This window comes from Mesoplodon bidens (assembly GCF_964165515.1).
Source record: "Mesoplodon bidens genome assembly, chromosome: 10".
NCBI lineage: Eukaryota > Metazoa > Chordata > Mammalia > Artiodactyla > Ziphiidae > Mesoplodon > Mesoplodon bidens.
This window is the reverse complement of record NC_138172.1, coordinates 71,207,416-71,718,317: the sequence shown is the minus strand read 5'-3', so window position 1 is coordinate 71,718,317 and position 510,902 is coordinate 71,207,416. Positions and strand designations below refer to the sequence as shown.

Here is a 510,902-nt window from a genome sequence, read left to right as displayed (position 1 = left end):
CTGAGCCTGCGCGTCCGGAGCCTATGCTCCGCAATGGGAGAGGCCACAACAGTGAGAGGCCCACGTACCTCAAAAAAAAAAAAAAGAAAGAAAGAAAGAAAGAAAAAGTCAGATTCAGATAGCATGCCCCTTTGAGCCTTTGACGCTAGCTATTCCTCCTTCCTCCATTTCTTCTCTCTTAGGACATAGATATGATGCCTGGAGGTATAGCAGCCATCTTGCAACCTCGAAAACAAAAGCCACTCACTTCAGGATGGTGGAGCAGGAAAGTAAAAGGAGCTGAGGCCCTAGATGACATCCATAAGTGGCTGAACTTTCCTCTGACTTCTTGTCAGGTGAGAAAAACTCCTGTGTTCAAGTTATAATAGTTGAGTCTTCTGTTTTTTACAGCCAAGTATAATCTTACCTGATACACTCCCATCTATTCACCAAAATATAATATTGTGACAATTCCTGAGCATTAGCTCATAAGCACAACAGTTCTTTTTAACCTTATGCTGACATCATTCTTTATAGTTTTCAAAGCCTATTCACATATATCTCCTGTGAACCTCACAATCTGGAGAAGAATCACTATAACCTCCATTTTTTAAATAAGAAAAGAAGCCAGATTTGATAAATATCCTGCCCAAGGTCACACAGTCAACAAAATCAGGGACCCTTGGATCCTAACCTAGTTCTTCTGACTCCAATTCTGTGTATTTTCTGCAACAACGTCAATAACACAACAACAAAGTCCAATAAAGAATCCTTATTACTGCTAAGTTGGCATGAATTCTATTTAATTCAACCAAGATGAAAGAGATTGAAAGTAAATTCTGGAACTAGAAAGTGTCACAGTCCACCTGGGGAATTAAGTCCAGTCCATCGTCACCCTGAATCCCTCTCACCTTCCAGCTATACTCTGACATCCTGCCCTGAATCCCTTAGAAAGTTGCTCTTTCTAAGGTCACATGGCCTTTTAGTTGAATCCGGTCTTGTCACTCTTCATGGTCACATCCTTTGAGATGTTTACACCACCCCTTTCTTGAAGCACTCCCCTCTCTCAGGGACATCTTCCCAGCATGACAACTTCCCTTGTGCAGTTTCTCTCCCTGGTCCTTCTTCCACCTGGATGTGGATGTTCCCCAGGGATCTCTCAGCCACCATCCTTCTCTTGCCCATCACCAACTCTCCTCTTGTGATTTTCTTTCTTTGGAGTCCCACCACAGGCTCCACAACTGTCTGGGAAGGTCAACCATTGTCTCTACACCCAAATCTACATTCCAACCACCATTTTCCTCTCAACTTTAATCCTGCTTTCCAACTATTTTTGTCTATATTGCCCAGCATATGGCAAGTAGTAGATAAATGGTATCTATTTTTAATGATTAGTGTAAAAAAGATGCAGGAAAGTGACTAAGGCATAAGAGGTCTTTGTGACTGACTCATTTCTAGTATCAGGAGCTGTGGTGTGATCATTCTCCCTCGGAGATCACCCCACAGACCAATCTACTTGTCCACAGTCAGAAGGAAATGTAGCAGAATTAATGGAAGTTAGCAGGAGCAGACACAAGAGAAATGAAGAGGCACACCTAATGAGAAATAGAATAGCCTCATTAACTCCTTTTAGAATTAACTCCTTTTAGAATATCCTCGTTAACTCATTCCGGGCAAAGTGAGAGAAAGAAAGGTATTAAAGATGAGGCCAGAGAGGGCCAGAGACTTAGAGGTGGTGGGCGATGATGGGAACAGGGGAAGAATATTCCAGGTCTGGGGGAGGGGGCATGCCTCCATCCCTCCCCAGGTGAGCTTACTTGGGTTTGGTTGGGAAGAGGATCAGGTGAAGCTTATAAAATATGTGGCTCTCAATGCTAAGAGGCTGTTTTTGAGGTTGGTGAGCCCTGAAGAATCTGTAAAGTGGGAGGGCCCCTTCCAAGATCATCTGGTTCAGGTGAAGAAAGATGGAGCCCCTACCCCCAACACTATCACACACAGAACCCTAATGTAGGGGGTGGTAATCTCCTATTCTCAAGACTGCCCCAGGGGTTGAGGGTGGCTCCATCTTTCTTCATGTCAGTCACCTGCATATCCCGGGAATGTTCCCTGAACACACAGTGAGGCTCTGTGCAGCACACTGCTCATCTGGAAAATTCCAGCTGCTCCCAGAGGGATCCTCAAATAGTTCAGCAAGCTTGTCCCTGCTTCCAAAGCTAACCATGTAGTTCCAAGGCCCAGCTGACTCTTGGGAGAAGTAGACTTTACAAAGGTCCCTCCTTGCCCACTTCCCAGGGCCAGAGCTCCTAGTCTATACCACACAGATCCCAGGAGCACTCAGCAAAAACCTTGTGAAGGTATGATGATTAACAGATGCTCTTCCCCAATTTACTGACAGGGGCTAAAGAAGATGGTGAAAGAACTCAGATGTTAGAATCAGAGACGCTGGTTCAATCCCCAGCCTTGTCTCTCACTGCTATGTGAGCTCAGCATAGCAGGTAACTTTCTGAAGCTTAGTGTTTGTGATGGTTAATTTTATGTGTCAACTTGGCTGGGCCACAGTGCCCAAATATTTGGTCAAACATCGTTCTGGATATTTCCATGAGGGTGTTTTTTGTTGGATGAGATAAACATTTAAATTGGGGAACCTCTATAATGTGGGTGGGCCTCATTCAATCAGTTGAAGGCCATAATAGAACAAAGGCTGACCTCCAGGATTCTGCCAGCAGACAACCTTCAGATTTGAACTTCAACTCTTCTCTGGATCTCCAGCCTCCCAGCCTACCACATCAGATTTGGAGCTCATCAAGCCTCCACAATTACATGAGCCAATTCCTTAAAATCTATCTGTCTGTCTATTTATACACACACACACACACACACACATCCTGTTGGTTCTATTTATCTGGAGAACCTTAATACAGTTTCTCAGCAATAACATGGGATGAAGAACATTCCATCCCAAAGGATTGTTGACAAGGTTAAATGAGGCAAATGGATTGAAAGTCCCTACTTCAACGAGTTCTTCTGAGACTGGAGAGGAAGAGGAACACTCAGAATTGTGAGGTCTCTCTCATTCCACCACTGAGGCTGTCGGAATCCACCTGCTGACCCCAGGCTCTGATCAGGGAAGTGCCAGACTTTGTAGCAAGGGTGCTGGTAATGCCTAGAGGGCAGAAGAAGCTTGTTGTAAACTGGGCCCAGTTCAGCACAGACACATCACACATCAGGTGTTTTGATCATGGGCCCATCCTGCTTTTTTCACCTATATTGAGGGATATAATCTCCATTGATTAGAACAGGCCTCCTGGACTTCCATTAACCAACAGTAACTTCTAAAGCTACAACTAAAGAAAGAAGGTCAGAGGTATCACTGTTTCTTCCTGGAAAGGACCTGCCAATAGGACATGAACTGTTTGAAGATGTTTTAGGTTCTCATCATGGTGGGAGGTTTGTAGAAAGGCATTAGAATATGGCATCAGAAAAGCCTGGTTTCTAATCCCAGCTGTAGCTCTTACAGCTAGTAAGAGCATCATTTAGCTTCTCTGAAAAAATATGGAATAATAGGAGGATCAACCCCATGGTGGCAGAGTGAGGATTGAATTATAGAATGTTTGTAATTACAAATGGCCATTATTCTTACATGCCTCTTCCTCTCTTTGCCTTTTCCCATCTCCCCCCCAACCCCACACACACAGCTCTTCTGTTAGTTAATACCAAGAATGCACTTAACATTAATGTACAATTCACTAGGTTCCTGACATCCAGCTCTCTGCAAACATCTTTGCCTGGAGTTTGCCAGGAAACCTCCCCTGGCTCAGACATGACCACACCAAATAGGCAGCGATTGGAAAATTGCCCCCATAAAGGCTGTCTCCTTCTGAGGTGCAGGCCTGCATTTCTGAGAAGCCTTCTCAGGTTGTTTGCAGCGGCTTTGAGGGTCAGCTCTGCTGCCTTGCCTACGTCAAAATCCTAAGTGTTTAACCACAAGACACACAATCCTGGGACATCGTGGCGGCAGCCCTTCACCCCCACGGCAAGGCAGGCTGTGCGTGTGTCTAATCCGGTATGTGGCCCCCCTGTCAGAGGCCAGTAAGGCACCACACCTGGCCAGATGTGGGATGGGCTATGGTACACAGTGTGCAGAGTGCTTGAGTGGGTGAGAAAGGGGATGGAATTCCTTCCTGACCCCCATAGACAATGTGTGATCAGAGCCCAGGGTCCCCAAGGCCATGCCCACGAGTAGCCACAGCTGCTTATGTTATTTCTGGAGCCAGAGTCCTTGCAGTCAGGGCTGCATACAAACTCCCATGACAGTCCCATTTTCAGTAGCTCAAAACCCTTTGAAAAATAATGCTCAGAGCTAAATGCTCCAGTCAGCTTCAAGGTGACATTGTATTTTGAAATGTTTGGGAGAAAGAAATCTTCCCAACTGACCTATACTGGGAATGAAAATGGGTAACACACACACACACACACACACACACACGCTCATTTTTCTCCATTGAAAAATAATTTGAGACTGCTTACAATCTTCGGGTCTGTGTGACTTTGGGCTGGCGTATAGGTGTGTATGCAACTGAGCAGGGATTTTTGGAAGACTAAGGGACATCAGGAGAAGCATGACACATTTCATCATTCGGTGGTTTTGTCTTTTAAAGGAAAATATCTTAAAAATGGTAGAGTGATGATGTTAGGAATCTGTTCTTAATTACCACTCAGTAACTTGGCAATCTGTTTTATCCCATTCATTTCTTTTGGAAAGTTCTCAGCAACTCATCTCTTCAGCTGTGTGTGTATACAATCACACACACAGAAATAAAGAAAGAGAAAACCCACCCTGGTTGCCCTTGGAGAAAGCAAGGACATTTGTGCATCTACTGAATCCTCCTGCAAATATTCATAAGCACAGATTTACAGACACTGGGGAGTTTCAAAAACACCCAATAGGCTTGTTTGATTGGTGCATATATGTGGTTTGGGACTCTAGTATAGGGACTTTTTCTTACTTTCTTTAAAAGAAAGAAACAGTAGCAGAAGCAGCAGCAAAGAAATCCTTCTCAAATGCTATTTATTCACTCATCCTGCTAATAAGTCTGAGGCACTGTGGTAAGCCCTGGTGATGCAAAGTTGCATTAAATGGGATTTCCATCAATAAGAAATTCAATCTAGTGGAGGGAAAGAAAGCTCAGCTACATGCAGGTTAAAAAAAAAAAAAAGTAAAACCACATGAAACTTTCAGAATCACTGTGGTTAGGATGAGGTGAAGGTCAATAGTACACTGCCTGTCTTTGGATGAATAAGAAAATACCTTCCCTTTCCACTGGTACCTTCCAGGCCAGTTGCAATTCCAGGCCAAAATGCAATTTCCAAAATACATTCTATAGAATGCTAAGCCCTTTAAATGGCTTGCCAAAAAAGGCAGAGGGAGTGTTCCTCATGATCAAATAAGTTTGATGAAAACTATATATTCTACCCCCATCCTTGGAACTGCACAGTGCCTATTAGCATATGGAAGGTTCTGAGAAGGCCCACAGCAAAAGAGATCTGCTGAACTTAGCTCAGTACAGTATTCCCCAAAGTTATTTCCTCACAGGACCCATTTCTCACATAACATCTATGAACATCCCATGACTTTCAGAAACATTGTTTAGTCTGAAGGGGACCAGAAGTCTCTAAAAATAAACACAATTGTAATGGGATGCTGAATTGGAATTTTTAATGAGGCAGCAAGATGCAATAGATAAGAAATTATAAAATAATGTTTCAGAGTGAGAAGCAGATTTTCAAAAGGAAGTATCTAGGAACTGGTTTCATGTCTCCAAAAACTCCTTCCTATAAGAAGAACTGGAAGCATGGAAATTGAGAAAGAATGTGATGAGGAAGATTTCCCTGAGATGCCTGCACCAGGATTCCTTCTCTTCACCCCCACAGTGAGAACAGCTTGAGGGGAGTGACTCAAGGACCTAAGTGCTTCCTGAAGTTGGGAATTGTGGACAGTGTCAGACTCCAGCCTGGAAACCTAGAAGGCAAGAGACAGATGGTAAATTGATTTGGTGGTGGATCAAAGGAGAGTAGTTACTTTATTGGGAAGGCTGGCACTCCCAAGGCTTGCTAGGACAAGGATTTATCCATGTGTCCTGACAACCATATGTGGGCCACATGGGTGAGAAAGTGAGCCAGGAGACCTATTTAGATCTTATCAAAGAGGACTACCTGGAAGAATTATGGGACCACAATATCAAGAGCTGGTACAGAGTGGGCCACTGGCAAACCAACTAAATGGGAGAAAATCCGCTGAAGGAAGAGAATGCACAAGCCCGTATTATAGGATGTGCAGTTGAAGGGACCCAATTAAATAGTCTCTGAAGAACCCACCGAAAGCTCATAGGGAAAAAAGCCTGATATATTCAAACCATTTTACAACCATACCAGTCGAGTAAAAACTTCTTTGTGGAAGGGGAGACTTCTAACTATGGCTGAGTAAGGAGATAAGCAAACAGTCTCCCCAAAGCAACTATAAATCAGGATTAAATTAACAAAAACAACCATTTTGGCACTATGGAAATCAACCAAAGGCATATGACAATCTGAGAAGTGTTTATACTTTACAAACTGATGAACTTTGGGTAAGAATACTGGGAATCTCTGGTATTCGGACTTGAGGCTGTGTGAAATCATTGACCACTGCACTAGGAAGATACAAGGATGATCTGTAGGAAGCCAAGCTTATAAATGAAAGTAAGGATATCAAAACACAACTGAACTGAACTGAGACATCACTATCCATATACTGCAGGTTTCACAGATTTAGCCAAGGCAAGTGATAGCAACAACAACCTTCATGATCCAAAGTTGCTACAAAAAAATTAATCTAAAATGTCCAGTTTTCAACAAAAAAATTTATGAGACACACAGAGAAACAGTAAAGTGTTACCCATATGCAAGAAAAAAAAACAGGCGATAGAAACTTTATGAGTATCCTCAAATGCTGGGTTTAGCAAAGACTTAAGAGCACCTACTATAAATATGTTTTAAGAACTGAGGAAAGCAATGTTTAAAGAATTAAAGGAAGAGTGACAACAAGGACTAAACAAATAGAGATTCTCAATTGGGACACAGATATTATATTTTTAAAAACAACCAAATGAAAATTCTGGAATTGAAAACACACCTAAAGTAAAAAATTCACTCTAGGGCTCAAAAACAGATTCAAGATGGCAGAAGAAAGAATCAATGAACTAGAGGATAGATCAACAGGAAATATCAATCTGAATAACAGAGAGAAAAAAAAATGAAGAAAAAGTGAATGGAGCCTTAGAGACCTCTGGAACAACATCAGGATATAATGGGAGTTGCAGGAGAGAAGAGAGAGAAATGGACAGAAAAAAAAATTTTTTTGAAGATATAGTGGCATAAAATTTCCAAAATATGATGAAAATCTATTGATCTACTTAATATACTGATCCAAGAACCTCAAAAATCTAAGTGGAATAAACACAAAGAAATTCACACCTTGACATATCATAGCTAAACTCTTAAAAGCCAAGACAAAGAGAAAAATCTTGAAAGAGAAAAAAAACTCTTTACATACAGGGAGCATCAATATGTTAATAGCTGACTTCTCATCTGAAAGATTGGAATGACATATTCAAAGTGCTGAAGAAAAATATTGCTAACCAATAAATTCTAAATCCAGCAAAACTATTCTTAAAAATTTAGGCAAAATTACCCACAAAGCATAGTTAAAATAAACAGATATTAAAGTGACACTTCTTAAAAATTTATTTAACATGCAAAAAAGCAGTCAAGGAGGAACAGAAAATATACAGAAAAAATACCAAAATGGTAAATATAAATCCAACCATAAAAATAAGCACATTAAATGTGAATGAACATATAGAATCAACTACATGCTGTCTGAAAGAAAAACACCTTAGATTCGAAGATGCAAACATGTTGAAAGCAAAAGGTTGGAAAAACAATATACAGTGCAAACAGCATCTGCAAAAAATCTAGAGTGGCTATTAATATCAGACAACATAGACTTCAAAACCAGAAATAGTATTAGAGGCAAAGAAGGATATTTCATAATTATTAAATGGTCAAATCATCAGGAAGATATAATAAATAACAGAACCTCAAAATTCATAAAATAAGAAGTGACAGAATAGAAAGGGGAAACAGAAAATTTAATAATAATAGTTGGAGACTTCAATATTCTGCTCTCAAGAATTGATCAAATTATTAGACAGTAAATCAGCAAGGATATAGAAGACTTGAACAACTCTATCAACCAACCTGATATAACATTTTGTGTACATGTGTATGTGTATCTTAAACTCTATTTTGTCTGATACTACAATTTAATTTCCTTGTGGTCAAACACCATACTTTGTATGACTTCAATCTTTTTAAAATTTGTGAGACTTGTTTTACGGCCTAGTATATGGTCTTTGCTGGACAATGTCTCAAGTGTGCTTGATAATCTGCAGCTATTGGTGACCATTTTATCATTAGGAAATACCTTCCTTGTCTAAAACTCCATTTCTAGTATAGCACACCTGGTACCTTCTCTAGGAAAGACCATATGCTGGGCCATAAAACAAGTTTTAATAAATATTAAAGGATTGAAAGCATACAAAATATGGCATCTGATCACAGATTACTGAAGTAAATTATTAAAAAACAACAAAAAGAAATCTGGGAAATCCCTAAATATTTGGAAATTAAACAACATACTTTTAAGTATTCTAGATTGGAAGACTCAGTATTGTTAAGATGGCATTTCTCTCCAAATTGATGTATAGACTCAATGCACTCCTATCAAAATCTCAGCAGGGTTTGCTTGTTTGACTTTGGCAAAAAATTAAATTGGCAAGCTTATTTTAACATTTATATAGAAATGCAAAGGAACTAGAAGAACCAAAACAAATTTGAAAATGAAGAACAAATTTGGAGGATTTATATTACCCAATTTCAAAACTTACTATAAATCTACAATAATCAAGACAGTGTGGTGTTGACATAGAGTGGGCATACAGAATCTACATATCATGTATATTATAGATCAATGGGACAAAATTAAAAGTCCAGAAATAAAACTTACATTTCTGTACAAGTGATTTTCAACAATTCAGTGGGGAGAGGATAATTTTTTCAACAAATAGTGCTGAGCAACTGGAGATCCACATAAAAAAAAATTTAACTTGAATCATAAATAGACTTAAATATAAGAACTAAGACTACAAAACTTCTGAGAATAAAAAGAGGAGAAAATGTTTGTGACCTTGGGTTTAGCAAAGAGACTTTAAATAGGACACTAAAAGCATAATCTATAACAGAAAAACATGATAAACTGGACCTCATCAAATTTTTAAAGTTTTGCCTTTCAAAAGACACTGTGGAAATGAAAAGACAAGGAAAAGACAAGCCATATATGGAGAAAATATATGCAAATCATATATCTGATAAACGTCTTATATCCAAAAATACAAAGAACTCTTACAACTCAATAAGTAGAACAAAAAACCCAATTTTTAAATGGGCAAAATATTTGAACATTTTATAAGAGGAGATACACAGATGGCTAATAAGTACATGAAGAGATACTCAACATCATTGGTCATTAGGGAAATGAGAATTAAAATCACAATGAGATACCTCTATACATCTACTAGAGTGGCTACAATCAATAAGACAGACAACAGTAAGTGTTGGTCAGGATGTGGAAAAACTGAAATTTTCATACCTTGCTAATGGGAATGTAAAATTGTACAGCCCCTTTAGAAAAAGGTCTGGATGTTTCTTAAAAACTTAAATATAACACAGGCTAAAGGAACTTCTCTAGGCAGGAAACACAAGAGAAGGAAAAGACCTACAAAAACAAACCCTGAACAATTAAGAAAATGGTAATAGGAACATACATATACATAATTACCTTAAATGTAAATGGATTACATGCTCCAACCAAAAGACATAGACTGGCTGAATGGATACAAAAACAACACCCACATATATGCTGTCTAAAAGAGACCCACTTCAGACCTAGGGACACATACAGACTAAAAGTCACGGGATGGAAAAAGATATTCCATGCAAGTGGAAATCAAGAGAAAGCTGGAGTAGCAATTCTCATATCAGACAAAACAGACTTTAAAATAAAGACTATTACAAGAGACAAAGAAGGACACTACATAATGATGAAAGGATCAATCCAAGAAGATAAAACAATTGTAAATAGTTATGCACCCAACAGAGGAACACCTCAATACATAAAGAAAATGCTAACAGCCATGACAGGGGAAATCGACAGTAACATAATAGTAGGGGACTTTCACCACTTTCACCACTTTCACCAGTGGACAGATCATCCAAAATGAAAATAAATAAGGAAACACAAGCTTTAAATAACATATTAGACAAGATGGACTTAATTGACATATATAGGACATTCCATCCAAAAAGAACAGAATACACTTTCTTCTCAAGTGCTCATGGAACATTCTCCAGGATAGATCATGTCTTGGGTCACAAATCAAGCCTCGGTAAATGTAAGAAAATTGAAATTGTGTCAAGTATCCTTTCTGACCACAATGCTATGAGACTAGATATCAATTACAGTAAAAAAAAACTGTAAAAACTACAAACACAAGGAGGTTAAACAATATGCTACTAAACAACCAAGAGAACACTGAAGAAATCAAACAGGAAATCAAAAAATACCTAGAGGCAAATGACAATGAAAACACGATGAACCAAAACCTATGGGAAGCAGCAAAAGCAGTTCTAAGAGGGAAGTTTATAGCAATATAATCCTACCTCAAGAAACAAGAAAAATCTCAAATAAATAACCTAACCTTACACTTAAAACAATTAGAAAAAGAAGAACAAAAAACCCCAAACTTAGCAGAAGGAAAGAAATCATAAAGATCAAATCAGAAATAAATGAAAAAGAAATGATGGAAACAATAGCAAAGATCAATAAAACTAAAACCTGGTTCTTTGAGAAGATAAACAAAATTGATAAACCATTAGCCAGACTCATCAAGAAAAAAAGGGAGAAGACAGAATTAGAAATGAAAAAGGAGAAGTAACAACTGACACTGCAGAAATACAAAGGATTGTGAGAGATTACTACAAGCAATTTTATGCCAATAAAATGGACAACCTGGAAGAAATGGACAAATTTTTACAAAGCACAACCTTTCAAGACTGAACCTGGAAGAAATAGAAAATATGAACAGACCAATTAAAAGCAATGAAATTGAGGCTGTGATTAAAAATCTTCCAACAAACAGAAGCCCAGGACCAGATGATTTCACAGGCGAATTCTATCAAACATTTAAAGAAGAGCTAACACATATTCTTCTCAAACTCTTCCAAAATATAGCAGAGGGAGGAACACTTCCAAACTCATTCTATGAGGCCACAATCACCCTGATACCAAAACCAGAAAAAGATGTCACAAAAAAAGAAAACTACATGCCAGTTATCACTGATGAATATAGATGCAAAAATCCTCAACAAAATACAAGCAAACAGGATCCAACAGCACATTAAAAGGATCATACACCATGAGCAACTGGGGTTTACCCCAGGAATGCAAGGATTCTTCAATATACGCAAATCAATCAATGTGATACACCATATTAACAACTTGAAGGAGAAAAACCATGTGATTATCTCAATAGATGCAGAAAAAGCTTTTGACAAAACTCAGCACCCATTTATGATAAAAACTCTCCAGAAAGTAGGCATAGAGGGAACCTAACTCAACATAATAAAGGCCACATATGACAAGTCCACAGCCAACATCGTGCTCAATGGTGAAAAACTGAAACCATTTCCTCTAAGATCAGGAACAAGATAAGGTTGCCCACTCTCACCACTATTATTCAACACAGTTTTGGAAGTTTTAGCCACAGCAATCAGAGAAGAAAAAGAAATAAAAGGAATACAAATTGGAAAAGAAGAAGTAAAACTGTCACTGTTTGCAGATGACATGATACTATATGTAGAGAGTGCTAAAGATGCTACCAGAAAACTACTAGAGCTAATCAATGAATTTGGTAAAGTGGCAGGATACAAAATTAATGCACAGATATCTCTTGCATTCCTATGCACTAATGACGAAAAATCTGAAAGTGAAATTAAGAAAACACTCCCATTTACCACTGCAACAAAAAGAATGAAATACCTAGGAATAAACCTACCTAAGGAGACAAAAGACCTGTATGCAGAAAACTATAAGACACTGATGAAAGAAATTAAAGATGATACAAACAGATGGAGAGATATACCATGTTCTTGGATTGGAAGAATCAACATTGTGAAAATGACTCTACTACCCAAAGCAATCTACAGGTTCAGTGCAGTCCCTATCAAACTACCAATGGCATTTTTCACAGAACTAGAACAAAACATTTCACAATTTATATGGAAACACAAAAGAGCCCGAATAGCCAAAGCAATCCTGAGAAAGAAGAATGGAGCTGGAGGAATCAGGCTCCTGGACTTCAGACTATACTACAAAGCTACAGTAATCAAGACAGTAGGGTACTGGCACAAAAACAGAAATACAGATCAATGGAACAGGAGAGAAAGCCCAGAAATAAACCCATGCACATATGGTCACCTTATCTTTGATAAAGAAGGCAAGAATATACAGTGAAGAAAAGACAGCCTGTTCAATAAGTGATGCTGGGAAAACTGGATAGTTACATGTAAAAGACTGACATTAGAACACTTCCTAACACCATACACAAAAATAAACTCAAAATGGATTAAAGACCTAAGTGTAAGGCCAGACACCATCAAACTCTTAGAGGAAACCATAGGCAGAACACTCTGTGACATAAATCACAGCAAGATCCTTTTTGACCCACCTCCTAGAGAAATGGAAATAAAAACAAAAATAAACAAATGGGACCTAATGAAATTAAAAGCTTTTGCACATCAAAGGAAATCATCGAAAAGACAAACCTCAGAATGGGAGAAAACACTTGCAGATGAAGCAACTGACAAAGGATTAATCTCCAAAACATACAAGCAGCTCATGCAGCTCAATATCAAAAAAAACAAACAACCCAATCCAAAAATGGGCAGAAGACCCTGATAGACATTTTTCCAAAGAAGATTATACACATTGCCAACAAACACATGAACAGATCCTCAACATCACTAATCATTATAGAAATGCAAATCAAAACCACAATGAGGTATCACCTCACACTGGTCAGAATGGCCACCATCAAAAAATCTACAAACAATAAATGCTGGAGAGGGTGTGGAGAAAAGGGAACACTCTTGCACTGTTGGTGGGAATATAAATTGATACAGTCACTATGGAGAACAGTATGGAGGTTCCTTAAAAAACTAAAAATAGAACTACCATATGACTCAGCCATCCCACCACTGGGCATATACCCTGGGAAAACCATAATTCAAAAAGAGACATGTACCAGAATGTTCATTGCAGCACTATTTAGAATAGCCAGGACATGAAAGCAACCTAAGTGTCCATTGACAGGTGAATGGATAAAGAAGATGGGGCACAAATATACAATGGAATATTACTCAGCCATAAAAAGAAATGAAATTGAGTTATTTGTAGTGAGGTGGATGGACCTAGAGTCTGTCATACAGAGTGAAGTAAGTCAGAAAGAGAAAAACAAATACCGTATGCTAACACATATATATGGAATCTAAAAATAATGGTTCTGATGGACCTAGGGGCAGGGCAGAAATAAAGACACAGACATAGAGAATGGACTTGAGGCCAAGGGGAGGGGTAAGTGTAAGCTGGGATGAAGTGAGAGAGTGGCATGGACATATACACACTGCCAAATGTAAAATAGATAGCTAGTGGGAAGCAGCTGCATAGCACAGGGAGATCAGCTTGGTGCTTTGTGACCACCTAGAGGGGTGGGATAGGGAGGATGGGAAGGAGGCACAAGAGGGAGGAGATAAGGGGATATACGTATACATATAGCTGATTCACTTTGTTGTACAGCAGAAACTAACACACCATTGTAAAGCAATTATACTCCAATAAAGATGTTAAAATAATTAATTAATTAATTGTAAAAACCTTAAATATAAAGTTACCATTAGACTCAGAAATTCCTTTTCTAGGAAAAACCCAAGAGAAATAAAAAGATATATCTACACAAAAACATGTATGTGAATGTTCATAACAACATTGTTTATATCTCCAAACTGGAAGTAATCCAAATTATTCAGCTGGTGAATGGATAAATAAAACATGATACCTCCATACAGTAGAATACTATTCAACAGTGAAAAGAAACAGATTTTTGATTCGTGCCACAATATGGATGACCATCAAAACTTCATACTGGTGAAAGAATCAAGACATAATATAGTACATAGTGTATGATTCCATTTATAGGAAATATCCAGAAAAGGCAAGTTATTTATAAAAACAAAAATCAGATCAGTGGTTGCCTTGGTCTGTGGGAAGGAATGGGGGTTGACTGCAAAAGGGCTTGAGAGAATTCTTTGGGGTAATGGAAATGTTCTGACAGAGTTAAAATTATGATGGTTGCACAACTCTATAAATCTACTAAAAATCACTGAATTATATACTTACACTGAGTGAATTTTATGGTATATTTATATACCATAAAATATGATATGCAAAACTCTTTTTAAAAAAAAGTCACTTTCCTGCCTCTCCTCCTTCCTCCCAACTCCAATCCTGAGGGAGGAGGTGGGGCGAGAATCAGGCCAGAAAGAGAAGAGAATGCTAACCACATCCTTTCCCCAAAGGTAGGCAGTTAGACTGCAGCCAATTTTAGCTGGGGAAGAGGTGGGTGCAGGGGGTTCAGAAAAGAAAGGAGTCTTACTCTAAACAAATTGAAGTGCTAATTACCCTCTAACATATTTGTAGAACTTTCTATTGCCTACTAATGAACTGAAAAGTCACTTGGCCTGAGATTTTACCTAGTAGCAGGGAAAAGACACCCACTACATTGAAGGAGTGAAAGGTCAGCGGGAGGCAAAAGTACAGTTGATTTTATAATCACCCCCTGTGAAAACTAACTTTTTAGCCTCTGGTGACACAAGGATCAGAAACAGCAACAAGGACACAGATTCAGCAATATAACAAAGTGTAGATTCAAAGTTGTTTGGGGAACAGAAGAATTTTGAACTCAGAATCTGTTAGACCTGGCTTTGAGTCCTGGCTTGGCTATTAAATAGCTGTGTGATTTGGGGAATGTCACTTAACCTCTCTGATTTCAAATTACTTATCTCCAAATTGATGATAGTAATATCTACCTCAAGGGGTTATTATAAGGATTAAATGGTATGATGAATATGAAAGGATTTTGAGAGAGGACTTATCAGTCTAGGTATATCAGTCAGGGTTCTCTCAGGGAAGATGAACCACTATGAATTATATAGAATAAGGGATTTATTATAGGAATGAGACCTAGCATGGGGGTGTTAATGCAGTCTATTTAAGGCTATCAATTCTGCATCTCACGTTGGGCCCAAAGTCAACAGAGCTGGGCAGTTATGAAGGGAAGGTGCATATGAAGTGGGGAGACTAAGGTTTAGCTAGAACCTGGAAGGACAGACTGGAACTATGTCTGTGTCTCGCCACCTCTACCCTAGATGACCCAAGTGGCCTGCAGGATAAGCTTCACATGGACCTGGTCCAGGATTCAGAGATGGAAGGAGGATATCAGATGGGAGCTGGTAGAGCTGTGTGCCCAGCCTCTACCCCTCACCCACAAGGTGAGTCAGCAGATCAATCACAAGATGCATGAGTTACAATAGTGACTGCCCTACAGCAACCTTCGGAGCATAATAAAAGGACCACAGGGCTTCCCCGGTGGCGCAGTGGTTGAGAGTCCGCCTGCCGATGCAGGGGACACGGGTTCGTGCCCCGGTCCGGGAAGATCCCACATGCCGCGGAGCGGCTGGGCCCGTGAGCCATGGCCGCTGGGCCTGCGTGTCCGGAGCCTGTGCTCCGCAGCGGGAGAGGCCACAACAGTGAGAGGCCCGCGTACCGCAAAAAAAAAAAAAGGACCACAGCTTCTCGTCTGCCTTTCAAATCTTATGCAAATTTCTCTTGTGGCCAGGCTTAAGCTGGAACCATGCAGAGAAGAGAATTCTGCAAAACACAGTTTCAGCTTAGCTAAATTGACATAATACAATGCACCACACTATACCCCATGACAGCTTGGTATCCATACATATTTATTTTCATCATCATATTTAACGTCCAAATAAGACAATAACAAGATCATGCTTTGCCTTACATGATGCAACTATCTGTAAAAGAGGATACAAAGTTCTTTTATCCATCTTTGCCAGATGTTCATTCCTCTTCCAGCTGAGTCATGCTCATCTAGAGATATTTGGTAACTTAGATACTAAGGCATAAAGTTAACTACTGTTAACACATCTTATGTTAGAGGGTAAAGAAATGGGAGAGGTAAAGAAAAATAGGTTAATATATTCATAGTAAAATAAGGAAGAAATACTCATAACCATAACTATGCAAGCAGGAGTTGAGAATTTATACAAGCTCTATCCATTAAACATGGGCCACAAGCATGGCCACAAAGCACAGCAGACCAGAAACTATGAACAGATCTATGTGACTCCATCATCACCAAAGAAAAATCACTCTGGGGATGTGGTCTGTTGATGTTTGGTGAGTAGTACTAGATTCCTTGAACAGAAAAGTTAAAACCTTTTAAGTCTGGAAAGCCGTATGGTACAGTGGTTAAGGCTGGGGACTCTGGGGTCAGACTGTAAGAATCCCTGAGCCCAAATCTAAGCCCCATCACATTCAAGTCGTGTGAGTTTGGGCAAGTCATTGATAACTTCTCTGAGCCTCAGAGGGGATAATAATAGTTATCGATTATTTGCAACTATTATGAGTTATGATAGTTACCTAATAGTTATAACAACCTTGGAAGGTTGTTATAAGGATCCAATGAGCGATGTGTGAAGTACAGGGCTGAGGCACAGAGTGAGGGCTCAATGAATGATTAGCTTTTCTTAGAGATGAACAGAATATAGAAGTCACTGGATTTGGGTAGGAAGAAATCACAGGTGTGGCTCATGGGAGGACTGCCCCTTAAATATGGAAGTTGGACTCTCTATGCCTCTGACTTGAGGAGTCAAAGGAGGGGAACCAAGAATGTGTTCAGGTCACCGTTCTGCTTTCCAAACTGTGAGACCGTGGCAATTCCTCCCCCATCTCTGCATCTCAGGTTATCTCAGGTGTAAAACCATAGGGCTGATCTTTACGATTCCCTGGTCTCTCTCATCTCTGACAGTCTACGACTATGATGACTCCTGCCTTCCGTGAGATGTGGGATCTTCCCCACCCACCCCCTCCCCCCACAGCCATGAGGTCCCACCCACGATCTCAGCAGAGAGTGCTTCGGACAGGTCCCTGCAGCTTTTTGCCCTAAAAGCAGGTCTGGCAAAGACCAATAAGAGGTGTTCGGTATTTATTAAACCTCTGGCAATATCTCCCACATATACAACTGAACTATTTTCAGCCCCAGCTATTTTCTTTTCCTTTTGAAGAGTGGGTGGATTTTAAGAAAAACAGACTAATTGGGTATATGTTAGCATTGCCACAAAAGCAAAACAGTCAGATTTCCCAATACAACACCAAGTCAGGGCTTGGGATTTGGAGGATTAGAAGGGAAGCCTGGTGGTCTTTCGATTTCTCACACCCAGGGGTCTTGTCTTTCTGACCAACTGGCCTCTCACTGGGCCGAGTAAGGGGAGCTTCTGTGAGGGTCTCCACCCTGGGGGTAGAGGGTCAGGGACAGCACGATTCCCTCCTTCCACTCTCTAGGCCCCCAAGTTAAGAGCAAAGACACCACAAACACTTAAGCAATTAGAGAATAATTTAAAACAAATGTGCACTGGAGTCCACACAGAGCAAAGTAGGCTCAGCTTAATGTGCAATGTGGAAGAGTCTTCCTAGAGCTTTATCTTTCACTGGGGAAAAGAGGTTCCTTCCTGCACCAAACACACCCAGGATTCCAGTGAAACGCCCACCCCCGCTGCCCCCAATGCCTCCCCACACTCAAACACACACAGGGCCTTCATTACTTTGCTGTTCCAAAGCAGCCTCTAGCCCAGTGGAGCTGCCCTTGAACATAAATTTCCTGGCATATAAACCAAATAAGTCTTGGCCACATATGGCAGAAAATCCAAAATAACAGTAGCGTAAATGAAATAGAAGGTTATTTCTTGTTCATGGAAAAGAAGCCCAGAGGTAGAGAGTCCAAGGCTGTGTGTGGTATGGGGGATGGGAGGAGGTAATCAGGGGTAATCAGGAATGAGGCTGCCCTGTCAGACCTTCCAAGGACATGATTCTGACCTTGAGATTGTATCAGGCCAGCAAGGAGGAGGGCATCGGCCCCAACCTGCCTATTGGGCATGCATGTATTATTTTTCATTCATTCATCCCACAGTGTATTTACTGAGTAGTCACTATGTGCCAGGTACTATGTTAGGTGCCAGGTCCTAATGTGACTAAGGCAACTATGTCCATGCTGTTGTGAAGGTCACAGTCAAGTGGGGAAGACAGATAAGAAGATGTAAACAACAACAAAAAAATGAAATCTCTGGCTAAGTGGTACGTAGGAAACAGCCAGGATACTGTCACAGAGAATAGCAAGGGAGACTGACTTAATACAGGGTAGTACAGGGCTAGAATGCTGCAGAAGTGGCGGCGGAGGGACATCCATGGAGAAGGTCGTCAGGGCAGCCAGGGTTCTCAAGAAGCAGATAGAAACGATGGCAGATCTTCTGAATATGGCTGCTGCCAATCAAGTAGTCACCAGCCACACTGCAAAGGGACCCAGATAGACCTAGGAGAACACACAGTACACTCTAACCACATGCCAGGCCCAGCCAGCCCTGCACAGTTCGGTTCAACCTATGTGGTAGAGGTGATGAGGCCTATTTAATGCAACCGAGATGCACTCAGGGCAGCTGCAGTGACCGGCCCGACTTCATTAAACAGCAAGAAAGAAACAAAGCTGCAGTTTGAACTCAGGTCCTCGGGATCCAGGCCCTTTGTACACACAGCTACTCAACTCTTCAGAGGAAACTGATGTATTTCAGCTCATGCATTTGGGTTAGGGAGAGCAGGATACTGGCCCGAAAAGCCTGGTGCTGGTGCCCATGGAGAACTAACAGACCAGACCCACAAGGGCACAGAGGCCAGCCAGCCTACAGCATCACGTTACACTCCCCAGACCTAATTGCTTTACAGACTAAACAGCACAATTTACAGTCAGCTCTGGGATAATGACGTCTCCCCGTCCACTTCTGCTCCCTTCCGGGGGATTCCAGCATTTTCCTCAGAGACATTAGACAGAGGCCCACAAGACTGAGGCTCTCCGGACTCAAAGGCAACCATTGTGAGAGAGGCGGAGGAGGGGCCCGTGGGAGGTAGAGGGACTAAGTGCTATCGCAGGCCCAAGTGCGGCGGAGGGGCCACCCCAGATAAATCTCACCCGCGCTCATCTGGAGAGGACACGGTGACACCGAGGTCGACCAGAAAGCCAGCAAATTAACTGCCTCATGTTCATTCAAGTTTTTAAGTAATCAAATAACTCAAACCCAGGTAGACAGTCTTAATCCCCAGAAATAGCTTGCTTTATAAATCACCCACAGAAAACTGTTTCTCCTTATTCCTCCCAAGTCTCCCTTTTTAGTAGAAAGTCGTTATTTTTAGATAAAAAATAAGCCTTTCGAACAAGTCAGATTATCTTTCCGCGTCATTGCTTTAAAATATAAAGCCTGAACTTCAAAAAGGGCTCTGCCCTTTTTCCAGAGTGTCATCTTCATCCGTTTCTAGGCCATGCCTTTTACTTATAACCAGAAGGCCAAATTTGATGAACGCTGCGACCTTATGTACAGAGATGGCAGTGTGAGAATTCTTACCATTCTTACGTAAGTGTGCACTCAGAGTGTGCTTGTGAGTGCAGAGCCACGGTCAGCAGGCTTCCCTGTTCTCTTTATTCTTCTCATTTGTTTTTCAAGTTCCCTTTGAAGCTAAGAAAAAAATGCTTACATATTGGACAAAATTAGGGGAGAGTAAATGAGAATAGGGGTCGAAGCTAAGCTAGTACCATATTTATCTGCTCACGGCGTTTCATCAGTTGTTCAGCAGTCTATGCTTCTGGGAAGACTGTGCATATGCAACCATCATCAGCCTTATGATAAGGCCAGATCAGAGTCACTCAGGGGGCCAAGGCTCTGTTCACTTTACTCTTATTAAGTGTCCCTTGGGCGCCTTCTCACTTTCTTCCTGAACTAACAAGTCCAGAATTCTGCTGGTTTTGTTTTATCGAACTTCTCAGCATTTCTATGTCTGCAACAGCAGAGCTGTGTGGTTATGATCAAGCTACCTAATCTCTCCATGTTTTGATTGTCTCTTCTGCAAAAGGGGAGTGACAGGAATAATGCCAACATAATGTATGTGAGGCACAGTGCAGGGCACACAAAACACTAGCTACTGTTGCCACAGTATTAATAATTATGATCATTATTATCATCCACATGATCAGCCCTAGAATGGATAGTATTGATGTACGTTCTTTAAACAAAATGGATTTCTTCTCTCGACAAAATCACACGCATGTAAATCACTGATATATTATTTTCTACCTTTTCTCCTGATACATCTCAACAATAAATAAATCCATGAACATAGATGAAAAACCCTTTAAACAGGATACTGGAAAGGAGCAGTGGTGTGGGCAATCCTAACTGCCAGCTAATCTGTACATGCAAGACCTGTGGTGTAGACGGACTCAGGGCATTCCTTGCTGGTCCCTACTATAGGGTGTGGATCCAAACAGCAGGGCAATCATGAATACGGGCTGCCTTCTGCCTTGGCGAGAGGGCTCCAGCTAGGGCAGGCCATCAGCACCCGGGCCCCCGACTGAAGAACAGGATCTTCAGGATCTTCAGCCTTTGACCAAAGGCTGAATGGCTGGTTCCAAACCAGAGACAGGGTCTGACCAGGCCAGAGAAGCCAGGACAGAGAGAAGAATCCATGCAGGGTGAGACAGTGGTTACCAACCTCACCAACAAGTCCCCCCCTTTCAGCACTCTTTCTGTGATGGGTAGTTCAACCTTGGCCGTCATTCTGCATCTATTTGTAGCCTGATCTAATAATGAGTGAGATGATAAATGAGATTCCTTTGGCACTGGGGTTCCTGATCGGCCCCACAACTGGGCTTCTTACTCGGAACTCCTCCCAAGGAGGCTTGGCCCATATCCAGGGCCCACACCAAAGCTCCTGGAAGACAAAGTCCTACTGAGTTCCTACCACCCCCCTTGCTGATGAGGTGTTTAGAGAAGACAAGTGAGGACACCAGGAAAGTTCTTATCCTGTGCTCTCTCTATTCTTCACTCATGTGAAGACTTTCCTAGCTTGGGAAAGAACAGAATTCAGGAGCTCCGAATTCAGCAGTGAAGCACGTGCTGTACATCTCAGAAACCTAAGCAAAAAGTGATGACTTGGGTAGGATGCACGTCGGGAGAGAAGGGGAAAATAGCCTGTGGCTCTAACAACCAGATCTGACGCCCTAAAAAAGTCCCAGTGAGTCCTAAGGTGCCATCAAGAGCCAGTCAACACTCATGAGCAGGATGTAATAGCATCATATGACATTCTGAGTTAACGTAAGGCTAGCAGTAAGTGAAAAACCTACTCTTTAACCAAGACATGCAGTGCTATTGCCAAAGAGGTAAACTTTTTAAAAAGCTTCTTGAAATACTGAAAACAGTTCTAGGTATTTTCACCATAAGCTTCTTTACTGTAAACATTTTGCTGCATTTTTTGCCAGAAACATTTTTGCCACGTAACTAATTGGCCATAAGGCAATTTTACCATGAAAAATAAAAGAGGAACATTAGAAAGGGCACAATGGAACATGAGAAATAAATTTAAAAAATTAAGACTTTATTGTGAAATACAAGATATTTGAATACATTTCAAATGGGTGTAGATTCATACCAGTCTGTGCAAAGAACTGATTTTATTTTTATTTTGTGGGTTGTACCTAAGCTCTTGTCTTCCAAGTCTTTCATAGTATCTTCACTTTTATTTTTTTGCTTGTTTTGTCTCCTCATTTGGCATCACACTATTTCATGTTTTGCTAACATTTCTTCCTTCATTAAGAGAGGTATCAGCTTCCCAACACTAGGATGCATGTTTGCAACTGAGTTTTACTGGACTGTGAAAGCTTTACACTGCTGTGTATTCTTGGCATATTGTCACATGTCCATGGATAGACGTTCCAAAGTTCTATGGGAAATGCGGGTTCAACTCTGTGCCCTCGAGGCCTCTTTCTCCTCCAATGTAGTGTGTTTCAAAATTAAGAAATCAACTCTTGGGCTACAGTGAGGGTGATGGGAATGCCTACAGGTAGTCTTTGGGGATCAGGGCCAGACAACCTGATTGAGGTGGCTAAAACCTCTCATGGTTTCCAGTGGCTCAGAGGGGTGGAAGGGGTGGACTGCACCAGAATCCAAAATAACTCAGTCTTCCCTGTGACTCTGGCCTCACCCAGTGGGACCAAGCCATTCCCCCACTGGCCAACTGCATGTCCGCATTGGCGTTTTTCTCTGCAAAAAAAGGAGACAGATAAACATGGGCAAACCTACCTTGTGGGCAGGTTAAGGAGCACACTCCAAAAAAAAAAAAAAAAAAAAATCACAGGGAAGCAACAGGTAGGGGTCTTTTCCTGGTGTGTTCTAGCATCCATCAATGGCACTTCCATGGACATCAAATTTGCTGCACTCAGGCATCTGGAATCCCCAGAGAGCAGACTCCGGCTGGGTAATTTGGGTCAGGGATATTCTGCTGCATTGCAAATGGCTTCACTCCATTGTGCTCTACTTGTTTCTTTTTATCCTGCCCCTTTTTATGGGATCCTGCATGTAAGGCCAAAGTTACAGTGCCAGCAAGCACACAATGTATCCATGGGGAAATCATTATTCTTGTGTGTTTGAAGCGCTTGTTTGAACTGTCTTTAAATTATTTCTCTGGAAATCGGTCTGGCTTAAATGTGTTTATCCCTCTGCCTTTGTTAGTCCTTGTTTGCCTTCGCCGGGCATTGGTAACAGATGAGCAGAGTCATCGTAAGGTATTTAGCCCTTTGAGGCACTGTAGTTGCTTCCACATTTCTAGCCTAGATAAAATCAACAAGAACTGGGAAAGGATGAGATGGCTAGATGCCCAGGGAGGGGGAAAGGAGAGTTTGGGGATCAAGAACGCACTACGGAGAAGCTAGAAGAGAGATCTTCAGCTATAGAATTGAGTGTGTGTGTGTGTGTGTGTGTGTCTGTGGGTGTGGGGGTGTGTGCATACACATACACACATTTCCCCCCCTTTCTTTCTGAAATGCAGTAGATATTGCAGGAATCCCAAATCAGAAGCGAGATAACCAGGAGCTAATGAGCGATAAATTAAGTCCAGAGACATAACACAAAAGCAGCGTGGAAGTTCTGTGTTGGGCCTTGCCCTTCTCTTATGTGATTCTGAATAAGTCACTATCCCTCCCCGAACAGTGGAAAACCTGGACCAGAGCCGAGAGGCCTCCCAATTTTGATTTTCCATGGTTCTAAAATACAAGGGAATTAATGGAGAAAAAGATCCCTGGGGTGCCCAGGCAGGGGGACTCTCCCTAACTCAGAAGGTGTATTGCGAGGGGGTAATGCAGCACAGGAGGTATGGCATCGTAATTAATAGTGTGGGTTCTGGAGTCCCACGGCAGAGGTTCAAGTCTAGGCTTTGCTACTTCCTACCTATGCAACGTTGAGCCGGTTCTTAACTTCTCTGTGCCTTTATCTCCTCATCTATAAATTGGGGCTAATAATAATGGCTACCTTAGAGGGCTTGAGGGAGGAATAAATAATGCATATAAGGTATTTAGAACTGTGCCTACCCACCTAGAGAGTGCTCAGTGGGTACTTTTTAATATAAGTATATATTTATATATGCACTGATGTGTGGATGTATACATCTATATATGTATCACTCCAGTGGGGTTGGAAGGTCTATCAGTGAGTGTGGCAGAGACTGCCAGATGCCTCCCAATAGCTTTTCACCCTTAGGAAAAAATAAAAACAAAATAAAACCCTTGTCTAAGATGCCAGGATTCAAATCCCAGCAAGCTGGTTCCAGAGCCTTGAGGCTCTACAGGGTGCAGGGTGTGAGGAGGGTTGATAGACTATGAGGTCAGGAAGTTTACTTGCAGGTCAAAGTGTGAGAGACCAGTGAGCCTTGTCTGTGTCCTGCAGACAGCATGGAAGCAACTAGAGCTACAGAGCAGGGGAGTGGCTAGATCTGGAGGGTTTAGGACAGGGTGGAAGGTGGAGTCAATGATGGGCAAAGGCTGTGGTGGGGAAGCCAGTGGCAGGTTGTTACAGTCCTCCATTGAGATGGGGGAGACCTGAACTAAGACAGTGGCTGAGGGTGGGGTCTGGGCATCAGAGGGCTCAGAGGATTTGGAATTCTCCCACCTGGGAGAATCAGTATGAGTCACGCCAATAACCAATGCGGGGAACAAAGGAGAAGAATTTTTGAAGAGAAGAAAATGGTCCCCTCGGTTTGGGACATTAAACTTGAGGAGCCTGTGGGGTCTCTGGGGAGATATGTTCAGGGGTTGTCAAAATAGAAGTGTGTTTCTTGGGAGAGTAGTCCAAGCTGTGCATGGAAATTCGGACGGAGGGAGGGCAGTCTTGATCCAGGTGAAGACTGAAGCCCTGGGAAGGGATGTAAGAGCTCAGGGACATCTCACGGAGCAGGAGAAGACAGCATGGCACAAACCCAACTTGCATGGGTCTGCTCTTCCCCCAGCACACCCAGGGTGTCAGATGCCAACAGTGGGAAGCCAACCAGCTCCCAGGTCTTCACAGCATCCTGGTACCCACTGTGGCTTCCTCTGAACCAACCCCAGGGCCTGCCATCTAATGCCTTGGCTCCCTTTCAAAGCCTTGTGAGTCATGGACTGGAATTCTGTTACCAACCACTGACCAGGCCACCCAGCCCTCCCTCTGATCTCTCTGGCCATGGGAGGCAGCCTCCCTCTTCTGGGTGTCCATTCCCAGATGAGCCTGCGGCTCCTTCAGAAGAGACCAGACATGGGGGAGACTCTGCTTTGATCTTCGAACCACATGAGAGGCTCCATCAAGTTGCTCACCTACTCAGCCAGGTGTGTCTAATGGCCTCGGAAGTGCTGGGCAGGAGAGGTGGCCTCCCTACCTCTCCTGGCCTTTTGTGCTTCTATCAGCTTGATCTCCATGAGGGCACATTTCAGCAAAGTTTAATACAGCAATTGATGTTTATATCCAACTCAATTCAGCCTGATGTCCAGTTTCTCTTTCCCTATATTTTAACTCAAGGATGGTGGGGAATAAGCTGAGTGTGGGAGCCACAGGGTCAGGGGGAGAGCATAGGTGTGAAAAAGATCATTAAGAGTACTGAAGGTATATTCCAAGTTGGACTTTTAGTTGGGAGAGGCCAGGAAAGGTTAAAACCTATGCTGGTAGAGGGAACTTCCCTCAACATAATAAAGGCCATATATGACAAACCCACAGTCAACATCGTCCTCAATGGTGAAAAACTGAAACCATTTCCACTAAGATCATGAACAAGACAAGGTTGCCCACTCTCACCACTATTATTCAACACAGTTTTGGAAGTTTTAGCCACAGCAATCAGAGAAGAAAAAGAAATAAAAGGAATACAAATTGGAAAAGAAGAAGTAAAGCTGTCACTGTTTGCAGATGACATGATACTATACATAGAGAATCCTAAAGATGCTACCAGAAAACTACTAGAGCTAATCAATGAATTTGGTAAAGTAGCAGGATACAAAATTAATGCACAGAAATCTCTTGCATTCCTATACACTAATGATGAAAAATCTGAAAGTGAAATTAAGAAAACACTCCCATTTACCATTACAACAAAAAGAATAAAATACCTAGGAATAAACCTACCTAAGGAGACAAAAGACCTGTATGCAGAAAATTATAAGACACTGATGAAAGAAATTAAAGATGATACAAATAGATGGAGAGATATACCACGTTCTTGGATTGGAAGAATCAACATTGTGAAAATGACTCTGTTACCCAAAGCAATCTACAGATTCAATGCAATCCCTATCAAACTACCAATGGCATTTTTCACAGAACTAGAACAAAACATTTCACAATTTGTTTGGAAACACAAAAGACCCCGAATAGCCAAAGCAATCTTGAGAAAGAAGAACAGAGCTGGAGGAATCAGGCTCCTGGACTTCAGACTATACTACAAAGCTACAGTAATCAAGACAGTAGGGTACTGGCACAAAAATAGAAATACAGATCAAGGGAACAGGATAGAAATCCCAGAGATAAACCCACGCACATATGGTCACCTTATCTTTGATAAAGGAGGCAAGAGTACACAGTGGAGAAAAGACAGCCTCTTCAATAAGTGGTGCTGGAAAAACTGGACAGGTACATGTAAAAGTATGAAATTAGAACACTCCCTCACACCATTTGCTCTTCTTGCAGAGCACAGGCTCTAGGCATGCAAGCTTCAGTAGTTGTGGCACATGGGCTCAGTAGTTGTGGCTCACGGGCCCTAGAGCACAGGCTCAGTAGTTGTGGCGCACGGGCTTAGTTGCTCCACAGCATGTGTGATCTTCCCGGACCAGGGCTCGAACCCGTGTACCCTGAACTGGCAGGTGGATTCTTAACCACTGCGCCACCAGGGAAGCCCTGGATGTAGTTTTATTGGAAGGCAAAAGAGTGGATAAGGCAAGAGTTTCCTTCCAGCCCCAGTAATGCATCCCCAAGAAGAAGGTTAAATATCCCTAAATTCCTTGGGAAAATTAGTTGGTGTGGAAGTGTGATGAAATGGCTGATGCCTAGGGTTTGGAGCCAGATGGACATAATGTTTTATTCCAACTTCAACACTTGTTAACGGGGTGGCCCTGCCCAAGTGAAAATAACCACACCAAGCCTTGGTTTTCTCATCTATAAACTATGGCTAGCAGGGATCATAAAAAACATGGAGGATTATTTTTACCTGTTAGAGAAAAATATATGTAAAGCAGTCCACACATAGTGGGGCTCAATTTTTAAAAACTTGGATTGAGTTTTTCACTTACTCCTGTTTTTCTGTGCACATAATAAAGCCTCAAAGCACTTAGCTCTGGTTTCTATTACACTTGAAAATGCATTCAGATCTGACTGGGAGAGAGAGCAGATTTTCAGGGCAAAAAACAAACTCCATTGTCTGCTTGTTTATAATTAGTGACATATTTCCCATTACGTCTAGGAATGGCTGTGACTGGTGAGAGAAACAAGGCCCTGTGAAGTGTCTCGTTTGTGCTCTGCTTTAAGCTGCAGAGTTGTTATGACACCAACATCCATGACTTATTGTCATGGAAGCATGATCCATGTCCCTGTGAAAACACCCAACACCCAAACGACCTTTGGGGAATGTAAATCAGGGGAGATATCACTTCAAAGTAACGTGAAAGCCAATCCTTTGTCTTTTCATCATGACTCCAGTGTTTACCATATTGCTTCTCTAAAGCACAGCCTCAATTCCCTCTCTTGGACCAGAAGCTGAGTTTTAAAAGTCTCTATATTGGGAGCCTCTCAAAAGCCAAGGCAATGATGCTGCGTTGTATTTGTGAACTCAGGGGAGCAAGGACAGCAGGACAGCATCTCGTGATGAAGTGTATTTGGCAAATGAAAAATACCCACCATCTGCAAGCCTCTCACTGGCAGTGTGGATCCACTTACACCATCTCATCTGGACCATGGGGGGAACTCTACGTGTGAGACGGCTGGCAGGACTGGGTATCCTTCATGCTCTTGAGAGATGGGAATGAGCTGTCTACACTGGGATCAGATCCTTCAGTCTTACACTCCGTGCAGTGACCTGCCCAGCCAACCTTGGTACATAGGTCTCCGAGTAGCTGAGCTCTTGAGAACGTTTTGAGGCACCAAATGTCATGTCTTTCTGGTTTTTGTTCTCATCCTATTCCAGAAGGACCTCAGAAATTCCAGGGATAAGAGCAGCGAAATTCTCTTAGATCACTGACACCACACATAAAATCTCCATTTGGTGTTAAAATCCCCGCTATCAGTTAATAGGTGCTGGGCCATGTGAGACACATGGCTTATATACACGGATGAAACCTATTACGCTTTGTATTTCAAGAGCCTGTCATGACCAGGGTTAATATCCAAAATATATAAACAGCTCATACAACTCAATATCAAAAAAACAAACAACTTGATTAAAAATGGGCAGAAGACCTGAATAGATGTTTTTCCAAAGACATGCAGATGGCCAACAGGCACATGAAAAGATGCTCAACATCGTTAACCAGAAATGCAAATTAAAGCCACAATGAGATATCACCTCACACCTGTCAGAATGGCTATCATCAAAAAGACCACAAATGTTGGCGAGGATTTGGAGAAAACAGAAAACTTGTATACTGCTGGTGGGAATGTAAATTGGTGCAGCCACTGTGGAAAACAGTATGGAGGTTTCTCAAAAACCTAAAAACAGAACTACCATATGACCCGGCAGTTCCACTCCTGGGTATGTATCCTAAAATAATGAAAACACTAATTCAAAAAGATACATGCGCCCCAATGTTCATAGCAGCATTATTTACGAGAGCCAAGATATGGAAGCGACCTAAGTGTTCATTAACAGATGAATGGACAAAGAAGATGTGGTACATATATACACAATGGAATACTACTCAGTCATTCAAAATGAATGAAATTTTGCCATTTGTAACAACACAGATGGACTTGGAGGGTCTTATGTTAAGTGAAATAAATCAGGCAGAGAAAGACAAAATACTGTATGATATCACTTATATGGGGATCTAAAAAATAAAACAAACTAGTTAATATAACAAAAAAGAAACACTCACAGATATAGAGAACAAACTAGTGGTTACCAGCAGGGAGAAGGAAGGGAGGAGGGGCAAGAGAGGAGAGGGGATTAAGAGGTACAAACTACTATGTATAAAATAAATAAGCTACAAGGATATATTGTACAACCCAGGGAATATAGCCAATATTTTATAATAACTATAAATGGAATATAACCTTTAAAAATTCTGAATCACTACGTTGTACACCTGAAACTTATATGATATTGTACATCAACTATATACCTAAATTAAAAAGGCAAACATCATATAAAAGGAAAAAAAAAAGAACATGTTATGACCACTTGGCAAATATGTAGATGAGTATCTTTAGGGCTTTTAAATAGAGCCCGGCATGTGAGTCAGGGTCTGGGCAGGAAAGAGGCAGCCATTCAAAGGCACAACTGAAAAGAGCCTTTGACATGGTGTGGGCAGAGTTAAGGGGGCAAGAGGGGACCGTGCAGCACCCAAAGACTAGCAACAATGGAAAGCCGTCATCACCGGTATTCATTTTCTGCTGCTGCCATAGATTACTGAAAATTTAGTGGCCTAAAATGATACCTGTTTATTATCTCACAGTTATATAGCTCAGAAGTCTGGTTACAGTGTTACTCAGCTGGGCCCTCTCCTTGGCCTCACAAGGCTGGAGACAAGGTGTCCGCAGGCCCATGTTCCTTTCTGGCAGCTCTGGGAATGAGCCTGCTTCCAAGCTCATGCAGGTTGTTGGCAGAGTCCAGTTTCTTGCAGGTGTAGGATTGAGAGCTGTTTCCTTACTGACTGACAGCTGGGGGTAGAGCCTCCTCCCTGGCCCCTCCAACTCAGAACCAACATTGAATCCTTCTCACACTTCAGTGTCTCTGGTTTATTCTACTGGGGCATCTATCCTATTCCAGCTGGAGAAAATTCTGTTTTTCAGGGCTCGTGTGATTAGATTGGGCCCATCTGGATAATCCAGGCTACTCTCCCTATTTTAAAAGGGCCATTACCTTAACCACACCTGCAAAATCCCCTTTGCCATGTAATGTAACGTGTTCACAGGCTCCAGGGATTAGGCTGTGGTCATCTTTGGGGGCAGCTATGCCCACCACACATCCCTAGGACTAAGGAGTGGGGGCACTCTTGCCAGAATGCAGCAAAAGCTGTGGCCCTGGTGAGGGCGACCTGGTAGGTACTGTAACTATATGTAAACAACTACTACCAAACTGCACCCCAGCTGGGTGGGGAGGAAAGTAAACACTCTGAGATCTCTCTCTGCTCACCCTCCGATTTCCTGCCACTGCCTTCCATTGCCTGAGCCCAAATAGCACTTAGAGGGCAAGGGAGCCTGGGTGATGGAATCCATAGACTTTAGCCTTCCGGAGCACAGATTGATGCAGATAAGGGTAGAGGGTGGGTTTCTGGGGCAAAAGTAGAATAGCCAGCAGATGAAGGTATCGAGTGAATCTAAGCTGAATTCCCCTTAGGATCCAGACATTTCTAGGCAGGTCTGGAAGAATAAATAACAGGGCAGCCCAACAGGGCACTGTTTACATGAGAAACTTGACTCCTGAGAGAGAACACTTCCCAAGGGAAGGATAAATGGAGTTGGGGAAGTTGGTTTAAGGACAAGAGGCTAGTAAACCAAAGGGATGCCTGATTCTAAGATCAGTGCATTATCTCTCACGTACACTAAACTCTGACCCATTCCACTGGGCTTATGACCAAGTCTCTGGCCAAGGGAGTTCTGATAAAAAGCAAGCAAAGATAAAGAGTATCATTTCCATGGGACACTGAGAGTGGAGGAGAAGAGCGTAGCAGTGGCAGCCAGGATGGGTGACGGCAGCTGCAGTTTGAAAGCCACAGTGTCAACTTTAGAGTCCACACCAGGGACCTTGGTCCAGACACTCTGCAGCAGCTGACTTAGGAGAGCCATCAGGGCAAAGCTGGCACTGCTGCCTTTTCAGATGGCTAGAGTTGTCAGCATACTGAGCTGGGGCAGGAAGGGAGGAAGGCTGTGTATCCAAAGGGTCAAATCAAGGGGACTTCTTGTTAGGGCACCAAGGAATTGGAATTTCTGCAGGGAGCATGGGGGCAGGGGAACTAGAGAAATACTCTTTTGTGTCTGTTATTATTATCATCCCATTCCTACCTGCAGCCTGGGACACATGGAGTTACATACAAAGAAGAGTGGGCTAAGTCTGTGTGTTCATCAGGGTTCCAGCGGGAGACAGGCCATTGTACTCACTGGGTTACTTAAGGCCAGCTTAACGGAGGGGCTACTTCCAAAGGTCTGGGTGGGAAAGAGAATCCACAAAAGGTATTACAGCAACCTGGGGCTAGCCAGAGCAGGAGTTATTACAATTCCTAAACCTGAAGGGAGAGAGTGGTTACCAGAACACAGAGGCAGAGTGGGCTGACCCAAAGAAGCCACTGACTTCAGAAGAAGGAAGTAGCTACCAGCTAGGTTAGGAACCAGAAGTGGAAGGGGTAAATCTCCTGATCTCCCTTTCTTTGAGTCTCCCAATGCTGTGTCTCCCCTCTCTATTGGGCAAATCCAAGGTCAGCCTCCCTGGACACAGAGAAGGATGGAAGCGGGTAGGGAATGGATCTGGAGGGGCAAGTCAAAGACATCCAGAGCTGTCACTGGAGAGAAACACATGCTACCACCAGCTACCTGGCACTGTGTAGCCTGTCTACTTAATGCATTAAACTCAGTAGGGTTTAGTCTGTTACACAGCTCACTTCACTGGTCTTGGGAAATGGTCAGAAAGAACGCCATCCACTGTGATATAATGAACATTACCACGATGGAGTTTTCTTAGGTTTTGGTGAACTTCTTAGCAAGACCCAATTTATGTATCTGGTTACCAGAGTCTAAGGCAAGTGATGGTATTAAAAGGCAGTGTCAGGTTTATGCATTCAGTGTAAAGGGTCACGGTAGCTCCTGAACTGTATTTGAATTTGCCACAGAAAGATCAGGTCTGATGTTCCATGTGTAGTAGGAGGTCCACAGGGTCAGAATCAGTGCAATGAAGTAAAAAGCCACTAAACAGTTCCCTAGTGACTGGAGTTAATCAGATTTCACCAAATGCTTAACCACATTGTGGAAAAGAGTTTACATATGGGAGACACTGCCTGTTGCATCTACATTTAATCTCTTTCTCCTTTGAAGCAATGTGTTTCCCACAGGGTAAGTTTCTAAAACTCGAACCATTTAATTTGGGGGAAGAATTTTTTTTATAAAGGATAAACTTAACTTTGTGTGTTTTCCTCCAGATCTCCTGACTTTCTGAGATTATGTATTTTGCTGTTGGGGAGCTTTTTCCTCCTTAGTTATACAATAAACTCTTTGTTGTTTAACATTCTATTAACCACAACCCTCTAGTAACCAGTACATCTGTAAATCTCCAGTACAATAATTGTTGTTCATAACCATGACCCTGAGGCTCTGCGTGGTCTCAAATGCCTTCCAAGTCATCAAAGAGAATGCACTAAAATGATTTTGCATTCCCAGAGCACACATCAACCAACCACAGAGGGAAGGAGTCCAGATAAGTGCTAGGTAGAAGAAGAAATAAAGTGGGGATTTCAAATTTGCCACAGGTAATTCACTGTATGGATAATAAAAATCTATACTACATGTGTTAGAGCTTGCCACTCTCAATGACTTTCTTCCTGGTCATCGTGAACTCAATCAACATATTTGTGCACAATTTTCAAAAGTACACGGCTGTAAAAGCAGATGTCAGTGTACCCAGTTAAATCACTGCTGTTTGTGCCTAGTTTGTATTATCCACTGACAGATTAGAGGTCTTTAAAAAGCTTTTAAAATTTGAAACTTAGGAGTGGGTGAGACATATCCATCTGCTGACCACACAGCAGCAAACACCTAGGTCATTTCCAGACCTTGGGATGGACAATACCAAGCTTCACATGGAACGCTTTCCTCCCTCTGAGAAAAATCTCTGTATTAGTCACAGCTACACAAAAGAGTAAAAGCATAAAAAGAAACAAAGAAGGAGGAATAGAAGAAAAAGATTGAGGTTGGGAGGGACAATTTTATGATCAGACTGATCAGGACTCCCAAATTCAAGCTCACTTCTTAAATGTATCACTGCAAGAGAAAGGCTGCAGAGTATGTTTCTGCAACACGATGTGAATTTCACTCTGGAGGAAAAGCAACGTATTAGACCCTATGTAAGGTTCTACATAAGTCAGGTTCCACTGCCATCAAAGACCGGATTTGACAGACAATGTAAAACTGGTTGGCAGGTGGGGGAAAATCAGTTGGATTAGGGAAGAATAAAATAGGATCCTACATGTTAACAAAAACATCTCTTCACAGCAAAACTGAACATATTTGATTCTGAACAAGAACAACAAAAACAAGATGCCATAATTTCCACAGATAGAGATGAGCCAATCCCTAAAAAGAAGTTTTCACAAGGTTATGGTACAGTCTTATTTCTATAAAAAACAATCATAACCTTTCTTGATTCTCCATCTAACATTTCAGAATGGTTGAGATAAGTGAGGAAATGCATGTTTCCAAAGGTGGCCGTTTTTGGGTACGTGATCTAAAGAGTGTATTTTCTATAGGCACCATACTTCCTACAGTTTAGTATCACTTCTGACTCTGGTCTTACCATAAGACTACAGCCTATTGTGGGATCTTACAGTCCTTGCATCTTCCAAGTTCAATATTTTCCACCCAAATACTCTATATCACCCCAATTATCTACTTTGTATTTCTCAACTAGGGTGCTGCTGGCATTTGGGCTGGAACAATTCTCCTCAAGTGTGTGGGGTGTTTGGACGTTTAGCATCCCTGGTCCCTATCCACTAAACGCCAGGAGCACTCTCATCAGCAAAGGTCTTTAGGATGACCACATCTATAAGCATTCCCTAGGAGAGCCCTTCCTCTCCTCAATGAGAATGCTGGCTACTTCATGTCAAGGCTCCAAAGCAGTGATGGGGAAGCCAACTGCAACCAGGACAAGGTCAGGCAATTGATTGTGCTTTTCTGGCCCCATCTTTTCTGAGCCATTTATCTCCCTGCTCTTCACCGAAAGTCATAAGCTTAGAGTCATCAGTGATACAAAGAGGATGCAAAAAGATCTTGTTTTTGTATAGATAGTTAACTTTTAAAAATCCATGGTATCACGGAAGGCCTGATTTGTATTGGTATAATTTTCCCAGATTCCTTTTCTCCTTTCCCCTATGATCCCTTAGGATCAACTTCCCATTGCACTATTTCTGAACTTCTACCCGCAGTTTGGTGCCCAACTGCCTAAGCTTTAATAAGCTTCACACACCAGCTATGCTTCCAGATATGGCTGTCCCCTGCTTAGCCTGATTTCATGCTCTTCTCCAAAGCCATCAACCGCCAGCCCCAAATGCCCCACTTTTTCAGACTATGCTAGAGACTCCCCAAAGAGGGCTGACATCAGTTCTTTTCCTCCTTGTACGTGCATGCTACTCCATCAGGATGAGGGATACATGTCTCTTCCCTTTCAATCTGTACTGGCCTTATGTCTTGCTTTGATCAACAGAATGTGACAAAAGCCCTGAGTGGTAACTTCCAAGACCTGGCAAAACCAGCTGCCATGTAGGCAGCCAGACTACCCTGAGAACGCCATGCTGTAAGGAAGCCCACGCTAACCACATGGAGAGGCAACATGATGGAGCACCAAGTAGATAGACCTGTGAGCATGCCTTCCTGGACCTGCCAGCCCAGCTACCAGCTGAGTGCTTCCAAGTTCTCCAGCTGACACCTCTTGGAGAAGAAAACTGCTCAAATGTGTGCAGAATTATGAAAAATAATAAATTGTTGTTTCAAGCCACAGTTTTGAGATCATTTGTTATGCAGGAATAAGTGACTAAAACGCATGCCAAGGACTAAGGTTAAAAAATATCCCTCTGGGGGGCTGCTGCTGCTGCTGCCGCCAAGAAGCCTGTGTGCGAGCGCAGGTCACTGTCCACACCGCCCTTCCGGGAGCCTGTGCAGCCCGCCACTGCCGGGGTCCCGGGATCCAGGGGCGGCTTCCCTGGGAGAACGCACGGCGCGCCTCGGGCTGGTGCAACGTCACGCCGACCTCTGCCGCTGCAGGCTCGCCCCGCACTCCGTGCCCCTCCCTCCCGCCCGGCCAGAGTGAGCCAGAGTCCCCGAAGAGGCTGCTCCTTTAACCCTGTCCTGTCTGAGTGAAGAACAGACGCCCTCCGGCGACCTACACGCAGAGGCGGGGCCAAATCCAAAGCTGAGACCCAGGAGCTGTGAGAACAAAGAAGAGAAAGGGAAATCTCTCCCAGCAGCCTCAGAAGCAGCGGATTAAAGCTCCACAATCAACTTGATGTACCCTGCATCTGTGGAATACATGAATGGACAACAAATCATCCCAAATTGAGGAGCCAGGAGTCAGTGCTGTGCCTCTGAGGTGGGAGAGCCAACTTCAGGACACTGGTCCACAAGAGACCTCCCAGCTCCACATAATATCAAACGGTGAAAATCTTCCAGAGATCTCCATCTCAACACCAGCACCCAGCTTCACTCAACGACCAGCAAGCTACAGTGCTGGACACCCTATGCCAAACAACTAGCAAGACAGGAACACAACGCCACCCATTAGCAGAGAGGTGGCCTAAAATCATAAAAAGTCCACAGACACCCCAAAACACACCACCAGACGTGGACCTGCCCACCAGAAAGACAAGATCCAGCCTCACCCACCAGAACACAGGCACTAGTCCCCTCCACCAGGAAGCCTACACAACCCACTAAACCAACCTTAGCCACTGGGGACAGACACCAAAAACAACGGGAACTACGAACCTGCAGCCGGCAAAAAGGAGACCCCAAACACAGTAACATAAGGAAAATGAGAAGACAGAAAAACACACAGCAGGAGAAGGAGCAAGATAAAAACCCACCAGACCTAACAAATGAAGAGGTAATAGGCAGTCTACCTGAAAAAGAATTCAGAATAATGATGGTAAAGATGATCCAAGATTCTATTTCCCAGATCCAAAATCTTGGAAATAGAATAGACAAAATGCAAGAAACAGTTAACAAGGACCTAGAAGAACTAAAGATGAATCAAGCATCGATTAAAAACACAATAAATGAAATAAAAAATACTCTAGATGGGATCAATAGCAGAATAACTGAGGCAGAAGAACGGATAAGTGAGGTGGAAGATAAAATAGTGGAAATAACTGCTGCAGAGCAAAATAAAGAAAAAAGAATGAAAAGAACAGAGGACAGTCTCAGAGACCTCTGGGACAACATTAAATGCACCAACATTCGAATTATAGGGGTTCCAGAAGAAGAAGAGAAAAAGAAAGGGACTGAGAAAATATTTGAAGAGATTATAGTTGAAAACTTCCCTAATATGGGAAAGGAAATAGTTAATCAAGTCCAGGAGGCACAGAGAGTCCCATACAGAATAAATCCAAGGAGAAATACGCCAAGACACATATTAATCAAACTGTCAAAAATTAAACACAAAGAAATCATATTAAAAGCAGCAAGGCAAAAACAACAAATAACACACAAGGGAATCCCCATCAGGATAACAGCTGATCGCTCAGCAGAAACTCTACAAGCCAGAAGGGAGTGGCAGGACATAATTAAAGTGATGAAGGAGAAAAACCTGCAACCAAGATTACTCTACCCAGCAAGGATCTCATTCAGATTTGATGAAGAAATTAAAACGTTTACAGACAAGCAAAAGCTGAGAGAGTTCAGCACCACCAAACTAGCTTGACAACAAATGCTAAAGGAACTTCTCTAGGCAAGAAACACAGCAGAAGGAAAAGACCTACAATAACGAACCCAAAACAATTAAGAAAATGGGAATAGGAACATACATATCGATAATTACCTTAAATGTAAATGGACTAAATGCTCCCACCAAAAGACACAGATTGGCTGAATGGATACAAAAACAAGACCCATATATATGCTGTCTACAAGAGACCCACTTCAGACCTAGAGACACATACAGACTGAAAGTAAGGGGATGGAAAAAGATATTCCATGCAAATGGAAACCAAAAGAAAGCTGGAGTAGCCATTCTCATATCAGACAAAATAGACTTTAAAATAAAGACTACTAGAAGAGACAAAGAAGGACACTACATAATGATCAAGGGATCGATCCAAGAAGAAGATATAACAATTGTAAATATTTATGCACCAAACATAGGAGCACCTCAATACATAAGGCAAATACTAACAGCCATAAAAGGAGAAATCGACAGTAACACAATCATAGTAGGGGACTTTAACACCCCACTTTCACCAATGGACAGATCTTCCAAAATGAAAATAAATAAGGAAACACAAGCTTTAAATGATACATTAAACAAGATGGATTAATTTATATTTATAGGACATTCCATCCAAAAACAATACACATTTTTCTCAAGTGCTCATGGAACATTCTCCAGGATAGATCATATCTTGGGTCACAAATCAAGCCTTGGTAAATTTAAGAAAATTGAAATTGTATCAAGTATCTTTTCTGACCACAATGCTATGAGACTAGATATCAATTACAGGAAAAGAGCTGTAAAAAATACAAACACATGGAGGCTAAACAATACACTACTTAATAACAAAGTGATCACTGAAGAAATCAAAGGGGAAATTAAAAAATACCTAGAAACAAATGACAATGGAGACACGACGACCCAAAACCTATGGGATGCAGCAAAAGCAGTTCTAAGAGGGAAGTTTATAGCAATACAATCCCACCTTAAGAAACAGGAAACATCTCGAATAAACAACCTAACCTTGCACCTAAAGCAATTAGAGAAAGAAGAACAAAAACATCCCAAAGTTAGCAGAAGGAAAGAAATCATAAAAATCAGATCAGAAATAAATGAAAAAGAAATGAAGGAAACGATAGCAAAGATCAATAAAACTAAAAGCTGGTTCTTTGAGAAGATAAACAAAATTGATAAACCATTAGCCAGACTCATCAAGAAAAAAAGGGAGAAGACTCAAATCAATAGAATTAGAAATGAAAAAGGAGAAGTAACAACTGACACTGCAGAAATACAAAAGATCATGAGAGATTACTACAAGCAACTCTATGTCAATAAAATGGACAACCTGGAAGAAATGGACAAATTCTTAGAAATGCACAACCTGCCAAGACTGAATCAGGAAGAAATAGAAAATATGAACAGACCAATCACAAGCACTGAAATTGAAACTGTGATAAAAAATCTTCCAACAAACAAAAGCCCAGGACCAGATGGCTTCACAGGTGAATTCTATCAAGCATTTAGAGAAGAGCTAACACCTATCCTTCTGAAACTCTTCCAAAATATAGCAGAGGGAGGAACACTCCCAAACTCATTCTACGAGGCCACCATCACCTTGATACCAAAACCAGACAAGGATGTCACAAAGAAAGAAAACTACAGGCCAATATCACTGATGAACATAGATGCAAAAATCCTCAACAAAATACTAGCAAACAGAATCCAACAGCACATTAAAAGGATCATACACCATGATCAAGTGGGGTTTATTCCAGGAATGCAAGGCTTCTTCAATATACGCAAATCAATCAACGTGATACACCATATTAACAAATTGAAGGAGAAAAACCATATGATCATCTCAATAGATGCAGAGAAAGCTTTCGACAAAATTCAATACCCATTTATGATAAAAACCCTGCAGAAAGTAGGCATAGAGGGAACTTTCCTCAACATAATAAAGGCCATATATGACAAACCCACAGCCAGCATCGTCCTCAATGGTGAAAAACTGAAACCATTTCCACTAAGATCAGGAACAAGACAAGGTTGCCCACTCTCACCACTCTTATTCAACCTAGTTTTGGAAGTTTTAGCCACAGCAATCAGAGAAGAAAAGGAAATCAAAGGAATCCAAATTGGAAAAGAAGAAGTAAAGCTGTCACTGTTTGCAGATGACATGATACTATACATAGAGAATCCTAAAGATGCTACCAGAAAACTACTAGAGCTAATCAATGAATTTGGTAAAGTAGCAGGATACAAAATTAATGCACAGAAATCTCTTGCATTCCTATACACTAATGATGAAAAATCTGAAAGTGAAATCAAGGAAACACTCCCATTTACCATTGCAACAAAAAGAATAAAATACCTAGGAATAAACCTACCTAAGGAGACAAAAGACCTGTATGCAGAAAATTATAAGACACTGATGAAAGAAATTAAAGATGATACAAATAGATGGAGAGATGTACCATGTTCTTGGATTGGAAGAATCAACATTGTGAAAATGACTCTACTACCCAAAGCAATCTACAGATTCAATGCAATCCCTATCAAACTACCACTGGCATTTTTCACAGAACTAGAGCAAAAAATTTCACAATTTGTATGGAAACACAAAAGACCCCGAACAGCCAAAGCAATCTTGAGAACGAAAAATGGAGCTGGAGGAATCAGGTTCCCTGACTTCAGACTATACTACAAAGCTACAGTAATCAAGACAGTATGGTACTGGCACAAAAACAGAAAGATAGATCAATGGAACAGGATAGAAAGCCCAGAGATAAACGCACGGACATATGGTCACCTTATCTTTGATAAAGGAGGCAGGAATGTACAGTGGAGAAAGGACAGTCTCTTCAATAAGTGGTGCTGGGAAAACTGGATAGGGACATGTAAAAGTATGAGATTAGATCACTCCCTAACACCATACACAAAAATAAGCTCAAAATGGATTAAAGACCTAAATGTAAGGCCAGACACTATCAAACTCTTAGAGGAAAACATAGGCAGAACACTCTATGACATAAATCACAGCAAGATCCTTTTTGACCCACCTCCTAGAGAAATGGAAATAAAGACAAAAATAAACACATGGGACCTAGTGAAACTTCAAAGCTTTTGCACAGCAAAGGAAACCATAAACAAGACCAAAAGACAACCCTCAGAATGGGAGAGAATATTTGCAAATGAAGCAACTGACAAAGGATTAATCTCCAAAATTTATAAGCAGCTCATGCAGCTCAATAACAAAAAAACAAACAACCCAATCCAAAAATGGGCAGAAGACCTAAATAGACATTTCTCCACAGAAGATATACAGACTGCCAACAAACACATGAAAGGATGCTCAACATCTTTCCTCATTCGAGAAATGCAAATCAAAACTACAATGAGATATTATCTCACACCAGTCAGAATGGCCATCATCAAAAAATCTAGAAACAATAAATGCTGGAGAGGGTGTGGAAAAAAAGGAACACTCTTGCACTGCTGGTGGGAATGTGAATTGGTACAGCCACTATGGAGAACGGTATGGAGGTTCCTTAAAAAACTACAAATAGAGCTACCATATGACCCAGCAATCCCACTACTGGGCATATACCCTGAGAAAACCATAATTCAAAAAGAGACATGTACCAAAATGTTCATAGCAGCCCTATTTACAATAGCCCAGAGATGGAAACAACCTAAGTGTCCATCATCGGATGAATGGGTAAAGAAGATGTGGCACATATATAGAATGGAATATTACTCAGCCATAAAAAGAAATGAAATTGAGCTATTTGTAATGAGGTGGATGGACCTAGAGTCTGTCATACAGAGTGAAGTAAGTCAGAAAGCGAAAGACAAATACTGTATGCTGACACATATATATGGAATTTAAGAAAAAAAAATGTCATGAAGAACATAGGGGTAAGACAGGAATAAAGACACAGACCTACTAGAGAATGGACTTGAGGATATGGGGAGGGGGAAGGGTAAGCTGTGACAAAGTGAAAGAGCGGCATGGACATATATACACTACCAAACGTAAGGTAGATAGCTAGTGGGAAGCAGCCGCATAGCACAGGGAGATCAGCTCGGTGCTTTGGGACCGCCTGGAGGGGTGGGATAGGGAGGGTGGGAGGGAGACGCAAAAGGGAGGGGATATGGGAACATATGTATATGTATAAGTGATTAAATTTGTTATTAAAAAAAAATATCCCTCTGGGGCTTCCCTGGTGGCGCAATGGTTGAGAGTCCGCCTGCAGATGCAGGGGACACGGGTTCGTGACCCGGTCCGGGAAGATCCCACATGCCGCGGAGAGGCTGGTCCCGTGAGCCATGGCCGCTGAGCCTGCACTTCCGGAGCCTGTGCTCCACAACGGGAGAGGCCCACATACCGCAAAAAAAAAAAAAAAAAAAAAAAAAAAAAAATCCCTCTGCCAGGTTGCATTGGGACGTGCTTTAAATCTCTTAATTTGGGCAGGACTCTCTTAAACATCTTAAACAGTCTCTCAGCTCACAACAGGAAAGGAGGCGAGAACTCGCCTGCTGCCACTCCAGCTGTGGCACTAGCCCTCACCTAGTGGCATTTCTAAAACTCTTCTGGTAGGATTCCACTTACTTTCTGCACTTTGTCAAAAAAAGGAGATTCTTCCTGTCACCCCAGGGATAACCTCTCCTTTTCATACAAGGTTACATAAGGATCCGCTGTGGCTCAGCTTCCTAAGATTTGGCGTTCCACCTCATGTGACTCCATCCCAGTTTTATCTAAGTAGGTGCCATTATTCATCAAGGGATGTCCAGAATTTCATTCTGTTCCTCAGAAATCATTTTTCCCTAAGTATAGACTCATGTTTGAATAAATCAATCATATAATTTGTATGATTTATTTCACTTTGAACACGAATTGCTTATCTAGCAAATTTTTAGAATATCCCAGCGTTTTCATTCTCAGGGCCAAAACGTTTTTGTTACGTCTCTATTTCTGTTTTACTAACTTGCAGGAGTTCACCATCACACTTGAAACATAGCAAAAACATTATGAACTGCCCATTACTATCTTTGTGTAATCCTACCCATCACTTCAGAAAGCTTTCAAGTACTTTCTAACCCATTTTTGGGGACTCACTTTCGCTTTAAGCTTGGAAATCTGTAAGAAGCAAATTTTGATTTGCAATCTCCGTTATGTAACCTTACCCCATAGCAAAGCCCTTGCAAACCAGGGTGGAAAGAACAATTCTAAATTAGGCAACATTTTGGCAACTACTTCAGGAAATGTCCTCATTTTTTTAAAAAATAAAATTTATACCAACACATTTATACATTCCTCTGAAATTTGGACACATCAAAGTCCAAAGCATATTAGCCTGTTGAAAAAGATTATTTTCCCAATGACTGCTGCTTTGGTGATATTACTGTCCTGTTCCAAAGTTCCCTTTGGAAACTTTGAAAACATTTTGAAGACATGTTTACAGAGGCCATATGTGCTCAGCATTGAGGCAGAGAGCAAGAATTCGAAATCACGTTGATGAAACCAAAGTCAAAGTTTGGGGAAAGAATTGGGTTTTTTGAGCTGACACGTATTTCTATCAATATTTTTAAATGACCCTGGAACTGCCACTCCTGAACTATAGGGGTAAAGGACAAGATAATACATGTGCAAGGAGTGACAATTCTCAGGCACCACAGAGGCATCCACAGTGAAAATGGATTATCTGAGTTATAAGTCTGGCAGTCTGGGGAGCCTTTAGGGCCTTGAAACTCTCCTCTCACAGGGATACAGCTGGGCTCATCCAGGCTCTCTGGGTAGGTTACTCAGTGAACTAAAAACTAAAATCTATCTCAGTGAACAAAAACAGTCCTAATGAAACAAGGTGGGACGTCCATTTCTTCAGGCCCCAGCATGTGCCAGGGAGTTTACATACATCATCTCAGTTAAGCCTCACAATAGCCCAGAGAGGTAGAGAACATTCGGAAATTAAGGAAACAAAAGCTCAGAGAGCTTAAGTAATTTGTTCAAGGTCATTCACTACTCTAATGAGATACCCTGGGATTTGAACTCTGAACTGATGACTCAGAGACTCTTTACTGTACATCTCAGAGCCTCACTGAAGCCCAGATCAAAGACTGTTCAGCTTGTCTCTGCACCAACAACAGAGCCCACTCCTAATCCCGGCAGATAGCTACCTAATGAATGCCCTGGGTGATGGAGATTGGACGGGAGAGCATGGATGGTTAAAGGAAAAACTCACCTAGCTCTGAGCAGATGGTATGTCGTGCTCACTTCTATATCTTAATCTTACCCCTCAAAAACACACTCTCTCCATACTAGACCCTAGCACAATACCTGGCAAGTGCTCATAATTTTGTTGCATTTGATCTGTCACTAATGAGACTTATAATGGTGGTGATAATAACAATACCAACAACAGTACAAAGAGTTCAGATTTCATGAGCAATTTACTACATCACAGACACTGTCCTACACATACTATAACCATTAGCTCTTTGGGTGCTCACAGCAACCTATGTGGGAAGTGCTATTCATTATCGCATTTCACAGATGAGAAAATGAAGGAACTTGTCCAAGATTACACAGCTAGCAAAGGTCAGAATTTAGAATTAAACTAAATCAGGCTGGCTTTAGTACTTGTATTCTTAACCACTCTACCAGTATTTCTCAAACATTCTGAGAATTACTTGGGGCACTTGTCCAAAATAATCTTCCCAATGCCTTTCTCTGGAAAGTCTAGTCTAGGAGGTTTGGGTTGGGACTCAGAGCCCTGCAACTTTTTAAGAGCCCCATGAGATTCCTATGATGATAAACACTGCACATCCCCTTGCTGACCCTGCACATTTGAGCAGGATCAGGAGCATCATTTTTTGCAAGAAAGAGTGAATTTATTTATGGGTACAAGGAGAATAACTCCCCATGGAAAAAGGGTTTTTTTTTTTTCTTTCTTCCTCTAACACATACCTCAAAAGAAGGTGTTGGGGGTACATATTCTTTGGAAGGGCTGAATTTTCTTTGGAGTCCCTGCTCTTCTTATAAGGCTTCTTCATATAAGGCTTCCTCAGCACATTATCATAGCATTTCTAGTATTGCAGATGGATTTTTCTTCTGCTGCCTCAGAAGTTTGAACAAAAGAGAGGAAGCTGGGATATGGCAGAAGAAGCCCTGGTTCCCTCCATAGTCATGATATTGAAAGGAGAAGGCACAAGCTCACTGATGACTGAGGAGTCAGTTGGGGGCTGGATCAAGAATGGCCTTGCCTGTTGTGTCAGATGGGTCCTCTGAGAAACAAATGCCTAGATAGGACTAGACAGACAAGAGATTTATTGGGAAAAACACCTGTAAGGATAAAGGGAGAGGAAATAGGAGAAGACTAGGAGAGCCTTCAGATTGTGATGTAGGTTTGACACCTGTGAAAGAGGAAAGGCAGGATTGGGTCTGAAAAGCTTCAGACTGCAGCAAAATCCTGAGAAAGCCTTGGCGAGGCTGATTAGGAGCTCCCAAGCAAGGGTCGCCTGTTAGGAGAGTCTTTCATGGTGCTCAGTCACTGGCTTGGTGCAGTTTGGAGCAAGAGCGGCCTTGGAGTGAGTGTTGTGGCAGATCCACAGCTGTGGTGGCTGGAGGCTGTCAGTCACTATGCTCTCTGCAGCAGGTTCTTCAGGGAGAGATGTGAGAGGCATCCCTCCATAGTTGTCCCATATGTGTGGCTACAAAATTTATGTTTAGTTCTGAAAGCAAAAGACATTTTAGAAAAATGCAATGGGGAGATAAAGAGACTAGTTATTAGGCTACTATAAAAATTCAGCCAAGAATGGGAAAGAGCTGAACTCAAGGAAGTGGCTGTGGGAAGAGAGGCATGAGCCAGATTCAAAAGAGCGAAGAAGTTAAATGTTGGCTCTTCAAAAGACACCACAAAGAAAATGAAAAGGCAAGTCACAGACTCTGTGAAAATATTGGCGAAACATATACCCGGTAAAGGATTTGTATCCAGAAAATATAAAGAACTTTTACAACTCCATAATAAGAGACAAACAACTCAATAAAAAAGAGCAGAAAATATTAACACCAAAGAAGATAAACTGATGCAATTTTATGAAAAGATGCTCAATATCATTAGCCCACAGGGAAATACAAAATAAATGGTAATGAAATGCCCTGCTACTCCTATTAGAGTGGTTACTATTAAAAGATAGACAATTCTAAGTGTTGATGAGGATGTGGGAAAATGAGGATCTGGAACCTAAATACACTGATGGTGGGAATGTAAAATAGAGCTCCAGTTTGTAAAACTATGGCAGTTTCTTAAAAAAAGTTAAACATACACTCACCGTATAAACTAGCAAGTCCAGTTGTGGTTATCTATGAAAGAGAAACAAAAACATATATCCACACTAAGACTTGTATGAGAATGTTCTTAGCAATATTAGGCACAATAGCCAAAAACTGGAAAAGCAATCAAATGTCCATAAATAAGCAAAATGTGGTATACTCATACAAGGGAATACTATCAACTATAAAAAGGAGCAAACTATTGGTACATGCAACAACATGGATGAATCTCAAAAGCATCATGGAAAGTGAAAGAAGCCAGATACAAAAGCTGTCATATTATGTGATTCCATTTATACAAAATTTCTAGAAAAGGCAAAACTGTAGAAACAGATAGGTGGTTGTTTGAGGCCAGGGTGGGTATGCAAAGAGGCATAGGGAACTTTTCGGTATAACGGGAGTGTTTTAAAACTGGATTGTGGTGATGGTTGCACAACTATATACATTTATTGAGACACACTGAAGAACCTATTTAAAGTGAGTGAATTTTATGAAATGTAATTTCATAAAATTTCAATTTCATGAAATGTAAATTAAAACTCAATAAACTGTTAAAATAAAAAGAGCTAAGAAGGCACACAAGAAGAGATATGGTAACTGATTGTATCTTCAGAGAGTGAGGTTGAAGAAAAGGTCAAGGATGATGCCCGGGTTTCTAGCTAGGGTCCAGTAGGGAGGATAATGTTATAAAATAATATTTGGAATAGGAGGAAGAGCAGATTTAGAGTTTAGCTTTGCACATATTAATTTTGAGCTGACTGTTGAACACTCAAGTGAAGATTTCCAATAAAGAGTTGGAATGAGTGGTCTAGAGATCACGAAAGGGATAGGAGTTGGAAAGCATTTTGAGAATCATCCACTTTTAGGAGGTAGCTGAAGCCGTAAAAGTGGCTGAAATCCTCCAAGGATAATGTACAAGTGAGGGATCCTAGTTCAGCTGAAAAACATTTTCAACTAATTATGAACAACCTCTCAGCTTCCCTAGAGTATTTCATTATTTGTGTGATGATAGGAGGGAATTTCTCTATGTTTCTTATATTTTTTTGGTAGCTTGAGATCTTAGAAATTCTTCTTCTAAAGGTCAGACCTATTATATAGAGGTAATTTAATCCAGCCTGTATTATCAAATATTTATCTTATGTCATATAATTGGAAGCTGAACTATGGCTAAATTAACAGTATCTGAGGACCCTACCCTACGCATGATGATGTGGTTTAAGTCTCAGAAGCTGATTTCTAGACGTTTACAATCTGGTCCCGTAGATTCTGTACCTCTCAGCAGTATGGATTCTGGAGTGGGCAGAGAATGGTGGAAAAAGACTAGAGAATCCATTGCCCTACTAGGAAAAGTCCACAAGTACTATAATAAGAAAGAACAAATCCGACTACATATCAGCTCTGCTTCTTTTACTTTAAACTTTGTATTCCATTGCTTTTGCTTCAAGTGAAGAATGTTGCCTATGGCCTGAAATACACAGGATAGACCATTCTCAAGGCTCTGACCTTTAAGGGTGTAACACTTTTCTATTCATATAGAGATAAAAAGTTGCAGGGCAGAGAATAACATTTGTCTCCTTGGAGGTTTACAGGAACATGGTGACCTGACCCATGGGGACAGCTGCAAGAACAAAAGATTCCAACACCAAGAAGTTTGCAGCAACCACCCATGCTCTTCCCTCACCTTGCCTGTAAAAATGCTTGCTGAAACCCTTCAGGGAGTTATGGGGGTTTGGGGTACAAGCCACCTGTTCTCCTTGCATGCCCTACAATAAACCTTTCTCTGATCCAAAATTCGACCTTTCAGTTTGTTTGGTTTCACTCCTCATTGGGCACACAAACTTGCGTTCAGTAACAGTATCTGTTGGGTTATTTGTCTCTATGATAATCCTTGACTGGAAATAAATTTGAGGACATTGCTCAGGCCAAAAGGGCTTCTGCTTTGTTTCAGAAAGTGAGTTCTTGTGGGTTTCTTTTTTAAGCTCACCTTGGTCATTTTATTCGAAGTGAATTTTATCCTGATTTTCCAAGAGACACGGTAAGCATTATTTTCAGAAGCCATTAATATGTTGTATAATTCCGTGCAATGATGGGTATGTTCCAGACAATGGAGAAATGAAGCAAGCCCCTTGGCCTTTTATAAACAACCTCCCTATGTGGAAATACAGATGCAGGAACTTGATCTGGGTCTGACAAGTGATTTGAGAGAGAAGGGCAGCTCTATAAAGTCTGTGGCCAGAAGGAAGGCGCTTATTGGCTGAGATTGACAAATGGATAATGAGGCCTTTGAAAGCCATTGAGGAGGGGGAAAAGCAGCAGCCATTAAGAAGTGGGAACACAGAGAGACAACATATTCTGATGATATTAAGCAGTGGGTGGCGTCCCCCTGCAGTGTGGTAAGGAGACTGCTGTGTGGACAACTATGACCCAATATGGCTAAGTGAGAGCAGACCAGAGCGGGCCATTGGTTCCACTGTCAGACAAGGGAAGGAACTCACATAATGTGTTAGGTCCATGTTGACTATGAGTGAGATTGAAATAAAATGTCATTTTTCAAGTTTGCTCCCCAAAGAATGGCAAGCATCTTCTGTCCTCCAGTAGAGGGTCAGCCAAGAGCTCCAGGATGACCCAGAGGAAGGAGGATGCACTGATCAGCATCTGCATCTTGCACTGCAGCAGAATCCAGACTCCGTGCCCGCTAAGCTGGATATGTCTCCAAAGACACACTTTCAGAACTGTCTGGCAATTGAATACCACTGCAAAGCAGCAAAATGCATAAGCAGCCTTTGGAAATTTCTTTTTCCTTTTGCAGGGAAAATGAGTTTTCCCAACAACTGAGTTTTTTAGCTCAAGAGTATATTCTTAAATTATTTAAAAATCACTTAGTTCAACAGGAAGAATTTTATATAGTCATCCTCTAGGTTTTTTTTTAACCCACGTGTAAATTTGGATTTACTTCCGATTTACACAAGCTCTATTAAATTATATTCACGGTATTCCTTTACTGCTTAACAATCTTAAACAGACTCCTGCCACCATAAAAGAAAACCTTCATGACTTAAAAAAACAGGCAGGTGATCTCTGCATAAACTTGCCAATTGCCAGTGGTCAGGATAAATAATAGGCACACAAAGAGATTCTTAAGTAGTTATTCTAATCATCACATCTTGCCTCAGAATTGTCTTTGTTGTTGTTCTTAAAGGTATTGCTACTAGGATGCCAGGGACCAAACAACCTGGCATGAGGTGAAGGAGCTCACACATTCCAGAGGGCTTGGGCAGTCATGAGGAGTGGTCCAGCAGAGGTTCCAGTTCTTCCTGGTGCTCCCTGCCACCATCTTAGCTGCACATCTACTGAGGTTCCCATAAAGCGTTTGGTCCAACCCACATATCCATCTGCCCTGGATAGGATTGTGCATTCTTGTGCCTGTGTCTGGCTTTGATGCCTCTGAATTTTATAATTATGATCATTTTCTTTAAGAAATATCTTGCTAATAACTCACAGCTGTTTTTGCACAGGTTGAGAATTTGGACTTTATTTTGATACATATTGATTTGTTCCTGAATAGGATTTTATTGAGCCTGTTTGGTTTGAAATTTGCCCCACCTCATCTGATGCATAGCATACTGGGGTAGAGATGATCTAGAAGTGGACTTCTGCGATATAGTGGAGATTCACAGCCAGCTTCTTCTAACCATTCCGGCTTTGCCTTTGACCTTAAAATCAGAGTCTTAGGTAAAACCAGTGAATGCAGAACAGTCTTTGATATTTCAGGCTTTCTGATATTCAAGAAGGCACAGTATGTCATAATCTGTTGGTTTGTTATTGGCGTCAGTTTCATTTCATAAATGGAACATCCAATCTGGTCTCATTGACCATGTTTGTTGAAAGATCATATTTGCTTTTCTTAAAATGAATCTTTTGTTGTCATTGTTGTTCGGTGACAATAAAGACACATTTTCTGTTCTATGAAGTGCCTGTTCGTGTCATAATTTACACTTAAGAAGGAAATTGCCACCCCATATAAGCCCTTGTTATCAAAGAGTCTGTCTGCTTTATAGGAAGTGTTGTCCCACAGCTGTACTCTAAGTCTGGTCCTTGGATATAAAGATCAGCCATTATATGTGAAATCAGACTTTTTTTCCTTCAAAATGTGTCCTACTGTAAAATACTGGAGGCAGTTTATAAATCATTCAGGGAAGATTTATAAAGATCGTTGGTTTTAAATGCATTTGCATTTATGTAAATTAATATATCTGTTTATTCACCATTACTCTGGGTGAAGATGCATATTTTTCTGTTAGCTATATTTTTACCTAAAAAATACTGCCTAAATCACCACTCTTCTTTCTGTTTCCTTCGGTGCAACACAGAAATGAACTTTTGTATATTCCTTTTCAGGCATATTATATTTGCCAATATATATCCCATCTCATATGGTTTTCTTACATGTGACTGTCCCTCTTTTGAGCCTGGCTGGGGTTCGTGACTACGTCAACAAACAGAGTATGGCAGAAAAGATGCTGGGTAATTTCCTAGCTAAGTCATAAAAGCTTCAGCCTTATCCTCACTCTCCCTCCCTCTCCCTCTCTCCGTCTCCATCTCTATCTCTACTTCTTTTTCTCTTTCTCTGAAAGTGTTAACTCTGGATGATGCCAACCCTGAGCTATGAGGAAGCTCAAGCTAGTCTCTGAGGAAAGTCCCCCTGGAGAGTCGCTGAGACTCACAGCTAATGGTTATCATCAATAGCCAGACATGTGAGTGAAGGAGCCTTCAGATGATTGCATGATTCTATCCCCAGCTTCAAGTCTTCCATCTGAGGCTCCAGACATTGTGAAGCAGAGACAAGTCTTGCTCCCTTTACCCTTTCTGAATTCCTGACCCATGGAATCCATGGGCAAAACAAATGGTTGTTTTATGCCACTAAGTCTTAGGGTGACTTGTTATACACCCATAGTACCTAGAACACTTTCTTTTTTTCTCTTCACATCTTTTCGTAATCCTCTAAGGTTAGTACAGAATGGAGCTGGGCATGTCAAAGAAGATGTGGTAACAAGAGGTATACTGGTGTAGGTATACTTCTTGATACTCTTTTTTCTTTCCTGTTTCCTCTTCTTTTTTCATAAAGCTATAATTAAGAAAGTGATTTCTGGAGCCAAACTGCTTGTGTTAGAATCCTGGCCATGCCCCTTACTAATTGTGTGACCATGGACAGTTATTTAGCCCCTTTGTACCTCAACTTTCTCATCTGTAAAATAGGAATAATAATCATACCTCTCAAAGAGGGTTGCTGGGAGATGATTAAATCAACTAATACATGTGAAGAGCTTAGAATAGGGCCTGATACATAGTAAGTGCTCATTAAAATATAAAATATTACCATTTTAGCTTTAAGAAACTTCATTTTACTTTTTATGATTTATGTTTACTGCGCAAGTGTATTTCAATATAAATAATGGAAAATTTAAACACATGCAATTCAAATACCCTATCAACTTATTTCAATTTTTCATGTTTTCTTCAAGACTCCATCTACTCATAAACATTATTTTTAAAGTCATAATCATTGCAAAGATACATAGGGGCAGAAATAATTACTTAGGGTCTACTCTCTGAGATAAATTATTGTGAGTCAGGCAGTTACCCCAAGAGGTGAGACTATCCTCATTTTATAGATGAGGAAACTATCATTCCTTTAATCAACATAATATTATTCAGATATCAAAATTATAAGAAAGGAGACCAATAACATTATGTGAACAATATAATATGAAGTGAAAAGAGTAGGCTATAGGACTGTAGATTTTAAAATTACTAGAGACAGGCTACAAAAAAAACCCCTATGTTTAGTATATTCAATGAGCTAAAGAGACATGCTGAAAACTACAGCATGGAACTGGAAACCATAAAAAGTGGCATGGCTTTTTTGAAAAGAAACTGAATAAAAAGTTGTAGAATTGAAAAATATAGTAACCAAAATAAGATCTCAATGGAGAGGTTTAATAGCACCTACAGAGAGACTTAGAGAATTAGAAAATGGATCAAAAATGTTACAAATGAAGAATGGAGAAACAAACAAAATCCCTAGAAAATGCAGAGGTGAAGATAAGGGGCATAGAGTATATAACAAGGAATTTTAAGATGTTTAATTGGATTCAAGAAGAAAAAGCAAAAGATAAAGGATAAGAAGCAATATTTGAAGAATGATGGGTGAGAATTTTCCAGAACTGATGAAAAACACCAATTCACGGTGCATAATGAATCAAAAGCAAGATAAATAAAGGAAATTCACACCTGGGTGCAGTAGATGACACCTGCAGGAAACCAAAGACAAAAAGAAAATCGTAAAAGCAGCCAGAGAGAAAAGAGAACGCCTTCAAAAAGAGCTGCAGTTAGACTGACAACTGACTTCTCAACAACATAGATAGAGGCCAGAATCCAGGCTTTGGTGTGCTGAAAAAAAGTAAATAAATAATGACTGCGAACCTAGAATTTTGCACCAGGAAAAAGATGCTTCAGGAATGACATTTTCTTTCAAACACTTACTTTGTCACTAATCAATCACAGTGAAGGACTTTCTAAAGGTTATATGTAGGTAGAAGAAAATAATCCCAATCTCAAACTAAAGCATCTGGATGGTCAAGTTAAGTCTTAAATATAGCTTTTTTAAATCTGACCTTTGGTTTTTTAAAGAAGGGAGAAGGAAGAATTTTTCACTATATATCATTTTTGTTCCTTTTGAATTGTATTCCTGATTTATTAAGTCTGCATAGAAAGTGTTTCTCTTGGTACACTCTGCATGTTAATATAACTAGATTAAAAGAAACGTAACCCCGAAGTTGTTGTGGTCAGAAAATAGAAAATGGAGTAACAAGCTTCTTTCAGGACTACCATGGGAGGTAATAAATTAACATGATCTCAGCCATAGAGATATACACATATTTATGTTTCTAGACAGTGGAGATCAGGCTGTGGGTATAATAGAAAACTAACCAGCAGACATAGAATGCTTTCTATCTTACTATGTAAGATATTTTAATTTGGACTCCACAGAAGCCAGGACTATTCAAAAGGACATACTAGATTCAAGACTACAAATTCTGCTTGGCTTTTCCATTTAATCTCAGAATCATGAAAATGTTATGGCCCATGTTATCCTGCACTGCACAAACACTCATATTGATACACTATAGAGAAGTAAATAGATCAGATCATAATATTTCAGAGCTGGAAGGTACTCAGAGACGTAGGAATTAAGTATCTATTATTCCTGAGAAGCTTGAACACATTCACTGACGAGGGCTCACTGCTTTTTATTCTGTAACTGGACATCACCAATTGTTTGAAAGATTTTTCTGAGCCCGATTTCTTTTCTATGACTTGTTCTTACTGGTTAGTCTAGCTCTGTTCTTTCCATGGCAACACAGGACAAGCCTACTCCTTCTTTCTTTTCTTTTCTTTTTTTTTTCGTGTCTAACATATTGCCTTTTTTACAGGACACACCATCAAATGTTAAAAGGTGACTATAATGTCGCCCCTTAATGTTTGCTCTTGTAGGCTAAAGATCTCTCATACGGTTAAGCCTTGCTCAATCTGCCTGTGTTTGGCTAGTCAGAAGAGAAGCAATCTGAGTCAAGGAAGAAAGGAATGGACGGATGAGAAGTAGACAAAGTCAAGGCAGAGAAGGGGAGGTGAGCTTTGAGAAAATGAACTAAGCCAACACATGTTTTATAAGGTTAAGTATGACTTTTATGGGCTTGGTGATTATTTTTAAATATTCAGGGCATTAAAACTAGGAAGACTCTTTGATCATGCTGTAAAGATACAAATCTGAGGCTCAAGGTGGCCTAGGAACTTTCTGCTGGTATGATGATGGCATCTTATTCTGAGATATGCTTGGTAAAGGAAATTTCCAGCTATGTCCTTAGATTTTGAAACAGTACACTGTAATGAAAGATTCCAATTAAAATTATCTAGCTAAAAATCTAAGTGTAAGGAAATATACTCATGAGGTCTGGCCAACCCCAGTAATGTAACTGCAAAATGCACATATATTCATGGAGCTAGGAATGTAAGAAATTGTGTTCATTTGGCGATATTGGGAAGACAAAGGACAGCCTGTCATTTCCTGCTGATACACACTGAGCATTGCAGTGGACATTAACTGCTAATGATCAGAGTTTGTTAATATTCTTGGGTAAAGGCTGAATTTTAATGGTTCTTTCTATTGCCAAGAAATCTGGCTCCTGCAGCTTGGAAGCTGTACCATTGCTTATGTATGAACCGTAACATAACAACTTGATAGAGGCTTCAGTTGTGGGGATCCAGCACTTATGAGGACAACTAGGAAATAACAGTCTTCGCATTCTGTAATTCTACACAGACTGATCTGACTAAAAGGATGCTCAGAAAATCTCCTTAGAGCAGATTCTTGAAGAATGGGCTATGCTGGAGAAAAATCCATGAGAAGATGGTAACCTATCTGATTCATGGCTACAATATTCACTTGTTTGTTTCTCCTAGCAAGTAACAATTTCTGCTGGGTTTCATATGGACTTGACTGTCTATGGAAAACATGACTGAGAGATAGGTAAGTGTATTAGTCATCTATTGCTGGAATAATGCTAAGTAACAAAACTCAGTGTCTTATAAACAGCAAGCATTTTACTTTTCATACTCACTGGTCTGTGCCAGGGCAGCTCTGCTTCAGGCTGCAGTTGGCTAGTTTAGGTCCAGGTTGCAGATCAGGTTTGGGTCAGCTTTTTGAGTTTCATTCTGGGCCCAAACTGAAGGGATAGAAGCCAGCAGGGCCATGTTCTTCTTATGGGAATTACAGGGGTGCAAGAAGGCAAGCCAAACCATGTAAGCATACACAAAGCTTCTGTTCATGCCATTTCTACAACATTCCATTGGCCAAACCAAGTGCCAACAAAGTGGAGTTTGGGGGGGAGTAAACTCCTCCCACTGTCCCATTGTCCTGTGGTGGTACAGTGCCAAGCTGCAAGGGGAAGGATGTAGATGTACAATCCTACTGCAGGGGAGTGAAGAGTTGAAACAATCCAATCTTTTACAATAAGTATTCTGTGTTTCTTGGTAAAGGCTGGCCTAGAAAACTGCTTTTTTTTTTTTTGATTCAAAGATAATATTTTAGGCTAAAGCCTGACAGAGATATATTAAGTGAACCCATAAACACTGAAGAATTAATAACAGAGAAAGTCATTAATCCTCAATTCAAGAAATTTAAAAGGCTCCCAGCTCTGTGTGAAGGCCTCAGGGTGTAAAGTGGTGATGGGGTTGCCTCAGGCCTCAAGCTCAGTGGGCTTGGCAAAGAAGACACTGTGCCATCCTGGCTGATTCAGGGCAAGGCAAATGCACTCAAACTTCTTGACGTTGCCAATGGTGCCCAAAGGGATGTGCTGGTTGCCAGCAAAAGTACCATTAAAACATGAAAATGAAATAGAAAAAAAGTAAAAGTTGGGATAAATTGTCTAAGTGTGTTTATGGAAAGGCCTATCCGTTTCTAAGTGATGTAATGGAAAATCCATCTTTGGTCTACCCAAGTCAAGGCCATTTTATAAACTGAAGAATGTGACAGTTTGTGACAAACTCTAAAGCCATTAACCAAAATCTCCTGCCTCTGGGAAAAGGGTAGCTGGAATTTCTGAACAAGTAAAATTATGGTTTAAAGCTCTAAGGAGAGGGAATAACTCAGAAATATTTAAGAGTCTATAGATGTGTCTGTGTGTGCGTGTGTGAGAGAGTGTATAAATGAACAGATGTATACATACAGATAAACGCACACATACTGTATGTTGATTTTGCCAACCAATACTTGTCAAAGCAAGGACTAGATATTTTAGTACCTGCACTATTTCTTCTTTATTAATATTCATTTCTGTCAGCTTGTCTGATTAAAATTAAGCCTTTCTTCAGTTCAAATTTGCCCAGCCTCAAAGATTCTCACTAGAGTTACAACCATGACATAAGAAAATGGGGCATCTTAAGTCCTGCAGTGGTTGAATTGGAAGCAGGGTGTTCTAAGGTAAAGGTAAGATGTCTCCAAAGACATTCAGTTCAATTCCATGTACCTCACACCTTATAAAAAATTAATTTAAAATGTATCAGAATGCATAATAAGCCTAAATGTAAGACTATTGATGTCAAGCTATAAAACTTTTAGAAAAAAAATAGGAGGAAAATCTTTATGACCATGAATTAGACAAAGAGTTCTTAGATCTAACACCAAAAAGCATGAGCCATAAAAAAAGATAAATTAGACTTCATTAACATTTTAAAAACTTTTGCTCTGTGAAAGACACTGTTCGGAGAATGAGGAGATAAACTACAGACTTGGAGGAAATATTCATAAATCGTATATAATATATGTATATATGTACAGACTCAACAAAAAGCAAATAACTCAATTAAAAAGTGGCCAAGGGCTTCCCTGGTGGCGCAGTGGTTGAGAGTCCGCCTGCCGATGCAGGGGACACGGGTTTGTGCCCCGGTCCGTGAAGGTCCCACATGCTGCGGAGCGGCTGGGCCCGTGAGCCATGGCCGCTGAGCCTGCACGTCTGGAGCCTGTGCTCCGCAACGGGAGAGGCCACAACAAGTGAGAGGCCCGCGTACCGCAAAAAAAAAAAAAAAAAAGATATATACATGCCAAATAAGCCCATAAAGAGAGGCTCACCATCATTTGTCACTAGGAGAATGAAAATTATAACCATGTGAGATACCAGTACTTATCAAATGTCTAGAAAGTGTTTTAAGAGTGTCCATACCAAGTGCTGATGAGTCTAGAAAGAAGTTAAAATTCTCAAATATTGCTGTTTAGAGGGCATAATGGTACAGTCACTTTGGAAAACAATTTTTAGGAGTTATTACAAATTTAATCATACACTAACCCCATGACCCAACAATGCTACTACTAAGCATTAACCCTTGAGAAATGAAGACTTACCCTGGATGAGTGAATAAACAAACCGCGGCACATCTAACCCATGGACTACTAGCAGCGAATCAAAAGAACAGACTATTTATGCACACAACAAAATGGCTGAATCTCAACCATGGTGAGTACGCAGTGTCTGTTATAAGTAATAATGATAGCGTGGTGTAAGGATACAGGATGCTACGGGAACCTGGAGCCAGAGCGCTGTATGGAGTTTGAGAGGATCAGGAGAGGTTTCTCAGAGGAAGTGATGTTTCACCTGGCCCTGAACACTTGGCTGGGAAAAGAGGAGGGAGAAAAGGGCAAGAGGCTGTGTATTTTAGGAAACATTCCTCTAGTGTTTGGGGGAGTAAAACTCATGGGAGAGAAGGAAGAGCAGTTTACTGAAGTGCCAGCGACTGCCTACAGCAAACTTTCAAACAAACCCTTTTTAACGTGAAAAAAAAGAAGGTGAATAAACATTTAATTAGTCGTTCGTAAACAGTGCATTCTTTTTAAAATTAAAAACAAGTTTATTCCGAGATTCATTAAGTGCTTCCCAGACACCCTGGGTGAAACTCACTGACTTAACAATGGGACTACTTTGCTTTTATACTTATCACCCTGTTTCTGTTCTCGTCCACTGACACAAATGTTAATGTGTTCTCTTTTATCACCCTGGGAAATTGGTAACCATCTTTTTGTGCCTGAAGAAAGAGGGTTCAGAAGTGGAAATGGTGATGCTGTGTTTGCTTCTAACTCTTTCTACTGTTCAGTGTCTACTCAGTCTGCAGGTTACCTTTGTTCTCTGGGGTGAGAGAGGAGGAGGAGGATTTTCACCATGGAAATATGAGCCTCAGATAAAAATTTTAAATTGGAGGGGTTTTATTTTATTGATTCCTTGCAACGGGTTATGCATGCACTCATTCATTCATGAGGCATGTAGAAATCTCTGGTATGTGCGTAAAGCCTTATTAGTCACTGGGAATACAGAGGCAGAAACAGGAAACAGTTGAAGTTTCAAATAATCCCTGGCACGAAGGGGGGACAGATACATACAGGCAACGTTGATAGAACAGTAAGTGCTATTACAAAGGGACGCATAAGATGTAGCTGCACAGAAAAGGGTCACTAACTTTGCCAAGGGGAGATGGGGGCGATGGTCTTTACAGAGCAGGTGGCATTTGAGCTGGGTCTTGAGAGGTGAGTTGAGTATTCCTAATGAACAAGGTGGAAAGGGCACTGGAAACAGTAGGAAAAGCACAGACAAAGGCACAGAGACATGCAAAAGCATGGTAAGTTTGGGAACTGAGGGAAATCAGTGGCTGGAATCGAGGGGCAGGGAAGTAGGGGTGGAGGACATGATAAGGGCTGTGAAGTTGATGTAAAGACAGTTTGGGACCAGGTTATGAAGGCTCTTTCGACTCGATTCTATTTGTAACAGGGAAGGATTGGTGGTTTTCAAACAAGGAGTGATGTGGACTTATTTGCATTGCATAACGCTAATCCTGTAGCAGGTGTCAATGATGAAATAAAGGGGGAACGAGATTAGAGGCAAGAAAAGCAGTTGGGAGATCTTTGCTAATACTGGCAGAGGACGAAGAGCCACACAAAGAGCCACATTAAGGCAATAAGTAGCAAGCATGGAGTTGACTGGAAAGAGACAAAAGTTATTGATATTTAGGAGGTAGGATCACCAGGACTTGGAAACTGTCTGGATATAGCTATCTCAGAGGGAGGAAGCAGCGAGGAGCAACTCTGAGGTCAAGCCTGGGCAACTGGGTCTATCATGATGTTATTCCAGGATGTATACGCAAAAAGGTATCACTCTGGAGGTGCAAAGTTTAAACAGGTTCTGTTTAAACAGGTTCTGTGCAAAGTTTAAACAGGGAGATGGAAGTCAGACTGCAGGGATTGAGAAGCGAATAGGAGAGAAGGAGGTGGAGATGTAGGCAGATGAGATTGCTAAAGAGCTACTTCCAGGATGGGTAAGGTGTTGTTAGACTTTGTGGCAATAATAATGCATTTGATAAAGGAACTCTGCTATGTGAGCCATTTTCTTTTATGTCTTAAGTTATGCTATTTGTCGGTAAGCATTTCTTAAGTTCTGAAATAGGCAGGGAAACATGTTAAAGTAAACAACCGGAGGAGATAGGACAGGGTGGGTAATTTACTTAGAAGAGAGGCGTTCTGGATCTATTTTAACTCGGCCCATCCCTGGCTTCATGGGAATGTTGGTGAAACATTCAGGTTGTTTATGAGGAGCCTGTGCATAAATACACAGTCATATTTTCCATTCAAAACTGGAGGCTTTACCAGCCTTTCCTCTGTGCCATGGCACTGTCATTTGGTTCACATGCTACACTCTGTAATCCGGCGAGAGCCTGGGCTGTAATTCCGTATGGCTGGCCACCAGCTTCCAGCCATAAATGACTTTGATGTCGCTGTTCAGTGAGAGCCACAGGAGAGCTGCAGGAAGAGGATAAGACAAAGCAGGAGGAAAGGAGCCTCTGCCTCTCAGCCAGAGAGAGGTGAACCCGAGAGGTCCCAGTATAATGTCAAAACTCTGCATCCACCATCTGATAGGGAAAGGGAGGTGGTGCCAGTTTACCAAACCCAGTGATTCCCACTGGGATCCTATAAACCCAAGTGCTGGTAAAGTTTTATGAATTCCACTCTGCTCTGTGTGTGAAGATGGTTATGGTAATGAAATTATGCTTTAAATTAGCTGAACATACTCTCAAAAGAGAATTCTTTGCTGACGTTATATATTACAGATTTTGTGGTACCCTTGCTCTGCAATTTAACAGCATGTTGTTATTATTCTGCATTTAATGAGTCCCAGAAAATGCTCTATGTATTCTCCACTTGATTCAGAAACAATGGAATAAGTGGCTTTTTTATTCTGCCAGGTATGAGGGGATCCCTCTGATACTGACCATTCATATGACTGATGAGCTGGAGCTCGGCTGACAAGGGGATTTGCAAGGAAAGCATCCACCACAGAAAATATGCTTTCTTCCTCAGCTTTCAACTCCTTTGCATGGGATCCTCAGTCAGGGACCCTCAGCAAGCATGAAGGAATCATGCCTGACGTCCTATCCATCATCTCCAAACATATTCTTGAGTTCTTATTATGGATAAGCTTTCAAGACAGTAGAGGGACAGTTTACAGTGGTTGACTTTTATTCTATTAATAATGCTATTTACTAATAAACAGCAAAATTCTGGTTCCTTGTCTTGCCCCTTGGAGTAAAGTAATAGGAGAAGACCCCAATCAAATGTCTTCTGTCCTGTTCATGGAGGCCCTACCACTCCTGTCTGAGCATGCTTGCTCATCTGATAATAAAGGGGGATTCTATGGCAGTGAAAATAAATCCCCCAAAGCCATGAAATAAAATAGAGGAAGGAGAAGTTTACTGCAATTAGGTAATTTTAGGTACATATTCTATAATATCAAAATTACCAGCCCATAAAATTTTAACTAGTCCCTCTTCAGGCCTACAAAGAAGATTAACACATTTTATAGTTGTAGTATCAACAGCTAAAGAGCTAGTTGAAAACTAGTACTGGATCACAGTTTCAATTTTTCTTAAAAAACATACAATCAAACACACAAAACCCAACTAACTTGCTTATAGACTAATTCATTTCAGGCACAGCTTGATTTCTTTCAGATTTGAGGCTTATAAACCCTGGCTATTTTTCCTGGTGCAGTTATATGTTATTTTGGCAACTGCAGAGCTCAAGAATCTTTTAAACAATTGGAAGTCATCTTAATTCCCATATTTAAGCAAGTGCATAAGGTGCAAATAATAATAGTGAATGTCAGCCTATTAAGAGTTGTGGGAAAGACACTGTAACTTGGAGATTTAATCTCAAAACTTATTTAATACCCATTAGAGCCATCTGTTTGAGATTTTGGTAAACCTGTCAGAGGCACTGGGCCTGGGAGTTACTGAAGTCGGCTATACCAGCAACAGGAACAGAGGTTGTAAGCTGGGGGCTCACAGTTGTGCTTTATTTAGGAAGCCTTGTACTTTAGCTATTTTGAATGTGAATATTTTTAGTTGGGGACACAGAGTCTCCAGTTGACAGGACCACCGCCTATTGTCATATACCTGTCTGCTTGACATGCTTACTCCATTGGTCTGGACCCAGGAGATGTGAGTTTGTAATCCCTGGTATGTCTCCTATCCATATATATGTTGCAGTTTCCACCCCTTAGGAGACGTTTACAATCAAAGGAATCCAGTCCAGAGGTCAGAACCCTTTGGGTACTGAGCATTCTCTATTCACCTGACAGTCATCGTTTTATATGCGTATCCACACGTATTCTTCCCAACTAAGCGACATAGCTGTTGTTATTATCCATCCCCATTTATTGGATGAGACAACTGAGACTTAAAAACATAAATAATTTGCCCAATGTCACACCCTTAGGTATGACAGAAGCGGGATTTGAACCCACACTTCCTCCCCATCAATGCATTTGGTCATGTGGCCTGGCGCTCAGACAAGTGTAAATTTCCCATATGCTGGACCCATCATTGTCCCTCCCAACCTCATAACACTCCTCCATGTCAAATGTCACTAGCAGCTCTAAGCAACCTAGACTCCATGATTCAACACTTAAAATGATCTTTTATGAATACCCTTGGCTCCCTTGCCTCTTCCATTGCACCATCTTGGTATAATGCCAATTATTCACATTATCTTCTCTCTTCCTGTACCTTCAACCTCCCCTTCCTTATTGTTTTTACCCCCTTAGATACGAACAAAAGACCCTTCCTTACCCTGGGTTCCTCGAGCTTTCACCCTGTGTTTTACTTCTTCACAACCCTTCAGCAGCAAGCTTCTGGAACGGTAGCCTCTCCTTTACTCCTGGGCCTCCTGTAATCTTGACTTCCGTCCCCATCGCTCCACTGAAGCCGCTGTCTAGGTTACCAATGACCTCCTAGTTGCTAAGTTGCATGGACATTTTTCAGTGCATCCTTTTTAGTATCCAACACTGTTGGACACTTTCTTTTTCTTAAGCGTCCTCTCCCCTTGGCTTTCATGCTACAATGTTCCCCTTTCTGCCTCAGACCATCACTCCAGCTGCTCCTCCAGCCTCCTTTGTAGCCCTGCTTACACCTCCAACTGTCAGTGTTAGTATTGCAGCATCCCTTCTTGTAAATGACTTGATCACCTTCTGGAAAAAAAACCCTGTGATGACTCCCCATTCCGTATTTTCAGCCATAGCTTTCTCCTAAACTTTATCCAACTATGGATTGAAATCCCACAGGCGCTTGAAATTGAGCACGTCCCCAACTCCTCATGCTCCTCTTTCCCGCTCTGATCTATTTTACGTGTCCATGTGAGTACCTGCACCACACACCCAACTGCCCAGTCTTTTCCCTCCAGCTTTACTGAGGTATCATTGAAAAATAAAATTGTATATATTTAAAGTGTACAGTGGGATGATTTAATATAGGTATACATTGTGGAATATTTACCACAATCAAGTTAATTAACACATCCATCACCTCACATAGTTACTTAAAAATTTTTTTTGGTGGTGAGATCAGTTAAGATCTATTCTCTTAGCAAATTCCAAGTATGCAATACAGTATTATTAACTATAGTCACCATGCTATACATTAGGTCCTCAGAACTTACAGCTGAAACTTTCACCAGCATCTCTCCATTTCCCCCACCTTCCAATCCCCTGGTAACAACCATTCTACTCCATGTTTCTATAATTTTGACTTTAAAAAAAAATTCCACTCATAAGTGATACTATACAGTGTTTGTCCTTTTCTGTCTGACTTATTTCACTTACCTTCATCTATGTTATTGCAAATTGCAATTTCCTTCTTTTTATGGCTGAATAATACTCCGTTGTATATGTAAATACTACACATCTTCTTTATCCATTCGTTCGTAGATGGACACAGGTTGTCGTACTTCTGGGAATATATCTGAAGGAAATGAGACCAGCATCTTGAAGAGATACGTGCATTCAAATGTTCCCTGCAGCATGATTCACAAAAGCCAATGTATGAAAACAACCCAATTGCCCAATCTTGAGTCATTTCTTCCTTTCCACACAGCACCAGGTGAAAAAGTCCTTAAAATCTATTTCATAAATACCTGGTTCTCTCCTCTTCTCCATCCCCACTACTGCCACACCTGTTCATTCCCCATCCTCTGTTTTTTTTTTTTTTTTGCTTTTCTTATAATAGTGCACTTTATATACAGTATAATTTACCCCTTTAAGTGTATAGATAATTCTATGACTTTTGACAAATGTACGTAGTCATGTAACCACAACTAAAATCAAGATATGAAACAATTCCATCACCCCCCAAAAAACTCTCCCATGCTCATTTGTAATCAACCTCTTTCCCTAGCCCCAGCCCTTGGCAACAACTGATCTGGTCAGTGGTTCTCTCCCTATAGTTTTGCTTTTTCAGAGTGTCATAAAAGTGGAATTTTAAAGTGTGTAACTTTGCATCTGGCATCTTTCACTCAACATAATAAATCTGAAATTCACCTATGCTGTTACAGGCATCAGCAGTCCATTTCTTTTTATTGTGTGGACATACCAGTTTGTTTATCCATTCAGCAGTTGAAGAACATTTGCTTTGTTTCAGCTTTTGGCAGTTGTGAACAAAACCACAATAATCATTCCTGTTTGCCTTTCTGTGTGAACATCAGTTTTCAATTCACTTAGGTAAACACCTAGAAGTAGGATTGCTGGGTCACATGATAAGTATATATACAATTTTATATATAAGAAAGTAGAAAACTGTTTTGCAAAGTGGCTGGTCCATCTTGCATTCTCTCCTGTCACGTTTGAGAGTTCCGATACTCTGCATCCATGCCAGCTCTTGCTAATGCCAGCTTATCTTCTTCTTTTTAGCTATTCTAAAAAGTGTGTAATAGTATCTGATTGTGCTTTTAATTTTTCATTTCATTAATTATTAATTATGTTGAACATCTTTCATGTACTCGCCATCCTTATAGTGGAAAATGTCTGTTTAATGCTTTGACACCCTTCTTAAAAAAACAAATCAGGTAGTTTGTTTTCCTATTTATTATTAAGTTTTAAGAGTTTTTAAGTATTCCAGATGCCAGTCCTTTATCAGGTATGTGTTTTGCAGCAATGTTCTCCTAGTTTGCGGTTTGTTTTTTCATTCTCTAAGTGTTTCTTCTTCTTCTTCTTTTTTTTTCCTAAGCGTTTCTTCTTAAAAACTTTTTATTTTGAGATAATTGTAGATTCACGTGCAATTGTAAGAAATTACGCAGAGAGATCTTGCATCCTCTTCCCCCAGTTTCTCCCACTGGTAACATCTTTCATAACTATAGTGCAATATCACAACCAAGGAATGAACGTTGATACAATCCGTCCATCTTATTCAATCTTACTAACCTTTCAGCAATTTTATATGCACGTGTGTGTGTGTGTGCGGTTCTATCACATATGTAGATTTCTGTGCCCACCACCATAGTCAAGATACAGAGCAGTGAATCACAAAGATCCTTTTAGAGCCATAGCACCTCACCCGACCCCCCCCCCACCTCCCTAATCCCTGGCAACCACTAATCTGCTCTCCATCTCTATAATTTTGTCATTTCAAGAATGTTATATAAATGGAATCATACAGTATTTAACTTATGAGTCTGTTTTCTTTTATTCAGCATAATTCCCTGGAAATTCATCCAGGTTGTTATATGTATCAGTAGTTTCTTCATTTTAATTGCCGAATAGTATTCCACAGTTTGTTAGACCATTCAGTGGTTGAAGGACATCTGAGTTGTTTCCAGTTTGGAGCTATTATGAATAAAGCTGCCATGAACACTCATGTATAGATTTTTGTGTGAACACAAGTTTGCATTTCTCTGAAATAAATACCCATGAGCATAATTGCTGGATCTTATAGTAGCTGCATCTCTAGTTTTGTAAAAAACTACCCAACTGTTTTCTAGAGTAGCTGTAAAATTATCTATGATATATTTCACATTATATATTCCCACCAGTAATGTATGAGTGATTCAGTTTCTCTGTATCTTTGTCAGCATCTGGTTTTGCGGCTATTTTTAATTTTAGCCATTCTGATAGGTGTGTAGTGATATCTCATTGTGGTTTTTAACGTGTATTGCCCTCGTGGATAATGATGTGGAACAACTTTCCATGTGTTAACAGTGTCTTTTGAGGAGCCCCTCTTTTCTTTTTGTTATTTACTTATTTACTTACTTATTTTCCAGCTTTACTGAGATATAATTGACATATAAGTTTAAGGTATACAATGTGATAATTTGATGCATGCATATATCATGAAATGATTATCACAATGAGGCTAGTTAACAACTCTATCACCTCATTATTAATTTTTTTCCTGAAAAGAACATTTAAGATTTACTCTCTTAGCAAATATATAACATGATATTGTTAACTATAGTTACCATGCTGTATGTTAAGTCCCTTGAACTTATAACTGGAAGTTCCTACCCTTTGCCCAATATCTCTCCATTTCCTCCACCCCCCAGCCCCTGGAAACTACCATTCTACTCTCTGTTTCTCTGAGTTCAACTTTTTTTTTTTTTTTTTTTTGCGGTACGCGGGCCTCTCACTGTTGCGGCCTCTCCCGTTGCGGAGCACAGGCTCCGGACGTGCAGGCTCAGCGGCCATGGCTCATGGGCCCAGCCGCTCCACGGCATGTGGGATCTTCCCGGACCGGGGCACGAACCCGTGTCCCCTGCATCGGCAGGCAGACTCTCAACCACTGCGCCACCAGGGAAGCCCTCAACTTTTTTTGATTCCACATATAAGTGAGAGCATACAGTATTTGTCTTCTCCAACATATTTCACTAAGCATAATGCCCATCCACGTTGCTGCAAATGGTAGGATTTCCTTCTTTTTTGGCAGAATAATCTTCATATATATCCCCATTATAAACATAAAACATAATATATATATATAATAATAACCCATTATATATATCACATTTTCTTTATCCATTCATCCATTAGTGGGCAATTAGGTTGGTTCCATATCTTGGCTAATATTGCTGTGTACATGGGAGTGCAAATATCCCTCTGATTTCAATTCTTTTGGATATATACCCAGGAGTGGAATTGCTGGATCACATGGCAGTTCTATTTTGAATTTTTTAAGGAACGTGCACACTGTTTTCCTTAGTGACTGTAACGACTCACATTCCCACCAACAGTGCACACCAGAGCCCATCCTTTCATGCCAGGACCACTGAATGGGAAACAGTCCCCCTTCCTCCAACTTTGGCCTCTTCCAAAACAGAACTAGATGAGGTGCCCTTCCACAGAACCCCGCGCTAACCCCAACATAACTTGTAATTTCCTATTAAAACTCTGTCTCCTTCATCAGACCCTAATCTCCAAGTGGGCACAGGAAGTTTTGCTCAGCTCAGGATCCAGGGCCAGTATATATTGCTGTCACAGATCAAGTGCCATTTCTTCAATGAATGAATAATAAAAAGTGCTAAAAAGAGGTGCTGGCAGAGAGAAAGAATGGATTGAAGAACTAGCAAGGCACGACGGTTATCACCCCATTAACCACTCTCCAGGCCAGCTCTGGCGTTAAGCCAGATGCCAGACCTGACCATGCGCATGCGCAGCTCTCCCCGCTCGGCTCTGCCCCGCCCCACCCTCAATCCTTCCCTTCGGGCCTCCCCAACCCGTCAGCAACCAATTAGGGAGAGGAGGCGGTCCTGGTTGGCGCGGGGCTCCTTGGGTAGTGTCCCTAGTTACTGTTGCCAAGGCTTCGTCTCGCCTGAGGTGGCGGGAGTCAGAAGTTTTGGGAGCCACGGCCTGAGAGAGAGGTCAAGGGTCAGTGCAAGAACCGGGGAGGAGATGGTGAAGCAGACTATCCAAATTTTCGCCAGGGTGAAGCCCACTGTTCGGAAGCAGCAACAAGGGGTACGGGTCAGAGCAGCACGGGCGCCGGCGCGGCGGGGCCTCCCAGACCGGGGGAGGGGCGGCACGCGAGGGCCCTGGGCGGGGTGAGTGGTTCGGCGCCAGGCGCTGGCTGCGGCCCGGAGTTCAGCACACTTGGACCCGGAGCCTGGGCAGCCTCGCAGACTCCCGCGCATTTCTGTCAGGGGCGCGGACAGACAGACACCCAGTACACTCCCACCCAACCCAGCCCTGCGGGTCCAGACTAACCTTCACAGAGCCACATGCGTACCCCCGGACACACATGTTCACGCAGCGGCAGACACGTGCACGTGCAGGTACGTCTGCGTGTACGCTCACATAGACTGCGCCTCAGCTGTCCATCGTTATTGCACCTTTCTGGAAGACAGTCACGCAGCTCTGTCCACCCAGGTACACTCAAGCTTCTCTTTCGTCCTCAGGCAAAACGTGCAAGCAAGAGAAACGTGGCTATCCACGTCTGAGATGATAGGATAATAGTTACAGATAAAGATACACAAAGCATACACCGTGCTCTGCACGCAATGGGCCCTTAGAATTCGTTGACTAACTATATTGTTATCAGGAACAGAAGCATGAACGTTGACATACACTCATTGCAGATATGGATAGATATTTATGCATCCTGACACAGAGAATACACATACACTTTTTATTCAGAAAACATTAACTGAGCATTACTAGGTGTTTCCTCTAGGGTGCTAAACTCGAAAGGGTACAAAGAAGGTTATAAGACATGACCCTTACTCTGAGCAGAGATATTGTACTTTGAATGCTTCTCAAACGTTGTTTTCTTTCCCTGGGAAGGACCATACTCATTCTTACCACTTAGATGCTTTGTCTGCATTATCCCTGAGTCTCAAGAGAACTCCGCAAGATTGATGTCATTTTCTTCATTTTATAGATGAGGAAGCTGAGCCTCAGACAGGTTAAATAATTTGGCCAAGCCACCCACCTACTGAGTGGCAGAACCCTGATTTTAATTAAAGATTTTTTTTTCCCAAAGCTCTTGGCTCTTGGGACAAAACCTTTTTGCCTCACAAAATAAGGATATAGGCAAGGGCAATCGGAGTCCTGTTCACGAGTCTCTGGAATGGGCATATTATTAATAATATTTTATCTCTACCCCATATCTACACAGTGTGTATGTATATATGTAACATCATAGCAGCTCATAATTTAGCATTTGCCTCATGTAATTTATGTATTTAAGACAAGGAGAATATAGTGTCTTGTCATCGTCGTCATCTTCAGTCTTTTCATTCCGTGGAATACATTTAGGAAAAGATGCATGAAAAGACTCCAAAGAAAATATTGCCTTTTTTTTTTTTATTTTAAGGAATAAAGAGTATAGAAAGGAGCCATGGGTATCATCCCATTTTCTCTCCTCCTACATTCATTTTCAAGAAGGGTTGTAAAAGTGCATCACTTATAAAAATTATATGTAACATTTCCCTGCCCCCCCCAGCCCTCCTCAGATTCTTAGCTAAAAATATTGAACTTGTCTGCATTGACTCAGCAGTCAGAAACAGGTGCTTGGATATAGTAACATGAGAAGATGGATAGAAGTGGGACTGGGGGTGGTGGTGGGTTGATGGAGAACGCTGGATTTTATTTGAACTTCCTCTTTCCTTAAAATGCAATGTTTGAATATTTCAGTGTGCCTCCTTTTGCATTTCTTTGGTGAGATTCTGTGGAGTGGCTTGTTTGCTACTCCAGGAAATATTTTTAGGTATCATAGTGTATTTTAATAATGTCAGATTCTTACCGAGATGCAACATTATGCCGCATAGCACAAACATAAGAGAACACAGATGAACGAATTTTGAGTTCATCTGTGCCCGGAGCAGAGAGTATCCCTGCTCCTCCTTAGAAATCCTACTTTTAGCACCCTATCCTTTTGGCCCCCAAAGATTGTGTGGTTGTTTCTCTGACTAGAAATGCCCTTGTAACATTAAACCAAGAGTGATTCAAAGGTTTTTTTTTTTTCTCTTCATTTTGTGGCTCCATTACTTCATTAATCGTATTCCCTAAGGCACTATATATTAAATTATGATAATTTATAGATTAATACATTAAAAGGTACATAAGATGCTCTGTGATCATTTTAACAATGGCAATGCTTTTCATTTGTATAGTGCTTTGTATATTTTGAAATATTTTCGTATTCATCCTGCATTTGATCTAACTGTCTCCTATTAAAAACAATCTCACATATTTTTATGACTAACGGTAGAAAGCCAATCTATTAGAGTAAACAAGTTTTTTCGTTAGGGACTTTTCTTAATGCCTCAAAGAATGACTTAATGAGAGGAGTTGAGGGTCACAGTACCTACTCTAATTATTGGTCCTTTTTCTCTTCTGAGTACTGAGTGTTACAGATTTTAAAAATGTATGGCACCCCTCACTCCTTCATGTTTTATGTCTTACATACTCCTTTAACTCACCTGTCTAGCCATTAACCTTAAAAAAAAATAATGTAGTGCCCTGTAGTATATAATTTTTAAATGTCTCTTGAGAAAACCTAGCCAGAAAGCCTTGGACCTGATGCCATTACTTTCTACAAATAATTTTATTTTACAGCATGACTTTTCTTACATGAGCTCCTCACATTTTAAATGAGAGGGCTCAATAAAAATCTGCTTAGGAAAATTATTCAGACTTTCTGGAGATTTAGATAGGCTTTTACTTATTTAAAAATATGACTTTTCCCCCATAATCAAGCATCTAAATGGGTCTTAAACAGGAAGTATTGCCTGTTAGAAGGAATTTTATTTCTTGATGAAAGACAAGAAGTCTTTTTTAAAAACCTCTAAATCTAATGACTAACATTTTTTATGGTGCATTACAAAATGCTTCCATTTCCATGACATCCTTTGATCCCCACAGCAATCTTGTAATGGAGGCAATTCTGTTTTCTTCATTTTATGTATAAGGTACCGAGATTCTGAAAGCTGTGGCTGGTCACACAGCTGGTAAATTGAGATCAGTGTTAGACCCAGGTCTTTGGACATTGAATCGTAGACTTTTCTTTATTCCCCATGATCTCTTTATAGGCTTGACTCTTGCTTTTCCTGGCCAATAAATAAAGGAGTAGGTAACCAAGAAAATAATCAGGGAATATTACAATTGTAAAGGCGGTTGGTTAAGACCCTTCATTTCCATATCAGCTTAAGGAGGTTAAGTGATTTCTCCCAGGTCATTTTCTAATTAGTGGCTGAGCTGGGAGGAGAATCTTGAAAATGACATCAAAGACATGAATCACATGTCTCCTTTGAAACCACATGTCTTTTATCAGATGCTTGAATATGTCTCGTGGAAACATTTACTTCTTTGAACATAACTTGAATTAGGGCATTCTTGTGAGCTCTCTGAGAAGGCTCAGACCCAGTCCTTTCATCTCTGTGTCTAGCATTTTGGAAATGCTCAGAAATGCTTATTGGTTGTAGTAAAATGTTAATTTCTGGTATGTAATTCCAAAGCAATACTTAGATAGTATGTTGTTGTCAGGGCTATTAGCTTCTCAACAATGGAGACAGACACTTAAATAACTCAAATTTGAATATTACATCATTCAAAGAGGATTTGAGCTTTGATCGGGCATTGATTTAGGTTTTACCTCTTGTTCAGTTCCATATATTTATTTGAGTGTGCACAGAGTTTAAAGAGGAAAATTATCCAAATTGTGCTATGTTATGACTTTTTATCTGAAAAGTGCAATTTTTTAAACACCATTACAATGCATATCATAATAACATGGTCATTGTTCAAGCCATAATTTTACCATTTTATATTCACTTGTCTTCACATTTTCAGATTTATTCCATAGATGAAGATGAAAAATTAACACCTAGCTTGGAGATCATCTTACCTCGTGATTTGGCAGATGGATTTGTGAATAATAAGCGAGAAAGCTACAGATTCAAGTAAGCCTTTCTTTTTTCATCTTCATTTCTGTTTTACTATTGAACTAATTCTTGTACTGCATTAATAGCCACTGTGAAATCATTGGCACCATTTCTTGGGGAGACTGTAGTACAGTTCTCTATTTTTTAAAAAATTTATTTAATTTATTTTATTTTTGGCTGCGTTGGGTCTTTGTTGCTGTATGTGGGCTTTTCTCTGGTTGCAGTGAGCTGGGGCTACTCTTCCTTGTGGTGCGCGGGCCTCTCATCGTAGTGGCATCTCTTGTTGTGGAGCACGGGCTCCAGGCACGCGGGCTTCAGTAGTTGTGACACGCGGGCTCAGTAGTTGTGGCTCGCGGACTCTAGAGTGCAGACTCAGTAGTTGTGGTGTGCAGGCTTAGTTGCTCCACAGCATGTGGGATCTTCCTGGACCAGGGCCCGAACCTGTGTCCCCTGCGTTGGCAGGCAGATTCTTAAACACTGTGCCACCAGGGAAGCCTGCAGTTCTCTATTTTATCTAGTAGATAGAATTCAAGTTGTCTTTCATTGCTGTGCCCAAAGTTAAAAAGGGGGTATATTTCTGTATCCAACAGGATAGCCCAAGATCTCAGCCTTTCTTTACTATATCTGTTTATCAAGTGTTATCTTTTTCCTTTTTGGCCCACTATAGTTCAGCTCTTATAAGAAGTTCAGTGCATGAGTAAACTTTATTAAAGATGTGTGCTGTATAGGTGAGCCTTCTTAACATAAATGGTATACTGACCTCATGTGTACATACGTACGCTCTGTATCTGTACTGTCCATTGTACCAGCCACTAGCCACATGTAGCTCTTAAGCACTTGAAATGTAGCTGGTCTGAATTGAGATGCACTGTAAGTATGAGATATATTGAGGGTTTTTGAAGGCTTAGTATGAAATAAAAAGAATATAAAATAGCTCAAGATTTTTTTCATATTGATTACATGTTAAAATGATAAAATGTTGGATATATTGTGTTAAAATATATTATTAAAATTAATTTTACCTGTTTCATTTCTCTTAAGAAATGTGGCTACTAGAAAATTTTAAATTATACATATACTCATATTTATGTGTTATGTTTTATTTCTCTAGCACAGTTCAGAGCTGTATGGTTCAGGTGGAAAGTAGCAAATAGCTACCCCTGGATTGTTGTCAGTGCCCTTGGTCTGAATACTATTCTAGGAGCCAGGCCTTAAATTTGGGGATTATGGCTGTTTCATACTGCCTTTATTCTCCAGTTTCAGATGACATCATTTCCTTTAATCCCCACTTTTGATTTCTGGAGAAGTTTGAGCCCAAGTTAAACCCATATTTAGTCTCTGGCCTAAATTTAGGTAGGAGATTCCTGGGTCCTGCTGAAGGAATCCTAATTGCTCTCTTGCATTCCTCTCTATGCTGTTTTTCATAGGCCTTATTTTGAGACCATTCCTGCCCTTGCCCTTTGGATAAAACCATCTCAGATATTTTTGTGTGTTTCTCTCTCTCTTTCTCTCTTTCTCTACTTCTTATTTCTCCTCCCCTCTCATTATTATTGTAATTATTATTATTATTACTTTGTCTTATAAAGATTCTCTTTGGTCTTCACAACTCCCCCTTTGTCTATCGTGTATATATCTCTCCCAGCACCCCCACCCCTTCTTCTTCTTGTGTCTCCTTTTACAGTAAGTACAAGCAGGATGGCTAGCACAAGGTTGCATAGTGAGATGGTCCCAACCTTGTCTTTTTGGCTCCTCTTTGCCTTTCATTCTATCCTTTAAGGAGTAGCCTTCTAATATATGACTTACTTTTCTGAAGGGGCATTCTCCCTCTGGTGTAAGCATGCTACATACCTTAGTAGCTATGGCTTAATGACAGATACCCTAGGCCTGTCTCCACAAAGCCACAGTTTGCTAAAACATTTTATTCAGCATGATTCTGTTTGAATGCTAAGAAACAATTGGCCATGTTTCTATCCATCGGCCCTGTCCAAAGTACTCTGTATGTTATGTAGATACAAACAGAGTGCAATTTAAACACATGCTTATTGAAAAAGTGCTATCTGCTTATTTTTAAATCTCTTAATCATTCTTTCTAAATCTCTGAATTAAAAACATTGGTTTTAGTATTTTAAATAAAGAAATTAGTAAAATACATATGTTCAGAGATAAATATTTAAGCATTTTAAAGGCTGTTTTCTCCCAAGAAAATTCATGCAATCAGTAAATCTTTATTAACCATCCACTGCGTGCTGTTTTAATGGCTAGGAATACAACAGGGAATGCCACCAAGCTTCTGCTCTTAGGTGCTTACATTTTAGTGGGAGGAGGTGGACGGGCAAGGTGTATATATCAGAAAGTGTTGAGTGCTGTGGAGAAAAAGAAGGCAAGGAAAGGGAACAAGGAGCGCTGGGATGAGGGACAGCAAAGTGGAGGGGTGGCTGTAATATTTCACAGGGTCTTCAGGAAGGTGTACATTTTAACACAAACTTGAAGGTGGTAAGGAAACGAGACATTCAGATACCTGGGGGATGGGAATTCCAGGCTGAAGATATAGCAAGAGCGAAGTTCCTGGGATGGGAGAGTGCCTGGCATGTTTGAGGAAGAGTGAGGGATCTGTGTGGCTGGAGGAGAGTAAGCAAGGGGGCTGGAGGGGAAGAAGAAGGTTAAAGGGCAGCAGAGTGGACACATCATATGGAACTTTTCCCAAAGTGCTGAGAGAAGGTAATGGAGGGTTGTGAGCAGAAGAAGGGAATAATCTCACTTATGTTTGAGCAGGATCATTCTTGCTAGCATGTGGAAATAGACTGTGAGGGAGCCAGGGAGACAGGCAAGAAATTGTGGCAGCTTGGGCCAGAGTAGTAGCAAGTGGAAATGTTGAGAAATAGTTGGGTTCTGGATGTATTTTGAAGGTCAGAGCCGACAGAGTTTGCTGATAGGTCATATATAGAGTGTAATGGAAAGAGAGGAGTCAAGGATATACTCTAAGGGTTTTGGACTGAACTTTTAAAAGGGTGGAGGTGTCATTTACCAGGATGAGGAAGATGGGGAGGAACAGGTTTGGGGTGAGAAGAGATGAGCAATTACCACATTTGAAATGGTTTTTAGAAAAAGCCTACACAACCTCCTAATAAATGAAAGGACCTGCTAGGAATCAGGAAACCTACATTATGTCTCAAGGCACATTATAGATTAGCTCCACTGCTGTGAGTAAGTTGCTTTATCTCTCTGGGCCTCAATTTCTTCCTCTGTAAAGGATTAGATTGAACTTATTAAACTCTTTGATTCTATTCTGCTCTTCAGTGGTTTTCAGAAGATAGCTGATCATAATGACTTTCTAGATTACTATACAACTGCGTTATATAAAGTAAAATGTTTGGGGGTGATGATATTTTATGTTTAATGCACAACGTGTGATCTATTGAAACTCCTGCCATCTCTTTGGTTTACATGGTGGTAGATGTCATTCCTTTTAAGGAAGTGGAGTTGGGAATGGCTAATTCATTTGCTCAGTCATCACCAACCTGGTAAAAGAAGCAAAACAGCCTTAGCATCATCACCTAAAAGCACCGCTGTGTCTGTGCTCAGACATCACAGTGGGTAGTGCTCTGAAGAGCACTTGAGCAGCCGTGTTATCTCAACATTCCTATCTGAAGCCCTCATACACCTATAGGGTCTTGAGGAGTGTTCTGGGCACACTCAGTAAATATTGCTGAAATATAATCTGGCCTGCTAAATGAGTACCCAGAGTGCCTTACAATCTCTCTTTGTATATAGTTTCATTATTTGCTTCTTCAAAAGGGTGGTTGATATGCTATAGGAATCTTTTGAAATTAATGTTGATTAAAGACAATGAATTTCATTCCATTTTATATCCAACCCAGCTCCAGACATCCTTCTGAACTCCTGAGTAGTGAAAACAAACCTACATTTCATGTAGTCTCTACTTCACTTGAACATGTGCCCAACTCACTTGTGTGGGCAGACATACACACCAAAGGCTCCTAAGCACTTTGAAAGCTGCTTAGGATTTGGGTGTTTCAAAGGTTTTGCCTTAATGTACCCCCTCTCCCAATTTTTATTCTGAAAACTTTTAAATATACAGAAGAGGTGGAGGAATGATGCAGTCAAATCTCCTTTACCCTTTGTGGGAAATTCATCAATTGTTAACGTTTTGCCCTCTGTGCTTATGCATGCACTCTCTCTCTCTCTCTCTCTCTCTCTCTCTTTCTCCCCACTTCTCCTTGCCCTCTCTCCCTTTTTTCCTTTCCTTCCTGTTTGTATTGCTCCCTGTCTGTTTCTTCATGATATTTGAATGGGGGCTATATTTGCTGGTTGTGAGTTAACATACTGTATAAGGATAGGTTGTGAGTCTCCCCCCAGGTTTTCAGCTGTGCTTGTGATCCTGTACTAAGCTAAGTCAGGGTGCTATTGCAAGAAGGGTGCAATGGACACCATCCCCCCTCCCCATGGCTCGAGCCTTGCCAGTCAGATCAAGATTTCCTTTATAGGACAGGTCTATCTTAATTTACTGTTTGACTTTTGACTCATGATCAACAAAATGAAACAAACTGTCCTAAGAATTAAGTAGCTGATACTAGGGTGCAGTACCTAATTAATGGAAAATAAACTTCAGTTTAAAACTTTAAAACTAAGTTCAAAAATCATACATTTCACAGCTGCATTCTTTTCTTACAGGTCAGACATCAGAAGTTCTTTGGCTGTTTACATTCTGTTCTTGGGTTTCCATTTCATGCACTTATCTAGATTTGAATTTGATGCCAATTGCAGACACTGTCCCTCTTGAGAGCTAAAAAACACACAGTTTATTATTTGGTTCAAAGCTGCTGCAGTTTTTCAGAGGGATTTATTGTGCAGATCTTGTCAAAGCAATACTGTTTACCCACCATTTGTATACAGGGGTACAAGAGTACAGTGTGTTTGGGGCTACAGGGCAAACATTGTGTTAGGTTAGGTAAGCCCAGTGATGTAAATATGAGGTAATTTACAAAGCTTTCAGGAGGAAAAAAAATGTATTAATCCAATAGTGTTTGAAGGCTCAAGCTTTTAAATAATTACTGTTTTCACATTTGCAGATTTCAAAGGATTTTTGATCAAGATGCAAAGCAAGAGACCATTTTTGAAAACATTGCCAAACCAGTTGCTGAGAGGTAGGATTTCCTATATTTTGTTCAGTGGGTTAGTGGTTTTTCATCTTGCCTTCAATTCTCAGATAACTGTGGTAATGTGCTTCAGTATATCAATTATGTACTCAGGCTGTAGGGCATGTGATGATGGCAGTACTAATACCTTCTATTGTTACACCTTGTTTGTTTTAGATTTAGATTCTGAGCCTCAAAACAAACCAGTGAGATAGACAGAATAGCTATTATTACTCCCATTTTGAAAGATATGTAAATCTCTGAGGATTAGAGAGATTAAGTAGCACTGATCAGGGTTAGTGGCTAGTGGTAGCAGAGTCCTAGATGGTTGTCTAACTGTTAAGTCCAGTGCTGTTTTCTGAGAACAATGTTTCAAACATATGGTTAGACAGATGCAGGACTGTGACACCTGGGAGGCCTAATTCTGGTTGACCCAACTCTACCTCTGTGTAATAACTCTATTTCAAAGCTTGACTCTTAGCTTAGGTCCCTTTTGTTTCTGTATACCCAGGTAGTGCCAGGCTGCTGACTACTGGAACCAAACTCACATGAGAATAAATGATTCCGAATAAACTGGAGTGCCATTTTATTAATATATGTTGGCAAAGTCTCCTTGGAACTAGACTCTCAAGCCCTTAGATAAGCACACTCTCTTTCTGTAGGGAGTCTATATGGGAAACTACTAGTAATAAGGTTGCTTTCTGATCCTGAAATCATTTGGGTGATTTTATGACCTAATTGACCCCAGATATATCTATCTTTACTATTCAAATGAAAAATATGTCTGCTAAGTAAACCCATTTTTCAAGTCCACTGATCAGTACACCCTCAACCACGACATTGCTGAAAATATATCGACACACATTGTCTCCCAGACTCCTATCTCATGAATCCTACTCAAAGCATGCCCTTCTCTCTTTTTTCCCAGCTTTATTGAGATATAATTGACACATGACATTGTGTAAGTTTAAGGTATATGTGTTGATTTGACACATTTATAATTTGCAAAATGATTCTCACCATAGTATTAGCTACCACCTCCATCTTGTCACGTAGTTCCCATTTCTTTTTTTGTGGTGAGAACATTTAAGATTTGCTCTCTTAGCAGCTTTTTAACATTTATAAATACTATTAGCTACAGTCACCATGCTGTCCATCAGATCCCTCAACTTGTTAAGCCCTTCTCTTTTTATACTGTCTTCCATCACAGTGGGTAGAATATAATTGAGTAGGCTTAAGCTATTTTAGTTGTAGTCACAATCCAACAGCATCTCTTTAGACTAAATTCAGGTCTCCTTGACTGGATGTCACACATTTCTAAAATTCTCTTCTTTTTAGTAATGTTTCGGGTTATGTCATTTTTCAGGTAGCCCATCCCATGTGTTTTATCTTGAGCCTTTCTAAAATCATTCGGGGAGGGGACCTTAGTTTGTGTTTCATGGATGTCTGTTTTTTCCCCCCATTACTGACTGCCTCTCCCATCTTGAGCCCACTTCACCCTTGAGCCCTTGCTGTGCCCTCTGCCAGGAATTCTCTTCCTTCAGAAATCTGCTTAGTTGCTTCCTCAGCTCTTTTGAAGTCTTTGTTCATGTATCCCCTTCTCAGGAAGGCCTTCCTTTATTAGTACCCGATTGAAACTGCATTCCCTGTCACGCTTCCCTATTTTATTTTATTTGTTTTAGCACTTATCACCATCTGATGTACTATATAGTTTACTTACTAGTTGCTTTGTTTGTCTGTCTGCTACTAGAACAAAAGCTCCATTGAAGGCTGGAGATTTATTTGTTTTGTTCACTGACTTGACAAAGATGCCCAGCCCAATGATGATAGGATTTCAAAAATGACAGGCAAGAGCATTTTTATCCAGGCTGCTCAAGTTGGTCCTAGTGAATCATATCTTTCATCAGTAGGAAGCATTCCTCACTGTCCTTTTTAATACTTTTATTCTTGTATCCCATTTTTCCTGAAACTATTTTTGTTAGCCTTTATCTGCTTTATCTTTCTCGATCTCTTAACTCAACTGCCCTGTGTCATTTTGTCTTTAAATATAGGTCTGGTAAATAAAATATATTTGGCTTTTGCCTTTGTAGCTAAACTCAGAGTCCCTTGTATTTAATTGGTAACTTTAACCTGTTAATATTTATTATGATTACTGTAATAGTGTTTGGAGCTATCCTCTCAGGTTTTTTTTTTTTCTATTTATCATACTCTCTATTTTTTTTCCTTTCATGCTGTTTGTTGGTTTGACTGTGCTCTTTGTTGTTTTTGCCACTTTCCATTTTCTCTCTCAAGGTGTACACACCTCTGTGTGGTTTAAATTTAGATATTAAAACTTATTTGTATTTTTTCTCAACATCTGAACTTCCTCCATCTGCCTGCCTGTCTGTCTCTCTTCTCCCCAGGCAGGGACCTTAGCACACTTTTACTTTGCCTTTCCTACTTTCCCAGCACGTTAGGTATTGAGATCTACTGATAATTTTATTCAGGATTGTCAAAAATCATTTTCATTATCAGCATTTGCTTAAACTTATCTCTAAGTTATGTTTCTGTGCTTATCACTGTTTCTTATACTTATGTCTATTCCTTGGATTCCCTTGTAGTTTTGCTGATAATCATCTTCTAATAAGTTTTTAGAGAGAGTTCAAGACTGGGGAGCTTTCTGAAGCTTTTCATTCCCCTTCACAGTTAAATGACAGTTTGACTGGCTATAGAATTCTAGGTTAAAAATTCCTTTCTCTCATAGCTATGAGGATATTGCTTCATTGTCTCTTTGTATGCAGTGTTGCTGAGTAGATGTCAGTGTCAATCTGGCTCTTATTTCTTCTTAGGAAATACCCTTTTTTCCTGGATGTTTTTAGGATTTTTTTCTTTTTATGAAATTTTATATCAGTGAGTCTACTGATTGTCTAGGTATGGCTATTTTTACATATATTCATGTATTCTTGTCTCTCATTCAGCCACTTCAATCTGAAAACCCTTATATTCAAGCTCAGGGGTCATCACATTGGTAATTTCTTTGATGATTCAAAAATTAATTTTCTTCCCTCCAACTTATTTATTCTGTCTTTCTGGAACTTCTGGAACTACCAGAACTACCAGTTCTATCCTTCAAATATTACAACTGTCCATTCATAGTTCCCACCTCTTTGTCTTTTGGTTCCGAGTTCTGAAAGAAACTGTTACTCAGTCTTCCAGGATGGTGGTTTGCTTTTCAGCCATGTGTATTCTCTATCACCTACCTCTTAAATTTTTAGTTTTTACAATTTTATTTTTCATTTGTAGGAAATGAAAAAAGTCTATTCTTGTTTATTCATATGATCTGCTCCCTTTTCCTTCTGAAGAAAATTATCTTTCTTGGAAACACTGGCTTTTCTTTCTATGTACTTCCTCTTTATGTGAATGTTCTTCTATTGTTGAGGTTGGTGCGTTGCTTTCCCGGTACAGACTTTCCTCAGATGTTTGGTGATTCTCAGTGGTGGGCTCACCTCTGTCATTTGAGAGTGCTGTTGTCTGTTTGGGAATGCTGTTTCTGTTCACTGTAGTTCCCCTAGTGTCTGTGGTGAAGGAATGGTGTGCCCTGAGCTTGTCTGCTGGGTGTGAGAACACTCTTTCCTCCTGGGTGTTGCTCACCACCAAGGGCTCTGGTCAGCGTCACTAATCCAGGCTCCTACTCTGCAGGAAAGTGTTCTTCAATAGTGGATGGATAGATGGAGGCAGACTCATGTCTCTCTCTGATTCATCTGCAGAGGAGAGGGTTATCAAGGAAATTAACACTAAACTAAGAGCCTGGGGGAATCTCTGTTTTCATTGCCTTTATATATGTCATATATAGTATGTTCACACTTCAGGAAAACTTGAATTGTGGGACTTTGGTAAAATACAAGGTATCAATAAAGTCTCATTTATACACAATATTTGAAGTCACATTTATCCCGTAAATTGAAAAATATTTTTTTAAGGATTATATAATTTGGCAGGCCTGGTGAATGGAAGCTGTGCCACTTTCGATGTTAAACGGAAGTGCCTGCTGTTCTGGTGAAGATTAGTCTCCAGGAACACATGCTCAGTGTAAATCCAGTTCATCTTACACTGTCCCTTTAAGGCTGCTCTACTGGGTTAACCTACTGTAGCTTAATTCTGGTTACTGTGTACAATTAAAGCTAAATAAAATTAATCACATTTCTTTCCAAAATTCTGTAGTTCAGGAATCTTACTAATCTAGACGCATCTTTTCCTACTTAACTCAGATCAGTGATATGACTCCATGACTGCAGAATAGCAGGACTGGTGGTGAGAATTTATAAAGCTCTAAATTTGTATCATGGGAAATTAAGTAAAAGAATCTTTGTGGTTATTTGTTATTTAGCACATCTCCACTAGGAAGTACATTCCGCCTCTTCTGAACTTTGATTTTTCTGAAATATATCTGATGTTGTTTAGTAACAGGTAAAAACTGCCTTCTAGCATATTAATTTTGCTCACCGGTTTTGGAATAATTTTTTGGAAAGATAAAATTTAGTAGGTCCACAGATGTGTTTAGTGTATGGTACTGCACCATATAAAAGAGGTTGTAGCTTTACTTGATATTTTACCTGGTGTTATGCTTTTCAAGCTGGAGTGCATTGATCTTGGGAGTATGTGGTGCTCTATCAGGGGATACCTGAAGCCACAAGCTGAATGCAGCACATCATTCTGGAGTATGAATTTTACTTAAAGATTTAGGCAGAAAACTTTGAAATCTAGACTTTTCGGGGGTTTTATCACATGCACTTGTAAATCTGCAGAACCCCAGTTTTCCAGCCAATCTTATGCTTTACCTAAAAGCTTGGGGTGTAGGAAATTCATTTTAGGTACAGTGAGTGCTTTTGGAAAAGTTTGGAAATTTGGTGTTAGAGAAGAACATGGTTTGACCAAAATGAATAGGGCGCACACTGCCAGGAGGACTGGTTGCACCCAAGATACAGGTCCCCATAGCTGGCGCCACTGGGCAGCTAAAGCCTCTGCACTGCAACAAGGCCAGCCAGGATGGTTTCTGAAAACCTATTGTGAACCATTGCTTTTTAACATTTGATTTCACAAATGATGAACAATATCAAGGGCAGCCTTTCAATTTATGAGAAGAAGAGGGTGAAGGGGAAAAGAAAGCTCCCAGGGCTACCACCTCAGACTTGGAGAAGAATGTTGGAGAATACCTGTCCACCTGTGCTCTGGCTGGGTGGGAGGCCAGGGCTTGGTAGAGGGATTGCCTCATGGGAGGGGCAGTCCCACACTCCAGTGGGGCCAGGGCTAAGCCCAGCAGGGCTCTCACCTGTGCCCTGGGAAACAGACTTTGCTGATGATGCTGTGGGTCACGTAGCTTGCCCAGTCCTGCTGCACAGGCAGAGAATAGATCCTGCACCTTCAAGACAAGAGGACCAGACAGGGAGAGAAGGAGGGCCACAGAAGAGTGTTTAAAATAAATCTTATTAGCCAGTTATTCAGCTCTGTGTACTCATGCTTCTACCTCATCTGGCTCAAAAAATTTGGCAACAAGTAGAATAATCTAATTCTGGCCTCAGCCCTGTGACTAACTCACTATGTGACTCTGGGTCAGGCCTCTCACTTCGGAACCAGTTCCACCATCTGAGAAAGGTTGATGCTAATAATATTACATTTTCCAGGTTGTTTTGAGGATGAAAAGAAGCAATGAATATGAATGTACTTTGTGAACGTCAATGCCCTATTCAGTCTAAGGGTTGAAAAGTTAGAAATCTTTATTCTTTTTGCCACTTTAAAACTATGGCCAGTCACTTCTGTCTCCAGGCAAAGATGAAGTCAACATACTTCTCTCTAATCCTCTCACTAAGTACAGCTAAAAGCTCTGGGTGTTATATATAAAAGAATATAAGAAGACCCTGAAAGGTGGAGATAAGAAGGTAGACTGGCCAGGGGACTTCAGGACCTAAAGGAATGACACAGCCGTGAGTTCCCTGTGTCTTTTTGTTTTGTTTTGTTTTGTTGCTTCATGTATCCCAGACTGGATGCTGGAGAAACTGGCAACCCAGAAACACCAGTAGACTTAGACAAAAGTGCCAAAAAAATTCTGCTCTCTATAGCCAAGGCACCAGGAAAGGGGGAAACCCAGTGAGACAGAAACTTTTAGATACTGGTTGCCCTGCTCCATCCAAATACCATGGAAAAACTCATGACCCCACCCTCACCCAGACAGCAAAGGCTGGGCTGTAACAAGGCACCCCATTCTGCTGCTGCCAGGGTGGTATCTGAGGAGTGGGAGGACTTTCTTCCCCACTTGGAGGTAACAGCTTCCCTTCTCCCCTCCCTCAGGTTGTCAGTGGAAGTCTCTTAGGGATCCTGGAGTTCACCACCATCCAGCAGTATCAAGGCCTCCCCACCCTGCTGTGAGGTCACTGAGCATCACAAGGTGCCCCTCCCTTTCTTGTCCAGGGAGGTGTCGGTTGAGGTCTAGAAGGGAGCCTGAAATCTCACCTCTGTCCACAGGAATGAGGCCCCTCCACAGGTGTCAAGAGAGGCAGAGTGGTGAACCGGGACCCTTACCCCCACCTGGCAGTAGCATGATGTCAGAAGAGACCTGCTAAAATAGAAGTTTTAAGTATGACCTAGAATCTCAGTAACTAATGCCTAAACTCTCCAGGATACAATGAAAAATTATGCATTAAATAAGAAATATTGAGAACTAGGAAAATACCAACTTCCATAAGGAGAAACCATCAACAGATGCTAAAACATAGATAACACAGATCTTAGAATGATCTGACAAGGATTTTAAAGCAACCATCCCAAAAATACTTCAGTGCACAATCATGAACATGTTTGAAACAAATGAAAAGATATAAAATCTTGGCCAAAAAAATAGAAGATATAAAGAAGAATGAAATTGGAATTTCAGACTGAAAGTACAATAACTGAAATTAAAAACTGCAGAATGGAGAGGTCAGATGAAAGAATTAATAAATTTTAAAATATAACAATAGAAATTACCAAGTATGGATAACAGAAAGAAAATAGACTGAAAAAAAGAAAACAATGAACAGACCCTCAGGGACCTGTGAGAACTACAGCAAAAGATCTAACATTCATGTTGTCAAAGTCCCAAAAGACAGGAGAAAAAGAGTATAGTTGAAAAATATTTGAGGAAATAAGACTGAAAATTCCCCAAATTTGGCAAAAGGCATGAACCTAGAACTTTATGAAGCTGAGAAAGTTCCAAACAGGATAAACTCAAAGAAATCCACTTTAAAACAAATATTAGTTAAACTTCAGAAAACTAAAGACAAAGAAAAAAAATCTGAAAACAATGAGAAAGAAATGATACCTACAGGGAAAAAATAATTTGAATTATAGTGTATTTTTCATCAGAAAGTGTGGAGTCTAGCAGGAAGTAGCAGAATATTCTCAAGTGCTGACGGAAAAGAACTGTCAGCCCAGAATCCTGTCCCCAGTGTAATTATCCTTCAGGAATAAAGGGGAAATAAAGACATTTTCAGACAAAGGAAAACTAAGAGAATTAGTTGCCAGCATATCTATCCTAAAAGGAGGGATAAAAGAAGTTCTTAAAAAGAAGGAAAATGAAAAAAGAATGAATCTTGGAACATGAGAACAAAAGAAGGAATGAGAGAGAGAACAAAAATATACACTAATAAAATAAACTTTTCTTCTCTTGAGTTTGAAAAATCGTGTTTGATGAAGCAAAAAACAAAGCATTGTCTGATGACAGTTACAAATGGGGAGGGTAAAGGGATTTAAAGGGAAGTAAGGTTTCTATACTTCATTCAAACTGGTACAGTGTCAACATCAGTAGATCTCTGTGGTGATGGAATAGTTCTGTATCTTGACTGCAGTGATGGTTGCTTGAATCTACACATGTGATAAAATGGCATAGAACTCTACACATGTATTGTACCAATGTCAGTTTCTTGGTCTTGATAATATATTATAGCTATGCAAGATATAACCATTGGGGGAAACTGGGTGAAGGTACACCGAACCACACTGTAATCTTTTTGCAAATCCCTGTAAATTTATAATTATTTCAAAATAAAACATTAATATTCCCAGGTATGAAAATTTTAGTGTCGTTTGTTTTATGATGTCCTTCTATTCAGTAAATTCAGTAATCTGAATGATTAGACTAGAACTTCTCCCCCATGGGTCTCAATAAAGCTAATTTCATTAGACATTCACCCAAACATGGCTGCCAGTAAATATTTTATTTTTCTCAAAGTTGGCTTTCAAGCAGAAAACACTGGTCAACCACAAAATTGTACAAAAACCCCTTGGCTCCCACAGATCTGTTCAACTTCAGGCCACAATTTCACTTACCAGATGTGTTGTTTATAAACATGTACCTGTACTTGGCTCCACTTCCTGTTACACTGAATTTCCTTATAAATCACATTTATGGCTTTTGTGATTTTACTAATATTCTTAATGTTTTAACACTTTTTAAATCATACTTTCAACTGAAAACATGGCTTTGTGTTTAAAAACAGGAACACATATCAGCTTAAAACCCTGGAATTATGTAAGAGCATGACCTTGAGGTACTCCAAGATCTTAATGAGGAAGGGGATAATACTGCCACTCCACCCACAGCTAATGAACTTGGAGAGAGCAGCAGCAGTCCATCAAACAAGCAGAGATTGTACTAAGGATGCACTTTTTTTTTTTTTTTTTTTGCGGTACGCGGGCCTCTCACTGTTGTGGCCTCTCCCGTTGCGGGGCACAGGCTCCGGACGCACAGGCTCAGCAACCATGGCTCACGGGCCCAGCCGCTCTGCGGCATGTGGGATCTTCCCGGACCGGGGCACGAACCCATGTCCCCTGCATCGGCAGGCGGACTCTCAACCACTGCGCCACCAGGGAAGCCCTAAGGATGCACTTTTAAAATATGGATTTTATTATTGTACATAAACAAATGAGTCTCAATCTGGATGGCTCTTAAGAATGACCAATCAAGAAATTGCATGATACCATCATTTTTGCAATGATAACTACATGTTAAAGCTATTTGTAATTCATTTGATCAAATACCTCTGAAAAAATGGCCTGAGAGTTTTATGAAGCCATTTGATTGTGGGGACTATGAGTTCTGTGACAGAGCATATACATGTGATGAAAATTGCTGGGCCAGTGGTAAAATAAAAGGCATTGCTTGAATTAAAGGCAGTAAAAAAAAAGACTGACAAGTGGATCAGAGATGCCCTCACACAGCGATGTGACTCCTTAGCTGGAAGGTACTTGTCTTAGGCTGCCAACCTACTCCTTCAAGCAGATCCTGAGGCCAGTATTTGAGTGGAAGTAGTTTACTTGCAAGGTGAGCCCAGGAAGCACCAGTCAGGTCGTGGGGAAGTGAGGTGGGGAAGGAAAGGAAGCCACGGCAGGTACATTAAAGAGCAGGTTACCACTGTAGGCAACTGGGACTCAATCCCACTGGTGTTCCCTGGGGGACTGCGAGGAACAGGCCTCCGCATTGTCCCACCCGAGGGGTGAGGAAGCACATTTGTATTTAACCTCTACATTATGTGAAAGTGTGTTCTTAAAACATTGTGATACCAGAATGGAGAAGTTATCTGCATATTGAGTGTGGCGAGACCTCTCCTTGTTTCTTCCCAATTTTCTGACATTCATACACTCAGTATCATTTTTCCCATTAATCCTTGAGGACAGTAGAAAATTTCCCTCATTCATAATAATTTAAAACATTATATTGCTATTCATCAAACACATGAAGTGTGTTCCCAGCTCAAGACCTTTGCACTTGCTATTTTCCCCTCTGCTTAGACCCCTCTTCTCCCAGGTTTGCTCCTGGCTTGTCCCTTCCTGTCCTCCAGGTGTCTGCTCAGATGTCTTCTCTGTGAGACCTTCCCTGACCACTCGACGTGAAAGAATAGCTCTCACCCCACACTCGCTCCTTAAATGTGCTCTATTTTTCTTTATAGCATGTAACACCAACTAACATACTATACGCCGTATTTACTTGTTAAATTTGTTTATTGCCTGTCTCCGCCCACTCAAGTATAAACTTCCTGAAGGCACGGGGTCTATCTTTGTTCACTGTTGTATACCCCACTCCTAAAACAGTGTCAAATACATACTGCCTACTCTATGAATATTTGTTGAGTGATAGAACTAGCACATAGAGGGTTATCTATTGGGAGCTGTAGCCTTCCCTTTCTTGGTGAATGCATAGTGATGGACTTTATTTCTTGTAAAAGGAGTTTTACTTCTGGTTCCTTCCTGAGATATTATTTGGACAGAGGCCTTTTCAGTGAATTGAAAATGAAACTACAGATAGCTGCCTTTTTGTCTGGTCTGATGGTTCTCAAAGTGTGATCCCTGGACCAACAGCATCAGTGTCACCTAGGAACTTATTAGAAATGCAAATTCTTGGGCCTCACCCAGACCTGCTAAATCAGAGCAATCTGTGTTTTAACAACAGATTGTTAAATCACCCTCTAAGTGATTCTGATGCACTAAACTAGAACTAAAGTTTGGGATTCTCTGATCTTGGTACAAAGCTTAATACAGGTTGAGAGGGGTTGGGGGATAGGAACAGAGGGGGTACTCGTGGTATTTGTCTTTAATGATATCTTTCCCAGAGATCTGAGGTGTACTCTACACAACTTTCCAATTCCAAAATTGGTCTTTGTTTATAATTTACATCCCGCTTATTTATAAAATAAATCAAAGCACTTTATGCTAATGCTAGGGCAGGCTTCATGGGTGTAGTATGTAGTAACACAGGGCCCCATGTTAAAAAGGGGACCCATCTTGGTTTAATACTCTGTTGTTAACATTTTTAGGAAGATTAGAAAGTAGCAGAGACATCAGAAATGATTTAGACTGTTATGTAATTAAGTAATTTTAGGAACTTTATAATTCTCTCTGAAGAAGTAATTGTGGGAGACTGTATAACACATTGATTAAGACTGTGGGCTTTTGGAGCCATACAAGCTTGGTTCAGCTCCCAATTTTAATACTTAATAGCTGTGTGGCTTGGGCAAGTTACTTAATCTCTCTGTGTCTCAGTTTTTAATCTGTAAATGGGGAAAGTGATACCGTAATAGCTACTTCATTTGCCATGATCAAATGGACTATACATGAAAAACATATGCCTCAGTACACAGTATGTGCTCAATAACTATTAGCTATCATCCATTTTTGGCTCCTCACCAACATTTCCACAGACAAAGATTTTTCATTCCAATTCAGGATTTTACTGAGTTATGAATGTTTTTCTTTATGGATTTTTTCCCCTTGACTGTCTTTAGCTTTGGTTTCTCCCGAGGCACAAGTTTGCAGTTTTACCATAGATCTTTATTTCAGGATTTGAGGATACATTTACAGATGATCCAAAGATACTTCTAGTTATTACTGTTCACCTTCATATCCTCCCAAAGAACGATATGCAAAGAAAGCAAACAGAATGCAAAGCCGTCTGGGAAATCCTTCCTACACGAATGCGTAGTGATTGATTACAACTGGCAGGATTTTTACTCTAGTTATTTGCATTTATAATCGACTGTGGCAAAAAGCACAACCATAGTTAAAACATGTTGTTTAAATTGTTGGAGAAACTATAGCAGTAAATTTAGCTAGTGCTTTATCACTTGCAGATCTAAATATCTTCCTCATTTGAAAGCTGCTTTCCTTGGAGCAGAGCTCTTTTAGCAGAATTTCCATCATTCTCAGTGAATTTGGCCTTTCCTATTCTGGGCCATGTGGTTTTGGTCAGATTTTTAGTGTACTTCTTGCTAAATAACATGAACAAATTTACTTATTGTTATTTGATAACAGTGAATACATTTCATTTTATATAGAGCTTTGCCAATCTTATAGCACTTTCACATGTATTATCTCACTTAATTTTTACCATAACCCTATGGGTGGCTAGGTATTATTCCCATTTTAGATGAGAAAACCAGGGCTCTGAACATTTAATTGACTTCTGCAGGGTCACACAGTAATTAGTCTGTGGAGCTGAGACTGGAATAGATCTTCCTTTCATAGTCCTTTGATCCTGAAATTGCTGTATCCCACAGTTGCGTTTATGTATTTCCTTTCATTTCACAAAAGTTGCCCTGACTAAATTCACCAGTGATGTTCCTGTTGCTGAATCAGTGGACATCTTTCAGTCTCCATCCTGTTTGACCTTTCAGCTCGGGCACAGCAGGCAGCACCCACCCAGTAGCGTTTGGCCAGCTGCACACCTGGGAACAGTCCAGGGCACCGCAGGACCCTGAGGGGGCAGGCATGCTGGAGCTTGGACCTAGATAAATGAGAGTGACCACCATAGCATCAGCAGAGGTGACCACTCAAGATGGTAGGGGCTTCCCAAGGGAGCAGCACCAGGACAGGCATGCAAGGCTGGCTGTCCCTTGTGTACCCAGAGCTGGTCCTAGCAGCATCTGATATTTAAGTCTCCAGCCTTAGCACTGGGACAGGAACTGCTGGTGCTCAGGCTGCAAACTTTATCAGTAAGTTATTACAAAATAAAAGCGGTTATATGGACATGGCAATAAAGCATATCAGAGAGTTGACAGAATTCTTCAGAGAGGTTAGAATTTTCAGTTTTGAAAACTGCTGCAACATTGTAAAGAAAATATCTGCAGGCTTAGAAATTAAATTTAAAGATCATCACATTCAACAGAAAAGGACAATATTTTCATATGAAGCTTGAGATGAACCAATTAATGAAGAAGACAATTTTTAAATTAAAGTTTTCCTTGTAATCATAAAGATATGGTGATAGAATGTATAAACATGTGTTTTGAATTATGTACAAATTATAAAGCCACTCGGTTTCTTGTTCAACTTCCACAAGTTACAGGAGATGTCAGAGGAAACATTAAAATGCATTGTATGTATTTGCATTTAAAATTAAATTCAGGGCTTCCCTGGTGGTGCAGTGGTTAAGAATCTGCCTGCCAATGCATGGCATATGGGTTCGAGCGCTGGTCCGGGAAGATCCCACATGCCACGGAGCAACTAAGCCCGTGCACCACAACTACTGAGCCTGCACTCCAGAGCCCGCGAGCCACAACTACTGAGCCCGTGTGCCACAACTACTGAAGCCCGCACACCCGCAGCCCCATGCTCTACAACAAGAGAAGCCACCGCAATGAGAAGCCCGCGCAACACAACAAAGAGTAGCCCCCACTCGCCGCAACTAGAGAAAGTCTGAGCACAGCAATGAAGACCCAACGCAGCCAAAAACAAACAAACAAATAAATAAATAAAATAAATCTATAAAAAAATTAAGTTCAAACTAACATGAAACTGATTTGTATGAAGAGTTAAATCTTTTTAGAGAAATTGTTTTATAAGATTCATCAGCTTAGATATACTAAATTTTATATTTTGAAATAATTTATAGGAAATTTATCTCAGTGTTGTCACAGCTTGTGAAATACTCTTAACAACTCCAGTAACAGTTACGTCTGCAGAAAGATCTTTCTCAAAATTAAAAATTATTTGTAGGGGCTTCCCTGGTGGCGCAGTGGTTGCGAGTCCGCCTGCCGATGCAGGGGACGCGGGTTCGTGCCCCAGTCTGGGAAGATCCCACATGCCGCGGAGCGGCTGGGCTCGTGAGCCATGGCCACTGAGCCTGCGCGTCTGGAGCCTGTGCTCCGCAACGGGAGAGGCCACAGCAGTGAGAAGCCCGCGTACCGAAAAAAAAAAAAAAAAAAAAAAAAAATTATTTGTACATAATGGTCTGTATGGGAAAAGAATCTAAAAAGGAGTAGATATATGTATATGTATAACTGATTCACTTTGCTGTACACCTGAAACTAACACAACATTGTAAATCAACTATACTCCAATAAAATTTTTTTAAAAAATTATTTGTATATTACCTCCCCATGACTTACTTATTTTATAACTGGAAGTTTGTACCTTTTGACCACCTCCGCCTACCATGGTGACTATAGTTAATAATACTGTATTGTATATTTCCAAGTTGCTTAGAGAGTACATCCTAAAACTTATCATCACAAGAAGGAAAACTTTTGAAAGAAAAATTATTTGTGATCTTGCATTTGCTAAGAGCTTTCAGTTATATCAACTGAAAATGAAATTGCTCAAAATACAAATTTTGGTGACCTAGTAAATGCATACATAGAAAAACAAGTCAGGAAAATTGTATGATCAATCAAGATATATTAATAAAGTATTATTATTTTTGTGTTATATAAAATTATAACACCAACATATTATTTTTTTACAATTTGGAAGTTTATCAGTACTCATGTAATACTATTATTCATCTAATTATAAGTAATCGCTGTAATTACTAAAATATTTTTAAGGGAGAAGGCTTATCTTTTAATATCTTTGACAGCACTTTTTCCTTTTTGAACAAGGGGCCCTGCATTTTCATTATGTCTTTGGCCTCACAAATATTGTAACTAGCCCTACCAGAAAGGCTCTCCTGCTTCCCCCTTGTAAACAAAGGGGCCCTTACCTTATAGCTTTTTATTTTCTTCTCACATTCTCCCCTTTGCTCTCTAGGCTTCAGGTTTCAACAGTCCACAGATCTTCAGCCCTAGGGCATTTGCCCTGGCTGTTTTCTCTGCCTCGAATGCTCTTCCCTCAGATACCCACATAGCTCACACTGTCACCTCTTTGAAGTCTTTGCTCAAATGTCACTTTCTTAATGAGGCATGCCCTGACCACCCTAGCTAGTGAAAACTGCAGCCCACCCGTCTCCCCGGCTACCGCTGACCACCTTACATTAATCTACATTTTCCTTTTTTTTTCCCATAGCACTTATCACCATTTGACATGTATAGTTTACCTATGTACTGTGTCTGTTGTACATTATCTGTCTCCTCTGCTAGAATGTCAACTTCATAAGGACAGGAATCTTTTTCTGTTCTATTCACTAATGATTCCCAAGACCTATAACAATGTTGATGTATAGTAGATACCCAGTGAATATTTCTAAAATGAATGAAGTCTGAAATTATTAGATAAACATGCAGTTCGGGGCTTCCCTGGTGGCGCAGTGGTTGGGAATCTGCCTGCTAATGCAGGGGACACGGGTTCGAGCCCTGGTCTGGGAGGATCCCACATGCCGCGGAGCAACTGGGCCCGTGAGCCACGACTACTGAGCCTGCGCGTCTGGAGCCTGTGCTCCGCAACAAGAGGCCGCGATAGTGAGAGGCCCGCGCACCGCGATGAAGAGTGGCCCCCGCTTGCCACAACTAGAGAAAGCCCTCACACAGAAATGAAGACGCAACACAGCAAAAATAAATTAATTAATTAATAAAAACTCCTACCCCCAACATCTTCTTTAAAAAAAAAAAAAAAAAACATGCAGTTGCTGTGCAAGCCAAATTTATTCACATAACTGCAATGTGTTTTTCTTTGTTGTGCAACAGACAAATTAGATTCTTGCTTACTCAAATTGTTTACAGCTAATGCTTTTGTATTTCCATCTATTTTAATTAATGAAAATTCCTATTATAGAGCTGTACACTGAATGCATGCTAATTAAATTGTGTTGTTCATATAATTATAGCTGTAAAAGGCTTTCAGAACACTAGAAACTTTGTTATAAAAGCTTAAACAATTGAAATAAAAATAAAACCCCAGTGGCTGAGTTCTTTATTTGCTTGTTAAGAATATTTATCTCTTATGAGACCCTGTTTTGCCTCAATCTAAATGATAAAAGAAGTATAGTACGTTTTCACTTAGGAGTGTCTGTATTTTCACTCTTAATTTAGGTGCATAGCCAAGGGTGTTAGGAATTAGGAACTATTCTTATTCATATATAAAATATTCTTCATCCATAGGTCTGTAGAAATTTAAATGTATCTTTAACTTGTGTAAATGTGTATTTACTAACTTCACTCTCAAGCACTAGGATCTTTGAAAATCAATATTTCTTTTATTTGTGATTAAATTTTGGTTAGTTTATCATGAGAACACCAACACTTCTCACTGAGACAAAATCAGGATTATTGTTACAAGTAGGAAGTATCCATTTTTTAAATAACAAACTTGTGTTGCCTGCTACTTTTAAAAAATGGAATTGCTTCTTTAATGGGAGAAATTATTACTGAAAGTTGCTGTGCTATCTGTATGTTTCTGGTAGAGGGAGTTTTTATATCAGGACAATAAAATTTAGATTTCCAAGGAAGCCACCAAAATAATGAAACACTTAAGTAGCACACCAGAACTATTTTCTAAATGTTGATATGATGTAAAAGCATGATTAGCATCTTTAAATATAATTAGAAGGATGAAAATCACGGCAATAGTTTCATATCTATATTAGATGAAGACATAGCTCCAAACATTTCCCAGTTTCCATGTGATATTAGTAATATTATATAACTACTATTATATGAGTAATATGAATCAGAATTTTGCAGTACTAAGAAGATACCAATGCAGATACTAAAAAGTTGTGGATTCTATAGTTTCCCTATCTATTTTACTCTTTTTTTTTTTTTTTTTTTTTTTGCGGTACGCGGGCCTCTCACTGTTGTGGCCTCTCCCGCTGCGGAGCACAGGCTCCGGATGCGCAGGCCCAGTGGCCATGGCTCACGGGCCCAGCCGCTCTGCGGCATGTGGGATCTTCCCGGACCGGGGCACGAACCCGTGTCCCCTGCATCGGCAGGCGGACTCTCAACCACTGCGCCACCAGGGAAGCCCTATTTTATTCTTAATATGTCATTGAAACCTGGAAAAATGACCTGTCTAATGTTAGTCTACTGAACTGTCTCAGTGACAAGAAATAAAAACCTACCTCAAATCAGAGAAAAAGAAATTTATTGTCTTACATTACTAGGAAGTCTAGAATTTTTTTTAAAAATAAATTTATTTATTTAATTTATTTATTTTGGGCTGCTTTGGGTCTTCATTGCTGCACGCGGGCTTTCTCTAGTTGTGGTGAGCGGGGTGCTACTCTTCGTTGTGGTGCGCGGGTTTCTCATTGCAGTGGCTTTTCTTGTTGCAGAGCATGGGCTCTAGGCACGCGGGCTTCAGTAGTTGTGACACGTGGGCTATAGAGCTCAGGCTCAGTGGTTGTGGTGCACGGGCTTAGTTTCTCCACGACATGTGGGATCTTCCCAGACCAGGGCTCGAACCCGTGTCCCCTGCATTGGCTGGCGGATTCTTAACCACTGTGCCACCAGGGAAGCCCCTAGAAATGTTTTGACTTCAGTCTCAGTATCCTCCTTGCGGCTGGCAGCTCCAAGTTTACAGGTTTGCAGAACCACGACCTTCAAAAAGGACATTTATCTTTCCTACTAACGTTAATAGAATGTCCGTGTGAGGATTCTGGCATCATGCCCATGCCCAAATGAATCACTATCACTAGAGGATGGGGTACCCTCTTTACCTAGGTTCCCCTAGGCTCACTGTTGGCCCTACCTGTATCACTTGGAGATGGGGAGAAGTTCTGCTTAAGGACAGGATGTTGGTGTTCCCAAGGACGTGAGATAAGAAAAGAAGCTGGACAGATAAACTTCTGCCTTGAATAAGTAGGCAACTTAAAGAAAGCCAAAGCAAGTTGAAGATACCTATGAAATACTGAAGGCCTGAGGACTTTCAAGGATGACTATAGAAAATGAGGAGCGAGAACAGAGCTTGTTTGTATTTTGGCTGTGTCCTTCTATGGTATCTAACAGCTCAGTCTACCTGGTTAATGGGATGTTGACATGTGTCTGTAGATTTTGGCTTGACTGATGATGCCATACTAGATAAAGGGGAACTAACATGTGTTAGGTTTCTACCATGTGTTAGGCTGTAAACACTTCGGGATATTTTACATACATATATATACTCTCGAGTTGAATCCATGAGGTCTTGATGCATCTGTGAGTGACAGAAAAACTTAATAGGTCTTAAAGATATGAGCATTTATTATCTCACTTAAAAGAATCCTGGAGGTAGGCAGTCCAAGACTGCATGGGCAGGTCTGTGACCACCTTCCTTATCACATCACCTTGTGGCACAAGATGGCTTCTTGAACTCCAGCCCAGAGATGCACCTTGTAGGAAGGAGGAAGGCATGAGTAGTAGGAGGAGATTGCAGCTGCTTCTTCTTAAAGAGAACTGTTGGCATTTCCACACGACATTTCCACTTAGATTTCATTAGTCTTAACTTAGTCACATGGCCACACCAAGCAGTAAGTGAGGCAGAGAAATGTAAATCTTGGGAGGCCACGTGCCCAGCTATAATCTGGGGTTTGGTTACTAAGGAAGAAGGGGAGAATGACTACTGGGAGGCAACAAGGAGTCTATGCCTCGTACTTCATCTCCATTGCACAAGCATTGGTCAGGAGCTGGAAGACCATGTGAACATTTGACCATGTGACCATTTCCAAGTTAGGAAAGTCTTAAAAATCTCTGACTGTGCTAATTTGGTGCCCTTAAGAGCTCCTTTCCTTCTCTTGTCTAAGGCCTCAGATGTGCTTTAAAGAGGTTCCTGGTGAATCTTCTCAGAGTTCTGCCACATATGTGCTATACGTACTGACTTTCCCCAGGCATATGTGTATGTTGATCTGGGCATTGCTGCTCTACGCTTACATCATATGTGACCACTGCTTTCTCACATGTCACGCCGTTACCACTGCATTCTTCCTCAAGTGAATTTATATGTGAGGTTTATGATAGTTATCCTTTCGATGCTGAGAAGCTACTTCATTTCTTATCTAACTAGCTGGTGCACTGTTGTGTCACTTTTAAAAGTAGGGCTTATGTATATTTTAAGTATAGCACACTCTTCTGTCATGAAAAAAAAATAGTATAACTCTTCTGTTTCACCTCACACATTGTATCTCCTTTAAGGAATAGTAAGAGTACAATAGGCTTGTATATTAAGTAGTCTCCAGTAAATGTATTAAAGTATAGGTATGGTAGAAATATTTCCCCTTAGAGATTACTTGACAAAATAAGTAATGAATAGAGGTTCAGATATATCTCAGTGATAAAACCATCATTCTTCTTTGTTAGGCACATAACATATTTTATCTGAACTGTAAACATGCTCAAATGTGTTTAAGAACTCACTGTGAAGAGTCATATATCACAACTTCAGTATATTGAAAAGCTGTTTGCTATTTACCTGATGTTTTCAACCTCTCTAAGATTGGAAGTACGGATGAAAAAGCAAGTGTGAAACTTCCTCAATAAAATTCTTTTTGAGCATGATTCTAAATGATCTATTACAGTGACCTTAAACTAAACCAAAGTTCATCATATCTCCATGTGGCCATCATGTTATGAAAAGAATGGCAATGGTTACTTTGGGGAAATTAGGTGGTTTTAAAAAATTTGAACATAGAAAGACTTGTTTTCTTTAGTTTTAAGTTTGGGTTTCTTTTTACTAAATTTACCACCTAGGCCTTTATCTCCAGTTCAGTCTGCCTCTTTCAGAAGTTCATTTGCTACTTCACTTCCTAAGCTAGGGTTGCCAGATTTAGCAAATGAAAATGCAGGACACCCAGTTAACTTTAAATTTCAGATAAACTATGAATAAACTTGAAGTATAAATGTGTCTTAAATGTTGCATGGGCCATACTTATACTAAAAACTTATTTGTTGTTTATCTGAAATTCAAATTTAACTGGGCATCCTGTATTTTATCTGGCAACCCTACTTCCAGCCCTTGTTGCTGTGATATTGTCTGCATATTTTCTTCGTTGAAGTTCACATCTCCATCAGTGGATTTCTCCTGTCCCTGCATTTTCCCCTGCCTTTGGCCATTCCATCTGGATGGTGTTGTCTTCTCCCTTTGTTGTTTTATCAGCTTAATGCAGTCACCCATCTGCCCCTCCTCCTGATCTCTCTCCTATTAATGACACGTGGCAATGTTTATTCTTGAAACTGTGAGGTTATTTTGAGTCCTCCTTTACCCTTGTCCTCTGCATTTGTCAGTAACAAGTCCTGTCCATTCTTCTTCACTGTCCATTTCTCCCCCCCTCCCCTCCTCCTCCATTTTCCCTCCCCTCACTGTCTCTCTCTTTCTTGTCTGCACCTGTCTGTCCATTCCCCACAGTACCCTCAATTCAGGCCCCTGCTCACAAGTGACCCCTGCCCATCTGCTTTTCCAGCTGGCCTCCTGTTCGAGGCTCTCGCTACCCAGGCCATTTTGCATACCTGGTTCATCATTCTAAACTATTGCACCAATCTTATTCCTTCCCAGCTGAAAACCTTCAGGGACTTACTGTTGTCTACAAAATGAAGTTTAAGCCCCTTATTTGAGGCCTTTCATGCAAGACTTAACAAGAATTGGCCTCTGCCTTTTTATCTGATTACATCATTACCTTATACTAGTGTTATCGAGTCTGAGCTCGTACCGATTGCTGCACAACAGGCCAATAATCGAGAGACAAGTTGCTGGGGCAAGGAATAACAACTTTATTCGGAAAGCCAGCAGACTGGGAAGATGGTGGGCTCGTGCCCCAAAGAACCATCTTGCCTGAGTTTGAATTCAGACTCTTTTTATACTAAAAGAAGGAGTAAAGTCAAACACTTCCTGGTTCCCATCAGCTTTCAGAGGGAATGTGTTAATTTCTTCCTCCCTGCAGTCATTCACAGGTGGGCCTGGTCAGGATGTTTTAGCATAATGCTCATTACCTGGGAAGCAGGGTTCCCAGACATGGGCCATTATGTATAATCTAAGCTTATAGACAACATCCCTTTAGTTATTAACTTGTAATATTATATCAATAGAATACAAAAGGTTCTTCCCTATTACACTCGTGTTTATCACCCTTTTAGATTCACTTGCTCTTTCATTGTAATATAACACTGAAAATCCCTTCAGGGATGTTTTAAATTATGTAATCATTTGGCATATAGATTAAAAGGAAGAATTATCCTAGCTTATGTCACTATATTAGTAAATGTTACATTATAAAGTTTATTTCTAATAAAAATTTAATCATATTCTAATTACATAAATACAAAGAAATGTTTTTACTTTTCCCCACTTACCAGATGATGCACAGTTTCTTATACTTTGAATTAGTTAGATAATAAAAATGTGATTATTAACAAAAGTAAAAATGACACCTTGTGTTATATTTGGCTTTGTGACCAAATATATATGGACATGTGCATTATTATTAAGCATTTCATAACCTGATGTTTAATTCTTACATTTTGCATTTAAAAAATTAACCTTTTCATAATATCAAAATATTCATACCTTTTTTTTTTTTTTTTTTTTTTTGTGGTGCGCGGGCCTCTCACTATTGTGGCCTCTCCCGTTGCGGAGCACAGGCTCCGGACACGCAGGCTCAGCAGCCATGGCTCACGGGCCCAGCTGCTCCGCGGCATGTGGGATCTTCCCGGACCAGGGCACGAACCCGTGTCCTCTGCATCGGCAGGTGGACTCCCAACCACTGCGCCACCAGGGAAGCCCCGAAATATTCATACCTTTTACAGTACATTTCTAAGTGATGAGATAAGAAAGCAGGTTTCAGGTTGCTATTTCCAAGCATTTCTACAATGAGTATATCTCATAATTAGATAGCCTTTATTCACAATAAATAAAAATCCAGATTGTAAACAGTCCTCCTCCTCCCCCTCATGACTCTCCGTTTGTTCTGTTGTAGAAGCCCAAGGCTCAGGAGAATACATCCCAGGCTGCCCCTTACCATGCTTCTCATTATGGGTTTGGCTTGGTTGCCAAATACTGTGGCAGCATCTTGCTGGGCAATCTGAGAAAGGCTACAGCTAGTTCCTGGGATACTTGTTTTCTCCTGGATCATAATAAGTTGAATAAATAAGGAGTTCCTGATCCCTGGTCTATATCAATCAAAGTGAAAATATAGGTATATTAATCTTGAACTGTAGCCTAGCTGAGCTAATCTTCACAGTTGGTCCTGACTGGTATGATGTAATTAATTGCAGTTAATGTATATTTGTGGAAGCTAAGATGCTTATAATCACTGGATGGTTTCGGTACCTGGAAGTGCTTGAGCTGGATCTCTTCGTTTGCCCCTCCAGGCCTCCCATCTTCCCTTTTCCACCTGGTCTCTGTTCTCGTTGTTGGGCCTGGTGGGTTCATCAATCTGCTTCCTGCCCCCCCCCGCCCCTGGCTGCTGGGTGGTTTCGGCCAATGGAAAGCCCCAGTGGGAGAGCATAGGGGGAGGGACAATGAGGTCACTTTCCCCCAAGGTTTCTGCCTGTAAGGTCACCTTGGATTGGCTGTTTTCTTCAGACTGAAGATCACTTACTTCTCAAGGCAGCCTGCTGTCTATAATTCTCTCTCCTCTGGATTCGTTACCCTTCTTTCCCCTTGTACTCTTTAGCCCTAGGGGTGATATCAAATCCACTACTACTTGCACCGGGTCTCAGCGCTGTTCCTTATGGCCCCCTGGAATGTCCCACATCTTTGTAAAAAGGCTCTCAATGAATAGAGTATGCCATCGATTTCCTGTTGGGATCCTCACTGATATAATGCTTTATATGGAGTAACTAATTTAATCCCTTCAACTATACTATGAAGTAAGTATAAATAGTATCCTTGTTCTAGGGGAAAGTGAAGCACATGTCGATGACAGATAAGGTTGATCAACCAAATTATCACCAGTGCTCTCTCCTCACCTAGCCCTTTCATCTGAATACTTCAAAAGAGAGTGGCTTTTTTTTTCTGTTACCCAGGAAAGATTGAAAGAATGATATTCTTTGATGATAAGGAGTAAGAAGTTCAAATTTTACTTATTATCCTCAACACTGCCTGAAAAAAATTCTTTGCCAACCACTAAGTACTCTCTTTAAAATGTGAACTCATCAAAGGTTCAAACTTAGCTTGTTTCTTTTCGTAAGAGCCTGACATTAGAAGTTAGTATTCATTTCTCACAGTGACCTCGTTTTTACATAATTTCAGTCCTGTCAGTTCGTTCCCAGTTTGTTGTCCTCTTTGTGTTAGGGGATGTGTCTTCTTCTGCCCTGCCCCCCACATTCGCCACTCATTCTTCATTGTTCATTGTCCTCGGTATCCTTCTGTGGTATAACCTGTCACATTTTCCGTCCTCTTGGCCTTGTGCTATGGTGCTGCTATTGACTGCAGCTGCAGTGTGTTGATTCTGGACTCTAGGTACCCCTGGTTGCTACAGTATGCTGCTTCTGGATGAATTATTTGGCAGTTAAAATTTTTTCCAACACAGCAGTTTCCTAAAGTGTAGCTTCATTTCTTCATGCTAAAATGCTGAAAATAAAGAAACAGCCCTATAACAGTCCCTTAGGGATCCTTGGATCATTAAAACTTCATAGAATGATAGCCTATAATTTTTTTCTTTTTTTTTGGTCTCAGGTATACACAAACTTTAAAAATGCAGTTGATTTTTAGTAGCTCAAAGAAGAAAAACATACATTTATGATTCAGGTGTTCTTGTTGTTAAAAATAGTACATTTGAATGAGCAGCTGTTTATAGTTTGGGTTTTAGGTGGTTGTTCTGTAGGGAGGGTTCTGTTCTTGACAAATGTGCTTCCCAGTCATTTTTCCTAACGTGGGCGGTTGGATCATGGGAGAAGGCCAGAGTTTCTTGGCAGTTTTCTCTTCTTGTTGCCTGGAACCCCATACGATACTACTCTGGGCTTAAACTGCCAAACTTGGGAATTTGACCAGAAATTCGAATCTGTGAGCACAAGTAATCATTTATATTTTCTCAGACTACTTACCTTGGTGTTGTATTTATTAAGAATTATTCTGCAATAAACTGTAGCTTTAAGACTATAATAGAAAGCTGCTGATTAAAAGGTTTCAGTTTTACCACACGATTGGTGTAAATACTAGCATCTTTTTGGTCAAATGTTTTTGCATGAAGAGAGTATGTAAGTGTAAAGATTTGCTCTAATAAATGGGGAGTTTCTAGTTGCACCTACCTTTGGCAAATGCCAAAAAAGATCAATGTGGTGGTATCTTTTCTTTAAAAAAATTCCCATTTTATGTGCATTTGAGATCTAGACAGAACTATTACTCTAAACACCTTACCAAATATGACTTACTGTATTGTCCTGGCAAAGACTTTAGAAGATGTCATGTTGAGCTATTTTGTTTATTTTCATCAAAAGCCCCTTTCATCTGCCATCCAAATAAGGGATATTTAAATTCAGTGATGTTTTAAAATCCAATCCTCATTATAAAAGAACAAAAATTTTTTTAAATAGTCATTAAATTCAGTTAAAACAAAAATAAACCTATGCAGCAGATTTTTGCATTATATTCATTATAAGCTTTGATATCTGTGAGTTTCAGTAGCAACAAAGGAAGGGTAAGTACAGAGGTTGCCCAAACAGAGGAGAAGAGTAGAAGTTTTTCTAGGAGTTTAGAAAGTTGAAGGAGCCATAGCCCTTCAACCACTGTAACTACCATCATGTGGGGTTGGATCCGTGGCCAAGAAACACCATAAATTATTCTACCTCTTTCCCTGGCACATACTCAGCAAAACCCCTTCTCTTGTTAAACCTCATCAGCTGCCTACTCCGCGCCTATGCTTAGGCCACTGAATATTGCTACAGAAAAGCATTAATTAAGATAAATCCCCCCAAACTTTTAATAAGCGAATTTGAGGAAATTGGTTAATTTAGATTTAACATGTAATACACTACTAATTGCAATAAAATTAAATTGTAATTTCAGTAGCATATTACTTTGCTTACATAAAGAACTTAAAATAATTTAAAGATTGAAGGAAAAAACACAGAATGCCAAGATTGCTATTTAAAATTATATGTTCTTTGTTGTTAACAAATCTTTAAATTCCTCATTTTGAACACTTAAAGTCATTTTATGATTACTTTGATAAAACAGCCCTCTATATTAAAGATAAACTATTAAAAAAAAGAAAAGCATTAATTGTTTTGATGGGCCTTACTCTAAACTCATGTCCACATGCTTCAAAGAGAGACACAGGATAGCCTTACAGACCTAATACACTTTCCTGGTAGGTTTGCTTTCTCACTCTCAGAGATGACGATTTCCCAGTTTAATTCTTCTCAAACTTCCCATATTCCTTTCCAACCATCTTCCTCTCAGTTGCTTTGTACTTCACTGACTTAAATAGACCCCGTCAGACTACCTCATTCTCCCATCACTGAATCTTCCAGCCTGCATTGGTACCTAACTCACCTTATTATCCCACCACCGAATCTGCCAGCCTGCATTGGTACCTAACTCTCTGGCTTCCTTCCTCTTTCAGTAGTTAGAGTCCCCCTGTCCCCGCCAAAGGCCAGCTCTCCGTTTGTTTCCTGAGGCCTTCTCTTGTGTCAAGTATATTGCACTTGCAATTTTCTTCTTTCTACAACCTCACTGATTTTTCAAATCTAAGGGAGTAGTCTCATCAGTACTTTCTAGTATCTCCTATCTGAAAATGAAACAATGCACTTCATTTGACCATATCCCTTTCAGCTATTTCCCATTTCTCTACTCCCTTTTCCCAGCAAAACTATCTGAAAAGAGTTGTCTGTCTCCTTGTCTACACTTCTTCACTTTCTCTTCATTCCTTGACCCTCTCCAGCTGGACTTCTGTCTTCTCTGCCCTCCTGACACTGCTCTTGTTGAGGTCGTTAGTGAACTCCACGATGTCAAAAACAACGGCCATATGCCTGTTCTTGTGTTACTTGACCTTTAAGCAGCATTTGACAAGGCTAACTTCTTCTTCCTCTTTGAAACACTCTTTTACTGTAGGTTTTCATAACATCACACTGTGGTGGCTATGGAGGTGTCCCGCTCAGGTCTTCCTTCATGAGAATATGCTGCAGGGTGACAACCTCCAGGTCTCATACTCTTAGATCTAAGACAGTGGAAACAGAGCCCAGGCTTCCTTGGAGTGCTCCCAGCAAATAACTAAGCATGAAGGGGGTACTAGAACTGGGACAGTCTCACCACATGAGCGTCCTCTAATAATTACCTTGGATCAGGAAGTCCCCATTGGCCAGACCAGGTCTTTCTTAAAACTGAACTGTGGTCTGAAGCTCTTCCCATTCAATCCTTCCATCCTCCTCCCCGTTCATAGGTGTCAGACCCACAAAAGGTCTGAAACCCTCTTCATCTGCTTCTGATCCCTCCTCCTTTATATCTGTTTCCTATGTCTAATCCCATCTTGGTGTCACCTTCTTGGAGGGTCCAGATGGACTCGCACACTGTCCTGTTCCCTTACCCACCTGGCAGTTCCTTATCTTTTTGCCTCCTCTTCTCCAGGAGCCCTTAACACTGGTGGCTTCATCCTTGGATGAATTCTTCTCTTCTTGGTGTCTTTATGATCTCATTCATTCCCATGGCTTTAAATATAATCTTTTGTCATTGACTATCAAATCTTTATCTCTAGCTCTGATCTCTCCCAGAACTCCAGACTTCTATATCTAATCATATTCTTGACATTTCCACTTGGTTATTTAATGGTCATCTAAAAGGTAATATATTTTAAGGAACTCTTAATCCTCGTCCATAACTGCCCTTCTTCAGTTGCCCTCATCTCCATAAATGACTCCAGTCATTCTTGATCGCTCTTTTTTTTCATCCCCCATCAGCAAGTCCTATGGACTGAACTCTAAAGCGTCTCCCAAATTGATCCATTTTTCTCCAGCTTGGCTATGGCCACCCCAATCAGTGTTGCAGCAACTCTCTGCTTCTTGCCCTCTCATAGTCCATTTACCACTCAGTAGCCAAAATGAGCCTTTAAAAGTGTACATCAGATCTAATCACACCCCCCTGGCTACAGTACTACAAAGGCTCTTCGTTGAACTTTGACTAAAGCCCGGATTCCCTTATACTGTTTACAAAATCCTACACAATTGGCCTCTCCTGGCCCCTCAGACTTAACCTCTTCCTTCCTCTTGCCGCAGTCACAGTGGCCTTCTTTCTGTTCCTAGAATAAGGAGAGGTAATTCCTGCCTTTGGGGCTATTATCTCATCCCTAGGTGTTCTTCCTTCTTGTCACTCAGATCTCAGCTTAAATGTTACCTCCTCACAGAAGTCTTCTCTGACCTACCAGTCTGAAGTAATGTATCTCATTACTTTCTAACACACATCACCCTGTTTTCATTCTCTTCATAGCATTGACATTTTCTTATCTTTTTCTTTTTTATTAATTGTCTGTCTCCCCTCAACTAGAATGTAAGCTCCATGAGAACAGGGTCCTTTTCTGTCTCGTTCATTGCTGCATTCCCAGCACCTCCATGTGCACCTGGTATGTAGTAAGAGTCCCTATACACCTGTGGAACAAGTGAAGTGATAGAACTGCATTATTGCCCTTCCATGAGCATATTTTCTTTCCTCAGAAAGAAAAAAGCAGTGAATTTCCCTAACTCTACACTTGTGAACTTGTAGCTCTTATTATGTTCACCATTGCCTAGGATGTACTTTTCCTTGAATTTATACGTAATGCCAGTAGAGTTAAAAATCCCATTATAGTGAATCCATGGGGCATGCTGTTGGCTTTGTTCCAGTGGACTTTGTCACAAAGCCAGAAATTGCATTTCCAGTCTACGGAAACTGGGGGTGAAATAGCTGATTCTCCATTTCTCTCCAGGACTGGGAAGGGAAAACTCCGACTCCGAGATGGGAAGTGAGTGAGGTCTAGCGAATCTCCTGCCTCTCTCCTCCAGACTCCCTGATGTTCTTCGTGGATGTTGGCTTTGGGCTTTTTGTTTGCTTGTGTTTTGCTGAATGATATGAGTATTGGAAGAAGAAGGGGTAGCTGAGGAAGAGAGAAAAATGAAAAGGCAATTACTATTTGGTGACTAGAAAAGATTCTAGAGTTAAATCTTTTAAAAAGTTGGGAGTTGTTTTCTCCTACTTTTTGTAGCATGAAAAGGTACATCATCAGGTGCTGTTTTTACACATGAAAATATACATGAACAAGGGTCAGAAAATGAAACAAGACGAAACAGAACACAGTTCCTATTATCAAGTATTTGGTACTGACAGTTTGTTGTAAATAGAGCAATGAAGGGTTCTGTTTTTGTTTTTTTTGTTTTTGTTTTTTTGGTTTTTTTTGCGGTACGTGGACCTCTCACTGCTGTGGCCTCTCCCGCCGCGGAGCACAGGCTCCGGACGCGCAGGCCCAGCGGCCATGGCTCACGGGCCCAGCCGCTCCGCGGCATGCGGGATCCTCCCGGACCGGGGCACGAACCCGTGTCCCGTGCACCAGCAGGCGGACTCTCAACCACCGCGCCACCAGGGAAGCCCCTGTTTTTGTTTTTAATTGTATATTATTCTGAAATGTAGAAGCAGCTTTGATATGGAGATCTCTCTTTCATTTACCATTTCATTTACCATCTCGCTTTCAATTACCATTAGGTAACTGTGTTCAAATCAGATTGTCAAATTTTTATTTTAATGGCTCAAATGTTATGAGCCATATAAATGTTATATTATATTAAAATGTCCTGAGTTACTTTAAAGTCATTTATTAAGAACTTTTCTGGTTCTCTCAGATAGAAGTATTTATACCCTCCGTCCTTTTACCCATGATACTTGATATGGCCCTTATCATGCTGTCCTACCTGTCTGTATCCCATACAGTGAACATACTAAGGACAAGGGCTGTGTTTTATTTATCTTTGCATTCCCCACCTGTACTGCCCCTTGCACTCCCCATCTTTCCTGATAAAATGGTGCCTGGGGAAAATGGGTTTTAAATGCATGTTTATCAAATGTCTATTTCTATAGTTACCTGAACCTATTACTTGAACCCCCTACATCTTATCCTGCCCTTGTTAACAAAGCTGCTTGCTTAATGGCCAGTTATTTCTAGTCTTGGTCAAGCTGTCAAAGTAGGGTGGGGGATTTTAGCTCATCCCCAGTCTGTTATATTGCATTCTCCTGTTTCTAGTTCTTAGATTAAAATCTTATCTTCATTGATAAGCCCATCTTGTCTTCCTCTACCAATAAGCACAATCTTTCCACTAAAAAACACCTGACTCATTTCCTTTCTACAGTTTTATATATGCTTCAGTGGATTTTGTGTTGATGTTGTCTTATTTATCTTTTTTCCCCTGTTATTTATCTTATTAGGCTCTAAGTTGTTTGAAGGCCAATCTAAGCCAGTCAGTGCATACTCACCCAAAGTGCTAGGATAGGTGCAGTGGTACCTGGTACAGACAAATACTGAGGTGCCATGCCTGCTCTCAAAGAACTGATAGTTTGCTTGGGAAGTTAAAACTAACTGTATTTGCTTTATTTGAAATGCCTGACCTGTATAGTATACCGTTGTTATTAATAGCTTTCATGTAAGGAAAGAAACCTTGCCATGTGATATCTATGCACTGATGCTGACTGATCTCAAATTCTGGATGGCGCTCCAGGGAGATGGAATGTCATGTACAAAAGTCGAAAGGAATTTAAGAAAAAGCCAAAGGGACTAGAAACTCAGAGGACAGATGATTCTTCTGTTAATTTTTCTTCCATCCTTCTTGCCCTGTTCCCATGGTTGCCCTTCCCAGGCCCCCCACCCCCGGGTAAGGTAAGCATCAGTGCAGATAATACCTTCCTAATTCTTCCCTTAAAAATGATATAAGGTAAACAGATTAATTGGACTCTCTAAAAAGGGACACTCAGATATCATACATTTGTAAATGTAAATTCATATGTCAGTACACACAGCACTGTTTTCCACACAAGTAGTTACTCTATGGACCAATTAAATGATGGCTCCCTTTTGTCCTTATCTGTTTTTATAACAGTAGAAATGTAATTGTATATACAGACTGATGTTTGGACCCAAGTTTGTCTATTATTATGTTAGTTATAAATTTAACCCATTATATTATTTCAACATGTGCTTTGTTATTTAGTTTTTCCTTCTAGAATTCTGCTGTCATTTGTTTGTTGAACATCAGTACACAAATTCTTTTTCTTTTCCCCATGGTGAATGTCTGGGAAGAAATATTGCTGCCTGGCAGAGGGTACCGGGGCCTTGTATGATTTATTCTAATTTTATTCCATTGTAAAGACTCCAGAATGTTATAGAAACTTGAATAGTTTTAAGTTAATTCTTTTGAAATCTAGGCTTTTGCTCATCTTTCAAACTGAACAGTGCCCTGACATATCTGAGGTTTAGGAAACTTTGGCTCAAGTTGATGAGGGGCGTCTAACCTAGATCTTTGTTGCTGAGTGAAATTCAGTGGTTTTGGCTCATGGGAATTTGTGCAAAATTGGTGGTTCGTTTGATTTGGTTCCCTTTAGACTACACCCATGAAGTTTTCTTTGGGTTTAGCTTGGTGATCCCCACCCCACCCCAAACTCAAAGTGGAACACTGTGGGAATGTTGAGGTTTATACCTCAAGCTATAACTCATCCTAGAGCTTTACCCAGTTTTGAAAAAAAAAGAAAAAAAGAAGAAGAAAAAAGCCTGGATTTTAAACCTTTGAGCAAAATATTTATTGAAACTAGACTAAACAACCCCATAGTTAGTTAGGATCCTAGAGGTCATTTGACCAGACTCTCCACCTGATGCATGATTCCAAGGAACAATTTCAGATTGTTTAAAGTCTTATAATAACTAATTCTATGCAGGATTCCTTATTTGCCCTTTGGTTCAAGCTTGTTGCCTTTGTGGTCGAAGTTTGCTATACCTGTAGAATTTTTTTTCTTTTCAATCTATCAAGAACCAACGAAGATGTGTAAGGACTTCCATATATATGTATCTACTTGTAATTCTGTCAATTTATTTCTTGTATACTTGGAAGTTACATAATTCATTTAGAATTGCTTCATCTTCCTGAGAATCTTTCCTTTAATCCTATGCAGTGACTGATTTTATGTCTAACAATTCTTTATATCTTAAAGTTCTTTTTAAAAAAAACTTATGTAGGCCCATAACCAAAGCCCACAGTACATGTACAGAATATTACATAGTAGCACCAAAGGTTCTGAGCCAGCATGCAGTAATCAAATACATTGATATACTCACAATAAATGTGTGAATATCCACACTAAGTAGGATATATAAAAATGTAATTTCCATCTTTTAATTTTTATTTTTTTATTGAAATATAGTTGATTATTATCAAAATTTCCATCTTTTTACATTTCAAATTTTTCATGTTCTTGCATCTTAGTTTGTGTCTCTTTATAAATGATGTATGGATGACTTTTACTTTTTTATCCAAGTTTTAGTCAGTTTAGTGATTACTAATATTTGTAGTTGCTTCTATCATATTTACATTCTATTTATCCTTTTTCTATGCCTTTTTTGTTTTCCTCCTCTTTTCCTACCTTCTGTTTTGCTGACCAACTTTGTCTTATTTATTTTCTTCTAATATTTCTAATATTAGAAGAAGTATTTCTAATATTTCTAATCTGATCTATACGATTAACTTTGGTCATATCTCCTATTTTATCTTATTTGTTAAATATTTTAATTTCATCTTGTTTTAATAAGACTCAAATCAATCATCATTATTGTTTTTTTTTAATTTAATTTTATTTATTTATTTTTTAAATACAGCAGGTTTTTATTAGTTATCCATTTTATACATATTAGTGTATATATGTCAATCCCAATCTCCCAATTCATCCCACCACCACCACCCCCCCGGCTTTCCCTGCTTTGTGTCTATACGTTTGTTCTCTACATCTGTGTCTCTGTTTCTGCCTTGTAAACTGATTCATCTGTACCATTTTTCTAGATTCCACATATATGCGTTAATATACGATATTTATTTTTCTCTTTCTGACTTACTTCACTCTGTATGACAGTCTCTAGGTTCATCCACGTCTCTACAAATGACCCAATTTCCTTCCTTTTTATGGCTGAGAAACTAGTGAATGTTAAGATTTTAACAGTTGAATTCTCAACTATTCTTTCTTTGAATACTTTCTATTCTTTAATAGTTGAATTCTCAACTATTCTTTCTTTGAATACTTTCTATTCTTTAATAGTTGAATTCTCAACTATTCTTTCTTTGAATACTTTCTATTCTTTAATAGTTGAATTCTCAACTATTCTTTCTTTGAATACTTTCTCTCTATTCTTTAATAGTTGAATTCTCAACTATTCTTTCTTTGAATACTTTCTCTCTTCTATTCTCTTTAGTGTCTACTTCTGCAACTCATATTCATTTTCCTTTGCATTCACTGCTGTTTCTTAGATTTAAAAAAAAAATATGTATTGTCTATCTTTGTATTGCTCTTTGTTTCATTTTGGGTAATTTCCTCAGATAATCTCTCCTAGTTCACCAAGTCTTTCCTCACCTATGTCTAATTGGTTTAACCCTTACATTGAATTTTTAGAATTTCAATAATCATAGTCTCATTTTTAGAAGTTCTGTCTGGTCATTTTTCTTCTGTCTGTCCTGCTTTTCATAGTATCTTGCTATTTTATTCCTTTTTATTACTTATTTTAAGTATTTTAACACATTGCATAGTCTTTGTATTTTAAAACATTTAATTTTAATTTAATTTTAAACACATTTATTGCATAGTCTTTATATCTAAAGCTGTAGATCTGAACCTGCTGTTTGTTACACCTACTGACTGTTTTCTGTAGGTTGTGTCCTTGTGGGTTTCATTATTTTGGATTGTGAGCTCATCTTCAGTGGAGTTTGGTCAGTTGGAATCCTATTCTATAACATTAAGGGCAAGTCACTATGACTACATTTATTTTTGCTGCTTCCTGCTGCCCCAGGGCTGTCATCAGCTTGAAACCACTTTTTACATTAATTTCAGTGATTGGGATTTGCAGACCAGCTGGGTAGTGTAAATTTATACCTCGGTTATGCACATGAGTAAGTCAGTGGTTATGAAGGCTGAAAGAAGACTTTTTCTTTTCCTACCCATAGTTCAGGCAGAGACAGACAAGGTTCCTTGCCATTTCCTATGCTGATAGGTGGGTATGCATTTTGTTGTTGTTGTTTATTACTTTAGTAGGCTATTACTTATAGGCCCCAGCTTATAAGGAATCTTGTTTCTAAATACCCAGTTCATATTGGGCTAAATCCTGGTTACTGATATCAGCATTCTTTTCCTACCTCCATAATCCTAGGGTTGTCCTAGCATTAGCACATACATTTTTACTTTTTCATTTACTTCTTTGTTTTTGGTCCTTAGACATTTTCCTTACATTTCTGGGGCAAATTCAGCTATGCACTTAAAATTGTATACATTAGGGCTTCCCTGGTGGCACAGTGGTTGAGAGTCCACCTGCCGATGCAGGGGACACGGGTTTGTGCCCTGGTCCGGGAAGATCCCACATGTGCGGAGCGGCTGGGCCTGTGAGCCATGGCCGCTGGGCCTGCGTGTCTGGAGCCTGTGCTCCGCAACGGGAGAGGCCACAGCAGTGAGAGGCCCGCGTACCGCAAAAAAAAAAAAAAAAAAAAAATGTGTATACATTATATTTTATCCAGAATTTCTAAGTAGATTTTAGAAGGAGTGATTTCAAGCCTTCTGGTCAGCCATAGGGGGAGAATTGGACGTCTTAGTCATTTTACATTTCCTGGTCCTGTACTAATGCAGTTTGTTTGTTGTTATTATTGAGCTGCAGGACTTTCTATTGATCTCTGTTACATTTTTATTGTTGTTGTCATTAAATTTGGTCCCTCATTCTGGCTTTTTAAAAAAAGAATCATGGCTCAGTCACCTAGTACGTTAGTTTTACCTCCCAGACCTGAATCATCTGTATATTTGATGTACAAACCAGCTTGGTTTTCCATAGCGTTTGGTAAAAGTTTTAAACCAGAGCAGTTCATGTACACAGCCCAGAGGTATGCCACCAAAGATATCTCTGTCAGTGGACATTGATCAGAACTCTTTTTTTTTTTTTTTTTTGCGGTACACAGGCCTCTCACTGTTGTGGCCTCTCCCGTTGTGGAGCACAGGCTCCGGATGCGCAGGCCCAGCGGCCATGGCTCACGGGCCCAGCCGCTCCACGGCGTGTGGGATCTTCCCGGACCGGGGCACGAACCTGTGTCCTCTGCATTGGCAGGCGGACTCTCAACCCCTGCACCACCAGGGAAACCCGATCAGAACTCTTTGAAATTACTTACAAATGTGTCCAACTCTGTTATTCATTTCAGTTTACATTTCAATATTTGGCTTGCAAGGCTTATTCTTAATGAACTTGCTTGGCTCGGTCCAATTCATTTCTGCCAATATTTCTAAGTACATACCATGTACCATTTTGTGTACTGTGTGTACCAGAGATATAAAGAAGAATAAGCCATAGCTCCTTCCTTCATGACACTCAGGCTGGTAGAAGAGACACTTAGGAAGGCACACAGGCTAGCCATGTGATAATCTCTTCCTGTATTTTGCTCAGAATCAACTTCTATCTGACTGATCTATAGTTTATGGCATCCACCCCCTTTCCTTTTTTTGTCACGTCTCAGACATATCAGTTGAGTTTACACAATTGATTTGTGGGAAAATTTTCACACAGCTAACTTCTGTGTCTCTTCTCTCTATAATCTTTTGTGAATAAATTCATTTTGGTATTTTATACTCCTATATTTTAGAGTATTTTTACAACAATAAAGAATACTAAAAATATTGGACATGTGTTAAGCTACTTTAAGATTATTTTTCCTTTTTATTCCTATTCTAATTATTTTCCCCTTGGTTAAAAATGTTCTCAAAATTCTCCCTTCTCCAAACTTCCTCTTTCCCAGAAAGGCAGTGCAATATAAATGTCTAGCAATTTGATCTTTTTTGGTCTGACCCCTTGTGCTGACTTTTTCACACAGGGTTTCCTACTTGGTCCAAGACTCCAGCCCATTTTTTGTTGTTGGTATTTGAAAATTTGTTAGGCAAACTAATGATGTAACCACATTCTCAGTGAAAGAAGTTAATTTATTTAAGAAAAAAGTTCTTATCTGGACTAGAAATTGTGAATTTCGTCTTTAGCCTTTTCTCTCTGTAACCCCAACCAACATTCATTAATCAAGAAGTCCTGTCAATATTTCCCCTTCGAAGCATTTCATATCTGCTCCCAGTATTTTGTTCCCACATTTAGTGCCCTAGCCCACACCCTAATCCTTTCCTGCCTGATAAATATTTTTCATATCTTCTGACTTTAATCTTAGTCCTGTGTTTTTCATATTGCAATTCAGGATCTAGTAGGTTATAAAATCAATTGTTTGTGATCAGAAGTTTTTAATGACATAAAATAGAAGAGATAGACAATATTAGAGTCCATGGCTATGATAAGGGTGTTTTTTCATGAAACTTTTGTTTTAGTTATGTATATATGCCACCTGTTAACTTACCATTTGTAATAGAAGATGATAATTGTATAGGTATTTGTCATTTGGAGGAGTGTCTACCTAGCATTTGAACCTTGTTCCTGTGTTTAGAGAACTATGTAGGATATGAGTCTTGGTGGGAGGTAGGGCCTGCCTTGCATTATAGAACTTTAAAAAAGCCCCAGTCTTGCTTTTCCAGCATCCCTTGCAGCTAGGGTGCTGCCTTTTGACCTAGACTTCTTAATCAGATGTCTGGAATGTTGAGTTAGGACTGACAGAAGCAGGGGAAGTGAGTACCTAGGCTGATGGTGGTGGCAGTGGCCATGACACTGGCATTTGGCTTTCTAAGCAGCAGGGGCTGATAGTCTCAGCTGTGTCATCCAATGGTGCCAATGGTGTCCTCATCAGAATGGTTATGGGCATAGTTTGGGAATGTTTTTGGCTGTCTAGCCTCCTTTTGCTCCTGCCTATTTTCTGAGTCTGGTACTCTAAATTTCCTGGAGATTTTATGGGCTACTCCATTTCCATTCTAACAATTTCTTTTCTACTTGCTATGGATTGAATTGTGCCCCTGCGCCTTGCCCCCAATTCATATGTTGAAGCTCTAAACTCCAATGTGACTGTGTCTGGAGATGGGGTCTTTAGGAGGTAATTAAGGTTAAACAAGGTCATAAAAGTGAGACCCTACTCGAATAGGACTATGGCTATATAAGAAGAAGAGGGGGATATCTTTTTCTCTCAGCCACGTGAGGACGCAGGGGAAGGCAGAGAGACCTGCAAGCCAGGAAGAGAGCTCTTACCTGAAACCAAACCCTACTGGACCTGGATCTTGGACTATCCAGCCTCCAGAACTGTGAGAAATTAATTTTTGTTGTTTAAGCCACCCAGTCTGTGGTATTTTGTTATGGCAGCTGAGCTGGTAAATACAGATTGTGGTACAGAGAAGCGGGCAGTAGCAGCACACCTTCACGGAAGGAGGGAGGCAGAGTCCCATGGATTTCTCAGAGCGTCACAGTGCAGTGCTGACTTTCTCACCTATCTGAGCAGAGGCCTGGGGTAGCTTTTCCATTAATGGACCCTTTCTCAGTGATTTCTAGGAGAGTGGGCTTTTCACTCGATCCTCCTGTCTGGGCTACTCAGAAAGTCAGTTTTAAAAGAAGAGAAGCAAACAGCATGTAGGTTGCCATCACGGGCAGTGCTTCCACAAGTCTAAGTGTGCTGGAGTCCAGGCCAGGATACCCAGGAGCCTCCCCTGCAGCACCTGCCACCTCTGTCCTAGCTGCCGGCTGTGATTGCAGGCTCCATGCCGCATCACCAAAGGGGCCAGCACACCTCTAAACATGGCTCCTCTAGTCCTGGGGACTGTACCTCTTAGCCTCTTGTTTGAGGTACAAAGCCTAAGTACCTCACATGACAAGGATCAGTCAAGATACAGAAAAAATCCGAGAGTTTATTATTACAATTAAAGTTTTGAAAGTAGCTGGCTATGAATGAACAGTAACATTTTCAAAAGAAAATAAACTGAGAATAGACCTGTGTGAGATGTGGAAAATACTTTAAAGCAAAGGAAATGATTCATCACCTCAAAGACATGGCACTTAGATGAATTACTCAGGTCAGTTTTTCACTTCTGTGGAGAGCCTCTATGTCTTGGATAAACTCATATGTGTGTGCTTTGCATAATGCTCATGGAAGATTATTTAATATTAGTATTCTGAAACAAGGACCCCCTTTGAATGATTCTAGCCATTTCCTCTACAAGTCAGAGTGGTGGTAGGGGGATAGTACGCCTTGTGGAGTATAGCTTTGTTTACATAATGGATGCTTTGTCAAGTAATTAAAAAGTGGCCTTTGAAACATTTAGCTTGGTTTGTTTTGTTAGATTTCCTCATTTATTTTTTTTCCCTCGGGTACGTTTTTGCAACTTCTCATAACATCTAGGTGAATGCTTTAAGAGAATATATTTTATCCTTTATTTCATGAATCAAATGTACAGGTATGAAGTAAAAATAAATAAATAAGTTTGAATAGTAAATATTCAAGCTACATTCTAGCCATTACCTGAAATAAGAATTTTATAGTATAGTCAAAGTGCTCAATATTTAATCTCAGGAATAAATGTTTCAATGGTTTTTATAATTTTAGGTAATTTTCCAGATAAATTGCATTCGTAGTAGATGCCACTTGTCGTTACTGAAAAGAGGCCAAAATAATATGTTTTCACGGAATTGTTTTACGACATTGAAGTTAACATTAAATATTACTTAAAATTATAATGGAGGCGGGTTTGAATTACATTTGTGTTTCTCATTTGAGAGATTTAAAGAATAATGAATTTAACTTGGAGGACCTGATGAGCAGAACAGAAACAATCAGGGAAAGTTACCATCATGAGGTGCTCTGGATACAGAAGGCCTGAGCAACAATTAAACTTGACCAAAAGTAAAATGGCTGCTCTGTGAGATAATGAGTTTCTCATCATAGGAAGTATTCAAGCAAAGGCTGAATGACCTTAACAGGGATACTTGCATGTACTGTGTCTCTGCATCTCATGGGGAGGTGTTCAGCAGGGAGAGACTTCTCAGGTCCCTTTGGATTCTAGGACAAAAGTTCTTAAGCAACTTTTAGTTTGTCGTAATTGTGTACTTTGTGTTGGATGAGTCAATGTTTGAACTTGTCCTATGATCACTCTTCTTTTGCAGAGAGAACCAGTAAAAGAAATCGCTCTTAGTTACTTAATATGCAGTCGAATACTTAGCTTTTCTAATTTTCTAAGCCTAAAATAAATCACACAGAGGACAAAGGATTTATCCAAGTTTTGAAAGGTATGCGAAAAGGTCTGTCTAACTTGTTACGCTCTCAACTCTAACTCAGGCTAGAGAAGAGAAAAATAAACATGTTTTAGCTGTTTTTTTTCCTCTAGATCTCCTGTGCTGGTAACTGGATGTTGCTCATGGCCAGCGCATGTTCCGTCTTTCCGTACCTAATTCCATGTTTCACATACTTTTATGTAAAGTCCACTGTCATGAAAAACACAGTGTATTTTGGGGCCAGAGCACCCTGATTTATTTAGAAATACCACGAGAGGACCTGTAATGACAGCTCCTTCCCCATGCTACCATCTGTCAGTGAGATGTTAAGGGGTTAAAAAGCTTAATAGTTTTCAGTCTCAGAATCAAGGCTGCCATCATGTGGGGAAATTAGAGGTAATTGTCATGCCGTTGTCTCAGGCCAGCGATATACTTCAGGAGATGGAGATTCTCAGGATACCCAAATTTCTCTCTCTCATTTCTCAGTTTTCTATCTTCCACCCTCAAAATGCCAAGCTTGAACTCTCTTATCTGCTTCTCCTTGGCCCAAGAATCCTATAAAATCCTTTCATTCTCCGTCTCCTTCCCCTGCTTTATTATTTTTCTTCATGGCAGTTATCACCACATGAATTTATACTATATATAGCATTTATTTTACTTTTTAAATTGGTGTGAGTTGTGATCCTCATCATTTCACCTCAAGTGTAAGTCCCATGTGGACAGGGAACCTGTATGTCTTGGTCACCGCTGTATCCCCAGCTCGTAGAGTAGTCCCTCCCTAGCACACATTAGGTACTAGGAACAAGTCTTTCAAGATTTTTATTGGCTTATTTGTCTGCTTGGGTGACTAGTAGTGTTCATTGAATTGATTTAGATTTCTCCCTTAAAACTATACTTTCTCACCTGATGTGATTTCTTGCCTCCCCCTCATCCTCTCTTTTGCTGTCATTATAAGATGTTCTCCTCAGTCTATACCTTTAAGAGAAGCTTAAAAAATAAATGAATAAAAGGCGATTGCTTCCTCAGACTTGGCTCTATCTTTTTACGTACTACTCCTTGTAATCACTTCCCTTCCCAGCTCAGGTCTTGGAAGTGACCATCTGCTCTGGCTGCCTTGGCCTCATTCCCTCCAAAATCCTCTGCAACTTGATTTGTGCGCTATTCATATTTCGTAAGCTCCTCTCTTCAACATACGTTTTTCCTGAAGTTTCTCATTGTCAAATCTAAAAGTGCCCACACTGTGCTCATTCTGACCTCTTCCACATGTCCAGCACTGCGCAGCCGGCCACACTTCTGCTGTGGTTTCAGTAGCACATGGAACATCTTGCAGAGGGACCCCTGAGTCTGGTTAGGTTTTTTTTTTTTTTTTTTTTTTTGCGGTATGTGGGCCTCTCACTGTTGTGGCCTCTCCCATGGCGGAGCACAGGCTCCGGACACGCAGGCTCAACGGCCATGGCTCACGGGCCCAGCCACTCCGCGGCATGTGGGATCCTCCCGGACCAGGGCACGAACCCGTGTCTCCTACATCGGCAGGCGGACTCTCAACCACTGCGCCACCAGGGAAGCCTGAGTCTGGTTAGTTTTATTTCTGACTCTGCAATGTACCACCAACTCCCTACTTCTTTCTTCCTGTAATCTATCTACAATCACCAGCCAAGAAATAAATCCTTATACCCCCATACTTACAGTTCTTGTTATCTGCAGTGTCCCCTGGCGATCTTTTTCCAAAATTTGAATTTCCTTAAATCTACAAATATTCTAGAACACAGGTTTTTCCATTAGTGTTAGTGTGACTGGTCACACGAATTAGATCTTCAGAATGATATGAAGTTGAAGCTGAAGAAACTGCTCCAAATGGATTCCCAGCTCAAAGTCCTTCTGCATGTATTCATTTGACAAGTATTTTCGATTGTCTGCTATGTACAGATATTGTTTTAGGCTCTGGGGACACCGGGGTAAACATGGCAGAGAAAGTTCCTGCTTTCTTGGAGCTTACTTTCAGTTTATTTTATTGTCCAAGGGGAATTTTTAAAAGGACTTCTTACATTTAATTGGGTTTTAAATTAATATTTAACCTATTGGACCTATGCATTCAGAAACGTACTTCAACCTACAAATCTTATGATTCTATTTTTAAATCTAGTAATTTTAATATAAAAATAAGAACAGTGTCATTTATTATTTCATTAACATCTAGTTTATTCAAGTTTAATAGTTGAAAGTTCTCTATACAGTTAGTTTTGATTTCAATTTAGGTAATTCAATTCCCTTAAACATCTTAAACTTCATGTGCTCATTTAATATATTTGATTTCTCAAGTACCTAAACTGCCTGGTAAGGCAGACTTACAAACCTAACAAGCAAATCATTCTAAGAACATAAGCAACTTAAAAGATAACAATAATCAAACATATATATGTAGTAAGTCAACCTTTCTTAAACATTTCCACAATACTTCCAAAATTAAATAAAATGTTCTTACACTTTCTGATTTAATATCACAAGTCTGAAATCAATTACATATTTCAAATTGAAATCATAATCTCTTTAAGTATTTCAAACTCTTTAAATAAACATACCTAGAATAGCCCAGTGATATGAAAATTACTCTTAAACATATTCCATAAAAGTATTAAGAGTTGGGTTTGATTTACTTTGTTATCTCTATTCTTATTTATTTAAACTTCCCTAGGGTGGCAAAGTCACCAGCACGATTAAGGTAAGTAGTTGTACCATCTTTGGTTGGCTGAGGTTACTGGGTTGAAAATCAAAATATCTGTATGCTGAATTATTGCTCAGAGATTGGCCCGATTTGTGTTTTTCAAAGACGTCTCCTGGTTGCTGGGTGGTAAAGGATTGAGGGATGTTGGAAGATATCAATCTGGTAGTGACTCCTTGGTCTTTTTTTAACTCTTCATCAACTTCTTCATGGGAAGGGACTTTATTTTGTTCTCTCAGGTTACTCTTTATTAGCTCCAAGACTCTGTTGTCTCTTGCACCATTCTCTTCTATTTTTGCCTGTACCATATGACTTTCAAACTCCTTTTCTGGTCCTTGATTTTCATTTCCTCCCAGTTCTACTACTAGTGGTAGGGTGGGATGCTTCAGATTCTAAGAGTGGAAGAAAACCGGACCCCAGGAAGAAAATGGGATAGGGGTTGGACTTAGCAGAGAAAAAAGGAAAAGAAAGAAAGATGTTCTTGACATGTAGGCAATTGACAAAAATCTAGAGGTATAATAGCATATGTTAATGTGGGTTATTTTTGTGGGACAAGGTTATGGAGGACTTTGACTTTCTACTCTAATCTACACTGTGTTTTTGATAAGAAGCATATACTATTTCTATAATCAGAGAAATTTTAAAAAGAAATAAAAAGAAATGCAAATCAAGGGGATTAGTGTGGTAGCAGAATCAAAAAGGCTTTATGAAGATGGTAGAAATGAATCTTGATAAAGAATTGAGGCTACCCATTTTAAAAAGATATTATTAAATTTCTATCAGTACATAACTGTAGAGTAAGAATAGCTTTTGAAGTAGCAGACTTTGATGTGTCTTTTTTCAGACTGTGAATGATAGTCGCTGTGTGCCTGTTCCTACATATATCAGCCTTTTGGGGGTGATTGATTTCATAGAGCAATAGTTGCAGTGAAAGTAAGATCAATTTGGATTTTGCAGCTCTCACTGAGAGCAGCAGTACAGTAAACAAATATGTAGGCACGAGCTTTTTGTGTGAAGCACTACAAGGTGCTCTCATGGGATTTACAGGGAGTGAAAAGGAAGCTATCACTTGCCTTAAAAAACTTGATGTAATTATGGAATCATTCATAATGGCTTTGTTGACCAGAATAATTATATTTTAACTTTCTACTTATTTGGAAAGAAAATGGAAGCTTCTGGATCATATTATTCTACTTAGACAATGTTATTATCTCATGCTAACAGTTATTATTTTGAAGTTGCTGTAAAGTTCTTTTACAAGGGTCCCAGTGCTGAGCATGTTTAGACTGATGACACTCATATCACTGAATAGAATAAAGAGAGTATTGGGGCTCCTCGGTTCAACAAAACTTGGCTCTTTAAAGTACATTTTAAATGGCCTAGAAAAAAAAGTGCAAGATTTCGGCTGTTGAAGCAAAGCTTCATTGACAAAATCGTGTGAGCATTTTATATATCTGGTCTTAGCAACCTGCACCTCAGAGCCTCCAAAGAGATATTGGCAACACAACTAGGCCTCTTACACACTCACAGGTGGCTACTCACACAATATCCTGATCCAATTTCATGATAGCCCCCAAGTGACTGAGCAAGACCCTGTGCTTAAAACTTCCCCTCTAGGTGTAGACTAGGTTGTCCCTCTGTATGTGCTGCTACAGCACATGGATTTTCCTGATTTGTATTATATTGTACCTAGAATAGTGCTGTGGAAGAAGGGGAATCATAACCATTTGTTGGAATGAATGCATGAAGAAATGGATTAAATAATAGGCCTTCAACAAATTTTTTGCTTGGCAATTTTGATGAAACATTTATTCTACGTATATGAATCTGTGGGTAAATATGATATGGCTAGGTTGGCCAGTTTTCAGCATGGTCAAATTGAAGCCATTTCTTTGAGGCTAAGTAAATCATACCAAATACAACTTTACTGACTCATATCACTGCATAATTGAGCTAATTAACCATGACATGATCAACTATGAATATGGTGAAAAAGCCAGTTTGACTGCTGACTGACTAGGGCAGCGGTTATATATAGAAATGGTCTTTTCCTGTAATCTGCTGCTTTGCCGGCCTTAGATTTGTGACCACATTTAAGGAAAGAAACCCAGATTAATGAGATGCTATTCCAAATACTGAAACAAAATAGGACATATATTTTCTGTATATAACACTTTCTTGGCCCAGATATTCTTAAGTAACTGTTAGGAAGTTGCTATAAAATACATGGAGAATCAGTCCTATTGTATGAGCCTTAATGGTACAGTATAACCTCCACGTTAGGGGGCCACATGTCAGGGTCTCATTGGGGCCAGTTTTCCGGTTTAAATTTCAACACAAAGGATTTACTGGAGGTATTCAGAAGATTTCATGGCAGAGCTATTTAATATTAGAATGAGTTATTGGGAGCAATTGTGGCAGGCTCTAAATATAGTTCAGTTTCTCCTCTGTCTAGGATAGTTTGGGTGGCCCTACCTGAGAGCAGAAGGACAAACCAGACTGGTCCTTCTAACCCAAAGTTTTTGCGATTCATTCTAACCCAAAAGGAAGCCCTGGTACCTAAATGACTCAGTAGTTCTTTTTTGTATATTCAAATAAGAGACACACACCATGTTGGACTTTTATGCTCTAGCTTGGCTGACCGCCCCCTGTGTGAAGACCTTCATTACTGAGTTTTGTTTTCATTCACTCTAAACTTTTGCCCTTGGTTGGAAATATGTGTGCTTAGCCTCAGCTCACAGGGAAGTCATTTAATGTATAACTCCAAACTTAATATGCTGAGTTAAGTAGTAGAACAAAATAAGCTTTTTTTTTCTCATTTGTGAAACAAATTATGCACTTCAAGAGAGGTGGGTGCTTATTTCCAAGCTGACAGAATTCTTTCTAAAATTTCTGCACCAAAGGAGTTTAGGGAGAAAATAAAATAGAGAATAGAACTGAAAGACGTTGTAAAATGGTTAGGTATAATTATTTTGTTGTTTTAACCATTACAAAATTTTCAAGATACCTAATAAGACTGTGTACTTCTCTTATTTTGGAAATAGATGCTTTCTATATTTTTGTTTTAATTTTTTGAACTAAGAATATATTGAAAATGCATAGCAATTTTTAATGCAATATAGATGTTTTTAATGCAGTGTGAATATTCAACTTTAAACCACCTGATTATTTAAATGAAATAGGGTCTGTTCCAATTTCCCTCTGTGTGTATCCATTATGTATATGGAAAATAGATCATATTATTCAGTAGTTCTTTGAAAATAAAAATAGACATGCTAACCAGGATGAGCATTTGGACTCTTTATGTATGTGTTCTTTTTGTGTTCCAGCTCAACTTAACCTTTCGGTATCTAAACTTAGTACATATATAGAATATGCAAAGGGGGTTAGCTAAAGTTGTTATGAGAGCCATAACTTCTCAGTTTCCTCTGTGTTTAAACTTGAAACCTTAATATCGTATTAATGGAATTTTGTGTTTTATGTATACATGCACAAGTCTGCTAGACAGATGCTAAAAAAATGCCAAAATGGGACTAATACAACTAAGAATACAACTAAAAACGTTCTATAAATGTGATTATGGCGCTTAGGCATTTTATGGAGGTTGCTTTTTTGGTTTTTTACAAAGCTGGAATACCTGATTGGTCTTTAATATGTGAGAAGAATGTTCAAAAGAGTATCCTTCAGTCTTATTTGAGTACAGGTTGCCTTAACTTTACAGACTGCTAAGTACCAGTGTGGAAAGCAAGTATTTGTATACTTAATCACTTATTACCATCAAATTTCTTTATTATTTGAAATGTTTAAAATGTATTGGTTTTAAGACAAAATAGGCTTAAAAACTTTGAGAGAATTTATTTGTGGTATTGCACAACTCTTATAAGTTTGTCAGAGAAATAATTATGAATTGTGTCCACTTTACTTGTTAAAATACAGGACAAAGTTAATGCCACTCTTTCCTTGGAGACTTAGTTGTTTGGTCATGCTGACTATGCTACTATTTTAAATAATGAACAGAATTCTACAGGGCTCTAAGCTCCCCAAGAATAGAGGGAATGATTGAGTTATCAAACCCTCCTCCCTTCCTTCCTTCCTCTCTCCAAACTTCAAATAGACAAGAAACTCAGTCACTTATTGATTTGGTGGAAGTGTAATGAGTGGAAGAGGGACACTGAAGAAGAGCCTCAGTCCTTCCTTGCGATGGTGGGAAGGTGAGGGTGACAGTGGAGAAGGGGTCAGAAAGATAGTGAAAAGTGGAGAGTAGTGGAATTGAATCTGAGACCTGGAGACATAGGTGTCATACAGGCAAATACATGTGAGGAAAGAAGAAATTTGAATGGGGCAGAGGGTCGGAGGGTGAGGTTTATGGGTGGTGGGGTGACTTGGCTTTCCACACAATCAACTTAAATTCTTGTATGGATGGATACATGGGAAACCTATGGGGAACTGTAGACAGGTCAAATGGCTAGAGAAGGGATAATGTGGAGGTAATGGGAAATGACACATGAAAAATATTCCAGGTTAAGAAAAGCCTCATATGGCCTACGGAGAAAACCAGACCTTATCCTAGAAGCAATCAGAAGTTGCCAAATACTTTAAATTAGAGTGGTGGATCAGTTATAGATGTTATAGCAAAATCATTCTGGTGGCAGTGTACAGAGAAGATGATTTGAAGACTAGTTAGGATGGTATTACTATAATGCAGGTTTTCAGAGGCGAAGGCAGTCTAGGGTCCAGGCAAACAGCACAAATAAGTGAAATGGGCCAAGTTCAGAAACTGGAAAACTTGGACTTAGTGACTAAGTAAATACAAGGAGCAGTCACCACTCAGCTCCAGCCAGTTGTTGCCCTTTGGGAAAACAAAGACACCCCACCACACACATACACACACCCTGTTGCACATTCATTATTTGCTTTTGGCTCTCAGATGGGTGTCAAACGTTTTTAAAAACATGAACAGGTCAACACTCTACTGACCAAACAAAATAAATCTTTGGGCCAGATAAAATCTAAGCCAGTATATCACTGAAGTATGTTCTTTTGAACAATGATCTTTGAAAAATGAGTTCTGTGGTCAAATAAATTAGAAGCAATTGGAACTTGACAAAACTGATTTTAAAATTCACAAGGAAAAGAAAATCTGCAAGAATTAGCCAAGATACTTTTGTAGAAGAACAAAGATGAGGAAACTTGCCCTACTAGATATCAAACCGTATTATAAATCTATGGTAGTTAAAATAGTGTGGTGCTGGCACAGGAATGAACAAATAAATTCATAGCATAGAATGGATATTTCAGAAACAGTATCATGTATAAATGAAAATGTATGATAAAGGTAGCATTTTAAATGAGTTGAGGAATGATGGATCATTTAATAAATGGTGCTGGGGGAATTAGCTATCAACTGAGCAAAAACAATATTAGATTCTAACTCATGCCATTAGCAAAAAAAAAAAAAAAGATGGATTAAATAATTGTAAGAAATAAAGTGATAAATAGAAGGAAATGGAGAAAACATGTTTATGATGTTGGAGAACAGAAGGCCCTCTTAATGACACAAAATGCAAGAAACAAATTTCACTTGATCAAAATTTTTTAAAAATTTGGACAGCAAAAGCCATCGTAAACAGTATTAAAAGATAAGCTACTACCTAGGAGAAAACATGCAACGTACAACAGGACAAATATCTATAACATGGAAATAACTCCTCCCAATGAATGAGAAAGAGGCAAACATCCATCATAAATTAGTCAAAAGATATGAATAGGCAGTCCCCTGAAGAGGAATTATAATTAGTCAATAAACATATGAAAGTATGCTTAATATGAATATGAAATATGGAAATGAAAATATGCTTAATCACATTACAATCAGATAAATGAAAGTTAGAAATATGAGAGAGTTCTTCCCCTCACTAAATTGGCAAAATTACGATTTGGTAATGTAAGAATAAGTGACAGAATGAGCAAACAGTAACTCTTCAATTACAGATGTGAACATACATTGCTATGGCTGCTTTCGAGGACATCACTGTCAGTATCTACCAAAACTGAGAGTATACCCGCTCCAAGTTCCAGAAATTTCACTTCAGAGCGTCCACTTATAGAGAAATAGTAAAGGCTGTTGTCCCTTCTAGCATTATTTGCAATGGCAAGAAACCAGAAAGAATGCAACTGTTCATCAGAAGAGGACTGGTTAAATAAGGTGTACATTTCTACTGTGAAATGCTATACAGACTGAGAGTATAAAAGGATGTGATGGCTGCCGGGCGTGGGGTGGATGGATGGTGGGGGGTGGCCGCCTGGCGCGGGGGGATCGGCTCGGTGCTTTGTGGCCGCCTGGAGGGGTGGGATGGGGAGGGTGGGAGGGAGGGAGACGCAGGAGGGAGGGGATGTGGGAACAGATGTATATGGGTGACTGATTCACTTTGTTGTAAAGCAGAGACTAAAAAAAAAAAAAAAAGGGATGTGATGGGTCTACTGATGTGATAAGACAAGTTACTGAGTAAACAGAATAGGTCCTCCAACGATACAGAGAGTATTAAACCAGTTATTTAAAAAGGGAAAAGGACATAAAACAGTCTATATGTAATAAAGCCTGGAAGTTCTGCAAAAGGAATAACGGGGATTCACTCTGGTGAAAGTTTGAGGTTGGTCGAGGGCAATTATGTCCAAGGGAGACTTAATTTTATATGTAATTGAAATTTTTAATAAGCTTGTATTCATGCATTTATGAATTACTTGTATAACCAAAAATAAATAAAATATTCTTAATGATGGGAGAAACTTGAGCTTCTTATTTTTTTCTCAGAAGGAAGCAATCAGTAGAAAGGAAGGAGTCAAAAATACGGGAGAGGAGTTATTTGATGGAGAGAGGTCCCCAGGGAGGTAGGAGAGAATACAGTCAAGAATTTAGCTGGAAGCGATTAGCTTTGGATGGGAGGAGGAGGAACACGACTAATAGAGATAAATTTATATATGTTGGGGTGGAGATTGGGAGGGGAGAGAGGAGCTGAAAATTTTCCTGTATGACGACCTCTATGTTCATTCCTAAGTAGCAGGATGTCCCCCACTACCCTCGGGTCCTGTCGTCCTCACTGTGGATATCAGTGAATTCCTCCACCTGTTCACCTGAAGCACATTTAATGTTATTAATATCTCATTACTATTAGGCTCTTTCCTCTCGTCACCTTTGTAAAGAATAGCTTGTTACAGCCATTGCCTACGCTCCCACAAGTCCTGCAATCCTACGCTGAGAGCAACAGGGTCATAATAATGGGCCACATCAACGAACCAATTCCTCTTGTTTGAAAGAACCTGGAGAATTGCTTTCAAATGGCTTGTTTAATTCTAGTGTATCCCATTTCGTACTCAAGAGTACTTCAGTATTTCTTTTTCCGGTGCATCTAGAGGTCCCCGTACCAGCTTTCTCCCTGGGGAGGTCTATAAAACCAACCCCCTCCCCCCAGCATTCTCTGGAATTTCTTCTTTTGCAGTCTCACAAAGCCCTCTGTTGTTCCTCTTTAACAGTCAGCTAACTGTGAAGTCGGGGAGAAGTGGTTCTGCCCTTCTCTCTCCTTTAGATTTTAAGAGCCTTCTAGCCACCCGGGCTTACCTTTTATGTAAAATATATTTAGCACCTCATTACAAGTTACAATCCCTTTGTGATCCTTGGGTTCCAGATAGGGAATTGAAAAAAGTTTTTAGATATCAGGCATCAAAGGAAATTGAGGAAAACATCTGAGTCCTTTCTTCTTCTGCTCTTAAACTTCTGCCTTTCCTAGAGGCTGTCCCCGAAGTCACTGGTACTTTCTCCCTTTGATAGCTGCCCTCAGGAGGAAAACCCTAAAAAGATTAGACATTCTTTTCTATTTCCTATGCTATTAATGCCATTACTAACATGCTGATGTTAAAGGTACATCTTTTGCTTCTCTCTCAATGGGTGACACAGATATTAATGTTGTTATTATTTTTCTGTCCTAACTTTAGCCATCCTAGTTAGTGGTAAGTGTTCTAAAACAGTGCTTTTCAGGATTTTACTATATAATTAATGAAAATCAAGGTACTCAAGATGAAAAGATTATAGATCTGCACTACATTCATACCTATAAGATGCTTACTACATGTGGTGTGAGCCACGAAGGTGTGGTTTTAAGATGAGCAATGAAAATGAAAAGTATTAGAATATACTATTATAATACTATAATTTTTATACTATTACCTATTAGAATAGGTAGTTTAATTGTATACAACTTAATCTGTCACCTTAATCTTCATCTTTTTGTTATGATTAGCCCTCACTTTAAAAAAAATGAAGCCAGTAAACATAATCTCTAAGACTTTTATGTTATTTTTTTCCTATGAACTTCTGAGTGAAGCAACTTTGAGATGAATGTTTAACTGGATAAGATTCTACTGAACACACTGGATCATTAAGTTTTTCAAAAAGATGGTCAGATTCATTTTATAACTTAATTAGATAGTAGAAAGAATATTATATTTGGAATCAGGTAGACCTTAATTTTGGTCTTATCACTTACTAAGTGTGACCTTGATCTAGTTAACTTCTTAAAGCTCAGTTTTTTTCATCTTAAAGTGGGGATAATAGAGAAGTCTCAGGAGAAGTTCTGTAGAGAATGAAAGAGGAGAAATATGTTTGAGAGGAAAAATAATGAGTTACGTTTTTATCAAGCTAAATTTGAAGTGCTGCAGAAAAATTGAGATATGTAAATTTTTATCGATTGCTTTAAGACTAGAGATTTTTTAGTTTATTAAGACCGTGTTGTTAATAGCACTTGGTAAGATAGTATCTCAACTATAACTATCCATAAACTAATAGCAGGATATATTTCTCACAAAATGCTGTGAACACTGTTTCCTCCTTTTCTCTTCATGTCTCTTCCCACAGTGGCTCCTAAAAGGCCCCTCGTAGGATGACCTCTCAGCCAACAGTGGCCTGCCCACCTCTGCTCTCACGCCCCTCTAGTGACCACTACTCACCCGTTGGCCACCACCCACCTGTATCAACCCTTCAGTGACTCTCCATGGCCTGCAGGACGAGCTTGACATTACTCAGCTGAACTCTCAGCTCAGTACTGGTCTGGCCCACACCTTCTGCCTTGTTTTCTGTTCCTTTCCCCACATTCCTTTCTGAGTGATCCCAAGCAGTTCATATCGTTCTGCTTCAGACTCTCAGCTCGTCTCTCCCACTAGATTTTTTTTTTTTTTTTTTTTTTTTTTTTGCGGTATGTGGGTCTCTCATTGTTGTGGCCTCTCCCGTTGCGAAGCACAGGCTCCGGACGCACAGGCTCAGCAGCCATGGCTCACGGGCCCAGCCGCTCCGCGGCATGTGGGATCCTCCCAGACCGGGGCACGAACCCGTGTCCCCTGCATCGGCAGGCGGACTCTCAACCACTGCGCCACCAGGGAAGCCCCCACTAGATTTTTGTATATGCATGATATAACCAAAACTATGGTGAAGAGCAATTAGCAACTTCATGAGACACATTTTTATTTATCTTTCTGTTCCCAAGGGCAAATTACCCCCCTTGATTATTATTTTTTTCCTACAATTTGTGTATCCTTTCTCCAATTTTTGGTATTTATTTATTTTTATTTTTAACATCCTTTTTTTTAAACAGCTTTATTGGTGTATAATTGCTTTATAATGGTGTGTTATTTTCTGCTGTATAACAAAGTGAGTCAGCTATACATATACATATATCCCCGTATCTCCTCCCTCTTGCGTCTCCCTCCCATCCTCCCTAGCCCACACCTCTAGGTGGTCACAAAGCACCAAGCTGATCTCCCTGTGCTATGCGCCTGCTTCCCACTAGCTACCTATTTTACGTTTGGTAGTGTGTATAAGTCCATGCCACTCTCTCACTTCATCCCAGCTTACCCTTCCCCCTCCCCATTGCCTCAAGTCCATTCTCTACATCTGCATCTTTATTCCTGTCCTGCCCCTAGGTTCATCATAAACTTTTTTTTAAATTCCATATATATGTGTTAGCATACGGTATTTGTGTTTCTCTTTCTGACTTACTTCACTCTGTATAACAGACTCTAGGTCCATCCACCTCATTACAAATAACTCAATTTCATTTCTTTTTATGGCTGAGTAATATTCCATTGTATATTTGTGCCCCATCTTCTTTATCCATTCAGCTGTTGATGGACACTTAAGTTGCTTCCATGTCCTGGCTATTGTAAATAGAGCTGCAATGAACATTGTGGTACATGACTCTTTTTGAATTATGGTTTTCTCAGGGTATATGCCCAGTAGTGGGATTGCTGGGTCATATGGTACTCCAGTTTTTAGTTTTTTAAGGAACTTCCATACTGTTCTCCATAGTGGCTGTATCAATTTACATTCCCATCAACAGTGTAAGAGGGTTCCCTTTTCTCCATACCCTCTCCAGCATTTATTGTTTGTAGATTTTTTGATGATGGCCACTATGACCAATGTGAGGTGATGCCTCATTGTAGTTTTGATTTGCATTTCTCTAATGATTAGTGATGTTGAGCATCCTTTCGTGGGTTTGTTGGCAATCTCTGTATATCTTCTTTGGAGAAATGTCTATTTAGGCCTTCTGCCCATTTTTGGATTGGGTTGTTTGTTTTTTTCATATTGAGCTGCATGAGCTGCTTGTATATTTTGGAGGTTAATCCTTTGTCAGTTGCTATGTTTGCAAGTATTTTCTCCCATTCTGAGGGTTGTCTTTTCATCTTGTTTATGTTTTCCTTTGCTGTGCAAAAGCTTTTAAATTTCATTAGGTCCCATTTGTTTATTTTCGTTTTTATTTCCATTTCTCTACGAGGTGGGTCAAAAAGGATCTTGCTGTGATTTATGTCATAGAGTGTTCTGCCTATGTTTTCCTCTAAGAGTTTAATAGTGTCTGGCCTTGCATTTAGGCCTTTAATCCATTTTAACTTTATTTTTGTGTATGGTGTTAGGGAGTGTTCTAATGTCATTCTTCTACATGTAGCTGTCCAGTTTTCCCAGCACCACTTCTTGAAGAGGCTGTCTTTTCTCCATTATATATTCTTGCCTCCTTTATCAAAGATAAGGTGACCATATGTGCATGGGTTTATCTCTGGGCTTTCTGTCCTGTTCCCTTGATCTGTATTTCTGTTTTTGTGCCAATACCCTACTGTCTTGATTACTGTAGCTTTGTAGTATAGCCTGAAATCAGGGAGCCGGATTCCTCCAGCTCTGTTTTTCTTTCTCAAGATTGCTTTGGCTATTGGGGGTCTTTTGTGTTTCCATACAAATTGTGAAATGTTTTGTTCTAGTTCTGTGAAAAATGCCATTGGTAGTTTGATAGGGATTGCATTGGATCTGTAGATTGCTTTGGGTAGTATAGTCATTTTCACAATGTTGATTCTTATAATCCAAGGACATGTTCTAGCTCTCCATCTGTTGGTATCATCTTTAATTTCTTTCATCAGTGTCTTATAGTTTTCTGCATACAGGTCTTTTGTCTCCTTAGGTAGGTTTATTCCTCGGTATTTTATTCTTTTTGTTGCAGTGGTAAATGGGGGTGTTTCCTTAATTTCTCTTTCAGATTTTTCATCATTAGTGTATAGGAATGCAAGAGATTACTGTGAATTAATTTTGTATCCCATAACTTTACCAGATTCATTGATTAGCTCTAGTAGTTTTCTGGTAGCATCTTTAGGATTCTCTATGTATAGTATCATGTCATCTGCAAACAGTGACAGTTTTACTTCTTTTCTGATTTGGATTCCTTTTACTTCTTTTTCTTCTCTGATTGCTGTGGCTAAAACTTCCAAAACTATGTTGAATAATAGTGGTGATTGTGGGCACCCCTGTCTTGTTCCTGATCTTAGTGGAAATGCTTTCAGTTTTTCACCATTGAGAACGATGTTGGCTGTGGGTTTGTCATATATGGCCTTTATTGTGTTGAGGTAAGTTCTGTCTACGCCTACTTTCTGGAGAGTTTTTGTCATAAATGGGTGTTGTATTTTGTTGAAAGCTTTTTCTACATCTATTGAGATTATCATATTGTTTTTATTCTTCAATTTGATAATGTGGTGTATCACACTGACTGATTTGCGTAATTGAAGAATTCTTGCATTTCTTGGGTATACCCCACTTGATCATGGTGTATGATCCGTTTAATGTGTTGTTGGATTCTGTTTGCTAGTATTTTGTTGAGGATTTTTGTATCTATGTTCATCAGTGATATTGGCCTTTAGTTTTCTTTTTTTGTGACATCTTTGTCTGGTTTTGGTATCAAGATGATGGTGGCTTCATAGAATGAGTTTGGGAGTGTCCCTCCCTCTGCTATGTTTTGGAAGACTTAGAGAAGTGTTGGTCTTAGCACTTCTCTAAATGTTTGATAGAATTCGCCTGTGAAGCCATCTGGTCCTGGACTTTTGTTTGTTGGAAGATTTTTAATCACAGTCTCAATTTCAGTGCTTTTGATTGGTCTGTTTATATTTTCTATTTCTTCCTGGTTCAGACTCAGAAGGTTGTACTTTTCTAAGAATTTGTCCATTTCTTCCAGGTTGTCCATTTTATTGGCATAGAGTTACTTGTAGTAATCTCTCATGATCCTTTGTATTTCTGCAGTGTGAGTTTTTACTTCTCCTTTTTCATTTCTAATTCTGTTGATTTGAGTCTTCTCCCTTTTTTTCTTGATGAGTCTGGCAAATGGTTTATCAATTTTTTTTTTTTATCTTCTCAATGAACCAGGTTTTTGTTTTGTTGATCTTTGCTATTGTTTCCTTCATTTCTTTTTCATTTATTTCTTACCTGGTCTTTGTCATTTCTTTTCTTTTGCTAACTTGGGTTTTTGTTGTTGTTGTTGTTGTTTTTCTTTCTCTAATTGCTTTAGGTGTAAAGTTAGGTTGTTTATTTGCCATGTTTCTTGTTTCTTGAGGATGGATTGTATTGCTATAAACTTCCCTCTTAGAACTGCTTTTGCTGCATCCCATACGTTTTGGGCCGTCATGTTTTTCATTGTCATTTGTTTCTAGGTATTTTTTAAATTTCCTCTTTGACTTCTTTAGTGATCTCTTGGTTATTTAGTAACATATTATTTAGCCTCCTTGGGTTTGTATTTTTTATAGTTTTTTCCCTGTAATTGATATCAAGTCTCATAGCATTGTGGTTGGAAAAGATACTTGATACAATTTCAGTTTTCTTAAATTTACCAGTGCTTTATATGTGACCCAAATTATGATCTATCCTGGAGAATGTTGCATGAGCACTTGAGAAGAAAGTGTATTCTGTTGTTTTTGGATGGAATGTCCTATAAATATCAATTAAGTCCATCTTGTTTACTGTGTCATTTAAAGCTTGTGTTTCCTTATTTATTTTCATTTTGGTTGATCTGTCCATTGGTGAAAGTGGGGTGTTAAAGTCCCCTAGTGTTATCGTGTTACTGTTGATGTCCCCTTTTATGGCTCTTAGCATTACGTTTTGATAATTTGATTAATATGTGTCTTGGCATGTTTCTCCTTGGATTTATCCTGTCTGGGACTCTCTGTGCTTCTTGGACTTGATTGACAATTTCCTTTCCCATATTAGGGAAGTTTTCAACTATAATCTCTTCAAATATTTTCTCGGTCCCTTTCCTTTTCTCTTCTTCTGGGACCCCTATAATTCGAATGTTGCTGCGTTTAATGTTGTCCCAGAGGTCTCTGATACTGTCCTCAATTCCTTTGATTCTTTTTTCTTTATTCTGCTCTGCAGTAGTTATTTCCACTATTTTATCTTCAAGGTCATTCATCCGTTCTTCTGCCTCAGTTATTCTGCTGTTGATTCCTTCTAGGGAATTTTAAATTTCATTTATTGTGTTGTTCATCATTGTTTGTTTGCTCTTTAGTTCTTCTAGGTCCTTGTTAAACATTTCTTGTATTTTCTGCATTCTATTTCCCGGATTTTGGATCATCTTTACTATCATTACTCTGAATTCTTTTTCAGGTAGACTGCCTATTTCCTCTTCATTTGTTTGGTCTGGTGGGTTTTTACTTTGCTCCTGCATCTGCTGTGTGTTTCTCTGTCTTCTCATTTTGCTTAACTTACTGTGTTTGGGGTCTCCTTTTCACAGGCTGCAGGTCTGCAATTCCCGTTGTTTTTGGTGTCTGCCCCCAGTGGGTAAGGTTGGTTCAGTGGCTTGTGAAGGCTTCCTGGTGGAGGGGACTAGTGCCTGTGTTCTGGTGGATGAGGCTGGATCTTGTCTTTCTGGTGGGCAGAACTGCGTCTGGTGGTGTGTTTTGGGGTGTCTGTGAACTTATTATGAATTTAGGCAGTCTCTCTGCTAATGGGTGGGGTTGTGTTCCTGTCTTGCTAGTTGTTTGCCATGGGGTGTCCAGCACTAGAGCTTGCTGGTTGTTCAGTGGAGGTGGGTCTTAGCGTTGAGACAAAGACCTCTGGGAGAGCTCTTGCCAATTGATATTACATGGGGCTGGGAGATCTCTGGTTGTCCAATGTCCTGAACTTGGCTCTCCCACCTCATAGGCTCAGACCTGACACCTGACCAGAGCACCAAGACCCTGTCAGCCCCACGGCCAGGTACATGGGGAGTTTCTTGCCTTTTGGGTAGCCTGAGGTCTTCTGCCAGCATTCAGTAGGTGTTCTGTAGGAGTTGTTCCGCATGTAGATGTATTTTTGATGTATTTGTTGGGAGGAAGGTGATATCCACGTCTTACTCCTCCGCCATCTTGAAGGTTCTCCCCCCCTTGATTACTGTCCATCGAAATCAAAGTGTGTTTAAATTTTCCCAAGAATGTGAAAAATGTCTTCCATTTCACACAAAATTGACATCAAGTTAGAAGATCTTATTTAGTTCTTATTTAATCTTGAGATTGAAAGTTTAGAGAAGAAGGCTTGTAACTCAAATATAAACTAGAGCTCCATGTGGTCCAGTCTGTGTAGCGTGTCATTTTGAAGATACACAAAAGTCAGGTTGTTTTCAGGCTCTCAAGCAAATGCAAAGGGTAGGAGAGTGTGTACTTAATGTGCTGTAAACATCTCTCACACCCTTTCTCCATTGCTGCTTCTCTCAGCATCCTCCACACTGACAGCAACCACCTGCTGTCTTCTGCTGCCACCCTCGGTGCTCACTTTCCCACTCTCCACTCTCTTGCAGAACTCTTCAGATAACTCATCCCCACAATGTGGGCCCCCTTTTCCCTTCTTTTCTGTGCCTATATTCCCCACCTCTTAATCTACATTCATGGATTTCTGTTTGTACCTACTCAGACGGCTGGAGAGCCCAGATGCTTCATTCAGTCTTGAGAGGAAAAGAATGGAGTCTCCAGGAAAATACAGTTTTCTTCCTTTGCCTTTCTAATGACACATCCTTAAAAAGGACTTTTTATAAATCCTTCATCTCTCTACAAACATATTTATAAATAAGTCACTTGGGGTTTTTAAAATTATAGATTAATGTGTAAATTAGAAGATTATGTAGGCATAATATATGCACATCCTCATATATTTAAAGATACTTATCTTGCTAATTATTTTGCACCATAAGGTTTTTCTTTCCCCTATAAATTCACATAGCACATAATGTCAGGCTTTAATATAATATAATGGGTGCTTCAAAAATGTGGTTGATCAATTTACTGACAGAAAATTCAGTGTTACAATTTTAAGGAAAATTGTTTTCTATTCTCTTTTGTATCCCTTCAAAATATACACAGAGAAACGAATTCAGACTTTATGCAAGATTCTGCTCCAATAAATTTCTGTAGACAATGGATTTTTCCACATTACTGTATAAAACTTTTGTTTCATTTTAGTTGCCTCTTTAGATGGTCATTTGAAAATGATTATGCATTTAATGAATCTAAGTGTTTATTCTCAAGGGTCACAGAAAAAATATCTGTCAGAAATGCTACAGTAAATGCATTTTTCATAATGTAAGTAAGATAAAAATTCAGCCTTCACTTTTTAATACAGTATACTGGACTTGAAACTAAAACATAGTTCAGAACTGGATTGTGTTCAGAAGGGGTCATTTTCTTCTATTGAAGTTTCATGCATTTCTGTTATGTTTCCAGATTTAAGCTGCTTATTATTAATACTGAGACAAAATGGTTTCTTCAGAAACTTGGGAAATAATAAACAACCTCAATTAGAGAGCACTTTGGCCTGGATTTGGTCCATGAACTTATGGACATGAAGCCGTTTAGTGTGCTTAGATCTCGAGAATCCTTTCAAGGGAGTCTGTTTGGATTATGTTCCCTGTGATGTGTTTGCCTCTTGCAAAGTTTGGTTTGAAGTAGTTGGGACAAGACTGTGAACAAATCCCTGAGAATCATAGAGCTGGAAAGAACCTAAAAAGGTCCTTTTTCTTAGCCCCTGTATCCAAGGAGAAGAATTTGCAAATCATTCAAGACAGACGGTTGCTGATCCTGCTTTTGTGACACATCCAAGAGTGGGAGTTCTGATTGTGCCAAAGGGACTGTTTGAGAAGAAAGCACCCAACATCCCTGTTTTCCCATCTAATTTAAAACTTATTCAATGTGAGCAATGATGGGAGAGATATCCAGTCTGTTTCTTGGGTGGTTGATGGTGTGAGGGGGTTTACCTATGACGTTTCAAAATCTGGAAGATTTGTTCATGCTCATACCATTCTTATATTTAGTTCAATTTAGTTTACTTAAAAAAAGTCATAGTGTTAATCTCTTAACATTTATCTGAGTTACTTTATACCAGGGGTTGCAAAACTCAAAATTCCACAGAGGGAAGGCAGCTAATCTGAAATAAGCCAGTGAGGGGAATAGGGAGTGGTACTATCTGTGCCAGTCGGGGAGCACCGGTCCTGTGGCATAAGAGCATTCAGATTAAATTTTGTTAAAAAAAGATAGTGCTGGACAAACAAAATGCTCTTTTGACTGAATCGGCCTATGAGTTTCTTCTTTGTGACCCTAGTCCAATAACCAGTGTGCCCATAGACACTTACAAAAAGCTTTAAATAATGATCCCAAGTGTATCAATTACCACTTAATCTACATCTGCAGTTTTATTTTTCTGACAAAAACACATTTTGGGTGTGTAGGTTGTTTTTAATCTAGATATCCTTGCCTTGGATATTCCTTTCCGAAAAATAACTAGTGGTTGATTTAGGTCAACTAAGGTTAGCCATGTTACCCACTTTATTTTTCTTACTAGGATTTACAGCTAGATCAATACATCATAAAAGTGGATCTCTCAAGACCTTAGAATGATCTTGCCAGAGCGTGCTTTTAGAAGGACGATGTCTAAACCAAGGGAAACTAAACTTATATGCCTTTTAGCAGTACTTGCATGTTACATATCTCAAGGGGGCATGATTCACTGTAGTCTTCATGAATGACAGCACTGTGCCCCTCTGGGGGAGTGACGGCATTCACGGGGACCACACTGTGGCTGGCACTCCATTATTGTACAGAGATGCAGCCCTGCCTTCAGGTCTAGGCTGGTATCATACATTTGGGAAACAATTGAGTCTAAGACAACAGGGAGTTTAGGGGACTGTGGCAAACTGGAGAACGCATGTCCCACATAAGCATTCTTGTAGGCAAGATTCGTTGCCAGCTTGAGATCTCTGGTGTAAACCAAGGTACAAAAGATGTTTTGCACATCGCTCCAGAAACTTTGTATTAGTTAGGACTCTTTTGTTTACATAAAATAGAATCCCATCTCAAAGAAAAGAGAGGATTTCTTGGCTCACATAACTGGATTAGCTCAGAGAATTGAAGGGGTCATTGCTACTTGAACTAGGTACTTGACAAGGCTAAGATTCCTTCCCCATCCATCTGACCCATGCTTGGTTCTGCTTCTTCCCTGTGCAGAAAGACAGGAGAGATGGCCCCTGGCAGCCATGGTTCAAGGACCCCAGCAAAAAGGAAGCTTTTTTCCTCTCAAAATTCATATGGGAGGGACTCTTATTTGTTCTGCTTGAGGCATGTCATCAGCCTCTTAGAAGAGTAACTGTTACAGACAGGGCAGGAGTTGGGGGGACCATGGTGGAATGAGGGGTGTGATTGGCCAGGCCTGAGTTATAAGCCCTGCACACTTGCCTGTTCCTCATGAGCTTGAAGAATGGAATGGAGCGGGTGAAGCGTTTATTACCAGAAGAAGAGGGACTAAGAAAGCTTGCTGGGCAGAACAATTTAGCTCTCCAGTCTACTGCCTTCTCAAGTTTCCCCGAAGCGTAGGTTGCCCTCACTATTTTTTTCTACCTCCTTCCCCTTTATAGCAAAGGGAATGCCCCATGACCAAAATTTGCTGGAAATTTTACAAATTACCGGTTCGTTTGGCTTAGCAGATGGGAAGATTATTTTTATTTATGGCAAAATTGAGTCATGTTAATTGTGTTAATTATGAGTTGCTACTGTTTTGGGTTCAAATTCCTCTTAAAAATTCAAGCTGCTGAATTATGCACTCAGAAATATTCTGAAAGTGAAACAAGAGTCACTTATCATATTCTCTGTAAAAGACAATTGGCTGCACCAAAGAGCTGCTTGAGGCTACTTCTGAGGGACGTTATTCTAGAAGAAGGGCTGCAGTGGACAGAAATGAACTGTTCTGAAAATTAAAACCAAATAAAAATTAGTGAGTTTCAGCTACTCGGGCTCTTAGAACTGGGTGAAAGGCAAGATGAAGTAATAAGGTAGCTATGTATTTACAATAGGGAACTTAATTTTGATAATTCTGGTCCAGATTAGTCTTATTGATGTAAAGATTTTTAGTCAAATTAAACATACTGTATAGTATAATATCTATTCACTTAAAAATTCTGCTCTTAGTACTAACTAGTTTATTTGTGTTTTCTGGTGAACTAGTTTGATTCGTTCTGATAAAAAGTTTTTAAAATTATAAATAATGTATTTCTCTGTATTTTATTAATTTTTCTAAGTCTCAACTGCATGATCTTTTAAGGTACTACCTCACTTGCCTCTCTCCCCTCAAAAATAAAGGCAGCCCCACCCAGATATGATTCCATCCTGCTCCTGAATCAAACAGCTGTTTAAGTATAGTTCAGATATCTGTTTTCCAGAAATACCTTAGAAGGGATTCTTCTATTGAACAAAAAGTAGTTAGAAAACTGCTAATGACACCAATTATAAAATCTGTGATCCTATTACTTTCTTGTTGTTTTCAACTCTGCTTAGCTCTTCAAATTTGAGGGACTATAATATCATTTGTTTGGTTCAGTGAACTGAATTATCATCACAGTAATAATTTGTTTTTGATTGCTTTGATTTAGATGTTGTATAAGGAGCTTTCTAAAGCCTTCTCATCTAGTTAAACAAAATAAAGTCTCACTTTATGCAGATACTTCTAGAAGGTTTCTTCTACTTGCGGTTAAACAAATAAAGAGTAATAAAAGTGAAAAACTAAAATGGTTTGTATTTTTTCTAGTATGTAAATGTGATGTGTGTGGAATAATACTCTAGTTTATAATCTGCAAGAGGGCTGAAGCTTTATTTTTGTTTTATTCATGCAAATACTGAAAGATAAGAAATGACAAAATATCTTAGCTTTGTAATTTAAATTTCTAGGGAAAAATGCGTTTTTCAAAAGGAAAAAGAGGGTTTCTACAATGGAGCTTTCATCTGATATCAAACTTTGTTTTATAAAGCATTGATTTATTTACATAAATCAGAACTGTCTCTAGCTAGGATGATTTAGGCAGTAACCCGCATTGTTGGTTTTAGGAAGTTCTGAAATATTTCTTAACAAAAATGTGTATCCTATTGTTCATTGCTGAAATTCATCATTTGCTTTTCATTACTTTTATTAGTTACTGTTTTCTCTTTCTGTCTTTTAAAAATACTACTACTGGTAGGAATGTAAATTGGTGCTGTCACTGTGGAAAACAGGGAGGTTCCTTAAAAAATTAAAAATAGAGTTTCCATATGATCCAGCAGTCCCACACCTGGGCATATATCTGGAGAAAACTCTAATTTGAAAAAATACATGCACCCCAGTGTTCATTGAAGCACTATTTACAATAGCCTAGACGTGGAAGCAACCTAAATGTCCTTCGACAGATGAATGAATAAAGAAGATGTGGTATATATATATACGATGGAATACTACTCAGCCATAAAAAAGAATGAAATAATGCTATTTGCAGCAACCTGAATGGACCTGTGGATTATCATACTAACTGAAATAAGTCAGACAGAGAAAGACAAATATCATATGATATCACTTATTTGTGGAATCTAAAATAGAACAGTAATGGACTTATTTACAAAACAGAAACAAACTGACAGACATAGAAAACAGACTTATGGTAATCAAAGGTGAAAGCGGGTGAAGAATAAATTAGGAGTTTAGGGTTAGCAGATACAAACTACTACATATAAGACAGATAAACAACAAGGTCCTACTGTATAGCACAGGGAACTATATTCACAATCTTGTAATAACCTATAATGGAAAAGAATAACTGAATCACTTTGCTGTACACCTGAAACTAACATGGCATTGGAAATTAACTATACTTCAATTAAAAAAGAAGAGTAAGAGATACCAAGAAAAATAAAATAAAATAAGACAAAAAATCACATATGCAAATAGAGAATTCTATAGCTTCAAACTCATTCTTCAAAAATTAAGAAGAAATTAAGGCATTCCCAGGTAAACATAAACGAAGAGAATTTGTCACTTGCAAACTAGCCAGTGCATTTAAGCAAGAAATGAAATAAAAGATATCTAGATTGGAAATGAAGAAATAAAAGTATCTCTATTTGCAGATGACATAATTGTGTATGTAGAAAATCTTGAGGAATCCACTATAAAATGATTATAAGTAATAAACAGATTCAGCAAGTTTGCAGGATATAATATCTGTGTACAAAAATCACTTGTATTTCTACACAGTAGCAATGACCAATCTGAAAACAAAATTAAAATATAAATATTAGGAGAAGCTTGTTAATTTCTGCAAAGAAAGATGTCCAAACTAGTTTTTTGGCATTTTGAATATGTTGTTCCATTGCCTTCTGGCCTCCATCATTCCTGTTGAAAAATCCATTGTTAATCTTACTGAAGATTCCTTGTAGGTAATCAGTCACTTCTCTTTTGCTACTTTTAAGGTTTGCTTTGTGTTTAGACAGTTTGATTTTGACATGTCTGGATTTGGATAACTTTGAGTTTGTCCTACTTGGAGTATACTGAGATTCTTTGAAATATATTATAGATTAATGTTTCCCATCAAATTTGGGAAGTTTAGAGCCATTATTTCTTTAAATATTTCTCCCCTCTCCATCTGGGACTCCCATTATGTGTATGTTGATCTCTTAAGTTTCTATTTATTTTTCTTCATTCTTATTCATTTCTTTTCCTCAGACTGGATAATCTCAATTGACCTACCCTGAAGTTTACTGACTCTTTCTTGTATTAAGTCAAATGTGCTGTTCTAGTGAATTTAAAAAAAAAAATTTAGTTATCTTAATTTTCAACTCCAGAATTTCTACTGGTTCTTTTTTAAAAATGTATTTTTATTAATATTCTTTTTTATGTGAGATCTTATTCTCATACTTTCTTTAATTCTCTAAACATGCTTTACTTTTATTCTCTGAACATATTTGTAAGAAATAAATTATTTAACTAGATAGTGAGCCATAGTCTGGGCTTCCTCCAGGACTGTTTCTATTAAACATTTTATTTCTAGTGTATGGGAAATACTTTCCTATTTCTTTTTGTGTCTCAAAACTTTCTGTTGGAAAACTGGGCATTTTAAGTAATATAATATGTCAGTTCTGAAAATCACATGCCTACCCTCCCCAGGGTTTGTTATTGTTGTTTGTTATTGTTGTTGCTGCTGCTGGTTTGTTTGTTTAGTGAATTTTCTAGACTAATTCTGTAAAGTCTGTATTCTTTGTTGTATGCAGCCTCTGAAATCCCTGCTCAGTTGCTTAGTCATCAGCTAATGATTGGACAGAGATTTCCATAAATGCCTTGAACCAGTCAGTCTCCAAGCTTTTGATGAAGGACTCTGTGTATGTGTTGGGGCACCCCTTCAATGCTCTAGAAATTTATAACTCTGCCTTAGCCTTCACTTTATGCTTGTGCAGAGCCTCAAAGTCAGCCAGAAGTGAGATATAATGACCTTCTCAGGTCTTCCCTGGGCCTGCACATAGCCCTGCATGTGTATGTATCCCTCTAGAGCCCCAGGAATATATCATAACTTTTCAAACCCCCTTATAGACATATCATTCCACAGATGTTTATTATAAGCTTTTGTTCACCCTCTTGTTTGCCTCCTAGCATTGCAGGTTAGGGCAACTGTAATATTAGACACTTAACACTGATTTTTTTTTTTCAATAAACACCATGCGGAGAGGGCTCTTTGCACTGAGTAAACTCTGAGTCAGGTCAGACAGTGACAAGTGCTGAGAGTGGGGCTTTTCCAGGGAGCTTCCAGACAGATCAGAGAAGTACATTTCTTTGGGCTTTTTGGGGAGCTCCAAACCTGTACTGCCCCCCAATTGTTGCTAGTCTCCTGGTTGCTAGTTTGCACAGTCACACTTACTGTGGTTGCAAGGCTATTGTCTTTCAAGGCTACCATGGAGTTGGGAATGATTAGGTTAAAACACCATAAAGCTCACTGTTTTTACTGATACTCAGCCATTTTTCTTGAGTAAGCACTCCTTGGACTGTTGTGAGCCTTTGGATAACTTCTAGGGTTTTAAAAAAATTGATTTTTACTATATTTGCCACTGTTCCCATTGTTCTTGTGGAGAAGTAAATTTTAAAGGTCCTTATCCCACCATCTTTATTTTTAATTAGTATTTTCCCTTAAGACAGTTGAGACTGGAAGCATATGAAATTTCCCAGTGCCCAATGGAGAGGGGGCAGATTGAGTTTGGATGAGGAGGCTGTACAGAAAGGAAGTGGAGACAAATTTTGCCCATTTACGTTTCTTTGTTTAGTTTTTTATTGTAGCAATGTAATACAGAAATAGCCATAGAGTATATATAGGTGGAAATTACATTTAAAAACTCTTTATATAGGGCTTCCCTGGTGGCGCAGTGGTTGAGAGTCTGCCTCCTGATGCAGGGGACACGGGTTTGTGCCCTGGTCCGGGAAGAACCCACGTGCCGCTGAGCGGTTGGGCCTGTGAGCCATGGCCAGTGAGCCTGCGCGTCTGGAGCCTGTGCTCCACAATGGGAGGGACCACAACAGTGAGAGGCCCGCGCACCGCAAAAAAATAAATAAATACAATAAAATAAATAAAAAATAAAAACTCTTTATATAGCTTTCTATGAAGCTTTACCATTTGGTTTTCTGTTCCACTGAAGATGGGGAGAGAGTGAGCACATATTAGAGGATAATATATTAAGACAACTGATAGAAAGAGAGAATATTTAAGTTTAAAAAGTAGATATAACAATCATCAGGTGCCAGTGTAGCACACTACAGTACTTACTTTTCATAGGCTGTAGCTAAATCAAAATGAAAATGCTAATTTGTTCTCTGTATTCTTTGCTTTTCAAGACAGGAATGCCTAATATATTTTAGAAGGTTTTCTATCAAAAAACAATAAAATGTTTAATGTTTGATACTTAAAGTCATAGACTTCATTTACCTAGAGCATTTATGGCTAAGAAATATATATTCAAATGACATTGCTAATGGGATAGTGCTATATAACTGGTGACAAATTCTGTTGAGCAGAAATATTCTATAATAATCCAGCTCCCATAGCCCAAGGCTCCAGACTGGCCATAGAACCAGGCTGGCTCCTGTGAACCAGCCTCCAAGCCAGCTCCTGTGAACTCAGGCTCCCAATCTACCCCTGCTCTTGACTGGACCCAGATGCCAGACCAACCCCAGTGATTCCCAGTGCCTGGTCAGCCCCTGTGGACACAGGATCCAAGTTCACCCATGCAGGCATGACATCACCAAAGGAAATTAATAAAGCTCCAATGACCAGCCCTAAAGAAATAGAGATCTATGTACTTTCTGACAAAGTATTCAGAATAATCCACTTAAAGAAATTTGGTGAACTACAAGAAAACAAAGATAGACAACTAAATGAAATTAGGAAAACAATGCGTGAACAAAATAAGAAGTTCAACAAAGAAATAGAAACCATTAAAAAAACAAACAAACAAAAATCCTAGGGTCAATGAGTACAATAACTGAATTGAAGGTTCATTAGAAAGCTTCCATAGCAGACTCAACCGAGCAGAAGCAAGAATTGATTAACTAGAAAAAAAGTCATTTGAAATCATCCAGTTAGAGGAACAAAAAGAAAAAAGAGTGAAAAAGAGTGAAGAAAACCTACATGAAGTATGGGATACCATTAAAAGAATCTATTCATTATTAAAGTTCCAGAAGGAGAAGAGAGGGATAAAAAAAAAAGGTGCAGAAAGCTTATTTAAAGAAATAATGGCTAAGAATTCTCAAATCTGGGGAAAGATTTGGACATCCATACTCCTGGAGCTAATAGGTCGCCCCAAAATTTCAGACCAAACTGGTCTTATCCAAGACACATTAAAATAAAACTGTCTAAAATCAAAGACAAAGAGAAAAATTTAAAAACACCAAGAAAAAAAAAAAATCCTCACAATAAGGGAAACCCCATAAGGCTATCAGCAGATTTCTCAGCATAAACTTTGCAGCCCAGGAGAGAGTGGAATGATATATAAAAGTGCTGAAAGAAGAAAAACAAAACCAGCCAACCAAGAATACTTCACTGGCAAAGTTGTCTTTCAGAAATGAGGGAGAGATGCTTTCCCAAACAAACAAAAGCTGATGGAGTTTATCACCACTAGACCTGCTTTACAAGAAACGCTGAAAGGAGTTCTTCAAGCTGAAATGAAAAGACACTAATTAGCAACATGAAAACATATGAAAAAATAAAACGTACTGGTAAAGGTAAGTATATAGTCAAATTCAGAACACTTTAATACTGTAATATGGTGATGTGTTCATTGTTTAACTCTAGTATAGAGTTTAAAATACAAAAGTACTAAAAATAACTATAGCTACAATATTTTGTTAATGAATACACAATATAAAAAGAGGTATTGTGATATCAAAAACATACAATATGGGGCAAGGAGTAAATGGGTAGAATTTTCGGTATGTGATCAGATGGGTATGTGATCAAAGTTAAGTTGCTATCAACTTAAACTGTTATATCGTTAAGATATTTTATGTAAGCCTCATAGTAACCACAAAGCAAAAACTTACAGGATATACACAAAAGATAGAAAGGAGGGAATCAGAGCATACCACATGGAAAATCATCAATTCACAAGGAAAGACAGGAAAAGAGGAAGAAAGGGACAAAGGAACTACAAATCAGCCAGAAAACAATGAATAAGATGACATTATTAATCCTTACCTATCAATAATTACTTTAAATGTTAGTGGATTAAATTCTCCAGTCAAAAGTCACAGAGTAGTTGAATGGATTAAAAAACAAGACCCGGGCTTCCCTGGTGGCGCAGTGGTTGAGAGTCCGCCTGCTGCTGCAGGGGCCACGGGTTCGTGCCCCGGTCCGGGAAGATCCCACATGCCGTGGAGTGGCTGGGCCTGTGAGCCATGGCCGCTGAGCCTGCGCGTCCGGAGCCTGTGCTCCGCAACGGGAGAGGCCACAACAGGGAGAGGCCTGCGTACCGCAAAAAAAAAAAAAAAAAAAAAAAAAAAGACCCAACTATATACTGCTGATAAGCGACTCAGTTCAGTTTTAAGGACACATGTAGACCTCAAGTGAAGGGATGGAAAAATATATTTCACACACATGGAAACCAAAAGAAAGCAAGAGTGTTCTTATATCAGACAAAGTAGACTTTAAACCAATAAATGTAACAAGAAACAAAGTTAATCATAATGATAAAAGAGTCAATTCATCATGAAGATATAATAATTGTAAATATATATGCATCCAACATCAGAGCACCTAAGCAAATGCTAACAGATCTGAAGGTGTAAGTAGACAATACAATAATAGTAGTGGAATTCAGTACCTCTCTCTCAACAATGGATAGATAATCCAGATGGAAGATCAATAAGAAAACATTGGATGTGAACTATACATTAGACCAAATGGACTTACCAGACCTATACAGAACATTCCTACCAACAGCAGCAGAATTCATTCTTCTCAAGCACACATGGAACAGTCTCCATGTGTGATCGATCATATATTAGGTCACCACAAAACCTTAGAATATCTAAGAACATTAATTATACCAAATATCTTTTCCAACCAAAATGGTATGAAACTAGAAATCGATAACAGGAGGAAAACTGGAAAATTCCTAAATGTGTGGAAATTAAACAACACACTCCTGAATAAACAAAGGGTCAAAGATGAAATCAAAAGAGGAATCTAAAAATAGCTTGAAAGAAACACAAATGGAAACACAACACACTAAAACTTATGTGATGCAACAAAAACAGTTCTAAGAGGGAAGTTTATAATTATAAATGCTTACATTAAGAAAAAGAAAGATTACAAATAACCTAACTTTAAAACTCAAGGAACTAGAAGAAGAACAAACTAAGCCCAAAGTTAGAAGATGGAAGGAAATAGAGATCAGAGCAGAAATGAGCAAAATAGAAACCAGAAAGACAATAGAAAAAAATCAATGAAATGAAAAGCTGTTTTTTTAAAAAAAGATAAACAAAATTGACAAACCTTTAGCTAGCCTAAGAGTAAAAGGTAGAATTCTCAAACAAAGTCAGAGATGAAAACAGAGACATAACAGCTGACATCACAGAAATACAAAGAATCATAAGAGACTACTGTGAACCTTAACATGCCAACAAATTGAATAACCTAGAAAAACATTTTTAGAAATATGCAGTGTAGCAAGACAGAATCATGAAGAAATAGAAACTTTGAACAGACCAATAACAGTAAAGAAATTGAATCAATAATCAGAAACCTTTCAACAAAGAAAATCCTGGGACCAGACGGTTTCACTAGTGAATTCTACCAGATATTTAAAAATTAACACCAATCCTTTTCAAACTCTTCTAAAAAAATTAGAGAGGAGGGAACATTCCCAAATTCATCTTACAAGGCCAGCATTACACTGATAACAAGCCAGACTAAGGATACCACAAAACTATAGACTAATATCCCTGTTGAATATAGATGCAAAACTTCTCAACAGAATACTAGCAAACTAAATTCAACAGCATATTAAAAGGATCATACACGATGTTCAAATAGGATTATCCCTGGAATGCAAGGATGATTTAACATATGCAAATCAATAAATGTGATACACCACAGTAATGGAATAGAAGATAAAAATCATTTGATCATCTCAATAGGTGCAGAAAAAGCATTTGACAGAATTCAACATTCTTTCATGATAAAAACTCTCAACTGAATTGAGTATAAAAAGAATGTACCTCAACATAATAAATGCCATATATAATAAAACCACAGCTAACATCATACTCAATGGTGAAAGCTTTAAAGCTTTCCCGCTAAAATCAGGAATAAGACAAGAGTGCCCACTTTTACCACTTCCATTCAACATAATACTGGAAGTCCAAGCCAGAGCAATTAGGCAAGGAAAAGAAATAAAAGCCATCCAAATTTGAGAGGGAGAAGTAAAATTGTCTCTGTTTGTAGATGATATGATCTTACATATAGAAAATCCTAAAGAATCCACCAAAAAACTGTTGGAACTAATCAACAAATTCCCTAAAGTTGCAGGATACAAAATGAAAATACAGAGATCAGTTGTGTTTCTATACACTAGCAACAAAATATCTGAAAAAGAAATAAAAAATACAATTTAATTTACAATAATGTCGAAACCAATAAAATAGTTAGAAATAAATTTAACCAAGGAGGTGAAAGATCTGTACACTGGAAATTACAAGACATTGAAGAGGAAATTGAAGAAGACACAAGTAAGTGGAAAGATATACCATGTTCATGGATCAGAAGAATTAATATTGTTAAAATGAACATACTACCTAGAGCCATCTATAGATCCAATGCAATCCCTATTAAAATTTCAATGGCATTTTTCACAAAAATAGAAAAAAAATCCTAAAATTTGTAAGGAACTACAAAAGAACTTGAGCAGCTGAAGCAATCCTGAGAAAGAACAAAGCTGGAGGCATCATGCCACCTGATTTCAAGAGAAGAAAAGGGAACCCTTGTACACTGTCAGTGGAAATGTAAGTTGGTGCAGCCACCATGGAAAACAGTATAAAGTTTCCTTAAAAAATTAAGAACAGAACTACCATATGATTTGGCAGTCCCACTTCTGGGTATACCTTCAGTATCTGTGGGGGATTGATTCCAGGACCCCTTGCATTTACCAAAATCCATGAATACTCAAGTCCCATATTTGGTTCTCTGTATCCTATGGGTTTCAAATCTGTGGATTCAACTAACCCTGGATGGAAATTTCAGTACATAGTTGGTTGAATTTGCAGGTGTGAAACTCTTGAATACAGAGGGCTGGTTGTATTTATTGAAAAAGAAAATCTATGTCAAAGTGGATCCACACAGTTCTAACCCAAGTTGTTCAAAGCTCAACTATATATCCAAAGGAAATGCAATCACTATCTCAAAGAGATATCTGCACTTCCAAGGCAATTGCCAAGGCATGGAAAAACTTGTGTCCATCTATGGATGAATGGATAAAGATGTGGTATATTTTCACAATGGAATATTATTCAGCTTTAAAAAAGAAGGAAATCCTGCCTTTTGTGACAACATAGATAGACCTTGAGAGCACTGTGCTAAGTGAAATAAGTCAGAGAAAGACAAATACTGTATGTTCTCACTTGTATATGGAATCTATAAAAACAAGCTCATAGAAATAGAGAGTACATGGGACTTCCCTGGTGGCGCAGTGGTTAAGAATCTGCCTGCCAATGCAGGGGACACGGGTTCAATCCTTGGTCTGGGAAGACCCCACATGCCGCAGAGCAACTAAGCCCATGTGCCACAACTACTGAGCCCATGCGCCACAACTACTGAAGCCCACGCACCGCAACTACGGAACCCACGCACTGCAGCTACTGAAACCCGCACGCTCTAGGGCCCATGTGCTGCAACTACTGAGCCCGCATGCTGCAACTACTGAAGCCTGTGCATCTAGAGCCCATGCTCTGCAACAAGAGACGCCACTGCAATGGGAAGCCTGTGCACTGCAACGAAGAGTAACCCCTGCTTACCACAACTAGAGAAAGCCTGCTCACAGCAACGAAGACCTAATGCAGCCAAAAATAAATGAAAAATAAATAAATAAAATTTTAAAAAAGAGAAAAAAGTAGAGAGCAGAATGGTGATTACCTGGGACTGTGAGGTAGAGGAAATGGGGGGATGTTGGCCAAAGGGTATAAACTTCCAGTTATAAGATGGGTAAGTTCTGGGCATCTAATATACAGCACAGTGACTATAGGTAACGGTACTGTATTATGTATTTACAAGTTGTTAAGAGAGTAAATCTTAAATGTTATCACCACAAAAAAGATAATTATCTGAGGTGATGGATATGTTGATGGATGTGTTAACTAAACTTATTGTGGTAATCATTTCACAATATATACATGTGTCAAATCATCACATTGCACACCTTAATCTTATATATGTTATATGTCAATTATATCTCAGTAAAGCTGGGAAAAAAGAGACATTAGATTAAAAAGTAAGGAGATTTTTATAGAGTTTGTAATAATATTTCAATTGGTTCATTAATTGTGACAAACGTACAATACTAGTGTAAGATATTAACAGTAGAGGAAACTAGTTGTGGGATATATGTGAACTCCCTGTACTATCTTTGCAACTTTTTTGTAAATATAAAAGAGTAGACTACATTTGACCCTTGAACAATGCAGGGGTTGGGGCACCAACCCTCCCCGCAGTTGAAAATCCAAGTATAGCTTTACAGCCATCCCCCTGTATCCATGGTTTTGCATCCGGGGATTCAACCAACTGAGGATCGTGTAGTACTGTATTATGTATTTAGTGAAGAAAATCTGCTTATGAGTGGACCCACACAGTTCAAACCCCGGTTGTTCAAGGGTCAATTGTATTCTAAAATAAAAATTTTATTGAAATAAAGAAAATATTTAAGATGACTGTATCCCATTTGAGTTACAGGTCCTCTCTCAGAAAAAAGGATTGATGTGCTGAGACTCCTAGATAAAAAATAATTTCTAGCTAGATAGTCACATACATAAATATTTCTATAGATATTTCTATAAATGTCTTTTCAGTAGTGTTGAATCAAGTTGCTCTTAGAATACTAGCCATTTAATACAAATGCAATTAGCCATTTTGATATTAAAAGTTTGCTATTTCTTTATGTAGTGTACTGGCAGGTTACAATGGTACCATCTTTGCATATGGACAAACAGGCAGCGGTAAGACATTCACCATCACAGGTGGGGCAGAGCGCTACAGTGACAGAGGCATTATCCCAAGGACACTGTCATACACTTTTGAGCAATTACAAAAGGTATGAAGCTTTAAGTTCATTTTATATTTGATATATTCAGCAGAAATTTATTGTGGGTGGAAAACTTATCATGACAGTTTTTTATATTATACCTAAATGAGAAAATATTATGTAGTAACTCTGGCGTTTACATTTGAGGAAAGTTTGGGATTTTGCTGAAGAGGTGAAAATCCAGAAGGTGCTTCTCATTAAAGGGGATGCTGCTTCAGCAAAGGCTCAAAGGGTGTTTGTTCTGATACACCCATGGAGGTTAAAACACATTTTACCAACTTTTATATTTGTCATTAAGAAATTGAAGAATATCCTTTTGCCAAAATGGACCTTTGTTTTAGCTACTAAAGCACTGAATAGGATAATGTGGTTGTACTTTTTCACACTTTTAATGGAAGCCCAGAGGAATTTACCACAGTAAAAATCCTATTGCAATTAATATTATTATAAAGAGGAGTTTCCTATCTATATTATATGCATCATTTATTGTGTGGTTCCAACTGCCTGTTGCTTTATCAGGATTTAATAGAACTAACAATGTAGGTATCTCTATCCCCATTTTATAGTTGGGAAGACTGAGTCTTGGGTTATATTTATTTTTCTCTGCATCCTCATAAGTAGCTGATCTGGAGCTTCCATCCCAGGTCTGTGTGATGCCAAACTCTGTGCTTTTTAACCACTACGTACCCTGCCTCTGGGTATCAGACTGGCTTTATTTTAATGGTTGTATTTAAACAAATTCTACATAATGAGTCACTTAACTTCTCTGGGTTTCAGTTCTGCCCTCTGTGAAAGTAGGGACTAAATTGTACTAGAGGATCTCCAGCGTCCCTACTAGTTCCAACAATTCTTTGGTTGTAGCAATTCTGTATAACAAATGTCCTAACTAGGTCAGTGTAACAGTCTTTCCAAAATATCTCAACTGTATGCTACTTGCATTCTGAGTTGCAAAGATGAGAAGTTGCTGATATCTGCATAATTCTAATTTCCACCCATAAAGTAGCAATTACCCATTAGTTCAGCTCATCACTCACTAGTTCAAACATGCCAGCTTTGCATGCCAGAAAATTTGGAAAAGCAAGGATAGCGTATAGTGTATATGTTGGATCCAAATCCTTTCTTTTCACTTACTCATTTATTTCTGACATTAGCTGTTCTGTTTTGTTCCCAGATTTCGGCAACTGGGAGTATAATTTCTAATAGTTTTTGTTGCTGTGGCCTAATGTGGGAGCGTGCTGTCTTGGGAAAATCATTGAAGTTGGTGCAGGCCAACCTGGTTCTAAGTGCACTACTTACAGGATGTGGCCTTGGGCAGTTCCTTAATGTCTCAGGCTTGTGGAGTAGCTGTGAGAGTTGAATATACTGTATTTAAAGATATTGTCCAGTTCCTGGCACATAGGAGATGCTCAAAAAGTGATAGTTATTACTATAGCCATTAATACCCATATATATATGCGTGTGGCCAAATGATTGCTGAACAATTTCAAAGAACCCTTTGAAACTCAGAACAAATGAAGCTAATCCCCCTGATTAAGTTAAACAGAATAAACAAATTATTTCCTAATAGAAAATCTATTTGTCTCTTTTTAAATTTTGTCTATGGTTACCAAAATACAGTTTTAAAGGTCTAAATATCTCCCAAGTACCTACCATCTGTTGGGTTCATTATTTTATATCTGTTTGTCATTGACATTACTCTAAACCCCATTTCATTCTGAATGATTCTAAATAACTTCTTGGTTTGGAGAGAGCCCATCAGATCAGCTTATAGCCAGGACAACTCCTTGTAGACGAACAGATTAACACAATGGGGCACAACACATTAGTTATAACCCTACTGAGCTATGGCGAAACAAGTCAGAGGCAACTTTGAAGTTCTTCATAAAGTGTGTCCTCATTGTTTAGCTGAAAAATGCTGACAGGTACTCAGATGCCCCCAGTTGATCGCTTTAGAGGACACATGGTGCCCTCCAGAATCCTTAAAGGAAACATTTGACTTATGCAACGTATTTATTTCAAGATAAACTAAGAACTAGTGCATACTGGGTCCTAAAATGCCCGTGAGTTTGATAGGAGCACATTTGCAAAGATTTTAAAAGAAGAAAATTGATTCCATTTATTTTAGAAATCACTGCTCATTATTTTTGAGTATTGTGAGGTTCATACTTGTTTGGGGGCAAGAGAAAAGGCTGTCTGCAGCAAACATGTGTGTTACATTACCGTCTGGCAGTCCTAAAGAGTAAAAAAGGAGTAATAAGGAAAGGTAGCTGCCACATAGCTCAGTGAATTTTAAGTGTGTATTCCAATAAAAGCCCAGAAAATGCAGAAGCCAGAGGAGCCAAAGGCATTATCCCTATCATCTCTGGGCAATGGACTTGCCATTTTCCTGACGTTTTATTATTTCTTCTAGTTTCTGAAAGAAGAGAGTTTCTCCACTGCTGATGAACGTAGAAGTTGGCTGTTCTTTTTGCCTTTCTCTTCCTTTCCTTTTGTATTCACATACTGAATTCTCTATTTGGAGGCTTTCAGAAATAATAATAAAAATAATAGTAACAGCAATAATAATAACATCAGCAACAGCAATGATTTATTGGTGCCTATTAGCAGGCCACACATTTTTGGTAGGATTTAAAATACAGAACCTTATTCCTCTGTCACAACAGTTCTGCCATATTCTAAAGGTTATTATCCCCAGTTTCATGATTAAACAACTGAGGTTAAGGGTGCAGGATCACTCAGTTATAAAGGCAGATCCAGTGTTCTAACCCAGTTTTGTCTGATGCTAAGATGAACTCATAAACGTATGCTAAAATCTCAAACCATAATCTGTGGAATATTTCACATATGTTCAGATAAGTTTTAGAAATACATTGTTTTAAACAGGATCTCAGGATGTTGCTGAGTGATTCCCCATGGGCTTTAATTTGCTCCGAGAATCTTTCAGAGATGAACAGTATGCATGCTGATCATGGAACACTTTTTTCCACAAGTATTTTAAGTAATATTTTAGGAAACACTGGATTAGACTAAAGGCCACTCAGAGTCTGTCTAGTATTTGTGGTCTCTGATTCCTGCACTAATTCAAGCTATAATCCCCCAAATTATGCTGATATGATGCCATTACTAAATGAGGATACTTTAGTAATGATAGACTGTTGATAGGTCTATCAATGTAATTGATAGACCGTTTGTCAGCATAAGCATCCAGAGTCACCCACATCAACAGGCTTTCTGGCATTTGGTTGGGAAAAACTTGATTAGTAAAGACTCAGTCCATGCCCTCACCTTCACAGAACACCAAACATGGAATTTCAGCTGTAGCTTGAGTGTTTTACTACAGTCATGTGCTGGCTGAGAGCTGCCTTAGTTTTTCATGTATTATTTCATTTTTATGAAATGGTAGTATCTTTATTTGGATAGTTTGAGACATTTTAGGACCAGAGAATCATATTCGTTTTAATCTGAAGAATGCCGAGGGAGTCGTTATCTAGTTTCTTCACCTTAATGAGTGTGGAAACAGAGGCCTGACTTGGTAGGGGCTCAGAGCTAGTATGACTAGCATTCCAGCTTTGGATTTGCAGGCCACTGTTCTCTCCTCCATCTCTGTGACTTGGTCTTCTCCTTCTTTGAATAACACCTGTCAAATGGATTGTCTTGGATATAGATGAGAATCCTTTCTGTGAATATCCACTCTGACAATCTGCCGACCTTCTTGCCCGAAGACACAAATATATTCTCCTCTTATCAGTAGCAAGACTCTAATATTTGCAGAAATGGAAGCATTTGTGTTTTGGGGGAAACAAGAAGCGCTATTATTGATATTTGGTATTGAAAAAGTGAGCTTGGAATTTTCTCGAGACCTGAAAAAATTCCCTGTTTTATTCCATCTCAGAGGGAGTGGGTCCTTTTTGTCTGTTGGCAGAACTGAGAGTAGGACCAGTCACCTTGACTTTTATCCTAATTACATTGATGCCTATATTATTGCATTTCAACAATGACCCACAGAAAATACCTCTCCCTAACCAACAGTTGGATATCCCTAATTTGCCACTTGGGCAAGGAAAATTAACCCAACAGGTAAGGTATAGGTAGTGAGCTGTTAATGTCCACTCTTACTGTTACCTGATTGATCTAAACTATTTATGTTCCCTGGAATTCACTTTCCATATCTATTTATTGTCTGTTATCTATTTGTCATTGGAAATTTGAATATTAGAAAAGTTAAAAAGGAATTATGATTGAAGATGGTAACTCTTTGGCTACTGAAATTTTTAAACTGAAGTAACAATTCTGTGTTCTGTTCTTTTTTCTGTCTGGAAAGTAAAAAATGGTGTGTTACACAGTTCTGCAACCAAGTTGGCTCATTTTAAGTGTATATTGACTTTTTATGTATAATGTGGAACTAATAAAAAATAACAGACTGAAGTTGCTTGTAATCATGGGTGTTGGCCATTGGGGGAAGAAAAAAAGCCTCATGCATATGGTAACTGGCAACTTGAAAGTGTCACGAACTGCAAATGTAAACCATACAAAGTGAGAGAGTGAAGGAGGGAAACTGTGAGGAAACTAGTGATAAATGTGTTCATCTTTCTCTAAGCCGAATCGTGATTTATAGCCATTTAATAATGTCTTTCTCTTTCCCAATCAGGACAGCAGCAAAATATATACAACGCACATTTCCTATTTGGAAATCTACAATGAATGTGGTTACGATCTATTGGATCCAAGACATGAAGCCTCCAGTTTGGAAGATTTGCCGTGAGTAGCAGAACAACAAAGAATGGGGGAAAATTACTTTCAGATGTTCCCTTCATTTGTTTTCTTTGAAACTTTGTAGGTTTCTGGTCTCAATCATAATTAACAAATACTGGATAACAGAATCGTTTTGCAATATAGTGGATATCTTTTTCAGTCACAACAAATAGACAGTAGTGATGGGACCCAAAACTGCTTGAAATCCATTTCTTGAGACAATCTTTTTTGGAGTCGGCACGAACAAATGCAGTGAATGATGTCGGAGAGCGGGCGCTGAGAGGACTGATGGGATTGTGACAGAACTACCTGGCTCTTGCCACGTGCACCCCTTTTACTCCTCTAGTGGTGGCCTTTCTCTGAAGAAGGTACTCAAATTAGCAGTAAAAGAATCTGAAAGAGAGAAAATAAAACGCTAAGTGTTCCCCAAACGCTTCTCTGCTGTTATTGACTAATGTTGACACGCATTTGCTCAGATTGCCACTGACGGTTTCATAACTGAAATGTAAATAGAGTCTTCAGAGCTTATCTCTTAATGGAATAGGTTACTCTGCAAGCATGTGTATAACATTAGTCGCTGCTTGTTTGAATATTTGCCTAAATTATACATATATTCATTAGTAACAACTCATATACTTTTGTCCAGACATCTTCAGAATGCTGGTAGAGCCAAGAAAATGCATTGTAATAGTTTTCTTAGTAAATATTCTAAAGCAGTTTCAAGTATAGATGAATCCTCTACCAAAACGGTCAACAACCATTTGCTTAGTTTAATTTGCAAAGGAAACAAGAAGAGAGAATAAAGAAAATAGGTTATATAACCTTTATATACATTCTTCTGTTAATGTTAAGAGTTTTTACATCTCATCTTTTTTATGCTAACAGTATTTACTAGAGGGAGTTAGAAAAGGGGATTATTGTTGGCACTCTTAATATGTGTATAAAAGTTAAGAGAAAGGAAAGATTACTGACTCCATGGAAGAAACTGATTTTAAAGAAGCTATTGGAAATAACTTTATGAAAAGGAAGCACTTTCCTCATAGGAAGGATAGAAACAGCAGCATTAAATACATAAAGGCCATGTGTTGAGGAGTCATGTGAAGTAAAAGCAGAAAGGCCAACTGAAGCCAGCTTTTTTAAAAAAAATTAGTTAATTAATTAATTTATTTTTGGCTGTGTTGGGTCTTCGTTTCTGTGCGAGGGCTTTCTCTAGCTGTGGCGAGCGGGGGCCGCTCTTCATCACGGTGCGCGGGCCTCTCACTGTCGCGGCCTCTCTTGTGGAGCACAGGCTCCAGACGCTCAGGATCAGTAGTTGTGGCTCATGGGCCTAGTTGTTCTGCAGCATGTGGGATCTTCCCAGACCAGGGCTCGAACCCGTGTCCCCTGCATTGGCAGGCAGATCCTCAACCACTGCGCCACCAGGGAAGCCCCTGAAGCCAGCTTTTGAGGGATTTGAATGACAGGCTTTTGGTGTGAGATTGGTCTTCATTCTAATAGGCTTCTTATTTAGTTTTCTAGCCTCCAGTCTAACCTGTATACCTCTAGGCTAACCTTTGTTTAAAATCATTTTTAACAAGTTATATCTACACGGAAGAGCTTGATAGCTTGTTTAGTAATAATCCAGAAATGAAGAGCTTGGCTATGATGAACATGGAGGAGAGAGATATCTGAGGGATATGCAATAAATAAATAGAAAGAAGGGAAGGAAGGAAGGAAGAGAGAGAGGGAGAAAGATAGGAAAGGAAAAAAAGAAAGACTGAAAGAAAGATTATGCCTAGCACCTTGGACTTGATTGGTTTTGCAAAGAAGGTGAATCACAGCAAGTTGCTGCTCTAGTCGTTTTACTGACTGAGGAGACGAAGCTCAGAGAGGTAGGACTTGCCCAGGGTTTCAAAACTAATTGGTTAATGGTAGAACAAGGATTAAAACCAGATACTCGGGCTTCCCTGGTGGCGCAGTGGTTGAGAGTCCGCCTGCCGATGCAGGGGACATGGGTTCGTGCCCCGGTCCGGGAGGATCCCACATGCCGCGGAGCGGCTGGGCCCGTGAGCCATGGCCGCTGAGCCTGCACGTCCGGAGCCTGTGCTCCTCAACGGGAGAGGCCACAACAGTGAGAGGCCCGCATAGCGCAAAAAAAAAAAAAAAAAAAAAAAAAAAAACCAGATACTCTCACTCTCATGCCAGAATAGCAAAAATAGCTTCAAGGTTTTACCACGGGGACCTAGAGAATTAAGGAGTCATTGACCTAAAAGGGAGATTTCCATTAGAAAACTTGAGTGGGTGGTGGTGATGCATTTCACATATATAATTGGGTGTCTGAGAATACTGCACCAGATGTTTACATTTACATACATTGCTCAGAGGAAAGAAGTATGCCTTAATTGCATTGGTAATCTCTCTTCCACCTATGCCAAAGTAAGTCCTTAATATTTTTAGAAAATATCTGTTCAATTGAAACTGTGACGGAGACTTTCTGAAGATGAGAGTGTAAAGGGAGAGCAACATGAGCCCTGTGAGCCTGAGTCTAATTGATATAATTAGGTGCAGCCTAACTATGGGAAGAGAAAAGTCCTTTGACCTCTAAGAGAGGTAGTGTGATATAGAGAAAAGAGCACTTGATTAGAAGTCAGGAAATTTGGGTTCTAGCCCCAAACCTGCAATCTTAGATAATTTTTTTTCACTTTTCTGGGTTTCTTTTTGTGTGTAAAATGTGGACATTGAATTATATAATATTTAACAACCATCCAACCTCCAATGTCTAGAGTTCAAAGATTAGGATAGGATTTATTTGGTGGCTCTTCTCCCCTTCACAAAAGAATAAGAAGTGATCTAGATATTTTCTATTGTCCTGCTAGAAATAGCCTTAAGCCACTTTTTTTTTTTAACATCTTTATTGGAGTGTAATTGCTTTACAATTGTGTGTTAGTTTCGGCTGTATAACAAAGTGAATCAGCTATACATATATCCCCATATCTCTTCCCTCTTGTGTCTCCCGCCCTCCCACCCCCCCCATCCCACCCCACTAGCTGATCACAAAGCACCAAGCTGATCTCCCTGTGCTATTCGGCTGCTTCCCACTAGCTATCTATTTTACGTTTGGTAGTGTGTATAAGTCCATGCCACTCTCTCACTTCATCACAGCTTACTCTTCCCCCTCCCCATTTCCTCAAGTTCATTCTCTACATCTGCATCTTTATTCCTGTCCTGCCCCTACGTTCATCATAACCTTTTTTTTTAAATTCCATATATATGTGTTAGCATATGGTATTTGTTTTTCTCTTTCTGACTTACTTCACTCTGTATGACAGACTCTGGGTGCATCCTCCTCACTACAAATAATTCAATTTTGTTTCTTTTTATGGCTGAGTAATATTCCATTGTATATATGTGCCACATCTTCTTTATCCATTCATCTGTCGATGGACACTTAGGTTGCTTCCATGTCCTGGCCACTGTAAATAGAGCTGCAATGAACATTGTGGAACATGACTCTTTTTGAATTATGGTTTTCTCAGGGTATATGCCTAGTAATGGGATTGCTGGGTCATATGGTAGTTCTATTTTTAGTTTTTTAAGGAAATTCCATACTGCTCTCCATAGTGGCTGTATCAATTTACATTCTCACCAACAGTGCAAGAGGTTTCCCTTTTCTCCACACCCTCTCCAGCATTTATTGTTTGTAGATTTTTCATGATGGCCATTCTGACTGGTGTGAGGTGATACCTCATTGTAGTTTTGATTTGCATTACTCTAATGATTAGTGATGTTGAACATCCTTTCATGGGTTTGTTGGCAATCTCTGTATATCTTCTTTGGAGAAATGTCTATTTAGGTCTTCTGCCCATTTTTGGGTTGGGTTGTTTGTTTTTTTGATATTGAACTGCATGAGCTGCTTGTAAATTTTGGAAATTAATCTGTTGTCAGTGGCTTCATTTGCAAATATTTTCTCCCATTCTGAGAGCTGTCTTTTCATCTGGTTTATGGTCCCATTTGTTTATTTTTGTTTTTATTTCCATTTCTCTAGGAGGTGGGTCAGAAAGGATCTTGTGATTTATATCATAGAGTGTTCTGCCTATGTTTTCCTCTAAGGGTTTTATAGTGTCTGCCCTTACATTTAGGTCTTTAATTCATTTTGAGTTTATTTTTGTGTATGGTGTTAGGAGGTGTTCTAATTTCATTCTTTTACATGTAGCTGTCCAGTTTTCCCAACACTACTTATTAAAGAGGCTGTCTTTTCTCCATTGTATATTCTTGCCTCCTTTATCAAAAATAAGGTGATCATATGTGCGTGGGTTTATCTCTGGGCTTTCTATCCTGTTCCATTGATCTATATTTCTGTTTTTGTGCCAGTACCCTACTGTCTTGATTACTGTAGCTTTGTAGTATTGTCTGAGGTCTGGGAGCCAGATTCCTCCAGCTCTGTTTTTCTTTCTCAAGATTGCTTTGGGTATTCAGTGTCTTTTGTGTTTCCATACAAATTGTGAAATTTTTTGTTCTAGTTCTGTGAAAAATGCCATTGGTAGTTTGATAGGGACTGCACTGAATCTGTAGATTGCTTTGGGTAGTATAGTCATTTTCACAATGTTGATTCTTCCAATCCAAGAGTATGGTATATCTCCCCATCTGTTTGGATCATCTTTAATTTCTCTCATCAGTGTCTTATAGTTTTCTGCATACAAGTCTTTTGTCTCCTAGGTAGGTTTTTTCCTAGGTATTTTATTCTTTTTATTGCAATGGTAAATGGGAGTGTTTCTTTAATTTCTCTTTCAGATTTTTCATCATTAATGTATAGGAATGCAAGAGATTTCTGTGCATTAATTTTGTATCCTGCTACTTTACCAGATTCATTGATTAGCTCTAGTAGTTTTCTGGTAGCATCTTTAGGATTCTCTATGTATAGTATCATGTCATCTGCAGACAGTGACAGCTTTACTTCTTCTTTTCTGATTTGGATTCCTTTTATTTCTTTTTCTTCTCTGATTGCTGTGGCTAAAACTTCCAAAACTATGTTGAATAATAGTGGTGAGAGTGGGCACCCTTGTCCTGTTCCTGATCTTAGTGGAAATGGTTTCCCTTTTCACCATTGAGAAAAATGTTGACTGTGGGTTTGTCATATATGGCGTTTATTATGTTGAGGTAAATTCCCTCTGTGCCTACTTTCTGGAGGGTTTTTATCATAAATGGGTGTTGAATCTTGTCAAAAGCTTTTTCTTCATCTATTGAGATGATCATATGGTTTTTTCCTTCAATTTGTTAATTTGGTGTATCACATTGATTTGTGTATATTGAAGAATCCTTACATTCCTGAGATAAACCCCACTTGATCATGGTGTGTGATTCTTTTAATGTGCTGTTGGATTCTCTTTGCTAGTAATTTGTTGAGGATTTTTGCATCTATATCCATCAGTGATATTGGCTTGTAGTCTTTGTGACATCTTTGTCTGGTTTTGGTATCAGGGTGACGGTGGCCTCGTAGAATGAGTTTGGGAGTGTTCCTCCCTCTGCTCTATTTTGGAAGAGTTTGAGAAGGATAGGTGTTAGCTCTTCTTTAAATGTTTGATAGAAACCACCTGTGAAGCCATCTGGTCCTGGGCATTTGTTTGTTGGAAAATTTTTAATCACAGTTTCAATTTCAGTGCTTGTGATTGGTCTGTTTATATTTTCTATTTCTTCCTGGTTCAGGCTCAAAAGGTTGTACTTTTCTAAGAGTTTTTCCGTTTCTTCCAGGTTGTCCATTTTATTGGCATAGAGTTGCTTGTAGTAATCTCTCACGATCCTTTGTATTTCTTTTTTTTTTTTTAAATTTCAAACTTATTTATTTATTTTTTTAGTTTCTGCCTTATAACAAAGTGAATCAGTCATACATATACATCTGTTCCCACATCCCTTCCCTCTTGCGTCTCCCTCCCTCCCACCCTCCCTATCCCACCCCTCCAGGTGGTCACAAAGCACCGAGCTGATCTCCCTGTGCTATGCGGCTGCATAGATCCTTTGTATTTCTGCAGTGTCAGTTGTTACTTCTCCTTTTTCATTTTTAATTCTATTGATTTGAGTCTTCTCCCTTTTTTACTTGATGAGTCTGGTGAACGGTTTATCAATTTTGTTTATCTTCTCAAAGAACCATCTTTTACTTTTATTGATCTTTGCTGTTGTTCCCTTCATTTCTTTTTCATTTATTTCTGATCTGATCTTTATGATTTCTTTCCTTCTGCTAACTTTGGGTTCTTATTGTTCTTCTTTATCTAATTGCTTTAGGTGTAAGGTTAGGTTGTTTATTTGAGATGTTTCTTGTTTCTTGAGGTAGGATTGTATTGCTATAAACTTCCCTCTTAGAACTGCTTTTGCTGCATCCCATAGGTTTTGGGTCGTCGTGTTTTCATTGTCGTTTGTTTCTAGGTATTTTTTTATTTCCTTTTTGATCTCTTCAGTGATCTCTTGGTTATTAAGTAGTGTATCATTTAGCCTCCCTGTGTTTGTATTTTTTACAGATTTTTTTTCTGTAACTGATATCTACTCTCATAGCATTGTGGTTAGAAAAGATTCTTTATACGATTTCAATTTTCTTAAATTTACCAAGGCTTGATTTGTGACCCAAGACATGATCTATCCTGGAGAATGTTCCATGAGCACTTGAGAAGCAAGTGTATTCTGTTGTTTTTGGATGTAATGTCCTATAAATATCAATTAAGTCCATCTTGTTTAATGTATCATTTAAAGCTTGTGTTTCCTTATTTATTTTCTGTTTGGATGATCTGTCCACTGGTGAAATTAGGGTATTAAAGTCCCCTACTATGATTGTGTTACTGTAGATTTCTCCTTTTATGACTGCTAGCATATATTGAGGTGCTGTTTGCCTTATGTATTGAGGTGCTCCTATGTTGGGTGCATAAATATTTACAATTGTTATATCTTCTTCTTGGATTGATCCTTTGATCATTATGTAGTGTCCTTCTTTGTCTCTTGTAATGGTCTTTATTTTAAAATCTATTTTGTCTGATATGAGAATTGCTACTCCAGCTTTCTTTTGATTTCCATTTGCATGGAATATCTTTTTCCATCCCCTCACTTTCAGTCTGTATCACGGGACCCTGGCAGTGGCGGGCTGCACAGGCTCCCAGGAGGGGTGGTGTGGATAGTGATCTGTCCTTGCACACAGGCTTTTTGGTGGCTGCAGCAGCAGCCTTAGCATTTCATGCCTGTCTCTGGGGTCCGCACTGATAGCCGTGGCTCGCGCCTGTCTCTGGAGCTTGTTTAGGCAGTGCTCTTAATCCCCTCTCCTCGCTCATCCTGGAACAATGGTCTCTTCCCTCTTATGCAGTTCCAGACTTTTTCCCAGACTCCCTCCCGGCTAGCTGTGATGCACTAGCCCCCTTCAGGCTGTGTTCATACAGCCAACCACAGTCCTGTCCCTGGGGTCTGAGCTCTGGAGCCGGAACCTCAGCTCCCAGCCCCCACCAGCCCTGGTGGGTGAGCAGAGAAGCCTCTCGGCTGGTGAGCGCTGGTTGGCACCGATCCTCTGTGCGGGCATCTCTCCGCTGTGCCCTCTGCACCCCTGTTGCTGCGCTCTCCTCTGTGGCTCAGAAGCTTCCCTCCCCACCCACCCCTGTCTCTGCCAGTGAAGGGGCTTCTAGCGTGTGGAAACCTTTCCTCCTTCACAGCTCCCTCCCAGAGGTGCAGGTCCCATCCCTATTCTTTTGTCTCTGTTTTTTCTTTTTTCTTTTGCCCTACTCAGGTACGTGGGGAGTTTCTTGCCTTTTTGTAAGTCTGAGGTCTTCTGCCAGCATTCAGTAGGTGTTCTGTAGGCGTTGTTCCACATGTAGATGTATTTCTGATGTATTTGTGGGGAAGAAGGTGATCTCCACGTCTCACTCCTCCACCATCTTGAATCGGGCACCTTAAGCCTCTTGAGAGCAAGGACAAAGCCTTAATTCACTGTGTGTCTCTGCATTTTCCAGTGTGCCTGGCATTTAGTAGTGGTTCTCAATGTTGGTCAGATTGTCTCTAGAGCTGGTGCCAGCTTTCTGTCTTAAACTACTCCTCCTTCTTTAGTAGCTTTGTCCTCTTGTTGGAGAATGAGTTCACTGACTCAAGTCAGAAGTGCCCTCAGTTACAAAACAGATGTTTTCAATGAACTACCACACACACACACACACACACACACACACACACACACACATACAAAAGCGGTTTGAAAGATTTCTTAGCTTACATTTCAGACTATAATTACATGACAACAAATCTCATTAAAAATAAAAATGAGAAGATTCTCATTAAGAAAAAAGATTCCCATATGTCAGGACTATGGCCTGTTTACTTTATATATATTCAATAGCTTAAAATTCCAAAACAACTCAAGAGCTGCATAGTCTTTTGGTATGGGGATAATGGGATTTGACTGGTATTGAGTCTGCTAGTTTTCTGGGATTTTAGAGGATTTGCCTTTCATTAAGGTATAAAGCAATTCTTTATAATGGGGTGCAACTTTTGCTATACCTGGATTGGATTAAGAGTATGCACTGTTAATCTGGTTTCACACACTTTTGAACTGGGACAAGCTCTCACTCTGAAATCCTATCAGTTAGGTTGACTGGCTTTATTTGTTGTGAGCTGGAAAGTCCTAAGCACTCTGAATACCATCCAAAAGCAGTAGGCAAAATGTCTGTTGACCTTGGTTCTCTCCTGCAGTCATCGATTTGAGGGACAATGACAATATACACATTTGATTCCTTCCACATTCTTAAACTTGGCTTAACCATGTAAAATGGAATTCAAGGTCATTTTGATATTGTACAATAATAGCCTCGGTAACAGGTTCCTTACCACTGAGCAACACAGCTTCCCCCAAATCACATGATGGATGCTCTTGTTTTTCCCACATGTACTCTGCCTTTTCTGTTTCTTCTTCTCTTATATTCTAATGAGTTCTACCTCTCTGCCCTTGCAGAAGTGTATGCCTATTGACTACCTGTAGACTTTGTATACATGCTGTCAGGGCACCAAGCTAAAGTCAGTCACTTTTTGCAACTATTGCTCTAGTCATTTGGCAATAAGTTTTTAGATACAAGACCAAAGCATGATCTGTGAAAGAAAAAATACATAAGTTGAATTCATTAAAATTCAAAACATCTGCTCTCTGAAAGACACTGTCAATAGAATAAAAAGACAAACCAGAGACTTAGGGAAAATATTTCCAAACACATATCTGATAAAGGACTTGTATCCAACACATTCAAAGAACTCTTAAAACTCAACAAGAAAACAACTCAATTAAGAAATGAGAAAAAGATCTGAAGAGACACCTCACTGAAGAAGATATGTAGATGGTAAATAATTATATGAAAAGATGCTCAACATCTTCTGTCATTAAAGAATTGTAGTTAAAACAGAAGATACCACTACACACCTTTTAAAATTTTTAAACTGGCAATACCAAATGCTAACAAGAATGCAGAACAACTGGAACTCTCATTCATTGCTGGTGGGAATGCAAAATGGTACAGCCACTTTGGAAGACAGTTTCCAATTTCTTACAAAACTAAGTATAGTCTTACCATATGATCTAGCAGTCATACTCCTAGGTATTTAACTGAGCTGAAAATTTTAACAGCACAAAAACCTACCCACAAATGGTTATACCAGCCTTATTCATAATTGCCAAAAAACCAAAAGCAACCAATATATCCCTCAATAGGCAAATAGAAAACAAACCATGGTATATCCATGCAGTGGAATATTATTTGGCAATAAAAAGAAATGAGCTACTAAACCACAGAAAGACATGGAGGAACCTTAAATGCATATTGCTAAGTGCAAAAGCCAGTATGAAAAATCTATACACTATACGATTCCAACTGTATGACATTCTGGAAAAGGCAGAATTATTGATACAGTAAAAGATCAGTGGTCGCCAGTGGTTGAAGAGGGTTGCCAGGAATAGAGGGATGAATAGGTGAAGCACAGAGGATTTGGGGGCAGTGAAACTATTATATATGATACTGTAATGGTGGGTTCATAACTTCATGCATTTGTCAAAACCCATAGAATTTACAACACAGAGTGAACCCCGATGTAAACTATGGATGTTTAAGTTTAATAAAACAGCAATTACAAAAAGGAATGAACTATTGATACACTTAACAACTTGGATGAATCTCCAGGGAACTATGCTGAGTGAAAAAAGCCAATCCCAAAAGGTAATATGCTTTGTGATTTCAATTTTGTAATATTCATTAAATGGCAGAATTAGAGAAGTAGATAACAGATTAGTGGTTGACAGGAGTTAGGGAGGGAAGTAGGAATGGTTATATGAGTCCAGTGATGGATCCTTGTAGTGAAGGAGTCTTCTGTATCTCAACTGTGGCTGCAGATACACACAACTATCAAAATGCATAGAACTAAAGCACATACACACACGTGAGCATAAGCAAAACTGGGACATCTGAACTAAATCAGTGGATTGCATCAATGCCAATGTCCTTGCTGTGATATTTTAATATCATTTTACAAGATGTTACCATTGGGAAAAACCGGGTAATGGGTACATGGGATCTCTCTGCATTATTTCTTACAGCTGCATGTAAATATACAATTATCACAAAAAATAATTTTAATTTAAAACAGTAAGTGGCTATATTTTTATCTATAGACATATATATGCATATACACACGTGTGTGTTAAAGCTATTCTGCATTTAGTAATTTAAATGAAAATAGAACTTCTACTTTTGAAAGCTCATTATGTCATATGCTATAAAGGGAATATAGTTAGAATCTAAGTATGTCTCATGAAGTAAAACAGTATAACTACTGGTCTTAACCATAGGGAAAATAGTCACCTTACTTTAGTATAATTTTAGTATTCCTAAATAGGGATGCATATTCCATTTAAGGTTCCAAAGACAGTCATGGTTATTACTGTTTTAAAAAAAAGTCAGTAAAATCTAGTGTTCAGTATTGAAATCTTGTCTGTGTTGTGATTTTTAAATAATTTGTCATCAAAGGAGAAAAAGTTGACAGATGTTAAATTTAATTCACCATATTTCTAAGACCTACTGGATATAAAACACTGCTAAGTGACATAGGAGTTACAGAAGTGTCTGCATTCCTGGCTTATAGCCTAGTCATGTGGAATCACTCATGTATTTAGCAAACATTTATTGAGGTCCAACTTGGTTCCACACACTATGCTAGGCACTGAGCTTACTAACATAGTCTTTGCCTTCCTGGAACTCATAGCACAGTGGATAAAAATAGTACAAAATAGCATAAAGTAGAATATGAAAATCATAAGAGAGGTGCAAAGAATGACAAGGGCTTAAAGGAGAAAGAAATCACATCAGGTCAAGCAAACAGGAAAGGACTCATAGAGAAGATGGCGTGTGAAATAGCCCTTGAGGGAAGGGCTAGGACTTGGAGCAGTGAAGTGTGGCATTCACGTGGAAACAAAGGTAGGGAAGTTGCAAAGCGTAGAGCTTGTTCTGTGACAGTTAATAAATCTGTTCAGCAGGCACCCAGTAAGGGAGTAGGTGAGAACATTAAGATTGGAAAGGTATGAAAGCAAGGATTTGGCAGACAAGATCTAGCCCTTGGAGATTTTTATTCCAGGGCACAGCATGACTGGAACTACCTTTCAGGAAGAAAAATCAGTCAGTAGTGTACAGGACAGGAATGAGATGGATGGAGGTCAGAGTGAGCCCAGAGCATTGTGGGAAGTTATTAGGACCATTCAGGTGGCAGTGGGAGAAAGGAGGGGCAAAATTGGAAGATGTTATAATCCGGTGGCTCTAAATTTAACTATGTGTAAGAAGCACCTGGAATGACTGTTAAAAATGCAGATTCCTGGCCTCCACCTCCAGAAGATTCAATTATGTTTGAATAAGCATCCCAGGTGCTTCTAACGCAGGTGGTCTGCCTTAATCCCTTCACTCATCCACCTGGGGAAAGTTTTTTTTAGAGGTACCAGGGAAAACCTCTCATTTAAGGAAGTGAGTATCATTGTTACAGAGTCTAAGCTCGTACTGCTCGCCAATAATTGCGAGACGAGTTATCGGGGCAAGGAATAATGACTTTATTCGGAAAGCCGGCAAACCGAGAAGATAGTGGGCTCATGCCCCAAAGAACCGTCCTGCCTGAGTTAGAGTTCAGGCTCCTTTTATACTAAAAGGGGAGGGAGTAAAGTCTAACACTTCCTGATTCCCATCAGCCTCCGGAGGAGATGTGTTAATTTCTTCCTCCCTGCAGTCATTCATGGGTGGGTCTGGTCAGGATGTTTCCTGTGAGCTAAACAAAGGTATTTTAGCGTAATGCTCATTACCTGGGAAGCAGGGTTCCCGGAGATGGGCCATTATGTATACTTTAAGCTTATAGGCAACATCCCTTTAGTGATTAACTTGTAGTAGAATACAAAAGCTTCTTCCCTGTTACTTCATAATACATGATTTATGGGTGACCAAACTAAGGGTCACATAGATTGTGTGATATTTCCCCAAAATTCCGTGTCTGCCAAGAGACAGGATATCAACCTCGGTCAGTCAAACATTAGAGCTGGAGGTGATGGTGCTCTTGCCTGGAAGATCCGTTTTTATCCTGGTTTTCCATCTGAGCTCTGAGCCGACTGTGGTTTCTGGGCTTCTTCAGGCCCTGGGAGCCTCTTGTGTGAACCAAAGCTTTGAGTCCAGTGCAGCTCTGTCTGTTGTGTGTCAGACACTCTGCAAGGCTGAGAGTATCTGTTCCTGACCTCAAAGGTCTCTCATCTAGTAGAACAGACTCATAAACTGATCATTTTCATCTTACATAGTAAGTGGCAAGATGCCTTGGGTTCTCTGAGGACACTGATTTGAACCTGGGGTTCGGAGAAGACTAGAGGAAAACTCTGCCACATTACAGTCTCCAACCTCACGTGCGCCCTCAGCCTGCTAAGCAATATCTTCATGTTCCCAGAACTTTTTCTCTCACGCCTCACAATAATTATGTCAAACGTATGTCTCCATAGTCGAGAACTACCTGTCCCAGTTCTCTCCGATGCCAATTGTATCCTTACCTCAGAGAATATGGAAGTTGTCAGACATGAATTCCCTCAACTTCCTGCCTTTTTCCCTATCACCTGTGTTCCTCTCATCTCAGGAAACTCTGTCCTTTTGAAAGCCAGTCCTTCCACTTATGCTCTGGACACTCCTTGCATCAGTACCAAATATGTTTTGTTTGGTCTACACATTTTATGTTTAAAAATTTTGAAGTTACTGCCTTTAGATGAAACATGAATCCTTCAATTCTTATACCTACCTACTGCATTACACTTTTCATTTGTGTCATTTTTCTGGCCCCAGTTAGCATTTGAGATTTCTGGGCCTGTAAGCACAGATCTCAAAGTTAAAACTAACTCCAGCCTTTTCTTCAACTGAGTCAATTACTGACACAGCTGGGAGGCAACCTCTCGAGAAGCTGGGGGTGCTGTCCTGAAGGATTATCTGAACAAGTGACCAGTAACCAGTGATGGTCAGTCATACCCTGTGTGACGAATTGGCCAGGGACTATGTTCCTGGAAAAAATGGAACATTGCAAATGACCATGGTAGAGGAAAAGAGAACTTTTCCAGCCTGAAAGTGACACACTTCTACCCAAAGCCTGTCCCACTAGAGTAATAACAAGGGGAAAGCTGTTTCCTCTACTCTGAATCGCCAATTGAAAAGAGATCATTCTCAATATCAGAAATTACTTAGATAGAAGGCTGTCTTAGTCAGTGTGGCTACCATAACAAAATACCATAGCCTGGGTGGCTTAAACAGCAGATGCTTATTTACCACAGTTTTGGAGTCTGGGAAGCCCAAGATTAAGGTGCTGGCAGATTTGATTCCTGATGAAAGCTTTCTTCCTAGCTTGCAGGATGTCTGTCTTCTCTCTGTGTTCTCTCATGGTAGAAAGAGAGAGAGAGAGAGAGAGAACCTTTGCTTCTCAAAGATTCATCCCCGAATACCATCACATTGGGGATTAGGCTTCGACATATGAATTTTCTGTGGGGCGGGTGGTGGTGTAGGGGGCACAAACATTCAGTTCATACAGAGGTGTTAGCTTTCACCACCCGTTGCCTAATATGTGATGAGTAAAAGGATGGGAGAAACAGCTGCAGTATTTTCCTTCATATATCTGGAATGTAAAAATATATCTGTGATTTCAGGGGTTTTAGTCACATGAGATTAATTAATGACATGAAAAACATTGTCACCTCAGTCTATTCCATTTTCCTCGTGCTTTGTATATAAACAACTGCATACAATTTCTTTTCCTGAGATTAAGAGGCAAAATGCACTTTTAAAATTATGTATTGATATGGATTTGGGGATGTTTTTTAACATATTGTCCAGTCCTTGTAATTGCTGTATGAACTGTTTGATTTATGCTGATACTCCACCATATTTTCTTGAAATCTATTCCGAATTTTGAGCATCTAAAGTAAAACCATAGGATTACCTAAAAGAGTTTTGTATAACTTAGGTTTGCCAGGTCACTTTATTCTGTCCTAAGAAGAATACTCAGGGTTTGGAAACACCTGTAACACTTACAGCTCAAGTAACAGAGAAAAAAAGCATTACAACCTTATGAGAGTGTCAACATCATATGTATGAAGTATTCACTATGCTGCAAGAATTTCGTTGAGCTCTTTTGGGGCATTATAAAGAATTTAAACTGTATTCTTCATTTTACTAACCATTTAGTTGGAAAATGTAACACGCATGTGAAACACCTCCCGAGACTTCCATAAAACACAACTTCTAAAATATCCAGCTAGTAATGTCTGAAAATGCAAAAAAGGCAGGCAAATCATTTAGAGCTGCAGTAGTCTCATGAATGGAGCCCATATCAGCCAATAATTTTCTGTCACAGCTCACTTCAGTCCCTTCACACCAGTGTCTTTGCTCCCATGACCCTCAGTGATTTCCTGATTTTACTGGCATATGCCAAGACCAGAGTTCTGACTGAGCCACAAGCTGGCAGTGCTGCCAAGGCAGGAGGAGTGCTGAGTCATGGTAGAGAGGGTGTATGTGGGGAAGAGCCTTGAGAATGAAATCTCAGTGAGTGAGGGGAAGAGGTTCCGTCAGGTGGCTAGAGTGATCATCTGGACTGGGTGATAAGGGTCACAGGTAGCATATTAATCTCCCTGCTCTGAAACTTCCATAGCAGTTAGCCCATGTATCCGTAGCAGTTTAGCCAATTACACTGGACCTTGTGCTTTCAGACTGAGTTCTAGGATAGTTGGAGACATTTTACAAAATGAAAGCTAGTGATTATGAACCAGAGGTCAGACAGATGTTCTTCAGGCTGGCTGACCACCTATTATCTTCCAGTACATATCTAACTCAATTGAAGAAGCAAGCCCTAGGAATAACCCAGGTGGAAGAAATAATGGCAAAATAGATCTCTTTTTTGATAGTGAAAAAAGGTGAAGTACTCAGGAAATGTTCAGAGACTTTGTGAAGACAACAGTACAGTTTGGGGTGACAAATAAAAGACAGCTTGAAGGTAAATGGAGAGCTATTATGAATGAGAAATGTGAACACTTTAAAGAGGTCAGTTCTTCCCATATTGATGTAGAAGTTCAATGAAATTCCAAGCAAAACCTGAAAGACTTTAGAAAATAGATAGAATTCTAGAGTTTATCTGAAAGGATAAACAACCAAGAAGAGCAAAGAAGTGTTTGAAAAATAGAGAAATGAAGGAGTACTGGTGACACCATATACTGAAATTAGGTAAAAACTCTAATAATGAAATCACGTTATACTGCTTCAAAATTAAACAGATGAAGAACAGATAAACCAGAATCAGATCCTATAAACATGTTATTATTTAATGTAGATAGAGGGAAGGGTTATTCAGTCAATGATATTGAACATTTTTGTTAGTGAATTAACTGCCAACTGCGGGTAACAGCAGTTCAGTTTACAGTGGCTTAATCAAATAGTTCGTTCCTTCCCCCCCCAACCACTAGACATGGTAAGAATTCTGGAGATTGCAGCCAGGGCTGCTATGGTAGTTCCGGGAGGCCATCCGGACTTCCTTTTGTCATTCTACTGAGCCATTCTCAGCATGTGGCTTCAGTCCTCTGCAAAATGCCTGCATTACGTTCCACATCACATCCACATTCCTGGAAGCACAAAAGTCATGTGCTGCCTGAGGCTGCCCCTTTAACAGTCTTCCCTGAAGCTCTACCCACTGATTTTCACTAACTTATGACTGATCAGAATTATGTCACATGGCCAGTGTAGTTGCAAGGGAGTTAGGGAAATTCTAGTATTTTAAAATAACTCCCTGAACAAAATCAGAGCCTAATAGGGAGAAAGGGACATAAGATCCCATATAGGCAACCTGCACTGTGAGCCACAATTAGTTATTTGGGGGAAAAATCCATGTATATCCCTCATTTCCTTCCCTGCACCTGTATCCGAAAATAGTAAAAGGAAGATAGTGTCATTAATATTAAAGGATATAATAACATGTATACATTTATAATTCTACCACAAATCTACAAAATATACATAAGAAAATTAAGGAATTATATCATTATCATTGTCTTTGTGATGGGACTCTGTTTTTAAAATTTTTTTACTTTAAAAATTTTTGAACTTTGTCACAAGAAGATGTATTACATTTATACTTGGAAAAATAATAAAATTTATGTTAAAATGAAAATAAACCAAAGTAAATAAACTTGTAAAATGCAATAGTGGAAACTTAGAGGTGTATAAAGCTATTTACTTGGCAGAGGAAATGCTGTATCTTTCCAAAATTACAAATCCATTGCCTCGAGATCTATTTATTCCTATAATTTCCCCAAATGTGGAAAACTTGAGCACATAATGTGTCATACTGAAACTATAAAATCTGAACTGAAAGCAAGTATTAGTGAAAATGGGAGGAAAATGATTTTCTTTGAAAAAAAAAGTTGGTAGCACTGAAGAAGATAAATTTTAGTGTATGGGCTCTGTAATTCCATATGAAATTAAGCCAAACAAGACATGTCATTAAACGATGCATTATTTATGAACCTGGAGCACCAAAAGGAATGTGATGGCTGAGGCAAAGGGTATTAGTGTTAGAGGGAGGATAACAAGCATAGTTTTTTATGTTAAATGTTTACATCTGGAAAATCATGCTAATGGTGGTTGCTTGTAGGCAATAGATAAATCTATGATAAGCCATGGTTACATACATTAGATTTGGAAGCCATTTGTCTGTTGGCGGTTGCAAAGTGATATTGATTTGGGGTGGGAGAAGTTTGGTTAATTTACTATAATACAGAAAGATGATCCTATCAATTTATTAGCAAACTAAAGTTCTATCATATATGGAAATAATTCTGAGAAAAAAGAAGATATAAATGAAAGTATGTTTCATATAGATGCTAAATCTTAGTGAAATAATTAAATGACAATAACCAATAAATTAATAAATATAACCACCTGTGAGAAAAGTGTTGGTTCTCCTACACATTAATTGTGCCTAGTCTGGTTCTGTCTTTACCTGTCATGGATAATTCTCATTTTGGTTTTGCATTTCTGTAGCAGCTTCCAGTTCTCTTTCTTGAGTTCTTTTGGTGATACCTGTTTTCATAGCATATGAAAGCCTAAGCACAGTAAGAAGCAGAAACCTCTTGAAAGTGTGAAGATGTTGCCACAGTGACATCGGGCATCCTTGAATCATGTAGGATATATTACATTAAATGACTCATTTCAATTTTGCTCCTTTTCAGACAGGCAATAAATCATATACAGGTTGCCAGCACCTCTGAAATGGCAGACTTGTGGTGGTACAATTACCTTAGGGTGTTGATTAAGTTCTTTGGGAAATCAAAAGACCAGAGTTCAAGTCTAATAATATTATTACTAGAAATAATAATGGGGAGATTGGTTCAAGATGGTGGAGTAGAAGGACATGCTTTCACTCCCTCTTTCGAGAACACTGGAATCACAACTAACTGCTGAACAATCATCAACAGGAAGACACTGGAACTCACCAAAAAAGATACCCCACATCCAAAGACAAAGGAGAAGCCAAAATGAGACGGTACGAGGGGCGCTATCACTATAAAATCAAATCCCATAACTGCTGGGTGGGTGATTCACAAAAAGGAGAACACTTATACCACAGAAGTCCACCCACTGGAGTGAAGGTTCTGAGCCACACGTCAGTCTTCCCAACCTGGGGTCTGGCAACGGGAGGAGGAATTCCTAGAGAATCAGACTTTGAAGGCTTGTGGGATTTGATTGCAGGACTTCAACAGGACTGGTGGAAACAGAGACTCCATTCTTAAAGGGCACACACAAAGTAGTGTGCACATTGGGACCCAAGGGAAGGAGCAGTGAGCCCACAGGAGACTGAACCAGACCTACCTGTTAGTGTTGGAGGGTCTCCTGCAGAGGCAGGGGCAGCTGTGTCTCACCAAGGGACAAGGACACTGGCAGAAGAAGTTCTGGGAAGTACTCCTTGGCGTGAGCCCTCCCAGAGTCTGCCGTTAGCCCCACCAAAGAGCCTGGGTAGCCTCCAGTGTTGGGTTTCTTCAGTCCAAACACCCAACAGGGAGGGAACCCAGCCCCACCCATCAGCAGACAAGCAGATGAAACTTTTACTGAGCTCTGCCCACCAGAGCAACAGCCAGCTCTACCCACCACCAGTCCCTGCCATCAGGAAACCTGCACAAGCCTCTTAGATAGACTCATCCACCACAGAGCAGACAGCAGAAGCAAGAAGAACTACAATCCTGCAGCCTGTGGAACAAAAAACACATTCACAGAAAGATAGACAAGATGAAAGAGCAGAGAGCTATGTACCAGATGAAGGAACAAGATAAAACCCCAGAAAAACAACTAAATGAAATGGAGATAGGCAATCTTCCAGAAAAACAATTCACAATACTGATAGTGAAGATGATCCAGGACCTTGGAAAAAGAATGGAGGCAAAGATCGAGAAGATGCAAGAAATGTTTAACAAAGACTTAGAAGAATTAAAGAACAAACAAACAGAGATGAACTTATACAATAACTGAAATGAAAACTACACTAGAAGGAATCATTAGCAGAATAACTGAGGCAGAAGAACAGATAGTGACCTGGAAGACAGAATGGTGGAATTCACTGGTGAGGAACAAAATAGAGAAAAAAGAATGAAAAGAAATGAAGACAGCCTAAGAGACCTCTGGGACAACACTAAACCCAACAACATTCGCATTATAGGGGTCCCAGAAGGAGAAGAGAGAGAGAAAGGACCAGAGAAAATATTTGAAGAGATTATAGTCAAAAACTTCCTTAACATGGGAAAGGAAATAGCCACCCAAGTCCAAGAAGTGCAGACAGTCCCATACAGGTTAAACTCAAGGAGAAACACGCTGAGGCATATAGTAATCAAGTTGGAAAAAATTGAAGACAAAGAAAAATTATTGAAAGGAGCAAGGGAAAAATGACAAATAACATACAAGGGAACTCCCATAAGGTTAACAGCTGATTTCTCAGCAGAAACTCTACAAGCCAGAAGGGAATGGCATGACATACTTAAAGTGATGAAAGGGAAGAACCTATAACCAAGATTACTCTACCCAGCAAGGATCTCATTCAGATTCGAAGGAGAAATTAAAAGCTTTACAGACAAGCAAAAGCTAAGAGAATTCAGCACCACCAAACCAGCTGTACAAAAAATGCTAAAGGAACTTCTCTAAGTGGGAAACACAAGAGAAGAAAAGGACCTACAAAGACAAACCCAAAACAATTAAGAAAATGGTAACAGGAACATACATATCAATAATTACCTTAAATGTGAATGGATTAAATGCTCCAACCAAAAGACACAGGCTTACTGAATGGATACAAAAACAAGACCCACATATATGCTGTCTACAAGAGACCCACTTCAGACCTAGGGACATACACAGGCTGAAAGTGAGGGATGGAAAAGGATATTCCATGCCAATGGAAATCAAAAGAAAGCTGGAGTAGCAATACTCATATCAGATAAAATAGGCTTTAAAATAAAGAATGTTACAAGAGACAAGGAAGGACACTATGTAATGATCAAGGGATCAATCCAAGAAGAAGATATAACAATTATAAATATGTATGCACCCAACATAGGAACACCTCAATACTTAAGGCAACTGCTAACAGCTATAAAAGAGGAAATCGACAGTAACACAATAATAGTGGTGGGCTTGAACACTTCACTTACACCAATGGACAGATCATCCAGACACAAAATTAATAAGGAAACACAAGTTTTAAATGACACAATAGACCAGCTAGATTTAATTGATATTTATAGGACATTCCATCCAAAAACAGCAGATTACACTTTCTTCTCAAGTGCGCATGGAACATTCTCCAGGATAGATCACATCTTGGGTCACAAATCAAGCCTCAGTAAGTTTAAGAAAATTGAAATCATATCAAGTATCTTTTCCAACCACAACGCTATGAGATTAGAATTCAATTACAGGAAAAAAACGTAAAAAACACAAACACATGGAGGCTAAACAATACGTTACTAAATAACCAAGGGATCACTGAAGAAATCAAAGAGGAAATAAAAAACTACCTAGAGACAAATGGCAATGAAAACACGACGATCCAAAACCTATGGGATGCAGCAAAAGCAGTTTTAAGAGGGAAGTTTATAGCTATACAAGCCTACCTCAAGAAACAAGAAAAATCTCAAATAAACAATCTAACCTTACACCTAAAGGAACTAGAGAAAGAAGAACAAACAAAACCCAAAGTTAGCAGAAGGAAAGAAATCATAAAGATCAGAGCAGAAATAAATGAAATGGAAACAAAACAACAGCAAAGATCAATAAAACTAAAAGCTGGTTTCTTGAGAAGATAAACAAAATTGATAAACCATTAGCCAGACTCAATAAGAAAAAGAGGGAGAGGACTCAAATCAATAAAATTAGAAATGAAAAAGGAGAACTTACAACAGACATAGCAGAAATACAAAGCATCCTAAGAGACTACTACAAGCAACTCTATGCCAATAAAATGGACAACCTGGAAGAAATGGACTAATTCGTAGAAAAGTATACCCTTCCAAGACTGAATCAGGAAGAAATAGAAAATATGAACAGACCAGTCACAAGCACTGAAATTGAAACTGTGATTAAAAATCCTCCAACAAACAAAAGTCCAGGACCAGATGCCTTCACAGGTGAATTCTCTCAAACATTTACAGAAGAGCTAACACTCATCCTTCTCAAACTCTTCCAAAAAATTGTGGGGAAGGAGCATTCCCAAACTCATTCGATGAGGCCACCATCACCCTGATACCAAAACCAGACAAAGATACTACAAAAAAAAAATTACAGACCAATATCACTGATAAATATAGAGGCAAAAATCCTCAACAAAATACTAGCAAACAGAATCCAACAACACATTAAAAGGACCATACACCATGATCAAGTGGGATTTATCCCAGGGATGCAAGGATTCTTCAATATACACAAATCAATCAATGTGATACACTATATTAACAAATAGAAGAATAAGAACCATGTGATCATCTCAATAGATGCAGAAAAAGCTTTTGACAAAATTCAACACCCATTTATGATAAAAACTCTCCAGAAAGTGGGCATAGAGGGAAATTACTTCAACATAATAAAGGCCATATATGAGAAACCCACAACAAACATCATTCTCAATGGTGAAAAACTGAAAGCATTTCCTCTAAGATCAGGTACAAGACAAGGATGTCCACTCTCACCACTATTATTCAACACAGTTTTGGAAGTCCTAGCCACAGCAATCAGAGAAGAAAAAGAAATAAAAGGAACACAAATTGGAAAAGAAGAAGTAAAATTGTCACTGTTTGCAGATGACACGATACTACACATAGAGAATCCTAAAGATGCTACCAGAAAACTACTAGAGCTAATCAATGAATCTGGTAAAGTGGCAGGATACAAAATTAATGTACAGAAACCTCTTGTAGTCCTATACACTAATGATGAAAAATCTGAAAGAGAAATTAAGGAAACACTCCCATTTACCATTGCAACAAAAAAATAAAATACCTAGGAATAAACCTACCTAAGGAGATGAAAGACCTGTATGCAGAAAAGTATAAGACACTGATGAATGAAATTAAAGATGATCCAAACAGATAGAGAGATATACCATGTTCTTGGATTGGAAGAATCAATATTGTGAAAAGGAGTATAGTACCCAAAGCAATCTACAGATTCAATGCAATCCCTATTAAACTACCAATGTCATTGTTTACAGAACTAGAACAAAAAATCTTAAAATTTGTATGGAGACACAGAAGAACCCAAATAGCCAAAGCAGTGTTGACTGAAAAAAACGGAGCAGGAAGAATCAGGCTCCCATACTTCAGAGTATACTACAAAGCTACAGTAATCAAGACAATATGGTACTGGCACAAATACAGAAATATAGATCAATGGAACAGGAGAGAAAGCCCAGAAATAAACCCGGGCACCCATGGTCAACTAATCTATGACAAAGGAGGCAGTGGTGTACAATGGAGAAAAGACAGTCTCTTCAATAAGTGGTGCTGGGAAAACTGGACAGCTACGTGTAAAAGAATGAAATTAGAACACTCCCTAACACCATACACAAAAATAAACTCAAAATGGATTAGAGACCTAAATGTAAGACCAGACAGTGTAAAACTCTTAGAGGAAAACATAGGAAGAACACTTTTTGACATAAATCACAGAAAGATATTTTTTGATCCACCTCCTAGAATAATGGAAATAAAAACAAAAGTAAACAAATGGGACCTAATGAAACTTAAAAGCTTTTGCACAACAAAGGAATCCATAAACAAGACGAAAAGAGAACCCTCAGAATGGGAGAAAATATTTGCTAATGAATCATCAGACAAAGCATTAATCTCCAAAATGTACAAGCAGCTCATGCAGCTCAATATGAAAAAAACAAACAACTCAGTCTAAACATGGGCAGAAGACCTAAATAGACATTTCCCCAAAGAAGACATACAGATTGCCAACAAACACATGAAAGGATACTCAACATCACTGATCATTACAGAAATGCAAATCAAAACTACAGTGAAGTATCACCTCACACCAGTCAGAATGGCCATCATCAGAAAATCTACAAACAATAAATGCTGGAGGAGGTGTGGAGAAAAGGGAACCCTCATACACTGTTGGTGGGAATGTAAATTGATACAGCCACTATGGAGAACAGTATGGAGGTTCCTTAAAGAACTAAAAATAGAATTACCATATGACCCAGCAATCCCACTACTGGGCATATACCCACAGAAAACCATAATTCAAAAAGACACATGCACCCCAATGTTCATTGCAGCACTATTTACAATAGCCAGGTCATGGAAGCAACCTAAATGCCCATCGACAGATGAATGGATAAAGAAGATGTGGTACATATATACAATGGAATATTACTCAGCCATAAAAAGGAATGAAATTGGGTCATTTGTAGAGATGTGGATGCATCTAGAGACTGTCATACAGAGTGAAGTAAGTGAGAAAGAAAGAAATATCATATATTAACACATATATGTGGATCCTAGAAAATGGTACAGATGAACCGGTTTGCACAGCAGAAATTGAGACAGAGATGTAGAGAACAAACGTGTGGACACCAAGGGGGGAAAGCGGTGGGAGGTGCGGGTTGTGGTGTGATGAATTCGGAGACTGGGATTGACATGTATAGTCTGATGTGTATAAAATGGATGAGTAAGAAGAAAAAATAAATAAAAAATAAACATAAAAAAGAAATAATAATGATAATATTTAGTAGAAGATATTTACCAATTGAAATGAAAGAAGTTAATGTGGAAAACAAGACAAGAATTCATAACAACAAGCGCCCAGTATATTTTGCACCTTTGAAGATTAAGAGGTACAAACTACTACATACAAAATAAATAAGCTACAAGGATATATTGTACAGCACAGGGAATATAGCCAATATTTTATAACAACTTTAAATGGAGTATAAAGATAATGAATCACAATTTTGTACACCTGAAACTAATATACTCTTGTAAATCAACTATACTTCAATTTTAAAAAAAGAATATTTTACAGCTTTCAGTTTGGACCTGTTTTTCTTTTTTTTTTCATGATGAAGTATTTAGTTTTAGGTTCACAACAAAATTGAGAGGAAGGTACAGAGATTTCCCATATACTCCCTACCCCCACACATGCATAACCTTTCCCATTATCAACATCACTCACCAAAATGACACGTTTGTTACAAAGAATGAATGTACATTGACACATCAAAATCACCCAAAGTCCATAGTTTACCATAGGTTTCACTCTTGGTGTGGACAAATGTCCACATAGGTTTGGACAAATGTATAATGACTTACATTCATCATGATAGTATACAGAGTATTTTCACTGACTTAAAAATCCTCTGTATTCTGCCTGGTCATCACTACCGCTACCTCCACCTTTGGTGACCACTGATCTTTTTATTATCTCCATAGTTTTGCCTTTTCCAGAATGTCATACAGTTGGAATCATACAGTATGTAGCTCTTTCAGACTGGCTTCTTTCACTTAGTAATATGCAGTTAAACCTCCTTCATGTTTTTTCATGGCTTGATAGTTTATCTCTTTTTAGCAGTGAATAATATTCCACTGTCTGTATGTACCAAAGTTTATCTATCCATTCACGTACTGAAGGGCATCTTGGTTGCTTCCAAGTTTTTGGCAGTTATGAATAAAGCCTCTATAAATATCTGTGTGTAGGTTTTTGTGTGAACATAAGTTTTCAGCCTCTTTGGGTAAATACCAAGGACCATGAATGCTAGATGATATGGGAGGAATATATTTAGTTTTGTGAGAAACTACCAAACTGTAGTGACTGTACCATTTTTGCATTCCCACCAGCAATGAATGACAGTTCTTGTTGCTCCACATCCCAGCATTTGATGTTGTCAATGTTCCAGATTTTGGCCATTCTAATAAGTGTGTAGGGGTATCTCATTATTGTTTTAATTTCCATTTTCCTGATGACATATGACATGGATCATCTTTTCGTATGCTTATTTACCATCTGTATATCTTCTTTGAGATCCTTTTAAGGTTTTTGGCCCAGTTTTTAATTGGGTTGTTTGTTTTCTTATTGTTGAGGTTTAAGAGTTCTTTGTATATTTTGGGTAACAGTCCTTTGCCAGATGTGTCTTTTGCAAATGTTTTCTCCCAGTCTGTGGCTTATCTTCTAATTCTTTAGACATTGTCTATTAATTTTAATGAAGTCCAGCTTATCAATTATTTCCTTCATGGATCATGTCTTTGATGTCATATCCCAGAAGGCATCACCACACCCAGGGCCATCTAGGTTTTCTCCTATGTTATCTTCTAGGAGTTTTAGTTTTGCATTTTACATTTAGGTCTGTGACCCATTTTGAGTTAATTTTTATGAGTGGTGCAAAGTCTGTGTCTAGATTCATTTTTTTTTTTTTTTTTTTTGCATGTGGATGTCCAGTTGTTCTAGAACCATTTGTTGAAGAGGCTGTCTTTGCTCCATTGTATTGCTTTGGTTTCTTTGTGAAAGATCTGCTGACTATAGTTATGTGAGTCTATTTCTGGACTCTCTCTTCCATTCCACTGATCAATTTATCTATGCTTTCATCAATACCACACTGTCTTGATTGCTGTGGCTTTATAGTAAGTCTTGAAGTTGGGTAGTGTTGGTCCTCCTACTTTGTTCTTCTCCTTCAATTTTGTTTTTGCTCTTCTGAGTCTTTTGCCTCTCCATATAAACATTAGAATTATTTTTTCAATATCCACAAAATAGTGTGCTGGGATTTTGATTGGGATTGTGTTGTATTTATAGATCAAGTTGGGAAGAACTGACATCTGGACAATATTGAGTCTCCTTCTCCGTGAACATGGAATATCTCACCATTTATTTAGTTCTTTGATTTTTTTCGTCAGAGTTTTGTAGTTTTCTCATATAGATATTGTGCATATTTTGTTAGACTTATATCTAAATATTTCATTTTTAGGTGCTAAGGTAAATGGTTTTGTGTTTTTAATTTCAAATTCCACTTGTTCATTGCTAGTATACAAAAAAGCAATTGACTTCTGTATATTAACTTGGTATCCTGCAGTGTTACTCTAATTACTATTAGTTCCAGGAGTTTTTTGTCAGTTCTTTCAGGTTTTCTGCATAGATCATCATGTCATCTGTGAACAAAGACATCTTTATGTCTTTTTTCCCAATCTGTATACCTTTTATTTCTTTTCTTGCATTACTGCATTAACAAGGACTTCTAGTATAATGTTGAAAAGGAGCGGTGAGAGGGGATATCTTTACCGTATCTGATCTTACTAAGAAAACTTTGTTTTCTTGTTATCATGTTAGCTGTAGGTCTTTTTGTAGATAGTCTTTATCAAGTTGAGAAAGATCCCCTCTATTCCTAGTTTACTGAGAGTTTTTATCATGAATTGGTATTGGTTTTTGTCAAATACTTGTTCAGCATCTATTAATATGATCATGTGATTTTTCTTTTTCAGTCTGTTGATGTGATGGATTATATTGACTGATGTTTGAATGTTGAACCAGCCTTGTATGCCTGAGATAATCCCACTTGGTCATGGTATATAATTCTTTTTCTACATTGTTGGATTCGATCTGCTAATACTTTACTGAGGATTTTTGCATCTGTATTCATGAGAGATATAGTCTAGAGTTTTCTTTTCTCGTTATGTCTTTGGTTTTGGTATAAAGGTAATGCTGACCTCATGGAATGAGTTAGGAAGTATTTCCTCTGCTTCTCTCTCCTGAATGAGATTGTAGATAAGTGGTATAATCTCTTCTTTAAATATTTAGTAGAGAACCTGGTGTTTTTCATAGGTTAAATGAAATAACTCAATCTAAAGTGTCATGTGATTGGCTATATTTTTCATTATCAGTAAGAAAATATAATATTAGGTAAAACAAGAAAGAAAAGATATCTTTTTCAAGTTACTAGAAAGAGTTTTCAAAATATCTCAATAGTGATCTTGAGAAAAAGTATCCATTACTTTTAGCCCATTCTGTCTAGGTTAAGACCAACACAAAAATTTATTGCAGGTTCATAAAACTTTCTTAAGTGATATGTTTCAACTATTTATATTTTATAACAGAAGAAATCTTTTAGATTTTTAATCAATCTAAAGAAGGAGGGCTCCCCTTACATACTTCTAAAAATTTACATCTTCCCTCAAATCTTCCCCGTAGAGAGTTTCTGAAAATGTGTTGGGGTAGGGGGAAAAAGGAAGTTGGAAAATGATGAACTAGGTAATATTCTCTTTATTGAAATGAATGGTGTAGCTTTGTTTACAATATGTGAGATTATTCAGTTCTTTAGAAGAGCCTGATGGACACCCTTCCATTTTCGTGAGGGCTGCCTGCTACTGATATTGTTCTAAGTCAAGGTAACTAGACTGAGCTACCTCTCATCTGTATGGTACCTTCATGTGATTATTAAAAGGCAACCCTGCCACCTGTTGAAAAATTGTTATAATATGCTGGTTTTGTTGGAAGACACTTTACTGCTCCTGACAGACATAAGTCATAATAAATCTACAGACTCATGTGAATTGCACCATCTTGAACATGGTGCCGTTGTTTAGTGCCTGGCCTGCACCATCACATGGGGCACTTGCAAGTAGAAAAAAATAATAGAAATCACCATAGCAATATTTGTCTATAACATGAAAATGAGAAACCAGATTCACTGTAGTAACTCCTGGAAAGTCCCTGTTCAGCAAGTTGGTGGTATTGGAATGTTATGGAGATGGGATGTAGGGTGGGGAGGGTTCTTTCATTGATGGCTTCCATTATTGGGAACAAGAGCTTGGCCATTGCTCTTTATATGTCTTCCAGTCAGTTAGAAAGCCTAAAAATTCCAACTACTTAGCCAAATGGAAAAGAGTCTCTGTTTACAGAGAAAACACAAAGCTTGCTTCTTCTCCATCACTGAGCAGGCTGAGTATACTTAGCAGAACTTTTCCACTTAGGGGTCCAAGTTAAGGCTATCAGTGGCTTTTTGCTTGAAATCTAAACATTTTAGAAACATTTTGTAGAGAAAACTATTCACAGGCCCTTTCAAAAAGGAATCAAATAAATAGTTTGGGGGGTTTCCATCTTGGAATTAAGATGTTTATTTAAGAAACTCCAATAAAGCCCTCTTTCAAGCTATGAAAATTATAGTCAGAATCGAGTGGTGGACTGAGGATTCAGGAAATAGCTATTGATTTGTTAGAGAGCTGAGGGCGTGGGGAGTGGCAGGGGTGGGGAAGGGCCAGGAAAGGAAGCAACTCGAAGAGAAACTTTTGCTAATGATTCTCATTTCCTCCAACTTTGAAAAGCTTTCCACCAACAGCAGTGTTTAAAGCATTCTCACTCCTAGATTAGTCGACCTAGTCAAGAGGTAGTACCCAGCTCAGGCTGTACTTTTCTGAGTAAAGGCATGAGAGTGGGTGGGAGTGACAAATTGGGTGGGAGGCTTAAGTGCAAAAGGGATTTTCAATGAGGGCAGGCAGGGCAATAAGGGAAGGTCCAAACCCTCATGCCCAAGGGATTGGGCAGAAACCAGGAAAGAATCTGAGGAGAAGAACTGGCAAGAGAGACCCTGATTGGAGACAGTTGCACTGAAGAAGATTCCAGAAAGATGCCAGAGGTGGAGTCTTTTTATTAAAGCGTGCCCAACAGATGAGCCCAAAGCAGGGAGAGAACCATGAAAGAAGCCAAACTAAACTGGACACCAACCTGTCTTTTTATTTACTTTTCAAAACCTCCACGGGCAAGAAATCAGAAAATAGTGAGGAAAACAGTATCAGAAAAGTGCCAGAGAAATGCCTGGTGATGAGTTACAGGGTTACAAAAGACGGCTGAGAGTTCTATACAGAAAAACTGGAAGCATGTGCAAATTGTATTGTGATCAAAGTGACAAAGCTGCACGAGCACCCGGAAGTAAATATAGGAGTGTAATAGTTTTGAGGTAGGTTCATTGCAAATCAAAGGCTCTGAATAATTTAGAAGGAAAAACGTAGCTTAGCCAAATGCTGCTGATGACATTTCATACTTTCTACCTTATGCTTCTAACTATTCTTTGTAAATATAATCCTAAATCAGTGACCCATTTAGGTTGTCTAATAAATGAACACTTTTAGAGTTCCATACTTGCTTGTTTTCTGCATTCATTTCAGTGAAGTAATGGTGAGGAGGTTATGTATGATATATCATTTAGATTTTGTTTTGATTTAGCAATGATGTAAATCCTATGGATGTTTAGGAATATCCATAATCCCCAGTTGAGCTTTAGTTATTGTTGTGGTTAATGGGTGGCTTAGTTTACCCATCAGCTGCATGGTCAGGGAAGTAGAAAAGAAACTTCCCATGGAAGGACAAGCTTTTTAAAATTCACAGTGACCTTGCCTATTAGTAGATATGGCCCAACGTGACTTCAGCTCCAACCAGTAAAATGAGTAACTCTCCCCTTTGGGCTTGGGGTGGAGCTGGGTGGAGAGTAAAGATAAAGAAACCAGAAACCTCCTCCCCCTATGTCCACCTTGTGTGGTCGTTAAAGATGAAGTCAATGGCTCTCAACCTTGGCTGCACACTAGAATCACCTGGAGCCTTTACAGATTCTGATACCCAGTCCACGCCCCAGAACAGTCAAATCCGAACCTCTTAGGAGGACATCTGGTACCGGTGTGTTGTTTTAAGTTCTGCAGGCTATTCCTGTGTGCAGCCAGGATTACAACTGGATTACAGAAGACAGTGCAGGTCCCTGGCATACTTTTGGTGCCCAGTGAGTGTGAGCATCCCCGTCTTTGAATTGTTTCCTGCTGCCCCACCTTTCCCTTTTCTGAACTTGCACAGGTGGGTTTTGTATCAGACTTGGTCTTACAACATGTACCACAGGTGACTTTGCCTCAGAGTTGGAGAATTTGTTTTCTTCCTCCTGTTGAAAAAGACAGAACTCTCTTCTTTTCTCACTTCTAATATACTGTCTCATCACTTATTTCGTGCTTTCATCTTCCTTCCAATATTACTTAACTCCTTTTTACCTTTAAGACCTAGAATCTGTGGATTTAGGAAGAATTCTAACTTCTGTCCCTAGGGATTGAATTTAGGCAAACCTTCTCGAGCATATCAGAAGGATCAGGGTGGAAGCAAAGCTTAAGGAATAAAGGGGGTTCCTAAAAATAGAGCACAATTCATCTATTTCAGTTAAAAATGCCTTAATGTTTTCTAAGCATTTTTTAACTCAAGCATTTTTAATAAGCTCACTTATGAGTCTTGTTGAAAAATAAATAAAATATACTTGTTTTCATTAAGGGAAGAGATCTTTTTCCATCTTAGGTGGTATTGTTGAAGGAGACAAGGAGTCCAAAACTTGGCAACAGGCTAGATTATTAGTGACGTATTGGTCACAGAGGTGCTGGTAGAGCTACATTTTCTTCCTGCAGTTAGTATTTTAAGTGCCCACAAATTACATATGAAAGTCCAGGTAACCTCCTTACAAAATGGAAGACTGAAAAATTATGGTCTTTGCAAAATCTTCATTTTTAAGGTTTTATAAATGTGTTTTTGTCGATAGGCAAGTGACACATGTCCACTTGCTAGTTGTACTTTGAAGGGAGAAATAGTGCTAAACGATGCCAACCTTTATCTATTATCATCAGTTCCAAATGCTGTAAGCAAGTGCAGATATCTGGAGATACACTTGCAACACTTGTGAATTACAGATTTCCTTTCTTCAACAATTTTTAAGAAAATCAAGAAGGCAAAACTCAAGAGGCACAAGGGAACTCTTTTTAGTAACTTTATTGCTTGAGTCTGTAGGCATTTGAAGCAAGACTGTGAGGAGTTTAGCCAAATTGTGTTCATTTGCAGAAAATCCTAAGAGGACTCTAAGGAGAGTACTGACAAGCCAACTCTCGAAACAGGGTTAGAATTCACCTGGGAGGAAGTGGTGTTGGCACCAGGATGCCCACTGAGGCACTTGTAATAGATGAATGTAATTCCAGACCTAAAGCTCTTACTGTAAGGATTCAGTGGAAGGAAAAATGATGTTGTAAGTGAAAAAAAGTCAAGAAACACATCTGATGGACATAAAAATAATAATTACAAACTAAAATTTTATTACAAGACTTCTTGAGAATTTTTAACTCACGTTGATAAGAAAACTAAACAAGGGAACAACTCCTAGAGGGATAACAGATGCCTCAATTTTCATCACGTTTAAATTGATGAGCTAACCAGTTTGAAATGTCATGTAAATTGAAAATGATATGAAATTGAACAAAAGGGAAAAATTAGAAGGAGAAAAATTTGTGCATTACCTATGTAAGAAACTGAATTATGACAGAGAAAAATACTGTATAGCCAAGTTTCCTGATATAGGTAGAAGGTTAACTATTTGCATTTTTAATTCAATAAGAATACGTATTTTAAGATGCTTTGGGGTTCTGATGATTACCAAGACAGATGGCTTTAACTCAGGAGCTTGTAATATACTTTTCAGCCCCGAAGCTATTTGGTAGTACTGTCAAGGGAATGTCAGTGTTTGATGCTAATCCAGTACTGTCTGGTGTCTTGTGTACTATTGGATTTTATAAATTCAAGACATCGTACATACAGCTTTTAAAAAAGAAACCTGTAAGAAAGACTTGAAGTTCTTTTCATTCTCAAAGTGCCTTGTGTTGTTGCTTCCCATTTCCCTAGGAAAGTGACAGTATTGGAGGACCCTGATCAGAATATCCACCTGAAAAACTTGTCTCTTCATCAGGCAACCACAGAGGAAGAAGCTCTGAATCTGCTTTTCTTAGGAGACACCAACAGAATGATTGCAGAGGTAATAAGCATTTCTCTGCAAGCTGTTTTTTGCACATTATAAGATATAATAGAATTTTAGGGGCAGCAATGACTTTAAAAATAATCTCATCCCTATTTCATATTAGGAGAAGGAAACCTAGATCCAGAGAATTGAGGAGATTTTCCCAAGGTCTTCCAGCTAGTTAATGACCAGGGACAAAAATCTAGTCTTTTTTAGTTTTATATTTTTAAATTTTCTACAAATTGATTTGCAGCTAGTCAGTGACAACTCATCAAAAGTCTTAATTATAGGAATTTTTGCATAATTTTTGAAACTTAAAATACATAGTTCATTCTTCCTAACCTCCAGTCATCCATGTATTGGCATATGTTTACCTATCCATGTATTTTCATGTATTTAGTGAATTAATATTTGTAAAGAATTTAGAATAATGCATGGAACATAGAAAGTGCTCTATGCATTGGCAGCTATTGTTGGCAGATCCAGGAACACCGCCATGGTATGTAGTATAAGTATGTCTCAGTGTGATATTGGGGATATACTTATACTAAGAACTATTTGTTGTTAATCTGACATTCAAACCTAACTGAGCACCTACATTTTACCTGGGAACCATATTCTGGAGCCAGGATTGACCCAACTCAGTCTTAGGCCCTAACCTCAACAAGGTACTGATTGGAGATGGAGGGTCACAAAGGTCTCATCCAACGACACTGCAGTGAAAGGAATTAAGTGGTCACGGTAGTGGTGGTGGTGATGTGGGAACAGTTCCCCAAGTGAACAGCTTACTGTGATCACGGGCACCTTCTTTTTTAAACCACACTCCCCGGGTTCTGTGTTCTATCTTGTCTCTGATGACAAACAATAGGTGAGGACAGTAAGCTGGGAGGAGAAGTAGTCTGAGAAAGTCTCCCTCAAGTGACTTCTTTTCTGCCCCATTTTCATCCTCTGGAATGCACCACCTTAAATACAAGATAGATAAATGGAAAGAAAAGTCAGGTAGTGAAAGCGTGGTGTTGACATCTGTTATTGTGTTGGGACCTTAGTTTTGTTGTTGTTTGTTTTACTAGTTCTGCATCAGTACTTTTCAATAGACTAACTTAAATAAGATGAGCTTAGGTGCCACATATAATATGGATTTGAGGACCCTTAAATTATTATTTTTATTTAAAGAGAGCGGTACATAGTTTTTAATTTCAGAATATCTTCTTTTGTTTACAATGTTTTGCATTTGTGTACTGCTTCAACATTTTGCCCATGCGATCATCCATGATGCTCTTCTCACAATAATTGAAGAGAAAGGAATAAAGGCAGATTAAGAATTAGGGAGTGTAATAATGAAAGATTTAACATGCCCCACTAAAAATCCTCCTCCTCCATACACAGTTTAATAAACAGCAAACGGAGCGGGACAGACTAGAGGTGGGTCCTGCCCACCAATGGAATAGGAAAAAGGAAAAAGGTGGATCCATAAATGCTGTTGGAAAACACGGGGAAACTTGTCCCTGCCTCACTGCTGACCTTCTCCCTGAGGTGACGCATCCCTAGAGGACTCCAGGCCTCATCCTCACAATTACGTCCCCTCATCTTTAATGGGTCAGGGAGGGCTCCTGGCCCTGGTTCACTATGACCTCTATTAGCTAAAAACCTTGGCCGTTTGCTATTTTAAAGTTATGCCTTAACTTTAGCCAACTGCATCTTTTCAGACTATTGTAAAGTCTTGAGGACCTTAAGCTTCCTTTGTACAAGCTTACCTGTCATGTCCTATCACCTTACAAAGTTCCAAAAGTCTTTTCCTATTATTTACTGTTGAGTGTTTAACAATAGTATAACTAGCTGAAACATGAAGAAGTCCAATTCTAACAATGTTGGTTATGCATTACTTTAAAAATTTATTCACTTTTTTCCTGTGTGAAGCCTGATTTCTTTTAAACCAAATCTAATAGGTTTTGGATGTTTCTGTGCTTGGCTTTTATTTTTTTCTTTGGTAATAGCTACCATGTTATATTAAGAACCTGCTCAGTAGAGTTGACATTGTTGTAGATGCTTTATATATGTATATATTATTTCTGATTCTTATTTTATAGATGGAAACTGAGGCTCAAAGAGTTAGACTACTTGCCCAAGGTCACACAACTAGTAGCTGGCAGAGCCAGGGTTCAGTTCCAAGTCTGACCGTTTCAGAAGCTTATGTTCTTTCCTTACACCACAGTTCACAAGTTCAATAATCAAATTGACATGTCAGATTTTTCAAGTGAGGATACATTTCTGAATTACTTAAAAAATATAGCAAGTATGTAGCACTTCAGTTTATCTCTTGAATTCATTGAAAGCAAATACGTAAAAATATAAATGAAGAGTAACTGTCAATCCCTGGAAATACTTTATTATTCGGTCTCCAGAGAGGCATGTTTTATATTACAACCGAGCTGTCAGAATGTAATTTGTCAGCACAGAACGAGCTTACCAGGATAAAAAGAACACACTAATCATTTTTTTTAAAAGGCGAGGTTCCCAATTTCCCATTTACATAAAGAAATCCAGAAATTGCCATGGTAACCAGAAAACATTTGCAAAACAAAGTCTAAATATGGGGACCTAAAGTGGAGAGCTCTTCCCTTTTAAGTTCTCTACTTATAGCCAGCATTTTAAGGAAAAGTTATTAAAAGTAGCTTTATCCTCTTCTTATTTTTAGAACTCACTCTTAAATAATTTCTGTAATCCTACCAATGTTTTGAATAAAACGTGATTATGTCCTTAGGGTAAATTTTTTCAAAAGTTGATTTGCTGTACCAAAGAGAATAAATATTGTGAAAGCTGAACTGTGTGTGACCCAGTGTCAAAGCCCACCAGTAGCAAGTATAACTTGGTACCTCTTTGTCTTATCATTGAAATGTTGCTCTCAATTAGTCACATCTAATGGAACAAGACATTCTGCATTTGATTGTTAGGCCCTGCACAGTCCCATTGCTGGAACTGTTTGTTCAGCCCTGCCCACGGTCTAGAGCACTCTGTCCCCAGGTATGGCCCAAGGATAACTTGTGTTAGGATACCCCATGGTAGTCAAAAGACACAGTTTCCTGGATCCCATATCTGATGGATAGATTCAGAATCTGCAGTGGAGCCCAGGAATCTGCATTTTAGCATTTTAAATGTGCTCAGTCTAAATTTGGGGGCAGTTTGGGTTTTACCATTAAGAAGCTGGTTGAAACACACTCCCAGAGAAGTATGTGATCAGGTCCACATTCTGTACCCTCACCAACATCACAGGATTTGAAAGTTCTGCCAATTTTGTAGGCAAAAAAAGATTTGTTTTAACTTGCATTTTTGATTACCAAATTATTTTATATCTTTATTTTCCATTTGCATTTCCGTTTTTGTTTATATGCTCTACTTTTTCTCTTTTGGAGTGTCAGGGTAGGTCTGGTTGATTTGTTGACTCCATGAGGGCTGGCACTTGGTCTTGTTCACACCTGCCGCACCTAGAAACAAAGCCTGATATATAGTAGGAGCTCAGTAAATAATTGTTGAGTGAATGAACGTTAAAGATAACTTTTGCCTTTGTCATATATTTAGCAAACATTTTCCACCATTTTATACATTTTCTTTTAGTTTTCATTTCTTTTTTTTTTAACATAGTCAATCTTTTTATTTTATGGTTTCTCCTTTGGATGCCATGCTTAGAAATGCAATAGCTCACCGATGAATAATTCTACTTATTAGAAAGTGTTTTGTTTTGAATTGAAATCAGATGCCCAGTTGCATCTACCCCGTTGTTCCCATTTTGGCCTGGGACGTGGAAGGGGATGGTCATCATCAGGTTGGAGTGGATTTTATCGGAGGTTTCTGGAGCATGGAGATTTCACCTGGATCTTGACAGAAGCTGTACTGAATTAACAAAATCAGATGCTCCCTCTAGGAGCAATCTCCACTGATAAAAGTGCCATTTAACTCTTCATTTTAGGGAGTCATAATGTTGCTCAAAGTGAATAATTAGACTAATATGGCCTTCTTTTACAAACCAATTTGGAGAAGAGAATAGTGTTCAGGGTCCTTTCTACCAAAACTTCACAGTAGTGTCTGTTGTAGGCTAAATTGTCTCACCCTGTCAAATTCCTGTGTTGAAGCCCTAACCTCTAGTACCTCAGAGTGATCTTATTGAGAGATGGGGTCTTTACAGAGGTGATCAAGTTAAAATGTGGTCATTAGGTTTGGCCCTAATCCAATATGACTGGTAACCTTATAAAACGGGAAAATTTGGAGACAGACTCATATAGAGAGAGTGTTCCATGTGAACATGAAAACAGTCATCTACAAGCCAAAGAGAGAGGCCTGGAACAGATCCTTCCCTTATAACCCTCAGAAGGAATAACCAACCCTGCCAACACCTCCATGTGAGACTTCTAGCCTTCAGATAATACATTTCTATTGTTTAAGCCACCTAGTTTGTTGTACTAGAAAACTAATACAGTGTCCAAATAACCTTGGATGTAATTTCTTATATGATTGGTATCTGGTGCTGCTCTTGACCTTGATGAATTCAGGAGTGATAATATGCTATATATAGTATAACATCTGGAAAAACCCTACAATTCTCAGCTAGCAACTATTGAAAGACAAGACTGTAGTCCTGTTCAACTCTATTCTCTCAGCATCTGGCAACTACATAGTTGGTCAGTCATTAATTTAAAAAAAAAATTTGTTGAATTAATGTGGAGCAGAAGACCTGGTGATTTCAGGAGAAAAGACCTGCAATCTCAAACCCAGAATCGGGGGTGATTTTATGGTACACTGTGCCTCTTGGTGAGTACAGAGTACATCACAGATGACTTTGACATTTTAAAATTTAATTTGTGGTGCTTCAGACCTTTTGAAAGACATTACTTTCTAAATAACCAGCCTGCCAACAACATTTACAGGATTTGTAAATTATTTTCCCAGGAGCTATTAGAGGTCTTTCTGCCTAATTCTTTGCTTGAAATAAAAAGCATACTAAATGTATCTGAGTTGTGCTGACGCGTTTTGTAAGCTCTCAGACTTTGCACTCTGTCAAGCTTTTGGAGTGAGTTGTGTGACCTTGTAGAAGTGCAAAGACAATTGGGAGACAGGCTGTGAGTGGAGTGAGTAGGTTTGTACAGTTACTGAAACAGCTGTCTCTGGACACGTTGTCTAATAACACGAGGACAGCACGGGAAGGAAAGAGCAGCTTTACTGTGTGATTGTGTTTGTTAACAGCTCTCTAAGCCTCGATCTCCTTGTGTAGTGTGTGTGGGAAACAAGAGGATTTGGGTTGCAATTAGTGTTCCAGAATCATATTCCGCAGACCATTAGAGAGACACTAAATAACACATCCTCACAGATTTTCGTTGGAAAGATATATTAGTTGTATATGATTAGCAAGTATACACCAAGATTTGTGAGCCTGAGAAGAGCAAAATAGTTAACAGGGAAAATCCATTTCACACTGCTCTTATTATAATGAGAATAACATCTTTTATCATTAGGTCCCAATAGGCAGCTAGAAGCCTTAGCAAAAGATGTGTTGACAATTCTAACTTTTCTTATCTACTGTATATATGTTAATAGGTATAGAAAGAAGGGAACTTAAATTTTGAGCACTTAATATATCCCAAGCATTTTTCTCCCTCTTTTTAATATTTTATATATGAGAAATACACAGTCTTTCTTAACTAGTGATTCTGTCTTATAACATAGTTTGCATTCTGCTCTCATCTAACCTGATTAGTGGTATTGCATGAACCATAAGTTTCAAGTCTAAAATGTTTATTAAAATAAATGGAATGGTATGGTGCAGCCATTAATAGAATATTAAAATGTACTCACTCCATATACATAATTAGAGAAACACAATCTTCTTGGCTGTAAAAATTTAGCTCCTGAGTTTCTTCTGATCTTTAAAATTCTGATTTCTGATTAAATAGCAGAAGAAAGTAATTTTTACTCTATTCCCTGTTACTGAAATTCACCAACAACAGCAACAAAAAATGAAAAATAGAAGGGGAAAAGCCATCTTCAGTGAAATAAGGAAATAGCCATAACCTCAAACTGTGAGGAAATCTGCCAAATACTATGAAATTTGAATTACGGTGAGGGAGGTTGCTGAGAGTCAACACATATATCCTCCAACCTCAGGCAGGATACGGTTTCTCCTTAAAGAAAGTGCCACAATTCTTAAATGCAAATCCAATGATCTTCTGGTTAGGGTGGTGAGATCTAAGAACATAGACAAGTATGATAGAGCAATATTATTTAGATATTCATTCCACACTATAGAAGGTGAGTCCAAAGAAGAAACCTTAAAGACAGGCCATTTTTATGGTCAGTGGTCTAGGCTTATGGCCAAGAAAGATGGCCTCTGGTGAGTGGGATTCAGGGAGTTTGTGACTTAAGGGGTTTTGCCATCCCAGACCTTTTAGTGCAAAAATTTGAGGAAAGTATGTGCTCTTAAGGCTAAGAATGAAATATGTGCAGAGTAAAGGTACTCAGGACACAAACTGAATTTGAATCTTCCCTTACCCATCTCCCAGACTACTCTCTAGGAAAAAGATGCACATGCTCAAAGATAAAATTATCAAAAGGAAAATAGCTAAAGATCTTTCCATGTATATGGAGTGTGGAGGGAAAAGCAACATACATTTGAAGACTCCTTACATTAGGAAGCAAGGCAGTATACTTCATAATCTTAAATATGTTACCTAAAAGCAATCTTTGTTTTTAAAAATAGCTAAAAAATATAGAAAGTTTCAAAGAAAAGATTACAAGACAAGAAAATAAAAGCAAGCTTGAAGAACTCAGAAATGAAAGAGAAGAAGAAAGCCATTATAGTGATGAAAGTGCCATCAAGAAACAAAAGAGAAGGAAGGAGAAAAGGAGGAGGAGAAGGAAGACAAGGAAGAAGAAGAGGAGGAAATGTGGCTGAAAATAACTAAGGATATTTAAAATAATGAGAGAAAATGATACCTAGAAAGAGAGCCAAAGGAGAAACCAATTTTGAATAATTAGAAATCCTGAAGAAGAGTGAGCAACAGAAAAAACATGGATAGAGAGTGAGAGAGAGACAAAAAGAAGTTTCCTGAAATCTGGCATTACTTGAATCTGCAGATGAAAAGGCCATGCTGTGTCTAAGAAAAAATTGAAAAAGCTCAACTCCAAGATAAAATCTATTGAAGTTACTAATTTCCAAAGCTAAATAAAGAAGCTTATGGACATCCAGTCTGAAAAATGCAAGCCAACTCTTAGTGAAGATTAAAAAAAGTTTGCTCTTGGGGCTTCCCTGGTGGCGCAGTGGTTGAGAGTCCGCCTGCCGATGCAGGGGACGCGGGCTCTTGCCCTGGTCTGGGAAGATCCCACGTGCCATGGAGCGGCTGGGCCCGTGAGCCATGGCTGCTGGGCCTGTACATCCGGAGCCTGTGCTCCGCAGCGGAAGAGGCCACAACGGTGAGAGGCCCGCGTACCGCAAAAAAAAAAAAGTTCGCTCTTGGACTTTTCCTTAGTAATATTCAGTGCCAGAAGACAGTGGAACAAGTTCTGAAGCAAGGATATTGTGTCCCAATAATTTTATACCCAGCCAAATTTTCAAGTTTTCCTTTAAAAACAAAAACATCAGACAAGTATTTTTAAGCATGTGTGAATCCTGGAAGAAAATGAACCGAGGCATGGTTTTAAAAAATTGCTTGACAATCAAGTCTAACCAACTAAGAGATAGATCAGATTAACGAATGTGAGAACCCAGAAGCATTACAAAAGGACTGGTGAGAAACATTGAATTTATTTAAATGTAGACATAAAACCAAACAACTGTGTAAAGTAAATATTATAAACCTTGAAAATATAAATAATAATAGATATAACACAAATTTGGAGTTAGAAAGTAGAGGAGGGGTGGTGTTATAAGTGAGCTAATTTCCTTATATTTCAAAGCAAGAAAGGAGTAGATACTGTCTAAATGTCAACCATGTAGTTAAAATCATGATGACCCAAGTCCTTTAATTCCATGAGTTTTCCTTAATTCTAAAGAGATACTTTTAGGGAAAAGATATACATCTCTTACCATGAAAAAACATTTATCTGAAGCTCACCAATCCCTTCAGTTTTATTTATTTTTCTATTAAATTCAAATAAAATTTAATTTAGTGATTTTCAATTAAGAATAGTATGTGTAGTATGCTTTTGTCTTGGTAAAGTACTTCTATATGTTCTTCTATATTAAAAATATCTAAATACAATTTTTATCAAACATTAACATTGTCATTTTGGGGAGATTTTCACTTTCATCTTTGCTCCTTTTTGTGTTGTTTGGATTTTTAAAATAATGAGTGTGGTAGGGATTACCAGCACTTACCAAAACTTCTGTTTATTTCTTCTGGCACATGCTTCCTTGAAGTTAAGAGAGTTCACTTGCTGTAGCCAGTGCAATCTGAGTGAAAGTAGCATGTTACTTTTGTTCTGAAGCCTTTGAGAACTAGTATAAAGTTCTCCTTAATCTCCTTCCGTTTTGTGGCAAACCCTGAAGCTTTATGTTGCGGAGGTGGTCTTAGAAGATGGCAGCACCCCCGTCAGCTTTGCTGGTGTCAAGTATGTGGAGCAGAGCCACCATTTAACAACACTGGAGAAATAATGTGAGCAAGGAAGAAACCTTTGTGATTTTTAAGCCTCTGAGATTATGGTGCTATTTGTTCACTTGCTACCATAATATAACTTGATCTATCTTGATAAATGTGCCTCATTTTTACAAAATACTAACTCATTATTCTTCATAAAATTCAAATATAGCATGGCCTTTTTAGTAAGAAAACAATGTTTATGTTAGTACTATATATATCATCTATTTTGCAAATGGGTTTGCAGCAACTTACGATATTAAAACACATATAAACCTGGACCAAAAAAATGTCAAAGAGGAAAAAAAAATTTTGAAGGTAAACTTGATTTAAAAGAAGATAGATGGATATGATAGACAACTGGAATGAGTTAATTATTGCCATTAAGGACAAATTTTAGCTATGATTCTTCAGGCAGACAAGTAAAAACACGGGCATCGTTTTGACATTTTTGGTTATATAGTTTTCATTGTTCAGAGAGCAAATTTACAGGTATTGAATTGCAGGCAGATTGTATCCATACTTGTTTAAAGGGTCTTGTGTGGCAAAATGGGCAGTGTCTTGCCTGTAACTTTGAAAGAAATACAAAGACTTTATACTTCTGTCAGTCTTGTATAACATCTGAGAGCTTTATGTTAAATTGCTGAGTATTTAATTGAGTGTATCAGTCAGGATCTAACAAGGAAAACAAACTACTGTATATTTAAAACAGGAGAAATCAATGCAGATAGTTTTGTTTCATGGATGATGGAAGAATCTGAGAATCCAAACAGGGGATGGTGATACAGCTCGTAGAGATGACCAACAACAGGAAGCTATGACAATCTATAGGCAGGTCTCAGCTGGTAGGAGGCATTGGCAGGAGAGTGGAAGGCATGAGGAAGGGAAAAGCCAGAGTATCTCTCCCCTTCCCTGTCTTTCCAGCTGGATGCCAGCTAAAAGGTGTCTTGGGGAAATGCTGCCTTTAGGACTCTGCATCTCTGTGATGTAGAGCAAAGTAGAGGAAAGGGAAGGAATTGATCAGAGGGCAAAGAGGCATAGATTAGCCCCTGAGTAAAACCATTTCTATAAGAAATAGGGATAATAATTCAGATAGATTGCTTTTGGCTTATCTTCAATCAGGAATACACATGACGGAAATGGCAGGAAGTCATTTTGGGCTATAAGAAGTCAATGTTAAGAAGAAGCTATTCTTCTAGCATTTCTTGTTGATAGATACTTTCATTTTTTTGGCAGGCTGACTTTTGCATTAGTCCTTGTATTGGTTTCAAACTAGGAGGGAGGAGACGGGTCTTATCAGCTGCCCAAAACCTTCAACAAGTAGTTTGATCATGTTTTGGGCTTGCCATTTGGAGTCTTGCCAATTCTAACAGCAAGAGATCTTCATAGCCATAGAGAGAACTGTGGAATCTTCAAAATGTGGAGAAAATGTCATTGGACTATAAAATGGAGTGAAATAATGTATGTAATCACCATACATCTATGCTTCTAGACTTCTTCCTTCAGCATCTGTGAGTGACATTGTCCTCAAATCTGTGTCCGATACAGATCTCGATGTCTGAACTCGAACATTGCATTGAGAGCTACCACAATCAATTTGACAGGATAAACTTCTTTCATAAGAATAAAATTACTCAAATGTATATCTGAGTTCTGCTTGGTGTGTTATCACTACCTGTTTCTAGTTGTCTATACACAGGATAGTAACAGGTATTTTCAGTTTACTTATAATCTCGAGGTATACAGTATGTATAGAAAAAGGTTTTCCCTAAAGACAGTTTAAATGAACTGCTATAAATTCTTGAGAAGATCATTAGACTTTTTAGCCCCATAATATCATTTTTTCCAATTATGTGTATGGTCAGACTTGGAAATTGTTAAGCCCGACTGAATTTTAAGAGGAAGAGAAGAGAGGAAAACCGTTAACCTTAATTTAAAAGATGAAAAATGTATATGCTAGACAACAAGGATGCCATTGAGGACCAAATTTAGCTATGATTCCTCTTGCAGTCAAGTAAATAAAAGGTGGGGGAGCATTTGGGATGATATATTTTCCATTGTTCAGAGAACAAACCTTTGTCCTGGTGTTGATATGATGATACCCAGTTCAAGGATATTAAACCAGTATGATAATTGAACATAGCTCTAATTAAACATGTAGGTAAAATTCTTCCTCAATTTGCCATGTGCGCTGGCTTTAGCATACTTATATTTTTATATAAATGTATTTGATTTGTCAAATTTTGGAGAAATGACCCATAGGGAAGCAATCTTCTAAATACTGGCATCCAACAGAAGAAGAGCCATCACTAATTCTGACATTCAATTTTCCTAAAATTTTGAAGTCAGCTTATAGATCTTTGAAGACATCAAAATCAAAAATCCATCAAATTGATTCCAGACTTGTTAGAAGGGATATATAATAAAACAAAATAGTCTATTCTTATCAGAAAGGTGAATCACAATTGCTAAAACAGTCTTATCATATGTTTCAGATTGCTCCAAAGCTTACTTTTAAATTAAAAAAAAAAATTGTGTGCCTGGTCTGTTTTTCTCTTTTACACAGCTGCTTTGATAATAAGCTGAACCTAGAAATCTTGCAACTAGTGAAAATGAGTTTGATTACTTTTCTAAAAGCCAGGTATCTTATAAAAAGAAAAATCAGAAAGGAAAATGAGCAGTTTAGGGTCATTAATTCCAATAGAGGGCTATCAAATTGGGGATATTTTGCTGCTAAGCAGTATGTTCTGAAACAACTTCAGAAAAGATCAAGACAGGTGTTTATAGGGTCACATGCGAAACCACTAGGTTTGGTCAGGCCTCACTTTTCCATGCTGAGTTAGCGTACAAGTGTGTGGTGGTCCTCCTAACCAACCCATTTGCCATGGGAGGAATTAGATAAGAAATCATTTAACCAGTTGGAGGAGGGTTAGATAATCCTCAGTTAAGGGTGAATTTTAACCTAAAAGGCTCAGATATCAGTCTGGGAAACATATGGAGGCTAGTATTTTCAGTCTTCAATTCAGTTAGAGCAAATGATCAAAGGAACAGATCAATTAGGATATCTGGTTAGAAAGTGTTATCAAACAAGGAGAATTGGAGTGAAAGCTGAATTCTGGATTCTGTGTCTGCTGCTGTTGTTCTTAGACGGTTTGCTTTAAAAAGTCTCAAGCATGTATATTATATACTCCTGTTCAACCTAAGAGAGAATTTTCTTCACCTGACCTATTCTAAATTAGAGGAAATTCTTGTTGAGCTACTTCACTCCCAAATAGAGACATGATTGAAGAAAGAAAGATTTTGGTACATAAGAGTGGAATATAAGCTATAAGATATGACAAGAAAAAGCAAGTATTCAAAGGATCCTAGGAAATCTTAATATGTAATATAAAGAAATTACTCGACTCATTGAAGACTGTATTTATTAACTATTTGTAATCATTTTTGAAGTGATTGAAAACATGAGATTAACTAAAAGTAGAAAAATTGTTACAAAAAAACATAATAGTATATTATATAAACACAAAAATCATACTTCACATATCAATTTTTGCCCTTAAATTAAAATTTTCAATCTTGAAAATGGCCACACACCCACAAATCATGATGAAATAATGAAAAAAGTGAAAATTTTTGTTGATCTACCAATAGGAATATGCATAACAAAATCATAGAGCATCAGGATTAGTAGTTGTACATCTGCAGATTCCAACAGGAAAGATGAATAAACAGGCTTTTGAAAATGCTTATCACTGTTACCCAATTCTTGTTGCTCTACCATTTCTTTTCAAATTTCTCTTTCAGCCTAGGAGTATCTCCTGCTCTGTAGAAAATGATTCTTGTTCAATGAAAGAGCTTCTTAGGGTGGTAGCCCAGCCAGTGCCACTAAGTGGCTTGAAGGGCTGGTGGAGAAGGAGCTTTAGCCTTCAATACAGACATGTGGTGTTTCCTCGATTTAATGCTATGTTATGTAAAGCTGCAAAAGCAGCTTCAAGTACCACTCCACAAGTACATTGCTACCCCAAGCCCCCTTTAGATAGACAGTTTGAAGACACCATTGACTGACAAGGTCATTTTTGAAGCACCTTTTATAATCTGCACCACTCTTTACGCTGCAAGAAATGGGCTGACCACCAAACACTCGGTTGTAGCCTGGTGGATTCCACCGTCACCCCTCACTACCCTCTGCTGTAAACTGTCCATTACAATGTCACAATTTTTTAAATGATAGACATTTAAAAATCCATTTGGAACGATGGATTTTTCCAAAGTTTGGATATTAATTATCTTCTACTCTATGCACAAATGTTTAAATGGCTTTTCTGAACAGAGTAGTTAATGCCATTTGGGAATAGTCCAAGGGAATTCATGAAGATAAATGAATTTTGAATAGGCTTATTTTGGGAGGAGGAGAAAGGCATACTTTTCCAATAAGACATACTGGCCAATATTTGACCATCAAGAGGACATTCCAGGCAAGAGAAAAGGCAGTTGAAGATGTACAGTGTAGTGGATAATAAGAGCCCTGGAGTCAGGCACAAAGGGTAATTGAAGCCCAAGATAAGTGTAGAGATTGGAGTCAACCTTGCTGTACAAATAATTCTGATTTTTAGACTCAAATTATATTGCATGGATTTAAAGAGTTTGCAGTTATAGTCTCTGAATTATTTGGCAATTTTTAGAAATTATGAAGCATGCCATAGGGATTCCAGAAAACTAGAAATGAGCAAGAGTCAACGATTTAACAAACATTTTTGAACACTATTGTGTAATGTTATGCTAGGGTTACAATGATGTGTAAGACACCGTCCCTGCCCCCAAGGAGCTCAGAGTCTAGGTGGGAGGAGGTGGGAAGTGGAGAGCCTTTGTAGAGGAGGTCACCTTTCAGATAGGCCTTCAGTGAGAAGTAAGCTTTTGCTGGGCTGGAGATGAGAGAGAGGAAAACTAACTTTCCTTGACCACAGATTACCAATATGATGAAGGGACCCAGTGAGCCTGGGTTTTAGACTTCTACTGTATAAAAGAAGGTCATTTATTCTCAACTCTGCAAAAAAAGAAAACATTTGGAAAATGACAGGTTAATATTTTTGATACCAAATCCTAAAAAAGAATCTGAAAAATGATTGTTAAATGATTCACTTTAAACTGATTTCATTCACTTTTCTGATAGCGTTATAAAAATTCATAGGTCAAGTGAATTCAAGTTATTTAATAAATTCTCTCAAAATATCCTTGGGAGATATAAAGAGAAATTGAAAGTGTATGAAAGTACTTGGATTGAAACCAATTAGAAAATACCCATAATTATTACCTAGTGGAGTAGAAAGTATGGGTGTCTTCATGGAATGCTCTTGGTCTGCCCTACTCCATGTCTTACAAAATCGTTTGGGTGAGGAGATACAGAATAGTTTCATTCGTTCATAGCACAAAATTGCAAAACAGTCAAAATTCAGAATTATCTCAACAGATAGTAATGTTGGGATAAAAACTAATCAAATGCAGTCATCAAATAAACAAGTGTGTGTGTTTCCCAAAGAAATTCCATAGCATGGGTAAAAGGCTGGAGCAAATATGGTTTATCACTTTGTGTGCTATTTATTGGCAACGCTAGATTTAGATTGCTCAGATTCCAGTGTCCTCTGCTGTGGTTAGGCTACATTTGAAAGAATAAATTCAGTTCAGAGTGTCAGACTGCCATACTTTAAAAATAGTCTGATAAACAGTTGTCTAAGAGACAGTTGTAGGAACCGGAGATATTAGTCTTAGGGAGCATGCTAGTTTAATTCAGGGATTGAGGTGGGATTGATGTAATCAAATATGTGGGGGGTTTTATTGTTTTTTGTTTTTTTTTACGTGGGCCTCTCACTGTTGTGGCCTCTCCCGTTGTGGAACACAGGCTCTGGACACGCAGGCTCAGCGGCCATGGCTCACGGGCCCAGCTGCTCCGCGGCATGTGGGATCTTCCCGGACCGGGGCAGGAACCCGTGTCCCCTGCATTGGCAGGCGGACTCTCAACCACTGTGCCACTAGGGAAGCCCTCAAATATGTGTTTTTGAAGTATTACTCTGTCTGCAAGGTGGAGAACAGTTGGAGGAGACAAGAATAAATACGGGAAGACTAGTAAGGAAAGAATGTAGTAACCCAGGTGAGAGGTAAAAGATATTTGGAGATGGAGCAAAGCTGACAGAGGTAAATGCAACAGGACGGATTGGATATCCTTCTGTGGGACACAGAATGAGGGAAAGTGATGAGGTTTTTTGGGGTGAAATTAAGTTCAAGATGCTGGCAGGGCATTTTAGTGACAGTTATCAGTCCAGCTCTTGGACATTCTAATCTGGGGTCCAGAGAAATTGTGGCTGGAAATAAGGACATGGGAGGCATCTGAACAGAGTGAACATCAACAGTGAGACATTTTTATGACCTTTTACAGTTCATGGACCACTTCAACACTTCAATCGGTAATTAGTACAACTCTTTGCAGCAAAGCAAGTCTTATTATGGCATTTCAAAGGCATGAAAAACCAAAATTACTTTACGTAAATTTGCTTAAGATTTCAACACTAGTAACTGATGGAACCACGGCTTGAAGAAACCAGGTCATCCGACACCCAATTCTAAGATTTTGGTTGTGTGATTTTTAACCACACTGCAGTACCAATCCAATGAGAATCAGAGCTATGGAAGAGTTCCCCAAGAGGAAGAAATATGATGACCATAGCTTGGGACATGCCTATTTTAGGGACTGGAGAGAAAAGGGTCCAGTAAAGGAAAAGGAGACAGAGCGAGCAGTTAGAGAGTGTTTGACTCTAGAAACCTAGGACTAGAAGGAGCGTGGAGAGCTTCCATAATGAGGGAATGGTTAACATTCGTAGGTTTTACCTGAAAGATCAGGATGCTCAGTGCTGAAAACAGATCACTTTCTTTCCTGCACATTTACCTTTTTCTCATTGTTCACTCTCATTTCACACATTTTGTCATTAGCTCCTGAACTAGATTATAAATGCCTTGAGGGCGAGGTCCAGGCCTTCTTTTCCTTCTTGTCTCTGTACTGCCTAATACGGGGCTATATACACAAAATGATATGAAATGTGAAAGCTCTCTGCATGCAGATGATTAATCATCACTAGAATTTTTCCAAAGGCACTGTCTCTAGTGCCAAGAGCACATTTGTTTAAAATGTGCGCTTAAATTTGAATGAAATCTGCCTAAATGGTGCCATCTGTTCTTAGGCAGTTTCAAAAATATTTAAATACAATTTTACCTTTAAAAGGACAAACGTAGGGGCATGCCTATGAGACGTAAAGATGTCCTTAAATAAACACAGAGCAGACACTGGCATATTCAATCACACTTAAATAGCTATACATAAATAATGTTTTCTGAGGTTTAAGAAAATTTTCGCTGAGTACACCAACTACTACTTCATGCAGAAAATATTTATGAGAAGTTACAAAATTGTAGGCATGGACTCCTACACATATTACTGCATTTTAATTACAGACTACAGAAATATAGTTTAATTTGATGTACGCTTTGAAATGGGTTCACTCTTCCACTATTTGTAATGGTCCACATTTTACTGTGATTTCAGTGCATCAATTTGGAAGCTGAAGACAGCTGTTGGGGATAGTCTCTATGTTAGTCATTTATATCGATTGTCATTTGACTTTTGTTACAGTGCTGTAGGATTCATTGTTGTGCAAATATAACAGTGAAATGAAACCCACGTTTAAGTTCTGCAAATAACTTGCAGTCACTTCCAAAACACCTCAACTTAGGTTCTAAATTTGAGTTTGCGGTTTTAGATGTACGGTTATTTGCTGATCCACTTTAGCATGCAAAATCACACACTGGAGAAAATATTTGCAAATGAAGCAACGGACAAAGGATTAATCTCCAAAATTTATAAACAGCTCATGCAGCTCAATAGCAAAAAAACAAACAACCCAATCCAAAAATGGGCAGAAGACTTCAATAGGCATTTCTCCAAAGAAGATATACAGACTGCCAACAAACACATGAAAGAATGCTCAACATCATTAATCATTAGAGAAATGCAAATCAAAACTACAATGAGATATCATCTCACACCAGTCAGAATGGCCATCATCAAACAATCTAGAAACAATAAATGCTGGAGAGGGTGTGGAGAAAAGGGAACACTCTTGCACTGCTGGTGGGAATGTGAATTGGTACAGCCACTATGGAGAACGGTATGGAGGTTCCTTAAAAAACTACAAATAGAACTACCATATGACCCAGCAATCCCACTACTAGGCATATACCCTGAGAAAACCATAATTCCAAAAGAGACATGTACCAAAATGTTCATTGCAGCTCTATTCACAATAGCCCGGAGCTGGAAACAACCTAAGTGTCCATCATCGGATGAATGGATAAAGAAGATGTGGCACATATATACAATGGAATATTACTCAGCCATAAAAAGAAACGAAACTGAGCTATTTGTAATGAGGTGGATAGACCTAGAGTCTGTCATACAGAGTGAAGTAAGTCAGAAAGAGAAAGACAAATACCGTATGCTAACACATATATACGGAATTAAAAAAAAAAAAAAAAAAAGTCATGAAGGACCTAGGGGCAAAACGGGAATAAAGACACAGACCTACTTGAGAATGGACTTGAGGATATGGGGAGGGGGAAGGGTAAGCTGTGACAAAGCGAAAGAGAGGCATGGACATATATACACTACCAAATGTAAGGTAGATAAATAGTGGGAAGCAGCCGCAGAGCACAGGGAGATCAGCTCGGTGCTTTGTGACCGCCTGGAGGGGTGGGATGGGGAGGGTGGGAGTGAGGGAGATGCATGAGGGAAGGGATGTGGGAACAGATGTATATGTATGACTGATTCACTTTGTTATAAAGCAGAAACTAATTAAAAAAATAAAAATAAATAAAAAATAAAAATAAATAATAATAAAATAAAAAAAAATCACACACTGGCTAGGTTTGGGTGTAGTTATTGTGGCAACAAGTAATGGGTCAAATTTTCAGCCTATGTAACTCACTAGCTACATCATCATCACCAAAACTATGCCAGTATTTGACATCTCTGTGTTTTGCTAGTTGGTGTAAATCAGTGATCATGTATATCAAGAATTTATATTTACAGAAATAATTTCTGGTTGAAATAGCATCTAAATATATTACCCTACCTGAATACATGTATATCTGTATGGAAAGTCTTTCGTTAAATCCTGTTTTGCAAAGCTGGAGATCTGAATGTGTTTGCTCACATGAGCATTCTTTTGGAATATTTTAAGATAATTTTTATTTTAGATATTTTTAGATATCTGATATCTATTTACTTCTGAGAATTTTTAAATAAAAAAATAGGATATTTCATATAAAGTTGAAGTCTCCTTGTTGGCCTTTCACTTCCATCCCTCACAAAGGCAACAACTGTCATTAATTTGCTATATCCTCCAGTCCATTTTTTATGCTTTTAATGACCTAAGTTATAGCACCATGAACTAATATTTTTAGATAATATTGTCTTCTTAATTATCTAAGTTCTATCATAGTATTTATATTATTCTTTAACTTGCCATTTTTCCTCAGCATTCTATTTTAGGAATATATGTCAATCTATACAGAAGTTTAATTTTCTGTAATTTGAATTATCCCAGTTTATTCATCTTTCCCACCACAGATGTCCATTTAGGCTGTACATCTTGCACCAACTTCTTGCTACCCCAAGCAGTATTGCAGTGAATGTCCATCCATCTCTCTGCCTCTGTCTCTCTCTCTCCCCTGTAATGTACCTGGCCCAGGTTTCTCTCTAGGAAATATACCTAGTAGTCAGGCTATTGCTGGCTTGTGGGCCATAGGGAATTCTCTCAAAAACGATTCTTGATTTACATTCCTACCAGCAATGTATAAAAGTTCCTGCTTCCTTATACCCTTACAAACACTTGTTTTGTTAGAGTTTATTTTTTTAAATTTGCCCATCTAATAGAGGTGAATAAGTAGTTTATTGTTGGGTTTTAATTACTTGTCTTGACTATTTGTAAGCTTGAGCAATTTTTTCAAAGACTTGTTGACCACTTTCAGGTTTCCTCTTTATGGGATGCCTGTTCATATCCTTTGCTCATTTTTTTCTGTGTTGTTTTTCTTATTGATATGTGGGGGTTCTTTATTTCAAATATTAATCTTTTGTCAGCCATATATATTGCCAATATCATCGCCCAGTCTTTTAACTTTATGGTAGATCTCATCACACAGAAGTTCTTTAATTTTGGATTATTTGGTCAAACATTTCAAATCCATTCAGTTTTGTGTTTTGTGTCTTATCATAGCTTATCTATTACTACCTTGGGTTGATTACAATATGCTTCTATATTTTATTAATGTTAAGGTTGTGTTATTTTACACATAAGTCTATAATACATTCTGGAATTTATTTGTGTGTATAGTGTGAGAGAGCAATCTAAATTTACTTTTTCAAGGTGGTTAGGCCATTACTCCAACATCATTTGTTAATAAGTCCACACTTTCTCTACTGTGGTGTGATGTCACCCATACCTTATACAGAGTTCCTTAAATGAGCACAGCATGTTTCACTGATCTAATTATCTATCTGTTCCTGCACCAGTCCCACACTGTTTTAATTACTGTAGTGTTATGATTATTCCTTGATATATAACAAGACAAGACCCCTTTCCTTATTATTCTTTCACCGAATTGTTTTTGATTATTTTGCCATATTTGCTCTTTCATCTGGTTTTTAGAATTAATTTGTTTTGTTCTGCAAACAAAACCAGTGACATTTGTATTTCAATTGCATTGAATATATAGATTAATATAGAGAGATTAATATAGAGATTAATTTTGAATTTTTCCATCTATGAAATGGTATATTAATATCTGGTACACTATTTATTCAGGTTTTCATTTTCCCTGAAAATTACACATCTTTTATAAGATTAATCTCTTAGTATCTCATCATCTTTGTTGCTATTACAAATAAAATATCTCCTGATTAATTGTTGCTGGATTATTAGAACTTTATTGATTTTTCATATTGGTCTTGCATCCAGCAACCCTGCTAACCTTTTTAGCCCTTAACAGTTTATTTGTAGACATTCTAGCATTTTCTTTGTAAACCACAATATTTTCGGTATATAATGACACTTTAATTTCTTCTTTTCCTATCACTATGCCTCATATATTTTTCTTGTTTATTACCTTGACTGGAAACCCCAGTTCAGTGTTGCATAGTAACAGTGATGTTGGGTATCCTTGTCTGTGGATTGTGTTTACAATTGTGTAATGAATTCTCTTTATGAACCCATTCTCAGCTCTTTTACCATGAAATTCACATTGAAAATTTTCAGTATGGCTAGCCAAAGTTAAGGTATGGATTGTGGTCATGTAATGAAATAACGTTATAGTACTGGTTAAGAAGTCCCAAACTTTACCTCATTCACGCTCTTTTCTCACTTTCTGAATGAACCTGGCCACATCTGTTATCAGTCATTCAGGAGGTAATACATTGAAAATAATTCACATTAAGGATCTCAGCTACAAGTGTTTTTACTCCATTTGAAAGTGTTCACTTCATGGGAAATGAAGTCTTTTCACTGGCACTATAAATTTAAATCTGTTGATATTCTACAGAAATTCTCATTGTTCGCATTACTTTTTTTGGCGTTTTTTTATTGGAGTATAATTGCTTTACAATGGTGTGTTAGTTTCTGCTTTATAACAAAGGGAATCAGTTATACATATACATATATCCCCATATCTCTTCCCTCTTGTGTCTCCCTCCCTCCCACCATCCCTATCCCACCCTTCTAGCTGATTACAAAGCACCGAGCTATTCTCCCTGTGCTATGGGACTGCTGCGCACTAGCTATCTATTTTACATTTCGTAGTGTATATATGTCCATATATACACTACCACTCTCTCACTTTGTCCCAGCTTACCCTTCCTTCCCCCTCCCCGTGTCCTCAAGTCCATTCTCTAGTAGGTCTGCGTCTTTATTTCTGTCTTGCCCCTAGGTTCTTCATGACCTTTTTTTTTTTTTTTTTAGATTCCATATGCATGTGTTAGCATACAGTATTTGTTTTTCTGTTTCTGACTTACTTCACTCTGTATGACAGACTCTAGGTCCATCCACCTCACTACAAATAACTCAAATTCGTTTCTTTTTATGGCTGAATAATATTCCATTGTGTACATATGCCACCTCTTCTTTATCCATTCATCTGTCGATGGACATTTAGGTTGCTTCCATGTCCTGGCTATTGTAAATAGAGCTGCAATGAACATTGTGGTACATGCCTCTTTTTGAATTATGGTTTTCTCAGGGTATATGCCCAGTAGTGGGATTGCTGGGTTGTATGATGGTTGTATTTTTAGCTTTTTAAGGAACCTCCATACTGTTCTCCATAGTGGCTGTATCAATTTACATTCCCACCAACAGTGCAAGAGTGTTCCCTTTGCTCCACACCCTCTCCAGCATTTATTGTTTGTAGATTTTTTGATGATGGCCATTCTGATTGGTGTGGGGTGACACCTCATTGTAGTTTGATTTGCATTTCTCTAATGATTACTGATATTGAGCATCCTTTCATGTGTTTGTTGGCAATCTGTATATCTTCTTTGGGGAAATGTCTATTTAGGTCTTCTGCCCATTTTTGGATTAGGTTGGGTTTTTTTTGATATTGAGCTGCATGAGCTGCTTATAAATTTTGGAGATTAATCCTTTCTCAGTTACTTCATTTGCAAATATTTTCTCCCATTCTGAGGGTTCTCTTTTCGTCTTGTTTGTGGTTTCCTTTGCTGTGCAAAAGCTTTGAAGTTTCATTAGGTCCAATTGGTTTATTTTTGTTTTCATTTCCATTTCTCTAGGAGGTGGGTCAAAAAGGATCTTGCTGTGATTTATGTCATAGAGTGTTCTGCCTATGTTTTCCTCTAAGAGTTTTATAGTGTCTGGCCTTACATTTAGGTCTTTAATCCATTTTGAGTTTATTTTTGTGTATGGTCTTAGCGAATGCTCTAATTTCGTTCTTTTACATGTAGCTGTCCAGTTTTCCCAGCATCACTTATTGAAGAGGCTGTCTTTTCTCCACTGTGTACTCTTGCCTCCTTTATCAAAGATAAGGTGACAATATGTGTGTGGGTTTATCTCTGGGCTTTCTATCCTGTTTCATTGATCTATATTTCTATTTTTGTGCCAGTACCATACTGTCTTGATTACTGTAGCTTTGTAGTATAGTCTGAAGTCCAGGAGCCTGATTCCTCCAGCTCTGTTTTTCTTTCTCAAGATTGCTTTGACTATTGGGGGTCTTCTGTGTTTCCATACAAATTGTGAAATGTTTTGTTCTAGTCCTGTGAAAAATGCCAGTAGTAGTTTGATAGGGATTGCATTGAATCTGTAGATTGCTTTGAGTAGTATAGTCATTTACACAATGTTGATTCTTCCAATCCAAGAACATGGTATATGGTATGTCTCTCCATCTATTTGTATCATCTTTAATTTCTTTCATCAGTGTCTTATAATTTTCTGCATGCAGGTCTTTTGTCTCCCTAGGTAGGTTTATTCCTAAGTATTTTATTCTTTTTGTTGCAATGGTAAATGAGAGTGTTTTCTTAATTTCACTTTCAGATTTTTCATCATTAGTGTATAGGAATGCAAGAGATTTCTGTGCATTAATTTTGTATCCTGCTACTTTACCAAATTCATTGATTAGCTCTAGTAGTTTTCTAGTAGCATCTTTAGGATTCTCTATGTATAGTATCATGTCATCTGCAAACAGTGACAGCTTTACTTCTTCTTTTCTGATTTGGATTCCTTTTATTTCTTTTTCTTCTCTGATTACTGTGGCTAAAAGTTCCAAAACTATGTTGAATAATAGTGGTGAGATTGGGCAGCCTTGTCTTGTTCCTGATCTTAGTGGAAATGCTCTCAGTTTTTCACCATTGTGGACGATGTTGGCTGTGGTTTTGTCATATATGGCCTTTATTATGTTGAGGTAACTTCCCTCTATGCCTACTTTCTGGAGGGTTTTTATCATAAATGGGTGTTGAATTTTGTTGACAGCTTTTTCTGCATCTATTGAGATGATAATATGGTTTTTCTCCTTAAACTTGTTAATATGGTGTATCACATTGATTGATTTGTGTATATTGAAGAATCCTTGCATTCCTGAGATACACCCCACTTAATCATGGTGTGTGATCCTTTTAATGTGCTGTTGAATTCTGTTTGCTAGTATTTTGTTGAGGATTTTTGCATCTATGTCCATCAGTGATATTGGCCTGTAGTCTTTGTGACATCTTTGTCTGGTTTTGGTATCAGGTTGATGGTGGCCTCATAGAATGTGTTTGGGAGTGTTCTTCCCTCTGCTATATTTTGGAAGAGTTTGAGAAGGCTAGGTGTTAGCTCTTCTTTAAATGTTTGATAGAATTCGCCTGTGAAGCCATCTGGTCCTGGGCTTTTGTTTGTTGGAAGATTTTTAATCACAGTTTCAACTTCAGTGCTTGTGATTGGTCTGTTCATATTTTATATTTTTTCCTGGTTCAGTCTCGGAAGGTTGTGCATTTCTAAGAATTTGTCCATTTCTTCCAGGTTGTCCATTTTATTGGCATATAGTTGCTTGTAGTAATCTCTCATGATCCTTTGTATTTCTGCAGTGTCAGTTGTTACTTCCCCTTTTCCATTTCTAATTTTATTGATTTGAGTCTTCTCCCTTTTTTTCTTCATGAATCTGGCTAATGGTTTATCAATTTTGTTTTACAACATTTTTATTATAGACTCCTATGAACCAAGCTTCAACCCGTTCCCACTGCATATTCACCATTCACTTATCAAGCAAGGAACCAGGATCTGCAACCGTGCGACATGCCAAGCTGCATTTGGTTGACCTGGCTGGTTCAGAGCGAGTTGCAAAGACTGGAATCGGGGGCCAGCTTCTGACAGAGGCCAAGTATATCAACTTGTCACTACATTACTTAGAACAGGTAAATGGGTAGGGTGGGATGTACCTATTCCTACCATTTTTTGACCATGTACTTCACATCACTCATTCTACTAGCATTTTTGTCTTGTTTTGTTTTGTTTCTCTTCTTTTACTGTGGCAAATTATATATAACGTAAAATTACCATTTAACTAATTTTTACAATTCAGTGGCATTAAGTACATTCAAAATGTTGTGATGCATCACCATCATGCATTTCCAGAACTTCTTATGATCCCAAACAAAAACTCTGTACCCATTAAACAGTAACTCCCAATCTCTTTATACTCCCAGGCCCCCATCACCTCTATTCTACTTTCTGCTACTATGAATTTGCCTGTTCTAGATTTTCGTGTAAGTGGAATTATACAAGATTTGTCCTTTTGTGTCTCATTTCTTCCACTTAACATAATTTCAGGGTCCATCGTGTTTTAACATGTATCACAATTTTCTTCCTTTTTAAGGATGAATAATATATCATTGTGTGTGTGTAGATATAAATATAGATATATGGTATTTTGTATATCCATTCATCTGTTGATGAACATGACTTGTTTCCACCTTTTGGCTATTGTGAATAATGCTGCTATAAACATTGGTATAGCTACTAGAATTCTGTATAAACCATTTCATTTAAACCTCACAACAGCTCTGCACTGTAGGTATTAGTTATTACCCACATCTTACAGTTTTTATAACTCCGGTCTTCCCCAGGCCTTCCTGAGATTACACAGCTAGTGGTGAGATAGGGATTTGAACCTCGAATTGCTTGGCTCCAAAGCCTATGGTTTTTTTCACTATACCTTGTACTTTTTTGTAAAATTAGTAGTGGGTGTGACTATAAGTTGGAAACGATCTCCATGGCCTATTTGTTTCGGGCTGGTAGATTAGCTATGAGACCATAATGTGGAGATGACCAGTATCTTTTCCATTTGTAGTGACTTCCTCTAGTTGGTGATTCTGACTCTGCAATAGTTCTCTTTGCCTTAGCTTCCCTCCCTGTCCCCACTCCAAGTTTACTACAGTCCATCCCAGTGCATGCTTAATTTTTAATTTCTGAATTTTATTCCAAAGGCAGAGAAAGCTCATCTGAATTTTGCTAAATAAATCTTCCAGACAAAATTTCTCCCATCTAAAAGGAGTGCATTGAATTAAATTTTCTCAAGTTCCTTTCAACTCTGTGAGTATAAATGTTGTGAGTTGAATGTTAAAAATGGCAACTAATTCTGAAAAAAAAAAGGAAGGAAGGAAGGAAGGAAGAAAGAAAGAAAGAAAGAAAGAAAGAAAGAAAGAAAGAAAGAAAGAAAGAAAGAAAGAAAGAAAGAAAGAAAGATGATCAAAAACTGGAGTGGAGAAGTACAGAGGATATTGGCGAGGCAAAAGGGTCTGTTAATGAATGTTGGAGACTGAAAGATTTGAGAAAAAAACTACTTTTTTAAAGCTGCATAATGAACCCTTTTGAGAATGATGTTGTCCTGACATTAAATGCTTTCTAATGGTTAAGCTGGCTGAAATAGCAGATTGAGAGAAACCTAAGGGAACTCTCTGTGAACAAGGCACACACAATTAGGCTCTGACCAAATGAATCCCAGTAATGCAACACCCAGAGATTAAGGCCTGCATGGTGCTCAGATCACTTTAGTGTTTCTGATGATAGTCCGGATTCCTGAACTCTTTCTTGTTCACATATTACATACTACTTTTACTTAACAGATCTTTTTACTTTATAGGACATTTATGTAACATTGATATGAAAGTATAGTGGACTATATTCAAAGTGCTTTATTTCAAATATACCTACTTGTTTCAGAGTCTTCACTATCTTTTAATTCCCATTATATCCATCCATCATATGAAATTATATTTATATTTGTTAGTTGAATCAAAATTTCCACCAACTGTAATCACTCAAGAAAAACATTCTGCTTCTTATCTTTTCTTTTTCTTCATTCTACACAACCTTTGCAAGTTGTTACTTGTCATTAAAACTATTCCTCTCCCTATATTTCTTCTTTTCAAAATTCTGGTAACATCAGCCTCATGTGAGCAGTCTTGGTGGCTATGTGGCATTTGATTTTCTGTATAGCTAGTTTACTTATTTAACAGATACTTATAAGGAGCAGTAATGTGCTGAGGGCTGTGCTGGGCCCTGGAGCACAGTGCTGAATGAAATAGAAACAGCCCTTGCCCCGAAGGTCTCATGGTCCAGTGGAGGTAGACATGCACTGAATAAGTATTCATTAAGTACGTGGCTGTAATTCCGATGGGAGCCTGCAGAGCAAGTCCAAGGGGCGAGGTGAGTGTGGGGGATTGGACTTAGACTGAGGAAGGGAGAGTTAATGAAAGTTCTCTCAGGACTGATGTTAAGCAGAGATCTGAGGAATGAGTAGGAGTGAGCCCAGCCAGGATGGGGTCAGGGCATGTCAGGCAGTGAGAACTGGGAGTCTGTCAGCCCTCAGCTCCATCTGCGGGATGGGTTCACCCAGGGTCTCAGTGACATTCACGTGTCATTGACCTTTGGCTCTCCGAATGTAACTTATCTGTTTCATAGACACCCACTGCATCACTGCAGCCGTTAGCTCTTTACACTGCTGTACAAGGGTCTTCATGGAGGTTATGGCATAAAATAATGGAGAGAGGAGGAGAAGGAGAAGATCAGTATGAGAGGAAAGAAGAACATAAATATGGAAAACTACAGTGTGTGGACATGAGTATGTGAGATTGAGTCAAGCTAGGAGCAGCTGCTAGAGAGAAAGTTGTGGATAGTAGAGAAATATTGGAATTTTACACAGAAAGACATAAGTGAGAGGGAACCAAAGAGTACCTAGGAAGGAGAATAATAAAAAGAGTGAGCAGATACTGTTGATGAAATAACAGAATTCAGGGACTTTTATAAACATATTTTCTTTATGAAATACTTTATTATGGGCCTTTGAGACTGGAAGTATAACACAGTTTAGTTTAAATAGCTTCATTCATTCATTCACTCATTCATTCAACAAATTGTGATTGAGTGTCCACTGGGTGCTACAAGTTACGTTAGGCAATGGGAATCGATGTGTAATTGAGAAAGCCTGTGCTACCGTGTCATCCAGTGAAAGAGCAAAGCATACAAACAAATACTTAGAATGCAGTAAGATAAATGCTGTAGTAGAAATTCATGTAGATGTCCATAATATAATCAAACTGAGACATCTTCTCTGTCTCAGTTTGGATATGTAAGATGGAGATGGACTAGGAAAAGACAGTTTGGTAGCCTTTCTTACCTGAATTAGCCCACATTAGGGTTATAGAAATTCCATGCGAATTGTAACTGCCCTCTGGCCATAATTGTGAGACCTTACACCTGCTCACAGGGCACAGCCGTTCTGAGTTGAATGCACCTTATTGTGCTCAGAAGTAAATAAGTTTCTATTTGCCAGAGTACTGTTGGTTTTGGAGTTTTCCTTGTGTATGTAGTACTTTTTCCAAAGAGTCTCCTCAAAAACATTTCAAGCCTCAGTAACAGGGTGTATCTTGACCCTAGAAATCGAGTCCATGGAGGAAAAGGAAGGGACCGTGCATACTTCTTCCAGCCATAAGCCTCACGGAGTGCTCCTTGGGTAACCCTGGGTCTCTGTCAGCCCAAATGTTAAGTGAGAAACCACTGGGAACAGAGAGTCTTTGCTCTCTCCTTCTCCAGAAATCAGAATCAGGGTCACCCCGGCCAGTTATCCAACATGAGTGGGACTTTTTCAGAGTGTAACTTTCCACTTGGCTTCCACTGAATGTGTTGCGTTCAGGAGAAAAAATTGGTGGTGTGGTGCTAGTTTTAACTCTCCAGATTTTTGTCAGTTCTCAGGGGATAATCTTCCATGGACATCTGAGTTCTTTAAAAGAAATTCTCTTTAATGAATGAAGTAGTAAACTGAATTATTGACTTCAGGCATAGTTTCTCGGTACGTGGGATACTATTAAGTGTAATGTGGGGTTCCACTCTTTGTTGCTTAAAGAATGTCTTCAGGAATGTGTTATTGTATTTGTACATGAAATCCAAAATGGAAGTAAACACTAAAAAAATCCAGGTTGTATGAACACCTTCTCACCCTGTGCCGTTCAGATCATTTGGTTCCTGCCCAGTTTAGAGAACCCAAAGCAGCCCCACAAAGAATAATTTACTTCTGCCTGTCTCTCAAATACTGGCCATTTCTAAGTCACTCTGAAGATCCGTTTCTGTCCCAGGGGTCTGGGCTTATTATGGTATTCCTAAAGTCCTCTAGAGCTGGGAGGGTACCTGCTCAGGACTCGCTTATAAAGAAATGGCCTAGGACTTCCCTGGCGGCACAGTGGTTAAGAATCCGCCTGCCAGTGCAGGGGACATGGGTTCAAGCCCTGGTCCGGGAAGATCCCACATGCCGCGGAGCAACTAAGCCCGTGTGCCACAGCTACTGAGCCTGCGCTCTAGAGCCCACGAGCCACAACTACTGAAGCCTGCATGCCTAGAGCCCATGCTCCACAACAAGAGAAGCCACCGCAGTGAGAAGCACGTGCACCGCAACAAAGAGTAGCCCCCGCTCACCGCAACTAGAGAAAAGCCCGTGCACAGCAACGAAGACCCAACACAGCCAAAAAAAAAAAAAAAAGGAAAAAGAAATGGCCTAGAACTGCGTTTATTGTGCTACAACAGGTCTTCAAAGTGATCATAAAGAACATGGCCTAAAGCCCCCTCCAAACACGGAGTGCTTTTTGTTTTACTAAGAACTATCCCAGAAACTCTCTCTATTGATCTTTAAATCACTTCTGTGAGATAGGCAGGCATTCTAATTCCAGTTTTACAGGTGGGGAGACTGAGGCTAATAAACATGAGATTGGCCTAAGATCGTATAAGTGGGGCAGCTGGATTCTGACTCTGAGTCCTGGGTTCTTTGTTTTATCATGCACTGCCTTCATTTCCCCCATTCTTAAAGACCATATTTTCTAATCCATAATCTCATTTTGAATTTTAATTCTTCTCTTTAACAATTTTAGAACCCTTTCTGGAAAGGACATTGGGATTGCCTCTACAGCATTCATTCCAGGGGTAGCAGGCAGAAGCTCATTCCCAGCTCCAGGGGTAGACCTGACTGGCCTAAGCCAATTCGAGCCAGTCTTTCTCCTGGCTATAGTGATTGGTTCAGAGATGGCCCATGACCCAAGTTGGTCCCTAGTGAATCTCAGGACCCATGTTTCATTATTAGAGAACTTTCTCATGTCAGGGCATTTGGTAGCCATCCTATGGCCACGAGGAGGGGCAGACTTCTACCACATGGGAGACAGAGCAGAGATATGGGCAGAAACTAAGTCCTTTCTAAAAGGCCCCTGACCTTTTAGGTCATTCTAACCTAAAGCATTTCCTATTACAGTTTCAGGAGCCAATATATTTCCCTATGATTAAAGCCAGTTTGGGTTACATTCTTTTGTTACTACAGCCAAAAGCAAGTTAACTAACAGACCATTTAATTTAATATCAGAAGGAAGTTTAATAAGCATATTCTCCTTTATGTCATCTAAGTTGTCAATAAAACTGTTGAATAGAAAAGATATCAGTTTTGTTTCCTAGACCAGGAAGAAAATAGTGCCATTTGTTTATGAAAGAATTTAAAAGTACTTTAAAAATTGTTAGATATTTAATTGATGATTAATAAACAATAATGCCACCCTCTCTGCATATCTGTCAGACCTACCCCTGTTTGGTTTGGTATTTGGTATTCAGGCCTTCCTTACCTGTTGCAGATATTTGTCTTCTTGACTCTTAGGGTCTGGACCTCTACTCAGCACCCCATGCTCCCACCTTGCCACTCAGACTCGGGTCCACCCTATTTCTCACTTTCTTCCCAGTTACATTGAAGCTTAGTTCTCCCAAATCTCGTTCACTACTAATGACCCTCCCACTGCTTTCCTAGGTAAAACTAATTAATCCAATCATTCATTTATTCATATTCGTTTAACAAAAAAGTGTTGAGCATATGTTGTATTAATCAGATTTTTTAGCTGCAAACTGGGAAATTCACTCTAGCTAATTTAAGCAGCATAGAGTTTATTAAACATAAAGAATCTCAAGAAAAATTAGAAAACTGGGCATGAGTACTACCCAGCTAGGAGCAGAACAACCAGGATACACTTCTCTTTTTTTCTCAAGATCTTTTTGATGTGGACCATCTTTTAAAGTCTTTATTGAATTTGTTCCAGTATTGCTTCTGTTTTATGTTTTTGGTGTTTTTGGCCGCGAGGCATGTGGGATCTTAGCTCCCCGACCAGGGATCAAACCCACACTCCCTGCATTGGAAGGCGAAGTCTTAACCACCGGACCACTGGGAAAATCCCAGCCAAGGGACACTTCTAATCACACCACTGAACTGCTCTGTAAAACACCACTGTTATCCCCACTGGGCACTTAGGACATTAAGTTCTAGATTCCAGAAACTTCCCTGTAGCTGCCTCAAAAAAAACAGTTGCCTTTGCCACCCACCTACAAATGCGGTCTTCCCTCCTTATGACCACCACCTCTCATCACTCACCTCCAATCCCACACAGGGTGTTTGCTTGATGGTGCTAGGTCTCATGCAAACTGTGAGCTGTAAGAGAGACTAGGAAATGTAATTTTGTAGGAAGCAGAACTAGTATGGGGACTATCATGAGAGTTGAGAGAGACAACTCAGTTTCTGCCACATGTACCGGGTGCTGGATGCTGTTCTTGGCAGTGGCGATGGAGCCACGAGCAAGAGAAACAAAGTCCTTTGTTTCTGCCTTGTGGAGCAGAAACTCTCGTGGGGAAGCAGGTAACAAACAAGTAAATAAATAAAATTTCCAATAGTGGTAAGTACCAGAAGAAAAATAAAACAGAGTTAAAGCCTGGATATCGGGGTGTTACTTTTGATAGGGGGTTCAGGGAATGCCCTTGTGAGGAAATAAAACTTGAGCAAAGATTTGATTGATGAGAAGCAGGATGCTGTAAGAAAATCTGGGGCAAGAGCATCCTAGGTAAAAGAAACAAGGTCAAAGACTGCGATGTGGGAATAAGCTTGTCATGGTGAAGCAACAGCAAGGCCAGTGTGGGCCACGAAAGCACTGTAGGAGATGAGGTTGGATAGGTAGGCGGGAACCAGATCACACCGGGGTTGGTTCATTATACCAAGTGCATCGGGAGGTTGTAAGCAGGGCAGTGACTTGATGTAACTTACATTTTTGTAAAGGTTTCTCTGCCTGCCCTGCAGAGAGGAGACCATGGGAGGGCAAAAGGAGAAACAAGGAGACTGATTCAGAGCCTTGAGAGCAGTTATCCAAGGAAGGGGAAATGGTGCCTCGAACTGGAGTGGTGGCAAACGAGGTGGGAAAAAGTGATCCAATTTTGGGTGTGTTTTGTAGATAAACCTAATAGAAATTGGATGTTGGAGGTGAGAAGAATTCAAGAATGTTGCCTAGGGTTTTGGACTGAGCCACTTGGTGGATGGTGGCGCCATCAATAATGATGCATAAAGCCTGAGAAAGAATCAGGCTTGGGGGCAGAGGGGAGAGACAGTCAGGAACAGACATCCAGGTGGAGATGCAGAGTTGCCACAGGGATAGTAGCTCAGGGAAGAGGTTGAGGCTGATGCTGTAAATTGGGGAGACATTAGGATAGGATATGGATGTATTTAAAGCCAGGGGATTGGATGAAATTACACAGAGAGACAGTGTAGATAAGAAAGAGAAGAGGATCCGGAACTGAGCCTTGGAGCACTTCAATAGATATAATTTGGGAAGAATAAAAGCAAGTATTCATTATCTAGTTTTTAAGGAAAGATAAAAACCAGAAAAGTGTGATGTCCTGATTACCAAGTGAATAAAGCATTTCCTGAAGGAGGCAATGAATACCTATGTTGTTGCCTTACTCAAATCAGAGGTCTAGTAAGAGAGCAGTCAGTGCTTTTGGTTCAGGGGGGTTGCTGATGACCTTGGCAAGAGCCAACTTAGTTTAGTACCGTTGTGGGCTTACAGAATGGGAGTGATTCTGGTGAGAGAGAGAAATTAATGCAAAGAGAGGGGTTAATTATAGGAGCGAAGTAGGTAAGAGGAGAAGAGGGAGGGGACAGAGGGCTGGACTTGGGCAGGAGCAGGACAGTAACCGCAGGAAGAGTGGAATGTGTGGGGGATTGAGGGACAGGGCAGGTAGACCGCTTACACCTAGAAGAAGAGTGTGTGGCCATCGACTCAGACTGAAGGCAGAGAGAGGAGGCTGGGTAGATGTTTGAAACAAGAGAATAAGGTGCGAAGGCCCATTTCTGAGAGTGGAAAAGTGGTTTTTGAGAGAATCTCACAGGATTTCTGGTTTATAGTAAAACCTGTGGTCATTAGCTTAAAGCAAGACCAGTGGTATCATTACATGATTATGCTAAAAACGGCCTTCAAAAACAATGCTCCCATCTTATTTTGTAAACTAAAGGAGTAGAAAAAGTTCTGATGATGGGAATTACACACCTGGGAAGAGGGAAGACTAGAACAATGGCAGGTGTTGAAAGTATTTTCAAGAGCCAGGGCCTTGTGATGCCCCTGAAGTCACATGTCACATCTGTGGGTGACTTATTCCTGATGCTTTGCAGTGGGAGTCCTGGCACTGGATTCATCTTCTCCAGAAAACCCTGAACCCCTGGTGGCTCCCCTTGGGGACAGCCCACAGCAGCCCTTCATCCATCTCCCATCCATCCATCTACCACCTTCCTACTAAGTACGTAAGACACTGCTAAGGAGCAAGATGGGCAGGCTGTAGTTGAACCAAGGTGCACTTCCCCCATCAAGGTGAAAGCAAACACATATACAGCACTTATTATGGGCTAGTTCTACTCAAAGTAATTTGTGCATTTTAACTCTTCTAATCATCCCAACTACTCATAGGTAGATACTGTCTTTTCCATGTTTTACAGATGAGGAGACTGAGGCAGAGATGGTGAGTGGCATGCCCTGGTATGGCTAGAATCTGGACCTGCACAATCTGGCACCAGAATCTGGGGTCTCTTGCCTCTTGTGGTTCTTATTTATTGTTCTGCCTCTTTTACCTTGAAGATGAGGCATACAGACCAATTTTGGTAGGATTTTTAAAAATCTGGCATGATTTACTCTTGAGTTTTTATATAAATTTCTCAGTGACTGAAAACCGAATAAAAATGTATCCAATTCTGCACAAGTTATATCATCTGTCCAAAAATGACAGGGTTCATCATGGTATGTTTTTACTATATTTGCTTCATTACATCTTCACTGTTACTGTACTGAATATTTTAAGATATTTATTCTGAGCCCAAGTTTTGGGGGTCACTGCATTTTGTATCCTTGTTGCCGTCACAGCTCAGTTTGTCAGGTGTGCATTTTCTGCTAAGTTAACGCTATTCTTTTTCCCCTCCACCACAGGTCATCATTGCCCTCTCAGAAAAGCACCGCTCACACATTCCGTATCGGAACTCCATGATGACCAGTGTCCTGAGAGACAGCCTGGGAGGGAACTGCATGACGACTATGATTGCCACTCTCTCTTTAGAGAAAAGGAATATGGACGTATGTTGCTTCTTCTTTCTGGAGATCTCAGTCTGAGTTTTTATGCTAGTTTGTGAGATGGAGTTGAGGGTCCTTGATGGGTTTCCGTCTTTTCAACTGGGTTAGGGTATGCCTTCAGAGGTGAAGACACACCAGAGTTCATAGCTTTGGGTTATTTGCCAGAAATGTAATTCCCCCAATTTGAGAACTGCCTTCACATAGCACAGGATGGTTTGCAGAAAACCTCATACACAAATTTTGGAAGACTTGCCAGAGACGTGAGGGAGGAGACCCATCAGCTTCTCCTGATCCGTTTTGCTCCTGATTGCTTAGGTGCCTTGGAGACATCTCCAAGGTGTGTCCCTAGACGTGTCCCTGGGCACAGCACCCAGGACGCCTTGGCAGGGTCTGGCTGCCAAATGGCTCTCCTGGGTTGCTTTAGAGCCAGCTGATGTTTCACGCATTTCAGTTTAATGTTTGGGACTCAGACTTTCTCTAAGAGAGGAAAACAGGAAGCTGTAGGGTGCCTCCCCAAACAAGGCCAAGCCCCAAGTGCATTGTAAGATGCCTTGAAAAGCCTCTCTTTTGCACCTGTTACAAATATTTATTTTGTACCCTTTGATGCTTATGGATTGTGGTACCTGCTATGATTCTGGTTTGTCTATGTGGTTCTGGTTTGACAAATCAGTAGTTGAAAAGCACATACCAGTTGTCACTTAGGACCTCAGGTTCTTCCACACTTTGGGCATCAGTCATTATATTAAGCCCAAACAAAATTTTAATGAAAAATAATGTTCCAGGGAAAGGCAAGGCTTCCTAATTTGGAAGCATGTTTCTTCGTTGTGTTTTATGCACATCACTCTAGGTGTACGCGTTTTTCCTGTGAACAGAAATTGTTTTATCTCTCTATGCCATAACACTTTAAGGACTTATCTTGCTTTCTTAGGAATCTATATCTACCTGCAGATTTGCACAACGAGTGGCACTCATAAAGAATGAAGCTGTTCTTAATGAAGAAATCGATCCCAGATTGGTAAGCAACTTTTAACTGACTATGTTTAAAAAAATCAAAGTATATCAAAGATGAGTTAAATTTTGGGGGACGCTCACTCTCCGTAACCAGGCAACATTCTAAATACTGGAAACGTGTTAAATCATTTAATTCTCACAACAACCTCATGAGTAGATGCCGTCTCTTCCTCTACTTTACAGATGACAAAACTGAAAGACAGAAATATTTAGTGATTTGATCTGAGTAACAGTGCTGATGGGTAGCAGAGCAGGACTCAGACACAGACAGTCTGACTCCAGGGCCTGTGCTCTTACCTACAGCCCCCTTTACTCCATCAGTTAGGGGCACAGTGAGTCCTGGGGACATACATAGAATCATACACAGTTATATTTGTAGGTAGGTCGTAGCCTTTCAAAAAAAAAAGTCAGCTTAACTTTCTAAAGACAATAATAATAGACCATCTTTTATAAAAGTTTATCGAGAAAAAGAAGTCCTAATGGTTATTAAATAGAATAGTATTTTGCATGACTGTTCTGTTACTTATTCTAGATATTTTAAAAAGTTAGTAGTTGGTTTGATCCATGGAAAAATGGCCAAGCCTCTAGTTTTATAAAAATGAATTCTTCTTTATCAAAGTTCTTTTTTTAAAGGAAAGGTATTTGCAAGTTACATGATTCAGCTACTCATTATAAATGCAGATATTTTTTCTTTTCTCTATTTTGTTAGTCTTCAAATAAAATACAACAAGGAATTAACTCCTGTCAACATTGAAAATGTTGAAATAAAATATTTCAATTTTGTAAAACTCCAAAATTAAGATTATATTACTTTGCAAATCAGTCACCTTAAAAAAATTTTTTTTTTCTCTAGAAAATAAGCTGGTGTAAGCTTAGTGGTATGCATTATAAAAAAGATGTGATATCGTACCAACAGTGCTTCATTTACAAATTTCTCAAATTCCAAACAAGAAAATCTCAAGTTCACTGTTACCCATATTAATTACTTCCTCTTGAGTGTTTGCCCTTCCTTCCCTGAAATCATTCCATTGAAGGGTAGAGGAAAACAAGGACAAAAGAATAATGGGGCTGACTGTTTTGTCCTACTTGCCTCAGGGAGCCCGAGCTCCCCTGACAGCATTCTCTTCTGGAGAAACCAGTGGGTGAGGCAGGATCCCTTTCCAGTCCAGTCCCTGGTCAGCACCACAGGGTACCTCCACTGGAAAAAGGAGACACAATTCAAAGGCCTAAGTCAAATGGAACTGAACTCCTAGGATGAATTCTTCTGCTGTTCCTACCTTGCCAGCAGCCCTGTCATATTACTGTGCAGAATGAGAAAGATAGGAATGTACTATTAGCCTGAAGACAAAAATTACTTCATAATTGAAGGAAAATAAACATATTAGACATTGAGGTATTTTTTCCCTTCAAATTTGGCTAGAGAGACTTCTTTGAAGGAACTTGAGGAATTTGAACAAAGATGAACATTATAGTGTGTTAGATGTAGGTCTATGAGAGATTTAAAGAAACGAGAAATCAGGAGTCAAAAGCTAATAGCTGATAATTGGACAAATGTTGAGGTCTTCCTGGTGCAGAATTATCTGGTAATTGACAAGTGTTGTTTCCTGATCTCCTTTATAATTGCTTCTAAAAACTGATATTATTGTTCATTATTTTATGTACAGAGCTTTTCTGAAGCACAAGTGACAGTTGAAAAGTTGTCCTCAAAACCACCCAAAACACAACTGAATGGTAAAAATAAACACCAAATTTAGGGAAGACTCTATGGGATGGGCGTTTCACAAGAGTCTGTAATGTTTTATTTCTTAAGTAGTAGGTACATGGTATTATTTATACCTTTTTGTATATATGAAGTAGTTCATACTAAAAAGTAAAATCACATGAATTAGGGTGATTCATCACATTCACAATTAAAAGAAAAAATTAAATGATCACATCACTAGATGCAGAAAAAGTGTTTGATAACATTAAACATTCATCCATAGTTTGAAAAGACTCATCAAACTATGAATATAAGTGAACATCCTTAGAGTGATTAAGGGTATCAACCAAAAACTACAGCAAACATTTTAAAGTTGAAACGTTAGAAGGAATAAGACAAGAATGTCTTAAGCACTATACTTGGAGGTTCTTAGGAAAGAGACTTTTTTTTTAATTTATGAGGATTTGATAAGAAGAATATCTGTCATTACTTGTGGGCAATTTGATTGCTCATATAGAATATCCAAGAGTGTTTAATAACAGGTAAACAGATAACCAAAATAATATTCAGAAAATTAATCCATTCATAAAAATGAATTGCCTTCCTATATATCAAAAGCCAATAATTAGAAAATGCAATTTTATAAAAATTGCATTTATAACAGCAACAAAAACTTTAAAATTCTAGGAATAAAATCTAATTAAAGACATATACAGATTTGTATTGAAAGGAATCAGAAAGCTATACCATGTTCATGGATGTAATGATTCATAGCATTACTTTAATGTCTTATCAAATTAACCTTTTACTCAAATTTAGTTCCAGTTAAAATTTGAGGAGGGCCTTTGGTAGAATTTTACAAGCCAAATCTAAAATTTATATGAAAGAGCAAATGATCAGGAATAGTGAAGTCTATTTTGGAAGAGAACAAGATGGAAGGGGCTTATTCTATCTAGATGCCAAAATTTTTTTAAGATATAGTAATTAAAACAGTGTAGTATTACCATACATATAGTAAAGTAGACAAATGTTTTTAACCAATAGCCCAGAAAAAGACACAAGTTACATGTGGAAATATATAACAGAATTATAATAGCAAATCTTGCATGTTTAGCCATAAAAAAATTAAAATTAGATCCATATCTCACACTTCCTACAAAATAACATCAATCAACCTAAATGTAAAAAGCAAAACTTTAACACTTTTATAAGAGCATATAGGAAAAATAGATTTTCTTAAAGAAGACACAAATATAAAGCTTAAAACAAAAGAAGTTGATAATGAAATTATATTGAAATTTAAAACTTTCATTTAACAAAAAGAACACCACAGAGTGAAAAACATTACATAGATTGGGAGAAAACATGTGCATTGCATAAAACTAACTAAAGGGTTCACATCCCGAATTTATAAAGAAACCTGCAAATTAATAAGGAAAAGAAAAACAACTCAATTGAAACATGGGCAAGAGGTGAATAAATAATTCACAGAAGAGGAAACCCAAACAGCCAGTATGCATACACAAAGATGATCGAGCTCACTAGTAATCATGAAAGTACTAGTTCTAAATTAGAACTAGATAAGAGACCATTTTACACCCACCTAGGTAGGCAAGATTAAAATGTCTGGCAATACTACATACAAAATGACTAAAATGTGGGGAAACAGGAACTTACATATATAGCTGCTGAGAATATGAATTTATGCATCCATTCTGAAGAGCAGTTTGGCAATATATAATAAGGGGGTGCACTAACTCTACCTCCACACAGTTCTAAGTGCACACTACAGGGGAACTCTCCCACACATGCCCAGAGACTTATAATGTTCACAGCAACACTCTTTGTAATCGCAAAAGTAAAAATCCTGAATGTCCGTCAACAGGAGACATAGATACGTAAATTGTGATACATTCCTTTACTGAAATACTATATGTCCATGAAAATTCATGAACTAGAGCCACATGAAGCAATATAAATAATCTCAAAAACATAATGTGAGGGGGGAAAAAAAGCAAGTTGCAGTTACATGCAGTATGGCAACATTTACATAAAGTGTAAGGCATGCAAGATGATATCATACATCATTTACAGTCACATCTGTACATATGGAGTAAATGTATAAAACATGCAAGGAAATGCTACCCACTAAATGCAGGACAGGAATCACTCCAGGAAGGACAGAAGGGGAACAGGAATAAGGGATACCAGTTCCATCAGCAATATTTTATTTGTTAAGAAAAATCCTAGAACTATTTTGACAAAATGTTAAGATTTAACAAAGCTGGGTGGTACGTACAAGAGTGCCTTTTATATCATTCTCTGTACATTTTTGTTCATAACTTTAAAAGATGTATGGTTCTCTGTCACATAGTTCCCCTCAGTGAGAAGTTGACATTTACGCTCCTGCCTTGCCGTTTGCAGATGATTATACGCCTACAAAAGGAAATCCAGGAGCTGAAGGATGAACTGGCCATTGTCACTGGGGAGCAGAGGACAGAGGCACTCACAGAAGCAGAGGTCCTTCAGTAAGACTGCAGACTTTTTCTTTTTCTTTAACCGTGCAAGTTTGTGTTAACTTCTTTGTTGGCCCTAATGTTATGAATTCACCTCAAAGAACGAAGTTCTCCTGGGACGGTCTGAAATTGCATTTAGGCGCCAGTTAAGAGTGGCGGCTTTCCATGAAAAGCTGGATAAGGCTGGCAGGGTTTTTGCCTCCTCAGCTTTGAGGAAGTAAAGAACAGAGCATAGAGAGGATGGGAATATCCTTCTCATGCCAGCTGAAGAAAAGAGGTTGTATAATAGTCGTGCAGTTTTTAAATGTATACACCAAACACTCTTAAGCTGTGGATCTCACATCTGAAAGGAATTCAAGAAACGTCCCTCGTATTAAACAGCATCTTGCTGCAAGCACCAATTTATCCCATGCCAAAGTAAGCTCTCTCCTTTAATAAATAGATGGTCCATATATTACAGTTCAAACACTCAAGATGGAAATGAAAGCAGGTATTCAGGGCTTCATACAAGTGCGGCATCTTTCAGAGCCTTTAGATTTGCAGCCATATGGCATACCAGGGGCACAGCGTGGCTCTCATTCTCCCTCTGATCACGGGCCACAGTGGCGGCCTCTCTAGTTGTTTCTGTGCTGCTTATTAAGCACTGTGGAGTGATCATAACGGACTAGGCTTAGAAGGCAGTGGTATTCTCTATTTCAGAATAACAAAGCTACACAAGACTTTTTTAAAGGTTTTGTGTCATTTCACATAACCCTCTCTCAACAGAGAAAACGGTAACAGATGATGAAAGTATTTTCTTTAAACAAGTTCATGGCTGCCCCTGAAGGTAGGTGTAAAGCTTGAGAAGCCTTAGGCAAGGTTTCTGTTATACTCAAAGCCTTCCTCTAGGATAGCATTTCCTGATTCTAGAACACTGTGTTTAATAATATGATAGGCCCCTAAGGTTTTCCTTACAAAACCACTTTGTGGCATATATGCAATTAAGGTGAAATGTACTGCCAAATTTCACATTTTAGAGAATTTCATGTCACTCCTTGAAATAACTTGGGATATCTTAGATATTGAGAAACCCAAGTTTAAAATTCCTTTACTATGGTGCTCCCTTCCCCTCAAAGAAAGGACTTACCCAATATTATTTTTGAAGAAGTCTCTTCAGCACTTTGATCTTCAGATCAGGATCCAGCCAGGAAAACAAAACCATTCTAGGCCTCTCAACAGCAGGAATTTAATATAGGAAATTTGTTGCACAGGAGATGGTACTATGTGGTGCTGCAGCACCCCAGAGATCAGAGCAGCAGGAGGAGGTCCTACACCCCTAGGACTGGAGGGACATCGGTAGAAGGTTGTGTTACCAAGGCCAGAGACTAGTGCCAGCCAGCAGGAGCTGGACAAGATGAATGCTGCCCGACAGAATGGAAGCTGGGGCCTCTGAAGAGCCATGGGTGCTGTAGAGGCATCATCCCAGCAGGGAGGCCTGGCCTCTCCCTCACCTCCCCTTCCAGTCTCCACCAGTGCCTCCCATTGGCTGAACAAATTACCCAGAAGCCAGTTGTTAAGAGTCAGGGAGTGTAGCTTCCTGTGATGCAGAGTCAAACAAGGGAAAAGTGGAAATTGGATCTAAAAGCAAACAGGGAAATGACCAACATATCAAATAAGTAACCATGTTTTCTCTAATTCCTGTGTATTCTATGTTGCTCAGGAGGCTCAGGTTTTTGGGTTTTTTTTTTTTTTGCCATTCTCTTTAAAAAATGTCTCATGATTTCTTCTTTAACTTGTGAATGATTTTTTTTTCAACTTTATTGGAGTATAACCGCTTCACAATGGTGTGTTAGCTTCCGCTTCACAACAAAGCGAATCAGCCACACATATACACCCACCCCCACATCCCTTCCCTCCCACGTCTCCCTCCCTCCCACCCTCCCCACCCCACCCCTCTAGGCGGCCACAAAGCACCGATCAGATACCCCTGCGCTACACGGCTGCGTCCCACTAGCTATCTACCCCACATTTGGTAATGTATATACGTCCATGCCCCTCCCCTGCAGAAGGCTCAGTTTAAGGGTAAGATTCTGAATGCTGTGGTTCAAAATGTCAGAATGTGCAAAAATATGCTGCAGTTCCCTCCAAATTGGGGGGCTTATAGAACTGATATAAAGAAACATCTGAATCTCTAGCCACACCCAAGAATAAGAAGTAAACTTCATAAGGGATTAGAAGTTTCAAGGAATTCCTGGGAGACTGAACAGTGGGATTGAGATGGGCAAGAGAAAAAGATAGACCAAGTCATGGTGCAACACCACCAAGGTCCCATGTCTAGAAGTGGTGGCACCCTGGAGCAGGAGAGGGCTGGGAACAGCCGCTGAGGGTTGGTAGAGCTCTTGTAGTGGAAGGAGTTTGTTCCTATGAACCCCTGTGTACTCCCTTCTTCCTTTCTCCCCGCAGTGTTTAGGTCAGTGTTTAGGATGGGGAAATAGGGAAGGACCCCAGGTAGCTGATGATGCCCAGGACAAAGAGGGACTGCATAAGCTCTGGAGACCAGCTGCTGTCTCCAGCTCTGCCCACCTCCTGTTCTCACTGAAAACAGTAAGGAACACAGGCACCCACAGCTGCTTCAGTCCCTCACCTAAGACTGGCTGCCCAAGCTGAGAGAGCTTAGAGTCTAGGAAATGTGAGCTCACAGTTGGGAGTGACTAGAAATATGAGGACAGCCAACATGGAAAAAGACAAGAACAAGCATTTACAGCTTGGAGGGCTTCAGAACTAAGCAAGAAAAGTGGTTACTATCTTTAGAGATATAAAACATGGCATTCCATCCGTGAAACAATAACAGGATCAAGAGGAGATCTTGAAAATGAAAAAAATGTACCTGTTGCCATTAAGAACTTAATGATGGCCAAATAGCAGAATGAAAACACAGAGGGGCAAATTAGTGAACCAGGAAGGTGGGCGCTAAGGGATTCTTCCAGAATATAAAATAAAAGGGTAAAAAAAGAAAGTTTAAAGAAAAGAATTGTAGAGAATAGCTCTAGATTTGTCAACATCTAAGAAAACAGAATTTATGGAGAAGAAATAGAGATAATGCAGGGGAGCCAATAGTTAAAGAAAGAAAACCTATTTCTTGGAACTAAAAAAAAAAAAAGAAAAGAAAAAGACGTAGGACTTCAGAACAAAAGGGTTACCATATGCTGAGTAGTATAATAATGTTGTAGAAAATTTTTAGAACCTCACCAGATAGAAAATAATCCTAAAAGTTATCCGAGAAGAAAATTACTAACAACCAAGAATCTGATTTAGAGAAGACTTCTCATCAACAACTCTGGAAACAAGAACTTCTAGTGCTGAAACACAAAACAAAACAAAAAAGGACTATGAATGGAGATTTTTGTATCTAGCCAAATTAATATTCAAAGGTGAAGGTGAAATAAAGCCACTTTTCAGACATACAAGATTTCAGACAGAAAATTTACTATGCTACATCCTCTCTTAAAGAGACTACCACAGACAATACTTTCACAAAAAGAAAAATGCTATAAAGAATAAGAAACAATAATAAGCACATTTTATTATAACTTTTTATGATATTTAATATTGTATTACGTTTACATTACCTCTTTTACTAACTTGCCATTTATTATATAAACAGATGTTTCTATCTAAAAGTTACTGACAACAAGCAAATTTGCCAGTCACAGGAGTTTCGGGGTGGAATCATGAGAAATAAAATTGTGACAACAGATTTAAAGTACTGACAGATTGTTAGATTTTGGATTGGTTTCCTTTGATCCACAGATAACAAATATACAAATGTCAATTGGAAGAGATTCTATACAGACAGTATGTAGGGTTGCCATTAGTTTTTCTGGACATTTGGTTCACTCATTCACTCATTAAATGTTTATTATTCATCTACTATTCACACAACTCTATCCTGGGCCCTGAAAGGAACACAAAGATGAACAAGGGCTTCCCTGGTGGCACAGTGGTTGAGAGTCTGCCTGCCGATGCAGGGGACACGGGTTCGTGCCCCGGTCCAGGAAGATCCCACATGCCGCGGAGTGGTTGGGCCCGTGAGCCATGGCCACTGAGCCTGTGCGTCTGGAGCCTGTGCTCTGCAACGGGAGAGGCCACAGCAGTGAGAGGCCTGCGTACCACAAAAAAAAAAAAAAAAAGATGAACAAAACCTAGATCCAGTTCTCAATGGGTTCACAAGTTAGTGGCAGTGACAGACATGAGCACAAGTAATTATGATGCAACATATAAGTATTATGAGGAGAGATGAATAAAACATGAGACTGCAGAGATAGTGATGATTAATTTGAGCTCAGAAATCATGTAAAATTAGCTCATGTGCTAATAAGTGAACTTCAGCAATTTGCAATGAAATCGCTTCTCTGCTGTCAATATAAGAGCACTATATTGCATTACATCTCATTAATGGTTTCTGACCAGCAGCTGGGGAGAAATCACGCTGCAAACTGCATTCACCCTGCCAAAGCCAAGTGTAGAGTTTCACAATCCAGTAACCTTGGTGCTTGTTCATGCTGATGGTGAGGATTATTCAGATAATGTGGTTTTTTGTTATTGTTTTTGTTATATTATAGTTGCATTTATGTTTTGGCATAATTAGCTAGATCAATATTGGTACAACTTAAAATTCATCAGATTTAAGTCCTTTATCATGTTAAAGTAAAAGAGATAAGTTAAAATTTGCCCCTAATGTGGCTCTGCCATTTAATATCGTCTGTGCTTCTTTGTCTTCTGGGGCCCCTGGACATTTACTCAGGAATGTGAATGAGCTTCAGTCCTCCCGTTGAGACCAGACTCCCGGATGACAAGGGTGGGAGGGAGATAGTAGTGTAGCAGAGAGGAAGAGTCCCACAGCTTGGCAGGACAGAGTGACAGGAATGTTCTAGCCTTGTCTGCTTCTCTGTGCTGCTGATTCCTGGGCTTATGCTGACTGGCATGGCATGAAGACATTCCTCTCAGGGATTCTGTGAAGGACATTAGAAAGCAGATATTTAATAGACAATATATTCTATATAGTATGCATTGGACAGTTTGGAGATGTCTGTTAATACCTAGCCCTATCAAATTTTTTGAACTATTTCCCAGAATTTCAGTTCTTAATGTAAATATTTGTTGCATTGACTTGGATGCTTCAACTGAAGAGGATTTCAGATGTCAGCCTCCAGTTATTGGGATATTTTTAGTTTACATCTTTTTTTTTTTTTTTGCCTGTGTAAAATTTGAAAAGAGACAGCTGGATGGAGGCTGTATAGCCAAGTTAATGTTTATACAAAACTTCTTGGGTGAAGATTTAATTCTGATTGATTCTCTAAACACATATCTCGTTCTTCCTTTAAAAAAAATCCCTTAGGCCTCTGGCTAGGATGGAAGCTTTATTTCCTGGCCCAAGTCTAAATGAGTAGAATATTTTCTGCACAGCAACATTTTCTTTCTGAGACGGAACTGAATTGGATCTCATGGGCTCAAGTTTGCCCAAAGTAAATTTACAAACATCTCGATCCTTTGCTTTCCTTTTCTCTTTTATCTCCCGGCTTTATTGAGATATAATTGACATATGACATTGTGTAAGTTTAAAGAGTACAGTGTGATGATTTAATATAGGTATATATTGTGAAATAATTACCACGATAAGTTTAGTTAACGCCTCCAGCACCTCACACAGTTACCTATGTGACTATGTGTTTCTGTGTGTGATGAGAACATTTAACATCTACCCTGTAGGCAGTTTTCAAGAATACAATACAGTATTGTTAACTATAGTCACCATGCTGTACATTAGGTCCTCAGAATGTATTCATCTTAAAACTGGAAGTTTGTACCCTTTGACCTCCATCTCCCTATTTCCCCTGCCCTCCAGCCCCTGGCAACCACTGAGCTACTCTCTGAGTTCAACATTTAATTTTGTACACATAAGTAAGTTCATACAGTATTGGTCTGTCTCTAACTTATTTCCTTTAGTTAATTTTTACAAATCAGTTAATCCTTCAAACTGAATTTATTGAGTACCTACTGGATGCTAATCATTTTAATAGGTGTTTTGGGGGTTTTAGTAATATAGGATACAGCAAATAATTCCAAGGATTTACAGTTTTATTGGGAAAATAAGATATATGCACACACGCACATTTATACACACACATATGTATATATAAAACAAAGAATAAAAGAGTGTATTAGTGGAAGGAACAAATGGACACAGAATTGTAAAACATTAATTATACTTTCAATTCTAATCATATTAGTTTTTAATGGCTCTTTTATGTGTAAATGCTATCTTATGACTAAATGCTATCTATGCTCACTTTCGGCTCCATGTTTTTAAATCTAATATCAACTTATCACACATGGTTTAATACAGTATTTGCTCATAATCTATGATAATGAAAAGTTAAATCGTTCTGTAGGAATGGGGGAAGTCATTGCAGATATCACTCACTGAGCAAGCCAACTAAGCCTGAAAGGATGTCACGAGGAAACAGGTACCATTCTAAGATGAAGCAGACCACATAAACAAAGCTACCTAGAGGGATTGAGCACAGTGTGTGTGTGTGTGTGTGTGTGTGTGTGTGTGTGGCAGGGGGAGGGGGTGTGGCATTTGCCGAGGTTGCGGGTAGGGGAAGAAACTGAAAAAGGAACAAGAGGGAAGTATTAAGAGTGATTGAAATATTCTATATCATGATTTTAGTGGTGGTTACATAAGTATACACATTTGTCAAAAGTCATAGTACCTCACACCTAGAAAGGGTAAATTTAAAATTTCACCATCTGTAAATTTAACCTCAACTAACCCGACTTTTAAAAAACTGGAGAAATCTGTATGATGAAACATAGAATTAAAAAAACAGTCATTAAACAAGCCAAAGCAAAATAAAACAAAACTGTACAATGAGGGATTTTCCTTTAAGTAAAATTTTGCTATAATTAGTTTAATAATAGCAACGTATCTTTGATGACAAGCCCCTCAGCACACATATATTTTTATTTTTATTTATTTTTTTTTTTTTCTTTTTGCGGTATGTGGGCTTCTCACTGCTGTGGCCTCTCCCGTTGCAGAGCACAGGCTCTGGACGCGCAGGCCCAGCGGCCATGGCTCACGGGCCCAGCCGCTCCGCGGCATGTGGGATCCTCCCAGACCGGGGCACGAACCCGTATCCCCTGCATCGGCAGGCGGACTCTCAACCACTGCGCCACCAGGGAGGCCCATATTTTTACAATTAATGACTGCATATCCAAGTTGAGGAGAACTTCCTCAGTTTCCTGCTCTGCTACCAAACCTGCACACCATCCTGCACCTGTACCCACCCCTACTCCTTCTTGTTACAGTAGAGAAGGTGTCTCTTCCAGAGCCGACCTCACCAATTGTACTCTCAACCCCAGTGCCTTCTGCCATGTCAGGGACCTCAACTCCCCTTCTATTTTTTCTTTGTCTCCAGCTTCTCTCTTTTTACTGGTATTAGTATTTTACTGGTATTAGTACTGGTATCTTATTAGTATTTGGGCTCAAGTTTCCTGTATTTGAAAGAAAATGCTCCCCCTTGTGCAAACCAAACATCCCCCTCTACCTACTGTCACTTTCCTCTCCTTTAAGCTAAACGACTCCAAGAAGTTGCCTTCACTCACGGTCTCCCTTCCTTTCCACCCCTCTCACTACACTACACACTCCAATCTGGCTTTTGCCCCATTGATAGACCCCAGTGTAGATCAATTTGATGGGCCTATGTCAGTCTTCATCTTCAGTGACCTCTCAGCAGCATTCAACATTATTCACCACGCTCTCGTTGAAACTTTCTCTTCTCTTGCCTTCTTCCCATCTCCTGACTGCTCCTTGGCTTCTTGGGCCAGATTATCCTCCTTTCATGTGGGTATTCCTCAAGGCATTGTCATAAGACCTCCTCTTCTCTTTTTCTTTATACTTTTTCCTAGATGATCTCCGCAACACCCACATGTCAGTTGCCATCCAGTTGCTGATGACTCGTATTTATTTTACTCGTCCATATTTATTCTTCTCTGAATGCCCTACTCATTGATCACATTGCCTACCTGACAGCTGGCCCTGAACTCAACATGCCCCAAACTGAATTCCTTTCTGTCTTTCTCCAGACCTGATCTCAGCCACTGGATCCCCCTCAGTCAATGTCTCTACAAGCCCTACAGTTGCCCAGGCCAGAAACTTAGAAGTTACCTGTGATTGTAATCATTTTCTCATCCCCCAAATCCAACCCATCTGGAAGTCCTGTTGACTCTGTCCTCAAAGCATGTCTTGACTTGGACCACTTCACACCACCTCTGCTGTTGTTATCCTAGCCCAAACCTCTGTCACCTTTTTTCTACTACTAAATTGGTATCATAATAGGTTTTTCGCTCCCTTCTAAATCTTTTTCTGTGCAGCCAGAATATTCCTTTTTAAAAACACAGTCCTTACCATTTCACTCTTCTTGAAACTCCACAGTGACTTCTGACTTCCTGTTGTTCCTGGGAAAACACCAAAATCCTGCATGTGGCCTACAACTGTCTGCCTGGTCTGACCCCTTACTGTGTTTTCAGCCACATTTCATATTCCTCTCCCCTTTGCTCCCTTTACTTTGACAGCACCGACCTTTCAGTGTTTAATTTCATCCTGTCTTCTAACCTGGGGCCATTGCGTATGCAGTTGCTTCTGACTTCTGCCTGTGATGACATGCATGGGGACATGTACACACACACACACACACACACATATGCACACACATTGTTTTGTTTGTTCTACTCATTCTTCAAACCTCAGTTTGAATTGTTCTTCCTCAAAGACATCTTCTCTGACCTGCAGCGCCAACTAAATCATGACTGTGCTGCACATTTTTGTATTTTCTGTGCTTTTCCTTCGGAGTACTTATCTCTGTTTACAATCATGTACTTGTGGCATTGTTTGATTGTTATCTGTGTCCCCACCGTATGGAAAAGCCTTTGAAGGCAGGAGCCATGTCTGCTTTAAATGAACGTACACAGCACCTTTCTTTGTATCATTTTGTGACACATAATCAAAGAATATGCAGTGAATATTAATACAGCAAAGATTATGCATACGCTACATTAAATCCACAACGGGAAAAACTTCAGAGGTATTTGACTGACTCATGAGCACGTAATCACACAATTTAAGGTATTGAACAATGGAAATCCACCTGTGCAGGCAAGTGTTGCCTGAAGGAAATGATGCCCTAGTTTGATGTACATTTTACCAAACAGGAAATGACCTGGGGCTCTGGCCAGGGCAACCTTCACTCCTGCTCTTTAGGAGTCCCCAAACTCCTCTTTGCTCTACTTACTCTCCTATTGGGGAATAATCCCATCCTTCCAGACTGAAACAGTCAGGAAAGCTGGGAGCTGTGCTGGAGTTGACCCTCAGGCTTTTAAACCATGTGCAAAACAGAGGGTATACCGCCTTCACCTTTCCTCCTTGGGGCTTGGCGCGATAGTTGGAAATAGTTATCTGATGGGATTTCTTTTATTACAATTAAATAATTTAAGACCAAATACAGTTTAAATATAGTTTAAAACCAAACACATTGTTTTATCAAACACACAAACACAAAATTTGTTTCAAAAGGGCATATCTAATAAAATCTTCATTGATATCCAAACTTTTATTTCAATGCAAATAAATATACCTAAAGGAAGAGTCTTAAATCCCCATTTTTGCACCAAATAAATCTCACTTTGAAATAAAACTAATTTATACCTTTATTCATTCTTTCTAGTGAATAAACACTGATTGAGTATTGTTGATACCATGTCAGGCACTGTGTTAGGAATGAGAAGCTCAGAGACAAACCAGAGGGTCCTGCAGGAGGCTGGCCATTGGAGAGAGAGGGGCAGATGACCAGACATACATGCTTAATGATGGTGCTGAGCTGCTATCATAGACACCCGGATCCAAGATGGGGAGGGCAAGTGTTTTGCAAAGGGCAGAGGACCAGGGAGGAAAGACTTTATAGAGGAAGTGACATACAGAAAACCCATCAGCACTTTCATCCTTTTAAAGTAAGCATTTAAAGGTGACTTCAGGAAAAGTCATTTCCACCATGTTTAACTTGCAGCTCAATTTTTTTTATTAGACTAGTCTAATAAAAGTTTAATTGGGTTCAGTTTCTCAATATGTTTGAACTGGATTAGAACCAAAAAACAGATTTCAACTATAGGTATAGTGGCTCTCTTGAACCTAAAATTTGATAACTTGTTCCCAAAGATATGGGACAAAATAACTAAAATCAAGACCATCCCATATAATTTGAAATATGCCATCATCATGATGATAAGTCTTGTCCTGTGACCCTCAGATTATTTTTGAAATGAGAAGAAGCAAGCAAAAAATAAATGATTCCCTTCAATATTTGAGTGAATACAGTCCTAATGAGAATTACTGATAGATACCAAAGCAGTCTTTTAGGGAGAATCTCTTGTCAATACTTAACTCTGGATCAATAATACTTTATCCTTTTTATATTTGGCTTATTGTCACTGGCCTCCAAAGTGATTTTATTTGTCAACCACTGTTAAGAGTGTTTTTATTTCTTTTTTAAAAAATAAGTTTCAGGTGTAGAACATTATAATCAATATCTGTATACACTACAAAGTGATCACCTCAACTAGTCTAGTTACCATCCATTACCATGCAGTTGACGCCCTTCACCTCTGGTAACCATTAATCTGATCTCTGTATCTATGAGGTTTTCTTTGTTTTATTTTGTGTGTTTGTTTTGTTTTTTTAGATTCCATATGTGAGTGAAAGCATATGGTATTTGTCTTTCTCTGTCTGACTTATTTTACTTAGCATAACACCTTCAAGGTCCATTCATGTTGTTGAAAATGTCAGGATTCCATTCCTTTCCATGGCTGAGTAGTATTCCATTGTGTATATATGTCACATCTTCTTTATCCATTCATCCACCAATGGACATTTAGGTTGTTTTCATGTCTTGGCCCTTGTAAATAATGCTTCAATGAACATAGGGGTACATATATCTTTTCCAATGAGTGTTTTCATGTTCTTCAGATAAATACCCAGAAGTGGTATGGCTGGGGCATATGATAGTTCTATTCTTAATTTTTTGAGGAATCTCCATACTGTTTGTCATAGTGGCTGCACCAATTTACAGTCCCACCAACAGTGTACAAGTGTTCCCTTTTCTCCACATCCTTTCCAACATTTGTAATTCTTTGTCTTTTCGATAATAGCCATTCTAACAGGTGTGAGATGGTGTGTCATTGTGCTTTTGATTTGTATTTCCCTAATAATTAGTGATGTGGGACATCTTTTCATGTGCCTGTTGGCCATCTGTATGTCTTTGTTGGAAAAATATCTATTCAGATCCTCTGCCCATTTTTTAATCAGGTTGGTTTTTGTTGTTGTTGAGTCGTATGGGTTCTTTATATGTTTTTAATGTTAACCCCTTATTGGATATATGACTTGCAAATATCTTCTCCCATTCAGTGGGTTGCCTTTTCACTTTGATGATGGTTTCCTTCATCGTGCAGAAGCTTTTTAGTTTGATGTAGTCCTATTTGTTTATTTTTACTTTTGTTTCCCTTGTCTTTGGAGTCAGATCCACAAAAATGTGGCAAAGACTGACATCAGTGTGTTTACCACCTGTGTTTTCTTGTAGGAATTTTATGGTTTTGTGTCTTACACTCAAGTCTTTAATCCATTTTGAGTTAAATTTTGTGTATGGCGTAAGGCACTGGTCTAGATTCATTCTTTTGCATATGGCTGTCCAATTTTCCCAGCATCATATTGAAAAGACTTTCTCCATTGTATGGTCTTTGATCCTTTGTTATAAATTAATTGTCCATATATGTGTGACTTTTGATTCTGTTTCATTGATCTGTGTGTCTAGTTTTGTGCCAGTACCATACTGTTTTGATTACTATAACTTTGTAGTATAGTTTGAAATCCAAGTGGTTTTATTTGTCAAGCCACTATTAAAAATACGTTTCAAAATCATGACTTATGCTATACAAGTTCTATGACATGATGAGCTCTCCTGATTGTTCTTCCACTGTGGAGACAGAGAGGAGTAGATTTCAGGAAACCATGTTCCCTAAGGATAAGAGATCAAGATGGAGGTAGGGATTGAGATGGGGAGAGGGAGAGGGACAGAAGTAGAGATAGACAGGAGGTTGGAGAGACAGAGAGAGAAAGAGAGAGAGAAGCTTATACAGGAATCTGAACAATCTCTTGAAAATTATTAGAAATATGACTGAACGCTGTCCTACACCAGATTGTTCATTAAAAAATGAAAAATCTCAAGAAAGTTTGTGCCTAGTTTCTCGTTATTATGGATAAAATTGTCCCAATGACAGTGATATTGACTACTGTGACTATCCAGAACCTCTTTCCAGGACCCAGTGGCTCCACATGGCCTGGCCCCTGGCAACCTCTGCAGCCTCATTCCCTCCCAAGCCTCTCCTCCTCACCATCCCTCCCCTGAAACACTCCTCCCTCACCTCATTACTCAAATGTCACATTATCAGAAAGACCTTCCCAGGCCACGTTATCTAAAATACACCTTCCCCTGTCACTCTTTATCTCCTTTATGCTGAGTTATTTTTCTTCATAGCAGCAACATCATGTTTAATGTTTCATTATCCGTTGTCTGTCTCTCCCTACTTCATGAGGACTGGATCTTCATCTGTATTGTTTTCCATGTACCTGACCCATGGTAGACCCTCCATAAATATTTGTTGAATGAATTGGTGAGCACTCCGTCAGGGCCTCGGTTCCCTCTCTGGCTCCTTTCATGAGCCATTGATTTTCCATCTCTAGGACCTCTACTCAGAGCTGCCCAGGTGTTTGGTATGCACCAGGATCCTTAGAACCAGTCTCTGTGGACAGTAAGCACTTCCTGACATTTAGATTCAGCACTGGTTTGGTATCCACGGTGTGGATTTCATCTTATCAGTGTGAATGATGGAGGAATTATCTGAAATATTCAGAATTTTGCCCACAGCTATTTTCTGAGCTTTGTCTGACCGAGATAAGGCAGAGAAAATTTATTTGAATGGACTGAGAGTCAAGAGACTTGAATTCTAATCTTGACTCTCCTTCTAATTAAAGGAGATCTTAACTGATCCCTCTACCTCAATCTTCTAATCTTTGCTGTGTGACCTTGGGCAAATTATATCATCTACATGTGTCTCAGTTACTCATCCGTTGTGTGGGAATAATAACAGTATCCACTCACTGTGCTATTATGAAGATTGATGAAATAATTCATGCTATACATTAAACACAATTATTATGATTATTATTATTACCTATGCTTCTTTAATACAACTTTTATTGCTGCTGAGGAATCTATTCACTTCAATTAGGTATTTTGTCAGGCTCCTCTATTAGAAACAAAGGAGCAGGGACTTCCCTGGTGGTCCAATGGGTAAGACTCCACACTCCCAATGCAGGGAGCCCAGGTTTGATCCCTGGTCGGGGAACTAGATCCCCCATGCATGCCACAACAAAGAGCCTGCATGCCGCAACTAAAGATCCTGCACACCACAGTGAAGATCCCACAAGCCGCATCTAAGACCCGGAGCAGCCAAAATAAATAAAATAAATAAATATTTTTTAAAAACCTATTTAAAAAAAAGAAAGAAAGGAGCAAACCATGTTTTAATGTCTCTCTTTAGCGTATACACACACTCACACATTCATGTACAAAGAAAGAGGTAGTACCGGAAGGAAAAACCAGGAAAATGTTTTTAGAATTACTAGTGGTGGATTTTGGGGGGGGTTTTTTGTTTTGTTTTGTTTTTTGCAGTACGCGGGCCTCTCACTGTTGTGGCCTCTCCCGCTGCGGAGCACAGGCTCTGGACGTGCAGGCCCAGCGGCCACGGCTCATGGGCCCAGCCGCTCCGCGGCACATGGGATCCTTCCAGACGGGGGCACGAACCTGCGTCCCCTGCATCGGTAGGCGGACTCTCAACCACTGTGCCACCAGGGAAGCCCTGGATTTTGTTTTGTTTTGGTTTGTTTTTAGTTCTGTTTACCTGGCTCTATTTCCTAAAATTTCTACAGAAAATTAAAGGTTATTTTTAAAACAATTCATGTCACTTACTGATTTTACACCTCCAAGTGGCAAAATAAAATTGTTTTTAGTTAATTAACAAACAGCAGGAAAAAAATGCCCTTCTTCGTTAACTCCACTCTTACACTAAATTTCACAGCGGGATTAAAAACAAATGTTCTCTCTTGGCATATAGCAAATTATTGCATAACACACATAGTTGTTTCTGAGATCGAAATTACATTTGCTTCTGGAATTTTAACTTTAAATTAGTTTATAATATTTGTATTCATTTTTTGTATCTTTGGGCTATAATATTGTGTATTATTAATCAGTCACTTCAGAGTGGTGCTTTTCTAATACAGTTGATATAAGACTGTATCTCTAAAGGGCTAAAGAAAACAAAAATTATAAATTGCCAGAATGGATTGTTCACAAAATGCTTCCAAATTGGAGTTGTTTGCTTTACACCTTACTGTCCACTTCCTTAGCCATAACAGAGCTTCACATACCCCCCAAGTGTGAAAAATGTGCTAAGACCTTTAAGATATTTGGAAATTTAAAGATAAAGTAGCAGCCTGAATCATAGTCCGAACTGAGGCATAAAGTTTATATTTGTATTTAAAACAAAATCTTTATGAATATGTATATATATATTTACATGATAAAATATATGTAAGTATATAAGTAATATGTACTCATAGAAATTCTGAAAAATACAGGCAGACATAAAAAGGAAAACAACATGTATATATAATGCCCATATCTGAGCACATGGGAGACATGCCAGAAGTAAAAGGCAGATACTTTTTGCTTGAGTGATGTTGGTGTAGACTTTTTCCCCTAGATGACTTTTCAAGGGGCTTATAAATGTTATATCCAACATCAAGATATGGACTCCAAGCCCCTGTTCTCTCTTCCACCCTGTTCTTCAGGATTCCTGCCAGTTGGAATTCTCTGCATCTCTTTAAGTTTGACATAAATACTTTATTTTTATACCTTAATACTTCTTTTAGGTACTTCCCAGGGTTTTTATTTTGAACTCTCCATTCTTTCTTTCAAATGCTGGACATGTCAGCAAAACCTTCTGTTTTCCATTTTCTGAATTTAGCATTTCAACATCTGTATAATAGTTGTACTAAAAATACACAAAGATAAAACTGTTAGGGAACATCTTAAAATCTTATAAATTGGCAAAATGAGTTGAGTTGAAGTTTTTCTTGGTGGTTTTTTTTTTTTTTTTTTTTTTTTGCAGTTACCGAGAAGGATCTTGTTTTGATTACTTGTTTTGGGGTAGAAGCGGGGCTCACTTTTTGTATGATTTTAGGAACCGAACCTTTGGGTATATCTTCTAATTTATCTCTTTGCTTTTACAAATCTGTGGGCTAAACAGAGTTCAGAGAGAACAGTTTGTCTTAGCTTCATCCCCTGAGGCTTGGGAGAGGAGGTGTTAAGATTTTTCCTTCTATTTCATTCCTTGGCCTTGCTGCTGCTGAAATCTGGAGATTCAGATCCATCCTGAGGCCTTACTTACCAGTCCCTGAGGATTGTTAGGCGCATCGGAGCCCTGTGCTAGAAGCTGTCAAAGCAGCCTACGCAGAAGCATAAAGCATGGTGCCTGGCCAGCAGGAACCACTTGAGGATGCGTGACATCTGCTTTTCAAAAAAAATAAATAAAGACAAGTAAATGATCATATTCAAAATGGGCAATAAAGACCAGGAGTGTAAAGGACTTAATGAAAGGAAGATTAATTAATCACCCAAATAACTGTCTGTATAGATCAAGCTTTTAAAATAAAGTGCCAGAAAATGACCTGCTTCAAGAACTATCCATATGCAATATCAAAGCAAACTTGAGGACTCTCAGAACTGCTATCAAGTTGCTAGGATCTAGATATAGACACTTTGCTTTTATTTTTCAGCTGTCTTCTCTGTAAAATATGGCTACCCATCCCCCTGATATTCAAGTAAAGATCTGAGAACTTGTGAGAAAATTCAAAAAAATTTTTCTTATATATTAAAGAACTCCAATGCAGGACATCATAGTGCCAATAGAGTTAACAATACCCCAAAGCAGAGCAAGGATAATCTGTGTCATTCACTGGGCTATGAGATGACAATTATTTTGTGTTCAGTGGAACATTGGGATAAATCCAGTTCTTGTTACCTTTACACCTATCAAAAAATGCTAGCTTGACAGACCCTTCTAGTTTGGCATAACACAATGGAAGAATTATCTCCAAAATAATATGTAAATCTGAGTTCACAGTAGACATCCAACTCCCTACGAAGGCATCCAAATAAAATGTAAGGTGCCTCTTGCAGGTAGCCCCTGCTTCCTCCTCCAGCTGACCCTCTCCCGAGCATCCAGAACCCATCTTGTCTGGCGTTCACAGGCTCTCTTATCGAGGCTTGGCTTTACTGCGAACCTTTACATCCTTAGAGGCAAAAGATGAACATCCCTCAAGACAACACAAGGACAGGCTCTCTTAGCCTGCCCTGATTGGCCTGGCAAACATGACTCCAAGGGGCTAAACTCAGTGATGACTCAAGACTGGTTTTCTTTGATTGTTTGTTTGTTTGTTTGTTTGTTGCTCTATTCCTCAGAGTATTCTTCATTCTCATTCCCATCCTCCCAGCCCAGTTCCCCTAGTGGTCCTCCTGTGTTTATCATTAACCGAGCACACTCATGACTTTTGCCACAGCCTCAAAAATATGTCACCGTTAATGTCAAGGTAACTAGTGCCTGGTGTGTGATTTCTTCAGTTTACTGGAGAAATCAGACTCTCCCTTCTTGTTCATAAGCCCACCTCCTACCATTATGCTTTTCAATTGCTTCCTTCATCAATTTGCTTTCCGATCAGTCAACTAGCATGTGCCGGGCAGAGTACAGTACTGTATGTTTACTTTTCTATTTAATCTGCAACCCCTGGTTGAAATTTGCAGCCACATGTTTCCTCTTCTTTCTGCATCTCACTTTTTCTTATGTTCCCTGATAGCCATAAATTATCCTCTAAGATTGGAGGAAGAGAGTAACCATCAAGAAACAAAGAAGTTGCTAATCATCAAAGAAATGCAAATTAAAATGAGATGCAATGTTTTGCCAGTCGTATTGGTAAGAATGAAAAGATGGTGATACCTGTCAGCGAGGGCATGGATGAGCTCTTACCCTGCAGGCAGAGTAGACAGGGCCAGTGGAGGTGGCAGACAGGGAAGCCTGGTCCTGAGGCCTGGGGCAAATTTTTAGCTTGTTCCCCTTGTTGGACAGCCCTGTAGAGCGTTCGTATAAGCTTTTAAACGGGTATGCTTTTCGGCTCGGCTCAGCAATTTAACTTCTAGAAATCTGTCCTTAAGGACAAATGTACAAATATGTATAGATAAAAATATTTATCACAACACCATTTATAATAGGGAATTGGGTTATGATACATTCATTTAATGAAACATAATGCAGCAATCTTTTTTAAATTGGGATATGGTTGCTTTACAATGTTGTGTTAGTTTCTGCCATCCAACTAAGTGAATCAGCTATATGTACACATATATCCCCTCCCTCCTGGACCTCCCTCCCACCCCGCCCCCCATCCTCCCCATCTAGGTCACCACAGAGCACCGAGCTGAGCTCCCTGTGCTATACAGCAGGTTCCCACTAGCTCTCTGTTTTACACATGGTAGTGCATATATGTCAATCCCAATCTCCCCATTCATTCCCCCCTCCCCCACCTTTTCCACACGTCTGTTCTCTACGTCTGCATCTCTATTCCTGCCTAATGCAGCGATTTTTGATATCAATGAAGACCTATATATATGTTGACCTGGGAACACTTCCAAACTCTATATGTTGTTACTTTTGTAACCAAAACGTGCACGTGTATGTATACATTTGTATGCATATATGTATATTTGCTTACAAACAAGTCTGGAAGGATAAACACCAAAATTTCACAGTGTTATCTCTGGGTTCCAGGATTAGAGTAATCTTTTTTTTTCTGTATTTTCTAAACTTTTTGCATTAGACATGCATCACTCTATGATCAGACAAAATAAAGGTATTTAAAAATATGTTAAAGATACAAAAGTGAAATGTACTTTAACTCATAACATTTTCCATAAGTTATCATCAAATCACTCAGCAAACATGTAGTAATAATTATGATAAAAATAAATGCTGTTTATAGAGCATTTGCCAATAGGCATTGCATTACACTTTTTTTTTTTTTTTTTGCGGTACGCAGGCCTCTCACCGCCGTGGCCTCTCCCGCTGTAGAGCACAGGCTGTGGACACGCAGGCTCAGCAGCCATGGCTCACGGGCCCAGCCGCTCCACGGCATGTGGGATCCTCCCAGACCGGGGCACAGACCCGTGTCCCCTGCATCGGCAGGCGGACTCTCAACCACTGCGCCACCAGGGAAGCCCGCATTACACTTTTTATGTACATTAGTCTGATAAAAATTCCACAATAACTTCATGAGACAACAGTCAGTAAGATGAGAAGCAGAGTTAGAATTTGAACCCTGTTTTGTCTGTCTCCAGAGCTGCTCTTTTGTGGCCCTTGAGCCACAAAGGTGTAAGATTTACAGTGATGACTTAAACCTGAATCCTGCTTCTAGGAGTTAACAGGGCAAAAATGCAAGCAGTATTCTAGAATTAGCTAGATTTTTCTATGTTGTTCATCGTTAGAAACTAAGGTCTATCTAGGATTCTGGGTTTTCTTCACTGTTGTTCATTCACTCTAGCTATGCTGTCTAGAAATGGTCTTATCTGGAAGGTCTGCTAAGAGACAAGGAAAGGACTTATATGTTTCCCCTGGTAGGAAATGTGTTCCCCTTTCCATCCTAAGGAATTGGCTTCTGAAGTAAGACAGAGGACAGGGCTGTAAAGTAAATATCCACCCACTGCTCTTGGCTCATTTTTGGTGTGTTAGAAGTATATTAACCAGTGCTTGTTTTAATATGAGACAGTTTATGTAGAAGTGACCACAGCTGATAAAACTCAAGAGTTCATGCCAATAATTAAATTCCTCACAGTTCAAGCAATCATGGGGCCACTAACCTATGAGGTAATTACTAAGAAACACAGGGACAGACCCTAATTATCCTTATTAGCCACCATTTGGATCAAATGACTAACTTTTCCAAAGGTCATTTCTTATTCTTTATTGTTATCAGCCAAAGAGGAAGAGTGGAAATGTATGGGATTTTGTGTTTGATTCAGTCAGTACCACTGATTTCACAGAAACATGTTCTCACATGGCTTCCGTTGAATGTATCACACAACTAGAAGCTCAGATGGCTGGGGAGAAAGCCTGGGATTGCCTCGTGCCAGACCTCGTTAACACAGGATGTTCCTTACTCTAGGGTCTCCCTGGGTGACCCCGTCGTGCCCATGGCTTCCCCAGGCACCTCCCATTTGCTGAGCAGATTCTTCTGTGGCTGAGCTGGGCTTTGAATCTCCAGAGTATCATGTTTCCTCACTGAGTTAGGAAAGCAAAGGTTGCACAATATTTGTTTCTAAAAGGTTTGACTTCGATATTTATGTTTTCACTTTCTTAGTGTTCTTTTCCTGAAAAGCGCTTTATGACTTAAACTCACTTTCATACATATCCTGTGCAGGTAATATATAGGTTAGTAATAACTTATTACCTAGGTCTGGTTTTAGCTGTCCATCCTCTTCTAGGGTAGGGTTCCTTCTGATTCTGGCTTAGGTACTCTTCTTTCACGGTTCTGGTTCTGCGTTGTCTTCTGACTCGGGTAAGCTGCCCCTCCACACCCACACTGGCCATGCTTTCTGGTTCGAATGCTGATGCTGGTCCATATTTTTGTTGTAAAGGAGACTTATCTGCTCAGTCCATAAGTGTCTCCAATCAGCCTTTTAAAATGCAGAGACTTCTTACCAAAATTACACGACCTCAGGAGTGCGTGCAATAGGATTTTCATTGCTTTAGCTATTTCTATTCCTGTTTGCTATTTCTCAGATCTGTACAAAGGCATTTTTGAGGGTCTGACTTGAATCAGAAAATGCTCAGGCAATGACATCTGCAAAATGACCCTAAAAAGTCTGCCTTCCTTAGCGGTATATAGAAAAGGCTGAATCCACAGCCCACAGCAGGGGCATTAAACAAAATGAGGCGCTTGGTGCTGGGATGGCAGGGTGGGGATTACAAAGATGAATGAGTGACAGGTTCTGGCTTTAGAGGACTTCAGTCGTGAAAGGGAGATGAGTACATGAATGTCTATAAGGTTAAAAGTGATACCTGACACAGGAGAAGTGCTGGGGTAATTGGAGGAGCAGAAATTACTTTTGAGGGGGAAGCTCAGGGACAACTTTTAGCAGACCCGTGAATTAAGACAAGATTTAGAAAAGAGAAGTTGGACAGGGAGAACATTTCAAATGCAGGAGGGATCGATATGAGCAAAGCCACAGTCTGGTTTTCTTCTTTTATAGATTCGTAAACAGACCCAGAGAAGTGATGTGACTTACAAACGATTTCTACCAAGTTGGATTTTTTTTTCCCCGGAGAGAATCAGCCTTCACCAATTCTGGCTCCCTAAGGGCTCAAAACAGTTTTATAGCTCTCTGAATTTGTAGCTTTAAAATCAATTGAAAATGTAGTATATTATTAGTAGTACTGGGGAAACATTTAGATGCTGTGGGCAATGCTTACAGTACTTTCTACCCTCTCAGAAAAGAACAGTGGCATTGGGCCTCTCCTGTTTTTGTTACCAGGGAGCAGATTATTAACCAACAGCAGTTGTCAGCACCCTCCAACATGCCTAGGACCACGCGTCCCAGCAGCTGCCCCATAGGCCAGCTCCAAGCTGGAGTGCCTGCTGGCTCTCTGGCTTTCAGCTCAGGGTGGCCAGGTTTAGCAAATAAAAAAATGCAGGATATCCAGTTAAATTGAATTTCATATAAACAACAAATAAGCTTTTAGTATGTGTCTGATGCAATATTTGTCACCTTATTTCAGTTTTGTTTTGTATGATCAGGATTCTTATTTTCACTTGCATAATTTCCATGAATAGTTTTGCCTTAAAAACAACTAATTGATGGTTGTGTTTATATCTGTTTTTAAATTGCCATTTAACACCAACTCAAAGATTTTTAAAGCTTGAGATCCAGGAGGATGTAAAGTGAATAGAGTTGGGTACTGATCTTTAATTATCCAACACCTGAGTCACAGTAGGCCAATAGTAAATGCTCTGCTTTCTGAATCAATGTAAGAATGAATGGAGTTAGCACATTCTTGATTTTTATTCCTTGTCTTCTTAGAATCTGTCCTTCTGCAGTGACAAATTTAAGTCTCAAATATAGTTCCTTTCTAATATGTCTCAGTGGGTAAAGAATTGAGAAACATCTTCTATATGGTCAGTATTTTCCAAACGGTTAATTCACACCACCTGAAGAGGAGAGGCCCAAGTAATCATGTAATATTTAAAAAAAAAAATTATCATGATCCTGAATTCACATCTCTTGAATCCTAGGCATCCTTACCCCGGCTTCTCATAATGGCTGGCCGAGAAGCAATAACCTAAGCTTTGTGGATTAAATATCCCAGAGGGTCATTAATGGCTAATGCTCTCTCACTTATTTTATAAGAAATCAGATCTCTGAAATCATTCATGAGATATAATTCACTACAGATGAGGTTTCTCCACTTTGGTACAAAGTGTTTTTGGTCCTGACACCACATTTTGAAGATATTAAAACCAAAACTAAAAGCATGGTCTACAGCTTGTGTTAATTATCCTTGGGTAGTTTATGGAAGCATTTGAGTTCTTCAGACATAGTTATCTAATATGATTAAAAAGTCCTGTCTCCATCTCAGGCCTGTTTCTATACTTTAATGATTATTTTATTCTCCTAAAGTTTAAGTGCTTTGGGTTCTAATAGGCTAAATGAATGAATACCAAAACCAGATAACAGAAAAAGGATGAGACATGAATGGCAATGCCATTTTTTGGACTACAGTTGACACATTGGATTCTTCTGGCCTAGACAGCTCTTTCATCAGAAGTCCAAGTACTTGACTCTAAATTAGAAAGTCTTGAGTGTGAAAGTATGAACATACTGTTTCATTCTTCCCGTTATTTAATGCTTTCTCGACGTTAATGCTTTTTACATGTTAGGTTTTGTGAGCTCCAGGGAATTCTTTTAAAAGAAGGAATGAGACCCTTCATCACATCACACAGGAATATTTGTATTTCTCTCTTGCATCCCCCCATAACCTTTTCACAGGAAAGGTTTGCATATACATGGAACTGGGTATTTTTAAAGACTTCCTGAAACAAATGTTTGTTCTAATTACAGTTTTATATGGTTTATGCCACTTAAAGAAAACCCACAGTGTGAAAATGTGCACTTATGGAAATAATAAATTACAGCGATGTCTAACACCTGGTTCCTGATAGCTTGCTCAAAGGATAGATAAACAAACGCAGAAATAGCCACCAACCACTATAATCAGCACCATAAAATAAGTAATTAGATCATATCAACAAACCAAACCCATCTGGAAGAAACAGAGGAACAGCTTTGGAATATAACTGTGGATTTAATTTCAAGGACCTAAAAGCAGATAATGTGTGTCTCTTTCCCATAACATTATCCTCAAGGAAAGTAACTTGAAATGTTATAAATTAAGTTTTAGAATTTTATCTATTTTTTAAAATTTTACTTTGAGAATTGTAGGGGTTTTATAATTTTTCATTTTCAGACAATTCATGTTCATTGTGAAAAAGTGATAATGGACAGATAAAGAAAAAGAAAAAAAGGTAGAAATCAATTGTAATTCCACTACTCAAAGATAGCAAATGTTTATTATTTGGTCATAAGCCTCCAAATTTTTCAATGAATACATATAAATATGTATTTTAATAAAAATGAGCTCATGCTGTTTGAACTGTTTTTTAACCTATGTTTTTCACTTGATTGTAATATCTTCTCACATCAATATATATGTACATCTCCAAAAGAGGTGCTGTTGGGCCCAAGCATAAATTTGGGGGGATTTATAGAACCTTCACCCCCCAAAATGTGTATAAAAATTTCTGGGTTTTGTGTATATGTTTTTTTTTCTGGAAAAAAATGCATTGAGACTTTTATTGGATTTACTTTAACTTTTATTGATAATTTAGAGACATTACAGTTCTGCATCTGCTCACTCAGGATTATAAGACTCCCAGTGTGCTCTTTTTCTCTTTGATCCCTCTCTAAGTTTGTATTTTTCTTTATATAGGTCCAGCATCATTGTTTTAACAATTTATTGGGCATCTCCTTTTAAATATTTACTTTATTAAGGTTTCAATATTCCTTATTGTGACTTTTTTTGCATCTTAGGGTCTCTGTCTTTACCTTGTACACCCATCTTCAATTTAATATAGAAATAGATAATAATGTATGATTCAATTTACATAAATTTGCTTTAGATTTAATACTACATGAACACATTTCAAACAGCTATAAACTATTTTCTGTATGAGAGAATAAATCAAATTATTGGTTACCAATGAATTTGGTAAAGTTGCAGGATACAAAATTAATGCACAGAAATCTCTTTCATTCCTATACACTAATGATGAAAAATCTGAAAGAGAAATTAAGGAAACATGCCCATTTACCATCACAACAAAAAGAATAAAATACCTAGGAATAAACCTACCCAAGGAGATGAAAGACCTGTATGCAAAAAGCTATAAGACACTGATGGAAGGAACTAAAGATGATACAGACAGATGGAGAGATATACCAACCATGTTCTTGGATTGGAAGAATCAACATTGTTGATTCTTCATTGTTTCAACAATGTTGAGATCAGCATTGTGAAAATGACTATACTACCCAAAGCAATCTACAGATACAATGCAATCCCTATCAAACTACCAATAGCATTCTCATACAAATCTTAAAATTTGTATGGAGACACAAAAGACCCCGAATAGCCAAAGCAGCCTTGAGGAAATAAAACGGAGCTGGAGGGATCAGACTCCCTGACTTCAGACTATACTACAAAGCTACAGTAATCAAGACAATATGGTACTGGCACAAAAACAGAAATATAGATCAATGGAACAGGATAGAAAGCCCAGAAATAAACCCACACACATATGGTCAACTAATCTATGACAAAGGAGGCAGTGGTATACAATGGAGAAAAAACAATCTCTTCAATAAGTGGTTCTGGGAAAACTGGACAGCTATGTGTAAAAGAATGAAATTAGAACACTCCCTAACACCATACACAAAAATAAACTCAAAGTGGATTCCAGACCTAAATGTAAGACCAGACACTATAAAACTCGTAGAGGAAAACATAGGCAGAACACTCTATGACATACATCACAGCAAGATCCTTTTTGACCCACCTCCTAGAGAAATGGAAATGAAAACAAAAATAAACAAATGGGACCTTATGAAACTTAAAAGCTTTTGCACAGCAAAGGAAACCATAAACAAGATGAAAAGACAACCCTCAGAATGGGAGAAAATATTTGCAAATGAAGAAACTGACAAAGGATTAATCTCCAAAATATACAAGCAGCTAATGCAGCTCAATATCTGAAAAACAAACTACCCAATCCAAAAATGGGCAGAAGACCTAAATAGACATTTCTCCACAGAAGATATACAGATTGCCAACACACCCATGAAAGGATGCTCAACATCATTAATCATGAGAGAAACGCAAATCAAAACTACAATTAGGTATCACCTCACACCAGTCAGAATGGCCATCATCAAAAAATGTACAAACAATAAATGCTGAGAGGGTGTGGAGAAAAGGGCACCCTCTTGCACTGTTGGTGGGAATGTAAATTGATACAGCCACTGTAGGGAACAGTATGGAGGTTCCTTAAAAACTAAAAATAGAACTACCATATGACTCAGCAATCCCACTACTGTGCATATACCCAGAGAATACCATAATTCAAAAAGAGTCATGTACCACAATGTTCATTGCAGCACTGTTTACAATAGCCAGGACATTGAAGCAACCTACGTGTCCATCGACAGATGAATGGATAAAGAAGATGTGGCACATATATACAATGGAATATTACTCAGCCATAAAAAGAAACGAAATTGAGTTATTTGTAGTGAGGTGGATGGACCTAGAGTCTGTCATACAGAGTGAAGTTAGTCAGAAAGAGAAAAACAAATACCATATGCTAACACATATGTATGGAATCTAAAAAAAAAAAAAAGGTTCTGAAGAACCTACAGGCAGGACAGGAATAAAGATGCAGACATAGAGAATGGACTTGAGGACACAGGGAGGGGGAAGGGTAAGTTGGGACAAAGTGAGAGAGTTTCATGGACTTATATATACTACCAAATATAAAATAGATAGCTAGAGGGAAGCAGCCACATAGCACAGGGAGATCAGCTCAGTACTTTGTGACCACCTAGACGGGTTGGATAGGGAGGGTGGGAGGGAGACACAAGAGGGAGGAGATATGGGGATATATGTATACGTATAGCTGATTCACTTTGTTAATAAAACAGAAACTAACACACCATTGTAAAGCAATTATACTCCAATACACACATTAAAAAAATTATTTGTTATGAAATGGGAACATACCTACAAGGATTGACTTTGTATTTTTACATAACAAAATATTTTTTTTTTTGCGGTACACGGGCCTCTCACTGTTGTGGCCTCTCCCGTTGCAGAGCACAGGCTCCAGATGTGCAGGCTCAGCGGCCATGACTCATGGGCCTAGCCGCTCCACGGCATGTGGGGTCTTCCAGGACTGGGACATGAACCCACGTCCCCTGCATCGTCAGGCGGACTCTCAACCACTGCGCCACCAGGAAAGCCCACAAAATCTTTTAAAATCTGTCTTTTAAAACTTTTACAAGTTTTCTAATTAAAAAAAAATATTTATCTTCTGCATATTTGTATGTAAACCGAGGCTCTTATTTAAATTTTTGCTAAAAGAACCAGCTGAGAAATGTTTATCTCTAAACGTTAATGTTTTCTACAAATATAACTTCATATAAGACAGAATTACAGAAAAAGAGTTCAGAGGATTGGAGCAAGAATGGATAACACTTTCACTACTCCTTCAAGTTAATGAACTGTCAGGGAAGACAATAGCTGGGAAACTTTAACCATGGAGATGAGATATATAGCTATGGTAGAGCCCAGTCCACTTCTACCTGGCTCTCTTCCTCCAAATTTCCTGATTACCCTTGTTCCATAGGTGCACTCTGGTTTTATCCATCGGAAGTCTGCCTTTCTCTCCTCTCCCTTCCTCTCCACCCCATCCTCTCCCCTCTCCCCTCTCCCCTCCTTCCTGTCCTTTTCCCCCCACCTCCCCCAGCCCCCTTCTGTCCCCCTCTTTTCTCCCTCCCTCTTGCTCCTCACTGTCCCCAGTGATCTCCTCCAAGGGGGTCTCCTGGTAGCCCCTCCACATGCTAATCAAATTCATCCTTTTCCCCAGTCCTTGCCCTAAATGTCTGTTTCTCCACTACACTCTTCTCTAAGCTTTAGCCCAGGTTAACTTCTCTCTCCTAGCTCTTTCCGTCTCTGCATAATGAAACCATTTCTACCTCATTTCTCCTGTCATTACCCCCTTCCTGAATGTGACCTTCTTTTACATTTTCCTGCCACCAGCTATCCTGCTCTGTAACTAGATTCTCTGCCCCATTCTACCACCCCACGCTTTTCTTTCCTATAAGTCAGTTTCTTATTTATGATGAATCTATGGAGATAGGTATTCATGTTTACATTCAACACAAATAATAGAGTGTTTGCCTACAGCAAAAAAGGGATTCAAAAGATGCATGTAGCGACAGGGCAGACAACAGAAGCAAGAAGAACTACAGTCCTGCAGCCTGTGGAACAAAAGCCACATTCACAGAAAGACAGACAAGATGAAAAGGCAGAGGACTATGCACCAGATGAAGGAACAAGATAAAACCCAGAAAAATAACTAAATGAAGTAGAGATAGGCAACCCTCCAGAAAAAGAATTCAGAATAATGATAGTGAAGATGATCCAGGACCTAGGAAAAAGAATGGAGGCAAATATTGAGAAGATGCAAAAAATGTTTTAAAAAGACCTAGAAGAATTAAAGAAAAAAAGAACAGAGATGAACAATACAATAACTGAAATGAAAACTACACTAGAACGAATCAATAGCAGAATAAATGAGGCAGAAGAACGGATAAGTGACCTGGAAGACAGAATGGTGGAATTCACTGCTGAGGAACAAAATAAAGAAAAAAGAATGAAAAGAAATGAAGACAGCCTAAGAGACCTCTGGGACAACATTAAATGCAACAACATTCACATTATAGGGGTCCCAGAAGGAGAAGAGAGAGAGAAAGGACCAGAGAAAATATTTCAAGAGATTATTATTGAAAACTTCCCTAACATGGGAAAGGAAATGGCCACCCAAGTCTAGGAAGCACATCGAGTCCCATACAGGATAAACCCAAGGAGAAACATGCTGAGACACATAGAAATCAAGTTCACAAAAATTAAAAGAAAGAAAAATTATTGAAAGCAGCAAGGGAAAAATGACAAATAACATACAAGGGAACTCCCATAAGGTTAACAGCTGATTTCTCAGCAGAAGCTCTACAAGGGAGAAGGGAGTGGCATGATATACTTAAAGTGATGAAAGGGAGAAACCTACAACCAAGATTACTCTACCCAGCAAGGATCTCATTCAGATTCAATGGAGAAATCAAAAGCTTTACAGACAAGCAAAAGCTAAGAGAATTCAGCACCACCAAACCAGCTGTACAAAAAATGCTAAAGGAACTTCTCTAAGTGGGAAACACAAGAGAAGAAAAGGACCTACAAAAACAAACCCAAAACAATTAAGAAAATCATCATAGGAACATACATATCGATAATTACCTTAAATGTGAACAGATTAAATGCTCCAACCAAAAGACACAGGCTTGCTGAATGGATACAAAAACAAGTCCCACATATATGCTATCTACAAGAGACCCATTTCAGACTTAGGGACACGTACAGACTGATAAAGAGGGGATGGAAAGAGATGTTCCATGCCAGTGAAAATCAAAAGAAAGCTGGAGTAGCAATACTCATTTCAGATAAAATAAACTTACAGATAAAGAATGTTACAAGAGACAAGGAAGGGCACTACATAATGATCAAGGGATCAATCCAAGAAGAAGATATAACAATTATAAATATATATGCACCTAACATAGGAACACCTCAGTACATAAGGCAACTGCTAACAGCTACAAAAGAGGAAATCGACAGTAACACAAAAATACTGGAGGACTATAACACCTCACGTACACCAATGGACAGACCATCCAAAATGAAAATAAATAAGGAAACAGAAGCTTTAAATGACACAATAGACCAGCTAGATTTAATTCATATTTATAAGACATTCCATCCAAAAACAGCAGATTACACTTTCTTCTCAAGTGCATACGGAACATTCTCCAGGATAGATCACATCTTGGGTCACAAATCAAGCCTCAGTAAATTTAAGGAAATTGAAATCATATCAAGCATCTTTTCTGAGCACAATGCTATGAGATTAGAAATGAATTACAGGGAAAAAACGTAAAAAACACAAACACATGGAGGCTATACAATACATTACTAAATAACCAAGAGATCACTGAAGAAATCAAAGAGGAGATCAAAAAATACCTAGAAACAAATGACAATGAAATCACAACAATCCAAAACCTATGGGGTGCAGCAAAAGCAGTTCTAAGAGGGAAGTTTATAGCTATACAAGCCTACCTCAGGAAACAAGAAAAATCTCAAATAAACAATCTAACCTTACACCTAAAGGAACTAGAGAAAGAAGAACAAACAAAACCCAAAGTTAGCAGAAGGAAAGAAATCATAAAGATCAGAGCAGAAATAAATGAAATAGAGACAAAGAAAATAGCAAAGATCAATAAAACTAAAAGCTGGTTTCTTGAGAATATAAACAAAATTGATAAACCATTAGCCAGACTCATAAAGAAAAAGAGGGAGAGGACTCAAATCAATAGAATTAGAAATGAAAAAGGAGAAGTTACAACAGACATAGCAGAAATACAAAGCATCCTAAGAGACTACTACAAGCAACTCTATGCCAATAAAATGGACAACCTGGAAGAAATGGACAAACTGTTAGAAAGGTATAACTTCCAAGTCTGAACCAGGAAGAAACAGAAAATATGAACAGACCAATCACAAGTACTGAAATTGAAACTGTGATTAAAAATCTTCCTAAGAAGAAAAGTCCAGGGCCAGATGGCTTCACAGGTGAATTCTATCAAACATTTACAGAAGAGCTAGCACCCATCCTTCTCAAACTCTTCCAAAAAATTGGGGAGGAAGGAACATTCCCAAACTCATTCGATGAGGCCACCATCACCCTGCTACCAAAACCAGACAAAGATACTACAGAAAAAGAAAATTACAGACCAATATCACTGGTGAATATAGATGCAAAAATCCTCAACAAAATACTAGCAAACAGAATCCAACAACACATTAAAAGGATTGTACACCATGATCAAGTGGGATTTATCCCAAGGATGCAAGGATTCTTCAATATAGGCAAATCAATCAATGTGATACACCATATTAACAAATAGAAGAATAAGAACCATATGATCATCTCAATAGATGCAGAAAAAGCTTTTGACAAAATTCAACACCCATTTATGATAAAAACTCTCCATAAAGTGGGCATAGAGGGAACCTACCTCAACATAATAAAGGCCATATACGACAAACCCATAGCAAACATCATTCTCAATGGTGAAAAACTGAAAGCGTTTCCTCTAAGATAAGGAACAAGACAAGGATGTCCACTTTCACCACTATTATTCAACATAGTTTTGGAAGTCCTACCCATGGCAGTCAGAGAAGAAAAAGAAATAAATGAATACTAATTGGAAAAGAAGAAGTAAAACTGTCACTGTTTGCAGATGACCTGATACTATACATAGAGAATCCTAAAAATGCCACCAGAAAACTACTATAGCTAATCAATGAATCTGGTAAAGTAGCAGGATACAAAATTAATACACAGAAATCTCTTGCATTCCTATACACTAATGATGAAAAATCTGAAAGGGAAATTAAGGAAACACTCCCATTTACCAATGCAACAAAAAGAATAAACTACCTGGGAATAAACCTACCTAGGGAGACAAAAGAGCTGTATGCAGAAAACTATAAGACACTGATGAATGAAATTAAAGATGATACCAATAGATGGAGAGGTATACCATGTTCTTGGATTGGAAGAATCAATATTGTGAAAATGACTGTACTACCCAAAGCAATCTACAGATTCAGTGCAGTCCCTATCCAATTACCAATGGCATTTTTTACAGAACTAGAACAAAAAATCTTAAAATTTGTATGGAGACAAAAAGGACCCCGAATAGCCAAAGCAAACGTGAGGGGAAAAAACAGAGCTGGAGGAATCAGACTCCCTGACTTCAGACTATACTACAAAGCTACAGTAATCAAGACAATATGGTATTGGCACAAAAACAGAAACATCAATCAATAGAACAAGATAGAAAGCCCAGAAATAAACCCACACACCTATGATCAACTAGTCTATGACAAAGGAGGCAAAGGTATACAATGGAGAAAAGACAGTCCCTTTAATAAGTGGTGCTGGGAAAACCGGACAGCTACATGTAAAAGAATGAAATTAGAACACTTCCTAACATCATACACAAAAATAAACTCAAAATGAATTCCAGACCTAAATGTAAGACCGGACACTGTAAAACTCTTAGAGGTGAACATAGGAAAAACACTCTTTGACATAAATCACAGCAAGATCTTTTTCGATCCACCTCCTAGAGTAATGGGAATAAATACAAACGTAAACAAGTGGGACCTAATGAAACTTAAAAGCTTTTGCACAGCAAAGGAAAGCATAAACAAGACGAAAAGACAGCCCTCAGAATGGCAGAAAATATTTGCAAACAAATCAACGGACAAAGGATTAACCTCCAAAATATATAAACAGCTCATGAAGCTCAATACTAAAGAAACAAACAACCCAATCCAAAATTTGGCAGAAGACCTAAATAGACATTTCTCTGAAGAAGACATACAGATGGCCAAGAAGCACATGAAAAGCTGCTCAACATCAATAATTATTAGAGAAATGCAAATCAAAACTACAATGATGTATCACCTCACACCAGTTAGAATGGGAATCATCAGAAAATCTACAAACAACAAATGCTGGAGAGGGTGTGGAGAAAAGGGAACCCTCTTGCACTGTTGGTGGGAATGTAAATTGACACAGCCACTATGGAGAACAGTATGGAGGTTCCTTAAAAAACTAAAAATAGAATTACCATATGATCCAGCAATCCCACTACTGGGCATATACCCAGAGAAAACCATAATTCAAAAAGACTCATGCACCCCAATGTTCGTTGCAGCGCTATTTACAATAGCCAGGTCATGGAAGCAACCTAAATGCCCATCGACAGACAAATGGCTAAAGAAGATGTGGTACATATATACAATGGAATATTACTCAGGCATAAAAAGGAACAAAATTGAGTCATTTGTTGAGACGTAGATGGATCTAGAGACTGCCATACAGAGTAAAGTAAGTCAGAAAGAGAAAAACAAATATCATATATTAATGTATGTATGTGGAACCTAGAAAAATGGTACAGATGAACTGGTTTGCAGGGCAGAAGTTGAGACACAGATGTAGAGAACAAACGTATGGACACCAAGGGGGGAAAGCCATGGGGGGGTTGGGATCATGGTGTGATGAATTGGACTATTGGGATTGACATGTATACCCTGATGTATATAAAATTGATGACTAATAAGAAACTGCTGTATAAAAAAATAAAATACAATACAAAAATTCTTAAAAAAATGATACATTTAGAATTTAAAGAGGCAGTTATTAATAGCTAGGGATTGATTATATTATTTTAATATCTTATTTTCATTTCTTCTAAACCACTGAACCTTTCTGTCTACTGAAGTTTGATCATATCAAGATATATATATATATGCCTTTAATAAATTGCATACATGAAAATATGAATTGACAAAATCAATTTTTATAACTTTTCAAAAGCCTTCATCATTGCATTTTTTAAAGTTTTTTTTAGTGTCTTTAAAGTTATTTTATTTTACTTAAAAATTATTTTAAAATAGTGTTTTTAAATTCCATAAACTGAAGTACATGGCCAGGAATGTATTTTCCTATAAATAGGCTATATCTTCACTGTTAAAGAGGCAAACCAGTGGCTTCCCTGGTGGCGCAGTGGTTGAGAGTCCACCTGCCGATGCAGGGGACAAGGGTTCGTGCCCCGGTCTGGGAGGATCCCGCATGCCACGGAGCGGCTGGGCCCATGAGCCATGGCTGCTGAGCCTGGGCGTCCAGAGCCTGTGCTCCGCAGGGGGAGAGGCCACAGCAGTGAGAGGTCTGCGTACCACAAAAATAAAAAAAAAAGAGGCAAACCAGTCTAGGTTTTGATTTGGATGTTTTGTGTTTGCTATTTCAAAACACTGAAAGTATCCAGCAGTTGTGCAGCTCTGCCTTTGAGGCGCCATATAACTGCTTGGTGGAGGTAAAGGGAATATGTGTTACTAAGAGAAATCTTGACAGTAAACTCTTCATAGGAATTTCCTCTGTATCACCCAAACCAGGAACTTTCTGGCCCCTACTGCTATTAAAAAGAGCTCATTCCAGCAAAGTGGCTGACAGTGAACTCAGTTCCTTGCACATGAGGGTCCATTTCTTTCACTTACTGGTTAGGACTTGGGGATCATCTAAATGTATATAATACTTGTCATAGAGCAGAGAATTCTAAAAGAAAAAAAAAAGATCTTGAGGTAACCACCTTTAAGCCAATTGGGAATAGTTCTTTCAGCAGAATCTAACAAAAAACAAACGTGAAACTAATGACCCCGAAAAATATTTGTATAGTTTCCTTTGGTTGTAGTCCTGTTGGCACAATCTCAGCCTTCAGTTTTTCATGTCCTGTGGATTGTAGTTAACCATAAATTGTGAATTTATTGTTCTTATCTGAACTTTCCTTTTATAAATTATGTGCTTTTCCAACACTGTATGTTTTAAAGGGCCATACCCCATAAAAGAAGGTTGTCATGTTAGCAAAGTCAAAATAAGGCTTTCCTTCACCCCCCACCATTGAGTCTCAAGAGCCCCCATTGTTGCATCTTGTTAAACGTTATTTTCTTTGAAATGCAAGACACAACGTTTATTTGATGATCTCATTACCCTTGTTGTTTGCATCTTTACTTATTTTTTAAAAGTCTGTAGGGAAGTTCTGAATTGAAAACACAAATTTAGTATATTAGGAATTATGGCAAATGGAGGACATTTTTCTGACTTGATTGAGAGGCTTTGTGATATGTGTGGAAAGAGTGAGGGTTCCTGATTCAAAAGGCCAGTTTTTATTTTTTTTATTTTTTTAAAAATTTCCCTGTTTATGTGGTATTTATTTATTTAGTTAGTTAGTTAGTTTCTGCTTTATAACAAAGTGAATCAGTCATACATATACATCTGTTCCCCCATCCCTTCCCTCTTGCGTCTCCCTCCCTCCCACCCTCCCTATCCCACCCCTCCAGGCGGTCACAAAGCACCGAGCTGATCTCCCTGTGCTATGCGGCTGCTTCCCACTATCTATCTACCTTACGTTTGGTAGTGTATATATGTCCATGCCTCTCTTTCGCTTTGTCACAGCTTACTCTTCCCCCTCCCCATATCCTCAAAAAGACCAGTTTTTAAATCCCAGTGTTTCAGTTTCCTAACTTGTAACAGTATGCAAGTTACTTAGTTTCTATGAGTGCTCCTGTCCTCATCTGTGAAAGAGGGAAAATAATTTTTAGGTTTATGGTACAGATAAATAACAGAATACATGTGAGACTGCCTGACATGTAATGGATGTTCAATAAAAGTAATAATAAAATAGCTAGGGGAAGGCAGTTATAAAGAGAACCAGACTATAATATTCTGTTTAATTCTTTTCCCACTTAAATAAGAAAACATGTAAGGTTGCTAGCACAGTAGCCAGGGCATAGTTGACCATCAAGGGATGTTGTTACTCGTTCATTTAACGTTTCAAGTTACTTCTTTGTTTGGTTTCCAGGACCAAAAAATGTGTATATGTTTGTGACTCAAAGTTCAACAACAAGTTGCCTTGTTGTAATGCTTCTTAAACATTAGTGCACACACGAATCACCCAGGAATGTTGTTTAAGTGCAGATTCAGCAGGTCTAGGATGGGGCCTGCGATTCCACATTTCTGCAAGGCTCCCAGGTGATGCATCTGAGGTTGGCCTATTATTTTTCACACTAAGAATAGCAAGGCATTAATGGGCCAGACAATAAATACCCTCTCTTTGTTCCTTGTATTACCTTATTTCATAGCACTTAAAGAGTTTAGAGATGATATTATTTGGCACATTTTACAGATGAGAAATTTGTGACCCACAGAGGCTGATGAATTAGTTGACAGTTGAGATCATTCAACCTAATTGTTCAGCCACCTTCTTTACCTACAGTGATCAATATTTTTAATTGTGTAACTATTATCTCATTCTTCCTATTTAGTTGTATTCCTAGAAGTTAAGAGTTACCAGGTTTCCTTCTATCTTTATCATTGTTTTCCAGCTTTTTAAAAAAGATCTTTGCTTGTGTTGATATGTAACTCTAGTTTGTCAGCAACTCCATTGCTTAACCCTGTCAGAGACAGCCTATCCTTGCTGGTGCCATGCTTAGTGGCCAAATGAATGGTAGAGGTTGGGCAGATTTTGATACTTGTTGGTATAATGAGTACCAGTTAAGTTTTTCAATCAGCACTCCTTTCTAGCCCTTTAGAATGAACCGCTTATTCCTCTCTCAGAACCAGTGAGAAGCCAGATGAACCATCAGTGCAGGGATACAGGCATTTCCATGATTCTACCACCAAACAGCCCTGACCCACCAAGTGGGGTATCTTTTATCCACCTCACTCTTTCCAGCTCAATATCAGAGGACAAGGTCCTGGTGTTTTGCACTCCCTAACACTGTTTTTCATAAATTCCCTGGAATACTGTGTTGTAGGACACTTCTGCTACCCTTGTCCCCCAATTACTCCCTGGGGCTCACCTCCCATAGCTGTCCCGGGGGTTTAGAACCAGCCAGGGTTTCCATACCCCAGTTTAGGTATGCTCCTCTTACTAATGCCTGTTCCTCTTTTCTCCCAGCTTTCCCACAACCAGTGACATAGAGATATGGTTTCTAGCCCATTTTGAGATGCTAATGCTGACAGGAACATGTTAATAATTTTTTTTTACAAACAAAGATTATTTTAGAATAGAACATCATAATCATGCTCAGTGTATAAACAATGAACTTCATTTAATAAACAGTTGAATGTAACATAGTCCTAAAAATATCGCAGAAGAGCAAGTTTAGCTTGGATCACTAGTCTCTATTCTCACAAGGAGATAATAAACGTTCATGAGCCAAAGGCAACTGGGCAAAAATCTCAGGATTTTGCTTCCTTCCTTCCTTCCTTCCTTTCTTGTCTCTTGTCTTCTGTCTTTTTGGGTGTGTTGCAGGGCACTTGCAGAATCCTTGTAAAGGGATTCATTATTAACCTATCATATATCATGAATATTTTAATGTCAGTAAGTATACCTCTTCACCACCATTTTAAATAGTTGCTTAACTATGTACATAACTAGGCCATAATTTATTTAATTTCCTAATGTAAGACATTCTGATTCTTTTCCTACTTCTTTTGCTGTTATAAATCATGCTGGTCAGTGGCCTTATTAAGATCCAAGCAACTGCTACTCAGTTATTTCCCTCTTGTCTATTCAACTATTTACCTCCTCAAAAAATTCTAGAAGGTATGGCATTCGCTTTTAGAAATGCATTGCCCAGCATGATGTTCAGATAAATTTAGTAACTTTGCTACAGTATGGTAAGCATAGTGCTTAAACCTTGGACTCTGAAGTCAGCCTCCCCAAGTTTGAATCCCAGCTCTGCTCTTTGCTAGCTGTATGACCTTGGGCAAGATATATAACCTCTCTGTACTTTAGTTCCTTTGCCTATGATATAAGGACAATAATAGTACTTAGCTCATCTAGTTGTTGTGTAAATTAAGGAAATGATGTATTCAAGGGGTACAGACTAGTAGCTAGCATTTAATATTTGCCCAAGTAATATTAGCTATTGTTAACAACAATTAACTTGCTTTCCCTTTTTATTCACACTACTAAACCTAAATTTCCACAAAAATATGGCTACAGACAAAATTTCATTTCTTTGGCAAGAAATATTGGGAGCAAAAAGGGAGGAGTATGGTGGTCTTGAGGGGAGAAGGCACGTGTTAGGAATTATGGTCAATTCTTATGGTGTGGTCAGGTATCAAAATTTATAGTTCAGTGGAATTGCTGAACTAGGCTACAGGCTGTCAGAGCTAGCTCATCAGCAGTCAATTTGGTGGAAATAGGTATAGTCACCAAACACCTACCAGCCAAGTTATGTGTTCAGACACATGTAGATTATCTACCGTCTTTCTTGTCCATATGAACTAGAACTGAATGGCATATGTTTATTTTTACTTCTTCAGTAGGATTCTTCTACTTCTTTTCTCCTGGAAAAACTAGAGAATAAGTAAAGTTTCTTGTTTACTTGGGCTTCTCATACAGAACAGACTTTATCGTACTCACTTGACCTCCTTGGAGACCCTTTTCTGCAAACAGTTCTTCACTGGCCAGCAGGGTTCTGGCAGCTGGGAGACCCCTCAGTGGGAGCAGTGACTAGGTATGAACTTGGGAACTATTTTGGGAGATAAGAAAATGCAGGGAATTTGGGGTCAATTGTTCACTCTTAACTATGAGAGGAGTACATTGGAAACATCTGAATTAGGCATTTTTCTGTACTTTAATTATTAGAACAACTCCTTGGTTGATAAGAAAATTAATTCAACAATAAATCATTTAATGTATGAAAGAAAGACCAGACATTTTTCTCTTATCTAAAGAGGCTCTGTTGTTTCAAGCACTGAGAAAAAAATTGCATGTCAAAAGACCTGATTTTCATTCTTAGTTTTATATCAGCCTAGTCGAGTCTCAGAATGGGTAAAGCAATCCAGTTCTTTCATTTAGGCAGAACTTCTTCACCATTTCTTTGGATTACGTCCCTGGTCCTCCTTGTATCCAATACTATTATTGTGCAGGACAAGAATCTTGATGGAACAGCCAAAGTCTAGTGAGATTGAGTGATCTGTGAGTGGTCACTCATCTAATCAGCAGGCCTGTGTCTTACAATGCTTTCTTGTGAACTAGGAGTTCACTTCAGCCCTGCTTCATGGGACGTTTCCTAAAATATTTACTTTATGATCAAACTATACAGGAGAAATTATTTTCTAAAGAAAAAGCCAGATGGAAGAATTGATTAACCATTGCTTCTAACCAAGTATTGGCTATTTGAAATGTTAGGGACACTGGAAACCAAAAAATGCTTTTACTCCAGAGAATGGTTATATCCTAGAACTAATGGTAATTTTCAAAGTTCCAGAATTTTTGCTAAGTATTCAGGGAAAATACAAATATATACACATTACTATTTTTTGAAGCTTCATTAATTAGCAACTGTACATCCAGGCTTCCTCATGGGTGACAGAGGAAAGTAGCAACTATGAATATGTTGCCTTAATGTCCATCATGAGAGGCTCAGGACACCCATACTGTGGAATATTATATAGCCATTAAAAATAAAACAGTTCTGGGGCTTCCCTGGTGGTCCAGTGGTGAAGGACCCACCTCCTTCCAATGCAGGGGATGCTGGTTCGATCCCTGATTGGGGACCTAAGTTCCCACATGCCACAGGGCAACTAAGTCCGTGTGCCACAGCTATTGAGCTCGTGCGCCTCAACGAGAGAGCCCACGTGCCACAAACTGCAGAGCCCACATGCTCTGGAGCCCTTGCGCCACAACCAGAGAGAGAACACCTGCACACCACAACTAGAGAGAAGCCCAAGCGCCACAACAAAGAGACCGCGCACTGTAACAAAAAGATCCCGCTTGCTGCAACAAAGATCCCATGTGCCACAACTAAGACCCGATGCAGCCAAGAAATAAGGAAAATAAATAAATAAGATAAATAAATATATATATGTATTTTAAATTGAAATAGTTCTATTATATATGTACTGGCATGGAATATTATTTGTGTAAATTGTTTAGAAAAATAATGATACAGAACTCTATTCAAAGTGTGATCTAATTTTTGTATAAACAAACAAAATCTGCAAACGTACATAAGAATATAAGTGTCTGCTTCATTAAGAGTTAGAGGAACATATTTCAACTGTTAACAGTGGATTATCCAGAGTATTGAGAATAAAGAAGATGAGAATGGAGGCGGGGAGGGGAGTGTTTACTTTTTAATTTCTTCACATCTATGTTGTTTGGAATTCTTTTCATAAACATCTATTTTTATAATACTTTACATTTTTTAAGAAATGTTTTAAAAAAACATTAAAAATTTTTGTATCAGAAACTAATCTCTCTGTGTGTCTGATGGTCTGAAGCCCTATTTTAGAAGGAAACATTGCAAATAATGCAAATAAGTATACCTCCACCTGAAGAAGCTCCTTAAAAATTACAATACAAATTGTCTCATACTTGGAAGCATCAGCTGTCACGTGTCACAGATTGTAGGAAGAGATAAGAATTAAATCTAAAGCTGCTATGTGAAGGAAATCACTACATCTTATTTGAGTGGGCTGATAGTAATAGTGAAAAGAAAATGTGTACCATTTAAACTGATGCTGAAGGTGTGCAGATATTTTCAAAACAATGTGAGGAAGATAGATTTCTGCTGTATGATGATAGTTAGCATAATGGATACTGATTGCCATTCTTACACCTTCCTTATCAAGAGTCTTATCCCAACATAGAGAGAATCATTTCCATTGATTCTATATTGATGCTCTAGATACAGGGTGGGGGAGAGGGAACAAACGGAGGAATAAGAGTTAAGAATTGCCCCATGATATTGACCTGCGTGAGCTGCTTGTATATTTTGGAGATTAATCCTTTGTCAGTTGCTTCATTTGCAAATATTTTCTCCCATTCTGAGGGTTGTCTTTTCATCTTGCTTATGGTTTCCTTTGCTGGGCAAAAAGCTTTGCGTTTCATTAGGTCCCATTTGTTTATTTTTGTTTTTATTTCCATTACTCTAGGAGGTGGATCAAAAAGGATCTTGCTGTGATTTCTGTAATAGAGTGTTCTATGTTTTCCTCTAAGAGTTTTATAGTGTCTGGCCTTACATTTAGGTCTTTAATCCATTTTGAGTTTATTTTTGTGTATGGTGTTAGGGAGTGTTATAATTTCATTCTTTTACATGTAGCTGTCCAGTTTCCCAGCACCACTTATTGAAGAGACTGTCTTTTCTCCATTGTGTATTCTTGCCTCCTTTGTCAAAGATAAGGTGACCATATGTGCATGGGTTTATCTCTGGGATTTCTATCCTGTTCCATTGATCTATATTTCTATTTTTGTGCCAGTACCATACTGTCTTGATTACTGTAGCTTTGTAGTATAGTCTGAAGTCTGGGAGCCTGATTCCTCCAGCTCCGTTTTTCTTTCTCAAGATTGCTTTGGCTATTCAGGGTCTTTTGTGTTTCCATACCAATCCAAAAATGGGTGGAAGACCTAAATAGACATTTCTCCAAGAAGATATACAGATTGCCAACAAACACATGAAAGGAAGCTGAACATCACTAATCATTAGTGAAATGCAAATAAAAACCACAATGAGGTATCACCTCACACTGGTCAGAATGGCCATCATCAAAAATCTACAAACAATAAATGCTGGGGAGGGTGTGGAGAAAAGGGAACCCTCTTGCGCTGTTTATGGGAATGTAAATTGATACAGCCACTGTAGAGAACAGTATGGAGGTTCCTTAAAAACTAAAAATAGAACTACTGTACAACTCAGCAATACCACTACTGGGCATATACCCTGAAAAAAGCATAATTCAAAAACAGTCATGTACCACAATGTTCACTGCAGCACTATTTACAATAACCAGGTCATGGAAGCAACCTAAATGTCCATCGACAAATGAATGGATAAAGAAGATGTGGGACATATATAAAATGGAATATTACTCAGCCATAAAAAGGAATGAAATTGGGTCATGTGTAGAGACATGGATGGACCTAGGGACTGTCATACAGAGTGAAGTAAGTCAGAAAGAGTAAAACAAATATCGTATATTAATGCATATATGTGGAACCTAGAAAAATGGTACAGATGAACCAGTCTGCAGGGCAGAAATAGAGACACAGATGTAGAGAGCAAACGTATGGACACCAAGGGGGGAAAGAGGCGGGGGTGTGTGTGTGTGATGAATTGGGAGATTGGGATTGACATATATACACTAATATGTATAAAATAGATAACTAATAAGAATTTGCTGTATAAAAAATAAATAAAATAAAATTCAAAAAAAAATTCATGCTACTCAGCCTGAGCTGGGACCTCAGTGATGCCCCAAACCCTGTCAATCATTCCTGGTTGACATACAGTGTTCACAGTGGCTCTTCCAAATCCTTCCACAGCCCCAAGCCCACCACTGCTCTTTCACTCTCCATCAATAATGCAGCTTCTCACTAGACTGAGAAAGTCAAAGCTGTTCAAGGGGGCTCCTTCGGCTTCCTTTTCTTTCACCTCCCAGGGTCTCTGTCTTACTACGCAGGCCCTCTTCCTTCTTTTAAATATTTTGGATACTATCCTTCCTCCTTCTCATGGCCAACCTCACCCCTCTCCCCTTCAGGCTCCTATCAGGGTTACCTGATTAATTCCCTCCTTATCACCTCTCCATGCTGACTCTTTCCCCTCTGCTTACAATGGTTTTCACGCTTTTCCTATTCTAAAACAAAGAAAAATAGAAAACAAACACCTTTGGTGGGAACACCACATCTTCTTTATCCATTCGTCTGTCAATGGGCATTTAGGTTGCTTCCATGACCTGGCTATTGTAAATAGTGTGAGTAGCATGAATTTTTAATGAAACTAATTTTTAAAAAAAAGCCTTTTCATTACTCTCTGTAACGATGTTGCAGCTAGGTGCAGGGGCATAGAAAGTCAGCTTGGCTAGAATGCATATTTTGTAGAAATCAAATGATTCTTGTATTGAAGCTGCATGTGAAAAGTCATTGGAAATTAGTCAAATAATTGCATCATTTCCAGATTTCACTTTGTCAATTTGTTTCTTCCCCCTTAATGTTTATAGTCAAATCAGATAATCATATTTTCATAAGGAAGTGAGAACAATATCCTGTACTACAAATGTTAACCAACTAAGTAATGCCATTAGAATTACTAAAGTTTTGAGGACATAGTTGATTCTCATACATTATGTATTTTTTAGGCTGGAAAAGCGAATAACATCCTTTTTGGAAGACCAGCATCCAGAGAGTAAACTAGAGGTTGGCGCTGATATGCGTAAAATTCATCACTGTTTCCATTATTTAAAGGTAAATTTAAACATTTCCACTAGTAGAAGCCATTGTCTGCCGTGTTCAAACTGTAATAAAGCTTTCCTAGTTGACCAACTCTTGAAATGTTTAGGACCTAGCTTCCCATGTCTAGAAGAGTATGATCTTCAAATCAATGCTGAGAGGATCACTGAATTTCTTCAGAGGTTGTATCTTACTTCCCAATGAGTAAGCTCAGACCATGGGCTTCTAAAGCTTTTGCCAGGAATCTCTACCTTCTACACAGAATAGTTCCGTGTTCAAAACCTACTTATTTTGAAGCTATATCAAAAGAATTGTGTTCATTTTTCTGCAGCAGCTTCAGCCTTAGGTTTTCCTTTCATGATGGCACAGTGGCAATATCGTTAACCTCTACTTCTGCCTGACTTGTAATTTGGCATACTTCATTAAGATAATAGACGTTTGTTGTGAATCTGCTCTGGACCAGGCGTAGGGAAGGCAAAGTTGAATAAGTAAGTCACGGAGAAGACAAATATGTAAAGAATAATTAGAATACATGATAAGTGTTTTTTTTAAAAGTGTGAATTAATGGTATGGGGTTATGGAGAAAGGGAAAGAGTTCAAGAGGAGATAATGTTTGAGCAGGAATTCCCTGGTTTAGGGAAGCAGAGATAAGATAAGGGGGAGGGGAATGAGGAAGGAGGACAGAAAGAAGACAGGCAGGAGGAGGAGAAAGACACATTCAAGCAAAGGCAACCGCATTGCAAGTCAAGGAGTCAGAGGAGGACACACACGCCTGATTTGTGCAAGGCATTGGTAAAGGCGGAAAGAATCAAAGAAACAAAGACATTTGGAGTTGAGGTATGGACGCTAAGATCTTGTTTCATCTTTCAGAAACTATTGAATGACAAGAAGATCCATGGAACAAGCATAGCCTCCTCTGAAATCAAAGATCAAAACAGTCAAGAACCATTAAAAGAGGAAGAATATAAAAAGCTACGAGATATTCTACAGCAGAGGGACAATGAAATCAGTATCCTTTCTGAAGTGATTAGAAAGTCTTCTTCTACTGGCTTGAAGCGGGGAACACTTAGCTGTCTTCCCCTAACCACACACCCCAGCTCCCCACCCAGATTCCAGCTCACATTGCTTCTTTCCATTTAGAAGTAAAATATCCCTTCGGCAAACACGCGGTAGGAACTAGTAAAAACCAGAGTTGCTATAAAAGAAAAAAATTACTTTGTTTTTAGCCAGATATAGTTACTATTATGGGAGATATTTTGGTTTATTGAAAAGCATGGGCTTTCTTACACCATGTCTCAATATTAAATTTCTTTTAGTATATGTTTTGACTACTCTGCAGTGCTCTTTCTGTTTTAGTCGTGAGCCAGTAAAGTTAGCTGGTTATCTTTAGCTAGCTGACCAGACACTGGGCTGACCACAGCCTCACTATGGCCCAGAATTTGTGGCTGGTGTGTGGGTGAAACTCAAATGATGGCTGAGAAATGACAAATGGTATTTAGCTTATGAAGAGCAGAGATTGGTTTAAATGTAACTTTTTATTTAAAAGCCAGATCTATTGCTTTGAGTTCCATTTACAAATGTGTAGATGAGTGTTGGGGATAGAAGTCTTACGGCTCTAGGAGACAGCACATATTGGGTGCTGAAAATGGTTAGCAGCCCATGGGAGTGCCTCTCTTACAGACCAGGTGATTACTGCTAAGAAGCCCCTACTGGGTGGTTAGACCTCAGGTCTCCCCAGCATTTCTTCACTATTGTTTCTTATTTTACCTTTCAAGCTTCTTGCAAAAGATTTGACATTTTCATTACATTTGCAGGCTTTACACATGCACAAGCAATGATTTTAGTCAGTTCTTCATGAGCAAATACTTTTGTTCCTTTCTTAAAAATTACTAAAAGGCATTTTAGCTTTAGCTATTGTGCAAAATTCCTAAAAATAGCCTACATGAAGGAAATCCAGTAATAAAGAGGTAAAACCAAATCAACTATGAGGTAGGCACTCTGCCTGATTAACTTCAGTCTCTAATTTTAGTTGAGTATTAGCAGACCCTGTATGTCTGATTCAAGTGAGTTTGAGCTGCTTTATTATCCGGCCAGTAACAGTAGATTTGACTGTGCATTACACTCCCACACAAGCCCTTGTCTCTGAGCACTGCCCACAATGTTGTCACCCTTGCATTCCTTCTCCTCTCTCCTACGCTATCCATCTCCAGAGATGGTCCCAGCCTAGACCTCAGTCCTGGCCCCAGCCCCAGTCTGAGCTCTGCTTCTTTTCCTGGCCTTGATCCTAGTTTAGGATCATCTCCCCTAAATACTCCTACCAACTCCTTAATCCCCTTCTGGGCTCATGAATGTCTGTGTGTATGGGAGGAATGAAATGAGATATGACAGAGAGAGAACAGTCTAGGCTTGGTCATATATGTTTATTTTGAAAAGGGAGTGAGAGAGAGACATACATCATTCTTCACTGGTAAATCCAGGTACCGCTGTCCATGTGGGGCTGCACTGGATTCTTTACTGACTGTGAACAACTCCAGCAGGGTTCCCGCCTTCTGAGACTCATATTTGCAGTGAGGGTGTGTGGGAGGCATGGTGAAAAGAGCACTAAACTTAAAGTTTACACCCAGGTTGACATCCTAGCTCCTCATCCATTATCTCTGTAACTACCCGGTGAGGCTGTTTCTCGCCAGCGTCACAGTGCCAAGCAAAGTCGGTAAGCTGCCTTATGGCAAGTGCTCTGAGTGCTGTAGAGTGTTATGTCGTGGAAGATAGGACCCCACAGACAATGGGCAGACTCAGAAGAAGGAAAAAGAGCATCTAAGATGTACTTGTCACAAAGCTTACATTTATCAAGGGCTAATGACCAAGAAAGCCTCCTGAAATTTCATAGTATCTCACAGTCAAGTTGGAGAATATTTTCATATCTTTTTTGGTAGAACCAAGAAGGCCAGGACAGTGATAGGAGGAGTGAGAAAGATATGGCTTAAAATAGGAGAAAAAGTGATAATACTTGAGCTCAAGAAAAGATAGTACTGCAAACAAAATGACAGTGAACAGCATGGAATGTTCTTGGAAAGGGAGGGAAAATGGTGTCCTTTCAGTGACATTATCAGTCTGAATAAAGTTCGGACATCCCTTCACAAAACACATAACAAGGTGACACTTAGTCCGCAGCACTGCACTTGGCATGAGTGAAGGCCCAAGTGAAACGGGAGTGGGAAGGGGGGCAAGACAAAGGAAAGGTGAGAGGGAGGCAGCAGAGAAGCTGCATCTCTACTGTGGCCTTTATGAATGTAAATCAGATGAAGAGCATCGAGGAACTGCCCATTATCTTAGAGCAACATTCACACTCCCTCCTGCGAATTAGGCGGCCACACATGGTCTTGCCCCTGCCCAGCCCCTGGCTTCGCGTCTTCCTCCCCCACCCTGTACGTGTTAGGCTGCGGTCACAGCGGCCTTTCTGTCGTTCTTCTAACACCCGGTCTCTCGGCCTCAGCACTGCTGCCACTGGGGCTGTCCTGGGCAGTGGAGGATGTTGAGCAGCATCTCTGGCTTCTACCCACTGGACACGAGTAGCAGCACCTACCCTCCACTCCAGAAGGACAACCCAAAGTGTCTCTAGACGTGGCCAAGTGTCCCGTGGGTGGTGAAATAGCCCCTGCTTGGGAACCACCGTCCAGCTCATTTCTCCTTAGGGTTTCGGCACTCACCACTTGCTCTGCTTAGATGCCCTCCCTCTGTCTGGTTCTTGTTGTCATTCAGATCTCAGCTTAAATGTCACTTTTTAAAAAGCCTTTCTGGAGGCTTGAACCTTTCTTGAGCACCCCGTGGAGAGCAGCCACTCAGTCACTCTTGACTTTTTAAAAATAAGCATTCTGGCACTTTTACCCTCTAATGTCGTGTGTGTGTGTGTGTATGTGAGAGAGAGAGAGAGAGAGAGAGAGAGAGAGAGGGAGGGAGGGAGAGAGAGAGAGAGAGGGAGAGAGGGAGATCTGTCTTTCTCCAGTAGGGCATCTGCTTCATGAGAGCAAGAAACCAGTCTGCCTTTTCATCTTTCTATTTCTGTGCCTAGAATACTGTACTGCCTGGCATACTCCAATGAGTATCATTGAGTGAAGGAAAGGATGTTGCCATGGCCGTGCACGAAACAGTGAAAGTGTATGGTGGTCTTGCTAATCATCCCCACACAGCAGAGTAGGGGAGCTGGGCAGAGCCAATGCCTAGACACCACAGAAGCTGTGAACACCTTTGGTAAATACATGCTTTTTTAAGGCGAAGAATGGAGGCCATGTCAGGGCATGTGAGAGAAAAACTGATAGTGCTTCCAGAAATCACCAAAAAGTTGAGGTCAAAGCTGAGGTGGAGGATGGAAGTCAAGTGCATTCCATGTTACCTGCGCAAGAATGAGTGTACCTTGATGCCCCCCCCCTCCACTCCTTTCTACGTAGCAGTCTTCCCTCCCACGCCACCTTCGTGTTTCCTCAGACTCCTGTTTTAATGAAGTCATCTCTAGGGCTGGTGAAAGCCTTGAATTCACCTCACTGCACATGCAGGTAGAGTTCTGAGATTCTCAAGAGGGAGTATCGTCTTTTCTCTTCATGATGGCAGAACCCCTTAGACTTCTTGACATCTTGAACCTGAAAGAACAGTGAAGTAGTGTAGAAAGGAGTGATTTTATCACTCAGCATCAGTGCTCCTAATAGATCTAAATGGCCCACAAAATTGGCATTTAAAAATGATATATCTTTACCAATAATTCACCTCTTTTTGGTGAAATTAGAGGGACCAAACATTAGAGACTTTTTAAGAAAGTGACTTCAAGCCCCATTCGAATATACACTAAAGAAGCATGTGTTGGACATGGGGGTGCTCTGGCCACCAGAACTGACTCGGCTGACCTGCCAGCTCGGGGGGGGCTCTGGCGTCCTCCCTCCCTCCCCCATCCTGCTGCCTCCAGAGCAGCTTCCTGCATTAAAGTCCTATTTGCTCACAGGTGGAGACGTAGCTCCACTGTCTACTACTACCTGGTGTTCATTTTCCTTTTTATAAACCCTTTCATAAAAGTTTTAGTCCGAATTGGTTTAAACTCAGAAGATTTTAAAGACCTTTGGGTTTGCTAATGTTTCATATAATGGTAATGGTGCCGTATTGAAAACCCAGCAGCCTCCTAAAATGATCCATCACTGTATCAAGGACCTCAGGAAGGTGAAGTCTTTCTTTAGTCCATCTTTACTGCATGACAAATAGCAAATATTATTGGGAATATTAATCTCATTTGAAAATGAGTGTTTTGATCATTATAATCTAGCATGAGTCACTAAATCCTTAAGTCAAGTTTTAGATATCTTGGTAAATATGTTAAAGAAGGAAAAGAAGAAAGCTCAGGACGCTCTCCACTTCTCCAGCATGGACAGAAGTGAACTGAGACGCTCCCAGAGCTCCCCCTTCCCACCTGGGAACCCGGGAGGTCCGAGGATGTTGCCACCCTCAGCTCCCACTCAGGCCCCGGACTCCAGCACTTCTCAGTACAGATCCAGTTTGCTCCACGGAAAAACAGGTCAGTTATATTTATTTATATACATAAACTATATAACTGTAAATAGAAGACATAGGCTGTCAAATTATATATCCATATAAAATAAACAAACATGTAAATGATTATAATTTTATTATTACATTCATCATCGTAAATCTTATCATTTTTAATATTACTAACATTTCTTGAAGTTTTGAAGTTGTAGTAGAAGCAGCTGCAGCAGCAATAACACAAAACCCCAAGGAAAGTATATCCATCCTAAAAAGAATATTCATTCTCCATAATGGAATGCAATGTAGCATCCTTTAGTTTTAAATGCGCAAGGACAAAGGCTCTCACAATTTATTTGTTAGAATTAATTTTTTATAACTATCAAATCTCTTAAATGCCAGTTTCTAAAGTTGATGACTGAACTGAAAACACGAAGTGTGGATTGTCACAGAGGCTGAAATAGAGGGTCCAGGACAACAGCAGAAAAGTTAACTCTAGAGAAAGGAACAGAAATGTTCCTCCAATAGAGGAGGGAAAGAATGATCATCACTAACATGATGAAACAGTGTTTATTTCTAAATCCAAATGAGCTATCTGCAGCAAAATAATTTTAAAATAAGATCACAGTCTACCTTAAAGGACAATAAATACACACAATTTTGTCAGATAATAGGATTGACAGGGTCGGACTAACACTGAGGCACCTTCCCCATGTGTAGCCTTTGATAAGTGTGTTGGTACTGCCACAAGAGCAACCACAGAACCATGCTAGAAGCCCAGGTTGGTTTGTGTATGTTACTCTTTCTGTTAGACCAGCAGAGCATGATGTATAGTTATGTGGCGAATGCCTTTCTCCTAAAGACACTGAGGAATCTGAAGTATGGAATGTACTAGAATAAAGGGGTGAAGAGCTTCCCTTTTGGCAACATAGGTTGAAATTTTCCGTGTAAACATTTGTTGGGACGGACAAGCTGACGTGTGGTTTTCTAAAGGCTCTAGCTTGGGAATAATTAAAGAGTATGGTGTGCATTAAGAAGGACACTGTTTAGTTAATAAAGACGAGACTGAGAATCCTGGAAGTGTATTTTGTGATGCTATATTCCTTTATCTCTTAATTCCAAATCTCCTTGCTGTGAATATTTCTTTAGCAACACAGTAGGATAAATTCAAAATCCCAGGAAACAAAAATGCTATTTTTACCATTGATCGTGTTGGCTGTAGACAGGGAAAAGCAATCATTCTTCTCTGTGATGGTTTTCCATACAGTATTTCTATACTCTCTTATGGGTAACAGCTGGTTGGAAGAAAAGAGGTCCTGTGGTTTGGTGAATTCATTAGTTCAACTATCATATTTTTCATTCCGTTATTCATTCAATATATATTTACTGAGTGCACACTTTGTTCTAGGTACTGTGCCGATTATTATCATATGGCTAGAGCTTTACACAGTCGTTATATGTACCAGGTACTATTCAAAGTGTGCTACCTGAATGAACTCATCTAATCCTTATTCTATACGTTCTTGTTTTACCCCCATATTGTAGATGAGGACATGCACGGACCAGCACAGTCCCTGACCTCAGAGCACTTACAGACTAACAGGGAAGAGAACCTTGAGCAATTAATTGCAAAAGTGCACCTCTGTATGACTGGGGAGCACACACCAGGGAGGCTCTACCTCAGGTTAAGACCAGGAAGATCCAAAAGGGCCATGAGAGTAGGGGTGTGGCTGGAAGGAACATTGCAAGCAGAAGGAATCACTTCAATAGCTTCCAAGGTCTTTGTGGTGGAAAGGAGCATTTTATGAAGTGGAAAAGGCAGGTGTGGTGGGATCTGGGGAGTGGGAGGCTGGGAAGACAGGTTGAGTGACATGCATAGAACAGATTGGCAGAGGATGCAGGACAGGATGACCCTTTAGGAGGCTGTTGCAGTGCAGTAGTCCCAGCCAGAGGATGGAGATGTTGAGAGAGAGGTGGGAGATCAGAAACACTCCAGGAGGTAGTGTGAGCAAGGCTTGGCGACTAATTGGCTATGGCGGGTAAGGGTGAGGATTGGTCCCCAGGTCTCTGGGTGGCTGGTGAGGCTCTTTACAGAGGTGAGAAATGGTGCCTCCCGTGGCCCAGCGACAATTGGCATCATTGGCTGTAGAGAATACAGCACTGGCGTCTCTGCCGAAATGAAACGTCACAATCAGTTCCTGTGTTAGAACCGCATGCTCATGATGGAAGGAACTCTCTTTACTGGCCTTTTCCAAAGACACACACCGTTGTGCCTGTGCAGAAATGGCCTCTGATATCACTGCCCAGCCCCTTGCTGTATGCCAGACCTTTTCTATTTCTATTTTCTCTTGCCCACACCATCTCCCTTCTCATAATTATTCTTCCCATAGTATCTCATAATCTCTCGCCTAACTCACGATTATAGTTAACTTTTTCAGTAACTCTTTTTGTCCCTTGATATTGCTATTGAGACAGACTGTAGTTTTGTTTGGAGGATGAACTAAGTTCACTTGAAGAGAAAATCACTGAAAAAATAATGGAAATTGTTTGCAAAGTCCAAGTACAAATGAGGTAAAAGAGTTTTGGAGAAAAGCCTTATAGCTGAAAGGGTTTCTGAGTTGTTTTCACTGTCATTGGATATAGTTCTAGCAATGACTTTAAGTAGGAATAGGCTCACAAATGGGCTGATAATAATCTAACCATTTGGGGGGGATTGATGGGGGATTGATTTTATTTGGGCAAAACTACAGTTAGAATGAAAATTGCTGCGGGTGAATCAATGCTGCAAAGCAACAGGTAGATGGGATAGTTTGTTGCAGTGTTTAACATCCTAGTAGGTGATTAGGCTTATATTCGTGCACTGTTTTATATACAAGAGGCTTGTGTAAACTATACCAAATGCAAAACTTTACTAAGCACGTTGTTTGGATGGAAAGTACTACTGCCTTATGTAGGCGTTGTCAGATTCTATTAACCATCCCTGTCTTCATGCAGAAAGCAAGTAAATTTGACCATCTTCCACTCTGAGACCATTGTGGAACTGTTTCCTCTTCAGTAACCCTCCCCCTTTTTCAATTCACCCCCACTTTAGGCTGAAAATGACTTCTTTCAAATTTCTTGTGTGAAAAGAAAATGAAACCCAACCCGTGGTTTCCCAGAGAACCCCACCCCCAGTCGTTGCATGAGGTGCCCGCCAAGACAGAGGGAGGTTAGGGGCTTCAGGGCCTTTTGTTGTTTTGGAGGTTAAATGTCTGTTTCAGTTTTACTGGAATAATGACAGGGATTGTTCAATCCCACAGTTTGCAAAGAGTCATTCATAGTGTTCTCTTTAAAATAGAAGGAGTATTATAGTTTGGGGTTTTTGTTGTTGCTGTCTTGTTGTGGGTTTTTTTGGTTTTTTTTTTTTCTGTTTTAGTTCTCTGGCTGCACGTTCCAAATAGTTACTGGAACCAGTCAATATTCCAGAAGTCCCTCATGACTCACCCCTTCCTTTAACGGTTTGAGATGCTAACGGAACCCACTCCTCACAGGTGATGTCATTGGCATTCAAAAAGTGACCTGAAAGCCAAAGCCACGGCCTGGAGGCTCCAGCCTCTTTTCTCTTACTCACGGAGGGAGAATTTGTTCAATCCTCCATATACGCATGGAGGGGCCCAGGGTACGTGTTGACCGAGGACTGAGGTGAACTGCGAAATGCTCTCTGGCTCTGAGAGCTTAATTTAAATATTGGGGCCTGGTTTAGTACCCACAGAGCAGAGAATAAAATAACAAGTGCTATAAGCAGGAGCTGCAAGACATGCTACTACAGGAATTCAAAAGAGAAGGGAAGAGTTTTAATTAGTAGATCAGGAAAGACATTACAGAGCAAGCAACATGGAAACTAGGCCTCAAAGGATTGATAGAGTTTGGACATTCAAAGATGGAGGGAAGAACATTATATAACATTCCAGGTTTAAAGATTAATATGAGCAAAGACTTGAAAACAGGAAAGCAAGGAAAAAATATGTAGAGTTGGCAGGAGTATTTGTTTAGCTGGGGTTTTGGAGACTGTTTTAAAAAAAAATTCAACTGAGTACACTTTAAAGATCTTACTGTCTTTATTCAACCATTCATGAATCAAGCAGCATCCAATCTAGCAGACAGCAAGGAGCTCTGAGGGTCTGTACAAAATGAAGTACTTTTGCAGGTAGAAGGGAGTGGGAACAAGGAAGTTATACTGGCAAAAGGCAGCTTGGTTATGGCAAGGTCACTTTCCTTTGGGGCACGTCAAGGGTCTGTCAGGCAGATTGCCTGTCTAGTGCCCACCAGGCGATTCTTTTTTTTTTTTTTTTAATTTTTTTAAATTTTTTTATTTTTTATTTTTGCTTTATAACAAATTTAATCAGTTATACATATACATATGTTCCCATATCCCCTCTCTTTTGCATCTCCCTCCCGCCCTTCCTATCCCACCCCTCCAGGCGGTCACAAAGCACCGAGCTGATCTCCCTGTGCTATGCGGCTGCTTCCCACTAGCTATCTACCTTACGTTTGGTAGTGTATATATGTCCATGCCGCTCTTTCACTTTGTCACAGCTTACCCTTACCCCATATCCTCAAGTCCATTCTCTAGTAGGTCTGTGTCTTTATTCCTGTCTTACCCCTATGTTCTTCATGACATTTTTTTTTCTTAAATTCCATATATATGTGTCAGCATACAGTATTTGTCTTTCTCTTTCTGACTTACTTCACTCTGTATGACAGACTCTAGGTCCATCCACCTCATTACAAATAGCTCAATTTCATTTCTTTTTATGGCTGAGTAATATTCCATTGTATATATGTGCCACATCTTCTTTACCCATTCATCCGATGATGGACACTTAGGTTGTTTCCATCTCCGGGCTATTGTAAATAGGGCTGCTATGAACATTTTGGTACATGTCTCTTTTTGAATTATGGTTTTCTCAGGGTATATGTCCAGTAGTGGGATTGCTGGGTCATATGGTAGTTCTATTTGTAGTTTTTTTAAGGAACCTCCATACCGTTCTCCATAGTGGCTGTACCAATTCACATTCCCACCAGCAGTGCAAGAGTGTTCCCTTTTTTCCACACCCTCTCCAGCATTTATTGTTTCTAGATTTTTTTTTATTAGTTTCTGCTTTATAACAAAGTGAATCAGTCATACATATACATCTGTTCCCACATCCCTTCCCTCATGCATCTCCCTCCCTCCCACCCTCCCCATCCCACCCATCCAGGCGGTCACAAAGCACCGAGCTGATCTCCCTGTGCTCTGCGGCTGCTTCCCACTATCTATCTACCTTACGTTTGGTAGTGTATATATGTCCATGCCTCTCTTTCGCTTTGTCACAGCTTACCCTTCCCCCTCCCCATATCCTCAAGTCCATTCTCAAGTAGGTCTGTGTCTTTATTCCCGTTTTGCCCCTAGGTCCTTCATGACTTTTTTTTTTTTTTAATTCCGTATATATGTGTTAGCATACGGTATTTGTCTTTCTCCTTCTGACTTACTTCACTCTGTATGACAGACTCTAGGTCTATCCACCTCATTACAAATAGCTCAGTTTCGTTTCTTTTTATGGCTGAGTAATATTCCATTGTATATACGTGCCACATCTTCTTTATCCATTCATCCGATGATGGACACTTAGGTTGTTTCCAGCTTCGGGCTATTGTGAATAGAGCTGCAATGAACATTTTGGTACATGTCTCTTTTGGAATTATGGTTTTCTCAGGGTATATGCCTAGTAGTGGGATTGCTGGGTCATATGGTAGTTCTATTTGTAGTTTTTTAAGGAACCTCCATACTGTTCTCCATAGTGGCTGTACCAATTCACATTCCCACCAGCAGTGCAAGAGTGTTCCCTTTTCTCCACACCCTCTCCAGCATTTATTGTTTCTAGATTTCTTGATGATGGCCATTCTGACTGGTGTGAGATGATATCTCATTGTAGTTTTGATTTGCATTTCTCTAATGAGTAAAGATGTTGAGCATCCTTTCATGTGTTTGTTGGCAGTCTGTATATCTTCTGTGGAGAAATGTCTATTTAGGTCTTCTGCCCATTTTTGGATTGGGTTGTTTGTTTTTTTGTTATTGAGCTGCATGAGCTGCTTATAAATTTTGGAGATTAATCCTTTGTCAGTTGCTTCATTTGCAAATATTTTCTCCCATTCTGAGGGTTCTCTTTTGGTCTTGTTTATGGTTTCCTTTGCTGTGCAAAAGCTTTGAAGTTTCATTAGGTCCCATGTGTTTATTTTTGTCTTTATTTCCATTTCTCTAGGAGGTGGGTCAAAAAGGATCTTGCTGTGATTTATGTCATAGAGTGTTCTGCCTATGTTTTCCTCTAAGAGTTTGATAGTGTCTGGCCTTACATTTAGGTCTTAAATCCATTTTGAGCTTATTTTTGTGTATGGTGTTAGGGAGTGATCTAATCTCATACTTTTACATGTCCCTATCCAGTTTTCCCAGCACCACTTATTGAAGAGACTGTCCTTTCTCCACTGTACATTCCTGCCTCCTTTATCAAAGATAAGGTGACCATATGTCCGTGGGTTTATCTCTGGGCTCTCTATCCTGTTCCATTGATCTATCTTTCTGTTTTTGTGCCAGTACCATACTGTCTTGATTACTGTAGCTTTGTAGTATAGTCTGAAGTCAGGGAGCCTGATTCCTCCAGCTCCATTTTTCGTTCTCAAGATTGCTTTGGCTGTTCGGGGTCTTTTGTGTTTCCATACAAATTGTGAAATTTTTTGTTCTAGTTCTGTGAAAAATGCCAGTGGTAGTTTGATAGGGATTGCATTGAATCTGTAGATTGCTTTGGGTAGTAGAGTCATTTTCACAATGTTGATTCTTCCAATCCAAGAACATGGTACATCTCTCCATCTATTTGTATCATCTTTAATTTCTTTCATCAGTGTCTTATAATTTTCTGCATACAGGTCTTTTGTCTCCTTAGGTGGGTTTATTCCTAGATATTTTATTCTTTTTGTTGCAATGGTAAATGGGAGTGTTTCCTTGATTTCACTTTCAGATTTTTCATCATTAGTTTATAGGAATGCCAGAGATTTCTGTGCATTAATTTTGTATCCTGCTACTTTACCAAATTCATTGATTAGCTCTAGTAGTTTTCTGGTAGCATCTTTAGGATTCTCTATGTATAGTATCATGTCATCTGCAAACAGTGACAGCTTTACTTCTTCTTTTCCGATTTGGATTCCTTTGATTTCCTTTTCTTCTCTGATTGCTGTGGCTAAAACTTCCAAAACTAGGTTGAATAAGAGTGGTGAGAGTGGGCAACCTTGTCTTGTTCCTGGTCTTAGTGGAAATGGTTTCAGTATTTCACCATTGAGGACGATGCTGGCTGTGGGTTTGTCATATATGGCCTTTATTATGTTGAGGAAAGTTCCCTCTATGCCTACTTTCTGCAGGGTTTTTATCAAAAATGGGTGTTGAATTTTGTCGAAAGCTTTCTCTGCATCTATTGAGATGATCATATGGTTTTTCTCCTTCAATTTGTTAATATGGTGTATCACGTTGATTGATTTGCGTATATTGAAGAATCCTTGCATTCCTGGAATAAACCCCACTTGATCATGGTGTATGATCCTTTTAATGTGCTGTTGGATTCTGTTTGCTAGTATTTTGTTGAGGATTTTTGCATCTATGTTCATCAGTGATATTGGCCTGTAGTTTTCTTTCTTTGTGACATCCTTGTCTGGTTTTGGTATCAAGGTGATGGTGGCCTCGTAGAATGAGTTTGGGAGTGTTCCTCCCTCTGCTATATTTTGGAAGAGTTTGAGAAGGATAGGTGTTAGCTCTTCTCTAAATGCTTGATAGAATTGGCCCACCAGGCGATTCTTGATTGACTGGTTTAAGACTCCATTTCTGGAGGAGCCGAAACTGTAATTAAGTCTCCATTTGGTGATGTGGGGTTTAGCATAAGTGACTCCATTTGGAGCCTGTTGTCTTGTTTTTAACAAGATGTACAGGGAGTCAGAATAATTAGGGTAGAAAAATGATTGAAAAGCTGAAAAATAAAGGAATTATATAATCTAATCACTATTTTTAGCACTGTTTTTATGACAAAATGTATCCTGCTTGGGACGCTAAGAACACAGCCCTATCACTCTGCCAGCAGGGGAATAGAGGTCTTCTCTCTCTCTTTGTCTGTCTTTCTACCTCTCCCTCTCTCACACACACAAGCACACGTGCGCACACATATGCAGAGTCTTGCCCAGACTTTGGCAATAGAACATTATTCTTTAATCAATTATATATTTATTTACTCTCTAGAACGTGTGTAGTGCTGTGCTATTCGAGATGATGTATAGAGTATGAGACATTCTTTTACAGAGCTTGTGGAAAGCATGAAGGACTATCCTTAGCTGCAGGGCAGTGACTCCTAATTAATTCATTAAATACATGTTCTTTGAATTTAAGCAATGAACCAGGCAGTGCTAGGTGCTGGAGATTAGAAGGTGAATGAGACACAGTGCCTGTTAGAGGGTTTACAGTCTAGAAGAGGACTTACCGTGAATATGCGTATATGGTGCCTTGGGACATGGAAGAGGAAGGTCAACTCTTCCTGGGCAGGTTTAGGAAACAGGTACGGAAGAGGTGGGCCTTGAACAAAATCTTCACAGAGTAATCACATTTACGTCTAGCAGAATGAATAGAGGAGGGAAGAAAGGTCAGAGCACTGAGGACTAGGAAACTTCTCAAGCAAATGCATAGAGGTGTGGAACACATGGTGTGTTTGTGACATTGCAAGTGTTTAATTTGGGTGGATTTTAGGATTTGTGTGGATGGAATGGTATTTAGCAAGAAATAAAGCTGAAGAGGGACCAGCTCATGAGAAGCTTAAAAGACTTGCTTCCGAATTTAGAACTTATTTTGTTGGCAGTGGGGAGCCATTACAGCTTTTTAGTATGAGAGTAATGTGGCCAGATTTCTGTTAAAGAAAGGTCATTGATAGCGATGTGCTTAGTAAACTGGAAACTGGAGGGAAAGTGGATAGGATGTTCTAGTAGCCATCGAGGTAGGAAATTAAAAGGGCCAGAATCAAACCAGACACAGTAGGGACTGAAAGGATGAGAAAAGTGTTTGCAGTACATAAGGAGAACTGACTTGTGACCGATCAGAATGAGGTTGAGATGAAAAGTCTAGGATTTCTCCCAGGTTTCTGAGCAGATATGGTGCCATTTACCAAGGCAGTGAATACATGAAGAGAAGCAGGTTTGGAGGGAGAGTTTATTTGTCAAATTATGGATATGTTGAGAATGAGAATGAGGTGGAAGTGTCTAAGCCAGCACATACACAGCTTTAGTGTTCAAGGGGAGGGGTTAATTAGAGATATGGATCTGTCATGGACTTGTAGCCATGAAAGTGGACAGGGTCGTCCAATGAGACGGGTAGAAAAGGACCAAAAGCAGAACACTTAGGAGCCCCAATATTGATGGTATAGGCTGAGGCAGAAGAACCAGCAAGGGAGAACTTGAAAGGCAAGACAGTCAAGAGAGAGGGAGACCACAGAAGCCAGGCTAGAGACTGAGTTCCAAGGAGGTGGATGTGGTTGACTGTATTGGATGTTACAGAGTGGTCCAGTAAGATGAGAACTACAGAGAGTCCACTGGGTTGGATGGGAAGTGATCAAGTGATCTTTGCCAAAGCAATTTCAAAGATTGCGAGAGCAGAAAGCTCACTGAACCAGATTGAAGAGTAGGAAGTGAGGAAGTGAGATGGAAGTGGTCACACAGGTCACTGGAGGTTAAGGAATTTTGAGGCTGGGGTTGTTAAGTGGAGTTTCTTTGTGGGCGTTGAAGTCATTCCGGGTACTGGCAGGAAATGGGGCGGAAAGGAATACTGAGCCAGGAGCCCAAGTCAGCTTGGGTTAGCTGCCTGGTTTGTTCACTGTTGGATCAATCGATCTATCTATCTATCTATCTGTCTATCTATCTATACATACATATATACATACCAAGTAGCCTTAAGTTACAGCATCACAGAGAGTGGGTAGCAGAACCAAATGGCACAGATCTCAAAGGAGGAAAAGGTTTGGCTTTGGTGTTTAAAAGAAAAAAAAAACAAAACAGTGATTTTGAAATGGTATCCAGGACCCAGAAGAAGGCCAGCACTCAGCACTGTCTCTGGCCCTTCTGGTACTTACACTACAGGAGAATGAATGTCCTCCACTTGAGAGGGCTCCAGAGCAGGCAGTATCCTTGAGGGGAGAGTCAGATTTCAGTGATTAGAAAGAGCTGAAGGGGATGTTTCATGAGAATGTCCAGCGTGTGAGAGAGTTTAATCAACAGTGGAGTGTGGGGTCCAGAGAGCAGCCTTGGACAGGTTCTCTGGGAGGCCAGTAGTGGCAGGAGGGATGGGTGGGATGAGCAGAGGTAGAGCAAGGAAGTCAGGAGTCACATGTGAGGTAACAGCTGCTCAGAGGGGCTTGCATCTTATGGGTGGCCGAAGATGACAGGGATAAAAGTCGTGGTAAGATTGATTATCCTTGAGGCTACAGGCCCGATAAGTGTAGCAGATTCAGTCTCTTATTGGTTTTTAAATGATATGCTTCTGAGAATTCCCTTTGAAATGAACTCTCCCTGGATGATATGTTGGAATGGGGGTGGGGAGAAAGATCAGCTGGCTTCTAGAATGTTCCACTCCCAGTGAAACGCCAGCCCCTGTGGAGGTTAGGACAAGGATACAGCATGGAAAAACTTGGGAAGGAGCTGAAAATTGTCTCTCAGGTACAGTTTTCCCAACCTTGTGGTGAAGCAGCAGGTATGGCCACATATGCTCATCTCTTGATGGAGTCCTGCTTGGTTCCAACAGCACCTGCTCTCCTAGGGATGGGGACACCGGCCTGGGGGCTGTTCTTGCATCAGTGGTAGTGGTTGTATGGTTTTGTAGATATGGGTCATTCCTAAGTCAGATATTTATAAATTTGGTGTTGTATTTCCTAAATTGTAAGCTCCTAAGTATGTCTTCACTGTTCAGAGGCCTCCTCAGAGCCCCCTCTGGAGGTAACACAGAGACACTAAAGCAAGAGAAATAGAATTGAATCAAAGAGCTTCTTTTTCTCCTATGTTTGACTTGGGTCAGTCAGAGATGAGAATCCTTATGTGACAGTTTTAATTCTGTTACTTCCCTGTGGCCATAGCATAATCAGACTGCATCTTGCGATGAGAGACAATAATTGCACTGAGCTATAGTATTTGCCTTCACTCTGGAGCTCGAGAATTCCATCAGCACTCCCTTTTTCAAAACTGATTTTCTGGGATTTATACCAACAAAGATAAAAATGGTTTCTGTCAGTGTGTTTGGTAGGGAATGTATTTTGGAAACATGATAGATGAACCCTGACTTTATTTGGAGCATAAGACATGATCTTTATAAAACATCTATCAGTTGCTCCTACAGCCCAAGCCAGAATTTACCACTCTGCTCCTACTACAGTTAGGTTTAGCTGTTTTTCATGTTTATGATTATGTTATTAATATTTACCGCAATCAGTATATACATTCAGTGGGGAGTAGGTGTGACTGAAAAGGCCACCATGGAAACAATAAGACTTTCTGTACTGTACACATGTGAAGTTTGTCTTTTGACTAGAACCCCAGTCATTGTTTGAGAAGCGCTTTGACACCTGTTTCTCTGCCTCTTAACCTCCCTCAGCCAGAAAGCTTTGCTCAGAAATACTGCTTCACCCTATCTCGCTGCATTTCAGGCTAATCTGTCTCTTCGTCCTCTAATTATGCTACATTGGTTAATGCTGTGCTTCCATGAATCTGTTAAGTTCTTTGCATTTGGTTTTCTACTTCATTTTGGTGACCAGAGATTTCCTGGGAATCCTATAACCATCTCTTTCCTGAACTTCTTGAGCGGCATAAAGTTGTGTTGTGTTGAGCACCTTCTATAAACAATAGAAGAGGGATGTATACCCTCTGGCAGGGACAATAAAAGTAAAATAGAGGACAATCAGTTAAATTTGAATTTTAGATAAACAACAGATTTTGTTTTCTGTATGAGTAGGTCCCATTCAGTATTTGGGACATACTTATACTAAAAGTTATTCATTATTGATCTGAATTCAAATTTAACTGGGAAATCCTATATTTTATTTGACAACACTTCCCCTGGCCCTTTTCTCTGTTGTGATGTTTCCTTGGTATAGGGAATCATAGGTAGCCTTTAAGGAACTGCTCCAGGAGAGGAATAGGGAGGTCTCTGTGGGCTTGTTAGCACAGAGGACAGCTGTAGGGCTGTTTTTATTTTAGGGGGTGGGGGAAGGACGTGGAGCTGATCCTCACGTCATACTAGCACCATACACTGCAGCTCTCTGTACTTTGTCCCTCATCTATTTCCTCCAAGGCTGGTGGAATTCCAGGTTTCTGAACCTAGGATGAGGACAGAGGTGCTATAGTACATAGTATTCCTCAAACTTTTGCCTCGAATTCCCGTCAACATCTCACTGGATGCTTGTGCTCGTAGAACACTGTTTTTAGTCTTTTGCTACTTGTCGAGTTTACCTGGTACTAGTATATCCAGCTACTTATTCTTTAGATCTGTTGTCAGTGCCCAGGACTGGCTTGCACCATGGCAAGATATCATGGCACCATGGCCATATCTTCTTGTGAGTGTGTTCCTAGACCCCAGCCATTTGTATGTGGTTATTTTCAGAAATATGTTTTATAACCAATACTTTCATTAATAATGTGGCCTATTCCTTTGGAAGTTTTTCATATGCCCAGAAATACCCTGAGCCTGGTTTCCTCAAGCTGACAAACCAAAACAGAACTATTATATATGCAACTTTCTTCCACTGAAATACCCTCCACTCTAACTTCACCAACCTTACAATCAGGAGAGCCTATGGATGTTTATGAACTTCTCAAGGCATCTAGACTTAGAAGCTTCCAGAACTCAGTTCTGTGCATAATGTCATATGCCTTTGCCAAGTTGACAGATATAACAAAGAAATAATAACATTTAACACTGTAGTTTTCCCATCTTCACTGCATGATGAAAATCAACTCAAGGATACCCTGAGTTTTTAGATGATAGGGTTTCCCTCTCCAGCTGTGCCACTGAGATATGTTTACAGACCTCTGTTTAGTAGTTTAATTTCTCTAGAAGCTCAACACTTACCATTTGGATGGTTTGAGTGACATTTTGCAGCCTGTGAGTGACTTCACCCACAAGGGTTTAATGGGTTCAGACAATGGTTCTTCCAAGAAGTGCCATGTAGTCACTGGCTCACCCTTCAGGCCTCATTACCAACCAGTGGTCTAACTGAGGTGTGAATACCACCTGGGCTTTGAATGTATTCATGCTATCTTTTTCTTTCAGTAGAAATTTATATTAGTGATCACAAGGTAATGCCTGGCATTTTCTTTTTACAGGACTATAGTATAGAACTTCATAGTTCAAGCCCTATGTTGCTTAATCATCCTCTATATTACAGTAAAACTCTCAGTGAGATATGTAACCTCAGTATTTTACAATCCACTGATAATGACATGAGAAAGAGAAATTGAGTTTTTTTAACGATTAGTCTGCAGTGCTCATCACTTAACTCAGATAATGCGCAGTGACTCTAAATCACTTCCATCAATCCCAGCTGTACAAATATACGTGTGCACACATACTTTCATACACGCACACAACAGACATTCACACATAACACACAGCACACGTACACACTACACACATGCGCGCACACTGACTCTCATCTTTTGGGCTTTTCTAGTATATCCTGTTCTAGACCTCTTAGTCTGCACTGAATTAATGTCCTGCCATACCTGCTGGTCCAGAACTATCTAAATGGTTGTGATTTACTGACTCATAGGTTAAATTTCCATTTTTTTCCATTCCATTAAGTCTAGCAGCTACTGGGTTTCTATCCTCTAGCATTTCTCTTGCCCTTTATGATCTCAATGAATTCCTTTGACCCACTTTATTCTGTAAACACAAGCAGGATCAGAATGGCATTTTGTATGTATGAGATAATGGAAAAGTGATGTTCTGCCTAATGTGAGGGGTTTTTTGTTGATTTTTCTCACCAAGGCCCAAGATGGCTTTTTGATAGTGTCCTCCAGGGAGACAGACTATTGTGCTCTCCGAATTCATCAAGGTCTGTTAAATGGATTATGTTAGCTCGGATATACAATAGATAGGCTCTTTTTAAAAAAAATTTAAGCAGAAGTAAAAACTTAATTGGTTATCATATTCATTTCATAACGTCATTGCTCATTACCCCTTCCATTTTAATTCCATATTTCCATATGTTTTGTGAAAGAATCGATTCTTTTTTTTTTTTTTTTTCGGTATGCGGGCCTCTCACTGTTGTGGCCTCTCCCGTTGTGGAGCACAGGCTCCGGACGCACAGGCTCAGCGGCCATGGCTCACGGGCCCAGCCGCTCCGCGGCATTTGGGATCTTCCTGGACTGGGGCACGAATCCGTGTCCCCTGCATCGGCAGGCGGACTCTCAACCACTGCACCACCAGGGAAGCCTGAAAGAATCGATTCTTGCCATTAGCAAACAGAACCCATAGAACTTCATCATCCGCAGACTCATTGCTTTGGTATTCAAAGTACCATTTTTGTGAAATAGTTTTGTTTGACAGAAGATTGACCCTGGGGTTTAAAACCCCATCTTTCGCCAAGTGCAGACAAGTGATGGTGCAATAGATGGCGTCTAACGCATCCAGGGGGAGGAACTCTCTTCAGTCCATGTCCTTCACTGTCCCTCACCGATCTGCCAAAGGTTAAGACGGAAGCTGCCCTGCCGCATCTGGATTCTCAACATGACTCTCTCCTTTGCATCCTTTCCTGATCCCTAACAGTAAAGGCCTCTGGTGGGGGTTAGGGATGCTCTGCCCAACATAGCCTTCTCCCCTAAGCTTGAAATTGCCTCAGTTTCAGTTTCATTTGGCCAAATGAAGTAACAACCTTAAAAAGGTTAAGCTAGAGATACCCATTATTCTACTTCAGTGCATTTCATTTGGTCAACGCTTTCCTTAGCTAAGATAAACACAGGTACTCTGAGGAAATGACACATGTGAGTGGGGTACCACAGTGATGGAGGCCTGTTTTCTAGAAGCCTGGAGAGCAGGCCAAAGGGAGAAGGACAGGGTACAGGGAGGGAGCATGGAGAATGAAGTGTGCTGCTTGGAAATGTTGCTGCTCTGACCTTCCTGTACTCTCAGGGCTCACTCCACATGAGGTACAGCTGTCATTTCACTGAAGTTAATTCCTGGGGTTACAGGGGTCAGGGAAGAGCATGAAAGGGGTTGGTGAACCAGCCACAGTCAGCTGGTCTCCTGGTAACTGATGCTGAAATCTGGAGAGTTTATTATCAAGACAGACCCGACATTTGTTGCGTGCAGACTGTAGAAGGATTTTGTAAGCTTATTCTATGTTGTGCGTGGCCACATATCCACATGGCTTAGCAAGAATGATGCCATAAAACTTTTAATTTTACAAGTAATACTCATACGTATTTTCCTTTTAAAAAATTAAAACCTTACAAATAACAGTTTCCTTTGACAACTCACACCAATCTCCCAATCCCCACCTCCCCAGTTAAAACTATAAGTATGTTTACTTTACTTTTTCTTTAAATACATACATATATACTCACACATATGTATACGTATGTATATTTATATATAACATAATCCAAAATATATAAATAATATAATATATAATATAAATGATATTATTTATATATTTATTTAATATATAAATCCATATTTTTATATAATAAATCCATAGAGGGCTTCCTTGGTGGCGCAGTGGTTGAGAGTCCACCTGCTGATGCAGGGGACACGGGTTTGTGCCCCGGTCCGGGAAGATCCCACATGCCGCAGAGCGGCTGGACCCATGAGCCATGGCCGCTGAGCCTGTGCGTCCGGAGCCTGTGCTCCGCAACGGGAGAGGCCACAACGGTGAGAGGCCCGCGTACCGCAAAAAATAATAATAATAAAAAAATAAATCCATAGAAAATGTATAGCATTATGTAATTTGAATATATTTGTATATTTCTCCTTAAATTCATTCATTCAATATTCAACAGATGTTAAGTGCGTACTCTGTACTGGAACTGTTCTAGGTGCTGGCAATTGAACTCTGAATAAAACAAAGATCTTTGCCCTCATAAAAGTTACATTGTAGTAAATGCTATCATTCTGAAACGTCTTTTTTCACTCAATAATATGTCTTGGAGGTTTATCCACTTTCATACATAGATCCACTTCAGTATTTTACATGACGCATAAATGTGGTTATGTCACAGGTGATTTAGACATTCCCATACTGATGGAATTTAGTGTCATGAGATTTTGACCTAGCAATCTGGTGTGCTGGATATTTCTTTACAGTTGGCTGACAGTGGAGAGGGCCCCCTTGCAGCTTTTGCTTCCATTGCTGTGGTGGGAGAGATGAAGTATCTGCATCTCCTACATCACTTTGTGATGATTTTGTCAGGTGTGTTCTGGTCTGTCAGACCAGAGTACAATACGAGAGAAGTATTTGAGAGAGTTGGTAAGGAAAAATTTCTTTTCTTACTTAGGATAATGTATCAAAGGTTTAATGGTAAGAATCAAAATCAGAATGGTGACCAGGAGAGTAGAAATGGAAGAGAATCATGGGCAGGGAACTTATGAAGGGATGGCAAGTGGGAGAGAGCTGGGAGGAATACAGCCTGGACCACAACAGCAGGTGACACAATCGCACCAAAGGAGAGGAGAGGGGGCCAGTTTTATCTGCATCCAGATCAAACATTGGAAGAAGGTCTATTTTGGTGTTAATCTCCTATTTTTCATCTTCCAGTATGGTTCCTATTCATGACATCACCTAGTTTTCTTTTTAAATCCTCCCGAACTATGAAAGCCTGCATTCCTGTTTCTAGACATTTGGGTTTGATAAAGATGTGGGAAAGCCCTTTTGTCTGAACAAACAGAATGAGGCTTACAAGAAGAGCCTCAAATATAGAATGAAATCCCATCCTCGTAATTGAAATATTTCCTTTACCTCATTCTGATCCACGTGAATTTAATGTGCATTACATGTAGAAGTTTTTTTCATATAGTTTAATCAGGTTTTGATGTTCAAGTTAGTATTATGTTATTTTCCATTTGTCCATCCATCCATTTAACCTGAAAATGATTAAACTAAGTAGTAGAGGACATCATCTCCAGAAAAAAAAAAAATCTTGAGTTTGAATGATTATTTTTGGAAACTTCATCCAAGTAGTTTCATTAAATAAGGTAATTTAATGTGTTTCATTACATCTTTTTTTTCTATGTGAATATTTCTACGTGAATATATATGGCCTCTCTATGTGTTGATTAGCAAGGAAAATATTGGGGGACTTCATTGAAATTTGAATAATTTAATTTCTTTGTATTTCAGGGTTAGTCTAAGGGATGCAAAAATTAAATCTTATACATTTTGTGTATATGTATATATGTAATTAATAGATATTTAGAGAACACACTTGCCTTCTTTTTCCACTGTGTGCCCTATGTGAAAGAGGTTTTTCTGTCTCTTTCAATCTCTTGCGTCGTTCTCTCTGCTTAAATGCTAATGCCTAAATGAAGATGCCAGTGTACAGGTGGAACCAGGAAGGTGAAGGACAGGGATTTGCTCCTCATTTGAGCATTTTAACTTCCCGAAGGAAAGAGAAGAACAACAACAACAAAACTTTTTTAAATGTTTATTTATTTACTTGGCTGCGCCAGCTCTTTCGTTGAGGCACCCAGGATCCTCATTGCCCCGTGCGGGATCTTTTAGTTGCGGCACACAGACTCTTAGTTGTGGCATGCGGGATCTAGTTCCCTGACCAGGAATCCAACCCAGGCCCCCTGCATTGGGAGAGTGGAGTCTTAACCACTGAACCACCAGGGAAGTCCCAACAAATTTTTTTAAAAAGAAAAAGAACCTACCAATATTTTACAAGTTTCACCACTAGATCTAGACAGCACTTTCATAAATGTCACTGTTAGGGGAAAATCCAGGTTTTGTGAGGCCTGAAGCTTATGCAATTTGAGGGGGTCCTCTTTAAGGAAAAGAATAAAAAACTATTAATTCAGAAGTAGATATGAAATTGAATATTTATGAAATAATGAGAAAAGAACTTAATCACAGCACATTAGAAATTTTTTTTTTTTTTTTTTGCAATACACGGGCCTCTCACTGTTGTGGCCTCTCCCGTTGCGGAGCACAGGCTCCGGATGCGCAGGCTCAGAGGCCATGGCTCACGGACCCAGCTGCTCCGCGGCATGTGGGATCTTCCCAGACCGGGGCATGAACCCGTGTCTCCTGCATCGGCAGGCGGACTCTCAACCACTGCGCCACTGGGGAAGCCCCACATTACAAATTTTAAAAAGCTAACAAATAACAAAATCCAGAAAAATACAGTATTTCAATTAGCTAACTGCTTGACACACCTCTATGATACTTTTTCTCTACGTTTTCACTGCATCTTTGATCACTACTTCATATGACCATTTGGTAATATTATTTTCCATAGGGAGAATAGAAAGATTACTCAGTTCTTCTTCTAAGCATGATCAGCTGAAACTTGTTTATCTTATTGGTAGTTTAGAAAAGATTCTTTCAGCTTTTCAACTGGTCACTGTTAATGTCGTGTAAATTATTAGAACTGTTCTCGAGTTTGTGAAAACTCCATCATGTTTCTTTTTACGTAAGCTATCAGAATTGGAGGAATTTTTCCACCTCCACAGACTCATCTCTGTGTTCATACATTCAAACCTTGTTTCTATTACAATACCAAAATCTAGCCCTGGGTGCCACAGGGCACGTTCATATCATGGCATAACCTCAGACCTGTACCTTCCTGCCACAATGCTGGGTGAGATGGCAATGAGTGGAAAATACATCGCAGGAGGCTATTCTGACACTAGGACCACTAGCAATAACTTAAGCATAAACAGCAGCAACTAAAAGCCATGCAACTATGTTATGCTAAAACAAGATGAAATGTTCTCCTTAGTCAGATCCTAAAGCACCAGTGGTCACTCCAGCACTCCACACTTCCGGACTAGATGGGAAGTGGAATGGAGGGGAAATCCAAGTGGAAGATCCAGGGGTCTTGACCGATTGTGATTAAAATATCTTACTTTTGAAAATTTTACAATACCTCATGACCACGTCCCTGTACTACTAAGACCCACTCAGGGGCTCATGCAAGAGGGGCTCTAAAAATGGAGCCTCATTAGTTTCATGGTAATCATGCCTCAACGTACTGTGGATGACGGTGAGTAGAGATCGAGAGTGAAGAAGTCAACAGCCTGCCAGTGTCTGCTACTTGCATGACGTGAGCAGGTGCAGGCACATGGGAGTCTGCAGGGAGGAAGAGGAGGAAGCCTGATGCATATGCCACTGACACTGGGGGAAACAAACCTCACATCAGGTTGACTGACCCCAAAAAGGCAGCCAGATCACTTGCTGTAGGATTTCAAACGTCATGTTAAACTCCAATGGGAACACCAGCAGGAAGCCAGCCATTACCTCATGGAAGAAAGAACATGAGTTCTGGAGTCATGAAGATCTGAACTAGAATCTTCATCCGTATGCCTTCAGTAGCTGTGTGACTTTGGGCAAGTTGCTTAACCTCTCTGAGCCTCATTTCTTTTATCTATATAAAATGGAGGACGATACCTACTTCTTTGGGCTGTTGAAGAACTAATTGGGAAACAAAACCAAAAACATACAGATGTGCCTGGCTCACAGGACCGAATTTTAGTGGATGTCCTTCCAGGGGGCAAAGCTACAGGAATGTTTCAGGACAGAAACATTCCTATAGCTCCTCATAATCACTCGATTTGTGTTAAGAACCTAGCCTGTGGTTAGAGGTACAAGAAATAGAAGCTAGTTGCTGGCTGCAAGGATCTGCAGGGGCCCAGATGGATGTCAGGGTCCCAGCCAATGTGAATGAAGCCCAGGATGGGCCTGCAGTTCAGCAGGGAACTGAAGTAGTCGGCAGAGAAGCTGGGGCAAAACGCTTTCTCACAACCTGTGCCTGCCTGGAGGGGAGGAAGGGAAAGACCGTGACAGGCAGACACAACGGAGCCTAGGCTCTCCGCCAGGCGCACTAGAACACTGGCAAGTGGTGGCGAGACTCGCCCTAGAGCTCAGTGGCTGAGGCTGATCGTGTGCAACCCACCACGGCCAAGACTGGGCACAGGCTGCAGTGGGAGGCCGCAGACACCCCGGGTCCTGCAGGGCTGGGAAAGAGCCAGGCCGCACCTTCCAGAAAACCTGGAAATGCTCCCTTCTTTATGGTCCACCAACATCACAAGCAAATGAACAAAGGATGGCAATTGGAACATACACAAAATCCTACATTAGACAACAACACAGAATCATAGGACAAAAGAAAAGAATAGAGTTTAAAAATAATGTTGTTTCTAACCATCACCACCCCCTTAGTCTCTCTGTAGAGACGAAAGGTTCTTCCTTTTATTTCTGATTCTTTATGCTGGCTTCTTCGTTATTGGTCGTAGCCTCTAGAACCCATCCCTCTAGTTCAGGGATTATCAAACTTTAATGGATATAGGCATCCCTTGTTAGGGTCCTCGTGGGTGGACCCTGGGAATCTGCATTGCTAGCACAGAGCCCACACTTTGCAAAACTCTGCTTGCAATTATACTAGAACTCTCCCAACCCCAATCCTCACCTTTCTTCCAGGGTTTTGTTTCTGATCATCTGCAAGTCCAGGCTGCTAGGCACGAAGGTATTAGACAAATGGTGTGTCACACCTGGAGAAGGGGACTAAAATATTTTTATCAAAAACATGAGGCTTTTCATGGCACTTGCCTGCACAGAAAGAAAGAAAATATTTTATAAAGAAATGGAATAGTCAAGTGGTAGCATGTGGCCTCATGGGGAAAAATATATATTATTAGTATAAATATATTTTTATTATTAAAAATATATCTCACCAGCCCTCTGGTTGCCCACCGAAGGCTCCCGGAAAAATAACCAGATGAGGGTCAGGACCCTCAGGATCTGCTTATAACAAATCCCCAAATCCTTGGCTCCCAGATCTTTGGTCTGCATCTCCTTCTACCCCATCTCCCTAAAGGATTTCAGCCCTTCTCAAAGCTCAGCTACCTCCCCTATGCGGACGTCTCCACACCTCTGTCTCTAGCTCTGGCTCTGCCTGTCTCTTCAACCCCCGACTCCCATCTCTACCGAGATGACCCTTTGACAACAATGAGAGCATTTGTCAAGCACTTTTATGTGCCAGGCTCTGTGCTAACTCTTTGCTTGCACTATCATTTAATCCTCAAAGAACCCCCTGAGGCAAAAGTAACAGTGTTGTCCCCATTTCATAGATGAGAGAACTGAGGATGTGAAAGTTTCAGTAAGTTGCCTCAAACCATAAAGCTAGTAAGTACCAGAGCCCAAGCTCCTGGGGTGCCTCAGTTAGCACACTTAGGGAACTGTGCTCCCAATTTCACTTCCTTTTAATTCCCTAGCTCCTCCTCCTGTATTTTCCTACCTCAGCTGATGATCTCAGCAGCTGTCCTGGTAGGAAAACTTCCTGTGATTTCAGATGCCTTCACCCTCTAGTTCGCCACAACCAGACTGGTTATTCATTCTGGCCAGTTCTCCCCCTGAACTCAGAAAGCTGCTCTTTCTTTTCCATTTAATCGTCTCTCACCTGTATTATTGTGTAACATCTTTATTGGAGTATAATTGCTTTACAATGGTGTGTTAGTTTCTGCTTTACAACAAGGTGTATCAGTTATACATATACACATGTTCCCATATCTCTTCCCTCTTGCGTCTCCCTCCCTCCCACCCTCCCTATCCCACCCCTCTAGGTGGTCACAGACCACCTAGCTGATCTCCCTGTGCCATGTGGCTGCTTCCCACTAGCTATCTATTTTACGTTTGGTAGTGTATATATGTCCATGCCACTCTCCCACTTCGTCACAGCTTACCCTCCCCCCCCCATATCCTCAGTCCATGCTCTAGTAGGTCTGTGTCTTTATTCCCATCCTACCCCTAGGCTCTTCATGACATTTTTTTCCTTAGATTCCATATATATGTATTAGTATACGGTATTTGTTTTTCTCCTTCTGACTTACTTCACTCTGTATGACAGACTCCAGGTCCATCTACCTCACTACAAATAACTCAATTTCGTTTCTTTTTATGGCTGAGTAATATACCCTGAGAAAACCATAATTCAAAAAGAGTCATGTACCAAAATGTTCATTGCGCTCTATTTACAATAGCCAGGACATGGAAGCAACCTAAGTGTCCATCAACAGTTGAATGGATAAAGAAGATGTGACACATATGTACAATGGAATATTTCTCACCTGTATTATTAAAGCTGGGTTCTTTTTCTCCATTCTTACTCTCCAAGCACTTCCATGCAGCCACCAGGTGAGTCGCCCGCAAGACTACCTGGATCTCTCTCACCTGCTCAGCTACCTTCATGGTCTTCCCACCCCGACACGTTGGGGTCCATACTTGGAGCGCAGCCCAGCCCCGAGCCCGCTTTCTAGCCTCATCTTCCCTGTGCATCCCCCTCTGCCTTTCCCTAACTGAAGCCACCCCAGATGGCAAGCCCCATCCCAAACTCGCACACACACATCACCCCACCTCTCCCTAGGTTTTTAAAGTGAGGTCTATGGCCCAGCTGCATTAGAATCATCTGAGAAGCTTTTGAAACTGTAGACCGTGCAGGGCCCAGGAATTGGGAAGAAGGGAATTGGTCTGTGTCTAGAACAGCGTTTCTCAAAATGCCAAATCCTGAGCTCCTACGGGCAGTTGGTGAATATGGGCCCCGCTACAGGCAAACTACATTTTCCCAAGTTCCTTATATGATTCTGATGTACCCTAAAGTTTGAGAATCACAGAATTCTCCTCTCTGTAAGACATCCTGGATTCCTAGTTAATAGGATAGAATTTTCTTTTAAAGATGAGCAGCCAAGAATAAGTTTCCAAAATAACTAAGCTGACTCTCTAGTCCCCAATCATTTATAATCTGTTTGTTAGGTGTTCAATTACAGAAATGTGGAGAGGAATAGCACAGGGGGATGGGCTGTATGGTAAAGAGGACAGGGAGAGAGAATGTGAAGGAACATTAGGAAAGGTTAGGAACATGAGTTTGGGGCAGGGGGATGTGGGGGGTGACCAGAGAGTAAAGGGTTGTCAAAAGCGACTTCAGTATGGCTTTATCTGGAGGTCTGGCCCCATAGGACCACATGGCAGCTGTCACTGTGGTTGAAATTTCTCACTGTTTAATATATAGAACAGGTTTGGTTCTGAGCCTGCCTTAGACTGGTGGTCAGGAACCCTGAACACTGTGCTTTGTGCTAGAATTGACTGCTTAAACAGATCAAATAACCCCTTTCTCTCCACACAGACCCAACTGCCTAGGATATTGGGAGGTTACAAATAAGGTCTGGTGAGCCCAAGTAAGGGGTCTGTCAGAAGCCTGCAATTCTTAAGGTCTTCCTCAGACTTGGCTAATGACAATGGACTTGAACAGCATTGACTTCTCCACTTGACAACTATACCAATTTTCATGCTGACTGATCTGTTTTTCTTGGATCCGGAAAGTCATCTTTGAGTTAGGAGTGGCGGGTAGCAGCATAACTCCAATTCAGTGCATTAGCCACACAATGCTGGTGTTTACATTGGACCAGATCCTGATGCTGACATTTTGGCAGGCTGGCTCCTGTCACTGAGGAACTTAGTGAGATTGAAAGAGGGAGTCGATGTAGAATGAGCAGTTTTCCATTTTTAGTATAACCCAGCTGCTGCCCTGTGGAGGAGCAGGACACGGCCACGTAGCGTCTGCAGTCAAGCCTGCCTCTATTAAGCAGACAAGGGACTGAAAACTCCAGTTTGCAATCTTTATTTTGTGACCCTAGCAGTTATTTTAGCATGGTCACGGTTTTGTAAATCTGGTACAAAAGTTACACTTTTTAAATAATTTGATTAAGCACCATAAATCAAAATAGAATTCCTCAATTTGCTAATTTTCAGAAAGATCTCAAAAAAGTAGAGCTCCTAAAGCATAAAGCAGTATTAACCAAAGCTTTCACTCATTTTAGTCGTGTAATAATTTAACTAAATTTATACTCATCATTCTGGGCTCAGTGTGAAAATGTTAATAATTTACCATTGTTCAGTGGCTTCTGTTGACTCTAGATGTTGGACATAATGGGTAGTTTCTCCATAAACAAGATTTCCATATAAAAATAGATTAACTTACCCTGTAAACATCTCAGGCTTGATAAAGTGGACTCCCTGTTTTCTAAACTTTATTCCCTCAAATGACTGTGAGCAGGAAGGAGAATGGTGTAGGGCTTGGATTCTGCCATTTACAAGGAAAGGGGAAGTTGCCAAACTCTCAGAGGGTTACTATGAGTCTTAAATATGTCTATATATACATATGTATATTCACATGCATAAAATCGTGGCTGAGCAGACTAAGTACTCAAGAAATATTAGCACTGCATCAGGATCACTGTTATTGCAGGAGGCACTTGAGCCATTTGCGCACAGCGTCTAGATGCAGAAGACTCTGCCTCGCCTTTGACTCCCATCCAGCCTGCGGTCATGTGGCAAATGAAGTGTGGTGTGACAGCGCAATCTGAGGGACTTTCGGTGGGTCTCCTTCCATAGGTGGTGGATATCGAAGCCACAGTGTAATGGGTTGCGGGTTGTGTGGGATTTGAAGAAGTAGAGCAGGCAGCTGAGGGGTTTAAAATTAAGGGAACGAAGAAAAATGGACTGGCACCTTGAGGGGAAGATAGAATTGAAGAAATAATTTGCAACGGAGAGAATTTTGCTCTTCTGGCTCACGTTTGTCCAGCCCACTGCAGTCTGAGGTGAAACGGCTCTCTCATTTGGCTCTCACTCCTACCTCTTCTTCTGGCGTCCCCAGTTCCCTGAGGGTACACCCCCTCCATTAACTGTAAGAGTCCACAGCGAGAATTTCACAACTGCACATGACCCAGGTCTCTCCCCCCCGCTTATTATGGCGGCTGTTCTCCTCCTTTCTTGCTCAGCCTCTTCAGTGCCATCTGCTGCCCAAGGTGAGGATGCCTCACCTTCCTTCTCTGTTGTCAGTGTTCACAAGACCAGTGCCAATGTCTGTGCCAGTGGTGTCTCCATTGCTTTTGTTTTTTCATTTTACTTTTATTTTTTCCCAAGCTTTATTGAGGTATAATTGACAAATAAAAATTGTATATATGTAAGGTATACAACGCGACGTTTGACATACGTATACCTTGTGAAATGATTACCACAACCTAACTAATTAACACATCCCTCACCTTACATAGTTAGGTTGTGTGTGTGTGCGCATGTGTGTGTGGTGGGAACATTTAAGATCTACTGTCTTAGCAAATTTCAAGAATACAATACAGTACTATTACCTATAGTCACCATGCTGTACATTAGGTCTCCAGAACTTGTTCATTCTGCATAAAAGAAATTTTGGCCCCTTGGACAAACATCTCCCTCACTCCCTAGCCCCTGTCAACCACTATTCTACTCTCTGCTTCTGAGAGTTTGACTTTTTTAGATTCCTTGTATGAGTGATCATAATGTATTTGTCTTTCTGTACCTGCATTATTTCATTTAGCATTATGTCCACCAGGGTCATCATGTTGTGGCAAATGACAAGATTTCCCTCTTTTTAAAGGCTGACTAATATTCTATTGTTATATATACCACATTTACTTTATCCATTCATCCATTGATGGACACTTGGATTGTAGCTATATCTTAGCTATTGTGAGTAATGTTGTAATGAACGTTAGCTATCTCTTCAAAATACTGACTTCATTTCCTTTGAATATATCCCCAAGAGTGGGATTGCTGGATTACATAAGGTTCTATTTTTAATTTTTTGAAGAACCTCCATATTCTTTTTCATAATGATTGTACATCCATTGCTTCTTGAGGCTGCTATTTCTTGCCTCTCATGTGGCCTCTTGCTACTGTGAAAGGGCAGATTCTAGGCATGACTACCACCACTGTTGAAATCTTGGGACTCTAGAAATTTTATTGGCACCCATGTTGTTTAACAATAGTGTCAATTAAATACACAGAACATAACTAGCTTACAAAAGTTGCAGATTCATACCACAGTCTTAATTTTGCAAACATTTATTGAAAGAAAAACACCAGACACTCTGCCAAATTCTGGCAATAAAAAGATGAATTACAAACAAAATACACTGGAAGACTATACAAACAAAAGCAACTTAACTGTGGGTTAAAACAAACAAAATTAAATGGGATAGAAATGAATGTAAAGTTCTGCTCTTAGTATTAAAAAATCAACATCATAAAAAGTATCCAGATTGAAAAGGAAGAATTAAAACTGTCTCTCTTCTTAGATAACATGATCTTGTATATAGATAATTCTAAGTAATCTATTGGGGAAAAAAAAACTATTAGGAGAAATCAAAGAGTTCAGCAAGGTTACAAGGTACAATATTAATATGTAAAAATCTATTGTATTTCTGTACATTTTGCAATGAACAGTTTGAAAATAAAATTAAGAAAACAATTCCATTTACAACAGTATCAAAAAGAATAAAATATTTAGGAATAAATTTAATAAATGAAAGTCTAAGTTATCCTTTGAAGACTACAAAACACTGTTGAAAGAAATTAAAGATTTAAATAAATGGAAAGGAAGCCCATGTTCATGGATCAGAAAACTTAATATTGTTAAGATGGTACTGCTCCCCAAATTGTTCTACAGAGGCAATGCAATCTCTATCAGAATCCCAGCTTGCTTCTTTGTGGAAATGATAAGCTCATCCTAAAATTCATATGGAAATGCAAGAGACCCAGAATAACAAAAATGTTCTTGAAAAAGGAAAACAAAGTTAAAGGACTCACCACTTCCCAATTTCAAAACTTCCTACAAAGCAACAGTAATCAAGATAGTATGGTATTGGAATAAAGACAGAAGTATAGACCAATGGAATAGAATTGAGAGACCAGAAATAAACCCATATATCTATGGTCAACTTATTCTCAACAAGGATGCCAAGACCATTCAGTGGGGAAAGAATGGTCTTTTCAACAAACAACACTGGGACAACTGGATACCCACATTCAAAAAAATGAAGTTGAACCCTTATCTCACACCATATGCAAAAATTGCTCAAAATGGATCAAAGAACTAAATTATAAAATGCTTAGAAAAAAACATAGGGATAAATTTCCCTGACCTTGGTTTTGGCAATGGTTTTCTGGATACACACTAGAAATGTAAGCAGCAAAAGAGAAAATAGATAAATAGGACTTCACCAGAATTCGAAACCTTTGTGCTTTAAGGGATACCATCAAGAAAATGCAAAGAGAATCTATGAGATGGGAGAGACTATTTGCAATTGATATATCTGATAAGGGTCTGGTATCCAGAATATATAAAGAGTACTAATAACTCAACAATAAGAAGTCAAATAACCCAATTAAAAAATGGGCAATAGATTTGAATAGACATTTCTCCAAAGAAGATATACAAATGACCAATAGGCAGGTAAAAAGATATGCAACAACATCAGTCATTAGGGGAAAAGTAAATCAAAACCACAGTAAGATTACCACTTCACCAACTATAGTAGCTAGATCAAAAAGTTAAGTGTTGGAGAGGATGCAGAAGAATTGGAACTCTCATACATTGCTGGTGGAAATGTAAAATGGGACAGTCACTTGGAAAACAGTCTGGCAGTTCTTCAAAAAGTTAAACATAGAGTTACCCTATGACCCATCAATTCAATTCCCAGGTACATACCCAAAGAAATTGAAAACATATTCATACAGAAACATCTACAGGAATATTCACAGTAGTATTCTTCACAACAGCTAAATGGTGGAAACAACCCAAATGTCCAGCAATTGCTGAATGTGTAAATAAGATGTGGTGTATTCATGCAATTCAGCCTCAAAAAGGAAGTACTGATGATACGTACTACAACATGGATGAACCTTGAAAACATGCTCAGTGAAAGATGCCTGTCACAAAAAACCACATATGGGGGACCTTCAAGATGCAGAAGGAGTAAGACGTGGAGATCACCTTCCTCCCCACAAATACATCAAAAATACATCTACATGCGGAACGCTCCTACAGAGCACCTACTGAACGCTGGCAGAAGACCTCAGACTTCCCAAAAGGCAAGAAAATCCCCACATACCTGGGTAGGGCAAAAGAAAAAAGAAAAAACAGAGACAGAAGAATAGGGACAGGACCTGCACCTCTGGGAGGGAGCTGTGAAGGAGGAAAAGTTTCTACACACTAGGAAGCCCCTTCACTGGCAGAGACAGGGGGTGGGCAGCGGGGTTGGGAGAGCTTCAGAGCCACAGAGGAGAGCGCAGCAACAGGGATGCAGAGGGCAAAATGGAGAGATTCCCGCACAGAGGATTGTTGTTGACCAGTACTAACCAGCCTGAGACACTTGTCTGCTCACCCACTGGGGCAAGTGGGGGCTGGGAGCTGAGGCTCAGGCTTTGGAGTTCAGACCCCAGGGAGAGGACTAGGGTTGGTTGTGTGAACACAGCCTGAAGTGGGCTAGTACGCCACAGCTAGCCAGGAGGGAGTCCGGGAAAATATCTGGAACTGCCTAAGAGGCAAGAGACCATTGTTTCGGGGTGCGTGAGGAGAGGGGATTCATTCCCTGTGTGCCCACAGAAGGCAGAGCATCACCTAAGTGAGCTCCAGAGACAGGCACGAGCTGCGACTATCAGCTTGGACCCCAGAGATGGGCATGAAATGCTAAGGCTGCTACTGCTGCCACCAAGAATCCTGTGTGCAAGCACAGGTCACTACCTACACTCCCCCCAGGGAACCTGTGCAGCACGCCACTGCCAGGGTCCAGAGATCCAGGTACAACTTCCCTGGAGAACACACAGTGCACCTCAGGCTGTTGCAATGTCACACCAGCCTCTGCCACCACAGGCTCGTCCTGCATTCCAGTTATGACTACAGTACCCCTCCCTCTCCCCGGCCTGACAGAGCAAGAGAGCCCTAATCAGCTGCTGCTTTATCCCCCTCCTGTCTGGGTGGGGAACAGACGCCTGAGGGCAACCTACACACAGAGGTGGGGCCAAAACCAAAGCTGAACTCTGGAGCTGTGCGAACAAAGTAGAGAAAGGGAAATTTCTCCGTACAGCCTCAGGAGCAGCGGATTAAATCCCCACAATCAACTTGATGTACCTTGCATCTCTGGAACAGCTGAATAGACAATGAATCATCCCCAAATTGAGGTGGTGGACTTTGGGAGCAGCTGTAGACTTGGGGTTTGCTGTCTGCGACTGATTTGTTTCTGATTTTTATGTTTATCTTAGTTCAGTTTTTAGTGCTTGTTATCATTGGTGGATTTGTCTATTGGTTTGGTTACTCTCTTTTTACTTTATTATTTTTCATTTCTTTTGTTTAATTTTTCTTCCTTTTCTTCTTAGCCATGAGGCTGACAGGGTCTTGGTGATCTGGCTGGGTGTCAGGCCTGAGCCTCCAAGGTGGGCGAGCTGAGTCCAGGACACTGGACTACCAGAGACCTCCCAGCCCCATGTAATATCAATCAGCGAGAGCTCTCCCAGAGATTTCCGTCTCAACACTAATACCCAGCTCCACCCAATGGCCAACAAGCCCCACTGCTGGACACTCCATGCCAAACAACTAGCAAGACAGGAAAACAACCTCACCCATTAGCAGAGAGGCTACCTAAAATCATACTACGTGCACAGAAACCCCAAAACACACCACCAGATGTGGCCCAGCCCACCAGAAAGACAAGATCCAGTCCCACCCACCAGAACACAGGCACCAGTCCCCTCCACCATGAAGCCTACACAAGCCACTGAACCAACCTCACCCACTGGGGGCAGACACCAAAAACAACGGGAACTGTGAACCTGCAGCCTGTGTAAAAGACACCCCAAACACAGTAAGTTAAACAAAATGAGAAGACAGAGAAATATGCAGCAGATGAAGGAGCAAGGTGAAAACCCACCAGACCAAACAAATGAAGAGGAAATAGGCAGTCTACCTGAAAAAGAATTCAGAGTAATGATAGTAAAGATGATCCAAACTCTTGGAAATAGAATGGAGAAAATACAAGAAACTGTTAACAAGGAATTTAAACTAAAGAGCAAGCAAACAATGATGAACAACACAATAAATGAAATTAAAAATTCTCTAGAAGGAATCAATAGCAGAATAACTGAGGCAGAAGAACAGATAAGTGACCTGAAAGATAAAATATTGGAAATAACTGCCACAGAGCAGAATAAAGAGAAAAGAATGAGAAGAATTGAGGACAGTCCCAGAGACCTCTGGGACAACATTAAACTCACCAACATTCGAATTATAGGGGTCCCAGAAGAAGAAGAGAAAAAGAAAGGGTCTGAGAAAATATTTGAAGAGATTATAGTTGAAAACTTCCCTAAAGTGGGAAAGGAAATAGTCAATCAAGTCCAGGAAGTACAGGGAATCACATACAGGATGAATCCAAGGAGAAGCATGCCAAGACACATATGAATCAAACTATCAAAAATTAAATACAAAGAAAAAATGTTAAAAGCAGCAAGGGAAAAACAACAAATAACATACAAGGGAATCCCCATAAGGTTAACAGCTGATCTTTCAGCAGAAACTGCAAACCAAAAGGGAGTGGCAGAACGTATTTAAAGTGATGAAAGGGAAAAACCTACAACCAAGATTACTCTACCCAGCAAGGATCTCATTCAGATTCAATGGAGAAATTAAAACCTTTACAGACAAGCAAAAGTTAAGAGAATTCAGCACCACCAAACCAGCCTTACAACAAATGCAAAAGAAACTTCTCTAGGCAGGAAACACAAGAGAAGGAAAAGACGTACAAAAAACAAACCCAACACAATTAACAAAATGGTAATAGGAACATATATGTACACAATTACCTTAAATGTAAATAGATTAAATGCTCCAACCAAAAGACATAGACTGGCTGAATGGATGCAAAAATAAGACCCATATATATGCTGTCTACAAGAGACCCACTTCAGACCTAGGGAAACATACAGACTGAAAGGGAGGGGATGGATAAAGATATTTCATGAAAATGGAAATCAAAAGAAAGCTGGAGTAGCAATTCTCTTATCAGACACAATAGACTTTAAAATAAACACTATTACAAGAGACAAAGAAGTACACTACATAATGATCAAGGGATCAATCCAAGAAGAAGATATAACAATTATAAATATTTATGCACCCAACTTAGGAGGACCTCAATAAATAAAGCAAATGCTAACAGCCATGAAAGGGAAAATCACAGTAACACAGTCGTCCCTGAACCAAGATGGCAGAGTAAAAGTACGTGCTCTCACTCCCTCTTGCGAGGACACCAAAATCACAAATAACTGCTGAACAATCATCGACAGGGAGACATTGGAACTAACCAAAAGAGATAACCCACATCCAAAGACAAAGGAGAAGCCACAATGAGATGGTAGGAGGGGCACGATCACAAAAAATCAAATCCCATAACTGCTGGGTGGGTGATTCACAAACTGGAGAACAATTATACCACAGAAGTCCACCCACTGGAGTGAAGGTTCTGAGTCACACGTCAGGCTTCTGAGCCTGGGGGTCCAGCAACAGAAGGAGGAATTCCTAGAGAATCAGACTTTGAAGGCTAGCAGGATTTGACTGCAGGACTCTGACAGGACTGGGGGAAACAGAGACTCCACTTTTGGAGGGCCCACACAAAGTAGTGTGCACATGAGGACCCAGGGGAAGGAACTGTGACCCCAGGGGAGACTGAACCAGACCTACCTGCTGGTGTTGGAGGGTCTCCTGCACAGGCAGGGGGTGGCTGTGTCTCACCGTAAGGATGAGGACACTGGCAGCAGAAGTTATGGGAAGTATTCCTTGGCATGAGCCCTCCCAGAGTCTGCCATTAGCCCCACCAAAGAGCCTGGGTGAGCTCAAGTGTTGGGTTGCTTCAGGTCAAACAACCAACAGGGAGGGGACCCAGCCCCACCCATCAGCAGACAAGCAGATTAAAGTTTCACTGAGTTCTGCCCACCAGAGCAACACCCAGCTCTACCCACCACCAGTCCCTCCCATCAGGAAACTTGCACAAGCCTCTTAGATAGCCTCATCCACCAGGGGGCAGACAGCAGAAACAAGAGGAACAACAATCCTGCAGCCTGTGGAACAAAAACCACATTCACAGAAAGATAGACAAGAGGAAAAGGCAGAGGGCTATGTACCAGATGAGGGAACAAGATAAAACCCCAGAAAAACAACTGAATGAACTGGAGATAGGCAACCTTCCAGAAAAAGAATTCAGAGAAATGATAGTGAAGATGATCCAGGACCTCGGAAAAAGAATGGAGGCAAAGATCGAGAAGATGCAATAAATGTTTAACAAAGACCTAGAAGAAATAAACAACAAACAAACAGAGATGAACAATACAATAACTGAAATGAAAACTACACTACAAGAAATCAATAGCAGAATAACTGAGGCAGAAGAACGGATAAATGACCTGGAAGACAGAATGGTGGAATTCACTGCTGCGGAACAGAATAAAGAAAAAAGAATGAAAAGAAATGAAAACAGCCTAAGAGACCTCTGGGACAATATTAAATGCAACAACATTCTCATTACAGGGGTCCCAGAAGAGGAAGAGAGAGAGAGAGAAAGGACCCGAGAAAATATTTGAAGAGATTATAGTCGAAAACTTCCCTAACATGGGAAAGGAAATAGCCACTCAAGTCCAGTAAGTACAGAGAGTCCCATACAGGATTACCCAAGGAGAAACATGCCGAGACACATAGTAATCAAACTGGCAAAAATTAAAGACAAAGAAAAATTATTGAAAACAACAAGGGTAAAACGACAAATAACATACAAGGGAACTTCCATAAGGTTAACAGCTGATTTCTCAGCAGAAACTCTACAAGGCAGAAGGAAGTGGCATGATATACTTAAAGTGATGAAAGGAAAGAACCAACAACCAAGATTACTCTACCTGGCAAGGATCTCATTCAGACTTGATGAAGAAATCAAAAGCTTTACAGGCAAGCAAAAGCTAAGGGAATCCAGCACCACCAAACCTCCTCTACAACACATGTTAAAAGAACTTCTTTAAGTGGGAAACATAAGAGAAGAAAAGGACCTACAAAAGCAAACCCAAAACAATTAAGAAAATGGTAACAGGAACATACATATCAATAATTACCTTAAACGTGAATGGATTAAATGCTCCAACCATAGACACAGGCTTGCTGAATGGATACAAACACAAGACCCATATATATGCTGTCTACAAGAGACCCACTTCAGACCTAGGGACACATACAGACTGAAAGTGAAGGGATGGAAAAAGAGAGTCCATGCCAATGGAAATCAAAAGAAAGCTGGAGTGGCAATACTCATACCAGATAAAATAAACTTTAAAATAAAGAATGTTACAAGAGACAAGGAAGGACACTACATAATGATCAAGGGATCAATCCAAGCAGAAGATATAAAAATTATAAATATATATGCACCCAACATAGGAGCACTTCAATACATAAGGCAACTGCTAACAGCTATAAAAGAGGAAATCAACAGTAACAGAATAATGGGGACTTTAACACCTCACTTACACCAATGGACAGATCAGCCAAAATGAAAATAAATAAGGAAACAGAAGCTTTAAATGACACAATAGACCAGGTAGATTTAATTGATATTTATAGGACATTCCATCCAAAAACAGCAGATTACACCTTCTCAAGTGCACACAGAACATTCTCCAGCATAAATCCCATCTTGGGTCACAAATCAAGCCACAGTAAATTTAAGGAAATTGAAATCATATCAAGCATCTTTTCTGACCACAACGCTATGAGATTAGAAATGAATTACAGGGGGAAAACCATAAAAAACACAAACACATAGAGGCTAAACAATACCTTACTAAATAACCAAGAGATCGCTGAAGAAATAAAAGAGGATATCAAAAAAAAAGCTAGAGACAAATGACAATGAAAACACGATGATCCGAAACCTATGAGATGCAGCAAAAGCAGTTCTAAGAGGGAAGTTTATAGCTATACAAGCCTACCTCAAGAAACAAGAAAAATCTCAAATAAATAATCTAACCTCACACCTAAAGGAACTAGAGAAAGAAGAACAAACAAAACCGAAAGTTAGCAGAAGGAAAGAATTCATAAAGATCAGAGCAGAAATAAATGAAATAGAAACAAAGAAAACAATAGCAAAAATCAATAAAACTAAGAGCTGGTTCTTTCAGAAGATAAACAAAATTGATAAACCATTAGCCAGACTCATCAAGGAAAAGAGGGAGAGGACTCAAATCAATAAAATTAGAAACGAAAAAGGAGAACTTACAACAGACATGGCAGAAATACAAAGCATCCTAAGAGACTACTACAAGCAGCTCTATGCCAATAAAATGGACAACCTGGAAGAAATGGACAAACTCTTAGAAAGGTATAACCTTCCAGGACTGAACCAGGAAGAAATAGAAAATATGAACAGACCAATCACAAGTAATGAAATTGAAACTGTGATTAAAAATCTTCCAACAAACAAAAATCCAGGGTCAGATGGCTTCACAGGTGAATTCTCTCAAACATTTAGAAAAGAGATAACACACATCCTTCTCAAACTCTTCCAAAAAATTGTGGAGGAAGGAACATTCCCAAACTCATTCTACAAGGCCACCATCACCCTGATACCAAAACCAGACAAAGATACTACACAAAAAGAAAATTACAGACCAATATTACTGATGAATATAAATGAAAAATCCTCAACAAAGTACTAAGAAACAGAATCCAACAACACATTAAAAAGATCATGCACCATGATCAAGTGGGATTTATCCCAGGGATGCAAGGATTCATCAATATAGGCAAATCAATCAATGTGATACACCATACTAACAAATTAAAGACTAAAAAACATACGATCATCTCAATAGATGCAGAAAAAGCTTTTGACAAAATTCATCACAGTTTTATGATAAAATCTCTCCAGAAAGTGGGCACAGAGGGAACCTACCTCAACATAATAAAGCCCATATACGACAAACCCACAGCAAACTTAAGTCTCAATGGTGAAAAAATGAAAGCATATCCTCTAAGATCAGGAAGAATAGAAGGATGTCCACTCTTACCATTATTATTCAACATCATTTTGGAAGTCCTAGCCACTGCAATCAGAGAAGAAAAAGAAATAAAAGGAATACAAATTGGAAAAGAAGAAGTAAAACTGTCACTGTTTGCAGATGACATGATACTACACATAGAGAATCCTAAAGATGCCACCAGAAAACTACTAGACTAATCAATGAATTCAGTAAAGTTGCAGGATACAAAATTAGCATACAGAAATCTCTTGCATTCCTATACACTACTGATGAAAAATCTGAAAGAGAAATTAGGAAACACTCCCATTTACCATTGCAACAGAAAGAATAAAATACCTAGGAATAAAACTACCTAAGGAGACAAAAGACCTGTACGCAGAAAACTATAAGACATTGATGAAAGAAATTAAAGATGATACCAACAGATGGAGAGATATACCGTGTTCTTGGATGGGAAGAATCGATATTGAGAAAATGACTATACTACCAAAGGAATCTACAGATTCAATGTAATCCCTATCAAATTACCAATGACATTTTTTACAAAACTAGAACAAAAACTCTTAAAATTTGGATGGAGACACAAAAGACCCTGAACAGCCAAAGCAGTCTTGAGGGAAAAAAAATAGAGCTGAGGAATCAGACTCCCTGACTTCAGACTATACTACAAAGCTACAGTAATCAAGACAATATGGTACTAGCACAAAAACAGAAACATCGATCAATGGAACAAGATATAAAGCCCAGAGATAAACCCATGCACCTGTGGTCAACTAATCTATGACAAAGGAGGCAAGGATATACAATGGAGAAAAGATAGTCTCTTCAATAAGTGGTACTGGGAAAACTGGACAGCTACATGTAAAAGAATGAAATTAGAACACTCCCTAACACTATACACAAAAAAAAAAACCTCAAAATGGTTTAGAGATGTAAATGTAAGGCCGGGCACTGTAAAACTCTTAGAGGAAAACATAGGAAGAAGAACACTCTTTGACATAGATCACAGCAAGATCTGTTTTGACTCACCTCCTAGAGTAAAGGAAATAAAAACAAAAATAAACAAATGGGACCTAATGAAACTTCAAAGCTTTTGCACAGCAACGGAAACCATAAACAAGGCGAAAAGACAACCCTCAGAATGGGAGAAAATATTTGCAAACTAATCAATGGACAAAGGATTAATCTCCAAAATAAATAAACAGCTCATGCAGCTCAATATTAAAAAAACAAACAACCCAATCCAAAAATGGGCAGAAGTCCTAAATAGACATTTGTCCAAAGAAGACATACAGATGGCCAAGAAGCACATGAAAAGCTGCTCAACATCAATAATTATTAGAGAAATGCAAATCAAAACTACAATGATGTATCACCTCACACCAGTTAGAATGGGCATCATCAGAAAATCTACAAACAACAAATGCTGGAGAGGGTGTGGAGAAAAGGGAACCCTCTTGCACTGTTGGTGGGAATGTAAATTGATACAGCCACTATGGAGAACGGTATGGAGGTTCCTTAAAAAAACTGAAAACAGAATTACCCTATGATCCAGCAATCCCACTACTGGGCATATACCCAGAGAAAACCATAATTCAAAAAGACTCATGCACCCCAATGTTCATTGCAACACTATTTACAATAGCCAGGTCATGGAAGCAACCTAAATGCCCATCGACAGGCATATATACATGGTACATATATATATGTACCAAGAAGATGTGGTACATATATACAATGGAATATTACTCAGGCATAAAAAGGAATGAAATTGTGTCATTTGTTGAGACGTGGATGGATCTAGAGACTGTCACAGAGAGTGAAGTAAGTCAGAAAGAAAAAAACATATATCGTATATTAATGAATATATTTGGAACCTAGAAAAATGGTACAAATGAACTGGTTTGCAGGGCAGAAGTTGCGACACAGATGTAGAAAACAAACGTATGGACGCCAAGGGGGGAAAACTGCAGGGGTGGGTGGGGATGGTGGTGTGCTGAATTGGGCAATTGGGATTGACATGTATACACTAATATGTATAAAATTGATGACTAATAAGAACCTGCTGTATAAAGAAAACAAAAAATACATTTTTGGAAAAGTAAGATATAATAACCAAGGACAAGGTTTATTAAAATAAGGCTGTATTTAGTATCAAAAAAAACAGTAACACAGTAATAGTAGGGGACTTTAACACCCCACTTTCACCAATGGGCATATCATGCAAAATAAAATTAAATAAGGAAACACAAGCTTTAAATGACACATCAGACAAGATGGACTTAATTAATTCTATGACATTCCATTCAAAAACAACAGAATATAATTGCTTCTCAAGTGCTCATGGACATTCTCCAGGATAGATCATATCTTGGGTCACAAATCAAGCCTCAATAAATTTAAGAAAATTGAAATTGTGTCAAGTATCTTTTCCAAACACAACACTATGAGACTAGATATCAATTACTGGAAAAAAACTGTAAAAAATACAAACACATGGAGGCTAAACAATACGCTACTAAATAACCAAGAGAGTGCTGAAGAAATCAAAGGGGAAATCAAAAAATACCTAGAGAAAAATGACAATGAAAACACAATGACCCAAAACCTATGGGATGCAGCAAAAGAAGTTCTAAGAGGGAAGTTTATAGTTATACAAGCCTATCTCAAGAAACAAGAAACATCTCAAATAACCAACCTAAAGTTACACCTAAAACAATTAGAGAAAGAAGAACAAAAAAAAAAAAACCCCAAAGTTAGCAGAAAGAAAGAAAGATCTGATCAGAAATAAATGAAAAGAAATGAAGGGAACAATAGCAAAGATCAGTAAAACTAAAAGTGGTTCTTCGAGAATATAAACAAAATTGATAAACCATTAACCAGACTCATCAAGAAAACAAGGGAGAAGACTCAAATCAACATTATTAGAAATGAAAAAAAAGTAACAACTGACACTGCAGAAATACAAAGGATCATGAGAGCTTACTACAAGCAACTATATGCCAATAAAATGGACAACCTGGAAGAAACGGAAAAATTAATAGAAAAGCACATCTTCCAAGACTGAACCAGGAAGAAATAGAAAATATAAACAGACCAATCACAAGCACTGAAATTGAAACTGTGATTAAAAATTTTCCAACAAACAAATGCCCAGGACCAGATGGCTTCACAGGTGGTTTGTATCAAACATTTAGAGAAGAGCTAACACCTATCCTTCTCAAACTCTTCCAAAGTATAGCAGAGGGAGGAACACTCCCAAACTCATTCTACGAGGCCACCATCACCCTGATACCAAAACCAGACAAAGATGTCACAAAAAAAGAAAACTATAGGTGAATATCACAGATGAACATAGATGCAAAAATCCTCAACAAAATACTAGCAAACAGAATCCAACAGCACATTAAAAGGATCATACACCATGATCAAGTGGGGTTTATTCCAGGAATGCAAGGTTCTTCAATATATGCAAATCTATCAATGTGAGACACCATATTAACAAATTGAAGCATAAAAATCATATCATAATCTCAATAGATGCAGAAAAAGCTTTTGACAGAATTCAACACCAATTTATGAGAAAAACTCTCCAGAAAGTAAGCACAGAGGGAAACTACCTCAACATAATAAAGGCCATATATGAGAAACCCACAGCCAACATCATTCTCAGTGGTGAAAAACTGAAACCATTTCCACTAAGATCAGGAACAGGACAAGGGTGCCCACTCTCACCACTATTATTCAACATAGTTTTGGAAGTTTTAGCCACAGCAATCAGAGAAGAAAAAGAAATAAAAGGAATCCAAATCAGAAAAGAAGAAGTAAAGCTGTCACTGTCTGCAGATGACATGATACTATACATAGAGAATCCTAAAGAGGCTACCAGAAAACTACTAGAGCTAATCAATGAATTTGGTAAAGTAGCAGGATACAAAATTAATGCACAGAAATCTCTTGCATTCTTATACACTAATCATGAAAAATCTGAAAGAGAAATTAATGACACACTCCCATTTACCATTGCAACAAAATGAATAAAATACCTAGGAATAAACCTACCTAAGGAGACAAAAGACCTGTATGCAGAAAACTATGACACTGATGAAAGAAATTAAAGATTATACAAACCGATGGAGGGATATACCATGTTCTTGGATTGGAAGAATCAACATTGTGAAAATGACTATACTACCCAAAGCAGTCTACAGATTCAATGAAATCCATATCAAACTACCAATGGCATTTTTCACAGAACTAGAACAAAACATTTCACAATTTGTATGGAAACACAAAAGACACTGAATAGCCAAAGCAATCTTTAGAAAGAAGAACGGAGCTGGAGGAATCAGGCTCCCTAACTTCAGAATATACTACAAAGCTACAGTGGATCTAGAGACTGTCATACAGAGTGAAGTAAGTCAGAAAGAGAAAAACAAATACCGTATGCTAACACATATATATGGAATCTAAGGGAAAAAAAAAAAGGTCATGAAGAACCTAGGGGTAAGACGGGAATAAAGACACAGACCTACTAGAGCATGGACTTGAGGATATGGGGAGGGGGAAGGGTAAGCTCTGACAAAGTGAGAGAGTGGCATGGACATATATACACTACCAAACGTAAAATAGATAGCTAGTGGGAAGTAACCGCATAGCACAGGGAGATCAGCTAGGTGGTTTGTGACCACCTAGAGGAGTGGGACAGGGAGGGTGGGACGGAGGGAGACGCAAGAGGGAAGAGATATGGGAACATATGTATATGTATAACTGATTCACTTTGTTATAAAGCAGAAACTAACACACCATTGTAAAGCAATTATACTCCAATAAAGATGTTAATGAGTAAATAAGTAATAAACCCCACATATGTTTCTGTTTAAGTGACATGTCCAAAATAGGCAAGCCTGTAGAGACAGAAAGTAGGTTAGTGGTTGCCTAGGGCCAGAGGGTATGGGGACACTGGGAGGTAATAACTAAAGGGTACAGCGTTTCTTTTTAGCATAATGGAAATGTTCCAAAATTGACTGTGGCAATAGTGTTGCATAACTCTGTGAATGTATGAAAAAATATTGGATTGTACACTTCCAGTGGTTGAATTTTATGCTATGTGAATTATATCTCAATAAAGCTGTTTCAAACCTACCACCACACAAACAAAAAGAAAATGGCAAAAAGAGGGTCTCAGGAGAAGCAGCTCCCTGTGTAGAAGAAGCAGGGATCTCAATTGGCTGCTAACTTTGTGTGATGCCTGCTAACAAAGCCGATGTGATCCTGGGCAGCTAGAGAGAGGCAGTGCCCCAAACACAGCAGTAGTAACAGTCTTATCAGTAGATTACCTTAGTTTGGGGGATCACCTATGAAATGGTGGATTCCTTCTGGACACCCTATTCTTGAAGGCTGTTAATGATCATACCCAGAAGGGGGAGCCCGTGGGCATGTGTGGTGAACCTGCCTTCCCAGCTTTTATGGTGTGCAAGGCAGACAGACTTTCAAAAGTTATGAATAATAAGAAAGTATGGTGATCATTCCAGGGGAAGAAAGTCTAAACGAGTGTTTAACACTGTAAAGAAAAACCAAGGAGAAATATGCTCTTCTCAAGGATGTGGAGGGGTAACCAGTGAAAGGGTAGGACTTATTATTCGGTGTCAATTCAGCTCAAAAAATGTGGAGCATCTACCACCTGGAAGGCAGCCTTCCCCAGATCATAGTCTTGGGGAGTGTCCATGAATGAGGGGTTCTCATTCATGCTAAACAGCCCGCCCTCCCCTTTAGAAAATGACACTCTGCATTAATTTACTAAAGATCTAGAATACCCCCCCATACAACTGTTTGTTTTGTTTGACCCATCATTTTTCAGGCGTGTTTGATCACTGCACTCCCCACCCCTTTGTATGCATAAAACCTTTAACAGAGGGGACACTCAGTGCTCCTTGTAGCAGGCAGCACTGGTAGAAGGAACCACAGTGGCCCCTGAGGAAGAGATACCAAGTACAAAGGCGGTGGTTACTGTGGCTGCCCTCAGGAAGCCTACATCTCCGTCTAGGGCAGAGCCAGTAGAACAGGGTGCCGCTGAGGAAGGACTTAGCAGCCAGTGGGCCCAGGCCTGCTTCCCTGTTTGTACCCATTGCTCTCTTGCTGCTGCAAATGGCTAAATTGTGTGTACCGTCCCATCCCAGCTTCCCTTTAGTACAGAGACACACAGAGCAGAGGCCAGACCAAGTCCCCTCAGTTCTCCCTTCACTAGTGCCTCAAAAGAACCAGGACTCTGCGGAAACTGTTGTAATTACAGTAATTTGTCCGTGTTGAGGCTGTTTGGGAATGCAGTTATCTCATCGGCTGAAAATGTTGTTGGTGACTGGTTCATTTCGGAGTGACCACCAATGTGGGGTATGGGAGCTGCAGATGCAGATTTTTTTCCACCTTTATTTCCTTTCTCTGAATAAACTTGGCAGCTCTGAGGCCTCTGATGTCCACATATCCACATCCTCTGAGAAACTCTCCTGATTCAAAAAGGATGTTTGGAAGCTGTTGAAAGATGATCCTGGCAATTGCCCCACCTATTTAGAAAGTTTCTGTGGATTCACCATGCTCATATAGACTTCCATATCTTTTTTTGTCTATAAAGTCATAAGAGGAATTTCTTGTAGATTTTAACTATTTGCCATTAGGTATATATCTCACCATTCATTCATCTGATTTTCTTTTCTACAAAAAGGACCAGTGCAAAAAAAAAAAAAAAAGGACCAAAGATAGAGAATAAGCACATATCACATTTTTTCTCAACATTAATAAAATACCCCATTATTTTACATCTGAATATTAGTCTTTCCTTCCAAACTTCAGAATTCTAAAAGCATTGATTTGTTTGTTATATCAGATATAACATATGCTTTAGTTTGAATGAGGTAGTTCTTCATATTTCTTTTACAAAAATACTATTTCAAGTGTCTGCCCTTCTCTAAGTGCTACAGAAATGCCTATGATTATTTAACCTTCAAAAAAACCCAATATTTTCTTGTTTGATATTGAGTATTAATTTCTGTTAATTTATCACTTGTTTCACTGTAAACCTTTTATTTTAGAAACTTCTTAAGGAAGAGGCTGTATCTACTTCTTAATATATAAACATTCAAGTGACTAAAACCGAGCAATATTCCTAGGACTTAGTCAGTTGAGTGAGTGTGTAATCTTAAACTCAAAATGTAATATTAAATTCTCTTGAGTGCATTCAGATTACCAGGGACTACCCAGAGTCACTTACCAGATAGCACCCTTACCCTCTAAGCTATGTATCAAGTCAGTAATAGACACTAGACAAGAAAGAAACACTGGTAAGGATGGGAGAATCCACATTCCACACTTACAGTCCCTAAAGGATTAAAGAGGAAATGGGTTCTTTAGTGAGATTTTCCCAAGAATATCAAGAAGGTTCTTAATGTTCTTGGGAACAGACAATATTCTTTATGTAGGGAGTTATGCAACAAGGTTTGGTGCCAGGGGCGGGGAAGATTTTGATGAAAGATGCCAGGACCTCACCAACCTGTATGTAGAAAGAGACCAAAAGAAGGTTCTTCAGGCCAGGAGGAGCTCCAGGTTGAGCTCTGTCTTACTGAGAGGCAGTGATGGGTTTTGGAATAGGCCAGAGAATTGGCCAGAGCAACTAGTAAGAAGGATTGCTGTAAAGTCTTGAATTAGATTTTGTATAATTTGAAGGTGGCCACATGAGCAAGAAATATATTCTACTTGGAAAATAACCAGTGTATTCAGTTCCTGATTATCTGTAGTAAAGTGGTATACAAAATATCTGGCATAAATAATCCAAAATCACAGACAATACCATGCCAAAGGCAACAGTTTTGACATCTCCACCCATCAAAACTTTTCTAGAACTACTACAAAGGGAGTCAACAGACTGGCTTGAATGCCTCTCTACTTCCTGATTCTGGTTAACATTGTCTAATGAGGATCAAAGGGAAACAGAAAAGAAAAGAATCTAACCCATGTCTTACAAATAGCAAGCTCTCAGAAGACTTTGTTGAATGCAGGAATGGAATGACAGGAGAAATTTCTAGTCTTGGCTCTGTCATTAATGACATGACCTTGGGCAGATCACTTAACCACTGTATGGTAAATCATCCCACTGACCAATAAAACCTCAATGTCCTTATCTGTAAAATGAAGGGAGTGAACTTTTGGACTTTTAAGATCCCTTCCAGCTCTAAAACTTCAGAATTTACAAGATTTATCCTGCAGAAATAGTTTCTGAGTCATTCAGGATTGACAGTGTTAGAACTAAGAATTCTGCAGCAAGAAGTACATCCCCTAGGTTCTGTAGAAGAAGGAAGAGCACAAGGTTTTCATGACCACTTTCATTATCATCAAGCATTTAATGTAGGCCTAATAAGTGCAAGACCCTGAGCTGCATACTAGGCAAATTTAAGCCCCATTCCTGCTCTAAGGGAGCTTATTTTCAGTCATGAAGCTGTGAGCTTCATAGAGGAAGTAAGACCTAAGATAATGGTTTAGATGTCAAGGAGAAAATGATATCAACACATTAAATATGATAGTTACCGTGCATTGAGCTATTATTTTTCCTATAAAAATCAAGAGCTTGGGCTTCCCTGGTGGCACAGTGGTTGAGAGTCCACCTGCCAATGCAGGGGACATGGGTTCATGCCCCGGTCCGGGAAGATCCCACGTGCCGCGGAGCGGCTGGGCCTGTGAGCCATGGCCGCTAAGCCTGCGCATCTGGAGCCTGTGCTCCACAAAGGGAGAGGCCACAACAGTGAGAAGCCCTCATACCGCAAAGAAAAAAAAAAAAAAATCAAGAGCTTGAATAAAGCATTAAGTTCAAGGTCTAGGCTCTAAATCAGATCCTGGTGTTCTCCCTAGGACACTACTTTGTAAGTACCAGCTGAAGATCTGTAGAAACAGGTTACCTGCCCCCAACATATAACATACATGCTGAACTTGGCTCTGAGGTTAGATAACTGCAGTAGATGCTCCTGTTCCAAAAAAGGGAGACTGGGTGGCACACAGCAGGCACTGTGTCAGAGCAGCTATAAAAGTATCCAAGCACATAGTTCCAGGTCCATCATTAGAACCCAGTCCAACTTCCTGGGGAGTCTAATGTTTTTCTAATGTTTTCCATGGCTTTTGGCTCTGCTCTTGGTTCCAGTCTCTGGGTCATCCTTTTTTTCCCATAAGAAGTGGCTTGAGTTTGCAAACGAGCAACTTCTGTGCTTACTTTCTATCCTCAAAAGGTTGGGGGTCCAAAGCCTTCTTTATATTTTGCACCATCTCTTCACTTTCAGCCCAAACTGATACAATTTCCTTTAAAGCTTTATGGGCTGCCTGCATATCAATTTATAATCCACTCTGTTAGACTAAACTCACACCCATGAATCTCTTTAAAATAGGTCCTCTTCTACCTTGGGCTCCCTGTGAGGCTGCTGTGGGAAAATGAAGCCCTACTATTTGACTATAAGGATCTGTGAGATATGCCCTTAATATCCTTAGGACAACATTTATCTGCCAGAAAGGGACAAGATCTCGAGATATTTATGATATCTTAACAAAGGATCTTACTGTCCCACCCTGGGTGTCATCTTTTCTAGGAAGCTATTCCTTAATTCAAGAACCCTTTGCTAACTGAAAAGACTCTTCTGGACCCTTTAAAATTCTTCCAACTTCTACTCAAAAACTGACTAGCTTGTTCCTTAATTCATTTCTCTCCTCTCTCATTGTAATATAGGCAGCTAGAAGAAACCTTAATACTCTTCCTGAAAAACTCTCTAACTAAATTCTTGAATTCATTATGTACTCAGGAAAAAACCACACTGAATAATAAGGGTAATAATAATGACATGAGTAATAATTACAATGATTTATTTCAAGCTACTACACAAATATCAGGCAATATACATTCACTACCCCTAACCCTCAGTACAGTCTGCACACTAGGTGCAGTAGATGGTATTTTCCAAAGATGACTGCAATGATATCTTCCATCCCACACACTCTTGTAGAATTTTGTCCCTTCACCTTCAAGAGGTGGACTCTAATTATAAAAATCTCTATTTTCCATATTATTGCTGGTGACAATTTTGCTAAACTTCCCACCACTACACCACCATAACAAGAGTGTCTTTTCTGGGAATTCCCTGACAGTCCAGTGGTTAGGACTTGGTGCTTTCACTGCCAGGGCCCAGGTTCAGTCCCTGGTGGGGAACTAAGATGTCACAAGCCGTGTGGAGCAGCCAATAAAATAAAATAAAATAAAATGATGGAAAAGTATAAATTAAAAAAAAAAGAGTGTCCTTTTCTCCAGCTCAAATAATATTTCCATCACTTTCTGTGAAGCCTCCTTAAGGTTTCTGCTAACATTCTCTTTAACATTCTTTAGGCTTTCACTAACAGATTCTTTGAGTCTCTTCCTACCACTGCCTGGTCCCAATGCCAACGTCACATGTTATAGGTTTTGTTTACAGCAATACCCCAATTCTAGGTACCACAGGTACCCAAACCTGCTGGTTAGCTATTGCTAGGTAACAAGTCACTCCAAATTTAGTGGCTTAAAACAACAACAATCATTTCACTATCTCTCACAGTTTCTCTGCATCAGGGATTTGGAAAGGCTGGGTAGTTCTGATTTAGGGCTTCTCATGTAGTTTCAGTCAGATGGTAGCTGGAGCTTGAATGGTAGGGAGAGGGGATGCTGGAAAAGTTGGGAGCTATCCAGGCATCTCTTTTCACATTGTCTTGGGACCTCTCCATGTGATCTCTGTGAGGACTTTCTCACAAGATGGCAGCTCCCAGCATATAAGCAGCCAGGTTGCTTTTTTAACAGTGAAAGTCTTCACGAGCTAGTGTTCCAGCTCACAAGCCAGGAGCTGCACTACCTTTTATGATGTAGTCCTAGGACCAACCAGAATGACTTCTGCCACATTCAGTTGGTTTCAAATAAGTCACAAGTTCACCCAGATTCAAGGAGAAGGAAATTAGACTACACTTCTTGATGGTGAAGGGACAAAATTCTACAAGAGTGTGTGGGATGGCAGATATCATTGCCATCTTTGGAAAATACTATCTACCACACCTAGTATGCAGACTGTGCTGAGGGTTAGGGGTGGTGAATGTACAGTGCCTGGCCCACAGCCTGACATTTGCGTAGTAGCTGCTAAATAAATCATTGTTATTATTACTCATGTCACATTATTACCCTTATTATTTAGTGTGGTTTTTCCTAAGCATTGCCATAATCTTCTCAAAGGAAGAGTTGTTTTAACTTCCTTTCTTGCCCCTTTATAACTTTCATCATTACCTTTAATTGCTAGTAGAGTACTTTTATAGATAATTTTATATCTCATAAAATCACAGAGTATTAGAGCTAAGGACACGTTATTTATCCCGTCAACCAGACGTTTTGTTTATAGATGACAAACCCAAAGCTCAGCACGGCAAAGTCATTTGTCGCACTCACAGTCAGGCAGCCTATTGTTAACAGATATCAAACTCAAAAACTTCTTGTCTGGGTTCCCAAACCAGTACTTCTTCCCCCATAGCATTCTCATATCTCTCATCAAGAAAGGTGTGATGACTGACTGTTTCTCCTTTGGAATAAAAGTTTATATTTTCCCTTATTTGATGTCTTCACAATCCCTTCTGCTTTCACGTTGTCTAGGCACCTTCTGCTGCAGGGGTTGAGATGTTTCCTTGGAATAGACCACGCTTTTTTGGACACAGTTAAGCGTTAGTGAGAATGCCCTGATGTCAGGGAGTCCAAAGATGGAGCCTCTCCAAAGGAGAAAGTAATGCAGTGCTTCCCGTCTGTCCTGGCATTTCTCATCTGAAACAAGAACTCTGATGGCCTAACAATCTTTTTCACTTCTATTGCTTTATTAATATCTTTGGAAACATACTACAGGCCAAATCTGTCCTTTGAGCATGCACATTTAACGTCCACTTAATTTAGTAAGAACCTTTACGTATATCCAAGGGTAAAATTTGGCCAGAGGATAAGAACAAAAATGTCACAGGTCAAAGGCACCACCAGTAGTTCATTTCTGAATGTATTTTCTGCTTTCTGCTCTTTGGATCATTCCCTAGACTCTGTGCCCTGCTCTAAAAAAGAGCTTAATTTTTCTTTTTGAAATGACTGTTAACAATATAAAGTCATAGTGCCTCTAGGTTTGTATTAAGTAGTTTTGTAAGGTTCAGTTTGCTCATGTATAAGAACTTTATCCTCCCACCTCTTCCCGCGTGGGTCTCCCTCACAGCTATTTTCTTGGTTCTATTAAGCCAGCCACTGGGGGAAATACTCCCTCCCAGATCAGTGTTGCTATTTGAAGGCACTGAAATACTGCTGCTCTTGTTACAGTTATCATCCATTTCTGGTCTTCCGATTTCCTGTTTGAGATTTTTGCTCAAGTACTAATATTCTTCATTTTCTACCCTTACAAGTAAGAAATAAATAATCCAAGGTTATTTTAATAACAACAGTAATTGCTTAGGTCCCTGCAGACCTCAGTTCCAGCTGAGATATCTCTCAAGTCCATTACCATGACCATCCCTGACTTTTTGAACTAAGAGATACACGCAACGAGTACCAACTTAATGTGATTTGGGACAAAAGCAGTCTGGAAAATTGTTAATAGCTTTCCTTAAAAAAAACAAAACTGGGCCTCAAAAAGGAAAAAAAAAAATCCCACAAAACAAAGTCAAAGGCAATTTAGAAAACAAAGATTTTATATGAAATTTTAAAAAGTGGAAAAATACCTTAAACCTGTTTCTAAGACTGTCATCACTTCAATTCAGATGAAGATATAGAAAATAGCTGTATTTTTAAAAGCCTCAGATTTCAGATATTGGCCCTGCACTTACAATTGATGTCAGGGAGCAAGGTAGGGCTATCAGAGTCAGACACATGATGGCTGCCGTCAAGACTTCAGAAGGTCACATTAATTCAGTAAAATCATATAGATCTGGTAGTCAGCACTGCCATTCTAGAAACAATCTTGTGATTCCTCCCAGAGTTAATGAAATTAGTGGGGACTGACTCATGCAAACTAAACCCACAGAAGAGAGGGCTATACATCGCAAAATGTCAATTGACAAGAGTTTACAATATTGTTTATGTTTGCCAAGCAAGTTGGAATTCTAATGTTTGGTTGGGGAATGGCTGGTCAGGACAGTCTTTCTCTAGTAGTTATATGTACATGGTTAGACAGATATTTGCTTATTCAACAGATATTTACCAAGTGCCTACTCAGTGCCAGGTACTGTGTCAGGTTCTAGGGAGTCATAGCTAAATAAGATACAGTTCCTAAGCTCTCAGAGCGGACCACCTAGTAAACAGGCAAGAGTAATACAGTCAGCTTAGAATACACAGAGGGGAGACCTAACCCAGCTGTGGAGAGTCAAGGAAGGCTTCTGGGGGAAGAGGGCATCTCTGATGGTCCTGATGGGTGAATAGTAGGAGTTGTTCATTGGGCAATGGTGGGGTTGGCAGAGGGAGCAGCATGTGCAGAAACTACAGGCCAAACTATATAAGCTGATTATTGAGTCTGGAATCAGAACAAGGCAGTCAGATGGGAGATCTTAACATCGGCATCATGAAGCCAGGACGGAGGGAGGTGGGTGGGGGCAGTGTCTCCCTCCTCACTCTGTCTGCCGAGTAAACTGAACATCGGGATTGGCTGACTTTGAACATTGCCTCTCCTGGATGATGCCCATTCTCTGACAAGCTTCTCCTCAGTGCCCATCCTTCCTCGGACTGCTGGCGTTGACTCATTGGTGGGTCAGAAAGTTAACTTAGTGGGTCACAGTGAGTATTTTAAAAGTTAAATAGAACAGAGACTGTCAGAGTGTATCACACGTAATAAGGGCAAGTGTTGTTTTGTGAGATTTTATTTCGGATGGATGGATGTTAAGAGTCTATGTGAACAAACATGCCTTGTTTTATTACTAACATTGCTGGGTTCGTGCAGCCTGTGCGACCACATTGTCACTGATCACTCATGAGTTCAGAGATTCCAGAAATGATATCTTAGGCTCTAGGCCACCGGCACTTTCAAAGTCTGGAGTCAAAGCTAAACTTCAGGGTTTCTCTAGTGTGTATGTATGTTTTCTCAAAAATGTACTTCTTTCTGTGTGTCTCAGAAAGTGTGAATACACTGTTCTGGTTAATGTAACATAATTGCACAACAAACTATCCCAAAACTCAGCAGTGTAAAGCAACGACCATTTTATTACAGCTCATGGTTTTGTGACTTGGGAATTTAGATGGGGGTCAGCTGAGTGATGATTAGCTCCATGTAACATTGAATGGAGTTACCCAGTGGAGTCAGCCGGCCGGGGCTGGGGCTCCAAGATGGCTCCTCTGCAGGCCCAGAGCCCGAGAAGGGAGGGCTGGGCCCCGCCAAGCTCCACTCTCTCCATGGAGCCTCCGGACCTCTCCACTTGGCCTTTCCCACAGGGTAGTCAGACCACTTATGAGGAAGTTCAAGGCTCCAGAGGAAAGAAATGGAAATTCTTAAAAGCTAGGCCCAGAACTGGTGTAGTGTTACTTCTGTCATCCCTTATTGGTCAAGTCAGCTGCAGGCCAACCTGGGTTCAAGAGGAGGGTACACAGAGTCCCTCGAGGGGAGGAATGTTAGAGTGCTTGTGGCCATCTTTAATCTGCCACAAACATTGCTCTGGATTGCCTGGTGTGCACTCTGGAGCTTGACCATCTGGATTTGAATCCTACTGCCTAGCTGTGCAACCTCGGGCAAGTGACTTAATTTTTCTGTGCCTCAGTTTTCTTATCTACAAAATGGGGTTAATATATACGATCTCCCTCATAGGGTAGTTGTGAAGATTCAATGCTTGCAAAATACGAAGCACCTAGCCCTTTTCTGGGCTTGGAGCAAGTGCTATGTACGAATCAGCTCTTTCTTTTACCATTCCTTCTTGTGTTGGCACATTCTTTCTAAAAATGTGTTAATACCCTTGTTCAGGCTTGCTCCTTTGCTCTGCTTCAAATACGTGAAAGGCCAACAACTCCTTTTGTGACAGTGGTTCCCTGCACACTGCTTATCAATGAGAGAGGTGAGGGATAAGAATCTCTGGAGGTGGGAAACATGGGTAGTTCTTTTTCAAGCTCTTCACTTGAAAATCACTCAGCTACAGGCTGCATTAATCCATTGTTTACTATGTGCCAAGCCCTGTTCTAAGTGCTGGGATCAGAGTTTGGTGAAGACACAAAACCCCAGCCTTCAAGGGCCTCATATTCAAGTGAATGGGACAGTTACCGATCAGGTATCCAATGACGTCATAAGCAGCACTCTGGAGAGAATCAAACATAGTAAGAGTTGCAGTTTTGGGGGAGAGTTGGGGGGGAGGTTTTTAGATAAAATATTGGGGGTGAGCTCTTTGAGCTTTCTAAATTTCTAGAGCTTTCCTTTCTTCCTTCACTTTGTGAGACATCCTGTGTGTGAAATGGCTCTGCAGGTGGTTAATCTCATCCACTATGTGTAGACTGTGTTAACATCACTGCCAGAAAGTAACCCAGTGTCCCAGCGCTGGGGGCACCACTGCTGATCCCTTTCTGCTAAGTACACTTTCTAGAGAGTGACAGGGGCAAGTCTGTCAACCTCACTAAGGTTTTATTTCCTCATCTATAAGATGGAGAAATCCTCGGACCAAGGGTAGAGCCCGGGGCTGGGGCTGGGGACGTGGCAGTGAAATGCTGGGGAGACGGAACCTGATAGAGGAATAGCCAGAGTGGAGAGAGGAGAGCAGAGAAAGGGGCCTAGAGGGCTCGCTGTGTAGACTGGGTAAGAGAGGCTTCTCAGGGGCAGCAAACACCAGGCTGAGGAGGGGCAGCGATGATGCATCACAAGTGCAGGCTGGCCGTCCGAGTGTCTCGAGACAGCTCCCTGTGGCCTGGCCTGTGCGAGAGGGAAGAACAATACCTTCACATATAAAGGCCCAGTACTTAACACAGGGAATGTAGGTTAATGTAGAGAGAAATGGCACCAGGGCCCACAGTCCAGGTGGCTCTCAGTAACTGCTGAACTCCAGTAATATCGCCGGGTTCCCACACACCAGGCCCTCCTGAAATTAATCACTTCCATCAGCCAATCAGCAATAGGCTTTTTGTTGCCTAGAAAATAAAGTTCAGGGTCCCCCAGCATGACCCTGGCCTGTCTTTATTTCCTGTCCCTTCTGCCACGCCACCCACACTCTTGCCTGTGGTTGTCTCCCACCCTGCTCCATGCTGTGTCCCCTGTTTCACGCCTCCCTGTTGATCCACACAGAACTGATCACTCCTGGCCCTGCATTCCAGCACTGCTGTTTGTGTTGCTTTTATGACCCTTTATCATATTATGCCTTTCATTTTCACTAAACTGTAATCTTGAATGGGGGAATGAATGTATTCATCACAGTAAGCCTCCTCTGCTTTCTGTGTCACACCAGGTACCAGCTGCTCGATCAATATCTGTGGATCTAATTATTTAGTAAGCATCTGCTATAGGACAGACCCTGTAACCAAAAAAACTATGTTGAAATGTGGTCCCTACAATGTAACAGCAGAGAAGAGGAAAAAATGCACAGGTGCACACGTAGGGCAGAATATAAAATCACAAAATAAATCCTAGCAGCAGGAAGTCTCCTTAAGTCACTTTTGAAAGTGTTCCCATAGCTCGGTGCCCTCGTCTTCATTATCGTTTGTCACACTCACCAAAATCACCCGTTCACGTGCGTGTAGCCCTCCCCACACAGTGAATTGAAGAGCATGGAATATGACTGGTTCATTTTTTTATCCCTGGTTCCTAGCCCTCGGTCAGAATTCAGTAAATGTTTTTGGAATGAATATAGCAGCTAGTCACCGAGAAATGTCACTCTTAGATACCTTGTCTTCCGTCAGAGGCTGTCTCATTTCACTTATTGCTCCTGAAAGGCTTTTTTCCATTCCCCTTTTCTCTTAGGCTTAATATCCTGAATATTACAGTAACAGTCCTTGAGTTTTCCCTTTGAATCCTGGATAAAGGCCTGGAAGAACAGCAAAACATTTAAGTGCCCACGCCCTTCATGTTAGGGTCAAACCTTAGATCTCTTTCAGATGCTTGAAATGCACTAGTTTAAAACCTGCTCTGTATCAATGGATTTCAAATAGTTATCGTGAGTGAAAGACTGCCTTTTAAGATGCTAGCAGAGGAAGTTGGCACATCAGACAAAGGTTCACCCCAGTGTGATGACTCATAATGTGATGTGGCAGGTGGGAAATCTTAAAAGATCAATATGTCCTCATAAACCCAGCTGCAGAAATCAGATGTGGAGCTGGCTAGGGGTTGTATGTGGCAGGGATGGAGGAAGGAGCTTCAGGAAAACAGCAGTTGTGAAGGGAAAAGATCTGAGTGCCTACAAGAAAGGTTTGCAGGTACCATCGATTCTGGATTATTCACTGTTTGTGCATGAACTAAATATTTTCCTACTTGCTTCTCCTTCAGACTGCCTATATTCTGTCTATTTGGTTCCCCGTAATTGCCCACCCCACCCCCCAAAGGGTAGGCAGAGAGCCAGAGAGAAAGGTGAAAATCTCAAATCTGTTGACTATTTTATGAGGAACTCATAGTTTTTTGTGGAGGGAAGAGGGAAGGGATGGAAGAATAAAACTATTAACTGAAGTCAAAGTTTTGGATCATTTGTTATTTTGATTATCCTTACTTTTTCCTTTATCTAGAACAAAACAAAACAAAAACAGACCTTACAGGGTAATGGAGAAACTATAGGTTCTAGTTCTACCTTGGTAAGGAGACCTTGAACAAGCCACTTTCCTCCTCTAGGACTCAGTTTCCCTGTCTGTAATATGGGATCAAGGATAACAAATCCACAGAAAGTGTACCCTCCCATTCTGAGCCCAGGGCAGACATGTGTTTATGTCACGTGGATTATGGTGCTCTCTCCCAGTGAGCCGGACTGGCCTTCAAAATCCTTCCCAATGGAACTCCAAGGGGCCACTCCCAGTTGATGGGAAGGAGTCAGCACTCAGGATGCAACCTACTGGCCATTCCTAACTCTTACTCTAAAATTCTGTCACTCAAACCATGTGTTCATTACCAGTGAGATTATGGGCCCCACACTGTGGGAGGAGCTCGCTGATGAATGTCAAGTGTAAGCTGAATTTCTTGAGGCATCATCTCCTTGTGGGTGTGGATGAGGTCACGCCAGCAGAAATCAGCTAAATGTCTTGGTTCTTGCCACCATCCACTCCCATCCTCAGCATCCTGCAGAATCCCCTCACCACCCAGGGATTTCTGACAGCCCCTACGGGGATCTTACATTGCTCAAGGACTGGTATGTCTTATAATTCCATAGAAGTCCCCTCCCTGACGTCCATGCCTTGAGTAGTCACTTGTCCCACGCTCACCAAGCCACCTGGCTCAGACTCTGGCTTCTGGTTCTCCTCCCAGCAGCAAAACTCAAAAAATGTGGAAGCTGCCTTGCATTCTCTCCATTTCTCACTGACCTAGAGCCACGCCTGCAGAGCAGATGGCTCCCTCACAAACTCAGAGTCTTACTGTGTCGTTCCTGGCTTCCTCGTGGAAATGGACCCTTTAGTTTGACCTGTAGTGTCTTGCTCCGTAGCGCTCCAATGCAGGCTAAAGGGATTGAGAACGGGTGCTGAACCCTCTTCTCTCTTACCTCAAATGTCCTCTCACCTCTTCTCTCACCTGGTGGTGATGGTGGGGCGGGGGGAGGGGGTGCTCCATGTGGGACCACCTTCCAGTTCCCTAGATACAGCCAGGAATGTTTGGATTTCAGCTTGGTCTAAATGTAGGGTGCCTATTATGCAAGTAACAGTTAACAGGAATCTGGAGAATTTCCTCAGGGTCCCTAAAACCCCACTTAAAGCAGAAAGTGGGGGATGGGTTGAGGTCTAGCCAGTCCTTACAGTTGTGACTGGACAACCTCTTCTTAGTAGGACCCAGAAAGCTGTAGATGTGTATGGTTGATGTTGCTGCCTCCCAAGGGTCCCAGTGGTGTGTGTGTGTGTGTGTGTGTGTGTGTGTGTGTTTAGGTCCCATAGGCTTTATCTCTAAGGATCTAACAATCTTACACGGAGTCAAAGTTAAGCCTGGACTACTGATGGTTAAGTATCGCGGAGGTCACATAAGGAATAGATCAGTATGGGCTCAAGGCACAGTCTTTAGGGAAGGGAGGGGCCTTGGAAGACAGTGAGGCTCAGGATAAACAGAGGGCAAAGTGGAAGGCATCCCCAGAGACAGGGGAAATAGCCCAAGCGAAAGCACAGGGATGGAAACGTTCAAGAACAATGTTGAACCCAGCCTGATGGGAGCACAAGATGCTTGCTGGGGATCTCAGTAGTAGACATTAGAGTGCATCGGTTGGGTGAGGTGAGTTTGGGGAGAGACCTAAAAGTCAAATAGAGATGTTTGAATTTGATGCTGAGACCCTAAGGAAACATTTCTGGCAATCTGTCTAAAGGGGTATTTGGGAAGATTAATCTGGCAAGGGTTTATAAGAGAAATTGGAGAAGGAGAAACCATGTGAGAGGTTAGTTTAAAGGGCTCTTACGTGATTCATCCCTCAAGGAGTTTTACTTTTTTTAATTATTATTAGTTTCTGCTTTATAACAAAGTGAATCAGTCATACATATACATCTGTTCCCACATCCCTTCCCTCTTGCGTCTCCCTCCCTCCCACCCTCCCTATCCCACCCCTCCAGGCGGTCACAAAGCACCGAGCTGATTTCCCTGTGCTATGCAGCTGCTTCCCACTATCTATCTACCTTACGTTTGGTACTGTATATATGTCCATGCCACTCTCTTGCTTTGTCACAGCTTACCCTTCCCCCTCCCCATATCCTCAAGTCCATTCTCAAGTAGGTCTGTGTCTTTATTCCTGTTTTACCCCTAGGTTCTTCATGACATTTTTTTTCGTAAATTCCATATATATGTGTTAGCATACGGTATTTGTCTTTATCTTTCTGACTTACTTCACTCTGTATGACAGACTCTAGGTCTATCCACCTCATTACAAATAGCTCAGTTTCGTTTCTTTTTATGGCTGAGTAATATTCCATTGTATATATGTGCCACATCTTCTTTATCCATTCATCCGATGATGGACACTTAGGTTGTTTCCATCTCTGGGCTATTGTGAATAGAGCTGCAATGAACATTTTGGTACATGTCTCTTTTTGAATTATGGTTTTCTCAGGGTATATGCCTAGTAGTGGGATAACAACCCAATCCAAAAATGGGCAGAAGACTTAAATAGACATTTCTCCAAAGAAGATATACAGACTGCCAACAAACACATGAAAGAATGCTCAACATCATTAATCATTAGAGAAATGCAAATCAAAACTACAATGAGATATCATCTCACACCAGTCAGAATGGCCATCATCAAAAAATCTAGAAACAATAAATGCTAGAGAGGGTGTGGAGAAAAGGGAACACTCTTGCACTGCTGGTGGGAATGTGAATTGGTACAGCCACCATGGAGAACAGTATGGAGGTTCCTTAAAAAACTACAAATAGAACTACCGTATGACCCAGGAGTTTTAAATTTAGTAGGAAAATAAGGCAACAACGTATATTGTACACATTATTGGAACATGTGATGTCTTCCCTAAAAAGATTTTTAAAACATACCTATTTTATTTTTTGAAGAGGTAATACAGCCATGTGACTCTTAAGTCCAAACAATATAGAGGCATACAGTAAAGGGTTTTGCTCCCACCTCTCTCCCCATCTGCTCTATCCCCACCAGGCACGATGTCTCCCTGCCACCACAACACCACCACTCTAAGCCACTTTCATGACCTCCTTGTGTATTCCAGAGTTTCTTTGTGCACACGCAAGCAAATATTAATGTATATTCTTATCTTCCTTCTTTTTACAAATAAATAAATAACATGCTATACACGCTTCTCTGGGTTTTGCTTTTCTCACTTAATAATAGATCTTCAAGATTTTTCCACATCGTTCTTCTTGTCAGCTGCATGGTATTCCATTATATGTAGAACCAGACCCTTATTGATGGTTGTGTGTTTTTTAATAATCTCTTGCTGTTATAGATGGCACTGCAAAAAATAATTTGCCCTTATATCATTTTGTATGTGTGCATGTATAACCGTAGAATAGATTTCTGCAAATGGGCTCACTGCATCAAAGTCTACATATATTTATAATTTTAATGGAGATTTGAGAATTGCCCTCTTTGGGGAGTTGTACTACTTTGCATTCTTGCCAGCAATATCTGGGATTGCCTGCTTCCCTACGGCCTTGCCAACACAGTGGGTTATCACTTTGGAGGATTTTCTAGTCTATTGGGAGAAATCTTCGTACAGCTCTAATTTGCTTTTCTCTTATTATGAGTGAGGGGGAGCATCTTTTCATAAGTTCATGGGCCCAATGGATTTTAAACTCCTTCTTAAGGGACTGACTTCATCATTTCTCTATGCGTCCCAGAGCTTTCCCAAGTGCCTTGCTACAGAGTAGGTTTTCAGTCAAAATTTGTAAATCCAATAAATGTTTGTATGAATGAGTAGATAAATGGCTGCATAAATGCATGTGCTGTTGGAGTTAGAATTCTTGAATTAAATATGATTCTTTCTTCAAGATGTGATAAGCTCACGGAGCAGATTTAAAGCAACATATGTATGTTCAGAGATTACGTGCAGCATTCTAAGAGTGAATAATTATTTGCCTTGGGCTGAAAAATGGAGAATGGTACATGAAATACCTTGTTCATCCCTAGGAAGGTGAGGGACGGTCGGCGGTGGGGGCATTGGAAGGAATCCTACAGCTCTTTTCCATGGGTTCTGGTTCATTTAAAGAGTGGTTTGGAGCTGGTATGATTAACTGGTTTCCATAGAACTAGCTAGTAAATCAGGAGAGATAAAATAAGGCTCCTTTCAGCTTCATTTTTCCTCAGTATCCACCCATAACTCAGCTCCTGTGGACATGAAAACTGTCATTAGCTGGAGTTTCAAGCTTGCTTTCTTAGTTTCTCTGTTGTTTCTATGCGTTCCCACATCAAAATACCATAAGCCAGAAGCAAAGCATGTTTGATTGTTTGTCTGTTTGTTTTATGACTTTTATGGAATTCCATTCTCCAGCAGCACATTTGCCAACTGTTTATTTTATGCTATCTTCAGTCAAAGAAAAGCCACCGCTAGATGGGCAGAGGGTGAGAGCAATTGTCAGCAAGAAAAGACCACGGCAGAACTTCCCATGGTTCACTGTTACCTGAAGTGACTTTTCTAACAGCTATGCAAAAAGAAAAGCCCACCCCCAAAAGAAGCATGAATCCCTCCACCTGCTTATGAAACTCCTCTTCTTCCTCAGAGAACGAGACTTTCCTCCACAGTTACAGGGAGGTCTCTTAAAGCTGAGCCCAGCCCAGAATATAATATCACATCAAGCCAGGGACTGGGTCAGATGTGACAGCCACACTTAGGAGCAGCGCGGCAGAAAGGGGACAGGAAAAGAAGAATGAGAAGGCAGACCTGAAGTTCAGGTTAGAGCCCCAATTCCAGACCCTCTGTGACTGAAAATAATCCTAAAAAATATTGCCAGGGACCTAGGAAAATGATGTGAGTGGGGACTCTACTTGATGTTTTAAGTAGTTCTGTTGATAGAGATAAGCTGTTTAAAATTAGGACCCTTGGAAAATTAGGATACCTGCAAACTTACCACCGCTGGTTCTTTTCCTTTCTGTTGTCCCTTTTGGGGTGTGTGTGTGTGTGTGTGTATGTGTGTGTTTAAATGACTGGCCAAGAAGAAACAATTTTAACAGATATTAGCATTTAAGGGTCTATTCCATGCATCTGTATTCATTGTGTAACTTCCTCCCCCGAACACCTTTATATGTTATTTCCATCTCCACCACCCACCCATTTTGTAGACAAGGAGGAGCCAGGAGAGGTTAAGTGACTTGCCCAAGGTCACACACCTCATAAAGAGGAGTCAGGACTTTGACTTGAGTCTTCTGAACCCAAAACTGGGGTCCTTTCCAGGATTCAGTTCTTAGCTCATTGCAAAATTAGTTTAAGGGAAGGAACCGTGGCACTGAGAAGTGCAGGAGAAGAAGCATTATCTTCACTTTCAGCAATAGACCCATTATAAAATTGTTCTGTGATCACCTGAGGTCATAGCAATTGTCCTGTATCCAAACACAGAGATAAATGAGTAATCAATACCTCTGAATAACCTGGTAACCATCAGGGCAATGGGTCTACTGCAAGGCAGTTCAACTGCAAGTTAGAGTTGGAATCACTCTTTAGGTTGACCTCTTATCCAGAGATAAGCTTGTTCTGTCACAATTTACAAACCACAACATGACAACACACAGTCCTCACCAAGTATTTAGCCCTACTACGGGCCCACAGTTCCTCTGTGGAAAAAGAAATAGAAAAGAAGCTTCAGACCACAGCCCCTTCACAGGAGGAACTGACAGCCCAGCTCATTTATTATGGTGGGGTTTTGATCAGTTATTAACCCTATGGAATTAGTCAAGAGTCTGGGTATCTGACATGAAATATAAGGTTTGTTAGGATGTACTGAATACTTCATGCAAGCAAAGTAAAGAAGGAAATTTATCAAACACGTACTGTATACCAGTTGCCTTAGATACTGGATACCTGCAATTAAAGGGAACTCAAGTAAAAAAGGTATTTTCTTTAAGGATGAATATGTTAGGAGAGGACTCAAGATGGTGGTATAAGAAGTTCCTGAACACACTTCCTCCCACAGACACAATAAATTTATAACTACATATGGAATAATTCCCTCTGAAAGGGACCTAAAAATTGGCTGAACAGAGTCTCCACAGCAACGGGTATAAGAACAACATCAAGACAGGTAGGAGAAACAGATATACAGCCACACCAAGCAAAAAAATCACACCCCAGTTGTGGCAATACACAATCAAGAAGGATCACAAAGTTATGGTTACTTTCCCTGAGGAGCAAGAGATTTGAGTCCATATCAGGCACCCCCAACCCTTAGGTCCTGAACAGGAGAAGTGAGCCCCCAAAACACCTGGCTTTGGAAACCAACAGGAATACGTCCAAGAAAACTACAGAACTTCAGGGAATAGAAAACCTGCTCTTAAATGGCACAGACTCACTTGACCTGAAAACCAGGGCAAAAATACCACGTTGAAAAGTGCATGGACCATAGGTGAGGGAGACCCACTTACTAATCTTGAAGCTTCTGCCAGAGAGGCAGGAAAAATTTGGGATTCTCCCTGGGGACTGAGACACTGGTGGGAGCCATTTTTTGTGATCTCAGGCTGCCTTGCTAATACTGGCATTGGTGGGCACCATTTTGGAAATTTCCATCTAACCTGTTAACACCAGTGGGCATGACTTACAGAGAGCCCCATCCATTCCTGTGCCTCAGTCAGGCCTCAAAGTTGGCCAGGTGACAACCCTGCTCACCAGTGCCTGGCAGCCACCACAACTGAGCCCTACAGCTATTCTGGGGGCCAGCCGTGGCCACCAGTACCCAGAAGCCACTGTGGCTGAATGCCATAGTTGTTCTGGGGGCCAGCTCCATCCACCAGCACCTGGTAGTTGCCATGGCCAGGTCCTGCAGCCATTCCAGAGGCAACCCCCTCCCACTAGTGTGCCACAGCAGCAGCCAGGGCTCCACCACAGCAGGAGGGCTCATGTAGCCTTCTAACACCCCTTAGGGGTGTTACCTTGGAAACACCCCTTGAGCACCTGGCTCTGGTGGCCAGGTGGGATTGCTCTTCTGAGCACCACAAGACATTTCCTACCTAAAGCCACTCCTTCAAGACTGGGAAAGGGAGCTGATTTACTTAATACATGGAAACAAACACAGAGAATTAGGCAAAATGAGGAGACAAAGGAATGTGTTCCAATCTAAAGAACAAGAAAAAACCTCAGAAAAAGAACTAAACAAGACAGAGATAAGCAGTCCACCTGAAAAAGATTTAAAAGTAATGGTCATAAAGATGTTCACCAGGGCTTCCCTGGTGGCGCAGTGGTTGAGAATCCGCCTGCCGATGCAGGGGGACACGGGTTCGTGTCCTGGTCTGGGAAGATCCCACATGCTGCGGAGTGGCTGGGCCCGTGAGCCATGGCCGCTGAGCCTGTGCGTCCGGAGCCTGTGCTCCGCAACGGGAGAGGCCACAACAGTGAGAGGCCCGTGTACTGCAAAAAAAAAAAAAAAAAAAAAAGATGCTCACCAAACTCAGGAGAAGGGTGGACAAACACAGTGAGACCTTCAACAAAGAGAGAAAATATAAGAAAGCACCAAACATAAGTTAAAACCGAACTGAAAAATACACTAGAGGGATTCAACAGCAGATTGAATGAGGTAGAAGAACAAGTCAGCAAGCTGGAAGACAAAGAAATGGAGTTCACCCAGACAGAGCAGCAAAGTAGAAAAAGAATTTTAAAAAGTGAATATACCTTAAGGAACCTTTGAGACAACATCAAGCAGAATAAAATTTGCATTATAGGGGTCCCAGAAGGAGGAGAGAGAGAAAGGGCCAGAAAAATTATTTAAAGGAATAGTGTCTGAAAAGTTCCCTAATCTGTGGAAGGAAACAGATATATAAGTCCAGAAAGCCCAGAGAATTCCAAATAAGATGAATACAAAGAGACACACACCAAGTCATGTTATAATTAAAATGATAAAATTTAAGGATAAAAAGAGAATCCTAAAAGTGGCAAGAGAAAAAAAAAAGCGTTACATACAAGGGAAACCCTGTAAGTCTATCAGCAGATTTTTCAATAGAAACCTTACAGTACAGAAGGGAATGGCCTGATATATTCAAAGTGCTGAAAGGAATAAACTTCCAGCCAAGAATTCTCTACCCAGAAAGATTATCACTCAGAATTGAAGGAGAAATTAAGAGTTTCCAGATAAGCAAAGTTAAAGGAGTTCACCACCACTAAGCCAGCCCTACAAGAAATGTTAAAGGGATTCCTTTAAGCAGAAGAGAAATGGCACTAATTAATAATAAGAAACATCTGAAAGTAAATACTCACTGGAAAAGGTAAATACTTAATAAAGGTAGTGTAAAGCAAGAATGAATGTTAAAAGGTAAAAGTAGTAAAATTAACTAAAATTACAATAGTTAGTTATGGGATACATAAAATAAAAAGACAATGAGAAAGGAGTCTAAACATAACACTAAAGAAAACCACCAAAACACAAGGGAAGAGAGAAAGAGAAGAAGACAGGAACAGAGAAGAACCACAAAAACAGCCAAAAAACAATTAATAAAATGGCAGTAAGTACATACCTACCAATAATTACTTTAAATGGACTAAATTCACCAATCAAAAGACATAGAATGGTTGAATGGATAAATAAAAACAAGACCCATCTGTATGCCACCTACAAGAGGCTCACTTCAGAAGTAAGGACATACATATATGAGGGTAAAGGGATGGAAAAACATATTCCATGCAAATGGATCTGCTCTTCTTAGCAAGATCTTCCCTCAGGAGAAACTCTTTAAGCTTCTGGGTTTTATCAGAGCCTAACCAACCTAGGGGAAGGAAAATAACCAACTCCAGCTGACTCTAGCCTTCCATGTGGGAAAAGGGAAATATCCAACTCCAGACCATTAGAGCTATTCTGTCCCATCTAAGGGGATGTAGGGTAGAGGTGGGGACTGAGAAATGTGTGAAGTTCACAGTCCAGAAGCATAAGCTCACTACACTAATCATAGGACTACAGAATGCTTCCCTCTCCCCCCCCCCACACCATACCACCACATTACTAAAGGCCTATATATAGCAGTTCCTTTTACCCAGTACATCATGTCTGGCTATCAAGAAAAAAAATCACAAGATGTACTAAAAGGCAAAACAAACAAACAACAACAAAGAAAAAAACAGGTTGAAGAGGCAGAGCAAGCATTAAAACTAGACTCAGATATAGGCAGGAATGTTGGAATTAGCAAACCAGGAATTTTAAAAGCCTTGATTAATATCCTAAGGGATCCTAAGCCCCCTAATGAATAAAATAGAAAATATGAAAGAACAGAGGGGAAATGTAAGCAGATAGATGGAAATTCTAAGAAAGAACTAAAAGAAAATGCTGGAGATTTAAAAAGACTGCAGCAGAAATGAAGAATGTCTGATGGGCTCACTAGTAAACTGGTTATGGCTGAAGAATCTCTGAGCTTGCAGATATCTCAGTAGAAACCTCTAAAACTGAAAAGGAAAAAAGACAGAAAAAAATAGAACAGAATATCCAAGAACTGTGGGACAACTACAGAAAGTGTAACATATGTGTAATGAGAACACCAGAAGGAGAAGAGAGAAAGGAATGGAAGAAGCATTTGAAACAGTAATGACTTAGAATCCCTCAAATTAACGTCAAACACCAAACCACAGATCTAGGAAGCTCAGAAAACACCAAACAGGATAAATTCCAGGAAAACTACACCTAGGTATATTATTTTCAAATGACAGAAAGTCAGAGATTAAAAAAAAATCCAGGAAGGATCCAGAGAAAAACAATACTTTACCTGTAGAAGAACAAAGATAAGAATTACATCCAATTTCTCTTCAGAAACATTGCAAACAGGAAGAGAGTAGAGTTAATTATTTAAAGTGTTGTGAGAAAGAAACACCAACCTAGACTTATATGTCCTGTGAAATTAGCCTTCAAAAGTGAAGGAGAAATAAAGACTTTCTCAGACAAACAAAAATTGAGGGAATTTATTGTCAGTAGACGTGCCTTGCAATAAATGTTAAAAGAAGTTCTTCAGAGAGAAGGAAAATTACATAGGTCAGAAACTCAGATGTACATAAAGGAAGGAAGAGCATTGGAGGAGGAATTGGTGATGGTAAATTAAAACTTACTGGTGATCTACAATCAGTGATATTTGATGTTACTATTGTAATTATTTGGGGGTGCCATGAACCATGCCCACATAAGATAATGAACTTAATTGATAAATGTTGTGTGTCTTTTGATTGCTTTACCAGTCATTCTCCTATCTCTTTAACTCTCCTTTCCCTATTCCATGAGACACAACAATGAAATTAGGCCAATTAATAAACCTACAATGGCCCCTGTGTGTTCAAATGAAGAGTCCCATTTCTCTCACTTTAAATAAAAAGCTAGAAATGATTAAGCTCATTGAGGGAGGCATGTCGAAACCCAAAATAGGCCTAAAGGTAGGCCTCTTGCACCAAACAATTAGCCAGGTTGTAAATGCAAAGGAAAAGTTCATGAAGGAAATGAAAAGTGCTACTCCAGTGAACACAAGAATGATAAGAAAGCAAAACTGACTTATTGTGGATATGGAGAAAGTTATACTGATCTGAATAGAAGATCAAACCAGCCACAATATTCCCTCAAGCCAAAGCCTAATCCAAAGCAAGGCCATAATTCTCTTCAATTCTAGAAGGCTGAGAGAAGTGAAGAAGCTACTGAAGCAAAGTTTGAAGCTAGCAGGTGTTCGTTCATTATGTGTAGGGGGATGAAGCAATCTCCATAACAAAGCGAAGCCGCAAGTGTTGATATAGAAGCAACAACAAGTTATCCAGAAGATCTAGCTAAGATAGTTAATGAAGGTGGCTACACTAAACAACAGACTTTCAATGTAGATGAAACAGCCTTATAATGGGAAAAGATACCATCTAGGACTTTCATCACTAGAGAGAAGTCAATGCTTGGCTTCAAAGCTTCAGAAGACAGGCTGATTCTCTTCTTAGGGGTTAATGCAGTTGGTGACTTGAAGTTGAAGCCAATACTCATTTCCCATTCTGAAAATCTTAGGACCTTAAGAATCATGTTAAATCTACTCTGCCTCTGCTCTGTAAATGGAACAATAAAGCCTGGATGACAGCACATCTGTTTATAACATGGTTTACTGAATATTTTAAGCCCACGGTTGAGACCTACTGCTCAAAAACAATTTTTTTTAAAGATTCCTTTCAGGGACTTACCTAGTGGTGCAGTGGTTAAGAATCCGCCTGCCAGTGCAGGGGACACAGGTTCCAGCCGTGGTCCAGGAAGATCCCACATGGCGCAGAGCAACTAAGCCCATGCGCCACAACTACTGAGCCTGTGCTCTAGAGCCCATGCGCCACAACTACTGAGCCTGTGTGCCACAACTGTTGAATCCCATGCACCTAGGGTCCATGCTCAGCAACAAAGAGAAGCCACCACAATGAGAAGCCCACACACCACAACAAAGAGTAGCCCCTGCTCTCCACAGCTAGAGAAAGCCCACACACAGCAACAAAGACCCAACACAGCTATAAATAAATAAATAAATAAAGAAAAAAATAAATAAATAAATAAAATTTATTAAAAAAATAAAATAAAAATAAAGATTCCTTTCAAAATACTACTGCATTAACAATACACCTGGTAACCAAAGAGCTCTGATGGAGATATCTAATGAGATTCATGTTATTTTCATGCCCACTAACACAACATTCATGCTGCAGCCCATGGATCAAGGAGTAATTTTAACTTTCAAGTCTTATTCTTTAAGAAATACATTTCATAAGTCTACAGCTGCCATAAATAGTTATTCCTCTGATAGATCTGGGCAAAGTACATTGAAAGCCTTCTGGAAAGAATTCACCATTCTAGATGTCATTAAGAACATTAGTGATTCATAGGAAGAGGTCAAAATATCAACATTAACAGAAGTTTGGAAGAAGTTGATTCCAACGCTCATCCTCATGGATAACTTTAAGGGCTTCAGGACTTCAGTGGGGGAAGTAACTGCAGATGCAGTGGATGTAGTGAGAGAAACAGAATTAGAAGTGGAGCCTGAAGATGGGACTGAATTACTGCAATCTCATGATAAAACTTTGTCGAATGAGGGGTTGCTACTTATGGATGGGCAAAGTAAGTGGTTTCTTGTGATGGAATCTACTCCTGGTGTGACAACTGTGTAAATGACAACAAAGGATTTCGAATATTACATAAACTTAGTTGATAAAGCAGTGGCAGGGTTTAAGAGGAATGACTCTAATTTTGAAAGAAGCTCTACTGTGGGTAAAATGCTATCAAACAGCGTTGCCTGCTACAAGAGAAGTCATCTGTGAGAGGAAGAGTCAATCTATGCAGCAAACTTCATTGTTGTCTATTTTAATAAATGCTACAGTCACTCCAGCCTTCAGTAACTACCACCATAATCAGTCAGCAGACATCAAATTGTAGGCAAGACCCTCCACCATCAAAAAGATAACTATTTGCTGAAAGTTCATCATGATTACCATTTTTTAGTAATAAAGTATTTTAAATTAAGGTATGTTATATATATATTATATATATATTATATATATATTGTTATATATGTGTGTTTGTGTGCACGTGTATGTATCTGTATACAGTTGTTCCTCAGTATCCATAGGGGAATGGTTCCAGAACCCCCCATGGACACCAAAATCCACAGATGCTCAAGTCTTTTAAAATGGTGTAGTACAATCAGCCATCTGTATCTGTAGATGCAGAACCCATAGATATAGAGGGCCAACTGTATATATGCTTACGCATAAGGGAAAAGAATGACAGCAATGATACAAGGGATGGGAAGGAGGAATTAGGATTATTTTGTTATAAATTATTCACACTATCAATGAAATAAAATAGTGTTATTTGAAAGTGGGTTTGGATTAGTTTTATATTACAAACTCTAGGGCAACCACTATAAAGAGTGGAAAGAGAAGTACCATTGATATATTAAGAAAGGTGAGAAATGGAATCATATAAAATGATCAATTAAAACTACAAAAGGCTGAAAAGAGTGGAAGACAAACATAGGAAAAAACAACAAGGGCAAGAAATAGAAAAGAGTAACAAACATGGTAGATATTAATCTAACTGTATCAGTAACCACTTTAAATGTCAGTAGTCTAAATGTACAAATTAAAAGACAGAGATTGTCAGAGGGCATCAAAAAACAAGACCCAATTATACGTTGTCTACAAAACCCACTCTAAGTATAAAGACACATAAATTAAAAGTAAAATGATGGGGCTTCCCTGGTGGCACAGTGGTTGAGAGTCCACCTGCCGATGCAGGGGACACGGGTTTGTGTCCCGGTCCGGGAAGATCCCACATGCCATGGAGCGGCTGGGCCCATGAGCCATGGCCACTGAGCCTACGCATCCAGAGCCTGTGCTCTGCAATGGGAGAGGCCACAACAGTGAGAGGCCCACGTACCGCAAAAAAAAAAAAAAAAAGTAAAATGATGGCGAAAGATACACCATGCAAACACTAATCAAAAGCAGGAATGGCTGGGCTTCCCTGGTGGCTCAATGCTTGAGAGTCCACCTGCCGATGCAGGGGACACGGGTTTGTGCCCTGGTCCAGGAGGATCCCACATGCTGCGGAGCAGCTGGACCTGTGAGCCATGGCCGCGGGGCCTGCGCGTCCGGAGCCTGTGCTCCGCAACGGGAGAGGCCACAACAATGAGAGGCCCACGTACCACAAAAAAAAAAAAAGAAAGAAAAAGTAGGAATGGCTATATTAATTTCAGACAGGGCAGATTTCGCAGTAAGGAAAGTTCTCATGAATAAAGAAGGGCATCAAATGATAAAGGGGTCATTTCTCCAAGAAGACATAACAGTCTTTAATGTGTATGCACATAACAATAGAACATCAAACTACATGAGGCAAAAACTGATAGAACTGCAGGAAGAAATAGATGAATCCACTATTACAGTTGGAGACTTCAGTACCCCTCTGTCAGAAATGGACAGATCCAGCAGGCAGAAAATGAGTAAGGACATAGTTGAATTTAATAACACCATCATTCAATTGTATATACTAGATGTCTATAAACTAATTCATCCAAAAACATCAGAATACACATTCTTCTATAGCTCACATGGAACTTTCACCCAGATAGTTACATTCTAGGCCATAAAGCACACCTTAACAAATTTAAAAGAATAGAAATCACAGAATATCTGTTCTCAGACCACAGTGGAATTAAACTAGAAATCAATAACAGAAAGACAGCTGGAAAATCCCAAGATACTTGGAGATTAAACAGCATACTTCTAAGTAACACATGGGCCAGAGAAGAAATCTCAAGAGAAATTTTAAAATACTTTGAACTAAATGAAAATGGAAACATGATATCAAATTTTGTGGGACAGGGCTTCCCTGGTGGCGCAGTGGTTGAGAGTCCGCCTGCTGATGCAGGGGACGTGGGTTCGTGCCCCGCTCCAGGAAGATCCCACATGCTGCGGAGCGGCTGGGCCCGTGAGCCATGGCCGCTGAGCCTGCGCGTCTGGAGCCTGTGCTCCACAACGGGAGAGGCCACAACAGTGAGAGGCCCGCACATCGAAAAAAAAAAAAAAAAAAAATTTGTGGGACAGTGAAAGTAGAGCTTAGAAAAAAATGAATAGCACTGAATGTGTGTATTAGAAAAGGAGGGAGATCTAAAATCAATCATCTTATCTTCTACCTTAGGAAATTAGAAAAAGAAAAATAAAATCCAAAGTAAGCAGAAAAAAAAAGAAACAATAAAAACTAGAGCAGAAATCAATGAAATTTAAATGAGGAAATCAGTAGAGAAAATCAATAAAACCAAAAGCTTGTTCTTTGAAGAGATCAGTAAAATCAGTAAGACTCTAACCCAGCTAAGAAAAAAAGAGAGAGGACACAAATGATTCATATCAGAAATGAAAGAAGGAACTTCACTACAGTCCTCATAGACATTAAAAGAATAATATAGGAACACCTTGAACAACTCTATGCCTACAAGTTTGATAATCTAGATGAAGTGGACTGACTCCTTGAAAGACACAATCTGCCAAAACTCACAGAAGAAATAGACAATCTGAATTGGCTTATATACATTGAAAAAATTGAATCAATAATCAGTAACCTTCCAAAATAGAAAGGAGGCCCAGGTGGGTTAACTGGTTCTCCATAATCTCTTTCAGAAGATAGAAGCTGAGGGAATACTTCCTAACTCATTCTATGAGGCCAATATTACCCTAATACCAAAACCACATGAAGACATTAAAAGAAAAGAAAACTACAGACCAATATCTCTTATGAACGTATATGCAAAAATCCTCAACATTTGTCTGTTTTTGCTTTTGTTGTCTGTGCTTTTGGTTTCATGTACATGAAATTATTACCAAGACCAATGCCATGAAAGTTTTCCTCTGTTTTCTTCTAAGAGTTTTATAGTTTTCAGTCTTAAGTTTAAGTTTCTAATCTATTTTGAGTTGATTTTGGTGTATGGTATAAGATAAGGGTCCAGTTTCTTTTTCTGCATGTAGATATCCAGTTTTCTCAATACCATTTATTGAAGAGACTATTCTTTCCCCATTGTGTATTCTTGCACCCTTGTCAAAGATCATTTGCAGTTGTATATGCATGGTTTAATTTCTGGGCTCTCTATTCTGTTCCACTGATTTATATACCTGTCTTTGTGCCAGTACCATACAGTTTTAATTATGGTAACTTTCTGAAATCAGGAAGTGTAATGCCTCCAACATTGTTCCTCTTTTCTCAAGATTGCTTTGGCTATTGTGTGTCTGTGGTTCCACAAGAACTTTAGGACTTTTTTCCTATTTCTATAAAAAATGCCTTTGGAACGTTGATAGGCATTGGAATGAATCTGTAGATAACTGGGTAACATGGCACTTTAACAATATTAAGTCTTCTACTCCATGAACACGAGGTGTCTTTCATTTATTTGTCTTCTTCATTTTCTTTCGTAAATGTATTGTACTTTTCAGTGTAAAAATATTTCATCTCCTTGTTAAGTTTATTCTGAAGTATTTTATTCTTTTCGATGCTATTGAAAATGATATTTTTAATTTCCTTTTCTGATCATTTGTTATTAACATGTAAGAATGCAATTGATTTTTGTAGGTTGATTTTGTATCCTGCAACTTTACAGAATTCATGTATTATTTCTAACAGATTTTTTGTGGCATCTTTAGGATTTTCTACATCATGTCATCTGCAAGCAAAGAAAACTTTACTTATTCCTTTCTGAGTTGGATTTCTTTTATTTCTCTTTATTGGCTAATTGCTCTGGTTAGGACTTCCAGTACTAAGTTGAATAGAAGTGGCAAGAATGGGCATCTTTGTTTTCTTCTTGATCTTCAAGGAAAAGATTCAGTTTTTTACCATTGAGTTTAATATTAGCTGTGGGCTTGTAATATATGGCAATTATTACGCTGAGGTACATTCCTTCTATATGTAACTTGTTGATCATTTTTATCATAAAATTGTGTTGAATTTTCTTAAATACTTTTTCTTTATCTATAGAAATGATCATATGATTTCTATCCTTCATTCTGTTAATGTGGTGTATCACATTTATTTATTTGCATAGGTTGAACCATCCTTGCATCCCAGGAATATATCCTATTTGATTATGAAGTGTGATCCTTTTAATGTGCTGTTGAATTTGGTTTGCTAGAATTTTGTTGAGGATTTTTGCATCTGTGTTCACCAGGTATATTGACCTATAATTTTCTTTCCTTGTCTGTCTTTGGTATCAGGGTAATACTGGCCTCATAAAATGAATTCAGAAGTGTTTCCTTTTATCAAACTTTTATCAAACGTCTGCCCAGAAAACAAAACAATCAACAGAGTGAAAAAGCAACTTACAGAATGGAAGGGAATATTTGCAAGCCATGTATATGACAAAGAATTAATTTCCAAAATATACAAAGAACTCCAAATTTTTTTAATTAAAAAATAACCTGAGTAAAAAATGGCAGAGAACTTGTATAGATGTTTCTCCAAAGAAGATGTACAAATGGCCAACAGGTATATGAAAAGGTACTCAACATCACTAATCATCATAGAAATGCAAATCAAAACCACAATGTAATATCATCTCACATCTGTTAGGATGGCTATAATCAAAAAAACAAAAAATGGCAAGTGTTGGCAAGGGTGTGAGAAATTGGAACTCTTGTACACTGTTGGTGGGAATGCAAAATGGCACAGCCACTATGGAAAACAGTATGGAGATGTCTCAAAAAATTAAAAATAGAACTGCCATATAATCCAGTAATCTCACTCCTGGATATGTATCCAAAATAACTGAATCAGAATTTTGAAGAGATATATGCACTCACATGTTTATTGCAGCATTGATCACAAGAGATAATAAGGAAACAACCCAAATATCTATTGACAGACATATGGATAAAGAAACTGTGGCATGTATGTACATAATGGAATATTATTCAGCCTTTAAAAAGGAATAATTCCTACTGTTTTCAACAGTATGGATAGACTTGAAAGACATTATCCTAAGTGAAATAAGTCAGTCACAGAAGGACAAACACCAGACAATTCCATTTGTATGAGGTATCTAAAATAGTCAAACTTGTAGAAGCAGAGACTAGAATAATGGTTTCCAGGGAATGGGTGGAGGGAGAAATTGAGAGGTGCTCATTGGGTATAAAGTTACACTGACACAAGATGAGTAAGTTCTAGAGACCTGCTGTTACAACATAATGCCTGTGGTTAACAACAGTTTTGTGCACTTAAAAACTTCTTTGGAGGGTAGATTTTATGCCAACTGTTCTTACCACAAAAAAAAGCAAAGGGACACAATAAATCTCTTGAAAGTGATGTATATGTCTATTACCTTGATTGTTGTGATGATATAACAGGTGTGCACATATGTCCAAACTCATCAAAATATGTAAATTAAAATGTGCAATATTTTCTGTAATAAGTATACCTCAATAAAGCTGAAAAGTTTTCCCCAAAAAGTCCTCAGCAAAATATTAGCAAATTGAGTCCAACAATGTAAAAGAAGAATAATATACCACAACCAAGTGGTATTTATCCCAGCTATGCAAGGCTAGTTCAGCATTCAAAAATCAACTAATAGGAGATTGGTTCAAGATGGTGGAGTAGAAGGACATGTGCTCACTCCCTCTGGTGAGAGTACCAGAATCACAACTAACTGCTGAACAATCATTGACAGAGAGACACTGGAACTCACCAAAAGAGATACCCCACATCCAAAGACAAAGGAGAAGCCAAAATGAGATGGTAGGAGGAGTGCAATAACAATAAAATCAAATCCCATAACTGCTGGGTGAGTAACTCACAAACTGGAGAACAATTATACCACAGAAGTCCACCCACTGGAGTGAAGGATCTGAGCCCCACATCATGCTTCCCAACCTGGGGGTCTGGAAACAGGAGGAGCAATTCCCAGAGAATCACACTTTGAAGGCTAATGGGATTTGATTGCAGGACTTCAACATGACTAGGGAAAACAGAGACTCCAATTTTGGAGGGCACACGCAACATAGTATGTGCATGAGGACCCAGGGGGAAGGAGCAGTGACCCCATAGGAGACTGAACCAGACCTACCTGCCAGTGTTAGAGGGTCTCCTGCAGAGGTAGAGGGTGGTCGTGGCTCACTGCAGGGACAAGGACACTGGCAGCAGAAGTTTTGGGAAGTACTCCTTGGTGTGAGCCCTCCCAGAGTCTGTCATTAGCCATACCAAAGAGCCCATAGGCTCTAGTGCTGGGTGGCCTCAGGTCAAACAACCAACAGGGAGGGAACTCAGCCCCACCCATCAGCAGACAAGTGGATTAAAGTTTTACTGAACTCTGCCCACCAGAGCAACACCCAGCTCTACCCACCACCAGTCCCTCCCAACATGAAGCCTGCACAAGCCTCTTACATAGTCTCAGCCACCAGCAGGCAGACAGCAGAAGCAAGAACTACAGTCTTGCAGCCTATGGAACGAAAACCACTTTCACAGAAAGATAGACAAAATGAAAAGACAGAGGACTAGGTACCAGATGAAGGAACAAGATAAAATCCCAGAAAAACAACTAAATTAAGTGGAGATAGGCAACCTTCCAGAAAAAGAATACAGAATAATGATAGTGAAGATGATACAGGACCTTGGGAAAAGGATGGAGACAAATATCGAAAAGATGAAAGAAATATTTAACAAAGACCTAGAGAATTAAAGAAAAAATACCTAGAAGAATTAAAGAACAAACAGAGATGAACAATACAATAACTGAAATGAAAAATACACTAGAAGGAATCAATAGCAGAATAACTGAGGCAGAAGAATGGATAAGTGACCTGGAATACAGAATGGTGGAATTCACTGCCATGGAACAAAATAAAGAATAAAGAATGAAAAGAAATGAAGACAGCCTAAGAGACTTCTGGGGCAATGTTAAACACACTAACATTCACATTATAGGGGTCCCGGAGGAGAAGAGAGAGAGAAAGTATCCAAGAAAATACTTGAAGAGATTATAGTGGAAAACTTCCCTAACATGGGAAAGGAAATAGCCACCCAAGTCCAGGAAGCACAGAGAGTCCCAGGCAGGATAAACCCAAGGAGAAACATGCCAAGACACATAGTAATCAAATTGACAAAAATAAAAGATAAACAAAAATTATTAAAAGCAACAAGGAAAAATGACAACATTCAAGGGAACTCCCATAAGGTTAACATCTGATTTCTCAGCAGAAACTCTACAAGCCAGGAGGGAACAGCATGATATAGTTCAAGTGAGGAAAGCGAAGAACCTACAACCAAGATTACCCTACCCAGCAAAGATGTCATTCAGATTTGACAGAGAAATAAAAAACTTTACAGACAAGCGAAAGCTAAGAGAATTCAGCACCACAAAACCAGCTCTACAACAAATGCTAAAGAAACTTCTCTGAGTGGGAAACACAAGAGAAGAAAAGGACCTACAAAGACAAAACAATTAAGAAAATAGTAAGAGGAACATACATATCAATGATTACCTTAAATGTGAATGGATTAAATACTCCAACAAAAAGACATAGGCTTGTTGAATGGATACAAAAGCAAGACCCATATATTTGCTGTATACAAGAGACCCACTTTAGAACTAGAAACACATACAGACTGAAAGTGAGGGGATGGAAAAAGATATTTCATGCAAATGGAAATCAAAACAAAACTGGGGTAGCAATACTCATATCACATAAATAGACTTTAAAATAAAGAACATTACAAGAGACAAGGAAGTACACTACATAATGATGAAGAGATCAATCCAAGCAGAAGATATAACAATTATAAATATATATGCACCCAACATAGGAGCACCTCAATACATAAGGCAAATGCTAACAGCTATAAAAGAGGAAATCAACAGTAATGCAATAACAGTGGGGGACTTTAACACCTCACTTACACCAGTGGACAGATCATCCAGACAGAAAATTTGTAAGGACACACAAGCTTTAATGACACAATAGACCAGATACATTTAATTGATATTTACAGGACATTCCATCTGAAAACAGCAGATTACACTATCGTCTCAAGTGCACACAGAACATTCTCCAGGATAGATCACATCTTGGGTCACAAATCAAGCCTCGGTGTATTTAACAAAATAGAAATCTTATCAAGCATCTTTCCCGACTATAGCACTATGAGATTAGAAATAAATTACAGGGGAAAAAGAACGTAAAAAACAAAAACATATGGAGGTTAAGCAATATATTACTAAATAACCAAGAGATCACTGAAGAAATCAAAGAGGAAATTTAAAAAAACCTAGAAACAAATGACAATGAAATCACAATGATCCAAAACCTATGGGATGCAGCAAAAGCAGTTCTAAGAGGGAAGTTTATAGCTATACAACCCTACCTCAAGAAACAGGAAAATTCTCAAATAAACAATCTAACCTCACACCTAAAGGAACTAGAGAAAAAAGAACAAACAAACCTCAAAGTTAGTAGAAGGAAAGAAATCATAAAGATCAGAGCAGAAATAAATGAAATAGAAACAAAGAAAACAATAGCAAAGATCAATAAAACTAAAACGTGGTTCTTTGAAAAGATAAACAAAATTGATAAACCTTTAGCCATACTCATCAAGAAAAAGAGGGAGAGGACCCAAATCAATAAAGTTAGAAATGAAAAAGGAGAAGTTGCAACGGACACCGCAGTAATACAAAGCATCATAAGAGCCAATTACAAACAACTCTATGCCAATAAAATGGACAACTTGGAAGAAATGGGCAAATTCTTAGTAGGGTATAACCTTCCAGGACTGAACCAGGAAGAAATACAAAATATGAACAGACCAATCACAAGCACTGAAATTGAAACTGTGATTAAAAATCTTCCAACAAACAAAAGTCCAGGACCAGATGGCTTCACAGGTGAATTCTATCAAACATCTAGAGCTAACACCCATCCTTCTCAAACTCTTCCAAAAAATTACAGAGAAAAGAACACTCCCAAACTCATTCTACAAGGCCACCATCACCCTGATACCAAAACCAGATAAAGATACTACAAAAAAAGAAAATTACAGACCAATATCACTGATGAATATAGATGCAAAACTCAACAAAATACTAGCAAACAGAATCCAACAGCACATTAAAAGGATCATACACCATGATCAAGTGGGATTTATTTAAGGGATGCAAAGATTCTTCAATATATGCAAATCAATCAATGTGATACACCATTTTAACAAATTGAAGAATAAAAACCATATGATCATCTAAAGAGATGCAGAAAAAGCTTCTGACAAAATTCAACACCCATTTATGATAAAAACTCTCCAGAAAGTGGGCATAGAGGGAACCTACCTCAACATAATAAAGGCCATATACACAAACCCACAGCAAACATCATTCTCAATGGTGAAAAACTGAAAGCATTTCCTCTAAGATCAGCAACAAGACGAGGATGTCCACTCTCACCACTATTATTCAACATCGTTTTTGAAGTCCTAGCCACAGCAGAGAAGAAAAAGAAATAAAAGGAACACAAATTGGAAAAGAAGAAGTAAAATTGTCACTGTTTGCAGATGACACGATACTACACATAGAGAATCCTAAAGATGCCACCAGAAAACTACTAATCAATGAATTTGGTAAAGTTGCAGGATACAAAATTAATGCACAGAAATCTGTTACATTCCTATACACTAATGATGAAAAATGTGAAAGAGAAATTAAGGACACACTCCCATTTACCACTGCATCAAAAATAATAAAATACCTAGGAATAAACCTACCTAAGGAGGTAAAAGACCTGTACTCAGAAAACTATAAGACACTGATGAAATTAAAGATGACACAAACAGATGGAGAGATATACCATGAATGTGGATTGGAAGAATCAATATTGTGAAAATGACTATACTACCCAAAGCAATCTACAGATTCAAGGCAATCCGTATCAAATTACCAACGGCATTTTTTTTTTTGGCGGTACGCGGGCCTCTCACTGTTGTGGCCTCTCCCGTTGCGAAGCACAGGCTCTGGACACGCAGGCTTAGCGGCCATGGCTCACGGGCCTAGCGGCCCCGTGGCATGTGTGATCTTCCTGGACCGGGGCACGAACCCATGTCCCCTGCATCGGCGGGTGGACTCTCAACCACTGAGCCACCAGGGAAGCCCCCAATGGCATTTTTTACAGAACTAGAACGAAAAATCTTAAAATTTGTATGGAGACACAAAAGACCCCAAATAGCCAAAGCAAACTTGAGGGGGAAAAACGGAGCTGGAGGAATCAGACTCCCTGACTTCAGACTATACTACAAAGCTACAGTAATCTAGACAATATGGTAAGGCACAAAAACAGAAATATAGATCAATGGAACAGGATAGAAAGCCCAGAGATAAACCCACACACCTATGGTCAACTAATCTATGACAAAGGAGGCAGTGGTGTACAATGGAGAAAAGACAGTCTCTTCAATAAGTGGTGCTGGGAAAACTGGACAGCTACATGTAAAAGAATGAAATTAGAACACTCCCTAACACCATACACAGAAATAAACTCAAAATGAATTCCAGACCTAAATGTAAGACCAGACACTATAAAACTCTTAGAGGGGAACATAGGAAGAGCACTCTTTGACATAAATCACAGCAGGATCTTTTTCGATCCACCTCCTAGAGTAATGGAAATAAAAACAAACGTAAACAAATGGGACCTAATGAAACTTAAAAGCTTTTGCACAGCAAAGGAAACTATAAACAAGACGAAAAGACAACCCTCAGAATGAGAGTAAATATTTGAAAATGAATCAATGGGCAAAGGATTAATCTCCAAAATATATAAACAGCTCATGTAGCTCAATATTACAAAAACAAACAACCCAGTCAATAAATGGGCAGAAGACCTAAATAGACATTTCTCCAAAGAAGACATACAGATGGCCAAGAGGCACAAGTAAAGCTGATCAACATCACTAATTATTAGAGAAATGCAAATCAAAACTACAATGAGGTATCACCTCACACCAGTTAAAATGGGCATCATTAGAAAATCTACAAACAACAAATGCTGGAGAGGGTGTGGAGAAAAGGGAAGCCTCTTGCACTGTTGGCGGGAATGTAAATTGACACAGCCACTATGGAGAACAGTATGGAGGTTCCTTAAAAAAGTAAAAGTAGCAATCCCACTACTGGGCATATACCCAGAGAAAACCACAATTCAGAAAGACACAGGCACCCCAATGTTCATTGCAGCACTATTTACAATAGCCAGGTTACGGAAGCAACCTAAATGCCCATCGACAGACAAATGGCTAAAGAAGATGTGGTACATATATACAATGGAATATCACTCAGACTTAAATAGGAACGAAATTGGGTCATTTGTCGAGACGTGATAGACCTAGAGACTGTCATACAGAGTGAAGTAAGTCAGATAGAGCAAAACAAATATATATTAACGCATATGTGTGGAATCTAGAAAAATGGTACAGATGAACTGGTTTGCAAGGCAGAAATAGAGACACAGATGTAGAGAATGAACCTATGGACACAAAGGTGGGAAAGCAGGGGTAGGGGGTGTGGGATGAATTGGGAGATTGGGATTGACATATATGCACTAATATATATAAAATAGATAACTAATAAGAACCTGCTGTATAAAAAATAAATAAATAAACTAATATAATCCATCACATCAACAGGTTAAAAAAGTAAAATTGTATGATCATATCAGTAGATGCAGAAAAAACATTTGACAAAATCCAATACTCATTCATGATAAATGCTCTCAGTAAACGGAACAGAGGGAAAATTCCTCAACTTGATAAAGACTATCTACAAAAAACCTCCAGCTAACATCATGTTTAATGGTGAGAAACTTAAAAGTTTCCCACTAAGATCAGGTACAAGGCAAAGATATCCTGTTCTCACCACTGCTTTTCACATCATGCTGAAAGTCCTCGCTAATACAATAAGACAAAAATTGAAATAAAAGATATACAGATTGGGGACATTCCTAGTGTTCCAGTGGTTTAGACTCCACTTCCACTGCAGGGGGCATGGGTTCTATCCCGGGTCAGGGTAGATCCCGCATGCCACGAGGCATGGCCAAAAAAATAAATAAGTAAAATGGTTAGTTCTTAAAATAAATAAATAAATAAATAAATAAATAAATAAATAAATATATATATATATATATATATATATATATATATACACACACAGACACACACACACACAAAGAGAGAGAGAGATTGGGAAAGAAGAAATAATACTGTCTTTGTTCACAGATGACTTGATTGTCTATTTAGAAAATAAACAATAATGTTTTAAAAACTTTGGAACTAATAAGTGATTATAATAATGTTGCAGGATACAAAGTTTACATACAAAAATAAATCACTTTCCTATATACCAGCAATGAATAAGTGAAATTTGAAATTAAAAACAAAATACCATTTCCATTAGTATCCAGAAAAGTGAAATCCTTAGTTATTCATCTTAACAAAATTCGTATATGGTCTATATGAGGAAAATTATAAATCTCAGCTTCAAGAAACCAAAGAACTAAATAAACAAAAAGACATTGTATGTTTATGGACAGGAAGACTCAATAATGTTCAGAGGTCAGTTCTTCCCAACTTAATCTATAGATTTAATGCAATCCCAATCAAAATCCCAAAAATGTATTTGTGCATATGGATAAACTAATTCTAAAGTTTGCATGGACAACAAAAGATCCAGAATAACCAGTATGATATTAAAGAAGAACAAAGTTGGAGGACTGACACTCCCAACTTCAAGACTTACTATAATGCTACAATAAACAAGACAATGTGGTATTGGTGAAAGAATAGACAAATAAATCAGTGGAAAATAATAGAGAACTCAGAAATGAACCCACATAAATATAGTCAGCTGATGTTTGACAAAGGAGCAAAAGCAATACAATAGAAAAAAAGGTATTTTTTTCTACAAATGCTGTTTTAACAACTGGACACGCACACACATCTTATATTCTTCACAAAAATATAACTCAAAATCGATCACAGACCTAAAGGTAAAACCCAAAACTATAACTCCTAGAAGTTAACATAGGGTAAAATCTATATTACCTAAGGTTTAGCAATGACTTTTTATATATAACACCAAAGGCATAATCTCTGAAAGAAAGAATTGAGAAACTGGACTTCTAAAATTAAAGACTTCTGCTCTCTGGAAGACACTGTCAAGAAAATAAAAAGAGAAGCCGCAGACTAGGAGAAACTATTTGTAAAAGACATGTTTGATAAAGGACTGTTATCCAAAATATACAAAAAACTCTTAAAACCCAACAATAAGAAACAACCCAATGAAAAAAATAGACCAAAGACCTTAATAGACACCTCACCAAAGAAGATAAAGGCAGAAGAAACACTTATGAAAAGATGTTCCACATCATAAGCCATCAGGGAAATACAAATTAAAACAACGAGATACCACTGCACACCTATCAGAATGGCCAAACTCCAAAACACTGACAACACCAAATGCTGGGGAGGATGTAGAGCAACAGGAACTCTCATTCATTTCTGATAGGAATGCAAAATGGTACACCCCTTTAGAAGACAGTTGACAGTTTCTTACAAAACTAGACATATTCTTACCATAAGATCCAGCAATCGTACTCCTTGGCATTTACCCAAAGGAGTTGAAAAGGTATGTCACACAAAAACCTGCACATGGACGTTTATAGCAACTTTATTCATAATTGCCAAAACTTGGAAGCAGCCAAGATGTCCTTCAGTAGTGAATGGATAAATAAACTGTGGTACATTCAGACAATGGAATATTATTTAGTGCTAAAAAGAAATGAACTATCAAGCCATGAAAGAACTATCAAGCCATGAGGGAGAACCTCAAATGCATATTACTAAGTGAAAGGAGCCAATATAAAAAGGTTGCCTACTGTATGATTATAACTATATGACATTCTAGAAAAGGTAAAACTATGGAGATGGTAAAAAGCTCATTCGTTGCTAGGTGTTAGGGGGAGGGGAGGATAAATAGACCACAGAGGATTTTTAGGGCAGTGAAACTATTCTGCATGATACTGTAATGGTGGAACATGTCATTATACATTTGTCCAGACTCATAGAATGTACAACACCAAGAGTGAACCCTACTGTAAACTATGGACTTTGGGCGATAATAATGGGTCAATGTAGTTTCATCAGTTGTAACTCTGGTGGGGGATGTTGATGATGGGGAGGCTATGCATGTGTGGGGACATGGGGTAAATGGGTAATCTCTTTACCTTCCCCTCAATTTTGCTGTGAACCTAAAACTGCTCTAAAACTAAGATCTATTATAAAAAAAAGATTATTGGGTGTGGCAGTAAGGAGGTGGAAGCTGACTTCGGAAGAGCAGTTTCGGTAGAGTGCTGAGTATAGGAACCACGGTGAAATGAGGTGTGAAGAGTAGTTGAGGAAATGGAGCCAGGGAATACCAATAGCGTTTCTAGGCGTTTGCTTGTGAAGGGGAAGAAGTTGCAGATTAGTAGAGGATTGGAAGGTAGGGAACAGGGAGGGGTTTCCTGCTACTTATATTAGTACACAGTGCTCTAAGACATAGATTTTAAGGGCCACCTGTGCTAGGACTCCTGGACTTTGGGCTATTTTGGTGTGTCAACAGTATCAATGGCTTCATTTAAAAATGGAAGAAGTAGAAGGCCATGTATTTACTGTTTACTCCACTCTCTATGATGTCTTTAATGTTTATTCAGAAAGACCATACTTGTATCCCCAAAACTGAGATGCTCAGAGAGTATATAGGGAGAACCTCTCTTTCCTAGAGCTAAAGTAGTTCCACGGGGAGGAATACAAAGACTTGAATTACTTAGACCTTTTCTACATCGAGCTGTTCCCCCAGATGTGCTGGGAAAGGATATTTACTACTCTCTCACCCTCTCCTGGTGGCATTCAGGGTCAGGACACCTGAGGGTCTCTGAATAGCCTGCAGCCATCAGGGGTACACATTTGCTGAACACGTGTGGCTTTATGAATGGAGGACCTATAAAAAGACCACAGAAAAGTAAAACTCAAGATATGGAGTGCCCAAGCCTGGCTATGTGACTAGTGTCCTTGCCCAGAGAGAGTATGATAGATCCATGTGCACAGCTGGCAGAGAGCAAAGGAAGTGCTCAATCTCATGGCCAGAGAAGAAGGCAGTAAAAAGTCTGGGTGTGGTCCACAGAGGCAAAATGGAAGGAAAGGTCAGGGAGTCAGAGAGGAGGAAGCAAAACTAGCAGCAAATGCAGCCATTCTGCACACAGCAGAGCCTTCCCTGGGAAGAGGTGGGTCCACGTGCTGGAGAGGCCGCCTCAAGGGGGAAAAGTGGAGACTATAAAAGACACCAGGAGAAAGGAAGACCAGGATAAAAGGAAATGAAAACAGAAGAGAGGGGTATCACATTTCTTTTGGCATTTAGGCCTTAGCTTTGGCATCTCTGGCATTGTAATGTCAAATCACAGCTCAATGTTAAGTTTTATTATTCAACATGAATTAAAAGGTCAAGGGGAAAAAGAGCTTAGTGGTGTTCCATTAAAGGAAAAATCTGATCATCTTAAAGCAATATGATCTTAAAGGAGCCCACATTAAAAAGGGCAGCATAGGGCTTCCCTGGTGGTGCAGTGGTTGAGAGTCCGCCTGCCAATGCAGGGGACACAGGTTCGTGCCCCGGTCCAGGAAGATCCCACATGCTGCGGAGTGGCTAGGCCCGTGAGCCATGGCCTCTGAGCCTGCGCGTCCGGAGCCTGTGCTCCACAACGGGAGAGGCCCGTGTACTGCAAAAAAAAAAAAAAAAAAAAAGGGCAGCATATAGAGGATTGTGGGCAGTTAGTGCCTGCCTCTCCCTTGGAAGCTCATGTGGCTGCTGGGAGGGGTATTCACAGATGGAGTTAATGCTTCTCTCCAAATGTTTCACTCACAGAGAGTAGTAGGAACATCTGTCAGTAGACAGTTACTCATGTAGGTGAAAAAGTGACATATTATTCATCTTTCGTACCCCAAAATATGTTATCTAAGCTTGACCCTGTGAATGTGCGACATCTTCCACATCACCTGGGAGCATGAAAAGAAACCCCTCCTAATCATACTCCTGGGTGTCCTAGGCATCATCCTTAGATAATCTCCAGGACAGTCATCTGGTAGATTCCAGTCTGAAGTGATTAGAGACAAGTTCACTAGGGTACACTGTTGCATGTTCTGCTGTGACCAGTCCAGATGCTCCTACAGAGAAATCTGTGACCCCCTGTCTAATGGACAGGTGGGTGTTTGAGCTGTATTTAGCCGCATTGTTCAACTCAGCCACCTGCCACACCATGAGCTGCTGTTACTGCATTGATCTTTAATCCATATAAAACTCCTCTGAGACCTCTGAACTTTGAACCTCAAACCATGAAGTCCCCTCCTCTGCCTTAACTGCTCCTTCCTTGTCCCTGATATCTCAGCTCCTGGCCCTTCCTCTGCAATATGATCCCCTTTGGCCTTCCCTGCCACCAGTCTGTGGTCAGAGAACATACTTTGTATGATTTCAGTCCTTTTAAATTTATTGAGGCTTGTTTTATGGTCTGGAATATAGTCTATCCTGGAGAATGTTGCACCTGAAAAGAATGTATATTTTGCTGTTGTTGGAAAGAGTGTTCTATAGATGTTTGTTAGGTCTAGTTGGTTTATAGCATAGTTCAAGTCTTTTATTTCCTTGTTGATCTTCTCCTTAATGTTCTATTCATTAATGAACGTGGGGTATTGAAATCTTCAAATACTATTGTTGAATTGCCTATTTGTCTCTTCAATTCTGTCAGAGTTTGCTTTATCTTTCTTGCAGTTCTGTCATTAGTTGTATACATGTAACTGTCATATCTTCCTGATGGATTAACCCTTTTACCATTATAAAATATCCCTCTTTATTGCTAGTAACAATGTTTGTTTTAAAGTCTATTTTGTCTTATATTAGGTGAGCCCCTTTAGCTTTGCTGTTTAGTTGGCTGTTTGCATGATACACCATTTTTGTCCTCTTACCTTCAACCTATTTGTATCTTTGAATGTAAAGCATCTTGTTTTTTTTAATCTAATCTGAAAATCTCTGCTTTTTTGATTGGATTGTTTAATCCACTCACATTTAATGTTATTATTGCTGTAGTTGGATTTATAGCTGCCATTTTACTTTTTCTTTTGTGTTTCTCATTAACTGCTTTATTTTGCATTAAGCAAATATTTTGTAGTGTAGCATTTTAATTTCTTTAATGATTTTTTTTACTATATTTTTGAGTTATTTTCTTAGTGGTTGCTTGGGCTTAAATATACATCTTAATTTTATTAGAATCTTCATATTTATACTAATTAATTCCAGTGAGATAAAAAATATTAATCATATATAGCACTGTTCCATTTTCCCTTTTTTGTGCTATTATTGATATACATTTTACATCTTTTTATATTACAAACCCAGCATTACTATATATATTATTATATTATACGATTATCATATATTATAATTATTCCTTTATATAATTTCATATCTTTTAAGGAAGCTGAGAGAAGAAAGGAGAGCAATTATATATTTATAGAATTTGTTATATTTCTGACTTACCATTTCTGATTGTCCTCATTTATTCCTGTGGATTCAAGTTACCATCTGGTGTAACTTGGTAATTTCCTTACTCCTATGCAGCTTTGCTCCCACCCATGTCTTTTGTGTTGTTTGTTTTATTAAATTTCTATATGGTATAAGCCACACAATACGATTACATGCATATTGTTTTATATAATTGCTGTTAAAGTCAGTTTAAAGAAGAAATATGAGATATAATGTCTTTTATAATTACTTACATAATTACCTTTACTGGTGCTCTTTGTTTTCTCATGTGGTTTTTTTTTCTTCCAGTCTTGTTGAGATATAATTGACATATAGCTCTGTATAAGTTTAAGGCATATGGCATAATGGTTTGACTCACATACATCATGTAATGATGACCACAATAAGTTTAGTGAACACCCATCATCTCCTATAGATAAAAAAATAAAAGAAATAGAAAAAATTTTCTCTTGTTATGACAACTCTTAGGATTTACTCTCTTAACTTCCATATATAATAGACAGCAGTGCTCATTATACTTATCATGTGGTACATTGCATCCCTAGTACTTATTTATCTTATAACTGGGAGTTTGTACCTTTTGACTGCCTGCATCCAATTCCCCCTCCTACTACCCCCCAACTCTAGTAACCACAAATTTGATCTCCTTTTCTATGAGCTTATTTGCTTGTTTGTTTTTGAAGTATAATTGACCTACAACACTATGTTAGTTCCTGGTGCACAGTACAGTGATTTGATATTTCTATACATTTCAAAATGATCACCATGGGGCTTCCCTGGTGGCACAGTGGTTGAGAGTCCGCCTGCTGATGCAGGGGACACGGGTTCGTGCCCTGCTCCGGGAAGATCCCACATGCTGCGGAGCGGCTGGGCCCATGAGCCATGGCCGCTGAGCCTGCGCGTCCGGAGCCTGTGCTCCGCAGCAGGAGAGGCCACAACAGTGAGAGGCCCACATACCACAAAAAAAAAAAAAAAAAAAAAAAAAAAAATGATCACCATGATAAGTTTAGTCACCATCTGTCACCATAGAAAGATATTATATAGTTACATAGTTATTGGCTACATAACTACATATTTACATAGTTGTTGACTATCCCTACACTGTACATTTCATACCCATGAGTCATTTATTTTGTAAATGGAAGATTATACTTCTTAATCTCCCTCACCTTTTTCTCTCATTCCCCCCCTGCCCTTCCCCTCCCATCTGGCTACCTCCTGTTTTTTCTCTGTATCTATGACTCTGTTTCTGTTTGGTTATGTTTGTTCATTTGTTTTGTTTTTTAGATTCCACATATAAGTGAAATCATACAGTATTTGTTGTTCTCTGCCTGATTTATTTCACTTGGCATAATACCCTCCAGGTCCATTCTATTGTTGCAAATGGCAAAATTTCATTCTTTTTTATGGCTGAATAATACTCCATTGTGTATTTATACCACATTTGCTTCATCCAAATGGACACAAGTTGCTTCCATATCTTGGCTATCGTAAATAATGCTGCAGTGAATATAGGGGTACATTTATCTTTTCAAATTAGTGTTTTCATTTTCTCTATGTACATACCAAAGAGTGGAATTGCTGGGTCATATGGTAGTTCTATTTTTAATTTTTTGAGTAACCTCCATGCTGTTTTCCATTGTGGCTGCACCAATTTACATTCCCACTAACAGTGCACGAGGGTTTCCTTTTCTCCACATTCTTGCCAACACTTGTTATTTGTTGTCCTTTTGGTAATAGCCATTCTGACAGGTGTGAGGTGATAACTCATGTGGTTTTGATTTGCATTTCCCTGGTGATTAGTGATATTGAGCATCTTTTCATGTGTCTGTATGTCTTCTTTGGAAAAATGTCTCTTAAGAACCTCTAACCATTTTAAATAGAGTTCTTTTTTTTTTTTTTGATGTTGAGTTGTATGAGTTCTTTGTATATTTTGGATGTTAACCCCTTATTGGATATGTCATTTGCAAATGTCTTCTCCCATTCAGTAGGTGGCCTTTTTGTTTTGTTGATAATTTCCGTCACTGTGCAGAAGCTCAGTGGCTTGATGTAGTCCCATTTGTTTGTTTTTGCTTTGCTTCCCTTGCCTGAAGAGACATATTACAAAAAAAATATTACTAAGACTGATGTCAAAGAGTTTACTGACTTTGTTTTGGTCTAGAAATTTTATGGTTCCAGGTCATATATTTAAATCTTTAATCCAGTTTGAGTTTATTTTTGTATACAGTGTGAGAAAGTAGTCTAGTTTGATTCGTTTACATGAATCACCATTTATTGAAGAGGCTGTCCTTTCCCCATTGTATACTCTTGCCTCCTTTGTCATAGATTAATTGCCCACGTAAGTGTGGGTCTGTTTCTGGGCTCTCTATTCTATTCCTTTGATCTGTGTGCTTATTTTTTGTGCCAGTACCATACTGTTTTGATTACTGTAGCTTTATAGTATAGTTTGAAATCAGGGAATATTATACATTATACCTCCAGCTTTGTTCTTTTTTCTCAACATTGTTTAGGCTATTCAGGGTCTTTTTTGTTTCCATACAGATTTTAGAATTATTTGTTCTAGTTCTGTATATTTTTTATTCCAGTTATTGTATTGTTCAGCTCTGTTTGGTTCTTCTTTGTGTTTTCTAACTTTTTGTTGAAATTCTCTCTGTGTTCATCCATTCTTCTCCTGAGTTCTTTGAGCATCTTTATGATTATTATCTGAGCTCTTTATTGGGTGGATTGCCTACCTTTACTTCACTTAATTCTTCTCCTGGAATTTCATCTCCCCAAAATGGCTGCCATCAATATCTGTTGGGTTGCCCAAAAAGTTCATTCGGGTTTTCCCATATCATCATATGGAAAAACCCGAATGAACTTTTTGGCCAACCCAATATGTCCCCAGAGTGAGTTCCAGTTGCCTCTTGGCGCTCTGGGAGGCTCTCCAAGATCAGAAATTATGTCTGACAAGGCTCTTTTCAAATTACTCCTTCTAGTCTGGACCTTAGAGTGCTGTGAGATTTTGTGTGCACCCTTTAATAATGGAGTCTCTGTTTCCTCTAGCCCTCTGGCTCTCCCAAGAGCAAGCCTTGCTGGCCTTCAAAGCCAAATGTTCTGTGGGCTTATCTTCCCGGTGCAGGATCCACAGGCTGGGGAGCCTGATATGGGGTGTGAACCCCTTACTCCTCGGGGAGAACCTCTGCAATTGTTATCCTCTTGTTTGTGGGTTACCTAGCTGGGGGTGCAGGTCTTAACTATTCCTCCTACCCATTTCATTGTGGTTCCTTCTTTATATCCTGTAGAAGATGTTTTGTGCTAGTTTTCAGGTCATTCTCATAAATAGTTGCTCTGTGAATAGTTGTAATTTTGGTATACCCATGGGAGGAGTGGAGCTCAGGGTCTTCCTCCTCCACCATCTTGGCCTCTTCCCTCTTATGGATCTGAATTAATGTCTGAAGTCACTTGCATTTGGCCTGAAGAAATTCCTTTAGTATATATTGTCAGGCAGATCTGCTAGCAATGAATTCTCTCCATTTTTGTTTATCTAAGAATGTCTTTATTTCATCTTAATTTTTCTTTTGCTGGATATAATTTCTTTCTTTTTTTCTTTTAAAACTATATTTTAATGATAATTTCATTAATAATACATTAACTAATATGTATGATTTTGTTCATCTGATTTCCTGTTGTTTTTTTAGATGGACTTTGCCACCTGGCAGAGATCTAGAAACACAGTTCTTATAGTTTCCATTTCGAGAATAGCCCATCCAACTGGCAATGTCTCAAAGTTATGAGATATAGTTTTTTAATATCTGGCTAAGTAGCAAAGACATTTCCCCCCATATTTTATAGCAAAAATTTTTCTTGTCTCATTAGTTATGTTTGTGTAATGCACCATGTATCTCAGGTGAATTTGCCCCCAAGGCGCTCCCTGCTTTCTTTTTTTTTTTTTAATTTTTTTAATTAGTTTCTGCTTTATAACAAAGTGAATCAGTCATACATATACATCTGTTCCCACATCCCTTCCCTCATGCATCTCCCTCCCTCCCACCCTCCCCATCCCACCCCTCCAGGCGGTCACAGAGCACCGAGCTGATCTCCCTGTGCTCTGTGGCTGCTTCCCACTATCTATCTACCTTACGTTTGGTAGTGTATATATGTCCATGCCTCTCTTTCGCTTTGTCACAGCTTACCCTTCCCCCTCCCCATATCCTCAAGTCCATTCTCAAGTAGGTCTGTGTCTTTATTCCCGTTTTGCCCCTAGGTCCTTCATGACTTTTTTTTTTTTAATTCCGTATATATGTGTTAGCATACGGTATTTGTCTTTCTCTTTCTGACTTACTTCACTCTGTATGACAGACTCTAGGTCTATCCACCTCATTACAAATAGCTCAGTTTCGTTTCTTTTTATGGCTGAGTAATATTCCATTGTATATATGTGCCACATCTTCTTTATCCATTCATCCGATGATGGACACTTAGGTTGTTTCCAGCTCCGGGCTATTGTGAATAGAGCTGCAATGAACATTTTGGTACATGTCTCTTTTGGAATTATGGTTTTCTCAGGGTATATGCCTAGTAGTGGGATTGCTGGGTCATATGGTAGTTCTATTTTTAGTTTTTTAAGGAACCTCCATACTGTTCTCCATAGTGGCTGTACCAATTCACATTCCCACCAGCAGTGCAAGAGTGTTCCCTTTTCTCCACACCCTCTCCAGCATTTATTGTTTCTAGATTTCTTGATGATGGCCATTCTGACTGGTGTGAGATGATATCTCATTGTAGTTTTGATTTGCATTTCTCTAATGATTAATGATGTTGAGCATTCTTTCATGTGTTTGTTGGCAGTCTGTATATCTTCTTTGGAGAAATGCCTATTTAAGTCTTCTGCCCATTTTTGGATTGGGTTGTTTGTTTTTTTGCTATTCAGCTGCATGAGCTGTTTATAAATTTTGGAGATTAATCCTTTGTCAGTTGCTTCATTTGCAAATATTTTCTCCCACTCTGAGGGTTGTCTTTTGGTCTTCTTTATGGTTTCCTTTGCTGTGCAAAAGCTTTGAAGTTTCATTAGGTCCCATTTGTTTATCTTTGTTTTTATTTCCATTTCTCTAGGAGGTGGGTCCAAAAGGATCTTGCTGTGATTTATGTCATAGAGTGTTCTACCTATGTTTTCCTCTAAGAGTTTGATAGTTTCTGGCCTTACATTTAAGTCTTTAATCCATTTTGAGCTTATTTTTGTGTACGGTGTTAGGGAATGATCTAATCTCAAACTTTTACATGTCCCTGTCCAGTTTTCCCAGCACCACTTATTGAAGAGGCTGTCTTTTCTCCACTGTACATTCCTGCCTCCTTTATCAAAGATAAGTTGGCCATATGTGCGTGGGTTTATCTCTGGGCTTTCTATCCTGATCCACTGATCTATCTTTCTGTTTTTATGCCAGTACCACACTGTCTTGATTACTGTAGCTTTGTAGTATAGTCTGAAGTCAGGGAGCCTGATTCCTCCAGCTCCGTTTTTCGTTCTCAAGATTGCTTTGGCTATTCGGGGTCTTTTGTTTTTCCAAACAAATTTTGAAATTTTTTGTTCTAGTTCTGTGAAAAATGCCAGTGGTAGTTTGATAGGGATTGCATTGAATCTGTAGATTGCTTTGGGTAGTAGAGTCATTTTCACAATATTGATTCTTCCAATCCAGGAGCATGGTATATCTCTCCATCTATTTGTATCACCTTTAATTTCTTTCATCAGTGTCTTATAATTTTCTGCATACAGGTCTTTTGTCTCCTTAGGTAGGTTTATTCCTAGATATTTTATTCTTTTTGTTGCAATGGTAAATGGGAGTGTTTTCTTGACTTCATTTTCAGATTTTTCATCATTAGTGTACAGGAATGCCAGAGATTTCTGTACATTAATTTTGTATCCTGCTACTTTACCAAATTCATTGATTAGTTCTAGTAGTTTTTCGGTAGCATCTTTAGGATTCTCTATGTATAGTAACATGTCATCTGCAAACAGTGACAGCTTTACTTCTTCTTTTCCAATTTGGATTCCTTTTATTTCCTTTTCTTCTCTGATTGCTGTGGCTAAAACTTCCAAAACTATGTTGAATAAGAGTGGTGAGAGTGGGCATCCTTGTCTTGTTCCTGATCTTAGTGGAAATGGTTTCAGTTTTTCACCATTGAGGACAATGTTGGCTGTGGGTTTGTCATATATGGCCTTTATGATGTTGAGGAAAGTTCCCTCTATGCCTACTTTCTGCAGGGTTTTTATCATAAATGGGTGTTGAATTTTGTCGAAAGCTTTCTCTGCATCTATTGAGATGATCATATGGTTTTTCTCCTTCAACTCGTTAATATGGTGTATCACATTGATTGATTTGCGTATATTGAAGAATCCTTGCATTCCTGGAATAAACCCCACTTGATCATGGTGTATGATCCTTTTAATGTGCTGTTGGATTCTGTTTGCTAGTATTTTGTTGAGGATTTTTGCATCTATGTTCATCAGTGATATTGGCCTGTAGTTTTCTTTCTTTGTGACATCCTTGCCTGGTTTTGGTATCAAGGTGATGGTGGCCTCGTAGAATGAGTTTGGGAGTGTTCCTTCCTCTGATATTGTTTGGAAGAGTTTGAGAAGGATGGGTGTTAACTCTTCTCTAAATGTTTGATAGAGTTCGCCTGTGAAGCCATCTGGTCCTGGGCTTTTGTTTGATGGAAGATTTTTAATCACAGTTTCAATTTCAGTGCTTGTGATTGGTCTATTCATATTTTCTATTTCTTCCTGAGTCAGTCTTGGCAGGTTGTGCATTTCTAAGAATTTGTCCATCTCTTCCAGGTTGTCCATTTTATGGGCATAGAGTTGCTTGTAGTAATCTCTCATGATCTTTTGTATTTCTGCAGTGTCAGTTGTTACTTCTCCTTTTTCATTTCTAATTCTATTGATTTGAGTCTTCTCCCTTCTTTTCTTGATGAGTCTGGCTAATGGTTTATCAATTTTGTTTATCTTCTCAAAGAACCAGCTTTTAGTTTTATTGATCTTTGCTATCGTTTCCTTCATTTCTTTTTCATTTATTTCTGATCTGATTTTTATGATTTCTTTCCTTCTGCTAACTTTGGGATGTTTTTGTTCTTCTTTCTCTAATTGCTTTAGGTGCAAGGTTAGGTTGTTTATTCGAGATGTTTCCTGTTTCTTAAGGTGGGATTGTATTGCTATAAACTTCCCTCTTAGAACTGCTTTTGCTGCATCCCATAGGTTTTGGGTCGTCGTGTCTCCATTGTCATTTGTTTCTAGGTATTTTTTAATTTCCTCTTTGATTTCTTCAGTGATCACTTCATTATTAAGTAGTGTATTGTTTAGCCTCCATGTGTTTGTATTTTTTACAGCTCTTTTCCTGTAATTGATATCTAGTCTCATAGCATTGTGGTCAGAAAAGACACTTGATACAATTTCAATTTTCTTAAATTTACCAAGGCTTGATTTGTGACCCAAGATATGATCTATCCTGGAGAATGTTCCATGAGCACTTGAGAAAAATGTGTATTCTGTTGTTTTTGGATGGAATGTCCTATAAATACCAATTAAGTCCATCTTGTTTAATGTATCATTTAAAGCTTGTGTTTCCTTATTTATTTTCATTTTGGATGATCTGTCCATTGGTGAAAGTGGGGTGTTAAAGTCCCCTACTATGATTGTGTTACTGTCGATTTCTCCTTTTATGGCTGTTAGTATTTGCCTTATGTATTGAGGTGCTCCTATGTTGGGTGCATAAATATTTACAATTGTTATATCTTCTTCTTGGATCGATCCCTTGATCATTATGTAGTGTCCTTCTTTGTCTCTTCTAGTAGTCTTTATTTTAAAGTCTATTTTGTCTGATATGAGAATTGCTACTCCAGCTTTCTTTTGGTTTCCATTTGCATGGAATATCTTTTTCCATCCCCTTACTTTCAGTCTGTATGTGTCTCTAGGTCTGAAGTGGGTCTCTTGTAGACAGCATATATATGGGTCTTGTTTTTGTATCCATTCAGCCAATCTGTGTCTTTTGGTGGGAGCATTTAGTACATTTACATTTAAGGTAATTATCGATATGTATGCTCCTGTTCCCATTTTCTTAATTGTTTTGGGTTCGTTATTGTAGGTCTTTTCCTTCTGTTGTGTTTCTTGCCTAGAGAAGTTCCTTTAGCATTTGTTGTAAAGCTGGTTTGGTGGTGCTGAACTCTCTCAGCTTTTGCTTGTCTGTAAACGTTTTAATTTCTCCATCAAATCTGAATGAGATCCTTGCTGGGTAGAGTAATCTTGGTTGCAGGTTTTCCTCCTTCATCACTTTAATTATGTCCTGCCACTCCCTTCTGGCTTGTAGAGTTTCTGCTGAGAGATCAGCTGTTATCCTGATGGGGATTCCCTTGTGTGTTATTTGTTGTTTTTGCCTTGCTGCTTTTAATATGATTTCTTTGTGTTTAATTTTTGACAGTTTGATTAATATGTGTCTTGGCGTATTTCTCCTTGGATTTATTCTGTATGGGACTCTCTGTGCTTCCTGGACTTGATTAACTATTTCCTTTCCCATATTAGGGAAGTTTTCAACTATAATCTCTTCAAATATTTTCTCAGTCCCTTTCTTTTTCTCTTCTTCTTCTGGAACCCCTATAATTCGAATGTTGGTGCGTTTAATGTTGTCCCAGAGGTCTCTGAGACTGTCCTCTGTTCTTTTCATTCTTTTTTCTTTATTTTGCTCTGCAGCAGTTATTTCCACTATTTTATCTTCCACCTCACTTATCCGTTCTTCTGCCTCAGTTATTCTGCTATTGATCCCATCTAGAGTATTTTTTATTTCATGTATTGTGTTTTTAATCGATGCTTGATTCATCTTTAGTTCTTCTAGGTCCTTGTTAACTGTTTCTTGCATTTTGTCTATTCTATTTCCAAGATTTTGGATCTGGGAAATAGAATCTTGGATCATCTTTACCATCATTATTCTGAATTCTTTTTCAGGTAGACTGCCTATTACGTCTTCATTTGTTAGGTCTGGTGGGTTTTTATCTTGTTCCTTCTCCTGCTGTGTGTTTTTCTGTCTTCTCATTTTGCTTATGTTACTGTGTTTGGGGTCTCCTTTTTGCAGGCTGCAGGTTTGTAGTTCCCGTTGTTTTTGGTGTCTGTCCCCAGTGGCTAAGGTTGGTTTAGTGGGTTGTGTAGGCTTCCTGGTGGAAGGTACTAGTGCCTGTGTTCTGGTGAATGAGGCTGGATCTTGTCTTTCTGGTGGGCAGGTCCACGTCTGGTGGTGTGTTTTGGGGTGTCTGTGGACTTTTTATGATTTTAGGCCACCTCTCTGCTAATGGGTGGCGTTGTGTTCCTGTCTTGCTAGTTGTTTGGCATAGGGTGTCCAGCACTGTAGCTTGCTGGTCGTTGAGTGAAGCTGGGTGCTGGTGTTGAGATGGAGATCTCTGGAAGATTTTTGCCGTTTGATATTATGTGGAGCTGGGAGGTCTCTTTTGGACCAGTGTCCTGAAGTTGGCTCTCCCACCTCAGAGGCACAGCATTGACTACTGGCTCCTCAATTTGGGATGATTTGTTGTCTATTCATGTATTCCACAGATGCAGGGTACATCAAGTTGATTGTGGAGCTTTAATCCGCTGCTTCTGAGGCTGCTGGGAGAGGTTTCCCTTTCTCTTCTTTGTTCTCACAGCTCCTGGGTCTCAGCTTTGGATTTGGCCCCGCCTCTGCGTGTAGGTCGCCGGAAGGCGTCTCTTCTTCGCTCAGACAGGACAGGGTTAAAGGAGCAGCCTCTTCGGGGACTCTGGCTCACTCAGGCCAGGCGGGAGGGAGGGGCACGGAGTGCGGGGCGAGCCTGCAGCGGCAGAGTTCGGCGTGACGTTGCACCAGCCCGAGGCGCGCCGTGCGTTCTCCCAGGGAAGCCGCCCCTGGATCCCGGGACCCCGGCAGTGGCGGGCTGCACAGGCTCCCGGAAGGGCGGTGTGGACAGTGACCTGCGCTCGCACACAGGCTTCTTGGCGGCGGCAGCAGCAGCCCCAGCGTCCCACGCCCGTCACTGGGCTCCGCGCTTTCAGTCGTGACTCGCGCCCGTCTGTGGAGCCCCTTTAAGCAGCGCTCTTAATCCCCTCTCCTCGCGCACCAGGAAACCAAGAGGGAAGAAAAAGTCTCTTGCCTCTTCGGCAGCTCCAGAGTTTTCCCGGACTCCCTGCCGGCTAGCTGTGGCACATTAGCCCCCTTCAGGCTGAGTTCTCGCCGCCAGCCCCAGTCCTTTCCCTGCGCTCTGACCGAAGCCCGAGCCTCAGCTTCCAGCGCCGCCCGCCCTGGCGGGCGAGCAGACAAGCCTCTCGGGCGGGTGAGTGCCGCTCGGCACCGATCCTCTGTGCAGGAATCTCTCCGCTTTGCCCTACCCAGGTATGTGGGGAGTTTCTTGCCTTTTGGGAGGTCTGGGGTCTTCTGCCAGCATTCAGTAGGTGTTCTGTAGGAGTTGTTCCACGTGTAGCTGTATTTCTGGTGTATCCGTGGGGAGGAAGGTGATCTCTGCGTCTTACTCTTCCGCCATCTTACCCGGAAGTGATATAATTTCTTGGTTGACAATTTTTTTCAGGACTTTGAATATATTATCCCATTGCCTTCTAACCCCATCAGTTCTGAAGAGAAGTCAGCTTTTAATCTTCCTGGGGTTCCCTTATACATGACAAGTCTGCTTCTCTGGAAGTGACACTCCTGCTTTACAACTAGAGTGCTGGCCAGTTGCAGTAACCTTTTGTCTTCTCACCTTATCTCTTCTAGCATGGAACCATCACTTTATGAGCAAACTGGGGCAAGGCAATAAAGACCCTGTATTCTTTATCTGCTACTCCTGGGGTGGAGATTCTGCTTTTAAAGTGGGGGATGGATGAAAGAAGGAAGCCCCAGGCTTGTCATCTCCTCCTGCCTAGAATAAAACTTCTGCAACACAGAGCTGGGGATCATGAGAACTGTTGGCAGCCCACCCCTCCTAGAGAGATACCATAATTCTAGTCTGGGATCTAAGGGGAGAGAGAGCCTTGTGTTCTAATCTGCATTCACCCAGAGTAAAGCTTCCATCACGCAGAAGTGGGAAATGGGAAGGAAGAGGGTCCTGGCTCAAATGCCACAAACTCTCACTGTTCTTATCAAGATTTAGTAGATTTTCTTGAATACATATTTCTCCATTTGCTATGTCCCAGTAGGATAATTTCCAGAATTAAAAAAAATTTTTTCACTAGCTATGGTTGTTTTCTGGTGAGAAGGCCCTCTGAGCCCCTCATACCACCATTTTGGAAATGCTAACTCCCTTATCTTTGATTTTTTAACTGTGGAACCATTGCTCTATGTTCTTCCAAAAAGCATGAAAGAGTTCTGGTATCCAGTGTTTGTTGGAAAGAAGAAAGGAAGGGAGGGAGGGAGGAAGGGGGAAGGGTTGAAAGAAGGAAGGAAGGGAGGGAGGGAGAGAGGGAGGAAGGGGGAAGGGTTGAAAGAAGGAAGGAAGGGAGAGAGGAAGGAAGGAAGGGAGAGAGGGAGGAAGGGAAGTTGGTCTTGTTGTCACACAAAACTCTTTATCAGAATAACTTCCTCTATCACCATGTTTATGTATTCGGCAAACATGAATGAGCAGGATACATATATGAGGCTTTGTGCTAGTTCCTGGAGTACAAAGCGCTAAGGTCAGGGAACTCACAGAGAAGTCAAAGAGAGAGATAAAAGTAAAGGAACCCTTGGGGCGGGGGTGGGGGTAGGCATGTGGAGAGTGGTATGCCATGGCAAGGAGGGAATGATGTTCTACTCTGGAAGAATTAGGGTGGGCTTCAGGAGCAGCAACATTTCAGCTGCCTCTTGAAGTAAATTCAGAGGTGCTGGAGAAGAACATTTGAGAAATAGGGAACAGCATATTCAAAAAGAACAAAGATGTGCCAAAGCCTGGTAGGTATGAAATGTCTGGAGGACTTCAAGTGGTTGAGTGTAGTCAGAACACAAGACACACTGTCTGGTGGGGGGCAGCAGAAGTAAAGGCTTAAGTTGAGGCCCACTTGTTGAATCCATAAGGTTTGGAAATGGTACAGTAAACATAAACACCAGGGAACCTCTGCAAATATGTAAACTTCAGAGAGAAACTATCAGATTGATGTTAGAAGGATGCTCCTGACAAGCATAAGGAGAGGGTTAGAATGGAGTCAGAGAGACAATTCGGAAGATAAGAGATGAAATTGTTTAGGCATGAGATGATGAGGTTTTGAACCAAAACCTCAGTGTTGAAGATGAAGGAGAGATGAGTAGGAGAGATTTATATGAGAGGAAATCAAAAGGTCTTTGTGACCAATTAAATGGGGAAGGAGGGGAAGGAGGAGTCAAGGATGATTCAGAGGGTTCACATTTGGCAGCTGTTTCTCAGTTGCCTACAACGGTCTCTTGATGACAATGTCATTGCTTTGATTTTTGAAAAGACAAGAGTTACTCGTCCAAAATTCTTCATTTGCCAAAGATGTGTCTATCATACTATATGGTAACATCTGACCTTCCTCCCTGCCCTCCCTTGATAACTTCATGGCCAGTGATGCTAGTAACCAAATAATAGGGCTGCTTACTTCACAGCTTATGCATATTGAGGGTATGGCATCCCTGTTCACCTAGGGAAGCAGCAGAGTTAGTCCATGGCCTATTCTGGAAATAAGAAATATACTGCTATCTGGTGATACCAGAAATATTTGGGAAAGTGGACTACAGAATGAAGTCCTGACCAATTAAAATTTACAGGTACATCTTAAAGCTGCTAGCTCCCATCCAACTTTTTGCTCAGGTGGCTAACAAGCACAAAACCTGGTTTGCACGTAACTTTCTTTTGCCATAAACTGGGACAGTCATGCTTTCAGTAACCCAAAGTTTGTTGTAAGTTAACAAGGGTAAAAATGATCAATTTAAAAAGGCAGTTCTTGAAAGATCTTTAATCCATCGCAAATAGATCACTACACTGAATTCAACAAGCTGTAACCATCTCCCACAGTCAGGGGATCAGTGGGTCCTTCGGGGTCTTGTTAGCACAAGTCCTACTCCACTGAGTGGTGCTTGCAAACATTCCACCTGGCCTGGCCACCTCGGCCTGCTGGCATCTAGGCTGTGTCAAGACAAGTGATAGCCTGATTAGGCTGAGAAGGAGGAGGCTAGTGGCTGTTTTGTATTCCAGATTCAACTTTTAACCAGATGTTCACAATTTTCAATTATAAAGGAATAGCTGTGTGAGATAAAGAAATGTTACGTACAAAAGTAGGGACAGGGCTTCCCTGGTGGCGCAGTGGTTGAGGGTCCGCCTGCCGATGCAGGGGACACGGGTTCGTGCCCCGGTCTGGGAGGATCCCACGTGCCGCGGAGCGGTTGGGCCCGTGAGCCATGGCCGTTGGGCCTGCGCGTCCGGAGCCTGTGCTCCGCAACGGGAGAGGCCACAACAGTGAGAGGCCCGCATACAGCAAAAAAAAAAAAAAAAAAAAAAAAAAAAAAAGTAGGGACACTTGGGCTACCCTGGTGGCACAGTGGTTGAGAGTCTGCCTGCTGATGCAGGGGACACGGGTTCGTGCCCTGGTCTGGGAAGATCCCACATGCCGCGGAGCGGCTGAGCCTGTGAGCCATGGCCACTGGGCCTGCGCGTCCGGAGCCTGTGCTCTACAACGGGAGAGGCCACAAGAGTGAGAGGCCTGCGTACTGCAAAAATAATAATAATAATTAATAATAAATAAATTAAAATAAAATAAAAGTAGGGACACTTCACCAGGACCCTTAAGTTAGTGCACAAGTTTATACTTAACACACTGGCTAATCTAAAGCAGATATTGGATTTAATTGAGATCATTTTTTCCAAAAGAAGGCTAAGACTCTCATATGCACAGAGGATCCCTTATCCTCCAGGTACTCAGCAGCCAAAATAAACATGTTTTCATTTAGCCTGGAAATGCAGATGGTCTCCAAATGCCTGATAGTCTATCTTGTTAATCAAAGCCGGGCCAACATGAACCACTCCCCGCCGCTCAGTCCTGAGCACGAGAATATGGGGCCTGGTCTCCGTTCCAAAGCCAACCAGACCTCACAAAGTGCAACGGGGGGTCAAGAAGAAGCAGCCCCCAACCTGCTAGCTCTGTTCCTCCTGCTCTTGGCCCATCTTGCTGGCCCCTGCCACCCTATCAGACCATAACTTACGTGGTAGAAACATATATACAACCAGCTACAAACTGTTCAAGGCATAAACCCATATATTAGAGAAACTAGGATGTGGGAAATATAAAGAAAGGGATAGTGGGAGATTACTGGAATGACACCTGGGGTAAATTTTAAGGAGAACAATGATTTGACAGAGATGTAAGAGGAAGCAAATGAAGGATGGCTCAGAAGGAGAGAGGCAAGTTGTGTGGGAAGGAGTGAGCCAATTTATTTGGCTGGAACATGAAACACCAGCTGGAGGGTAGAAGCAGATGTAGAATGACAGCACCTGACAGGGTCCAAGAGTTGGAATTTTTATTTAATACAAAAGACAATTGGCAGTCACTGTGGGAATCAGAAAAGAGAAGTGATGATATAAAGATATAGTTAAGTTAAAGAACGACTATCTGATGGGGTATTGTGCAGTTATTTTTTTTAATGCTTTTGAAGAATTTCTAATTACAGAGGACACGTTTCATGATGTGATGAGAAATGAAAAGGATGAATGCAAGTGTTGTTTGTAATACAATTTTAATTATGTTACATAGATCTCAACATGTATAGAGAAATGTCTGACAGAAAATACCCTGAAATATAGTTATTATCTCTGGGTAGTCAGATTAGAGATTTCTTTTTTAAATTTATTCCAAATATTCTACAAGGAATGTATTATTTTAAAATCTGAAAAAGAAAATTACATGTTCTTTAAAATATAGTATCAGAGGAACTTGACTGGCTTTTAGCTTGGGGTTGATGGGGCTGGAGGCAGATTGGCCAGTAGAGGTTTGCACAGGTTTTGAGCTGGGAGTTGGAGGCCTGCTCTCACACTGGGGGTGGGATGTGGGAATGAGATAAAGGAGGACTAAAGACAGAAAGGGCACCATGAGGTTAGGTATGACATGTTCAAAAAGGTGAAAATAGAAGCCAAATGTCAGAGGAAGGATAAAGGTGCTACTTGGTAATTAAGTTGAAAGTGGAGAGGGTTAGGCAAAATTCAATTCAATGTTGTCCTTTTTGTTTTAGGTGTTTATGGGACAGAAAAGTTAGGCCAAGGACTTTCTATTTGACTTATTAATACAGGAACCCTTAATAAGGTTTCTCACTGAGGGGTTTAGTTTGCTGCATTTTTTTTTAATGTTAAACATCTGATCTATGCTGAAGAGACAGTCTTCATCCCTTCAGCTCTATATCTAATCATTCAGCTAATGAGTATTTACTGAATACTTCCTCTGTAAAAGTTCTCAGCCTTTATAATCTAGTAACCAAAAAATAACATATATATAAACTACTGTACAAAAGACATAAGACAGGGACAGTTACACTACTCTGGGCTTCTCAGCTGGGCTATCAGTGGACCCTCCATTTTCTGGCTCTACCCCATCTCTTTAAACTTACTACTATTCCTTAACATGTACCTCTATCCTATTCAGGCTGCCTATTGTCTCTTTTCCCAGCATAACATGCTCATTGTATCAATTAGGAATGCTTTCAGCTACAAGTATTATCTGTCTATTAATGATTTAAGTTATAGAGATGGACACTATTTTCTTATCAAGAAGTTCAAAGGTAGGCGATCTCAGAGCTGGTCCAGCAGCTCAGTGATTTTCCTCAGGATTTCAAGTTGTTTATTTTTTCATCATTCTAGTGTTTTTATTTTTCATACATATTTTCAACAAGATGTCTACTATAGCTCCAGGCATCACATAATGTTCACATGCAAAGCAAGAAGAAGGAGAAGGGAATGGTGCTAGCAAATTCTCTTCTTAAGTTTGTCCCTTTATCAGGAAAGCAAAAGACTTCCTAGAAGACGACTACAAACTTTGTCATACATTTTCTTTGGTCAAAAATGTGTTATATACAGCCACCCTAAGGGTGCCAGGAAGGCTGGGAACCTGGAAATATGGCTCTTCCAGCCTCTAGAGCTGCACTATTCAATGTGGTAGCCACTAGCTACCTGTGACCATTGAGTATTTAAATTGAGGTTAGTGCAACTGAGGCTCTGAATTTCTAATTTTATTTAATTTTAATCTCTATCGTATTAATTTATAATTATTTTATATTTAATTTAAATATAAAAATGGAAGCATAAAAAACATATCTCCATTAGCTACAAATTTATTGTTTCAGTCGGACTACATTTCACTATAATCGTGCATTTTAATCATTGCGTGGCACAAGATTTTAATATTGTAGTACACGTGTCAACAGCACATGCATTGTTTCTAGTATTACATGTAAACATTTCATTGACCAGCTTTGTCAATATGGATGCAACTATTCAAAGACAATACTTTTTTAGCACTCATTTTGGTTATAGGAAAACTTTTCAGGATGTTTGGGAAAATTGTAAATTCTATGAAACATAAATATAGATTGTGTTTCTATGTCAATTCAGTGTCTGAAATGAGATGTACTTTTAAGTATAAAATATGCAAAGGAGTTCAAATATTTATTATAAAAAGCATTTTCAGATATCTTGTTTATATATATTGATTACATATTGAAATTATAATATTTGGATATATTGGGTTAAATAAAATATATTATTAAATTAACTTTACCTGTTTATTTTTACATTATTAATGTGTCTACTAGAAAACTTAAAATTATATATATGACTTGCATTATATTTTTATTGAACAGTGCTTGTCTAGAGTGAGAAGAAGGCAAAGGTGAAGAGGATTAGGGATGATTTTTAGGTTAGCCAACCAATACAGTTGGCCTCACTTATATTGCCTGTGTCATCTGCCCATGAAGAATACTTCTTCTCTCCTCAACTATTAACTGGTACAGAGCAGCGTTCAATAAATCTTAACTATGATTTATTGATGAGGTTACTCCTGTTGCTATTAAGTTTGGCCTTAAACAAGCTCTAGCTGAGCTTTAAGCAAATTCTAGCTTAAGGCTGATGTCTTCCAAAAACTCTTTTTTGACTACCTACTTTAGCACTTTTATTCATGCATGCATGCTCACTTCCGTATTAAAAATCATTTTATATTGAAATGAATGTGAAAGAACGCAATAAGGAAGTTAATAATTCTGTCAGGAGGGGTCATGAAAAGTTTCCCAGAAGAGGTAGCACTTGAACTGAAATTAGAGGAATGAATTGGAGCCTGCCATGTGGGAAAGGCCAAGGAGGCAGTACTGCAAAAACATAAAAATACATAGTGTATTTAGATACTGGTGAAAATTTAGCCAGAATAAAGGTTGCTTGGAATTGAAGGTAGAATTTAGGGTTTCTATAAGGGCAGAATGGGGAGTAAGCAGAATACTTCTCTAAGCAGGGGAATGATATGAACAGGTGTGTTCCTCTTATATCCTTCTTTTTTGTAAGGGATTTATCCTGATGTTTCTCTACCTGCTCAAGGTGTATGCTTATTTCATTAACTTACAGTCTTCCTTATATTCTAATAGAACCCTGAAGGTATAAATTTGCCATTAATTACTGTTTTAGCTGCATTCCACACGATTTGCTATAAAAACATGAACATTGTTATAAATAGTGTCTACTTTCCATTTTGTGTTTTTTTGACCCATAAGTAATTTTAAGATGTTCTATAAATGATCAAACATATGGACTTTTTAAAGGTGTATTTTTGTTTTTAATTTCTAATTTTATTGCACTATCATCAATGAACGTGGTTTCTATGATTAAATCTTTGTACTTGTTGAGACCTGATTTGGGAACTAGTATATGTTTGGTTTTTGTCAATGTTCTATGTACGCTTAAAAAGAAAGTATATTTTCCCATTTTGGGATATAGGATTTTTGTGTGTTCTTTGGATTGAGCTCATTAACCATATTATTTCAAATCCTCAACAGTTTTACTCATTTTGTCTATTTGATCTTTCCATTATTGAGAAGGTATATTTAAATGTTCCATTATAGTAATGGATTTGGCTAATTTTTGTAATTTGTTTACTTTGGTTCTATCCATTTTGATGCTACACTATCAGAGCTTTCAATTTATGAATTATTGTATCTGCTCTGTGATTTCTTTTTATCAATACATAGTGAGCCTATTAGCCCTTAACAATGCACTTTGCTTAAAATTTATTTTGCCTGATATTAACTTTGCTGCATTAGCTTTCTTTTGGTTAGCATTTGCTTTTAATATTTTTTTTCAATCCTATTACTTTCAACCTTTCTAGGTCCTTATATTTTTAGATGTATCTCTCATAGAAAAACGTAGTTGGATTTTTTTTTTTTTTTTTTTTTTTTTTTTCCGTACACAAGCCTCTCACTGCTGTGGCCTCTCCCGTTGCGGAGCACAGGCTCCAGACGCATAGGCTCAGTGGCCATGGCTCACAGGCCCAGCCACTCTGCGGCATGTGGGATCTTCCTGGACTGGGGCACGAACCCGTGTCTCCTGCATTGGCAGGCGGACTCTCAACCACTGCACCACCAGGGAAGCCCCTATAGTTGGATTTTTAAAATCCAGTCTGACAATCTTTATTGTTATAATAGTGAATTTGATCAATTTCCATTTATTGTGATTACTAATATCTTGGATTTCATGGTTTTATTTAATTTATCCTTTCCATTCACTATCATTTGTCTTTGCTTCTTTTGTTTCTTTCCTACTTTCAGTAGATTTATTGAGGGCTTTTTCCTCTATTTTTTCTATATTGGCTTGGACATTTTATATGCTATTTCTATTATCCACAAATTTAACAAACAATTTTTACTTTGTGAAATCAAAAGTTAGTTAATAGTTCTACCCCTTCCTAAACAAAAGAACTTTAGAACATTTTAATTCAAAGTACTCTCTGGGGGCTTCCCTAGTGGCGCAGTGGTTGAGAGTCCGCCTGCCGACGCAGGGGACACGGGTTCATGCCCCGGTCTGGGAGGATCCCACATGCTGTGGAGTGGCTAGGCCCGTGAGCCATGGCCGCTGAGCCTGCGTGTCCGGAGCCTGTGCTCCGCAATGGGAGAGGTCACAACAGTGAGAGGCCCGCGTACCGCAAAAAAAAAAAAAAAAAAGCACTCTCTATCTTAAACATTATTGTTGTCCAATATATTACTAGATTTATTTTTATTCTTCCTTTATTCCAAATTATAAATAATATTATTATTGTTATATACAGGCACTATTTATTTAGATTTATCCTCCTAATTTACTTATTTATTTAACTTTACTTGCCTTTACTATTTCTTCTTACATCTTCCTTCTCTCTTATGCATTCAACATTTTTCTTCATGAAGTAAAATAGAAGAATAAGTTGGAGGCTGCCATGTGGAAAAGGGCATTCCAAGCCAAAGAGGCAGTATTGCAAAAGCCCGAAGTCCTGAGAAGATACAGTGTGTTTGGATACTGGTGAAAAATTTTTTGTAGCTAGAGTAAAGATTGCTTGGAATTGATGCTAAAGTTTGGGCTTTGCATAAGGATGGAGAGGGGAGTAAGCATTCTGTCCCCCACATTTGAACGGCAATTTAGCTGAATATAGAATTCTAGGTTGGTACATGTTTTCTCTGAAAACTTTAAAGCTACTATCTTTTGTCTTTTTGTTTCCATTGTTATCATTGGGAAGTTTGCTGTAAATCTAATTGCCATTCTTTAGTAAGTAATACACCTTTTAAAGCCCCTGGCTACTTTTAAGATTCTTGTCTTTGGTGCTCTTGGTATCAATATTATGTTTAGAGAATAAGTTTTGTTTTTATTTTTCCTGCCCAGGATTTATTGTGCTTCCTGAATACCAGGATCCACATATTTATTATTTCTGGAAAATGCAAAGCCATTATCTCTTTTAATATTGACTCTCCCCAATTCTGTTTTCTTCTTTGGAAACTCCTATTAGACATGGGTTAGGTCTTATTACCCTGTCTTTCACATCGCTGTCTCTCTTTCATATTTTCCGTCTCTTTAGATGTCTGTGCTACGTTTTGAGTGACTTCCTCAGATCAACCTTTTCTTTCTTTTGCTTTTTGAGTCTTTGTGTCAAAGAGTGCCCGAAACCAGTATTGCCTTTGCATTTTTCAGTTACCTGAACTAATACTATCCATTTTTTAAAGCCATCTTCAATCTTAAGTTTCCATTATTTGCAACTCAAGTGTTCTAACATAGACTCACATAGTATATGTCATCGTGTTCCATAAGAAATGTCCGCAGAATTCAACACTTCCTTTCCATCCCCACTGACTTCCTCCTTAGGTGGGCAGGCAGTGTAGCAGCCAGTAAAGGAGGCTCACAATGAACAGTCAGAGACATGGCAGGAGAATAAGGAGGGAACTAGGCCAAAATGGCAGAGAAGAAAATTTTAATAATTAAAGAATATTTAAATACTGCAGAGAGGTCAAGAGGTGTGAGAATTGAAAATAGGTACTGGAATTGCCAATTAGGAGATGACTGCTGACTGTTATCTTCCACCTTTACTTTTTATGGCTCTTGCTGATTCTTTATCAATTGCTATGATTAGCAGAATGCTTAGAAGGTGATATTCCAAAAACATTGAGTGACTGATTAATGGATTTTCTTTTGGGGGTTTGAGAACATACAAAAATAGTCTTTTGGTATATGGTTTCTATGCAAGGGGTGAGGAATAAAGTTTTCAAAAAAACAAGAGAGACAGTTTTTTTTAAGATTTTTTAAAAAGATTTGTTATTTATTTATTTTTGGCTGTGTCGGGTCTTAGTTGTGGCACGTGGGATCTTAGTTATGGCACGTGGGATCTTTCATCATGGCGCGTGGGCTCTTCATTGCAGCATGCGGGCTTCTCTCTAGTTGTGGCGTGTGAATTTTCTCACTCTAGTTGTGGCGCGCGGGCTCCAGAGCACGTGGGCTCTGTAGTGTGTGGCACACAGGTTCTCTAGTTGAGGCGGGCGAGCTCAGTAGTTGTGGCATGCGGGCTTAGTTGCCCTGCAGCATGTGGGATCTTAGTTCCCAACCAGAGATTGAACCCACATCCCCTGCATTGTAAGGCAGATTCTTTACCACTGGACCACCAGGGAAGTCCCAAGAGAGGCAGTTTTAAATTGAAAATAATTTGGAAAGGTTGTATTATTTGTAAGTCAGACAATTTAGCTCAGAGCCAAGTTCCCCATGTAGCTTATGGAATATTCCTACAGTGGTGTAGGTGAATGAGAAACCTATGTAAGGGTGTTAATTAGAAATTTCAAACCATTTTTTCAAAAAAACACACACACCAATTCACTCTGGGCCCATTTCCTCTTATTGTGGTCCTGGGAAGTGTTCATCATACCCAAGGCATCAGAGAAGAAAAATTGTCTTTTCAGATCAGTTACTACCCTTGCAACTGACTAAGGGGCAATGATCATTTCCAATGTTTCCTGAGCCAAAGACCGTTAACATAACAGGTGTCCTCAGGAGAGGGCTCTAAAACAGAAGGCCCTGGAATTCTCCTTCCACCACAGACTCATCACTAGATCACATTTATTTACTATGACTGCTGTGTCTATAAGTCCATCTGTTTAAGTAACTAGCTTTGGGCAACTCAGAGGCATCTATCATCAATGATTCTTTAACAACATTGTGGTTAAATTGACCCAAAGATAGGTATTTCTTCCTTGACCTTGATTCCAGTAGGTCCAAGTGAGTTGGAAGGAGGGCAGGGGAGAATGTCCAGGAATCATAGCCTTATAGGAATCGTATGCTACTGGCTTAAAGAGTTGGTTTTGCATCTGTTCTGAAATGAGTTTTCCTTGTTCGTTTGCTTTCTGTGCCATTTTTACTATTTATTTTGCTGCTTGGCTCACACTGGGCCTGAGCTTGACTTGGGTCCATACGTCTGGAAAGCATAGTGCAGCTCGTTCTCCTTCCACACATCCTGCTCTTTTAATAAAACGGTTCCTTTTTTTATATATACAGAATGGCTGATCACAGCATTTGGTAATAGGGAAAACACTGATAATTTGCTTAAAATGAGTCACTTTTGCACCAGACTGGGAGCCCCATGACTCATAATTACAAGTTCAAAGACTGGCTGTTTGTAACATGAGGAAGCCCAGCCAGAGGGCCTTTCAGCCTGCTCACTCTTAGCATTCTTTGTCTCCAGAGAGCAAATTACTGACCAAGGCAACCCAAAGCTCATTAGCGGACCCAGTGAAGTGGAAGGCAGCTTCTTGGGCCCCGGCAGTAGGGACAGTCTGTCTACCCAGCCACGTGAACTACAAACAGTTAACCAGGTCCTAGAGCATCTGCCAGTGAACATTTTCCACCACAGATGAATGCCAATGCGAGAAGCTTTTAAGCAAATCAAATTGAGATTCTTCTTCATCCTGCTACTTAACTTTTAGCACCCTTTCCTTCCCCCACCTCTTCCTGCTGTAGCAGATGGCAGAAATCAGGGCCCCAAGCCCTTGGCATTGTTTTCCACAATCCAGTTCTGCTTCTGGCTTAAAGAAAAGGCAGGATTAAAAAAAGAAAACTAAACAGTGAGGGAAGAAGTCAGACAAAGGCTATTACTGCAACTACTGAGAAAAGCTGCTTACATGCTGCTACCACGTGAAGAGATTGCAGCAAAGACAGGGGAAGAGAAAAGCAAGTAGGAGCCACGAGGCCAGCAGCAGGTGGAGCCGATCTGTGGCCTCCCCTGGCCTCCCCTGTGGCCTCAAGAGTGAGGAACCCCCTGGACATCCCTGGAGTTTGGGAAAGGAGAGGATGATAGTAGCGGGCATGTCACGTGTGTGTCCCACCCCATACAAATATGCACGGCCCAAGCAGGGTCCGCCAGGTCCCCAGGTGGGCACATCTTACAAAGAGCCTCGCCTGGATGAGAAGGGTCTGATGGAGGAGGGAGAGACACAGCAAGAGAGTTTACAGCAGGACCTGTGGAGGTGGAGGGACTGGAGCCCAAGGGTAAACTGCTGGAAAGACCCAAAGGAAATATGTGATTTGAGCTGTTTTCCAAATTCGATTAATCATTTTAGATGAGGAAAGCATTTATGTCTGAGGCTACAATGCATGCCTTTGATAACTTTGTTTACCAGCAGCCATCAACCAAGACCTTGAAACTCCTTCCTGGGAGTTTTTTGTCAACATTAGCACATATTAATTGTCTTATGCAACAAAATGATTTTATATATTACTGCAGATCTGAGAACTCAAAAGGATACAACCCAAACGCTGGTGCATAAGCAAATAAACTATCCAGTTCTCGGGGCTGAGGTTTACTTAGAGCCCTCTGGGTGCTTTACACCACTGTCCCACCTCTCACTATCCCAGATCCTTTCCCACCTAATTATACAAAGTTGAAGGAGAGAAACAAGCACTTATAACTACTGTGAACAAGACACAGCGTTGTGTTCTTTCCATATTTCAAGCCCACTTAATCCCCCAAACAAGCCTATGAAGTAGACATTACAAGCTCCATTTTATGATTGAGAAAACTGAGGATACCACCTATTTGCAGACTCATGAATGAAAAGAGGCTGTCTTTGTAGTGTCTTCCTGACAAATCATGAGCCAGAGGGCACTGCTACGTGACCAGTCATTTAAGACCTTACCTTCTGTCAGTCAGCTCTTCTTGAGAGGTTGGGTTCCTTTCCTTCAAAATACATTACTGACCACCTGATACATGCTAGACACAATGAGCATTCATGCCACAACTTCCAGAACCCTCTTTCAGCTATGCTTTCATCAACTGGAATGCCCTGCATACATTCAACAACGTGATCTCTCCCCTTTCACAGACATGCGTTTGCTCCCTGCCCTCGTTCTCCTGGGACGCAAGAACCTTAACATCCCTTCCCTGTGGCCACCCGCAGCCCTGCCGCCCCCGTGACATGCACATACACACACACACACAGTGTACATAAACAGGTGTGATTATTTCCATTTTACACAGGAAAACTAAGCAATAGAGGAATTAGGTAACTTGCTCATCAAGATCATGCCCTAGTAGGGTGCATTTCTACAACTGTGATTTCTTCCAGGCACTGCTGAGAACTGTCAGGGAGTAAAGCGGCTTCCTAGAAAGCAAGAACTTTAATTCAGAAACTCCCTCTAGGAATTTAGCCTACAGAAATAATCCAAAATGTCTTTGTGCAAATGCCACTTCCTCAGAGAGACGTTCCTCTAACCCTCCTGAGGAAAATCGCCTCCCCCCTCATTCATCTCCCTCTGTCCCCTTACTTTGCATCACCTCTCTTCATAGAGCTAATCAGTATATGGATTTATTTGCTCCTCTTGTCTGTACACCCTCAGGAGTATGTACGCTGTCCAAGGAAGTAGGCCTTTGTTCATCTGCTCTAAGTACAGTAACTGGGATAGAGTGGGCACTCAGTAAATACTAGTTGTATTAATTAACTAAGAAAAGTAGTTAAGTAGTTAAATGTGGAGTAAAATTTATACACCAAGATCTTCACTGCAGCATTATTTACAGAGCATATATATAAAATAATGTATAAGTCCAATATTAGGGAATGGACTATAATGATGAAATTATATAACCGTAAAAGGTAATATTCATGAAGAATTTAATGACTTAGAATAAAGGGTTATGAGATAATTTTAAGTGAAATAAGTAAACAGGTTACATAATTGTATATACATTATCATCTTAACTATGTAGTAAAGCAAAGCATAGAAAAAACAGAGGTGGAGGGATTGTGAGTGATTTTTTTTCCCTGCTTCTTTATACCATTCTTTACTTCCCAAGTTTTTGGCAATGGGCAAGCTATATCGTGATAATTAGGAGTAGTAAAATAATACCTTTTACATATTCTTACCTCATTAGGCAAAGACATAGGGGTTTAAATCTTCAGGACTTGCCTTCTGCATCAACTGTATTCCTTTCTGAATCCTTATAGGATAATGCACCTATGAAAGAAAAATTCTTCAGAAACTTTCCTGAATGGCTTAATACAAATGGTTCACAGTAGCAAATTACTTCTCCCTGTTGAGGATGTACGAATGCCAGACACAGATATTAACTTGGATGACCCTATCACATTCTGAAATGATGCTAGATAACCCCATAGATTCTCATTTCTCTGTCTTAGAAATGGAAGGTCTTGCCAGGGAAGGGAATGAGAGCTGTTCTCACAGGCCCCTCGCCACTTACATGTGAAGTACAGTTTGGTTCCCTTTAGAAATAATTAGTTCTTTGTTTAATATTCAGAAAATAAAAATAAAAACAACCGCAAAAAGTGAAAACTCAGTCAGTGAGAGAGAGATAGCGGGAGAGTGAGGTGATGCGGTTACTCAGGGGGTGGGTTAGCAAGGGCCTGTGGAAGTTCACCCAGGCAGGTCCCTGGGAAAGAAGGGTCATTTTAAATATTCTGATTGTGGATACAAAAAGGAGGGAGCTCAAACCTGGGAGTCTTCATAGGAGTCAGTTTGGCCTTGAAGTGGAAGGCAGGATAAGGGTGCAAATCTCGTGCCTGTTAGGGGGACCTATTTCCGATAAGACTGTGGCTCCTCTCTTCCTCCCTCCCTCCCTCCTCTCTCCCTCATTTCCTTCCTACCATCCTTCCCTCCTTCTTCCCTTCTTTTCTTCTTCCTTCCTTCCTTTTTTCCTTTCTTCCCAGCACCAGAGAAGGAGCAGTGAACAAGACAGATATGCCTGTATGGAGTTTTCAGTCCACACAATACATACATATCTGTAGTTTCAGATGGTGACAAATGTTAGAAAGGATATAAAACCGAATAACAGGGTAGGAAACAATTGGGCTGGGTTGGGGACCCAAAGGAGCCGACATATGAGCTAAGAACTGAATAAGGAGTTGATATTCACACAGAAGGTTCAGGGAAAGAACATTCCAGACAAAAGGAACAAACAGCAAGTGTAAAGGCCCAGAGATAAGAATAGTATTGACATATATGAGGATCTGAAAGAAGACCAGTGAGCCAAGAAAGCACGAGCAAAGGAGGTGTGAGTGGGGTGTGGGGAGGGAGACATGTAGGCAGAGACCAGATGATGTGAGGCCTGCCAGGCTGAGGAGTTTGGGGCGTGTTAAGGGACCACAGGAGGCCAGTAGAAAATTTAAAGCAGAGGAGTGACATGATTGTGTGCTTAGAGAATCATTCAGGCTGTTATGTGGGGAAAATGTCATAGGAGAGTAAGATGGAAGCTTAGCAAAGCAGTTAGGAGACAGTCCAGGTGAGCAAAGGTGGTGCCTTAGGTTGGGATTAAAAAGAGACCAGGAGAAACAAAGAGATCTAAAGCATATTTGTAAAGGATTGCTGGCAATCTCTATCAAACTACCAATGGCATTTTTCACAGAACTAGAACAAAAAAATTTCACAATTTATATGGAAACACAAAAGGCCCCAAATAGCCAAAGCAATCCTGAGAAAGAAAAACAGAGCTGGAGGAATCAGGGTCCCTGACTTCAGACTATACTACAAAGCTATAGTAATCAAGACAGTATGGTACTGGCACAAAAACAGAAAGATAGATCAATGGAACAGGATAGAAAGCCCAGAGATAAACCCATCTTATCTTTGATAAAGGAGGCAAAAGTATACAATGGAGAAAAAACAGCCTCTTCCGTAAATAGTGCTGGGAAAACTGGACAAGGACATGTAAAAGAATGACATTAGAACACTCTCTAACACCATACACAAAAATAAACTCAAAATGGATTAAAGAACTAAATGTAAGGCCAGACATTATAAAACTCTTAGAGGAAAACATAGGCAGAACACTCTATGACAGAAATCACAGTAAGATCCTTTTTGACCCACCTCCTAGAGAAATGGAAATAAAAACAAAAATTAACAAATGGGACCTAATGAAACTTTAAAACTTTTGCACAGCAAAGGAAACTATAAACAAGAGGAAAAGACAACCCTCAGAATGGGAGAAAATATTTGCAAACATAGCAACTGACAAAGGATTAATCTCCAGCATATACAAGCAGCTCATGCAGCTCAATATCAAAAAACAAACAACCCAATCCAAAAATGGGCAGAAGACCTAAATAGACATTTCTCCAAAGAAGAAATACAGATTGTCAACAAACCCATGAAAGGATGCTCAATATCACTAACCATTAGAGAAATGCAAATCAAAACTACAATGAGGTATCACCTCACACCAGTCAGAATGGCCATCATCAAAAAATCTACAAACAATAAATGCTGGAGAGGGTGTGGAAAAAGGGAACCCTCTTGTACTGTTGGTGGGAATGTAAATTGATACGGCCACTATGGAGAACAGTATGGAGGTTCCTTAAAAAACTAAAAATACAACTACCATACGACCCAGCAATCCCACTACTGGGCATATACCCTGAGAAAACCATAGTTCAAAAAGAGGCATGTACCACAATGTTCATTGCAGCTCTATTTACAATAGCCAGGACATGGAAGCAACCTAAGTGTCCATCGACAGATGAATGGATAAAGAAGATGTGATACATATATACAATGGAATATTTCTCGGCCATAAAAAGAAATGAAATTGAGTTATTTGTAGTGAGGTGGATGGACCTAGAGTCTGTCCTACAGAGTGAAGTAAGTCAGAAACAGAAAAACAAATACCGTATGCTAACATATATATGGAATCTAAAAAAAAATTCATTCTGAAGAACCTAGGGGCAGGACAGGAATAAAGACACAGGCATAGAGAATGGACTTGAGGACACAGGGAAGGGGAAGGGTAAGCCGGGACGAAGTGAGAGAGTGGCATGGACATATATACACTACAAAATGTAAAATAGATAGCTAGGGGGAAGCAGCAGCATAGTACAGGGAGATCAGCTTGGTGCTTTGTGACCACCTAGAGGGGTGGGATAGGGAGGGCGGGAAGGAGACCCAAGACGGAGGGGATATGGGGGTATATGTACACGTATAGCTGATTCACTTTGTTATACAGCAGAAACAAACGCACCATTGTAAAGCAATTATACTCCAATAAAGATGTTAGAAAAAGAAAGAAAAAAAGGTATTCGGTAGTTTTAAAAGGGAGCTATGCACTACATAGCACCTCCTCTCATTACCCCTTCACAGTTACATTAAGAGACAGGAGTTCTGTTAGCTTCACTTTATAGATGAGGAGGCTGAGACTTGGAGCAATTTAAACGGCAGACCCCACCCAAGTCATACAGTTAGAGTGAGGCCAGCACTCAATCCCACGGCTTCTCACTCCAAATCCTGTTTCCTTTTTGCAGCCACTGGACAGGAGGAACACTGAGGTTACACGCTAAAGCCAGTATTCTTCCTCAGTCATGTGAGGGAAGGAGAGTTGCCTGAGGAGGTGTGGAAAACTCCAGCGGCCTCTGCCTGGGGATTCCTGGGCAAGCAGGGAAGTAGTGAGGAGTGTGGTGTCTTCACCTAGTGGTCCCTCGAGCCCCAATTCCCCCACAGCCCAGGGAAACCCCCAGGTCCTCCCAGTCAGGCTCTGCACCAGGCCGAGCTCCTTCCCTCTAGCTCCTGCTCCTCGGTTCCTCTAAAACCTGCCCCAGAAGGAACGCTCCTCCAAAAGCCCCTCTGCAGTCTGACCAGCCTCTCTGCCCCTGCGCAACCACCCGCACCATCTGTACCGCGCTACCATCAGTGCCCTGTCTCGGGGTGCTCTCCTGCTTTGTAATGTAAGCTTTGACCTTCCCATGTTCCCACTGCTTTCTACCCTAAGGCCAAGGGCAGTGGCTTTTCTATTTATCTGTAACGAGCCATGGGAGAGGGCTGTCGATAGCGTAGATGCTCAGTACTTGTTAACAGATGGTCTGCTTCACCAACTGACTCACTGCCTGAGGCAACAAACAGATGTTTCATTTAAACAATGAGATGTTTTCCAGAAAAGAAGCAGTTAGGATACAGAGAGGTCAAAGAGAAAATAATGGCCTCCTAGATCCTTTTCACCTCTTTTTCACGACTGTTGCTCTTTTGGGGTGGGAGATTATTCTCTGCAGAGTCCACACTCTGAGAACCTGAACACTGCCCCTTCTCTTCCCTGTAGTATCCCCCCTGCTCAGTCCAACAAAACCGTCTTAAGTGCATAAATTCTTTTTATCGTGGAGACCAGTCTGAGCACAAGCTCCATATACATGAGGAAAAGAACTATTTAACTGGTCCAGCCATAGTTGGCTAACTAACAAAGTCCTCATAGAGAGTCAAGGCTTCACCACAAGTCAGCCAACTCCCCCTTTACCTCTGATCCTTACCCCACCCCACAGGTCCCCAGGTGAAGTAGCTCCTCCCAGCCACCTGGTGCCTTCCCTGTTTCCCCTTCACAAAGATCTCCCCAACTCTTCTGAGCTGCCATATGCATTCATGGTTTTCAGTCCACATGCCAGCTCACAACCCTCCAAAAACTGCCTTTTTTCTCTTCACCACCTCTGAGTCCTGACGCCATCAGTCTGACCTCAGTGGTTTGCTGGTACTTATGAGATCATTTCTACTTGGCAAATGATTTCCATCGAGCAACACTATATGCAAAGAGAAGGTTTTGGAGTCAGACAAACCTGAGATCAAGTTATGGCTTTGCCATTTTACTAACTGCTGTGTTGGGGTCACTTTTAACCTCCTTCAACCTCAGTTACCTTACCTGTAAAGTGGGCCCAATACGGCCTAGTTGACAGAGTCACTGTGAGAATTAAATGAGACAACATGTATAATCTCTGTAGCACAGAGTTCTCAGTAAGCATTAGCTCCCCACCACCACCAGTAGAGTTATTGTAAAGATTAACTGAGTTAATATTTATGAACTATGGAACAGTGCCTGTCACATAGAAGACACACACAAAAAATAATTTTCCCCTTCCTTTTTTTCCCCAAGGAATGAACACCAGCATATCTAAACTCCATTTTGACTTAAACTTATTTCCAAGCCAGGGAAACAGAATTTTATCTAAATCCACATGCCTTTCAGGGAAGGAGAATTTTGCTACTCGGCTAGAATGTAATTCTTTAATTCTCTTTTTTAAATGTATCAAAATAAATTTGAGACGAGTGGAATTTATTCCTAATTTAGGCATACATAGAAAACTTGCCTCATTTCAGACAATGGGACATGTGAACTCTGCTTTAGCCACTGTCCCCAAAGCACAGGCTGACACAAGAACCAAACGCAGCAGGGTGGGGACCAGGCAACAGAACCTTATTAACCATGGCCTTTGGAAGTGGTCAAGACATGTCAAACTCAGGGAATCCGGTATTTTTCAGATTCCGCAGAATTTGGAGCCTCTTTCTAAGCTGAAGAGGAATGCTACTTTTCTGTTCAGTGGGCCTCTCAGTCCACTGCCCTTTAACCCACAAAGGGCTAGAACACACATGTCCTTCCACCCAGATTCCCAAGGTTGGTCCAAATATTGGGCATGGAATGAGACCCCAAGGCCCTTTTGGGCTGCCACATCTGTGGGTTGAAATCCATGAAAAGGACCCCATAGGTCCAGGTTAGCCTGTCAGCAGGAGCCACAGGATGCTGTCTTATTTCGTGGAAACACTGCTGGCCTCCAGATTCCTGAGTGAACTCCAAAACGCAGAAATGCCAACATGACCCAGGCTGCTCTCCAAGCTCCATGCCTGTGTCTATCCACAGGTCTCTCTAAGCAACCCACATGGGCACTTTGTCCTGAATGAGAACACTCACAAAATAAAAACCCCAGAGTTGCTGGGTTAGGAAAATGACAGTTTTCGGCAGATGATTTGGGGACCATTGTCTGAAGGTTTTATGTTACTGCTGGAAATGGGCAACTATGTTCAAGCAGCTGCCGTTCTTTCAGGGGCTCCAAGCCCACCCACTGGGCTGGCACATGGGGCCTTTCTTCACCTGCTCAGGCCCACATCCAGGACACAGCTGCATCAGGAGGGTGAATCAACCCTGGTACCAAGACAAAAAGGAAACACAGCCTGCCTCGTGTGCCGCCCCTTCATTCCGTCCAGCCCACATGGTCTGTGCTGCTGGGCCTGGTAGGTTGCCAGTGGGATGTGTGATTTCTGGAACCAGGAGTCAGGAACCCATCTGATTTATTTAGATGTGGTGCCACCATTGGGTGGGTCTCCTAAGGCTTCAGTGGCTTTCCACTTTGGATCTTCCCTTCACTCCACTCCCTAGAGCCCCTGCCAAGCCTGCCATGCTTCAGCCTGCTCCAAGCCAGCCCTAAGAATCTACTAATTAAAGGTTCTCCTTTGACATCTTTCATGCGGCAATTTAGGAAACTCCAAGGCAAGTCCTAATCTGAGGACTTTAGCCCAGGTGGTATCACCTGGTTTGAACATAGGCTTTTGACCCCAAAGCCTTTGGGGCACCAACCCATTCCAGAAGTTGTCAATCAAAAGGGAGAAGCAGGGCTTCCCTGGTGGTGCAGTGGTTGAGAGTCCGCCTGCCGATGCAGGGGACACGGGTTCGTGCCCCAGTCTGGGAGGATCCCACATGCCGTGGAGCAGCTGGGCCCGTGAGCCATGGCCGCTGAGCCTGCGCTCCGCAACGGGAGAGGCCACAACAGTGAGAGGCCCGCGTACAGCTAAAAAAAAAAAAAAAAAAAGGGAGAAGCAGGTTGGGCAAGTGTCCTTGGTCACCCCCAAAAGATCTACTCTTTGGTCTTCACATCTGCAGTCACTTTGGCCGTGCCTAAGTGGTTTTGTCTTTCCTGCATCCTCTGATTCCATACCCTGCTGTACCCACCCAGCAACTCCACAAATTGTAGATGAGCTGCTCCTGGCCCTTAAAGTAAACAGAGCCATGGCACATGGCAATTCTTCCTGTGGTGACTTCCACCACCCTGGCAGTGGAGAGACATGAACAGAGCGCTCCTCAGCATCTCCTCCCAGACGGCCACTCTCAGTGATTTGGGGCATTGATGCCACTCCCTGGGGAAAATTACCTTCATGTCAGCCCCTAAGATGATGGAAGAAGGCAGCTATTTTTCCCTTAAAGCACAGGAATGATGAAAGTAACAGCAGCTGTCATTTAATTGGGTAGTAATGTGGGAGCCATCTATTACAGGAAGAGCTTCTATGCCAGGGATGATTGACTGCAAGAGGCTGCCTGAAGAGCTATTATGACAACTCTAGTGCTATAATTAGTTTCCCCAGCAAAGGATGCTGTGATTGGTTAGCAATGTCTTCCAGGGGTGTGAGGAAGGAAAGTGGGAACATGGGTGCTACATATGTGCCATCTCTGTCTTTCATGTAACTTCCAACTTTCATGTAACTCCTCCTTCCTAGATGACAGCATCTACCCCACAGATGGGGTGGGGAGGACAATGAAGACAGTATCTCAGATGTCCTTTCTAATCTTTCTGGGAGATGGTCCATCCTTTAGCACCTCCAGATCTCATGAGTTCATTCAGTCCAGCATCAAAGGACCCTTTGCTCTCCATGCTAGAAGCTGCTGACTTGTCCTTCACCTGAGTTTCAGGCTGAAGCCATCACTTCCTCTCTTTAGCCCCGCAGACATCCTCGTTCCAAGCACCATTCCCAAGAATGCTGAACCACTGACCCTTCCTTTGGTCCTCCTATCCCTCCTGACCTATATGTTTCATGCCACCTTGATAAGTTATCCCTTCCTGTCATCTAAAGTCTTTATTCCTTTCCCTCCCATTGGTCCATTCATTCTAACTTCTCCACACACTAGAGGATGGAATTCTCTTCTGGCTATTTGTGTGAGGATACTTTTGTATATTTCACCTAAGTCAACACTTACTGAGAAATTTCAGTGCATATAGAACTTATATCAAATACCCAAAAAACACTCTATCCCTACCTGTTGCTTCTCATTCCTGTATGCACTTCCATGGTCTACATATTGTAGGTATTCATCCTAACACTATATCAAAGCCATTCCCTTATCTTTGGTTTCGAAAGCTTCTGCTACCAAGCCACAGAGAGTGTAATCATCCCCTTCATCCAGCCTTCTCCCTGCCTGAGCCCTGAATGTCCCTTCCCAGCTCTGAGTCTTCTCATGTTTTTAGTCCCAAACGCTGGGTTCACACCCCCTCTCCCCTTGGAATCCACCCCATCTCTCACTTTTCCTCTTTCCCTGTTGGTCTTCTTTTCTCTCTTTCCTTCTTCAGTCAGAAGGAAGTGAGGCACCACATGAATAAATGTCTTTCCCAAGGAAAATATATTTTTGGCTCTGACTAGCAAATCATTTTTCAGCTTGAATAACACAACTCTCCATCATTTTATTCCTGTCAATTTTTAAGCAATAGCTTAAGCAGTAATAGATTGTTTGGGGGCAGCCAGGAAAATGAGCTCTGGCCCAGGAGCCCTAGACTAAAGGAAATCAGACAGCAGGCCCAACGGCAGCAGCATAAACTCTCCATTTCCGTTGTTTTTTCTTTCCATTTGGTTTCCATGGGGCCCTGTGTTGGGGGCAGGGAGGACTTCCAAAAGTACTGATTTGTATTCTTTAGAAAAATAAGGAACCAAATTTCAGGATGGCAGAAAAAAAGAGCATTAAGAAATGTGTAAGGGACCAGTAGCTAAGAACTTTGGGTGCCTATCATTTCCAGAAACCCAATTCCAAGGCTAATTTTGAGGGTACCTCATTGACTGCTGTTTCTATCTAAGTGCTCTTTAATAGGTATCGAAAACCAGAAGAGGTTGTACCTTCAGGACTTGGAAATATTTTCCATCCAACTCACAACCCAGAATTGTAATGTCCTGTTTTGTTGCTGAGATTGAGAAACTCCTCTCCTTTAGGATTTTTTTGGGTTTTGGTTTTTGCTTTGTTTTGTTTGAAATTTTATACTACCCTGTGATATTTTATTTACTCTCCTTTAGGTTTTAAACAGTCCTGTGATTCAGCAAGCCAGCAGGCTTCTCTGAGTCATCCATATTTTCTGGGATTTAACACTGGGACCTATGACTGAAATTCACTAAAAGGAAACAACTGAGAACTAGAAATGGGCATGGCAAATCAGAACTCCTGAGGGCCAAAGCTGATGAGCCTCTGAGTTTGACAGACTAAACAAAGTTGGGAAGAAGGCACAGTATATCCATCTTCCCTTGCAAGCTCAGATCCCCCTGATTCTGGCACCAGCCTGAGACACCATCTTATGTCTCATCTTTGCAGGACCTCTTAGCTAATTGTCAAGAAATCATGGAGTTTTTCTTTGCTAGCCCTAAAAGAGATGCCTTCAAGAGTATTTGCCTTGGGCTTCCCTGGTGGCGCAGTGGTTGGGAGTCCACCTGCCGATGCAGGGGACACGGGTTTGTGCCCCGGTCCGGGAAGATCCCACATGCTGCGGAGCAGCTGCGCCCGTGAGCCATGGCCGCTGAGCCTGCGTGTCCGGAGCCTGTGCTCCGCAATGGGAGAGGCCACAACAGTGAGAGGCCCACGTACTGCAAAAAAAAAAAAAAAAAAAAGAGTATTTGCCTTTTTATAAGAGCTTCTTAGAGTTGAAATTCACCTCTAATGGTAACATGTAGTGGGGAGAAGATGGTGTTGGGTTTCTAAAATCATACCATACAGGGGATGGACACACCCCATAGCGTGATGGTGGAGAGAGGGAGAGCAGTGGGTGTGTACCTCTCTTCCACCATCGCATCACAGTGCACTGTCCTAAAAGGAACAACGCCAAGTATCTAAAACATACATTCATTCATTCATTCATTCAAAAGATATTTGATTGAGTTCCCCCTGTGTGCCAGGTACTATCCAGGTGCTAACAAGACTGCAGCAAACCAAACTGATAAAAATCCCTGCCCTCATGGAGCTTACAAATTCTAGAAACACTAACAGAACATATTAACATATGAAGTGAACTATGCAAACAGTGAACAAAACTCATGGTTCTATTTTTTCTGTGATACTGTAAAAAAAGACTTAAAAGTTTTAGACAAGATAGGCACTAATAAGAGTACAATCTCGTGGGTAAATCTATTTCTACCAGGTCATTTGGAGGCCCACCACCTGCTTCCTCTATCAGACATACTTTTCCCTGGAAAAACTGGTCTAAAAGTGGGTCTACCTTCCTCTGAAAGCTGGGCAATTTTTTACCCCTTTATAACTATTTCTTTAAGTGAGCCCCAGTTTCCTCCTCTGTAAAATGAAATTATGACCAGGGATCATGAACAAGTTTAACTGGAATAATATGTAAGAAAGCACTTGGCACCATGCTTAGCGTCAGGTATGCAAAAAATTCATTTCTGAGTCACCCAAAGGTCATTCCTATCAGGTGACAGAACCGCGCGTATTAATCCAGTTGCCCTGTTAATCCACACTCCTCCGACCGCTCCTCCTGGGATCTCTTCCACTTCTCCACCTCGCAAGTGCCACTTCATCTTCAGGACCCTTCACACAGCCGTGACAGAGCTGGCCCTCCCTCCCTCCCCGCCGCCCAGCACTGGGCAACACGCCTCCCTTACTTACAGCAAGCAGCAGCTTCTTTGTAATTATTTGTTCACTTTTCTTTCTCCCTTACTAGATTTTCTTTCTCCCTTACTAGATTTTGATCTTTCTCCCTTACTAGATTTCTCCCTTACTAGGGCAAGGATCATGCTGTAATCCTCTCGTTCAAGTTTATATCTCTGTCACGTGCCTAGCACGTGAATAAACAAGATGAATAAATACTTATCGAGAGAATAAATAAATCGATGATAATCTCATAGCGAAGTGAGCCCTCAGTCACTGCGTGCTGCACGGCTCCTGCTGTTTTTAGTGCACGAGGTGTGCTTAGGGGCGAGAGCTCGCCAGACGAGAAAGAGCTGTTTTGCAAACCCTGAGAGGGAAAGGGAGGTGGAGGTATCTCTTCAGTAAATAAAAAGCTGCTGATTAGCTTGGTGGCTGGCCCCAAACTGGAGTGAGAACTGGTCTATTAGCACAGTCCAAAAGGGGCTGGATATGGGCTCTGAGCCAGCAGAACGGGGATGGACAAGAGTGGGACGGAGGTGGAGCCGCGGCCACGCGCCGCAGCTGCCTGTGGGGTCCCTTCCATGTGCCCCTCCCTGTGGACCCAGCCTCACCCTCCACATGGCAGCCGTGAAGCCCCAGTAGGCTTCCAGGCCTGGCTTTGCCTCTTGGCCTTCAGTCTATGGGCATCCTCACCACCTCACCTTGACCTCCCTGAGCAGACACTTAGGATTCGAGCTGCTGAGATTACAGCCGTCACACTCATGTCCATTCACCTGAGGTCATCACCATCAAAGAACACCAATGCCAGAATGTTCCTCCACTGTAGCAGGAGGAAAGCCAATCCTGTGTTCCTGATGATAAGCCCATGGCACTGCAGGACCCCAAGTGCCTTTTAAATCACCAAAAATATCAAATACTTTCAGTGTAACTATCCCATAATGTGTACTTTACTAAATTTTAAGTCTTTGAAAGTTGGTGATTTGTGTATAACATGTCATAGCGCGCTGGCCCCAAATTTCTTAGCACGACCTTCAAAATTCTCTGCAAAATGCTCCCAAACTACCCTCCTGGGCTTATCTCCTCTGTGCGCCCCCTGTCCCTTCTGCTCCCGCTGCCTGGACCCCTCCACACCTTAGGGAAGGCCCCGTGGGGTTTTCAGCTGATTGTAAGTTCTTCCAGGACCTACTGCCGTATCGGCACCATGGGTACTGGGAAACCTTGCCCTGGCCTCTCCACACAGCTGTCACCTTGGGCGTCAGCTCTAAAAGAAAGCAGAGCCTGGGAGGGTAAAGGCCATGAATGCTTCTTCTTCGCTGCAGCTTTCTGAACAACGCTCCACCCACCTCCACCCTTGCCGCCTCTGGTTGGTGGAAGCCCTCTCATTACCTCCTGTGTGGGAAGCAATCTGGGGGTCCCACAGGCAGGCGGATTCCAGTGTAGTCTTGGTGGAGCTTCCCTCTCCCCCAGCCCTAGTCCAGAGAGACTCATTCCTCTACCCTCTGTGGTTAAAACAAATCATAAAAATGGTAAATCATAAAAATGACACAATAAAAGGCATACATTGTCAGAGCTGGGCGTGGACTAGGGTGGGGAGAAGGTGTGGAATGAGCCCTTTGGCTCCTGGTGGGCTCCGCTGGGCCAAAGCACTCTCTGGCTAATGTCTCTCGCCTATCAGGGCCCATCTTTCTGAACATCGCCCAAACCCCTTCCCAGGCCCACCCGACTCGGGAGTGTGCGGGGCAGATGTGGAGACAGAACTGAGATGTGCCCATTCGCTTCTGATTGGAAAAGGGTGGGGTGTCTTTGTGTGCCTCACCATTCAGACATTCTTCATGGTGCTATTTTTATCAACAGTAATCATTAAATTGGTGTCAGATGGGCTGGTCCACTTCCTTACACCGGGGCTTTTCCAGGCAAAAGATGTGGTATGTGGCCCACATGAACGCACCTCTGGAACCCTAGGTCTCAGAGTGAGTCCCTCTAGTCCTGGACTGTGTTCCTATGGCAACGAGAGCAAGGCTCCTCATCACTCCTGGTTCATTCATTTAACAGACATATGTTGAGCACCTTCTAAATGCCAGACATTGAGCAAGACACTGGGAACTCACAAAAAATATTATCTCTACCTCCTAAGAGACATGAATTTCATGAGAAAGGGTTGTCACATGAAGTGGTAGTGTCTACTGGGCTGTGCACGTCACAGAAACACAGTAGAGGGAGGATTTGTTTAGTCTGGGCCTCACAGAAAGCTCCATGGAGGTGGTAGCGCTCAGCCAGGGCTTCAAAGATAGAGTTAAGTGGATGAAAATACAGGAAAGGGAACCAAGGGCAGAGGCATAAAAAAATGACTCCATAGATTTATCCAAAATCCAGCTGTGAATGCAGCTGTCACCATGGGAGTCCCAGACCCACACCTGCCTGGAGCCTCACCCTGGGAGGCTGTGAGGAAGAGGGCTTCAGGGCAGGAATGCCATCTGCTCACTCCCAGGGCCCTGGCCATTCTGACTCTGGTTTCAGAGTTTGGTCCCTGAGCAGGGCCCAGCCTCTGGGACAGGGGGGACAGGGAGCGCACAGAGAAGATAAGCCCAGGCTTGGCCTGTAGTGCCTAAAGGGACTCAGGAGGTTGAAGTTAGACGTGAACCAGGAACCTGCACCGCAGTCTGCTTGCGGACCTTGTGATTGAGAACTTAACTCTCAAGTTAGACCTGGGGCATCTCACCAGACACAGGTAACAAGGATGAGTCATTCTATGGAGACTAAGGGCAGAATTTTCTAGATTCTAAATCTTTGAGTTAGGATTATACTTCTTTTAATTAAGTGCCTGGAAATTCAGGGTGAAATTTCACAGAAAACCAAAATGGGGCATAACAGGAAATGGGCAGAAATGTGGCCCTGAGTGATGGCAGAAAGTGCTTTTGCAGATGTCCCCGGACATCCAGGGCTTGGCGCTCTGGTTGTCATTTCCTCTGACCAGACATTCCAAACTCCACCCCCCACGAGTCACGTGGATGCCCAGGCTCAGGCCCACAGGGCGCGGCGGTTGTCACTGAAAGGGCCTCCTTGGCGGCTGGCGTCGGCCAGCTGGAAGAGCCTGGGGTCACCTGTCTGGTCAGGAGCCTCTCTGCTGTGGGCCTCTTTGGCTTTACAGTCTGACTAAAGTGACAGTGAAATTAATGGGATCCTGATGTTCTGACTGAGGCCATTTCCCCGTGTCTCCAAACAGGGATGAGAGAGGAAATGTCATTAGGACGCCAGGAGGCTTTTGAAATTTTCAAGAGGGACCATGCTGACAGCGTCACCATCGAAGACAACAAACAGATTCTGAAGCAGAGGTAAGGCTGGCGCGGTGAGCAGCTGGTCCTCCAAAGCTTAGCTGGGCCAGCCTAGAGAAAACTTGATTTCTGAAAGAAGGGCACAAGGTGTGTTCAGTTTCACGTTGAATGACATCCAGCCTGGTACACTTCTCTCCCATACTTTAAGCCTCATCGTCCCAGTACCGCTGGGTAAGCGACGTTAGAGCAGGGCTGTGACTGACAGCAATTTGTATACAATTCTCACATCTCACATTAATTCTCATCAGCCTGGGACTCTATTGCTATTTCACTGCTCCAAAGGCAAAGGAAAAAAGTGTCTACAGACTAAATGATACATCTTAGAACTCTAGGCCCTCCAGCTGCTCAGGAAAGCCGTCCTGTACTTCTTGGTCAAAGGAAGTATTCACATGCACATCCTGTGACCCGGACACCTCTGGTGTGTTCCCCAGGCCGAAAGCAGAGCAGGCTACACCATCTGCTGATAGGTTGTCCAGCAAGCCTGTGTTCTGGACCCTTTAGAAAAAACTTAGAGGTACATCATTTGTTTCAACTAATCCATGAATTCGACGCGTGTCCTCAAACTGGACATGTGGCTCTAGGGTTCAAAAACTAGAGTTCTAGACTGTGAACTCTCATATGTCACATATGACTCTGCATCTCAGCACACAGTACATTTTCAAAAACTATTTGTTGAATTAAAATGAGATCCAGGTTTGAGAGTCATATGTTTATAAATGTTTCAAGGAAGCATGAGAAGGGGATAAACTCTCTCAGGAAAACATGTGGAAGTACAAGGGCCTGGAGTGTAGAACCACAGGGAAAGCTTTCAAGGAAAGGGGTGGGGGGTAGGGAGGAGGCCATGAGGGAGACTGAGAAGAGGGGAAGAGCCAGCAGGAAAGACCTGCCTGAGAGCCAAGAGGGGAGACGGCTCCCAGAAGCGTGTTGTCGGGGGTGTCAGATGCTCCAAAGAAACAAGCAGGAGATAGCAGGCAAGTGCATGGGGAGCTGGCAGCTGGAAGAGCACGGGTTGGGCACTGGGAGGGAAGGGGCAAGTGAGAAGGAATTGAGCAAAGGAGAGAGGGTGAGCAATGTGTTCAGAAAGCCCGTGAGAGGTGGGAGACATTTGTAAAAGAAAAAGGGAAGTGGCCTGAGGAGAAGGGAAGTTGATTTCAGAAAGGGAGAGAATTGGGCAAGATTGTAGGCCTCAGGCAGAAGCAAGCCAGTCGGGGAGAGAGAGAGAGAGAGAAAAACAAGGGAAACACTGACCCAGCAAGGCTCCAGGGAGCCAGGCGGTAGGGAATGTCAGAGGGAGGGGAGCCTGGAAGGAAGCCTGAATAGAAAAACACAGCAAGAAGGGCTGACGCTGATACATTTAGAAGTGGAAGGAGAACTGGGGGAAAAGAAAAAGGAAAGGCAAGCAGCACTGAGGGCCCAGCCCGGCCTGTTGACCAGTGATGTTTACACTTGGGGGGCATGGATCCCAGATCACTTTAGGAATTCAGTGAAGGCCAGAGCAGCCCTCCTAACCAAAGAGGTGTCTGCAACCCCTGTGACCCAGCAGTTCCCCTCCTGGGTTTACAGCCATCATGCCTCAGTATCTATAGGGATTGGTTTCAGGACTCCCATAGATACCAAAATTGGCTCAGGCTCAAGTCCCTTATATAAAATGGGTAGTACAGTCGGGCCTCCAAATCCACAGGTTCCGCCCACGGATCCAGAGGGCCGACTGTATCTCCTGAGAGGTTCTCATGGATTCAGGAGGGGACATACATGAGGATGTTCACGGCAGCTCTGTTTGTGGCCGAGGAGCATTGGAGACCTTGTGGGCGTCATGCCTGGGGAGGTCGAGAGGTAGAATGCTGGGGAGCTCTCTGTGCAGGCTGCATGTTGGGGAGTCGGATGTGGCAGGTGGGAGATGGGTTAATGCACACATACCAACAAGGACAGCGCTAAGTAAGAACACACAATTTATGTAAATTATAAACAGATGCACACAAAGCAAACAAAAACAGCTGAACAAAAAAGTATACTTTAACCGACTTTGACCATAAGAATGGCTGCCTCTGAGGGGAGCAGAATGGGAGCCCAACATGGAATATGAGTGATAGATGAATAAAACAAGGGGTGGGGAGAAGATAAAGTGAATCTAGGAAAAGCTGAAGACTCTGTCCCCAGAGAAATGGAATATGCACATCCACACAGACTTTCCAATGCTTCTCCCTGGTGCAGGCCATGTAGTTTCAGCAGAGTCAGTTGGATGTGTTGAAGCACACAAGGACACCTTGTTCGTCTGGAGACAAGCATATGAAGCTGGATGGCAGCTGCCTCGTCCAGTGACTTCCGAGGAGCTCTCAGCTGTGTCCGCACCTCAGGCTTCATAGCTTATACGGGCGCCTCGTAACCCTTGCTTCACAGTAAAATGACCCATGGAGCTTGTAAAAGCTACCAGAGCCTGGGCCTGACTCCCCAGATATTCTCACTGAATTAGGTAGAGCCTGAGCATCATTTGTTTCAGGATTCCAACATGCCACCAGGTTTGAAAACCACTGGCCAGACAGAGACCTTGTCCAGAGACCTTGAGACCCAGAACCTCTGCGGGAAAGCCTCAAAACTCCACAGGTTAAACCAGTTACCAGGCGATGACTCTGCACATTCAGGTTGAAGAACCACTGGCTTAGGAAGAATATACTACTTTGTCTTCCTTGTTCTAGATTGGCATGGCTCCAGGATCGGGCTTGTACCCTTGAGTTTAGGTCTTTTTCCTGCGGGGGATGGGTTGAGGGGATGGCAGGGATGAAGATGTTGTGGGCTTCCAACACAGAGCTCACTTAACTCTAGTAGAATAGTAGAGTTCTGACAGCCCACGGGACAGATGTGCTTTTGGGTTCAAATACATTTAAGTCACACAGGATGGGCTGGTAATAATGGTGGTCCCATCTTCCTTGTGGCCATAAAGCAAAGGAATTAATGAAATTCACACAAAGCTCTCCTCTGAGAAGAGGTTTTCCCAGCAGTAAATCAGTCTTTTATAATCAAATGAAAAGTCAGGAGGCAGGCCCACATTTTTAAAATGTCTACATCTGTTCAATGTTACCAATTATTAAAGGAATATTTGGTACTGGGGAGAGTAAGCCATGACCTACTCTCTTCTCAGGATTGGAAACTTTTTGCATTCACGGAGAGTATTCAGTTATCAGATATTACATGCTCATAACTGCGATGGCAGAGGACAAAGAGAAGTGTTTTTATATGAAAACAAATAACTACAACCAGTGCTCCCATAGCAGACATCAAAATAAAGCATGACTTCCATGCCTCCCTTTAGGAAACAGTCTGCAGTAACCCTGATCCCTTGCACAGATTTGCTCCCATTCCCTCTAGTGACCAGGAGCACCATGTGGACCATCTGTGGAAGGACTGGTCCTGGGAATACAGACATGTGCCAGAGGGGTGTTCCTCAGGGCGGCATTAAATTGCTGTTCCCTAACCCTACTTCTAGCAGACTTCCTCTTACAAAGTCTTACCCTTCTGGTAATCCTAAGCCACCAAGACCCACGGGCCTGGCCTCCCACTTTATTCCCTGCTTCTCGCATCAAATAACTCTGCCATCCGATGGCTCAGGTGTTGAGCCGTCCTGTTGGAAAAGTCCACAAAAGGGGGGCTTAGGACCCCACACACGAACCTTGGTGCAGCTCAGCCTTGTTAGCCAATGGCAAGTAGCTTCTAAGCTCAAATATAGGGACTATTGGTGGCCCAGATCCCTTTGAATTCCCTCAGCTCCCTCAGAGTGCAAGGCTGATGCAGAGATGCAGCCGGGGACCATCAATGGCTCAGACATCAGTGTTACTTAGAGGAGCGATTTCTTCCCCTTCTTGCTGGCACCCTTTGCTACCCCACAGGGAACTTCTAGCGCATCTCAGCTCTGTCCCCAGCCTGGGGAAAGTTGTGCTGCCTGACTGTGGCAACAGAAACAAGATGTTGGCACATTAATGGGATATTTACCCTTCGGTGAACTAGAGCACGTGAGCCAATTCTTAAGCTGGATTTTTCAATAGAAGACAATTCAAGTAGAAGTGCAGCTGAAAATCACTACATTTTTCAGGCATGACTCATCCTCATAGTATATAATAATATGAAGAGAGGCTGGAAACCCCATGCTTGGCAAATTCCAGTGCCCCGGCACCACACAGCTAACTTTCTTTTGTGGCAGATCTTTCATGCAAACTGAATCCCCTGTCACTGAGTCCCATTAAGTAACAAAAGAATAAATAAATGGGGAGATTAGCCGCAATTGGAAATGAAGGCGTTGATAATGTGAACTAAACCAAGAAAAGCACCCCTTCACTCAGTTGGATCCTTCAGATAGAGAATAGAACAGCAATCTAAAGCCAACGGGAAAACTGGACCAAGAGTGGCGAGAAATCTCGTGGCACCATCTGGAAATAACGTCCGTGACAAATAGGAGTTCCCTGGTTCCTATTAGACTCCGGTTTTAACCTTTATTTTTTTGCCATTTGTTTTTGTATTTACACCTTGTCTCCTGAACAAGAATTATGAACTCTGAGAGCAGAGATTAGATTAGCATCTTCTAAGCCTCCCACAGTTTTTTAAAACAGTGCTGGCCACAAAAATGGTACTCAAAAACACTGCTTTTTGGCTTGAGAATGCCAATTTGCAATTGACTTTGAGAAATCTTAGCAGCCAAGAAAACTGCGTGAGAACTGCTTCCTAGAAGTAGGTGAATGCAGCAGCGGCTTCCTGAGAGTCAGGGAAGGAACCGCTCAATGGGAGACAAGAGGGCAGCCATCTTGATGGGGAAATGGGATGAAATTTTCTATTTTGGTATTTTTAAAGAGTGTAAAGGAAATGAAGGGTGGATCTTCATCACAATATAACAGAGGCAGCCAAAGTGCCATGTCAGGGACAAGTCAACAGAGGAAAGAAAGGGCATAGATACAGACTATACAGACATACGGTCTTTCTCTCTGATAGGGAAGAAAATTGGATGTTTGTTCACTCTATGAATAATCAACATATTAAGTTAATCACCCTAGACCAGAAGATAGGAAAGACTGAAAGGTAGGAAATAGCCCAAAGGCAGGCAGCATGAATGCAGGGAGCTGAGCAATCAGTTGTTGAAGTGGTCTGGGGGAGAGCGACAGCTCCTTCCCAAGGCAGGTGGAGTAGGGTGAAGCTCAGTGGGACGTCAGGATAGTTACTGAGGATGTAGAATGGGCGAGACTCCAGGGCCGAGTGAAGGATCCAATGGAGAGCAGGGCAGAGGATGGTGTGCAGGTTACTGGCATGAGCACCTGGGTGAGTGGGTGCTGTGCAGGGAGAGGAGAAAGGATGGGAGGAAGGCAGGGAGGCCTTCAGGGAAGGGCATCAGTTCTGCTGTAGATCCCATGGGTTTTAATAATCTTCAGGGCATCAAATGGGCAATTGGATAGTGGGTCAGGAAAAGCAGGGCCGAGATGGAGATCTGGGAGGTGTCCATAGAGGTGACCGATGAAGGCACTGCCTAGAGTGGAATGAACGGAATGCCCAGAGAGGGTCTAAGACTAAACCCTGACCATTACCAACATCTAAGGAACAGGCTGCAGAAGAAAAGCCTGAACAGGAGACAGAGAAGCAGCAGCCAGGGAGAGAGGGCAAAAAACGGAGGTGGCTGATGTAACGTGGATGCCAACGGGAGAGAACTGTTTCTACTCTGTGGACAGAGCCTGGCGCACAGTGGGTGCTGTTGGGTGGGTGAGGGCTGGATGTCACAGGGAGCCAGGCTTGTGAAGGAACAGACAGAGCGCTGCATTGCTTCTCTCTTCCAAACCCAGGCCTCACCCCAAGGTAGAGCTTTCTCTGCACGGGCGGGTGGGCAGGGCAGTCTGCCGGGCCCCACTCTGGAACTGCCCCCAGCACCATACGCTCCTCAGATGGAGCCACGCAGAGATTCCCCAATAGGAATGTTTTGGCACCGGGAGTAGGAGACCCTCAGGGGCTCACAGGTGGTACTGGTTGAGTCTCAGCGGCTCCCTGGCACCAGCCTCCTCCCAGCAGCCTCAGATATTGTCCAGGAGGGCGGCACCCCTGGGGAAAGTCCACACAGGTTCAACCACCTGGACCACATCCCTAATGGGAATGTGCCCCTTTTAGAAGCTCAGGAGTCAGGAGGCTCCCCCTCGGGAAGATCAGAACGGCGGCTGGGGCGGGAGGAAGGGGAGGGGCCGGGGCTGAGGGAGACTTGGGCTGGGAGGTGTGGAGGTGCAGGGTGCCCGGGGGGGAACAGGGCAGGAGTGTGGGGGCCACCTTCTTTCTCATCTCTCCCGCCATCCCTTCCTCCCCTGCTTCCCCCTCAGGGCGGGCTTCCTTAGGCAAGGGTTTGTCTTGACAACGGGAGATCAGGAAAACCTGTGGGTGGGGTGGTCTGGAGCAGTGACAGCTGCAGCCTGAAGGGAAAATGGTCTGGCGGAGGCAGGGCGGCCCTCAGCCCGCACCTCTTCAGTGGGAAAGCCCTTTTTAGCTCGCGCTGGGCTGCAGAAGAGAGCATGGAACAGCTCGTGGTTCCCGGTGGTGTCTGCCAGCCCTGGTGTGGGGCGGCTCTTTGGAGACGGTCAACCGCAACACTAAGCAGCTCCTCGCCGTGCCCCACCGCCCAAAGGCACACGCGGGCACCGCGCACGCTGGGGGGCTCCCTTCCAGGCCTGTCGGAGCTTCTCTGAGCCAGGCTGCTGTGGAGATGGCCCATTCTGCCTGCAGGGTCTTCCCTCCTCCAGCTCTACTCTGGTTTCCTCCAGCATTGACATGAATTTCAACAGCTTTGCAGCCCTGCTCTTGTGTTTTCCTCATTCCCAAGAATCTAAAGCTTCCAGAACTCTCTGGAACAGGCAATAAGAGGCAATTGCTCAATGCACTCATTGAGCAATTGAGGACTATCAAACCCCATGAAATCCTAGGTATTGGGGATGGATGCAGCGACCACCAAACAATTAGAGCCCCGCACTTGGCAGAACTTCAAGTATGAAGATAGTCCTCATCTGAGTGGCCTGGACCAGACCTCAGAGTCTCTCTGCCCAGGGTACAGAGGCCAGAATGAGCCCACAGAGCGCAGCACAGTGATCTACACATGATATGAACGTTTGCTGAGCTGAATTCAGTCTTCATAGCATCAAATGGGATTGCACTTCTCTCCGGAAGGTGACAGGCACTAGCTGAGGAAGGGACATATGTCATCCGTGATGAGCCTGAACACCCTTAATGAGGAGGCAGAGGTGGAGTCCCAAGAAACTGAGCACTAAGAGAAAATTTAGTCCCCTTCCCTGGAAACATCTGTCTGCAATCTCAGGCCCAGCAGACACATTCGGAAAATAGCAGTGACATCATTCACGCCTCTTTTCCACCGAGCCTGGAGGCTGCTGGGCACTCTGGCCTTTGCTTATGTTGTTCCCCTGCCTGGAATGCCCTCTTCTCCCCACTTCCTCTAACAAACTCCTGCTCGACTAAAGCGTTTATGGATGAAACAATGTGACATCTGAGATTTACTGGGATCCAGAAAGATTTGGGGATGGGGCATTGATATTTCATAAGGGCCCGCTGTGTGTAGGGTCCTGGGTGGCATGGTTTTTACAGAGGCCATTTCCTACACTTCTCTAGCACGGGTTGGGCTCTCAGGGGGTATCTCAGGAATACCTGTTAGAAAATAGGAGTCATTAAGTAACCTCAACACAGCATCTGGTGGACTAGTGGGCAGCAATCTAAGATAGAGGAGAAGTTTCTGATAATATAGGGAAGGACTAATAATGCTAAGTAAAAACAAAAAACCCAAAGCACAAAAATCATATATATGGTATGATCTTAACTCTGTAAAAACTGGCCAGAAAGAAGACTGGATGGATCTCAAAATGAGCTTACTTCTGGGTAGGGGATAATTAAGCATTTTTTCTTCTTGTTTTTATATGTCCAAAATGTGATTTAACATCATATATAACAGGAGTAAGCAAACTCTTTCTGGAAAAAGCCAGATAATAAATATTTTCAGCTCTGCAGGCCCTATAGTCTCTGTCCCAGCCACTCGACCCTGCCTTTGCAGCGTGAGAGCAGCCTTAGACAATAAACAAACGAATCGGTATGGTTGTGTCCCATACTACTTGATTTACAGAAACTGGTGATGGGATGGATCCGCATCATGACCAGCCATAGTTTGCTGGTCAGAAAAAAAAAAGGATAAGAAAAAAAAAATGTTCTTTAAGTATTCTTTGACTCTAAGATCTTGGCACTGTGATTAATAGTGTGGTACTACCACTACTGTGGTACAGAAGGCTTACAGCCGTGCTTTACTCTGGTTCCCTGGTATCATAAAATACTAGAAATCAAAAGTAGATTTGATAAATCGACATAAATCAGAGACTATGAGAATGAAGTTCTATGCTGGAGAGAGGAGTAAAAACTCATGATACCAGTAATTAATACAAATTTTATCTCTACTTTTAAGCCTAATATATTTCATTCATTTAAATTTTCTTTTATGTCTTTTGATAAAGCTTTATAATATTTTAGAGACCTCTCGGAAAGCTCTTATGTTTAAAACATAATTTAGGATGAACAGAAAAGGTTAAGCTCTCATTTCTTTTTTTTTTCCTCCAGATTTTCCGAAGCAAAGGCCCTGGGAGAAAGTATAAATGAAGCAAGAAGTAAAATTGGTAAGCAGATGATATTCTGTGAGCCTCTTTCACAGGCCATTTTCCTGGTGAAAATCAGGTCATGATGTGCTTCCAAGTAGCTGTGAGGATGAGTTTCAGGAGGTCCCTGCCAAGGAAGCCGCTTTGAGAGCACCTCTCCTTGGAAGTTTGTCATCTCTCCTACCATCCATCAGGAAACGTAATTTCTTTTGTCTAGAACTTGAACATTTCGTCCTTATACAGCCTTGAGCTCTAGCATCTGAATGAGAAAGTTTTGCTTTTCCTGGTGTTTTCCAGCAATAGCCCAACTGGTCACAACTGTACAATTATAGCGACATTTCTCATTTTCAAGTGCCATGGAACACTTTTACACATCCCAGAGCTTATACTTATTGTTTTTGGCCCAGGTGTGCAATTTTCAGCACCATTTCAGTAAGCCGCCTGGAGGATGAGAGGAAAAAATGAGTCACTGTGCCTTCCCAGGGCACAGGCTGCCCAGCAGGGCTCCCCCACTTAAGTGAGCATCCCTGGACCCGTGAGGTTAAGGCGACAGGCAAACTTGAAAATAGTATGCCTCAGATCTTTGTCAAAGTGAGAGGAAAATGCTTCTTTCACACCAGGCTAGAAGACACACGGTGACCCATCTCCCAGGCTGGGGCAGCTTCACGAAGCTGCAGCTTCCCTGTGGCTTCATCACTGTGCTAGGGAAAGCAGGAGTTACCTGGTCACAGCTGACTCCCTGTGTCCCCCTTGTCCTCACCTTTCTCCTCTCATAAGTGAGGACAGGACGGAAACCACTATGAATGTCCCTTTTGGCTTTTCCTACAGAATATGGAAGCTCACAATAGCCTCAGGTCACTTCAGTTAGGGAAACAGGGAGCCCCACGTTCTCTTCTGTGGCCTGAGCGGAAAGAGTTGAGGCCACCAAGCCCCGAGCCATGCCCAGTACCAGGCCAAGAATCTCCAGAGTCTCAGAGATTCTTGACTTAAGGTCCAGGATCTTGGATGGAGGAAAAATGCATCTTTATTTTCACTAACCTCTAACTGCAGTTTAGCATTCCCTCCAATGATGAATGTCGGCAGCAGGCCACAGTAGAAGTAGCAGCACCTGTCACAGCAGAAATCAGACATTTTCATTTCACAGCACAGTTAGCAGACATCATAAAATATCTTTTATACTCATCAGTACTTCAAAATTACAGGAGTTATTAGACTCACCAGTAGATCTTGTAATTTAATGCATTTATATAAAAGCACATAGATATTTCTATATCACAAAATTTTTTAAATTTTGATAACTACTTCAGTGTAATGGGTCTCTCTTAAAATCCTATGTAAAACTCCTTTCTTGGCGTGAATTCTCAAAACTCCTAATACTGCATGAAAAAAAATTGGGGGTCAGGAGCACTTTTCTAGAGATAATATCCATAGTTTATCTGATTCTCAAAGGGGTCAGTGACCCAAACCAATAGCGAGGGAAGGGGAAACAGGCTTAAGTGGACCCAGAGCCAGCTTGTCAGAATTGTCTGATTGGAAGTTCCTAATTGTCTGACTGGAAGTTCCTAATTGTCGTCTGATTGGAAGTTCCGAATGCAACTGGAAGTTGCATCCCTGTGGAGACAAGAGGGAAGGACATTTTATAAACCGTTTCTGCCCAGAAAGTGATAAAAAAAAGTTTTGCTCTTGAAAAATACCTAACTCTCTAAACCAAAATGAAACTGTTCCAACACTAATGAACTATGCTAATTATGGAAGGCACCAGTGGCCTATACTAATACACTTAGTGTTTCTCTCTGAATACAATGAGTTGTTGTCACAAATAATTCTAAGTTCACCATAATTTTGGTGAGAAAACATACATTGATGAATCCAGTTTGCCACATTCTTGAGATGAGGCAAATTGGAGGCTGCCCTACAAGCTGCCCAAGAGGCAGGGGCCCGGGGTCTGAGGGATGTAATTGATCTTCCAGAGAGGGTGTCTGTAATTTACACACAAAGAGTCCAGATATACTAGAAGAAGCCCTGGGCAAGTAGACCTTTCTGTTTTCTAGATAATAATAAGTAGGGCTCATACCAGTGTTAAAATTCAAACATGTATTGCTAACGAGAAAGTGGCTGCTAGTTCAGTGGTGTTAATAAAACCAGTGTTACTCTTACTTCATTCTATGCAGATAGTAGACTAAGACCCATCTCCTGGCCAAGCATCTTTCAAATATGCTCTTGATCCAAGGAGGGCCCAGGTCGGTGGATCACTGAGACGCAGCCGCATTACTCAACAAGCCCTTCACGGTGCTTGACCACAGGGAGTAGCCCCTCCACCACTGCATCTCAGACACAAGGTTAAGATTAAGGAAGTACAAGGTGGAACTTGTACACATATTTAAAATTTCCAAGGCAATCTTGGAGGAAACTGGTTTCAAGAGATTTATGACATTACTGAGTGCATTTTTCCTAGGGAGAAATTAAATCAAGTGGAATTTTCATTCCCTTACAAGTCCTTTAATTAATCTAAGAGTCAGGAAGTGGGAGCGTGGCACAGATGTACCATGACTTGTGTGGGATGATGACTCAGCTCCCCTCCCAAACTGAGCTACATCCTGCCTCTGGACCCCGGGGCAGGAGTGAGATGCTGGCGGTGGGGGTGGGGGGTGCACATGTAATTGGCCTGCTGAGAGGAAATGGAAGCTGTGTTTGTGATCTACACATCAGCCAGCCCACATGCTTAGAGTTCAGGTTGCCACTGTCTCTTCTCAGGCAATTTGCTTTTTCTCTGACATCGTGATCTAGACCTGCCACTTGAATTTCATTCTTAAAAATCCCTAAAGGCTACTAATTCAGGAGTGACCACATAATACCTAATGTTTACATGACATAATCAGTCAACCCAAACTTCCATATTGTTTCCTTTTCTTATAACAAGCCAACCCAAACTAGGTAGATTAAACTCTGGCCACAAACTCCTTTTTTGTTCGTCTCTGTACACCATTTACATCAGTCCTGATGTTGAAACAAGTTGAAATCAGAAATGGAAGAAATAACCAACTTAGGATCTCCCCCAGAAAATAACGGTGTCTTTGTTTCAGAAAGGAGAGCCATTTTCATTGCATTTGCCTGTCCCATACACAATAGCATTTAAGCTGCTTTCCATCATATGGGGCTGTGTTTTGAACACATTCATGTATACCCACCTCCATTCATCATATCTCTAAAAATGCCATTAAAGCCCAAACTGTAGGGAAAGAAATAGACGGCTTCCAAAGCAGCGGCATAAACCAGGCTATTTTTCACTTATTAAAATCCTGGCGTTGGTTTTTCTACGTCAGTGAACTACCACTGGCAGCATTGTCTTTGGCAACAAAGGACAATGATGGCTGTTCTTTGGCTTGAGGCCCACCCTCGACCAGTCCCGGAACCAGCTGCTGTGGAGGCAGGTGAAAGAGTCTGACTGACACGTCTTGGCACCTCTTCGCCCTCCACAGACCCCTCCAGGCCTAAAGGAAAATGCCCATCACAGGTCGCTGCACAGAAGGGTTTTCACCGGGGAGCCAATCAGTGATCACTTCAGAAATCACAAGCAATGTAATAGGAGTAGCTGTCAGAGAGCAGGAAATGCTAGAAAAGCTAACAGAACATTCTGGAAGTTTTCTTTCTCCTACTCCACATTCAAAGAAGGACCCCCAACCCACCATTTGAACAGTACACTTTTTAAAAATGTTTCTCCTGAACATCTGGGATTTGGGAAAATCATTACTCAGATCTGAGTCTCCATCGGCAGAATACATAGGACTATTTTCCGTTGTGCATTTTCTGTACTTTCATCTTCTGCTGAGGTTTACTTCTAGACCTACCTCGTGCATATTGGCTTCTAGTATCTCACCCTGGCATAAAGGAAAGACTATATCCAGATCGTCTTGCTAGGCTGTGAAGATCTCTATCAAGTCTATCCTTTTGTTACCATTTGTCACCAACTCTGAATAACCATCACACCCACAGCAGCTTCATAGAGCACTGACTCTGGGCCATGTCAAGAACTTGACAAGTGCATTATCTAATTTAATCCTCACAGAGAAGAGTCATTACCTATAAAGTGGATATTACCATATGTCATAGAGTCTAAAATAAACAATTTTTACAGTCTTAACACCTCTGAAGTCAGGAAACATTTGACCATCCACTTGGCCATTTTTTCATTTTAAAAACCTCTGTGATGAGACAGGGTCTTACAATTGATATAGTCTAGATTCTATGAAATATAGTATTATCATTATTTTGCAGATTTTTTAAAAACAGAGTTTCAGGGAGATGGCCTACTAAGTGGCCAAGCTGGAGTCAAAGTCCATTTCTGTCTAACTCCAAAACTTTTAAATACAGTATACTATCCCCATAAAGTCAGATTTATCTGATTCTGAAGGTTTTTTTCTTAGTTTAACATTTCACTAAGCTGTTACTCAGTTTTCCTGAATCTCTGCCCTTTATCTGATGTGCCCAACAAAAGGCTCACACTAGACCCTAGCTCATGCACACATAGCCCAAGAAGATGAAAAGGGTCTTTGTAACATGATTAATGATAGGTCAACTTTTGCCCAATGGGGCTCAGTTGCAGAGGCGTGAGTGGGGTCAGACACCCAGCCTACCCTTGCTCTCCATCCCATGTGCACTGGCCCACAGTTGTATCTGCCATAGGAAGAGGCGCCTTTTTCCAATTTGCAGAAAGGTGCACTGCGGGCTTGCAGCATCCCTGGTAGGCTTCAGTGTCCCACATTTCAACTATCATTTTCAGTGGTTTGGAAAATAGAATAGAGGGGTTGTATTTTCAGGCTCTATAAAATTCCAGCTCAGTGGGTTTATTGATGCTTCAGAAAACATGAGAGAATTCAAAGCATAAACTTAGATGAGGTTAGTAGGAATGGGTGTAATGAAGTGCTTATGCTTAAGTACCAAAACCAGCACCAATAAATTGGACTAGAGAAAGCCTGATTAAGGGTAGGCATAGAAATCATCAGGGACCATAAAATAAAAATATGTCACCATAAAGTGAAAAATACTATGTTCTCAAAAGTAAGAAATGCGAAAGTCAAGACGTCACCCTTTCGCTCTGCCCAGCATTTCCAGGTGTGCTGTGTTTCCTTGGGAGTTCTGCCTCTCTACAGGAAGAGAGATGGTTCAGAGAAAAGCAGCTAAAGTCATGATGAAAAAGTTATGAGGTAGATTTTTGGGCTTTATTAAGTAATCCACCAAGTTTATTTTAAATAATAAGCTCTGCTTGCCTGTTAGAGTATTTAGTTCGATTTTTCTAATTACTCGTACCAAGCAAATTTAATTAATCTGTGTTCAGCTTGTATTGGCCAGGATGTTTGTCTGTAAGTACGAAAGGAAATTTATTGTCTCATGTAATAACCAGGAAATCCAAGGAATACAGTTGGCTTCACATGCAACCTCATCCCCCTCCTCCTCTCCCCTCCTCCCATCTCTCAGTGCTACTCGACTAGGTTCTCTGATAGCCTCTCCCCATTTAGTGGGAAGGTGCCTCTGAAAGCTCTAGGCTTACATGGTTTATAGAATTCCTAATCCCAGTAAACAGGGTCTTTTCCAACAGTGTTGGCAAAAGTCCCTGGAGGGAGGAATGACTGGCCTGGCTGAGGTCATACACCCATCTCTGAAGCAGCCCCTGCATTCGGGGGAATGAAACACTCTGACTGACTGGTCCTAGATCCTGTGCCCACTCCTCGGGGCTTAGCCCATCTGCTCCACACAAGCTGAACACGATTTTTAGGGAATTAAAGGGGTATCTTTCTCCAAAGGAAGAAATGTTGGGCTGACAACAATCATATTCACTACAAACCTTTCAGATATTGATCTGTGGCTTGAAACAAGATGCATCTGTAAAGGAATGAATAGTAGTTCCTGTGAGAGACTACAACTTCAGAGTAATTTATCCTGGAAAAAAGAAAGCTGTGAGTAAGGAATTTAAAAACTAGCTTAAGTACTGGTGCCTCTGCTATAATGGAATAAATGCAAAATTGCATGATAAAAAAACTAGCAGGGATTGTAGAAAAATTAAGACTGGGAAGACCTCTCAAAACCCATGCAATTTTATAACTAGTACTCTAACAAAACCAATTGCAATGCTAATAAAAATAATGATATAAATTAAAAAGACATGTTAAATTCCTAATGCATAAGGAAACACTATGTAAAACATCCATTTTTTTTTTTCCAAAATGAGGCTATCGTGGTAGAAGAGCATATAGGAAGGGCTGAGGGCTGAGTTATGGAGGTGTGAACAACACATACAAAGATGGGAAGGGCCCCTCAACAAGGAAGAAGTGCTTCCTTCTAAGAAGGATCACTGACCACAATGGACTCAGAGGAAGAGTATGGGGAGAGGGCTGTGTTCAGTCCTGAGCTTCCCCCTCCACCTGCTGGGCTCAGCTCCGCTAGTTTTGTGTTTAACGACCTTTTCTTGGTGATGCAAAACTTGAATTTACTAGGAAAAAAAATCCTATGTCGGGGCTTCCCTGGTGGCGCAGTGGTTGAGAGTCCGCCTGCCTATGCAGGGGACACAGGTTCGTGCCCCGGTCCGGGAGGATCCCGCATGCCGCGGAGCGGCTAGGCCCACGAGCCATGGCCGCTGAGCCTGCACGTCCGGAGCCTGTGCTCTGCAGCAGGAGGGGCCACAACAGTGAGAGGCCCGCATACCGCAAAAAAAAAAAAAAAAATCCTGTGTCAACAAATGAGTCTGCTGTATGACACTGACCTCAGCTCCCTCTAACCAACTGCATATGAGTGATTCCTGTTAAAGAAACCTAGTTGCGTGAGGACAGACTGTGTATTACTTGCTATTATACAGAGGGACCAGTAAATTGTAGTTCATCTTTAAGGAGACTCAAAAAGGAAGAAAAAATTTTCAGTTGTATTGAAACTATAGCTCATCATGTGAAAAAGACATTTTGTCAGAAAAGGTAATTAAATGGATATAGATTCTAGGAATCATTAAAAGCAGGATAGATTGGCACCTTTCTGAGATGACTCGGTGTATATAGAGATGAAAAGAGCAAAGCAGATTTCTTAAAGTCCTTTCTGTAACAATTCAGAATGTTGAGATTCCAAGACGTGCAGTTATTGGAATGACAGCCCATAACCAGTACGACTGATGTCTTCATAGAATTGATTGAATGTTTGCGGTCATACTTTGGAGATCAAACAACAACAACAACAAAATGATTTGAGCAAGCTGGAGGGCTGTGGAGTATATTAATTGACAAGAGGTAACACTAACAATTGTCATATATAAAGAAGGAAGCCGTGATTTGGTTGGAATGCCAGGAAAAAAAGAAAAAAAAGATGGATGGCTGCCTCCCAAGAGTTCTGACAGGGTGGTCTTACCTTAGTGAATGAAACAACGTCCGGGATCTGGTCTTGCTGGGTGGACTCAGGAAGGCTGTCCAATGCCAATCAAACTCACTGTAAACCAGAGAGGCAATCTATTAATTTTCCATGAAGGATGTTCTTTTATAGACAGGAACTCTTAAACTGCCTCCATCCAGGGCCCCTTCTCCCAGAGGAAAAAGTAGATTCGTTATTGGAAGGTTAGTAAATAAGCATCCCCAAGCACAAAGGGAGTCAAAAAAAGGAGAAGAGTTTTGACAGATAGGTTCCCACAGTCACAGTGAAGCCACGCCAGGCATCCACCGCCCGTGGGAGCGAATATCCCCACAGCAATTCAGGCAGCCTCCAGCCCGACCACCCCTCTTCTGTGCACAATACCCTTTTCTCCAGAAAAGATAGAAACCATTTGTTAGGTTTCTACTTACTAAACTATAATTATATCCCCCCTCCTGCCCCTCGAGGGTGAACCCCAAGTCACTTTGCTTCAGGTCATAGGAATCATCAGTTTTACTTTGGCCCCCTTGATTTTCAGACATAGAAACCCAGTTGAGCTAGCTCAGGCCTAGGATGCATGCATGGTGATGAATCTCCCTGAGATACAGCCATGAGATCTGAGAGCCCTCCAAGCTGGAACGGGAGCCAGAGCCAGGAGCCGGGGTGGGGATAAGGGGGTCATCGGGAACCAGCGCGGCTCCAGAGCCCAGCACACTCCCCGTGCCTCCCTTGGGGCCTCTTGCTACCTCTGTGCACGTCTGCTCTTGCAACCTGCTGGCCCTGCTGACCCTGGGTCCTGCTTGCTCGTGGCTTTGGTCTGCTCTGGCCCCAGCTGTACCTGAAAGCATCCTTTAACTCTGTTCCCAAGGTAACAAGCTAATTATTTGCTTGTTTCTTAGCTCAAAGTTATGAGAAAGAGAACTTGACTGGTCCGATTTATCTTTTCTAGGCCTTCAGGACAGCTGCTGATGGCGAGCTTAAGAATGTGCTGTCTTTGAGTCAGAAATGTACCTCTGGTCCAAGCAGATGTGGCCAGGGAGGAAGAGAGGTCTTGTGTTTCTGAAAGTGTCCACCTAGGCAAAAGAGGGTGTGACAGGGGAGGTTTCTGTTTTATAAACAGGATGGATAGAGCAGGCACAATGATTGACACCTTGTATTCTCTCAGTTCTATCTCACGGGTGTGAAGATTTTTGCCAGTTCAACTCTTATAAGGCGACATCAGTTCCTTTATTTCTAGGTTCTCCAGGAAGCATCTTGCCCTTGTCCCTTTGTTTTACCAACAATAATAGTGACTAGTCTTTGCAAAGTGCATTATAATATATAGGGATTTAATTTATTTTTATCTCATCAAATTCGTTGATCTTTTCTTTTACAACTTCCTCCAGTGCTTTTGTACTTAGAAAGGGTCATTGTAACAGCAATAATGATGGATTGTTCATTGCCTGGTATTTGTTTAATGCTTTCCTAAATTTTCTTATAGTTTTTTTTATTGTTCTATTTTTCACACTCAACTCATTTGGGATTTATTGTGGAATGCGGTATAAGCTGAGGCTCTAAGTTGAATCTTTTTCAAACAACCAATTTTCTCAACACCTATTTCATTTAATGAAATGCCTTAAAATAAAATTTCTTCTCATAGGAGAGTCATTTCAGATTTTCAGAAGGCAGCTGATGCATCCTAATCTCATCACAGCAGTAATATACATTCTTGACATGATAATTTTCATACAAGTATTTCAAAAATAAGTTTCCCAGCAGATACTATTATCTAGAGATCAGAATAACCCTGCAGAAAAGTGCCAACTTTTATGTAAACCAGGAAGCTCACAGATGGGGAACAGTAGCCGTGTATCTGTACATGGGTGGTCCCTGCAGGCTGTCGGCGCCCTCTGAAGGGAAGGAGATGGTCTTTAAATAACAGCAGCACAAGCTGGGCTCCCCTTACTCATTTGCCAGGGGAAGATAGTTGGTACCATATTTTCTCACTTCCAAGGAGAAAAAGTGTATCTCGTTTTCTTACATTGATTAAAAAGGGGGAATAATGATAGCTAAGGCGGAAATGAGAGTAGGGGCTTTGTCAGTGATGCCGTACAGGGAAGATCTGAAAATAACAGGTTTGCTGTGTCCACTGTCTACCACCCTGAAATCACTGATGAGCCCGCCTGCTGAAAAGTACTGTGTTTCAAAAACACAGCACACACAAGAGTGGGACTCTCCCCTCCCTGCAGTGGCCGTTCTGCTCCGGATGGAGATGGCCATGGTTTGGTGTTGGCCTCATGTCATAACAGGACTCCGTGGACCAGCCCTGCTCTCTAATGGATGGTCTGCACGACAGCTTACTTAAGCCTAAAACATACACGTGAAGCTCCACAGCAAGGCGTGCTAGTTACAGCACAGGCCTTCAGAGGAGGCAATGAAACACCACGCAGAGACATTTGTGCAGCCGCCGGCACTCTGTGCTCCCCTTCTGGCAGGTAGATGGCTGCCGTTCAGGCAGCATTTATAAAGCAGGGAAGCTCCCTCCCGAGCACATCTAGGCTACATCACTAATCAGGCATATCATGAACAAAAGCCCAACCCTGGGCAGCTACCTGAGCAAATCTGAAAGGGGGTCCAGTGGCAGGGCAACCAGAGTGAGTGCCACAGGGACTCCCCAAAGTCTGGTATCAATGTTTGGTCAGAGCTGGGGTTGCCCAAAAGGACTGGGAGTAAACAGAGACGTATGCAGCCAACCATCATGTGTCTAAGCACAGATTTTGGGCCACTAAGAGTCAAAGAGATTGAGTCCACTCCAAACATGAGTGCCCCTTTGAGGTAGATGCCTAGAAGTAGAACTGGGGAGAACAACAGCAGATATGCATTTTTAATTTTCATGAGTACTCCCCAGTTGCCTTTGCAAAAGTGTTTCATAAGTTTATATTCGCATCAGTGTGTGACAGTACCCATTCCTCTGCATCCTTGCTTTTACATCATAATATCAGTCATTTTAGGCTTTGCCAGTTGGAGAGCAAAAAATGGTATTTCTTTATCATCTTAATTTGCATTTCACTGACAGCTGGTGGAAGTGAGTATTTTTCATGTGTCTCATATCCTTTGCCCATTGGTTGGTTGAATTTCTCTTTTTGATTTGTAGGAGCACTTAGTATCCTCTGGATATTGGGCCTTTCTCCATGGAATATTTGGCAAATGTTTTCTTCCAGTCTGTCACTTGTTTTAGTTTTCTCTTAAGATTTTTGGAAGAACCCTAGAACAGTTGCTTATCTCTAATTTTTAAAAATTTCCTTGGATAAGACTAATCTGTCTGCTCTTCTTTTTTTGAAGTTTTCCACAAGTCCCACAAGTTGGGAGTTATCAACCCTGACTCACCATAACTCTGCCCCAAAGATGTCCAAGATAACTTTGATCATACTGCGCAGATCTCACTGAAACATATATGGGTTAAAATTGAACATGATGATGATTGCAGATCATTGTCTTTTGGCCACTAGCCACTACATGAATGCATGAGTCCTGCGTACAGATGTTTAACCTTTTAGCAGACCACAAATCTGGCAGTCTTACTGCTGAAAACATAAGCTTTGTAATGAGGTAAAAACTGATTTTATTAACTTAATCTTTATTGAAGACATCTTTAATGATGCCTGAATATTTTAAAAACTTAATCGTGTTTTGCAAAACAACCTATTATGTTTAGGCAATACTGAAATCTAGAAAACCTGCTATTAAATAATTGGAATGTCACACTACCTGGTAACTCATTAGCAAATACTAGGGTCCTTGGGTACTCCCTTTGTTGGAAGACAAAAGCAGATAATTAAGGAATGAGTACAGAAATGGGTAAAGTGCCAAGTAAACTTAATAGACAAGGGACATCAAAGACATAAAGCTTATTAATTGCCTGCACCTGTAATCCAAAGCAAGGCCAGGTCTATATTTGAAGGTAGTGAAACAACGTATTCAGTGTATTCCTGCAGAGGTGTCTTGTAAAACGGAAAAGCTATGTCATGGAGAGGAGTCATGAAGGGTCTAGCTTCAACTCACCCCTGGTGAGATAACTGGGACACAACCTTCATTAACTCCCATTACAGAGGTGACGTCACATGCAAAAAGGGGTCCAACACCTGGAAGGCCGGATGGTGCGATGGTGACTCTGTAGTCAGCACTCAGTGGGACAATAATGGCAGTACCTCTCTTCTGCTGCTACTGGGGGCAGAGGATGAACTGCAGAGGAAGGAGGTCAGAGTCAGGGTTGACTCAAACTGCTGCCAAAGGCAAAAAGCTGTTCAGCTGCTAAAGTAGAATCCAAGGACATTGATTCCGAAAGAGAGAAATCCATCGAACAGAAGGGTCTGGTGGAGAGGGAGGAAGTTGGCCACCTTTAAATTAGAATTCTGGGTGATTAGTAGTAAAGATTGCATTCTAAAGGTGAATATCCCCAAGCCACAGCTCCAGTCAATTCCTCCTCACTCAGAAACCTCTGAGGCCTACCCATTGCCAACCAAAAATATTCATGCCCCTTTAGCCTTTCTAAATTCTTATCCATGTCAATATAATTATATTAAATTCATATACTTACATGAAGGATTGGGTTGCTTGTCTTACCAAAAAAAAAAAAAAGAGAGAGAAAGATAAAAAGCATATTATGGGGTCTTCCCTGGTGGCACAGTGGTTGGGAATCTGCCTGCCAATGCAGGGGACAGGGGTTCGAGCCCTGTTCTGGGAAGATCCCACATGCTGCAGAGCAGCTAAACCTGTGTGCTACAACTACTGAGCCTGTACTCTAGAGCCCATGAGCCACAATACTGACCCCACATGCCACAACTACTGAAACCCGCATGCCTAGAGCCTGTGCTCCGCAGCAAGAGAAGCCATCACAATGAGAAGCCCGCGCGCTACAACAAAGAGTAGCCCCCGCTCACCACAACTAGAGAAAGCCCATGTGCAGCAATGAAGTCCCACCCAACACGGCCAAAAATAAAATAAATAAATAAATTTATTTTTTTAAAAGCATATTATGTACATTTCTCTGCATCCTGCTTTTCACTGTATCCTGAATTTCATATACATACAAATATACACATAAAATCCCTCCACATCAGCTGGGGTAGTTATATTTCATTCTGTTTAATAGCTGCATAATATTCTATAGAATGATTGTGTCACAACATTTTTCTATCATTTTCCAGTTAACAGGTATTTGCCTTATTCCATTTTTCTGCCATACAATGTGCTGCAATAAACATCCATGCACATATATCCTTTTATACTGATGCTTTTACTTCAATGGAAACTTTTCCTGTAAAGGACCAGATAGTAAATATTTTAGGCTTTGTGGGCTTCCTATGGTCTCTGTTGCATATTCTTCTTCTTTTTTTTTTTTTTTACAACTCTATAAAAATGTAAAAACCATTCTTAGGTCACAGTCCAAAGCCATACAAAAACAGACCACAGGACAGATTGGCTTGCCAGCCCTAGTTTGCCAACCCTTGGAATAGAGTCCTAGGAGTAGGATTTCTTCCTGAGAGTATTATAATTTTTGCTGCTTTCTTGAATGGAATATTGTTCCATTTCCTGGGATAGAAAAAAAATCTGTTTAAAAAAATAGATTTTTCTTGTACCCAGTCATCCTACCAAATTCTCTTTTCAATTTTAGTGGGCTTTTTCTTGCTATAGTTTCTTGAATTTTCTAGAAATGAAATCATATTCATCACAAAAGAAAAATCTTTTTCCAGTATTTGCACTTAGTATTTTATTTTCTTGTCTTATTGCATTCATTAGAGCTTCTGAATCACTATTAGCTAATAACAGTAACAGCCTCTCCTTTCTTGTTCCCAGGTTTAATGAAAATGGCTTAAGATTACATTATTTAGAATGACAAAAGACATCATAGGAATGTGATAAATATTGTCATACATCACCCAAATCCAGGCTGTTAGAATTTCTGTAGTATGAATTTTTTGTTTTGTTTTTGTTTGTTTGTTTGTTTTATTTTTGTGTTACACAGGCCTCTCGCTGTTGTGGCCTCTCCAGTTGGGGAGCACAGGCTCTGGACTCACAGGCTCAGTGGCCATGGCTCATGGGCCCAGCTGCTCCACGGCATGTGGGATCTTCCCGGATCGGGGCACGAACCCATGTCCCCAGCATCGGCAGGCGGACTCTCAACCACTGCGCCACCAGGGAAGCCCTGTAGTATGAATTTGATATGAGGCAGAGCCACAGTGCTCTCGACACAGGACCAGAAAGGCAGGTAATGGAGAGATTCAGTGTTTGAGAATTGGCCTGGTTGGTAGTCAGAGGATCAGGAAGGTACAAATGTCTGAGGTTTGATAAGGAATTAAATACAGCGTAAATAGATCAGCTAATGAGCTGGGTGAAGGAGAGAGATGAGTCTGCTCTTATGATGAAAAAAGAAAATGAAGCAAATATTATGGATGATATTTTTCAGCCCTAACTGTACAACTGGCTAGTGAGAAGGACATATTCTTAAAATTAAAAAAACAGAACAGAAACAAGCAAACAAACACAAAAACAGTGTGAGTTTCCAGTTCTGGACAAGGTAACCACACTCCATCCCGTCTGTCCTACTGAAGGCAACTATAAACCATGGACAGAACACATGGAGCAGCTATCTGAGAATTCCAAAAAGTAAGTGGTAGCAGGCAACTCAGGGAAGGAGATCAGAATTCAAAGTGCCATCAAATTGGCACTCCCAGAGAATCTTCTGGTAGCAGAGAAGCAGCAGCAGCAGCCAAACGGAAGCCTAAAACTCTGATGGAGGAGACTCCTCAATTCTGAACAGAGGAACTGTGGTACCAAAACATGGGAAGACTTCCCACTGCTCTTTCCTCTCTGTCCTCCCACTACTTGGTGTGAGATGCAGACATAGTCATGGGAGTTGCATGGCAGCATTGAGGGGTCCAGGAGCCAGGCCTCAGAAAGTCATAATGTGTCACGTAGATCACAGAGTGAAGGAGATCAAGACAGTAATTCCATAAAGTTGTTTATATTAACTACAGGGCTCACCTTCAGGCTGAGCATGCACGGATCTAAAGAGCATGCCAAAGGCTTTGACAATCCTGCTATAAGATAGAGCAGCACCCAAGTCCCATACTGGCCACTGGGTAGCACACACATGGAACAAATCTGAAAAACACTGCAGAGCCTTTGAAAACGAAGCCAACATTGGAACCACAGTCCAAAGAAGGCTTACTGGAATTTGTGACCTGAACCTAACCAGATTGATTGTCTGCTGAAACAGACAAACAAACAAAAATCAGTAGTCTCCTTAGGATTTAAACAAGATCTTGAAAATGTTCAGGATGTGATCCAAAATTACTTAGCATAAGAAGAACCAAGAAAATCTCAACTCACAAGGGAAAAGACAACAAATAAGTACCAGCCCCAACATAACACAGTGTTAAAAGTATCAGATAGGGACTTCCCTGGTGGTCCAGTGGGTAAGACTCCAAGCTCCCAGTGTGAGGGGCCTGGGTTCGATCCCTGGTCGTGGAACTAGATCCCGCATGCATGCTGCAACTAAAGATCCCACGTGCCGCAACTAAGACCCAGTGCAGCCAAAATAAATAAATAAATATTATTTTTTTTTAAAAACTATCAGACAAAGACTTAAAGCAGCTCCTAAAACCATGCTTCAAGAATTAAGGAAAAAAACTCTTGAAATGGGCTTCCCTGGTGGCGCAGTGGTTGAGAGTCCGCCTGCCAATGCAGGGGACGCAGGTTTGTGCCCCGGTCCGGGAAGATCCCACATGCCACGGAGCTGCTGGGCCCGTGAGCCATGGCCACTGAGCCTGCGTGTCCAGAGCCTGTGCTCCGCAACGGGAGAGGCCACAACAGTGAGAGGCCCACGTACCGCAAAAAAAAAGAAAAAAAAAAAAAAAAAACTCTTGAAACAAGCCAAAGATATATGATGGCAAATGAGCACATGCAAAGATACTCAACATCATTAGTAGTTAGAGAAAGGTAAATTAAAACAATGATGAGATATCACTATACCTTTACTGAAATAGATTAAAAAAATTTTTTTAAACTGACAATACCAAGTGCTGACAAGGATGTGGAACAAGTGGAACTCATACATTGAGAATGCAAAATGGTAAAGACACTTTGGAAAACACTTTGGCAGTTTCTTATAAAGTTACACATAGATATATGATACAACTTGGCTATTTACCCTAGAGAAATTAAAACTTATGTTCACACAAAAACTTGTAGACAGATGTGTATAGCAGTCCTCTTCATAACTGGCAAAAACTGGAAATAACCCAAATGTCTTTTGTTGAGTGAATGGCTCAACTACATAAAATAGAATACTACTCAGCAATAAACAGAACAAACTACTGGTACATATGACAAATACAAAGCCTCAGATGCATTGTGCTCATAAACTTGTACACAACCTATCTCCACTTCTATGACATTCTGAAAAAGACAACTATAGTGATAATGAGCAGGAGTGGAGGAGAGTGTGAATCCAGCAGGGCAGGATGAGGGAGTTTTGTGAAGTAATAGAACTTTTGGGAATCCTGATTGCGATGGTGGTTACACAAATCTATGTATGTGTTAAATCTCATAGAATTGTCCATGCGTGCATACACGCACTCACAGCCAAGTCAATTTTACTGTATGCTAATTTAATAAATAAAATTTAAAATAAAACAGGATGAGTCCACAAGAAAAGAAGATGGAAGGGAATATTCAACATATCTCAGCTATAATTTTGAAATGAATCTTATATAGAGGACAGAAATTTTTTTTTTTTTTTTTTTTTTGCGGTACACGGGCCTCTCACTGCTGTGGCCTCTCCCGTTGCGGAGCACAGGCTCCAGACGCGCAGGCTCAGCGGCCATGGCTCACAGGCCCAGCTGCTCCGCAGCATGTGGGATCTTCCCGGACTGGGGCACGAACCTGTGTACCCTGCACTGGCAGGCGGACTCTCAACCACTGCACCACCAGGGAAGCCCGAGGACAGACATTTTTTAAAATTTTCTCTGGGAAGACAATTGTGTGTAAGTTAAGGGTACAAGATTTGGTCAATTATTTCAGGCTGAACACAGTAGGAACCTTTACTACAGTTTTTCCACAGTTCGGGCAGGGCTGTCAAGAGTAAAAGAGTAGGAAATTGAGGGCTTCTATGATCAGGAATATTGGCAGAAACTCTAGGTCTTGTGATTTATTCATTTGATGATTATTATGCATCTATTAACTCCAGGGTTCTGTGGGGGCCACACAAATCCCTAGGAGAGAGTCCCAGCCTCGGGATACTTATACACTGGTTGAGAAGATAGGACAAAGATGATTCCTGGGGTTTGGGCCCTGAGGTTACTCTGTAGAGCCCCTGATAAAACAGTCAGGGCTTCTTAGCCAGGCCTTGGTGGTGGAGTAACAGGTCACCACAAATAAGTGTCCAGTAAAAGATCTGGGGACATCTGACCAGAGATAATCATCTATAATGCAATTTTCCCTTCTATGGTCATCCCAGCAAAATCTATGGGTTTCTTAAATGTGCCTCTGGAGACTTTCTGTTCTCTGTCCCACTTAAAGACAGTTTGCTTATCTTTTCATCTCTCTCCACATAAAAGTATCTCACCAAGCTGCCCCCAGCCAGGGATGTCTTTCCCTGACTTCCTAGTTTGCTGCAAGGTTCTGCCAGGCACGGCACAGAGTGAGTAAAGGAGAATGCATGGTTCCCATTGTTCTAGCTTGAGTCCTCGAAGCGGCTTGAATCCCTCGTGCTTCCACATGGTGTCCACCTCTGCTGGCGTTGGTCAAAGTGGCATTTACCATCATAGCAACACATTGCCACCTCTCCAGCGCTCCAAGTGAAAGCTGGTCTCCCTGAAGAAGTGTTAAGGAGCTTCTGATATCAGGGCTTCATTTCCAAGGTGTCACCTCAAAGAGGGAAACTGAGGCCACAAGAGAGAGTAGCTCGCCCCAACATGCGGAATGTGAGCCAAGGTCTGGTAAATCTGCTGTCTATTAAAATGTGGTCAGTAGAAAACTAGGGGCTATTAAGCCAGAAAATAAACCTGGCCCTCCAGTACCAGCCAGGCCTGTAAGAAATCAGGCAGCAGACTGGCTGGAATATTTAATTTCCTCTGCCTGTCTCTTTGTTGGCTTGGTAGCCAGAGAATTAGCTGTTTGTAAGAAACTATATTCACCACAGGCAGTTCTAATCTTTTTCAGACAAGGAGGATGAAGAACAAGAAATAAAGGATAGAGAAGATGCCGTCAGAGCCCCACCCATATCCCCGATGCATATAGTGTGTGCACCTAGCACAGTCTTATCTGCTAGCACCTTCCAATCTCTCTGAGAGCCTTCTCTGGCCATCCAAGAGATGCACGTGGGGCAGGCTAGTGCCAGGGGATCAATGCCCCCCAGGAGGCCTCACCCAGTGACTGTTAAAACCTGGTATATACACACCCCACCTCCCTCACCCCCATCAGGGACAACTCGGAGGCATGTGTCCTTCACTTGCCCTCAGAGATCCCCAGTGGGCCTCAGCTGCACTTACCCACAAGTGGAACTGGCTGGCTAGTGTCCGCTTTACTGGCTACTTTCTCTCTCTGTCTCACTTCCCCACTTTCTTATCAGTTTGTCCAGGGATCACTTCCCAAATAAGCTACTTGTACTAGGGTCTGCTTCTGGAAGACACCTCACGAACATAGGGGTCACCATAACTCAAATGGTAAAGGGAAGACAGAGAAAACTGGGAGCAGGATTATGCAGGCTGGATCTGAGAGAATTAACTTAAGTTGAGAAGCCACAGGCAGGCCTCGGAGCCCCTCCACAGCTTCCTAGATGTCACGATGTCAATACTGGTAATGTCACACTCTTAGGAATCAGGGGTGCTCTGTTTGCCATCCAGATACTTAGTTGTTCTTTTCCTGCTGTGCACGCAAGATCTTATGTCATTTGTGACATCATGCGAGAAGATGTCATCCATCCATTGGATGAGCACTGTTGGTGATTTCCTAAGATCCAGGTAAAAACCACCAATTCCACTGAATGCCCCCTCATGGCTAAAATAACAACCCACGAAGGATCACTGACTTTAGTCTGCTGCCACGTAATCCACGAGAAAGAGATTTCTGCGATTCTGTGGTATGGAAGGTCATTACCTCCAGCCTGTTGTCTCCAGCAGACAACATCCTAAGGCCCAGAGCAAAGTCCCCATGGAACCCATGTGTCACACACATCGTCACTCTTCACTGATACCCTTGACTGTGAAGAGAAAAGATTACAAATATTCATCACCGTGAAGAAGGAGTCAGATCTGTTTCCAGTGACAGGTCAGCATCAAAATCCTTTTACCTAAACCCGGATGGATTCATATGCTTCTCCCCACATCCCCACTCCCCATCCTCTCCACACACTCACTCAGCTCCTCCAAAGCAAGAGCTATTTCAAGTGGAGGCCTTTCGGGATGAGAAACAGTCCTCAGATTCCTCTCCTAATTCCTTGGCCGCTTCTTGGGCCTCCTGATGCTGGCCAAATCTAGATCAGGTGTGTTTGTTTTGGACCCCATGAGGCCGGGCCAGCATGGCCAGCCTAGAGCTGTCTGCAAAATATTAGCTTTTGATATTTTTAAGAAGGGTGAAAAAGAACAGATTTAAGCAGATTCTGTTTCTTCAGCAGTTTGTGAGTTCAGATCAGCATCCAGGCCGCGTTTGAGAGAAGGCCATCCTTTTCCAGTTTACATGGCTCCTTGCCTCTTGCCCACCCTTAGAAGCCACCATTCCTGTCCCTGGACGGGCACAGCATTAGAGGAAGCTGCTCCCCAGGAGTCTCACACATCCCTGGCCTCACCAGCCTCCTTTTTATTTCCAAATGATTATGACCAGAGTCCCTGCTGGCTTTACTGCTGCATATTCATTCACTTGTCTCGAAAAAAGTCCCCAGACTCGGGCTTCCCTGGTGGTGCAGTGGTTGAGAGTCCGCCTGCCGATGCAGGGGACACGGGTTCGTGTCCCGGTCCAGGAAGATCCCACATGCCGCGGAGCGGCTGGGCCCGTGAGCCATGGCCGCTGAGCCTGCGCATCCAAAGCACAGGCTCCGCAACGGGAGAGGCCACAACAGTGAGAGGCCCGCGTACCGCAAAAAAAAAAAAAAAAAAAAAAAGTCCCCAGACTCTTCCTGTGAGGGTCCCCAGGGGCTGCCTCCTGACGGCTCTGGAGCACATGCCTGGGGTTCCTCCCCTGGCTTCATCTTCCTCTACACTGCAGGGGCTGCCGTTTGCTGGGCCTCCCGCCCTCTGACGGTGGCACTGCTGGTGGCCACTGCTCCAGCCTCAGGGACCCTGCTCCCCTGGCTACCACCCCACACTGGGCCGGGCAGACTTTTACAAGACTTTGCCAAAGGCTTGAGGCTAATGGAAAGCCCCATTTTTTGTTTTTTAAAGAAATACCACAGTTTATTGAAGACTACAAATATTTTGTTACAAGTTGAAGCTACATGCCTTCCAGAAATCAAAAGCAACAGCAGGTGTGTGCATTGATGCTTCAGAGAGTAGCTTATCTAAAAGCTATGTCTGGCAGTGGGGCTCTTGGAGGGCCCTGACCCAGCGGCTCCAGAGACTTCTTCGTGGAGGCCTCCACATCCCCTTATGCAGGTGCTCTGAGGAGCAACCTGCTTTCAGCTCCAGGCCCAGCTGCCTCTTTAAATATTCACTCTCTCCAGGCCATTGTCTGGATCACAGCATGACAAATAGTTCATAGCAGTTTGTTTTCCCAAACTGAGCTACTGTCTTTTTTTTTTTAATTTTATTGAAGTGTAGTTGATTTACAACGTTGTGTTAATTTCTGCTGCACAGCAAAGTGATTCAGTTATACATATATATATATTCTTTTATATTATGGTTTATCATAGGATATGGAATATAGTTCCCTGTGCTATACAGTAGGACCTTGTTGTTTATCCATCCTGTACATAATAGTTTGCATCTGCTAACCCCACACTCCCAGTCCTTCCCTCCCCCACCCCCCTCCCCCTTGGCAACCACAAGTCTGTTCTCTATGTCTTTGAGTCTGTTTCTGTCTCATAGTTATGTTCATTTGTGTCATATTTTAGATTCCACATATAAGTGATATCATATGGTATTTGTCTTTCTGACTTATTTCACTTAGTATGATAATCTCTAGGTCCATCCACATTGCTGCAAGTGGTATTATTTCATTCTTTTTAATGGTTGAGTAATATTCCATCGTATTTATATACCACATTTTCTTTATCCAGTCATCTGTTGATGGACATTTAGGTTGTTTCCATGTCTTGGCTATTGTAAGTAGTGGTGCTATGAACATAGGGGTGCATGTATCTTTTCAAATTATAGTTTTGTCTGTGTATATGCCCAGGAGTGGAATTGCTGGATCATATGGCAACTCTATTTTTAGTTTTTTGAGGAATCTCCATATTGTTTTCCATAGTGGGTGCACCAGTTTATATTCCCACCAACAGTGTAAGAGGGTTCCCTTTTCTCCACACCCTCTCCAGCATTTATTATTTGTAGACTTTTTAATGACAGCCATTCCAACAGGTGTGAGGTGGTACCTCATTGTAGTTTTGATCTGCATTTCTCTAATAATTGTGATGATGAGCATCTTTCAATGTGCCTAATGGCCATCTGTATTTCTTCTTTGGAGAAATGTCTATTTTGTTATTCTGCCCATTTTTCGATTGGGTTGTTTGTTTTTTTGTTATTGAATTCTACGAGCTGTTCATATATCTTGGAAATTAAGCCCTTATCAGTCACATCATTTGCAAATATTTTCTCCCAGTCCATAGGTTGTCTTTTCATTTTGTTTATGGTTTCCTTTGCTGTACAAAATGAGCTATTGTCTTAAATGACACAAGTGTGTCACTAGTACGGGTGGGCTGCACCCAGCAACCAGCTCCTTGTCATATCTTTCCTCAAAAGCAGTGTTTCTCAATGGGGATGCCACCGGCCTGTTGAGACGGGCAGTTCTTTATTGTACAGGACCAGGCCCAGCTCACTAAATACCATTAGTGTCTTTCTCGTTATTACAATCACTAGTCAGTACCTGGAGGAGAGCCTCCATTCTCATACAAGATGAGGACAAGATTAAAGCCAGCATGTCCATCCCACCGCTGTCTGTCCTCTGCTTCCAAAGTGCCAGAGCAAGTGCTTGGACAAGTACACATACCCACACCATCTGTATTAGTCAAGGTCCTCCAGAGAAACAGAACCAGTAGGATATTTGTGGGTAGATAGATAGATAGATGGGGAAAGATTGGTTTATTTTAAATTGTGATTGTGGAGGCTGGCAGATTTCGAATTCTGCAGGACAGTCTGCAGGCTGGAGACCCAGGGAAGAGTTGAGGTTGCAGCTCAAGCCCCAGGGCAGTCTGAAACTCCTTCTTCCTCAGGAAACCTCAGTCTTTTTTCTCTTAAAGGCTTCAACTGATTGGGTGAGTCCCATCTACATCCTGGAGAATACTCTGCTTTATTCAAAGTCTGCTGATGTAAATCTTAATCACATCTAAAAGCAATATCTAGTTGTTTGGCCAAATATCTGAGCACCAGACCCTAGCCAAGTCAACCCACAAAAGTAACCATCACATTGTCCAAACACAAACACTACTTTTTAGGCGTAAGACAATCTCCATGGAGATATAGAAAAAAAAAGTTCGCTCGCTGTAAGGCACATAGTTCTGCTAAAGAACCATCCAATCTGTGTTTCTGAACACACAACTCCAAATGGAACACCCGACTCTTATCGTGAAGCACCTGTATTGGGGTTATTTCATGTGTAGAGCCTCCCCAAGAATGGTAGAGCTGAACCTCACATGTAGAGACTCAAATGGTCCATTAAAGTTGTTAGATTATCTCAAACAGAGCTGTGTTTGCCTCAGAGATAATATTCAGACTCTCCCATAGAAGGCAGAAGCTGCTCCTAATTCTGAGAATTTTAATCTTCCCCAGTTCAAAGAATGTGAAGGTCTGCTCTCCTCCTGGCACCCATTGGGCTGTTGAAGCAGCTGACCACCAATATACTCCATGAGCTGAGAGGAAAGTAGCTTCTGCTGAAATGAGGATTCTCATCAATTGCTGTGCCCTGGGATATACGCTGTCGTGTCCTCTAACTTATAGAGTACAGTTATTCATCTATCCCCAGCCACGAGGGATTTGAATATCCTGTGATAGGAAAAGTCATAATTAAGGATTAAGGCTTTTTGTGAAAAATAAGACTGAGTTTGGGCTTCCCTGGTGGCGCAGTGGTTGAGTCCGCCTGCCAATGCAGGGGACGCGGGTTCGTGCCCCGGTCCGGGAGGATCCCGCGTGCCGCGGAGCGGCTGGGCCCGTGAGCCATGGCCGCTGGGCCTGCTCTTCCGGAGCCTGTGCTCCGCAACGGGAGAGGCCACAACGGTGAGAGGCCCGCGTACCGCAAAAAAATAAATAAATAAATAAGACTGAGTTTGTGAGTAAACCCATGAAAGGCCCTACAGACATTTTTATATTCACCAAAACAAAACACTAAAGCGAGTACACTAAAGAACGCACAGCACCTAATTCATCTTCAGTCTGTCGCGATGGGTTCTGTATATCTGACTTCCACTCACCATTCCTTATACACTGAAGAAACTTAAGGATCTCTCTCCCCTAAAGTTTCAGCATGAAGCTGGTAAATTGTTTCCGCTTTTGTGTACGATGGCAGTTCCTTCTCTGTGCCTGTTTCCTTCCCTCTGAGTCTTCACCCCCTTTCCGATGTTCTCACCCGGAGTTGCTGAGTCCGCTGAGACGCAGCACCAAACCCAGGGCCGTCAGCCATACTTACACGTGTTCTGACCCACGTCCCCTTCCTCGCCCTCCTGATGAATGAAGAAGTGTAGTTCTCAGGCTGGGGGGACTCCCCCTTCCGCTTCCTTCATCTCTCCCAAAGCTTTGCCGCAAAAGCCTCCATCCTGGTTTTGTGATCTGCTTTGCCTCCTTTTTCTAGTCCTAACTCCCTGGGTTCCACTTATCCCCAAAATGACCAGCTTTTAACTACTGGGACTGAAATCTGTACAGAAATAGAGACGTGTACGCTGGAACTTCATGAAGGCAGAGTTCAAGTTCAGGGAGGGGAACCACATTCTTGCTAAAGAGCATCCTCTGCACAATGGCCGGCAAGTCCCTCTTCGCCGCTCCCCTACCCCTCTCCTTGCTGGGAATATTTAGCCACCACAGAAACCTCAGGAGAAAGAGCTCTAGTGCTATTTTCTGGAAAATAAAACAAAATAAAAGGATGAGGGTAGGAATCGTTTCAGGCTCTGAAAATAGAGCCATTACCACCACCATTTCAAGCAAGCTTATTAAAAAGTCATTTAGTTACACTTGCAGAAATCAATCATATGTACCATCATAAAGGAATATGAAAGGCCCCATTACTAATGAAAGTGATGGTGAACTTGAGGCTGAGTAACCCATCCAAAGGCAGGGGTGTAGTCTGCGCGGTCCTACATTTCTAAAAAGTTGGAGTTGGACTCAGTGGCTGCCGAAGCCCTGAGTTGGGACTGTTACAGGGACATTGCACCCACTGGGGGATAGGGCACCTACATTCAGTCCACTGGGCCCAAGGAAATGAGTTAATTTAGACCTCAGATGGCTTTCAGGAAAGGGAACGGGGGAAACTGCAGATGTCATATCATATGTGAACATAACCAAGGCCTTAGAAACAATTGCGGTGGGTTTATTTTCTCCTGTCCTCCATACAGTATTATTTGTAATTCAACCCCCCCATAATAATTACTCTTACTATTACCACCACCAATGCTACCCCACTTTGTGCCCCTACAATGTGCCAGGCACTGTGCTGGGTGGTTGATGTATATCTTGTCTAATTCTCGTAGCAACCTTACCAGAGTGGTGTTATCACCCAATTTTAGTGAAGAAATTGAAACTCAAAGGGATGAAGTGGCCCAAGGTCACTCACAGGTAGTCACTGGCAATCCCAGCTCGCCTCCTCCCAAAGCCCGTGTTCTTTCCACTCTTCCAGGCCCAGGGTTCCTGCTGCCATTTCTCCTGCCAGCTTCCACGGCCCTCCTACTGAGTGAGTCTCCACTGCTGTTCGCTGCTCTCGGAAGGCCAACCACCCTTCTCTGGCTTCCCACTTCCACCACCATTTCCCTGTCTTCTCACTGGCTCCTTCCCTTAAGCTTAGCCCCCATTGGCTCCCCTGGGTGATTCTCCCGAGCTGCACTAATAGATCCCAGCCCCCTGCCCCCAGCCCCGTGACTGCAGAGACAGAGCACAGGAGCCCTCGTGGATTAGACGAGGGCTTGGCCCATCGCACGAGAAAGAAGCAACAGGTGTAGCAGCACATAAACAATGACTTTTGAACCTGGAAGCTGAAACCATTTCCGTATGATTTGGTCTTTTATTTACAAACTCACTGACACGTTTCCCCTAATCTCCAGCCTCTTCAGATGGAGAACAATTCCCACATCAAGAAGCACTCCGTGTAAGGCAGTTATTTCACACGCCAGCTGGCAGTCTGACCAGCAGTGAACCTTAACTGGGGCATGTTTCTTTCCATTGACTTTTTTTTAAGCACTAGCTAATTTTTAGAACTAAATGAATAGAACCAAGCTTTATCTTGGAGTGAGCGAGTTTATTATTTATATCAAAGAGCAATGTAAAACTCACTAGTTTCATGTTAATCCATCTAGAAACTACATACAGGGCTTCCCTGGCAGCGCAGTGGTTGAGAGTCCGCCTGCTGATGCAGGGGACACAGGTTCGTGCCCCGGTCCGGGAAGATCCCACATGCCGCGGAGCGGCTGGGCCCGTAAGCCATGGCCGCTGAGCCTGCGCGTCCGGAGCCTGTGCTCCGCAACGGGAGAGGCCACAACAGCGAGAGGCCCGCGTACCGCAAAAAAACAAAACAAAACAAAACAAAAACTACGTACAGTGCCAAATCAAACATCTTAGTGCTTGGAGGGTATTTTATATTCCTTAGGTGAACCCTGCCCTCTATGTCCACAGTCAATGAGGGGCCCATACAAACTAGCCTCCAGCGTGAGCAGGGGACATTGGGGATAGGTGGAATATACCTGCGCCCCCATCCTGGAGCAGGGGAGCCTTGAATGTGCCCAGGCACCTCTGAGAGTGTCCTGTGCTACCACCCCTGGGGCTTCAGGGATGGAGGTCAGAGGCCATGCTGCACGGGCCCTCCCCTCACCCCAAATAGCATCCCTGGCAACCAGAGCCATGTCTTCAGATGGAAAGAAGGATTGTGATCTATACCTACTCCTCCAGGGCAGGTCTTGGAAGCCAGTTATATTCCTCCCTTGCTGAGATAAGAACGTCCAAACATCTAAACTAACATCTTTTGAATGGATGCCAACACAATCATGAATCCTCAGCTCCCTGAGATGTTTAGTATTTAACAATTCATGCTGGTTGCTGAGCTGAAAATTTTCCTTATGCTTTACCTACTTGCGCATTTGTTTGAGCTTTTAACAAATGCACTTACTTACTTAATTCTCTGAATATGTTTATGGAATATTATCACATACTGGAATAGTGATATCAATAAGCTCCTTAGCTTAACTAAGCGTATACAATAGCCAAATGCCTAAGCTTCAGAGAGAATGTGCTAATCTTGTATGATTATTATGATTACTTGGGTAACCAGAATGAATATCCCATAGGAAAAGAATTTGGTCTCCCAGACATGGTATAATTTGGTCATATTTTATAAATGAGAGCGTCCTCCAAAATACGATCATCATATACCATCCTAGTGATAAGAAAGTAGCCCAGACTGCTGTCTGGTGTTTTCATCCCGAGCTGAAATGCTCATCAATTACAGGGCACATCCTCTTCTACAAGGGAGGACCAAGGTGATGGGGTGTCCTGGTGAAAAGCCCCATGAGGAGAATCAAAGCAAGTTATAATATGTTTTTCTTAAAATTATTGATATTTTCAGAATGAGCTGCATTTTCCTCTCTGTGTGACTTGATAATGTTACCAAATATGATATTAAATGGAAGAAGAAGCTTGAATTCTGGAGAACTGAAATAACATTTTGGAATGAGAAGGCTTAAAAACATTTGCCCATCATTTAGACCATTTCTGGTCTCCCACTCTGTGCTCTGTCACTGGACCTTTGTCTCTAGGGAACCCAGGAAGGACGTGTCTTCTTCTGTGCCTAGGGAGGGCTGGAGACGTCCCACATGCTTCCCCCAGCCCAGGCCAGTGGAAAGCTCTTGGGTTGCTGCTGCTGTTCTGGGCTCCCTGTGACTCAGCATCCTCCATCCTCCCCACTTCTCAGTCATGTTCCTGAGCAAAAACAGAGGTCTGACACATAAACTGAAACACTCCCCATCACCCCCAGCCTATCACTGAGGCCCAGGTTGTGAGTATTTTCAGTCATGGCACATGTGGCAGATGCCCGAGCACAATCTTCAGCATGCTACAGTAGCATCACATTTCCCTCTCCGGGAAGCATATTGCAGTGGGTCTTTAAATTTTCATTTCCTTTTATAAATATACACAAATATACTTTTACATAAGCCATAAATCATACACACTTAGCGATGTGTGATTTTGTTTTCATCTTGCTTGGCTCTCACCTCCTTACCCATTTCATCCACCACACCACTTCCATCCGCAGCTAACCCATTGTAACAGCTTTGTAGATTCCCATTCACATCACCTCCACACTCATATAAGCATGTATATGGGTGCACGTGTGCTCACACACACACACACACACACACACACACACAGTTATACACATATATGAAAGGCTCTTGCCATTGTTTGACCAAACAGGATTATTTATGCCCTTTTTTTTCTCACTGTCTTCTTTGCTTCCTTTTTTCTCCTTTCCTGCTGTGTTGAATTGTTAAAATGTTGGCATTCCCTCTCTGCAATCCTCTCCCCTGCATTTTTTTTTTTGATTCGCTATTGATTTGGCTGCTATAGTACATACTTCTATTCTTCTAGAGTTAAAAAGTAAGTGTAACAATGTCTGTAGTTATTCCAAATCCATCCTCCTCCACCCACATCCAGGGCTGTAGCTTGCTTTAAGTCCCCGTTGGACAGTCTCTCACCTTAGCTCCAGTGTTATTACTGCTTAAAGTTTTAGTTTTCACACATACATGCACACACACACGCAGGGTGTTTATGGTAGCTACTTAAATATTTTTACTTAAGTACTCTACTTTTTTATGTTCATCATTGTTTCTTTATCCTCCATATTTCTCTGTGTTTTTCTTCTTGCTGATCATCATAATAATGACTTACACTTGTATAGTTCTTATTATACGCCATGCACCCTTCCAAGCACTTTACATATGTGACCTAATTCGGTCCTCTCAACAGATACTGTCATTATCCCTGTTTTGCAGATGAGGAAACTGAGGCACACTGACATTCATAACTTACCCGAATTTGCCCAGCAAGTGGCCCGGCTGGTCTGCTGACCAGGGAGCCTGGCTCCAGAGTCCATGCTCTCTTGCTTGGCTGCCTCTCAGTGAGTCCTCTCGGAGATGGGGGCGGGGGAGTGGTGGCGAAAGCTTAGTCCTCTTATGATGGGAAAAGACTTTTTAAAAAATAAATTTATTTATTTTATTTATGTATTTTTGGCTGTGTTGAGTCTTCGTTGCTGTGTGTGGGCTTTCTCTAGTTGCGGCGAGTGGGGGCTACTCTTCATAGTGGTGCGAGGGCTCCTCATTGTGGTGGCTTCTCTTGTTGCGGAGCAGGGGTTCTAGGTGCGCAGGCTTCAGTAGTTGTGGCTCGCGGGCTCTAGAGCGCAGGCTCAGTAGTTGTGGCACGTAGGCTTCAGTAGTTGTGGCTTGCGGGCTCTAGAGCACAGGCTCAATAGTTGTGGCACACGGGCTTAGTTGCTCTGCGGCATGTGGGATCTTCCCGGACCAGGGCACAAACCTGTGTACCCTGCATTGGCAGGCAGATTCTTAACCACTGCGCCACCAGGGAAGCCTGAGAAATGACTTTATTGTGTCCTCACCTATGAATGATAGTTGGACTGTGTATAAAATTCAGGTTGACAGTTATTTCCCTCCATTGCCTCCAGGACCTATTGCTGTCACTGGGGCCAGGGCTGTTGTCTAAGTTGGTCTTTGCAGGTCCCCTGGAAGCTGATAATAGTGGCTCTTTTCCCCTGAAGTTATACAGTTTCACTATGATATGTCCAGGGGTAGATTTATTTTTATTTATCCTGCTCAATGCTCAGAGTGCACTGTCAATCCAAGGGCTTATGTTTTTTTCAATTCTGGAAAATCTCAACTGCTATATCTCTTCAAATATTGCTTCTTCACCATTGCCTCATTCCCTTCTTCTAGGACTCTTATCAGGCAAATGATGAAACCTCTCAGTCTCTTCTCCGTGACTCTTAACTGCTCTTTCCATTTTTACCTCTTGCTTTCTGTGCTGTGTTTGGGATGAGTTTTTCTATATTAGCTTCCAGTTCATTAATTCACCCTTAAAATATGTCCGGCCTGGGGTTTAGTCCCTTATTCCTTCTATCTTTTTGTTTGTTTGTTTCAGTGATTCTAGTTTTCATTTCAAAATTTCTTTCCTATCCACCTATTCTTATTTCATTTATACCTATTTGCTGCATGATTTCTTATTCCTTTTAAAGAAAACTTATGCCTGCATTCATCTCTTTGAGTATTCTCAACATGCTTATTTTGAAGTCTGTCTTGGGAGTGTAGACTGGCACAGTCTTGATGGAGAACAGCGCCTCAAATTCAATATACTGATCTGCTGAGACCCAACAAAGGAGTATTCTCACAGACTTACCAGACTACGTGTTCAAGGATGGTCATCACAGTGCTATATCTGTTAGTGGGAATGGGGGGCAATCTAGTTGTTCCAGCCTCAGGAAAGGGAAGTAAAATTGGGGGGTACACAGTATGGAATGTATATAGCAATTATAAACTGAGAACTAAATGCACATATAGCAAAACTGGTATATGTCAAAAACACAGTGCTGATAAATAAGTAGGAAACAGAATGAGCTCTGTAGCACAATATTACTTCCATAGCTTACAAATTGCACAGAAAACTTATAACGCAGATGTAAGATTACATACAATAAAAGGGTATGCATCACACCAGTTAGAATGTGTGCCTGTTAGAAAAAGCAGGGCACAGGAATAGGGCTGGGGCATGAGGCACGGGGATAAAAATGCACTCACACGTGCGCGCGCACGGCTTTGCCCAGACTGACAAGGATGGTGTGCAGTAAACTGAAGAGTATGGCTAATTCAGCCCTCTGTGCTTCTGTATCAATAGATGTCTTTTTCTGCCTGTCCAGAAAACTACTTTTTCATCTATAACAAATTCAGGTCCCAACTACTGGTTTTGCTATCTTTTTTTAGCATTAGATGTATTCATATATTTTGGCGTTTTGGTGGGCAGGTTCGTTTTTAATGAAAACCATTTTATTTCTTTCTCTTTCTCCCTGTCCATTTGTGCTCATCCCTCTCTGTCTGACCGACCCTCCCGGCCCCCAGTACAGAAGCAGCTCTAAGAAGGACAATTTGGAGCAACTGCTCCCGGCAGTATTGGGACAGGGCTGTGGCCGACCTGGTCAGAGTCAGTGGGCAGCTCGGCTTAGCAAGCAGAGAGGCTGAGTTTGCCCTTTCTTCCACCTTGGGCTTGCGGTGGGCGTGACCCAAGCCCCAGGCGACATCAGGCAGCACTTGTTTTCCTCCGTCCCCTTTCAGTCACAGGCTGGGTGGTGGGGAGTCTCTTCTCACCCTGCAGCTTTCAACAATGTCTTGCACTTTCAACCTCCTTCCTGCCTCTGGACCGGAGCCCCGAGGCTGAAGGCTTAAGCTCCACTTTCCATTTTGCATCTCTGTCCTGCTCCTGGTCTTCAGAAATACATCTTGTAATCTAACCCAGCAAAGTCTTCTCGATATTCTCTTTTTTAATTTTACCCGCCATTGCTATGGTGGGAAGAGGTGGTTCTTGCCTCCAGAGATTCTCAAATTACACAAACAAATTTAGATAAATCCTGATGAAATATTTATTAGCAAGGAGGAGATGAATGTGCCTGATTTTAAGGCTTCAAATGATTTATGTACTCGTTTCTTGGAAATTCATCTAAGGATTGCACGCTTAATTTATGCTAGGCCCGTTCTTTTCACAGATAGCCTTACAAACAGCTTAGGGAATCCAGCCTTTGGTAATCACAGTCCTCTGTTTAGAGCACAGGGAAACTGGCTTCTACGTCATAGCCACAATCGATGCTCCAAATTCAGAACCACTAACTAGACCTTCCCTTTCAAAGAGACCCCTCAGGCAGGAAACATTCTGTGTGTTCTCCCCACACCCCAATCCTGCTACTGAAGTTTATTTTCATTTGATTTTCCCGGGATACAATAGTAGTATAGTCAAATAGAAGAAGAGATTTTTACCTGGGTCCAAAGCCCTTGGTAATTATTACCTAGGATCCTGGACTCTAGTATGATTAGAACTTGGTCTCCCCCCAGCCTTACTCCCCCATTCAAGCCCTCCTTCCAACCCCTGCCCCAAACCAATTTAAAGCTGGCCTCCTCCACCATCTTGCTCCAACAGCTCTCTGTGACTGGAAATACTTATTAGCAAGGAGGAGATGAATGTGCCTGATTTTAAGGGCCCAGCTCTCTGGGCCTTTCCCAACGGCCCCCTTAACCCTCTGCTCTTTTCGGAACCTACTCAAGTCTCACCTTTAGTAATGTTGCCTTTCCTAATGCCACTAACCCACCTTTTCCTCCTCTGAACTTCCCTCTACCATTGATCGACATTTAGTCCTTTGCCCTTCAGGGCCTGTCATCTTATGAACATAGTATCCTTCCAATATGTCTGAAGGTACCTTGATGCCTAAAGCTAGTGTCATGTGTCACAGATGCTGGTACGTTATCTCTTGATACACCCACGAGTCTTGAGATACAGTAAAGCAGGTATTATCACAGTTATATTATTATTCCTATTTTTCAGATGCTAAAATTGAGGCTTAGAGATGTTCAGTAACCTGCCCTACTAGGAAGTAGCAGAGCTGGGATTTGAACTTAACTCTCTCTACCTACCCATCTGTAATTGCTTTCTAGTAAAATCAAAATGGCAAAGAGGTCTGCTTCATCTCAAGTCCAACTCCAAGTGACTGGTTATCGCTGCCCAAAGTACTGGGTTGAAGAGCCAAACTCAGACTCAGCAGGAAAGCAAACCATCCACGATGGAAGGGCAAGGTCGACCGTGGGTTCAGCTTTTTAAAGGAAGAGCATGCAGGCCACCTGTTTGCCATCCCCCATATCATGCTAACTTTCTTGAACTAGGACGGAGTCTTCTATTAGTTTGTAGGTTCCGTAGCACTTAGAACATGGTGCTTAACATAGGGTGGAGGAACAATAAATAGGATGTTGCTTGACAGTCACATCAACATCCTCAATAAGGCACCGCATTGTGGGGCTTCCCTGGTGCGCAGTAGTTGAGAGTCCGCCTGCCGATGCAGGGGACACGGGTTCGTGCCCCGGTCTGGGAAGATCCCACATGCCGCGGAGCGGCTGGGCCCGTGAGCCATGGCCGCTGAGCCTGCGCGTCCGGAGCCTGTGCTCCACAACGGGAGAGGCCACAACAGTGAGAGGCCCGTGTACTGCAAAAAAATAAATAAATTAAAGTCACCGCATCGTGGAAGCTGCACAAACAGCTTGCAACAGCTGTACCAAGGGAGAATAAGTGAAGGGCTCTGCTCTGGACCAGCTAAACAGCTTGCACTTGGTGAACGATTTCAAACTAACATGCGTGCAAAATAAAGTGTGAAGCTTGAGGAAAATTGTTTTATCCAGAAAACTGAGTATCACTGTAAAACAAATGAGTTTTGCTTCTGCATGATGATAATACCTCGCATATGAACTACCACTTGGTGCATACCGTGCACGCAGGTGTTTTTAAAGGTCATGCCTCTCTTCTGGAGCTCAGTGTACCCCTGCACCCCTTGCTGCCACCTCCACTCTTGTCAAGTAATGAATTCAAAAGCGAGAGAAGGTGTTTCCAGCATGTACTATTGTAAGTTACTGGAGGCAAAATCACTAATTACCGCCATTCTCCTACAAGCAGAGCGCTCCTGCCCTCCCCGGCTTCCCTCCCAGACCATCTCCTGCCTCGGGCTGGGAGTTCTCTGTTTCCGTTTCATCTCTTTTCCATACCTCGGGACAGGGATGTGTCCAGGAACCCAGGCCAAAAGTAGCAAATTTATCACCGTGCTAATGACAGCGAGCCGCATGCTGAGTGAATTCTGCAATCCCCCTCAACTCCTTCTTTTGCCAAGACCTATGGAGCTGCAAGATCCAGCCGATTACAGAGACTGTTACCTTCACATGAAGAATGGCTCTGTTGGAAAATGCAATTAGGTATCAGTCATAAGGCTATTTTTAGAAGCTTGTTTGGGAAGATCTCAAAAGCAAAAAATGCCGTGTGGTGGGAGATGTTAGCCAATTGGCCAAAATTGAGCATCACTAAACAGATTTTCCACCTGCCTTTATCAATATGCGGCATTCTAACGACCCACCTCATGACCCCTAGGGATGGCTCATTGTTCTGGGAATAGGTATCTATGTTTGTGGAGTTTATAGAACTCTCGGTCCTGGTGGCAAAACCCCCCTCTTTATTTTCATGAGCAGTACTTCCCAGGCTGGATCTGTGGAGAATGCTTCACCCTGTTATTCCAAAATAGCCTCCCCAGGGCCTGGGAAGGGGAGCCTGGTCACTCCGGTAGGAACAGGGGAAGCCACAACACACAAGGCTGAGCACCTATGGGAGGCACATAGCTGGGGAGGCGCATGGTCAGGGAGGCCAGTCTTCGAGGACACTCTTTGGCGGGGAGGCTTGTTGTCGGGGAGGTAGTTTCCGAGGGGGCAGGCAGCCCGTGTGGGCTCTAAAGGAGCAGGTCACTGTCCAGTCTCATTAGGAGGGTGGTACCCAGGCACGTTAGAGGCTCGTGGCACCTGCACCAGAAACCAGCCAGGCACCACAGCAGCATCGGTGCTCCACACTGTGGGCGTGAGAAAGCCCTCGATGACCTCCTCGAAACCGAGAGAGGTGTCTAAATGGGCCGCTGCATTCGCCGCAGCACTATCTCCTTTTATTTGAAGACTGTGTGTGCCGTGCGTCTTTAAAAATCAATTCAGCAATGTCTGAGGCAGACTGGAAGCTCAGCCCAGCACCACCCCTGTGCCCCCAACTTGTTGACTCTGCTGGTGCAGACAGTAGGGTCATGTGGGGAAGAGTGGGGAAGAGAGCCCACCTCTGGCCATGGCTGGGCTGGGTTTCAGGTCCTGGTGGCTCTAGGCTCATCCAGTACTCGGCCATGGGCTAGGTTTCCGCCTCCTTACCCCCTTCCAACACATTCCTTAAGTTCTCACTCGCCCCCACTTGGAATTAGGGTGCAATGATTGCTTCCACCCAGTCCTTGGCTCCGTCTCTGTGCGTAGTCCTCTCCAGGGGGGACACGTGGAAGGCAGGGCAGACTTGCACAGTGACACACCAGGATACAGTGGCCTCCGAGGTGGAGCTGAAAGAACTGGGGACGTTTAACCCAGAGAGACCACATCTAAGTGGAGAAACCATAGCACCCTCAGATGTGTAAAGGGGTCTCACTGCCCATGAGAGAGGATCCTTTTTCTATGCTGTTCCAGAGAACACACCAGGTCCAAATAGGAAAATTCCAAGGAATCAGGTGTCAATAGCACATCAGCAATTCCTTATATATAATTTAACCAGTGGAACAGCCTGGGTACATATAAGTCAGAGGTGAAATGACCATTTCATTCTGTAGAAGGGACTCCTAAATTGTGTGGTATACTAAACTGAATGACCTCTGCCATCCCTCCCAGTCATAATATTCTAGGAGTGCCCTAGAACTTTTGGGGAGTGACAAGGTCTCCTGTGACGGCTTCATTGGAAACTCAGTTCAGGTGTAGCCTTTGAGGCATAGAATGAACTGTATATGAGGAAAGGAAGCAATGAAGTTCCCAGGCTTTCTCAGAATCCCCCAGTGGCCTGATCACATCTCCCAAATGGGACGTGCAATACAGACAGCGCTGACATTTTAACAAGTGTGCTGAACGCTTGGACATAAACAAACCCCAGGGCTGCTGTTGCAGCCATGCCTCGAGCACGGCATCACGGAGTTTCAGAGATGGAGGAAGCCTGGAGGTCATGTGGTCCCAGCTCCTACCCAGGGCAGGAATTCTCCATCTAACACCCCAACAGATGGCTGCCAGCTTCTGCTTGAGCATTTTCAGGAAGAGGCTCACTGCTCTGCCAGGAGATTTAGTCCATTTAGAGACAACTTAATCCACGTGGAGACAGTCCTCGTCGTGAGCTGTTTCTTCCTCGTATTGAGCCCCAAGTCTGCCTTCATTCGACTTGACTTTGACCCTCAGCAGTAGGACAAAAATGAATCCGTTCTCTCATCCATATAACAATGTTTAGATTTTTAAAGACAGCCATTGTCTCCATAACTCCAAGTATTTTTTTTTCCCTGTCTAAACATCTCCAGTCACCTTAACAATTTCTCACATGGCGTGGTTTCCGAGCCCTCACCATCCCAGTTACCATCTTCTAAGTGTTTTCTATTTTACTAATGTTCCTTACAAAACAATAGCCCCTAGAACAGATAACCAACTGGGGTCTGACCACTGCAGAGTACAGCGGTGCCCTCACCTCCCTTGATCTACACACTAGACCTTTATTGATGCAACGTGGAATTAGATGTGTTTCCTACCAAATGGTCAACTGTTGTGTTCATATTAAGGTTATCATCAACTAAAACCACCATATATATATATATATATATATATATATTTTTTTTTTTTTTTTTTTTTTTTTTTTTTTTTGCGGTATGCGGGCCTCTCACTGTCGTGGCCTCTCCCATTGCGGAGCACAGGCTCCGGACGCGCAGGCTCAGCGGCCATGGCCCACGGGCCCAGCCGCTCCGCGGCATGTGGGATCGTCCTGGGCCGGGGCACGAACCCACATCCCCTGCATCGGCAGGCAGACGCTCAACCACTGCGCCACCAGGGAAGCCCCGCACCATATTTTTTGACACAGTTTCTTATAGCTTAAAAGAAAGAAGCGGATTTTAAAGGGATCCTATAAATTATTAAAAGATCAAATCCTGCTTCCCCCTTCATTAATAATAGACACATAGAACTGTTTAAGAGACTGTAGCCCTAGCAAAGATTATGAGTGATATACTAAGATAACTGAACCCACAGATGGTGAGTCCAAAGGTGAAATGTGTGCTTATATTGACATGCCAGGGCCTCAGCCTTTGCAGCCTCTTATTCCACACATCCAGGGCCTGCAGGGCTATGCTTGCTTGGTCTTTCATACTCTACCTAATTTTTTTAGCTCGCCACCTGCTTCCGAGGACACGTCTTCCTCCAGCCCACTGGAGACTCACCAGTGGTTTCCTTTGTGTCTTTGACAGGTCGCCTGAAGGAAGAAATCACCCAGCGGCACGTGCAGCAAGTAGCTCTAGGTGGGTACAAAGTGGAGCCTGCAAGCAGACGGGGAAGGTAATACAGGCTGACCTGGTCTGGGAAGCCCACGCCCAGCTGAACAACAACCCATCCAGAACCCTTGGGAAGGTTCAAGGAGGGGAGGTTTGCGGTCAGTGCAGCTTTCTTGGGACGCCCCTCCTCTCTGGGACCAGTCTCCCCCTCCTGTGTGCTTGCCTCCGGCTGTCAGCACCTGGCACTCCACCCCCCTGGCTGCTGCCTTATCCTCTGACCTTTTCCACCCCACACCCCAACCTAAATTCACCCCCTATGTCCCAGCTCCTCAGGGTCCTACTCGGAGCTTTCTAGAACCACGACTAACTCATCCCAGCAGTAACGGTTGGTGATGAAAACAGCTACCCGTGGCTGAACTCTCTCTGTGCACTGCTTTATGTGCACGTCTCCTCATCCTCACAACAGTCCTAAGAGTGCAGTGCCTTTTCCAGATGAAGGTGATTCAGTGACTTGCCCAAGGTCACAGGCTAGTAAGTGTTGAAACTAGGATTTGAACCAGGTCTCTGAGTCCACACTGGGTGCTCTTGGTCCCCATGCAATTTACTGCCCACAACAACGATGGGCCCACTTCATACATCAATAATGCAAACACTAAACCAACAGAGTGATATTGTAAGAGGGCCTGGGCACCTTTTAGGCAGTGGGCATCTGCAGAAAATGCCCCCTTGTGACATGTGACCCAAGGAAGTCACCCAGGAGGAGTGTGCAGCTCCCTGGGAGGCTGGTGGAACAGGGCTCCTGGGCAGGGCCCCCCATATCCTCTCCCACTAGCCTGGGATTAAGGCTTCTAGAGCTTTGATTAAATAAGCAATTCATGTGTTCCGAACACCGGGGTTCCCCTTGAGAGGGGCTGGCCCCTGGAATGACCTGCAGTTGGAGAAATCCTGTGCGCAGGATCTCTGGGGGGAAATGGCGTAGAGCCCCAGCGTCATGAGGGTAATCCGTCTGAGCCTAGTAACTTGGATTATTGGGAAGGTTGGTGGTTCAGTTTTGGTCATAACAATGATCATATCAAATAACTACTGATTACATCAGAAACACAGAACAAGGAAGCCTAAGACACACTAATGGAGCCTGAGCTTTTCCCTGTTGGCCCCGGGACTGAGGGGTCAGGCAGATGTGCTGGGCCTGACCTCCCATTGCCAGAGGCCTGGGCAGGGTCTTGGAGCCAGGATTCTGCGGAGAACCTTCCCCAGCACACAGCCAGGGCTGCCCGGGGCCCTAACTCATAGCGCCGTGCTTGGGAAGGGCCCAGGGACCTCTGAGGGGAGCTGTGCCGAGGTGCAGGTCACCAGAGAGGGAGTCATCCCTAGCGCTGGCTGCCACCTGGTCTGTTCTTCAGTCTTCATGATGCTTGTTGAACAGAAACAATGATGTGGAAAATGCCACTCAAGTAATTCCAAGGGCGGTTTTGCTCTAGGGCCTGGGGAGTCATTTCCATGGCTTTCAGGGCAAGAGGTGCTCCATCCTCTCAGCGCCCCCACCCCATCCCAACCCTGCTGCGTCTCTTCAACCGCAGGCTCCTCCTTAATTCCTGTGTTCACCTCTCTGGGAGCCTTCTTCTGAAGTATAGCAGGTGTCAGGTGCAGCAGGGCCCAACTTTGCCTGAAGTAATCAGCAAACTTCAAACAGAAAGCACTTTGGCTGAAAGTCTAATTAAGAGCATTTGAAATACCTATTTATTTTTAAAAGCATACTATCCCAATTAGAGAAGAAGTGTTACCATCTCCCAGCTGCCATTTTGAGATCAAATGCCACATTGCTATCCAGACGCCCTAGGAGCTTGTCTGATGGGGCTGTGGACCCGCCGGTGCACATGTGTCCCAAGGGACACATTTCAGAAGGGACTTCTTCTCCTTGAGAGAAAGCTCTCAATGCAGCAGATTATTTACAGCGCCGTTTCCTGCCTTAACCCTTGCCCTTCAGACTAGCCTTGGGGCTGAAGGCCAGGACCCACGGCTCCTGTAAGAACAAAAACAACTCGCTCGGTGTATTTGGCTTCCTGACGTTCTGTAGTTTGGGCTTCAGTACAGGGATGAGGCAGTGACTACACCTGGTCTCACCCTTCCATTTCTGTGGGTTTGTTTGTGTTGTGGTTCCTTCCCCCTTTCTGTTCTGTTTCTTTGTCTGCTTCTTCTCCTCCCTACTTTCCCTCACCCTCCATTTCAAGTATTCCCTTTGATATTCTTTCTTTCTTTTACCTACATGTTCCTAAGTTTCCATGAAAGTGCAGGTGGGGTCGCTTGGTTGAGTTTGGGGTTTTGGGGGGTTAGGGGGGTCAGAAGTAATGAGCAAGTCTGAACAGGAGAGGTTTTCTCGTGTATTTTGCATACGAATATGTCTCTGTTTGTATGAGTAGACATGTGGCCAAGAAAATTTGCAGAAGTGTAATCTCGTAAAGCAAAGACTTAATGGTGAGGTGAGAGGCCCCGTGTGGAAGAGACAGTAGACTGATGAAAGAAGGCCAGACCCAGTGGAGAGCATGTCACCATGTCAGGAATTTGGGGAATACTCAAAATGTATCACTTCCTGATTAATTCACTACATTTTACTGCCAGCTCTGCTCATGAGGTTATTTACAATGACCGCGGCTGTGTCCTGGAAACACTGTCTCATGGCGTGCTTCTGGGCCTCTCTTCCCAATTCCACCCTCAGTGACATCCCACTGGCAGCTTGAAATCAGCCACAGTGGGAGTATTGACACCAAGGGCAAATACTGTTACAAACTGGGGCTTTCTTTCCCAGAGAGCTAGTTGTTAAACGTTTCCCACCACACCACTGGCACACAGATAAGCACCCATGGAAAGGCCCGTTCTGCGCATGAGCATCTTTGCTCTTAAGAAGAGTTCTACTCCCCTTCCCGGCTGAAAATCCACATTATGGTTCTGCCTGCATTCACTGCCCACCCAAGGGACCCTGGTCCTTTTGAAAGGCAGTGACCAGGGAAACCAACGGAGACAGAGTGGGGCAAGAGAAGCATTGGGCCCAGTGGGCCCCCTTGATGTAACAGCCAGAGCTGGAGGGGGCGGGTTCCTTAAGAAAATCATCAACGACCAGTTCTAAGAATATCATCAACAGACAAGTTACCGGGGGCCTTAGAGCAGGGCTGACTCCCGCACACTATTTCAGGAAACAATAAAACTATTATTTTTCAGTTAAGCATCATTTGGAAGTGATACTAACTGATCTAGATCGAGCTGGCTGAGTTGAGAGTGCTTTGCTGAATTCAGCTGTGTGTGTTTTTCCCTCTCTGTTGTGCTAGCTCCCCGGCGTGGTAAAGTGTTGTCAGTGATGCAGCTGGGACTAATCAACAAACGTTTCTTGAGTACTTCCCCATGTGCCGTGGCTCTAAGCTCTTTACTTGTATTTCCCTCTTTAAAGCTCCTAAAATCCCCATGCGGGAGGTTCTGCTATTATCCTCACTTTACTTAAGGCCCAAAGGGGTTAAGGTGAACCTACGCAGCTTTGCTCAGCTAAGGATGCAAATGCAGATGCAGCTCGAGAGCTTGTGCTGTAACTACCCCACTGCACGGCCCTCAGCCCCAGGCTGAGCATTATGGAGTCCACAGAGGGACAGGGATTCAGTGCCTGCCCTCGAAGGGTGCATAGCCAGCACAAGGGAATATATACATTAAAAAGATAACTCTTGGGCTTCCCTGGTGGCGCAGTGGTTGAGAGTCTGCCTGCCGATGCGGGGGACACGGGTTCTTGCCCCAGTCCGGGAGGGTCCCGCATGCTGCGGAGGGGCTGGGCCCGCGAGCCATGGCCGCTGGGCCTGCACGTCCGGACCCTGTGCTCCGCAACGGGAGAGGCCACAACAGTGAGAGGCCCGCGTACCGCAAAAAAAAAAAAAAAAAAAAAAAAAGATAACTCTTTATCTAATTCCAGATTTAGACACATGTATTATCCTATCCACTGTCCTCTTCCCACTGTCGCCCCAAACCAAGTTGGCCTTGACCTCCTCCACGCAGCCTTGCCCACCCGCTTCTCCCCAGTCTGCTTTGTCCTTTAGCCTCATGCACCTCTCCTGAAGCACCAACCTTGTTTTGTAACTATTTATTTCCATAGCTATTCTCCACTCTAAAATGTGAGCTCCTGGAAAGCTGGGTGCAGTCAAATTAATCTCTGTACCCCCGGCAGCCAGCACAGGCAATAAACAGGCCAAGTCAATGCTTCCCCAGATGACTCCCAGACTCACACATCTTGCAAACGTGTAATGAGACATTTGAACATAAAATAAGTCCATTTAAAAGAAGTAGAAGGAGTAAGTGCTTTTGGAGCCCACAGCTGAGCGGATTACAACACACAGGCAATAAATCCGACTCTGTCTTATCTAGCCACCAAGAAGAAAGAAGAGTACCCAGCGTTACACAGTTTTCATTTTCTGACCACAGGAAGCATACTAACTAATTTATCTGCAGAAATAGAATTTCTTCTGGAACTAAACACAGACCAGAATTTATCGTGGGGACCTTTGTATAAAGGACACTGAGTGACATAGTGAATGATGTCGTCAACTGCAGTCTTACAAAAGATACCGAAATGTTGTTCAACAAGATGATTCTCGCATTGACCCTCTGTAAAAGCGAGATGCCTGACATTAGCACGTAACTCACTGAGGGGTGATGTACTCCAGGAACCCTGCTTTCTGACGGCCTCACAGCACAGGACAAGAACCCGGGAAGCCATCCCAGGAACGGGGGCTGCGCCCTCTCTCTCAGGTGTCTCTTCCAAGCAATATTTGATCAGGGCCTGGATCTCCTGCAGCTCACAACCAAAATTCTACCACGTTCCTGTGATTAAAATTTAAAAGGCCCATCGCACTACCAAGCAGCATATGAAATGTGGCCGGTGAGAGGGACAGACCGTCAGAGCTTCAGGATCTTAACAGAGAGAGTGGCCCCTGGGGGGTGTCACCAAGGCCATGGACCTGAGCTGAGCCTTGAAGAATAAGCAGGAGTCAGAACCACAGAGAGGAGGGTGGGAGCAGGGGATAGTTGTCGTGTGTGTGCTGGGGTGGGGGGGGGGGAAGGCTGATTCGGTGTGTGTGTGTGTGATATGTATGTATGAGGGGGATGTATGTGTATATAGTGTGTGTGTGATGTGTATGTATATGTATGTGTGGGGGGTGTATGCAGTGTGTGTGTGTTTGTTTTGTGCTTTGTGGAGAGGATGACTTTGTGGGGAGTTGATCTGAAGTAGTCCAGAAAAAGGCTAACACGGTGAGATGGGCCAGTTCACTGAGAGCCTTGAATCCGAAGATTTCTCTCACAGGCAGTTGAGCCACTGTGCATTTTTGAGCAAGGAAGTCTTGGTCAAAGAGGCCTTTTAGGAAAAGAAAGCCCCAGGCGGTAGCTCGAGCTCCTCAGCATTTGCTAACTGACTGATGAGTAAATAATCTGTACCACCCTGGGGACCCCCCCTCACCCAAGCCTTCATCCGGCCCCTGCACTGGGCGATTCCTCCGGGTACACACGCCTGCAGCCCAGGCCCAGGGAGGGGTTGAGGACTCCTGGCCGTCTCTGGGTAAACCTGCTGCAGACACTGCCCAGCGAGATCTGGGTCTGCCCGGGGAGTTCCATGCTGACCACATGCCATGCAGAAGCAACCCCTGAGAACAGGCCATTGTAGCTGCAGTGCCTCGTGGGGCCCTTGGATTACCACTGGGTACTGCACGCTACCTGACCTGAAGAGCCGGCAGTGACAGCGCTGAATCCCAGCAGGGCCTTAATGAGGCTCAACAGAGGCACTGACCCTGAAGGCTCCCTGTTTTACCTCGTTGTTCCAGCTTAGAGCTCTCTGAGGAGTTCTTTTCTCCTGAACAGTGTTCCTGCAGTGACCTCTTGTGGCGTCCCTGCCATTCTCCAAAGACAGGCCACCACCATTGCCACCTTCTCCCGTGTGGTGGAAAATTAAGACTGAGTCTTGAAACGCTTTTTGGAATTCTGAGCCCAGGAGCCACAAATTTGAGAGAAAGCAAAAGGCCAGACTGTCTTCAATTTATTCAGCAGACTAGACTGAGCACCCAGTATGAGACCAGGAATTCCAGGATGAGGGGAGGAACCACTGATGGAGAAAACTGGAGCACCCTCCCGGCATCAGCCAACCCAGTGGTTTTCAAAATGGGCTCTAGGGGACCCATTGGGACCACAGGGTGAGGGTGAGGGGACCCAGGGTGCAAATGGCAGGACCCCAGGATTTTCACCTGGTTCAACCAAAGCAACTTCTGTTTCTCTTTTTGTCATTAAGCCTTTGCTTGAAGAAAAGGTTCTGAGCTTTGAACACATCTTCCTCTCTTCAGAAATTGCAGCTCTTTTTGAGACATTTCCAAAGGCAGACAGTCCAAGCTTCCCTTCCCCAGAGCTATCTCAGTTTCCCCTGGGCTCACGTGGAACTCTGCATATGCTTCTAGAAGAGAACTTATCACCTTGTATGGTAATTACTCAGTCTCTTATCCTTCTCCCCCAGCCCCGAGCACAGTGATTGGCACACAGAAGGTCCTCCCTAAGTGTTAGCTGAATAAATCAGTGATATCTAAGGGATCAGATTTTTGCCTTAAAGATTCACCAGCTAAGGGACTCTGTGCCTAGGTTCCAACATCTGTAAAATGGGGATGGTTGGATTAAATGATATCCTGTGCCCAACAGCCCATCACAGTCCCTGGGACTTAGCGGGCATCTACAGATCCCTGGTTGAATGAACAGATGAATCTAACACTCCTCAGCCATCAAGTGCCACAACTGTATCTCTTTGTGAATGCAGAGTTCCTTAAGACATGCAGAAAACATTCACAACCTTGGCAAGGAGACATGTGAGGGCTTGGATGGGTTAGATATGTTTTCATCCTACCTGAAATGAATGATCCAAATGCTGACCCTTTGGAGTAAGGGAGAAAGTAAAGGAAGCAGCTGCCCCAGAGGCTTAGATGGCATCTCAGCTGGTTCCAAAAGACTCGGGTGGTTCTGTAAGACCAGTGATAAAGTCTCACCACCTGAGCCGATTCTAATCCACAGGTTCTTGTGAATATAGGGTCAGCTTCGGTGACACAAGGTCCTCGGCCAAATTTCCAGGCTCAAGATGGAGGCTGGGAGTAATAAGTAGTCCCCACCCCATTTCCCTGCCCAGTTCCCAGTTGCCATGGCTCCAGACCCTTTGAGTAGTTCCAGACTCCCTCAGCAGCCATTCTGGAGAATGGAAGGCTGTGGGCATCAGCCCCGGAGTGAGTCTTGAACTGCGACCATGGTTTAGTAAAAAGAACACTCGCTCTAGAGTCAGCTCTAGAGTCAGGAGAACCCTGCTTGATGGTGCCTCTGCCATTCGCTAGTCATGTGACCTTGGCCCATTAACCTTCCTGCATTTCTGTTTCCTTGGCCATAAGAGAAGAAGAACATCTGCTCCCCAGGACTGATCTCAGTGCTGAGCGAGGTGTATATGTGTTGGAGCTGAGGACAGAGTAGATGCTCAGTGAATTGTCATGAACTCTGACTCTGGGTGCCAGGAACCAAATGCCCAGGCAGTGGGCAGAGCCCCTGGCCAGAGAGCTACCACAGTCCTGGGCTACCAACATGAGTTGGCATAACTGGTAGAGGTCACCATGGTCCCAGTCACCATGTCTCTCTACCCATGTTTGCTCACAGGCTCTATAAATCACTCTTCTTTGCAAAAATACATCAAGCCCTGGGAAGGGTCTGTCTATTCCTTTGAGCACTTGAACATTGATGATCCTGTTACCAGTTGCCAGAGCCATTTTTTTCATTGTGCAGATGTGCAGAAACCGTGTGTGCTGCTTTGAGTGAATTAGGCATTTGACCAATGTCTCCATCAGTTGGGACTGCTGTCACAAATTACCACAGACTAGGTGGAGATTTATTTCTCACAGTTCTGGAGGCTGGAAGCCTGAGATCAGAGTCAGGTTCTGGTGAGGTCCCTCTCCTGGGCGCAGACTGCCGGCTTCTCGTTGTGTCCACTTGTGCTGGAAAGATCGAGCCAGCTCTCTGGTCTCTTCTTACAAAGGCACTAATCTCATTCATGGGGGCTCCACCCTCATGACCCAATTACCTCCCAAAGGCCCCACCTGCAGATACCATCACATTAGGGATTCGATTTCAGCATGTGAATTTTGGAGGGGACACAGTCCATAACAATCAAACACAGTAGACAAAATTCTAACCTCTTGACTTCATCTGCAAAGATGTATCTGATAAAATATACCACGGCTGGCTCCTCCATCTGTCCTCTCTTGTGTTTGGCCAGTCTCAGCCCAGAAAAGTTCTTACTGTTTCACAGGACCTATTCTGTTGCAAGTGTAGTGGAGCTGGGTAAGACCTTCCTAAATCCCCAAGGAAACTGATGATGAGTTTGGGGAAGACCTACCAACAGGAAACCAGGGTCATCTGTGCTCAGACACAAACGATGGGTGCTTTGTGTTCCAAATAACCAACATAAAGCTCTAAGTGGTGCTTTGAAAATACTGATGTCTATTCAGAAAACCATGAGGGCACTGTTGTACAGAGAGCTGTGGGCAGGGGACACCCAGAGAGCAGAGCAGAGCAATTTCCATATAAAAAAAGAAAAGGAAAAGAGAAGCAGGGAGAAGTGAATTGCATAGATAAAGTCTATGACCAACCATTGAGGATGAATCTGGCAATATCTGATCTCTGCAATATCTAGAAGATATGCAACCTCCACCACCTGGCAATTCCACGCCTAGGAACATATACCTGAGACGGTGTCACATGTGTGCCCGAGGGGGCACTCCTGGCAGCATTGTTCTTATCATAGCAAACAGTCAAACGAACAAGAACCAAGACAGGAGACCACCCAAAGGTCCCCCATAGGGGGTGGATAAGGGCGCGAGAGCTGTGATACAATCATACAGTGGAACACCTTAGAGAATTCAACATGGATAAACTTGTAGCAGTGTGAATACGTCTCAAAAACACAATGGTGATTGAAAGAAAGAAAACTGCTGAAGGATATATATGGACCCATACCATGTGTGTAAACTCCAAAATTTTCAATACTTTTTGTCAGGGGGGAGGGAATGGGAGCTTTGGACATGAAAGATTCATAAAACACACACGTACAGGTGCACAGTCCGACAAACGGTTATAAAGAGAACACTCTGCCACCCCTTAAGTCAAGAAATGGCTAAGTAATTAATGTTTACAGGGCACTAAAGACACAGAGCATGAATATAAAAGCACGAAGGGAAGGTTATGGAGCTCCAACAGGATAGTGATGTTACCTTCAGGGAGGGAGGGTGGGGCTAGGGGAGGGCACAAAGGAAGCCTCCACCAATTCTGAACCGTTCTAGCTCCAAACAAAGCCCAAGTCTAAGGCAGCTGTGGCAAACTGCTGATTTTTAGATTTTCCAAAACACTAGTGCTATTATATCATTCTTTGAACATTTTTTTGTGTGTTTGTAATGGTTTATAATAATTTCCATACCTCTACGAAGGACTAGATTCCAACGGTTCAAAAATCAAACACAAATTACTGTTCTGGTGGAATCATTGTGTTGGTAGAAGTGGTAGTAAAAAGTGAAACCCAATTCAATTCCAATTCATCTTCATTTTCCTCACTATCGTTCATGTCAGGATCATTTTACTTAAAGAGGAAAACGGAAAGTTTACCACCATTCATTTTCTCCTCCAGGCGCCTTGTATTCTCTGGGAGGGACTAACAGCTACAGATGGTCTGCCTGCATGTTGAACAATACAGGGGAAGCGCCTATGAAGGCTGCTTTTTATTGTTCTCCCCCTGTTTCTATAAATCCTCACAATGGAGAGAGTTCTTCTCCTGCCCCTGGAAGAAACTGGGCAGCCGAGTAACTCAATTGTTCATTGTTAATTACCAGCAAAACAAACAACAACAAAAACAACAGAAACCCACATTGGTCATTCTATATTGTAACTAGAGTCTCAATAGTTCAAATTTCACTCAAAGATAAGACTTCCCTCCCTTTCCCCAACTAAGGCCAACCACCAGGAAGAGAGGGACATGGTCAGCTCCTTCTCTCTCTAACTCACTTCTTCCCTCAGCCTGCTAAGCTGTTTCCCCAGAAGGAGTTGGAGAGACGAAGGAAGGGAGGAAAGGCAGTTGGTAAAGATCACACTTAACTGGTACCATTGTAACACAGCTTTGTGCTCTCTGGGCCCAGCAAATGTTCAAAGCTGACTCTTGCTCATTTGGGGTCCTTTCACGGGTCCCTGGAGGCCCCTCACCCACACGTTCCTTGACTCGAGGGAATGCACCTCATTCAGACAGTCGCTTACCTGTACAGGTCAGGGTCCAAACGGGAAGCAAGTGGCAGTACTCAAATTAGCTATTGTGAAGAGAGTTGAATAAAGTCCTGTTGACAAAGGCGTGAGCAGAGGGTAGGGAAACCACAAAGGAGATCGCAGTACCCCAGAGGTAATAACAACAGCAAGGCAGGAAGCATCAGGCCTAAGAGGGCAAGGGAGTGAGCAGTCATGAAACTTGAAGACAAAAATGGCTGTGCAGCTATGGGGAACAGTATGAAGGTTCCTTAAAAAACTAAAAATAGAGCTACCATATGAACCAGCAATCCCACTACTGGACATATACCCTGAGAAAACCATAATTCAAAAAGAGTCATGTACCACAATGTACACTGCAACACTGTTTACAATAGGCAGGACACAGAAGCAACCTAAGTGTCCATCGACAGATGAATGGGTAAAGAAGATGTGGCACATATATACAATGGAATATTACTCAGCCATGAAAAGAAACAAAATTGAGTTATTTGTAGTGAGGTGGATGGACCTAGAATCTGCCATACAGAGTGAAGTAAGTCAGAAACAGAAAAACAAATACCGTATGCTAACACATATATATGGAATCTAAAAAAAAGAAGAAATGGTTCTGAAGAACCTAGGGGCAGGACAGAAATAAAGACACAGACATAGAGAATGGACTTGAGGCCAAGGGGAGGGGTAAGTGTAAGCTGAGACAAAGTGAGAGAGTGGCATGGACATATATACACTACCAAATGTAAAATAGATAGCTAGTGGGAAGCAGCCGCATAGCACAGGGAGATCAGCTCAGTGCTTTGTGACCACCTAGAGGGGTGGGATAGGGAGGGTGGGAGGGAGGCACAAGAGGGAGGAGATATGGGGATATATGTATACGTATAGCCGATTCACTTTGTTATACAGCAGAAACTAACACACCATTGTAAAGCAATTATACTCCAATAAAGATGTTAAAAAAAAAAAAAGAAATGGCTGTGCAGAAAGGCTCTGGCTATCTGATAGGAGCTGTGACCTTCAGTAAAGCAGTGCATCCAGCTCGTGGCCTCTACAGAGATGTCTGGGGAAAGAAATACCTCAGGCTGTCTCCTCCCATGCTCCAGTCCCTGCCCATGTTCCCCGTCGGCCGAGTCCAGCCAGAAGGCGGAGGGTAAGGAAGCCCACTGTTCTATCAGCCGGGCTCCTGGGGTGAGGCACAGAAGAGGAGAGAGCGGAGAGTGGATTTGGAGAAGCAGAAGGAACAGGCCCAGCTCTCCCAGGCTTCCTGTGGTCCACCGCCAGCTTTGTTTCTCCTAAGGTCCCTCTAGGTGGCTTTATTAAAAGGGATCTAAGTTTTAAGTGGTGTGCCAGAGGCTCTGAGTGCTGTGCTGGAACCCGCTCACTCTGGCTCACGAGCACTGACCGTGGGCCTCTCCTCCCAGCTCCAGATTCAGGAGCATCATGCTGGTGGCTTGAAATCAGTCACACCACAAACATTGGCAAACAGTACAAATCAGGGCTTTTTCTCTTCAGAGAGCTGGTTGTTCCACATCTGCCAGTATGCCTCTGGTCTCAGGTGACCCTGACTCTCCTCCAGGCTGGAGCCCATGCTTTTCCCACAGAGATGGCAGCCACTCTGCTCCTGCTCCTCAGACAGCATCACATGCCCCCCCTAGAGCTCTTGAGGGGAGTCACACTTCTGTCCACACCACACACACACAACACACACCATGCACACACACAACACACCGTGCACACACACAGCACACCATGCACACACACCATGCACACCCAACACACCACACACAAACACACACCACTCACACACATACACCATGCACACACACAACACACACCGTGCACACACATACAGCACACACCATGCACACACACCGTGCACACCCAACACAACACACACACAAACACACACCACTCACACACATACACCATGCACACACACAACACACACCATGCACACACATACAGCACACCATGCACACACACAACACACACCATGCACACACAAAAACACACCCTGCAAACACACAACACACACACCACTCACATACACCATGCACACACAACACACACCATGCACACACACAACACACGGTGCACACACAGCACACACCACTCACACACACATACACCATGCACACACAAAAAACACATCATACACAACACACCATGCACACAATACACACAATGCAAACACACACCGTGCACACAACACACCACACACCGTGCACACACACAAACACACATCATGTGCACACACACACCACACCACGAACACACAGATTCCCAAGGGTTCTCATCAAGCTTTCTGAGCTGTCTCCTTCAAGCCCCCTCCCTACCTTGGGAAGAATCTCTACACACATTACCCCCAGTGAAGCGGATAAGGTGGGCTGAAGGCAAACTACTAGGGTCTTTAAAAAAATTCTCCAGAAATTTCTTTTGGCCCTTTTCTAACATCAATGTGCGCGTTTTGGTTGTCTGCCCACTCTTGCCACCTCACTTTGAAAATGTGCCAGGTCTACTGTGTAGTCTGTTTCCGAGCTCACTTTTGACTCTGAAATACAACAAAATTTTGCCAAATGAACAGATTGGCTTACAAATTGGCTAGTAGCAGATAAGTTTTCCAAAAGTGGAGGGAGATGATTTTATTAAGGGTTCTCAGTTCAATTCCTAGAAGTCCTAAAATTTCTTTTACAAGCCAATCAAGAGAATTGACCAAGCCCCACTAATCATTATCATCAGAGGTTTTCACAGGAGGAAGGCCTGTGCTCACCCTCACAGGTGCGGGGAAAACTGCCCTCCCCAACAGGTCATAGGTATCCTGAGAACACTCCAGACCCGCTGGGTCCAGTGTGACAAGGATATAGCTAGGTTTTAGGGATGCCAAGCTTCCTGCTAATGTCTCTCTGAAAAGCCACTGAGATTAAGACATGTGGTCACCACTGCTCAGTGAGGTGAAAGTGACAGAGGGTAGAATTGCTGAGAGACTCGGGCTCGTAGAGAAACCCTGAGTTCAGTAATGTCGGCACACTTCTGAGGACTGAGGAGGCCTCAGTGGGCTGGACACAGGCAGGAGCAGCCTTTGCACAGGCCTGCCTCTGAAGGGGGTGGGGAGGGGGTACCAGGAGCCTCAGAAAGAGGTGCCAGGCTCTGACTGGCCGCAACCAGAGAATGCTGACCGGAAAGCAGAGATGGAGCTGGGGTCCCAGCAGAAAGGACTGTGGAGAGTTGGGGGGAGGAGAGAGCTCCCATTTGAGCAGAGGTGATCGTGGTCGGGAAGTGAGTAAGGAGACTAGAAGCATCTTTCCTGTGAATGCGGGATGGTCCTGGGGTCTCCCTTGTATCGCTTGCAAGTCCACACTGACCCTCTGTGTGGGCCGCGTCCTCCTCCAGGAATGCAGGGGAGCAATGGAGGGGAGCAATGCCAAAGGAGAGAGGCCACCATCCAAGGCGTCTGGTCGTGGGCAGAGAGGCCCAGAGTGGACGCAGAGGCGGTTACTCAAGAGGGAAGGGACGCAGCTGGCCTTCCATGAGCAGAGTCCAGGCTCCAAACCGGCATGGGGAAGGATTTTGATTGTGCTAAAGCTGGGCCATCTGTGCTCTCGGAAAGTGCCCCATTCTCCCTGCGGGGAGGACGGCAGTGGTCAGTGGGGACCCAAGCAATGATCAGCCACAGCCCTGGGTCCGCAGGGTATTCACCACTCCCTTGAGTCCAGGCCTGCCGTGGACAGCGATGGTGTTACACAAAATCAACACCAAGACGCATGGTGGCACTGAGCACCTGTCAGCATGTGATCACTCCAGCTGGCAATAAATTTGAGCCATTAAACAGGAAATGGTCTGATTGGGAAGCCAGAATCTTTGCCTCTGAGCTGCTGACCATTGTGGTAATTGAGCTACTGACATCATCCATCTTGGGTAGAATAGACACTTTGACTTCGGAAGCAAGGTGAGGCTGAGTGATCTGGGCTCTGTGAGACAGTGTAGTCCAAGGAGGCCCAGAGTGGGTGTTCAGGGAGCGAATCCGTAGTTGGATAGCTAAGGCCACCTGCTGGAATGCTTCCGTGGCTCTGCTGTCTCGTCTGCCACGGTAGAGCCACATAATTCACGGCCTTCTCCCGCACAGGGCACTGGCCTTTGCTCCTTGGAAGCCCACAGGGCCCCTTTCCGCTGGTGTCTGGTTGGAAATGTCAATACCGCCTTCCTTAGGATTCTGAACACACAGTTAAGGAGACAAGCAGGCTGGCTGTGGGTATTCTGGGGGCTGCCTTGGGGGGCCAGGCTCCCGTGGGTAACGTGGGTAGTGAAGCTCCTCACACCCATCAGGCAAGCTGCAGATACCCAGTGGGAGCAGCGTGCAGGCCGTGGTTTCGGTTAGGAAAGGGCAGTCTGCACAGGCCGGCACCAGGGGGAGAGACTGAGGCTTCTTCTCAGCCCCAGCCCCGCACCTGAAAGGCCTTCATGGAAAAGAGCATCGCCTTCAGATACCAAGGACAGGTCAATACCCACCTCAGTGATCTGCCCCATGGCTGCCTTCATTATGCCAGTCGCTTGCAAAGGAAAAAGCACCAGCTTTGAAGTCAGACAGAGCTGGGTCCTGACTCCAGCTTTTTTTTACCAGTGGTGTGATCCCGGGGAAGATGACTTCCCCTGTCAGAACTCAGTTTCCGCATCTGTGATGGGCTTGTTATATAAGAGCCACAGAGCAGCCACATGGTGGATATCGTTCTTCAGATATCCACCATCTGCAAGGGCCAAGTGCAGGCAGCCCAGCCCTACAAAGAGTGTGACTTCCTTGCTGCAAACCCCTGAGCTCCTTTGCCCCACAGTGGCTTCCAAAGGCTGGAAGGAGGGGGTGGGGGGCAAAGGGCCATGCTGGCCCCCGTGTAGCATCCTATGTGAACCCCTGCAGGTCCTGCATCCCCAGTGACTCCTGCATGGAGTACGTGCACTGAAACTGGACACAGAGCTTTGAACGGTGTTTCTTTATTTTATTTATTTATTTATTTATTTATTTATTTATTTATTTATTTATTTATTTATTTATTTATTTTTCGCAGTACGCGGGCCTCTCACTGTGTGGCCTCTCCTGCTGCGGAGCACAGGCTCTGGACGCGCAGGCTCAGCGGCCATGGCTCACAGGCCCAGCCGCTCCGCGGCATGTAGGATCTTCCCGGACCGGGGCACGAACCTGTGTCCCCTGCATTGGCAGGTGGACTCTCAACCACTGCGCCACCAGGGAAGCCCCATGAACGGTGTTTCTTAACAAGGGGTGAGCATCGGAATCACAGGGGAACCTACCATCAAATCCTAACTCAGAACGTCTGGGGTAGGGCCCAGCAGTCTCTGTGCTTTTACAAGCGCCTTAGGTGATTCTCAGGTGCACCCCCAGTAGAAAGCCAGTGAACGAAAGAAACAAGATTCTGCACATTTCAGACATTTACTGACTGTAGGAGAGTTTTGGGGCGTGTATGTGTGTGTGTAGGGTATGGGGAGGTGGGAAGAGAAGTTACAGTGATCTTTCCAATGCCCCTGGAATCATGCCAGGTATAAGGGGACCCACAGCAGGCTGGCCTCCCCAGCAAGCACCCCTTTGTTCTTGTGCTGCTGGTTCCAAACACCTGACACATCAGAGGTGGGGTCAGCCTGGGACTGTGCGTGCCCTGCTGGAAGTTTCAGTTACTACTTGACTGCTCAGGGCTTCCTCCACGTGTGACATTCAGATCTACAGCCGCGGGAATGAAGCCCTTCTCTTTCGCTTCTGTATTGTGTGGGAGCCAGCTGCCCACACAGATTCACAGTGTGACCTCATGGGCCACTCAGGGCTATGACCTTCGGTGCTCCCGTCCCAGCCAGAGTCCTGTGCTTGAAAGGAGGACTCCTTGTGCCCCCTGTCAGGTGACGGGAGGTTCTGTCCCTGGCCCCAGTCCCGGTGGGCATGGAGACCTGCAAAGCGCAACTGCCCTTTACTTACTCCCTTTTCCTCTGTTCCTGCTCAGCCGCTTTGTCTGGTTCCCTCTGAGTTCCCAGCCCCTCTTTCTCTTGAGAGACGGCTGATAAGCCAAGCCTCAGGAAGCAGCAGAAGCAGCCAGGGCCGTCTCCTGGTGAGGTTACAATGCATTTCACTCAGCAAACATCACTTTGGCAAGAGGCCCCTTTGGTTGCCATGGCAACACGGGTAGCTTGTGTCTTGGGGGTATGCTGTGCCCTCATTCTGGCTGCCCAAGTTCCCTTGCCCCAGCTTTCTTTCCCAGATCCTTTCACCACCCTGGCGCCACCTCACATTAACTATGCTTCAGTTTGGAGCAGCTTTGTCTTGACCAGCAAAACAACTACTTGGCTTTGCCATCAAAGGAATAGATCACACCATTCCTCTCCGCAACGCCCTCCAGCCTCTCAGCTCTCTCAAAGCCAGCGTCCTTTCCAGGCCCTCAAGGTCCTACCTGATCTGGCCTCAGTTTCCTCACTGGCCCAGCCTTCACCCCAGAGCAGGGTCTTCACTGCATCTCTCAGGGGGTTCCTTGGTATGGGGTCAAAAAGTGTTAAAAGGGCAAAGGAGAGCCACAGCTTTTCTTTTTTAACAGACTCGGAGATACATGTGTCCATTTCTGAAACCATTAGGAAAGGAAATATTCTATTTCAAGTCCTACCATTATCAGTTTGGTGTTGAGATACTTCCTTCAGTTTACCAGGTCTCACGTTTCCCAGAGACGACAAGGGCCAGTGAGCACGGGCAGCACTGAGGGCACCCTGGACGTGGAGTCTGAACAAACAAAGCACTGGGGAGATACAAAGAGCAGAGGGACCAGACCCTGCCCTCGAGGGGCTTCCGGTGCCTAGGCCTGGGGGATCATGGGTGACGAGGACAGGCAGTTTGGCTCATTAGGGCCACTAAGATGCACCAGCATGGGGGACAGCGTAGTCTTCGGCTGGGAAGTCTATGGTATCTATGAGTGAGACACTTGCTCAGCCAGTTTACAAGTGACAGGTGATACTTGACACAAGAGACAGAGAGTAACAGGTGCCTGGCAGATAAAGAACAGAATCCTGATCGGATTAACGTATTTATCAATGAGTTAGATAACGACATAAAAGCAGCCAAAAGGGAAAGAATAAGGCATGCCAAAATAAGGACCTCTCAGCAGGCTGAACCCCCAATAAATGGGAAATATTGCATTTGTGATTAAGAGGATAATCACACTGAAATAGAATGCGTTTGACAACCACTCATAAATATAGGAACGTGTGTAAGCTGACTGCAAGCTTAATAGAAGACAGTGACAAACTGACATGGCCATGACAGTGACGAAGCTGCTGAAAAACAAAAACAGTGCTAGGGGACTGCCTGGTATACACATCTAGCTCTTTGGAACCAGAAAAATTGGGTTCAAATCCCAGCGCTACCACTTATTAGCTCTGTGACCTTGAGTTATTCACCAACCTCTCCGAGCCTCAGAATCTAACTGAAATGAGATGGTAATGCCTTCCCTGCTGAGTTATCTTGAGAATTAGCAGTAAGATGAGTAGACCACCTAGCCCAGCGTCTAGTAGAACTTGGCAGAACCTGGAATATAGAAGGCGCTCAGTAAATGGTCCTTGTTAGTAATTCACCTCCAATAGAGATATAGAATGTACATTTTTCAAGGCTAGGAGAACTCTTCTCTACCCTGTCCCTCTCGGGCCTATCTGGAGTATGATGTCCAGATTCAGGCTCTGTACTTCAGATCGATTAGAAAGTCACCTTGCTACTGAGCCCTTAGGTGAGAGAATTAGGCAGAGTCAGCCCGGGAATAAAGCTCCAGGCACATGTGGTATTTTGTTGTTGTTGCTGTTGCTGTTAAAGTATTTAAAGAACCATCAGGTTAAGAAGGAGAACAAACTGTGCTGCTCCAGAGCTCCAAAGGAGAGGTGAAAGGAAGTTAGTGGGGCAGGTCTCAGCTCCAATTAAGAGGAAACAGAGCTGCCCGCAACAAGGTATGCTCAGTGTAAAGCGCTGAGCCCCACCCCCGGCAGTATGGGGGGAGAAAGCAGATGACCATCCTCAGAAATGTTATCGAAGGAATTTCTGAATCAAGAGCCTTGCAACCAAACCAACCTGGATTTGGATCCAGGTTCCTCAAGTTAGCCACGCGGCCTTGGGCAGGTTAACTTCTTTGAACCTCCATGCCCTTCTCTGTAAAAGGGGAGCAATAATACCTTCAATGAGTACCAGAAGGATTAAGTCTGATCATGTCCAGAAAGCACCTAGCGTGTGATAGCATCTCCCCTCCAAAGAGTAAAAAGTGGGGCTGCATAACTCCTAAGACGCCTTCTGAGGCTGAGAAATGCAGTACAACCACCGAGAGCCTCCTGGGAAGATAGACAGACCCCACCCACCAGGCTAGGAAAGGATGGGCTCCAGACAAGCACACAAGCAGCCAGAGCAGGCAACCCGGCAACCAGCAGTGACAGCTGGCGTGTCTGGGGACACAGCCCTCACCTAGGACTTGCCAGGGCCCTGTGGGCAGGGCGTCTGAGCATGGTTCTCAGCCCTGGGTGCACATTGGGTTAATCGGGCTTAGAACCACTGCTTCAGAAGGAAGTCAAAAACGGGAGACATGGGCTTCCCTGGTGGCGCAGTGGTTGAGAGTCCGCCTGCTGATGCAGGGGACACGGGTTCATGCCCCGGTCTGGGAAGATCCCACATGCCGCAGAGCGGCTGGGCCCATAAGCCATGGCTGCTGAGCCAGCGCGTACAGAGCCTGTGCTTCGCAACGGGAGAGGCCACAACAGTGAGAGGCCCGCGTACCACAAAAAAAAAACAAAAAAACAAAAAACGGGAGACATGATTTGAGGCTGGAGAATTCGGCACCTCAGCTGATGCAAAGTAAGATGTGAGCCGTTTTAGTGATGCCTTCTTGGTTTATGAAGGGCTCAGTATCAGAGGAGGGGGAAATGGTGTTTTGCATCTTCCCTGGGGACTCAAGAGGAAATGAGTGAACTCCATGGTAAAAGGATTGGTAGAGATATAAGGAAGAATTCCCTTCCAGTGACAGATGTTGGACAGTGGGAGGGACAGTGGTTGGAGCATAATCATGGAACCCTCCTCTGGGGCTCTCAGCCGAGCAGAGGTTGCCACCCAGAGGAGGTGGGTAAAGCAAGTGCCCATCCAAAGGCCCCAGAAGGACTCACAGGGTCCCCTTTCACCAGGGACGCACGATGACTGTGTCACCCGCTCTAAACATCACACTCTCCCTTGACCTTTCTTCCTTGCTGGAGGGAACCATCAGCATCTCCCTTCTCCAGGTATCTCAGAAAACACACCCGTGCCCTCGACGCCAGACCTGCTGGAAGAGAAGCTGCGATCACAACTGGAGGAAGAAAAGAAAAGGTGCCCTTTCTTTTCACCACACACACCCTGACCCCAGCCCCTCGGGGCCACCTGGAGCTGTGGGGCAGGGCAGGGTGGCCACGCCCATCCCAGGCCTGCAGCTACTCTGGAAGCAGGTCCTAAAATAGCTGGAGGAGGTTCCACCTTTCAGCAGGCAGTCGTGAGATGCAGGAAGCCGAGGCAGGGTGAGGCTGGAGTGGGGAGCAGAAGGCCCAGCCAGGCTCCAGCGCTGGGATCCCCGAATCGGGCAGGGAGAGCAGCCTCCGCAGCCCCCGCCCAGGCTGCAGCCCAGGAAGCGGCGAGTCTTGTCTGCTGCTGCCCTCTAGGGGAGCCCAGAAGTATGACCATGGAGGACCTCCTTACCCCCACTTCTCTCCTGAGGCTCCTTATCTGCAAGGTGTCCAGAGAATATAAGACCCTCCTGCGGCCATTTAGGGCCCCAGAATGATTTAACCTGCAGAGCGAGGAACCTCAAGCATAAACAGACATCTGGTCATTACTGATACAAGCCTCTCAGTTCATTCATTCATTTAGACATTCAACAGCTATCTCCTCTGCCATGGAGATGTTTGGGGGAAAACAAACAAGAAACCTTCCTTGCTCTCAAGGGGGCGATGCTGTCACTGTAGCACACACCACCCACCCCTGGGCTGGCTAGGCATGTACCCTGAGCGTACCCTGTCACACTGCCCCCACCCCCAGATGGCCTGGGTTCAAACCCTGGCTCCTCTGTTTATTAGCTCGGTGCTATAGCGCAAGTTCCTTAACCTCTCCATGCCTCAGGTTCCAAATCTGTAAAGGGGGAGATGATGATAATAGCACCTTCCTCATAGGGCTGTGGAGAGGATTCAATGAGTTTATAGACGGCAAGGGCCTCGAGCAATGCCTGCCCTTCAGTGCCCAGTAATGGTACTTATCCTTCTCGGAGAGGGGTTAGTCATCTCACACACACAGCCCCACGGCCCACTGGACAGAAATACCTGGCTGTGGGCTCACATGCTGGCGCCATACTCTGGCCTGGGTGGGCAACTGTAAGGTCCCAGCCCCAGGCACCAAGGCTGCGTGGCCAGGCTTCTGAGGCTCAGGCCCTGCCGCCACCAGTCTCTTTAGAGCCCTCCCTCCCTGCCAGTGACTTTCAAGACTCCTCTCTGACTCCACTGCAGGTATAAAGCAATGTTCATGCATCTGAAGGCGCTGAAGGTGGAGATTGAGCACTTGCAGCTACTCATGGACAAAGCCAAGGTGAAGCTACAGAAAGAGTTTGAAGCCTGGTGGGCAGAGGAGGCCACCAGCCTGCAGGTACTGGCAGCCATGCCCCTCACTGCCCCAGAGCTCGCCCTCCTGCTGAGGCCTGAGGAATGTCAGGGCAGCCAGGGAGGGGCCAGACCCCCAGCCCCATGGTGGGGGGGAGCAGAGGAAAAAGAATGGGGGCTTAGACCCACAGTGCACGTGCTCTCAGCCCGTACCTCCTGAAGCGAGGGCTTGTTTTAGTAACAAGGAACGTGAGTGGTCAGGGGCTCACTGTTTCCTTGCTAGTGTCTGACGCATAGAAATGTAGGGGGTGGGAGGTGTAGCTCCCCAAGCTGATGGATTGCCACCATTGCTTCCTGAGTTGTAGTGACAACACTGATTGTTCTTTATTACAGTCATATATATGTACGTATGTGTGTATATATATATATAGTATAAATTTTAGAAAATACAGAAAAACACAAGGTAAAATCACCATAACCCCACCACTTAAGGATAACCGATATTAATATGTTGGAGTATATTATTTTATAGTTTTATGCATATACATCCATATGCTTTTATAAAAATAGAATCATATTAGTCTTCAAGTATCACAAACGGCTTTTGTTTTTACTTAGTTGTCCAGCATACCACCTCTTCCATGGCATGATTCCATGACATCATTCCAGTGCTGTCACTGTTCAAGCATATGGATTTATTCTAATATATTTAATCTCCTATTGTTTAATGTTTAGGTTGTTTGGGGATCGTTTCACTAGAAAAGTATTTGAAGATACATTTTTCCATATTTCCTAGACGAATTCCTAGAAGTTCTCTATAATATTATGAAGGCTAAAATAACCTGTTAAGAAATGTTAGTACACACCCCCAGTTCCAACTGTCCTCATGTGACCCCTCAGCTGTGTATAATAAAAGAGATGACATACACATAATCCTACCACTTGTGTGGCTGGCAGAACCCTTAGAGATTCTCCAACAGGCTGATTGTGTCATTTTAAGGACAAGAAACTGAGAGCCAGAGAAGATAGTGTCCCAAGGACACAACCGAGCAGTAACCCATACATTACCGAGTGGCCTCGTGACCAGACAATGGAGAAACATATTTGGATAAAATTAAATACACAAGATGACAAATAAAACCAATAAGATGGAAATACAGTTATCACAATATTTTAGCAGCAAAGTTATGGTATAGTAATATGTATACCATTTTACAGATGCATTAATTAATAAGATCTGAGGGGATCAATATTTACCACAATTTCAAAGTAGTGCTGAACACAATATTTCAAGATTTCTGCAACAACTGTAATGTGATCTGAAAATATCTGTAATTTCTACTGGTGACGGAGTCACTGGTACCACCCATTCTACTGTGGTTTGTTGTCTACGTTTAATCATCGAAAGAAATGTTAAATTTCAGGTAGAAGTTAGGAAGAATAAAGATGTCATTGGTTCCCAGTCACGTTCACAGTGCCCCTGCTCTCCAGTTAAGAAGCCTCCCTCGGGAGGTCATCAGTGGGTGAGACTGTCAGCCACTGCCGGTGCCCAGCCACCGGTGGCATCCAGCCGCTGGACAGCGATGAGGGTTATCCAGGGTTATCCCATCATCCCATGTGACCCAGGAAGAGTCCAGTCGAGGCTGATGGATTCAGACCATTTGTTACTCGTGTAGACAGTGAAAGCCAGGGTAGCCAAGGTGTCAGCTCCCTGTGCCCTCCACCCCACAGGACGTCATTGAAACAGAAGGGACCAGGTGACCACAGCGGGGATGATGGGGTGCCCTGTAGCAATTCCATGCAGCCACTAAGCCAGTTTATAGCCGGCGGATGTACCCTGAGTGGGGCAGACATAAAGCCTCTAACCCTCATTAGAACATAGGAGGTGATGAGAAACTGCCCCATGGTGGCCTCTGAGCGAGATGGGGAGGAAGTGGGAAATGGCCTGGCAGCAGCTGCTCACAAGCCTCCTATGCTCTCATGTTCTGGGAGAAGCATGGGGCATTCTACTAAGCCTCAGATCAGCTGGGGTTTAATCACCGCTCAGGAGACCTGTGTGGAGACACGCAAGGTTTCCGGGACCCTGGTGGAGCTGCCCCCACATGCATGATGCATGATGAATGCTTTGCTCCTGACTCTGCCAGCATCTCTTCGGGACGAGGGAAAGCAAAGCCAGAAAGGACTTGTGGGGAACTGTTTTAAACACTTTTTCTTAACTTTAAAAAATAATACAGGCTCAATTTGGAGAACTTAGAAAACATAGAAAAGCACAAAGAATAAATCAAACATTACCCAGTATCCTGCCATCCAAAGAGAATGTTTTGATGCCCCTCATTAAGGTCATGACTACATCTAGATTTATTTTTTTTTCCCACACATGTACATACCAACTTTTCTAGCTGGCTTTTTCCCTTTAAGAAATAACATCAAAGACATTTTCCCCATGTCATTAGATTCATGCTTACGCCGTGAAACTTTCTCTTGGACCAACAGGTAAACTCCCCAGCAGTGAATTCACTGAATCACATGAAACCCTTTCCCCAGACGCCAGAATCCCAGCAAGAAAGGTCCCAGCTTCTCTCTAACAAAAGGTAAGGGGAGAACCCTGCGACAGGGTTGGGTTGCCCAGAAAAGATGCCCTACCTCTCCTCAACCCAGTCTTGATGCTCTAAGTGCAGGCTGCATGATCCGGGAAGATGAGTGACTTTCACTGTTAAATTAGTTGAAAATACTCAGGCCAGTGGCTCTCAGGCTTTACTGGAGTACCGCGCCCCCTCCCCCCACCCCCAGCCCTTTCCCTCCGGCTCTGACAGCCAGTGGACCTACTGCAACAGTGACAAGAGAAGCAGTTTAACCAAACTGTGCAAGCCCTGGTCCTGCCGCTGGGTAGGAAGGAGAGGTTGGCAATAGTGGGAGGGAAGAGGGAAGGGGGAACTGTGGAGGGGATGTTGGGTCAGGCAGAGGGGAGTCAGCCTGCCAGGACCCAGGGACCTCTGGTTAGTGACTCTGTCCTGGCACAGACTCAGGAGAGATGTGGGCAGCCTCCCGTGAGGACGCCCAGAGCCAGTGTCCCTGAGTGATGGCATGAGCCCGCACAGACTACACTTCCCACACACACACCTTCTGAAGGCAGGTTCCTTCTCATGCGACCCACGTTACTGTCTCTTTCCAACCGCACAGTGTGGGCAGTAGAGCCAATCACACCTGCCTCATCCATCCTCCATCCCTGAGACAGGCCCGCTGTCCGCACGGCAGAGACCAGGCCAGCATGAGTGGGGCCTCGGCCTTGACTGCCAAGGAACGGTCCTTGCCTGGGTCTGAGCAGGAGCTGAGTTCTCAGGTTGGAAACGTGAAATAGAGCTTTTTAAAAGGGGTTGGGGAGAGGGTTGCCAGACGGTGTCCCCGATCCGATGATGTGATGAGAATGGCAATGACCTCTGTGGTCTTCTTTTCAAAAACCCATAACCCTGGTTGAGTCATGAGGAAAATGTCAGACAAGTCCCAGTCGAGGGGCATTCTACAAAATACCTGACCAGTACTCCTCAAAACTGTCAAGGGCAAGAAAATTCTGAGAAACTGTCACAGACAAGAGGAGCCTAAGGAGCTATGATGGCCAAATGTAATGTGCTATCCTGGATAGGAACTAGATCAGAAAAACTAAGAAAATCCAAATAACGGACAGACGGTAGTTAATAATAATGTATCAGTATTGGTTCCTTAGTTGTGACAAATGTACCACACTAATATAAGATTATATAATGAGGGAAACTGGGTTTGGGGTATACGGGAACTCTCTGTACTATCTTTGCAACTTTTCTCTAAATCTGAAACTATTCTTAAAACAAAACAAAACAGCCAACCAGAGAGCTGTCCACCACCTGGCTGACATTTTCCCTGGGCCTCTTCACATCCCCCAACCTGGCCCTCAGGGCCAGCACTTTGGCTTGTATTCTAGCTTTAGGAAACATCTCCTGTGTGAGCCCCTAGGCCCCAGGTTAACAGCCGGCAAGGTGTGTTCTGTTTGGCTACGCTGGTGTTTTAAAAGGCAGTGTAGATCCACAAAAGAAAAAATTGATAAGTTTGACTATATTCATACGGAAAATGCTGCTCTGTGAAAGACACTGTTAAGAGAATAACAAGATAAACCACAGACTGGGAGAAAATATTTGAAAAACATATATAAATGGGCAAAAGATCTGAACAGCCACCTCACCAAAGAAGATATACAGGTGGCAAATAAGTGTATGACAGGATGCTCCACATCATATGTCATTGCGGAAATACAAATTAAAGCAATAATGAGACACCATTCCACACCTATGAGAATGGCTAAAATAAAATAAAACCGATACCACCAAATGCTGGTGAGGAGGTGGAGCAATAGGAACTCTCATTCATTGCTGATGGGAATGCAAAATGGCACAACCTCTTGGGAAAACAGTTTGGTGGTTTCTTACTAAACTAAACATACTCTTACCATACGATTCATCAGTCATGCTCCTTTGTGTTTACCGAAATGAGTTGAAAACTTACATCCACACTTACATATGGTTGTTTATGGCTTTATTCATAATTTCCTAAAACTGGAAGCAACCAAGATGTCCTTCAAAAGGTGAATGGAAAAACAAAACAAACGGTACATCCATATTTCATGATAAAAAGAAATGAGCTATTGAGCCATGAAAATACGTGGAGGAAACTTAAATGCATATCACTAAGTGATGAAGCCAGTCTGAAAAGGCTACATACTGTATGATTCCAGCTATGACATTCTGGAAAGGGCAAAACTATGCACACAGGTAGAAAGATCAGTGGTTGCCGGGAGAGAGGGCAGGGGTGGAAAGGATGAATAGGGAGAACACAGGGGATTTTTAAGGCAGTGAAACTATACTGTAGGATACTGTAATGATGGATATACCATAGTATGCATTTGTCAAAATCCATAGAATCATACAACAGAAAGAGTGAACCCCGACGTAAGCTGTGGACATCAGTTAATAATAAGGGTTCATCAGTTGTAACAAACGTACAACACTAATGCAAGATGTTAGTAATAGGGGAAAATACAAGCCGGGAGAGAGAGGATACATGCGAATTCTCTGTACTATTTGCTTAATATTCTGTAAACCTAAAACTTTTGTAAAAAAAATAGTACATTCATTTTTTAAAAAAACTTAAAGGCAGGGCTTCCCTGGTGGCGCAGTGGTTGAGGGTCTGCCTGCCGATGCGGGGGACGCAGGTTCGTGCCCGGTCCGGGAGGATCCCACGTGCCGCGGAGCGGCTGGGCCCGTGAACCATGGCCGCTGAGCCTGCATGTCTGGAGCCTGTGCTCCGCAATGGGAGAGGCTGTGGCAGTGAGAGGCCCAGGTACCGCAAAAAAAAAAAAAAAAAAAAACTTAAAGGCAGTGTAAGTAGGCAGCTGCACTTCTCCGTGGCAATACAGAGCTTGGCATTAGTGTCCCACACAGGCCCTCTCTGTGCCTTCCCTTGGGTACCTGCTAATCTCTGGGATACTTGAGCTTCCAAACCCTAATACCTTCCTGCTGCCCCACTCTGGGCCCCCTCCCTGAAACCCCAGGACTCCACAGAGCATGTGTGAAAAACACTAGTCCAGCCAGCCCAGAGCTTCCCCCAGTCATTGCTCTGGCTCCGATCCGAGCCTCTCGAGTGTCCGCCACACGAGAATAAGCCCTCCTCCCCAGTGTGAGGCTTCTCAGATCCCCTGACTATTTCTCCAGCTTCTTTTCTGACCTCTTCCAAGCTCTTACCGGTAGGAGTATCCTGCCCAGCAAATAGGAAGCTCCAGCTCTAATTTTTCTTTTGCTTCAAGACAATGAAGCGTGTGTGTGTGTGTGTGTGTGTGTGTGTGTGTGTGTGTGTGTATGTTGGGAAAGGCCTGGTGAAACTACTCCAGGGCTATAAGGTAGACATAGACCGTGCCTGCCAAGTGAAGCTCAGAACCTTGAATTTCAAAGGCGTGTATCAGGTTACCTATAGGAGCTTCTCCCAAATTCATGCTCCCTGAGCTCTACCCCCAGCACTTTTCTGTGTTTTTTTGTTTTTTTTTTGTTTTTTCAGTACGTGGGCCTCTCACTGTTGTGGCCTCTCCCATTGCGGAGCACAGGCTCCGGACGCGCAAGCTCAGCGGCCATGGCTCACGGGCCTAGCCGCTCCGCGGCATGTGGGATCTTCCTGGACCGGGGCACGAACCCGTGTCCCCTGCATCGGCAGGCGGACTCTCAACCACTGCGCCACCAGGGAAGCCCTACCCCCAGCACTTTTGATGATGCTGGAAGGATGGTCTTTGGGGAGTGGACTCTCAGGCAGGCTCTGGGCGCTGTTAAGGCTCTGTCATCTGTGGTGGCAGCCGGTGCTCTGGTGGGATCTCTAACCTTCGGCAGAAATAACCAAGTGTCCTGGAAAGTGTCTGTTAAGACACCTCGGCTATGAGCGGTCAGCACCCCTAAATTCCTTCCCACAGAGTAATTCAGATACCATTCATTGTGGGCGGAAAGGTTACAGTGGACAGGTGAGAGGAAAAGGGTCCTGCTAGAGACTGGCAAGGGCAAGGTCTCGGGCTCCTCCTCTGATGAAGAAGTCACCTGCCACTGCTTTCAAAAGCTGGCAGAGAAGAGCTCACAGAGCTCTACCAGGGGTGAGGCAGGGAGGAGACCCTGTCCCCGGTCATCGTGGCTTCACAGACATTCTCTGAACAGCCAACTGTGGAGGATTAGTTGTTGGCGTCCTTAAATTCTCCAAGGAGACTTCTCCAAGGCTCTCCTCTCTTATGGTAATCACATCTCCTGTCATATACCGAGGGCTGTAAGGGCCAGGAACTGAACACGTGTGTGACGTATGTGCTATCATTGCGCCCATTTTACAGATGCGAACACTCTGGCTCCGAGAGATCAATTAACTTGCTAGGGTCACCCAGCTAATAAGAGGTGAGACCAGGGCTGGAACCCAGGCCTGTCAGCATCTGGCCACCCCTCTCCCCTCACTCCTCACATCAGTTTCCTTTAACCTTAATGACCATGACCGTCCTTTAGGGACATGTGCGTATCCTGCTGTTTAGTAGAAGGTGACATTTTCTCACTCATATTCTGCACTATTTCGTACAAATGTGTTTTCCTCATATTCCTCCAAGTGCCAGGTCCTCCTGCTTGGGGTCCCCACTCTTTCCATGTGTCCACGATCTGATTTTCCCAAGAGACCAAGATTTTCAAAGAGCAAAATTATGGCTCCTTAGAAGGCCAACCTCTGACTGGAAAACCAGAGCTCCCTTGGATTGGGAACTCCAATCCAAGGATGGGATGATTGGCCCCATCATTTCAGTTGAGAAACCCTGAAGTCAATCCCATTTCACTAATGAGAAAACTGAGGCCCAGGAAGGGAACGTGATGCTCTGAACTCTGTGGTTAACAACGGGACGAGCTGCAGCTTCAGCCTGAACTCCAGGCTCCATGTTGAGCCACGGTTTTTCCTTCCTTCCTTCCCCCCCGGCCCCCCATGCTCCCCTGCCTCCCCCTCTCTCCCCTTCTCCCCTCCTCACTCCTTCACTCCCTTCTCCCCCTCCCTTTCCCCCACTTTCTTGCTCTACCTAACCCTTCCCACCCTACATTCTTTCTCCCCCTTTTCTCATCCTCCTCCCGATGCTTCTCCCCCGTCCTCCCACGCTCCCTCTCGGCCAAGGCCACTCTCTATTGTTTGTCCATTTGTCCATCCCTCTGCCAGCTTCTCTGAGAGAGTGTCCACCCTGGAATGGGTCTAAGAACTGGCCACTGGGCAGGCCTCCTAGGATCTCCTGGGGAAACACCGTTAGAATCCTCCCCCAGCACCTACCTTGTCTGAGCGGCAGGGCCTATCCTGGCCTGGCCTTCCTGGATATTCCTTAGGTATCCCAAGTTAAGGTGATGCCTGGATGTGCTTTCCAAGAGATCCTTAACCTTGAAATTCAGAACCTTGGATCTCCAAGGTGCCCATCAGCTCACCATGGGTTACCTGCAAGGGGTCCCCTCAGTTTAGACTTTCACAAAGGGTGCTCTTCTGGGTGCTGGCCCTCGGGCAAGCCAGCTCCCCCTTTGGGATCCCCTCGTCTCATCTGTAGGATGCATCGAGGTCCCTCTGACACTATTCTTCCACGAGCAGGCGAGTGTCCCGGGGCCACTGAAGAGCTGCTGGAACCGGAGAGTGAGAGTCCAGCTGCCTGTCTCCCCTGAGCTCCAGAGACGCTGCCCCTGATGGAACCACTGCAGCCCAGGGGCTGGCCCTCTGCTCCTCGGGTTCTGACAGAAACCTGATTTCATCACTTCCCCAGGGATGCTCTGGGCCTGTGGGCTGATCACACTAAATTCACAACACTCTGATGGGCAGCCATCATGAGGAGGCCTAATTACTATTACTTACTAATCCTTGTGAAGGAAGAGATGATTAATTCTGATGGCTGGTGTGCGCTCTCTCCAGAAGGAATGTCAGCGTGAGAAGTGAATTCACCGTCAAAGGCTCGTGGGTCAGGAGAGAGGACAAAAGTCATTTGTGGTATGACCCTGAGGGTTCAGAGGCCGAGCTATGGCATCCAGGGATGCTCCTGCAGCCTCAGGGCTGGAGGAACCCCAAGCCATCACATTGCGCCATCCTCCTGCGGGAGCTGCTCAAGGCAACGGGATGGGCAGCTGGGCCTCGGCAGAGGGTGCTGGATGCCCCCATCTGTCCTGTCACCTCCATCTCTGCCCTCTTCCACCCACTCCCAACCCTCAACAGTTAGCACCTGTGAGCACTCCCTGGAATCTTAGAAAAGGCTCGGCCGGGAAACCATTGAGTTCATGAGCCATTTGTGTGCCAGTGGCTTGATCTTGCAAGACTTGCTGCAGCTTCCAAACTGACCGTGACCTGGTGTCATTGCAGCACCTGCGGGATGGAAAGCCCTTTCTCCTTCCCTAGTTGAGGCCTGCTCCAGGAACCGTTCGGAAGGAACCGTAGGAACTTGCCTCTGTTCTCCAAAGAAAGGCATGCAGAGCCTGCCACCTTGTGGCTGCCTCTGGTCCTACAGTGGCCCTCATCAGGCAGCACAGATGCTCAGCTCACCCAAAGACTCAGTGCAGAGTCTCTGGGATACTGGGAAATAGACATCTGAGGGGAAAAAAAAAAAAAAAACATCCCAGGCTCTGATTTCCTTTCCCGTTTGTAGGACCCACAGTCCTGAGCCGGTGGAGGCAGGCCCAGGGTAAGAGGCCCTGCCCTGGCTGAGACAGGAGAGGGCAGAAGACAAGAGCTGGAGAGGAAGCAGTGCCCACGGCTAGGACAGTAGGTTATTGGGCCTGTGGAGAGCCTGGGGCTGCTGACGCATGCTGAGCAAAGCCAGAGCACCTGTCTCTAACCCAGCCTGCCAGTCACCCCCAGAGTCCCCACCTGTGAAATGAGGGTTCTGGCCAGGTGGCTTCGGTGGCCTCTTTCTGCTCCGATATTGTGTCTAGGCAGGACATTGCAAAGCAAGGGAGGGGATCCCGTCATGTCACTGACATCCCAGGATAGCTTGCCTCTCCACCTCCCAAGGGGTGCTGTTGGGTTCCACTGTTTCCCAACTGAGAATCCAAGGCAAGGAGCGCACATCAGTTAAATGGGCAAAACTGCATCTGCATGAGCTGTTGGGTCTAACTCCTCACTCAGGGAGCACAGAGCCGGTCAGCCAGGGCCACCCAGGGTCAGTCCATGTGGCCAGGGATAAGCCATGTGTCTCCAGCATGTGTTTTCTCAGAATGCAGAGCTGAGTCCGGTTAATAAAGCACAAGTTCTGAAGCCTCACAGAGCTGTGATTAGATCCAGATACTGCCACTTACCACTGGGCAACTTTTAGAATTTCTTTAACCTCTCTGAGCCTCAGCTTTCTCATCTATATAACGGGGATGGTGAGGCTATTGAGAGGATTAAATGGCGTGATGTTTGCAGAGCAGGACCTGGTGTGCAGATAGTGTCTATAAATGACGGTTGTGATCATTGTTGTTTTTGTTCCACGACCACAGCTGGTACATGCAATGCTCTAGCAATGAAAATTAGTGTATAAACCATCTGTTATAGACTGAATGTGTCCCCAAAATTCATATGTTGAACTCTAATCCCCAAAGTGAGGGTATTAAGAGAAGGGGCCTTTGGGATCTAATTTGGTCATGAGGGTGGGGCCCTCGAGAATGGAAATAGTGACCTTATAAAAAGAGGCCAGAGTCCTAGCTCACTCTACCATGTGAGAACACAGCAAGAAGTCGGCAGTCTGCAACCCAGAAGAAGACTCTCACCAGAACACAACCACGCTAGCACCCTGATCTCAGACTTGCAGCCTCCAGAACTGTGAGAAATGAATTTCCATTGTTTATAAGCCACTCAGCCTACAGTAATTTTTTATAGCAGCCCAAAGAAACTCAGTCAGAAATTAGTACCAGAAGTGGGGTGTTACTATAACAGATACTTAAAAATGTAGAAGCAGTTTTGGAACCAGGTAGTGGGTAGAGGCTGTCAGAGTTTTGAAACACATGCTAGAAGATGCTGAGGTTGTCACAAATGGACTTTTAAAGGCAGTTCTGGTGAGGGCTCAGAAAGGAAAGAGGAGAGCTGTAGAGAAATCTGCTATCTTCTTAGGGAATACAGAAATAATCACGTAGAGAATGTTGGTAGAAATATGGATGGTAAAGGCCATTCTGGTGAGGTCTCAGACAGAAATGAGGAACGTGTTATCGGGCAGTGAAGAAAAGGTGATCTTGTTATAAAGTGGCAAAGAACTTGGCTGAATTGTGTTCATGTTCTAGTGTTTTGTGGAAAGAACTTGCAAGTGATAAAATTGGACATTTAGCTGAGGAGATTTCTAAGCAAAGTGTTGAGGGAGAGGCTTGGCTCCTCCTGACTGCTTATAGCAAAATACAAGAAGAGAGGAAAGATTTGAAGATGGAATTATTAAGCAAAATGGAACTAGAACTTAAAGATTTGGAAAATTCTCAGCCTATCCATACAGCAAAAAATGAGAAAACATCCTCAGAAGAGAATGCTATGAGATTAGTGTGGGTGTGAATCCCAGACTTCATCAGCCTCCCCAGCAGGAAAACTGCCAGACTGAACTGAAGCAGAAGGAGATGGGAGGAAGAAAGGAAGGCTGGTGGGGCTTCCCCTGGTGGCGCAGTGGTTGAGAGTCCTCCTGCCGATGCAGGGAACACGGGTTCATGCCCTGGTCTGGGAAGATCCCAAATGCCATGGAGCGGCTGGGCCCGTGAGCAATGGCCGCTGAGCCTGCGCGTCCAGAGCCTGTGCTCCGCAACGGGAGAGGCCACAACAGTGAGAGGCCCGCGTACCGCAAAAAAAAAAAAAAAAAGGAAAGGAAGGCTGGTGGACTTCTTGGACCTCACAGGACAGGACCATAGAGCTATTCTGTCATCAATGGGCACTATCCTTCAAGACAAGGGAAGAATGACCCCAAAGGCAATTCAGAGATCATCACAGCTGCCTCCTCCATTTCAAAAGGGGGGACCATAGCCTTGCTTTCAACAATCCAGACAGCCTCTGCCCAAGGCTGTGGGGGTGGGGCCGATCAGCAGAACTATGAGGGCACGACCCCTGCCCAGCAGAGCCCAGCAGCAACTCCACCCATGGGTCCAGAAGACAGGACCCTCACCCCAGTGGGTCCGGAGGGTAGAGCGTCAAGCCAAAGAGGATTGTTCTCAAGCCGTAGGATCTCATGGAGTTTGCATTGCTAGGTTTTGGACTTGCTTGGGACCTGTCACTCCCTCCTTCTTTCCTGTTTCTCCCTTTTGGAATGGAAATGTCTATCCTATGCTTGTCCCATCATTGCATTTTGGAAGCACATAACTTGTCTGGTTTTACAGGTCCACAGCCGGCAAGGCATTTTTGCCTTAGGATGAAGCAAACCTTGAGTGTCACCCATATCTGATTTAGATGATATTTCCATGGATGAGATTTTGGACTTTAGAGTTAATGCTGGCATAAGTCGGGGGCTGGTGGAATGGAATGAATGTATCTTACATGAGAAGGACTTGAATGGGGGAGGGGCAGGGGCAGAATGTTATAAACTGAATGTGTCCTCCAAAATTCCTATGTTGAAGTCTAACCTCCAAAGTGATCATCTTTGGAGGTAGGCCTTTAGGTCATGAGGGTGGGGCCCTCATGAATGGGATTAGTGCCCTGATGAGAAGAGGCCAGAGACCTAGCTCACTCTCTTTCTACCATGTGAGAACACAGCGAGAAGTCGGCAGTCTTGACCATGCTGGCACCCTGATCTCAGACTTCCAGCCTCCAGAGAGAAATAAATTCCTGTTGTTTAAGCCATCCAGTCTATGGTGTTCTGGTATAGCAGCTTGAATGACCATAGACTAAGCAGCTTAAACAACAGGGACTTATTTATTTCTCACAGTTCTGGAGGCTGGGAAGTCCCAGATCAAGGTCCACAGGATCCGCTTCTGGTAAGAACCCTCTCCCTGGTTTGCAGACGACTGCCTCCTCTCTGTGCCCTCAGCTGGTAGAGACGGCTCTGATCTCTCCTCCTCTTCTTATAAGGGCATCAATCCTATAATGGGGGCTCCACCCTCATGACCTCATCCAAACTAATTATCTTCCCAAGGCCCCACCTCCAGATACCATCACACTGGGGATTCAATTTCAACCTATCAATTTTGGGGAGACAAACTTTCAGTCCGTACAGCTCCTAGATATAAACTCTAAATTCCTCTTCTGTAAACCTCCTCCCATACCCTTTTCTTTTGTCGACTTGTCTCTTGCAGTGACGTGTATGCCAGGAAAGTCCTGCCCTCGCCTGGCCCCCTTCTGCACAGCCAGGAGCACAACAGCCCCAGCACCCCCCTGGAGGACAGGTCTGTGGTCTCCCCTCTCTGACACCTGCGACAGCCGCTGCCGTGGGTGCAGCAGGCTGAAATCGCCAATCTGCTTCCCTCACAACCCAAGGAGCCCCTTGTGCAGTGGCCTCACAGACAGAGCCCAGGGCAGGCCTCCGCCATGGTACCCCAGGAATTCCCTGGGATCTCTCACAGATGCCAACTCCCAGAGCCAAGGAATTTTCCCCAGGGTCGCTGGGGCCCCATGCAGGCAGAGTGGCTTCATGTATCCTTGTAAATGACATACCTGGGGCCATTCAAGGAACAGGAGCCAGCCCAGGGGCAGTTCCACGTGGCCCACCAGCCCTGTGCAGAGTCCCCAGGCAGGGAAGGGCATGGAGTTGAGAAGCCTGGCCTCAGGCCTGTGAGCCATTCACTCCAGGATGAACGAAGCCGACGAGGCCTCTCCCCAGCACGTGTCTCCATGCCCTCTAACTAGAATACCTGCATGCCCTTCTTCCCGTGGCAGGCAGGCCATCCAAGGGTGAATTCCACCCACCGTCCCTCCCAATCCTGGACAGAACACACAGCTCCAGAGCTGTCCCAGGCTCCCTGCCGCAACTCTGCTTTAGCACTTCTCACTGACTTGCAGCTGGAACGCCAAAAATTACATGTGATAACGAACCACCCTTTGTTATTTATAATCCTCGCTGCCTTCTAAGAGAGTGGATACTGTCACCTGCTGTGTGGAGTGACAGGTGTGAGGATGGACGCTTGGCAGAGCCAGGAGAGTACCTTGCTTTGAATTTTCTCAAGGGGGATTTTATGTATAGGAGGTGGATGGAAAAAGAGGAGGGAGAAGGTGACATGCATCCCTCCCTTTTTAAGGGGATTTCACTTCTTACAAATCTCATTGGCCAGAACCTGGTCACCTGACCACACGTAGCTGCAAAGAAGGCTGGGAAATGCAGTTTTTTAATGTGACAACTTGCTGGGCTAAATATTATGGTTCTGTTTTTAAGGAGAGAAGGGAGAAGACTTCTCTCTGTCTCAGGAGCAGCTAGCTAAGCCATGGTCGGGGACGGGGATGCAGTGGGGACACATCCTAGAGGATATAACATCTAAGTTGGGTGCTGAAGGAATCTGGCCCCAGGTAGAATGGGCTTGGTTTGGGTAAGTTAGGGGCGGGGGAGGGGTGTGGGTGCAGGGAGAGGAAGGTGGGGTGAGAGGATGGAGAAGGTGCTGAGAGAAAGCCTGTGAGCTGTGTAAGGGTCTGAGGGGAGAGCAGTCCAGGAAGAGGAGACAGCAAGGCAAAGGGCCTGAGGCCAGAAGGAACTTGGTGTAACAGAGTATCAGGGTGGCCGGAGCACAGTGAATGGGCCCACATCACACAGAGACGGAGTTTGAATTTCATTCCAAGAGTGATGAGAAGCCACTAAGGGTTTGAGCCAAAGGACTGGGGGACACGTGCCTCGTCTGGGTGCAGAAGGATTGCTGTAGGTGCTGCAGAGAAGGAGGGGGGCGAGGAGGCAGGAGCCCGCAGCCCCTGGGTGAGATCCAGTCAGTGAACGCAGGAAAGCACTATGGAAAGGTGAGCGCTGGGGCCAAACACAAGGCGTCGTAAAGTGTGACCTGTGCTTGTCCCCAGGATCCCAGAGAGGCCAATGTCGTCAGTCCCGCTCACGGGGGACAGCCGGACAGACTCCGACATCCTGGCGTTCATCAAGGCCAGACAGAGCATCCTGCAGAGGACAGGTCAGTGCACCTTCCCCGGCGGCTCCTCCAGGGCCATGGTCAAGGGGCGGCAAAGGGGGGAGGCTAGAGAAACAATGAGCTGAGGAAGCTGGAAGTTTCCCAAATGTTCCCAAAGCCTCGGGCCTGGCCTTGCAGTCACTTCACGTGTGCCTGCCTTGGCCTCCTCCTGGAGAAAGCCCCAGAAGGCAGCATCGGACACACCGAGACAGGCCAAGGGGGTGGCTGGCCCAGGTGCCCCTGCCCTGCTTGGCAAGGCTGCTCTCCCTCCTCCACATCTTCAGCTCCTCTTGTTACCTGTCCCCAGAGCCCACTCCCCTCTGCCCAGCCCTCTCCAAACAGGAAGGGCTGAGTGATGGTTTGGTAACTTGTTTAACCCCTGGCTCAAAATTTCACTCTCCTTTTGGAGCATGGTCCTTGCCAGCGAGTTGGAGATGTAAACACCACATGAAAGCCCAGGCCTGAGGACGTGGTAACAGTTACAGAAGAAATATATGGTGTGTCAGAAACAGGAAGAGAAAGAGAAGGCCCTTCCTGGCCTCCATCACTGACCTCTCCCCTTCGTCTTGGCACCTGCTCAGCCACCGTGGACAGGCCTTCTCTTCTCCTTCCTTCTCCCTGGAGACCCACAGGGACTAGACTCCATCCGGGGCCCCCTACCCCAGCCCTGCTTTTAGTCTTAGCCTCATCCCAGCACTGTAATCCAAAGGCTACTAGTCAGGCTTGGCATTGCTTTCACATGGCAGCAAGGCACCCTGATGGGTGAAACAGCCGACCTGGATCCTATGATGTCCGACACCTGCCCTGAGAGGCCTACACGCAGCTTCACCGCCAACTCCCTGCAGTTTAGATAGTAGGAGGTGTGCACATGGACAGAGCACCCCAAGGAAAGGGTGGCCTTTGTCATATCGTCCTCACCCTCGCTGGGATGCCAGCCTGCTGACTGTTCTTTCTTCACCACCAGCATCAGCAGCATCAGCGCCATTGTCAGGTCTTTTCTGAGACCTGGGACCCGCCAGCTCTGCCACCAACCTGCCGTGACGCCTTGACCACATAACTTGCCTTCTCTCATCCTCAGGTTCCTTGTCTAAAAAAGAAAAAAAATTGAATTCAGATTCAGTGCTCTCCAAGGCCCCCATCTCTCCCCCAAATACTCTAATGATATGTATCAGACATGGAACAATACTGAACAGCCAATCAGTGAATGAACACTGCATTTATTAGGCACCATCTGTATGTCAGGCCCTGTACCAGTGCTGGGGCCATATCAGTGAACAAGACAGACTCAAGCCCTTGACATTCTGGAAGGAAGAAGACAGACAATGACCACATCAACAAAGACATAAGGTCATCCGAGGTGCCAATCAGTGCTTTAAAGTAGCTGAAATATGTAATGTGTAGAGATCCCCAGGGACACTGGGCGGGGGGAGAGCTTGAAACTGATGGCTGAAGAGTGAGGATGGCGTAGCCATGCGGTTCTGGAAGTGAACCTTCCACTCAGTCTGGGAAGAGCAGAACGTGACCAGCCCTGGAGGGGAAGGAGCTTGGCTTGGTTACAGGCTGGGGGAGCCAAGCCAGGGAGCACGGCCGGATCACATGGACCTTGTAGGTGAGGGTAAGGGCCTTGGCTTCCATTCCAGGAGTGGTGGGAGCTCTGTGAAGAACTTAAACCATAGCGTGATGTGATCTGATCAGTGCTTTCGAAAGCTCGCTCTGGCTGCTGTATGTTTGTTGGTGTAGGCGGTGGAGGACCAGAAGCGGCGCACTTCTCAGGGAAGTACCTTCCCAGGAAGGTCCAGGGGGAGGGTGGCCTGGACTTACCCGCTGCCTGAACGGGACATGTGAGGGTCATGAAGACTCGTTTATATACTGAAAGGAATGGCCCAGTGCTGGATGTGGGGGGGGGGGGGGGAATTTATGATTTGGGAAAGAGGACCAAAACTGCAGGAGAAAGTTCTTTGAGGAATTGGAGGGGATGATGTCCAGGACATAAGGGAGTGTTGGCTTTTGGGGCTGGGAGACACAACCCACAGTGAACAAATTCATAAAAATCAACCGTTATTTGTCCTGTCAAGAAGTCTACAAATAAGCAATACTTTAACGTTATGTTTACTTAGCTTTTGTACACGTAATAGAGATGTGAGCATCCAACCTTCTCAGAAGAGAAGAGGCAGACGCCCAAGGTCTATGTCAGGATGGCATCTTCCTGCTGACACCAGGCCCAGCTGGTGCAGAAAGCTGGGCCGAAGACTGGGGCGTTTTTATTACAATGCGTATGGCAGGTTACCAGTTATACGTTTCTTTCGCATATATTATTCCCTCAACACTCCTGTAAAGTACCCAGAGCCAAGAGCGTGATCCCCCTTTTGACAGGAGAGGAAACTGCTCACAAATGGCAGAGCCAGGAGGACCCTGGCCTCCCGTGCTCTCTCCACTGGGCCACGCAGTCTGGAAAGCCACCCTGCTGGCGGGTGTTTTCTCTTGGCCTCCACCCTCCCTGCAGCTGGGGAGCTTTGTTCTCCAAACAAACAGCAGCCTGGAAGTAATTCATCAAAACAAACAAGTTCGAGGGTTCAATTTTTATTCTCAAGGGAAAGAAGATAATCCCAGGTTCTTAGTGACCATGGGGCCACAAGGAAGCTGAAAACAGGGTGACAAAGGGTCCCTCTCCGGCCAGTTCGGGGCTGAGGGGCAGCAGGTGCAGCCTCTCCCGATGCACAGATGGCCCAGGTCCCACCGCGCAGCGCTTTCTACACAGCCCACTTATCAGGCCTCCCTGGCAGGCAAACACACAGGCCGGGGCCCAGGCACTTCCCCAGCCAAAGCAAACACTCCCTCTCCCCTGGCCTGGGCCCCTCTGCTCTTAATTTAGCGGCGCTGTCTGCCTGGGCTCCTTCAGAAGTGCTCATTACGGGGAATTTGTGACCGTCAGCCTGGGAGCAGCAGCCCAGAAAGAGTGATTTAACACAAGCCTTGCCCAATTTGTCCAGCTCTTAGACTTCACCAAGGGCCAGGATGAACCTGCTTGACTTAGGATTCGTGGAAAAGCTGTGGAGCGTTTAAATCCCTGCCAGAGGCGCACGTGGACAGGTGTATCTCCCCCGTAAGGGGCGTTAGTCATCCATGGTGTCAAATCTGCTGTTTCTAACTGCCAAGGATGGCTTTCAGAGATTAACCCCTTTCTAGAGTGCCTTTTGTTTTTTTTGTTTTTAATCTTCCTTAATCCCTGAGTTTGGAAGTATTTCTGTCTGGACAGGAACCTTGGTGTGACCCCCGTGACCACGACGCCCTCTTCTCCAGCTGGTGCCAGGAAGAGGCTCCAAAGCCCCCTGAGCTCCCAACCCCACCACCTCTGTTCTGAAAAGCCCCCGGCTCTCTCCTTCAGTCAGGAACCCCCCCAGCGAAGTGGAAAGAACACAGATCTGGGAGGGAAGAGACCCAAACACAAGGGCTGTCTCCACCATGGGAGACCTTGGGCAGGTCACCTCCTCCAGCCTCCCTGTCACATCTGTCAAGTTCAGATTCCACCTTTGCCTGGGTGGTCAGCCTCTCCTGAGATAACGTCCATAAAAGTCCCCTGTAAACTGCTGAGCGCCAGGGAGCCATCATCGGGGAAGTTGGCCTCTGTGGTGAGAACTGGTCCGACACAGACCAGTGATTGTTTTGTAAAGGGTGCAGCATTACCCTCCATTCTGGGAATCTACAGTCACAAAATCCCAATATAGACTGAGAGCTCCATCACTTAAATAAGGTTCATAGGGCTTCCCTGGTGGCACAGTGGTTGAGAGTCCGCCTGCCGATGCAGGGGACACGGGTTCGTGCCCCGGTCCGGGAAGATCCCACATGCCGCGGAGCGGCTGGGCCCATGAGCCATGGCCGCTGAGCCTGCGCGTCCGGAGCCTGTGCTCCGCAACGGGAGAGGCCACAACAGTGAGAGGCCCGCGTACCGCCAAAAAAAAAAAAAAAAAAAAAAAAGGTTTATAAAGTAAAGAGTGGACTGGAAATGGCACATTTGTTGTGGGTTGAGGTCCATCTATGTGAGGATCTGTGTCTTGGTGCCTTGTGCACTCTGAGCCTCACCCTGCACCGTTTCTTCTCGGCCCCAGACCTACCCCCAGTCATCACCGCAGGCAACTGTCTGCGGCGGAAATGACAGCCCTGGGGTGGGAGCTGGCTCAGACTCCTTCCCACTCCTTCCCACTAATCCTGGCCCTGGGTGCTTGTCAGTGGGGCAGAGGAAGCATCAGACCCGTGACTTGCTCAGCAGCCACATGCCTGGTGGTCCCCGGTACCTGCCCTCGCCGGTCCTTGGCATAGAGAGATGAAAGCAATGGGTTTCAGGCTGGCTGTTCCTCAGAATCGCCCAGACCCACCCCAGAGATTCTGATTTAACCCATCCTGGGAGTGACCTGGGTAGGAGGATTCCAAAGGGCTCCCCAGGGGTTTCCAGTCTGTAGCAGAGCTGGGAACCATGGGTCCAGGGTGACTAGAGCACATTACCTTCCCATGGTCTGGTGTGTCTGACATTCTCCCTTCCTGTCCTGGGATTCAATCAGGACAGCTAGGAACGTCTTAAAAATAAGGACCATCTCCATTTAATTAAACAGTGAGGCCTGCCTAGGGTCTTGCACACAGAACTAGGTCTGAAGGGCCAAGGACTCACAGCCTTGAATTGTTTTCAGTCTCTTCCTCCCCATTATCTCCCCCATTCGATGTGTCGCATAGAATTACGCATTCTCCCCCAGCAACAGCAAGCGGACCACGCCCACACTCTCCCACTGCCAGGTCCCCACGGCCACACCCAGCTCCCGCGCTGCCTCACCCCTCAATCTCTGCCTGCTGCAATTTTTTTTTAACACTGCATTCTTTACCTGAGAATCTTCAGAAATTCCCTTTTGCTCTTATTATGATAGTCAAACTTTAAGCAAATTAACTGCACGTCACTCACACTAGTTCTCACACTTTTCTGGGCCGGTGAGTCTGGGTGGGGCCCAAGATTCTGCATTTCTTAACAAGCTCCTGGAGATGCCAATGCTGCTGGTCCGTGGACCACTCTTTGCGAAGCAAGGAGCTATGCTACTAGCTACCTTGCTTTTTCCAGGTACCTTGTCTGCTCCAGCGATTTGGAAATGAGGAAGTGAGGCCCAGAGAACAAACATGTTTTGCCCAAAGTCACACCACGGGTTGGGGACCATCCTGGCTAGAACTCAGGGGTCCTGCTTCTTAGTCCAGAGAACCCTTCTCCATATCCAGCTATGGGAGGCTACAGGATGGAGCCACGTGGTCAGGAGAAACCATCATGGAATATAATGAACATCTGGGGCAAAAAGCAAGGAGAGAATCTCTGCGAGAATTAAGTAGGAGGGTCAGTGAAAATCGTGGGATAGGAGAACGAGGGTGGATCCTGACTCAGAGAGATGAAACCTTTGCAAAGGGGAGTAAATGCAGCCCTGAGAGGTTAGGCCCTGAGAGGTGCCTTGCCCGTCACCCAGAGTGGTGACCTGTAGCCTCCTCCCCTTGCCTTTCCATCCAGGAGGGGTCCGTGCTCCACGCACAGCCTAACCAAGAACACTTGTCTCCTTTCAGGTTTCCAATAAGCATCCACCGTGCATTGTGGCAGCAAGAACGGAGAACAGATGAAGGCCCTGTCTTCAGCAGTGATCTGTGGGCTGCTGGGGGCAACTGGTGACTTTGATTCTGGTGGAGGGGCTACTTCTTTAAGGATAATATCTTGGAGGCTGCCAGTGAGACTGGGGCCAGGCTTACGGTGCCATCCTTGCTGTGGGTGCTGGAGCTGCTGGCAGCCAGGCAATGCCAGGGTACTGGGGTGGGATGAGGGCTTTAGCTCACTCTTGTGGCGGTGTTTCACGCAGATGATCAGAAACTTTGAGATTATGAAATAGTACCACCCTAGTGTAGTGGCAGGGGAAGCTCACACTGGTAGAATGAGAGGGAAATGATAATGGGTTATTTTTAGCAACTTACCCACCCGCTCCCCTGCCCCAGCCCCTGGTTGAGAAGCCCAGGAATGGCTGGGGCAGGCCACACAACAGGTCAGAGCCAAAGACAAGGCAGTGGAATCCAGGGCATCTTGATGGCCAGTCCTGATCTCCCAGGCCAGACCCTCCGCCATGGCCTAGACGACCCATAGGCGGTGCCTGAATCAGCTGTATCTCCAGGGAGCCACCCCCGCTGCCCCACTGCAAGGTCTAAGAACATGGCAGCACCCAGAGAGCTGCGCACGGCTCCGGGAGCTCTGCAGAGAGCTGAGAGGGGCAGTGTGGGTGCCCTGGGCCTCGCCCTCACCCCGCCTCTTAGGGCTCTGCAGGATTCGGGCTGATTCTCCCCGCTCCCATGGGGGGAGCATCTGGGGGAGTCTTGTCTCAGGAGCCCTCTCAGCATTCCAGACACAGAGCCAGCGGCCCACTGGGTGGGCCGCCCCATGCCCACCCCAGAGCCCCTAGGGGAACTGCCACCTACCTCAGGGTCCTGGCAGCAAGGGTCCAAGCCAGCTGCAGTGGGGGAGGGGAGTGGAGGGGGGAGAGGGATGGCACCTGGAGATGAAGCCAACTGAATAAAAGTGCTTGTCCACTGCTTCCATTATCTCTGTCCCCTACGTGCAGGCCCTCGCCACCCCGGAGAGAGGGCAGAGAGAGAACACGGCATAATCGGCTTCCCCCACCCCTTTTCAGGTCTGGGTAAAAGGATCATGCAGGAGAAGCTAGATCATGACATTTCAAAGCTGGGCAGGCCCAGAGAGCCCCTCCCGCACCCTCATTTGTATCATTAGAAAACTAAAGCGAACGGGAGGACCTGGTTGTTGATATATAGCCAGTTAGTGGCAAATGTCCTCTCCTCGGGGGGCTTTCCCTGATCACCCCAACTAGAGTGACCCCCTGGTCATCACTCTGTTATATTTTCATCTTTACTACCTGACATCTTTCTTTATTTGCTTTTTTTCCTTTTTCCTCTTGTGGCCATGCCGTGTGGCTTGTGGGATCTTAGTTCCCCAACCAGGGATTGAACCTGGGCCCATGGCAGCAAAAATGAGGAGTCCTAACCACTGGACCGCCAGGGAATTCCCTATTTGCTTATTTTCTAATGGCCCGCAAACCCCACCACCACCGCCAGGACTAAAAGCTCCATGACAACAGGGACCTGTCTGTCCTGCTCATCACTGTGTCCCCTGCACGAGCTGGTACTCAATTCATGAGTATCAGAGTCAGAACCAGCTCTCCTGATTCTCAGGCCCCCACGACCTCCCTCGGGCTCTGTGACTGAGGCCTACTGGGCATTGTGGCCCTCGCAGTTCTATGGCACATGATAAGTCCTCAGGAAAGCCCATAGAACCGGGGGAGGCCAAACAGCCCTTACAGCCTGATTCTAAAAACCTCCCCAGGAGTCCACAGGGCACACACATAAATACACGCACACTCTCTCTCTCTCAAGAGCCCTGAGGATGGCGTGGAGTGAGCCAGAGTCCATCAGAAACAGCCTCCGTGTACCTGGCACACCTTAGTGCCCCAGCCCTCTGGAACTGCTTATAGTGTGTGGACTGTAGCTCCCCTGCCAAGAAGTTATCTCCTGGATCCAAAGGCCTTATTGACAGGGACATGTGGTGTGGGCCCATGCAGGGTGCAGATCCACCTTCTAGAACAATCACTAAGGCAGGAGAGGAAATGAAGAAAAGAGGAACACAGATAGCTCCCGAAGTCCCTCCCAAGGGAAGCTGGCCTCTGACGTGGACACCTGCTCCACCACGGTGCATCTTCCCCAAAGCTCTTTGGCTCTTGCAAGTGGGAGAAATGAATGAAATGTTCTGAAAAGACTCTCCAGCAATGCACCCAGGCTCAGTGGAGCCGTGAAGAGGTCCAGAGTATCTGAGTTCACTCCAGGCCGAAATGTGGAGCTTTCCAAAATGTCTTCCAGAAAGCGGCCTGGCCAGTGACCCAGCCCAGTTCCTACTAGAACTGAATGGGCTCCACCATTCCCTTGGCAGGAAGGGTTAGGAAGAGGGAGGTGTGGAATGTGACTTTCTCGGATCTTGAAAAGGGGGAGTTTTAGAAAGCAGATAGAGAAACTGTGGTAGATTGAATACCTAGCCTTAATTCTTCACCCCCTGTAATAGAATTATACATCCAAAGCTTTGCCATGGCCTCATGGGCGCAGAGTACACTTCCCTACCCCTTAAATGTGGGCTTGGCCCTGCGACTTGCTTTGGTCAGTGGGATATTGGCAGATATGATACAAGCACAGGCGTGAAATGTGCTTGCGTGGTTGGGCCTGCCTCTTGCACGCCAGTGATCTGCTTGGGAAGATCATGCTCTGGGCAGGTGCTGCCCCCTGAGCCTACATCCCAGAACATGCAGTGAGCAGACCTGAGCCCAGCCTGCAGCCTGGAGCCAAGCCCTGCAGCGCTGGAGCCTGGAGCAGAGTTTCCCCGTCAAGCCCAGCCCAGGTCAGCTGCGCCCTGGCTGACCCAAAGACCCATTCTCCTGAAAATAAACGTCTGGTTGTCATTAGCCACTGAGACTTGGGGTGGTTAGTTAGGAAGCATTAATTGTAAGAACAGCTACAGAAATTGAAACCCAGAGACAGTCCCTGACTAGACCCGTAATTTCTCAGAGGTCATTCCGTCCCTCCGTGCTGCCTATCGAAAGGCACTTGAGAGCACGCTGTACGTGAAAAAGTGGGACTGCCACTTATGGCCATGATAGAGCAACAGGGACCTGAGTTAGCCTCCTTCCTTAAGCAACTGAAGACTAGACAAAACTGTGAAACAATGGTTTTCAGACATGGGAGCAAAGGCAGTACAGGACATTGATCCCCAAGAGAAGAGAAACAGGTGAGGTGAGCCTTCTGATCGCCTGTGTGCAGGGCAAGCCAGCAGTGCAGGAGGTAACCTGCCCTGGAGCAATCCTCAACTGACAGGGACAGGAGCTGGTGGATAAACACCCCAGCCTCCTTCCGCCCTGGGGGACAACTCTGAAGTGAGCCTTACACGGTGTCCCCGAGAGCCCAGCAAGGTGGAGCCCCCGATGCCCACAGGAGTCACCTGCTCCATCACACACACTGCGTTGGCCGCCTTCCTCCCTGTCTCTCTTGCCCTCTTTCTTGGGATCATTTCCTGGGATCACTTCCCAGATGAACTACTCACACCCACATTCAGCCTCGGCGTCTGCTCCGAGGACAATCCAGCTTAGGCAAGGACATCTATTTCAGAATCACGGGTGGGGGGCTCTTGCATCCAGCTCTCTGGGCTGGTGAAAATGGGAGCCGCCCCCAACTTCAACCAGAGCCCCGCTCTCCACTGCACTACACATTGGGGCTCAGGGAAAGATTTCTTGTGAGAAAGGAATCCTGCTGCTCCAATAAACACTGGAAATTTCTGAACAAGATCAATAACTGGTATGTTCGTTTGATTGTTTGTTTGTCTTGAGCCTTTCCCTCGAATCTCCCCTCCGCTTTCCCCTCCCTCTGTTGGTCACCCCGTCGGGCTGGACCTCCCCTGACATCTTACTGTCTGGCCAGGAGGGCCAACAAAGCCCCACACACATCTGCACCCCCTGCCTCCACACAGGAGGCTCTCCCACACCCTTCACTGTGGGGACACCGCCAGGAGCCCAGACAACCACACACAGAGCTTGTTACTCTGGCCCCGTGTGCCACCAGCAGGGTCTGAATCCAGAGCTCCTTCTCTCCACCTGCCCTTTCCCCTGCAGGGGACGTCCCTGGGCCAGGTGGGCCTTAGCCCCTCCCCTTAGTTCCGGTCCAGAACGTGCCTTTTTCACTTGTGCGGATACGTGCCTATTAAGTGGCTCCTCGAGAGAATACCGATGTTGGATGGCGGGGGGGCGGGCTGGCCTTCCCCTCATCTCCAGGCTCATTCAGACGGAAAGAGGCCCGTGTCCAGCTGCTCTGTTTGCTCTGCATCCTCTGCCCACTGTACGTGAAATTGATCTTAGTGGAGGGGGGCTGTTTTTCTTCTTTTTCCTCCAATCTCCCTTATCACTGCCGGATGTCAGGCCACACTCTGCCATCAGGCCTGGCCATGTTAGACTCTCCATTAATTGATTTTGCCCTCCCCGCTTGGGAAGCACAAATTGGCTCAGCCCATTAGCAGCAATAATTCCCTGAAAGGGATTATAAATCATGCCCTGCGGCCGTCCATTGCTCACGGACGGAGTGGTGCCCACGTGGGGAGGTGTCGGGCACGGAGATGCAACGTCTGATGAGCAGCAGAGGTCCCTGCAGGCCTGCGGGTTCCCTCCAAAACCTACCCAAGCCAGGCCACAGCGAGGCAGGGGAGTAGCCAAAGCAGGTGCCAGCACACAGAGGGCAGCGACTAGTGTGTACTGAACGAGTGAAGGGAGGGAGGGGCGGGGACTCCCTCGGGGGCGCGGAGGGCTCTGAGGACCTCTCGAGCTGACCTCCCACCAAGTCCACCATTACGGCTCCGTTCTTTAGCTCTGTGGCCCCCTTAAGCCAGAAGAGCTCCTGGGAAAGACTGTCTTAAACTCCAGTCAGGTAATGCCCTGCCGGAAGGGAAGCAGCAGCAGCAGGGGACAGGTGGGAGGAAGTCCTCGACAGGGGGTCCATAAAGGAGTGGAGGGCTTGGCCCACAGTGACCCTGGCACCCCTTCCTGCCCAGGCCCTGAGGGAGGGAGGGCTCCACGCGGGCTGTGCCAGCCCCCCTCCCCTACCTGTCACAGACAGCCCTCCCCCGCTGCGCTCGCCCCTCCCTCCCTTCCTTTCCTTCCACCTGAGAACAACCACCCCCTACCTGCGGGCCATGTCCAGACCCAGCGAGTATACTCGGGCTAAAGAGGTTGCTAAGACGTGGAGAATGGACGTGAGGACATGGGGAGGGGGAAGGGTAAGCTGGGACGAAGTGAGAGAGTGGCGTGGACATATATACGCTACCAAACGTAAAATAGATAGCTAGTGGGAAGCAGCCGCATAGCACAGGGAGATCAGCTCGGTGCTTTGTGACCACCTAGAGGGGTGGGATAGGGAGGGTAGGAGGGAGGTGCAAGAGGGAGGAGATATGGGGATATATGTATACGTATAGCCGATTCACTTTGTTATACAGCAGAAACTAACACGCCATTGTAAAGCAATTATACTCCAATAAAGATGTTTAAAAATAAATAAATAAATAAATAAAGAGGTTGCTAAGACCTGCCCAAGTCCCCCAGACAGCAGCTGATAGCTTTCCAAACGGTAAAGAGAGAACTCTTCACATATGGAACCTCTCCAGGGCAATAAAATGGGACCTGATTGTCACACGGCGGCAGGTGTAAGTACAACCCTAGCTTAGAGCCAGGACGTAGCGAGTCTGCAGTGACAAGATGACGGCCAGCGCTCTCTCCCAGTCTCTCTGAAACACGAGGAGGAAACCGTCAAGGGGGAGATTTGTGACTCCAGACGCTTCCTTCTGCCACAAGACAAGCCCGCTTCCCAGTGTGGTGCTGTCTGGGAAAGCTCTGGGCGCGACAAGGGCCTTCCAGAAGATGGTTTTAGACCCCCCGGTGGCCTCAGGGACCCAGAACCAGCAGGGCTGCAGAGAAGGTGCCTGCAACCCCCAGACAGGGCCCCACCAAACCTCAGGAGGATGAGGTGCTGCAGGGACACCTGGGCCTGCCTTCCACACACTCACAGCGTCGGGATGTTCCTATAACATGCAGCCTCCACGTCGCCGCTTGCACCTCCACCCACAGTGTGTGTGTTGTGTTTTGGCCTTAGAGCAGCTGAGGACCCCGTGTCCTCACTACCACTCCCTTGATCATTCATACACTTGAAAATAGTAACATTCTCCCCCGTGCTTTCGTTTCCTATGAGACTTCTCTCCCTCCCCGCCCGCCCCCCGTCTCTCATTACACAAACCATGGTTGCTTGCCCTGGACATAACGCCCGTGGTGTCTGCCTCTGCACCGTCCCTTCCAAGTGACACCTGTACGTGTGATGCCACCACCCCTGGCTGGGGCCCATCAGCTGAGGGTCGTGCATGACCCAAGGACGGCCAGACACCTGTGAAGTGGCTCACATGAAAAGGTGTTCTTGGACCCCCAGCCCTTGAGAGGATTTGAGCCAAGCAATACCAAAAGAAAGAAGCAGGGGGCAACGGGAGCTGGTGCTGACCGGATGCCAGGGTCAGCCTGGAGCGGAACTCAGCAGAGGGAGGGAATCACCGCGGGGACAGGATGAGGGGAGGGGGCACCCCGAGGGGGTGGGCAGGGTACGTTAATTGGGGAGAGTTAGGAGTGAGGTCATGGCCCAGTTCTTCCAGAACCCTGGCTGCTCCCAGCTTCTTACCACGAATTATTTCAATTACTTGAGATAACCAGAGTGTGTCCCTATTCCTTCCAACTCAAATAAGCCTTGAACAATTAAAAGAAAAGAAAACTTATGTAACCATTGGGAAGTAACACTGGCTTAAACAAATAGGACTTATGTGTCAAACTTTCTTAAATCTCAAGGGACTTCCCTGGTGGTGCAGTGGTTAAGACTCTGCACTCTCAATGCAGGGGGCCTGGGTTTCATCCCTGGTCAGGGCACTAGAACCCACACACTGCAACGAAGAGTTTGCATGCCGCATCTGGGAAGCCCGCCTGCCACAACTAAGATCCAGCACAAATAAGTAAATAAAATATTTTTTTAAAAAAAGACTTTTTTAAATCTTGAGGTAGGCGTGTGCAGGAAATCAACTGAGCGACTTTGTGATGCTCTTGACCTTCCCTCAAGGACACGAGGTGGCTGAACAGGTGCTGTCATCTGTGCATTCAGGGCAGATGGGCGGAAGGTGGGGCCGGCTGCAGCCAAACCCTTGGTCTGGATGGAACACCTTTGCCCCGCACCTCCGCAGCTGCCTCTGCCCACATCTAATTGGCTAGAACTGGGTCACAGGTGGCCCCAGCTGCAAGGGAGCTTGGAAAGTGGCCGCAAGGGGCAGTCAATCCCCTGGCCCCCTCCCCATTTCTGGGCTCCTCTCCTCTGCTTTAACGTGAGTTTGCTTCCAAGGGCCTGGCCGCACCTGGGGCTCCTCAGTGGACTATCCACCGGCTCCTGGAGCTGTTCTGCCTGTAGGTGCAGAGCCAGGGATGCCTGAATGACTGCCTGGGCCGGGAATATGAAAGCGCAGCCTCCCTGCCTCCAGGGAACCAACGGGGTGTGCTTCACCGGCCAGGGCTCCCCAGGAACCAGGAGGAGGCCAGGACTATGGTGCCTTGTTTGGCTTCATTTGCCCCACACCCCTGTGCATCTTCACTTACTCCACTGCCCGTACACAAAGCCCCCTCTCAGGGCCGTTCCTGAGACAGCGAGGAGTGGGATTATCATGATGGGTGAGACCAGTCTTGCTCCATTGCCTGGGGCTGACATGTACAAACGTGGGATTCTGTTAGCCGGGAAGGAGGGAAAGGCTATCAGGCTGGCAACTCATGGTGTCTGCTGGCGCAGCGTGTTACAGGAAACACCAGAAAACACAAGCAGAGAATTGGCAACCCTCACACACTGCTGGTGGGGATATAAAATGGTATAGCCGCTTCGGAAAACATTCTGGAGGTTCCTCAAAAAGTTAAACGTAGAGTGGCCATGTCACCCAACAATTCCATTCCTAAGTACATACAGGGGAGAAATGAAAACATACAGCCCCGCAAAAAAAACCCACAAAAAACAAAAAACTTGTACATGAACATATATAGCAGTATTATTCAGAGGAGACAAATATCTATCAACTGATAAATGGATATGTGAAATGTTGGTACATCCGTGCAATGAAATATTATTCAGCCATAAAGAATGAAGTAATGATACTTGCTACACTGTGGATGAACTTTAAAAACATTATGCTAATTGAAGAAGCCAGACACAAAAGGCCACGTATTATATGATTGAATTTATATGAAATGTCCAGACTAGGGAAATCCAGAGACAGCAAGTTAAAGGTTGCCAGAGGTCAAGGGGGCAGGGTGGGCAAATAGAGGTGACAGATAAAGGGTACAAGGTTTCTCTCTGAGGTGATAAAAATGTTCCAAAATTGATGGTGGAGATGGTTGCAGGACTCTGAATATACTTGAACAGAAAAACTATTCAATTGTATACTTTATCTGTGTGAATGGTAGTATGTGAATTACATCTCAGAAAAGCTGTTGCAAATACACACACACAATTGAAGAACAGAAAGAGGAAAACACCCTCGATTCCACCCCCCAGATCCAACCACCGTTAACACCCCAGGGCCAGGAGGTACTTTTAGCTTCTTTTTACTCCCACGATTATCTCACCAACATAGCCTCCCAAGCTAACCTGCTAAAGATTTCAAGCAAGGAAAATTTTCAGCAAAAGCTCTAAAGCAAGTGCATCCAATTGATTAGGAGCATCAACCCTCAGACTTCCTGATCCAGACTGTCACTTGTATGTTTGCTTTGCCCCAATTTGTTACCCAGTTCCCTCATCCCCAGGTTCCCCCAGTAGGCGGGTCCATCCTTCTAGCTCCACTTCATAGCCAAGGCAACTGAGTACAAGGTTTATTCACACCCATTCTGATTTCTTCCCAGCACCTAAGCCTGGGGGCTTGAAGCTATCATGGGTAAGAAGCTGGGGGCTGCCAAGGGGCCCTGGGCAGAGTGAAGGGGGGCATCTGATTTGGCTCCAAAGCGCCCATCCAACTTGGAGGCAGAAGGTGAGACACGATGGCCTCAGGAGGACCATTAGGTCTCTGAAGGGGTCCCTGCCCCTGACTTGCTGCTCTCCATGGAAAAAAAAAAAAAAAAAGGCTGGGCGGGGGGTGGCAGGACTGTTTGCACTCACGGTACTTAGTGCAGCCAAGCTGAGCTGCACTGTTCAAACAGACTCCCCAGCCTCTGGACACCTGTGCCGAGGAGGGCGAGGCAGGCAGGAGGCTGGGCACAGGTCCCCGGGCGCTTCCCACCTCTGAACCCACAGCCAGCCCCACGGCCCTGGCAGAGTCCTGGGCACGCCATGCCCCGCACCAGGCTCTGCAGCTGCTGGGGTGGCCAGGTGCTGCCCCTGCTGCTGGCCTATGTCTGCTACCTGCTGCTCGGTGCCACCATCTTCCAGCTGCTGGAGAAACAGGCGGAGGCTCAGTCCAGGGACCAGTTTCAGTTCGAGAAGCTGCGCTTCTTGGAGAACTACACCTGCCTGGACCAGCAGGCCGTGGAGCAGTTTGTGCAGGTGAAGGGAAGATGCTGGTGTGGGCTGGTGGGCAGAAGAGGGGTCTCGTTGCAGGTCCAGAGCCATCACTTATGGCTGAGGCCCTGTTTGGAAGCAGAGTGTGGTGGGAACAGAGAGCCAGATGAGACCTAGTGCCGGATTCTGGCCCTAGATCTACAACCGGATTGCTGTGTGACATTGGGCAAGTCACTTAACCTCTCTGGTCCTCTTCTAGGAGAGAAGAATAATCTTATATGCTGCAGACATTTGACAGCTGATTAAAAGCGCTTTCTAAGCTGCCACTTGCTGCATAAATGTGAACTGTGTGTCAGTGCTATCAACGCTGCACACATTTCTGCCCCGCACACCCTACAGCTTCCCCTTCCCCGACTCCGGGGCTGCTGCACCCTCTGCCCTCTCCCCCGCTCACACCCCTGTGCTGACCACACTTGAGCTGGAGACACAGATAAAGGTCAGGAGCAGCCGCCACGTCTGCCGTGGAGCCAGGCTTGATGAGCAGCAACGGGGGTGACTGAGCTACGGCGCCCCCCGGGCCTCTCTCTGGTGGCAGAGCTGGTCACCCCTGCTCGGGCCCCTCTGTACAAACTCTGGGGCCCCAGCACCCTCTCTCCCAGAAACCAGGCAAAACCAGGGTGTTGTGAGGGGAAGGTGAATGCACTGGAGACCAGGGGGTTGAGTGCTCCCACCCACCGCAAAGGAACTAGCCAGCTGCGGAATCATCACAATAGCTGGCGTGTATTGAGTATTTACGACGTGCCCAAAACAGCAGGGAGCAGGGTCATCACGCTGGGGTCAAACCAGTCCTGATCCATCACGGGCGGCCCAGTGTTTTACATGTGTTTCCTCATAATTACAGCACCTATCTCTACCACTGTCTCTAGTTTGTAGGTGGGAACTGGGGAACAGAGAGGTCGAGTACGTTGGCCAAAGCTACACAGTTAGTGGTAAAGGCAGAATTCGCACCCAAGCTTGGCTGCTCTTCAACACAAAAATTAGCATAAGTGCAGGGGGCAGGATACCGCCTAGAGCAGCAGTTCTCAAAGTGTGGTCCCTGGACCAGCAGCATCAGGACCATCTGGGAACTGGTTACAAATGCCACCGATCACTCCCCACCGCAGACCTACTGAATCAGGAACTCAGGGGTGGGGGCAACAGGCTGTGTGTTAACAAGCCCTTCAGGTCACACTGATGCCCCCTGAAGATGGAGAACAGCTGGCCTAGGAGATGAGAAGTGGCCTGGCCTAGGAGAAGAGAGAACGCTCCGGAGCTGTGAGAGGCCTGTCCAGGCCCTTTCTCCCAGGAAATGAGGCTTCCGGCCTCTGGCTTCACTTCCTTGCTCCCCAGCAGCACAGGGCTGGGACCACAGCACCCCTATCAGGGCTGGGAAGGATTCAGGAGCCTCCCAAGACCCAGGGGGTAAAAGGCAGAGGCCCTGGAGGCCCTGGAGGCCCTGCACCCACCTCCACACTCAGCCCCAGGTTAGAGGCGAAACCCAGGAGCCAGAGAGCAGCGGAAGGATTCATAGCTGGGGCCTAATTAGAGACACAGGCTGGACTGCAGCCCCGAGGGAGGTGCCACTGATTAACAACCCCCAGGCCTCCCCAGAGGTCCTCAGCCCCCTTGGGAGGGACCCTCACTTGCCAGGGTATGTCTAGCTGAGAGGCAGAAGAATGCTAGGATAAGATTCCCAGAGAGGAATTCCCTGTCGGTCCAGTGCTTAGGACATGCGCTTCCACTTCAGCGAGTATGGGCTCCATCCTGGACCAGGGAACTAAGATCTCGCAAGCCGCGCGGCGTGGCCAAAAAAAGGAAAAAAAAGAAAGATTCCCAAAGAGCACAGATTACAGTCGCCCCTCGGTATCTGCGCGGGATTGCTTCCTGGAGCCCCGTGGATGCTCAAGTACCTGACAGCCAGCCAGCTGTATCCGTGGATGTGAACCTCACAGGTGTGGACCCCATGGATATGGAGGGCCAGCTGTACTGTTCAGATGACAAGAAGGAAAAAAGCTATAAACAGTAGTAAAAACAGTATTGAAGCCTGACACCATGAGGAAACAAGGCCTTGCCCAAGGTCCCGGGACTCACATCTGCCTTTCTCACCACGCGCAGATTCTTAGAGAAGAATGGATGGTCCACATTGGGCGCCCCACGCCCAGTGTCCTCGCCGATATCACAGCCCCTCCTGGGCAGAATGGAGACCCTCAGGCTGGAGTACGGGACAGCTGGGTCTAGGGCAAGTGCTGCTCCCACGTGCGAGGGTCTCTGGGGAACGGGTGTGTTCTGGAATGTTCAGTCCTGGCCTCTCTGGGTGTGTGGGAAAGAGAGGGAGGCTGAAGTTCACATGGGAAGAGGCCAGTTCTGCCAAAGTGAGGAGAAGCAGACAGCCTGTGTCAGGACATCCAGACTGGCCTGGCCCTCAGGGGCCATCCCACCCCGGCAGAGTTCACTCACCCAGCCAGTGGGGAAACGGTTCCCACAGGAACTAGAGGCTGGAGCTTTCCCTCCCCCACTGCCTCCTTCCTGCCTTTAGGGCTCTACCAGGTGGTGAGGCTGCACTGCTGCCCTGGGACAATTCAGTGACAGGGGAGGAGGATGGGGAACAGATGGGCGAGGGAGTCCAGCCCACCTCCAAGAGGGCTGGGCCCGGGGACAGAGGGGCTTAGGCTTGAGCCTGTGGGGTTCTGGTTCTGTAAACAGCAGCATGCACACACATGCAACATACAGCACCCATGCACACGCCACATGTATACAACACACCATACATATACACCACCAACACACACACACACACACACACATACACACACACAGAGGACCTTTGCCCTGGCCTCTGATGGAATTTCTCAGGCAGGCCTGGGCTGGGACTCACTAGGGGGCAGCAAAGAGCAAGGCTGACAGCTCACCTGGAAGCTCAGAGAGCGCCGGGTACTCTGTGCGGAATCATCAGCCCCATGGGAGGGCAGCCCCATGGCTTTCCCGTGGTCCCGAACCTCAAGTTCCCAAGTAAGCCCTTCCAGGAACATCCAACTTGAAATTTTCCCATTGTTCTGACCACCCATGGAGTCTCACCCTCTTGGCTGTAGGTGGCATCTCCCACCTGCACCCCACTCTGTAAGCACCCTCTGCCTCCTTAGGCCCCTTCCCCTCCACCAGCCACACTGACAGCCCATCTCACTCAGCCCTGGCCAGTGGAGCAGGCAGTGAATTTGGACTTCCGTGACCTTGGGCAAGTCAGCCACTCTGAGGCTTAGTTTCCTCTTCCATGAAATGGGAATGTGAGTAAGAACATCACCAGGTGAGACAACACGGAAGCACCCTGCAGAGAGCTTGGCCACCAGCCGGCGCTGTCAGGTCCCCTCATCCTCCCACCCCATGCCACCCCCCAAACAGGTCATCATGGAAGCCTGGGTGAAGGGCGTGAACCCCAAAGGCAACTCCACCAACCCCAGCAACTGGGACTTCGGCAGCAGTTTCTTCTTCGCAGGCACGGTCGTCACCACCATAGGTAAAGGGTCAGGGTGGAGAAGGGCACCCCCAACGCCCCTGCTGAAGTTTGGGTTCCCCAAAAGCAGGTGCTGAGACTAGGATGTGGTTTATCTAGGAGACGATTCCGGGAAGCAGGACAAGTGGGAAATTGAGACAGGAAAAGGCAATGAAATGTGTAATAATGAGCAGGGGACTGGTTAGGGCGACTGGGTTCACCAGTGCTGGAGACCCTCTGAGAAGCTAAGGAGAGCCCTGCCAGGGGAGAGGAAGCAGGCGTATTTATCTAACAACTCCTGCCCCTGCTGGTTGAGGGCTGATCCCGGATGTATTAATTGTCTGGTATTTTGGACCTGCCCAAAGGTCTCTCAGGTAGAGAGAAACAGGGACTTGGCGTAGGGAGTCCTCTGCGTGTACTGTCCACCCAGCTGCAGGTGCTATCCCGGTGTTCCAAGGGGACAGGGCATGGTCAAGCATCTGCTCTATCCCCTCAGCCAGAAAAACCACACCACCTCCCACAAGGAAACCCCAGACCCCACTAACCCTGGTCTCCATATCCATTCAATTAAGTCCAGTTCCACACACCTTCCTTGAACTCAGGTGACATTCAAAGCAGATAGAGTGGAGGTAGGAGAGTATGAACTTGGATCAGACCCAAGCTTGGCTCTCAAGGATCTTCTGAACAACTAAAGAAGGATAAGATAAGCACACCAAAAACAAGAGCACAGGGCAAAGTAGAATATTAGATAAGAATGACACAAAGCACTGTGGGAGATCACACCTAGTAGGGAGGAAGAGAGTGGCAGTCAGGAGGGCTTCCTGGAGGCAGTGTCTTTGGAGATGGGCCTTCAAAGACAAGCAGGATTCTTACAAATAGAGATCATTCTAGAAGAGGTTGAGAAGGGGTGTTCACGGGAACAGAGGGGTTTCCCCTCACCACGCCCCGACCCCCAGTGGTGGTGGGAAACCAACCTCTGCCCGAGTCTGTCAGGGAGGCAGTTCTGAACTCTTCCTTCCCCATATTTGCACACCCTCCTCCCCCTGCAGGGTACGGGAACCTGGCGCCCAGCACGGAGGCAGGCCAGGTCTTCTGTGTCTTCTACGCTCTGGTGGGCATCCCGCTTAACGTGGTCTTCCTCAACCACCTGGGCACAGGGCTGCATGCCCACCTGACCACACTGGAGAGGTGGGAGGACCAGCCCAGGCGCTCCCAGGTAGGGCCCCTCCCTCCCCACAGCCCCGCTGGGACAGAGTCTGTTGCAGGTGGAGTCCTCCAGAAGCTGACACTGAGACAAGAGTTTGGCTAGCATGGTATTAGGGGTCAACACCTATGGAAGAAAAGCACTGGGCAGAAGGAGAAATTAAATTGTGTTGCAGGCTGGACAAAGCCTTGGTCCACCCCTCGAGGAGCTCGGTGCCGGCCGCCCCAGCTGTCCCGCAGTGGGCGCTGACGTGGCCAGGACTCTGCCCTGGCCTCAGTCAGGCACTGGGCCAGACTGAAATACACCCTGAGGGAGCTTCCGGCTGGAGGCCACCTGCCAGTGGCTTGGCAAGGTCTTCTTTGAAGGGGGATCTATCTAGGCAGCACAGAACTCCAAAATCAAACTCCACGCCACCCTGAACACCACCAGTGCCCACCTGTCATCTGGCCCCTTGCAAAGCTAGGCACGCTAAGAAAGCAGGGGTGCAGAGGAATCTGGGACAGTTCAATGACCATCCTCCGTCCCAGATCTGAGTTCCCTGGGGGCCTGTACATGTGGACCCCACACCTGAAGGAGTCTCCAACTTGACCCACCGACACAATCCCTCTGACCGAATCTTTCCCTGGCCTGGGCAAGATAACACACACAGAGATACAACCCCCATCCCAGAGGTCTGCAGGGCAGGACAGGGCAGGGACCTGGCTATGGCCCAGCCCACTTCCTAATTTGCCCCAGAACCCCCCACCCCCACCCCCGCAATTTACAATCCTGGGTCTTCCAAGTGGACTCAGAGACAGACTCCTCCCCTTCCAGCTACTGCAGACCCTGGGCCTGGCCTTGTTCCTGGCCCTGGGGACACTGCTCGTTCTCATCTTCCCGCCCATGGTCTTCAGCCACGTGGAGGGCTGGAGCTTCAGCGAGGGCTTCTACTTCGCCTTCATCACCCTCAGCACCATCGGCTTCGGGGACTATGTCGTCGGTGAGAAACAGGCAGTCACAGATCTCGGGGTGGGGGCCACTGGGGTTCAGGGGATGGGGAGATGTCCGCAGGGGGTAATTACTGAGGACCAGAGAGCCCCTGGTTATTCAGTGAGACAAATACTTTGTGAGGCTGCTGTGAATTCTCACAACATCCTCAGAAATTGCTGGTCTAGGACCCATCACCCTTTCCCCCAGGGACCTCCACTGCTGATCCTTGTTACTGGGAGGCTGGTGGGAGCCCCTATGGAACTTGGGGGATGGCTGTGCCCTCAGACCTCTGGCATTTATCATGTCCCCCTTCCCTGCCAGGCACGGACCCCAGCAAGCATTACATCTCTGTGTACCGGAGCCTGGCAGCCATCTGGATCCTCCTGGGCCTGGCATGGCTGGCACTGGTCCTCCCACTGGGCCCCCTGCTTCTGCACAGGTGCTCCCAGCTCTGGCTGCTCAGCAGAGGCCTCAAGGAAAGGGGAGCCCCCGAGACTAATGGGCTCCCTAGACCTCAGAAGATTCCCATCTCTGCATGAGGCCCCCCAGTGGCCACAGAAGCCCCTCCCAGCATTCCCAGTCACCCCATATGCCCCCTGGATTTCCTGCCACACCTCCTCCTCTGCCAACCCACTCACTTCCCAGCCAGAGCTGGTCTCAGGGGCTCTCCGGACAGAGGAAGGAGACAGGAGCGTCCAAGAAAGTAACAGAAAGGAGAGGTAGAGACAGGATGGGAGACAGATGTGCGCGGTGCAACATGTGCGCAGTTGTCCCCATGCCCCTCCCTCAAAAGTGACCCGAAAAAGTTGAATTTAGACATGGATCATTGTGGCCAAATCTCCATCGCCCTCCCTGCGTCCTCCTCCCAGGAGACCTCATTCAGGACAGCAAACACAGGGCGACTTTCTTTGCGCCTCGTTTGATACGTGCACGATGTGCTGTCAGGCCCCCACTGTGTGTCAGGCACTGGGCCAGGCTCTGGGGCAACAGCAGTGAATGTTCCTGCCCTCCAGATGGAAGGACTAGACAAGCAGAGAGGCAACCCTGACCCAGTGGCCAAAACCCCATGAGGAGGGGCAGACCTGGGTATGACGAGCGCCCATGGGACCAGCTGGCAGGGAGGGTCGAGGATGGGAGAGGGCCAGGCAGGGACTTTGGAGCCATCTTCATGCAAATAGGAGGCCTGCCCTCAGGAAGCTGCCAGCCAGAGGGGTAGGCAAGCTGCCTCTAAGCCTGCCAGTTCCCCTTGCCTACAGGTCTAGAGTTGTCCGTGAACAAGGCTTGGGCACGCTTGGGTGTCCCGCCCACTTTCCTGGGCAAGGCCTCCTTTGAAGCCCTCAGGGCACACCTTGACCTCATCACCCCTTCTGGGCTCTTAAGAGCCTTTCCAAACACTCCCTGGGAAAACACCAGGCAGCTGATGCCAGGAGATTTCCAGGAAATGACCTGCGTGGAGGCCCAGCATCCCTTGGGAATACCCTGTGCAGCCTGGCCTCGCTCCTGCCAGATTGTGACATCTCTGGTCAGAAGGAAAGGAGAGATTTACACCAGTCCATCTCAAGGCCCAGCTTCACCAAGGACTGCAAACCTCTCTCAGCAAGACAGACCCTTAAGTGGCTGGGGACCTCTGGACAGGACTGAGGCAAGGCTGTGAAGCAGAGGAGGCTCCGATGGGACACCTAGGGAAGGATCTACAGCAGCAAGAGACCCAGGTTACACACAGGACTTCCTAAGACAGTGGAGAGGCCTGAGAAACTGAGAACCCCCAGGACTCTTTACATACAACCCCCCGGACCCTTCCTCCAACCTGGGTGGAGAAGGGAGTGAGGGGGCCTCTTCAGAAGCAGGGAATGGACAAGTCCACTGGTCAAGGCCCCTCGTGCCTCCCAAGTTCATGGGCAAGTGGTGATTGGCTGGAGCCCCTCATCTTCGGGCACATAAAGGAAAGGATGGTGATGGGAGAGACCCAGGGAGGACCCGACAGGCAGCAAGTCTGTGGCAATAGTCCCAGGGCCCCAGGACAATAAACTTCACTTGCACTTTCTCTTCACCCTGCGTGCGGTCTGCAAGAGTCCCTCCCACCGTTTGCTACAGGACGCTGGGAGGCTCTGGGCCCCTTCTCTCCCAGCGCCTGCGGTCACCCAGCAGCCCTCCCCTTCTCCCAGAGCTTAGGCCTGCCTGGGGGTGGGCACTCCACACACATTCGAGGCGGGGCCAGATGCCCACAGCTGGGCCCCATTTTGTCCCTGGGATTGGATCCCGGTGGGGGTGGGGCAGGGCTGTCCCATTCCCCAGCACGCCTCCTCTGCTGAGAAAACTGGGCACAGGCAGGCGTTGGCTAGAGAAGGGACCAGCCCAGTTCCTTCCTAGCCCTTCCTTTCCGCCTCAGTCCTGGTCCATGGCTCCCGGCTCCGGCCTCCCTGCCTCTCCCGCTGAGTGCAGGCGGAGAGCACGGGAGGCGCCCGAGGGCAGGGTCTGGGGCTGCGCGATGCCGGGCACAGTGCTCCTGCTGCTTGCCTACCTGACTTACCTGGCACTGGGCAGCGGCGTGTTCTGGCTGCTGGAGAGCCCCACGGCGCACGATTCCAGCAAGAGATTCCAGCAAGACAAGTGGGCACTGCTGCGGAACTTCACCTGTCTGGATGACCCGGCGCTGGACTCGCTGATCCGGGTCAGGGGCGAGCGGGGCGGCCCGGGCGCATGGTGGGGCGTACGGGGGTGGCTGGCGCAGCGGAGCGCGGGGTGCACAGGCATGCGGCGAGAGGGCACGCACCGGCTCCGGTCAGGGCAAAGCCGGGAGCACTTCTCCAAAAGAAAGTGGAGGGCACAGACGCGGGGACGACCGGAGGCGCGCGTTGCCGAGTAGGGACCCCAGAACTGGGCTGGACCCCGATGGAAAGAGCCCAGCTCCGGCGAGAGCAACGCTCAGCGCGGCGCCCTGAGTCCCCGGTTCGGGGCGAGAGGGCGTGACCCTCCCTGTCCAGAGAGTTGTGTGGCGCACACACCCGAATCTGAGGACGAGGACGAAAAGGGGCGCGCTAACGGGGTCCAGAGCTGGCGGGCGGGGCCGACCGGGTACGGGCGGCGTAGGGACAGAGCGCGCTGGCCGGCTTGGGAGGTGGCAGGAGGGGTCGACCAGGGACCGCGCGGCGCTGTGGCGACGTCGGACCGCGGGCCAAGGGCGAAAAGGCACCCTTGGCCCCTTCCACCGGAGACCCAGGTGCAAAGCTGAGAATTGGGGGCGAGGACGGCAGAGAGCGCTGGGCGTTGTCTAAGGATGAGCAAGCCCGACAGCACCACCGTTGGACTCTGGAAGGAAAGGGGTGCAGGGCGCGCTTGTTTCCCCCCCACACCCCCGCACCGTGGCTAAGTGGAATGGGGCCAAGGTGCATGTGCCAGGGTCCGGGGACTCGAAATGCGCAGACCCGGGTCCGAGAGAAAGAGCACAGCAGACACAGGGGCGTTCCGCGGCTGAACCCGGTTTTCTCCGAGTCTTAGGGCTGGGGGTTGGGGGGCGGTGGATGCGCCACCCCAACCGCAGAGGCCCGGAGGGGCTGGAGGGGGCTGCGGGTGGGAGGATGCAGAGGTCACAGAGGACAGAGACTGCTGAGGGGGGCGGGGAGACCCATCGGGGCCCGGGGAGGAGGGCAGGCAGGAGAGGGTTCTTCCGGGCAGGGCCTCACAGATGGACAGAGGTCTCCTTCAACTCTGGGCAGGCGACGAGGGACCCGGCGCTGCTTGGATTTGGCGGAAGCATCAACGTCCCGGACCGTGGCTTGGTCAGCGGGTGCAGACAGCTGTGCCCCTAGCCCGACGTCCCCACCCTGCAGTCCCGGTGCCTCCTCTGGCGAGGAGGGCAAGGCCTGTGTGCCAGAGTCACCAACCCAAAGCTAGTCCCCAGAAGGTAGCAGGGAAGTGTGTCGGGTGGGAAGGGACCGGGGCACTGGATTGGAGGTAGTGTCCTGAGCCCTGGGACTGGGCCGCTGTGGCCGGGCCTGGAGTTGGACAGGGAAAGGACTATCTCTGTTAAGAATCTGATGTGACGCCTCCACCACCTACATCTCAACTTCTGCAAATACAGCCCGACTGCCTAGTCCTGGGGGCTGTGTGACACGCCCCTTGAAAAGGTGGTGAACTTCAATTACCAGCAGCCTGGGCCCAAGGAACGTGACAATGATGGCAACGGGAATGACAGTAAATGCTTCTGTGTGGCACTTACTGTGTGTCAGGCACTGTTCCTACTGTATTAACTCGGTTCATCCCCACCTACCTCACAGGTAGGTGCCATTATTATCATCCCCATTTTACAGATGGAGAAACTGAGGCTCAGAGAGGTTAAATACAAATGCACAGGTTCATAGCCAGGGCACTGGGGTTGTCAAGCATGAGTACTGCCTCAGTACAGATCTGTGTAGGTGGGTGTTTCCCAAGGATCCCTGGGGGGCTCTCATCTCTTCCTCTCCACACCCTCCTGCTCCACCCCCACCTCACCTCTTTCCTCAACCCCCTGTGGATTCAACCATCCCCAAGAATAGGGATGTGGTATCTCCAACCCAGATCTACCCCCTGAGTGCAGACATGTAAGTGCAACTTCCTGCGGCCCTCAAATTCCCACAGGGTCAAGAGCAAGCAGTTCTCCTCCTCCCAGCCCTGTTCCTCCACCTGTTCTAAATCTCTGTCCTTGGCCTCACCTCCACACACCTTCACAGAGTTCTTAGATGCTTCTCTCACTACCCACACCAAATAAGGCCAGAGCCCTGGGCTTCTGAACATCTTCTCTCTGTGCCTCCTGGACCACTCTGTGCCAGGATGCAGCCCAGGCCCTCTCCATCACTCACCCCTCCAGGACTCTCTCCCCTTCCCATCTGCCAGCATCTTCTATGCTGCCAGTTGCCACAGAGCACACATACCTGAGCTTGCCTCCCCTTTGCTCAGTGACCGTGGGAGAGGCCTGCCACTCCATCCCTGGCATGGCAGAGCCAAGCATGGCCTGGCTGCCAGCTACCTGTCAGTCTCCCTATTCTACATCCCAGACCCAGTCCTCCCTCCCAGCCTTTGCTCCTGCGGCCCCATTTACCTAAACGTCCTTCCACCAGGAACAGTCCTATACGACCCTCAAGGAAGGCCCAACTAAAACATCCCCCCCTCCATGAAGCCTTGTGCCCCTACCGCCATCAGAAGGCACACTTTCCCTATCTGTATTCCAACAGCATTATATTTGTAGTAATGACCATGATAGCAACTGCTAACCTTTCCCATGTTCCATGTTCCACACTGTTCTAAGTCTTTACACCTAATAACTCATTTAACCATCAACGACTCGATGAAGTGGGTGCGATTAGTACTCCCATTTTATGGAGAAGGGGACTGAGGAACAGAGAAGTTGGCTATCTTAGCCGGGATCATGCAGCTGCGCTGCCTGTGTGCCTAAAGCTGCATGGACTGCCCTGTATCAAAGTTAGTTAAGTTTTTGGCTCTGTCCTGCTGAAGACTGAGGTCATGTCTCCTTTATCTTCAGCTCCCCTAATACACCACATCCTGGGACAGACCAGGGCTTGTTGCAAGAACAGGAGTGAGCAGGGGAGAGAACAAATGGGCTTCCTCCAGCCAGTGAGATATCCTGGGCTGACCTGGGTTCTGGGGTGAAGAGAGGGGAAGGAGCTGTCCCCATGGTCCCTGCCCCTGGGGAGCCCCTCGGAGGGAAAGAGCCTCCTAGCACCGGACAGGCTGGGATCATTGTCACGAGTGTGTGTGTGTGTGTGTGTGTGTGTGTGTGTTTGGGTGCAGGGGCCCCATCGCCCCACAGAGCCTGGTGGTCACTACATCCTCTCCCCCAGGGCATCATCCGAGCCTACCAAAATGGGGACATCGTCCTTGACAACACCACCAGCATGGGGCGCTGGGAGTTTGTGGGCTCCTTCTTTTTCTCCGTGTCCACCATCACCACCATCGGTAAGAGCAGGATGGGGCCAGGGAGGGGGGCTGGGGAGGGCGGCCTCCCCTGAGGGACAGGGCACCAGTTACTTTCAGAGGGGTTACTAGGGCCTCCTGGCTCTGAGCGTAAACAGTTGCAGCAGCGTGGGCACCGCCAGGGAGCAGAACCTTGGGCTCACTGAAGATGTGCTGAATCGGCTTCTGCATTGCACCCAGGTCCCCAGGAGGTTTGTGAAATGCTGCTCTGGGGACTTCTGCCTCACACAGCCTTTCAGGGCCCCCCGGGTAACAATAAAGACGCTGCTGAGCACTGTAAGTGTCCTGGTCTGCTCAGCCAAGCCCACCCAGCACTCAGCCTGGGATAGGGAGTGGTGAAGGCAGAGGGGAGGTAATGGAAAGTTGGGGAGGAAGGAGGAGCAGAAATCCAAAAAGAGCCTTTTGACCCCCTTGTTCGCAGCCTTGGGGAAGGTGGTCCTTCCCACCTCTCCACAGCTCACTGAGGCACCCCCTCACCCCATCACCATCCTCTCCAACGCCTTTCCTCCCTCATGCACCTGGACCCCTGGGCTAGATCTCCCTCCCCCATCTCTAGGCCTGTCCTCAGGAGAGCAGAGGTGGAACTTGTCCTGGGTGGGTGCCTGGGGACTGTTGTTTGGGGAAGAAGAGTGGCTTAGATCCCTCCGGCTCTGACACCCAGGAAATAACTCCAGAGGGGCTGCCCCATCACCCTGCCTGGGTGCCCGGCCCGAGCGCCTGCATGACACCAGACTCACCACCAGGTGGCGGGCGGACATCACTGGTGGCTACCACCTCCAGCCAGCTCCACTCCCCAGGAAACTCCCAGTCACGGTCCTCCCCAGAGTGGAGCCAGGCAGAGGCACCCAGAGGACTCTCCCTGTGGCTTTAAATAATACTTCTTGGAAGCAGATCTCAGGCTGCCCGGGGGCTTGGGCAGTCCTCCACCTTGAAGCAGGCATGCTTGGGAGGCCCCTCGACTCCATGGGCCCTGTGCCCCGGAAGGTTGGGGCAGGATGGTGTTTATTCACCCTTACACCCCCGGGTCTAGTACAAGGCCCGGCATGCAGTGGGTGCTCAACAAATGCTGACATAACAAATTCCAAATATACCCATTCTACCACCATTTATTGAGCTCCAGAGCAGGAGGGGATGTTGATGCACAGTCACTGTGGGCCATGTCTCCCAGATGTGCAGGGGTCTCTCATCTCTGAACCCCACACCTCCTACACCCTCTGCCCTGGGCCCGTGACTTTGGCCCACCTAATTCAGTTTCGCAGCCTCTCTCTTCCCAGCTCTACCATTCCCAATGTGGACTTTGTCCCTGTCTCTTCTCTCCACTCAGTGCTGCCCTAAAGCTGTTTGGGCCGGCTCTGAGGGGAAGGAGGGCTGGGGAAGGGGTCTCCACCTTACCCCACACACCTGGTCTGCATACCAGGCCCTGTAAGGAGCACTTTTAATTTTTTTTTTTTTTTTTTTTTTTTTTTGCGGTACACGGGCCTCTCACTGTTGTGGCCTCTCCCGTCACGGAGCACAGGCTCCGGATGCGCAGGCTCAGCAGCCATGGCTCACGGGCCCAGCCACTTTGCGGCATGTGGGATCCTCCCAGACCGGGGCACGAACCCGTGTCCCCTGCATCGGCAGGTGGACTCTCAACCACTGCGCCACCAGGGAAGCCCCAAGAAGCACTTTTATACTTGAGATCTCATTTTGTCCATATGGTCCAACCTCCAAGGATAAGGCTCCTTCTTCTCACGGATGAGGAAGCTGAGGCAAAGAATTTGCACAACTTCCTCAAGATCATGTAGCTAGTAAGCCACAGGGTTGGAGTTCAAAACCCCGCTGGGGGCCATCCTTGCCCTTTCCAACAGCACCTACCCTTAGGGTGGGAATTCTAAATGGCAGGAAAAAAGAGCCATTCAGAGGTGGACAATAGGGAAGTTCATGATTCCGATTCCGACCACACACGGACACACACACACACACACACACGGAGAAAATGCAGAGAAAGGAGGGGGAGAGGGGAGATGGGAGACCGGTACATGTGGAACAATTCACAAGGGAAGGAAGGGGTCCTGAGAGGCGCAGCAGCGGGCTGCCTCCTTGGCACCCCTGTTACCCTGGGACCAGCACCCTGGGAGGGCTGTACTTTCCAAGCCCTAGAATGAAACAGGGTCTGACAGGCACACAGATACTTCTGGGCCAGCAGGATGGGCCTGAGCCCTGAAATCATTTATCATCTATAAAACCCATCACCAACTTGCTCATGTATTCACTCAGCTACCCATCCATTCATTCAACAAAAAGACTGAGTACCTCGTATGGTCCAGAGAGTTCTAGGTGCTGGAGATACAGTGATGAGCAAAGCTGGCAAGCCCCTGCTGCCCATGGGGGGCTGATATCCCATTGTGAGGGAATGCATGAGAAACTAACAGATCTATCCTGAAGGAAGTGGCTGGAGGCTCTGCAGGCTCCCACACCCCTCTCCCGCATCCCTCTGCCCACCCAGAGAGGGAGGAAACGAAGTGAGGACAGACAGGGTTCTCACACTTCCGTGGTGTGTACTCATGCACACAGCACCCCCTAGAGATTCGGTTTTCCAATCTGTCAATCTGGGCATAATCTGCATTGGGAAGGGTGGCTGAGGCTGGACTGAGGGAGCATGTAGAGCACCCTGCATGGGGAGGGAAGGCCATGATACATACCAGCTGCCATGTCCGTAGCGGGTTAGGAACGGGGGCCCCTGAAGATGGAAAGGCCTCCTGAAGTGTCCCCCTCTGGCCTCAGGCTATGGCAACCTGAGCCCCCGCACGATGGGCGCCCGCCTCTTCTGCATCTTCTTTGCTCTCGTGGGGATTCCGCTCAACCTCGTGGTGCTCAACCGACTGGGGTATCTCATGCAGCAGGGGGTGCACAGCTGCACCCGCAAGCTGGGGGTCACCTGGAAGGTGAGGGGGTTGCAGGAACAGGGGCGAAGGATGGGTCACTTCTAGAATGGGGGGCTGTGGTGGGAATCGGGGCCATGGATGGCCAGGTTGTCACTACCCGGAGGGAGAGTCTCTGGTAGAAAATGATGCCCATGGTGGGTAAAAGGGTTCACTGATGGGAACAAGGGATCCTTCTGGGAATTGGGGTTACTGGTGGGAGTGTGGTGGGGTTGGGGTCACTGCCCAGAACGGGGGTCTTCAGTAATAAAGGGGCATCAGTGGGGAGACACAGTGGGACCTGGAGCTAGCCAAGGCCTTGTCCAGGAGCCTGGAGAACTCACACCAGGCGCAGAGGCCCCAAAGGCAGCCCCCTTCTTACGAGGGTAGCGCTCACCCTGCCGTCAGCTCGGTACCCCCCAGGCTGTCTGCCCCCGGCCCCTTGCCCTGAGCAGAGGCCTCATGGGGGCTGGGCGCTACATGCACCCTCAGGACCCGGCCAAGGCCCAGTGGCTGGTGGGCTCCAGCGCCCTCCTGTCCGGCCTCCTGCTTTTCCTGCTGCTGCCCCCGCTGCTTTTCTCCCACATGGAGGGCTGGAGCTACGTGGAGGGCTTCTACTTCTCCTTCATCACCCTCAGCACCGTGGGCTTCGGCGACTACGTGATTGGTGAGAACCCCCAGCGGGAGGCGGGAGGGACTCCCTCCACTCATCAGCCCATAGTCCGTGTCCCTGGGCACCTGCTGCATGCCAGGCCCTGTAAGGGTTTAGGGGCCCAAAGTCCAGAGGACACAGGCTTTGGCAGGTTCAATTTGCCTTTTGTGGTGTGATAGGGCTAAGGTCACCCAGCTAAAAAGTGACAACTGGAGTTTGAACCCTGTGCCTTAGGCTGTAAGCCACACTTCTGGCCATCCTGAAAAGCCTGAGAATTCCACAGGCTCACCTATTATCCTTAAAGCTCATCAGATTAAAGGGGGGCCCTGAGTTCTCTCCCCCATCCATCGTGGTCCCAGGGTCTCTCCTCCCCACTTCACCCCGCCCCACGAAATGCCCCTGGGTTCAGGGCCACGAAGCCCACATCACAGCCCAGGGGGTCTGGCAGGAGAGTCTGGGAGAATCAGAAAATCCCAGCCTCCCCTAACCCCCAAACAATTGGTCTCCAAACTTGGTCAGTAAGAAAGGGCTGTGTGGTCCAGAGGGTCCAAGGTGGGGTTTAATCGGTGGTCATCCCCCAGCGTGGGCAAGTCAAGGGCCCCCGGAAGCGACTTGTCCTTGCATAAAAAAGCTGTGGCAGTTGCCCAGCAGGTGGCAACAGAGGGACATTCTGCGGGGCGCAGGGGTGGCTGGACCCCCAGCTCAGCCCCGTCCCCCTTCACTCCCCGCCCCTAAAAGGGTCACCAAATGAACAGCGGCCACTGGCCGCAAGGGGCTCTGTGCCCTCCTTCAGAAACAATCAGGACCCAGCCTGGAATATTGAAATGAGGTCCTACCAAAGTAACAAACAGCTAGCGCATTAAGCAACCAAGAGTGATGATTGTCACCACGTTTTACTGAGGAGAAGGACGAAGCTCACAGAGGCCAAGGCGTTTGCTTGAGATTGCACAGCTAGTGGGGGATGACTTCTGATCTGACTCCAGAACTCTTAACCCTTTCCAGATGGCCTCACATATCCCCTCTCTGGGCCTCAGTGTTCCTGTCTATAAAATGAGGGGCTGGGCTAGGTGAGGGCTAAGACTCCTCAGTGCTTTCTGGCCTGTGTGCAAAGTCCCCTTCCCTAAACCTCTCCTTCCCCAGGAAGCAAAGTCCGGTGTCAGGGGTGTCATGCTGCCCCTTGCTGATATCCTCTGTCCTGGAAGGGAGGCTGTTGCTCTGGAAGAGAACCTTTGGGACAGTTTCCTCCAGGTGTGTCATGCTATCACTCCTACCCTCAGAGAGGAGAGATGTATCTGAGGAGAGCTGAGCCCACCGTCCCCAAGGGCCACATCTGCCCACCTCAGAGCTCGGAGGTTGAGGTTTGGATATGCCCTCTCCTCTCTGTTCCCACTGCTGTTTCCCTAGTCTAGGCAGGGCTGTTGCATATGGCTGGTTGTGCAGGTTGGGCACTGCACAACCCTAACGGGTTGCCGCTCACACAGAGCACGATGAGGATGGCACCCGTGGACTGGTACAGCCTCTGTCCTTGTCCTCCCTTGGCTCTTATGACCTTTAAAATGACAAGTGCTCTCATGGCACCTGCCCAGCTCCTCTGAAACCCTTCAGTGCTTTCCTGCAACAGCTGGCCCCCTCCACTGACTGCCCCCCGCCTTACCGCAGGGCTCAAAGGATGAAACTCAGGATGTGTCCCCAGTGTTAGTCCTAAACCCACAAGTCCTTGTTCTCTGAGGGTGCCCAGTGCAAGGAGGGGGGGAGGAGAAGAGGGAAGGGGACCCCCAACTGCAGTCTCTTTGTGCCCACAGATCACTAGGGCTCCTAAAAGTTGGTCCTAGATGGGAATAGCTGACAACAGGCTCCCCTAGAAGCTTGCCTGGAGGAACCTTTGTGGGGTTACTGAGGACACAACTCTGTGAGTATGTCCAGAGGCCCCACAGCCCCCTGAGGGAAGGCAGGGCAGGGGGAGGAGGGGGCGGGCCTCTCTAGACATGGGCAACCTGGAAATGTGAGGCAAGGCCTCTGCCACCACCGGGACGGGGCAGGGGGAGGGGGCGGCAGAGACATCCACACAGCTGCAGGCGTGAGGAGGGCTGATCAGGGTCCCTGCTACCCTGTGAGCCACCCCGTGGGGACTGGCAGGGCAGGGAGGCTGGTGTATGGGGAGCAGGGCCCCCAGAGTCCCCCTCCACCAAAAACTCTGACTGAGAAGGCCTGGTATGAACCTACGAGGGCCCTTTAAGTCCAGAGGGACTGCCGGGCAGCCCACTCCCACTGAGTGGCAACAGGCAGAACTGTCCCCTTCACCACATCTCCAGAGATGTGCTACTCACACTTTTCCCTCTGCAGCCATCTCAGTGTCTCGTGACAAGTGACCACACGTACCCTCACTTGCCGTCTGTAGATCACACAGCCCTGGGTTGAGGCTGTTATGGCTGGGCTGGTCAGGAGAGTATTTCATGGTTGCCCACGTCCAGCGTAGAAGGGGAGAGCTCAGCGTGGAGAGGGAGGCAGGGTCTGGTCACATAGAGGGCCTCACAGGCCGAGTCACGGATTTTGGACTCTGTCCTAAGACTAAAGGAAAGCACTTATGGTGTTCAGAGGAGCTGGGCAGGTGACATGATAACACTTGTCATTTTAAAGGTCATAAGAGTCAAGGGGGGCCAAGGACAGAAGCTGGAACAGTCCACGGGTGCCATCCTCATCATGCTCTGTGTGAATGGCAACCATTTAGGGTTGTGCAGTGCCCAACCTGCACAACCAGCCCCCGACTGCCTCATCTACAGACCCAGAGAGGGGAAGGAAGTTGATTAAGGCAGGCAAGCCAAGGACAGGTCTAGGATAGACTCCCAAGCCAGGGCTCCTCATACACATATGTTCTAGGATCTTCCATAGCTCAGAGGGGACAACCCACCCTCACTTCTTCCCCATGTCTCTCAGCCTTCCTTGTCCTCCAGGGATAGGATGCAGCCCCTTTCTTGGATGGGAATGCTGAGGTCCACCACCTGGACTCTGGGCGTCCACTGTCCTGTGTCAGCAGCCACAGGGTGTGTTGTCTTCACAGTCGCTCCTCTTGGCCCCAATGCCGTGGCCAGGACAGTCCCCAGGTCCCAGCCGCCTGCTCCTCCCTAGCTCACAGCCTCCGCTTCCCCCAATTTCATTTGCAATTCCGTTGAGCGCCTTGCCAGCTGCCAGGTCTCCTGCCACTTATGATTTTGGCTAAAAAAAAATGAAATAAGAGGGGAGAAAAACACCTCCTCCCCTCCGTTGCCAGAAGCAAGTGGAGCTGACGGGCAGCCGGGGCAGAGAACTGGCTCACGGCTGATCTCATTTGGGACCGCCAGCGGAATGGTGGCCCTGTAACCCAATCAGCCTAATCCAATCCCAGCTCCTGCCAGGTGGTGATGTCAGGCCCAGGGCTGTGGGCTCATCCCCGAGCTGGGGCCCAGGAGAGGGGCTCGGGCTGGGGAAGACAGGGAAAAGAGGTTGTGTTGGGGCCAGCAGGACAGGATAGGGGGTGGACAGAGGGGTGGGTGGTACAGGGAGTTGAGACAGAAGACAATGTCAAGGAAATAAGAGGCCAGATCTCTGCCCTTTGAACAATCCTGATCTGATAAGATAGAGCCTCCAGCACAGAGGGAAGAACTAAGTGATGGCGTAGGCCCTTGATACAGCTTATCTAAGCCTCCATCCTTCCCCTCCCTCACTCATTCCTTATCCAGTCCTGACTGTGTTGGGGCTCAGTGTGGGGATCCAAAGGCGAGGAAAGCAATCACCTGACTATAGGTCTTACGTGCCAGGCACCACCCTGAGCACTTTATGATATGAACCCATATGACAGTCGCAACAGTCCTAGAAGGTGGACACTCTTGTTGTCTCCATTTTATAGATGAGGAAGCTGAGGCCCGGAGAGGGTAAGTAACATACAGACTGCGGGAGACCGGGGCCCAGTCTAGTCTCTGGAGAGTAAAGTCTGAGCTGAGATCTGAAGGGAGAGGAAATGAAGAGCGTTCTGAGCTGAGAGGACAGCAAGTGCAAAGGCCCAGGGGCAGGAAAGATGATAGATGGAGAAATGGGAGAAAGACCAGAGTGGCTAGAGCACAGCACTCAAGGGGGAGAGGCATGCAAAGCGAGGCTGGAGAAGCAGATGGAGGGCATTGGGATGAGAATGTAGGATGAGAATGTTCTTCCTAAAGCTCCTGGAAAGCTCCCTTCCTTCAGACATGAGAAAACCAAACACAAAAACAGGCCAACCACAGAGCAGGCATTAGAATCTCTTGGAGGGTTTGTCAAAACACAGATTGCTGGGCCCACCCCCAGAGTTTCTGATTCAGTAGGTCTGGAGTGGAATCCAGTCATTCACATTTTTCACAGACTCTCAGGGGATGCTGATGCTGCTGGTCCAGGGACCCCACTTTGGGGACCACTGGGACAGAGCACAGAGTCCTTCAGAAAGACAAAGAGGAATCTTAGCTTCCAAACCCTAGGAGTTAATCCAGGCAGGCTTCCTAGAATCCAAGGGAGGTGACCACAAGACCAGCAATCTCAACCCAGTCTGGACTTCCCACATTCTGCTCAGACACATCAAGCCATGTATGTCTGTTTCTGTTTTGGGAACATGGCCCTGACTTTCCCAGGCCTCTGTCCTCTGACCTTGCTTCTCCCCCAGGGATGAACCCCTCCCGGAATTACCCTCTGTGGTACAAGAACACAGTGTCTCTGTGGATCCTCTTTGGGATGGCATGGCTGGCCTTGATCATCAAACTGATCCTCTCCCTGCTGGAGGCTCCACGAGGAACGTATCCCTGCTACTGCCGCAGCTCTAAGGGGAGCTTCAAGCCCCAAAGCTGGAGGCAAGGCCTGGATGGGGAGACAGAGCCCGACCCCCCACAGCCAGGCTGCTATCTGGAGGGACCTGTAATCATGAATCGCCCAGAACCCTCTGTTCAAGTCTCATGCTGTGAAAAGGACAGCTAGCTCTATTCTATTTGTTCCACCTTCTTCTTCAGCAGCAAGATCCCTGATTTTAAGCTTGGCGTAAGACCACCCAAACTAAAGTCTACATTTTTTGGTCTTCCCTTAAAGCTAAGTGCAGCTATATGATTAAATTTTGCCCAACAGGATACACAGAGAAGTATTCTGTGTGACTTATTGCGGATGTGACTTTCAGTGTGTGGGGGATGCTCCTCTTTACCATGTCCTTCTAGCTGGCTGCAATGCTGATACGGTGGCTGGAGCTCTGGCAGCCATGTTGCACCATGAGGTAGAGGCCATGTTTGAGATTGGTGACACAATAAGATAGAAAGAGCCTGGATTCCTGATGTTTGCAGAGCCACCATAACAAACTTGGACTGAATACCACCAGACTTATTTATGTAAGAGAGAAATAAATGTCGATCTTATTTAAAATGCTATTAATTGGGTTTTTCTGTCACTCATAACCAAATCTAATTCCAATTCCGGATGACACACGCACCAGAGACAAAGGCAGCTTCTGAGACTGAAGTATACATAAAGAGAAATCACTCCCTCCCCAGGTGAGTTTGCCCAGGACTGGTGGAGGGAACAGACTGAGGGCCGCACTGCAGGCCCCCACAACCCCAGAGACCTTCCAGGTAAACTCACTAAAGATTTGCTGATAACTCTCAAGGTTGATACAGCCAGCAGGCAGCTGGTCCCAGTTCGGCTGCTAAATTCTTGCTCTATCACTCACTCACACCACAGAAAAGCCCAGGACAGGCCAGTGGCCTCCTCCTGCCTCAACATGCTCCACTGCATTTGAAGGCTTCAACCACAGTTTGCAAAGCCAGGTAGGGTTTGCAGAGGTCACTTCTGTTTGCAGGGCATCTCGTCCTAAGCATTTCTGTCTCTCACTCAGGGTTGCCACAAAAGCAGCACAGAGCTGTGTGGTCCCCACCTCACCCAGGAACCCAAGCCCAGCCAGGAGCCCCTGGCAGTACCAGCCAGCACCCACAGATCACCTGGGGCAGTTGGGTTCTTGGCCTCAGTGGGTATCTGCAACTCTGCTTCCCTCTACCATCCTATAGGTAGCATCACAGGGACCTGGGGGGTGGGACTCCATGTGGCCCCTCCCTGTGACGAACCCCTCAACCTCAGGGCCCTCCTGGAACTGGGTCTGGGGCAGCCTCTTGGCCAAGGAAGAAGGAAGGGCTGTTACACCAACCAGCTCGTGCCAACTGGCCTGGGCCAAAGTGGACCAAGGCCAGACCCAGGAGCAAACACCAGTGAGTAAACAGCAGGGTCCATGCCCACTTCTTAAGGCCCACAGGCTGGGCAGAGGAAAGTGGAGGTGAGGAAGAGATTGCTGGAGGTCTGCAAGTGGCATCCCTTGTATTGATACTTAGCACACTCCCAAAGGAGGACTTAGCAATTCAAAACTGGGAGAGAGGGAGAGACTGGAGTGCTGGGTTGGCCTCTGTGGCCCCAACTCTGTCTTGCCTTGAACCCCTTTCTCCTCACGCCTAGCCTCTCTAGACAGGGTCCCTCTCTCCCCACCAAGCCCTTCACCCGTGCACACTCCTGCCCCTGCTCAGAATGCCTGCCCCAGAGGGAACTTACAACCTGTGGTGCTGGGGGCGGAGCAGAAGAAGGCTTCTTGATTGGCCAGTTCCTTACAGACGTCTGCTCCACAGCCAATGAGAAGAGTCGCTGGAACTCTAAGTACAGATCCGGAAGTGGGGAGGGGACACAGGTGAACAGTGAGGGGTTGTAGAGTGGCGGGAGAAATAGAGTAACGAAGTCGGGATCTGGGAAAGGCACGAGAACAGAAAAGCCGACCTTAGGACAGAAATCATAGAGCAGAACGGGCAGCGAGGTCTTTCCCACGTGGAGCGATGATGCCACAATAGGGTCAGCCAGAGAGCTGTGCACAGTGTGCGGGTAAGGAACCAAGTCATTCATTCACTCACACAGCCTGGGCCACCAAGTCCTGGAGGAGGAAGGAAAGGGGCCCCTCAGAGCAGTATACTGTGGTTGTAAAGGGTGTGAGTTTAGAGCCAGCCTGCCTGGCTCACCCACCAGCCCTGTGATCCTGGACAAAACACTTAAAGTTTCTTTGCATCAGTTTTCTCCTCTGAAAAATGGAGATAAGAGCAGAGCTGATCTCCCGGGATTAAATGAGTGACTGTGCAAAGTACCAGAAGAATGTACATCAGCCCAGAGGAGGCACGATGTGCATGTCAGCTGCTGGTGGTCCACGGCAGGCCCAGTGGCCGGGGCAGGAGGCGGACACTGTGCAGGCCAGCAGCCAGGTGACAGGCAGCGCCTCTGATGACCCCTCTCAGGGCTAGGGGCTGGCCAGGCGGACTGGGCTAAGCAAGTGGTGACGCAGGATGGAGCCCTGCCCTTGGGGGCTCTCAGGCTGATGCCATGGTGCTGCTGGCCGCGATGAGGGGCCTGGACCCACATGAGTCACAGGGGAACCTCCTAGCAGAGGCCAGGAAGTGTGTGCTGAGTGTGCAAGTGCAGGGCCAGGGGACCACGATGCGGAGGGACAGGCAGACCCCTCACACCAGCCAGCTGCTGCCTCTGCCTTCCCTCCTGGATGGGCTGCCCAGCTCTGTGGCTCCAGCACAGCCGGGACAAGATCAGACCCAATGTCAAGCGGCAGTTCGCCTCATGCCCTACCCTCATGGCCCATCCGATGCTGAAGGCCCGGCTGGGGGAGGGATGTCCATTCATTTTAGGAGCCAGGACAGAGAAGGGCTTGATTCAGAGGGAGCTGGAGGATGCCTCAGTCTGGGGCGAGAGCTCTACTGAGACTCCCGCATTCCCAATTCCCCTCGGAACTTACCACACCAGGCCTGGAGAGCACTGAGCTGAAGTCGGCCCCACTGACTGCCCCTCCCACCCTCCCCAAACCCCCCACACTGCTGGCCCCAAGACCTCCCAGCCCGCAGATCCACTCCCCCACCCACAGGGCTGGTCCTGGGCCTCCCGCCCCAGTCCATCCCACCCACCATGTACATACGGTGCTGGTCCCTGGGCCTCTGACCTCACCAACCCTCCTTCTCCCTCCCCCCAATACCCAGTGCAGGACTCCCTTATCTCCCGTCTCTCCTTTGCCCTTTGCTGGGAGAAACTCATCTCACTTAAAATTGTTCTTTGGAGCCAAGGAGACAGCCAACCTTCCCTCCCTGGAGGCCTTCTCAGCTCATCCCTAGGGTCTTTCCCCAAGATTACCAGCCCCGACTTCCACTCCAATTAAAAAATCTCTCCCAAGCCTTCCGGGACCCCTTGTAGCTCACAGCCTGCAGGCAGGAACAGCAGCTGGGGCTGGACATGGCTCTTGTAGGGCACCAGGGATGCTCGCCTCACCCCGCACCACCCCCCCCAGCACATTCTCCAGAAGTATGAAAGCAAAACTGTGCGAACTGGCTCCCCTCCAGCCACTGACCCAGCCTCCTGCCCTCTGTCTGGCCCTGGGGGTAGGATCCTGTTCAGCCTTTGCCCACATTCCAACCCTCTCACATCTTTTCAGACCAACTTTTATTATACCTCATTTAATTCTTCCCTGGACTCGGGCAGACGTGAGTCTATATCCTGACTCTATCGCTTGCTGTACAATGTCTGAGAAGTCACATAACCTCTCTGAGCCTCAGTCTCCCCATCCTTAAAATGGAAACCCTGATACCAACCTCAGGAATGTTTTGAGGAATGTGAGGAAATGAGTAATGGATAAGCAAGCGCCCATGTTGTATCTAGCACAGTATAGGGCTCAGAAATATTTGTTTCCCCCGCTTTCTCTTCTTCTTGGACTGCAGCTTCTCCCCCTCCGCCCTCTTTCATCTGGCAGTTCATGAAGCCCTTCCGCGCCCCTTCTTCCCAGAGGACCTCCTGGACCTGCCTGCCCTTTGGCCCCACCAGTGGACTTGGGAGGGGCAGGAAATAAGGAGGGGACGGAGGGAATAAATTTGTCAAAGTTCTGGGAAGCAAGGAGACAGATTGTAAAATGAGAGGGTTAGTGTGAGTCTTGGAGGGGCAACTCCCCGATCCGCCCACCAGCCAGGGCCTCTCGGGTCGGGTAACTGCCCCAGGGGTGAGGTGGGGTGAGCGGCAGCGGAGAGGGGTGGGAGGGAGCCGCCAGGAGCGCTCTGGCTGTTCATCTCTCTCGGCTCCCCTCCCCGTCTACCCTCTGACTGTCTCTGAGCCCCTGAACCTTCCAGGGTGCAGGACAGGGGCTGACCCCCAAGGACTGTGTCACCCAGGCCCATTTGATCTTTGGCTTCAGACTTGATTAAGCCTGAGAAGGAAAGTGATGGGGGGAGGTGGCGGGGAAACGTCAGCGTATTTGCTCCCCTCTCCCTCTGGGTCTGGCAGTGGCTGTGTTCCTCACCTAAGCACAGGGTCTGGTGGCCCCTTTCCCAGGGTAGCAGCGTTGGCTGGGTTCTCGTTAAGACCGCCCTTCCTTGCCCCGTCAGGCCTGGTGGGTAACGACTCCTCGCTATTGCTAGTCCCTGGGAGCTGCACCATCGCTTAGACCTGCCCAACTGTACACACTTCCTTCGTGACCTTCTTTACCGTGAACTCTTGGAAAGTGCCGTCTGCTCCCTGCAAGGGCTTGATTGATCCGAGCACCCAGTTCATCAGTTTCTCACCTTCTCCTTGAGCCAAACTGGAGCCAGATGGTGGGGACAGAGGCTCAAAGCACTGAATTAATGCTTGGAGGAATCAATCCAGCTGCTCTGGTCCAGGATCCAGCTCATGCTCTGGGTAGTGAGAGTGGAGGCCCAGGCTGGGTGCCAGGCCAACCTCGTCACTCTTGCCTGCCTCAGCCTGGCTGGGGAAGGGGAAAAGCCTCCCGGAAACCCTGTTCTGGGCCCTGCAGAGCAGTCAGGGAGGAAGGGACAGACCCTGCCCCCAACAGGAAACCCCTTCATCAGACTGGGGGCTCCATGACGTGAGAAACCAGGTCTCCCCTATCTGACTAGATGCTCCCTTAGTGCAGGGGCTGCATCTCACTCATTTGTTTTTGTTTTTGTTTTGTTTTTTGTTTGTTTGTATGTTTTTTGCAGTACGCAGGCCTCTCACTGTTGTGGCCTCTCCCGTTGTGGAGTGCAGGCTCCGGACGCGCAGGCTCAGCGGCCACGGCTCACAGGCCCAGCCGCTCCACAGCATGTGGGATCTTCCCGGACCGGGGCACAAACCCGTGTCCCCTGCATCGGCAGGCGGACTCTCAACCACTGCGCCACGGGGGAAGCCCTCACTCATTTGTTTTTGTTTTGTTTTTAAATTATCTCCAACATCTAGCTCAATCACCAACAAACATCTCCTCGGTGCAAAACTTAGAGACAGAAATGTACAAAACGTGACCCCACCATCTTGTGGGGAAGCAGGCCCATCTAAAAGGCAGTGCAGCTCGTGCTGTGTGGGAGGTCCAGAGGGAAACCCTGGAGCTCCTGCCTGGCTCCAATCCCATCTTCCCACTCACTCTTGTGTGACCTTGGGCAAGTGACTTCACCTTGGAGTGAC

General features: G+C 42.3%; 3 protein-coding genes across 5 annotated transcripts; all 3 read left to right on the top strand.

Moving 5' to 3' along the window:
- The first annotated feature begins 57,078 nt into the window (after window positions 1-57,078).
- Window positions 57,079-476,523, top strand: KIF6 (kinesin family member 6). 2 transcript variants are annotated; one of them, XM_081246112.1, is made up of 22 exons: window positions 57,079-57,269; window positions 69,749-69,858; window positions 74,931-75,005; window positions 145,987-146,134; window positions 150,774-150,883; window positions 182,611-182,740; window positions 206,126-206,332; window positions 215,732-215,875; window positions 216,801-216,887; window positions 221,010-221,113; window positions 262,587-262,692; window positions 263,548-263,686; window positions 268,016-268,231; window positions 389,870-389,978; window positions 398,598-398,653; window positions 434,483-434,533; window positions 454,127-454,211; window positions 455,375-455,510; window positions 457,958-458,055; window positions 468,241-468,330; window positions 469,940-470,046; window positions 475,630-476,523. In XM_081246112.1, exons 1-22 carry the CDS (start codon window positions 57,267-57,269, stop codon window positions 475,638-475,640), a joined length of 2,322 nt encoding a protein of 773 aa, XP_081102238.1. In that variant the 5' UTR covers window positions 57,079-57,266; the 3' UTR covers window positions 475,641-476,523. The 2 variants fall into 2 exon arrangements, with proteins under 2 accessions (XP_081102238.1, XP_081102237.1); XM_081246111.1 differs by lacking the exon at window positions 57,079-57,269 and adding an exon at window positions 65,788-65,917.
- An 8,502-nt stretch (window positions 476,524-485,025) lies between these two features.
- On the top strand, window positions 485,026-491,431 carry KCNK16 (potassium two pore domain channel subfamily K member 16; the record flags this gene model as incomplete). Its single annotated transcript, XM_081246269.1, has 5 exons — window positions 485,026-485,238; window positions 488,629-488,743; window positions 489,769-489,935; window positions 490,737-490,902; window positions 491,214-491,431. 5 exons carry the CDS (start codon window positions 485,026-485,028, stop codon window positions 491,429-491,431), a joined length of 879 nt encoding a protein of 292 aa, XP_081102395.1.
- A 1,859-nt stretch (window positions 491,432-493,290) lies between these two features.
- KCNK17 (potassium two pore domain channel subfamily K member 17) lies at window positions 493,291-505,825 on the top strand (the record flags this gene model as incomplete). Of its 2 annotated transcripts, none has more annotated exons than XM_081247648.1 (5): window positions 493,291-493,563; window positions 496,730-496,844; window positions 499,629-499,789; window positions 500,258-500,432; window positions 505,081-505,825. In XM_081247648.1, the coding sequence occupies 5 exons, from the start codon at window positions 493,291-493,293 to the stop codon at window positions 505,386-505,388; spliced, it is 1,032 nt and encodes a 343-aa protein (XP_081103774.1). In that variant the 3' UTR covers window positions 505,389-505,825. The 2 variants fall into 2 exon arrangements, with proteins under 2 accessions (XP_081103774.1, XP_081103775.1); XM_081247649.1 differs by having other exon boundaries at window positions 493,474-493,563; window positions 496,411-496,844.
- Window positions 505,826-510,902: the final 5,077 nt, after the last annotated feature.

What these genes read in the sequence shown, in the direction of transcription:
- KIF6 (XM_081246111.1), top strand. Translation starts at nt 65,852, where the DNA reads ATGGTGAAGCAGACTATCCAAATTTTCGCCAGGGTGAAGCCCACTGTT. An exon ending in CGAGAAAGCTACAGATTCAA is followed by an intron (nt 69,859 to 74,930) that starts GTAAGCCTTTCT and finishes TCACATTTGCAG; the next exon opens with ATTTCAAAGGATTTTTGATC. An exon ending in GCCAAACCAGTTGCTGAGAG is followed by an intron (nt 75,006 to 145,986) that starts GTAGGATTTCCT and finishes TTCTTTATGTAG; the next exon opens with TGTACTGGCAGGTTACAATG.